General features: G+C 43.0%; 2 protein-coding genes across 6 annotated transcripts; one reads left to right on the top strand and one right to left on the bottom strand.

The window, feature by feature from the left end:
- Positions 1 to 11,204: 11,204 nt before the first annotated feature.
- Positions 11,205 to 95,962, top strand: MAPK8IP2 (mitogen-activated protein kinase 8 interacting protein 2). The gene is made up of 12 exons (XM_040343147.1): positions 11,205 to 11,698; positions 40,285 to 40,390; positions 55,330 to 55,578; positions 67,777 to 67,849; positions 68,192 to 70,039; positions 73,496 to 73,571; positions 80,285 to 80,454; positions 86,533 to 86,642; positions 89,370 to 89,480; positions 91,566 to 91,636; positions 93,164 to 93,262; positions 94,491 to 95,962. The coding sequence occupies exons 1-12, from the start codon at positions 11,634 to 11,636 to the stop codon at positions 94,561 to 94,563; spliced, it is 3,051 nt and encodes a 1,016-aa protein (XP_040199081.1). The 5' UTR covers positions 11,205 to 11,633; the 3' UTR covers positions 94,564 to 95,962.
- Positions 95,963 to 164,698: 68,736 nt separating this feature from the next.
- SHANK3 (SH3 and multiple ankyrin repeat domains 3) lies at positions 164,699 to 540,080 on the bottom strand. 5 transcript variants are annotated; one of them, XM_040343142.1, is made up of 22 exons: positions 539,643 to 540,080; positions 445,963 to 446,166; positions 438,573 to 438,644; positions 413,497 to 413,605; positions 411,128 to 411,282; positions 408,413 to 408,580; positions 403,614 to 403,730; positions 371,062 to 371,139; positions 356,597 to 356,663; positions 352,635 to 352,968; positions 293,769 to 293,920; positions 248,346 to 248,459; positions 239,921 to 239,996; positions 237,251 to 237,333; positions 234,317 to 234,441; positions 232,479 to 232,614; positions 205,459 to 205,539; positions 203,834 to 203,961; positions 203,351 to 203,456; positions 199,036 to 201,265; positions 170,550 to 170,570; positions 164,699 to 166,412 (listed from the first exon to the last, which is right to left on the bottom strand). In XM_040343142.1, exons 1-22 carry the CDS (start codon positions 540,075 to 540,077, stop codon positions 165,884 to 165,886), a joined length of 5,520 nt encoding a protein of 1,839 aa, XP_040199076.1. In that variant the 5' UTR covers positions 540,078 to 540,080; the 3' UTR covers positions 164,699 to 165,883. The 5 variants fall into 5 exon arrangements, with proteins under 5 accessions (XP_040199076.1, XP_040199077.1, XP_040199078.1 ...); XM_040343143.1 differs by having other exon boundaries at positions 411,128 to 411,279; XM_040343146.1 differs by lacking the exon at positions 170,550 to 170,570 and adding an exon at positions 171,105 to 171,136 and having other exon boundaries at positions 166,236 to 166,412.
- Between the last annotated feature and the right edge of the window lie 36,636 nt (positions 540,081 to 576,716).

Below are 576,716 nucleotides of genomic sequence, written 5' to 3'. Positions count from 1 at the left end.
ATTATCGCAACCCTAGAGATGTGGAATTTGAAGAAGTATGGGAGGTTACACAAACTGAACTCCATGAGCTGGCAAAACAATACAAACAAAGGTTTGGGGAGCCCCATTGAGTTGGCTCATACACTTGTGAGATGAAGGGGCGGACAGTGTTGTTTTGTCAGGTAAGGAAGCAGTGGCTATGGGAGTGTTAACCCATGACCCACAATTGCGTCAGGCAATGCGAAAAGCCAGAGAGTTTAGTGTGAATTCTTCACTGTTAGACCTCGTGAGAGATGAAATAGTCAGAGTATACGCTAGTCCCACTGACCTGGAAAATACCTACTCCTGGAGATCAATAGTAGAGGGTATGTCCAGATTATGTGAGATGGGTTGTATAACCGGATTAAATACGTTTCCAGAATGTATGGAACCCTTTAAGTCTGCTCTGCGCTCAAAGCGAGTGAGTGAGTGTAAGTGAATAACTTGTATAGCGCTACAAATGCAAACTAAATTGCCTCAAGGGGCTTTTTGCAGCCAGTGTATGCCAGTGTCTTCAGAAGAGGTGGGTCTTAAGTTTCTTCTTGAAGGCCCAATGGTTTTCTTCCATGCGGATGTCCGTGGGTAGAGCGTTCCATAGCCGGGGTCCTTGGACTGCGAATCTTCGTTTTCCTTTTGATTTGTAGCGGGTCTTGGGGATGTGGAGGAGGTTTTGATTAGTTGACGGGAGGGGGCGTCTAGTGGTGTAGTGCTTTATTTTCTCGCATAGGTACTGCGTAGCGTTTTCTTGTGTGCACTTGTGAGTGAGGCAGAGGGTCTTGAATGTAACCTGATCCTTCACGGCTAGCCAATGGAGGGTGCTCAGGGACGGGGTGATTGATTCCCAGGTTTTTTTTTCCAGTCACCAGTCTGCCTGCTGTGTTCTGGACAACTTGTAAATGTAAAATTTTGGAAGTCCGAGGTAGAGGGAGTTTGCGTAGTCGAGTCGGGAATTGATGATTGTTCCAACTACTTATGCTGTGTCTCCTTCCGGGATGAAGGGGATGAGTTTACACAACAGGCGAAGAAGGTAGTGAGATCCGCAGACTACTGATCCTATTTGTGCATTCATAGTCATGTCTGAGTCAAAGATGACTCAGAGGCTTTTGACTGTATTTTGGGTGGTGTGCATGTTGTGCTAGGGTTTTTCTTTCGGTTTGGGTGGAGAAAGAGAAGTTCTGTTTTGGATCCATTAAGTTTGAGGGAGCTCTCCGTCATCCAATCGTCGATCAATGAGAGGCAGTTTTCCAGTGTGTGGTATTGTTGGTGATGCAAAGGTAAAGTTGGGTGTCATCAGCGTAGGAGTGATAGAGCAGGTCCTATTTGCTGATGATTTTGAGGAGTGGGCGGAGGTAGATGTTGAAGAGCACAGGCGACAGGGGTGCTTCCAAAGTGAAAGCTCCTAGTTTTACTTTCTGGGATCGGTTCTCTAGGAAGGATGCGAACCAGAGTAGATCTCAGTCTGCGACTCCGGCTATTTCTGCGAGACGAGTGAGCAGAGTTTTGTGGTCTACTGTGTCGAAAGCTGCGTCATCTGCTGCTTCAAGGGCGTCATCCCAGATTTTGAGAAGTGTAGTTTCTGTCCCGTGGCCTGGGTGGAAACCAGACTGTAGTGTGTCCAAGAGTTTGTAGGTGTCCAAATGGAGTTGTAGCTGTTGTACTACTGCTTTCTCGATGATCTTGGAGATGGTGTTAAGGCTTGTTACAGGTCTGAGGTAGTTTGTGTCTTTGGGGTCTAGGTTGGGCTTCTTTAGGAGGGGTTTGATTATGCCTTGCTTGAGGGAGATTGGAACAATTCCTTCTTTGAATGATTGGTTTATAAGGTGTGTTATGGTGGGTGCCAAGATGTCGGTACATTCTTTCAGAAGTTTTGTAGGAATAATGTCATTTGGTAATGTGCTGTCTCGGAGGCTTCTGATGATGATTTTGGTGGTGTCGATGGTGATTGGGACCAGAGTAAATTTTGGTGATTGTAGAGTATTTGTATGTTTTGTTTTCTTCTTGCTCTGGCCGAGTGAGGTTGCTTGTTTTTTTTTGCTGAATTGTTTCACGAATGTTTGTGATTTTGTCAATAAAAAAATCAGATAGTTGATTGCAGAATTCTTGTGTTTCGTTTTCTGGAGGCTCTAGACAGGTGAGTGAGTGAGTGAAAAACTTATATAGTGCTGCACATGCGAACTAAATCGCCTCTGGGCGCTTTTTTGACCAGTTCTCCTTTAAACTTAAAAGAGATGGGTTTTGATCTTTCTCCTAAAGGCCAAGTGGTTCTCCTCCAACAGAATGGAGGTTGGTAAAGCGTTCCAAAGTCGAGGGCCCAGGACAGCAAATCTTCTTTCTCCTTTGGACTTGTATCTGGTTTTGGGGATTTGGAGTAGATTTTGGTTGGAGGATTGCAGAACGCGATTGGGGTTGTAAGCCTTTATTTTTTCGCATAGATATTTGAGTGCATTTCCCAAAATACATTTATGCGTCAGACAGAGTGCTTTGAAAGTGATTCTGTCTTTCACTGGCGGCCAGTGAAGGCTTCTCAGTGAGGGTGAGATTGATTCCCAAGGTTTTTTCCCAGTCACTAGTCGCACGGCCGTATTCTGAATGACCTGCAGGCGAGTGATTTGGGGTTCATAGTCCAAGCGACTAGTTTGAAAAGTTTGCAGGGGTGGTTTATGGCTTTTGAGATGGTGTTTAGGGATGAGCCGAACACCCCCCTGTTCGGTTCACACCAGAACTTGCGAACACACCAAACTTTCGTATGAACTTTAGAACCCCGTTAAAGTCTATGGGACTCGAACGTTTGAAATCTAAAGTGCTAATTTTAAAGGCTAATATGCAAGTTATTGTCCTAAAAAGTGTTTGGGGACCTGGGTCCTGCACCTAGGGGGAGGTGTAAAGTTAGCATGTGAAATAGCGCATGTTTCCAGTACTTAGAACTGTCCCTGCACAAAGTGTAATTTCTGAAAGAAAAAAAGTAATTTAAAACCGGACTTGCGGCTATAATGAATTGTCGGCTCTTGGCAATTCAGAGAGGATTCATTCATAGAAAAAAAAATAGCGTGGGGGTCCCCCCAAATTCAATTACCAGGCCCTTCAGGTGTGGTATGGATATTAAGGGGAACCCCGCCGTCAATTTAAAAAAAAAATGACATGGGGTTCCCCCCAAATATCCATTCCAGACCCTTCAAGTCTGGTGTGGATTTTAAGGGGAACTCCACCCCAATTTTTTTTTTTAAATGGCGTGGAGTTCCCCCAAAAATCCACACCAGACCCCATCCGAGCACGTTAAGCTGGCCGGCCGCAGAAAAGAGGGGGGAACAGAGTGCGGCCCCCCTCTCCTGAACCGTACCAGGCCACATGCCCTCAACATGGGGAGGATGTCCCAATGTTGATGGGGACAAGGGCCTCATCCCCACAACCCTTGCCCGGTGGTTGTGGGGTTCTGCGGGCGGGGGGCTTATCAGAATCTGGAAGACCCCTTTAACAAAGGGGACCCCCAGATCCTGCCCCCCCCCCATGTGAATTGGTAATGGGGTACATTGTAATAATTGTAAAAAACACACACACACACACACCGTAGAAAAAAGTCCTTTATTAATAAAAAAAAAGAGAAAAAATCCAGCGATGGTAATCCACTCGGTCCCCGCTCCCTGCTCCAACGTTGTCTGTATCCAGCGACGGGTGATCTCCTCTCCGGTCCAGCGATGAGAAGATCTTCCGGGATCCAAAGCGCAGCGTCGCCCGCCTCCTCTCTCCGCCGGACACAGCCCGGCGAATGACGCGGGTGAAGCTGTGACATTTATTTTATTGGTGAGGCGGGGCCACCCGTCACATGACCCCGCCCCCCCTCTGTGACGGGTGGCCCCGCCTCACCAATAAAAGAAATGTCACAGCTTCACCCGCGTCATTCGCCAGGCTGTGTCCGGCGTAGAGAGGAGGCGGGCGACGCTGCGCTCTGGATCACGGATGATCTTCTCATCGCTGGACCGGAGAGGAGATCACCCGTCGCTGGATACAGACAACGTTGGAGCAGGGAGCGGGGACCGAGTGGATTACCATCGTTGGATTTATTTTTTTATTAATAAAGGACTTTTTTCTATGGTGTGTGTGTGTTTTTTACAACTATTTACACTTCCTTCATGAAATGGTAGGGGTGCAATGTACCCCATTACCAATTCACATAGGGAGGGCCAGGATCTGGGGGTTCCCTTTGTTAAAGGGGTCTTCCAGATTCTGATAGGCCCCCCGCCCGCAGACCCCCACAACCACCGGGCAAGGGTTGTGGGGATGAGGCCCTTGTCCCCATCAACATGGGGACATCCTCCCCATGTTGAGGGCATGTGGCCTGGTACGGTTCAGGAGAGGGGGGTCCCACTCTGTCCCCCCTCTTTTCTGCAGCCGGCCAGGTTAACGTGCTCGAATAAGTGGTCTGGTGTGGATTTTTGGGGGAACTCCATGCCATTTAAAAAAAAAATTGGGGTGGAGTTCCCCTTAAAATCCACACCAGACCTGAAGGGTCTGGAATGGATATTTGGGGGGAACCCCACCTCATTTTTTTTAAATTGACGGCGGGGTTCCCCTTAATATCCATACCAGACCTAAAGGGTAAATGGTAATTTAATTTGGGGGGACCCCCACGCAATTTTTTTTATTTTTTTTATTTTTTATGAATGAATCCTCTCTGAATTGCCAGGAGCCGACAATTCATTAAAGCCGCAAGTCCGGTTTTAAATGACTTTATTTCTTTCAGAAATTACACTTTGTGCAGACAGTTCTAAGTACGGGAAACATGTGCTATTTCACATGCTAACTTTACACCCCCCCTAGGTACGAAATTTAAAGGAGTATTTTACTTTTATTGTTTCACTTTTAGCATTATTCAATTCACTGCTCCCGAAAAAACGGCAGTTTTTAAAACTTTTTTTGCATTGATACATGTCCCCAGGTCCCCAAACACTTTTTAGGACAATAACTTGCATATTAGCCTTTAAAATTAGTACTTTAGATTTCTCCTATAGACTTTAAAAGGGTGTTCCGCGGCTTTTCGAATTTTCCGCTAACACCTCAAATTGTTTGTTGTTCGCCGAACAGGCAATGTTCGAGTCGAACATGAGTTCGATTCGAACTCGAAGCTCATCCCTAATGGTGTTTGAGAAGTTTTTCTTTTTTTGCTGTGAAGATGGCTTTGTGGTATTTCGTGGTGAGTGATTTATAGTTTGTGTGGTTTTCCATTGTTAAATTCCTTCTCCAGGCTCCTTCAGCTCTTCTGCGTATGTAAGAGAGTCATTGAACCAGCCCGAATTGTTTTTGCGAATGAGTGCTCTGGGTCTTGGTGCGACTGTGTCTGCTGTTTGTAGTAATGCTTTGTTAAGGAAGTTGAATGTTTCTTCCGAGTAGTTTTGGGTTAGCGTCGCTATTTTGTTGGATAGTGTGGTTTTGAAGAGTTGAGAATGTAGTTTCGTCTGTGATCTTGTCCATCGTGTTGTTGAGTGTGTTGGTTTTTGGAAGATGGTGTTGGTAGTTATTTTGAATTTGATGGCATGGTGGTTAGTCCATGGTAATGGCGTGTTTTCCAGTGTGTTGATGTCCATATTTTGTTTGAAGATGAGGTCGAGGGTGTGACCTGAAACATGCGTGGAAGCCTTTATCAGTTGCTGCAGACCTAGTGCTTCCAATTGGTTGATGCAGGCGGTGGCGATGGAGTCTGCGCCATTTAATCTCAGGGCTCCTTTATTGTCCTTGCTGGGAGGCCTGGGATTAAACAGCAAGATTTATGAAGCAACTAGCCTTTTAAGCCAGTTGGGGTAGCTAGAGAAGATTAAAACAAAATCTGTCAGGGCATTAGATAAGGTCAAGGCCAGACAGGAAGAATACAAGCAGAAAAGAGCAGAGAAGAAAGGGAACGGGGTAGAGAAGACAGGAGGTGAAGAAAAAGGCTAGTTGTCTCTAGAGGTGGAAACATTTAGTGGGAAAAACTGTCAGGTTTAGAAGCACTACTCCTAGTGAAGATAACATCAGCCTAGATTTAGAGAAAAGAGAACAGACCCCTCCTGTTGGCCCCCAACCAATTCCCAACACTGCACATGAACCTAAACCCAAGTCCCTTTATCCTGGGAAGGAGTAAGAGACTCAGAAAAGAGGATTGGGAGGTTCCTTGTCCTTTATGAAGGGAAGGTGAGTCTCCTGTAATGGCAGTGACAGCAGGAGACCGACACCCGTATGCACCTGTCACTGTATGATTGGGAAAGTCATCTTCTCCTACACATGTAATGGCTTTAGTTGATACCGAAAGCCTTCCCATCACAAAAGAGAATTGATTTATGTAGAAGGTTTGGGAGGGCAAACTATACCAGCCAGCAGTTAGGATATGGGTAAAATTGGCTATTGGCAAGGGATCAGGATTTATGACAAATGTTTTGGTATCAGAGTTACCCAAAAAAATTATTGGGATGGATGTACTTCAAGGTCAGTCAATTCAGACTGAAAGGGGTACATTCACATTCGAGTATCCTAAAAAATCTGGTTAGGGCAGTGAAGGCTGTGGTCAGAGGTCATGCAAAATGGACCCCTGTCCACATTTCTCCACCAGAGAAGCCAGTCTGTCTCAAGCAGTACAGACTCCCTGGAGGCCACAAAGAAATTGGGAGACTCTTCAAGAACTGTTGAGAGTAATGATCCTTAGACCTGCTGTAAGTCCTTTCTCGTCTTAGTTGTTTCCAGTAAAGAAACCTGATGGGACATATAGACTGACTGTGGACTACAGAGGTCTAAACAAAGTGGCACCTCCATAGTCAGCTGTACCTGATATGAATTGTTGAGAAAATTGCTAAAGAGGCAGGAGAATATCACGCTGTGATAGTTACTATGTAACTATGTAACCTGGCTAATGCTTTCTTTTCTATTTTGATAGACCCAGAGTGTCAGAATCAGTTTGCATTTGTGTGGGATGGCCACCAGTACACTTTCACTGTGCTTCCTGAAGACTATGTTCATTCTTCAACGATTTGTCATGGACTGATTGCGCAAGATTTAAGTACCCTGAATTTGAAAGTCGCTGAGTTTCACTACATTAAGGACATCATGATTTTTGGGACTAAAGAAGATTTAACTGAAGCACTGCACCTGCTGATACAGCACATGGAGAACAGAGGATGGGCTATCAACAGAGACAAAGTCCAAGGACCTGCCACAAAGGTGAAATTCCTGGGAATGATGTGAACTGGGCCACAGAGGAAAATTCCTGAGACAGTTGTGCAACCTATCCAGACGCTGTCGCCCCCTACTATGAAAAAGGAGGCACTGCTAAAGAAGCCGCAACAGGGATTGGGACCCATGAGACAAGAAGTACCATTTCGGCTGGATGTAGTGGAGCAGGATGGTACCATATCTTGGAGTCTGTGGCAGCCAAATGAAAAGAAAGGACTGAGAGCAATACCTATTGGATTTTGGTCCAAACAATAGACAGGGGCACAGAAGAGATACACGCCCCTAGAGAAGTACCTGTTTGGGGCCCACACAGCACTTCAACACGTAGAGACCATTAAAGGAAATGACACAGTCACCATCAGGGGTCAAGTCCTGGGGAAAAAAGTGTGGGAACTCCCACCCAAGATCCACTCCCCCACCAAAAAAAATAAAAAATGATACGCTCATATGCATAATTACTAAACCGCATGTTTTTTATTTTTTTCGATCCACTGTACCTTAGTAATCCTTTATGTTACTGGTCGCTTCCTGTATATGGATTCATTGGGTAGTGTGCGGGTATTCCGTCACATCAAGTTCTTTCTAAATCCCACGATAACTCGCGGCAGACCTTCGCAATGTCTCCTGGGAACAATGACAAAAGCTTCCAGGAGACATTGCGGCATCGAGGAAGTGACGGAATACCCGCACACTACCTGATGAATCCATATACAGGAAGTGGCCAGTAACATAAAGGATTACTAAGGTTCGCCTGCTCCTGACAGTGACTCAAGCTGGGTATCGCCGCTTAGTGAAGGATTGGCTTGGGCGGCTCAGCTGCTCTAGTCCTGCAAAAAGTGCAGGAACTCCGTTCCCACGCGTTCCCGCTGGACTTAAGCCCTGGTCACTATCCATACGGCATTGTCAATAGCAGGATGGGTAAGAGATAATTCATTGACCATTAGGGCAGCTGTATCCCAGAACCAGACACCAATTAAATGGAGGTGGTACCTTCAAGGAAGAGGGGGTATTGCAGCTGGGGATGTCAGAGACATTTCAAAACAGTTGGCAGGGCTTTATACTTTTACCAACACCCAGCCAGAAAAAAAAATTCCTGTGCTGCAGTTATCCCCCGTTCAAGAGGCTCCACCCTTTCAGTCTCTGTCAGAAGACATGAAGGAGTCAGCATGATTTACTAATGGTTCTGCTATAGTCATCTCAGCAGCAGCCTACCCAAGTACAGACACAGTCCTGCAGGAGACTGGAAGTGATGACTCTTCAGGAGGATCCTTCTTCCCATGTCTAGTAGGGATGAGCTTCGTATTCGAGTCGAACTCATGTTCGACTCGAACATCGTATGTTCGATCGTTTGTCGAATTACGAACGTTTTGGGCCGTTCGTGCCAAATTCGAGTTGCGTTTCACGGCCCAAAATTCACTACGGCATCGCTGGCTGATGATTGGCCAAGCATGCACTATGACCTGCATGCTTGGCCAATCACAGCTTGCAAAAAATGGAGAGCCATAATTGGCCAAAGCCAGGGTGGCTTTGGCCAATTATGGCTCAGGGGGTTAAGTACACGCCCCACACTATAAAAGGCCGCAGGTCGGCCTTGTGTAGTGTGTTGCAGTGGTTAAAAGAGAGAAGACAGAGAGAGAGAGACATTTTTAGTAGGTAGCTAGAGCAGGCAGGCAGGCTAGTCAGTTAAAGTTACAGTGTGTAGAGGATATATATACATCCCAGGTGTTGTATATATATTTATACACTGTATAGTTTAGCTAGATCAGCTCTTCCTAATTTACTGGCAGGCAGGTGATTGTGCTAGCTGCATTATTCTCACGTGGTGTACTGCCTGTGTCCTCTGCAGTGTGCACCATAAAGCTACGTGGTGTGTGTACTGCCTTTGTCCTCTGTAGTTTGCACCTAAAGCTACTTGGTGTGTACTGCCCGTGTCCTCTGCAGTTTGCACCAAAAGCTACGTTGTGTGTACTCAGGGCCGTTTGAAGGAATTTGGGGGCCCCAAGCAAGAAGCGGGCAATCAAGCCACAAGGCAATCAAAGGACATCTGTCATAGGGAAACATGTAGGTTGTCATTGGTGAGATATCTTATGAGGGCTGGGACAAGGGGTGGGCAGCTGCCCTGGGCACAGCGGAGCAATAGGACAAAGAATGGACACAGGGCAGCATGCATTAACAGTAGGGGGAGGCATTTCCGCATCCTTGCCCTGGGCACTAGAAGAACCTGCCCCGGTACTGTCTCTTACTGAAAATGCTAGTTACCTGGCTGCCATGCTGATCCTCTGAAATCAATATTCTGCTGCTGACCCTGAATAAATATACCAATAAGGGCTTGCTAAGATTTGCATGCTTGTTCCAGTTTAGTGGCTTGGACAATTATTAGGACAGTGGGTCAGAACAGTCAGAAGGATGTTTTACAAAGGAGGACAATGAGAACACATTTCCCATAACAACCAAGGAGTAGGCTGTAACTCTATTGGCTGCTTGCACTTTCAAAAAAATAAGGTAGCCTTAACCAAGGTCAAAATAACAGCTGACTGCTTATTTAAAGCAGCGTGTCCCTTTAAATGTGGCTGCAGCCTACAAAACCCCTCCAAAGTTTCTAAACGTCTGTGATCTGCACAGTCCAAACTTTTTTTTCTAGGCAGGTGATATGTACAGCTCTTCATCAAGTGTGGGTCTACAGGAACCAGCAGAGAAGCTGTCACCCCACCATGTTATCACCTACCTTCTCTGTAGGGGGGTGTAAAGAAAGGATAACTGCAACAGAAGAAGGGGGAGGGGACATGAGAAGTAAGTCTTGCTACTATGATGACAAGGACAGGAGGGTGACACTAATGATTTACTATGGGATTGCAGAATAAAATGACTTGAATAGCAGCCATCTATGGTTCTGTACAGAGGGGTGGGGGTCACAGTCAGAGCCATTTGAAGGAATTTGGGGGCCCCAAGCAAAATGGACATGGAGGCCCCCCACGCACGCACACAAAGCCTACAGGAACCACAGCATAGCAATACAGTTTAAGTTCACCCACACCCATAGGGCCTCCCTATGTTCTTTTTACTACCCCCCCCCTACCGTACCGTGCGGCAGGAGATTCAGTTTCCTGTTCCCGGCCGGACTGACAGGAAGTGAGCACTCAGTGTGCACTTCCTGTCAGTCTGGCCGGGAACAGAAAACTGAATCTCCTGTACCGCACGGTACCCGGCCGGACTGACAGGAGGAAGGAAGAGGAGCTCGGCCACGCTACAGGGTAGGGGAAGAAGTGACGAGAGAGGCAGCAGTGCTGCAGCCGCCTGAGGCTCTTTACAGAGCGCTCAGGCGGCTGCAGCATTTTTAGGAAGCATGGCAAGGGCCCTGCTTGGGGTCCCAGGCCAGCTCGGTGCCCCAAGCAATTGCTTGCCCTGTCGTGACGGGCCTAAGTACACCCCTTCATGGAAACATATTCACTGATGACTGTGGCCTCTTTTAGCAGGATATTGCGCCCTGCCACACTGTTAAAACCCTTCAAGAATAGTTTGATGAACACAACCAGTGTGAGGTGTTGACTCCGAATCCAAATCCTGGAAAAACAAGTCTGATCCATGGAGGCCCCACCTCACAACTTCCAGGAGGTCCTTGCCTCCATGGGTCAGGGCTGTTTTGGCAGTAAAAGGGGACCTACCCAATATGAGGTAGGTGGTCATACTGTTATGGCTGACAGGTGTAGATCCCTGTCATAAAGACCTGCTATAGAATAGTATGTAGCCGGGGAGGTCTGGCAGAGAACAGCTGCTCCATGACCTACATCAGTGTGTTTTAATCTAAGAAGCAGAACAATCCGGGGATGTGATTAGTGGTGATGAGGATTAATAATCAGGGTGATGACGTCATGTAATGGATGGTGGTGGCGCAGGATCCGGTCATAGCTGGTGACTCTGCCCGTACATAGGCTGGGCTCCCGGCAGCGCCATTTCAGCACCATCGGCTGGACAGTTCCCTCCCCGCCCGCTCTCCATTGTAGTGGATGGGGAGAGTGTACCGTTGCCTGCACTACCTCCAGTCCTTCCTCCATCCATAGCCCTCCCCTCTCCCCTCCCCCGCCCTGTGTATTGGCTCCCAGCTTGTGCAGTCTCTCCTGGATGTGACTGCATCAAAGCCGCCGCAGCGAGCCGTCCCCATCCGAGGAGCAGGACCGGAGGGGACAACGGAGCGACTCATCGCCCGGAATCCGGAGGAGAAGGAAAGGAGAGCCGTCCATGGAGAGGATGATCGCCCGGATCTGAGTGTCTGAAATCCGCCGTCACTGGGCGCTGTCCCCGCTCCGTCCTCTATACATCACCCGCCACCTCCTCCTATCTGTGTACCGGGGGGGTCACCCCATCCGGGGCCCCGTCCTGTCCTCCCTACACCGGGGTGTGTCTCATCACCTCTCCGGCTGAAGATGGCGGATCGAGCTGAGATGTTTTCTCTCTCCACCTTCCACTCCCTCTCCCCCCCAAGCTGCAGGTGAGAGATGGGGGGCCATGGGGGGGGGGGGGGGCACATGGAGAAGACTACTGACCATCATCACATCACTGATATGGTGGGGCCATCATCTACACCAGGTCTACCACTCTCCATTAAACCAATATTCATCCAAACAATGCCCCCCTCCCTTCATTGGTGGGAAGAATGCCCCCTTACGTTGGTGGGAAGAATGCCCCCCATACATTGGTGAGAATGCCCCCCTTAGGTTGGTGGGAAGAATGCCCCCCTTACATTGGTGGGAAGAATGCCCCCCTTACGTGGGTGGGAAGAATGCCCCCCTTCATTGGTGGGAAGAATGCCCCCCTTACATGGGTGGGAAGAATTGCCCCCTTACATTGGTGGGAAGAATGCCCCCTTACATTGGTGCCCTTCCTTAGGAATAATTACCCCCTTGTAGTGGTGGTCAGTAGGAAGAATGTCAACACCCCCCCCCCCCACACACACACTTACATTGGTGGTCAGTGAGCAGAATGCCCCCCTTTACATCAGTGGCCTTACGTACAATGCCCCCCTACCTATGAGGGTGACAAGTTGGAAGAATATATCCCCTTACTTTGTTGGTTAGTAAAAAGAATGACCCTTAACATTAGTGGCCAGTGGGAAGAATCCCCACCCCCTTACATTGGTCTCCTTCGAAACAATGCCCCCCTTGTAGTGGTGGTCAGTAGGAAGAATGCCCCCCTGGGAAGAATCCCCCCTCATACGTTGGTGGCCTTAAGAACAATGTCTTCCTTGTAGAGATGGCCAGTGAGGAGAATGTCCACCAGCCTAACATCGGGGGCCTTAGTTATAAACCCTTATAGGGTTGGCCAGGAGAATGCCCCTTATATTGGTGGTCAGTGGCAAGAATGCCCCCCTTGCATTTGTGGTCAGTGGGAAGAATGCCCCCCTTGTGGTCAGTAGGAACAATGCCCCCCCACTTTTATTGGTGGCCATTCTTGTAGGAGTGGCCACTGGAAAGAATGCCCTCCCTATGTTGTTGGCCTTAAAGACAATGTCCTCTGTGTAGAGGTGGCCAGTGAGAAGAATGTCCCCCAGACTAACATCAGGGGCCTTAGGTGGAAACTCTTATAGGGTTGGCCAGAATAATGCCACTTACATTGGTGGTCAGTAGCAAGAATGCCTTCCTTACATTGGTGGTCAGTGGGAAGAATGCACCTTGCATTGATGGTCAGTAGGAAGAATGCCCCTTACATTGATGGTCAGTGGGAAGAATGCCCTCTTTACACTAATGTTCAGTTGGCAGAATGTCCCTTACATTGAAGGTCAGTGGAAAGAATGCCCTCCTTACATTGGTGGCCAGTGGGAAGAATTCTCTCCTTACATTGATGGTCAGTGGGAAGAATACCATCTTTACATTGGTGGCCAGTGGGAAGATTGCCCCTTACATTGATGGTCAGTGGGCAGAATGTCCCTTACATTGATGGTCAGTGGGAAGAATCCCATCTTTACATTGGTGGCCAGTGGGAAGATCGCCCCTTACATTGGTGGTCAGTAGGAAGAATTCTCTCCTTACATTGATGGTCAGTGGGAAGAATGCCATCTTTACATTGGTGGCCAGTGGGAAGATTGCCCCTTACATTGGTGGCCAGTGGGAAGATTGCCCCTTACATTGATGGTCAGTGGGCAGAATGACCCTTACATTGATGGTCAGTGGGAAGAATGCCATCTTTACATTGGTGGCCAGTGGGAAGATCGCCCCTTACATTGATGGCCAGTGGGAAGATCGACCCTTACATTGATGGTCAGTGGGAAGAATGCCCCCCTTACTTTGATGGCCAGTGGGAAGAATGCCCTCCTTACATTGATCGTCAGTGGGCAGAATGTCCCTTACATTGATGGTCAGTGGGAAGAATGCCATCCTTACATTCATGGCCAGTGGTAAGAATGCCCCCCTTACTTTGATGGCCAGTGGGAATAATGCCCCCCTTACTTTGATGGCCAGTGGGAATAATGCCCCCCTTACTTTGATGGCCAGTGGGATTAATGCCCCCCTTACTTTGATGGCCAGTGGTAAGAATGCCCCCTTTACTTTGATGGCCAGTGGTAAGAATGACCCCTTACATTGATGGCCAGTGGGAATAATGCCCCCCTTTCTTTGACGGCCAGTGGGAAGAATGCCCCTCCACCCCCCTTCCTTACAATAGTGATCAGAATGCCACTCTTACAAACCATAAGTATTATGCCGCTGACTTTGCCAAGTGGCGTTGGCCCTGGAACTATGCATGCACCCTCAGATGGGAGGTAATTCATCTTAGAAGTCAAGGAACCCACTAATGTCCTCTGGAGGAACCCTAATGTTCCCCAGAACCCCGGTGGAGAGTGACTGCTGTATATTGTCCTGTCTGATGCTAAAAAAAACAATCCACATAACAGGAGAAATCCTAGACTGACATAGTAGGCTGAGGTATAAACATTCGCAGCCATATTGCATCAAGCTTTCCTAAGCAGACATGGCTCCTTCACTGTGATGAGCAGAGCTCCATTAGACAATGCTTCACATTTCCGTATGCGATTCCATCAGGGCTGCATATAAAGGATTAACTCCCTCATACAGGGCAATATGAGACATCTCTGAGCTATCCATCTCTTTATAAGCATTTTCTACATCTTGCCAGTATCAGTATGTATATTGCACCAAAGTATCCATGTCATTGCCTTTTATGTATCTTACTATGTACCTGGTATAAAACCCCGGCTTTCTGAGGTAACGACGACCATGGATACCTGCAGTGCTGTGAGGTGGGATCTGTCCCGTCTCATTCATTTAAAGGAAGATCTCCCAATAACTATGTACATAATAAATTCAGCATGTAACATGGCATAGTGTGTTTTTGTGTACTGATCACACTGCTATGTAGGTCATGTTGTGCCAAGAGATATTTGTATAGAATAAATATATACACAGCAACCACTTTAATGGGCATGGATAGTAACCAATGAGACATGTAGCAGTAGGTTAGGGAGGGCCTTGTTGTGTTTTAAATGTATCATCTCGGGCCGGAATTTGTTTTCTGATGGATTGAATAACAACATAAGGTTTTGTTTTTATTATTGTTAAATGGACATGAAAAACGTATTTCTAGTGCATCCCATAATAATAGTTATTTTGTATGGTAAGCCTAAGCACACCATTGGCAGCAATACCCAAGGCTTATACAGCATTGCAGCATTACTATGTACAGTGCTTGTATTATAGGATGAGAAAAGTGCTTGTATTATAGGATGAGAAAAGTGCTTGTATTATAGGATGAGAAAAGTGCTTGTATTATAGGATGAGAAAAAAAAAAAAGCTGCATTTACAGCTAACCGTACCTATACCCGCATAAACCGACAGGAACGTTTAATGTCACCACATTGTACAGTATACAGTCTATACCGGCATGTATTATATAATCTATGCAGGGATGGGATGGGTGGTGAAAAAGGCCCAGTGTAACCCTTAGTGGTGGAGTACCAACGATGAAGCCAACTAAACCTATGGTTTTCACATAAAATGTAGGTCTCTAAGAAGTGATAGAATCAAGTTGCTGAGCTTGGCTTGGCACTGTAGAGATTTATTCAGGCCAGGTTCGGTTATCGATTTTAAATCGTTCTAACAAAAAGTAGATTTGATGGCTCATTATCTTTGGTAATTAAAATTGGCCACAGTATCTTAGGTTGGGGGATGTTTTAGCACCAACTAAATTGCCCCCCTCCCCAAAATAATAATACAAAAAATGTAATTCCAAATGTGTTATAGAAAATGTACTATTAAGCTAATAGCTGAATTATGAGCGCAGAAAAAAAAGCGAGGGTAGCTAATGCATATCAGCCGGTGATACCATTATATTAAAATGCGGACAAGTCACAATGGCTAGCCTTTTTTTTGGGAAGTGATCTGTCGCCTACCCACTCCATGCATGATATGACCTTGTCTGTTGATGTAAGCACTGCTTTGTTGTCTGCTGTGACAAAACACTAGAATTGCTACCTGCCCAAGGAATTGCTTGAATCATGTGCCAATGGATCTGCAGAGAAGAATTAGGCCCCTTTCACATGTGCGGACCGTATGTCCGCATTTTCATCCATCCGTTTGCGGATGAAAATGGGACATACATACATCCGCTGACCCCCGTAATCACCCGCCTCCGCAAAGCTCCGATTTTGCAGGTGGAAGAAAATCCTACTTTTCTTCCGCCTGGCGGATCGGATCGGGTGAACACGGACATACAGTCCGTGTTCATCCGATCCCCCCATAGGGGAGAGCGGAGGAAAGACAGGGCGGTCCCTGCACAGTGTGCGGGGACCGCCCTGTCAGCCGACGGCTCAGCAGGGATTTTACGGAGGATCCCCGCTGAGCTTTACGGACACACGGAGGCGGATCATTACTGATTACTTAGGCCTTGTACACACGACCGGATCTGTCCGATGTAAATGGTCCGCGGACCGTTTTCATCGGACATGTCCGCTGGGATCATTTGGTCTGATGGCTGTACACACCATCAGACCAAATTCCCCGCGGACAGGATACGTGGTGACGTGGCCGCACCGTGGCCACGATGATGACGCGGCGACGTGCGCGACCCTGGAAGGTCAATGCTTCCACGCATGCGTCGAATCACTTCGACGCATGCGAGGGCTTTCGGCCGAGCGGACATGTCCGGTGAGTCATACAGACGACCGAATATGTCCGACCGACAGGCTTCCAGAAACATTTGTCCGCTGGAAACCTGTCTGCTCGGCCGGGAATCCGGTCCGGTCGGCCGTACAGACGACCGAACATGTCCGCGGAAACTGGTCCGCGGACCAGTTTCAGCAAACATGTTCGGTCGTGTGTACGAGGCCTGAGGCCTCGTACACACGAGAGGATTTCCGCTGGAAACGGTCCGCCGGACCGTTTCCAGCGGATAAATCCTCTGGCAGATTTGGATCTGATGGCTGTACACACCATCAGATCGAAATCCCCGCGGAGTACATCCGCGGTGACGTGGCCGCGCCGTCGCTGCGCCGATGACCCGGCGACGTGCGCGACCCTGGAAGGTAAATGCTTCCACGCATGCTTTGAATCATTACGACGCATGCGAGGGATGGGAGCGGACGGACTGATCCGGTGAGTCTGTACAGACGACCGGATCAGTCCGCTGGACTGGATTCCAGTGGATAGATTTCTTAGCATGCTAAGAAATTTTTATCCGCTGGGAATCCGTCGGCTGGATTTTTATCCACCGGGAAATGTCCGCTAGGCCGTACACACGACCGGATCTATCTGCTGGAACTGATCCGCGGATCAATCCCAGCGGATCGATCCGGTCGTGTGTACGGGGCCTTAGAGTTATATAGTACATAACAGGTGTAGTAGGGAAGGCCATTTTATCTAACCAGCTTTAACTTAATCCTTAAAGTGGAAGTAAACCCGCCTATCATTTTCAGCCAAGGAAGCTGCCATCTTGGCCTCTGTTTAATCTTCAACTGCCATGATGCTGCACATGTGATCAGTTATGACACCAGACATTGGATGGTGTGACAGTTTGGTTGAGAGCACAACCAATGTGACAGTTAGCATTTCCGGCATTTAATGTTTTTTTTTAAACTATTAAATCGTTGGGTTTACTTGTGCTTTAACTATATATTTCAAACTGACCCTTATCACAAACTAACCCTTTAAACCAGCCCTTTAACATAACAAAATCCCTAAACCTCAATGAAAAATTCAGCCTGTAGCCTATAATGTACTGTTTAACATCTGTAAGCCTAACCTCGACCTTCAAACCATCCTCCTAAACCTAACCCCAGAATGCTAAAGCTGGTCATAGATGGATCTTTTTTTTTTTTTTTTTTTATCGCCTATCCGGCTAAGAAAAAAAAAAAACAATTCCCCCATCTACACATTCGAGGTGGGTGAGGGAATCTGTTGTATTCTGACAGCAACCTATTGGCTGCAGCACTGATCAAGCAAAACATTTCAATGGGCCTGTTTGTGAGTAGTCGTCCTTAAATCAACTTTTCTCAAACAAGAACAGCTGTAGATTGATCGAAATTCATTCGGTGCCTGCTGAACTGGTTGCATTTTAATCCATCAATGACCAGCTTAAAGCGGAGGTTCACCCTAAAAACTATTTTCTAACATCACATTGAGCTGACTCTCGACAATGACAGTATGCCGTTTTTTTTTTGCTGTACATACCTCGTACAGCTATTTTCTTCCCTGGCTTCCGGGTAGTGATTCCTGCGGGAGTGGGCGTTCCTATCCAGCAGGTGATTGACGTGATGACAAAAACGACCACCCCCCGTCGCATAAGGAGCGTCACGAGTTGCCGAAAGAAGCCGAACGGCGAGTCGGCGCTATACGGCGCCTGCGCTCCGCTGTTCGGCTTCTTTCGGCAACTCGTGACGCACCTTATGCGACGGGGGGAGGTAGTTTTTGTCATCACGTCAATCACCTGTTGGATAGGAACGCCCACTCCCGCGGGATTCACTACCCGGAAGCCGTGGGGAAAAATAGCTGTACGAAGGTATGTACAGCGAAAATAACAAAAAAAAAACGCATACTGTCATTGTTGCAAGCTAGTAAGGGTAGAAAAATGTTTTAGGGTGAACCTCCGCTTTAAAGTGGAACTATAGGTAGAAATGCCCTGTTAGATCCCTTTATGCTGGTATAGCTATGTAAAACACTAATACGTGTCTATACTGTTTAAAATCCAGTAATACAGGGGATCACCCTGCTTTGCACATGCTCAGTTGCTCTCTATTTTTAAAGTCAAACTAAACCCATCAATTTACCACTTTCAAAAAACAGTTACATTCCCAGCATGCAAGGAATGCTAACTGTCAAATTTGCTTGTGCACTTTTAAAATATAGTGTTGATCAATTGACCATTTTGTGTGATTTGAGAGAGGAAACACTGGATAATAAATAATTAAAGACTGAACTGTAAATACATTTAACAAAAATTAATTGTGGCATGTATATAAATGATCATTCTTTTGTGCGTAGGAATGACAGTTCATGTGCTTTGATTGGTGCATATAGTAATAGTACAATGTTTTGTACAAGCTGGGACATAGCAATGACACTCCATTAATGGGTCTGTGTTGTGCGCTTTCAGAATTGAGGCTTATTGCATTTTGGGATGTGTATGAAAATGTATTAGTGTAATAATTTTGGACAGGAGGCACTTATTAACTGTGGGAAAGCTTGTCAGCCATTATTATTTTAAGGGAGTTATGGGCAGGATTGCCCACGTATCCCCAATTATTGATATAATTAAATTATGCAGGTTCTGCTGCTTACTAGATACAATCAGTGCCTTACTTGGATCAGCGACATACCCTGTGTGCCTCATGTATTTCAGTCATTAGAGGAATGAGTTGGTAACTGTGATTGCAGATGGTGAGAGTACTAAGGGAAAAGATAATGTTATTCTTATCAGTCTGTTATTTGGTTAATTTCTTATCATGGGGAGATCTAAGAGATTAGGCATGCCCTCTATTTAGTCTTTGCTCTTAGGATAGGAATGAAGGTTGTTGTCCCTCATGGCATGGTCCCACTTCTCCCCCCCTTGTCCTTTCTCTCTTGGCTCTAGGGGTCCCTTCCCCACTACTATTCCCCCCCCTTTATTACCGCCAACTTTGAGCCACCGGCCACTTCCCCTTTTACAATACCTGTTTGTCATCTGTCTGCTGGGCCTGTTAAAGTGGAGTTCCACCCATAAATATAACATTACATCAGTAGTTTTAAAAAAATGTCATTAGTCTTTTAAGATTTTTTTTTTTTTTTTTAGATGCATTCAAAGTGTTGTTGCTAGGCAGAATAGTTAATCTTCCCTCTTCCTGCACCTAGGTGCTTAAGCTTCCTAACCTACACCGCACAGACTCCTGGGAATGTAGTGGGTGTAACTTTCCAGGAGTCTGTGCACTCCCCAGTCTCGAAGAATCATGTGACTTGGACAGTACAGGTGCTGAAACCTGATCTGAAACCTATTACACTGCTTGTGCAGCACTGAGCATGTGCGAGATCTGCAAGGCTGAAATCCAGGAAGTCATACAGTCTGGCTTCATGATGCCCACACTTAAGATGGCCCCAGTCAATTTCTATTTTATAAAGTGTCTAAATGCTGTAACAACCTAACAAAACGGACCTTAGTTTACAGATTAACTTTACTAGAATACATTAAGCTTGTGTATTACAAGGGTATTTATATTTAAAAAGTGAAATTGTGGCCGGAACTCCGCTTTAATGAATGTTTCTTGTCTACCTCCTTGGGTTGACCAGAATGGGACATTGCTGTAGATTTTTCTACATTATACATCTGCCTTAATCTTGTGTTGATCAGTAACCCAGGGGTTGACAAATTTGCTTGGAATCTAGGAGCCAGGTAAAAAAGTTAGGAGCCAGAATACGCGCCCCGTCCCGACGAGCTTGCGCGCAGAAGCGAACACATACGTGAGCAGCGCCCGCATATGTAAACGGTGTTCAAACCACACGTGAGGTATCGCCGCGATTGGTAGAGCGAGAGCAATAATTCTAGCCCTAAACCTTCTCTGTAACTCAAAACATGCAACCTGTAGATTTTTTTTAAACGTCGCCTATGAAGATTTTAAAGGGTAAAAGTTTGTCGGCATTCCACGAGCGGACGCAATTTTGAAGCGTGACATGTTGGGTATGAATTTACTCGGCGTAACATTATCTTTCATAATATAAAAAAAAAAAAAAATGGGGAGAACTTTACTGTTGTCTTATTTTTTAATTAAAAAAAGTGTAATTTTTTCACAAAAAAAGTGCGCTTGTAAGACCGCTGCGCAAATACGGCGTGACAGAAAGTATTGCAACGATCGGCATTTTATTCTCTAGGGTGTTAGGATAAAAAATATATATAATGTTTGGGGGTTCTAATTAGAGGGATGAAGATGGCAGTGAAAATAGTGAAAAACAACATTAGAATTGCTGTTTAACTTGTAATGCTTAACTTGTAATACCAACGGCCACCACCAGATGGCGCCAGCTCACATCTGGTGGTAATAACTTGTAATACCAACGGCTCACCACCAGATGGCCCCAGCTCACAAAAAAAAAAAAATATATATTTTTTTTTTTTTTTTTTGCCCCCCCTTCCAATTCAAGTCGCCAGGACCCTATTTCTAGTCGCCATGGCGACCTGGCGCCCGGGATTTGTCGAGCCCTGCAGTAACCTACGTTTTCATTTTTTTAAAGTTATCTATGCTCATTTGTCTCTGAATGTTCTTATCCACCCCTGTGTGGGTGTGCTATATCTGTGTTTTGACCATCATGGCTATATTCATGTACGTGCCATGTTGTTTTCCTTCCAATAACATGTGAAGAAATTACTTATCATGTTGAGATTTGGGGTAGTTATCAGTCTAGGGAAGCCAGGTACTCACCATTAATGGGTCAGTTTTTCTTAGAATTATACATGCCAACATTCAAAGTTGTATAAGAGGGCTTGGCCTTTTAAAGCAGAGGGCAAGAGACTAGCTACCAGTGTTGCCTCTTCTTTTAGCTGATCTTTTTTTCCTATTACTGTGCCATGCCTTGTTCTTCACAGTGGGGCTGTTTACAAAAGACAAATAAGCTGTTGACTTCACAAGGGAATTTTACCTAAGAGCCAGTTCACACTGGGGCGACTCGTCAGGCAGCTCAGCCGCCTGACCAGTCGCGTCCCATTCAATGCAATGGAACCGTTCTAATAGGAGCGACGCAAATCGCTCCGACTTAGAAAAAGGTTCCTGTACGACTTCAGGGGCGGCTGGGGCGACCTGCATTAACTTCTATACAGAAGTCGTTTTGCAGGTCGCCTCTGAAGTCGCCCCCCCAAGTCGTGCCGCGGCTGAGTGAACCGGCTCTTAGCCTAGTGAACATTATGAAAATTTACTAGGCAAACAATACTCAATCACATGCACGGGGGGAAAAAGTAAAGTATTATTGTTTGCACATAATTGGATGATAGAGGTCAGCAAAGCTTTGCCTCAATTACTAAGCTAAGTGCAAAATGTTTGGCCTATTTGCCTTTGGTAAAACAACCCCCTATGTTTCTGTATTGAGTCGGTCATCTTGGTAGAGAAGAAGGCTTTGCTTCTGCATGGAAGAGTTGCCTCCTTGATGACTGGTGGGGTAATAAGATAATCTCACAAGCAGAAATTCAGCTATTAGGCTTAAAGGGATCGTAAACCTACGTGCTTTTTCACCTTAATGCATCCTATGCATTAAGGTGAAAAAACACCTTGCCGTGTCCGGCCCCCTGTTTTAGTTACCTGAGCCCTGAATTTCCGTGAGCGTGTCACTGTCGTCCTTCTCTCCACGGAGTCCCAGCTTTAATTGGATAGATTGATAGCCATTGGCTCCCGCTGCTGTCAATCAAATCCAATGATGTGAGCGCCAGGGGTGGGGCCGAGTCATACACTCAGCGTCTATTGATACAGAGTGTATGACTCATGAGCACGCCCGCAAGGTAACCCCCTCGGGGGAGAGCTTCCCAGAGGGGGTTATCTAATGCTGTGGGAACCCAGAAGAGGACTATCGGGGCCACTCTGTGCAAAAAAAACTGTATAGTGGAGGTAAGTATGACATGTTTGTTATTTAAAAAAAACGCAAACCTTTAGTATCATTTCAAGACATACGAGGAGGAATAGAAGAAAAGGTAGATTTTTCAGGGTTCTGCATATGCAGTAAGTATTTTTAAAATGTAAGAAAAGCCTAACTATAACTATTATAACTGTATTCTTAAAAACTCCTCCTTCCTCTTCATAACTATCCTACCCACCTTTAATATAAAAAAAGAAGCTATGTACTTACTCCAGTCCGATCATGTGAATCAGCAGCTCCTCCCTGTGTAAGGTAGCACTTGACAACTGCTGTGGATTACCTGAGCCTGATCTCACCCAGCCATTGTAGATGCTCCCTCCTTTCCCCTGCAGCCGCTGCTCACTGGCACTGGGGAGCCAGAGCTGCGGTATCACGTGACCAGACTGCAGTGAATTAAAAATTAAAAGTAGGTAAGTACACAGATTTTTTTTTTACAGGATAGGTAGGAGGAGATGGAAGGAAACATTTTTAAGAATAGTTATAGGTAGGCTTGCCTTCCACTTTAAGTTCAGACCCACTTCTCACACTGCAGGTCCATGTATATGTATATTTAGTGGCAGAGTACACAAGATTGTACATGTCCCTCTGCAGTATTGCTCTGTAGAGTCATATATTATTGATACATTCTAAGAGGAGAGAGAACTCTCTAGTGAATAAAGTCAGTTCAGAGGCAAGTTTAAAAAGTCTGATGTTGCATATACATACTTTGCTACTTCTCTGCTTCCTGAGAAACATTATTCTTTTTGATAGAGTGGATTATTACTGATTATGTTTTGCACTTAAGAACGTATCTATAATCTTTTAATAGCACATATTAAATCTCCCACATTTTGATATTGTATTTCATCTGAACTATGGTAGAGAGGATGGAAGAAATATAACGATCAACTTACATTTTTCAGTAATGTTGTCAGAATTCTTCCTTTTTTTTTGGTGCAACATATTTTTGTAGCATTACCGCAACATTTAATTACATAACAGATCAGCGCTGCTCCCAGTCACCTGTATTCAGGTGCTGGCAGAGACAGATCACATCTTGCTCCCAGTGGCATCGCTAGGGAGGTGTGGGTGGTGCGGACTGCACCGGGGTCACACCTGCCAGAGGAGTGACAGGGCCGCCATCAGGGGGGACAGCCACATGTAGGGGGCCCGGGCATCACGAGCAGTGTTGTTAATGATTCGTCTGTTAAGCCGCGTACAGACGATCGGAAATTCCGACAACAAAACCGTGGATTTTTTTCCGACGGATGTTGGCTCAAGCTTGTCTTGCATACACACGGTCGCACAAATGTTGTCGGAAATTCTGAACGCCAAGTCCCACCTCCTGCACACCGCTTCCAGCATTAGCGGTTGGTTTCTAGCGCTGTCTGGTGTCTAGCAATGAACCACGTGGTAGGTCTGCTCTAGCATTCAGTGGAGGGGAGGTTATCCCAAACTTCATCCCCCAGACCTGGCTGCTGCATTGTGTATATCCCAAGCCCATGAAATCTTGCCCACCAAGTCCCACTCGCTAAGTCCCGCCCACAGAGATCCAGCTGCTGGGTCCTAGCTCCCAGCCTCCCCTCCAGTCCTCAGTAAGGGAAAATAATGTGGGGGTCACTGATGAGGGACCTTTAATGATGGGGACACTAATGGAGGGACCTCTAATGATAGGTACACTGATGGGGGACCTCTAATGATGGGGACACTGGTGAGGGGCCTCTAATGAGGGTGACTGATGGAAGGACCTTTAATAAGGGGGACACTAATGGAGTTACCTCTAATTATGCGGATACTGATGGGGGACCTCTTATGAGCGGGGCACTGATAGAGGGATCTCTAATGATGGAGACACTGATGGGGACCTCTTATGAGGGGGACACTGATGGGGGACATCTAATGATAGGGACACTGATGTGAAGTGCAGAGGATTGGCTCCATGAATATTCCCGTCACCAACCCGTGAACATTTCAGTAGATGAACCCCAATATATTACCATTAACACAACATATATGAAACGTAAAACTAACTTTTTTCTGTTAATTATGAACTTTAGCTTTATAAATATTTTGGTCCTGTAGACTGCTCAGAGGTTCAGTCTTTTGGTATGTAGGCTTTTGTAAAATGTTTTTGCCAGAGCTAACATTATCACTCTACCCCAACGAGGCTTGTGCTCTCCTAACTACAGTAATATAAAGGTAAGTAATAGAACATTTATTTTATATAACTTTTAAAATTAATAAAAAACGTCATAGTACCCTGCTTAGCTAAGAACAGTCCTGTATTTTAACGAGTACTGTACTCTGTATTTTTTTTGATTTGCAAGGTACCTAAATTATATAATGCCAACAAAACCAGAATCTTTACACACTAATTTAGATAATATGAACATTACATTTTTGCAAGTTTAGCTTTACATTAGTTTCATTAAATGTAAATAGGGATATTTTATAACGCAGTCATGTTAAAAGGAGATGAAGAAGGGTGATCTACCCAGATGCTTATAGGTTAGATCGATATTCTTTTCTTAGTTTCAAGCACCAGCTCTAGCTCCTTTTTGAAGAGGTGATGTAAATGGCCCGAGTCTCCGGGTTTTGGACATGTGTCAATGGCATCAGGTTGACATCAGTTTGAAATCATTCAGTATTAATTGACAGGTGCAGTTAAGCTCCTTCTGATACACTTTTGACCTATTTCAAGTGGGTTTTGTTTTACCCTAGACCAGTGGTTCTCAACCTTACTAGTGCCGTGACCCCTTTATAAAATCTCCCAAGTTGTGGGGACCCCTAACAGTAAAATTATTTTCGTAGCGTGTGTTGTCAGCACCCAAGGCAAGACATGTAATTTGCGCCCCTAACCCATGGACATTTAGTGCTCCCTGAGTCCCTTCCACTTGTACAGTATTAAAATCCCTTCTGGTGCATTTTAGGATGTGCCACTCTCTCTGTGCTCTCCTTTGTTTTCCTTTTTTCCCTTGCTGTCCTAATTTTTTTTATCCCCATCCCTCTCTCTAGCCATCTTTTTTGTTCTCTTATTCTTTCATGTATTCTCCAGTTTTTTTCCCTTCTCTTACTCCTTGGTGGGGGGAATGGGATGAGTGGCAGTGCTGGCAGGGAGTTGGGGTGAGTGGCAGTGCTGGCAGTGACACCTATGCCGAAATCAGGAGATAGGGTCTCCTCCAGCCTTTCTCACTTCACATTCCTCACCAGTCAGCTGATCTCTAGTCTCTGCCCCCCAGCCATCCTGTGAACTCAATGGGCGGCTGCAGGCTTCAGGAACAGTCCTGTTGGGTGGCTACGAAAAGGCTGGGAGAGCAGCGCGGGCTTTAGGAACAGCCCAGGATTTGGTGACCCCTGGCAAATCGTCATTCGACCCCCGAGGGGGTCCCGACCCCCAGGTTGAGAACCACTGCCCTAGACGTTTATAGGAATATAAAACCCGTCTGATGAGAACAAAAGCCTCATGGACATAGGCCCTAAGACAGCAAGATGGAAAATTATACAATTAACAATTCCTGAAGGTAGACCTCACTATTGAAGTCTCATAGAGATAGAAGAGCCCAACAGCATACACCCAATCCCGGAATATCATAACTGGTAAACTGTGTCTTCAACTATTTACCATTACTTGACCAGATGGAGAAAGGTAGAAAGTTTGTGATTTGGTTACTGGAAAACTATACATTTATGCTTAGTAGGTGAATCATAAAGTAGATTTTAGGGTATATACTACTTAGTACACAAAGGATTTTCTTGAACTGTAAAATATATTAGTAGTTTTTTCCCCCTCTTTCATTTGTATGTAACAATTTTAGTTTCCCTATTTAATAAATGAAATGTGTTCAGTGTGGATTTCGGTGCCCAGTGTAATCCAGTACCACATACCATACCACATACCATACCCCCTATGACCCTACTCTAGGATGGGCACTGCGGACACTACTTGGTATACAGTATACTACCTAGAAGATTTGCTTGAGAGTAGTGTCTGAGGTAAATACTATCTGTTAATCTTTCAGATATTCGCCCCTCCATCATGTGTATCCCTTTCTTTCTTAATACAGGAAATGTGATCTGTTTGGACTATGGAATATGAGTAGTGAGATTTTAACTGTCTTTGTTCTCAGCTCCATGGTGTCAATTTTCTATGGCTCAGAGGTTTGAGGAAATGGAAAGCCAAATGAAGTCCCCTAGCTCCTATCTGGAAAAATAATCATATCCTCTAGGTAGTTTAGGACTCGGTTAAAGCAAGAGAAGCATATGGGTCAGACAGGGCAGTTTAGCTTCCAGGGGTAATTCCAATCTAATTTAAATTTGCATTATTTATTAACTTATAAGTATAAGTCACATCTCTGCAGAAGTGCTTGCTGCACCACTATCGATGGGTTCTCTATGTGGAATACAGTCTATTGATGTGAGAAAGCGGATTATGGATTTGGCTATCTATTATTCTATCTGTTGCTAAAATAGGAAATTGAAAAGCTGGGGGAGAATCTGGTGGCTGCTTCTCTACTGTAGGGCGTGCATGTCATCTGACTTAATTACATTTGCTGTGTAGACAGCGTGATTTTTTTTTTGTATTCATATTGTACTGAATGGGAATGGTCTTGTACTGTCGCACAAGACTGATGGCCTTTCAGCTCCATCTACTCAGTGAAGTAGGCCTGGGGGATTTAGACAATGCAGTCCTTTGAGTGATGTAATAAGGGCATTCCTGTAAACGCAGGGAAGATGAACTCTTCATGAGTGGAGCCACACAAAGCCTTAATATTTGTTTGTTCTTCATGTTCAAATGAGTGGCTTCTATTTTTGCACTTTGAATGAACCATTATTTATAAAAAAGAACAATTGGCATAATATTGCCCTGTGAATGTGTATTGCTTGTTGGCAGTTATTTGCTAAAACTGAAGAGTGCAACGTCTGGTGCGTTTCTGCAAAGAAACCAATCAGCTTCTAGTTGAAAATTAATTGTGTAAGGATTTTATGCAACTTTTTTGTTTTTATGTGCACTTGCATCTTTATTAAAACTACTACACCATGAAAATACTTCTGGCTCCTGGTGAGCTTTATTTTAGACACTGATGTGGGGTGTCGCTGGACAGACTCACTGGGTTTACATTTCACCGGATGACAGACACTTACCCAAGGCCTGCATGCTGTTGTAATGGCAGCCATCATCTCTGGTGAGTGTCCCTTTCACTGGGATGCGGTGGCGGATCTCTGAGCACTGTTTAAAAACCTATGTTCACTTCAAGAGGTGTTAGAGAGGTTTTCTCTTCAGTGATGCCTTTCTGCTCCTATCATGGAGGATTGCATTCATTAATTGAGGACTTTTTATTTTATATTGATTGACTGTTTATTTATATTCATATCTTTGGCGCTACACACTTTTTTGTACAATGTCATAATCAGCTAGTATGCATCGCATACTAGTACATTATGTGAAACTTACCTAAGCTGCAATGACTTTACTCCCACGCACGTGCAATGGGGAGGGAGGAGCGCCATTAATGGCACAGGGCTCTAAAGGAATTCCTTCAGAGAGCATGCGCTGATGGTGTCACCGGCTGATTGTTTAGGGGATATTTACAGTACTTATAGGTAAGCCTTATTATAGGCTTACCTATAGGTAAAAGTCAGAGATGGGAGTTAACTTCCACTTTAGGGCTATGCTGTAATCTTCTAACCAGGGAAATCTTTATTTCTAACAAGCAAAATAACAGGCAGGGTGCAGCAGCCTTGCTTATTACTCTAAACGCCATTTCATAATTAAAATAATACAAACATACTTACAAAAGCCATATGGCTGTAAGTGTATAAAATGACCTGAACCACTGTCACTACTCAAGTCAAGGACTTGGATATCCAATGATCAGACCATGATCATCACCACTTGACTGAACACATTTTGAGGTGATGGTGGTAATGTGTTTAGGGCAGGGGTGTCAAACTCAGTTACATCATGGGCCACATCAGCAGTGCGGTTGTATTTGGGGGTGCTACGTACAGAGTGTAGTGTTCAAGACTGTGTTACGTACAGAGTTCAGGAGTGCATTAATTACAGAGTGCAGGGATCAGGAGTGCGTTGTTACATACAGAGTGCAGAGTTCAGGGGTGTGCTGTGTGCAGAGTGCAGGTTTTAGGGGTGTACTGTGCACAGTGTGCATCCCCAAATCCAACCCCCCCCCCCAGTGCTTCCTAACAACTCTCTCTCCTTCTTGGCCTGGCTCTTGTAGCTCCCTGTGTAAGTGGCTGTGCCTCACCTTGCATGGAGATTGTTCTCTAGCTCAGATTCTGGAGAGCTATCCCTGCTGTGCCCCGCTATGAGTGCGTGTAGGGATATCTGTTTGTTCCGGGAGCCACTGAGAACAAAGCTGACCCCTGTAAACACAGAAGGCTTCTGTGTTTACAAGTGACAGCAGGGAGTGGAGGTGGCAGAACTCACTTCTGCCATGTTCCAGGGTGCAAACTGAGGGCCACATGAAAAGGCCTGGTGTTTGACATATGTGGTTTAAGGTAATACACAAGGCTGGTGCACCCTTATTATTTTGTAGTTCAGATGAGCCCCAAAACGACATTGACCGCTTTGAATCCTGTCCCAACATGGGAAGCTGCAACCAAGCTCTATCTTTTGGGGCCCTAGCAGTGCTGATTTTAGGAAATATAACCATAATTGTGCTATGCGCTTCTTCTCAGAAATAAATAAATCACAATTTGGAATATGTATCTTTTTATTAAATGTGTACATTTCTGAATTCCTTTCCATCTCACAATATGATATGTAGACATTGATCAGAGATAACTGACCATCTATTCTTGAATGGTATTTGTTTATTTCTCTTTTTCTATTCTTTCTGTGTTTTTCAACTTCTCGTCTATAGAATTTAGATATAATAAACATGTCATGTCTGAGACCATTTATTATATTATGTGATCACATAATACAATAGACTTTACTAATGATACTGTATGCTCTGTCAAACAATACAAAACATTGCTAAGTTGTAACAGGGGGAGCTAGACAACATATACGTGCCTAGCCAACACTGCGAGTTCCAGAGACAACCAGCCGCTTTGTGCACATTGCAGAGTTTCTTAGGCCTCGTATACACGATAGGTTAACCAGAGGACAACGGTCTGAAGGACCGTTTTCATCGGTCAAAACCGATCGTGTGTGGGCCCCATAGGTTATTTAACCATAGGTTAAAAAAAGCCAACTTGCTTTAAAATTAACCTATGGATTCCTAACCGATAGGTCAAAACAGATTGTAATGCCTAGTACACACGAGAGGATTTATCCGCGGATACGGTCCTCCGGACCGTTTCCGCGGATAAATCCTCTGAGGATTTTGATCCGATGGAGTGTACACACCATCGGATCGAAATCCGCGCTGAATTCGCATTGCGATGACGTGTCGCGCCGTCGCCGCTGAATTCCCATTGCGGCGACGTGCGCGACGCTGTCATATAAGGAATTCCACGCATGCGTCAAATCATTACGACGCATGCGAGGGATGGGTTTCGGACGGATCGATCCGGTGAGTCTGTACAGACCACCGGATCGATCCGCTGGAGCCGATTCCAGCAGATAGATTTCTTAGCATGCTAAGAAATTTTTATCCGCTGGAAATCGGTCGGCCCGAAATATATCTGCGGATAAATATCCGCTGAATCGTACACACCAGCGGATCTATCCGCTGAAACCGATCCGCGAATCAATTTCAGCGGATCGATCCTCTCGTGTGTACGGGGCCATCGGTTAAAAATCCACGCATGCTCAGAATCAAGTCGACGCATGCTTGGAAGCATTGAACTTCGTTTTTTTCAGCACGTTGTTGTGTTTTACGTCACCGCATTCTGACAGGATCGGTTATTTAACCTATGGTGTGTAGGGGTGACGGACCATCAGTCAGCTTCATCGGTTAACCTATGACAACGGTCCTTCAGACCGTTGTCTTCTGGTTAACCTATCGTGTGTACGAGGCCTTACTCTCCCCTTAAATATTGTGATCCTGCAACTGCATATTTTCCAAATATCGGATTCCAAAAAGAACTTATTCTTACAGCAATACTGACTATCAGGGCTATATTTAATATTTTCCAAGTTTAAATGTCTGTTGTCTCCAAAAGGCTGCTTGATGGCTCTTTGAGTGAACATAGGCCGATATAAACCATGCTAGAACATAGTAGGAAAAGGCTGACATGAAAATGGAAGGATTCCTTTATTGCTCTCTTAGGCTGAATGGAACAAAGCTATCAATAATGTCCTCTCTGCATGTAATTTCACTTGTCAAAGTAGAGGTGGACCACGGGAACCAAAGAGTCTGGCAATTCAGGCCTAGCCGTCAGGACACTTTTAATACAAATGGAACCTGATTTGATTGTATTATTTTTTCATATTATGAAAGGTATTTACATTATATCATGCTGCTTTTACTGATTGCATGATAGCAAGCTTCTGGCTGTGACTCTAGCCATGTGTTTTACTCTATCCATCCTGTCATTTCCCTAATTTAATTATTTTTATTGTTTGTTCAATAATTCGTATTTTTTTTTTTTTGTTTTCTTTTACACATTGCTACTAATATTACATGAATAAAATATTCAGCTTGTGTACTTTTCTTACAGCAGCACATATAATTGCTGTCCGCAAGGACAGCACCTATTTTTGGCCTAGTTTGTTTTTATTTTCCTGTGAGAACTGGTAATCCTGAGCCCTTGTGTTCTCAGCATAAGGCCTTTGCTTACCTAACTCAGTTTTAATGTATCTCAAACCTGGGCAATTACAACTGAGTGTATGATGAAACAATGCATATGCAAACTACAGTAAAAACAGCATGTCAAAATTATGAATAGATCCAGAGATATAGTTAACTGAGGTTATATACACCACTGTAAATGTCAAGCTAGGACCAGAATAGGATAACAGGTAAAGAAAACAGTTGATACTTACTGATATGTACAATTTTAAGTACAACGCACACTAAAGAAATGAATCCCTTAAACTCGCCTTGTCATAGGCTCAGTTTGCTATAATTTGCAAGTTCCTTTCACTCCTATTCACATTTTATCCTATGACTAGTTAGTAATCATTTTTCTGCATTAAATTAAAACTTAAAGCTGAACTCAGTTCAAAAAAATCGACATGCCCTTCTTCAGAATAAGATACTAATTAGAGAGAAGTTATACCCCCGCCCCCCCAAAAAAATAATAATTAAAAGTCAGCAGCTGCAAATACTGTACTATTAGGGTACTTACCTGTCCAGGCATCCAGCGGTATCCTCACCCAGGCCAATTCTTGAATCGGCTCTTAGGTGTTGCCTCCACCATCTTGGCTAAGGGAAAATGTGAAGCCTTGTGGCTTCAGATCTGGTTTCCTACTGCACATGTGCGCATCGCCCTGCGCTTCCTCGATGGGCCGGCCGCAGGGGGGGGGGGAGAAGGGGGCTGAACTTGTCAAAAACAGGTACAGGTACGCAGGCTTCCTCCCTCTCAGCTCCGGTAGTGATGGCCAGTTCCTTGAAGCCACCAATCTTCTGTAGTCATGTCAACTTACCTCTTGCCAAAGTAATTACATACCATTTCACCTCACTAGTTCTGCTTTTAAGTTACTTTAAGGAATTATGAGCTATGCAGTAATCTTTTGAATGGACTTTTAAATTTATATTTTAACAACAGTCATTGACAAGGCCACCGTTGGAAATCATGAGGTCCTGTACAGCCTACTTGACAGAGCCACCCTGTACAGGCTACATGTTAGGGCACTTTACTGTGGCATCATGTGTTGGTGCAAAAATGGTGCTATTCATTGTAAATGGCCCCCCAATGTAATTTGTGACGAATGTACATAGTGCTGCACTGCCAAATAATAGCGCATGCATTTTAATTTCCCTGCAAACTAGTGTGCTGCAATGCACATCCATTGTAAAGAGCATTTGGGTGCTGTACAGCACGAATGGCCATTGCATATATCCTGCATTGCCACACTGATCAGAAAACATGAGGTGACTCCAATGCATCTTAACCCTAGGTAAGCCAATTAGTGGGTGGACAGCACATTAACAGCCCAGGTCAGTCAAATCTCATCCCTTGCCAATCTGATCCACTCTGCTAGGCTTGAACGCTCTCTTCTGCTTACTAAGACATTGCCAGCTGGGCGAGAGGTAGGGGCATTGCCAGCACGAGTCTGACTGACCATGCTTCTGACCAATCAGAGCATATTACTCCCTCCCTCTGCCCATAGCATGACAAACGAAGGATGAACTTGAACGACTAATGAGGTAGCCTATCCCTGGAGAGGCATAAACAGCCAGCAAGTTAGGCAGATGTGTGGAGTTTTGTAACTGCTATGGGAAGGGTCCGTTAAGACGGGTCACCAAAATCTTTGTCACAATCTTGGAGTCCATGTTCAAATGTTAAATATGATGGTAAGAGGAACATTCTTCCACATTCCTACAGTACCCGATTCGGGTACTACGACAACCGCATCTAGCATAGTTATGGTGCATCCGAGAAGGTCTTTTGCAATACAGGGGCCAGGCTGTGCTGGTAGGATTTATAATACTCTGCAGGCAGGCCGCTAATTTTTCTATTTCATTATGCACCTTTTTTTAGACCCACCAATGTCATCACTGGCTCTCTGTGCTTCTCAGTGCTGCTTCTTTAAAATAGCAGGAACATATTAGCTGAGCATCTATAATTCAAAAAACTGAAATCTAATGAATAAAATGTGTGTGTAAGGGACAGTTCGAATTGAGAAGAAGGGACAATATGGTGCTGGATGTCCTCCAGACAGGAAATTAGGCTTGGGTCAACATTTGCTTAGAGTCTGCAGTGAAATCAGATAAGCCTGTACAACTGTGCAAGACTGTAAGTAAGGCTAGCATTCAGCTTTAAGACAGCACTGTTTACTAAGTATGTGCTCTGGTGTGTTCAGATCCCAGTCTGAACCCACCGGAGGAAGGCCGTCAGGAAGTTGTCAATTCACGGGGCCTATTATCTATGTCCAGGACATTCCTCGTCCTGCAGTTGCACGTATTCAAGGGGTATGTATACATTTGACTGTGGGCCGGGAAATGCCTCGGCCACGTATGGTTGGTCAGTACAGTGACAGCTTCCTCGTGGGCTAGCTCAGATGGGTTTGGATTAGGACCGGAACACACCCCAGCTCATCCCTGCTGTTTATAGGCTAAATTAAAGCATGTTATGCGCCTTTGTGAGTTGTGCCTTGTTAGAGATATGACTGCTGTAAGATGCAGTATCATGAAAATAACAACTGAAAAAAAATAAAAAGTCCTTGTGAATTTAGCTTAATGCATACATAAACAGTTAATTAATTATTAACCTATCACAAGGAAGGGAAATCAATCTGTGTGGTTTTATTATCAAAACAAGAGAATGCAAAATGGTTTCCATCTTAAAGCCCAACTCTATGAAAATAAAAAATCCAGTGCTCACTTTATCCAGGGGAGTTAAGGTATGTCTTGCAGAACAGGCTGTATCACTTACACATCTCCCCACTCTGAGGCAATAACCCTGTATTGTATGTTTATGAGGAATGTGACCGGAGACGGTTGCACCTTAAAGTAGAGTTGTGGGGGACTGGCCATATCACTGGAGGGCGCCTGCTGGAGCGAGGAGTGAGGTAAGTATTTTATCCTTAAACCTTTGCCTATAGACCAAATTAACAATTAAAGAATTTTTTAAGTTTTTTTTCCCTTAAAATAATAAACATGTTATACTTACATTCTTAGTTCAATGGTATTGCAGAGAGCGACCTTGAACCTCCTCTTCCAGGGTCCCCTGCTGGTGCTCTTGGCTCCCCCTGTTGTGTCTGCCCACATAGCAAGTTGCTTTCTATGCAGGCAGATGTGTGGGCTCACTCCTGAGCCAGGTTGTGTGCATCCCTAGACATGCACAGTGTGACTCAGCCACGCCCCCCGCTCCCACCTAACAGGATTTGACTCAGAGCAGTGGTAACCAATGGCTCCCACTGCTCTCAGTCAAGCTTGTGAATGCAGATGGAGGAGGGAGCAGGGCACAACTCTGTATCAATATAGGACTCTGGTAAGTATTTAGGGAAGGGGAACAGCAACTGGGAGTTTTTTTTACCTTAATGCAAAAGACGATATGCCATTACAACCACTTTAACTCTAGGAGGACAGGGGAGCTCCAGTATGAGGGTCAATTTTTTCATTTTTTTAAATTTAAAATCCATTTGTCTTAGGCCTCGTACACACGACCGTTTTTCTCGCCAAAAAACAGCAAGAAAACTGCTTCTTGCAGAGAAAGCCGTTCGTGTGTACAAGGCGTTCAGGTTTCTCGTCTGGAAATCAGGCAAGAATCTCAACGAGAAAAAAAGAGAACCTGCTCTCTTTTTTCTCTTCGAGATTCTCGTTTGCCTGTTTCCAGACGAGAAACCCGAGAGTGTGTATACTAACCTGTCGCCGTGGAAACCCGCGCATGCTCAAAATGACTTTGACGCATGCGTGGTAGCTTCCACGGCATAGGTAGGGTGAAGCAAGATGGCAGCGATGGCATTGAATGTGACGAACGCATGCTCGTCGTACGCAATGACGTCACCGCGTTCTTTCCTTTCAAGAGAACCGCGGTTCTTTTGAAATGAAAGTCAGTACACTCGGGCGGCAAGAGTTTCTTACCAAGAATCTCGTCAGGGAAAACGACGTTTTTTTCCTGACGAGATTCTCGGTCGTGTGTACGAGGCCTTAAGCCCCATACACACTATCAGTTTTCCTGCAGGTTTTTCTCTTCAGGTTTACCAAAACCATCTAATTTAATGAGGTCAAACCTTAAGAGTTTAAATTTGTATGCAATCGGGCAGGCCCTTTCACTACATGGTTTTGGTAAACCTAAAGAGGAAAACCTGCAGGAAAACTGATAGGCCAGGATTCACAGACATAGGCGCATTTTTATGCCGGCGTAGCGCATCTCTTTTACGCTACACCGGCGCAGCGCACAGAGGCAAGCACTGGATTCACAAAGCACTCGCTGTTAAAGATACGCTGGTTTTCCTCAGGGTAAGCCAGCGTAGGTGGAAGTGGGCGTGAGCCATGCTAATGAGGCGTGACCCCATGCAAATGATGGGCCAAGCGTTGTAGAAGTACTTAAAATGAACGGCGCATGCGCCATTCCGTGGATGTATCCCTGTGCGCATGCTCAGAATCAAGTCGGAATTACTCCCTAAGATACGACGGATCACTGCCTACGACGTGAACGTAACCTACGCCCAGCCCTATTCACGTACTACCTAAACGACGTAAAATACGACGGCTGTGTTCCCTGGTCCATACCTTAGCATGACTTGCGCCTCATATATGGGGCTTAACCTTAACACCGGACGTACGACTTACGCAAACCGCGTATATTATACGCCGGGCGCAACTACGTTTGTGAATCGGCGTATCTCCCTCATTTGCATATGTGCATAGAAAATCAATGGGAGCGGCAAATGCGTCCAGCGTAAATATGCGCCTACAATACGATGGCGTAGGCAAGTTACGTCGGTCGTAGGAAGCCTATTTTCAGGCGTATCTGGTTTTGTGGGCACGGCGCACAGATACGACGGCGCATAGTTACACTTACGCGGCGTATCTCGAGATACGTCGGCGTAAGTGCTTTGTGAATCCGGGCCATAGTGTGTATGGGGCTTTAGAGTTGTTAATGGATGGTGTTAGGTTGAATCCATAGGTTCTTATTGATGTTCACTTAGTGAAATATTGCTCGCCAGACAAAGGCTGACAGCTTTTTGCTTGATTAATTATAATGAGACTCATTGATTTCTTTTAGTAAAATAGGGTAATCCTTCCAGTGTGTTCATAGATGAGTCATCACGGGCACAACCCAGGCAGGATTTATTTATTAGGAGGCTAGGAGCACAAATACTCCGACACCCTAAAACCAGTCCAGGCATTAATGGTACCCTAAACATTCCTCTATGTGGATCCCCACACAGACGCATCAGGAATAATTAGGCTGGACCAATGAATTGTAACAGAAGACCTATCCATGCCAAAGTTACCAGTGGTGCCATTGCTAAAATTCTGGCAATGTTACCAATGTTACCAGATTAAGTATATATTGAAATGGAATATAGGCTGATTGATGGTTGTTATCATAAGTTTCAAATTTAAAAATAATAAAATACCCGAAAACAAAGATAAAATAGGCATTTTTCCCAAAATAAGAATTTATTATTTCCTGCTATAAAAAACAATCAGGTATATTATTAATGAGTGTACAGTGGGGCGTTTAGAAACCATATACAGTATGTTGTGCGTGCGTTGTTTTCTGCTGCTCTAGCACACACTGGGTTTGCCAGGTCTCAGATGCTTTCATGTTCTGTCTCCTCCTTGCAGCTCAAAGATGGATCTCGGTAGGGAATTAAAATATGTTTCCGATGACAAGCTCAGTGCAGGCTTAGTGCGACAGATAATGATGCAAAATGATTGGGATGTTTTAGTTTGCACATCATAAAAACATCACACAGTATGAAATCACACCTTTTTTCTTCTTGTACCTGTGCTGTCATATACAGCATTATTTAGGTTTACAAATATCCTCTGTTTTGTGGCTGCTGCTTCTTGTCTGAGATCAAAGTGTTCTGTCTGCACAGACTAATCTCTTGCTTTACTACATGCATTTGTTTTTCATGTCTGATTGGTAATTGGGTGTCTTTTCTTCTTTAGCTCTGTCTATGTTTGGTGTGTTTTTCTCCAGAGTGGTTATATAATAGCTTGCTTTTTCCTGTATTGACATATGCGGCAATACTTTCTCTCCATGGTCAATGGATAACATGTTATTCAGTAAAGTAAAAAAAAAGCACACAAGCAATTATCACCATTTTAAAATCTTGCTGCTTTCATATTTGGGTAAAATTCTTCTGCAGGGTCTTCGAAAAAAATAAAATGAGAGAATCAAAAGTGCTGAAATATTAGGCCGCGTACACACGGTCGATCCATCCGATGAGAATGGTCCGACGGACCGTTTTCATCGGTTCACCGCTGAAGCAGACTGATGGTCTGATGTGCGTACACACCATCAGTTCAAAAACCGATCGTGTCAGAACGCGGTGACGTAAAACACACGACGTGCTGAAAAAAACAAAGTTTAATGCTTCCAAGCATGCGTCGACTTGATTCTGAGCATGGGCGGGTTTTGAACTGATGCTTTTGTGTACTAACCATCGCTTTTGACCAATGGTCAGCCGTCCATCGGTTCGATTTTAAAGCAAGTTCTCACATTTTTGTCCAAGGGACAACAGACCGATGGGCCGTACACACGGTCGGTTTGGACCAATGAAACTGGACTTCAGGCTGTTTTCATCGGTTTGGACCGACCGTGTGTACGCGGCCTTAGGACTTATTTTAAATACCGATTTCTTTTTCCTTCCACCACTATTTACACATTCTTTATGTATTGAAATAGCATCAGGAATAAATACAATTGACATCATGTATAACAGCTATAGGCATCAAATATACAGGTAACAATGGAATTAACAGTTCAATAACATGGAGAATATCAAGTTATTGCATGATGTGGTAAAGTGTGAGAAGTAAGTGGTCACCAAAAAATAACCAAAGTAAGACTGGTATCTAGCAGTCTACCAGTGACAGTGGGGGCAGGGCTAGGGTGGGTGGCAAGGGACACAAGCAGTGGTACAAGGGGACTAGCTACACAGGAGAAGCCAGGCTCCCCACCAGTAAGGTGAAAAAATACTAGGGGGTGACGTGGAGGTAAGGTTGGGGCAGGGTATAGGAAGAGAAAAAAATAGGAGGAAGTTGAATAATTTCCTATTGAATTAATAATAATTTCCATTGGGATTAATAAAGTAATCTAAAACTGAAGAATGGTAAGTAGGAGCGCTTCTGCTAGAAGAGTCCTTTAGGTGCCATATACATTCAAGATCATCCAAGGTAGCAGGATAGCAAGCTGAAAGACACTCGAGCAGCACTTACAGGAGAGAAGCGGGCTCTGGATAGACAAAGATATGCAGAGAAAGGCGCCTCTGAGCTGGCTCACCACTGGGGTTTAGGTTTTAAAGAAGAAGCCTTTGAGCATGCTCTGAAACGAGTCACCTCCCCTTGCTGACATACCTCCCTGTGTTCCACGGTGGTTTACAAAGTGCAGCAGCCATCTTGCTCCTCCAGACCCTCGGTTCCTGTAGCTGCTGGCGAGCACAGTAACAGGGAAAGACCATCTCAGGAGGACTTCTTTCATTGATGAGCCTGTTTACTCTGTAATCATGTAAGTGTTTTTAACCGTTGCCTTTTAATAAAAGTGCTGACATATTGCACTTAGAAACGCCTTTCTCTGCATATTTCTGAATCTGACTAGTCAAAGGGCTAAAGGGACAGTTATTAGTATCAGATAGGCATTAATGGGGGGGGGGGGCATGTGGGAGGTGTTAGGTGGTAGTAAACCAAAGAGGTGTCTTTGAAGGTAAAATCCATCCAGTAAAACCAAGTGATTTGGAATTTGGAATCCTTACTCTTGAAGGAACTGGTCAGATTCTTCATAAATTTCATATCCTCACCTCTGGAGATCCATGGTTATATGGACAGTGAGGAAGTGGATTCCCACAACCTCCCACCACTTTTATTAATGCCATCGGTTATTGATGAGGGTCAGATTAGTGTTTGGAACAGGGATGCTTCTGCAACTAATACATTTATTGTTAACATTCCTCAGACAAAAACTCCTGAATTTATGGTGATCTATACGTTTTTAATGTAGTAAAATGTATCTGGTAAGTAATTGACCTTTATTGCATTAGGTGCTATTTAATCACCTTTCTTGTTTATTAGTGTTATAATAATACTTTAAAAGTAAAGCGGCCATACATGGATTGAAATTTGTCTGGTTCAGCAGTACTGGTATATAGATGGTTGTTCCAGTTCACGAGAAGTCGAGCTATTGATCTGCTTTTTGCAAACAGGCTTGTTGGTATATTTTCACCTAATCAGCGCATACAGCCAATTGGTTGCATTGCTAAACAGTGTATTCTAACAGAGGGGGAGTGCCGCTATCAGAATACAATGACACAGTGGAGAGGATTTCCGCATCCACCTTAAATATGTGGATGGGGAAATTGGTTCAGTTTTTTTGTTCAGCTGACTAGCTAAATAAAAAAGAACTGAGCCAGGTATTGCCAGCTCAATGATTTATCTGTTTTATTTGTTTCCAAGGTTGATTATATTATTTGACAGTTTATTTTTTGGACAGTAATACCAAATGTGCAGTTATATACAGTTAATTCTTACTTCCATTTATGTTCTGGCATACGCATTATTTCTGTTCTTCTTTGTACCAATTTATTCCAATTTATTTCATCCATTCCCAAGTGAAAGTAATAAAAGAAAGGCTTGGCATATAAGCAATAACTTAGAAATTCAGAAAGTATTCATTCTAAGAAATTATACGATTTGCACCTCAAAATTCACATAAATATATAGTGACATCCTGATATTGAGAGATCAGACTACACTCAGAACACGTTTTTGGAAATGGTTTTGGTTTTTATTATTATTATTATTATTATTATTATTATTATTATCATACAGGATGTATATAGCGCCAACACAGTTTACGCAGTGCTTTACAATATAAAAGGGAGACAATACAGTTACAATACAATAAAATACAAGAGGATTAAGAGGGCCCTGCTCAGAAGAGCTTACAATCTAATATTATCATAAAGATAAGCATTGTTGATGACTCATTAAAAAACTGTCATTGTGTATCCTTGTCTATTCTTTTCTATTGTAATTTTCCTCCTGACTAATATTGGTAAAATTATTGACACCTCTTTCTGAAACATTTCTCCAGTTCTTTATATAAATCACCAATATATCAGGGGGATTATATCCACATGTTGTTTAGTGACGCAACAACAATATTTTGTAAAAAAAATGCATTTGTATCTACGTCATTTTACTTTAGCTTGTGGTTACTTCACGCTGTCATTGTTTTTTTTTTGCATTAGGCCATCACAAGACATCAGTTTGGAAGAATTTGATGACGAAGATTTGTCAGAAATTACAGATGACTGTGGAATTGGACTGAACTATGACTCGGATCACTGTGACAAGGTAATAATGGAGCTTTCTGAAGAAATTACTCAGTGCTGGTATTAACAGTAATGTATTAAGTAATCACACTTTGCAAAATTAAATGTTGTAAAAGATGCATGATAAATATCTTTTACTCAGGTCAAGTTTAATTTTTATTTTATTTTTTTGCATTATTTTTTTTTTATTATCGTATATTTTGCTCTATGCTTTTTTAGACTAGGTGTCAAATTATAAATGGAAGTGACAGCGGTGTGACCACTAATGTCTGTGTTCAGTCTGTTGTACTTTGCCTCCTTTGTGTACAATGACAGGCATATGCTTCCCGTCAGACAATTGACTGAACATATATCTATAGAAATGTGTCTGTGGCTTCCTTTGGAACTAAATGAATTGAGCCTCATGTCTGAGGCCCCATACACACCATAGAATCTATCCGCAGATAAATCCCATCAAATGGGTTTCTGCGGATAGATCCTATGGTGTGTACACGCCAACGGATATTTATCCGCAGATAAATCTCCCCTGGAATGGATTTCCAGCAGATAAATATTTGTCGACATGCACAGAATATCTATCTGCTGGAATCCATTCCAACGGATGGATCCGCTCGTCTGTACAGACTTACCGGATCCATCCGTCCAAAGGGATTCCCCGCACGCGCCGTAATGAATAGACGCATGCGTGGAATTCCTTATATGACAGCGTCGCGCCCGTCGCCGCGTCATAATAGCGGCGACGGCGCGACACGTCATCGGCAGAGGATTTCAGCGCGGATTTCAATGCGATGGTGTGTACACGCCATCGCATTGAAATCCTCTGAAATCTTAGAGAGGATTTATCCGCGGATACGGTCCGCTGAACCGTATCTGCGGATAAATTCTATCGTGTGTATGGGGCCTGAGTCTTTGTTAGGCAGCTATCCTCGATGGGGGAGCTAGCTTAAAAAATAACATAATATTTAGTATGTAAATACATTCAAGAAAGAAATAGAGCTATATAAAAAGTACAATTTCAGTGCAAAATAGGATGTAAATTGCTGCTAGTACCGATCAAATAAGTAGAACGGTGCTGCGGTAATGACACATAAAATGATTTAAATTCAATTGCATATAAAATAATAAACGTGAAAGTCCAAAGTGATGAAAAAAAGTCTTCAGTTCCTTCCAAATAGATTTAACCAAATAGCGCACAACGAAAGTGCTGGTGCTCTCTTCCACCTCGATATCCTAGCCGCTCACCTTAAAATCTGACCCCTGTTTTACCAGCAGGCCAGATAAAGCAGATGCCCTCTGGGGGTAATCAATGAATCGGCCCGGCTTGGAGCTCCTAATTCTTCCGTTTTACCCCCTTACTGGCTTAACCAGTCTCAGACATCCCTCAGGTGACTCTATAGGATAAAAAAAACACCAGATCTAGTGCTCTCTGTTTGCCAAAGGTTTATTTGTTCAAGTAGGAACAACATACAGTAAAATCACAAAAAAGCACCTCAGCAGTGCAGCTAAGGATGCAATGAACAACACGATATTCGTGAGATGACGTCACCACTGCGTCTCCTCCACCTATACGCGTTACGTCAAATGAACGTGACTTCATTAGTAAGGGGCAGAGACAGGACATCTCACCGCTGTTTATATACACTGCTGTCCCCTCATAATGTGCAGCGACTCCTCCCTTTCTATCCAGCTTTTTTTACAGAGCCGGCTGCATTAAACACAACCACGTGTCTCACACAGGAACAGGAAGTGGCAAAATTGCACTAATACTAACGGGGACACTCAGTAAATACACCAAATCTTCCCAAATTTAGCTAAATAAAAATTAGCTGGTGACTCCATCACACAAGTACCCTTAGCGCAGTGTTTCTCAATTCCAGTCCTCAGGCCCCCCCAACAGGTCAGGTTTTCAGGATTTCCATTATTTTGCACAGGTGATTTGATCAGTTTCACTGCCTTAGTAATCACCACAGCCTTTTCATCTGAGGGAAATCCTGAAAACCTGACCTGTTGGGGGGGCCTGAGGACTGGAATTGAGAAACACTGCCTTAGCGAGTCACCAGCTAATTTATATTTTGCAACTTCCTGTTCCTGTGAGAGACACGTGGTTGTGTTTAATGCAGCTGTCTCTGTAAAAGGAGCTGGATAGGAAGGCCAGCAATAATTTATCCGTTTTGACATCATTTGTTCACCTATGTTTCCTAGTATTCTATGACTTCCGTGGCTACAGGCTCATAATCTACACATAGATTGGGGCACAAAAGAGATATCCTTCCCTTCTGGTTATGGTTCCCGAAATTGTCTTGTGCCAAGGACTTTCAAATCAGCCAATTGCCTTACAATTCAACCTACTTCTAATGAACATCAGAATGTCCCACCAGCATACTAAGAGTTTATGGACATTTTTGATTTTTTTCTCAGGAGATAGCATGGGATAATACACTCATAACATGTTTTTGGAAATTCAGTTTTTATTATCACAAAGATATGCATTGTTGCAGACTCCTTCCAAAAAGGGCCGAGGACACGTCGGCTGACATCTTCAAACCTTGTAAAGACTTTGTTCCCGAGATTTGCAAAGGTCAGCCGAGCTGTCCTCAGGCCTTTACGTGCATTTCCGAATGGCGCCGATTGGCTCCAGCGCCCTCCCCCACCTCAGGCCAAATGCGGTACTGCACACCGCATTGGCCTGAATCATGCTCGTTTTGTGACACAACACGCACAAACCGAGTTATGATTTTTAAAAATACAGTGCTCGTATTGCATAACGCTCCTTAACCGCGTTACTCCCAGTCCGAGGTTCCACTGTATACAATTACTAATTGTGAAGGTCATCTACATACTACATACAGTTATCAGATGTTTGAAGCTACAAGTAATTACTGTAGTCCTAGTTTATCCGGCTCAGCTAGTGCACTTTTAAATTAATTAGCTTCAAGTTCTTTTCTTCAAAATATCAAAATCAATTTTTTGCTTGAGCAGATTACTTTTAATCAGCTTATCACAAGCAGTGATTAAAGGATTTGAAATGCTACGATAGAAAATGTGAAGTTAACTTTTTCAGCAGACATCCTAATATATATGAAAATAAAATAGATTGAATGTCAGGAAAGTGACATTTCACACATAAATCCAGAATTAAATGTCTATAGACATCATTTACCCCACAATGGAAGAATTCTACAATATAAGCCAATGCAATTTGTTCAAGTTGCGCAACATTTAAACTCACATTTAATCGTTTCTCAGTGGAAAGAGATTTTTGTGAAATGCTGTGTACACACGATCGGAAATTCTGACAAGAAAAGTCTGATGTGAGCTTTTGGTCAGAAATTCCGACCTTGTGTATGCTTGTCAGTGAGGAGAGGAGAGGGATCGCTGCAGCCCAGCTGCTGATCAGTGAGTATCAGCTGTTTTTTACAGCTTTTTACTCACTGATCACCAGCCTAGTGTCACACACAATGTAAAATACACACTGTAAACACACATGACCCCCAAAACACATGTCCCCATACACACATGTCCCCACACAGTAAAAACACATGTCGCCACACACATGTCCCCATACACACATGTCCCCACACACGTCCCCACATAGTAAAAACACCTGGTCCCCACATATGTAACAGTAAAATCACATGTCCCAATGATCATTTGCACACATTTGTCCGTGATCTCCTGCGCACATCTGTACATGATCATTTGCGTACATATGTCCGCGATCACACAAACCAATTATACACTTAAAGGGGTGGTTCCCCTAAAAATAAACTTTTAACATTGCATTTCCCACATTAATAACAATTAGAATCGGTTGGTTTTATTAAAAAAAACGTCCTAATTGATGGACAGGCATCCGTCCGACGCATACATCGCGTCACGAGATGCCGAAAGAAGCCGAACGTCGGTGCGCATGCGCCGTATAGAGCCGCACCGACGTTCGGCTTTTTTCGGCATCTCGTGACGCGATGTATGCGTCGGTCGGATGCTTGTCCATCAATTAGGAACGCCCAGCCCCAGCATCGTACCCGGAAGTGGCGGTGAGAACGTATATAGCAAACGGTACGTACGGACGTTTTTTTTTAATAAAACCAGCCGATTCTAATTGTGATTAATGTGGGAAATGCAATGTTAAAAGTTTATTTTTAGGGGAACCAACCCTTTAATGGGATTTTTACCAAAAACATGTATCAGAATAAATTTTGGCTTAAATTTATGCCAAAATTCGATTTTATTGGATTTCTTTTAAAATAGAAAGAAGAAAATATTGTTTTTTTCCCAAATTTCTGCACTTTTTTCGCTTATATCGCAAAAAATTAAAAACAGAGTCATGAATAAATACCACCAAAAGAAAGCTCTATTTGTGCAAACAAAATTATAAAAAATGTATTTGGGTACAGTGTAGCAGGACTGCGCAATTGTCATTGAAAGTGCGAGAGCGCTGAAAGCTGAAAATTGGTCTGGGAAAGAAGGGGGCGAAATAGCCCAGTATTGATGTGGTTACAAAATAAATAAAAAAAACAGCTATTCAAGGTTCCATTGTACTTACTTTTTTTTTTTAAACTACAATAGTTATGTCCAACATTAGTGCTGTTGATTGGAGCGGTGTGCAGGGGAGCATATCGGACCACTGGAGACCCAGGTTGCTGCTTTTGTGTGAGAACACCGATTCAAATCTCCAATGAACTGCCAGCACAGTATAGTAACCCTTGCTGCACCACACAGCATGGAAATAACTAAAAGAAGGCATCTTCATTAATTTAGATGCCTGACTGCATTACCATACTAAATACAGAAGGTTCAACAGGGCTTTAATATATTGCTGCTCAACAGTCCTTGTGGTGGCTGCATTATTTTTGCCTTTTTTATTTTATATTTTTTTATATGTGTATTATATTCAATAAAAAATTACAAGGGCAAACATAAATGCAAAGCATCCAGTAGATGAGAAATAGGATATAGACAAGGGGGTGGATCCACAAAGAAATTACGCCGGCGTATCTATTGATACGCCGGCGTAATTTCAAAATTCCTGCGTCGTATCTTTGTTTTGAATCCTCAAAACAAGATACAACGGCATCTCGGCTAGATCCGACAGGCGTACGTCTTCGTACGCCGTCAGGTCTTAGATGCAATTTTTCGGCTGCCGCTAGGTGGCGTTTCCTTTAAAATCTGCGTTGAGTATGCAAATTAGCTATTTCCGACGATCCACGAACGTACGACTGGCCGTCGCATTTTTGTACGTCGTTTCCGTTCGGCTTTTTCCGGCGTATAGTTAAAGCTGCTATATGGTGGCGTACTCAATGTTAAGTATAGCCGTCGTTCCCGCCTCGCATTTTTAATTTTTTACGTCGTTTGCGTAAGTCGTCCGTGAATGGGGCTGGACGCCATTTACGTTCACAATGACGTCCTTGCGACGTCATTTGGAGCAATGCACCCTGGGATATTTTAGGGACGGCGCATGCGCAGTTCGTTCGGCGCGGGGACGCGCTTCATTTAAATGAAACACGCCCCCTGCCTGCCGAATTTGAATTCCGCACCCTTAAGCCGCGAGAGATACACTACCGCGCCGTAACTTACGGCACAAATTCTTTTAGGATTCAAACCAACAAAAAGTAAGTTACAGCGGCGTAGCGTATCTTAGATACGCTGCGCCCGGCGCAGATGTATGTGGATTTGCCCCAAGGTCCACAAATATCTTAGGACATCAAAAAACCTGCATAAGTGACAAGTGATGTATCGTGAAATTTGACCTTTGAGAAACTATGGAACCAAACAGTATTTTAAGCATAAAAAGAGAATGAGGAACTGAGATGGTACAATAGTAAAACAGCATAAAATAAAATATGGGTCAGATTTCCAAAATGACTGGGCTTCCCACTACGTTTCATCGGGTGTATGCTATACACAAAAAGCAAAAGATATAGCAAAATGGAATGTTATTGCCAAATTCTACATCTTAAAATTTTTATGGATATTTTACCTTCGATTGGCCTACATAATCACACAGAGCAAGTGCAATGACTGCTCAAAATGCATTTTTTCAGGTGATAGAAAGTTGCGGTTGATGCATGCTATATGTGACATGACACATCTGACACAAGGTATGGGATGAGTTGAAGAGGTAATCCGATGTGCTTGCTAGAAAATCCCTGTACTGTGCATGCCAAGTACATAATGTTGTACGCGGTTTCATTCTCTGCTATGGTTCGCTGATTGCTGCACTTCTCAGTCTTTAAAACTGCCTTACCCACAGTCTTCTTCTGCTTTCATCAGCACACCAACTACTATCAACAGATGGCATTTCTCTGATAATTCCAGTTGAAGGGTTTTATTCAGTGGTTACTAAGTAGTTCTGAGTGCTAACGTTTATATGTCGTGATTAATGCAGATCCACCATATGACTACAACTGGTTTAATGGAGATTTGTCAAATAAAGCTGAACACAGTATCATTTACCTGGTGCAAATGTTTCAGACAATTCCTTGCACAATGAAAATTATTGATATTTCCTTTCAATACAGAATTTATTGAACATACAGCTAGGGAATTAGGAATTAGCAAAGTCAAAGTAAAGGCTATCATAGCTGTTGGCTCTCAACCCCATCCTACAGTATTCAGTTATCGTACTAAAACATATTTTTAAGAGGCACATAACAACTGGCATATTTAATTTGCAATCAACGACCTATAGGGTCTTTTCACACAGGCGCCCCCGTGTTACAGATTCTGCTTGCTCAGCAGTGAATCGCTCCGCTGATCTCTGCTGAGCAGGCGGATGACAGGTCCGTCTCCGCTCACTGTGCAGAACGGACACAGTCCCACTCTCCTCTATTGGGAAATCCATCTGATCCTATCCGATCCTGTCTGCCGGACGGCTGCAAAATAGGACCACCACCCATCTGGTTTTTGCGGGCAGGATCAGATGACAGCGGATGTCCACTGACATCTGCCGCTCCATAGGGGATACTGCACGGTCCAATCAGGTCCACCTTAAAAACTGACAGGCGGACCCGATCGGTCAGCCCATGTGAAAGGACCCTTTTATTAAAGGGAAACCCTTTTTTTAGTTTTGGATAGAGTGGAGATGGAGTATGACCAATGTACACTATGTGCATTGTCAATTTATTTCTGTGTGTCCTATTCACACTGCAACACAGCCATGCAGTGCATTGCGTTGCTCTACATTGACATGAACAAATCATAATTTTTGTACACTTTAAAAAATTTCAGTGGTTCAGAGTAAAAAAAAGGGAGCTGTTTAATTCCCTGACCACCCCCTACTACAGTCGGAACGGACAGCTGAAGGTACTTAGCTACAGTTTACTTTCATGCAGCTGTCCATTCAGTGTGAACGGGTCCTTAGAGCACCTATTAGGTTTTTATTGCTGCCCGTGTCTCCATTTGGGAAATTAACCCTCTCTATTTGTCCTGTTTACCATTATTATTGAAAGTGCAAGTAAAAGAAAATCCCAAATCTTGGGTTGTCCTCAATGGGGACACTAGTTCTGGTGATCTGGGGGAGGCCTGAAGGAATTCCCTTAATTTGCAGGGATTTCCTCTCACTTCCTGGCTTGGCTATGGGGCAGGAAGTTAAGGGAAATCTCACCATACTCATGCTGGCTATACATGGAGTACATGTCAGGGGTTCATCAAAACTCAATCCATGGGTGACCCTGTTGGCATTCTCCCACCTGACATCCTTTGATCAGAAAATTGAAAAAGCCAGGCTGAAAATTAACATCTGAGTAGTGGCTGCCTTCAATCAGATGCAGTCAGTGTTCAGGTATTCTGAAAGCTGCAGGTGCCGACCAGAATACAATAGCTGTCAGGGGGGATTCCTCCATCCAATCTAAACAGGAATCAATAGATTTTTCTTGTTCAGCCCAAGAGGCTGACTGAGAGAAATCTTATAGTGTCTGGCCAGTTTACGGAGACTACCAGAAGACTACCAGAAGATCACACCAATCACCAGAGCAGCTGAACATAAGTGACATATAAATGGACACTAATCCAAATATCTAATCACTTTTAGTTTATTTAAGCCATGAGTGTTAAAGTGATTGTAAAGCCTTGTTTTAAGAAAAAATAACAAATATATTATACTTTACCTCCTCTGTGCAGTTGGTTTTGCACAGAGCAGTCCAAATCCTCATTTTCTTTGGTCCCTCCCTCCTATTGAGTGCTCAGCCAGCAACTCACTATGGGGGGACCTGAGCCGAGTCAGAGCTCTGTGTATCTATTAAGGCCTCATACACACGACCGAACATGTTAGCTGAAACTGGTCCGTCGGACCAGTTTCCGCGGACATGTTCGGTCATCTGTACGGCCGACCGGACAATTTTCCGGCGGATCGGACAGGTTTCCAGCGGACAAATGTTTCTTAGCATGCTAAGAAACATGTCCGCTGGAAGCCTGTCCGTCGAACATGTTTGGTCGTCTGTACGACTCACCGGACATGTCCGCTCGGCCGAAAGCCCTCGCATGCGTCAAAGTGATTGACCTTCCAGGGTCGCGCACGTCGCCGCGTCATCGTCGTGGCGACGGCGTGGCCACGTCACCGCGTTCGCTGTCCGCAAGAAATTTGGTCTGATGGTGTGTACAGCCATCAGACCAAAATCCGCCAGCGGACCATTTTCATTGGACATGTCCCGTCGTGTGTACGAGGCCTAAGACACGCATAGAATGCATTGAGATAAAAAAAAAACGTTTGCCTTTACAACTCCTTTAAACCGATAATTCAAGTTGGGAACGATGATTCTTCTCATTAATAAACTAAGACCTCCCCAACCCTAAACCTGTCATATGCACGAAGCACACTGACCCATAGCTCCGCTCAAACTGGCCTCTCTTGTACATGGACAACCCAGGTGCCAGCCATAGTCATAGTCCATCTCCACTCTCCATTGGGAACATAAAATAATGTCAGCCGTACTCCACTTAGCTCTTCTTGCAGTATTTTTTAATAATCAATAATAAAACTACATACATTGATATCTCCATTCGAAAACCAGCCTCCTTTGGCACATTTTACCACGCCTTCTATCCTTGTGAGGAAGCCAAGAGTGGTGAAACGCTGTTTTTTGGGTGGAGATATCACTGTATGTTGTCAATTTATTATTAAAAATACTGCAAGAGCTGACATTCTTTTATACTTTCATATGCTCATTTACACATAGTTTTTTTCTTTCTAATCAAACAAGTGCAGGTGCCAATTATGGACCGTGAGGGAAGAAAGATGAGGCATAATGATAGCTAAACATCGATAGACCAGGAGTAAAAGAAGTAACTGCTTGTGGGCTAGTGGGCATCGAAGAGGCAGAGGGGAAGTTGTTCATGGTGTGGTGCAGGAGTGGGTGAAAGAGAGAGAAGAGAGGCCCTGACCATGGGGGTGAGAAGATAAAGTAGGGGCTGACTGGGAAAGAAAGGAAGAAGACACTAAATATGAGTACCAGGAAGAATGTTGATGAGCTGAAAGAAAATCCACTGGAGAAGGTACCAGATAATGTAATAAGACCAGTGAGTAAAGTTTCCAACAAACACTGTATAAGTTGTACATTGTTGGCTTGAACTATAGGGGGAGAAGTGACAGTGAATAGGGGTGGTTGCTGGCAGAAAATGTACTGTGGGCAGTAAGGGTAAACTGGCAGAAAATATAGTGTGATATTATGGGCAATAGGGGGAGAAGGGTCAGAGAACATAGTGTGGTGGGGCAGCTGCCAGGGAAAGCAGTGTGGACATTAGGGGAAGAAGTGTCAACAAACAAAATGTGGATAGGGAGGGGGAACTGCCATAGAACATAGTGTGGATTTTTGAGGTAGATGCTAGAAAATGCATTGCACGCAGTTGGTGGAGGACTGGCAGAGAAGCTGCATGCTGCTAAAGCCTCATACACACAATGAGAATATCGGACGAATGAGCCTCCATTTTTTTTGCATGCTAGTCTCATATTGAAAACCAATAGGTTACTAGTCACAAATATTTTCGTATGACAGAATACAACTTCGGAAGTGATGTACTGTAATGTGTTGTATTGTATTGTAATGTATTCTTTCATTTACAAGTTCCTGGTCTTCCGATTTTTGTTAGATAAATACAGTACTGATTAAACAAGTACTTTCTTCTGATAATTTCGCATGAACTGTCGTGATCGGCTCTCGAAAGCTGTGTACTAACGATCAGATTATTGTACAATCGCCTCAAAAAGCATTATTTTTCATGCGATTTTCTCATTGTGTGTACTAGGCTTAACCACTTCAGCCCCGGACCATATTGCTGGTCAAAGACCAGAGCACTTTTTGCGATTCGGCACCTTGTCGCTTTAACTGACAATTGCACAGTCGTGCGACGTGGCTCCCACAAATAGAGCTTTCTTTTGGTGGTATTTGATCACCTCTGCAGTTTTTAGTTTTTGCCCTATAAACAAAAATAGAGCGACAATTTTGAAAAAAATGTATATTTTTTACTTTTTACCATAATAAAAATCCCCCAAAAATATATAAAAAAAACATTTTTTTTCCTCAGTTAAGGCCGATACGTATTCTTCTACATATTTTTCGTAAAAAAAAATTGCAATAAGCGTTTATTGATTGGTTTGGGCAAAAGTTATAGCGTTTACAAAATAGGGGGTAGTTTTATGGCATTTTTATTAATATTATTTTTTACTAGTAATGGCGTCGATCAGCAATTTTTTTTCGGTACTGCGACATTATGGCGGACACTTCAGACACTTTTGACACATTTTTGGGACCATTGGCATTTTTATAGCGATCACTGCTATAAAAATGCATTGATTACTATAAAAATGCCACTGGCAGGTAAGGAGTTAACACTAGGGGGCAGGGAAGGGGTTAAGTATGTTCCCTGGGTGTGTTCTAACTGTAGGAGGGGGGGACTCACTAGGGGAAATCACTGATCACTGTTCATACATTGTATGAACAGACGGTCAGGCATTTCTCCCCTGACAGGACAGCTCCCGGTTCTCGCTCTGTAACAAGCGATCGCGGGTGCCCGGCGGCGATCGCGTCCCTATTGGCTGCTCGGCGAGATGACGTAAAGCTACGTGATCTCGCCCAGCAGAGCCGACCTGCCGCCGTATAACTGCGGCGGCTGGTCGGCATGCAGTTAAAGCGGAGCTCCACCCTAAAGTGGAACTTCCGCTCATCGGATTCCCCCCCCCCCTCCGGTGCCACAATTTGCACCTTTCAGGGGGGAGGGGGGTGCAGATATCTAAGACAGGTATTTACACCCACTTCCGGGCATAGACTCTGCGGGGACCTGCGGGCAGTACGTCAGTTGTGTTCTGGGAAACACACGGCTCCCAGAACACAGAGGGGAACAGTGAGGACGGCGCAGCGCAACTGGGAACCGGGCAGTGAAGCCGCAACGCTTCACTTCCTGATTTCCTCACTGATGATGGCGGTGGGGGCATCCGAGAGACGAGCGATTGCTCATCTTCTGCTGCCGAAATCGCTGGACTCCAGGACAGTTAACTGTCCATTTATTAAAAGTCAGCAGCTGCAGTATTTGTACGCTTTAAGGTTGTGGATATACTACTGTTTCTATTTTAAAAAAAAGAAGACCTCCGCCAGGGTCTGGACACTGATAAGGGAATAGCATGTGTATGTGCTGGGGCTCCAACATGTCAAGCATGTGATTTCCTACTACATTTAATCTCTATAATACACATTGAGAATGGATTGAAACCCACCAGCTCTGTGAGCAACCTGTCAGGGCTGTGAATATTTATGTATTGGGACCAGCTGGTTGAGGCCAACAGCTCAGATCAGGACTCTATACACACTGAGCACTCAAAGGAAACACTGGCAGATTCCCCAGGGAAAACAGGGAATTTCAATTGTTTCATCATCTATATACAGGTATATAGAGAGAGAGAGATAAGGAAGCATAGCAATGAATAGGATGTAGCAAGGTTAAAGAAAACATTAGATGTCTTCTACCAAAAAACTGGAGGAATCCCAACTGACATATTTTTCTAACTGACAGTACTGGCAACCAGAGAGAATACTGTTAGCAAGGGGTTGGTCTAAAATAAAACCATTTAAATGAGTGCAGCCAGAATTTTGGGTGATTCATGTCAAAGTCTCCTTAGAAGCATTATCTCCAGGAACAAGTTTGTATACTTGATAACTGTCCTTTATTTCCAGGAACAGTACCGAATGTTAAATGATTGTCACATTCCTCTGGGAAGATTTTTTTTCATTTTTAAGAATGGCAAATTGTGGTTTATGCCACAGTTCTCTGATGTACTGTATGTTGAATACAATTGCAATTAGTAACTATTATTACATTTAAATTAAAATGTATATTTATGGGCAAGCGTTATTGAAAGCAGCATTCAAATAGAACAAATTAAAATCTGAGATTTATTTTCAAATTTCCACAGGTTTTATATAATATATGTAATACATTGAGTATTATTATGGTACTTTAGTAAATTGAGTACAACACTGCTGTACGATTATATCTTTCTAGAGAATATTCTGATATTAAAATATAAAAATATTTATAGCAACAGCATGCATGTCTGAGCCATAGCTACCCCATATTCAGCTTTTCCTTATAGGAATTGTTGCCATATTTGGGATTATACTCTCCTACATTCTGTTGTGGGTATTCTTTTGTTGATTCATACACAGTGTGGCTCACATTTTCTTCTACGGACTTTGTGTATGTAAACCCAATTCTATTTTAGTATGGTTGGCATCATGGATCACTGTATGCAATTTTTTAAAACTAAATAATTTTTGTAAATCTATTGCAAAATTTCTAACTTGAAGAAGATTGTGCCAGTAACAACACTTCCAGTTGCAAGCTCACAACACTGAAGGCCCTTACACACAATCGGGCTTTTTGACAACAAACCTCAGATGGACCTGTTTTTGCAGACAATCTGACCTTGTGTACGCTCCATCGTACAAACTTTCCGGCAACAAATGTCTGATGGAGCAAATCCGATCGTGTGTGTACACAAGTCCATCGGACTAAAGTCCAAAGTACAAACACGCATGCTTAGAACCATTGCAAAAGATCAGACAACAATAGCAGAAGTTGCCCAAAGGGTGGCGGTAAAAAACAGAAAAACCACGTAGTACGTTTATTACGTCACTACATTCGTGTTTGTTGGCTGAAAAACCTTGTGTATGCATACCAAGTTCATGGACAACGCCCTTCGGAGCAAAATCCACGGAAAAGTCTGTTGGAAGTCCGATCGTGTGTATGAGGCTTAAGCCATGCAAGCTCCTTAAGTTGGATGATGGGTTGCCTATCTGATCTACCAAATAGCTAGCACAATGGCCAACAGAAGGAAGTTGCACAGAATGCTAACAGCACTGCTTCTAAATACACTCTTAGATTTTCTGCAGATTTTTGTCTTTAGATTCGCCTAAACCATTATAGTGCCAGGGCCTGCTGGATTGCATACAAATTGAAACTCTAACGACTGTTTTTCGGGTTGTAAAATATTACGTTTTTAATGGTCTAGAACAAACAACGTTTTTTTTAACCCGATCGTTAAAACGGCCTTGCCTACACACGATCGTGAAAAAAAAATGCTCTAGCAAAGCGCGGTGACGTACAACACGTACGACGGCACTATAAAGGGGAAGTTCCATTCGGATGGCGCCACTCTTGGGGCTGTTTTTTCTGATTTTGTGTTAGTAAAAGACGATTCACGCTTTTCTGTCTGTTACAGCGTAATGAATGTGCTTACTCCATTACGAACGTTAGTTTTAACAGAACGAGGGCTCCCGTCTCATAACTTGCTTCTGAGCATGCACGTTTTTTTCACGTCGTTAAAGCCCAGACCATTTTTTACGACGTTAAAAACTACAACGTTAAAAACGTTGTGAAAAATTGGAGCATGTTCTAAATTTTTAATGGCCATTCTTTACATCGTGAAAAATATTCTCGAGCCCACACACGATCGTTTTTAATGACATTAAAAAAAAAATTGAAAAACGGTTGTGTATATGCGTTTAAGGTTTGACCTCAAATTATATGGTTTTGGTAAATCTGAAGACAAAAATCTGCAGAAAATCTAATAGTGTGTATGGGACTTTAGTGTTGTCAGCTTGCAACAGGAAGTGCTCTTACTGGCAAGATCTCTAGTTAAGAAAGCTTGCAATTGATTCCCAAAAAATATTTGTTTAAGAAAACTGTATACAATAAGACATTATGCTAAACATACTGAAAAATAAACAGATCTAGGGTTTACATACACTTTAACTGTTTTATATTGAATATGTTTTGGTTTACAGTGTTAAAGCATCCATTTAATGGAAATATATTAAAGAGGAGTTCCACCCAAAAATTGAACTTCCTCTTAACCCACTCCTCTCCCCCTTACATGCCACATTTGGCATGTAATTTTTTTGGGGGGGGAGTGGGGGCTTCAGGAGAAGGGGACTTCCTGTCCCACTTCCTCCTTCCACCGAGGGGCTGCAAAGGCGATTAAGCTTAATCGCCTTTTGGCAGCACCTCCCTGTAGGCGATCGCCTAGGACATGTCAGGTCCTAGGCGATCGCCTGTCCAATCAAACAGCGCAGCGCCGCGCCGCTCGCGCATGCGCAGTGGGTGCCCGGCCGTGAAGCCGAAAGCTGTCACGGCCGGGTGCCCACAGTGACAATGAAGACGCCGGCCGGGGAGGGGGGGAGAGGAGCGGACCCCCGGCCGGCGCGTCGCTGGAGCAGGTAAGTGTCAGTTTGTTAAAAGCCAGCAGCTACACTTTTTGTAGCTGCTGACTTTTAATAAACTTAAAAAATGGGTGGAAAACCCCTTTAAGCTTAACCATTTTTAATGTGAACTAAGCATCAGAGTTTTATTATCTGTAAACATTTTGTAATTGCATTGCTGCCTTTTCACTTTTGAATTGTTACTATTTTGCTTAGATTTATTCAACTTGAAAGGTGCATATCCATAATGCAACCATTCTTCCCTTTGTAGGAAGGACTTGGTTTTGGAAGATGCGATCCTTCCCGCGCTATCTGCACCTTTCAGGAAGATTTCCAGGAATTTGAAATGATTGATGAGGAAGACGATGAAGAGGAAGAGGAGGAAGAGGAGGAAATCCAGCCTCAAGAAGACAGCAAACAAGATGAGTCGCCTCCATCACCAAGTCCTTCTCCTCTTCCCCCTGAAGATTTACTGAAAAACAGACCATGCACTCTGAGACTTAGTGTCCCTCGAACACAGGTGAGGTTATAAATATGTGAATTAGAGGAACAGAAGGATATAATAAAGTCAGGAAGATATATGAATATGGCTAGCGCAATCAATGAATATAATGAGTACGTTAGAAGGGAGTCTTTACAATTAGGTGATATGATTATAATATACTGCATATTGACACTACATACAGTGCCTTGCGAAAGTATTCGGCCCCCTTGAACTTTGCAACCTTTTGCCACATTTCAGGCTTCAAACATAAAGATATAAAACTGTAATTTTTTTTGGAAGAATCAACAACAAGTGGGACACAATCATGAAGTGGAATGAAATTTATTGGATATTTCAAACTTTTTTAACAAATAAAAAACTGAAAAATTGGGCGTGCAAAATTATTCAGCCCCTTTACTTTCAGTGCAGCAAACTCTCTCCAGAAGTTCAGTAAGGATCTCTGAATGATCCAATGTTGACCTAAATGACTAATGATGATAAATAGAATCCACCTGTGTGTAATCAAGTCTCCGTATAAATGCACCTGCACTGTGATAGTCTCAGAGGTCGCACTTTGCACTTGTAGTTTGCACTTGTAGTGCAAAGTGGATTTGCCTTTTGTAAATAACCCCTATGCTTCAGTAAAGAAATCCTTTCTTGTAAAGTAGCTGAGGTGTATCTAGTATGCTCCATGCATTACCTTTGCCGTACCCACTCTGGCAAGTGTAACCATTGAGTTCCAGTAGTCACTTTCACAGCCAAGATTCCAGTCTGTGTTGTAGGAATGCTAAAGTCACTGCTGTGTGATTGAACTGTATTACTGCTGATATTCTCCCCATTCATAAATGCAGTGTAACAATATTGTTACATAACAACTAGAAATATATATACAGCGCTGCCCCTTTAAATTCTTTCCGTGCACTTTACTATCTTTAAAGCAATAATAAGTGCAATTCTCAAAGTGCCAATGTAAATTAAAGTGCAACGTGCAATCCTCAAAATGCCAGTGCAAAATAAATGAAGGAAAAATTTAATTAAATACAATACTCAGGCCTAGTACACACGAGAGGATTTATCCGCGGATACGGTCCAACGGACCGTTTCCGCGGATAAATCCTCTCGAAGATTTCCGCGGATTTGGAACCGATGGAGTGTACTCACCATCGAATCGAAATCCCATCGCGATGACGTGTCGCGCCGTCGCCGCGATGATGACGCGGCGACATGCGCGACGCTGTCATATAATGAATTCCACGCATGCGTCGAATCATTACGACGCATGCGGGGGATCCATTCGGACGGATTGATCCGGTGAGTCTGTACAGACCAGCGGATCAATCCGTTGGGATGGATTCAAGCGGATAGATTTTAAAGCATGTCTTCAAATTTTTATCCGCTTGAAATCCATCCCAGGGGATAAAAATCCCCGGAAAAAGATCCGCTGGATTGTACACACCAGGGGATCTATCCGCTGGAGCCGGTCCGCGGATCAATTCCAGCGGATGGATCCTCTCGTGTGTACAGGGCCTAAGTTTTAGGGCTGCTGCTGTGGAAAGATACTAAAAGAACCCTTATGGCAACTACACAAAATATACACAGCGCTGCCTCTTAATAAACCCTCTAGACCAGTGATGGCGAACCTTGGCATCTCAGATGTTTTGGAACTACATTTCCCATGATGCTCAACTACACTGCAGAGTGCATGAGCATCATGGGAAATGTAGTTCCAAAACATCTGGGGTGCCAAGGTTCACCATCACTGCTCTAGACACAATAATATTAGTCCAACAATATATTAAGCTCTTCAGAAATGGGCTAAAGTAGTAGAAAAGGTGCCATCCTCAAATTGCTGGTGCAAAAAACATATTATTTCATAAGGTGCTCTCTTGTGTCCCCACTCACCAGAAAATGTCAGGATTGGAGCGTTAAGGGAAAACCTCCTGTGTTATCACTGGATATGTTGTTAATTCAACGTTTCTCCTTCACTCCTCCATATCTCATAATAATTCCGATTCGTTAGTCCATGCCATGAAATCACAGAAGATTTTTCCATAGTGTATAACCGAGATATATTTAAAATATATCTCAAAGTGCACTTACCATTCAGTTGTTAAAACAGAGCATATAGACAGGTAATTACCGCCGCCTCAGCATGCGTTCCAACTGCCGGATGTGATACATTAGGTCTAGGATGTGCTCAGTTGACACGTTTTGCCCCTCCCACTGGGCGTCTTCAGAAAATTCTTAACTTACAAAAAAATATATAAATAGAAAATAAAACACACAAATTCTGACAAGTCTTTTAATTAAAATTAAAACACCCCAAAAAATATCCCACAATGGAAATCCATTGTCAATAACATCGTTCAGCAATGAAGATGCTTTCCAATCATGATGATTACCAATGCCTGCCGAATAGGCGAAAAAAAAACCCTGCCAAAGACTCCTGGCAACTTCTCACCGCAAATGACAACTCCTGTTCCCCAACGTAGAACACAGGGGGTCTGCCACTGGACAAGGATGCTATTCAGAGAATGCAAAGCACTTCCTCACCTCTCCTCCAATCAGAGACTACTTTGCATTCATTGAGAAAAAAGCAAAGTGAGCTCTAATTGGTGCTCACACCAAGTGGCCAATCTCCAAGTTGGACAATGGGCCAGATTCTCGTAGAACTGCGGCGGCCTAACGTATCTCCTTTACGTTACACCGCCGCAAGTTTTACGGGCAAGTGCTTGATTCACAAAGCACTTGCCTGTAAACTTGCAGCGGCGTAGCGTAAAGTCCACCGGCGCAAGCCCGCCTAATTCAAATGATCCATGTAGGGGGCGTGGATCATTTAAATTAGGCGCGTTCCCGCGCCGATCGTACTGCGCATGCTCAGTCTCGAATTTTCCCGCCGTGCATTGCGCGAAATTACGTCGCAAGTACGTCATTGGTTTCGATGTTAACGTAAATGGCTTCCAGCGCCATTCACGGACGACTTACGCAAACGACGTAAAATTTTCAAATTGCGACGCGGGAACGACGGCCATACTTAACATTGAGTACGCCACCTAGGGGGCATGTTTATCTTTACGCCGCGTATCTCTTACGGAAACGACGTAATCACTACGACGGGCAAGCGTACGTTCGTGAATCGGCGTAACTAGTCATTTGCATATTCTACGCCGACTGCAATGGAAGCGCGACCTAGCGGTCAGCGTAGATATTGCACCCTAAGATACAACGGCGCTGGCCGTCGTATCTTAGGCATGTTTAAGTGTATCTCAGTTTGAGAATACACTTAAACATACGACGGCCTTAGATTCGGACTTACGTCGGAGTATCTGCTGATACGCCGGCGTAATTCTATGTGAATCTGGCCCAATGTAACTATGTAAAAAATGCCATAGCTGGAATTCTTCTTTAGTTTTAACCCTGGTCAACCTGTTCTTTTCTTCTTTTTTTTTTTACCTTTTGGCTTTTGAATACCGTATTTGCCGGTGTATAAGGTGACCGTGCGTATAAGAAGACCCCCTAATTTTACAGTTTTTTAAGATTTATAGCCTGTACTCACCGTATGAGACGACCCCCCTTCCGAGGCTTTCGTCGCTTTATATTTCTTCCTTCTGGAGCCATATTCTTCTTCCTTCTTGCTGGAGCAGGAGCCAATCACAGCGAGCGATGTATTCTATTAATGAATACAAAGCCTTCTTGGATTGGCAGAGGCTGTAACATCATTAGCCCACTCCTCTCTGACTCTCAAAGCCAATCCGAGCATGGCTACTGTATGTAGCCTGCTCAGATTGGCCGAGGTTGTTACTCCAATTCGAGCAGGCTCTGTATTCATTTGAATACATCGCTCACCGGGATTGGCTAAGCGGTATATACTGTATGTACCCGAAGCTACATTCAGTATTACTGCACATCCAGCAGGCATCCGAGCAGCTGACCCAGCGTATAAGACGACCCCTGCTTTTTGGCCAGTTTTTTTTTATTAAAATGTAGTCTTATACGCCAAAAAAAACAGTATGTAGAAACCACCAAAAAAAAAGCAATTTTTTCCCATACCCCAAAACAACTATTTGCAAATATTAAGAGCATTGCAGACCTTTTGGGGTAGATCCACAAAGAAATTACGCCGGCGTATCTATTGATACGCCGGCGTAATTTCAAAATTCCCGCGTCGTATCTTTGTTTTGAATCCTCAAAACAAGATACAACGGCACCTCGGCTAGATCCGACAGGCGTACGTCTTCGTAGATGCAATTTTTTGGCGGCCGCAAGGTGGCGCTCCCGTCGTAATCCGCGTCAAGTATGCAAATTAGCTATTTCCCGCGATCCACAAACGTACGTCGTTTTTTTTTCCGTCGTTTGCGTTCGGCTTTTTCCGGTGTATAGTTAAAGCTGCTATACTGAGGCGTACTCAATGTTAAGTATGGCCGTCCTTCCCGCGTACAATTTTTAATTTTTTACGTCGTTTGCGTAAGTCGTTCGCAAATAGGAATTTGCGTCGAATGACGTTACCGTCGTAAGCATTGGCGGGTTCCGGTTTAATTTCGAGCATGCGCACTGGGATACCCCCAGGGACGGCGCATGTGCAGTTCCAAAAAAACGTTGTTTACGTTGGGTCACAACGTATTAACATAAAACACGCCCCCATTAGATCCATTTGAATTCCGCGCCCTTACGCCGCGAGAGATACACTACGCCGCCGTAACTTACGGCGCAAATTCGTTGAGGATTCAAACCAAAGCAAAGTAAGTTACAGCCCGGCGCAGATGTATGTGGATCTGCCCCTTTGGCTATAGTTACAGAATTTTGCTACTCATGTTAGAGTTTTAGCAATAACCACTGATATGATTGTCAGTCACATATCTAACAAACATTTCACGCAGAAAGGGACAAGACCATGCAAAATAAATAATACATTCCTAAACAACTGACCAGTAAAGCAATTTAGGAAATGTTTAAATAATTGTAATAATTAATTAAATAATATATTTTTTTTAATGAATCTTTTACCATTACTTGTAGAATAATAGCAGTAGGACCATTCTAAACTTGTATGTTATTTAGTCCACATAAATGAACAGTACAGTAGTGCAATCTAATAGCAGTAGAAGAAATATCACAGACCATCCATTATTCCGATATTAATAATATGATCCTTTGCCAAAAAATATTCCTGATTACTAGCTTCCTAAAATAGTCATATGTGTTCAAGGAATTTGAATAAACCATTATATCATTTTTTCCAAGAACACAAAACATTTCCTTGTTTAGCTGAAAGATTTTGTGACCGTTACACGTTAATGTCATCTATGCAGTGAAACAAGGAGATAATGGACTTACAGACATCAGATGATACAGAGAAATACAACTGCATATTGTCAACATATTGATGAAAACAGATACTTTTAGATTAATTTGGGTAATATAAGCTTATGTACATTAACTGAGAAATGGCATACAAATTAGGCATTTATGCAATTTATAAGATATTGCAGAAGTCTTAGAAATTTAAATACGAATTGCAAAATAGGTTTACAAAGCTTACATAATACCGAGGCTAGAAACCAAGGGCCAAATCCTCAGCCAGGCGGCGTAACTTAACTTTCAGCAGTTAAGTTACACTGACTTAAAGTTTTTACCTAAGTGCCTGATCCTCAAAGCACTTACGTAAAAATTTCAAGCCGTGTAAGTTAAGTGCCGCCGTCGTAAGGCGTTCCTCCTCTCCGGGGGGCGTTTACAATTTAAATGAGGCGCGCTCCCGCGCCGGCCGTACTGCGCATGCGTGTGACGTCATTTTCCCGACGTGCATCGCGCGAACGTAATTGACGCCGGGCGGCTTTGTGGATTGCGACGGGTGAAAAAAAGACGCGCCGGGAAAACAAATAATTATAAAAAAAAAAATGACAGCGTCGCTCGGCATGCATTCCTGAGGGAGAACTCCATGCCAATTTTCAATGAAAAAAACGGCATGGGTTCCCCCCCAGGAGCATACCAGGCCCTTAGGTCTGTTATGGGTTGTAAGGAGACCCCCCCTCCGCCGAAAAATTGACGTAGGGGGTCCCCCTACAATCCATACCAGACCCGTATCTAAAGCACGCTACCCGGCCAGCCAGGAAGGGAGTGGGGACGAGCGAGCGCCCCCCCCCTCCTGAGCCGTGCCAGGCCGCATGCCCTCAACATGGGGGGGTTGGGTGCTCTGGGGCAGGGGGGGCGCACTGCGGGCCCCCCCACCCCAGAGCACCCTGTCCCCATGTTGATGAGGACAGGACCTCTTCCCGACAACCCTTGCCATTGGTTGTCGGGGTCTGCGGGCGGAGGCTTATCGGAATCTGGGAGTCCCCTTTAATAAGGGGGCCCCCAGATACCGGCCCCCCACCCTAAGTGAATGGATATGGGGTACATCGTACCCCTATCCATTCACCTGTAGGCAAAAAGTAAAAGTTAATAAACACACAACACAAGGCTTTTTAAAATATTTTATTATTCTGCTCCGGACGCCCCCCCTGTCTTCGTTATTAGCTCAATTACCAGGGGGGGCTTCTTCTTCCACTCTCCGGGGGTCTTCTCCGCTCTCCGGGGGTCTTCTCCGCTCTCCGCGGGGGGTTTCTGCTTCCGCTCTCCGGGGGGGGCTTCTCTGGACTCCGGGGGGCTTCTTCCATCTTCTCCCCTCTTCCGCTCTTTACTCGGAGAACCCCGGTTCTTCTGCAGCTCTCCGGTGCCTTCTTCTTCAGCGCTGGCTGCCTGCTATGTTTGTGTGTTAGCTCGATTTCTAACAGGCAGCCGGCGCGGTCTTCTGTGACGTCATCTTCTCTTCTGGTCTTCTCCCCTCTTCCGATGTTGCCTCGTCGCCTGTTGTCGCTGTAATGATGGAAGCGCGCCTTGCATCACATTTATATAGGCATCACCGTCCCATCATGCTCCGGTAGGTACCCACGTGGTGGGTGCACGTGGGTAGGCACCCACCACGTGGGTACCTGCCGGAGCATGATGGGACGGTGATGCCTATATAAATGGGATGCAAGGCGCGCTTCCATCATTACAGCGACAACAGGCGACGAGGCAACATCGGAAGAGGGGAGAAGAACAGAAGACCCTGACGTCACAGAAGACCGCGCTGGCTGCCTGTTTGAAATCGAGCTAACACACAAACATAGCAGGCAGCCAGCGCTGAAGAAGAAGGCACCGGAGAGCTGCAGAAGAACCGGGGTTCGCCGAGTCAAGAGCGGAAGAGGGGAGAAGATGGAAGAAGCCCCCCGGAGTCCGGAGAAGCCCCCCCCGGAGAGCGGAAGCAGAAACCCCCCCGGAGAGCGGAGAAGACCCCCGGAGAGCGGAGAAGACCCCCGGAGAGTGGAAGAAGAAGCCCCCCCTGGTAATTGAGCTAATAACGAAGACAGGGGGGGCGTCCGGAGCAGAATAATAAAATATTTTAAAAAGCCTTGTGTTGTGTGTTTATTAACTTTTACTTTTTGCCTACAGGTGAATGGATAGGGGTACGATGTACCCCATATCCATTCACTTAGGGTGGGGGGGCCGGTATCTGGGGGCCCCCTTATTAAAGGGGACTCCCAGATTCCGATAAGCCTCCGCCCGCAGACCCCGACAACCAATGGCAAGGGTTGTCGGGAAGAGGTCCTGTCCTCATCAACATGGGGACAGGGTGCTCTGGGGTGGGGGGGCCCGCAGTGCGCCCCCCTGCCCCAGAGCACCCAACCCCCCCATGTTGAGGGCATGCGGCCTGGCACGGCTCAGGAGGGGGGGGGGCGCTCGCTCGTCCCCACTCCCTTCCTGGCTGGCCGTGTAGCGTGCTTTGGATACGGGTCTGGTATGGATTGTAGGGGGACCCCCTACGTCAATTTTTCGGCGGAGGGGGGGTCTCCTTACAACCCATAACAGACCTAAGGGCCTGGTATGCTCCTGGGGGGGAACCCATGCCGGTTTGGAATTTACAAATTGCCGTGGAGTTCTCCCTCGGGAATGCATACCAAATGCCGTCGCTTGAATGGGCCTTTACAAGGTGTGACTAACTTTACACTTTGTAAAAGCAGCCCTAGTTTTACACCAGGCAAACTAACACTTACGGCGAAAAAACTAGGCACAAAAGCTTTGAGGATCGCCCTAAGTGCTAATTTGCATACTAACAGAGGCATTTCGACTCGAAATGCCCCCAGTGGCAGATGCGGTACTGCATCCTAAGATCCGGCAGTGTAAGTCCCTTACAGATGTCGGATCTTCTGCCTAACTTAGGAAAACTGCTTCTGAGGATCAGTTCCAAAGTTAGAACCAGAGATACGACGGCTTACGCCGGAGTATCTCTTCTGTGGATTTGGCCCCAAATCCACATTTATAATGACTTTAAAGCGGAGTTCCACCCAACAACGTAACCTCCGCTTTTCGGAACCCTCCCCCCCTCCGGTGTCACATTTGGCAACATTCAGGGGGGAGGGGGGAGCAGATACCTGTCTAATACAGGTATTTTGCTCCCACTTCCAGGCATAGATACCCGAGCCACCCGCGGGTATCTACGCCACTTCCTTCGCCCCACCGCTGTCTTCTGGGAGACACACAGGTCCCAGAAAACAGCAGGGACCAGTGGGATCGCGCAGCACGAGTCGCGTATGCGCAGTAGGGAACCACGAAGTAAAGCCACAAGGCTTCACTTCCTGTTCCTCTTACCGAAGTTGGCGGCGGCAGCACCTGATAGCTTGGCTTCGGGTGCTGACATCGTGGGTGCCCTGGACAGGTAAGTGTCCTTATTTTAAAAGTCAGCAGCTGCAGTATTTGTAGCTGCTGACTTAAAGCGCAATTCCGCCTTTTTTTTTTTTTTTTAAGTCCAATAGCTGTAAAGGCAGGCATATTCCCTTTACAATGCTAGATGGACGAGTGGTAATCACATTTTGAGAGTATTCACTATATTTTTCCTTTATTGGCACAAATAATTTTAGCACTACAAACAATTTGTCGGTAGATAAGAACTGATGAAATCTGATATGGAAAAATAATCTACTTTATTAGCAAAAATATTAATAATAATAACTTTGATTTTTTTTTAAGTTTGAGTCAGATGTATGAAATTTGATTTCCTATGATGCTACATTCCTTCTCAGTAGATATAAAGAAATTACAGAATGAACTGATGGCTTTATGCAGGGCTTAACATCCCTTTTCAGTTTTAGAATGATAATTACATTCTGCAAGAGCATTAAATGTACCTAATACAGAAGCCTAACTACCAATCAGTGGTATTGCCTCATTATTACTATGAATTTAGTCAGTCAAAAATTGACACACACTCACACACCACTGCTACTCTGCACAGTCTGGCAGTTGACAACCCTATTTCCCGATTCAGCTTTGCAGCCTCCTAGGTCAGTTCTTTACCTCTAGCTTGCTGACTGGAACTGAGCCAGATCATTCACAATGCAACCTAGGCAGGACGCTTGGGCCAAGCTACAACCTACTTGCTTCTGTAATAAACAAGGACACTAGCGATGGGTTGTGCACCTGCCTGTCACTTCACAAAAGAGGATGCACTTCTAGGTAGGTGTTGTCTGATGAGACCAGTGGCGTAGCGTGGGTTAGGGATGAGCCGAACACCCCCCGGTTCGGTTTGCAGCAGAACATACGAACAGGCAAAAAATTTGTGCGAACACCGTTAAAGTCTATGGGATACAAACATGAACAATTAAAAAAAATGATTTTTTTTTAAAGGTTAATATGCAAGTTCTTGTTAAAAAATAAAAATGTTTGGGGACCTGGGTCCTGCCCCAGGGGACATGTATCAATGCAAAAAAAACTTTTTAAAAACGGCCATTTTTTCGGGAGCAGTGATTTTAATAATGCTTAAAGTGTAACAATAAAAGTGAAATATTCCTTTAAATTTATACCTGTGGGATGTCTATAGCATGCATGTAGAGTAGCGCATGTTTCCTGTGTTGATAACAGTCCCTGCACAAAATGACATTTCTAAAGTAAAAAAAGTCATTTAAAACTCACGACTATAATGAATTGTCGGGTCCCGGCAATAAAAGTCATTGAAAAAAACGCCATTACCAGGCCCTTTGGGTCTTGGATGAATATTAAGGGGAACCCGGAACCAAAATAAAAAAAATGCGTGGGTGCCCCCCCAAATTCCATTACCAGGCCCTTCAGGTCTGGTATGGATATTAAGGGGAACCCTGCGCTAAATAAAAAAAAATGGCGTAGGGGTTCCCTCCAAAACCGTACCAGGCCACATGCCCTCAACATGGGGAGGATGTCCCCTGCCAGGTTGCGTGCTCGGATAAGGGTCTGGTATGGATTTTTGGGGGGAACCCCACGCCATTTTTTTTTATTTTGGCGCAGGGTTCCCCTTAAAATCCATACCAGACCTGAAGGACCTGGTAATGGAATTTGGGGGGACCCCCACGCATTTTTTTTTATTTTGGTTCAGAGTTCCCTTTTATATTCATACCAGACCCAAAAGGCCTGGTAATGGACTGGGGGGCAACTCATGCCGTTGTTTTTCAATTACTTTTATCTGTATTGCCGGGACCCAACAATTCATTATAGCCACGGGCAGTTTTAAATTACTTTCTTTCCTTTAGAAATGTCATTTTGTGCAGGGACTGTTATAAACACGGGAAATATGCACTACTTTACAGGCATACTATAGACACCCCCAGGTACGAAATTTTAAGGAATATTTCACTTTTATTGTTTCACTTTGAGCATTATTAAAATCACTGCTCCCGAAAAAGCACCAGTTATTAAAACTTTATTTTGCATTCATACATGTCCGCTGGGGCAGGACCCATTTCCCCAAACACTTTTTATGACAATAACTTGCATATTTTAACTTTTAAAATTAGCACTTTTGATTTCTCCCATAGACTTTTAAATTTCGAATTTGCCGTTAACACCCCAAATTGTTCGCTATTCGGTGAACGGGTGAACAGCCAATGTTCGAGTCGAACTCATGTTCGAACCAAACCTAAAGCTTATCCCTAGTGTGGGTTGTCAGCGCCTGGGGCAAGGCAAGTCATTTGTTCCCCCTAACCCATAAACTTTTAGATACCCCCACCCTGATCACATCCCCAGATACCTCCCCCACTCTGATCACACATTTCAGATACACACCCACTCTGGTCACACCCCCAAGATTTCTTCACTCTGATAACACCCCCAGATACCCCCCTTCCACATTCCTTCACCCTGATCACACCCCCAGATTTCCCTTCACTCTGATCATACTACCAGATTCCTCCAATCTGATCACACCGACAGGTCCCCCCCCATCCCTCCACTCTAATCACACCTCCAGATCCCCCCCACTCTGATCACACCCCCAGATACCGCACCCCATCACTCAGCTCTGATCACACCTCCAGATACTTCCACTTTGATCCCACCTCCACATACCCCACCAGATCCCTCCACTCTGATCACACCCCCCCAGATAACCCCTCGCCATCACACACACAATCCCCCCACATGTCACAGGCCCTGCAGCACCAGGGACAGCAGGGTTAGCTGAATATCTCCAGCAGGACCTCCAGTGGTGGCGGCAGCTGCAGCAACCAGCAGGGAGCCTCCTCAACTCTGACCTCCTCCTCGCTGGCACCCCCAGCCGAGCCGGGGATATGCCCACCACTCTGTCCTCCTCTGCATGCTTGAATCCATTCCACCTGTTTTTTTTTGGTGACAGCAGCTAAACAGCAGGTAAGCTAAAACCTCCATATTGCACCCTCTCTCCCACCATGTGCAGCATGGAGATCTTATCAAGTGGCTGGGGATTTGGATTTTACTGATCCCCCCCCCCATGCTGCCACCCTAAGGTCTTAAAAAATAGGCCTTAGGGTGGCACCGTCCTGTCTACGCTCCTCTAAATCTTGCGCCTAGGGAGACCAGACCGGCTGCCCCCACGCTACACCACTGGATGAAACCGTTATTGCCAGTAGAGACAATGCATATGAGATAGCTTTAGAATGGAGTGGGGTGCCAAAGCTTCTACCTTTCCGCCCAATCTGCCCTAATTTGTCTGCACTGGACAAGGAATCAGTATCAACACCCGACTGAATAATAGTCAAATGAGCAGGAAGCTGATAAGGGAAGTTGTAAGGAGACACATTTAATTTAAAATGACTATACAAAGACATTTAGAAGCTATGTCTCAGTTTATAAATCTGTATATATAAATATATAATTGTGGAAGGTACAATATGCAATTTATTGGATTGAGATATTCTATTCTCTGAATCTCAGGACACACTTAACAACAACGGTGGATTCATTTCTCAGAGTGACAGCTGGGCAGATCCTGAGAGAAATGAGACCGGTGAGAGCGTTAGACTCTTTGCATGTGTATCTATTTCTACTTTCATGGTGTTCCTCATTTGTGTTGTTTTACTGCATCTTTAATTTAGAGGTTAATCTTTCCTCTGTGTTAAGAAAATCAGTCAGCTTCGAATGGATTGATCATATTCCCTCTTTCTGTGATGACACATCTCTTCCCTAATACCATATCTCCTTTTGCTTGGACATATCTCTAGCTATTTGAACAAAACTGCAGTCTGCATGCGTGTCATTTCCAGAAGCTCTTTCCCTATTTTCATATCATTTTGTATATTTAGTGTTCCTCTGTAAAATTATGTATTAATACATCTTCTTAAATCTACAGAACTGGTATCTCATACCCAGGTTACTCAATGCGACATTGACTCTCACAAAGAAGCTGACAACAATGAAACAGAGCTGGAAAGGGAAGAAGACATTGATTTGTCTAGGTTAGCACCTGAAAGCAATCACCATTCCAGCCATGTTGACCCATGGCATTCAGGTGCTGGATTTAGGGTATCTACACCACCCCAAGAGAATGTGGAGGATCTAAGTCCTGATCAGAGAGAGAGCACAAGGGGTCATCCATCCAATTCTTCCAATGAAACTACATCTCCATCTTCAGATCCTGGTATTGAGGCAGATCTCACCAGTAGAAATCGATTTATGCCACCTGGACACAGCATCCAGGATCTAAGCTCTCCTGGCTCTGATTCAGATATAGAAGGAGAAATAGAAGCAGCTTTTGCTTGTGAGGGTGGAAGGCTTGTGGGCAACATGATCTCATCAATATCAGAAACAGAGCTTGATTTGACTAGCGAGTCAAGCAGTGGACGGTCCTCTCACCTCACCAATTCCATTGAAGAGGCTAGTTCCCCAACCTCTGATCCAGAACCAGATCCAGTGGGAGAAGGAGGCCTTCAAGGTCTAAAAGACTCTATTTTGCTTGATAAGGAAGATGAGAGAGGTCCTATAATGATGAAGCCTGAAGAGAAATACAGTACATGGCACATAAATGAAGAAAGTTTGGGCCGGGTGGAAGCTGATAAAAATAAAGAACGTAGTCTGGAAAGTATTCGAAGATCCTTTTACTTACCAGTTGGTCCCAAGATATTGCCAGAGACAGATGTAAACAGTGAGTATGACTCAGACTCAGAATCTGAAGCTGATCTGAGCGAAGATTCAGATTCTCCTTGGCTGCTTAGTAATCTGGTTAATAAGATGATTTCTGAAGGTTCATATCCTATAACCTGCCCAGATGAATGCCTTCAGAGGCAGACAAGCCCATCCTGTGACACCCTTTCTCCTGCCTCTGAGTTAGATCATGAGACTGTTGGACAAGAGATAGATGCTGACCTTTCTACCCCCAATGATTCCCCAAAAGAAGTGGCCGAAGAGCAACAGAGCATAGAGCTGGTGGATATGGAGACTCTGCAACACTCCCTGAGCCATCATGGTAGAGAAGAAAGTGGCCCTGGTTTGTATGTCCTACATGATTCACGTGACACTGTTACTCCAATCTTTGAAGGACTTCCCCGCCATCTGGAGGAATTATCTCATACAGCTAAATGTCGTTCTCAATCCCCGGGGCATCAAATTGAAAAGAAACCTTGGTCTAGGACAGAAGAAATTTTACAGGAACAAAGGGATGGCTGGGATATTGACCGTGACTTGGATTCTGGAATTCTGGAAGATAATGATCTTTGTGATGATCTCTGTCAAGAAGTGGACCAAAATCAGCCAACAATGGACATTTCAACAGCTAAAACGAACCGTGGCTTTAACCTACAATATTCTGTTGAAGATGATGAAGACATTCCTTACTACAGAAGCCTGAAGGGTTCTCCCTACCAGAATTGCATGGACGAAGAATCTTTTATGGAGAACCATACAGCTGAACCACGGCTTCTGGATGACTCTTTGGCTTATGATTCAATGAAATACACACTGGTGGTGGATGAGCACACTCAACTGGAACTGGTTAGCCTTCAGAGATGTACTTCAATATTAAGTGATGGTAGTGACCTCTTGAGAGCTTGTGATAATTGTGATTTGGAGGAAGATGAATTTGGAGATGAAGTTGAAGTTCAAGAACACGAATCTTCATCAGAAGACTCATCACCAGAGCCCAATATGCCTTTTTCCAAGAAGTTCCTCAATGTCTTTGTAAACAGCACATCACGGTCATCAAGTAAGTTTTTTTTTTTACATATAATCTGAATACTTGCTATCCTTTCACACTTTTTTTTCCTTAAAGGAGTTGTAAAGGAAACATTATTTTTTTTGCTGAAATTACTGTTTACAGGGTATAGAGACATAGGGCCAGATTCACAGAGAACTTACACCGACGTATCTATTGATACGCCGCGTAAGTCCTCGGATGCGCCGTCGTATCTATGCGCTTTATTTAGGAAACAAGATACGCCTGAATTTTAGCTTGATACGACCGACGTAAGTCTCCTACGCCGTCGTATCTTGGGTGCATATTTACGCTGGCCGCTAGGGGCGCTTCCGTTGATATACGCATTGAATATTTAAATGACCTAGATACGCCGATTCACGAACGTACTTGCGCCCGTCGCAGTAAGCTACGCCGTTTACTTAGGGCGTACGTACGGCGTAAGTTTACCCCTCATAAACCAGGGGTAAGGCATGTTAAGGTATGGACGTCGGAAACGTCGGAACAGCCGTCGTATTTTACGTTGTTTATGTAAGTCGTACGTGAATGGGGCTGGGCGTAGGTTACGTTCACGTCGTACGCATTGATCCGTTGTATCTTAGGGAGTATATGCAACGGGATTCAGAGCATGCGCGCGCATGCGCCGTTCGTACGGCCATGCATTTACATGGGGTCACGATTCATTTTAATACAACACGCCCACTACCTGCCTACTTTAAATTAGGCGGGCTTACGCCGGCCCATTTACGTTACGCCGGCGTAAATATGGGAGCGAGTGCTTTCTGAATACTCAGCTTGCCTCTCAATGTTACGTCGGTGTAGCGCATATGAGATGCGCTACGCCGGCTCAAATATACGCAAATGTACCTGAATCTGGCCCATAATAGTTAACTGATTCCTTTTAAAAATGATTAAAAATAGATAAAAATCAATCATATAATGTACCTACAGTTTCAGTTTCGTTTTTGCATGTTTCCTGCTTCTCTGCTGCACAGAGCCAATACAGGGCAGTGATGGTTTGGAAAACCAAACTGATTGGTGTTGAGGGGTTTTAGACACACAGTTATCACACCTCCTTGATTAGTGACCACAGAGAGAAAGCTCCCTTTCATCAGGAAACAGACAACCAGGAAGTGTTCAGAACAGAGAAGGATTAGAGCAAAATGAACAATGAGGACATGAAACCAGGACTGCAGTAAGGTAAAGGAAGCTATTTAGCTAAAAAAAAAATCCTTTAGTGACCCTTTAAATTTTTACTGTAGAGCTATGCATAAGCCACCAGATCCAAGCTACTGGTTCACAGAAACAGCGAGTAGCGGTGCTGTGATGGTTCACTGGTCATTGTGCTGTTTTTATGTCCTGCAGATTCATTAATCTAATGAAGCAAAAGGAAGTGACTTAGTGCAAATTCTAATTTTGGCTTTCAATCAGAACAAGGTATCATATTGGGTGGTATGGGTTTCTTTACTTCAGAAGTTAAAGAAGTTTTGTATGTTACGGCCTAGCAATATTAAAGTCAGCCTTCTACTATAACGTTTTTTTTACCAGATGTGTAAAAGTTATAACCTCTGTCAGGTTTTATAAATGTCTGTGCATTCATGGGGGTGTTTTCTCGCATAGGGGGTAGAACTGTAACAGAAACATTATAATGATAGATCTCCTTTAAACCCTATCAACCCTATCAACTTACACTTGCCAAGCCCCACCTCTTTCTGACAAGATTCAAAAGTTAGGTATGTAGAAGATTCTGATGTTACAGCAATGTTCTGGGATGATATAAGGTATTGAAGCCTATCACATGTAACTTAGGCCTTAAAGTGATTGTAAAGGAAAAAAATGTATTATAAAAAAACATGTTATACTTACCTGCTCTGTGCAATGATTCCTCCTCTTCTCGGGTCCCCCACCTGCGCTCTGGGCCTTTCCTCCTTGTCAAGTGCCCCCATAGCAAACTTCTTGCTGTGGAGGCACTCGTGCGTTCTCGCTCCCGAGCTGGCTCTCTGCGACCATAACACACAGAGACTGTGCCTCAGCCCTGCCCCTCACTCCCCCCTTACTGGCTGTGATTGACAGCAGCGCGAGACAATGCCTCCTGCCAGAGCCAGGACAAGGACATTTAGCTCCCAGGGCAAAGATGCCAAACTGCGCCCCTCCCCCCTTTAGGTTTAACAGCCTTGTAACAGAAGCAATTGTCACAAGGCACCCCCATCCCTGCAATAAATCATTGCGCCCAGGGCAGCTTCCCTCTTGTCCACCCCTTGTCCCAGCCCTGCTGTTGCTTCTTGGCCAATCAGGAGGGAGAGACCCAGGAGAACCTCGGGACTCATGCACATCGCTGGTGTGAGATCGGGCTTAGATAAGTATTAGGGGGGCTGAGAAGAAAGCTACACACTGAAGGTTTTTTACCTTCATGCATAGAATGCATGGAGGTATAAAACCATCAGCCTTTACAACCACTTTAACAAGACACTTCTCTTTAACAAGACACTACATTTTAGATACCCGTTAAAACCAGTACATTATCTATCTCCCCCACTCTTCAGCATAACATAATTTGTTTACTACTAAATATCAGCATTTATAATGCAAGCCTAAAACTGCTACATGATTATCATAAGGACATAAATCACATTCACTACAGCAAGGATGGTAATGCCTGATTTCTAAAAGGGATTTGCCCACTTTCAGCATCACTTGCAGTGATTAGACTACATTGGGTTTCCTTGTAAGCAATAACACGTGCTTCCAACCATTGTCTTTAAAGCAGAGTTCCACCCAAAAATGGAACTTCTGCTTTTCATGCTCCTCCCCCCCTTCGGTGTCATATTTGGCACCTTTCAGGGGGAAGGGGGGAGCAGATACCTGTATAATACAGGTTTTTGCTTCCACTTCTGGCGATAGATCGCCGCAGAATCTGCACCATGTCCGGCACCTCCTACGCCCCCCTGCTGTCTTCTGGGAGACACATAGATCCCAGAAGACAGCAGGGATCAGTGAGGACGCGCAGCGCGACTCGCGCATGCGCAGTAGGGAAACAGGCTATGACGCCGTAAGGCTTCACTTCCTGATTCTCTTACTGAAGATGTCGGCACCTACACTCGGGAGCCGAGGGACAGAACGGCTTCGGGTGAGGACATCGCGGGCGCCCTCGATAGGTAAGTGTCCTGATATTAAAAGGCAGCACCTGCAATATTTGTAGCTGCTGACTTTTGTTGTATTCCTTTTTTTGGCGGAACTCTGCTTTAAGAAAAAGTATTACACTGCACATGTGCAGCACTGACTGGTGTTAGAGGCACAAAAATGGACCTGAGGATAGACCGATGTCTTTCTGTCTATCATTCCTTTTGAATCACATAATGTTTAGGTCAATGTGAAAGCAGGCAAAGAAAATACCTTTTAATCTGTCTGTGAACTTGGCCTTACAGGTTTCTATTTTCCAAACCATGTTTTTTTGGGTGTTTTCCATAGGCACTGAATCATTTGGACTATTCTCTTGTGTTTTAAATGGAGAAGAGCGAGAACAGACACACCGAGCTGTTTTCAGGTGAGACATTCTTGCTTTTAGTGCAATGTTGTTTAGTTGTACAAGGAAACAACTGCTTATTGCTTTTTTATTTCAAATATGGTCCTACTAACATTTGAATCAAACTATAAGGGCATGATGAGCTGGATGTTTCTTGTGAACTTGTTTCACTCCCAAACCATTCTGAATAAAAATACGTGTCAGCACTGTGTGGTACCTACATGGAGACCCCAAATCCCTCCTTTGCACTTCAAAGTATTCAGATCACCAAAAACGGCGATTCTAAATACTGTTTTTTTTTAAATGGCGACTTTGGCAGCCGAGTAAACCAAAAGTTATGTCATGACGTCACTTCAGTGTTTACACATAGGAGACTGGAAGGAAGCAGTTTTTGGCTTCCTTCCAGTCTCACTCTAGCCAACAGAAGTGCCAGATCGTGGATCGGGTCTCCCGTGGGATGGGAGGCCCAGGAAGAGCTGCGGGAGGGGGTGACGTCCCATCCTGCTCCTTCGGGATAACAGCCGAGCGGCTTTTAGCCACATCGGTTGTTAACCCTGAATAGCCGACCAGCCGCTCAGAAAAACGGCAGCTGCATGCATCATCCCAGTATAACCCCTTAAAGCCGAGGCCGCATATGTGCGTACGGTCGGTGCTAAGGGGTTAAGCTCTTAAAGCATACCCATTTTTCCTCAGTGTTTTTTATTCTTACAATTTTAGCCCATTTAGTATCTTCCAGCAAGGATCGTAGTTTAGGGAAGTTGACTAGTTTTGAAATTCAGTGTCGTTGTATTCCTCTTATGTTTCCTATTTGTGTGATTTATGCTGAAACTTATTGACCTGTGATCGCTGTTTCCTAAATTGCCCCATATTTCCACATCCGTGATCAGGTCTGTATTGTTGGTAATCAGTACATCTAATTTCTTGTTGGTGCATTTACCATCTGACCCATGAAATTGTCCTGCAAGACATTTAGGAAATGGCAAACTTTATGCGAATGCGCGGTTCCTTCCACCCAGTCTATTTCTGGATAATTAAAATCTCCCATTATAATGACACTTCCCATCCTTGCCGCTAATCCAAACTACAATAGGGGGTCCGCCTCCCCTCCTCCCTTTGGTTATGGGGCCTATAGCATACTCCCAGTATTAATTTCCCCTTAGTAGCTCTACCCATAAGGATTCCACCTCTTCCCTTGCTCCATTAGTGATGTCGTCTCTTTACATTCACTTGTACATCATTTTTGATATACAGGCATACCCCCTTCCCCTTTTTTACCCTCCCTATTCCTGTGATATAGGGAATACCCTTGTTCTTAGGTTTAAATAGCCCTTGAAAACATGTATATCCCCTGGACTAAAGTACCCTCTAAAATGTAACCATCCACTCACTGAACACTTAATACCTTAAGCCTAACTTGAGCCTTTAGTTTCCTTACCACGTAACCCTTAAAGTAGAACTAAAGTCCACAATGCTTACCTTTCCTTCAACAGTGTAATGTCCTGTGCCATCATCTTCTTCCCAACTTCTTCAAGGTGCTAGGCTGTGACTGTCTTCATTGGCCGACGCAGGACAATGTCTCTCCTGTGCATGCACAGGGGTTCAGTCATCCCAGCACACAGGATCTGTGCCAGAATGTACACTAAGAGTACATTCAATAGAAGACTGCATGCAGGCAGGTTGGGTTATTTTTATTGCAGAAGAGAGATTTCACGGCTTCACTGTACTTGTGGAATCCTTGCCCTTAGACGTGGCTCCATTTGTTGCTAGGATGCTTACAGTGGTCTGGAGAGTTATGATAACTAGCTAGAATCTGTAGCACCAAGACTCTTCCACTCTGCCCTCTCCCTGTGACAGCAATGGTAGAGCTGGCCCTAATCACAGGTGTGGGTGTCCCCCAAGGGGGGACACAAAGAGCTAGGAGATTTTCCTGGTTGTCTCTAGTGGTTAGAGTGAATATGACTCAGTGGTTAGCAGTAATTTAATGAGTGACAGGAGAGCAAATACTTCCATTCCTACAGCTAACTACTTCATTGGAAGCAGTAAGGCATCTACTGACATCTAAGTGACCAGAAGTGATCTACCTGGAGAACTATGACCTGGGCTGTAGCTATGGGCCTGAACATAAAATACCCACAGGAGAGAATACCTTCACACCTCTATCAAGAAGTCAAGCTGATGCTAAATCAGATGATGCAACAAGGAATACTTGAAGCAAATAAGAGTGCATGGGCAGCTTCAATTGTCTTGGTGGGGAAGAAAAATCGCACACTCCACTTTTGTGTGCTGTCACCACAAGGAATGCCTATCCTCTTCCAGGTATTGAGGAATTTCTTGCTCCCCTTGGATAGACCACATTTTTCTCAATAATCAATATCATCGATGGCTATTGGCAGATCCCTGTCACCAAGGTAGAATGGCTGAAGACTGCTTTCATTATTCCCATGGTGTTGTGCCAGTTCAAAAAGATCCCATTTAGGCTGAACGACATGCCTTCCACATTCCAGAAGTCAATTCAACTCTGCCTTGGGGACATAAACCTGGAAATTATCCTGATTTATCTATATGATGTAGGGTTGTTTTCTTCCACATTTGAAAAACCATCTTACACACTTAAATGCTGTGTTGGTCTGGCTACACAAGAATGAGCTCAAACCCAAGAAATGTCATCTATTTAAATGTGACATTGAGTTCCTAGAACAATATTATCTCTAGATAAGACATAGCCTCTAATCCTGAGAAAGTAATAGCCATACAGTAATGTAGGCCCCCAATGACCATGACTTTTCTGGGACTGGCAGGATATCATAAGCATCTCATAAAAAATAAAAAAAGAAGCGCTTGCCCTAATGCAATGAACTTCTTTAATGATCAAAGATAAAATGACACATAAATGCACTCACATGCTCCAGGAATGACCCCAAGCTTATCACACACGTTTTGTAAGAATCCACCTCCAGAGCTTATGATATGGACACCACTGGATATAATCCACTTAGCTATGACTCCTCACCTTGTGCCTGTGTGTTGTAAAGAAATATGAAGAGCAGAGAGTCAACCACAACAGCGGTATATGTTTGGCAGCCACCAGAAATTCAGAGGACCAGCAATCATTCAATAGAGCAACGTTCCCCCGAAGAAGACTGTGTGGTTGCCATAGTTATAATATCAGAACTATGGCAACATACACAGCCTCCTTTGGCTCATAAAGAAGTTCATTGCACTAGAGCATGTGCTTCCCATTGTGTTTTTTTTATTAGACTGTCCACAGTCCTTGTTTAGACAATTAAAGGGATGGCTGCAAAAACCCTGATATAGTAAAGGATTCAATACTGATTCAGTTCTTTTTTTTGTTTGACCACACCTGAGCGCGAGAGTGGGATTAATGGTAAGCTGTAAACATCTCATCAAGCACTATGCCATGATTCAAAGCTCCCGCACGTAGGGTTAAAGGTTGTTGGATGAAATGCAATAAGGTTTGGTACAGCAGGAGGTGATTGACTTTTTTAAGCAGCAGTTTGTGTTGGCTCCCATGCTTGCTCACTACTTGCTAAGAACTGACGCCAGTACTCAGGGCCTCTCACAAGTACAAGGCAGCCAGGAGAAGATCATCACCATGCCAGTGAAAGCCTAAATGCAACCAAAAGGAACCCTGCAAACATCAGCTCCTTCAAGCTGAAGCTCTTGACCTTGGTGTGGGCAATCATATAACACTTTGCTGAGTACCTGGCAGAAGCCAAGTTTAAGATGAGGATTGGTAACATTCCATTGTTGTATCTTCAAACAGCTAAACTTGGGAAACTATAAACTAAGGTATCCACAAAACATTTACAGTGTGTGGGTCTCTTCTAGATGGTGTAAAAAATCCTGTTGACACTGTGTGGTCTGTTCATTGTCAAAGGGTACTGAGACCCAAATTCCACTTCTGACATGGCACACACATGACCCACTGGAAGTAATGATCATCGAAATTCTTTCTCTCAACATATCTGAAGACGGATACCTTCACATTCTAGTTATGCTGGACCATTTTGCCAAGTTTGTGGTTGCGGGATCATTTTGCCAAGTTTGTGGTTGCAGTACTATCTCTTGACCAAGACGGTCACCCAGGTTTGTCATCCTTTTGGCTGTCCACAGAAGATACATTCTGTTCAAAGACCCTGTTTTGAAAGTGAAGAATGGTGCCACTTACTAAGTATTAGAAAATTGTTCACTACTTCGTACCAACCACAAGGCAATGCGACATGTGAGAAGTTCAATTGCACCATATGTTCATGAGAAACTAAAGAATGGAACCCATAAATTAGCATTGTCATCTGGACTATGCAGCACATTGACAGGCCACTCAACCTACCATGTTATGCCAAGCATACCATGTTATGCTTGGCTATACTCCCCTTGTGGAGCCCTCCGACCATCCACTGAGGTGTCTTAAGCCAGACACGTCACCTCTTGTCATGCTGGATGTAACCAAGACTCAACCTCTTAGGCCTCGTACACACCAGCGGACAGTCCAATGAAAACGGTCCGCCGGACTGTTTTCATCTGACATGTCCGCTGGGAGATTTCAGGTCTGATGGTTTTTACACACCATCAAACCGAAATCCGCGCGGACAGACAGCACGGTGACGTGTCCGCGCCGTCACCACGACAATGACGCGGCGACGCCGGAAGGTCAAAGCTTCCACGCATGCGTCGATTCACTTCGACGCATGCGAGGGATGGCGGTCGATCGGACATGTACGGACGTGTACAGACGACCGAACATGTCCGACGGACAGACTTCCAGCGGACATGTTTCCTAGCATGCTAAGAAACATTTGTCCGCTGCAAAACGGTCGGCTGGACAAATGTCTGCTGGAAACCTGTCCGGTCGGCCATACACATGTCCGAACATGTCTGCTGAAACTGGTCCGCGGACCAGTTTCAGCAGACATGTTCGGTCGTGTGTAGGGGCCTTAGGAGCTCAAAGATACCTAACTTAGAGAGACCCCCTGTACACTTTGTGCAGGATGAATTTGAATGATCTGCAAAGATACCAAGGGACAGCAAGTTCAAATAGGGTAGAGTATAATGGACTGTTACTTACCAAGCTTAGATGCAGGCGCTAGTCACTTCCATTTCCTACAACTCCTTGGGTTCCTAGATACTTACAGGGATAACAAATTCCTTAGATTCTCTCCCTTAACAACTTATAAAGACCACACCTGATGAGCCAAAGGTAGCTTGGCAAGTGATCTGAGGCCAAGTGAGCTTCTCTCCACTGTCAGAATGAGCGTGCAGGCAGCCAGGAAGGCCTGTAGCTTCTCTGAAAAAAAAAAAACAGTTTCTGTGGGGAGCCCTTGCCTAATTGCTACCAGAGTGTGGCAGTTTCATTGGGTTTGCACTCTGTCCTTGGATCCCTCCAGCTATTCACTGGTTTTACTGGAGCTACCCTGGACCCTTGAGAGGAATTTGTATTATTTTGCATTATACGCATGCTCTTTGCCATCCTGAAATAGTTTTGTATTATTTCTTCTAACTTGCAACTGTAAGTTAACCGTAAGTTAAAGTTATTTTCTGTCTGATCGTTCAGCCAATTAATTATTCAATTAAACAATTAACTTGTGACCATGTACACATCAGGTGCACAGCCAATATGGTTCATTAAACTCTGCAAACACTATCAGGGCATCTCAGCTTGTTGGAGCTTGAACTAGAATGGCTTGTAAATTAACTTATTGATATTAGTAATCTCACTGATGGACATTATGGTTATCATAATAAAAAATTCTAAGTACAAGGGGACCGATTTGTAAAAAGTGTTGAAAATATGTCTATGTTATCTGTCTAACCAATGTTAGGTAATTAGTCTAATGAAGATTTGAAAGTAAAAGCTGTAATTTGATTTCATTGTACCAACAACAGGAATGACGCACACTGGAATACAAAAATATATTCTTCCCTTATTGAAGTTCACCTTTTCAGAAATCTAACACCGTACACCCTCCCCACGCCATCCCCATGTTGTACTTCCCTTGTGATGAGCTGTCAGTGCCCATTCAGCCAGTGCACTGGTTTGGGGATTTGAATTCCCCCCTTTTTTCCCTCTTCTTTCTGCAGAGCTTCACTCTGATCAGTCCCTGAAGCACTGCAGACAGACAAGGGAGAAGAGCAGGGATTGCTGCACCAGCTCTGTGGGCATTGACAGCTCATCACTCATGAAGGTAAGTTCAGCGTCCGGGGCGGAGGTGGAGAAGGTGTATGGTGATAGTTCACCTTTTTCATTTTTTTTTAAAAAGGTAAACTATCCCTTTAATCTAGCCAACACCTGAGATGTAATGGTGGAGTATGGAGCCTTATCTTAATTGAAGTGGCATGTTAAATATTTGACATTGGGTGGCATTTGATTTGTTGCCATGGGCAGTACATACAGTAAAGTATATTTTCTGCCTCCTGATTCCATAGATCAGACCCAAAGCCAAGTTACATATTCGTTATAGTATGAATTGTTTTAATTATTTAATTAATTGTTTCATGGCATCAGTTTAAGCCGTGTTTGAGATTATTCAGAATTTATGAGACTTGTAATTAATCTCCTTTTAAATTGGGTTTGACCTGCTGCAAGCAGGTTTTGAGTTCCCATATACTTTTATGGAAATGCAAAGCATGCTTCAAGTAAACAAAAGCCCGCCGACACGGGCCCTTAAACTAGCCACATAGCTTTAACTTCTGCTTTTTGTGTCCTTGCTACTTAGGTTTATTCCTCGTCATGAAGATGAGCTTGAACTAGATGTTGATGACCCATTACTGGTGGAATGTGAGGACGGTTCTTGGTGTCATGGCTATAACATGAGAACGGGAGAGAGAGGAATTTTTCCTTCATTTTATGCCCATGAGGTTGTCTGTCCTGTAAAAGAGAATGTTGGTAAGCAACATTTTTTTTTTTTAACAAGTGAAGTGATCTGCATAGTGTACATAATCTTATTCATAGGGTCTAGGGTGTGGTGGTAGATTGGGGACTGAAGAATCCTGGGGAGCTGACCACTGGACCCTGGAGTGTCCACCGAAAAAGAAAAGACCGGGAGATAGGAGAGCCCTTATAGTGTAGTAGATTAGTTCAGAAACAAAAATGCTTCCACAATAAAAGGACAAAGGGTCAAAAGAGACTTACAACTGCTAAGACTGCGATCACCTAGCAAGGGGGAAGCATGCAGCCTTTCGAATACCTGTCTCCACACATGGTCGGTGTGGTCACTCACTGTTTCTCCAGCATTCCCATCCTGAGTGCTTTGTGGTATTCTCCGGTGGATGAACGGATAGGTAAGAGTCAGTGGAAAAAAAAAAGCTCATTGGCAGAAATGCTCAATGTGGTTATTCAAAAGGATAGGCATGAGTCATATACTTTAGTAAAACATCCAACTACTTTATTTTACCAAATAAAAATAATTTTGTGCCTATAAATTACCACTTCCTCAGATCAAGGTGATAAAATTGGTGTCTAGATTTAGCTGGTGGTGTGTGCCACTAGAGAAATACTCTATCAGCCACTAGATGTAGAGTTTGTGGCAATGATGTCATCTAGGTGGATCATATGTAGAAGGAAGTGTCAATTTAAAGCTACAAAACACATTTTATTCTGTGAAATAAAGTAATTGGACGTTTTACCAAAGCAGATGATTCATGCCTATCCTTTGAAGAACCACATCAGGCGCCTCTGCCAGTCGAATTACCGACATAAATTTTATTTTTTCTCACTGACTTCTTACATAATCTTATTAATGTGTTTTTTATTAAAAAAAATATTTGCGTGTATTATTTGTAAATAAATATATATGTAAGAGGCACCCATATTTGCCCATTACATACACAGGCTATAATACCTGCTTGATAGCCCTGCCCACATTGTATGTGTCTTGCTAATCCTCTTTGTTCCTTGGCAGTCTGAAATAACTCAAAAAGACCCACATTATGGTAAAGCTGATATTTCCAGGGCCTGGTGTTGGCTATAGAGAGTCACCTAGACTATTTTATAAGACCTTTGGTAGAAAAATATAAACAGTGAAAGTGAATACACAGAAGGTGAAACTTCAAATACCCTAGCATTAATAATGTTAACAGCTAAAAAAAACATAACCATTTCATTCTATACGCTAAGCTAACTGAACAGTCATTAAAATTCCCTTCTTCTTTAGTAAATCAGCTCCAATTTATTTTCACTAAAATATACATTATATTATGCTTGATCTTAAAATCCATTTATTGTTATAGGAGAATGGATGTCATTTCTTCTGTGGGAATGACTAGCCTATTTTTTCTAGCACTTTTTTTCCCCCTTCATTTAATACTCTTCTCTAAATCACTGCTGGAGCTGGACTCTTTATTTGGAGCGTTTTGGTGTGACCATCCACAGCTTGACTTTTGGAGTGCTGTGTTTGGACCCCCAACTTCTGGCATTGGGTTCCTCGTAGGGCACGTTTCAGACTCTTGCCTTGTCTCTAATAACTCTTTTGCAAGTAGGCCAGTCAGGCCAAGCGCCAGGAGCTCATTTACCTAGACTGCAGCACACCCACTAAAGCAGCTGACATCTGCAGATGGCAATCATTTTACCTGCATATACCAGAGTCTATTCCACCGTCCAAGTTTTCCTTTGCTCAGTTGAGTGTTGCCAGTTCCTCTGCCCTTTCTGCTGAGGTTTTTATTATTGTTGTGCAAGACTTTATGACTCAAATCACCCAGGTATTTACTGACTTTGACTGCATAGGCCATAAGCCATGTTCTGTGCTTTTTCCTGTAGATTTTCTGGCTGATTTACCCATGGCTTTAGCGAGTTCTGAGCAATTGCCACAAAAACTCTTTCTCTGAATCGTTCCAGTCTTTGACTGCTGAGAATGCTTCTGAGAAATCAGTCAACTGCCATAACTCCCTAGTTGAACGAGACAGTTTCCGCTCTCATCAATGCAGTGCTCACTTCTCTAGAATTAGAGGATTAGCCTGTTGTTTCTACCAGTGCTATTTTCAGCATTTGCTGTGGGTCCCCTGCCCTTTCAATTTGTTGGTCCTTTTATTCTGCCTCTTGTCTACACATCCGGTGTTCACCAAAGTGCTGGCCCTACTACTTATTCTACTACACTCTACTGGGATCCCCATTGTGTAATACTTAGATGAATACTTAGAAGACCTCCTGTTGAGGAAACAGCCAGAGAAGGCTCTGTTGGATAATGTTGCTTTAACCATTCAGACATTACAACAGTTCAGATCCTTAACCTAGATACAGCTGAGGCCAGATTGTTTCTCCTTCAGGAGGAACGTCAAACTCTCCTAGGTTTGTACTTGTCCGACTCTTGGCTTTTGAATGAGAGTCCTGAGTCTGATGGAAATCCCCTGCGGGGCAGTCCTATTTGCCCAGTTTCACTCCAGACCTCTACATTTGATGATAACGTTTTGTCAATCTGGGACAAATCTGTCCAGTTCCCAGACAGACTAATCTGGACCAGGTTGTTTCTGGTTTTGTGGTTCAGAAATCCGACTGTGTGGTGTCCTGAGAATCCTTTTAGAGCAAGGGGACTTGGTCATCTGATGAATCTAGTCTCCTGATCATCATCCTGGCAATTTGGCTGTCCCTGCACTGTTTGACCAGTTATCCAATCAGTCACAACAGTGGTGTATATCAATCATCATGGAGGAACCAGAGGTTTTTCCATGGCTCTAGGTAGAGGTAGAGGCCAGAAGCAGCATTCCTGGCCTTCAGGTTCAACAAAAAACTGCACATGTTTGTATCTAGACACAGGGATCCTCTTGTGTATGTTCTGGTGACTTTGTGGACCCAGTACACACTGATTTATGCCTTTCCTTCACCCTAAAATTTCTTTCTCTTCTGCTTCCCATGATCAAGATGGAGGGCTTTCTGGTGATCCTCATTACTCCAAACCGGTGCATGCAGATGTGGTACTGTGACCTGATAAGACCCTCTCCTTTCTACAGCTGGGTCTGGACCAGTGTTTGGCTCTCAGTACTACCAAAGATCATGTTGATGCTCTTGCTATCTTGTTTCAGAGATCATTGGCCTCTCACTCTGCAGGGAGTCTCCCATGTAGCTCCCCCTTTTCATTCCTATGGGATTCCATGGTTCTCTCTGCACTTCAAAAATGGTGTTTGAAACCAATTAGAGGAATTCTTCTCTGTACTCTCACTGACTAGGTGGTATTTCTCTTAGACATTACCTCTTTAAGAGGAGTGTCTGAACTGGTGGCCTTATACTTTAAGGAATCCTTTTTGGTTTTACATAGGGACAAGGTGGTGTTGAGGTTGAGGACTTCCTTTTTATCTACCTACAGAGGGGTACCGCCGCACCTGTAGGGGGCCTGGACACACAGGGGGGCCTGGACAGGCGGGGGGATCCGTGCAGAAGGATGGGAGGACAATTACAGAATAATGCACTGTGTCTCTCCCTACAGTAGCTGAAAGTCGGTTTCTCCCCTCTTCCTACCGCCATCTTTCAGCTGCTGGAGGAAAAGACACAGTTCATGATTCTGTAATTGTCCCTCTGCCCCACCGCACCAATCCCCCTCCGTGTACTGCCCACATCTGATTTCCCCCCTGTGTGTCAATACCGATCACTCCTGTGTACGTTCAAAACTGTTTTTTACTCTGCTTCAGTTTATGAATGAACAGAAGCCTCTGTATACTATTCAACTTGAGGCTGTGGAGAAAGGAATCGAAGGATCTGTGACCTCAATTCATTTCTCTTTCTCAAAGGTGAGATGTCAGGGGTCTATTTAGACCCCTGATATATCACCTAAGCCTGTTCCCAATGGATTTGAAAAAAAAAATGTAAGTAATAATAAAAAAAAAAAAAGTAAAAAAAGAAATTGTGAAAAAAACAATTAAAAAATGAAGGGCTCTTTCACAGGGGTTCCCTGGCCCACACAGTGTGAATGAGCTGGAACCACCTGTTATTCTATGAGGATGCAGTGGCTGTATGAACACAGCTGCAGGTCCTAATTTGATAAGTGTGCAGGTGTGCCAGCTGCTGCGTCCTCATAGCATATCATAGGCTACCTGAACACAGCAATAGCCACATTAAAGGAAACAAAAACAGATTCCCGCTGTAAAGGACAAGCATCTATGTGAATGAGCCCCAAAACCTAATTTGCACACAGAACTTTATTAACTCAATGCAGTTTTATCTTTTAGATTTAGCAGGAATTGGGTAAGTTATGTTTGGTTCAAGTCCTTTGATATTGATTTTTGTGTATTTTTGGTGAAAATATAGTTTTGAGATTTTCAGGGGCGGGCGTCCTGTCAGGCAGGTTGTTCATGCCCTGTGATTTCTAATGACAGCCCTGGTCTGGCATTTTTTGACATAAAGTCATTCAGGCCACTTTTAGAGCTGCAGGCAGTCCCTAGTTCTCCTAGTTGTTTTTATGGCCCTGCTAGCGTATTTTTTGTTGCCCGCTACTCAGTTGAACTGCCTTTGGAGTTCTTGAAGGTGAAAATATTTTGTGTTCCTCATTAGATGAGAGAGAAAATATAATTTTTGTTTTAGTGCTTGCCATAAAATACTTTTTTTGGAGTCCATTGAGGCACACAGCCACTTGCCGATCGCATTTTCTGCATTACCAGGTAGGGGGCGTGCGCCCACCTGCCTGGCTGTTCTGTGATTCGTCACAACACAGGCATACCACTGGGTCCTGTCCAGTGATTGACCACCGGCAATCAACTCTGATCTTCCCACAACACAGCTTTGTGAGTGTAAACAACACAAAGCTGTGTTCAGTGACAGGGGATCTTGTTGATTTTTCATTCCCTGCTAAGCAACTGTATCCCCAGTAAAATCAGTACACAGTACACACATAGACACTTGTTAGGCACATGTTTAACTTCTTGATTGCCCTAGATGTTAGCCCCTTCCTGCCCAGTGTTATTAGCACTATTCACTGTAATAATGTGGCAGTGGCAGTTAGTTGCCACAAAGTATTGGCTAGTGTCAGATTGCCAGCCGTCCCGCTATAAGTCCCTAATCACCACCATTACTAGTATAGAAAAGTAGAATACATTTTGGCTAAAATGTATTAAGAGATTTTATTATAATTTTTTTATGGGATATATTTTTTATCCCAAGTAAAAAATATATATATTTTTTTTAAATTGTCATTTTTATTTTTGTTTATATAATCAAATAAATAAAAACCCAGAGGTTACCAAAAGAAAGCTCTATTTGTGTGAAAAAAATTATATAAATTTAGTTTGTGTAGTGTTGCATGACCATGCAATTGTCAGTTAAAAATGGCCTGGTCATGAAGGGGTAAAACCTTCCGGAGCTGAAGTGGTTAATCATGCTCTCGATATTGCTTTCTACAAAACTGAGATATGCTGAAAGTAGGAGAGATTATTCTAGGCTGGCCTGCAGTTTGTTTTTTTTGTTTGCTAGTGTCGATTCCTTATGTAGGCAGCAGTATAACCCAAAAGTGAAAGACTCCCTGTGTCCCTCAATGGACTCCAAGTAAAGAATTTTACAGTGAGTACAAAAATCGTATTTTCCATACAAACATAGTACACATAAATCAGATGAAAGAGAATGAGAACCAGAAATGTGAGGATTCCTCTTTCTGTATTCACAAAATGGGGAACAACAACCTCTGCTGCTCTTGTCTGTCTTTGGACCAGTCTCTTGTACATACTTACTTTTAGCAGTAGCACGTTTGCCTAAAATACTATTGCTTTTTTTTTTAGTTTATTAGGCAAATGTTTAAGCATAGCTGCTTTTGTTGCAACTTTTCTAAAACTGTTAAAGGGAATCTGTATTGAGAGAAATGCGGTGGCTGTCATTGCTGTATCAGTGTATTCAGTGCTGGGAAAAAAAAGAAGCAAATTAGGAAAGTATTGAAGCCAGACGCAGCCATGCAAATAGCATTTTCATAGGGAGGCAGCCTTTTTTCTCTATATGGGTTTTCTTTAATGCCAGAAAATTATCAACAATAAACTTTTTTTAATTACCCTGCAGTTCTCAAAGGAAATTCTCCCTGGGTCCAGATGTTTGATGTGCAGTTTTTGGGTTCAGTGGAGGTTCCACATCATCAAGGCAATGGTATCTTATGTGCAGCTATGCAGAAGGTAAGACCCTTTTATACCGAAGGCATCTTTCAGACAATCCTGAAGTGATTGTAAACAATCACCTTGTAAAACAACTCATTCAGTTTAAAATAGAAATGAAAGGCAAAACATTAGTATAAATATATAAAAAAAAACATTCTAAAAACTTTTTTTATAATTGATCGCATTCCCTCTGTTCTCAGCTGCATAAGAGCTAGGGGAGGAGAAACAGCAGAACACTGAGCTTTCCAGTAAAAGGCTGTGCAAGAAGTGTGTGTCAGGACAAGTCTGATCATTGGAGGAGAACAGGCTGAGTTCCCAGCTAGAGAATGGACCATGATGTGTTCTCCTGCTTAGACCCCTTTCACACTGGGGCTTTTTTAGGCACTTTAAAAAAGCACCTGTAAAGCGCCTGAAAGAAGCCTCATCTGCAATCCCAATGTGAAAGCCCAAACTCTTTCACACTGAGGCGCTCGCTGCGTTGGCAGGCCGTAAAAAAAAGTCCTGCAAGCAGATTCTTTGCAGCGCTTTAGGAGCAGTGAATACATTGCTCCTAAAGTGCCCCTTTCCATTGAGGCGCTTTTTCTAACGCCAAAGCGCCTGAAAAATGCTGCAGTGTGAAAGGGGTCTTAGCATTTTTCGGGAGCTGGCAGTGTGAAAGGGCTCTGAAAGCACTCGGGCTTTCACATTGGGGTTGCAGATGCGGCTTCTTTCAGGCGCTTTACATGTGATTTTTTTAACGCCAAAGCGACTGAAAAATGCCCCAGTGTGAAAGGGGTCTTAGTGTGGTCAGTTTGTAATAGGTAAACAGAGGGGCTGGCAGGAACACCAGGGATTTCACACAAAGGAAGCAATACAAAGAGAACAGGATACTTTTTATACAAGTACATAGTACAGCAGACACATATCAGGAATATGAAATGTTGGGTTTCTATACTCTCTAAATACACGATGAATAGGAGCTCCTTATTTGCAAAACAGGATAAAACTATTACTTTTAGGATGATTATCCTCATTACGGAAGCCTTAATTTCTGTGGCATGCACTAATACACAGATAGAGTCCAATAGTGCAGCGCTCCAGTGAATAAAAAATTATAATAATATGAATATAAAAGTCCAAATAAGTATGATCATCAATGAAGTTGAAATAACGGACCTCCACCAAAGCTTCAGTGTGCAGACAAAGAAACACACCACACCCTTGTGCAATCAGTCTGCTTACCAGAAAGACATCATTATGGGCATGAAAATCAAATGATGCATAGGTCAGTGGCAGTCTCAGGCCCCGTACACACGACCAGTTTCCTCGGCAGAATTCAGCTTCCGACCGAGTTTCTGGCTGAATTCTGCCGAGAAACCCGGCCGTGTGTACACTTTCGGCCGAGGAAGCCGACGAGGACCTCGGCATGTTCTCTATTTCCTCGTTGTTCTATGGGAGCTCTCGGCCCGCCGAGCTCCTCGGCGGCTTCAGGGCTGAACTGGCCGAGGAACTCGATGTGTTTGGCACGTCGAGTTCCTCGGCCGTGTGTACGGGGCCTCACTCCAAACAGGATGTATGGATGAAAATGATGGTCCACAAACAGTGTCAAAGGTAAAGGACGTCCAGAACTCACAAGGACCCCAAATTCTACATTGCGTTCATCAGCAGGAGTGTAACCAAAAATTCAGAGAGGAAACAGCAATAGTGAAGCCCGTAGGTAAAAGAAACACGCAGTTTATTGTATGGTACTTACAGGAACAAACAGGCATCAAAACATATAAGAACTCCGCGGCTCATAGCTTACTTGTATCGGCCAGCCTAACATGTTCTCTGATGATATCCACATAGGATGAAACATGTTAGGCTGGCCGATACAAGTACGCAATGAGCCGCAGAGTTGTTATATGTTTTGTTGCCTGTTTGTTCCTGTAAGTACCATACAATAAACTGCGTGTTGCTTTTACCTACGGGCTTCACTATTGCTGTTTCCTCGCTGCATTTTTGGTTACACACACTCCAGCTGATGAACGCAATGTAGACTTTTGGGTCCTTGTGAGTTCTGGACGTCCTTTACCTTTGACGCTGTTTGTGGACCATCATTTTCAGCCATACATCCTGTTTGGAGTGAGACTGCCACTGACCTATGCATCATTTGATTTTCATGCCCATAATGATGTCTTTCTGGTAGGCAGACTGATTGCACAAGGGTGTGGTGTGTTTCTTTGTCTGCACACTGAAGCTTTGGTGGAGGCCCTTTATTTCAACTTCATTGATGATCATACTTATTTGGACTTTTATATTCATATTATTATTATTATAATTTTTTATTTACTGGAGCACTGCACTATTGGACTCTATTATTTTTGTTTGCTTTATCTACAAACTGTGCTAGCCGCTTTGTACTAATACTATCGTGTTTCTAGTTAGCGCAGATATCTGTTCACCCTGTTTTTTTCCCTAATACACAGATGATAGCAAAGTATACTGCATGATGGTACTAGGACAGAGTGAAATGAGAGGCTGAATATTGATTAAATGGCTATGTTTGCTTTTTAGAACACGTTACACCCGTATTTAGAGTGTAACATGTAACAATGTAATGTAAACATGTAATAATACACTTTATTCCCTGTGCATTTATTATTTTTTCCATAAAAGTGAACTTATCCATTAATACCTGCTTCCACTGTATGAAGTGATTGTTAAGGTTTAAAATACCAGCAACTGTGATGAACTGCTGTGTGCTATTTCTTATTGTACAATTAGATTGCAACTGCAAGGAAACTGACAGTACACCTGCGACCGCCAGCCAGCTGTGAACTGGAGATTTCCCCGCGTGGTGTAAAACTCATCCTAAGAGGAAATGACAGGCCAGAGGTAAACATTTTTTTTTTTTTTACATTTGAAACAACGTTAATATTCAAATATTGACTTAGAGGTTAGGGTTATAGAAACTTTATTCCCTTATTGTGCCCTATTCTTGCAATTTGAATCGTTTCTGAGGACACCTCAAATGAACTGGAAGGCCACCATAGATGGTTACAGTTCCAAATGAGCGTATTTTGGAGATGTTGCGGAGGTTGAGGTGGCAAGATTTGGACAGTGATTTGACGTGGGGTTGAAAGGATAGTTCAGAGTCCAGGATTACATATTGGCATGTGAGAATGGGCTGATAGTTGTGCCATCAATCTTGACAGAGAGGGAAAAACTTGGAGCTCAGTTTTGTATAGAATGAGTTTTAGGAAGTGGTGTGACATTCAGTTCGATATGTCTTTTAGTAAATTAGTGATACACGAGGAGACTGAAGGCATGAGCTGAGGGGTAGAGAGATACATTTGGATGTAATCAGGGTAGAGATGGTATTGGAAACCATTGGAGGCTATCAGCTGACCAAGGAGGTGTAGATCAAGAATAAGAGAGGTCCAAGAACAGAACCTTGGGGGACCCCGACAGAGAAAGGAAGAGGAGAGGAGGAAGTAGAATTGTAAGTTTGGATAGGTAGGATAAGAACCAGTGAAGAGTAGAGTCATGGGGACCAAAGGCGTTGAGTCTTTCAAAAAAGAGGGGGTGTTCAACCACATCAAAGGCATCAGAAAGGTCCAGGAGTAGGAGTACAGAATAGTGTCCATTGGCTTTGGTCATTAGTAGATTGTTTCTGAATTTTAGGAGAGCAGTTTCTGTGGATTGTTTAGGGCGAAATCCACACTGAAGGGGATCGAGAAAGCTATTCTCGGTGAAGTGGTTGCTCAGTTGGTTGTAGACCAAACGTTCAAGGGGTTTGGATAAAGAGGGAAGCAGGGAGATGAGGCGTAGGTTGTTAAGATTGGTGGAGTCCAGTTCAAGCTTTTTAGGTATGGGGGGTGTCTAGTGCATGTTTTAGAGAGTTGAAGAAGATGCCAGAAGAGAGGTAGAGATTGAAGATGTGAGAGAGTGTAGGAAAGAGGCAGAGGGTGAACGTAGCATTTGTGAAGAAACAGAGTCCAGGGGGCAGGTGGTTAGCTGGACGTTAGAAAGAAGTTTAGCAACCTCATCTATAGTGGTGGGGTTGAATGAGGGAAGTAATGATTGTACCTGTAGACATGGAGTGTTAAGTGGAGAAGGTATCTGTACAGTGGAGACCTCCTCACAAATTGTATCAATCTTATGTTTGAAATGATTGGCAATCTCCATGGCAGTGAGTGAGTTAGTGGGTGGAGGCAGTGGAGGATGAAGTAGAGAGTTAAAGGTAGAGAAGAGTTGACGGGGACAGGATGATAAGTTCCAGCCATAAAATCCTTGGCATGCCTTGGATTTAATTGCTTTGGGAAAATTGTTAAATTGTTGGGATTAGTTCTACTTTAACATTACAATACTATGTATAGTAAATATGCATTGCACACTTGGCTTTATGGGGTATTATAGTAACTAATACGAGAGCAATAATTCTAGCCCTAGACCTACTCTGTAGCTCAAAAAATGCAACCTGTAGAATTTTTTAAACGTCGCCTATTGAGATTTTGAAGGGTAAAAGTTTGACGCCATGCCACGAGCGGGCGCAATTTTTAAGCATGACATGTTGGGTATCATTTTATCCCAACATGTCATTATCTTTCACAATATATAAAAAAAATTGTATTGCAATGACTGCCATTTTATTCTCTAGGGTGTTAGAAAAAAATATATATATAATGTTTGGGGGTTTTAAGTAATTTTCTAGCAAAAAAAACTGTTTTAGTCTCGTAAACACCGAATCTGAAAAACAGGCTCGGTAATCAAGTGGTTAAAACTCAACATTATGTTATGCTACGGCACTGACCCCTATTTAGCCAATTTAACACTTTTAGAACAAGTTGAGAGATGCAAACAATTGCAAAGAATATTTTCAATTGGAAATGAAGGGACTAGCTGTCATTTCAAGTTACTTTACAACTGATTGTCAAGATCGTTTGTCTTATAATATGGTTCTGATTTGTTATTCTGCAGGATGAGCGCTGCAGTCATTTCTTCCAGATGAAGAATATTTCCTTTTGTGGTTGTCATCCACGTAACAGCTGGTGAGAAATTACATGATTTTAGGAACTGGGATATGTGCACCTCTTAGCAGATTACATTTGGGCAAATGTTAGTTATAGGCAAAAGCATGGTCAGTGTTTTTCTTTTCACAAATAAAATAACTAAAGGCAAACAGTCATAACAAAATGACAATTCATGGGAGTTGTTTGTCTCATTTTATTTTTATATTGGTTAATTATTTCTTGGTTTTTAGGTGCTTGTCTGTTTTTAAATTATTTTATTTAACTTTTAGCAAGCAGAATATTATGAAGATAATTGCAGTTCATCTGTTTGCAGAATTTATATTGGAAAGCTAGGGGCTACCCCTATGTAATAAAATAAAAAAATATATTTCTACAAAAAATTTAGGGGGGGAAAGACATATTCATATGTATGAATACAAGCAATCTTTTTAAAATAGTTTTTTGCTGGTAGTATGCTGTCTTCAGATGATGTTGAGGGCACATCCTCTAGTTAATCCTCTACGTGTTTCGTGTTAACAACCGCTTCTTCGGAAGTAGTTAATTATTATCATCTAGGTCAGTGATGGCGAACCTTGGCACCCCAGATGTTTTGGAACTACATTTCCCATAATGCTCAACTACACTGCAGATTGCATGAGCATCATGGGAAATGTAGTTCCAAAACTTCTGGGGTGCCAAGGTTCCCCATCACTGATCTAGGGTAGAGACGATAAATCATAATAACAGCCTTTTGCAAATGATGTAATATTCAGTATTGCCAAAATAGAAAGGGGGAAAACATTTTTTTTTATTATGGCCATTGTGTTGCTTAACCAGGGTAACCAGCAGCCAGTGACAGCAGCAACGCTAAAGGCACTCGAGGGTGCTCCCCCACGGCGGGCACGGAGGGGGGGGGGGGCGACTGCAACCGCAGGCACACGTTTCTATAAGTCAAAAAACGGTTGTATATTATAAGCAGCACATATCTCTTGGTGTAGAAACTGGGAGTCTTAAGGAAAGAAAGGGGGAAAGGGGGGAAAAGGGAGGGAGAGAGGAGAAGAAAGAAGGGTGGCGGGGAGGTTGGGTGGGGGGAAAAAAGAGGGAACCAGGAATGGAGAGGAGGGAAACAAAGGAAAGAAAGGGGGGGCGGGGCAGAGAGTTAAAAAGTAGAGGGAAGGGGAAGGAAAACAGAAAAAGGTAGAGGGAAAAGAAAAGGGAGGAAGGGGAGAAGACGGAAAACGTAAAAGAACAGGAAAATGAACTAGAGAGCAAATAGACTTATTGCTTTTATTTATACATATGGATATGTGTCTTTCCCCTTTTTAACATATTTTATATAAATAAAATGTACATTATTTAATTACATTTGTTGTTACCTCCTGGGTAACGAGAGTCCATTTCCTTCTTTTATGCTGGGGGCACAATAGGGGCCCCTAGCTTTCCAATATTGCTATCACTGGGATGATTGCACCCTTACACTCAGTAATATTTTAGTTATCTCGAGGCACACTTTTTATGTATGTGATATTTACATATTTTTAACCTGTTGTTCATTTGCTGTTACAGCTACTTTGGCTTCATAACAAAACATCCAGTCCTCAATCGATTTGCGTGCCATGTCTTTGTTTCCCAGGATTCAATGCGACGTGTAGCCGAATGTGTGGGGTGAGTTTAATACAGAATGACAGACTGAGTAAACATGTAGTGTTTACTACTAATTTACTGCTGATAATTTTTACCATAATGTGGACTGATCACAATAATGACCATGTTTTCCATTACCATTGCTTACAGGATTGCATGTGTTTGTGCAGATGACAGGATACACTAGCCAATTAGTGATAATTACAATTTGCCACTGCTGCAGACACAGTAATCTACTGATGGATTGCACTGAATTTTGGCATTAGATTGAGCTCCTGCCGGTACACATATAGGGCCTGTTTATAAAGGATAGCAAAATAATTTATTTAAATTCACCTAATTCTTCCACAATTGAATGTGAATTTGGAAATGATTGACTAGAGAGATGTGATATTAAAGTTTAGTATAAACAATGATGAAAAATACAGATTGTTGAAAAGGTAAAAAGTTCCTTCTTCAAGTGACACTAAACGTTTGTGTGTTTTTTTTTGGCAAACTTACCTCCACTGTGCAGTTTGTTTTGCGCAGCATGGCCCCCGATCCTCCTGTTCTGGAGTCCCACGGCGGCCCTCGTGGCTCCTCCCCGCATTAGATAACCCCCTCTGGGAAGCTCTCTTCTGAGGGGGTTACCTTGTGGGCACGCTCCTGAGTCATACTCTCTGCGTCCATAGATGTTAGGTGTATGACTCGGCCCCGTCCCCCAGAGCCTTCGCCATTGGATTTGATTGCTGCTATCGATCTAGCCAATCAAAGCCAGGACGTCGGGGACGTGCCCACGGAAATTTGGGGCTCAGTTAAGTAAATTGGGGGGGCCGGACACTACATAGGATGCATTAAGGTGAAAAAACACGTAGGTTTACAACCCCTTTCATAATTGATCTGCTAAAAATAATAGATTTCCTTCGTTTTGAGACAAAAAAATTACATTTTTGGCAAAGAAAAAAAAACTGAAAGTCTAAACTAGTAAATTGTCTCTACAGTATACATTTGCTCAAATATTATCTTTGTTAATAACATGGCATTGGTTAGCTGAAGCTGCTTTATAAATAGGTGCTACTTATAAAACAGATATTTTACTACAAAACAGATGTTAAAAATGCAGTTTTATTTATGACATCTATGAATAGCACATCTCAGAGACTTCAGTTGCCAGATAAAAACTGTGTCTTTTCTTTGATGTTTGATAAGTGCCACAATCAGAATGTGAGATGTGTGTGATCACCGCTATTCCTTTTTTTCCTCTTTCTAGACGAGCTTTCCAAGAATTCTACCAGGAACACGTGGAGTTCAGTTGCCCCACAGAAGATATTTACTTGGAGTAACCAAGGGGTTGTAGATATTAAGGGTGGGATTCTTGGGGTATAAATATATAAACAAATCTCAATGTCATCGTCACCCAGCCAGGACACCAGAGGCAATGAGCCTGCATGATCCCTGACATCCCCCAGCCACAGAACTATATCATTTCATCGGTACAGGATATCTCACATTAACCCCTTTCCTACAGCAAACTGCAGAGAAACTCCTGTAACCCTTCTATTCCTTCTCACTTTACTCCCCCACCTGCTGTAAATTTGCTAGCACTCTGCATTAACTCCTGACCAAGTTTGCAGTGCCTCTCAGAATAATCCCTTTCTTGCTTCAGGCAGTAGAGCATGTTGGGTTAACAACTTCCTTAATCTATCATGCAGAGCGTCTAAACAGGACAGCTCATATATTATAGACTGGGGAGCATTGAGTTAAGGCTTTTGGACTCCAGACCAGCAGAGTACCTGAAATGACCCACATTCCTTGCTGCACACTTCACTTTATCTAATGCCTCGCTGCAGATCAGCGGAAAGTTTGATGTTGGCTTCCTTTCTAGAGCACACCTTGAGAGCATGTATATGAACCTCTACAGAGCTTCTTAAGCAGTCCCCCTGGTAATGTGCAGATGTGTCTTTTTTAAACATACACAATTGGACAAAACTGCAGCTCATTACTCTAACCCTCCTACATTTTCTGATATGTGGGTAAATGGTTTTGGCAGTAGGCCGAGGCTCATCTCCTTTATCTACTCCACGCGTATCTCTTTCCCATAAAAGCAAGCACATCCTAGTCATTTCTGCTTCCCATAGCTAAACTCTGTTGTTTCGTAAATGTAACTTAAATCTCATTCTTGTGCAGCCAACCAACCTCCCAAATGCCCTCTGGTGGCTTTATGATCTGGAGGACAGAGGCAGCTCTCCTTGATGATGGGGTAGAAGACTATTTATGAAATGATCAATTTCTTGCTCATGACTTTTAAACTTGTTAATGATGCTGAGAGTAACAGCGTCTGCCATTACAGTGTATTCTGTGCTGTTACAGTCGTGTGTGATAGCTGGTGTATTTGAAAAGAAAAGCATTATTTTAGTTGTCATTTGAGATGAGGCATATTGAGCTTTTTGGAGGAGCCCAGCTTCCGTTAGTTATGATCAGCGTAGCATTTGATAACTGTCTCCCTCACATGCTAGTGATCAGCAGCTATCTGCTTTGTTCCTCCCATTTGTGTATCAGAACCTACCTGTTGTCTCCTACTGTTGTTCTGACACTGACCTTTCTATGCCAAATCTGCAGTGAAGGGGTTAATGGCATGAAGATTCAGACTGTACAGCATGAAGATAATGTAGACACTATAGAGACTATACCCTCACTATATCAACAGGTGATGCGCTCGAGTGGATGCTACGGAAAATCCTATAAAATCATAACATGAATATCATGGAAAAACATTCATGGAATAGGTTTGTTGTTAAGGGAGAATCAACATTTTCTTTATGTAAAATAATTATGAACTCGCTGAGGTATTTTGTGTAGGAACATTTTATCTGACGAGGTAAAATCCTAGGTCAAGTGTTTGCATAGAGAGTCCGTATCTGCAGTGTTGACTCATGTGAAATGCTCAGAACAGAACACACATATCTACATAGCATCAAATGAAGAGGACCTCACTTACAAAAAGTGTCTGAAAATAAGAACTGTTGTTGTTATGCACAGTCACCAATATTATTCGATCTTTCAAGGCCTCTTTATAAAGACGTTGGAGACTAAATCAGGTTTAACAGGCCGGCACACTACAAGAAAGTTATTATTATTTTACAGGTTTTATATAGCGCCAACAGTTTGCACGGTGCTTTACAATATGAGGGCAGACAGTACAGTTACAATACAATTCAATACAGGAGGAATCAGAGGGCCCTGCTCGTTAGAGCTTAAAATCTAGAAGGGAGGGTCAAGTGAAACAAAAGGTAATAACTGTGGGGGATGATCTGATGGAAAAACTAGACATATAGTTGTTAGATTTCGGAGGGAGGGTTTGTAGGGATCGTCTAAAAGCTAATAGAGTAGGAGATAATCGTACAGATTGGGGTAACAAGTTCCATAGGATTGGAGAGGCTCTGGAAAAGTCCTGGAGACGAGCATTGGAGGAGGTGACGTGGGAGCTAGAGAGCAGGAGGCCTTGAGAGAACAATTAGGTTGGTATTTTGAGACTAGGCTAGTGATGTAGCTGGGGATAAGTTGTGGATGACTTTGTAAGTAGTTGTCAGTATTTTAAATTGAATTCAAAGTGGCTTTCAATTGTTGGTACAGAACATTTTGGGAAAAGTTTAAAAAAGAATCAAAACCGAATCTAACTAGTGATAGGTTTGTATTAGAAGTGATGGAGTATACCACCGTACCACAAGTGCTGAACAAATGAATGGAAGTAATAAACCTTCTGGTCTATTCTGAAAGGGGAAATAAAAGGGGGCAAAAAGCAGCAATTAACAATTTGAAATCAAGTGAAACTCTACTCTCCCAATCAACATTGATTTTTTTTAAACCCCATGCTGCTAGGATTAGTAAATAGATAGGAAAGTATATCATATTTACTTGTTTTATTTATTTTTTCTATATTTCTTTAGTTACTTCCTAGTTTCTTGCCTATGCAAACAATGTCATACATCCCAGGAGTCTTCAGAAGGGGTAGAGAGGAGGAGGGGTTTTCTCTCCTGCATGTATGCTTGAGCTAAGGGCGGGATGAATTTCAGGAAGTGAAGGCCCATACTCAAGATGGCCTTGGCCAGAAATGCTGGGTGGTGTTCTTCAATGTGATTTCTCAACAAAATAAAGCATGGAGACATGGATGGTTGGGGGCGTTTGCTTAGAATATTAAAAATGAATTAAATAGTGTTTTTGGTTTGTCGTGCTCAGATGCAGTGAAGATCTGCTTTAATAAATAGGACCCAAGATTTTTCCTGATATTGGCAATCAGAAAGCTAACATTGGATAGGTGGCTTTAGGCAACACAGTTTTTATGGAATATTTTTTTTAAATGAGGTCTATGTTCTTGTTAGGAAATCCCGAGGATCTGCACTGTCTAGAACCCAAAGACTGAATTTGTCAGCTGCAGAGGAAAGGCATGACATTCGATTGCACTTGATAATGGGATATATCTTTTTCATGTCATGGCTCATTTATTTTCCTTTCAGCATACAATAAAAAATGAGCTGCATTTCTGGTGTTTAATGTTTTGTGAGTGAATGGTACAAAATGCACATTACATGGAATCATGTTGACACACAAATATGCACAATATTCACACACGAGCGTCAATCTTAAGGAAAAGATCTCATCAGCAACTGAGCATGCATGCTGTATATGCTTGGCTCTCTAAAAAGACAAAGAATACCGTACATAACATATCTGTGAAGTGCCTGGAGGGACATGATAGTCACCATTTGGCTGTCATCTTTAAAGCGGTCCTCCACCCTAAAGTGGAGTCCCGCTGATCGGAACCCTCCCCCCCTCCGGTGTCACTTTTGACACCTTTCAGGGGGGAGGGGGGTGCAGACACCTGTCTAAAGACAGGTATTTGCACCCACTTCCGGCCACACGATACGGGCGAAAGACGGGCATTCCGTCACATCCCGTCTGTCGCCCGTTGTGTGCTGGGAACACTCGGCTCCCAGCACACAGCGTGTGAGCCAATCGGCGGGCGCAGCGCGACTCGCGCATGCGCCGTAGGGAACCGGGCAGTGAAGCCGCAGCGCTTCACTTCCTGGTTCCCTCAGCGTGGATGGCGGGGGGAGCAGCAGAGTGACGAGCGATCGCTCGTGCTCTGCTGCGATCGGCGCTGGACTCCAGGACAGGTAAGTGTCCTAATATTAAAAGTCAGCAGCTGCAGTATTTGTAGCTGCTGACTTTTAATATTTTGTTCCCGTGGCACATCCGCTTTAAGGTTTGACAGTTGTAATGTTCCAAAAGTATTTCTTGGCTTCCACAACATGCTTCCTTCTGATGCTACTAGATTTGTCACCTGCTGCAATTCCAACATACTGTTTGAATGAAAGAGCATATGTGACCTATGTCACTGCAAGATGGCCAGAGGGAGATGTCATGCTGCAAAGATAACAGAAGCATCAGTACATCTGCTGCTTTGTGCACTGGGTGGATGCCAGGACCTCAGGGCAAACAGACCATTCGAGTTACCAAAGGTTCTAATAGTGGGCCCCACGCCTAAGTGGCTGCTGAAACCTACTGAGCATAAGCAGAATATAGGAAAAGTTCATTTAAAAAATGCTTCCATGATATAATCTAAATGATGCCCTTGTAACTATGATAGATGGTCATCCCTGCATACTCTATTCTAACACGTAAAGTGCCGGCATTAATTTAGTCACAATTAGGTGTATTCAAGAATCTGAACATTTTAACTTTAGTTATTATATGTTTGCAGCTTTGAGGCCCCATACACACGAGAGGATTTATCCGCAGATACGGTCCAGCGGACCGTATCCGCGGATAAATCCTCTCGAGGATTTCAGAAGATTTCTATGCGATGGCGTGTACACACCATAGAATCTATCCGCTGAAACCCATTTGATGGGATTTATCTGCGGATAGATTCTATGGTGTGTATGGGGCCTAACTTTGAAAGATTTATATGTATCTCTTCATTTGTTATTTAAAAATATATATATATATATTTAGTGGTATGCGACATACATTGAAAGGTTACAGAATATGAGGTACAAACAAAGTAGCATCTATATGAATGATAGTTAGTTGTGTCTGAACTAAAGGTAAGTACCCTGGGGGTAATGTCACGGGAATAGCTCTGCAGGTGTGTAAGGTACCTATACACCTAGCAGGTGGGGGACTAGAGCTTTGCAATGACGAGCCAATTATACAATAACGATTCAATAGAGTTCAGGTCCGATGCCCTTGAAAAATACGTTTATCCCTTTCTTTGACTTTAAAGCGGAGTTCCATCCAAAAGTGGAACTTCTGCTTATTTGTCTCCTCCCCCCCGTCAGGTGCCACATTTGGCACCTCTCAGGGAGGAGGGGGGGACAGGGACCTGTTTTTGACAGGTACACTGTCCCCACTTCCGTCAGACCTCGCCGCATCGAGGTACGCCATAAGTCTGGCCCCCTCCTCATTTCTCTGCCGCCGGACCAATCGCAATGCGTAGCGCACTTCGCGCATGTGCAGTAGGGAACCGGGCGTGAAGCCCAAAAGGCTGCACTGTCGGGTTCCCTTACCGGCAATGGCGGCGTCTGCACCCGTAGGCCAATCCGAAGATCGGCTGCAGTGCCGACAATGTGGGTTAAGTGTCCATATATTAAAAGTCAGCAGCTGTAGTATTTTTCGTGGGGTGGGCGGACCTCCGCTTTAATAAGGTTGGATAAGGAAGGCCCTTTCAGCTAAGGGTCAGAGGTGAGAGACACACTAAAGTCAGTTGCTGACCTATTAGCTCCCTGAATTCATGCTGATAAATCACGCCATCTTTCTATTACTAATTAAGCATATAATAGCATCAAGCAGAGAATAATGTAGCTGCCACATTCCAGCGAGTCAGCAGAACATCAACCAGGTGGGCAAAAGAACATTTTTTTAGACTTGAGATGACCTCTCACCTCTAAATTTCAGGACCCAGAGCCATTCTCAGACATCATAAGGGTTTATATACATGAGATTTCCTGGGGTGCATTTGTAAACATATTCCCAGCGCATGACAATAAAAAAAAAAAGAATGGTTCCCTATAAATGCAATTCACACAATCGTGTTGTATTTGCCCAGCAATGAAAACAAGTACAGCAGGCACTACTATTCTTCAGCGCAGTGCAATGTAATGCGTACAAATGCACTCAAAACACATGTGAACGCACGTAACCTAATTCACTGCTACTCAAAAGACTGCTTTAGTATACACCTTTAAAAAAAAAAAATTAAAGCGTACAAAACACACATCAACATGTTACAACGCTTTACAAAAAAAGCACAATGTACATGTATTAACACATGTGGTGTGTAGTGCTGGAGTAGTGGAGGAGTGCTGTTATAAATCATTGGGCCCCATACTGCTTACCTGACAGGGTCCCACTCCCCCCCACAAAATACTAAATCATTATTATATGACATATTTACCGGCCCCTACCACCACTCTCCATCCTGAAACATCCTCCGGTGTGCCCGCAGCAGCTTCCGGTGGGAGAGGGCAGAAGCCGGGAAAGAGGGGCAAACAGTAGGGCCCAGAAATCAGGAGGCTGGGGGTCCGGATGCTAGAACTGAGCAGAAGATCCAACAAGCCCCTTTGACAAAAGTCATCTGTTAGATCAAGGTTTGACGATAGCAATAGCAGCCACACATGGATTGAAATTCAGGCTGTTCCTGCTGAACTGAATACATTTTTATCTATCTATAGCCAGTTAAAGAAATGTGATACAGTGGAACCTTGGATTATGAGCATAATCCGTTCCAGGAGCATGCTTGTAATCCAAAGCACTCGCATATCAAAGCGTGTTTCCCCATAGAAGTCAATGGAACCAAAGATAATTTGTTCCTCATTGACTTCTATGACATGCAATACCGCATGTGTTTCCCGTCCGAACTTTCTGCACTAGGTATATGTAAAATAAACTAACCAATTTTTATTTATTTATGTCCACTGACGATTTATCGGTCATTACCTGATGGCACTATCGTTTGCGCTCACGACCGAACGTTCGTTTTTCGAAAGTTTGTTCGGACGATTTTTCGTGGAGTGTATTGCCAGCATTAGTCCATAGGGTTGAATATTGAGTCGATATATAGAAAAGGTGCAGCGCTCATGAAAAAGTGTCCATTAACCATTGATCCTCAGATATGGTTGAAGACAGCACACTTAATAAGATATACACTACTCGTGGACAGGAAAGGAGAACCACCACCGGCACCCGAACACACTGCAGTGCCGCATACCCTCCTCTTTGGACCTTCATTACAAGGATCAAATGGGCATGGGTTTCAATGAAAAGATCCCTCGATCTCTGCACACCGCAATCAATCAGGTATGGTGAAATGGATACAGGCACCCTGGTTTCCACACTCCAATCATGGTAATCACACCGTTAGGTCCGCACAAATGATATTCCCATGAAACACATGGTGCAGAAATCCTTAATCCCATCTTATTAGGTAAAAATAAAGTAAGAAACTCACATGATCCAAGTTAAAATACGCTCACTTGTCAATAAAAACTTCCAGCGTTCATCACCACCAAAATGGCCGCCACATTCCGCCATACACTCGGGTCACGTTGAGTTGGCCCACTCTTTGCAGCAATAGCAGCTTCAACTCTTCTGGGAAGGCTGTCCACAAGGTTTAGAAGTGTGTCTATGGGAAGGTTTGACCATTCTTCCAGAAGCACATTTGTGAGGTCAGGCACTGATGTGGATGAGAAGGCCTTGCTCACAGTCTCTGTTCTAATTCATCCCAAAGGTGTTCTATCAGATTGAGATCAGGACTCTGTGTAGGCCAGTCAAGTTCCTCCACCCCAAACTAGCTAATCCATGTCTTTATGGACCTTGCTTTGTGCACTGGTCCAAATCATTTGGTGGAGGGGGGATTATGCTGTGGGGTTGTTTTTCATTGGATTGGCTTAGCTCCTTAGTTCCAGTGAAGTGAAATTTTAAAGCGTCAGCATACCAAGACATTTTGGAAAATTTTCATGCTCCCAACTTTGTGGGAACAGTTTGGAAATGGCCCCTTCCTGTTCCACCATGACCGAGTGGACCAGTGCACAAATCAAGGTCCATAAAGACATGGGTGAGTGAGTTTGGGGTGGAGGAACTTGGTCTGCACAGAGTCCTGACCTTAACCTGATAGAACACCTTTGGAATAAATTAGAGTAGAGACTGCGAGCCAGGCCTTCTCGTCCACATCAGGGCCTAACCTCATGTGCTCTTCTGGGAGAACTCCTAAACCTTGTGGACAGCCTTCCCAGAAGAGTTGAAGCTGTTATAGCTGCAAAGGGTGGGCTAACTCAGTATTGAACCCTATGGACTAAGACTGGGATGTCATTAAAGTCCATGTGCATGTAAAGGCAAGTGTCCCAATACTTTTGGTAATTTAGTGTAGATGCTTCTAGCCTTTTTTGGAACTTTCTAGCCTGCATCACAGTCAAGTCATCTTTTAGCATAGCAGCCTCATTTACTTTTGCATTACAATTTCAAGTGATAATAAACCCTCAGTTCCAGTTTGAGCTGGCGCGCCATGACCACTATCCTGGGTTTCCTGCTTTAGGTTGGTTCTTTTCTCTTGCATTATCTAATGAAGTCACCCTTGCATGCAGGGACTAGAGTTGTGTCTCCCTACACTGTGTGCATCAATAGAAACAAACAGTCTTGTAGCTTAGGGTGGCAGGGCACTCCCTTGCTCCTCCAAACTAACAGACTTACTCCTGACTCTCCACTGTTAACTATTATCTGTGAAGACTGAAAATTTAGGGAGGCAGCACTGAGAGAGTCGGCAGCATTGAAAGTTTGAAGCTGCAAGTGATTGGGTTAGAATTTTAAGAAATAAATAGCCATATAACAGTATATACACAGGCAGGGGAAGTGAATAACACTGATTATCCCATCACAATGGCATCTGAAAGTTAGTGGGATGTATTAGGCAGCAAATGAACATGTTGTCCCTGAAGTTCATGTGTTAAAAGCAGAATAAATGGGCAAGTGTAAGGATTTGAGTGACTTTTGACAAGGACCAAATTGATTAATAATGGCTGGTGTAGGAACTGGGTCAGAGCAACTCCAAAACGTCAACTCTTGTGGGATGTTCTTGCAGTGGTCCAAGGAAGGAAAATTGGTGAAGCTGTGACAGGGTCATGGTCAGCCAAGGTTCATTGATGCTCCTTCTAAAGGTTTCACAGAACACGCAATGCATCACAGTTTGTTGTGTGTGGGACTGAGTAGCAACAGACTGATCGGGGTGCTCATGCTAACCCATGACAGCCAAAAGTGCCTACAATGGGCAAGTGAGCATCAGAACTGGACCATAGAGCAATGGAAGAAGGTGGCCTGGTCTAAAGAATCACCTTTTACATCATGTGGATGGGCGGGTGTGTGTGCATCACTTACCTGGGCAAAGATGACACTAGGATGTAGTACCGGCAGAAGGCAAGCTGAAGGAGGCAGTGGTCTGCTAATAACATCTTGGTGCCAGATACCACAGCATACCTTTGGGGGGTTAGGGGAGTCCATGCCAAGACGGGTCAAAGCTGTGTTGTTGGAAAAAGAGGAACCTACCCAATATTAGGTGGCAGGTCAGTGGCGGCTGGTGCTCAAATTTTCTTTTGGGGGGCACAAACAAACTGAAAAAAAAAAACATCAATTGCAGCCACTGTGCCCATCAAACGCAGCTACTGTGCCATCAAACGCAGCTACTGTGCCAATCAATTGCCGCCACTGTGACATCAAGCGCAACCACTGTGCCCATCAAATTCAGACACTGTGCCTATCAAACGCAGGCACTGTGCCATCAAACACAGCCACTGTACCCATAAATTGCCACCAGTGTGCCCATCAATTGCCGCTACTGTGCCCATCAATTGCTGCCAGTGTGTCCATCAATTGCTGACATTGTGCCCATCAATTGCTGACACTGTGCCCATCAATTGCTGCCAGTGTGTCTTCTTCCGTCCTCTCTCAGGCGTCCAATCACAGCGCCTGATGTTTCAGCCAATCAGGTGACAGGTAACAGACCCAAGCACCTGATTGACTGAGAGGTGGTCCAGTGTTAGCAAAGCAAATTTCTTTGCTTTGCTAACACAATGCTGAGTAAACAGCGAACGCCCAGCAGGGTGCCTGCTGTTAACCCTTTTGGGCGCCTATTAGAGCCTATGGCTCTAATCAGGTGCTTCAAAAAAAACACCCCTGCCTCTGTAATTCAGGTGCCCAGCGCCCGAAAAGGGGTCGGACACCTGAATAGGGGGCGTCAGCCGCGACCATAGGTAGATTCATGTAATGCATGAATCTATCTATGGTGATAGAGCTGTGCCAGGAGAGAGGGGGCGGCGGCCATGCGCCCCTTATGGACGCACCACCACTGTGGATGGTCATAATGTTCTAGCTGATCAAAATATGTTTGTACTGGTACCATAATACTTTTCCTTCTAGGAGACCACCTCCTGCTCTTCTACTTCTTTCACATGGGTGACAGGCTGTAAAAAGTCATTCACGGCGGATCTCTTTAGATCGTACTACCAGGCCACAGGTAGACAAGAGCTTATCGACACTCCACAATCCGATGAACAGGACCCATATGGATTCCCCACCAGAAACGAGACACAGCTCTGTTCTCTGGTTCAACAGGAATAGACCATCTTTATTGAGAAGGCAGGCTCTTATATACACCAAAAAGAATACTTGCAGTAATCAAATGGACAATGACACACTCCACCCACAACATCATACAATGGTTACTAACGAGCCCCCCTCAATACACATCTTTTAGTAGACAGACATCTGGCACCAGATCTTGATCTAATATACATGAGTTAATTAACTACAGCTTATAAGTCAGACATCTGACCTTTAGACTGTCTTGTTAACTCACAATCCACATTTATCATCAATAAAAATTCACACAATACAGTGTCAATTAGCATAACACAATGAAAGGTCTTTCAGAAGCCATCCGAGCTTCATTTACATCACAGTAGCAGACTTAATTACCACAGCAAGCTTAATAGTACACATCAGCCAACACACAATATATGTACAATATATACAATATCTATACCGCATTAAATGTGATTAGCACAGAGTCACAGACCATAGTGGGGTTCTCATTCACCCTGTGCCCCTATTAGAGACACAGGGTGATCTACACATAAGAGGGGTCGGTGAAGCTGAAACAGGAGTATCTCATACTCTCTAAGCGCTTCTGGGTCCCACGGTCCCTTCCGTTACAAACGTCATTTGATGTACAGTGTTGCCTGACCATGTAATTACCAGTAAAAATAGCAAAAATGGCCTGGTTATGAAGGGGGTAAAATCTGCTGGAGCTGAGATGGCTAAAGCCGTTTTAACATCTCTACCCTGGAATCTGACAATGTAAATTGAAGGGTTAATATTTATGAAGTCGTCTTGACACCAAATTAGAATTATGTAACTACAATAGAGTGGTCCCACAATTTCATACCTCCCATCCTATCTTTAGACAATAACATCTGCCATTTCATGGTAACTGGATGAAGGTGTTGGTGCTACATGTAAATTCTGCGGCTCTAAATATGTCATTTTAATTTATATGGGTAAATTCCCCTACAAAAATCAGTTCTGTGACTGCTAACATTGAAGATAAACTGCAGCTAAGCTGCCATCTGGTGGTAATGGGCATTTATTACAAGTCCTTTGCTAAATTGCAAGCTACGACAAAAAAATAAATCCAGCATACTGTAACATTGTTCATCCAGTTTAGTGGGGTCAGTAGGAGGAAAATTTAGCCCAGCATTACAGGACAATGGCAAAAAAAAAAAAAGTCTCTGAACAATAAAAAGTTGTCAGTGGTAGTAAAAAGTGCCCCAATATCATTGGGATGATACCCCCAGCACGAACGAGGGTAAAACATGCCCCAGCATTGGTGGTGGTTATGAGTAAGAAATACCCTAATTGTCAGTGGTCATCAGAAGTAAAAAATGCCCCTGTGTAAATGTGGATAAAAAAAAACTCTGATAACAATGGTCAAGAGGAGACATAAAATCATCGGTGTGAGCGGTCAATGGGCGTTCTAAATGCCCCAGTGGTCATTGGGGGAGTAGTGCCCTATTATTGGTGTCTGTGGTAGGAATAGTACCCAGTTATTTGTGTTAGTGGGAGGAATTAGGGATTAGGAAATCTTGTATATTTATATGTAAATATATATATATATATATATGTATATATATGTATATATATATATATATATATATATATATATATATATATATATATACAGTATCTCTACAAAAATCAGTACACCCCTCACATTTTTGTAAATATTTTATTATATCTTTTCATGTGACAACACTGGGGTAGATTCAAAGAGCAATTGCGCCTGCGTAACCATAGTTACGCAGCGCAATTGCTTACTTCCCCCGGCGTATCGAATGCTCCTGATTCAGGAACCTCGATACGCGGACTGCAAGGCTCCTTAAGCCGTCATATCTTAGGCTGCATTCTTACACAGGCCGCTAGGTGGCGTTCCCGTTGTGGTCAGCGTATAGTATGCAAATTGCATACTAACGCCGATTCACAACCCTACACGAGCCCTGCATACGCAGTTTACGTCGTTTGCGTACGTTGGTTTTTGCGTAAGGCTGCCCCTGCTATTAGCAGGGGCAGCCAATGCTACGTATACCCGTCGTTCCCGCGTCGCGAAATGTGAAATTTACGTCGTTTGCGTAAGTGAATCGTGAATGGTGCTGGACGCCATTCACGTTCACTTTGAAGCAAATGACGTCCCTGCGACGTCATTTACCGCAATGCACGTCGGGAAAGTTTCCCGACAGAGCATGTGCACTACGCTCGGCGCGGGAACGCGCCTAATTTAAATGATCCACGCCCCCTACGGGATCATTTAAATGATCTACTGCTCCGTGAATCAAGGGTAGCGCAGGTAATTTGCGGAGGCGCAGCGGCAAAACGGTGCGCTGCGCCTCCGTAAAAACTGCGCAAATCTACCTGAATCTACCCCACTGAAGAAATGACACTTTGCTACAATGTAAAGTAGTGAGTGTACAGCTTGTATAACAGAGTAAATTTGCTGTCCTCGCAAAATAACTCAACACACAGCCATTAATGTCTAAACAGCTGGCAACAAAAGTGAGTACACCCCTAAGCAAAAATGTCCAAATTGGGCCCAAAGTGTCAATATTTTGTGTGGCCACCATTATTTTCCAGCACTGCCTTAACCCTCTTGGGCATGGAGTTCACCAGAGCTTCACAGGTTACGACTGGACTCCTCTTCCACTCCTCCATGATGACATCACGGAGCTGGTGGATGTTAGAGACCTTGCGCTCCTTCACCTTTCGTTGAGGATGCCCCACAGATGCTCAATAGGGTTTACGTCTGGAGACATGCTTAGCCAGTCCATCACCTTTACCCTCAGCTTCTTTAGCAAGGCAGTGGTCGTTTTGGAGGTGAGTTTGGGGTCGTTATCATGTTGGAATGCTGCCCACGGTCCAGTCTCCAAAGGGAGGGGATCATGCTCTGCTTCAGTATGTCACAGTACATGTTGGCATTCGTGGTTCCCTCAATGAACTGTAGCTCTCCAGCGCCGGCAGCACTCATGCAGTCCCAGACCATGACACTCCCACCACCAATGCTTGAATGTAGGCAAGACACACTTGTCTTTGTACTCCTCACCTGGTTGCTGCCACACACGCTTGATACCATCTGAACCAAATATGTTTATCTTGGTCTCATCAGACCACAGGACATGGTTCCAGTAATTCATGTCCTTAGTCAGCTTGTCTTCAGCAAACTGTTTGCAGGCTTTCTTGTCCATCATCTTTAGAAGAGGCTTCCTTCTGGGACGACAGCCATGCAGACTCATTTGATGCAGTTTAAGGCATATGGTCTGAGCACCGACAGGCTGACCCCCCCACCTTTTCAACCTCTGCAGCAATTTTGGCAGCACTCATATGTCTATTTCCCAAAGACGACCTCTGGATATGACACTCAACTTTTTTGGTCGACCATGGCGAGGCCTGTTCTAAATGGAACCTGTTCTGTTCTGGTCTTGGCCACCATGCTGCAGCTCAGTTCCAGGGCCTTGGCAATCTTCTTATAGCCTAGATCATCTTTATGTAGAGCAACAATTCTTTTTTTCAGCTCATCAAAGAGTTCTTTGCCATGAGATGCCATGTTGAACTTCCAGTGACCAGTATGAGAGAGTGAGAGCGATAGCACCAAATTTAACACACTTGCTCCCCATTAACACCTGAGACCTTGTAACACCTATGATTTACATGACACTGGGAAGGGAAAATGGCTAATTGGGCCAATTTGGACATTTTCACTTAGGGGTGTACTCATTTTTGTTGCCAGACATTAATGGCTGTGTATTGAGTTATTTTGAGGGGACAGCAAATTTACACTGTTATACAAGCTGTACACTAACTACTACGTTGTAGCAAAGTGTAATTTCTTCAGTGTTGTCACATAAAAATATATAATAAAATATTTACAAAAATGTAAGTATGCTCCTCCATGGACCAGATGACTAAGGTACATTGCATTCCAGCACTCAGCACCTGCTGCCACTCTGCATACAGTGGCTCGCTCTGGTGCGCAATAAGAAGGTCTGCTTTTTGGCTTTACTCCCCTGGTGTCCAACACATGGCTCACAGGTCTCCCTTGTGTAGCCTGCTGAGTGGTAGAGGAAAGACTGAGTTGCTTCCAGCACCAGCTATATCACAGCGCTGGTGCAATTAAAATGACTTGCCAATTGTTATTTGCTCACTAGCCTCTTACGTGCTGGCCACATCCCAGCGACAGGGTCCATGTGTAAAAAGCAGCAGAGGTGGCTGATCCAAGTTCCGTGCTCCTAGTTGTATTGTGGAGTTGGCCTGCTGCACAGGCCTTGTCACATGGGTAGGAGGTGATTGTAGGGTCCTGCAGGACAGCCCCCCTGCCCCAGAGCACCCTGCCATGTTGAGGGCATGTGGCCTGGTATGGTTTGGGGGGAGGGGGCTTGTTTGTCTCCTCCCTTTCCTGACCTGCCAGGCTGCATGCTTGGATAAGGGTCTGGTATGGATTTTGGGGGGACTCCAGAGAATTTTTTTAAGAAATTTGGCATTGGGGTTCCCTTTAAAATCCACACCAGACCCGAAGGGCCTGGTATGGATTTGGGGGTGATCCCATGTTTTTTATTCCCCTGATATTTTAATTGCTGGCAATTCTTTTTTCCTTTCAGCTGCCAGCGGGCCACTCCGCTGACCTCTAAATCATCAGTTGTTAAGGACATGGCGGCTGCCCGCTTCTTAACAACCATGACAGTTTCTGGTTGTTAAAGCGGGGGTTCACCCGAATTTTTTTTTTTAACATTAGATTGAGGCTAATTACGGGAACCACAATCGGGTGTTTTTTTTTAAATCAATGCAGTACTTACCGTTTTAGAGATAGATGTTCTCCGCCGCTTCCGGGTATGGTCTTCGGGACTGGGCATTCCTATTTGATTGACAGCCTTCCGACCGTCGCATACATCGCGTCACGAGTTGCCGAAAGAAGCCGAACGTCAGTGCGGCTCTATACGGCGCCTGCGCACTGACGTTCTGCTCATTTCGGCAACTCGTGACGCGCTGTATGCGACGGTCGGAAGGCTGTCAATCAAATAGGATTGCCCAGTCCCGCAGACCATACCCGGAAGCGGCGGAGAACATCTATCTCTAAAACGGTAAGTACGGCATTGATTTAAAAAATAACACCCGATTGTGCTTCCCGGAATTAGCTTCAATCTAATGTTAAAAATTTGTTTTTCGGGTGAACAGCCGCTTTAAGAACTCCATAACAACCAGCTTTCTCTACTAAAATACTGCATGACTTCATAAAATAACTCATGTAGTATTTTAGTAGCGTTTTTTAGTGAATCCTCGGATACTTGGATGTGGTAAGCTACCGCTTTGTGAATGGCGCCCAATATTTGCTTATCCCTGAGTTCAGCTTTAATTACAACTCCGATGTCTCTTAGGAGGAGATTGATGCCTCAAAATAAGTAATTATGATTCAGAGTTAATTTTCTTCATTGGCTAATCTGACATGGAACCTTCATGATCCTAATAACAAACTAATTTCAATTTGATGTTAACAACAGTAGTAGCTCTGTGATACAGTGGGACTTGAGAAAAGGGAATTTGAAGAGTTTCCTTTTGTCCGGTCAATGAATGATGGTACTATTATGCCCTGTACACACGATCGGTCCATCCGATGAAAACGGACCGATGGATTTTTTCATCAGATATCCGATGAAGCTGACTTTCATCAGTCTTGCCTACACACCATTGGTTAAAAATCCGATCGTGTCGAACGCGGTGACGTAAAATACAACGACGTGCTGAGAAAAATGAAGTTCAATGCTTCCGAGCATGCGTCGACTTGATTCTGAGCATGCGTGGATTTTTAACCGATGGATTTCCCCACAGACGATCGTTTTTTTCTATCGGTTTTTTAACCATGAGATCATTTTAACACAAGTTCTAAGTTTTTTCACCGACAGGGAAAAAAAACTATAGGGCCCACACACGATCAGTTCGTCTGATGAAAACGGTCCATCGGACCGTTTTCATCAGACGAACCGATCGTGTGTACGCGGCATTACTTGTGTAATTAAGTGAAATATCTCTAGAAAAGTCTTCCTAGTTCAAATCTTGATTAGTTTGCTGCAAATTTCTTGGCTCTACATATACAGTACATGCAAGTATAACTCTTTAATAGGATGTAACAAAATTCAGAAAAAAAGCTGGCTTTCTGGTGAAAATCTCTCTGCACAGCTACGTTGTACTTGTTCCAGTTCTCTAATTTAGAAAAGCTGGCAGAAAATATAATTGCCCTGAAGTCTCATTATATAAAAGGAAAAGGGAGGGGGGGAAATGACATTGGGACTTTGTGTAAGGCAATGAATGGGTAGATTCATATGCCTCCATCCTTTGATACTATTCAAAAGAGGGGGGTAGGTTGGGACTTTATATGAAGCACACTCGTAAAAATTAGGTATGCAAAGACATGTAAAAATAGAATAAATAACAATACATAACACCTTGATAATTCATATATATATATTGTACAGGACACCGGGGGTGGGTCCTGGACGGGTGCTATACGGCACCACTGTTTGGACTATGGTCCATTTAAATAGAGGTAGAAGGTTCAGGGGGTCACCCAAAAGTGGGTGAAAAGTTCCAGGCAGGCGCTAATTCAGAGAGGACTGGCTTGCAGTCTTCTCTATCTTAATAAAGTAGTTTGGGGCCTGGAATTTTGGAGGCTCCAAAGTGTTATTTGGGTGGGATGGAGCCTCCACTCCTAAACCCTGGAAGCCAGCGCACAAGGGGTTAAAATCTCTCAGACAACCACCCATTAAAGCAGGAAGTGATGCTGGAGGGAGTGAGTGAGTTGGGAGAGTGCACCTGTGAGGACAAGATGGAAGTCTGCTAGCTGCTCAGAGAGGACTTTTGAGTAGTTTGGAAGTGAAGCTGTGTCTGCAGGGAAGGTCTGGAGGACTTCTTACTAAAAACGTATGTGCCTTTCTTTTGGTTGTTTTTTCTGAAGAAAGACTTTTTCCTAATTTATGCTGGAAACAAGCAGGACTTTTGTTGTGACGTTTTGGATGCTGAAGAAAAGCTTTATTTTGTTTTGTTTGGTCATCAATAAAGACCCTTTGCTTTACTGACACGGTTTTACGCACTTGTCTCGCAGAGCTTAAAGACCCCCAAAGATCACAACTGGTGTCGAATGCGGGCAAAGTGCATTTGCAGGCGCAAAAACCGTTTAAAACTGACATTTAAAGAGACCGTATACTTATGGCATGTCTTGGGTGAAGTCTGCCCAGGCGTTACAAACAGCAGACAAAGGCATGGAGGAGGTCGTTAAGGCTTTGGCACAAGCCACTGTGACCCAGCAGCAAGCCACTGTGGCCCAACAGCAAGCGTCAGCAGAGTCAAACCGTCGCCATGAGGAAGCGATGGCTCAGCAGCAGCAGGCCCTGGCACAGGCTATAGCTGCGCAGCAGGAAAATACACGGCTGCTATCCGCCCAGTTTACGGCCCAGCAGGAGTCCACTCAAGCACAGGTGGCTGCCTTGCAGGAGGCCGTACAGCAGCTGGCTCAGGGACAAGTGCAAGCGGTCGTTGCCACTAGCAACCCAGTGTCTGTGAGGGCCAGCCATTTTTTGCAAAAACTAACGCCCAGCGATGACGTGGAAGCCTTTCTCACCACCTTTGAAAGGATAGCAGAGAGAGAGGGGTGGCCCCGGGACCAATGGGCTGGCATTATCTCCCCTTTCCTCACTGGTGACCCGCAAAAAGCCTATTTTGACCTCCCAGCTGAGCACATCAGGGACTATGAGCGTCTAAAAACCGAGATCCTGGCCCGCCTGGGAGTGACCACAGCCGTCCGGGCTCAAAGGGTGCATCGCTGGCGGTACAAACCTGACCAACCCCCCAGGTCCCAAATGCATGAACTAATTCAGTTGGTTAAAAAATGGCTGCAGCCAGAAAAGTTGTCAGGTCCACAAATGGTGGAACGAGTGGTGATGGACCGGTACCTACGGTCCCTACAAGATGACCTACAGCGCTGGGTAAGCCATGGAAACCCTACTAATGCTGACCAGCTGATCGAGCTGGTTGAACGGTATACCGTGGTGGAGGACCTGCTTGGGCCTACCAAGCGTCGAGAACCCACGCCAAGGACACCCAGACCAGTCACCAACCTGAGGAGAGAAGCCTTGCCAGATGTTGGCGTCCGCAGGTTTACACCATCTGCCCTAGAACCACGGAGGTCGGTTCCTGTACCAAAGATGGGAGACATACAATGTTGGCGATGTCGGTCCTGGGGACATACCCGGGCACAATGCCCACTGCAGGAGGAGCCTATGGAGTGCGGAACTGGTCGGAGAAGCTCCTTCTATGTGCGAAGTGTGTGTACCACTCATCTTGACCTGGCTGCAGGACGGTTTGAGTGCGAAGTGTGGGTGAACCACCTTCCTGCCAGGGCTCTACTGGACTCCGGCAGCATGGTCACACTCGTACATGCCAGGGTGCTTGGGAGGATAGGCCCAGTAACTAAGACTCTACGGGTAGTATGTATCCATGGGGACACCAAGGAGTACCCCTTGGTCCCGGTAACTGTGTCCTATGGCCATACCTCGGTTACCCAGGAGGTTGGGGTGGTAAAAAGCTTGATACATGACATCATAGTGGGGCGGGACTGTCCACTATTTTTGGAACTATGGGACCAGGTACAGACGGGTCTGCCAGGAGAACTGGGGACACTGAGCTTGGAAGGGACAGAGTCTGGGGGATCCGGGCCTGAAACCTCCACAACACACCCCTCTAATGTGGAAATACCTGTTGGTGATAATGACGTTGCAGAGAATCTTAGTTCTAATAGTGGTCCTGTGTCAGGTCTCAAAACCGAGTTGAACTCTGAGGGGGGGGAAGTCTCCCCATTACAAGTCATGCTGGGGGAGGATGATGAGGAGCTCTCCACGATTGAGGAGGGTGAGGGGGAAACATCCCCAAGGCCAGTGCATCCAGACCTGGATGTACCCAGGGGTGCGTTTGGCACCGCCCAGTTACAGGATCCTACCTTAGTGAACGCTCGAGAGCAGGTTTCTGTCATTGATGGGGTTTCACAAATACCAGGTGCAGATCAGAGGTTTCCTCATTTTGCGTTGAAGGGGGACCTAGTCTATCGTGTGGCTGAGAGCCGAGGGGAACCCATAGAGCAGTTGCTGGTCCCTCAACCGTATAGGCGGATGCTCCTTGATCTAGCCCACAACGACGCACTGGGAGGACACCTGGGGGCGGAGAAAACGGAGGCCAGGATAACCGATCGGTTTTACTGGCCAGGGGTGAAGGCTGAGGTTAAAAGATATTGTGAGTCTTGTCCTGTTTGCCAGATAACTGCCCCAGTGCCCCGCTATAGAAACCCCCTAGTACCCTTGCCAATTATTGAGGTCCCATTTGAGCGGATCGCTATGGATCTTGTGGGACCCCTGGTAAAGTCGGCAAGGGGGTACCAATACATATTGGTCATCCTAGACTACGCCACTAGATACCCAGAAGCAGTCCCATTGAGAAAAACGTCCTCTAAGGCCATTGCCCGGGAGTTATTTCAAATGTTCTCACGTACTGGGTTCCCCAAGGAAATACTAACGGATCAGGGCACCCCTTTTATGTCAAAGGTGATGGCGGACTTGTGCAGGCTGTTTCAGATTAAGCAGTTGCGGACGCCCGTCTATCACCCGCAGACCGATGGCCTAGTTGAGAGGTTTAACAAAACTCTAAAGTCCATGTTAAAAAGAGTGGTCCAGAAAGACGGGAAAGATTGGGACATGTTACTCCCTGCCCTGTTGTTCGCTATCCGGGAGGTACCACAGGCATCCACGGGTTTCTCGCCATTTGAGCTAGTGTACGGACGAAGGCCCCGGGGGTTGCTTGATCTGGTAAAGGAAACGTGGGAAAGTGAGTCCTCCCCGCACAAAACCGTGGTAGAGCATATTTCTCAAATGCGAGAAAGGGTGGCTAAAGTGATGCCGATGGTGAGAGAGCACATGCAGAAGGCTCAGGATGCCCAAAGAAGGGTATATAATCGGTCGGCTAAAGTGAGACAGTTACAAGTAGGAGACAGGGTAGCTGTCCTAATACCCACAGTGGAGAGCAAGTTCTTGGCCAAGTGGCAAGGTCCATTTGAAGTAGTAGAGAAAGTGGGTGAGGTAAACTATAAGGTACACCAACCAGGAAAAAGAAAACCCTACCAGATTTATCACATAAATTTGTTGAAGCTCTGGAGAGACAGAGAACCGGTGTCCGCGGTGGTGACGGTACAGTCAGGGGACCATGTAGGGATCGACCTGGTGCAGGTTGCGGCTACCCTAACTAGGCCCCAAACCCAGCAAGTAAAAGAATTTCTGCAAAGGAATAGGGACATGTTTTCAGGGTTGCCAGGGCTCACCAACGTCATTGAGCATGACATTGTGACCGAGCCCAAGGTGAAAATCCGGCTTAAACCCTACCGTATCCCAGAAGCTCATAGAGTGTCAGTGTCTGGAGAGGTTAAAAGGATGCTCGAACTTGGGGTCATCGAAGAGTCGCAGAGCGAGTGGTCCAGTCCGATTGTGTTGGTGCCCAAACCCAATGGTACTCTCCGCTTCTGCAACGATTTTAGAAAACTCAACGAGGTCTCCAAGTTCGATGCATACCCCATGCCACGGGTAGATGAGCTGATTGAGAGATTGGGTCCTGCCAGGTACATCACCACGCTGGACCTCACAAAAGGTTACTGGCAGATTCCCCTGACCAAGGAGGCCAGAGAGAAAACAGCTTTCTCTACCCTGGAAGGTCACTTCCAGTATAAAAGAATGCCGTTTGGTCTTCACTCCGCCCCCGCCACATTCCAAAGGGCCATGGACAAAACTTTACGTCCACACCTACGGTATGCCTCCGTTTACCTGGATGACATAGTCATTTTCAGCACGGACTGGGATTCCCATCTTCCCCGGGTACAGGCAGTGGTAGACTCCTTGAGAAGAGCGGGGTTCACCATCAATCCGGAGAAGTGTGCGGTTGGGGTGGAGGAAGCCAAGTACCTAGGATACATTGTAGGTAGAGGGTTAGTGAAGCCCCAAATGAGCAGGGCTGGCCCCGCCCCCTAACAAAGAAACAGGTCAGAGCGTTTTTAGGCCTAGTTGGGTACTATAGGAGGTTTGTCCCCAACTTCGCCACCATTGCGGCACCGCTAACTGACCTCACCAAAGGCCGAAAGTCGGTCATGATTAAATGAAATGCCGAGGCTGAAAAATCTTTTCAAATGCTTAAGACCGCACTCTGCCAGGATCCGGTGCTTGTGGCGCCAGATTTTTCTAAGGATTTTATAGTGCAGACAGATGCCTCAAGTGAAGGGCTAGGAGCAGTTCTGTCTCAAGAAATCAACGGAGAGGAGCATCCAATAGTTTTTCTTAGTAGGAAACTGACGCCAGCTGAGAAAAACTATGCGGTGGTGGAGCGCGAATGTCTTGCCATCAAGTGGGCTTTGGACTCCCTACGTTATTTTCTCCTAGGTAGGAAGTTTCGCCTTATATCAGACCATGCTCCTCTTACGTGGATGAGACAGAACAAACACACCAATGCCAGGGTAACAAGGTGGTTTCTGTCTCTGCAGGAGTTCAATTTCATGGTAGAGCACAGACCCGGGAGACAGCATCAGAATGCCGATGCCCTCTCCCGAGTCCATTGTATGGTGTCTACTGTTGCCTCCAACACCTCCGCGTTGAGGCAGAGGGGGGGGATATGTACAGGACACCGGGGGTGGGTCCTGGACGGGTGCTATACGGCACCACTGTTTGGACTATGGTCCATTTAAATAGAGGTAGAAGGTTCAGGGGGTCACCCAAAAGTGGGTGAAAAGTTCCAGGCAGGCGCTAATTCAGAGAGGACTGGCTTGCAGTCTTCTCTATCTTAATAAAGTAGTTTGGGGCCTGGAATTTTGGAGGCTCCGAAGTGTTATTTGGGTGGGATGGAGCCTCCACTCCTAAACCCTGGAAGCCAGCGCACAAGGGGTTAAAATCTCTCAGACAACCACCCATTAAAGCAGGAAGTGATGCTGGAGGGAGTGAGTGAGTTGGGAGAGTGCACCTGTGAGGACAAGATGGAAGTCTGCTAGCTGCTCAGAGAGGACTTTTGAGTAGTTTGGAAGTGAAGCTGTGTCTGCAGGGAAGGTCTGGAGGACTTCTTACTAAAAACGTATGTGCCTTTCTTTTGGTTGTTTTTTCTGAAGAAAGACTTTTTCCTAATTTATGCTGGAAACAAGCAGGACTTTTGTTGTGACGTTTTGGATGCTGAAGAAAAGCTTTATTTTGTTTTGTTTGGTCACCAATAAAGACCCTTTGCTTTACTGACACGGTTTTACGCACTTGTCTCGCGGAGCTTAAAGACCCCCAAAGTTCACAATATATATATATATTTTGATATAATTGATGTTGTACAACAACTATAATGTAGCCCATCAATCTGATTGGTAGTAAACATGGGTAATCTCGAAGGTAAAATTTATAATCAATATATAATGCTGAAGAATCTTAAACACATAATTGTAATGGTGTAGACTATGACAGTAGCTCTACGCATTTCATGGGCATTACCACTCATCAGGAGCAAGTATGATTTGGATGTATCTATTATAAAAAATATAAATTAATGCAAAATAATCTAGTAGTTGGCACAGAGGGGAATAGAAGAAAGAGGGGGACCAATCAATATTTTCAAATCCTTTAACCTACAGTTAAATTTAATATACGAAGGGATAGTGTTGGCAGCTGAAGACACCATGGAAAACAACATCCCCAGGAGCTGAGACAGCAATATCCACAGCCACACGTGGCACAAACAGCAGTGTATAGAACCTCTATAAAGGTGGGCAATTGTGGTATGGATAAATACTACGTGAGATTTCCAGGAGATTTCTGTGGAAAAAACAGTGTGTAAATATATAGGACTGCACAATTGGCAGAAGGGAAAGCTACAGCCCATAAGGGAATATAGTAGTGTCAAAAGGCCAGTGGAGAGTAAACACATGATAAGAAACACATACCTCACCAGAGCTGACATTATCACTGACGTTATCATTGACGTTATCATTTTGAAATATTTCCGAAAATTGCTGCCTTTCCAATGTTTCTAGGTTGGCTTATTTAGCTTTTATGGATTTCGTTTTTTCCTGTTATAGTTTTGTACTGAGCAAATTGTTCACAAGAGAGCATCTGCTATAGATTAAAGTTATTAAAGTGCTATTTTTACACCACTCCAATAAATTGCATTCTCCTGGGTGTGCAAAATTCAATGGCCCAGATCCACGAAGGAGTTATGTCGGCGTATCTATTGATCTAGGATGCTCCGGCGTATCTTTGTTTTGTATCCACAAAACAAGATACGTCTGAAGCTGGGCTAGATCCGACTGACGTATGTCTTAGTACGCCGTTGGATCTAAGGTGCATATTTACGCTGGCCGCTAGGTGGTGCTTCAGTTGATTTTTGCGTCGAGTATGCAAATTAGCTAGATACGCCAATCCACAAACGTACGTCTGCCCGGCGCATTTTTTTACGTCGTTTACGTAAGGCTTTTTTCGGCGAAACGTTACCCCTGCTCTATGAGGCATACGCAATGTTAAGTATGGACGTCGGGCCAGCGTAGAATTTTCCATCGTGTACGTCGTTTGCGTAAAACGTTCGCGAATAGGGCTTTGCGTAAATTACGTTCACGTCGAAAGCATTGACTATTTGCGGTGTGATTTCGAGCATGCGCACTGGGATACCCCCACGGACGACGCATGCGCCGTTCAAAAAATACGTCATTTACGTGGGGGTCAAGTAGAATTAACATAAAACATGCCCACATCTTTATCATTTGAATTCCGCGCCCTTACGCCGGCAGATTTACGCTACGCTGCCGTAACTTTATAGGCAAGTGCTTTGTGAATACAGCACTTGCCTCTCAAAGTTGCGTCGGCGTATCGTTACTACGATACGCTACGCCTGCCTAAAATTACGACGCGCTACGTGGATCTGGCCCAATATGTTTATCCGTTTCTTTATCTGTCTTCTGTTTGTCTGTAATTTTAGTACAACATTCTATTGTGTGGCTTATTAGACACGTTGGGGGCTGCACCTGGTCTACTTACTGCATGATCAGTTATTAATCAGCAGTGGGCTATAACCAGCACACAGGCCATAATTTAAGGACATGGCAGCTCCTATTCAGGAATTTGCTGAACCATTCAATGCAGGAAGCAAATTAATGTGATCAGAAAGGTTATTTCAGTATTATTATTGCTGTTTAATTTCCCATCTAAGCAAGACTATAAGCAGAGCTCTATATTAATGTTTACATTTAGGCAGTGCCATATTTAGAGGAGCAGAGGCCCCTATTAAGGGAATGTATTTGACCCCCTTCACTGTATGAGCTTTGATGCCCCGATTTTCTGGTATTCCCTACTCCTGCCCAATTACTTTTAATGCAGAATGTCAGAAATGGAAAGGAGGTGGTCACATGGAGTACATCAGTGCAGGGAAGATGATGATGGCCAGTGCAGTGATGCCACCTTAGGAGTTTGCTTTGATCTGATTATGACCAAGCATAGATGGCACAAGCTTGACCTAACTATCCTCAGATATCTGAGCAATCTAGTGCTTTTCTAAACACTAATGATCTCAGTAGGCTTTACTGCTTGACTATAGGAAATTTCAAACTGAAAAAATGTGATTACTGTATATTCCATGCAGTTTGCAACAGCATAACCTTCTGCCCACCAGAATGTAATATTGTATGTAATTGTATGTAATATTGAGTATATACAATCTAAAATAAAATACAATTATCACTATAGAAATGTTTGGATTATTTCCAATTTAAGATAACAATATAATAGCATGATAGCAGGCACTGATACTAATGCTGCGTACACGTGGCCATTTTTAATGTTCTAGAATAAACAAGGTTTTTTTCAACCCGATTCTTGTCAAGCCTGCCTTGCATACACACAAAAAAAATGCTCGAGCAAAGCACAGTGACGTACAACACGTATGACGGCACTATAAAGGGGAAGTTTCATTCGGATGGCGCCACCCTTTGGGCGGCTTTTGCTAATTTTGTGTTAGTAAAAGTTTGGTGAGAGACGATTCGTGCTTTTCAGTCTTCGTGATTTTCAGTCTGTTACAGCGTGACGAATGTGCCATCTCCATTACAAATGCTAGTTTTACCAGAACGAGTGCTCCTGTCTCATAACTTGCTTCTGAGCATGCACGTTTTTTTCCGTTGTTAAAGCCTACACACAACTGTTTTTCACGACGTGAAAAACGACAGAGTGAAAAACTACGCAAAAAATTAGAGCAGGGTTTGACAAATTTGCTTGGAATCTAGGAGCCAGCTAAAAAAGTTAGAAAACAGAAAACGTGCCCATCCCGACGAGCTTGCACGCAGAAGCGAACACAGAAGTGGTCAAACAAGCGCTCAGAGGCGATTCAGTTCGCATGTGTAGCGCTATATACATTTTTCACTCACTCACTCACATACGTGAGTAGCGCCTGCATATGTAAACGGTATTTAAACCACACATGTGAGGTATCGCCGCGATTGAGCGAGAGCAATAATTCTAGCCCTAGACCTCCTCTGTAACTCAAAACATGCAACCTGTAAAAAAAATTAAACGTCGCCTATGGAGATTTTAACGGGTAAAAGTTTGTCGGCATTCCACAAGTGGACGCAATTTTGAAGCGTGACATGTTGGGTATCAATTTACTCGGCGTAACATTATCTTAAAAAAAAAGTGTATTTTCCCCCAAAAAAGTGCGCAAATACGGCGTGACAGAAAGTATTGCAACTATTTATTCTCTAGGGTGTTAGAATAAAAAATATATATAATGTTTGGGGGTTCTAATTAGAGGGAAGGAGATGGCAGTGAAAACAGTGAAAAATTACACATTAGAACTGCTGTTTTACTTGTAATGCCAAGGGCCACCACCATATGGCGCCAGGTTACAGAAGGAAACTTGCGCTTCACAAGACCGCAAAGACACGGCCTCAATTACCGTCCGTCGCGGGCCCCCCGTGATCGAGCCCTGAATTAGAGCATGTTCTAAATTTTTAATGCCCAATTTTCACGTCATGAAAAATGCTCTGGAGCCTACACACAATCGTTTTTAATGACCATTCAAAAAAATTTAATTTTTCACGTTATGAAAAACGGTTGTGTGTACGCAGCATTAAAAATACATTTTTCTAAAATATCACCATATGCTGATCAAAGCTAATAATCTAAAGACATTATCAGAGAGAAAAAACCCACATAGATCATTTTTTCATCTAGTGGAGACTTTTTGTATTGGAGCATAAATCTGCCCTGTGGTAGTCTACATGCTATAAACAAACCAAAACTTTAAGGCTGGGTTCACACTATGTGTGGCATGGGGCACAACATGGGGGTCCGCTGCGTCCCCGTTCACCATTTCAGGTCTGAATTAGGTCTGAATTTTTGCCTGAATTCAGACCTGAAACAGAACCAAAGACGCACAGAACCCTTCTGCTGTGTGTTCCACGGCCGGCCTGGAAGATATGTGAACCGGCTAAAGAGGTATTAAAAACAAAAGCAATCATTTATTATCTTGCAGATAAACAATTCTTGGATGTGACCTGGTATACTGCTTTTGTTGCGGCTCCTCTCCCTTCTCTGCCCCACCACCCCTTCTCAGTCGGCAGCAGAGAGGGGGACAGAACTCCTTTGCAAGATCCTTCTTTTCTCCATGTAGCCATGGAGAGCCTCGTCTCAGCCCCCCTCCCTGCATTGGCAGTGGGCAGCAGAGAGGAGGAAAGAACTCTCTACAGATCCTGTGCCTCTCTGTGCAGCCGCAGCACCCCCACATCTCCACCTCCCCTGATCTCAGCATTTAGCAGACTCCGGCAGCTGACTCCAGTCCTCCCCCAGACTCTGCACTTTCTGCTTCCCAGCTCTGCCCCCAGCTTCTTCTCAGCAGCAGCACAAGATACACTGTGATGTAAGAGAGGATGGGGGACTCTTGACTTCTGATGTAAGGGGGGTTTGGGTGCTCTGGACATCTAGTCTTATAGACACAACAGGCCCTTTGAGGGCAGCCATAATGCTGATGCAACCTGCAATGATATCAGGGCTGGACTGGGACAAAAATTTGGCCCTGGACTTCATCCAGACTGGCCCACTTTGACAGGTCTCTCCCACAGCGGCCGGACAACTCCCGCACCCCCCCGGCCACCCAAGCCCCCTCTCCCCCTTCACTAGCTACTAGCCGTTTTACTTTATTAGAGTAGAACGGCTCGTACTGGTACTCTTATAGGCAGTACCAGTGGGGAAGCTAGACATTATTTCTCCCGGGGCAAAGAATCAGTTTGGTGCCCCCCCCCCCCTTATGGGACAAGATTAGGCAGAAGTGAGAAACTCCCAGGCCGCTGTCACTGAAGCCGGCCCACTGAGCCATCGGCCCACCGGGAAACTCCCTGTAGTCCCAATGGCCAGTCCATCCCTGAATGATATTGAGTTTGACAAGTTTTAGCTAGTAAGACTGCAAATGTGGCAGATCTGAATCTGCTAGTCTAGCTAACACTCGCCTCTACCTAGACTGAGAATTCTGGTGTCCAAAGATGCTCCCTGTGCTCCCCTTCATCCAAAGTGAGGGCACTCTAATACATGAGGTGTGTTACTGGCTAGGTCACCAAGTGAAAACAGATGGAAAATGCCTATAAAAGAAAACGAATGCAGCACATCGTTGGACACACACACCAATCGGTAAGCTGCAATAAATTACATTTTTGGTTTTGGGTTTATATCGCGTTAAAACTGTTGCATGAGAAAATACTGCTTTGGTGATACTTCAAAAATGACTGCGTACATCACATTGCTTGCCTTCTTCTGCATTGCCACATTTGCTTCTCTTCCTTTACTTTCCACTTCAAAATGTCCTATGTACCTTACCTGCCACTGCCAAGCAGTTCATGTTCCCTGTGCAGGCAAGTCCACGCAGAGTCTTCTTCAAGTTTTGTAAAAAAAACTTTGGTTGCTGTGTGTTTGAAGGAGTGTCTCGGTGAGGAGTGGCACAAGGAGGTTGGTGAGGCACCTCATTAACTCTCATGCTCAGATCTAATGGTGAAAATGAAAATTGTACAAAACCTTATTCTGCTACTCTTATGCACTGGCTAGAGTCTTCATGGAAACTTTGATGTTGAATCTGAAGACTCGTCCATACAATAGAACATGATTGATAGGATTGCAAAGGATAGGGTGGCACCAATAGGCAAATAGTGTCTTTGTGATTTGTGACCAAATCTGAAATATTACAATGTTTATTCACATATCATTTAACCACTTGCTTACTGGGCACATATACCCCCTTCCTGCCCAGGCGAAATTTCAGCCTTTCGTTTTTTAGAGCCTCCTTGTGGCCGTAAATAGTCAGTGGCCGGATGGCAAGTGGTTAAAAACTATACAAATCCATCCTCCTTTTAGCAAGGTACAAAAAAATCATGTTACAAATAATCTGCACCCTAAAGTGGATGTACACCCGAAAAATGTTTTTCTAATTAAGGCTTGCACCTTGTACAGTATAGGATTTCATGTCATCTGTTCCCAGTCTTTTCAGTGAGATAAAAACTGACACACAGAGAAATAGGAGTCAGTTCTTCCCCTTGCTGTGAGTGACAGGTGATTTACATATCTCATGCACGAGCCTGAGAGATATTCTGTGTACTTCAGATCCTCTCCTCCTTTCTTCTCCAGCTCTCCCAAAATTGGATGCTCTATACCTCAGCATGATTGGGCATGCTGGAGTCATGTGGTGACTTTTCTGGGTTTTGACTGGATGTTAGTAATCATAGCAAAAGTTCAGTGTAAGAAATACACAGGAGAAAATGCATGTTGACAAGGGGAGTGTAGAGTTGGGCGGGGAGTCTACTGACATCACAACGCCACCTACCGAGCTCCGGAGGACAGACCCACCCACAGAATCGGCAGTTTTTCAGGTTTGATAACAGACAGACAGAAAAGACAATTGGCAGGTAAGGATACATGCAGGAGGCAATGTATCGATACGTTTCACATGTAAGGCCATCTCTGGACAACAAGCAGAAGAAGACTATCAGTGTCAACCAATTGTCCACATCAACAGTTTTAAAGTGTACTTCATATCCCATTGATATACCCTTTTTTATTTTCAAATTTTAAAAGAGACTTATGAACAGAGAAACCACTGAATTGTTTGGAGTCCTGTTTTTAATAAATTTGATCCAAAGCTGTTTACCAATACAGCTTCTAAACAAGCTGAACATCCCAGATCTCAATATTAATTCATCTTTTTTTCACCCAAGGGAGAGATTATTTTTCAGACTATATTCTACTCTTAAAATATGCTTTAACTTTCCAAAAGAAGAAAGAGCTTTAGCAGCGCTAAACTGGCGTATTCAGTGAAATAGTCCCAAAACATATATACACACCAAGTGAGTCCTAAATTATTTGCATCTCTCGGGTAGGGCAGGGGATGATATTTAACCACTTAACCCCCGGACCATATTGCTGGTCAAAGACCAGAGCACTTTTTGCGATTCGGGACTGCGACGCTTTAACTGACAATTGCGCGGTCGTGCGACGTGGCTCCCAAACAAAATTGGCGTCCTTTTTTTCCCACAAATAGAGCTTTCTTTTGGTGGTATTTGATCACCTCTGCAGTTTTTATTTTTTGCGCTATAAACAAAAATAGAGCGACAATTTTGAAAAAAATGAATATTTTTTACTTTTTGCTGTAATAAATATCCCCCAAAAATATATAAAAAAACATTTTTTACCTTAGTTTAGGCCGATAAGTATTCTTCTACATATTTTTCGTAAAAAAAATCGCAATAAGCGTTTATTGATTGGTTTGCGCAAAAGTTATAGCGTTTACAAAATAGGGGGTATTTTTATGGCATTTTTATTAATATATTTTTTTTACTAGTAATGGTGGCGATCAACGATTTTTTTTCGGTACTGCGACATTATGGCGGACACTTCGGACACTTTTGACACATTTTTGGGACCATTGGCATTTTTATAGCGATCGGTGCTATAAAAATGCATTGGATTACTATAAAAATGCCACTGGCAGTGAAGGGGTTAACACTAGGGGGCGGGGAAGGGGTTAACTATGTCCCTGTGTGTTATCTTACTGTGGGGGGGGGGGGGGGGGGCCCCCCTAGGGGAAACACTGATCCTCTGTTCATACATTGTATGAACAGAAGATCAGCCTCCGGCGGCGCGAATGTGCCCCTAGTGGCCGCTCGAAGAGCGGACGTATAGCTACGGGCTCTCGCCCAGGAGAGCCGACCTGCCGCTGTATAATGACGGTGGCTGGTCGGCTAGTGGTTAAAGTCACTCCATCACCACACCTCGTGGAATACTGCTCCCTATGGATTTTGAACTCACCAGATCAAAGAATAAAACAGGCCTTGAGATATAGACACCTTCTCCCAACAGAGTTAACTGTAATTAAGAATCCTCTTCTCATTGGCAGATCACGGTATAAACGACCCCTTTAAGCACAGGATCCTTCTCCCACCGGAGTTCCTCCTCTCATCAGCAGTAACTCACAATGAAAAGAACAATCTCACAGCGTGATTTTGTTATGTAAAACGTATTCACCAAAAATCCCTCCTAAACAATTGCACTTATAAGATTAAAATATTTTAAAAGCATGTAGACAATAGGTCACTTATCAGCCCATGTATAGCGCTCTCACCACTTGTCGAAAGACTGCTCACAATGATTCCCGGGTTAAGCTGCACACTCGCTGACCAACACTGTACCCGCGTGATCACGCTCTAATGCGTAATTGTCATAGACTTCTTCAGAGGGCATGGCCACACAGTGCGGTTCACTCAATTTATGGGCTAACACAAGAGAACTTAACCCTGTGTATGCCCAACTTACAAAGCCAAGACAAGAAATAATCCATCGTATTCAGGTGCACCATGAGGGTTAGAACACACGTGGTATAAATAGACTAAATAGTATATACTGATATATAGTCATCAATTGCTCTCCGAAGATCCACATACAGCATTCATGATAGATCAGTGTATATATACCCTCCCCCAATTTTTAGATCAAAACATATATAGGGACATACATCTATCCCTACACTGGGATGAGGGGAGGTAAAACCTCATCATAACTGCACTTTGAATTCCATTACACCACATAAGTCTACATACCAACTCTCAAATCATATGCAACTATACAACAAGTTTATGGTAACTTAAAATGAAATTATATAGAAATTATAAAAACGAATCAATGTATGATAATATCTATAACATATACTGTATTTATTGGCGTATAACACTCACTTTTTTACCCTGAAAATAGAGGGTAAACTGTGCCTGCGTGTTATACGCAGGGGGTTGTTGAAAGTTTTTTTCCTGAAACTTCCATCTTAAAGTTAGGTTGCGTGTTCTACGCCTGTGCATGTTATACGCCGATAAATACGGTATATATATATATATATATATATATATATATATATATATATATATATATATATATATATATATAGATATATATATATATATATATATATATATATATATATATATAAAAGAAAAAAATTGTTGGGACTTTGTATGAAGCCATGACTGTACAGTACACAGGTCTCCATCCCTAATTATATGAAAAGGAGGGGAAAATGGGAGAAAAGATGGCAATGGGACTTTGTATGAAACACAGTACTAGGGTAGAATGAATCAATCAATAAAGGTAAAAATGTTGTTTATTAATAACACAGTTGAGCTATAGATGATATTCATATTAAATCAATAAGTATGATACAGAGTAAAGTAAAACATGATTGGTAGATCACAATGATAACATTAATTGCATAATGTACATAGTAGCACATGATTAATGATGAAACCAGCAGTATACCCAAAATTAGTAAAAACATGATAGGTATTATAATTAATTGATGATTCAAACAAGTAAAATCCATAGTAAACACATGATTACTGTGACATGGCATCAAATATGAAAACTTGACGTGTTTCGTAGATTGTCTCCACTCATCGGGAGCAGCTATACACTGGGGGCCAGATTCTCATACATTAACGTTGCTCCTGGGCAGCGTAATGTATGTGCTGTACGCTACACCGCCGCAGGTTTACAGGTTTACATCCTGATTCTCAGAACACTTACCTGTAAACTTGCGGCGGTGTATCGTTAATTCGCTCGGCGCAAGCCCGCCCAATTCAAATGGGGTGGGCACCATTTAAATTAGGCGCGCTCCCGCGCCGAGCGCACTGCGCATGCTCTGTCGGGTAAATTACCCGACGTGCATTGCGCTAAATGACGTCGCCCGACGTCATTTGCTTAGACGTTTACGTAAATGGCGTCCAGCGCCATTCACGGACGTCTTACGCAAACGACGTATTTTTTTAAAACTTTGACGTGGGAACGACGGCCATAGTTAACATTGGTTGCCCCTGCTAGTAGCAGGGGCAACCTTACGCGTCGCGTACGCTACGGAAACTATGTAAATTCTCAGCGTCGGACGCGCGTAGGTTCGGGGATCTCGTGTATTTACCTCATTTGCATAGACGACGGGGAAAACGACGATGCGACACCTAGCGGCGGGAAAAATAATTACTTTTAAGATCTGACAGCGTAACAGCCTTACGCATGTCAGATCTAATGGGTATCTATGCGCAACTGATTCTAAGAATCAGTCGCATAGATACCCGGGGCCAGATGAGGAGTTACGACGGCGCTAATGGTGTTGCGCCGTCGTAACGCCTTTGAGAATCTGGCCCTGGGAGTACCTATAATAGATTATAAATTCATAATCAATGGTAATTAATTAGAAAAGGAAGAGAGGGAAGAGAGGGAAGAGAGGGAACAAAAAACTATGTTCCTAGCACTCTTACCTATGGGTACATTTTGAAAGAACGTAGATGATGGTAATGATGATTGGAGGCATGAGGAACATCGAGTTTGAGATAAAGGATTTTATCTCTTGTCATTCCGAGTATGTTGTATATGCTCTTGAGTGCCCATGCCGGTTAAAGTGGATGTAAACCCTCCTTACACCCAGTGAAGTGAACAGCCTCAGATGAACCAAATCTCCCTACATAGGTTTTACATGTATATCTGCACATTGTCTTCACATTTTTATACCGTTTAGAAAGATCAGATCATGTTAGGAAATTTTCTCTTCTTGTTTAACACACAGTGTGATGACTGGGCATACAGCCAAGATAGTTTAAATTGCTTGAGAATAAGAAGAAATGGCTGCACATCCAAAGTTTCCAAAAGTGCCTTTTATTGCAGACGGTCAAAATGATTAGGGACAGATCAAATGTCTGAAACGCGTCTACGTGACTAACACCTGGTTTCCCTGGTGTATTTTGATCGTCTGCAATAAAATAAATTTTTGGAAACTTTGGATGTGTAGCCATTTCTTCTTTTTCTCAAATTTTTATGGAGGCGGGCTGGGGCTAGCACTTCTACTTGGTTCCAATCAAGGTATTGCACACACATGGAGCAGCAGATTCCTCTTCTTTTAGTTAAAATTGCTGATTGGAGGAAAGGTACACATGAAGGTAAGAGGCAGGACTGTTTTTCAGTCAAAACATGGCAGAACGCTACCTCTGTCACTGACTCTGTGCTTACCACTGTCACTTGTAAACACAGAGGCCTGAACTCTGCACTCTGTGTGTAGTGCGCTTCTGGACTCTGCACTCTGTGAATAGCGCACCTCTGCATTTGGCACTGTGCGTAGCGCACTCCTAGATTCTGCACTGTGTGCAATCCACTCCTGAACCATGCGCTCTGTGCATAGCACACTCCTGAATACTTCACTGTGCATAGCACATTCCTGAACTCCGCACTCCGTGCATACAGGCATCCTGAACTCTGCACCCTGTGTGTGGCACACTCCTTAACTGCACACTGTGCATAGATCACTCCTGAACTTTGTATTGTGCGTAGTGCACTCCTGAACTGTGCACCCTGTGCTTAACGCAATCCTGGTTTTATTTCACAATGCTGTGGGTCTGTTATTAGATGTTAATTCTATGTAATTTCTGAAGAAAGGATTATTCTGAGTGATTCTGTCTGCAGGTTTTATGCCTAAACAGAATCCAAGGTAAGTTCTACCAAGCCGATTTTCAGGCCTCATCTGATGTCAACTTCACGCATTAGGTCTTCAGAGCTGCAGACGGTCCCCAATAATATTTTTTTATTGAGTCTGTTAGCCTTTGTTGCTCAACCCATTCTTGGACTTCTTTAGAACATCTCATCAGTTTTAGAATTCATATGTCCCTCAATGGACAAAAAATTAAATATGATTTTTTTTCATGAAGCATTGAGAGATATACAGTGGGTATAGAAAGAAATCACCTCCTTTAAATAATCCCATGCTGTTGAACTCTCCGCACTCTTCAACTGCACATTCTACCCACCACCACCATACACTCCATACTTCTCTCTCTGCACATACTACCCACTGCTGTACACTATACACTCCTCTCCTGCACATACTACCACCCACAACCAAACACACCCCACTCCTCTCCTGAACATACTACCCACAACCAAACACACCCCACTCCTCTCCTGTACATACTAACCGCCACCAAACACACCCCAATCCTCTCCTGAACATACTACCCACAACCAAACACACCCCACTCCTCTCCTGAACATACTACCCACAACCAAACACACCCCACTCCTCTCCTGAACATACTACCCACCACCAAACACACCCCACTCCTCTCCTGCACATACTATCCACCACCATACACTCCTCATTGTGCATTCCCTATTTACCATTACTGCATTCTGCACTATGTAAGTCATATCAGGCTCTATTAAACAACACCCTATTTAGCCACGGCCAAAATTTTTCACAATTTAAGTCACACCAATTTTTTGCCATGCTACGCACGTCACATTTTTTCTTCTGTGCTCAAGGCCCACTTTTTATTATGCACACAGGCCCACTCATTTCATGATATGCACCTGCACGCACATGAACTTTAATGTCACCCCAGTCTTAGTCCATAGGGTACAATATTGAGTTGGCCCACCCTTTGCTGCTATAACAGCTTCAACTCTTCTGGGAAGGCTGTCCACAAGGTTTAGAAGTGTGTCTATGGGAATGTTTGACCATTCTTCCAGAAGTGCATTTGTGAGGTCAGGCACTAATCAGGATGAGAAGACCTGGCCCACAGTGTCCACTCTAATTTATCCCAAAGGTGTTCTATCGGGTTAAGGTCAAGAATCTGTGCAGGCCAGTCAAGTTCCTTCACCTCAAACTCGCTCATCCATTTCTTTATGGATCTTGCTTTGTGCACTGGTGCGCAGTCATGTTGGAACAGGAAGGGGCCATCCCCAAACTGTTTCCACAAAGTTGGGAGCATGACATTGTTGAAATGCCTTGGTATGCTGATGCCTTAAGAGTTCCCTTTACTGGCCAAGCACAGCTTTCTGCTTGACTTTTTTGGGCAAAGCTTCTGAAGTTTGTACTCTTTAAACAATTAGCTATATTGGTAAATTTGGGTTTCTCGCTGTAAACTGCAAAGAGTTTGTATGCTTTGCACAGCTAGGCTTTTAGTACCATGTCCTAAATATTTTCAAATACCTTCTGCTCATAAATGCAAAAAGATGTAGGTTACGGAAAGTCAGTCAATAATAGAGACGAGAAAATAGCACGTGAAGATCTGGGCAGAACTCTTCTTTCGATAAGCCTTCTTATTATTGTGTTAGAATAATTACACAGTGGTTTAATATAATGCAATACATACAGGACAACCATTTCCTCTTCTTCTTTCAATGGCTGGTGAGAAAAATGTGCATGGTTTCCAAACTCAATAAATATGACTATCATCCACTATATAGAGGTTTTGGTTTGGTATGGGAAGTTCAAAAGGCATTTTGCGATATGCAACATCGTGCACGTGTCCTTAGATTTTGCTTTTTGTTTCTGTTTAGAAGAGCAAAAAATGTCTTAATTTAAAACAAAGTTGTTGTTTTTGTTGTTTTTTACACATCTCTCATCTGAGCATTTCTATTTCAGGTTCTAGAAGACTGGTCAAGTGTGCTAGTCCTATACTGTCTTTATGGTTGGTGGCACTCCTGCTATATTATGATCCAAGGAGGCATTACAATCATGTCTCCATAATTTAGAACATTTGAATTTTGGATGGAGTAACTGATCACTTTTTGGATAGTTGCTGGTCAGTTAGGCCCCATGCACATGTGACGCTGGTAAGCGCTGGTAAACGCGTGTTCAGAGGCAGTTGGACAGCTTTTTCAACTGCCCCTGAACACATTCAATGTTATCCTATGTGTCCATGCACATAGTCTCGTTTATTGCCATTTTTAGGCAGTTGCGTTTAACCTTGTTTTTCCAGAAGCAAAAAATGGGTTCAGACGCAAAAGTTTTCCACGTTATAGACGCAAAACGCCGCTTAACGCAGTACCGGTGTTTTGCCGCAATTTCGTTTATAGGAGTTGTAACAGAATGGCCCGCGACACCCAGAGACTTTTGAAGGATGGGGGGGTACTCCTGTGCCAGCGTCACTAATGACTCTTGGGTCTAGGGTCACCCTGTGCCCCTTTTGGGCATAGGGTGACTGAGAAATGCTAATTATAAATTACATGAGCTTGAACATTACTGATAATTCATGTTTTGCAGGATATCTTGGAATATTACAAGTTGTTAAAGTCTGACTCCAAATGGAGTGTTTTCATTCAATGGGGGGACACATGCTTTTGAGGTGTTAATTGCGTCTGCTCCTAGACATTCCATTGTGAGATGCTAACTATGTCTGCTACTGTGGTGATGTGGATTGAAACAGAGTCAGCCTGGCTGGCTATTATGGGATGTTGAAGTATCTTGCTGTGATTACATTCTGTGTCCATTGTACTAATTAAGCCTGAAAGGTCAGATGTCTCCTTTCAGGGGTAGGGAATTAGCATGTCAATTATGTTTAGTAAAGGAATGTGTTTGTGTAACAGGTGAGGGGAACTTGTCGCAGAGACAGGACGTCTGGGGGATAATTAACTCCTCTGAATGTCATTATCTAAAAGAATGTGATTGAAGCCCCATTGTGTCATGTGTGGGTGAAGTGTGTCTTTGTTCCTTTGATTACTGTAACGTGCCTGTAACTGCATAAAAAGCTGAGAGTCTACCATTAAAGTTCATTCATTTGACTCAGAACACAGAGCGTATGTCTCGTAATTCTGGGGGAATGGATCATGTCTGTTAGATGGTTGGAGTGTCAGACAAGCTGTCGTGGGTTGATGGAATGGGAATATCGTAAACGGTGGTGACCGTTACAGTTGTGGCAGCAGTGGGATAATTCCATCGCCGGAGGAACAGCTACAAGGACACAGGACAATGGATGCTCAGTATGCACGGCTGAAGCTCTCTTCCCTCAAGGACTTACTGGAGAGCTGGGGCAGACCGGCCAGCAACCGTAAGAAAAGGGACATTATTGCAGAACTTGTCAAAATGGATAGAGCTGAAAGGCCCAGCGTAACAGACAGGACACCCGAGGAAGAAAGTTTTGATCGGGCTGTTAAACGTGGACTGGCACAGTATGGTCCTAACCCTCCACCAGAGATCATAGACCTGGTTATAGCGGCTGTGGGTGCCACTTGGCTACATCAAAGAGGTGCTGCAGCAGCAGAAGTCACAGCAGCAGCAGCCGAAGAGAGAGGAGAGGTGCAGATACCAGTCTCCATGGAAGAGGAATTCAGAAGGAGGTTACAAGAGATGCGGATACAGCACAGAGGACCAGTATCAGAGGAGGCCCTGCTGTGATGGTCGGATGTGATTCATTGCCAACTCTGGAGCAGCTACACCAGGGGAAGGTCCTCTTCTCCATCCATGTAAGGTACTGGCCGCAGTATGACGCACGAATGCCGTTGTTGGGGGAACAACCGAAGCAGGAGTGGACAGCCGAGTTAAGCAGGCTGATCCGGGCAGAGATGCAGTTGGACGAAAGCTACAGAGCCCTCCGGTGGTGTGTAGCCCAAGAGTGCCCGTGATCAGTGGATGACAGCCCCATGGAAGGGTATGACTATGATGGCCTGGGATTATTGTATTGGAGGATGTCCAATGATCCTGACTTCGGGGATGATAGGGAGTGGCACTTGGAGGACATAATGGAGCACAGAGAACAAAAACTGAATGTCTCGGAAGGGCACTGGTTACAGGAAGATTTGGAGTTTCTGGCCATTCAGGAATGGGAGCTGGAGATTGCCTACAGACAGCTGCTAGACTCTTCTTGTCGCAGAGACAGGACGTCTGGGGGATAATTAACTCCTCTGAATGTCATTATCTAAAAGAATGTGATTTAAGCCCCATTGTGTGATGTGTGGGTGGAGTGTGTCTTTGATGACTGTAACATGCCTGTAACTGCATAAAAAGCTGAAAGTGTACCATTAAAGTTCATTCATTTGACTCAGAACACAGAGCGTATGTCTCGTAATTCTGGGGGAATGGATCGTGTCTGTTGGATGGTTGGAGTGTCAGACAAGCGTGGGTTGATGGAATGGGAATATCGTAATTGGTGGTGACCGTTACAGGCGTTTTTAAAAGGTGACCTATTTTTTTTACATTAGAAATATCAAAAATGATGGCAAATGATGAAAAACCATAAAAAAAATAGAAAAACTGTAATTGCTTGCCATGCATTGTGGACAATCCACAACTTGTGGCAGGCGACGTGGCCAGTGGACAATCCACAACTTGTGGCAGGTGACCTGGCAAGTGGACAATCCACAACTTGTGGCAGGTGACGTGGCCAGGTGACGTGGCCAGGTCATGTGACAAGTGGACAATCCACAACTTGTGGCAGGTGATGTGGCCAGGTGACGTGGCAGGTGACGTGGCCAGGTGACGTGCTGGTGATGTGGCAAGTGGATAATCCACAACTTTTGGCAGGTGACGTGGCAAAGTAACGTGGCCTGGTGATGTGGCAAGTGAACAATCCACAACTTGTGGCAGTTGACGTGGCCAGTGGACAATCCACAACTTGTGGCCAGGTGACGTGCCAGGTGATGTGAACAGGTGACGTAGCAGGTGACGTGGCCAGGTGACATGGCCAGGTGACGTGGCAAGTGGACAATCTGCAACTTGTGGCAGGTGACGTGGCAAGTGGACAATCCACAACTTGTGGCAGGTGACGTGGCCAGATGACATTGCCAGGTGACGTGGCCAGCGGACAATCCACAACTTGTGGCCAGGTGACGTGGCTAGGTGATGTGGCAAGTGGACAATCCACAACTTGTGGCAGGTGATGTGGCCAGGTGACGTGGCAAGTGACAAGGCCAGGTGACATGTCCTGGTGACGTGGCAAGTGGAAAAAACACAACTTGTGGCCAGGTGACATAGCTAGGTGACGTGGCAAGTGGACAATCCACAACTTGTGGCAGGTGACGTGGCAAGTAACGTGGCCAGGTGATGTGGCAAGTGAACAATCCACAACTTGTGGCAGTTGACGTGGCCAGTGGACAATCCACAACTTGTGGCCAGGTGACGTGCCAGGTGATGTGAACAGGTTACATGGCAGGTGACGTGGCCAGGTGATGTGGCAAGTGGACAATCCGCAACTTGTGGCAGGTGACGTGGCAAGTGGACAATCCACAACTTGTGGCAGGTGACGTGGCCAGATGACATTGCCAGGTGACGTGGCCAGCGGACAATCCACAACTTGTGGCAGGTGACGTGGCCAGGTGATTTGGCAAGTGAATAATCCACAACTTGTGGCAGGTGACGTGGCCAGATGACATTGCCAGGTGACATGGCAAGTGGACAATCCACAACTTGTGGCAGGTGACGTGGCCAGGTGATTTGGCAAGTGAATAATCCACAACTTGTGGCAGGTGACGTGGCAAGTGGACAATTCACAACTTGTGGCAGGTGTCGTGGTCAGGTGACGTGGCCAGTGGACAATCCACAACTTGTGGCAGGTGACGTGGCCAGGTGACATGGCAAGTGGACAATCCACAACTTGTGGCAGGTGACGTGGCCAGGTGACATGGCAGGTGACATGGCCAGGTGACGTGGCCAGTGGACAATCCACAACTTGTGGCAGGTGGCGTGGCCAGGTGACGTGGCAAGTGGACAATTCACAACTTGTGGCAGGTGACGTGGCAAGTGACACGCAAAATACAAGTACACTGCTGCTCTCAGCTGCTACTCACTCTGGTCTCACAAAATGGCTGAAATGGTTAAATAACACTGTTTTTTGAGCTTAGGGAGGGTCTTATGATGTTTCTTAACTAAACGCTTATAAACGCAAATGCGGTAAAACACGATAACACGCCGCAAAATTTGCGGCAAAACGGCCATTTTTAAACGCCGGTTTTAGCCTTTAGGCTGCATTCACATCTGAGCGTTTTGTAGCCTGAAGCTATAATACATTATTCTCTATGGAGATGGTTCACATCTCCACTGCAAAACGCCTTAAGCCGAACGCCTGAAGCTCAAACAAGTTCTGGACCCTTTTTTGTCGCGCGAATCAGGCTGATTTGGGCATTTTTGAACGTTTGTATTCCCATAGAAACAAATGGAAACGCTTGATTCAAGCGTCTAGCGCGACAACGAGCGTTTCTACGGGCGTTTTGTCGCTTTAATCTGTTCTGTGAAATAGAATTTTCACCCAGGAAGAAGATAAAAAAAATCTACAAACATAGCAACAAATGATGAAAGAGATGAGCATTTTTCCTATTGGCTAAAATAAAAAACTACGAAGTTCAAAAACGTCGGACAATGCTGTATGCAAACGCGCGAATACGTGTCAATACGTGCGTCAAAACACCGGAAAAACGACCGAAAATACTACGCTCAGGTGTGAATGCGGCCTTAAAGACGGGTGTTTAGCAGAGTTTGCACCGGCGTCCCGTGTGCATGGGGCCTTAACCTGCCTGGCGGTATCCCCAAGCGTGACTCGGGGTGGTTTTTTCATGCTGCGATCGGTATCCCCGAGTCACGCTCGGGGTAGCTGTGCAGAGTGTGCAGCGGTGCGGCTTACCTGCTCGCCGCATCCACAGACAAGTTACTCCTTACACCTTGTCCCTGGATCCTGCGATGCATCCCCGCTGTGTGAGCGAGCGGGTCCTCCTCGCTCGATTCACAGTGTCCCCGTGTGCCTCCGATCTCCGTTCCCTGCGACGTTACGACGCACAGGGCGAAGAACGGCGCCAAATTCAAAAAAGTAAACAAACACAATACATACAGTATACTGTAATCTTATAGATTACAGTACTGTATGTAAAAAATACACACCCCCCTTGTCCCTAGTGGTCTGCCCAGTGCCCTACATGTTCTTTTGTATAATAAAAACTATTCTTTCTGCCTGAAAACTGTAGATTGTCCAAAAGTGTCCCTTTATGTCAAAAATGGTTTTAGAGCAGCTAGAAAACAGCGATAATAAATTATAATCACTTGCAGAATTGTGCGATAAAGATTTGTGGGGAAATACGTCATAAAAAATAAAAGTAATGACAGCGACAATTCTGCAACTGAGCAAATTTCAGTGATTTTGAGTTGATTACATTATTGAATAATTTTTATTATAATTATATTATTATTTGTTATAATTATTTATAATTATTTATTTATTATATTATAATTTATAATTTTGTTTTAAAAAAAAAATTATACCCGGGATGCCTACAAGACTCTTGTTTGGTCAGATTTAAGTGAGTTATTCCTAAAAATTACAGACCTACAGTATAAAACGCCAAATTTCCTTGCAAAATAATTGTACCGCTTTTGGTACGTAATTCCAGACAGAATCATACCGCCAGGGAGGTTAATGTGACATTAAACAAAATTGACAAAAAATTGATTTGCACTATTTCTAGTACAGAAGCACCTGTGGAAGGCACCTGTGAAAGGAACCTTCCAACTAAAAGTTTATGTTTATTTGCACGTGTTTTGAACGTTTCACTGGCTACATGCTTTATATATGTTTTGTATTTTTGGATTAATTTTTCACTTAATTTTGTATGCACTTTATTGTATTTATTCAGGCTGTCAGCGCTGTGGTTCTTTTTACCCTTTTTTCCATGTTTTGACCTATGTCATGTACAGCAGCGGCAGGCCTAATCACCAATTAGTACCTTTAGCGCGGGGATTGATTTTTTTTATATGTATCAAGTCAAACATATAAAATTGTTCAAATTTTTGCGGTTTTAAAGTGTTTTACTTAAATGTACAGATGCAATACATGAATACAATATATTGCCAAAATATATATATATATATATATATATATATATATATATATATATATATATAAAGTCTTCCCCAAATCTTCAACTTCGTTTTTATATATTTTGCTACCATGATCCATCTTGCTGTTAGAGGGTGGATATATTTGTTCTCCTTGGTTCCACTGTATGCAGGAACAGAGTCACACTCTCTTGCTCGCTAATAAGTTGGACTGTATTTTCAGTGTGCATAAACTGACCACTACTAAGGTGCACTGCTCATTACAAACAAAACAGAAAAGAGGGGGAAAAGAGAGGAGGCAAAAAAACAATAAACTATTTCAAGGAAAATAGATTACAGGGCCAATTTATGTACTAATATACAAATTTATATATGATTTTTTAGAAAATAAGGATATACTTTAGAGTTGTTTAAATAACATTAAAAAATGTTGCTCTACAGGAATTACCAAGTCAAGTGATGGTCTCCCAGCCTGCCTTTTGTACTATTAATATTAAAATACATGTACTGTACAAACAAGTCACATACAATATAATAATTACCAAGACAGAAGTACAGTTAAATCACACTTGTTTAATAATAATAATAATAATAAAAAGATAAACAGAGTAAGCGTAGTCAAAACATAGCCAGAGTTCAGGAACCGGTTTAGAGAGCCAGCCAAACCAATTGTCAGAAAGCCAGAGAAGAACGTGTAGAACAGCAAGCGGGATCAGGAGCCAGAAGGGACATCAGCCAAGCAAGACTTCAACAGGAACGCAGGAGATAGTCTCTGTGATGTTGACCAAGGCGAAGGCAGAGAGCAACTGAACTGGAAGGCTTAAGTAGCAGGACTGACGAGCAGGATCATCAACAGGTGAGTCACTGTGGAGAGATAGGAGCTGGCAATTAGCTGACAGCTGAGCGGCCATCTCAGAGAAGGAAGGGCGAAGCCCAGCCCTGACAGTGGGACTTTAAAGGTGCAAACAAAAACAACAGAAAAATAGAAAAGATATAGAAAGATACAGTGGGACTTTAAAGGTGCAAAAAAAAAACCTGAAAAATAGAAAAGATATACATTTAATGAGTTAAAATTTTCTTAGAATAAATACATAAAAACAACATTCACATAATAGATCATTGAAATATACAAACAGAAATGTACTTCTGATTAGTCTCTACATGTTTTGCCATTTGGTGGCTTCTTCAGGAGAACTTTGATATCTGGCGCAATATATATGATCACTAAAATGAGAAAATACATATTTAAGAAATAAGACACAAAGATACAAATAAAGAAATAAAATACAAAGGAATTTCATAAACTTCCAGATTTGGGCAGAAATCACAAAGCTTAAGCATTTGCCTGGAAACTGACCTGTGTATTCAGTAGATGGATAATAATTGTTAGGAGGATACACCATGGGTCCATCTAATAAATAAAAATATATATATCTCTGAAGATTATGTCTCCAAAATTATGGTGCAAAAATAGTATAGGAAATATAATTAGATTTGAACTGGCTACCCTAATCTAGCAGCAATGAATACAATGGTTAAGGCTTAAATTCCACTCCTGTCAGCGAAACAACAAACAGGAACAGAGACAATCTCTAAGGACCTTCAGACTTTTATCCTGGGGTTTCTTTATGTCAAAAAGACAAAGGTTCAACCAAACATCCATGGGAGCCAAAGTAGAAAAAAGAACATGAACATCCAAAATCCAATGATCTGTTTACCTATTTAACAGAAAGCGCCTCCAAAGCTCTCTTCCTGACATGGACCAAACATTGTTTGGCTGGTAGTGATCCTCCTTGTATTCCCCTCCACCTCATTTGGCGCCAAAACGAGGTGAGGACACAGGAAATGTCAGGCCATGGATGCCTCGCACGCGAATTGACGTCTGACATCACCAGGTGCACCATTTGTGACATATGTCGACCGTCCGGCGCCGGAAGTGGATGAGAAGACGAACTCCGGTATACCGGAAGCTCGTCCAAACCACACCACTTCCTGCCACACAGATAGATCTGGCTACAGTGGCCGGAAGCTGCCAGACTAGACTCGATGGTGCATAGATGGATATCCATACAGAACGAACGAAAGTCCATTCTATGACCCATTTACTCCTTTCCTTCCATTACCATTCCTCTGTAATCTAGGAGTGAATGGGTCATAGAACGTACTTTCGTTCGTTCTATATGAATATCCATCTATGCACCATCGAGTCTAGTTTGGTCCCGTCGCTTGCCACTGTAGCCAGATCTGTGTGGCAGGAGGTAGTGTGGTTTGGACGAGCTTCTGGTATACCGGAGTTCATTTTCGCATCCACTTCCGGTCCCGGATGGCCACCATATGTCACTTCCAGTGCGCTGCGTGAAGTCAGACGTCACTTCCGGTGCGACGAAATTCTCTACCCGACGTTTCCTGTGTCCTCATCTTGTTTTTGCGCCAATTATTTGGCACCAAACGAGGTGGAGGGGGATAAAAGGAGGATCACTACCAGCCAAACAATGTTCGGTCCATGTCAGGAAGAGAGCTTTGGAGGTGCTTTCTGGTAGGTAATCAGATCATTGGATTTCGGATGTTTATGTTCTTTTTTCTACTTTGGCTCCCATGGATGTTTGGTTGAACCTTTGTCTTTTTGACTTAAGGAAACCCGGGGATTGAAGTCTAAAGGTCCTTAGGGATTGTCTCTGTTCCTGTTTGTTGTTTCACTGACAGGTGTGGAATTTAAGCCTTAACCATTGTATTCATTGATAGCTTAAGGTTGCCAGTTCAAATCTAATTATATTTCCTATCCTATTTTTGCGCCATCATTTTGGAGATATAATTTTCAGATATATATATTTTTATTTATTAGATGGACCCATGGTGTATCCTCCTAACAATTATTATTCATCTCTATGGTACTCCCAAATGATCCAATTCATCCATCCATATTGTGGTATATATGCATCTACTGAATACACGGGTCAGTTTCCAGGCCAGTGCTTGAGCTTTGTCATTTCTGCCCAAATCTGGAAGTTTATGAAATTCCTGTATATTTTGTTTATTTGTATTTTTGTGTCTTATTTCTTAAATATGTATTTTCTAATTTTAGTGATCATATACATTGCGCCTGATATCAAAGTTCTCCTGAAGAAGCTACCAAATGGCGAAACATGTAGAGACTAATCAGATGTGTATTTCTGTTTGTTCTGTTTTTCAATGATCCATTATGTAAATATTGTTTCATCTATTCATTCTAAAAAAAAATAACTCATTAAATCTTATTCCTTTATTCTGTATTTACCAAGGGATGTGGCACTATATAATGACTTTTCAGTAGCCAAGCTCTCAAATTTTCTACAGCTAGATAATTGTTTCAGCTATCAACCCGGGCACGCAGTTTATAATTGTTTTGTTTATTGTGAAAAGTTTAATTGAAAGCGTGTCTTGACATTTTTGGCAAGCTGCTTCATTTGTTGACAGCATGTTTCTTTCTGCACACCTGTTCAAAATGATATGAAAATGATTTACTTACCTATAATTGGTTACTTACACCCATTTTAAAGACCACCGCTTGAGAATGATTATCTCATTTGCCTTTTTGGTGTGTTTTCCTCTTCCATCCAATGGTCTTACAATTGAGCAATTATAGCTGTTTGCTCCTGCTTGTCAGGACATGAGTTCATACTAGTTACTCACCACTAAAAGGTCCTTCAATCATCTGATATCTATCCAATTCTAGCTTCAACCAGCTGGAATCAACCCAAATCTAAAATATAACTTTTTAGTTATTTTTATTTACTTTAGTTATAGTTGTTTTTTATTGTTTATTATATTTATATAATTTTATTTTATTTTTATTATAGTTACAGTTATTTTTATCTACTTATAGTTGTTTTTATTGCTAATGCTGACATTTTCTCTAATAGGACTTTTTCGATTAAGATATTTTGGATAAAGTGGAGAAGGTTTAGAGAACCTGTCAGGATTTTATTGCTATCTGTGTCCTCATTAGGGAGATTCACCATTTCTATTTGTTTACTGATACCATCAAAAGTGAAAGTGAAAGAAAATTACAAATTTTGGGTTGCCCCCAGAACAGGAACAGAGGGGAAATCTTCCGATAGGGATACTAGTGACCCAGATGACAACCAGGGGTTTTCTTACTTTGGAGAAGTTTGCTCTACTTCCTGTTTTGGCTATGGGACAGGAAATGAAGGGATATCTCCCCAATGGCACACAAAAAATGAAAGGGGTTATAACCCCATTTTACTCAGTCAAAAAATGAAAACATGCCTATAGCTGTACTTTCTTTTAGTTTTAGATTGAGTGGGGATGAATCAGAACACCTGTCAGTTTTATTGCTGTCAGTGCATCTGTCAGGGAGATCCACCCTCTCTATTAGTACTGTTTACCGTTATCTTCGTAAGTAAAAGGAAATTCCAAATTTTGGGTGGACACCTGTCAGAGATTTTATGAAAGGAAAATATACAGTATGGGCCAGATCCTCAAAAGGGATACGCCGGCGTATCTACTGATACGCCGTCGTATCCCTGTTTCTATCTTTGGAACTGATCCACAGAATCAGTTTCCAAGAGATAGACAGAAGATCCGACATGTGTAAGGGACTTACACTGCCGGATCTTAGGATGCAGTACCGCATCCGCCGCTGGGGGCATTTCGCATTTCGGGTATGCAAATTAGCACTTACGGAGATCCACAAAGCTTTTTAGCTTCGTTTTTTCTCCGTAAGTTTTAGTTTGCAATCGTAAAATTAGGGCTGCTTTTACAAAGTGTAAACCGTTTACACCTTGTAAAAGCAGACCCTTCTGTCCAGCGATGCGTTTCTTTTTTTTTGTTTTAAATTTTTTTTTTCCCGCCGTATCTTTTTTTTTTCCCGACGCAACTTTATTGACCCGGCGCGATCCACAAAGCTTGGCGTAACGTAATTTCGCGCTATGCACGTCGGGAAAATGACATCAAGAGCATGCGCAGTACGGCCGGCGCGGAAGCGCGCCTAATTTAAATGGGAATCGCCCCCATTTGAAGAGGAACGCCTTGCACCGGCGGAATTTAAGTTACACAGCCGAAAATTTCTAGGTAAGTGTTTTGTGGATCGGGCACTTAGGTAGAAATTTTAAGGCAGTGTAACTTAAATGGGAATTTTTACGTTATGCCAGCTCTTTGTGGATCTGGCCCTATGTATATAAGTGATAATTATAACATAGACATTTTAAATAAATTCTGCTGAATCAACTTAGGTTGAACCCAAGAAGCATATAAGATCCTAAGTACTGCTGAGAGTCTGAAAGTTTGTTTAATCACTTCAGCCCTGGAAGACCAGGCCATTTTTTGTAAAACGGCACTGCGTCGCTTTAACTGACAATTGCGCGGTCATGCGACACTGTACCCAAACAAACTTTAGGTCCTTTTTTTCCCACAAATAGAGCTTTCTTTTGGTGGTGATTGATCACCTCTGCGGTTTTTGTTTTTTGCGCTATAAACAAAAGAAGAGCGTAAATTTTGAAAAAAACACAATGGGCCAGATCCACATACATTTACACTTGTGCCGCGTATCAGAGATACGCTACGCCGCCATACCTTACCTGGCGTACTTTCAAATCCTCAAAGATTTTGCGCCGTAAGTTACGGCGGCGTAGTGTATTTCTGGCGGCGGAATTCAAATCGGCGGGTAGGGGGCGTGATTCATTTAAATGAAGCGCGTCCCCGCGCCGATTGAACTGTGCATGCGCCGTTTTGAAATTTCCTGCTTTGCTTTGCGCGAAATGACGTTGCAACAATGTAATTTTTTGAACTTAGACGTGACTTATGTCCATCCCTATTCACGAACGACTTACGAAAAAAAAAAATCGAATTTCGACGAGGGAACGACGGCCATACTTAACATGGTAAGTCTATATATACGCCGCAAAATAGCAGCTTTAACTATACGCCAGAAAAAGCAGACTAGAGACTACGTAAGAGAATGCGACGGCCGCGCGTACGTTCATGGATCGTCGGAAAAAGCTAATTTGCATACCTGACGCGGAAAACGACGCAAACTCCACCCAGCGGGCGCCGAAGTATTGCACCTACGATCCGAAGGCGTACGAAGCCGTACGCCTGTCGGATCGAACCCAGAAGCCGTCGCATCTTGGTTTGAGGATTTAAAATAAAGATACGACGCGGGTAATTTGAAAGTACGCCGGCGTATCAGTAGATACGCCGGCATACTCGCTCTGTGGATCTGCCCCAATATCTTTTACTTTTTGCTATAATAAATATCCCCAATAAAAAAAATATATAATTTCTCCTCAGTTTATGCCGATTTGTATAAGCGTATATTGATTGGTTTGCGCAAAATTTATAGCATCTACAAAATAGGGGATAGATTTATGGCATTTTTATTATTATTATTTTTTTTTACTAGTAATGGCGGTGATCAGTGATTTTTATCGGGACTGCAATATTGCGGCGGACAGATCGGACACTTTTGACACATTTTTGGAACCAGTGACAATTATACAGCGATCGGTGCTATAAAAATTGTGAGAAAAAAAATCAGCGCCACAATACTAATAAATTACTCCTATAATGACGTGAGGAAAAAAAACACAACAAAAATAACCCCCTGAGGCCTCGTACACACGACCGAGTTTCTCGGCAAAAACCAGCAAGAACCTTGCTGGGAGATATTTGTTTGCCGAGAAAACCGGTCGTGTGTACATTTTTGTCGAGGAAACTGTCGAGAACCTTGACGAGCCAAAAAGAGAGCAAGTTATCTATTTTCTCGACGGGAGTCTGATTTGGCTCGTCGAGTTTCTGGTCGGGCTGGTTTTCAACGAGAAACTCGGACGTCTGTATGCTAAGAAACCCGCGCTTGCTCAGAATAAAGTATGAGACGGGAGTAAAAGTAGCTTTTGTAATGGAGATAACACATTTTTAAAGCTGTAACAGACTGAAAAGTGCAAATGTCTCTTACCAAACTTTTATTTAACACGCAAACACATGAAATTAGCAAAAGCAGCCCCAAGAGTTTAGCCAGTGGAATCGAACTTCCCCTGCTGTTGTATGTGTTGTAGGTCACCGCGTTTAAGAACGAGGAGATTTTGTCTTGACAGTGTGTACGCAAAGCAAGCTTGTCGAGTTCCTCGACAAGCCTAATAAGGAACTCGACGAGGAACTCGATGTGTTTCGGCCGTCGGGTTTCTCGGTCGTGTGTACGAGGCCTGAGTGTCTAAACAGCTGCTGATCACTTATAGTGATACACCACACCTACTACAATATTAATTTTGTGAAAATAGTGCAACGCTGCGTATCTATAAATCTTATATAAACAAATAATTAAACAAACAATTCATGAAAAAAAAAAAAAAATTTATTATAAAAAACAGTTCATGTGTAGGTTTCCAAAGCTGTCACCGCTGTGAAAAATCTTATTTAAATGGATCCAATATTCAGTGCACACCACCACCTGCTAAAATGCCTGCTCACCTCAAGTATGAGTATAAAACTCATGTCGGCCTCTCATTGGCCTTCATCAGTAGGATGAAGGCCAATGAGAGGCCGACACGCCTTTAGAAGGGAGGAGTCTTATCTGTGATGTCAAGCGAAGCACCATGGGTCTAAATCTGCGGTGGATGAGCTGGTAATTTGATATATGCTGTTTTTATTGTTATTTCTTGTAAGTGTAACTTTTTAGGGGGGCTTTTCTAATAAATTCAAAAGCAGAGAACACTATGGTACTTGTGTTTTTTGTTTCATGTCCTTAACCCCTGGATAAGTGAAATTGATTATTAAAAAGCGAATGGAGGAAGGTGGTGTTTGGAGACAATTTATACGTTGATTACCCACACAGAGGTGCAGTCTGGAGACTGTAGGAATAGTTACTATTGGTAAAGTGGACTGATCGTGGTGGACACATGGAGTGATCTGTCTATGAGTTTTATACTCATCCTAGAGGTGAGCAGGCATTTTAGCAGGTGGTGGTGTGCAAGGTGCTATAAAAATGTATTGATTACTGTATAAATATCACTGGCAGTGAAGAGGTTAACACTTGGTGGCACTCAAGGGGTTAACTACACCTTACACCTAGATAAAACTACACTTCTTTACAGTTTAAAAATGTTTCCATTTAAATGCTGCTACCACAAATTAGAAAGATAACAGACTCTTAAATGCATTTTATGTTTTCAAGCCAGCTAACAGAGTGAATTATTAAAAACATATATTAATTTATCAAAGAAAAATTTGTTAATATAAGAATTAGGTGTTGTAAAAGATCCATTTCCCCTCAAACTCAGGAAAGACAATTCTGGTCATAGAGTGCCATCTGGTGGCCAAGTGAGCTAATACGTAAGTAAACACAGGGTTTTGATTATACTGCCCCACCATTCAGGGAGAAGGTTACACCTTCTGGGTCAGGTTTATCAAACGTTTTATGAAGGTATCGTTTACAACTACATAAAATAGCAAGTCAGGTGGCAGAAATGGATCACATCATCAGAAGGACACTTCAGGACATTAGGAGAGACTTCACCATCCAGAAAAGATCACACCTCCAACATCTACAGAGAATTATCACATCTCATAATCTGACACTTCACCAATCTAGGACACACAGCTCCAGCCTAGCTAGATGCCATTTTTGGGAAGATCCACCCATTAGTTGGCAGCCACCTTAGGAGAGCCTGGCCAATAACCATTTTAAAGCATGCACCTATTTGTGGAAGGGTAACATATTTTCCTGGTGCCTCCATGGCAGCATACCTGTGACTAGTTCCGCCTTGGCTCCTCCCTCAGGACTAATAAATATTATAAAAGTGTTGGTTAACACAGCCACCACATTCTCCTTTTTTTCCTCATATCTCATGGCAGTGAATTCTGGTAGTGAACATCCTTACCTTCGTCAGCTTCCATCCGGGTTCAAGCCTCTCCTGGATGCGGTCCCTTCTCTTGGGCAGCTAAATGCGCTTATAAGGTTGGGAGTCTCTTCTGTAGGTTCTTTTGGGACAAGCAGTTTTTCTCTTAACCAAGAGCTCTATCTGCAGCATATATTCCAGGCATTGGCTCTCCCATGGCAACAGAAGCAGCAGCTATCCCTGCAATTTTCTCCTTTCTTTCTCTCCCCTTTTTTTTTAGGTTTTCGTCTGGCCCCATTCTGATTTCATTTTCTCCCATTTCGCTCCCTTCCCTGTCACCTCACCCCCCTTAGGGATCGCGCGCGATCCTCCCCAGAAGTTTTGTATGCTGGCGGCGTCTTTTGCCGCATTCTGCGCAGCCACCGACGGCTGGGACTTCCGAATCCTAGGGCCGCCGGTTCGCGCATGCGCCATAGGCGTGGGAGCCGCGGCGGCCATCTTAGAATAGGACAAGATGGTGTTTTTTTGCCATTTCTTCCTAAATTTCAGGGCAGAGGCGTTCCTCTGTCCACCTGATCCCCTTGCATCTCCCTGGCAGCCTCAGTAGGATGCCTGAGGCTTTCCAGAGAGATCTTTTCACAGAGAGCTCTAGGGACAAATACTTGTCCTTTCAGGTAAAAAAAAGAAAAGGAGGGGGGAGGAAAACATAAAAGGGGAAAAATGGTTTAAGAAAATGTTTATATGTGCAAGGGAACCCCCCCCCCCCAAAAAAAAAAAAAATAATAATTGGATAATTAAAAAAAAAAAACCAATAAACACGGGTATGTTATTCCGCTTAGCCGGATTAGGACATGATTGTTAACCCTTTACTGTTCTTTTCCTTAGCTGCTTCCTCTGCTAAGCCACCTAACATGAGCCATTCGCCGCCCATACAAGAACCTACTCTACACTTAAGGTAAGGACCTACGTCCAGGTAAGTTTATGCACGATGCTGGTACCCTTATGTATTGCAGTCCTGTACGCCAGAAGGCATCTAAGAAGACCTCAAGGCGACATGAAGACTCAAGTCACAGCAGAGACAGGTCTTCCAGGCCGAAGACCATGGGAGTGGCAGGTAGTCATCAGCCAAAAAAAGGCCATCACTCACACTCCCCAAGACAGAGATTTCCGAAATGTCAGGGCTGTGGAGCCACTTCCACATAAACTGATCTGTCGAGATTGCCTAAGAGACTATGCAGCAGACAGAAAGTCCAAGGGCCTGCAAGTGGCGGACCTCCTTAAGAAAGCAATAAAGGATTCCTTTGCGGAATTGGTAGCCACAATGCCACAGCAACAACCAGCGTCTCCTCCTCAGCAGCAACCGGCTGAGGAGGCCATTCCTGGACTGTCCACAAGTTTCATTTTTTCTACCAACACGGCTTCTTCCTCTAAGCATCAGGAAGAGAATGATGTCTCAGGGGACTCCTCTGATGACCTAGAGGCCTCTGGCTTTGCTTTTGCCATGGTCCAGCCCTATGTACAGGCAGTAAAGCAAGCAATCGGCTGGGAAGAGACCGAAACAGAGGTCAAGAAGTCTAAGGAGTACTTCCCCTTTCTTAAACAGCAGGTTTTACTTTTTCCATCTCATGAATGAGATTAAAGCCCCATACACACCATCAGATTATCTGCAGATTTTTGTCTTCAGATTTACCAAAACCATCTAATATGAGGTCAAACCTTAAGAGTTTCAATTTGTATGCAATCAGGCAGGCCCTTGTACTACATGGTTTTGGTAAATCTGAAGACAAAAATCTGCAGATAATCTGATGGTGTGTATGGGGCTTTTGGGTGTGATTGAGGAAGAATGGAAAAAGACGGAGAAAAGATTCTCCCTTAATCGCCTGGGAAAGCTATACCCTCTCTCAGAGGCCGACTCCGCAATGCTTGAGGGCCCTCCAGTAGTGGATGCAGCCGTGGTAACGTTAGCAAAAAACATTACACTACCCATGGAAGACTCAACTTCGTTCAAGGATCCACTCGACAGATGAATGGATCTCGACCTAAAGAAAGCTTACTAGATGGCATGCAATGCCTGTAAACCTGCAATAGCACTGACATCAGTGTCCAACGCGCTACGTGTATGGATAGAGAATATAGAGGCGGCAATCCAACAGGATATCCTGAAGGTGGATATTATCAAAGCCTTAGATGAGCTAAAACTCTCAGCAGACTTCATTGGGGAGGCCGCCATCGACTCAGTTTGATGCTCCGCAAGGTCAATGCTCCACACGGTAATGGCCAAATGGGCCATGTGGCTGAAACCATGGTCGGCGGATATTGCATCAAAACAGAATTGGGGCAAAATACCGTTTGATGGGAAAGCCCTGTTTGGGGAGAAATTCGATAAAGCCATCTCTCGCGTCACTGGCGGGAAGTTGGGCCTGTTACCCCAAGATAGGCAATCCAGGCGCTCCAGGTCTTTTTCACCTAGATTCCAATATTCCAAGAACAAGGACTACAGACAGTCCAGGCAGGGAAAAGGCTACAGACAAAATTGGAGAAGCACGCAGTCCACCTTCCTCAATAACCGTTGACAGGCAACCGTGCCTGCTCCACAGGATCCTGCTAAGTCCTTTTGATGCTGAGCCAATCCTGCTAAGTCCTTTTGATGCTGAGCCGTCCCAAGCGATCCATGTGGGAGCCAGGCTCCAACACTTCTCAAAGATCTGGGAGCAAAATTGCAAGGATCCTTGGGTAATTTCCACTGTCAAATACGAACACTTCTGGACGTTTCTAGACAAACCCCCCAAAGACTTCTTCTCTCCAACGGTGTCAAAGTCCCCTCAAAAAGCAGGGGCACTACAGCAGTATCTTCTCTCTTTACAGGAAGAGCAGGCAGTAGTTCCAGTATCTCCATCAGAAAGATTTTCAGGTTTTTACTCCACCCTGTTTCTAGTTCTCAAAAAGAACGGAGGTTTGAGACCTGTCATAGACCTGAAAAGGCTAAATCGCTACATCTTCCTAGAAAGGTTCAAGATGGAATCGCTACAAACAATCATTCAGGTAATCCAACCTGGGGACTGGATGTTATCAATAGACTTTTGGGATTCTTACCTGCATATACCTATACTCCCTCCTTTCCATAAATATCTGAGGTTTGCAGAAGGCCAGGTACATCTTCAATTTCACAGTCTCCCGTTCGGCCTCTGCACATCATCAAGAGTCTTCACAAAGACCCTGATTGCCATCATAGCACCTCTAAGGGAGCGGGGGGCTTTGATTATACCATTATTTGGATGACCTTCTTTTCCTAGCGAAGGATCCAGCCCAATTAGTGGAACACAGGGAAGTTCTTCTGACAACGCTAGTAGAATTTGTATGGAAGGTAAACCAGGAGAAGAGTCACCTTTCTCCAACCCAGGAAATTATTTATCTGGGCTCACTGTTCAACATAGGGAATGGTACAGTATCCCTTTCGCCTCAGAAGGTGACATCCATTATTTAGGATATGAAGAATGTGAGTGCGAGACCCTACCTGACCGCCTCGAACTGTCTGAGCCTGATAGGCTGGATGTCGTTATGTATCCCTATGGTCCCTTGGGCCCATTGGCATTTGAGATATTTCCAACTGGAGTTCTTGAGGCAGTGGAACAAACGATATCTATCTCAACCCATACACCTAATGACCATGATGGGCAGAAGTCTTCATTGGTCGATGAAGAAGCACATGCTGATGAAGTCACGTTCGTTAGGGCATGTCAATTGGATCACAATTATCACCGATGCCAGTTCGGCAGGCTGGGGAGCACACTGCAACCAGATCTCAGTGCAGGGGAGATGGTCCTTTCATGTGACAGGCATGGTATCAAATATCCTGGAGATCTGGGCAGCCTGCCGTGCATTACTAGCCCTAGAATTCAAGATCACGGGGAAACCAGTTTTTCTCTGGATGGACAACAGAGCCACTGTATCTTATATACACCGACAAGGAGGGACGCACAGCAGATCCCTGCTGAGGGAGGTGGAACCCATAATCCTTTGGGCGGAAAGAAACCTAAAGGACCTAAGGGCAGTCTGCCTGCGCGGTCATCTCAACTCAAGAGCCAACCTCCTATCTCGCAGGTTCATAGATGCCAACGAATGGTCCCTGCACCCAATAATTTTTAACTGGATAGTGAACCAGTGGGGGCCCCTTGAGCTGGACCTATTTGCGACAGCATACAATACCAAGCTTCCAAGGTTCATCTCGAGGCTCCCGCATCCCCAGGCGGAGGCAGTAGACGCTCTCTCCCCTGGGCATGCAATCTGGCCTATGCCTTCCCTCCGCGACCTCTCATTCCAAAACTCCTGTCAAGGATCATGATAGAAACCACAACGGTAATATCAGTTCTACCATATTGGCCGAGACATCCTTGGTTTCCCACAGCAATGTACCTGAGTACCCAGCCTCCAGTCAAAGTTCCGCTGATACCTTTCCTCCTGTCACAGGGATATCACACCCATCCACATCCAGGCAGGTTGAACCTTCACATATGGCAGCTGAAAGGCAAAGGTTTGAATCCCTAGGGTGTTCCAACAAGGTTATCGCAACCCTCCTCAGGGCTAGAAACCATCCACAAACAGTATATACGATAAGGTGTGGAGCAAGTTCAGGGCCTTCATGATTGGCAAAAGCTGCGATCCAGATTCTCCATCATCCTTGCTCTGAATACGTTAAAAGTACAGGTAGCAGCAATTTCAAAGGCAACCAGTAAGAGGTGGGCAGAGGATCCATTAATAATCCAATTTTTCAAAGCCGTCAGAAAGATCTGACCGCCAACTAAACAGTCTTTTCCCACCTGGGATCTCGCAATCATCCTAGAGTCCTTAGCCAATCCACATTTTGCTCCTTTCAGACTTGGCATCGCTTTGGAATCTAATCTTGAAGCTTACCTTCTTGATAGCCATAACCTCCGGCAGACGGGTTTCAGAGCTCCAAGCTTTAGGAGCAGATGATAATCATATAATATTCTACCCTGACAGAGTGGAACTCAGAACAGTGCGAGGATTTATCCCCAAGGTCGCCCTTGTCCATGTCGGAACCCTGGGCACTCCCAACGTTTTAAGAACAGGACTCAGGTTCTCTTCACGAACTGGACATTGCCTCCACCCTGAAATGCTATCTCCAGGCCATGGCGTCCTTCAGAGACTCTACCAGGTTGCTCATAATTCCCTGAGGGAAGAGCAAAGGCAAGGAGGCATCAGCAAGAACAATTGCCTCATGGATCGTTAAGCTTATCCACAAGGTGTACAGGGCAAGAGGTTTGATGGTCAGGGCACACTCCACTAGGGTGGTTTCTGCCTCTTGGGGGCAAGAGCAAATGTGTCAATTGAAACTATTTATAGGGCAGCGACTTGGTCGTCCCAACATACGTTTCTGAAACATTACCGGGTAGACCCAGGAGCTCTCTCTTTGGTAGAGTTTGGCAGACAGGCGATCAAATCAGCCGTTGCTTCCTCCAATTAATAATAATAATATCTTCTTTAAAATAAAACCTCTAAGCATCATCCCACCCGTCTCAGCTAGTTATTTGTCACAGGTATGCTGCCATGGAGGCACCAGGAAAACAGAAAATTGTACCATACTTACCGTAATTTTCTTTTCCTGGTGCCTATCCATTGCAGCATAAAATCCCACCCTCAGTATTCTATATTACGGAGAATGTAGGGGCTGTATTAACCAACTCTTTTATAATATTCACTAGTCCTGAGGGAGGAGCCAAGGCGGAGCTTGTCACAGATATGCTGCCATGGATAGGCACCAGGAAAAGAAAATTACGGTAAGTATGGTACGATTTTCTGTTTTCCATAACTATTATTGATTTTTCTGTTGGCAAATATTTTGTGCTAGCCGATTTGCTAATTTTAATGGGCCATATTGGCATAACTTTAGATGGACTTCACCTGGAAATTTGGCTACAGCATGTTTACTGGTTAAGTTAGTTAACCCCCCTGGCGGTATTCCCGAGTCTGGCTCGGGGTGGAATTTCAGGACCAAAAGCTGTAACCCCGAGCCAGACTCGGGATCGCCTCGCAGTGTCCACAGGCAGGGTTTACTTACCTTGTCCCTGGATCCTGTGATGCCTCCCCGCTGTGTGATCGAGCGGTGTCCTCGCTCGATTCACAGTGCCGAGTGCCGCCGAGCTCCGTTCCCTGCGATGTTACGACGCACGGGGGCAGATATCGGCGCCAAATTTAAAAAAGTAAATAAACACAATACATACAGTATACTGTAATCTTATAGATTACAGTACTGTATGAAAAAAATACACACCCCCTTTGTCCCTAGTGGTCTGCCCAATGTCCTACATGCACTTTTATATAATAAAAACTGTTCTTTCTGCCTGGAAAATGGAGATTGTCCATAGCAACCAAAAAGTGTCCCTTTATGTCAAAAGTGGTTTTAGACCAGCTAGAAAACAGCGATAATAAATTAGAATCACTTGCAGAATTGAGCGATAGTGATTTGTGGGGAAGTTCGTCATCAAAACATTTAAAGTAATAATTTTTATTATTATTATATTATTTGTTATAATTATTTATATTTATTTATTATATTATAATTTATGATTTTGTGTTTCAAATTTTATTATACCCGGGATGTCTACTAGACTCTTGTTTGGACAGATTTAAGTGAGTTATTTCTAAGAATTACAGGCCTACAATAGAAAAAAAAATTCCATGCAAAATAATGGTACGGCTTTCAGCACCTAAAATCTGAAATAATCATACCACCAGGGAGGTTAAACGCAGCAAGTTAGTATATCTACAATAGGGGAAATTAAATATTTAGTTTAATCCAACATATATACCAAGGATTTAGCAATTTATTGGATAATATAATGTCTATTTCAACCTATTAATCAAACTGTTGGTGGCGCTTGTAAGATACTTATTGTAAATAATGTATTTATTTTTGATACGTGTGCAGTCTACAGGTTTTTTTCAAACAAATATTATCGTGTTATTTAAAGATTACTGCTTGGCAAAATAATTAAGTCAGTTAAAACATTTTTATAAATTATTTTTGTATTGGAGACACTGTGGTTGACTAAATTAATCGTTCAGACATTCCCTAACACACCAGAACAGTAATAGAGTTGACATCTTCCAATGGGAACACTAGTTCTGGTGACCCTGGTGACATGCAGGGTTCCCTCACTTTGGAGGGATTTCTTCTTACTTTCCGTTTTGGCTATGGGGCCAGAAATTAAGGGAAATCTCCCTTATGGGAAACAGATGGCAAAAAAACGACAGGGGTTATAACCCGCACTCTATCCAAAATGAAAAAAAATGCCTGTATGTACACTTTAAGTAAAAATGAAATACCAGAACAATTTAATGATATAAGATGTATCCCATTTCAAAGTCCTACTTTTTTTTCTTTTTTTTTGCATACAACTATCTGCTCAAAAAAGTTATTGCAGTTATTGCTATATTATGTATAGTCAAAGCAAAGAGTAGACAGGAGTATTTGGGGAATACATGATAACCCAATTTTTTTTCCTTTTAAATACATTTAAAATATGAATTAGGCAAATGATTCATGAGGTATTGTATTACTTAAAGCGGAGTTCCACTCAAAAGTGAAACTTCAGCTTATTCGTCTCCTGTTTTTGACAGGTACCATTCCCCACTTCCAGGAGTTCGCGGCCGATCTCCCGAAAGTTCAGCCCCCTCCTCCTTCCTCCACTGCCAAAAAATTAGAAAGTGAAGCGCACTTCGCGCATGTGCAGTAGGGAACCGGCTGTGAAGCCGAAAGGCTTCACTGCCGGGTTCCCTTACCAGGAATGGTGGTGGCTGCACCCGACAGCTGATCTGGAGAGTAGCAAAGGATGGATGGACGGCCGCACACCAAAGAACTCTTGAGTTGTCTTTATTGAAGGCCTCATGCCCACCATGACGTTTTTGAGCTGTAGATGGCTGAGCCGTTTTTTAAGCTGCAAAAAAAAAACAGGACCAGTGCGTTCTGAAGCTCTAGCGTTAGAGCTCTAAAAACGCCAGACGTTAAAAAATGCTCAAAAACTCGCAAAAACTCTACCGCTGCGTTTTTGAGCTCCAGCTCAAAAAAAGAAAAAAAAACATGGACAGGCGTTTTTAAGCTGTAAAAAAGGCTAAAGAAAGTGCCTGTAAAAACGTCCATGGAAATGAAGCCTTACAGTTGCATATTTGACAAGGTTAAAAAAAGTCCATCCAGGTCAATCTGTGTGTGTGAATGGGTGTGGTGTGCATGTAGCACACAAGCACATAGGTTGTTTATCCAATTTTAAGACTTGGCACATCATTGTTCTCAACAACTCAACAGTGATGTCTTTAATTACTAAGTCTATAGTAGACTAGAGTATCATTTTTAAATATAATTTATTAGCTGAAATAAAGACATAAGCAGACAGCGAGGCGTGGCCGTGCCCCAAGTGGCTCTGGGTGGTATTGAACCTGTTGCTGTTTTGGGTCTTTACCTCTGAGCCACTCCTCAGTTTGGTATTCTGCTTGCTTTCCAGCTAAGGTGGTTCTGAATGATGTGCTGATCTCCTTGCAATCTGCACCTGTCTCTTCTGGTCCAGCTGAGGCAGGTTACCTGTGATTGTCCTGTCATTGCCAAAGGTTCCTGTGTGCCTGTATCCCTGTGCTTTGTTTCAGCTACAAGACTGACTCCGGCTTCTGACCCTGGCTATGTTTATCGTGTCTTCTGAATTCTGGAATCCCTGACCACGGCTTAACTTTGACCATTCTTTGGCAAATCCCTGCCAAGCCCCCGTGCACAGACTCACAGCCCAGGTAGCTTCTTACTTTGTTACCGTGGGCTGTGTGTATTTGTAAGGGTGTGCATACAACTCTTCAATATGGACTCCAGCCAAGATAAGCCCTTACACATACACATAAATAAATTAAAATAGTTACATGTTTGGTAAGATTTAATAAAGTCCATCAGGTTCAACCTGTGTAGTTGATTTACTAAAACTGGAGATGTGGTGCAGCTTTGCATAGAAACCAATTAGCTTCCATTTTTTTTTTGTTAAAGCATGGATAAACAAGCTGAAGTTGGAAGCTGATTGGCTACCATTGTCAGGTCCCTTGTGGCCAGGTGACAAGTGCACCCTGTAGGGGTCAGGGATGCACCGCAGGGAAGTGAACCCTATAGCCGACTACTGCTGGCAGGGAGGAAGCGTGACCCAAGATCACCCAGGGCGCGGAGTCTAAGACCCAGTTTTGTATTCACCAGAGCCCTTGGTGGTAGGGATGGTCTTGGCCGCAACTGGGTCCAGGTCGCGTTCCCGGGATTCCTCAGGTCACACTCCGCAGGGAGAAGGGGGAAGCAGCCAGCAGAACAAACAGTGGTGATGGACAGGCCGAGGTCAGGGCAACAGGCAGACAAGGATAACCGTGGAACATGCAAATAGTCAGGGGCACAGGCAGACAGGGAAGTCGGGGACAAGCCAAAACGGTACACGGAAGATGATCGTAGCACTCTGCAACCAGGAACTAGCAATACACTGCAGACAGGAACTGAGCATTGGAACACTGTTGAACAGCACTGCAGACCTGTAGAGCAAAGGTTAATATAGGCTTCCTGGGATGGACTAGGGTGGAGCCATACAGGAAGAGGAAGTGATAAGAAGGGAAACCAGAACAGGATCTGCCTCTAATGAACACATGGAGATCAGGTAGGCAGACAGACATGATGCATATTCATGACAACCATACAAAACTGCACCAGATTTTGCACTTTCCAGTTTTCGTGAATCAACCTGTGTGTGTGTGTGTGTGTAAATCGCACACATTAACCTAGGTTGTTATACATTTTTAAGACTCAATACAATGTATATTTTTTTACAAATAAATATGTGAAAAGTGTGGTGTGCATTTGTATTCAGCCCCCTTTACTCCAAAACCCCTAGCTAAAATCTAGTAGAACCAATTGACTTCAGAAGTCACTTAATTAGCAAATAGAGTCCACCTGTATGTAATTTAATCTCAGTATAAATATATCTGTTCTGCGAAGCCCTTAGAGGTTTGTTAGAGAACCATAGTGAACAAACAGCATCATGAAGGCCAAGGAACACACCAGACAGGTCAGGGATAACGTTTTGGAGAAGTTTAAAGAAGGGTTAGGTTATAAAAAAATATTCCAAGCTTTGAACATCTTACGGAGCACTGTTCAATCCATCATCCGAAAATTGAAAACGTAAGGCACAACTGCAAACCTATTAGGACATGGCTGTCCAACAAAACTGGCAGGCAGGGCAATGAGAGCATTTATCAGAGAAGCAGCCAAGTGGAACATGGCAACTCTGCAGGAGCTGCAGAGATCCACAGCTCAGGCGGGAGAATCTGTCCACAGGACAACTATTAGTTATGCACTCCACAAATATGGCCTTTATAAAAGAGTGGCAAGAAGAAAGTCATTGTTGAAATAAAGACACAGGAAGTACAGCTTGCAGTTTGTAAACAGCCATGTGAAGGACACAGCAAACATGTGGAAGAAGGTGCTTAGGTCAGACCAACATTGAACTTTTTGGCCTAAAAGCAAAATGCTATGTGGAGCCGAAAACTAAAACTGCACATCACCCCGAACACACCATCCTCACCGTGAAACATGGTGGTGGCAGCATCATGTTGTGGGGATGCTTTTCTTCAGTAGGGACAGGGAAGCTGGTCAGAGTTGATGGGAAGATGGATGGAGTCAATCTTAGAAGAAAACCTGTTCTGCCCCGTACACACCATCACTTTATGTGATGAAAAAAAATGACGTTTTTAAAAACGTCACTTTAATTGACCGTGTGTGGGGGAAAACGTTGTTTTATGTCTTCTAAAAAACGACCAAAAAAAATTAAAGCATGCTTCAATTTTATGTGTCGTTTTTCAAAACGTCAACTTTTACTTCACAGAAATTGACCGTGTGTAGTAAAAAACGTCGTTTAAAACGACGTTTTTTCACCCGCGCATGCCCAGAAGCTACTTATGAAGCAAGCTTCAATGGAAAAAGTGGTGAGAACATAACCTCGCTTTGCTAGAACATTGTGAGAAAAACGATGGTGTGTAGGCAACTTCGTCTTTGAAAATTGAAGTTTCAAAAACGTCATTTTTTACTTCACAGAAAATGTCGTTTTTTTTCATCACATAAAGTGATGGTGTGTACGGGGCATAAGAGTCTGCAAAAGACGAGACTGGGGGGGAGGTTCACCTTCCAGCAGGACAACCATAAACATACAGCCAGAGCTACAATGCAATGGTTTGGATGAAAGCATATTCATGTGTTAGATTGGCCCAGTCAAAGTCCAGACCGGAATCCAATTAAGAATCTGTGGCAAGACTTGAAAATTGCTGTTCACAGATGCTCTCCATCCAATCTGACAGAGCTTGAGCTATTTTGCATAGAAGAATAGGCAAAAATGTCACTCTAAGTGCAAAGCTGGTAGAGACATCCCCAAAAAAACTTGCAGCTGTAATTGCAACGAAAAGTGATTCTATTGACTCAGGGGGGCTGTATACAAATGCACGCCACACTTTTCACATATCTATTTGTAAACATTTTGAAAATCATTTATTATTTTTCTTCCACTTCACAATTATGTGCCACTTTGTGTTGGTCTATCACATAAAATCCCAATAAAATACCTTTACGTTTTTGGTTGTAACATGACAAAATGTGGAAAATTTCAAGGGGTACGAATACTTTTTCAAGGCACTGTATAAGCCAGTGTTTTTCATTGGTAGTATGTCTTATATTGTCGGTATAATGTGTTGTTTTTTGTAACTTCTGCTTCTCTTTTGAAAGGTTAATGGAAGGTTTGCTTTGCAAGGTTTTAAAAAAGATGCTAGCAGATTGTCCTTACACTTTTTATATAATGACCTGAATATGGCATATTCTTCAAATCTTGCACCTGATTTTTTTTAGACTCAAGTCCAGGTCCTTCTTTGGATGAATTGCAAGCTTAATGAGAGAATAGTCCCTGCAAATTAGCCTGATATGATATAATGATTTTTCTGATTATATGATCCAATGAAGTATAAAACAGTTTTTTTAAATAAAGACAATTACTCAGATTGCTTTTCTTATAAATTTATTACGTCATCCAGCACACATATAACACGCTATGCAGGGTTAAGAGAAGTAACCCAAATACCCCGCCCTTAGAATCACCACCAAAATAAATACCATCTAATTCCAACATAAAAAAGATCAAATTCCTAAGCCACCACCAATATCTAGAGAGTGCACTTTCATGACCTTCAAATTCAACACTTGTCACATCAAGAATGAGCACCTAGTTGGAATACCCCATTATGATTTAATTCAGCATTTTGTTCATACCTTGATAGAATACTTCCACAAAGTCATCAAACATTTTCATAGTGTGGCCAAAAAGAATACCCTTTTTTTTTTTACTGTAGCAACAGAATGGTCCATAAGCCTCTATTAAGTGCTATTAAGAATATGTGAGGCTTCACCAAAACTCAGTTGAAGCCATAGACATACCATATCTCTAAGTATTGGATGACAGTAAGGTTATTGTTTGACAGTACTTACAAGCCTTTTCTTAATCACTTCACTCAGCACAATCATCATCCTTACACAATATGGGATTTAATAAAATATCGTAGAGGGTTAGACATATGCAGACTATGTGCAAACATTGTCAAAAGTTGCTAAGACGGTTCGTGACATCTTTCGCAATTAATAGCAAATAATAAAAAAAGCTTTGTTTCTAAAAAAAAAAAAAAAAAACACAGGTTGTAAATTATTAGCAAAATTCACAACATACACATAAAGTGGATGTAAATAAACTATGTTAGCACCAGGTGATTTCGCCAACAGACATTTGGCTCTGTCACTGATACTCAACATTTCTGTGCACAAAAATGTTATGGACATTCACAAAGTATTAATTACATTTGTTAAATTGTGAATTGTGCAAACCTATAAACCCCTATTTTGAAATACGATTTCTTACTAAATCCCACTGAATGTGTTTCCATTGACACAAAACATATACTCTCACTATCATTCCCCACTCTCACAAACATACTGTAGTAGAATGTTATACCCTGTACCTAACAAAAATCACAGAACCCCCAAGGGCAAATTATCTTAAATGACCACCAACAGATTTTCATACACACATTCCCCACTAGCACACAGTGGAACCGTGCACCGAGTTTTATTTTGCGAGTATAAATGGGAGAATCATTACATATACATACCTTACTATCTGTCTTGAGCACTTTGAAATAGTGGGCTGATTTTAATGAGCTTAATACACCTCAGAGTGATGCCCACTTTGCAACTGCTGATTCAGCAGCCAGGCTGTTATTAAACTTTAGTTTCTTACAGTGAGTACCAGTAACTGATGTGTGGCCGATGCTTTCAAACATACAATTTCATGTCGGGACCTTAATTTATATTAAAAGGATTCTTGTGCTGGTACAACTACATGGTTTTAAATTTTAAATACCGGTATGTCACAGGGTGTCATTTTTACTGTGACTGGTATATAGGGCTTGAACAGTAAATGATCCAGCATGATGTTCCTAAAAATGTAAGAAAATGGCAGAGCACCTTTTTACCTTTTCTTTCTTGCATGAGACTACTTGACACCAAATAAAATGAGATGTCTATATTTTTTTTAGTGCAAACCACAAAAGTGGGTATATCAGTGCAATATGGAGTTTATTAATGTGAAGTGTGTTACTTAGAACTAAAAACCTCATAGACCTGTATGGTTTTATTAAGCACAAAAACAAAACATTGCATGATTATAAATATTGTAGATTTACTCTTGTTCTGGGTTAAACTAAAATATTTATATGTGCTGACATATCATCAATGATAATAAAGCATCTATACCACCGGTGATTAAATAGAAAACTCTGCGCTATGGTAATAAAAATATAAATATATTAAAGAAGCTGCTCCCCTAAAGTGGTGTGAAAACAACTTTAGCAATGTGGGGGGTGTATAATAATAAGGGGGTGCTAATTGTAGGTGATAAATAAATTCCAACTTCTAGCTTGAAACAATATATTAACTATAAGGTCAACAATATAATAGTGATTTAAAGTGCAAGTGCTTATATAATAACAACATCAAAAAATAGGTGAAAACAGGTTCAAGCTTCAGGTCTCGTGGGTAGTTGTAGCGTGCGTTCCACCTCCTCTCTGTGGCAAATCTGGAAGTAGCTGAACGTGACCAGGAACGCCTCATGAGGCGTTCAGCTACTTCCAGATTTGGCAGAGAGGCGGTGGAATGCACGCTACACCTACCCACGAGAGTGAGACACAGTGCAGCTGGTGCTCCACGTCACATCTAGCTGTAACACGCTTGATTCCTTAGTGCCAAGGTCTCGGCACTTGCACAAGTAAGCGGCCATTTGGCTTTTGTTTTTAATCTGTTTTACAATAAATTGCAGAACTTCACTATGGCCCTCTTTTCTTCACTTTATTCATGGTAATTTCTTCTGTTGGAGTCCATTCCTGGCCAGTCCCATCCAGGTACCAGTACAGACCTTAGGCCACCAACTGTAGTAAAGCTCCACCTGATCCTTTTTTCAAATGAAGGATCATGGTGGTCTGGTAAGTAGGCACTTACCTCTACCTTTCACCGGGTGTCGCCAGTTTGTTATCTGTTCCGTGGTGATGGTGTCTACTCTCAAGTCAACCATTTGATGCATGGACTTACCAATGCTTATCATTTAGTGACCATTGCTGCATTTTTTTAACCTGTTTGCACCTATTTTTTGATGTTGTTATTACATAAGCACTTGCACTTTAAATCACTATTATATTATTGACCTTATAGTTAATATATTGTTTCAAGCTAGAATTTGGAATTTATTTATCACCTACTATTAGCGCCCCCTTATTATTATACACCCCCCACACCACTGGTGATTGACCTGCCTACAGGGCCTGACATCAAAATGGTTAAACATTAAAAATGTGTTAGGCATCAGCATGCAAAACATGTTTTCATTTTATCTATTTGGTGTAGTCTGCTTGATCTTTTTTTTAGCAAGCTGGCTGATTAACACAATTCAATACAAATATTAACAGCCTTAATCATTACAGATATACCTTTTTCAAAGTTTATCATTATTTTATGTATGTTATTTATTACTTCCAGTTTATGCTCCATTGCTTACAAAAGTAAGTCTGGATAATGTCAGAACACATATAGCGTGTGGCCTCCACTCAAAATTATAACCCTTGTTTGCTATGCAAATTCTAATCCATTTTGGTCCTGACTGATGAAAATACGTTTTTTTTCTTAAGAAAACAGCATTCTGGACTACCTGGACTTTTGACCAAAAGTCATAGGTTGCCTGACAAAGAAAACAATGAATTTCAGGCAAAGCCTTAGACTGGCTGGCACTTCCTGAGCCTTCCAATCTTGGCACATTACTGATCACTAGAAAGAGCCAAAGTGACATTTCTATCACAGGTATTAAGATTTGATTTTCTAGCTAGTACCTTAGTCGATTAGGATTGGCAAAGCAAGTGAGGGTTATAATTGAATTACACCGGTTAAAGTGGTTCTCCACTCACAAATTTAGTTCTGCTATTCCACTAGGCTGATTTAAAGAAACACTCTTGCTGAAATCAGTTGTCCAGAGTCTTGATGTCCGTCACTGGAATAAAGGTAAGGGGCACATTCTTGTGTAATCCCCCTATTATTAGTTGAAACATTTCTCTTGTGTAATATCAATACTAAAACTATGAGTGGAGAAGGTGACCTAATGTTAAACAATATGGAAATGAAACAAGCATAAATAACAAGAAATTTGGAACTGATGGCATAAAGAATATGGGTAAAGCAGCATGAAAGACTTTGAGGGAACTTAAAGCATGTTTTAGATCATGGGTGCTCGACCTGTGGCCCTCCAGCTGTTGTGGAACTGCATATGGTATTCATGATGTAACCGTTAGCGCCTTGCAATGCCTGACTTGTAGTTCCGCAACAGCTGGAGGGCCACAGGTTTAAGTACCCATGTTTTAGATGGACTAAAGAGAGCCCCAAAAACATTAATATTTGTTTTGAAGTCGTGGCCCTATATCAAGGGCATTTGTTTTCCTAGATTATTGTAGAAATTTTGTTAGCACTTATATGAAATATAACATAATAACGTTTCATTTCAACTTGATGTTTCAATAGCAACAAAAAGTGATCATTTAGTTGTGCTCATATCAATATATGATGGGCATATATGATATTCAGGTAAATGATACAGATGTGTTCATGAATTGTGGGTACTTTTACGTTACATGAATATGGTAAGATAATCGTCATGAGTATGGTGAACTGTAAGATCAGGTTTTTTGATCTAGATTCGTTTACTAATTTGGCCACACTTACCAATAGGAGCCAGAATAAAACATAATTAATTAAAAAACATGTTTACAACCTTCTAGTATGCCCTGTTGCTAGCAGCAATGTCCTATTATATTTTCTTTGGTCATAAAGTCCCACGACACAATATAATGATCATGCAATCCATTCAATGCAACCAGTGTAGAATAACTTGGAGAAGCAAAAACTGAACACAGATCCTCCTGTTATTGAAGCAATCATGTTATAGCCATTAGTCTGACAAAACCATATCCACTTCTCCCTAGTCCTAGGTCCACTGACAAGACATTCAACGCCCAGTAGCTGTGCAGTGCTCTGTGGGAAACACACACTCTGTATGAAAGCCTTAAAAACATTAAGATACGAGAGGGGAGGATTAAACCACACCCCCTCTTATTAGCACCAGATGATATTTACCCCATGGCAGAAACCCAGTCCCCCCAACCAGATATTAATACCGGTCCCTCCCGTTCAAGCTTAGGCAAAGCCGGAAAAAGAAGAGAGGAACATTCTGGTGGAAACCAATGGGAAGCTACACATAGATGTATCTAAACGAATGATGTGTAATACTGGGGTATGGTGCCTACAATAGTATAAAAGTTTTATGTTTAGCAAACCAAAAAAAATATACATATATATATATAAATAAGAATGAATGGCTTTCGGTGGTGTTTACAGAGTAAATAGGGGTCTATATACATATGGATGTTTGAACATAATCTGTTCCTAGAGAAAAATGTGTAGAATGTTTATTTGATCATATTTATTTGGCAATTATAATCAGTCCTTTAATATTAATTTTTTTCAAAATTGATATTTATCAGAAAATGTAAACATCTCTTCAAACACAACATGTGTTATTTTGTTCACTTTTAAAAATTTTATTTTGTACTTTAAGGGTATTTTCTAATGTTTTTGAAATTTGTGTGTAAGTTTTGTTGCCTTTAGTACTTATTTCAGAGCATTTTCCTCTATGATCCTAGGATTCATTTAGGATTCAGTTTGGTGGTAGAGAAAGTTTAGGATTTTGTTTTCAGAGATGTAATTTTACAGTTTTGTTTAGGTTGGTCTTCATTTAACTGAACTGAAAAAAAAAAATTCTCTCAGTTTCTTGCAATTAAACCTCATCTGTATATATACTGTGAAATATTTTTTTATGGCTTCCTGCATGCTTCCAGGTGTATCTGACCAGTATATTGTGAGGCCAGGCTGTAAGTGGTGCATAGGAGAGCAGGAAAAAATTAATTCATCATCTGAGACAGAAAGAATGCCTTTCCATTTCCAAAAAAAAGGCTAGTAAATTATGTGTGGCTATTTATATATTTTCCAGTTAGGTTTCCATATGAATTTTACGCAGATTAGCCATGTTTGTATAATAATGCTATATTAATGTACATATGCAGATGACACTTGGCAAATTATATACATTATTATTATGGAAACCTATAATTAGTATATTGGAGACAGTATGGGAAGCATGGTAAATGGCACAAAGTTAAATTTATTGTCCTGTCTCTCCTTGCAGAAACATGTGGCCTTAAAAACCTGGCTCCATGACATCCCTCTGCCAAACAGGTAACTGGATACACAACCCTGTCCATGAGGCTCCACAGGGGTGTAGGGATCAGGATGTTGAGATCCAGTCAGATAAGCAGCAGCCATCGCTCCATCTTGGGTACTGTAAATTAGTCTGCTTAGTGGGCAGCTGCTAGAATAGCACAGTCAGAGGGTCTTGTCTAAGCTCCACAATGGCGATAAGGCACTGCAGGAAATGGGATAACTTCAGATTGCTTCTCCCCACTAGGGACCTGAAGCGATTATCATGGCAATAAGGCACACTGGATCCAGGTTGGTCACCCTTGGGTCATCCATTCTCAGGTGCACAGGAGCACAGTACATGAGAGGACCCAGCCGGCTCAGTGATCCCCAACTCTCCAGTCAATGGTCCCATAAATTACAATATACAAGGGGCTGCAGGAGAAGACTGACCTTGCATGCAGTGACATTTACTACAATCCACTGCATGCCCCACTTGTTCTGGGACAACACTGAACTGAGGGGGAGAGTATTAGTGATATTTGTTAGGAAAAATGTACAACATTTCAGAGGGCTTTGATGGGGTCTATTCTTTCTCCGGCTAAACCATAAAAAGCAATGTGAGGAAATAATTGCTATTTCTGAACACCTGAATAGACAAAAGTCTGGAGTAAGTCAACATATTTCCAAATTAAATGTAAACCATATATCCAAATGTGATCCCAATTTTAACTAAAATGTCCAACCAATGAAATCATTAACCAAATATAACCAGAAGAAAAACTCACCTCAAATGCCAGAATAAGCAGTAACCCCTATGGAATATTACAGAAAAGAAAAGATGGAACTTAGCCAGAACACAATAGGAAATATCCCAGAACAGTCATACATAAATGTCACAACTTAAGGACAATCTTCCACCATGTTAAATGGATGGCGCAGTTTTAATGAATACCCATGTGCAAATAAATATGACATTAGAACAAAATGAGAAGCCTTTAAAACAAACCAAAATAATGACTATTCCTCGCAAGATGTGACCCCAATAAAGAAATGCATGTTTCATTCTAAAGAATGCTGGTGGCATGGTGAGGGGTTTATTGTAAAAACATTCATAACCTCCAATAAAAATAAAATAAAAAATAATCAAATAAAACTTGAAACCCCAAATGAGGTATTACGGGATCCGCGTATACCTCTATATACCCCCAGATCTGCTGTATATAAAAAGTCCAGTGAGAGGGTGTCTTGTATATAGATATATATAGATATATATATTTATATGAGATATATATAGGTTAAGTCCTTTTTTTCTTCAAATATATAGCTAATTAAAAAGATGCATAAAAAGCGTCCCACAGTGGCGGCGGCTGGAATCTGCGGCCTCTTCCAGCCCAATCCATGGATTTTTTCCAGGACTTGAGTTAGATCTTCTTATGGGAGGTGTGCAGCTCAACCCCGTTCCCCTGCAGACTGATATCTCTGTCTGACTGCGATCCCTTTATCCATATATAATAAAAAAAAGGTGGCATTAACACACAGTGGCCTGGCCTTGGGACCCTGTGACTGATCCCACCTCCCCTCTATGGCACTGAGAAAGAGGGAGGGAGGGATCAATTACTGGGCCCCACTGCACCGCACAAGGAGAGGAGTTTGTGTTTGTATGTGCAGAGCTTACTGAATATGACAGTGTGTATTTCATCACTGTGCATCTGATTTATCAGACAGTATACAGTGTTTTCCATCTGTCATGGTGTGAGTCAACGTCTGTGTATCAGTATGTGTTAAAGTGAGTGTATCTGCATGTGACAGGCTAAATGTGATCATACTAGCACAAGTTATAGTTACAGTATGTGTGTGTGAACAGCACTGTGTTCCACTTTTAGAGGGTTCAGCACAGTGTGAACCTTTTCCACTATGTGCAAGACAGTGTGTTTGCTCTAGGTGTCCAGGTTTATGTGTGTCTTCAGATGGGTATTTTAAGTATTCTGAGAAGTGACTGTCCTTGTGTGTATGTAAAGGGATTCCTCCCCCCGCAGCGGTGCGGAGTTGCCCTCCCGGTAGATGGGACCGCAGCTCCTGACCGGGTCAGCTGGTGCTGAGTTGGCGGAGAGCACGCTCGATGTTCATGCGATGACCCACACGGGTTACTCCCAGCTCTACAAAATCGTCCTTGGTAAGCGCAGGTAGATGTGAGCCCTCTATTTCATTGTCCTGGAACTTGAGCCGGTGTTCTGCAAGGTTCAAACTCTCTAGCCAGTCACCAACATCATATTTATTCCAAAGGGAAAGGGGCTTCTGCAGGAATGGACGAGAACTGTGCATGGGATGCCCAGAAGACGGGGAAGGAGAACGACTCCGGGCACTGACACTCCTTACTACAAAGCGCACTTCCTTAGGCTCGTGAGGAATTGAGAGACTGGAGGACTTCAGGATGGTAGGAGGTGTAAGGGTGTAGGAACGTGCCCCACCCAGGGGCTCCACCCTCTCAGAGGAAGGTGGCACAGGGCTAGGTGCCCGGCGAGTCAGTGGGTGTCTGGTCCCTGGTCGCACGGTGTAGGAAGTTCCATAGCTGCGCTGGGAAATAGTGTGCAGCTCTCCAAGACTGCTGAACAAGCTGTGATAGGGAGAGAGAACATATAAGGAAAGGGAGCAGAGAGGACAAAGCAGGAAGTAGGAAAAAGAAAATTTGAAAATCAAAATTAAATAAACAGAGCGAAAAGAAGACAAGAGGAAAAGGAAAACAAGGACCATGTGCACAATGCAAAAAATGTTAATGTAACAAAGAAAATACATGTGAAGAACAGACAGGGAGAGAGACAAAAGAAAAAGGAAGGGAATGATTAGATAATACAAGTGCAAACAGAGGTAGGTTAGAACAATATTTGGAAAAACAAAAGTAAATATATTGAATTGGGTAGAAATGGAAAAGGGTTACAGACCAGAAAAGTTGTAGAAAAGATGACAGGGATAGAAATTATGAGTGTAATTTAAGAAACAGGAGAAAAAGAGTGAGCAAGAAGAAGAAATAAAGTAAAATGAGTTAAAATCTTCTAAATTTCTTAACACCATATCCTTTCAAGTATCTCTAAGACCCTGTCCTCAGGAAAAGTGAATGAAGATACTTGTGAATGAAATAAGCTATTGAAAAAGTGGATTAAGGTCAGTGTGACACAGTGAGCTATTCAAGGTAAGTGTTAGAGAAACTCATAAGAGCAGTGGCGTGGCAGTTACTAAACGGCAGTACTGTAAGTATTACATGTATGAAATCATAATTTACCATTTATTATAAAGTAATAGATATGAAATGACTGTAGTTTTGTCAGATATTAGCATGCCATTGTCACGGAGGCTACAGAGTAGACAACATATCAACACCAAATATGCAAGACAGAAGACAAAAACCAAGCATGAAGTATATACGAGGTGTGTTCTACAATATTATATGTAGAGGTTAGTGTGATTTACGGCCAAGTGCACATCCAAATCCCATTCATTCTCCATGCAAGGACAAACATTTAAATGTATAACAATGAAATAATCTGTAAAAATAAAAAATAAATGGCGTTTTTTTCTGGAAAGCCAATTGCTAAGTATTTTAGATAATACATAAGGTACCTTGTTGTTCTATATAACTAAACACATCGAATTGAAAGATCACCCCTAAGGCCGCGTACACACGATCGGTTAAACCGATGAAAACGGTCTGATGGACCGTTTTCATCGGTCCAAACCGATCGTGTGTGGGCCCCATCGGTTATTTATCCATAGGTTAAAAAAAAGCAATCTTGTTTTAAATTTAAAGGATCACTAAAGGAAAACATTTTTTTTGCTGAAATGGCTGTTTTCAGGGTATAGAGACATAATAGTTAACTGATTCCTTTTAAAAACGATTAAAAATAGATAAAAAGCAATCATATAATGATGCAAAAACGAAAGTGAAACTAATTTAGTCTTTGCATGTTATTTCAAGCCTCTGTGCTGGACAGTGCCATAGAGAGTCATGGCTAGGAAAACGAAACTAAAGTCTCCCATGACTTTTTTCATAAGGAGCCAGACAACCAGGAAGTGTCCACAACAGAGCAGAATTACAGCAACATCAGAGCAAAAACGAACAATAAGGACATGAAACCAGGACTGCAGTAAGGTAAAGGAAGCTATTTAGCTAAAAAAATAAATTCCTTTAGTGACCCTTTAACCGATGGATACCTAACCGATATAAACAAAAAACGATCGTTTGTAGGCATGTCCATCGGTTAAAAATCCACGCATGCTCAGAATCAAGTCGACGCATGCTTGGAAGCATTGAACTTTGTTTTTTTCAGCACGTCATTGTGTTTTACGTCACCGTGTTCTGACACGATAGTTTTTTTTAACCGATAGTGTGTAGGCACGACTGACCATCAGTCAGCTTCATCGGTTAACCGATAAAAACGGTCCATCAGACCGTTTTCATCGGATGGACCGATCGTGTGTACAGAGCTTTACTTTGCTTATTAGTGCTTATCTATGCTACTTAGACTCAAAGATAATCATTCATCAGTCTCTAATGACAAAAATTGAGAATGATAAATTATGAGTGATGAGAGACAATGATGTTTGTCAAAGGAAGAGTAGTGACCATTACAAATAATGAGCCATGTGGCAGAATAAGAAATGATGCATGATGAAAGTTCACCATATTCTTTCTTTATCCATATTTATATTAAAATGGGTCAACAAAAGAAGGGGAAACTCTGATATTCCTACTATTAAAACATTTCTCACACAGTTTTTTTTAACTCTTCTGATGTATTGCAATAGATTTAAAGCATTTCAACATAAGCACTTCAAAATAATGGTTATGGCATTTGTAACAAAATCTAAAAGTATTATTTTTCGTTACAAAGTATTTTCTACTGTCTATGATGACTCCCAAGCAGTCCATAGACATGACAGTTGCCTGATAATTGACTGTAATAGGCGACAATTTCATATCTTGCAAAGACCACAGGTTGACAGTTCTCATCAATTGAGTAGGTTAGAAAACCTGTCTCAATCACTATTTCTGTCCCCATCCAAATGTGGAGCCGGCATCTCTCCTGTTCCCTCATACCACTAAACATTTACATAAAATGTGCTTGTCAAGGAACGTTCTATACATATTCTACTCTGAAGGTGGATGGATATGTCTGACTACCCTCTAGTCCTCATGAAGTCTCTTGTATACTCATGAATGTTCCCTTGCTACTAAAATGTAAGCATTCATCCCTTGTCACCCATCACTACTCAAGCTCATTACCTTTTATCTCACACAGAACATGTCATACAATGGAGAAAGTATTCCTGCTGTAGAACCCTCCGTTGACAATGTCATCAGCTTTTTTAGTTACAGAACAAATATATTTAAAGGCTGAAATCCAGGTGGATAAAAAACACCAATAATGCAGTTATGTATTAAGGAAGACATTTTTGCAGAAGCCAGTCAGTCTCTTTTGTAGTGCACATGTGCAGGAAGGGAACATGCTGACACTAAGGCCCCTTTTACACATGCGGACGGTACGTTTTTCATCCATCCGTTGACAGATGAAAAACAGACATCAATGCATCTCAAAGGAAAAATAGATGTAAATGGGTGATCATCCATTTACATTTGCTTACATCCGCTTCCGTCAACATTCGTTTTTTTGGATCGGATCAAAGGCCTATTTTTCTTCCGTAAAAAAAAATGGTTTGGATGAAAAACTAATGGAAAACAGACAAACGGTCCATTTTTGCATGAAAGAATGGCTCAGAGACTCAAGTGGTTAAGGACTCTAGCTGGCAGATGTGCAAAGCTGATGTAAAAACGGATGAAAAACTGATGTAAACTTTGTACATTTTTTTTTTAAAATAAAGTGACTAAACAGATGAAACAAACAGTCCGCATGTGTGAAAGGGTTCTTTCAGATAAAACAGTTCACATATATGGATATTATGTATTTAGCGGTTTGTCAGGAGTTCAGCTTTAAATATGTAAGGGTAAAACAAAATTAATACAGCCATTTGTGTATGAGAGTAGCTTACAAAGATAGTTTAGTTGAATATGTTAATGAATTAATATTGCTAAATGATGACTTTCAGCCTAACATGTCAGCAACATTAAATGGGGGTCTGTTTAAGGCTGCATTCACACCTAATCGCGACGTTTTTTCCTGCGAATTGCGGCGACAAATTGCGGAGTTTTGTACCGTGATTTGCGGCGACAAAACGCCGCGATTTTAACCCCCATTAACCCCCAGGTCCACATCTCCTATGCCGAAAGCCGAAGCCGCCTGAAAAAAAGGGTCCGGGACTTGTTTTGAGCTTCTCCATAGAGGGCAATGGTATTTCTCCCCTCCAGCGTATCGAGCGTCGGGCGTAAATACGCCTAGGTGTGAATGGAGCCTAACCCGTTGTGGTTGATTTACGAAGACAAATAGGCTGTTCACTTTGCAATAGTGAATGAGGTGAAGCTTTGTTGACTTCCATTATACAATAAATTACAAGCAAAAATAAATAAATACATTTTCTCCTGGAACATGGTTGGGTATTTGCTGCAAAGTAAATTTTTACTACATTAACTAAACCAAGGGAAAATATCTTGCAAAGTTAACAGCCTATTTGCCTTTACTAATCAGCCCCACTGAATGTTTGACTTTGTATACCTGTGTGTAATTTAGGCTGTGCCAAAGACACTGGCATAATTGTTACTTTCCTTTCTCATATTTTGTTTGTTATGAAGAATTACACTTACCACCGTTTAGTAACTGTGAGCCTATGGGAAAGAAGTGAAAAGGGAAGAGAAGGATGGCAGCAAATATAATTTGTATACATAGGGCACACAGATATATCAATACAAACATAGGTTCCTTCAATGTAACTTACATCATACTGTAGTAAATATCTGGAACAATTAGATTTTTTTGAAAATACTGTACATACACAACCCTTATCACTGGTATGTACATCAGCCCATGACCATGCTTTCACATAGGTAAATACTTGGACATGGCCTGTTGGATATATTTATAGAAGCTATTGTATGAGGTATTAATAAATTATAAATATGAGGAGTATATAAATGAAAGGCTGATCCTGAAGATCTTCTTTTTAAATGCATAAATGGATGACATTTTTCTCTTAAATGTTTGCTGCCTTTGAGGGAAAGGGTAAGAACAAAAAAAGAAACAGACTTCCAGATATTACTCCACTGACCTCCGAGAAGGAAAAGTCACAAGATAGGTCAAGGAGGAAGACAGACATACAGACAGAGCCTGCCGCTGATTGGTGGCTGCATGCAAAGACTTACACAATGAGCCAAGACTCCGAACATCTGAGTGTCTGAGACGTATCAACATGCAATATGAGCAGAGAGAATAGAAAGAGATATAAAGAGAAAAAAGAAAAGAACATTGGGAGTAAGGAGGGAGATATACGGGGCAAGTCAGGGACAAAGTTACAGTTGGGAGAGAGAAAAAAAAAAAAAGGAAGTATAGCAAGACAGAGATAGAGGACATGGAATGAGAGATGGGATGGAAGAGAGAGATGTTAACATTGCAGAACCCAGAACAACTAAATAAACGACAGTCTCCTCTCAAACTGACCAGAGGAGTTATTAACCAAACTACTATCAGGCAAGATGGTTATGATCAGCCATCACACACATAACAAAACAATCATACAGAGGATACATGTTAACTTTCCTTATACTTATGACTATCAACAAGGTATTTTTTTTTTACTTTTAAGGCCTCGTGCACACTGCAGCTTAAGAAAGTCCAGTTTTACAGGCGTTTGATGTTTTTTTTCCTGCCTCTAAATGCCCCTCTTTGTTAGCTGATTAGACACAGAAGCATTTAGGGGCAGAAATCTGAAAGCACCAAAATCGCATTCAGAAGAGGAGTGTTGGGCAGGGAAAAAAAACCTTATGCACCTAAAAGCATGTGCATGTTCAGAAAGGTAATTAGAAGAACTGGGTAAATGTCCAGTGTGCATGAGGCCTAAATGTATAATCCATTTACACATTCATTTTATAGAAAGTTTTCATTTTTTGTAAATACATTTCTACTTTAAGCTATAAAAATGGACCTTAAAGCTGAACTCCAGCTTTTGATACACTTTACAAAGTTGGCCAAGCTGGCCCAAACAAACTATGTCCCTCACTAACACATGAGGCCACTGGATGTGTGGTATAAACTATATGTAGCTGAAGCTACATACATCATACAGCACTGTGTTCCAGTCTCATACCCGGAACACAATAGAGTCTATCTCATCCAGCCAGCAAGTCAGAAAAAGTGATGTATTTTAGAAATGAATACAAAGCTTCCTCTGATTGGCTGAGTCAAAGAGGCAGATGATGTCACAAAGTGGTAACTTTGCATTCATTGCTAGAATACATCTCTTTCTCTGAATGGCTGAGTGCTGATCAGATACTACCCTATGTTGTCCAGGATATGAGCCAGGTAGTTTTATCTCGAACCCGGAACACAGTGCAGTATGCTGTAGGTAGCCTCAGCTATATACAGTTTATACAGCACATCCAGTGGCCTCACATGTTAGTGAGTGACATAGTTCGTTTGGGCCAGCTTGGATACAAACTATGTAAAGTGTATCAAAAGCTGGAGTTCAGCTTTAATTATTTTCCTAATAAATGTACCATGGTGGTGGTTCATCCTTTGGACCCCCATCTACTGCTTATATCATTACTGTATGTCCAAGGCACTATAGCTGGCTATCAAATGACCCACAGATAATCTCTGTTCACCCAATGTGTACATTCATTATTATGTGTATAATGGGTAATTCACAGCATTGTGGATGTGAATGTACCTACTAATGTCAGTTTATTATTGCTTTATTAACAAAGATATAGATACAATGTAAGAAAATCTACAAAAATATTCCAAAAAAAAATTCTATGCAGATCTTGGTCTGTCAATGCTAGACTAAATATCTTTGTAAACTAATGTGGAAATAAAAGAAAAAATAAATTCTTTAAGTATTATGCCATGGGGATGAATCAACTGCAGTGGGACTGTTTTATTGCAATGATATTATTAAAATGCTACAACTTGCACGTTAAGCTATTACGACTGCTAATTGACTTGGGAGCTAAACTGTAGTAAAGGTATTTAGTACAATACCAATATTAATGATGATTAATATAAGGACCTATATATTTTTATTTGACACTGTATTGGGGAGGTTGGTTATCAATAGTTTAGTTCCTTCAGTGTTAACATTTCAAGATTTTAAGTTATCATTATTATGCGTATTAATATAATATAAGTGACATAATAATATTATAATATAAATGAAGCTGTCACTTCAAAGCAAGCATAATACTGCAAAGGGGAATTACATGGAGGGCCAGACTTCCTAAATGAACACTTTATCTGTCCATTTGGCACCTGTGTTCTGACACTGCAGTAGGAAGAGTGAGCTGCAAAGTGTCTGCTCCAATTTGCCATATCCTACACAGCTTACAAATGGTATGTAATTAAAAGCTATCTGCCTTTGTTAAAGTGTTACTAAACTCACAACAGTAAAATCAGTCTGTATATGCAGTAAAGCATGCTTGTTATACTCACTGTGGAACCTAAGGGGTAAATCCTCCGCATTGTGTAAAAAGGCTGTTTGATCCTGTCCTCTCTGATACTCCCCTTCTTCCACTGTCCCCAATCTATCTGCTGATAGAACAGAGCCCTAGGAGGCACTCTGAACATGCTCAGTTTGATGTGTATTTTGCTAGAGAGTGGGAGGGAGGGTGCATGTGATCAGTACAGGGCCAATCACCACTGTCCAGGCAGAGGGTCAGGGGTCATGCAGCCTCTTAGGACAGTCAGAGGAAAATGAAAACTCCTCCTACAAGCTTTAACCAGTGCTCGGCCGGACACTGATAGAGGTTACAAGACTGCTATTTACTGCTGACGAGAAAAGATATTTTAATTTACTGAAATAATTGCATTTCCATGTTCTGTGTATTGTGGGAGACCAGTGAATTCAGGGTCCTGGGTTAAGTAACACATTAGGTAATGCATAACATGGGTCATGCAACACATGTGTCTATCCCTAGACTGTATAAAACGTTTAATTGTAATTTTTCTGTAAAATAATTTAAACTTAACAACCCTCATGCCAGTTTAGAATATCTTCTCACTAATATGTTGTACAAATGTTGGATGAGGGACACTAGTTAACTATATGGGTCATGTTCACTCATGCATTCCATTTTTCTTATATAGTCATTTATTTATTTACCTGTTTTTTCACAAAGTGCATTGTAACGGATTCCACAAAGTGAGATGACCCATACAGTTGACTAGACTGGTGTCCCTTATCCATCCCTTGTACAAGATATTAGTAAGGCTCTGGTATAAGTAACGGTTATTGCTCTTTTAGAGACAATTCACCATTAAAAGTTAAGTTTTATACTGACCAAAGATAGACACGTGTCCCTATTCTAAAGCAGAATGTGATATTTTCCCAGTGAGATACATGTATCATCTGCTGTGATAGAGTTATTCTATTTTACCAATTTATTTAATATGGGTATTTATATAGCACCATTAATATGTGCAACAGTTTTACATACTGTACATTCACATTAGTCCCTGCCCTCATGGAGCCTATCGTCCCTATTTCCCATGCATTCATACATGCAGAGCCAATTTGGACAGGAGCCAATTAACCTCCCTGGCGGTACGATTATTTCAGAAAAAAGGTGCTAAAAGTGGTACCATTATTTGTAAGGAAATTTGGTGTTTTATACTGTAGGCCTGTAATTCTTAGGAATAACTAACTTAAATCTGACCAAACCAGAGTCTAGTAGGCATCCCGGGTATGAATTTTTTTTAAAAACAAAATTATAAATTATAATATAATAAATAATTATAAATAATTACTTTAATTTTTTTATGACGAATTTCCCCACAAATCGCTATCGCACAATTCTGCAAGTGATTATAATTTATTATCGCTGTTTTCTAGCTGCTCTAAAACCATTTTTGACATAAAGGGACACTTTTGGTTGCTATGGACAATCTACAGTTTGCAGGCAGAAAGAACAGTTTTTATTATATAAAAGAACATGTAGGGCACTGGGCAGACCACTAGGGACAAGGGGTGTGTGTATTTTTTTATATACAGTACTGTAATCTGTAAGGTGTTTGTTTACCTTTTTGAATTTGGCGCCGTTCTCCGCTCCTGTGCGTCGTAACGTCGCAGGGAACGGAGATCGGCGGCACACAGAGGCACTGTGTGAATCGAGCGAGGTCCCGCTCGCTCACACAGCGCAGTGGCATCGCTGGATCCAGGCACAAGGTAAGTAACTTTGTCTGTGGCTGCAGCGAGGCGAGCCTGAGTCTGACTCGGGGTTACCGATCGTAGCCAAAAAATCTCACCCTGAGTCAGACTCGGGAATACCGCTAGGAGGGTTAACCTACCGGCATGTCTTTGGGGTGTAGGAGGAATCCAAAATACCAGAAGCAAACCCATACAGTACAAGCACAGGGAGTACATGCAAACTCTAAGCAGTGTTCGCATTGTGATTGGAAACAGGGACCCCAATGCTGGAACAAAAGCGAACTACTAAGCCACTGTGCTGCCAATCCAAGATGGATACTCTTAAGGCTCATGCATACTGCAGCACAAAAAAATATGCTTTTTACAGACATTTGAGCTTTTATTTCTGCCTATAAAAGCTTGAAGAACCTTGGTCTTTTTTGTGCTCTTCCTCGCGTTTTTATTGAGCTCTTGCAAGCTTTTTTGAGCATAAGGGTTTTTTTCACAAACCTCCTAGATAGTATTTTCTGAACGGGAAAGAAAACCAGGGGATAGCCAGTAGCTCACTCATTTGTATGGGTTGGGAAGGCTCTGTATGAGAGCAAACACAGCATCCCTCAAATAGCTGACTCACCTCAATAAGGTGTGATCCTGGTAAGGAAAAGGTGAAAAGTGAGCCTCATCTGCAGTAATTACTATGGATCATGCAGCTATAGATAAGGGAAGTTTATTACACAAAAATATCAAATGGTAATACAAAAAACACTAGAAAAAAATCTGACATCGATGGTGACGTTAGTGCGTCATTCACGTGGTATCGTGACAACCGACTAGTTTCACCCAATCAGCTTAAGCTTCTTCTTCACCATCGATGTCGGCTTGCACATTGTCACAGGAATCTGCGAGTACCACGGCATTCATTTTAACCAAGGAATGCTGAGACCGACACGGACTACTGGATCACATCAAACTGCACCTGCTGCTGACCTAGTGCCTGACCGGCAACATGGCTACATCCCTGATCCAAATCCAACAGATGTGCAGCTGGGAAAGCTACAGCCAGTATCCATCCAAGTCCACACTGCTTCCAGGCTGGGTGAGCGGACCTGTGGACTATACTTCTATGCGGACCTGTGCACTATAATCCTATGCTGTGTCTTTTTGTACTGCAGTGAACACTGCTCACACTACAATATCCCATGCTATACGCTGGACTGATATCCTAACCACTGTTACAGTGTTAATTATATATGACCTTACTGCATCACTAATTCCCAGCTTCACCCTCCTGTGGAAAACTTTGGACTTGGGATACATACTTGCACTACATACCTGTAGTTGCTATCCACGGTGGTCATAGGAAAAACTTGCTTCCCCCCACCTTCCTGAATTCACAGAGCCCCCATTTTTGCTCAACCATCCCGTACACTGTGGATATTTTCCTTATCTATGGTGTTTCAATAGTGTGCATAGACACATTAGTTAATATGGAGGGGAATATCTAGGCAGAAAAAAAGGAGCCCGGAAGAGCTCAAAAGCCTGTAGGAGCTGCTTTTTTTTAGCTCCTTTGAGCTGCAGTGTGCAAAAATTGGAGAACCAAATAGAAGGACGGTTTTTCTAGTGACCACCTCAGGCTTGCATCCACTCCTACTGACAGCAACTTAGCGAGAGTGTTTCAGCATCTGTTTGCATGATGTGATTTGTCTTAGTGATACGTTCTGATCAATCACTTTAATTTACGTACCATTTTATCCTTTTTTAATTATTTTTTAAATTATTGAAGCTTTCCAATTCATTCTGTTTTTAATATATATATGAATGTATATTTACCCTTTGGAGTTACATACAGAGCTTACAATGATATCTAGAGCTACCTTAGTACCAATGGAGCTCAATACATTTGAATGTTTCATCACCTGTTAACCAGTTGCAGACACCTTGGTCATTTTTCGTGATGCAGTTGTTCAGCCACTACTATTGGCAGGACCCAAATGTCATTTTGACGACTTGGACTCACCATGAGTTTAACCTCCCTGGCGGTATGATTATTTCAGATTTTAGGTGCTGAAAACGGTACCATTATTTTGCATGGAAATTTGGCGTTTTACATTGTAGGCCTGTAATTCTTAAAAATAACTCAATTAAATCTGTCCAAACCAGAGTCTAGTAGACATCCCGGGTATGATAAAGTTTGAAAAACAAAATCATAAATTATAATATAATAAATAACTATAAATAATTATAAGAAATAATAATATAATTATAATACAAATTATTCAATAATGTAATCAAATCAAAAACACAGAAATTTGCTCAGTTGCAGAATTGTCGCTGTCATTACTTTTATTTTTTTATGATGAATTTCCCCACAAATCGCTATCGCTCAATTCTGCAAGTGATTATAATTTATTATCACTGTTTTCTAGCTGCTCTAAAACCACTTTTGACATAAAGGGACACTTTTGGTTGCTATGGACAATCTACAGTTTGCAGGCAGAAAGAAAATTTTTTTTTTTTATAAAAGTGCATGTAGGGCACTGGGCAGACCACTAGGGACAAGGAGTGTGTGTATTTTTTACATACAGTACTGTAATCTATAAGATTACAGTATACTGTATGTAATGTGTTTATTTACTTTTTTGAATTTGGCGCCGTTCTCCGCCCCCGTGCGTCGTAACGTCGCAGGGAACGGAGATCGGCGGCACACGGGGACACTGTGTGAATCGAGCGGGGACTCCGCTCGATTCACACAGCGTGGAGGCATCGCAGGATCCAGGGACAAGGTAAGTAACTTTGTCTGTGGCTGCTGTGAGGCGAGCCTGAGTCTGGCTCGGGGATACCGATTTTGGTAAAGAAATCTTACCCCGAGCCGTGATTCGGGAATACCGCCAGGGGGGTTAAAGCATCACTGATAAATATGGTGTATTGTTATTTTTTACCATGTTTTGATACCAGTTCCTCTATGTGCATATTAGGAGGACTCATTGATTTGCATATGATATCAGTGAAGGCAATCCTACAAGAAAGATGAACTATATAGTTTCTATTTAACATTATTTTTCAGCTGGTTTTGAAATATGTTTACCACTATTTTTTTTTGTTTGCTTTTTTTAAATTGCATTAAAAGTATAGGCAAAATTGAAAAAAAAAAGCCTTTGTTTCATGTGTACATAACTTTGCCATGCTTTGCAACCAAAAACAAAATTTTAATGTCCCTATAAACATAAACATTTTAGTACACAGTAACACTAGTTTTATGATTAACACTGGTCAAACTAGAAAGAAATGTGTTTTTTTAATTTTGTTATACCTTTTTGCATATGATTGCATAGTGAAAAAAAACAAAACTATATATGTATTTTAAAGTAATTGTAAAGTCACAATTTTTATTAAAAAAAAATAACAAACATATCATTTTTACTTGCCCTGTGCAATAGTTTTGCACAGGACAGCTGTGATTCTCCTCTTCTCGGGTTCCCCCATGGAGGTCCTGGCCCCTTCTCCTTGCTGAGTGCCCCCATAGCAAGCCCTTTGCTATGAGGGCACTCATGTGTGCTCGCTCTCATGTGTCCATAAGACACACAGAGCGCTAACTCTAATGGTCCGGAGTAGGACCAGAGGAGGGCTGGAGCTCTCCTGCAGCTGCAGGAGAGGTGCGAGGGCCACATGAAATGGTCTGGAGGGCCGGATTTGGCCCACTGGCCTTGTGTTTGACACCTGTAAGCTAAAGGATCTGCTACTAAAGGCTTGGTGTAGATACCACAGCATACTTTCAGACGTCCTTTGGCACAGCACCCATGCATCAATATGTTAAGGCTGTTTTGATGTAAAAAGGGACTGTTTGGCAGCAAACAGGACCTATTCAATATTAGGTAGGTAGTTATAAATTTATGACTGATCAGTGTATATTAGGGTGCCTAACCTTTGCTAACTGTTTTTCTGAATGCCAGAATGGATAAAATATCATTGTCATCTTGTTGTTACTGACTACAAGGTATTTAAGACCAACTCTGACCACATTTTAAGTTTTGAATAGAGTGGAAAACATTTAGCACCGTTGTCCGTTTTTTCTGGCTCCCATTGGAGAGATTTTCTGTCATTGTGATGGGCGTCACCAGGATGGTATGTGATGGGAAATATCCTCAGCAAAGGCAAAAGCAGAGAAAAAAACTTCCTTACTTGATTATCCAAAACTAAAAAGAAAGGGCCAAATTCAGGTACTTTTATGGCGGCGTAACGTATCGCATTTACGTTACACCACCACAAGTTTTACGGGCAAGTGCACTTTACACTTGCCTGTAAAGTTGCGGCGGCGTAGCGTAAATCCCTCCGGCGCAAGCCCGCCTAATTCAAATGATCCGGGTAGGGGGGCGTGGATCATTTAAATTAGGCGCGTTCCCACGCCGAACGTACTGCGCATGCTCCGTTTTGAAATTTCCCGCCGTGCTTTGCGCGAAATGACGTCGCACCAACGTAATTTTTTGAACGCCGACGTGAGTTACGTCCTTTCCTATTCACGGACGACTTACGCAAAAAAAATTTAAAATTCAAAATTCGACGCGGGAACGACGGCCATACTTTAACATGGCAGGTCTAAATATAGGCCACAAAATAGCAGCTCTAACTATACGCCGGGAAAAGCCAACTAGCGACAACGTAAGAGAATGCGACGGCCGCGCGTACCTTCGTGGATCGACGGAAAGTGCTAATTAGCATACCCGACGTGGAAAACGATGCGAACTCCACCCAGCGGGCGCCAAAGTATTACACCTACGATCCGAAGGCGTACGAAGCCGTACACCTGTCAGATCGAAGCCAAAAGCCGTCGTATCTTGGTTTGAGGATTCAAACTAAAGATACGATGCATCAAATTTGAAAGTACGCCGGAGTATCAGTAGATACTCCGGCGTACTTCTTCTGTGAATCTGGCCCAAAGTTTAGTTGGAGATTGGTTTATGGACAACCTATCATAAGTTCTAAAGGAGAAGATATATCATTCATTGAGTACACAGTTTCTAAGCTGGCCATAGAAGGATCAAAATGCCAGCAGCTATAGCTGCCAGTAGTGATCATTTCATTCTTATGGCTGGGAAACCTATAGCTGTCAACATACATACGTGCAAGGGGAGGGTATTCCGCATCAACACTGTGTTGAGGGAGGAACCAAGCAATTTTCTTTCTTTCAACCCATGGTGTCTGCCTTAGCTAATTCAAATCACATACCTGTATTAAAGGTAAGGTAAATATTCATCTTCTGGAAGCTGCCATTGTCTGACATACAATCTGTATATTAGTACAAAGGTCATTACCTCACTCGCACTGATGCCGAATAGGTATTTTACTGTCCTAGAATTGAAGGTTGCAGGTTGTGTGTCAGACAATAGCAAAAAGCTATTTAGTTGTTAATAAATTCTGTTTTATTGGTAACTGGACATAGTTCAAGAACCCAAATGTTGGTGTCTGCAATTGAGAGCCATCATTTTCCTACAATATGACAAACACCACGAGCTGTCACAACTTACATCAATTTAATAATGTAAATGTCACAAAATAGTAAAATTTTGAACATTTTGTTATTTGAACTAATCCCTTATCAATGGTTTCAGTCATGCAATGTTCTTTTTCTAAGCCAACAAAAAGGATTAGTATTAGCATGTCCGCACTGATGATCTGCCAATGTTTATCTGCAGGCACTGGATTAGGTCTACGCTGTGCACTCTGTGAGGTCTAAGGAAATGAGAGCGAAGCACGATGCCCAGTCTATTTTTGGCCCTTTCCTCATGTCTATATTTTCCAGGTAAATAAAAAATAGAATAATGTTTGAAATGAAGGTAAAGGTTTCATTCCTAATACACAGGAGAAACAATGTGGCATTTTCTGCTGGATCACTATGAAAACTTGGTGCATTGATTCTGGTTAAATACTTGGCTATATAAGACAGAAACTGTGCCCAGACGAACAGAATCTAATCTGCACTATGTTATGTCTCTGGCATGGCTTCTATAATACATTACTTTAAAATGAGTATCGAAAACAGTTATTTATCCTACTAAATGACACAGGAAGGGGGCTGAATCAGCTGAAGATTTTGTAAAGATTAAGCTGATGTTCAACAAATATTTACTGCGGGTGAATCTTCCTGGGGCATGTGCTTGACAGGAGAATGATTTACCACCAATAAATGTTTGGTGAAGGTCGCTTTTTTCACTGCTTTATAAATAATCTCCCAAGTGTAAGAGCTATAAAAGCTACTGTATATAGTCAAGATTATATAGCATATGAAAAAATTCACAAGGGTCATATCCTGCATATTTAGTCTCTGCTTGTAAACGTTTTAAGCTTAACTACCTCAATACTGGCCACTTTTACCCACTTCCTGCCCAAGCCATTTTTCAGCTTTTAGCGCTATCACACTTTGAATGACATTTGCGCGTTCATGCAACACTGTACCCAAGTGACATTTTTATATTTATTTCCCCACAAGTAGAGCTTTCTTTTGGTGGTATTTGATCACCTCTGGTTTTTTTTTGCGCTATAAACAAAAGAAGAGCGACAAGTTTGAAAAAAAAGCAATATTTACTTTTTGCTATAATAAATATTTCCCAAAAATATATATAAAAAAATGTTTTCCCTCAGTTTTGTCTGATATGTATTCTACATATTCTTGGTAAAAAAATTGCAATAAGTGTATATTGATTGGTTTGCGCAAAAGTTATAGTGGCTACAAAATAGGGGATAGATTTATAGCATTTTTTATTTTCTTTACTAGTAATGGCGGCGGTCAGCGATTTTTATTGTGACTGTAATATGGTGGCAGACACATCGGACACTTTTGACACCATTTTGGAACTATTCACATTTATACAGCGAACAGTGCTATAAATATGCACTGATACTGTGTATATGTGACCGGCAGGGAAGGGGTTAACACTAGGGGGATATCAAGGGGTTAAATGTGAACCCTAGTGAGTGATTCTAACTGTAGGGGGAGGGGACTGACTGGGGGAGGTGACGGATCGGTGTCCCTATGTACAAGGGACACACCATCGGTCTCCTCCCCCAGACAGCATGTGGATCTCTGTGTTTACACAGAGATCCACGGTCCTGCTCAGTTACTGGGCAATCGTGGGCTTTTTTAGGTCAGATGGCAATCTTATCTAGAAATATGACTTTACTATATTTATCTGAACTTATTCAGGTCAGACATCAACACTATTGGTTGATGACCAGTCCATCCACCTGGACTCCTACAGGTCCAGAGAAATACATTAGTTGTACTATAAACTCTGTAATCTGCTTCATCCAAAATTATTAATTTCCTCCTTCTTAGGTTGCAAAAGAAAAGGAACAGTAAGGTTAGGTATGAAAACATGGCAGTGACAGAGGGGATGGGAACAACTTTGAGACTAAAAGGTAAAAAGCATGGGTCTGTTTGTATGTTCGCATATTAGACATGGATATGGTGCTGCATACAGCTGTAGGCTAAACTTGCCATCCTCTATACCAATGTGGCATACTAATTAGCTTCATGTATTAAATTTGTGCATCTGGTAGATAACATGACTCATCATAAACTATTCTCTAAAGCTAATTTACACAGATTAGCTTTACAAACGGATGTAAGATGCAGAAATAGAGCTCAGCATGTTATACTTTGCATACAGTGTAGCACACCATGCAGTGCAGTTTAGCTTTGGCAGCTGGACCCTAAACTTTGAAATTATTCACTTAGTTTAAGCTTAGGTTCACACTGATGCAGCTTTGAAATTGTGCGAGTTCAGCTGAACTTGCATGATTTCAAATCGAAAATGCAGTCCGACTTTGGGGGCGATCTTACAGACATTTGTGCGGGTTTCACAGATGTCAATTCAAATTGCCCCTGAAGTCACCAAAAGTAGTACAGAAACTACTTTTGTGAATCAGTGCGGCGCCGCAAAGTTGGCGGTGCACCGATTCGGACAGTGTCATTGCCGGCAACAGGCAATTTGGAATGAAATTACGGACAGTGTCATTGCCGGCAACAGGCAATTTGGAATGAAATTTGACATGTCAAAACACATGCCAAATCGTCCCGATATGAACGTGAGCTTAACCCCCCTGGCGGTATTCCCGGATCTGACTCGGGGTTAGATTTTTGTGCTAGGATCGGTAACCCTGAGTCAGACTCGGGCTGGCCTCGCTGGATCCACAGGCAGTGTTTACTTACCTTGTCCCTGGATCCAGCGATGCCACCGCGCTGTGTGAGCGAGCGGGATCTCGCTCGATTCACACAGCGTCTTACTGTGCCGCCGATCTCCGTTCCCTGCGACGTTACGACGCACGGGAGCGGAGAATGGTGCCAAATTCAAAAACGTAAACAAACACATTACATACAGTATACTGTAATCTTATAGATTACAGTACTGTATGTAAAAAATACACACCCCCCTTGTCCCTAGTGGTCTGCCCAGTGCCCTACATGTACTTTTATATAATAAAAACTGTTCTTTCTGCCTGTAAACTGTAGATTGTCCATAGCAACCAAAAGTGTCTTTTTATGTCAAAAATGATTTTAGAGCAGCTAGAAAACAGCAATAATAAATTATAATAACTTGCAGAATTGTGCGATAGCGATTTGTGGGGAAATTCGTCATAATAAAATAAAAGTAATGACAGCGACGATTACATTATTGAATATTTTTTATTATAATTATATTATTATTTGTTATAATTATTTATAATTATTTATTATATTATAATTTATAATTTTGTTTTTAAAAAAAATGTCATACCCGGGATGCCTACAAGACTCTTGTTTGGTCAGATTTAAGTGAGTTATTGCTAAGAATTACAGGCCTACAGTATAAAACGCCAAATTTCCTTGCAAATAATGGTACCGCTTTCAGCACCTTTTTTCTGAAAGAATCATACCGCCAGGGAGGTTAATGCTGTGTACACACAATCGGAATTTTCGATGGATAAAGTCAGACGGACTTTTTTCCATTGGAAATTCCAACCGTGTGTATGCCCTATCGGAGAAATTCCATCGGAAATTCAGATGAATTCCATCGGAGTTTAAATATAGAACATGTTCTATTTTACTCCAATGGAATTCGTTGGAATTCCGATGAGCTTTTGGTCGGGCAAAAACCTGATCGTGTGTACGCGGCATTAGGACGACCATCCCATTTTTTTTATCTAGGAAACAGACTATCTATAAATGCAATCCCAAGGCAATGGGCCTTAAGAGAAAGTAATTTACAGTGTAGGGTGTTTTGCTGGCTTTGAGGATTCTAACTAACCATGTTGCTTTGCCTTACATTGCCAGATGACAACCTCATGTTAAAGAGAACTGATAAAATTATCTCTGCATTGGTCCTTCCTCAGTTTCTCCGTAAGCAGGAAAAGGCTTTCCTAAAGTGGAACTTCACTCTCTCAATAAACATTGACTAATTTTAATTCTTATGCTGCTGGCATTAGTAAATAGATAGAAAAGTATGGTCATATTTACTTTTTTTTAAATTTACATTTATTCAGTCACTTTTTGGTTTCTAGGGTATGAGGGTTTTTCTCAGCTAAGCAAACCCTCCTGCCTGCATTCCTGAGCTAAGGGCAGATGGATTCCAGGATGTAAATTCTACATAAATCATCTGCCCTTACTCAAAATGGCCATGGCCAGAATTGCTATGGGGTGTTTTTAAAAGTAATTTCTTAGCAAAATAAAGCATGGATCGAGACATCGATGGATTGGTCTCTGTTGCTAAGTGCTAAGATACACTATAGTTCCGCTTTAATAATACTTCGTCTTTCCATTTGGGCAGTATTTTGCATGTAGTCAACAGTTGTCTAGATCAGCCTTTTTTAACCAGGGTGCCATCAGATTTCTTCAAGCGTACCTTGACAAAGTGCCTAAATATTGCTCAAAAATTGTAGACAAGCCAGCGGGTAGATGAAGCTTGCCTTTTAGTTACACAAAGCCACCGGTTTTCATTGTGCACCATTACAAAATTTCAGCTGCTGACATATTAACAACCAATGACTTCTCAATTTGGGAAGGAGGATATGCACAGCATACCTGGTTTCCTCTCCATAAGCACTGGAGTTACATTAGTGAGGGAGCGAAAAAAAAGAAGAAGAGAAATACTGGAATACTAGTCAGTACCAGTGAGCAAAGGTGTATTTGCTTTGGAGGAATAAATCTCCTAACATTGGGTGTCCTATGTTGTGAATGTTGCTGCTTTATATAAGACTATTCGTTTTTTTTAAATATATTTTAGAATGGGATGCCTCAAGATTGTAAACAAATGTAAAGGATGCCTTGACTGAAAAAAAGTTGAGAAACATTGGTCTAGATGAGACACTGTAGCGTTTTGCAGTCTATTAACACAAATGCACTTACATACCTCCTGAATGTGTACAAATGGTGTATTCAGTTATCAAAAAGTACACATGAGCTCCCGAACCTCAAAAATGGATGGTTGTATTTATCTTTCTTCTTTAGACCAAACTTGTGTATGTCACAAATTCTTAAATCTAGCTTGCAATGTAGTATAAACCTATAAGACCTCAGAGCAGACACTGAACAAACATTAACTCTGCACCAAGACAAGCAACTTCCCCTATCTTTCCTTTCCATTCTAGGTATATGCTGAAACCACTGGATGCCCTCCCAAGCTGCAGGATGAATTAAGATAAATCTATAAAAAGATGTCTTCTTCTGAAAAACTGTTTACTTGCTCCCAGAATGAGCAGAGGAGAAATATTTTCTTTCTCATTGGTAGTTGGCAGTAGAGGGATTAGGCTGGGGTTACCAGAAGTAAATACACAGTTCGAATCTTGGTGTGTTCAGCAGGAACTGGCCAAGATTCAAACTGGTAATGGGCAGGCTGAATGTACCAGGTTGATTGATCGATCAACTTTGGTAGAACCAACCTGCCGGACTCTTGCAATTATCGAGGAGGGCTTCCCTTAATTGTCCCCCCCCCCCCGCCAGGAGAAAACAATGGCCCGGCAGAAGGGATTCCCGCATTAGCACTGTCTGTGTTGATGGGGGAATGGAGCAAATTTCTTTCCTGCAACAATGCAGAAAAGAAATTTGCTCCGTGTATTAATTGCCTTAGTCAAAAGTAATAGCAACATTGAATTTAATTGCTGCCTACAATCCGTTTTGTTTAAAAGTGGCATGAGCATAGTGATAAGTACTGCTGACAACACTTTTCTGGGGACTATATAGAGAAATACACCCCATTTACATCTAAAACCTCTGATCCCTACCTGATCCCTACCTCTGTACTAAGCAAATCAAACTGTATATTCTGTTCTCTTGCAACCCTTTTTGACACAGACTTGTCTGACCCTCCATATCTAATGGCTATTGATAATAATATATCTGACCTGATATTCCATGGATATACAAATATGACATATTATTTGCTATGTGTACACCATGCTTGGCAAACTTACACAAGTAGTTCTGAAAGCTTGCTACCTAAATCAAGACAACTGATAAAGACTATTACTTAAATTACATTTGTCTTGCTTCAACAGCCTTTTCATTTACCATTAAAATATATTTCACATATGTGGATGCATGTCACTGAGGTTTCCTGCTACACATAAATACTTGTGACACTTCTAGACTAGTATTGTGACACATATCACAGGCTACAAATATTTCTTGACACTGCGTCTGAGTGCAGTCTAGGTTCAAACCTCAAACTTCCAGTAAGCCTTAAAGCGGAACTTTACTCTGTCAATCAACATTTACTATTTTAATCCTTATTATGCTGCTAGTATTAGTAAACAGCTAGCAGTAAGTTATTTTATGTTTATTTCTTTTACACTTTTTTCTTTTTATATTTTTTTATATTTTTTCAGTTACTTCTTGGTTTCTGGCCTAGGTCAAATTTACATTATACACCTTGCAAGTCTCATTACCTGCTCTGGCACCCAAACTCTGACTTCAGTTTTAAACTATGTTTCTGAACTGTGTTATGCTTTTATATTTTATTAAAGGTGTGATTTTAACTGCATTTTCTGTCTCTACCTGGTTTATGGTTCCTGACAACTGTCTATTAGCTACTTCACTTCATGAACTTTGGCAGGTAGTGTCTGTTGGTCTGTGCCATATAAACCCCAAATTGTTGTCAGGATAATTGTCATCTTTCATTTTTGGAATGCTGTTTTCTTTAATGTTTGCTCAATGAATATGCACAACATTATGTTTACTTCAGAGAAGCCTGTACTGAGAGGATAACAAGGGCTAACATTCCTGATCGCCTTCTGAAACTACCAAATGCGAAACGAACAATTGCCTGACTGTCTCTGGCCTCAATACTTTCTGACTCTTGATACTAAACAAGCAACATAAAGTAACAGAAAGTAACTTCCAAGCTGCATATTTGTTTGAGGTCAGTGACTTCAAAATATTAAAGCCTTTGGATTAGAACAACAGCCAACTGGTGTTTTCAACGGGTGAGGTTAGCAATATTTCTATGGCATAGGTTTGCTTTTAGGCTATCTTTATTTAATGGCTATGTCTCAGTGGCATATGGAATAACGATCTCCTTTCCAAGAGTGTAAAAGGACTATTGACTGTCCTTAATAGCCCTAATACTATTCAATTGTACCTTTCTTTTACTGGGAAGATGACAGAAAGTTATTGAAATTAGTCCTGTGGTGTCATTATTCAGTAGATATGTGAATATCACATACAGTATGTTTCACTAAAACCTGCTATATTGGGTATAGCATTATGACTGGACATATATGCAAGTTCTTGTTGCACCAAGCCATCTTTGAAGTAGGTAGCAGTTGGCAGTTGAATTTCACCATAAATTGGCATACTCCATAAATCCTGAACCCTAAACTAACCTACGTGACCTAACAAAATATGTCATTTAGGATCTTTCCTCTGCCCAATTCAGCTACCCCTCAATGGATATACAGGGATTACCATTTTGCTGATATTTATATGTACTATATACTTCAGACTACTGGTGCTTGTCATTCAATTTCTTGTTTTCTCCCATATATTTGTCTATGAAAAGTAAAAATCAATAAATTTATTCAAGCAAAGCCTGTAAAAGACTTGGGCTATAAAACAATAAACTCAACCCATGCTCAACAGTCTTAGACACATTTTAAAGTAAATACTCTGCTTAATATTCTGTTGACTTGAACTAATATGGATACCTGATGTACAGCCAGGCAGTTTATATTTCTACTTTCGGTCTTCATTGTTCCACCATTTGTGTATCAGTGGGGAGGTGTGATAGGCCCTCAAGCCCTGTACACACGGCCCAGATTCTCGTCAGGAAAAAAAATGTGTTTTTCCTGACGAGATTCTTGGCAAGATTCTATTCCCAGCCGAGTGTACACACACATCATTCAAAGGGACCACTGTTCTTTTGAATGGCACGAGCACGGTGATGTCATCGACTATGACGAGCATGAGCTCGTCACATTCGATTCCGTCACCGCCAGCATGCGCGGGTTTCCATGGAGAGGTAAGTATACACACGTTCAGGTTTCTCGGGAGGAAAACACTGCCGAGAATCTCACGACGAGAAAATAGACAGCAGGTTCTCTATTTTTCTCGTCGAGATTCTGGGCAATTTTCTTGACGAGAAACCTCAAAGCCTCGTACACACGCACGGTTTACTCTGCAAAAAATCTCTGCCAGCAGTTTTCTTGCCGAGAAAACCGTACGTGTGTACGAGGTTTTACTCTATTACAGTATCAAAGTATATTGCTTTAGCAATATTAACACGATCACCTTACCCGTTTTTACCATGTCATATGGGTAATGTCATCCCAAACGCATTACTTATCCTACATATTTCTGCACTATTATGCCTATTAATCGATATATACTGTTCTCATTAATTACTCTGTTTAAACATAGCCGCTGTTTTCTGACTGGTTAACACCTTTTAAGACAAATAAGCTGCTAATGTCTAGCACGTAGAGAATCTGGACTATAGCTGGTTGCCAAAAACAGTCCACCTTTGTTGTTCTTACTCTTTTTCCCATGTACTAGCCCAATTTGCACCTTCTTTGTCTATTCATTCTCACTAGATTCTCTTTTTTCTAAATGGTAGCAATTAAATTCTGCTTAGTAAAACAAAATAAATGAAAACACAGAAGAAGAACCAAATGATCTTTAAAAATCCAAACTCAACATTACTATTTACCATACATGGGTGGAGCACAGGTTTACTTTAAGAGCCCACAATATGTACTGGAATGACTAGACTTGCGTGTTCTTGCCACACTTCTAAATAGGAAAACATCAAAATTGTACATAATTGCTCTTTATGGACACTATAAAATTCTCTTAACTGGAGGACATTCTGGCAAGCACAACCAGTATTTGAAACCATACTCCAAACAGGTATCATAAGTTGGCATTTTATAGCACCTGAGATGTACAGCAGGATTAATGTCACACATGCTCAGGATTTCATTCTGACTACCAAAAGCTATTGATTTTGTCCTCACAGTAACTATTCTCCAACACAATAGAAAATAAGATTTCTAGTTTTTGGTAAAAACGCTGGCCTTAAGCCAATTGCTTGCTTTACATACTTTAAATGAGGTTTAATTTCTCCTAAAATATGTATTAATAAATTAATGTTGCTGTGTATTGCAGTGCATTTGTAAAAGAAATATGATATGGTTTATGTATTTTCTTCTTTTTTTTCTTTAGAGAGGAAGCTTGCTTTTTGTGTTTGCCAGTATTTTACATATTGTCCTATTAAAATGGTTCTAAAGGCAGAAGGTTTTTTATCTTGATGCATTCTATTGGCTCCTGGTGCTGTCAATCAAAGTCAGTTAGCCAATGAGGAGAGAGAGAGGCCGGGTCAAACTATGGCTCCATGTCTGAATGGATGAGCTAAAGCTGGGCTCTGGGTTGCTGTGGGGCCACTTGGCAGGAGAGAGGGGCCAGGAGCACTGGAGAAGGGCCAGAGAAGAGGAGGCTCCAGGCTGCTCTGTGCAAAACCACTGCACAGAGCAGGTAAGTATAAGATGTTTGAAAAAAAAATTGACTTTAATATCACTTTAATCCTTATAGAAGATGTGCAATAAATTGCTAGAAAATGCAGAGATGGGAATTAGACTATTGAAAATAATGATATATAACATTAAAGGCACTTTAAAAAAAGTGAATATAATTTACCTTCATATCTACACTGAGCAAAATTATAAACACAACACTTTTGTGTTTTCCCCTATTTATCATGAGCTGAACTTAAAAATTAACAACCTTTTCTAAGTACACAAAAGGCCTATTTCTCTCAAATATTGTTCACACATCTGTCTAAATCTATGTTAGTGAGCACTTTCTCCTTTGCCAATATAATCCATCCATCTCACAGGTGTGGCATATCAAGATGCTGATTAGACAGCATGATTATTGCACAGGTGTGCCTTAGACTGGCCACAATAAAAGGCCACTCTAAAATGTGCGGTTTTATCACACAGCACATTGCCACAGATGTCGCAAGTTTTGAGGGAGCGTGCAATTGGCATGCTGACTTCAGGAATGTCCACCAGAGCTGTTGCCCTTGAATTGAATGTTAATTTCTCTACCATAAGCCATCTCACAACCGCAGACCTTGTGTAACCACACCAGCTCAGCACCTCCACATCCAGCAAGATCGTCTGAGACCAGCCACCCGGACTGCTGCTGCAAGAATCGGTTTGCACAACCAAAGAATTTCTGCACAAACTGTCAGAAACCATCTGCATGCTCCTCTTCCTCATCGGAGTATCAACCTGACTGCAGTTCATCCCTGTAACCAACTTGAGTGGACAAATGCTCACATTCAATGGAGTCTGGCACTTTGGAGAGGTGTTCTTTTCACGGATGAATAGGTTTTCACTGTACCGGGCAGATGGCTGACAGCGTGTATGGCATCGTGTGGGTGAGCGATTTACTGATGTCAATGTTGTGGATCGAGTGGCCCATGGTGGCAGCGGGGTTATGGTATTGGCAGGCATATGCTATGGACAATGAATACAGGTGCATTGTATTGATGGCATTGTGAATGCACAGAGATACCGTGACAAGATCCTGAGGCCCATTGTTGTGCCATTCATCCACGACCATCACCTCATGTTGCAGCATGATAATGCATGGCCCCATGTTGCAAGGATCTGTACATAATTCCTGGAAGCTGAAAACATCCCAGTTCTTGTATGGCCATACTCACCGGACATGTCAGCCATTGAGAATATTTGGGATTCTCTGGATCGACGTATACGACAGCGTGTTTCAGTTGCTGCCAATATCCAGCAACTTCACACAGCCATTGAAGAGGAATGGACCAATATTTCACAGGCCACAATCAACAACCTGATCAACTCAATGCGAAGCAGATGTGCAGCACTGCGTGAGACAAATAGAGGTCACACAATACACTGACTGGTTTTCGGACACCCCGCCCCCCCCATCCCCCAATACAGTAAAACTGCACATTTTAGAGTGGCCTTCTGTTGTGGCCACCCTAAGGCACACCTGTGCAATAATCATGCTGTCTAATCAGCGTCTTGATATGCCACACCTGTGAGGTGGATGGATTATCTTGGCAAAGGAGAAGTGCTCACTAACACAGATTTAGATAGATTTGTGAACAATATTTGAGAGAAATAGGCCTTTTGTCTAAATAGAAAAAATCATAGATCTTTAAGTTCAGCTTATGATAAATAGAGGCAAACACAAAAGTGTTGTGTTTATAATTTTGCTCAGCATATTTACTAAGGCTAGCAGCATCAGGATTAAAAATATTTAATGTTGATTGAGAGAGTAAATGCTTTAACATCAGGGTTCGATTTACCATAAGGCACAGCCAGTCTGTATTTACAGGGAGAGACTTTTCCCTGTAAAGTTATTGACGCTGGTTTACTAAAGTTCAGAATCTTTGAACAAGAAACTGTGAATATTAATTTAAATTATCCAATTCTGTGCTGATGAAATTAGTAAACAGAAATATGATTTTACCATGATTGGATAATTAAACTGAATGTTTATACAGTTTATTGTGTGATCATTCTCAATTTTTTAGTAAATCAGTCTGACTACACAATTTTTCCCCATCATCAGTCACAATATTACATTACTGTATAGTAGCAATAAAGTCAAGAAAATGCTTTTGGTAAAAGATGTGATCCTAGCAAAGGGTAGTTGCTTTGCTTGGGGTACCAAAGATGGTGTGCCTATAGATGGCAGTGATGGAAATCTAGCCCTAATTATCATGCTTTCCAATCCTGAGCCATCACGTATCATTAACATGGCTAATAGGCCAATAATAAAATCTTTAATAAAGATAATAATAAACTATAAGTAATATTATGAATAAAAGATTGGAACAAGTCAGATAATTAGAACAGGATCAAAAGTTCTCTAAATGCCTTTGAAAGATAAATTGCTAACCTCCTATCAGATAAAAGTCTGTGCAGCGGGATGTCAGTGCACAGCTCTCAGTAACATTGTCGGAAGTATTGCACGCCTCCCACACAGAGAAATTAGCAATGAATCTGTTCCATGTCACCTGACAGGCTTTCCAGACGCTGGAGTACAGCACCAAATTAACCACATTCTGTTTCTTAATCATATGAAAAGATACATGTCTTGTTATCTTTCATTGACTGGCAAAAAAACTAGTATATATGTATCCAAAATGCTTATGTTAGAAATATAAAAACTGATTGCTAATTAATTACATTAATACCACACCTCTGTCAACAAACCTGAAAACTGTGGGGTTTATTTACTAAAACAAGAAAGTGCAAAATCTGGTGCAGCTGTGCATGGTAGCCAATCGGCTTCTATCTTCTGCTTGTTCAATTAAGCTTTGATAAAAAAAACATGGTCTTGCCTACAGTCAAGTCTTGCCTACATGTCTTGACTACAGTCAAGCATGGTGATTGGAGTGTCATGGTCTTGGGCTGCATGAGTGCTTCTGGCACTGGGGAGTTACAGTTCATTCAGGGAACCATGAATGCCAACATGTACTGTGACATACTGAAGCAGAGCATGATCTCCTCTCCCTTCGGAGACTGGGCTGCAGTATTTCAAAATGATAATGACCCCAAACACATCTCCAAGACACTGCCTTACTAAAGGAGCTAATAGAATGGCCAAGTATGTCTCCAAACCTAAACCCTATTGAGAATCTGTGGGGCATCCTCAAATGGAAGGTGGAGGAGTGCAAGGTCTCCAGTGGCAACCTGTGCTGGAAAATAATGGTGGCCACACAAAATACTGACACTTTGGACCCAATTTGGACATTTTCACTTAAGGGTGTACTCACTTTTATTGCCAGCAGTTTAGACATTAATGGCTGTGTGTTAAGTTATTTTGAGGGAACAGCAAATTGACACTGTTATACAAGCTGTACACTCACTAATTTACATTGAAGCAAAGTGAAATTTCTTCAGTTTTGTCACATGAAACGATGTAATAAAATATTTGCAAAAATGTGAGGGGCGTACTCACTTTGTGAGATACTGTATATGTGTGTCACCATATTTGCGGTTTGCTCCTGTGTTACTTCAGTGTGGGTTATGGGTGGTTTTGCGCTAGCTCGAGGGTTGATCATCAATGCCAGGTTTGACACCAGTATGACTGTATTTTAAGTTATTTGTTACTTGTGTGATTTATTATTTGTTTCTGTTCATTTCGAATATCTGCCTAACTCCTGAGGAAGCACTGATGCACGCAACATGTAGAGCAGTATTATACCACATTTACCTACACCAAGCCCAATTGGATTTTGCCTATTGTTCCATTTGGATGCCTCAGGCCTACTAGGAACGGGTCTTGTTGGTTATGGTGGTGTTACATATATTCTCTAGGCAATATATGTATTGTGCTATTTTATAATATGTTTATATGTATATCTAATTCTGTCTGTTGCTGCATTATTTAAAGCTATTAGTTTAGCTTTTACATTTTAGAATGGAGTGCCTCCAGATTGAACAGAGCTTTAAAGGATGCCCCAACTTAAAAAGGTTGAGAAACAGTGCCCTGACCAATTAGAAAAAAGTGAACTTGATAATATACCTTAAGATTTTCCTACAATTGCCCATTTTCCTAGATAACATATTATTTTGCCAATTAACCCAAAAAACGCAGATGTCTTTTGTATCATGAAAAGTCTAAAAATGTTTAAACAGCATCTGTCAATCTTTGCAGACTGGAGATGAACATTTTGTCAAGAGCAAGGAATGTTGGGAATCGTACCACTGTAATATGATAAGTTCCATGAGATTTGCTGGGTTGTGAAATGGTACTAAATACTGTCTCTGAGGTCAGCTAGGGTGACTGGCACCTATGGGACATTAGGACCACTGTCATTTAGTAACCAGTGCAGTCAATAAAAGGGCACTTAACTTAAAGGTAACATGAATTTACTGGTTTTGTGCATGTCCTTGGCACATTTCCTAAATAGATTCCTTTAACCACCCCACAATTGGCCTAATAAAACCTCCAGTCGGGCACCTTCTATTTTAACAGAATGTCTAAAAATTTATTTTTTATAAATATGCATGCCAATGTAGGGCATGCACACAATGCCAGTGCTGAGCATGAAAACCCCTCCCACAGTTATTTTCAATGTTTTTGGACTTTTTCTTCTTCGTAAAATACCATATAAAAAATAAACGGTGGTTATAAATACCAACATAAAAGTTCTATCTGTCAACCAAAATAATATAACATTAATCTGGGTACAGTACATGGCCAAGTAACTGTCAAACAAACTTTTGCATCAAAGAAAACTGAACAAATGGCCTGGTAATGAAGGGGTATATACAATCTGGTTAAAGGCCTTTATCAATCACAGCTAACTTTAATTAGCAATTAGTTTTATATTTATAATTTTCAGGATATATATGTTTCAAAACCATCCTGGTTGCCTTTTTAAAGGCTTAAAACCTAGTAGATATGAGATTTGTCAAGATAGGAGCAGGGCTTTATTTACAAGTTGCAAATAAAGTATATTAAAACTGATTAAAGTCTTTATTATCATCACCTTCTGAAAGTGAAACAGCAGAATCTGATTAAGAATACTCTGTAAATTACACTAACCACAGTGATACCCTACTCAAAAATTATTGCTGCAAAATCTCCTTTCTCCTGCATCTCACCTGCTGAACACTGGATTCCCATTCTGGTACAATTGTATAAAGTGTTTGTACTCAATAAAATCTGTGTATGACTTTTGCAACTTAAATAATGCAACAAGCATAATCCTTCTATAGATAGGACTTTAAATGTCCACCCAATGAACACAAACATGATCCAAACTGTATTAAAAAGTTAAATACATGTCTTTATTTAAAACATTTTAAGAATAGCATCCATTTGTTTAGAAAGCTACTATTTGATCAATACATATAATCTACCACAGATCTCTCATTTGAGAGACGCAGAGTTTGTTGAGCATGGAAATCTTCTGAGTAAGTACAGATTTGGTTGACGCATTTTGCAGACAGAGGCCACTTTATCAGGACCTTGGATCTCTCATGCAGACAAAAATATATCTCACTCAGAATGAGTTGGTAGGTGCCCCATCAAACACATATATCTTTAAAATCAAAGGAGGCCGATGTGAGGATATGCAGGCTCAATCTTACTGACCCAAAGGAGGACCATCAACCATGAAGGAGGAAGGAGAAAAAGAAAAAGGGGGGATTGACCCTTACCAATAATAAGAGAGGGGAGTGACACTGTGGTTTATAACCAAGTATACATCACAACTGTGTGAGTAAGATGAGTGGAGATAGATAGGCAATAGAAATCCATAATCATAGGTGGAGCCAGCTTAGTATAGGCAGATATTTTACTCCATTACATCCTCTCATAGGTCTGAAATACCATTTGCACAGGAAAGTCCCAAGTCTGTCTTTCTCACAGTGTATCCATTTTTTTCTACATCCCCCTTCATGATTGGTGGTCCTACCACAGGCTGGTGGGATTGAGCCTGCATATCTATCCTCAAATCAGCCTCCTTTGATTTTAAAGACATATTTGTTTGATGGGGCACCTACCAACTCATTCTAAGTGAGATATATTTTTTTCCGCATGGGATATCCAGTGGCTTCTCTCCATTAAAAACGAGTAGACCAAATCTGTACTTACTCAGAAGATCTGAATGCTCAACAAATTCTGTGTCTCTCAAATGGGAGATCTGTGGTATATTATATGTATTGAGCGAATGGTAGCTTTCTAAACAAACGGATGTTGTTCTTAAGATGTTTTGAACAAAGAACTTTTTAATACATTTTTGGATCATGTTTGTGTTCATTGGAGGGAAATTTAAAGTATAGAAGGTTTATGCTTGCATTACTTGTCTGGGGATCTAGCCCTCCAATGACAATAGGAAAGTCTGAGCACCATTTCTAGGATACCCAGTTTTTTTAATAATGAAGCGATACATGCTAAGCCCAGAAGCATGCAGGCAGTGGTGAGCTGGACAGAATGACAACAAGATAAGTGGAACTTCCAGATTTCTTTTACCTCCTTAAACACTACTGTTAAATGATTCACAGAGTTCTTCTTTAATGAAAATTTATGTCCACCCAAAACTCCAGTTTTGGAAGTGGGAAAGATTAGAACAACTGTTGGGTTTCTATTGCTCTCTAGAGCTCAATTAGTAAGATTTCCTAAAAAAAACAGATAAGGGATCTAGCTTTCCTCTACTCTACTTTAAAAATGGTTTTATTTCTGTCTACGTCACCAGAACAGGAAGGGGGGAAGCCACAGATAGCACAGTTTAATGTTTAATAAAACATAACTATAGGCTTTAAAATATTTCGTTTTATAGACTTTCCTATAAATACATTCACAAACGATAGAACTCTTCCCTTAGAACTCTTATGAAGTAGGACTAAAAGAAGTCTGTAAAAGCATATAAACAATATGCAGGAGGCCCTATCACTCTCAGCAGTTTAATGCAATGTGAAGCTCTGGGCACTATAAAATATTAGGGGCCACAATGTCTTATGAGGTATTTCCACATATATTTGAATGTTTGCTGTGGCTTGTTTCACAGAATTCATATTTCATTTTAGTTGTTAATACAACCAAATCCTTAATTAGGCTATACTATTAGGGCCTGTGTCGCTGCACATTGGGGCTTGGCACCAGTTTCAGACACTTGTGAGATCATTCAGAATTCATTGACAGGTACATCTGACCTGCAGTTGACTTCCTTCTAACCAATTTCAAGTTGGTTTTGCCTTTCCATAGACTTATATGGAATGGTAAAACCCATTTAAAAGGGGAAACTCCACTTATTTGCCTCCTCCCTTTGGCACCTTTGGAGGGGAGTGGGTACCTGGTTTTGACAGGTACCTGCTCCCACTTCCACCTGACTTCGCCGTGGCAAACTCATCTGAATGTTCAGCCCCCCTCCTCCTTCCCTCGCCACCTGCCCATTCACAAAGCGCAGCGTGCTCCACGCATGCACAGTAAGTAGGGAACTGGCTGTGAAGCCACAAGGCTTCACTGCTGGTTTCCCTTACCCGAGATGGCGGTGGCAGCACCTGAGAGCCAATTGGAAATTTGGGTGAAGACACCGCTGGATTTGTGGACAGGTAAGTGTCCTAATATTAAAAGTGAGCAGCTACAGTATTTGTAGCTGCTGGCTTTTCATTTTTTTCTGTAGGAGCCCAGAGCTCCGATTTAAAGCAAAAAAAGCCTGTCAACACAAACCCTTATGGAGAACTATGAAAATAATTTTTGCATGTAATTTAATAACAAAGTGCAGCATTTTAAAGCAACCGGTGTACTTCAACAACTCAAACCAACCAATTAAAAGCTGATTTTAGATTAGATGATATGAGCTATAACACATAAAAGACAGTTGTGACTTGTCAGGCTCACCAACCATGCACCTTATTATCGAAAGTCAGACACAAAGGAGTTGAGTTACTAAAGGCAAATAGACTTTGCACTCTGCAAGTACAGTTGTTCCAGGGGTTAGTAAATCATGTTCTATTTTTTTTTCTTGCACGTGATTGGGTATTCTTTGCAAAGTGAAACTCCACCTTATTTACTAAACTATGGCGCAACTGCACTTGCAAAAATGCCCCATCTATTTGCCTTTTGGAAATCAACCTCATACTATATGACCCAAGAATACGTAGAGTTATATTAATCAAAATTTCACCTACGATTCACACAAATTTAACCCAGGAATTACAAATTTTTTCAATTGAATCATGAATGAAAACGTGACACTTCAGCGAAAGTTGTGTGAATCTTTAGTGAAAGTATTGATAAGCACACTCTATTTTGTTGGTTGAACGAGGAAGTGTAATAAGCACAATAACATAAGGAACATCAAGCAGACATTCACAGTGGTAGTGAGAGAGCTGTGAATCCACATATAAAAGTAGTAAGAGGTTTATATATTTTTAGAACATTATCTGTATCAATTATAAAGTAAGAGAGGAACAGGATTTAATTTACAAAATTACAACATACCTTACCTAAAGGGAAAGAGCAATGTTTAATAAATCAAGTATATTTTAGTGGGGGCTTTTAATAGAAACATAAAAAACTATTTTTGTTTTAAAAAAAACAAAAGCAAAAAAAACAATGTTATATCCCAAAAGGAGGATGTGAAAGATGAAGGACACCACTGCTGGCACAATGTTATACTGTAATGGAAAGACTGACATATAACACTTTGAAAAGTGTTTGACGGTGTGGAATTGCTATTCTGTAGTCTATATTATCTTCCTACAATTGCTTTAGTCATAACTTTAATACCTTTTCCTTACTTTACAACATTTTATAGTTAATATCTATAACTTTTTCAAAAACTCAGCCCATGATCTATTCCCATAAATCATAGAAAAAGGTAAAAAAAACAGTGCTGCGCTACTTACAGGATATGTAAATAAATAATCAAAATGCTATATTCCCACCCCTCTCAATCTAATATTTTCCCAATTCTTACCGAGCCGCCACCACTGGAGATTTCTTGCCGGGGTCCATTCCCGGAATTGATGGCTCCTCCCCCAGTGACCGCGTATCCTTGTTTAGTAGCTGAAGTCGGGAACTGATCTCTCCAATTACAGACGGCTTCTCTATTTCAACAGGTCCCCCATGGGAAAGGGGCCGACTCTCCACTGGATCTCCCCATAGCTTAGATCTTCTCTGAAAGAGGTAGCGCGGGCGGCCCGCTGCAAATTGCTGCTGGGCAATGAGCTCACTGTCTGAGGACTGCTTGAGCAGGGGGTCCCTGAAGGTCACGGTGCCCTTCATCAGTTGTGACTTGAGTTTGGGCTTTGGAGGCACTGGTGGCTTCTCGAGTATAAAAGTTTGACCGTCAGCGTACGAGGTGTAGGTGTCAGTGGGTTCCCCACTCTCTGAGGATAGAGTGGACATGCTGGACACAGTTGAGATGGTGCTCGTGGTCTCCAGATGGTGGTCACTCGAGCTCCTGGTGTCCACTTCTTCCACACCTGAGTCAGTAGCTGACTCTGGATGGTGCAGTGGGGCATCAGAAGGCTTCCCTGAGGGTGGTACACTACTAGCTTGCTTGGCAGATGGCACAGCCAAAGTACCAGGCCGAGTCAATTGGCTGATGGTGGTGCCAGGTTTGGTGACAAGGACTCCATTGGCAAAAGCAACAGGAGGAGGCAATAGTCCAATTTTTGCTAATTCCTCTCTAGTTTCCTCATCACTAGAGGACAGCATGGCTGGTGGCAAATTGGCCCCATATGGTTCAACTTCCTCCTCTGAGCTTCCCTGCCCAAGTGTTTTATCGGAAGAAGAGCTTGAGGGGGCATTCTCTTCAGTATCTTGGGGCTGTGTAGTTTCTTGCTGGTCAGTAGTAGCTGGTGGCTCCTGTTCTTTATCTTCGGTTCCATTGATGGTAGCATGCACCATTATAAGCCCTGCTGTCTTCTGCTGAGATGTGTCAACTATACTTAAAATCATAGGCTTCCTTTCCTCTGCTTTAAATTCTGGTCTTTCTGGACTTTTCTCTGCACGAGTTTCCCCATCCCTTCTTCGGGGGGTTCCCCACTGGCCCTTTAATGGTGCCCCTGAAGGACTGTATATGGGTGACGCTGATCCTTCTAATTCCATTCCCATCTCCCCCTCTTTGGTTTGAATTTCCAGAAAGAGTGGAGGAGCTCTGTCTGAATCTGGACTCCTTACCGGAGTAGGTGTCCTTGGAGGAGGGGGAGATGGTGCCTGGGCAGAAAGCGCACGTTCCCTTGCGGCCAGCGCAAGTGCAAGAGGAGAGTTGGGATCAAGGGGCTTACCAGTTAAGGGGTGAATAAATGTAGAATGAGGACTACTGTACATTAGTGATTTTAGTGAAGAACCTGGAGATGGTAGGAGAACATCACGACTCCCCAGTAACCGCTCATCAACAGAGCGTGAAGGTTGTAGGGAGGGGAGATCTTGGGAAGGTGGTGTTCCCTCCAATGCTCCGACCGAAAGGAAGACTGTGGATTTACGCTTCTCATCCAGCCGTCGCTCACGATCCTTCATTACTCCTGCAAGTGCTGTTGCAAAAGGACTACCAAGTGGATCATGGTGTGCAGTTCCTAAATCCATCATGCTTTGTCGTGGGCTGCGTCGTGATGGTGAGGGATCGCGGGAATAACCCCCAGCCATGGCTAATGCAGCTCGCTCTTGGGCATCTTCCACTTGGAGCTGTTTCACAAGTGGACTTTTTTTGCGTTGAGGCTTCATTGGTGCAAACAGACCCATATTAGCATAAGGATTATCCACAGGCCGGCTTCTACGTTTTAATTTTTCTGGAGGGGTAGGTGATGGGCCAGGCCGCGGAATACCTGTTGGTTCCACAGGGAGGTGAGACGTATCTTGAAGAATAATCATGGAACGAGCACGCTTTTGGCGATCAGGAGTAGGAAGGGCACGATCCATACTTAAGAGCTCTGCAGATCCCATTCCATGCTGAAGGCCATGAAGTCTGGCTTCATAACCTGGTTTAAAACTAGAATGCACGGTATCATACCCTCTACCTGGGGGTGGCGGTGGAGAGAAAGCAGGTGGTGGTCCTGTGTCAAAGTAATATGGGGATGGAGGTGGGGGAGCAGTTTTTTGTGGAGGTGGTGGTATTATTGGACCTTCCCTTAAAGAATCCTGCATGGAGGTGCTGCGTGGAAAACGTCCATCAAGGAATGAATCTGACAGCTTTTCATCTTCACCTAATAAGAGACACATAGTTAAAACCTTTGCACAGTTATAAGCAAGTGTATATTTTTTTGTATCATTTGAGTTGTTTTCCAAATGCAGCTCATGCAAGACAATGATTTTTGTTTGAGTCTGTGTGCGCACAGGACAGAATGTAATTCGGACAGGAATCGTGCCACATTCCTGGCACATCACATGCGATGTCTGTGCAGTATGATTTGAACCATACATTTTGTATGGCTCAAATCACATTCGCACCAAAATGGTGCAGGGCCTGAATTCACACCCATGCGATGCAAATTTGTCAATCACACTTTGTTTTGCAATCTGTTTCGGGGTGTCGTTAACCACTTGCCGACCGCCCCACGCACTTTTACGTCGGCAGAATGGGGCACGTGTGGGCACTGTGACCGTGCCTGCAGTGTCTCGCGATCGTGTCATGGAGCTGCAGAACAGGGGATGCCTGCATAAACAAGGCATATCCCTGTTCTGCTTAGTGACAGGACACTAATCATCGGGAGCAGCGATCAGTGTCATGTCACAGTAAGCCCAGCCCCCACACAGTTAGAATCACTCCCTAGGACACACTTAACCCCTTCTTCGCCCCGTAGTGGTTAACCCCTTCCCTGCCAGTGTCATTTACACAGTAACAGTGCATTTTTATAGCACTGATCGCTGTATAAATGACAATGGTCCCAAAATAGAGTCAAGATGTGTCCGCCATAATGTCGCAGTCACGATAAAAATCGCTGATCACCACGATTACTAAAATAAATAAAATATTAATAAAAATGGCAAAAATGATCCCCTATTTTGAAGACGCTATAACCTTTGCTCAAACCAATGAATAAACGCTTACTGCGTGTTTTTCTTTGCCAAAAATATGTAGAAGACTACGTATCGGCCTAAACTTAGGAAAAAATAAATTTTTATAAATATTTTTGGGGGGATATTTAATATTGCAAAAAGTAAAAAATATTGTTTTTTTTTTCAAAATGGTCGCTCTATTTTTGTTTATTGCACAAAAAAGAAAAAAAACGCAATGATCAAATACCACCAAAAGAAAGCTCTATTTGTGGGGAAAAAAGGATGTCAATTTGGTTTGGGAGGCACGTCGCACGACCGTGCAATTGTCAGTTAAAGCGACGCAGTGCCGAATCGCAAAAAGTGCTCTGGTCATTTGGCAGCCAAATCCTACGGGGCTGAAATGGTTAATCTAACATTGACACCCGCAACAGATAGCATGGACACCGTGCGATTGCCCTGCAGTACGATGTGATGCACGGAAACGCAAAGAATCTTGTGTGTTTCCCACATTGCATTAGTGTGAACAAGGGAAGTCAAAAATGCAAAAGGCATAAAATACTCTTGTCCTAAGTTGATGAGCACTCAAACTGGTTTAGTTATGGTTACCTTAGCCCATGATTTATTTAATCATAACATAATGTATATGTATATTTTTGTTAATATATAACAAAAGAAAAAGCACCAAAAACACCAGGGAAACCCCCTTACAAAGTAAAATTTTGTTATACTGTATATTGTTGTCTATTAATCTACTGGAAGACAGTAACAACATTTTTTACCATAAAGGCTCTAATCCTCCCTCAACTAATAAAAGTGTTTTAACTGCTGTCTGTGACCCTGTTGGAGAGATTCTCCTCTCTTGCAGTGGAACAACAAGAAATTAGGGAAAATCATTACAACAAGAAAACAGACAGCAAAAAAAAGAAAAAAACTGCCAGAGATTCTGGCTCTTTTCCAGTCTATGGTAAGCCAAAAGAAAAAGTTGTGAGCCCATATTAGAATGAAATACATATTTCTAACTACATTTAAAAAGAAAAGAGGAAACCATAAATATATTACACTATTTCACAAGCAGGACATTATTTAACCAGGTCAGTGACTAGGAGCATAAATAATACATTTATAGCAATATAGCGGCTGTGGATAATAATTAATTTACTATGTAAAAGCCTTGACTGTTAACACTGGCAGAAATGTATATACACTACAATCACTGTATGCTATACTGATAGCATATTGCACATATTCTACTACAGTTATTAGTGCGTGACATTTTATGCTTTGTTACTTACCAACAGACTTGGTCCGAGACATGCCATGGTGAAGGGAAAAATGAGACTTTTGACTGGCGATCTGTGATATTGCATGTGGGGAAATCCCCTGTCTTTCTAGTAGTGACTGTAAGAAAAGCAGACAACTCAAAATATCTCCAGTGATTGAGCTCCTTATAAAAAATATACAGCATTTCATCAAACTCTCACAAACTGAACATCAGGGTGATTGATTAAAAAGTACACAGTATAAAATTTCTGAAACTAGTTCCAGGTTCTGTTAGCCATACTGCAAACAATGCAAAATCAAGATGCTGTTATGAAGAGCATGCTGTAAACAATGAAAACTTTAAAATTCTGTTATAAAGAACATACTGCAGACAAAGCAAAATATAAATTCTGTTATAAAGAAAACCTCTTTCTTCACTATTCCTAATAAATGCATTGCGAATAAAGAATGCATGATGAAAATAAATATAAGTAGCTGTATGTACAATTTCTTACATTTATCTCAGCAGGGGTGATGCGTCTGCTTGTGGGTCGCTGTTTGACTGTAGCAGCTCTGGAGTCAGCCTCGGCAATCTCTGGTCTTAAAGAGGGATCAGAAGCCACCAATATCTCATCAAGTCGTTCTGCAAGTATGAAACCAGTAACGGATGGTTGTAGAGCAAATAACTTTATTTCTTCAATACCTCTAAGCATATATCAATGCATGATTAGTATTCAGTACACTGGGAATGCTGCGCATTGCAGTGTCTGCAGGGGGACCTACATTTTATACTATTTCATTTATTCTGGTTGTTGTTGTTATTATTATTATGTTATTTGTGTATCTTATTACTCTAATAGTAACTTTCAGCCTCACCATTTACAGTGTGGCCTAGATAGTTAGGTTAGGGTAAGTTAAGGGAGCACATAGGGAATAAAGGTAACACATTTAAGCTCTATCATATTTATTTTTGACCTTATTTCCTACCAGTATAATAATACGATTTTTTTTATTGAAGAGGAAGCAGTTCAAAAAGTACAGAAGTACAAGAGTTCAAAACATTAACATTTGTCTAGCGTTTTTCAACACAAGATATGTTACTATATCTATATCACTATCTATATCACTATTGTCGCCTCCAGGACTTTTCCAGAGCCTCTTCCATTCTCTAGAACTGCCTGCCCCAGTATGTCCAGTCAGCTCCTACCCTGTCTGCCTTTCGGTGATCCCTGAAAACTCACTTATTCAGGGAAGCCTTTCCCACATCAACGTAAGAACTGTACCAGAGTCCGCTCCATCAGATCATGCCCCCACAGCAATTACCTTTTGTACCACCTCCCTTTAGATTGTAAGCTCTATGAGCAGGGCCCCCCTATTCCTTCTGTACTGAACTTTATTGTAATTGTACTGTCCCCCCTCTACATTGTAAAGTGCTGCATAAACTGTTGGCGCTATATAAATCCTGTATAATAATAATAATAGTAGTAACCCCTATAAACAGCCTGTAGACACTATAAACAGCAAACATTTACAAATTCATTGGATGAAAAGACTTACATAAGACAAAGATGTTGACAGAAACAAAAATAAACTTGAGTCTGATGTTAAAAAAGGCCAGGAAAAAAGGTTTAACCCCCCCAAAATTACATGTTAAAAATGTTCACTGTATCATTGACTACTATCCAAATATTCATTTGAAGTGTGGCGGCATATGGATTTCGTAAAAAGATCTCTCGTGAAATTGTTATAAATGATCTCCAAGTATATACTTTATCTGTATACATCTCCATGCAGCAAATTAATATTTTATATATGTCACTGAAATGTTCTACACCTTGCCACTCTTCTTTACCCATCATTTTCTTTCTATTGAGTGTAATCAAAGCATACATTTGGAAGCATACAGACAGCCAGTTCTCATGTCTTGCCCTCAGTGCTCTGTAATTCACCCATATGCTATTGAGTCTGTTCTGCAGACAGAGTTAAATGTATCAGTCCATACAAGTTATTGGTCTTTGTAGAAATATTACATTTAATGTTATTCCGTATTTCCTAGTCACTTTTATCTGTGCTTTATTTATTAAACTATTCAGAAAAATTATGCACAGTCATAGTTTATCCACACTTGCTGCAGACTTACCCAATTCCTCCAGCTCAGCTGTCATGGACTTGGATCGTAGGGTGAGTGTGGTGCTGGGTGCTCTCTTTGGAGGTGGGGGAGCTGGAAGAAAAAGAGAGGTGACCTTACATGTCTTATCCAGCAGGCGGCGAGGATCCGGAAAGAGCCGGCGTTTTTCCACAACCATCTCATCATACTCCCGAGATGAGGGGTCGCACTGCGCCAGCAGCTTCCCAACCCTGCACCGTGATTTCATTCTTGAGGCCTATCACCAAAATCCCTGGCATAGCCATATAGGGTGAAGATTGCACTGTAGCTACTTAGGACATCTTCACTAGCATGTATCTATCTACAGCAACAGATTCCTGTAATGCAAATTCACTGTCTCCTGCAGTAGCTGTTGTCTCAGTAGTGCTTACTGCCAGTTGCTTTCTACTCTGCTCTCTTATCTTTCATCTATTTCTCCCTGTCTATTTCTCTTTAACTTCTATCTTTCTTAATCCATTCACTCTGTCTTTCTCTTTATGGTCATCTTCTCTCGCTGTCTCTCCCTCCCTCTATTCTCAATGCTCTGGGATGCAGTTCTCTGTTCTTGCTGCGTTGCCATGGCAACCCTCGCTTCACGCTTCAGAGGGAGGGAGAGAGAGACAGGCTATGCCACAAAGAGACAGTGAGAGTTAAGAGCTCACACTATGCTGAGACAAAAAAAAAATGAGATTACAGAAAAAAATGGAACTCCTCCAAATAATTAAATTTATAATACAAAATGCACTAATTCCAAAAAATGGGAAGCAAAAGAATGCAATATAATTTACCAATAATAAGATACTAAACATAAAATGAGACCAGATTATTTTGCCAGTTGTACGCATATTGTAAAAGACACTGAAAACTATATAGGCTGATGAAGTATGATTGTGTGTATATAGAGTGCCTTGAGAAAGTATTCATACCCCTTGGAATTTTCCAAATTTTTTTTACAACCAAAAGAGTAAATGTATTTTTTTGGGGGATTTTATGTGATAAATTAACACAAAGTGGCACATAATTGTGAAGTGAAAGGAAAATGATAAATGTTTTTCATTTTTTTTACAAATAAATATGTGAAAAGTGTGGCATGCATTTGTATTCATCCCCTTTACTCTAATACACCTAACTAAAATCTAGTGGATCCAATTGCCTTCAGAAGTCACCTAATTAGTAAATAGAATCCACCTGTGTGTAATTTACTCTCAGTATAAATACAACTGTTCTGTGAAGCCCTCAGAGGTTCGTTAGAGAACCTCTGTGAACAAACAGCATCATGAAGGCCAAGGAACACACAAGACAGGTCAAGGATAACGTTGTGGAGAAGTTTAAAGCAGGAATAGGTTATAAATAAAATATCCCAATCTTTGAACATCTCATGGAGCACTGTTCAATTCATAATCCGAAAATGGAAAGAGTATTGAACAACTGCAGACATACCAAAACATGACTGTCCATCTAAACTGACAGGCCAGGCAAGGATAGCCTTTATCAGAGGAGTAGCTAAGAGGCCCATGGTAACTCTGGAGGAGCTGCAGAGATCCACAGCTCAGTTGGGAGAATCTGTCCACAGGACAACTATTAGTCGTGCACTCCACAAATCTGGCCTTTATGGAAGAGTGGCAAGAAGAAAGCCATAAGAAGGCAGTTCCATAAAGGCCAGATGTGGGGGATACAGCGAACATGTGGAAGAAGGTACTCTGGTCAGATGAGACCAAAATTTACCATTTTAACCTAAAGGCAAAACGCTATGTGTGGTGGGAAACTAACACTGCACATCACTCTGAACACATCATCCCCACCATAAAACATGGTGGTGGCAGCATCATGTTGTGGGGATGCTTTTCTTCAGCAGGGACAGGGAAGCTGGTCAGAGTTTATGGGAAGATGGATGGAACCAAATACAGGGCAATCTTAGAAGAAAACTTGTTAGAGTTTGCAAAAGTCTTAAGACTGGGGCGGAGGTTCACCTTCCAGCAGGACAACGACCCTAAACATACAGCCAGAGCTAAAATTGAATGGTTTGGATCAAAGCAAAAATTGCTGTTCACAGATGCTCTCCATCCAATCTGATAGAGCTTGAGCTATTTTTCAAAGAAGAATAGGCAAAAATGTCACTCTCTAGATGTGCAAAGCTGGTAGATACCCCAAAAGACTTGGTTCTACAAAGTATTGACTCAGGGGGTCTGAATACAAATGCATGCCACACTTTTCAGATATTTATATGTAAAAAAAAAGTCAATTATGTGCCACTTTGTGTTGGTCTATCACATAAAATCCCAATAAAAAACGTTTATGTTTTTGGTTGTAACATGACAAAATGTGGAAAATTTCAAGGGGTATGAATACTTTTTCAAGGCACTGTATATTTATACATAAATACAGTATTTTACAAAAGTGAGTACACCCTTCACATTTTTGTAAATATGTTATTATATCTTTTCATGTGACAACACTGAAGAAATTACACTTTGATACAATGTATGACATTGTAAATTTGCTGTCCCCTCAAAATAACTCAACACACAGCCATTATTGGCTAAACCGCTGGCAACAAAAAAGTGAGTACACCCCTAAGTGAAAATGTCATAATTGGGCCCAAAGTGTCAATATTTTGTGTGGTCACCATTATTTTCTAGAACTGCCTCAACCCTCGTGGGCATTGAGTTTACCAGAGCTTCACAGGTTGCCACTGGAGTCCTCTTTCACTCCTCCATGATGACATCATGGAGCTGGTGGATGTTAGAGACCTTGCGCTCCTCCAACTTCTGTTTGAGGATGCCCCACAGATGCTCAATAGAGTTTAGGTCTGGAGACATGCTTGGCCAGTCCATCACCTTTACCCTCAGCTTCTTTAGCAAAGCAGTGGTCATCTTAGAGGTGTGTTTGGGGTCGTTATCATGTTGGAATACTGCTCTGCGGCCCTGTCTCTGAAGGGAGGGGATCATGCTTTGCTTCAGTATGTCACAGTACATGTCGGCATTCCTGGTTCCCCCAATGAACTGTAGGTCTCATGCAGCCACAGACCATGTCACTCCCACCACCTTGCTTGACTTTGGACAAGACTTGTCTTTGTACTCCTGAATTGGTGGCCGCTATACACGCTTGACACTATTTGAACCAAATACGTTTATTTTGGTCTCATCAGACCACAGGACATGGTTCCAGTAATCCATGTCCCTAGTCTGTTTGTCTTCAGAAAATGTTTGTGGGCTTTCTTGAGCATCATCTTTGAAGAGGCTTCCTTCTGGGATGATAGCCATGCAGACCAATTTGATGCTGCGTGCAGCATATGGTCTGAATACTGACAGGCTGACCCCCCACCCCTTCAACCTCTGCAGCAATGCTGGCAGCACTCATACGTCTATTTCCCAAAAGACACCCTTGGATATGACACTGACCACGTGCACTCAACTTTTTTGGTCGATCATGGCGAGGCCTGTCCTGTTAAAAACCACTGTATGGCCTTGGCCACCGTGTTGCAGCTGAGTTTCAGGGTCTTGGCACTCTTCTTATAGCTTAGGTCATCTTTATGTAGAGCAAAAATTCTTTTTTTCAGATCATTAGAGAGATCTTTGCCATGAGGTGCCATGTTGAACTTCCAGTGACCAGTATGAGCAAGTGAGAGCGATAACATCGAATTTTACACACCTGCTCCCCATTCACACCCGAGATCTTGTAACACTAACAAGTCACATCACACCGTGGAGGAAAAATGGCTAATTGGGCCCAATTTGGACATTTTCACTTCGGGGTGTACTCACTTTTGTTGCCACTGGTTTAGACAATAATGGCTGTGTGTTAAATTGTTTTGAGCAAATTTACACAGCAAGTTTAGAAGAAAACTTCTTGTAAAGATGATGCAGAAGAAACCCCGCAAACAGTTTGCTGAAGACAAGCAGACTAAAGACATGGATTACTAGAACCATGTCCTGTGGTCTAATGGGACCAAGATAAACGTATTTGATTCAGATGTTGTCAAGCGTGTGTGGCGGCCACCAATTGAGGAGTACAAAGCCAAGCATGGTGGTGGGAGTGTCATGGTCTAGGGCTGCATGAGTGCTGTTAGCACTGGGGATCTACAGTTCATTGAGGAAACTATGAATGCCAACATGTACTGTGACATAATGAAGCAGAGCATTAACCCTTCTCTTTGGAGACTGGCCTGCAAGGGCAGTATTCCAATATGATAACGACCCCAAACACACCTCCATGACGACCACTGCCTTAGTCTCTAATATCCACCAGCTCTGTAAATGATGTCATGGAGGAGTGGAAGAGGACTCCAGTGGCAACCTTTGGTGAACTCCATGCCCAAGAGGGTTAAGGCAGTGCTGGAAAATAATGGTGGCCACAAAAAATATTGACACTTTGGGCCCAATTTGATGAAATTGATGACCTTTATCACCTGCTTAATATAATTGGTTAATCAAACATCCTACAAAATCCCTCACGTTGTGCAAGTTTAATAATTGATACTGATTTGAAGCCAATTATTGATATTGATTTGATTTTTCTTCTATTTTCTCTTTGCATTTTGTAAATTGATAAAAAATAAACAATTAAAATATATATCATGGAAAGCTTTATTACTTTACAGCATTTATTCACACCTTCCTAAAACTTTTCCACAGTACTACAGTACAGACCAAAAGTTTGGACACACCTTCTCATTCAAAGAGTTTTCTTTATTTTCATGACTATGAAAATTGTAGATTCACACTGAAGGCATCAAAACTATGAATTAACACATGTGGAATTATACATAACAAAAAAGTGTGAAACAACTGAAAATGAATTTCATGAATGAATGAATGAATGAAAAACTTATATAGCGCGGCACATACGAACTGAATCGCCTCTGGGCGCTTGATGTTTCGTGTCTCATGACATCAAAAGAGCAGAGTTTTAATCTGTCTTCTGAAAGTCAGGTGGTTTTCCTCCAACCGAACGCTGGTTGGTAAAGCGTTCCATAGTCTCGGACCTTGAAAAGCAAACCTTCTTTCTCCTTTGGACTTGTATTTGGTTTTTGGCACCTTGACCAGATTTTGGTCAGTGGATCGCAGAACGCGATTAGTATTGTGAGGTTCTATCTTGTCGCAAAGATATTGCGGCGCCTTCCCATGGATGCACTTATGTGTCAGGCAGAGTGCTTTAAATACAATTCTGTCTTTTACTGGCAACCAGTGAAGGGTTCTCAGCGAAGGTGAGATTGATTCCCATGTCCTTTTCCCAGTCACCAGTCTGGCGGCCGTATTCTGTACGACTTGCAGACGAGAGATTTGGTACTTTGGGAGCCCGAGGTAAAGGGCATTTGCATAGTCCAGTCTGGAATTCACGATTGTTCCCACCACGACTGCTACGTCTTCTTTGGGGATAAATGGAATAAGTCTGCGTAGTAGGCGCAACAAATGGTGCGATCCGCTGACTACTGACCCTATTTGTGCGTCCATTGTCATGAAGGTGTCAAAAATGACTCCTAGACTTTTGACTTTGGAGCTAGGGGTGATGCTTTGGCCCAGAATGGGCGGCGGTGTCCAGGTTGTTGCCAGTTGACTCTTTCGGCTGGCATGAAACATAAGAAGTTCTGTTTTGGAACTGTTGAGTTTAAGATAACTCTTAGTCATCCAGTTTTCTATCGAAGAGAGACATTTCTCTAAACTGAGATGATGATCCTTTTTGTTGCAGATGCGAAAATACAATTGCGTATCGTCTGCATAAGAGTGATAAAGTAGTTCTTGGCTACTGATAATATCAAAGAGAGGGCGAAGATAGATGTTGAACAGTACCGGTGACAGGGGGGATCCTTGGGGGACTCCACATGGCACTGTGCGTTTTTCCGACGTGAAAGATCCCAGTTTCACTGTTTGTGATCGGTTTTCAAGAAAGGAGGAAAACCATGGTAAATCACCTTCTGCGATTCTGGCTACCTCGGCCAGTCGCATCAGTAACATTTTGTGGTCTACTGTGTCAAAGGCTGCGCTTAGGTCTAGCAGAACCAGGAGACAGGATTCTCCCTCGTCTGCGGCCTCGAGGGCATTGTCCCATATTTTGAGTAAGGCCGTTTCTGTCCCGTGTCCGGGACGGAAACCTGATTGAAATGGATCGAGTAGATTGTGGGTATCCAGATGCTGTTGCAGCTGTTGTACCACTATTTTCTCCATTATCTTGGAGAGAATATTTAGGCCTGTTATGGGGCGGCGGTGAGTTGGGTCCTTGGGATCCAAGTTAGGTTTTTTCAAGATGGGCTGGATTGTGCCCTCTTTCAGCAGGGATGGCACTATGCCTTCCTTAAATGACTGATTTATAAGCTGTGTGATGGGAGGCGCCAGAATGTCGGCGCATTCCTTCAGCAGCTTGGTGGGAATGATGTCATTGGGTGCTGTGCTGTTCCGCAACGCACCAATGATATTTTTGGTGGTATCGATGAAGATGGGTTCCAGAGTGAACTTAGTTGATTGTAGAAGGTTTCTGTTGGTGTTTTGTAGTTGATTGAAGAGGGGGCTGAGGGGGGTATTATTTTGCAGAATACTTACCCGGATTCATATTCTAGGTTCTTCAAAGTAGCCACCTTTTTGCTTTGATTACTGCTTTGCACACTCTTGGCATTCTCTTGATGAGCTTCAAGAGGTAGTCACCTGGCGCAGCACCCCATCACTTTCCTTCTTGGTCAAATAGCCCTTACACAGCCTGGAGGTGTGTTTGGGGTCATTGTCCTGTTGAAAAATAAATGATGGTCCAACTAAACGCAAACCGGATGGCATAGCATGCCGCTGCAAGATGCTGTGGTAGCCATGCTGGTTCAGTATTCCTTCAATTTTGAATAAATCCCCAACAGTGTCACCAGCAAAGCACCCCCACACCATCACACCTCCACCTCCATGCTTCACGGTGGGAACCAGGCATGTAGAGTCCATCCGTTCACCTTTTCTGCATTACACAAAGACACGGGGTTGGAAACAAAGAGCTCAAGTTTGGACTCATCAGACCAAAGCACAGATTTCCACTGGTCTAATGTCCATTCCTTGTGTTCTTTATCCCGAACAAGTCTCTTCTGATTGTTGCCTTTCTTAAGCAGTGGTTTCCTAGCAGATATTCTACCATGAAGGCCTGATTCACACAGTCTCCTCTTAACAGTTCTACAGATGTGTCTGCTGTAAAAGGTGGCTACTTTGAAGAACCTAGAATATGAAATATATTTTCAGTTGTTTCACACTTTTTTGTTATGTATAATTCCACATGTGTTAATTCATAGTTTTGATGCCTTCAGTGTGAATCTACAATTTTCATAGTCATGAAAATAAAGAAAACTCTTTGAATGAGAAGGTGTGTCCAAACTTTTGGTCTGTATTGTATATGTGTGCGAAGAGGTTAAATGCCACCAAATAAAAGATCTGTCTCAAAAATGATATAATTTTTTTTCATACAGTGTTCCATGATTAATAAGTATTGTCAGACAAACTATCACAGTTCGGGAGTCGTCAGCTGCTGGTTTGCCAGCATGCACGTTCGACAGAAGCCGGCTGACATTCGATAGAAGCCGGCTGCTAATTCTTGTACCGGCAAATGTCTCCCGACATTCTGCCTTTGTGTATGGGGCTTTAGTTTTTGCAAAAGGAACTGATTATTTATGTAGCAGTGACAGGACAGAATTGAGTCGTGGTGGCAGCAATCAAGCTAAAATCTATGGAAAGGTACATGCTTTGTAAAAAAAAATAAGTTAAGTCTATACAAAGTGCAGAGCAGCTGCAAAATAAATCACGTAACATAGCTTGCTGTGATCCTCTATTCAGAAACACATTGTCAACCTAGAGTGCAACATAGCACAAACCCACAGTCCAGAGCTTAGCCAGTTGTTAGGCCAAAGAAAAAAATTACAGCATTTCAGAGACAAAAAGCTAAAATTCTCGCACAATGGTTGGAGCGTGTAAGCAGCTTTATTGAGGCCAGGGGCAGCAATGTAAGGAGAGATGAGTCAATTTTTAAGCAAAAAATTATGATATTTTAAACACAGCATCCATAAATATTCTAGAGATGCATTCCAGATTATGCAACATTTGTACTTGGTCACTATGTTAGAGGAGAAGACGAGGCATATTTATTGTGAAAAAAAAGTCTGTAATGTCACAGTCAAGAGCCAAATATTTTATATATGGCTTGGTTGCGCTGCACACCATACAGTGGAGAAAATTATTATTTGATCCCCTGCAGATTTTTTAAGTTTGCACACTAACAAAGAAATTAAGGTTCTATAATTTTTATCATAGAAGTATTTTAAATGATAGAGAATATCAACCAAAAATCCAGAAAAAACACATGATGCAAAAGTTATAAATTGAGTCGCAGTTCAATGAGTAAAATAAGTATTTTGATCTCCTTCCAACCAACAATAATTCTGGCTCCCACAGACTGGTTACAGTATGTGATCGTGTGGTACACAGATTAGTCCTGTCAATTCAAAAAGGTGCTCCTAACAACTTGTTATGTGTATAATAGACACCTGTCCACAGAATCTCTTTCTTCCATTCAAACTCACCATCATGGGCAAAACCAAAGCTGTCAAAGGATGTCAGAGACAAGATTGTAGACCTGCCCAAGGCTGAAATGGGCTACAAGACCATCAGCAAGAAGCTTGGTGAGAAGGAGACAACTGTTGGAGTGATTATTTTCAAATGGAAGAAATACAAAATAATCATCAATCCTGCTTGGTCTGGAACTCCATTCAGGATTTCGCCTCATGGGGGAAGGATGATCAAGAGAAAAGTGAAGCCCTGAACTACATGGGAGAAGCTTATGAATCATCTCAAGGCAGTTGGGACCACAGTCACCAAACAAACCATTGGTAACACAATATGCTGCCATGGATTGAAATTTTTCATCACCCGCAAGGTCCCCCTCCTCAAGAAGGCAAATGTACAGGCCCATCTGAAGTTGGGAGAAAGTGCTGTGGTCAGGTGAGACCAAAATTGAGCCCTTTGGCATTAACTCAACTCACCATGTTTAGAGGAAGAAAACTGCTGATTATGACCCTAAGTACACCATCTCTACAGTCAAGCATGGAGGTGGAAACATTATACTTTGGGGCGGTTTCTCTGCTAAAGGTATAGGCCGACTTTGCTGCATTGAGGAGGGACAGGGTCATTTATTGTAAAATATTGGAGGAGAACCTTATTCCCTCAGACAGAATGGAGGGAGCTGAAACTTTGAGTTGCCAAGCTACAGCCAAGAAACTTTAAGTATTTAGAGAAGATCTGTATAGAAGAGTGGACCAAAATCCCTCCTGAGATGTGTTCAAACCTGGTTACCAACTACAAGAAACATCTTACCTCTGCGCTTGCCAACAAGGGTTTCTCCACCAAGTACTAAATCATGTTTTGGTTGGGTATCAAATACCTATTTTACTCACTGAACTGCAACTCAATTTATTAACATTAGTATCATGTTTTTTTTCTCGATTTTTGGTTGATTTTGTGTCTCTATCATTTTAGATACACCTAGAATAAGAATTATAGACACTTATAGGTAGATTCACCTACGGCGGCTTAACTTTGTGCGGGCGTAACGTATGTTATTTACGTTACGCCACCGCAAGTTAGAGAGGCAAGTGCAGTATTCACAAAGCACTTGCTCCGTAAGTTGTGGCGGCGTAGCGTAAATTGACCAGTGGAAGAGGTGGGTGTGTTTTATGGAAATTAATCGTGAACTCACGTAAATGACGCTTGGAACGAACGGCGCATGCACCGTCTGTGGATGTATCCCAGTGCGCATGCTTCAAATCACGTCGCAAATAGTCAATGCTTTTGACGTGAACGTAACCTACGCCCAGCCCTATTCTGAATCGACTTACGCAAACGACGTAAAACGTGAAAAATACGACGCTGGTCCGACGTCCATACTCAACATTGGCTGCCCCATCTTTTTGGTGGTTTATCTTTACGCCTGAAAACGCCTTACGTAAACGGCGTATCTTTACTGTGACGGTCAAGAGTACGTTTGTGAATAATGTACACATATTCGCCAGCACACCAAGGATCATTGAAAAAACATCCAAAAATTTAATGCATAATAGCGATCCAAAAAGCAACGTTTCGAGGTCACGCAGGACCTCTTCGTCAGGCAAAAGATGTGATGTAATTTTGTGACTGTACGTTTGTGAATAGGCGTATCTTGCTGATTTACATATTCTAGGCGTAAATCAGCGTACACGCCCCTAACGGCCAGCGTAAATATGCAGTATATAAGTATACATAAGTATAATTTCTAAGAACCTATATAACAATTTCAAATTTGATTCACATTTATACATATTTTTTAATAGTATGTTTAATTGTACATTCAAACACTGCAACCCGACAGAAAGAATCCTGCTGCAAAAAATGATGTGTGCAATTACAAAGAACAACAGCAATGGCCCCAGTATGAAAAGGAAATGGTAGCAGGCCTACCATTGTGGGAGCAGATGTTATCTGTGCCAGAGCAGCATTGTTTGACAGAGATGTTAATGGTGGTCAGTTGTGCTCAAGGAGACAGAAGATGGCAATGATGGCAGCATGTGTGATTTAACCTAATCCAGAGTGTGGCTTGGGGTGAATTTTCCATACCAAGAGGGGTAACCCCTGAGCCACACTCGGGGCTGCATCGCAGTATCCAGGCAAACAAACTTATCTTGACCCCTGGATCCTGCGATGTCCACCGGCTGTGTGTGGTGGCTGTGTCTTCCGCCCGATGCTCTCTATGCCGGGCTCCATTCCCTGCGAGCGGTGCATTGCACGGGGACGGAGCCCAGCGGAAATTACTGTATCAAATTATTTCACCTCCCTTTTGTCCCTAGTGCTTTGTCCAGTGCCCTGCATGTAGTTTTATATTACATATACTGTTTTTTTCTGCCTGAAAACTTGAGAATGGTCATGGCAACCAAATGTCAAAAGCGTTTGTAGACTATCTAGAAAACAGCAATAGTAAATTAGAACACTTGCAAAATTGAGCGATAGTGAATCGTGGGAAAATTCGTCATCAGACACTGAAAGTGACAACAGAGACAATTCTGCAACTGAGAAAATGTCTGTGTTTTTGAGTTAATTGCATTATTAAAAACATTTTATTATTATTATATTATTGTTTTTGATAATTATTTATAGTTATTTATTATATTATAATTTATGATTTTGTGTTCCAAACTTTATCATACCCGGGATGTGTACTAGACTCTTGTTTGAACAGATTTAAGTGTGTTATTTCTTAAGAATTACAGGCCTACAATATAAAATGCAGAATTTCCATGTGAAACAATGTACCGCTTTCAGCATCAAAAATAAGACATAATCATACCGCCAGGGAGGTTAAACTAAGGACTGTGGTGGTTTGGGATTGGAACATTTTTCCGTTGTGCATGCTCAGACAAAATTTTGATCCAGGAATTTTCCTAAATTTCCCCTGTTTAATTAAGCTTTATAACATGTTCCTCTAGTTTCCTTGAATCAGCTAGGGCTTCTGACAATGCAGATCTTTTTCAATTTTTCTGGAGGATGGATTTGATGGAAATATGTCTTTTTTACCCACTTAACTATGCAATTATAAAGCTTTCATAATGTTTAATGCCTCCTATAAATTGACATGCATGAGGGACATTATTCCTCAAATGCTTCAAGGAAATTCATTTTACAGTTGCTATATAGACAGATGTGAAATTCAAAGCTGTGCACCTTCAGAAAGGCTGCTGTGAGCACACCTTAGGGAGCCAAGAGTCACAAATGGCTCCTGAGACTGGTTTGAAATCAATGTGAGGGCAACCAATTTGTAAATGCTATACAGAACAAGAAATACATTTACCATTATGCCTTTCACTCAACCCTAATGTGGGAAGTTAACAGGGCCCATCACACAAGCAGAACATTTAAAATTATATTTCACACTGGGCATTATATTTGTGTTTATCAAGAATAACTATAGGTAAATCCAAATGAGGATCTAACATGTGAAGGGGCCAGGACTAATAAATATTGACAATGACAGGGCTGCAGCTCAAGTACCATGCAACCATTCCCTCTCTCTCAGTGCAAGTTCTCTACTTATGGACTGTATAGTGCAGTGGTAGCTCTGTATATAAAGTAGATACTATCCTCACTACAGTATCACTATCTATGGTACTATGAGTTCAGTTTTTCTAAAAACAATACAATAAAATTATTGGTTAATAAGTAGTGGGTGTCATACAAAATAGCACTGTTACTAGCAGTGATGACTGGTGCAGCTCCCTACAGTGACAAAGAAATCTAGCTAAGATAGAACAAATAAATCACACTCTCTGTTTCTGCCTTATTGCAGGTGCAAAAAAGCAAAAGTAATTTATGTACGCTCTCACACATCATAATGTAGAAGGTATCTATCCCCTGGTAAGTACTATTAATACAAAAAATCAGGGACTCCGCACTCACTTTACGGGTGGAGCCCTCCAGCAGTCATGACTTCCTTGGTGCCCCACGCCCCGGGTTCTGTGTTGACTCGGTCTTCGGACTCCCTTCCTGATTGGCAGGAAGTCGGATGCCAATTCGCCAGTATCGTAGGGTGGGAGGGCTTGGGGCGTAGTGCTCTGCGCCCCGAGGATAATATAAAACTGGCCAATTGGGGCCTCGGGCTGTGGTCATGTGCTTGTGAGGGGGTGATGGACCAGGATGAGACCTGTTGGTCCAGCGCCCCGCACAGTACACGGCCACACAGGTGGCGTGGGCTGCGGGGAGCAGCACCCCTGCGCCCCTTGTGGACCGGCCGCCACTGGTTACTAGTGTTTTGCCAAGTTCACCAGTGTAACACAGAAAACAATAGTGGTCAGGTAAGGAATTCTTAAAAATTATCAGAAATCATTTAAATAAATATTTTAAAAGCACCAAAAACAACACACACACACAAACATAATACAGCACAAATAAATCAACAAACGTGTCCCATGCACAGAAGAAATTACATCGAAGCACATGTAAGTTTGGAGCATTATCTAGAATGTTTGCAGGTGAAAACATTTACAATCTACAGGGCATCTAACCCACTAAACCACATTATTATTATAATGCCCATTGCAGTGGAGCTGCCCCTGGCACTGCAGGGGTTAGGTGCTCATTTAAACAAATTTATTTCCCCCAACCCTCTACTTCCCCAGCAGCCAGCACTCTCTTCTTTTCCCCTTTGGTTGGCAGTGGGCTGTCCCTTGGCATTCTCATAAGGGCTTTGTATTGGACTTCATGGCATCAGAGGACCTGTGGCCGCCGGAAAAAAAGCCCTACTTCTACCAAGATAGCTGCCCACACAGAGAAAAAGAAACAAAGTTCAGAGCAAGGTATGGTAAGACTGGGGAAAAGATCACTTCTTGTGAGCCTAAAGACCATACAGCACAGCTTTCACAGTTCAGGGAAATTTTCAAGGTTAACATATTTCAGACCCCAACTACTCAAACTGAGCATTAGATGAAACAAAATGAAAACAGATTAGTTGAGTGTATATGCAAATACTGACTTTTCGTGTTGAAGTTAGGGTTGGCCTCTCCCACTTCTCAAGCTCCCTATTGCTCAGCATATCTGTCTACTCTGATGAAGGACGAAGAGTAAGGCCTCGTACACACGACAGAGGAACTCGTCGTAAATTAAACATCGTTTTCCTCGACGAGTTCCTTGTTAGGCTTGTGGAGAAACTTGACAAGCTTTCTTTGCGTACACACTGTCAAGACCAAATCTCCTCGTTCTCAAACACGGTGACGTACAACACATACAACGGCAGGGGAAGTTTGATTCCACTGGCACAACCCTTGGGGCTGCTTTTGCTAAGCTCATGTTACTGCGTGTTAAGTAAAAGTTTGGTAAGAGGCAATTTGCACTTTTCAGACTGTTACAGCATGAAAAATGTGTTATCTCCATTACAAACGCTACTTTTACCGAAGGTGCGCTCCCGTCTCATACTTTATTCTGAGCATGCGTGGGTTTCTTAGCATACACACAAACGTGTTTCTCATCGAAAACCAGCCCGACCAGGAACACGACGAGGAAATTGAGACTCCCGTCGAGGAAAAAGAGAACTTGTTCTCTTTTATCTCGTCGAGGTCCTCGACAGTTTCCTCGATGAAAAACATACACACGACCGTTTTCCTCGGCAAAAAAGCTCTGCCACCAAGTTTCTTGATGGATTCTGTCGAGGAAATCGGTCGTGTGTACGAGGCCTAAGACTTGGAATGACTTGGAATGAGTCAAGAACAAGCTCAACTCTGCCAGGAAAAGTTAGGATTTGCATAAAATGACCAATATCTTTGGATTCACTAATCATATTGTCGTGTGGTTTGTCTCTGCTTTTGCATTTTTTCATCGTATACTGTTTGAAGTGCCCAGTTTTGTGGCAGATTCCTTTAAGCATGTTTATTGTGATACAGCATAACATTTCAAAATTATGAATCAACATTTCCCTTTCAATTTCCCACTGAACCAAAAACAGAATCCACATGGAGCTTCTGTCTACAAAAGAGGTACATTGATATTACCAGCTAATCCTTGCTAGTCATTACAAAACAATGGAAACAAACTGCAGTGTGATCATTTTAACACCTCGAGTGACACGGCTAAGCAGAGCTCCTTCCTTATCCCGTTCTGTATGAATGAATATGTCCTTGTATGTTATCCAAAAGCCTCAAATAATACAATTCAGTAAAAAAAATCTGAGGTATTAAATGTATTCCTAAATCTAAATACTTCACAATGTGCATAACATGATAACAGTCAGTACCAAAAACAATTAGAGACAATGGATTCATAACCAATCTATACCCGTTGACTTGGTTTAGCTGTTTCTTTTATAGTGATGAATAGAGGACAAGCAAACAACCAGAGAAAGCAATGGAAAGAGCAGACCTCTGAGGTTCTTGCTCATGGACAGACAGGTCTGTTGAAGAGCAACAATTATGTGAGTAGGAGGAATAATTGGACCCCTATGGTTAACCTCAGATTTAGCATTAGAAAAATGAGAAAATTCATGCACTTTTTATTCTTTGCAGCAGAATTACAGATTACAACACAGTCATACCTACTGATAAACATTCAACATTCATGCTCTTGGACATGTTTTTTTCTATGTTCTGTGATGCTGGCTAAAAAAAATCTGTTTGGACAGGCAAGGACCTTTAATGTCTAAGAGTCTCATTGTATACTATGATTAGCAAACATTTTGTGTGTAAATGACACGCTATTTTTTACATAGGCAGCGGGGGCATTTGTTGTGTCTACACATGGAGAGAAGGCCCATCAAAATACTTGTTAATAATAAACCTTGATATGTGATGTTGTTATTGTTTAATTCCTTGGTATTCAAAGAGGCTAAACAATAACTCACATTGCTACACTAATGTTTTCATTGTCTTTGGCCAACATATCTCTGCATGAGGATATTACTCTATTTGAGGAAAGTAAGGGGGCTGTCTTTGCTGGCCTACCTAAAAAATGCTAGTTGCCTGATTGCATCTGAATTAAAGCAGAGGTTCACCCAAATAACATTAATATAAGACCAAATTCTTTATACTACCAGCATGTACAGTCGGCACTTTTTTTTTTTTTTTTAGACTGTACATACCTTATAATCTATATTTGCAATCCAGCTTCCAGGTACTTCTCCCGCGGGAGTAGGCGCTTCCATACTGAGTCGCAATGTAATCTGGGCATTCGCCCAGATGATTGATGTCTATCAGAAAATGTTCCCCCTGGTGGATAAGGCCCCACCCCCCATATTGCGTAGGCGCGTCACAGAGTTTCCAAAAGCACCCGAACATGTAAAGGGGCGAGTCGGCTCTACATGGCGCCTGCGCACCAACTAGGAGCCGTGTAGAGCTGACTGCGCAGGCGCCGTATAGATCCGACTCGCCTGTTTGGCTCCTTTCGGAAACTCTGTGACGCGCCTACGCAATACGGGGGGCGGGGCCTTATCCGCCGGGGGGGAACATTTTCTGATAGACATCAATCATCTGGGCAAACGCCCAGATTACATTGCGGCTCAGCTTGGAAACGCCTACTCCCGCGGGAGAAGTACCCGGAAGCCGGATTGCAAATATTGGGGTGGATTCAGTAAGCAATTGCGTCTGCGTATCCATAGTTACGCAGCACAATTGCTTAGTTGCGCCGGCGTAACGACTTTTCTGTATTCAGAAAGCTCGTTACGCCGACTGCAGCCTAAGACATGACTGGCATAAGGCTCTTATGCCGTCGTATCGTAGGCTGCATTCTTACGATGGCCGCTAGGTGGCGTTCCCGTAGTGGTCAGCGTAGAGTATGCAAATTGCATACTCACGCCGATTGACAACCCTACGCGCGCCCGGCGTTCGCATTTTACGTCGTTTGCGTTCGTCGGGTTCTGCGTAAGGCTGCTCCTGCTATTAGCAGGCGCAGCCAATGCTAAGTATACCCGTCGTTCCTGCGTCGCGATTTTTGAAAATTACGTTGTTTGCGTAAATGAATCGTGAATGGCGCTGGACGCCATTTACGTTCACGTTAAAGCAAATGACGTCCTTGCGACGTCATTTGCCGCAATGCACGTCGGGAAAGTTTCCCGACGGAGCATGCGCACTACGTTCGGCGCAAGAACGCGCCTAATTTAAATGATCCACGCCCCCTACGGGATCATTTAAATTATGCGCGCTTACGCCGGACATTTTTACGGAGCGCCCGCGCAAATTACGGAGCTACTGCTTCGTGAATGAAGTGTAGCGCACGTGATTTACGGAGGCGTAGCGTTAAAACTGTACGCTGCGCCTCCGTAAGAGGGCGCAAATCTACCTGAATCTAGGCCATAGATTATAAGGTATGTACAGCCTAAAAAAAAAAAAAAAGTGTCGACTGTACATGCTGGTAGTATAAAGAATTTGGTCTTATATAAATGTTATTTGGGTGAACCTCCGCTTTAAGTACTTTTGAATCATAAACTCAGAATACAAATGCTTTACAGCGAAACAAAATCCCCCCATTCTTTAAAGCTGAAAACATTACAGTCTTAACCTCTATTAAGATTTGCAGTTGCCATGGTGCATCTGCTACCTTGGGTCACCATTTAAGAATTTGTATATTGTGAACAAATTTGCTTATCAGAGCCTATTCTCCATGAACAATAGCGTGACATTTTTGCAGTCGGTCCTTCCTGAAGATTGGTGACCAAAACTGTACTTTTTAACATATGATAACATATGATAATGGTCTGATAGTTTGCTTGGCATGGCAAACTTTTGCCGAGTCTGCACTAGGACCCCAGAATCTTTTCCATCCTCGATTCCCCCAAAGTTTCACCCCCTAATGAGGGACTTTATTATTTTAGTCCTTTAAATGCATTATTTTACATTCCTCAGTATTAAACCTCATATGCCATTTACCTGCTCCATCTATCTATTTTAAACGGGTCTGTGTAGCGGACAAACCCAGTAATAGTTCATACAGCTGGGAAAGGCTTATGCCACGTACACACGATCATTTTTCTGCATGAAAAAAACGTAATTTTAAAAAAATGGCTTCACATCATTTTTTGGGTTCTGAAAAACAACAAAAAATGTTTTCGAAAATGCTGCATTTTTTTTAACAACGTTTTAAACAATGTCGTTTTTCGGGTTGTAAAAAATGATCGTGTGTGGGCTAAAACCTGAGCATGTTCAGAAGCAAGTTATGAGAAGGGAGCGCTTGTTCTGGTAAAACTACCGTTCATAATGGAGTAAGCACATTCATCACGCTGTAACAGACAGAAAAGCACGAATCGTCTTTTACTAACACGGAATCAGCTACAGCAGCCCCAAGGGTGGTGTCATTTGCATGGAATTTCCCCTTTATAGTGCCGTTGTACGTGTTGTATGTCACCGCGCTTTGCTAGAGCATTTTTTAAAAACGATGGTGTGTGGGCAACGTTGTTTTAATGATAAAATTGGAAAAACAACATTTTTTCTACATGCTGAAAAACGTCGTTTTTTTTCATGCCGACAAATTATCGTGTGTACGCGGCATGAGTCTCGTATTTCGGGCGGTAGCACATAAAGACTCAAATAATGAAAGATTGGACTTCATGCATAGTTTAGGGATTACTTTCCAGCTGAAGTCAGAGAGTTGTTTCAGATATCCATAGGAACGTCCCTAGTGAATTTCTCAAAGTTTCCAAGTGTAGCAATTTGGCAGTAAGCACAAACTTAGCACAAGTTCCTCCACATTCTAAAGAAACACACATCTTCCCCCAGTGTGAACCAGAGCAAACTCCCTAACTGAGCCAAAGGGGGAAACTTTGGGGCCAGCCCCCCATTTGCGTTCAGTCTATCCCAGACAGTTAAAATTGTTATTGTGTGAGGTGATGTCCAGCCTGAAAGACTACTTTGTGTGGCCAGCATAAATGGTCTGCTGGAACCCCCCCCCCCCCCTCCGTATTTTTTAACAGTGCCCATAGCTTATTAAAAATGCCAATTGGATATGCGTACCAGAAAAATCGCTTTATGATATAAAGCTATGTCGGACCATTCATTTTTAAACAACAAAAGTGCATGCACACAGATCTGGGGTTGTTCCTATGTCACACAAATGTTGAAAAAAGTATTTTCATATGCAAGAAAAAGGGCCGAGGGAGGGTGTAATAGGAAAGTAATAGGAAAGTATGTAATAGGTAAATAATGGATGGATCAGAAAAGTATGTAATAGGTAAAAAATTGATGGAAGGACAGTTATTTATCATCCCCAGTAAGGTATAAACCTTGCCACAGTTCAGAATTTACTGTCAAGAAGGGCCCTTTAGTTAAGGTCATATAACCTTTCAGAATCAGATAAGATGTGGATCCCCTGGTGTTTTAGATACTCAGTTCACAATATGAATGAGTAGGATTGGCGCAAGAGAGAGTAAAGTTCCCCAGGGATATTGATAGGTAAAATTTCCAAATCAGCGTAATTAATTTTGATATTGGTCAATTGCCCAAATTTACTCAGCTCAGACATTTTAACCAGGAGAGTAGTGAGTGACTGGGAAATAAAAATAGGACATTGTCCGCATAAACTGATAATTTGTGCATCTTGACCCTGTCCAGATGCCACTAATGTCCCCATTGCTTCTGACCATTCATAGAAAAGGCTCTAAGACCAATGCAAGAAAGCAAGGGGGATAGTGGGAACCCTTGTATGTGCATATTCACTCAAGCTACATGTCCTTGATAAAGAGCTAAAATCTAGTCCAGATTTTAATCCCCTATGGCAGTGATGGTGAACCTTGGCACCCCAGATGTTTTGGAACTACATTTCCCATTAAGCTCAACTATACTGCCGAGTTCATGAGTATCATGGGAAATGTAGTTCCAAAACATCTGTGGTGCCAAGGTTCGCCATCACTGCCCTAGGGCCAACGTTCCTAGCGTTTCTTCCATCTACATCTAATGCTGGCCATACACTCCACGAAAAATCGTCCGAACGAACTTTCGAAAAACGAAAGTTCGTTCATGAGCGCAAACAATAGTGCCATCATGTAATGACCAATAAATCGTTCAGTGGACATAAAAAAAAAAAATGGTTCGTTTTTTTTTACATATACCTAGTGCAGAAAGTTCGGACGGGAAACACATTAACCTTCCGATTTATCGTTCGTTCGGCAGAAAATTTCCAAACTTGTTTCCAAACGATTATCGATTTTGTGCCCATTAACTGGCCGAAAAACGAAAGATCTTTCTTAAGGACCGAATGTCGGCCGAATTTTCGTATAGTGTATGGCCAGCATTATTCTCCTTATTATAATTTAACTCAAAAAGATACATATTAAAAAGAATTATATAAAATGCTTCATCCAGTTTATTGAATACTACCACATGTTTTCATAAAACACAAAAAAAAACTAGTCAACTACTATGTCATTGGCTACTTTTTTTTTCTTAATTAATTCTGTCATTTGTATAGACTCCGGTAATTGCAAGCAACAGCATTTCCATACTATTCCTATATTAGAAAGTAGTAACACAGCATTTTTATTAGATGTATAAGATTAAGTCTCTACAGTTGATGTTTAAACATGAAAGGAATGAACTTCACTCATTTGTGATAATCATAATTATCTGTCAGAACTAATTAATGTAGGGGATGTAATTTATGAGCATTGTAATATGAATTCAGAATTCCTAGTACTAAACCAGATGCAATATATTACATTTTTGTTTTTGTGCGGTATTGATGGCACTATTGTGAGCAAACTCTGCCCAAGGTAGGAGGTCTGACCAATTGTTATGGTGGTCAGAAATATAGCAGCTTAAAAACTGCTCCAAGGCTTGGTTGGTTCGCTCTGCGGCCCCATTGGACTGTGGGTGATATGCAGAGGAGAAGGGAAGCTGTATTCCTAACTATGCACAAAAGGCTCGCCAAAACCTAGAGACAAACTGGCTACCCCTGTCAGAGATTATAACCTTGGGTAGCCCATGTAACCGAAAGATCTCCCGAGCAAAAATGCATGCCAGTTCTTTGGATGTGGGCAACTTCTTTAGTGGAATACAATGTAACATTTTCGAGAACCGGTCAACCACCATAAGAATAACTGTGTTGCCCTGGGATTTGGGTAACTCCACAATAAAATCCATAGACAGGTGGGTCCAAGGCCTCTCTCCATTGGGTATGGGTTGTAGGATGCCAACTGAAAGGTGGTGTGGTGTCTTACTCTGTTCACACACACGGAACACGCAGCTACAAAAGGCGGTTACATCAGCATGGAGACTAAGCCACCAGAATTGTTGAGAAATAGCCCAAATGAGTTGTTTCTGCCCTGGGTCTCCAGCCGCTTTGGGAGAATGGAAAGTCTGGAGCAAAGCAGTGCAGAGATTCTCAAGGACAAAGCAGCGGTCACCAGGTTTCTCGGGAGGAGACTGAATTTGAGCGGCACAAATTCTGTCACCCAAAGGTGAGGTGAGACTGGTGCGTAGAGTAGCCAGAATGCAATCGGGAGGTATTACAGGAACAGGCACAACTCAATCTTGGAAGCGGAGGAAACGCATAAGCCCTCACATTCTTAGTACTGGGTAAGTTGCAATTGAAGCTTGACAGAAAAAGAGCCCACGCTCTTTTCTGGGAAATAAGCGTTTAGCCTCACACAAGAATGTGTGATTCTTATGGTCAGTCAAAATGAGGACCGGCACACTGGTACCTTCGAGGAGATGCCGCCATTCTTTAAGAGCTAAGATGGTAGCTAACAATTCTCTGTCCCCAATCTCGTAATTGCATTCTGCAGGAGACAATTTCTTAGAAAAGTAGCCACAAGGATGAATAGCGCTCTTAGAGGTATGATGTTGAGACAGAAGGGTGTCTACTCCAGTCTCAGATGCATCAACCTCAAGAATGAAGGGTAGCGTAGGATCAGGATGTGCCAACACAGGAGCTGAAACAAAGGCAGCCTTGAGAGACTCAAAGACTTTAATGGAATCTGGAGACGAATTCTGTGGCTTACCGACCTTTCTGGTCATATGAGTTAGGGGTTTGACCAGAGAAGAGAAGTTCCGAATAGATTTCTGATAAGAATTGGCAAATTAAGAAAACGTTGTAATGGATGTAGACCTTTGGGTTGAGGCCACTGTAGAACTGCAGATAATTTCTCTGTGTCCATCGAAAAACCAGCAATAGAAATGTCACAACCCAGAAAATTTATCGCACTTCTCCAACTTACAATACAGGTCATTATCTCTCAGCCTCTGTAGCACACAGGAGACATCTGTGTGGTGGCTCTCTAGGGATTTCGAATATATGAGAACACCATTGAGATAAACCACCACGCATTTTTCAACATATCTCTGAGGACATCGTTGATGAACTCCTGAAGAAATGCAGGAGCGTTGCAAAGACCAAACGGCATTACAAGGTATTCATAATGTCCTGTCCTGGTATCAAACACAGTTTTCCATTTATCGCCCTCCTTGATCCTCACAAGATTGTATGCCCCTCTTAGGTCGAGCTTCCTTAAAACTGCTGCTACCTTGAGGTGGTCACATAATTCCGTAATCAATAGAATCGGGTAGGCGTTCTTAATCGTGATGTGGTTGAGACCCCGATAATCGATACAAGGTCTCAGTTTACCACTCTTCTTTTTCACAAAGAAGAAGCCAGCAGCAGCAGGACACGAGGATTTGCGGATGAACCCTCAAGAAAGTGCGTCAATAACATAGTCCTCCATAGCTTTATCATCCGAGACAGACAAAGGGGGTAAACCCGGCCATGGGGAGGCATAGCACGAGGTTGGAGATCAAATGCACAATCATACGACCGGTGTGGAGGCAAACTACCGGCTTGACCCTTGTCAAATACATTGCTACATTTGCAGTATTCTATGGGCTAGGAGGAGGGGGAGGAGGTGCACAAGATCTTAGCCACTTTTGAAAAACATGTCTTACTACATTGTGGCGACCAGGAAATAACCTCAGCACGAAGCCAATCAAAATAGGGGTTGTGCCTCTTTAATCAAGGATACCCAAAAACCACTGGCTAATGAGGAGAGGAAATGACTTGAAATTGGATTATTTCATGGTGAAGAGCCCCTACGGCCATGGTCAATGGAGCAGTCTCATGAGTCACATGGGCAGGCTGTAGAGGTCTCCTATCAATAGCCTCAATGGCAAGTGGAGTGGCACGAAGTTGCACCTGTATCGAGTACTTAGATACAAAGGCACTGTCTATGAACAGGCCTGAAGCCCCAAAGTTGATTAGAGCCTGTGTATCGATAGACGTCTCAGACCACGAAAGAGTAACTGAAACTAGAGGCTTATCCTTCAAGGTAACTGGGGATGTAACAATGCCACCTAAGGTCTATCCCCTACAGGACCTCAAGAAGTGACCTGCCAGGCCACAATAAAGACACAATCTATCCCTCCTCCTAAATGTCCTCTCATCTGCAGAGAGACGTGTGAAGCCCAACTGCATGGGCTCTACTTCACTGGCAGACTCTGTACCAGGTGGCATGGGAGGTGAGGAATGGGGCTGCAAATCTTGGAGCCAAACGTACAAGAGGCTTCCGCAAGCGAAGGTCTCTCTGGCAAACGTGAGCAACTTCTCCAGATCTGTAGGCATGTCTCAGGCTGCTATCGCATCTTTGAGAGACCATGAGAAAAAGCAGCCATGAGGGCCTCATTGTTTCAAACGACCTCTGCTGCCAGAGGACGGAATTTAATGGTGTAATTGGCAACAGTTCTCGTACTTTGCAGAAGAAGTGGAGCGTGCGGTAACGTCAAATACCCTTAGGACAATGGGTTTTTGCGTCTCCCATGGAGGGTTTGCCCAGGCCAAGGCTCTATCAGAAAACAAAAAAATTATGAAGCCTGCTTCTGTCCATGGGGAACACCTGGGGCAGCATCTTTACCTGGTTCAGAAACCCTCTGCAATGAACTGGATCACCCCAAAATCGCTGGGAAAGCGGTGCTGAACCAGACATACCTCTTACAGAGGTAATATTTGAGGCAGGTGCCTGCACAGCACCAGGGACGGCCTGCAACACAGGTTGTACCGGAACAGCCACAGTGGGAAGATCAAGATGAGCAGCACAAATCAGGAGCGTCTGTAATGCTATGGCAAACTGATCTATGTGGTGGTCCTGCTCATTCAATGTGGAATTTTTTTTTTCACTATGTGGATTGCTTACATCTTCTGAATTCATGACCTTTACCTACAGTCAGGAACCATGAAACAGACTGAGACAGAAAATGCAGTATGAATCACATTTTAATAAAATGGTAAAAATGGTACAACTGGTAAACTTAGTCAAAACATAAATAATGTGGAAAAATACCACGCTAAGTGAACAATAAAAGGAAAAAAAAGGAAAAAACAGCTGCAACTCAATATGAGATACACACATATAAGATAGGAAATAATAAGGGGGAAGTTGCGCTAATCAAGAATTGAAGTGTTATAAATTTCTTCCAACACCACACAATATTGACATAAATTAGTCGATAAACATAGCCACATGTTTATAATCTTGATATAACTTGCGGCGACACCAAAAACACGTGCACCTCCACCACATAAAATGCGTGCTTATCAGAGGCAAGCTAACATTCAACGTCCTCGGCTTCCCGGGCCTCTAGGGGGCGCGCGTCCACTGCGTCACTCGGGAGCTGATGCACGTGCCCGTCAGCCGCGATGTCCGCCAGGCACCTGTGATTGCCTGTCACACAGCAAACCAATCAATATACACTTATTGCTATTTTTTTACCAAAAATATGTATAATACATATAGGCCTAAACTGATGAAGATTTTTTTTTTTTTTTTTAAATGGGATATTTATTTTAGCAAAAAGTAAAACATAGTGTTTTTTTCAAAATTGTCGCTCTTTTTTTGTTTATAGTGCAAAAAATAAAAATCGCAGTGGTGATCAAATACCACCAAAAGAAAGCTCTATTTGTGGAGAAAAAAAAATCAAAATGGCATATGGGTACAGTGTTGCATGACGAGGAAGAAACCAAGAAGAAATAGCCTGGGGAAGAAATGGCAACAGGGTGGACTATGGGAAGTCAGATCCAGTAGTCAGAGGCAGCAGACAGGATCAGGAACCAGAAGGGATGTCATCCAGGCAAGTCTTCAACAGGAACACAAAAGAGAGTCTCTAGATATGTTGACCAAGGCGAAGGCAATTGATGAAATGAACCAGGCAGTTTAAATAGCCAGAAGGGGCTGGCTGTGGGCTTGACTGATGAGCAGGAGATGATCAACAGGTGAGCCACTGTGGAATGATGAGTACTGGCAATTAACCGACAGCTGAGCAACCTGAGCACAGAGGAGGAAGGGCTGAGAACCCAGCCCCTGCTTAAGCAACTATTTTTGACAACTTGGGAAATTCCCCATCCGTTCCCTCCCCCCATCCCCCTTGCACCAAGCTCACCCACCAGTTAATGCACCAATTTGATACTCAATGTGTTGAAGACGTGGTGAGACATATAGTCTCCCACACTGGATCGCCCAACATATTGCACTCGCGATATACGGCGGGGATTCAGATTTTTTCATATATTATGATGCATGTCACTGGTGTGTGAGTTTCTAGTACGTCCGGACAGGTGTTGTTAATTGTTGTCCCTGTGAGTCTTGTCAGTCATGTTTCATGTGCAATGGAACTTCTTGAATTAAATTGTTTTAATAATCTTACTATTTTCTAAGCTGCACATATATCTGTGCTAAATAAACTTTTTGATACATTTATAATCAAGCCTCTTGGTCATTCACTGTTACCCATAGTAATCCACTTATCTAAACTTTCAGTCTTTCCTTAGACTATCCCCCTTCCCCACACTTATTCTTTCTAATTAATTTTTTACTTTAATTACTGTGTTCTCTTTTCATCTCTGAAGGTTTCCCAGGAAGATAGAGGAACTCTATTTTTCTTGTATTGTGATGGGGATGGTGCCTCAATAGGTGTTCTAATTTTAGCTCTATCCACGTCTCATACTTGTAGCTCTGCATACTGTATATGCTTTGTGCTTCTTAGGGCTGGTCAGTGCAAAACATTTATACCACTATATCTACAGAGTATGGCCCGGATTCACAAAGCACTTACGCCGACATATAACAAGTTACGCCGACGTAAGTGCAAATGTGCGCCGTCGTATATGTGCGCAAGACCCACAAACAGAGATGCGCCTAAAACCAGGCTACACCCCGCCGATGTATCTTGCTTACGCCGGCGTAGAGTGGGCGCACATTTAGGCTGGGAGCATGGTGCCGCTCCCATTGATTAGTCATTCAAACATGCAAATGAGGGAAATACGGCGATTCACGAACCTGCGTGTACCCGACGCAGGCTACGAAAGGTGCGCGTAAGTTTTACGTCCGGCGTAAAGTTAAGCCCCATAAAGGAGGTGTAACCCAGCAGCAGACATGCAAAGGTCTGCACCAGGGAACACAAGCCGGCCAAGCCGGCGTATTTTACGTTGGACGTGTGTTTTGCTGGGCGTAGGTTACGTTCATGGCGTACGCAGTGATCCGGCGTATCTTAGGCAGTTGTTCCGACGTGGTTGTGAGCATGCGCAGGGGGATGCGTCCACCTCACGGCGCATGCGCAGTTCATTAAACGTACTTGTCTGGCACTTGGACCATCATTTGCATGGGGTCACGCCTCATTTGCATGGGTTTGCATGGGTCAAGCCCACTTCCACCTACGCCGGCCTGCGCCATCGAAACCTACGCCACGCCGACGCAGCGTGGGGAGCACTGGCTTCCTGAATTCCATGCTTGCCTCTCTGCGCTGCGTCGGCGTGATTGCGCTACGGCAGCGTAATGTGCGCCCGCTCTCTGTGAATCTGGGCCATTGTCTTTGGGAGCACTGAGAAAGAGAACAATCAATTAGGTTATGCACACAAGGAGGAAAACACCATCCACTGAAGCACTGTGAAGATTGTGAAGTATGGTATTTTCAGCTTGAAACATACATAAATAACCTTGCTTACATTACAAATCCAAGAACAAGCATTTCATTTTTTCCTTATGGTAGGGTAATAGGCTGAGATATGCAAGTCATTCATTTATGCCATTGGCTGACATATGAACAGGTCGTAACCTGTGAAGGCACTTATTCTTCGAGGTGAAGTCAACAGAAGATTTATAATCCGTGCAAACGACTTTCTGTCCAGTTTTTTTTCTTCAAGGGATTGATCTATCTTATTTGTTTTTCACAGAATAAAATCCTCGTCCTATGTATAACCAAGTTTAAAATAACTTTTAACAGCATGGCCCTCCAGAGCATATGTAAAACAATAAAAACCTGCTGCGGCTACAAGATAATCTGAGAACACTGTTGTGAAGAGCACACTCAGCAGCCCTGAAACTCATTTCCAGTACGTTGACAAGAAATCCAATTTTCCCATGCAAGATCAATACATTTACATTAAGATTTGCATTTTACTATAAAAAGCCAAAATCTACCCAGCTTCAGTAGAAGCAGCACAGTTTTGTTTCAAGTTTAAGAGCAGCCATAACACATTTTGTTCTCAAAACCAGGTAGGCACAAATTAGGCCTTGGAATGTACACCTACCCCTCCTACGCATAGCCTCTTCACTTTCTGGTTTACGACTCACAGACACAACTTTCATACTCAGTATGCCACCTCCCTGGCGAATCAGATTTACCACTTGCTTATGGCCAACCTTCACTACATTGACACCATTCACCTGGGAAGAAAGCACATAAAGGAATGTTATAATGCTTACCCCATTAAAAAAAGTTAATCGATCTACACATATTACATTACATCTTATACACAGCACACTTTAAAAATCTTGTACAGTAATATGATTCATGTTATCATTCTAGGTTTATACATTTTTGGACGGTGAAGCCCTGTACACACGACCGGGAATCCCGACAGGAAATAGAAAGTAGGGTTCTCTTTTCCCATCAGGGATTCTTGGCTGTTTTCCTGGTGGGAAAACTGCTAGGGAGCATACACACAGCCCGTATTCCCGGCCAAAAGCTCTCCTGGCAGTGTACGAGGCTTTACTGATTCTGACAACATTTCAACTCATCAATAAATCAACCACTTACTGTGTACCCCCAACACACTGCTAAACTTGCACCAAAGTAAGACAATCATGGATATGGGTATATCAAAGGGGTGGCCTGATCCTCTGTCTCTGGAACCTTGGCTGCTAAGCCACTCGTGCCAAAATAAAAAAAATACTAATTAACAGGGGAGGGCTGGCAGCCTTAGGCCTGGGGGGCAAGTTCAGTCAATTGGCCCACTGAACCGTCAAATCAGTTCACTAACCATTGCCCATCTGTTTTTTCAATGCAGCCTCACCAGTGCAGCCAACTCCAGTGCCCATCAATGCAGCCTGATCACTGGGGCAGGTTACATTGGGTGTATGGGGTGAATGGGGGGGGTCAGCTATGGGTGTCAGGGTCTCTCTCTCTCTCTCTCTCTCTCTCTCTCACCACAGTGATCTCAGCAGGTCCTCCAGGGGGGGTAATGCTCCTGGTCCTGGGGTCAAGTTGCAGTCAGCACCCAGCCCTGCGTCCCGACTCCCTGGCACACCCTGCTTCCAAGAATCCGGTCTCTGGGAGTTGTAGTTTGCTCTGCGCTGCTCTGTTTTCCACCCACTGGGAGCTTGAGAGTGGACTACAACTCCCAGAATGCAACAGCTAGTGGTCGGCCACCGTGGCCATGCCCCCGGCCTAACTTCCTAGACCAGAATAAATAAGAAAATGGTAGCGGGCAGCGGCTCCTGGCCATAATTCAGGGCGGCCTGGGAGGCAATTGCCACCCTGCCCCCCGGCCCAGCCCTCCCCTGCTAATTAAAGCTGTAATATACAACAACTTACTGACTTGTACCTATAGGTAAGCTTATAATAAAGCTTACCTGTAGGTACAAGGAATATCTCCTAATCGTGCACTTTAGGAGATGTTCACATCACAGGCGCATGCGCAGAGCAGAGCACTGTCCCGCGATTATGGCTCCCATACACATGTGCAGGGGTGATGCCATCATGGCTCGGCCATTCATATGGCCAGGGCCCATGAACCTGGAAAGTAGACTGGGTGAAGGTGAAAGACCTGTCAGCATTAACACCACTCAGCTGGTGGGCTAGACTAGAATAATATGACATTAACTTGCAGGGGGATGTTTTTTTTTTTCTTCTACACTTTTCTAGCACATTGCTTATGTTGATTATGTAAAATGTAAAACAAAATAATTTGGGTGTAAACATAAAATAGTAAGTCATTAGTAAAAACGGTTCTTACAAGTCCCCTATCTACTAATTTTTCAGAAATGTAAGATAAAGAGGAAATGCAGAACTGACATATGGAGGATATAGACATGTATTATTAAAATCAGTAGTGCAGTATTATACATTTTTGCTGATTCCACACACCTCAATTAAGAAGTCACCTGTCCTAAGGCCTGCTCTCCATGCCACACCATCCACATCCACAGACTCCAGATACTGCAGAGCAGGGAAAGCTGGTGTAGGTGTGAACTCCTCAATCGGTGTCTCTGCTGTAAGAAGAGTCATATTGATTAGCTTTATATGATATTTAATGACACTTTCATAGGTTTGCATTATGTTTGTGTTGATTATGCAAGGCAGTGATGGTATATACACATACATATGTAAAGCTAGAAAATTCACACTAACTCACAATACCATTCTAATGCCATCTCCAGCGCTGTAAATTTATTATAAGTAAATGTTACTCTAGCATCAACTTGTGATTGAGGCTTTCTAGCAAGCTATAATAGCCACTCTCAACCATGGTCCCATGGAACCCTAAGTTCCTTCAGAGGTTGGTCAGGGTTGCTAGAGCAGTGAGAAATTTCTGCCTCTCAGATAAATAACCATTGACAACAATGATCTTTTTAGCTGCACTATATTACCAAAAGTATTGGGACACTTGCCTGTCCACAAGGTTTAGGAGTGTGTCTATGGGAATGTTTGAGGATTCTTCCAGAAGCGCATTTGTGAGGTGAGACACTGTTGTGGACGAGAAGGCCTGTCTGGCAGTCTCCGCTATATTTCATCCCAAAGGTGTTCTATCGCGTTGAGGTCAGGACTCTGGCAGGCCAGTCAAGTTCCTCCACCCCAACCCCGCTCATCAATTTCTTTATGGAACTTGCTTTATGCACAGGTCCAAATCATTTGGTGGAGGGGGGATTATGGTGTGGTTTTTTTTCAGGGGTTGGGTTTGGCCCCTTAGTCCCAGTGAAGGGAACTCTTAAGGCGTCAGCATACTAAGGCATTTAGGACAATTTTATGTTCCTAACTTTGTGGGAACAGTTTGGGGATGACCCCTTCCTGTTCCAACATGACTGGGCACCAGTGCACAAACAAGGTCCATAAAGATATAGATAAGTGAGTTTGAGGTGGAGGAACTTGACTGGCTTGAGGAATACCTTTGGGATGAATTAGAGAGGAGACTGTGAGCCAGGCCTTCTTACCCAACATCAGTGCCTGACCTCACAAATGCGCTTCTGGAAGATTGGTCAAACATTCCCATAGACACACTTCTAAATCTTGTGGCCAGCCTTTCCAGAAGTATTGAAGCTGTTATAGCTGCAAAGGGTGGGCGAACTTAAAGGGGTTGTAAAGGAATTGTTTTTCCCCTAAATAGCTTCCTTTACCTTAGTGCAGTCCTCCTTCACTTACCTAATCCTTCGATTTTGCTTATAAATGTCCTTATTTCTTCTGAGAAATCCTCACTTTCTGTTTTTCTGTCTGTAACTACACACAGTAATGCAACACTTTCTCCCTGGTGTGGAGAAAGCCTCTTGAGGGGGGAGGGGGCGAGCAGGAGTGTCAGGATGCCCACTGACACTCAGCTACTTTCTCTATCTGCAAAGTAGAGAGTGTCCTGACATGCCTGCTCGCCCCCTCCCCCCTCAAGGGGCTTTCTCCACACCAGGGAGAAAGCCTTGCATTACTGTGTGTAGTTACAGACAGAAAAACAGAAAGTGAGGATTTCACAGAAGAAATAAGGACTTGCTTTGTGCACTGGTCCAAATTATTTGGTGGAGGGGGGATTATGGTGTGTTTTTTTTCAGGGGTTGGGTTTGGCCCCTTAGTTCCAGTGAAGGGAACTCTTAAGGCATCAGCATACTAAGGCATTTAGGACAATTTTATGTTCCTAACTTTGTGGGAACAGTTTGGGGATGACCCCTTCCTGTTCCAACATGACTGCGCACCAGTGCACAAACAAGGTCCATAAAGACATAGATAAGTGAGTTTGAGGTGGAGGAACTTGACTGGCCTGAGTCCTGACCTCAACCCAATAGAACACCTTTGGGATGAATTAGAGAGGAGACTGTGAGCCAGGCCTTCTTACCCAACATCAGTGCCTGACCTCACAAATGCGCTTCTGGAAGATTGGTCAAACATTCCCATAGACACACTTCTAAATCTTGTGGCCAGCCTTTCCAGAAGTATTGAAGCTGTTATAGCTGCAAAGGGTGGGCGAACTTAAAGGGGTTGTAAAGGATTTTTTTTCCCCTAAATAGCTTCCTTTACCTTAGTGCAGTCCTCCTTCACTTACCTCATCCTTCGATTTTGCTTTTTAATGTCCTTATTTCTTCTGTGAAATCCTCACTTTCTGTTTTTCTGTCTGTAACTACACACAGTAATGCGACACTTTCTCCCTGGTGTGGAGAAAGCCTCTTGAGGGGGAAGGGGGCGAGCAGGAGTGTCAGGATTTTCCACTGCTCACTAACACACAGCTACTTTCTCTATCTGCAAAGTAGAGAGCGTCCTGACTCTCCTGCTCGCCCCCTCCCCCCTCAAGAGGCTTTCTCCACACCAGGGAGAAAGCCTTGCATTACTGCGTGTAGTTACAGACAGAAGAACAGGAAGTGAGGATTTCTCAGAAGAAATAAGGACATTTAAAAGCAAAATGGAAGGATGAGGTAAGTGAAGGAGGACTGCACTAAGGTAAAGGAAGCTATATAGGGATTTTTTTTTTTACCTTTACAACCCCTTTAATATTAAACCCTATGCACTAAGACTGGGAAGCTATTAAAGTTTATATGCGTGTAAAGGCAGGCGTTCCAATACTTTTTGTAATATAGTGTATCTGTAATAGCAGGATTCTTTCCAATGACCACAAATGTAAGGAGCATTTTTCCCAATTAACCTCATGCCAATGTACTATGTACAGTAGATATACGTAAAAATTATTAGCCGGAGTTACCTGAGACTGTAATGTTACTTCAAGGGTTCCTTCATGTTAAAAAGGTTGAGAAAAGCTGATCTATAAGCACTATGACAGCGTTATACAGGAGATAACGACCAAGAAAAATAGCATGTCAGCAGAGGTACCTTTTGCTCCACGTAACACAAAACCAAATCCTTCCAATTCTCTCTTCTGCAACCGGGCAACTTTCTCTTGGATGACATAATCACTGCAAAAAAGAGCAAAAGATGTGACTGTACAATCTGCCACTGCTCAAATGAACTGGTTCTGCTGGTAAATAATGTGCATAATCGTCCCCTTAGACACAGGCACTATATTTAATTAACTCTCTGCCATGCTGAAGTATACTCTCAAATTTTAACTCAATAGATTTATACATAAACTCTCTTTTTGGTAACAACCCAGCTTCTTAAGCAGTCTGCACCTCTACCATGTATGTATTTAAAATCTGAGGGTAACATACACTAGACAGTTATAAAGCCGGTACCAGTGTGTTATTTGACTGTAATGCTGACCCTTTAGCTTCAATATTTTTTGAGTCCCTATCCCAGAATAATTGTGTAGATCAGGAGTCCTGACTTTACTTGTGGCATTCTTTTAGGTCAGTACAAAATCAGAAGCAGCTAGGCAATTAGCCTTTTCAGAAGGAGGTCAGCAACCGCAGCCTATGGATTTTTATCATGACAGGTGTCTTTTAGGTGGCAGGTACTGGATTGTGCTTACAGTTATGTATCAGGTATGTTAAATAGACCCATTTGGGTCTATAACCACACTAACAAGCGCAGGAATGAAAGCACTAGATCTGTTGCATATGGTACTCAAGATGAATTTAACCCAAGGCCATATAGCTGCAAGCAGCAGTGCAAAGTAATAATAGCTCTCTCTTTTACAAGTAATAGCTCTCTTACGTTTTAAAGTAGTATCCCTCCTTACCATATAAAAAATCCATTCTGTCCCACATTTCCTTCAAAATAATAAACCTACTATGACATTAGCCAGCATAGCCAACCCAATAGAGCAGTGGTCATCAACCCTGCCCTACATGGCCCACTAACAGGCCAGGTTTTATGTAATACCATGGGAAGATGCAGACTAGAATACTGCAATCACTGAGCAGCAAATGATATCACCTGTGATGTCTTTCAGTTATCTTGCAAACCTGGCCTGTTAGTGGGCCCTGTAGGGCAGGGTTGATGACCACTGCAATAGAGTGTATTCCCTATTGAAATCTACAAGTGACGCAAAGTGTGCCTTATATGCAGAAACCCACATAAACACAGCTAAATGCTCTCACATACATTAACCATTTAAGCCCAGGACCATTTTGTTGCTAAAGGACCAGGCCCCTTTTTGCGATTCGGCACTTCGTCGCTTTAACTGACAATTGCACGACAATTGTCGTGCGACGTGGCTCCCAAACAAAATTGGCATCCTTTTTTTCCCACAAATAGAGCTTTCTTTATTTGATATTTATGTGGTATTTGATCACCTCTGTGGTTTTTATTTTTTGCGCTATAAACAAAAATAGAGCGACAATTTTGAAAAAAATTCAATATTTTTAACTTTTTAATAATAAATATCCCCTAAAATATATATATAAAAAAAATTTCCTCAGTTTAGGCTGATACGTATTCTTTTTTTGGTAAAAAAAAATTGCAATAAGCGTTTATTGATCGGTTTGTGCAAAAGTTATAGCGTATAAAAAATAGGGGATAGTTTTATAGCATTTTTAGTAATAATTTGTTTTTTCTTACTAGTAATGGCAATTTTTATCGTGACTGCGACATTATGGCGGACACATCGAACACTTTTGACAAATTTTTGGGACCATTGTCATTTTCACAGCGATCAGTGCTATAAAAATGCATTGTTTACTGTGAAAATTACACTGGCAGTGAAGGGGTTAACCACTAGGTGGCGCTGTAGGGGTTAAGTGTTCCCTAAGGCTTGATTCTAACTGTAGGGTGCGTGACTTGCTGTGACACGTCACTGATCGTGTTCCCGATGACAGGGAATACGATCAGTGTCAGCTAGGCAGAACGGGGAGATGTTGTGTTTACACTAACATCTCCCCGTTCTATGTCTCCGTGAGACGATCGCAGGTATGCCAGCGGCAATTGAGTCTGCGGGACCCACGGACACGCTCACGGAGATCGTCCTTCTGCCTGCCCGTTCCATGCTGCAGACGTATATCTGCGTGCGGCGGACAGCAAGCGGTTAAAGGACACAAGTATGACAAATATTACAGGACATAATCTGTCTATTATAATTGGATTCATTTAATTGCAGAAAAGCACCTATAAAGTGGTACCTTGGATTACAAGCCTAATTAGTTCCAGAAAAATGCTTGTAATACAAAGCACTCGTAAAGTGAGTTTCCCCGTAGGAAATAATGGAAACTCAGATAATCCGTTCCACAGCCACTGCTATTGTATGCAGTACCGCATGTGGCCAGAGGTAGGGGGCGTTGGAGACACTCAGAAACATTCAGAGACCGCTCGGATGCACTCAGAGACACATGGAGAAACTGCCAAATGCAGTGCTGCACACCCCAGAGGCCTGAATCCTGCTTGTTTTGTGAGACAACTCTCGCAAACCGAGGATTTAAAAAAAATAATAGCTTGTATTGCGAAACGCTTGTTATCCGCGTTACTCGCAATTCGATTACTGTAATTTAGTTGTCTACTATTAACTACTTACATAGAACATGAAGATGTTACATTCTTCATTGGTTAATTTTTTTTACCATACATTTTTATATATGCATGAGCTGACTAATGAAATCAATATATTACCTGTGGGAAGTGAAAGAATCATATGAGCCAACCGTGTAGTGCCTGAATAGACGCTTTGTCCGATCTTCACGAGTTTCTGAAAGATAGATCAGGGTCTGCTATGTATGAAAAACTCACAGAACTATCTTGCAAAAAAAATATCACAGTGCTTTCACATGACGGGTCACTTAAAAGACTTTAGAACCCAACTGAACATTTTTACTTCTTTAGTGCAAGAGTGTATTTATAGCAAGTCCAGTAATTACAACAGTCTCCATAGTAATTTATCAGAACACCTACTTAATTCTGGTCGCCTGCTATTCTCACATGTATGTTGGCTATCCCTTCTAACAAGCAGATGTGGTAGTTTACTGTTAAACTGTGAGAAACACACGAGTTTCACTACCTTTTTCACACTGAGGCAGTTTTCAGGAATTTTAGTGCTAGAAATAGCCTCTAAATAACGCCTGAAAAGCGACTCATTCATTTAGTGTGTCTTTTCACACTGGGGCGGTGCGCTGGCGGGACATTAGGAAAAGTCCTGGAAGCAGCATCTTTGGGGTGGTTTGAAAGAGCTGTATACAGCGCTCCCAAAATGCCTTGCTGATTGAAATGAATTGAAGCGTCACGACACAAGCTTTTTTAACCCCTTCTTTAGGGTTAAAGTGCCCGGTAGTGGCCCAAAGAGCCGCTTAAAAAGCGCTAAAGCACAGCTAAAACAAGCAGCACTTTAGCGCTATTGCATCTCCATGTGAAATGGGTCTAAACTACTGGAAAATAAGTAACTCATTTCTAGAAATATGGTATTTAGGCCAAACTCTAGCTATAACATCTGGATTTGGTGTTTGGTGTTTTTACAGGTGTTATAGGAGCAGAAACTGAGGAGAAATCTCTCAGAGGGGACAAAAAAATAAAAAAAACGCAAACAAGTCTCCCAAATGGAGTGACAACATAACTCAAAACCTATCCCTCCCCCACTCTAGGGATAGGGGCATAGGCCGAGAGATGCATCGACAGGTTTTGCGGATTCCATATGGAATTTTGGTACACAAAGAAATCAGTTTAGAGAATTTAAGTACAATAGTATGGCAAATAGACATGAAAGCAAATCTAACACCAGGAGAGACCATTTTTTTCTTAAATATCCAAATTCTATAGAATAGATTTCAGTAAAATTATTGGGAGTTAATATCATTTAAGGATTAGGCCAATCCTCATGTAGTGCACTTTCAATTTGTGCAGCGATAGGTGATTTAGTCAGTCTCTTTGTGTCTAAAAAAGGCTTGCTTTGGCTGTGGAGAGTCGGGTTCTGATAGGCACTGCATCAATCACAGTGGAAGGAATTGGACAAGAAGCCATAACTTGTGGGTCACAAAATTCCTGATTGGAAAATCCTTGCAGCATATACAATAAATGTATTCTGTCACTTTGCTCCATTTCACGCTTGAGGAGGTTTGGAGGTTCCAACTCTGATTTGTGAACAGAGACAGTGGGGAGAGAGGAAGTGTAGCACTTTTGTCCCAAGGAAACCAAAGGTTCCAGGCCAGCCAAAAAATTTCCAAAGACCTTAGATAAAATGTTAGAAAAATCGGCTTTTGTCAGATAGGCAGCATGGTTGGCACCTGAGAGGAATTTGTGCCATGATAGGAGATTTCTCTTGGACAGACGAACAGCTTCCACTTGAGTAGTGTTCTGAGTTTCTTGTTGGCCATCAGCAGAATGCATACTATTCTGACTTTTTTTCCCAGCTACCTTATACCTATGAGCCCCAAAATGAGGGGTTCCCTGCTTAGTCGTTCACAGAATGGCATAAGGAATGAATGGGGTGTGAGTGTCTGCAATGTAGGAGATGATGTGTCTCTGTAGCAGAAGGCAGCAGGAATGGTTCAGGCTCATCCCCCCCTTTCTTGATCTACTGGGCTGCATGCTCCAATTAGGGTCTAGTATGGACTTTGAGGGGGGCCCTTAATTGTATTGTTGGCATGTTTCTTTTACACTCAGCTGTCATGAGTCATCTGATGAGTCATCTGTTGTTAAGGACGTGGTGGCTGGCTTCCCACCCCGCTCCATAGCAACCAACTCAATGCAGTAAATTACTGCAATAAATAATGCCGTAATTACCGCTAAATCTAACAAATACTACGGTATTTAATGCAAAATTCTTAGTGCATTGCACTTTCACAACTGATTTACCACAAGTGTTATTTCACTGCATTTTTTGGCTGTTGTTTAACTCTTAGTGAATTGACCCCTATGTCTGGATGGGGGAAAAAATTGCAAATGTAAAATTAAGTAAAAATTATGGACCTGAAAACTTTAGAGACATAATGTATCACAATAAAGTGAAACACCCCCCTTTCCTCTGTATGGGCATTGTGTGCTAGTAGTCAGAAACGCATCCAAAATACAAGGAAACCCTGTCTTACCTTATCCACAATGCTGGGCCCATTATGTGTCATGGTCAGCATACCCCCAAAATTGTCTTCAGAGTCTGAGAACAATAGACCAGGGCCCTGGACCTGTCTCATACCCTGCAGCTAACTATACATGTCGAACTTCATGCCAAAGTGAGCGCCTAACACAGGATCCATGCCTGAAGAAAACATCACAGGCCAACCCTACAGAGTGGGGTCCAGGTTTGCTCCACAAAGTATAACACTGATGGGTACCAATCCAGTAACTGCTAGATAGCCCAGAGCCACAAGCAGTGGTTTCTTTTTTTGTTTCAATAGTTTTTATTGGTTTTTCAAGTTTCATGCAGAAGAATGTCGTACAAGTGTATCATTTGAAACATAAATAAACAACATCAACCGACATCAGGGAACAATGTAGAGATACTATAAATCAATTAGTCTGTAACAATTCGTAGGGAACAGAAAATTGTGAAGTACCTAGGCAACTCATCTATTCAATTACTTTTCAAGAACTAGTATTCAATTAAAACAGTAAGCATTCAAGATAGAGATAAATCAAGCAAGAGTTATCACCATGACCATTTTTCAAAAGTCATACATCAAAATTAAGTACTTTGTTTCCAAGGGGCCCATTTAATCTCATGTTTATGTAAAGTATTCTGGGATATGGCCAATAATCGTTCATATGTCATATGGAGATTCGTAAGATCTATAACTTCAATCACAGATGGAGGACAAGAATCTTTCCATTTTCTGGTGATCGATAATCTGGCTGCATGTAACAGGTGGACAATCGAATTGCGTAAGGCGACCTGAAAACTGTCTATACCTAGGGATAGCAATGCTAAACCTGGATTAGGTTTTATTTCAGTTTCTGCCATAATTGATAAAATCTCGAATATTTGTTTCCAGTAAACCCTCAATTTAGGGCAATTCCAGAAAATGTGGAGTATGTCTCCTTTAGCTCCACATATTCTCCAGCATTCGTCCGAGTGCTGATTACCAAATTTGGATAAAATATTGGGTGTGTAATACCATCTTAAAGTTATTTTGACTGACAATTCCCACAAGGAGGTGCAATTGGAGGCTGATTGGTTCAATCTACAAGCAACCCTCCATTGGTCGCATGTGTATTGACGTCCCAAATCCCCCTCCCACTTTAAGTGGGAAGAGGATTTAGAAAAGTCCCTTTTGTTCTGTAGTATATTGTAAAAGAGTGAAATTCCTTTAGTTTTTACCATTTGAGACGTCAAAAAATTCCATACATACGCACAAATGTAAAGGTCGTAAGATTTTAGGTTATTCAAACAACGTATTATTTTTTTATATTGACTGTGGCATGTCTGGGGGATAGAGTATTCGGACTTAATATTTTCAAAAGATTTAATATCATTACCATTGTAAAGATCCTGGATAAGTACAATACCTCTAGATTCCCATTGATCTGGAGATATATTGTCCAAAACAAGCTGTAAGACACTAAAAGGGATAATTATTTTAACCCTGGGATTACAGTTTTCTGTGGACTTTAAGAATTTAAGCCATGTTGAGATGGAAACCCTCATAGTTGGTGGGAGATGTGAAGGGATTCTAAATCCTATTTGTGCACCAAACAACCAATATTTAGTCGGTGTACGGAGGCAATAGGAGGATTCAATCGACCCCCATGTCGTAGTCGGGGATGAGCGAAACCACTCCTTTAATTGTGTTAACACCGAGCTATAAAAGTAGTCCTGGAAATCAACGTAACCAACACCACCCCACATTCTATGTTTTATCAGTTTATGGTGAGCGCACCTGGATCTCTTTCCTTTCCAGATAAACTTTGAAAGAATCGATTGAAGTGTTTTAAAAAAACTTAAGGGTATCGGAATGGGTAGACATCGTTTCTTGACAGAAGTACCAGAAGAAAAAATGAATGGTCAAACAAAAAAAAAAATAGGAGAAAAACTAGGAGAATTTGTTTGTAGAAACCTGGAAGCTGCCATTGATATTTGAAATGGCAGTTATCTGGCTGCCACAATGACCTAAAGTTTTCAGTTCTAGGCACGTGACATGAAAGATGCATACCGAACAGATGGCCTTATTTTATACAAGATTTTACAAGGTCACTGTGTCAGAATTTGATTAAGTCATTGATTAAGAATTAAGGCCAACAAGTAGCATTTTATAGGGAGATAAAAAAGAAATCTGTCACATGAGAAACAAGTCACCGTATGACAGAACAAAATGTAGCTGTCTCATCATGATGTTACTGCTAAGTATTCAGCAGCGGAAAAAAGAGCTATCTGCCTGGACACACCAGAAACATTTTAAAATAGCCATTCCCAGAATTACACGTACATACAAGTGTATGTAAAATCTAAGGCCTTGTACACACGATCGGACAAAACCGATGAAAACGGACTGAAGTTCAGTTTCATCGGTCCAAACCGACCGTGTGTGGGCCCCATCGGTCAGTTGTCCTTCGGGCCAAAAAAAGAGAACTTGCTTTAAAATTGAACCGTCGGTTCAAAATCCACGCATGCTCAGACTAAATGAGGGGACGCGAGCGCTCGTTCTTGTAAAACTAGCGTTCGTTTTGGAGATAGCACATTTATCACGCTGTAACAGACAGAAAAGCGCGAATCGTCTTTTACTAACACAAAATCAGCTAAAGCAGCCCCAAGGGTGGCGCCATTGGATTTGAACTTCACCTTTATAGTGCCGTCGTACGTGGTCTACGTGTTCACGTTCTGACACGATCGGTTTTTAAACTTATGGTGTGTAGGCACATCAGACCATCTGTCAGCTCCATCGGTTAACCGATGAAAAAGGTCCTTCGGACCGTTCTCGTCGGATGGACTTATCGTGTGTACGCGGCCTAACAATACGATTTTCTTATTTGATCCATTTTGGTCCATTCAATGTACACTTAAAACGTTTTTTTTTTTTTTTTTTCATATCTGTTTGATAACTACAAAAATACCTGCCAGGAATCTAGTGCTGTCTTGTTATCTCAACAAAACAGAGGACAGGAGGAGGTGTTCTGTACTACTACCACAATTTCTGTTATAGGATTACAACACTGATCCTCCGTAGTCACAATTCAGTGGGTATTGTCAGCCTATAACAGGAAGTGTGTTATTGGCAGGATTACCACGTGAAAATAAAGGAAATAAACTGTAAAAAGAAAACAAATGCAGACACCATATACAAGGACTAGTAAGCTGCAACACATTACATTTTTATTTTTGGATTTAGAAACACTTTAACTAAAAATAAATTTGGCTAATTAGTCAACTGCTGCATGTCTAAGCACACATTTTAAAGATTTAATTTCAAGTCATATGAACTAAAAAAAACTATTCAGAAAATTACTAGCAAGTTCTTCCTAAACTGCATCGATCAACAGAGGTGAAGCAAGCAAACTAAATGATAGGTCCATAGAGACTGATTAATCCCACAGCTTACAATACTCTGAGCTCAATTCACTTCTGTTGGCTCTCATGCTGTTCTTGCAAGGCCAAGGTTACTTAATTTGTTGTATGTACAAGCTATGCTATGATCTAAAATAACTGAAAAGAGGGATTTTGTGTGGCCATTGATTGGCTTCCCGTCGATCCTGCTCCTTCGATTTTCTTAGCAAATGTTTTTTTTCTTTTATATTCTATTATATATTGCAGTAAATATGGTTTAGCCATTAGTGCTTCTACCTGGCAGCGGTAGAGAGCTGTTGGTTTGAATCCTAACCCTGACATTAACTGCATGGAGTTTGCATTTTCTCCTTGTTCCTGCATGGGTTTCCTCTGGGTAGTCCGATTTCCTCCCACACGCCACAAACACGCTTGTAAGTTATGTGGCTCCCTTGTAAATTGACCACAGTTCATGTATGTATGAATGTGAATCAGGCAGCCCATAGGTGATAAAAAAAAATTGAAAACAAAATGAACAAAAAAAAAAAAAGACGTGATTACCCCATCCACACATTCAAAGTAGATGGGGAAATCACTCCCACTGAGCTATTGTGTTCTGATAGTGGCGCAACTTCCCCACCATTAGAACACACTGATCAGCACTGCCAGCTGATGTGAATGTAAAAATATATATGTAAAAATATATATGTAAAGCCATGCATACATTAACTATACGATATACAGTGCTTTGAAATAATATTCATACAACTTGAAATTTTTTCATATCACAACCACAAACGTAAATGTATTTTATTGGGATCTTATGTGATAGACCAACACAAAGTGGCACATAATTGTGAAGAGGAAGGAAAATGATAAATGGTTTTCAATTTTTTTTACCAAAAAAAATCTGAAAAGTGTGGCGTGCATTTGTATTCAACCCCTTTACTCTGATACCCCTAACTAAAATCTAGTGAAACCACTTGCCTTCAGAAGTCACCTAATTAGTAAATAGAGTCCACCTGTGTGTAACTTAATCTCAGTATAAATACAGCTGTTCTGTGACGCCCTCCAAACAGCATCGTGAAGGCCAAGGAACACACTAGACAGGTCAGGGATACGGTTGTGGAGAAGTGTAAAGCAGGGTTCAGCTATAACAAATATCCCAAGCTTTGAACATCTCACAGAGCACTGTTCAATACATCATCCAAAAATGGAAAGAGAATGACACAACTGCAAACCTACCAAGACATAGCTGTCCACCTAAACTGACAGGCCAGGCAAGTAGAGCATTAATGAGAGAAGCAGCCAAGGGGCCCATGGTAACTCTGGAGGTGCTGCAGAGATCCATAGCTTAGGTGGAAGAATCTGTCCACAGGACAACAATTAGTTGTGCACTCCACAAATCTGGCCTTTATGGAATAGTGGCGAGAAGAAAGCCATTGTTGAAAGAAAGCCATAAGAAGTCCCGTTTTCAGTTTGTGAGAAGCAATGTGGGGGACACTGCAAACATGGGGAAGAAGGTGTTCTGGTCAGATGAGGCCAAAATTTATCTTTTTGGCTTAAAAGCAAAACACTATGTATGGTGGAAAACTAACACTCCACATCACCCTGAACACACCATCCCCATCGTGAAACATGGTGGTGGCAGCACGGGGATGCTTTTCTTCAGCAGGGACAGGGAAGCTGGTCAAAGTTGATTGGAAGATGGATGGAGCCAAATACAGGGCAATCTGAGAAGAAAATCTGTTTGAGTCAGCAAAAGACTTGAGACTGGGGTGGAGCTTCACCTTCCAGCAGGACAATAACCTTAAACATACAGCCAGAGCTACAATGGAATGGTTTAGATCAAAGTACGCTATATTAAAGTATATATAGTGTGTTAGAATGGCCCAGTCAAAGTCCAGACCTAAATCCAATTGAGAATCTGTGGCACAACTTGAAAATTGACGTTCACAGACGCTCTCCTATAACAGAGCTTGAGTTATTTTGCAAAGAGGAATGGGCAAAAATGTCACTCTCTGGATGTGCAAAGCTGGTAGAGATATCTCCAAAAAGACTTGCAGCTGTAATTTCAGCAAAAGGTGGTTCTACAAAGTATTGACTCAGGGGGGCTGAATACAAACGTATGCCACACTTTTCACATATTTGGAAAACATTTGGAAAACCATTTATCATTTTCCTTCCACTTCACAATTATGTGCCACTTTGTGTTGATCTATCACATGGGTGCTCAACCTGTGGCTCTCCAGCTGTTGCAGAACTTCAAGTCCCATCATGCCTCTGCCTTTGGGAGTCATGCTTGTAACAGTCAGTAGCTTGCAATGCCTCATGGGAATTGTAGTTCTGAAACAGCTGGAGAGCCACAGGTTAAGCACCCATGATTCATATAAAATCCCAAGAAAATACATTTACATTTTCATTTTTGGTTGCAACATGAGAACATTTAGAAAATTTCAAGGGGTATAAATACTTTTTCAAGGCACTGTACCTGTAATAAATATCTAAAAAGTTACTCATACTAAATATAAAATTGCCCTTGAAAGTAAACACTGTAAAAAGAACCCCGCCATGTACAGCGTACCCTAAATGTGCACACAATCTTTGCCTGCAAGTCTTCATTAGCTAGTCTCTTACCTTGTCTTGGATCTGGCTGCCTCATCTGCACTTCTTCCACACAATCTGCTGGAAACCAACCACTCCGTCCCTTCACCGAACCCTCCCAAAATCCACCTTCACCGATACTCAGCACTGTAAAAGAGAAACAATTAGTAACTCTTTAGTAATCTTTTTTTTGTGCATATCTTATCAAATCGAAAGTTAAAGGGTCAAACAAGAAACTTGTGGCTAAGATATTATTATAAATGCAGTAAATAAAATGCATTGTTCACCAACAATGTGTAAGCAATATATTTCAGAAGGACAATGTATTACATGGCTCATGAATATTGATAGCGTGATAGTGCCTCACTGGTCTCTGAGTATGCCAACAGAACTCTTTCTTACTAACAGACACTGCCCCAAAGATTTGATAATTCCACTAGATGCAGTAAGGAACCTTTCATAAAAAGTTTAAGAATTTACTGTATATGTGCCATTAAAAAAGTAGGGTTCACAGCAATAAAGAGGAAGCACTAGTTTTACCAACCTTTGGCAAAGCAAAAAGTTTAAACTTTTTTTTTTTTTTTAACTTGAGTTTGAAGTCTTTTGCTAACTTTTTATCCATGTTTCACATATGATTTAGCACTGTTAGCATACAAAAATATCTCTTCTATAAAGCAAGGTGAATTTTTACATTTTGGAGATGTCTTGTTCTTCCATCCAACATTCTAGACTGATCTGTTGAACATGTGAACTAATGCTCAGAGCTGCCTCCTTCTGGCACTAATCAAAAGAGCAGTTTTGTTCTGAACAAGATAGAATATATAAAAATACATGTACTGTGATAGCCTATACAGTAAATAGTGGTGCTAAAGTAATTGACATAAACTATAAACATCATCCAGTGAATAAGTGAATAATTCAAACAGAAAAAAAATTATAAATCCAAAAAGTCCTAAAAAAAAAAAAAAAAAAATTCAATAATATGTCAACAGAAAGGACGTGGGACATGGCTGTACGCCAACCAAGAGTGATACAAGATGCGATACCGGAAGTGACATTCTGGCAGAGACAATTTCGGTGTGGGTGAGATACTGCCTATCACACACTACAGTAGGTCCGTTGTGACTGCGCTATGCCAGTCTAATGCTGCTGCGTGAGATTTATAATAAATGCGTGTGTACTATGTACGTAATGTGAGTGCATTGTTTTAAGGTTTTAATCATTTTTAATAAATTTGGTTAAACATTACTGCACTATTGGAGCACTTTTTGTTTTATACATGTGGATTGTCTGTGAGATTACCACTAAGGATTGGAGATTGAGGTGAACAACTTTAACTCTTAAGGGGTTGACGCATATTTGCCAAACATGAGTGTGAGGCAATTATATCAGAAGAGTTGACACTTAGGGGAGCGGTGTCACAATCTGCATGTGGTGTGGTGGATGAGTCTGTCAAGCAGGATCCTTTGTTGACAACCATATTATTAAACATTTTATTTTGTATTTAATTTTTTTGAGGACTTTATGGATTTATATTTTTTTTCTGTTCGAATTATTCAGTGTGATGGATGTGTATAGTTTATGATAATTACTTTAGCTCCACTATTTACTGTATAGGCTATCGTGGTAGATGTATTTTTATTATTTGTTTTTTTGCAATGGCAGCTTAATCAGGCTATGTATTAATCTATATTCATTGTGGCACAGTGGTGGGACCTATAGTGTAGGTGGGCATGGTACTTGACCCTGTGTTTAAAGATAGGATATATACCCGTAACTGAGAAAGCTGCCTCTTGTTGCAAACCCATCAATTGCTTATTGCATTTGACTCATAAGGTCAGTCTTCAAAAACATTAGAATATACAGGTGCATTAAAAAAAAATAGAATATCATCAAAAAGTTAAGAGTGATTTATTTCAAACATGTCTTTCTTTTAATTTTGATGATTATCTCCGAAAATTTGAATATTGTGAAAAAGTTGAATATTGTAAACTCACGGTGTCACTCACGGCATCACACTCTAATCAGCTAATTTATTCAAAACACCTGTAAAGGTTACCTGAGCCTTTAAAGCGGAGTTTCACCAAACTTTACTACTAGGTCTTAAACTAAAGACCACCCCTCCACCTGTCGTTTTTGGATATATATATTTTTTCTTACTTTTTATGAAGTACAAAGGTCTACTTCTGTCCCAGCTTCGCCGCAGCAAGGTATGTCATTCCTCATCTGCCTCAAGCCCTACCCCTTCCTGCCCGCTGCCTTCTGGGATGGGGCCATTAAGGAAGTGCCGAGTGACTCATGCATGCGCAGTAGGAAACCGGTTGTGAAGCCTGAAGGCTCTACTGCCAGTTTCCCTTAGTTGCAATGGCGGCGCCTGCACCCAAGCCGAGCGTCAAATTAGCCTTGGGGGGCCGACAATGCGGTAAGTGTCCTTATTAAAAGTCAGCAGCTACAGTATTTGCCAGCCTTTTTTGAGGCTGACACTCTGCTTTAAATGGTCTCTCAGTCTGGTTCAGTAGGTTACACAATCACGGGGAAGACTGCTGACTTGACAGTTGTTCAGAAGACAGTCACTGACACCCTCCAAGCTGGCTGTTCACAGAATTCTGTATCAAAGCATATTAATGGAACGTTGAGTGAAGTGAAAACGTGTGGTAGAAAAAGAAGCAAAAGGGATAACCGCAGCCTTGAGAGGATTGTGAAACAAAGGCATTCAAGAATTTGGGGGTGGTTCGCAAGCAGTGGACTATGTGTGCTTCAAGAGCCACCACACACAGACATATCCAGAACATGGGCTACAACTGTCACATTCCTTGTGTCATGCCACTTCTGAGCCAGAGACAACATCAGAAGTGTCTTTCCCGGGCTAAGGAGAAAAAGGACTAGACTGTTGCTCATTGGTCCAAAGACCTCTTTTCGGATTAAAGTAAATTGTGCTTTTTATTTGAAAATCAAAGGTCCCAGAGTCTGGATTAAGAGTGGAGAGGCACAGAATCCAAGTTGCATGATGTCCAGTGTAAAGTCATCACAGTCAGTGATGATTTGGGGAGCCATGTCATCTGCTGGTGTTGGTCCACTGTGTTTTATCAAGTCCAAAAGTCAGTCCAGCCGTCTACCAGGAGATTTTAGAGCACTTCATGCTTCCCTCTGATGACCAGCTTTATGGAGAAGCTGATTTCAGTTAATTAGCTGATTAGAGTGTGATGCCATAAATCTACAATATTCAACTTTTTCACAATATTCAAATTTTCTGAGATACTGAACTTCGGGTTTTCACTAGCTGTAAGCCAATGGCCACAGTACCCCTTTACATCACAGTTCCCTTTACATATCATTCTGTGTGTAATGAATCTACTGTATAAAATACAGGAGATTCACTTTTTGAATTGAATTACTGAAATAAATTAACTTTTTGATGATATTCAAATTTTTGAGATGCACCTGTAGTTTTCAGCAGCCTGACAAATGTAGTAATGGCAATTAATTATTTTTTTTATGGCATACATTTTTTTTGAGTGAAATAAAAATTGTAGTTATGTTGGAAATACACAGACCATGGATAGGTAGGGTAGGGGGCGCTAAGTGCAAAGAAATATATGTTAACCCTTAATAACAATTAATTGTTATTAAGGGTTAACATATATTTCTTTGCACTTAGCACCCCCTACCCTACCTATCCATATATAACTGTTCAGATACCGTTTTAGGGAGGCTGCTTCTAGTTTGTGTTTTTCACTATCACATAATTTAGTTGTTCAATCACAACTTTTTATATATATATTTTTTTTGTGTGGCGCGATTTTACATCAATCTCAAATACACAGACCATGTTTATTCAGTTTTATTTTTTTTAAATAAAAAAATCAAGGGCCAGATTCACAAAAGAGATACGACGGCGTATCTCCTGATACGCCGTCGTATCTCTGAGATACGATTGTCGTATCTATGCGGCTGATTCATAGAATCAGTTACGCATAGATAGCCCTAAGATACGTCAGGTGTAACTGTGTTACACCGTCGGATCTTAGGCTGCAATTCTAGGCCGGCCGCTAGGTGGCGATTCCATTGCGGTCGGCGTAGAATATGCAAATGACTAGTTACGCCGATTCACGAACATCCGCTTTGCCCGTCGATCTAAATTTACGTCGTAGAGATGCGTCGCGTAAAACTAAGCATGCCCTCTAGGTGGTCTAAGCAATGTTAAGTATGGCCGTCGTTCCCGCGTCAAATTTTTAAATTTCACGTCGTTTGCATAAGTCGTCCGTGAATGGCGCTGGACGCCATTTACGTTAACGTTGAAACCAATGACATCCTTGCGACATCATTTAGCGGAATGCACGTCGGGAAATTTTAGGGACGGAGCATGCACAGTACGTTCGGCGCGGGAACGCGCCTAATTTAAATGGTGCCCGCCCCATTTGAATTAGGCGGGCTTGCGCCGAGCGGATTTACAGGTAAGTGCTTTGTGAATCAGGCACTGACGCTGTAAACCTGCGGCGGTGTAACGTAAATGGGATACGTTACGCCACCGCAGCGTAACAGATTTCTACGTGAATCTGCACCCAAGAACATAAATGGTGCTTGCATGGTATGTACACAACACGTTAGAAATGTTTAACAAACACGTTTTAAAATTAGTAAATAAAAAAGGTGGACGAACTGTGACTACATTTTTAGTCACTGTATGGATTGATCTATTCTAAAATCTTACTAGTATTTTTAAGAAAAAGCACAGCTGCAGATGCTAGTTGTATGCCTTACTTTACAGAGGATATGAACCCTCTATTGGTACCTTCTTCCAAAAATAATGTTTGCTCCCTTGCAACTTAACCCAGTTTATATTATTTCCAAGAGAATAGGTCTTATTTCAAAAAGTGTTTAAGAAAAAAGAATTCATTTTGTTGCCTGAAGCAACCAATAAAAGATACCTTTTACTCTATCTGTACCGTGTGGATAATAATAATGAGGATTCTGATTTGTTGTTATCAATAACATCAACTGTTCTTACGTTCAGTACTTAGATAAATACTGTCCCTGAGTATTCCTAAACTGATATCAACAGGACAATAGAGGCAGCTGATCAGCACAACACATAGAAAACAGGAGCATATTACCAAGTCTGTAAAGAATAATAGAAATACAAATTCTGTGTTTGATATGCTAATATCATTTCCAGGGTCATCTGTCAAAAAATTATAAAAATGTTCAAAACTTTCTAAATGATATGTGGCTTGAAGGAACCTGCTACAAACACTGATGCGTGGAGTACAGCTTTCTTCTTGAAACATTTTTAAACATTTTTTAAGTAAAATGCAACTTTGCCCTGGACAGAAGTCAAACATGGTGCTATGCATTCACCAAAGGTACATGTGTTACATGGCTGTAGGGCTGCAACTAACGATTATTTTCGTAATCGATTAGTTGGCTGATTATTGTTTCGATTAATCAAATAATCGGTTAATGACCTTAAAAAAACCAAAAAAACAAAGGTGGTTTTGTGGCGATTTGCATCTTGACATATTTTTTGGCCAATTTGTTGTTTGGCAGATTAAAAAACACAAATTGCCGCTAAAACGCATTTTCTGCAGCTTCTCAATTGAAGTATATTGAACCAAAAAAAATAAAATAACAGTTTTGCATTAAAAAGAAAGTCCTTGATTCTTTTCAATACGCAGCAGCTGAAAAAAGTATGCATGTGAACGTGTCCCATAGGAAACCATGTAAATGTACTGTAGTGTGTTTCTGCAAAAAGTACCAAAAAAAACAGAGGTGTGACCCAGGTATGAGATGTTTAGTAACATAATGGGGTTAAAAAAACAAAAATTAGTACAAAAAGAGCAAATAATCGCAACTGTAAGGGGTTAATGTTTTACTGTGGGACAGTGAAAGAAATATTTACATGAGTGATTTGCTCTTTTTGTACGATAAAGGGCTAATTTTAGTGTTTTTTTAACCCCATTATGTTACTGGGCGATTAATAGATTATGAAAATAGTAATCGATTAATTTCATAATTGATTAGTTGTTTCGGCTCTACATGGCTGTTTAATGTTCATTGAGTAATTCTAGGATGAACGTTCACTTAAACTTATCACACACTTGGGCAATTCAAACTGGGTATATATATATAAAAAAAAAAAGATCAGCAGAGGTTCACATTTCATATCAATGATTAAATCCAGGTATATAGGCAGTCAACGCTGCATACGATTTTTCTGCAAAAGTTGAGTTTTACCCTGCTCCTATTTCAGCTTCTGAGTCTTCTTTTTACTCAATGAGTCTATCGCTTTTCAGGATGACCTAAATGTAATTTGGAATACTAGAAAAGGTAGGACCCAGGTCAATTTTTAAAGGAAATGTTTAGATTTAAACCATCCTCCCCAACCTTTTTTTGGCACCAGAGACCGGTTTTGTGGCATCACAACTCCCCTTTAAAGCACAATTTCCCCTTTATATCAGTGGCCACAGTTCCCCTTTACATCACAGTTCCCTTTATAGCACTCCCACAGTGTGCTCCGTTCCTTCACGACACGGCCCCCCTTTACATTACAGTGCCCCTTTAGAGTGCAGTACCCCTTTACATTAATGTAGAGGGGCACTGTAATAATTACAGTGCCCCTTTACAGTGCAGTCCCCTTTATATCACTGTGCGTCTTCACATTACAGTCCCCAAGCAATCACAGCTCCCCCATCACAGTGCCCCTTGCAGTCATGCCCTCCTTACCCTTTCCATTCTAAAATCACTGTCCCCTTTCAATCTGTTTCTCCACTGCACAGTCCTACTGTCGGCACGGCAGAGGCAGTTATCTGCCTCCCGCCCCATGTCCTGCTAATAGGATGACATCATCAGTGGGACGGTGATACAGAGCTGGAGAGAGGGCAGGAACTGCCCAACTTATCATGATAACAAGTAAGGGATTGTCAGTATGAAAAGACTCCAGCTTTCTGTCCAGGGCAGGAGACCTGGGAGAGGACACACAGGCTAAGTGGCAAGGGGAGGTGAGCGGCGACCATGGGCCATGATATTCCTGTCCGGACCGGGGTCGCAGCTCACCTCTTGCCGAGTGGCCTGGTTTTATTAACAGGCCATGGACCGGTAGTGTGCTGCAGCCCAGGAGTTGGCGACCTCTGATTTAAATGTCAGCTACCTAGATAACTGGATCTACTTACTGAATTGACATGCCGTTTTTCACTAAAGGAAAACCCTAGTTATGCATGTTTTCATTGAACTCTCAATTTGAATTGCCCAGGTTGGTGACAAGTTCACTTAAAGCACTGATTAAGCATTACATAGGCAAACAATATAGGTGCTGCTGTAACATGTAACTGTAATAAATGTTGACTCATTAATAGAAGGTGAACTATTTAATTCCAGTATATAATCATAATTGAAGAGGAGGCGAGGGAGAAAGAAAAGAAAGCTTACAAAACAAGGCACACAACAGGAAAATATCTGATGATTTCTGAAAGTGATGGATGGAAACGGGACTACAAGAATATACCTACAGAAACCCATAACTCACTGTCACTTATAGCCTTGCAACACTACCTCCCTGGGTCAAGGTTTACCAATGTGAGCTCACTATACACAGTACAAAACACATATACATATTATAATAAAACCATGATTTAGAAATTACATTTAGATTTTCTGGATTTCATCGTTTAATGTAATGAGGTTAAAGCAAAGGTGATGATTAAAATGAACCTTGCAGTAAAATTCAAGGTCCACTTATACTGTCTGGGGACCTTCCCTAAGTGAAATGGATGGCTATAGTAATTCCAAACTTGTACCTGTAAAGAAAAGCTAAGATTTTATATTTACCTAATCTAGATCTTACAACCATGACATCACACCCCTTCCTACAATATCCTGAGGCCCCGTACACACGACCGAGTTTCTCGGCAGAATTCAGCCAGAAACTCGATCGGAGCCGTATTCTGCCGAGAAACCCGGCCGTGTGTACACTTTCGGCTGAGGAAACCGACGAGGATTTCGTCGGGCCAAATAGAGAACATGTTCTCTATTTCCTCGTTAGTCAACGGGGAAACTTGGCTCGCCGAGATCCTCTGGGGCTTCACAAGGAACTCGACGAGCAAAACGATGTGTTTTGCTTGTCGAGTTTCTCAGCCGTGTGTACGGGGCCTGAGGAATACAGAGTAGTCCAATTCTCTAGAGAAGATAATTTTGCAATGGACTGGAGTGTCTTCTCATGGATTTGGCCTGCTCTACATTCCCAAAGAATCTTCCAGGAAAGACAATAACATCATGCTCAGTGGTGCAGAATTCTGGGTGACTTAAAAAGAAAAAAGCCACACAAACATTGCATGACATTTTTTTTTATGCAGTAGTGTCCGGCCTTAGATTCATGGTACCTGTAGCTCGCAACACAAACCAGTGGTATCTACACCTGAATATCTTTACCTGGATCTTTCTGTTTTCTTTAATCAGAGCCATGAAACCACATTAAATGATACCTGCTGTAGTTTGGCACATCAAATAAATTATTACCTCATTCCTCTACTCGCAAACATTTTTTATATGACCCAATATCCAAATCACTTTTCTTCAAAGCCCTCAAGACACAGATGGTATGAACACTCCTATATGGACAAAAATGTGATTGTCCTAAATAGTGACAATGAAAAGTACAGAAACTTCACCTTCCAACATTCAATCATATTAATATAAATTTAGATTACTTCCTCCTCTACTAACAACATTCCATAAAACACAGGGTTCTTTCTGGAGACAAAAACCAAGTATGCCCTGCCCACACTTCAGCAGACATTCCATGAATAGGATGAGGTGGAATAATGATTGACTTGTTTAGCACAGTAAAGCCCTGTACAAACGATCGGTTTGTCTGATGAAAACGGACCGATGGACTGTTTTTATCGGACAAACCGATCGTGTGTGGGCCCCATCGGTTTGTTTTACATCGGTGAAAAAAAATAAAAAGTTTTAAAATGTTCCTATGGATAAAAAAACGATAGAAAAAAACGATCGTCTGTGTGGAACTCCATCGGAGAAAAATCCATGCATGCTCAGAATCAAGTCGACGCATGCTCGGAAGCATTGAACTTCATTTTCCTCAGCACATCGTAGTGTTTTACGTCACCGCGTTGGACACGGTCAGATTTTTGACTGATGGTGTGTAGGCGAGCTTCATCGGATATCTGACGAAAAAACCCATCAGATTAGATTCCATCAGATATCCAATCGTGTGTACAGGGCATTAATTGTCTTTGCTCTTTTCCTGCTCTATCAATTCTTCTTTTTACATTCTTTGCCTATTTCTGCTTTGTTTAATATCCTTCAATTGGTATTTGACCATATAATAGATAAGAAATGCTACTTATATTTACTACAGGTACTGATTATTGTTATATAATATGTTGACTAATTATATAGTGTATCACAGTATTGTTTATTAACTACTTGCCGACCGCGCACCGTCATTATACGGCGGCAGGTCGGCTCTCCTGGGCGAGAGCCCGTAGCTATATGGCAGCTCTTTGAGCGGCCACTAGTCGCCCCCGACTCCCGTGCGTGTGCCCGGCGGGCTCGATCGCCGCCGGGCACCCGCGATTACTCGTTACAGAGCGGGGACCGGGAGCTGTGTGTGTAAACACACAGCTCTCGGTCCTGTCAAGGGGGGAAATGCTGATCTTCTGTTCATACAATGTATGAACAGAGGATCAGTGTTTCCCCTAGTGAGGCCACCCCCCCCCCACAGTAAGAACACACCCAGGGACATACTTAACCCCTTCCCCGCCCCCTAGTGTTAACCCCTTCACTGCCAGTGGCATTTTTATAGTAATCCAATGCATTTTTATAGCACTGATCGCTATAAAAATGCCAATGGTCCCATAAATGTGTCAAAAGTGTCCGAAGTGTCCGCCATAATGTCGCAGTACCGAAAAAAAATCGCCACCATTACTAGTAAAAAAAATATATTAATAAAAATGCCATAAAAATACCCCCTATTTTGTAAACGCTATAACTTTTGCGCAAACCAATCAATAAACGCTTATTGCGATTTTTTTTACGAAAAATATGTAGAAGAATACGTATCGGCCTAAACTGAGGAAAAAAAATTTTTTTTTATATATTTTTGGGGGATATTTATTACAGCAAAAAGTTAAAAATATTCATTTTTTTCAAAATTGTCACTCTATTTTTGTTTATAGCACAAAAAATAAAAACCGCAGAGGTGATCAAATACCACCAAAAGAAAGCTCTATTTGTGGGAAAAAAAGGACGCCAATTTTGTTTGGGAGCCACGTCGCACGACCGCGCAATTGTCAGTTAAAGCGGCACAGTCCCGAATCGCAAAAAGTGCTCTGGTCCGGGGGTTAAGTGGTTAATGTATACACTTGGTATACTAATTTATTTATATATTCTAAGGTTTGTTTTGGATGAGTTAATATATTTTGCAATCATCTAAATATACAGTCTAACCCAGTCATGCCGTCAGTACACAGAGATGTGGCCTCACTGGACTGGGCTTTTTCCATGGGGTCGGATATCTGTTTTGAGCTAAGAATGTGCCGCAAAGCATGCTCCCAGCACAGAGACTGGGGTCTCAGTGGGAGCCCTGGGTCCCGTACTAACAATCGGTACCCTGAACCCCCAGGTTACGGGTCCCCTGATTGCTATAATAGCCTCTAAATGGCTACCACAGTGATCAGTCACTGTGAAGCCAGTCCCTGTGTTTTTCTCCCTCTGTGAATGGAGGGGCAAGATATATTGTATCTCTTTCTCTCTCTTACCGAAAAAAAAAATGTGTGTTAAAAAAAAGAAAGAAGAAAAACAATAAAAATAATAATAATAATAATAATAACATTTAAAATTAGGGCCGAAACAACTAATCGATTAATCGACAACTAATCGATTATGAAATTAATCGATCACAATTTTCATAATCGATTAATCGCCCAGTAACATAATGGGGTTAAAAAAACTAAAATTAGCCTTTTATAGTACAAAAATGCAACTCGCTACTGTAAATATTACTTTCACTGTCCCACAGTAAAAAAATGAACCCCTTACAGTAGCGATTATTTGCTATTTTTGTACTTATTTTTGTTTTTTTAACCCCATTATGTTACTAAACATCCCAGGCCTGGGTCACACCTCTGTTTTTTTGGTGCTTTTTGCAGAAACACATTACAGTTTATTTACATGTTTTCCTATGGGACACATTCATATCCATGATCTTTTTTCAGCTGCTGCGTATTTGGAAAGGGCAAGGACTTTTTAATGCAAAACGGTGCTATTTTGTTTTTTTTGGTTCAATATACTTCAATGGAGAAGCTGCAGAAAAGCATGTAATGTTTTTTTGCGGCAATTTGTGTTTTGTAATCTGCCCAACAACAAATTGGCCCAAAAAATTTGAAAAATTCAATTTTTTTTTTTTTTTAAAGGCTATTATCCGATTAATCAATTAATCGAAACAATAATCGGCCAACTAATCGATTATGAAAATAATCGTTAGTTGCAGCCCTATTTAAAATACATAAATATAAAATAGCCAGAACAAGCTTTGATCTAGGTCAGTGCCAGGGTTAGTGTTTGGGACAAGTAAGGGGGCAAAGGCCAAGGTCATGGTCAAAGGTCAGTATATTTTGGGCAGGTTTTTAGTGTCAGTGTATTTTAGATAGGATTGTTTTTGTTTTGGGCTGTACTACAGGTACATACAACAACTAACACACACATATGTGGTATCACTGCAATTGTCTGCAGCAGAATTTATTTTGGGTTGTTCTTAGGTGGCAGGTTATGATAGTAAGAAGAAATATACAGCTACATTTAAAAAGAAAAAAAAAAAAACTTTTACATTTTTTTTCCTATGTTAATAAAAAACAAAATATACCCTTATTAGGATTTTGTTTTTCCAAAAATATGTAGCAGAATACATATTGACCTAAACTGATGAAGAAATTCGATTTTTTTTTCAATTTTTTATTAGATGTGCTTTATAGCAGAAAGTAAAAAATATATATTTTTTTCAAAATTGTCTGTCTTTTTGTTTAAAGCGCAAAAAAAACCCGCAGAGGTGATCAAATCCCACCAAAAGAAAGCTCTATTTGTGGGGAAAAAAGGACTTCAATTTTGTTTGGGTATAGCGTTGCATGACCGCGCAATTGTCAGTATAATGCAGTGTTTCTCAATTCCAGTCCTCAGGCCCCCCCAACAGGTCAGGTTTTCAGGATTTCCATTATTTTGCACAGGTGATTTGATCAGTTTCACAGCCTTAGTAATCACCACAGCCTTTTTATCTGAGGGAAATCCTGAAAACCTGACCTGTTGGGGGGGCCTGAGGACTGGAATTGAGAAACACTGGTATAATGTAATGCAGTGCTGCATTGCAAAAAATGGCCTGGTCAGGAAATGAGGTAAATCTTCCGGAGGGCAAGTGGTTAAGTGGCTAAGTGGTCAATCTGTACTGTCCCAAAGATTGCCTGTTTTTTGGTGGTTTTCCACTGGGTGCTCCTGCTTCCTTCCAGATACCAAATAATACTGGCAAGTTGATTTGATGGTCACAAAAAAAGAAAAACTATCCAAAGATTCCGTGAATTGTCACCAATTTGAGAGAACTTGACTGACATTGCATTTTTTCAAGAATAACATAAGTAAAAGGCCACATTTAATGTTTACTAATATTTTGTTCCTAACTGTAAATGGACATGCTAAGTAAAACTGCATAAGCAACCATCTAAAGACATGACAAACAGTCAAATGATTCTGTCAGCTCTACTTTTCCACTCTAATAGCTATAATCTTGGAAATCCAGTTTTGGAGTTTCGCTATCCATGTTGTCCAGCAGTCATCAACATGACAGTCAGGGGGCAAATTCTTTTGACAACCTTTCACACCACCTAAATGCCATAACATGAGAAGCCTCAGCAAAACATACCTGAAGGCAAAAATGCTTACTTCCCTGCATATGTTTCCTGGGGAGGCTTGTAAGTGGCCTGGTACTGTAAATCATTGCCGAAACTAAAATCAGAATATAAAAATAAAAAAATAGAACGTTCCTAATGTGAAGTGGCAATAGTGCTGATCTGAAAGGTAGCAATACAACTGGCAAAGCCACTTAAGCTTCCTATTGTTTTTTCATGCCCACCTTGTATCTGTCCCTCCTGACCCATAATTATGAAGAAGGAATGTGAAAAAGGGAAGAAACCTGTGTTATGAAATTAGATAAAATCTTTGTGTGACCAAATGTATTTTTTGAACAGTGTGCATAGGTTACCTAAATATATATACTCAGGGCCAGATTCACAGATATCTGCGGCGGCGTAACGTATCGTCTTTACGTTACACCGCCGCAAGTTTTCAGCGCAAGTGCCTGATTCACCAAGCACTTGCGTGTAAACTTACGGCGGTGTAACGTAAAGCCGTCCGTCGCAAGCCTGCCTAATTCAAATGGGGCGTGTACCATTTAAATTAGGTGCGTTCCCGCACCGAACGTACTGCGCATGCTCCGTTTTGAAATTTCCCGCCGTGCTTTGCGCGAAATGATGTCGCCCCGACGTAATGTTTTAAATGGCGACGTGCGTAACGTAAAAAAAAAAAATTGAAATTCGACGCGGGAACGACGGCCATACTTTAACATGGGCTGTCTATTGTTACACCACCTCAATAGCAGCCGTAACTTTGCGACGCGAAAAGATGACTAGCGACGACGTAACGAACGCGCGTACCTTCCTGACCTGCCGGGCTGCGTGCTCGGATAAGGGTCTGGTATGGATCCTGGAGGAACCTACACACCTTTTTTTTTCCGTGTGGGGGATTCCCCTTAAGATCCATACCAGACTAACGGGCCTGGTATCATCCTGTGGGGGAACCTCACGCAATTTTTTTCCTCTTCAAGATTCTCCACACACGAGTCGCCCCGCAAGTCGGATCATCTTGATCCGACTTCTGGTGCGACATCTATTCAAATCAATGGGCTCCCATAGGGAACTACTGATTTTAAATAGAGAAAGAAACGCCGGACGAGGCTTAACACAGCGTTAAGCCTCGTTAAATCACGTTTGCCGGTGTCTGACGTCTTTACAGCTCTAACGCTGGAGCTTCAGAACGCATTGGTCCTGGATTTTTTTTGCAGCATAAAAACGGCTCAGCCATTTACAGCTCAAAAATGTAATGGTGGGCATGAGACCATAGGCTAACATGGAGAGCCGTTTTTAAACTGCAAAAAACGCTTAGAAAAGTGGCTGTAAAAACATACTTGGGCATTTTTCTCTGAACACTTACCCCACTCTCCACCCAAACCTAACCACCAAAATACGCCTAACAATAATGACAACATGTAAACGAATGTTGCCCCAAGGCAGACTGTCTGAAATGTCAATTTAGCTGAATATACAATGACACCCATGCCTTGCCTGAACCCAAAACAGCACTCTCACATCACAGAGACAGGTCAACAAATTGATCTGTATGTTATTTTTTGCGTATATTGTATGTTTGCAAATACACTGTACATTAACCTATAGACAACATGTACGGTACTTTTAGAGAACATCTCATCACTGACTTTTGAGGGGAAATCTCCTAATGGGGGCACCTCTACTAAACTTAGCTGGAAAAAGTGGGATTTTAAAGTTTTTTTTTCCTCATCCCGTCATGCCAGTGGAAGTAATGGTGACCCTCCCCAGTGGGAACATAAGATAGCATCTGTAACCTGACTGAGGATCTAATTCTTCAGCACTGCACTTTAAACAATAAAATAATTGTTTATCTCTTGACTTTGCACACCTCAGATTAGCTTGTGAGTTGGATAGGTAGCACTGTAAGCCAGCCAAACTCTACGACATTGCAAAGTGCTACCATCTTAACATGTTTCAGACTCTGGAAGTAGGATGACAACAGCAGATCACAAAGTAACCTTACCAGTGCGGAGGTGATGAGGTGGAACTATAAACTATAATATAAATAAATGTAGCTGTTGGCTCAAAATACAGTGCCTTGCGAAAGTATTCGGCCCCCTTGAACTTTGCGACCTTTTGCCACATTTCAGGCTTCAAACATAAAGATATAAAACTGTAACATTTTTTGAAGAATCAACAACAAGTGGGACACAATCATGAAGTGGAACGAAATTTATTGGATATTTCAAACTTTAACAAATAAAAAACTGAAAAATTGGGCGTACAAAATTATAAGTTAATACTTTGTAGCGCCACCTTTTGCTGCGATTACAGCTGTAAGTCGCTTGGGGTATGTCTCTATCAGTTTTGCACATCGAGAAACTGACATTTTTGCCCATTCCTCCTTGCAAAACCGCTCGAGCTCAGTGAGGTTGGATGGAGAGCGTTTGTGAACAGCAGTTTTAGTTCTTTCCACAGATTCTGGATTGGATTCAGGTGTGGACTTTGACTTGGCCATTCTAACACCTGGATATATTTATTTGTGAACCATTCCATTGTAGATTGTGCTTTATGTTTTGGATCATTGTCTTGTTGGAAGACAAATCTCCGTCCCAGTCTCAGGTCTTTTGCAGACTCCATCAGGTTTTCTTCCAGAATGGTCCTGTATTTGGCTCCATCCATCTTCCCATCAAATTTAACCATCTTTCCTGTCCCTGCTGAAAAAAAGCAGGCCCAAACCATGATGCTGCCACCACCATGTTTGACAGTGGGGATGGTGTGTTCAGGGTGATGAGTTGTGTTGCTTTTACGCCAAACATAACGTTTTGCATTGTTGCCAAAAAGTTCGATTTTGGTTTCATCTGACCAGAGCACCTTCTTCCACATGTTTGGTGTGTCTGCCACTTTAAACAACACTTTTTATGGATATCTTTAAGAAATGGCTTTCTTCTTGCCACTCTTCCATAAAGGCCAGATTTGTGCAGTATACGACTGATTGTTGTCCTATGGACAGAGTCTCCCACCTCAACTGTAGATCTCTGCAGTTCATCCAGAGTGATCATGGGCCTCTTGGCTGCATCTCTGATCAGTCTTCTCCTTGTATGAGCTGAAAGTTTAGAGGGACGGCCAGGTCTTCGTAGATTTGCAGTGGTCTGATACTCCTTCCATTTCAATATTATCGCTTGCACAGTGCTCCTTGGGATGTTTAAAGCTTGGGAAATCTTTTTGTATTCAAATCCAGCTTTAAACTTCTCTACAACAGTATCTCGGACCTTCCTGGTGTGTTCCTTGTTCTTCATGATGCTCTCTGCGCTTTAAACGGAGCTCTGAGACTATCACAGTACAGGTGCATTTATACGGAGACTTGATTACACACAGGTGGATTCTATTTATCATCATTAGTCATTTAGGTCAACATTGGATCATTCAGAGATCCTCACTGAACTTCTGGAGAGAGTTTGCTGCACTGAAAGTAAAGGGGCTGAATAATTTTGCACGCCCAATTTTTCAGTTTTTTATTTGTTAAAAAAGTTTGAAATATCCAATAAATTTCGTTCCACTTCATGATTGTGTCCCACTTGTTGTTGATTCTTCAAAGAAAATTACAGTTCTATATCTTTATGTTTGAAGCCTGAAATGTGGCAAAAAGGCTCAAAGTTCAAGGGGGCCGAATACTTTCTCAGGGCACTGTATACATAATTGTCATTATCCTAGCTACAGAGTGAGGTATGGATGTGTGACTTTTAAGAGTGACTACACAAAATTAGAAATCTTTTGGCAGGAAAAATAGTTTACATATATTTATTTATGCTATTTGGCTAGAATTATATTTTAACAACTTTATAAGAATGTTCAGGGCCTTGATTTTATTCCCAGTTAAAAAATGCAGATTAACAAAAAATAGTGCAATGTCACCATGAAAAGTATAGAGGATAGTAATTACTTTAGAGTTGTGTTGTAGGTGTGAGCACAATGCATGAGGCCCTATGCTTTTATACAGATGTAACAATCCTAATCTCAGGGATCAGATTAAGGTAATTTCATTAACTTGTTTATACTATAGTATCTCCAGTTACCATATAAGCATTTACAGAAAGGCAAATATAGACCAGGAAACAGAGGGCTAGATGGTCAACAGAATATGGACAATAGGAAGCCTCAAAGGCACAAAGACGCTTACTCACAGCTTTTACTCAAAGCTATCTTTGACCAGGGTACATTCGTTCTGTCTTGTTTGCTCCAGAGTGGGCATGGGGTTATAATACTCCTATGAGGAAAAGTTGTAGGGTAATAGGACCTCCTGGTCCAATGAAAATTGCCCATGGGACTAATGCCTTGTACACACAATCGGAATTTCCATTGGATTTTCCGATCGTGTGTAGCCCCATCAGTTTTTTCATCGAAAATTCTGATGAATTCCATCAGAGTTTAGATATAGAACATGTTCTATATTTTTCCGATGAAATTTCGTCGGAATTACGATGAGATTTGGCCGGGCAAAAGCCTGATCGTGTGTACGCGGCATAAGGCTTATAAAAAATATAAGAAAAAGGAACCCCAAATAGTCTGGCCATAACAACCAATCAGATTCCAGATAGCATTTGCCAACGCAGTTTAGATTGACAAAAGCAATCCTGTCCTGTGAATGGGTCCTTTGAATAGTACAACAGATTTTGCACATCCATAACCGACCCTTCATTACTTATACATAATAGAAATAACTAGTATTATACACATTTTTTTTAGATGGCAAGGCATCTATAGCCAGCATAATAGTTTTAAAATAAAGTTTTTATTGCTTAATAAATGTATTTTTTCTGCAATGGAAACTCTGATGGGAAATTTGAATAACTACTGCTGGTTACTTGACTTGAAACTGTCTAATAAACAAACATAATAACTGTATGGGTATAAAAAAAAAACACAACAAAATAAATAAAGAAGAATTTCTACACAAAAGACAAGATTCTTTAATATATGTCAACTCAATACCGTGTCTGCTAATCTCACTGAATCTGTTTGTATGTGAAACTGAACATATCCTGGAAAGACTAGGCTTAGGGAGTAAATAGAATTTATCGACTCTTTGTAATTCTATTTACATACTGTATGCCCCATGTGTCACCTATCCCTGTAAATACAGATTCCCCCTGCAATATCAACACTAATAATATAATGCACATCATATAGACACTAAATTTAAACATCAGCTGTCGATGCCAAAATTAATTAGTTTAAAGGTGTTCAATCACTTCATTGTTTTCCCATCCATTCATTTAGATGGCTTATTACACTATAGAGGTACTTTTTCATTTTTTTTTCTTTTCATAACAGCTTCATCCAGAATACTTTGAGTGCATTTACTAACATGCATGTAACTGCTTTATAACTAGAGCATTTATCCTTTCTTAATCCCCATAGCAGATTTCAGGCTTTGGAGATGCAATATTCTATCTGGTTTTATTTTTTCATTATTCCACCTAACTGAAGGTAATGCTATCCGTCTTAGACAAATAGGTCATCTTTCTGGAACCATATACAAATAAAAAATGCATTTTAGTTTTGTAATTACAGTAGAATATAATAACAAAATATGACAAACTATGCCACAATTTATTTTTGTTTTATTACAACAAAATTGAAAGAGACATTTTCCATCAGAAATCAATGATCTGATAGGAATAGAAGTATGAGTATAGGAAAAAGCACTATGATTACGGTCACAGTGATAATTTGATACATTACTGAATGTTAATTTAGGGAACAAAAAAACTTTTAGGCTTCATTTCCACTGGCGTTTTTACAGCCACTTTTCTGAGCGTTTTTTACAGCTTAAAAACGCCTGTCCATGTTATTCTATGGCATCATGCCCACATAGACGTTTTTGAGCTGCAAATGGCATAGGCGTTTTTGAGCTGTAAAAAAAACGCAGGACCAGGGCGTTCTGAAGCTCCAGAGTAGAGCTGTAAAAACGCCAGACGTTAAAAAACGCTCAAAAACGCGCGAAAACGCTCAAAAGCGCGACCGCGGCATTTTTAAAGCTGCAGCTCACAAAAAAATATATATATATTTTTTTTTTACAAAATAAACATGGACAGGCATTTTTAAGCTGTAAAAAAGCCTAACAACAGTGGCTGTAAAAACGCCAGTGGAAATGAAGCCTAAGTGGCATTTTTTTTTAAACCACTGTAACTTTAGATGGACCACTAATTTATGTATATTATTCTCCATCACAGACGTTCTAACACTGAGTGCCGGTTCACGCAGGGGCAACCCAACTTACAGCGTGACTTTGCAAGGTGATTTGGAGGTGACTTCAGCATGACTTCAGCGTGACTTTGAGCAACTTACAACGCGACTTGAAGTTGCCTCCAGGACAGGCGACTTTGGCTGTGGTCAATCACAGAATAATCAGCTCTGTGGGAGGGAGGGGTTTGCCTGGGCAAACTATTTTCTTTTCCTGTAAAGTTGCTTCAGTTAAGATGGAGATCCCTGCTTATAGCCCGTAGGAATATGTTAAATCACTGGATATCTCCTACTTCCCCGTCTCTATCCGCAACAATTAGGAATATCAAGATTCTACTCTTTTGAGGGAAACTGTATACTATGTCCCATCCTGCACAGCTGTGTAAAAAATTTGACAAAAGATGGTCATCCTTCATCGACCAATGCCTAACGTCTTTCGGAAAAGAACTGTCTGCAATCATCTCCCTTCATTCTCACGGAAAAGGACTGCTCAACAAATGGAAGTCATCTCCAGGCTTAATCTCAACCTAACAATCTCTCTGTATAATAAGTGACCTCTTACCACATAGATTCTATGGGACGCTTTTGCCTTAATCCAATATGTCACGGGCTGCCGTGGGTGAGACGGTGACCTGCGGCCTCCCCTCTCACCTCTACCTATATTTTCCATCCTAGCTGTATCTCTTCTCTGGTCACCTCTATCTTGCTACTAATAATATCTTCTTCTTCCTTCTACCCCCCCCCCCCACGACTTTTCTCTTTCATTATTAAAAAGACAGAAAAATTGTATATGTTGGTTGTCCATGCATTGTTTCCTAGTCGACTCTGTACCTCTTTCCAGATGACATTGCATGTCCTTTTATGCTGAAGCTTCTCAATAAAATATTATAAAAAAAAAAAAAAAAGATGGAGATCAGACTTTGGAGGCAACTTCCATTAAAATCTATGGGTACAAGTTGCCTAGAAGTCGCCTTGAAGTAGTACAGGAACCTTTTCTGAAGTCGGAGTGACTTCAGTAGTGTACATTAAGACGGCTCTCATTCACTTCAATGGATTTTCTTATATCCAGCGACTTGGGGCAACTTGAGGTCTGACAAGTCGGATCCCAAGTTGTAGTTAGAACAGGGTGGTTCCACAACTCCTGTCCTGGTCTTGGACAATCAATCATCTGCCTTGACACATTCCAAGGTGATTAGATTAAGGCGACTGTTTTATCTATGTGGATATAAATGCTGGGGTATGTTCCTGAAACTCATTAAAACTGAAGAAGTTACTTGGATAAGCTGTGAAATGTCCAGGTAAATGTGTCCAACTGCTACTAGTTATACTAAACTAAAAGTTCCTGTCAAGGGAGAGCTCTAAAGTGACAGAGGCTTTGGGGTGACCCATCATTCTATTATGTCTATGGCCACCCTTACTTAGTACATTGATTGCATACCTCTTTCGGAGGTTATGCTGGAACCTATGTATGGACCTAGCAGAAGCTGTCAAATTAGAGTCACCTTTTGTATTGCTGCACTGATTACCAACTGTCCCCCTTAAGGGTGCCGTTTCCTTTTCACACAATGCAAAAAACACATAAGTAAAGGAAACTGAGACTTGGACCCTATGTCTGAATTAGGGAAGACTGAATCTGAACTAGTTTAGTTTGGGAACAATTTAGCCAAACTTTGTGGCTAATCCCATTGAAGTCTCTGAGGGACAGATCATGTTATTCATTTGTAGGGCTAATAAACAAGCTATTGTCAAACAAAAGGCATGGGAAGCTGACATTTTCATGTATTAATACCAAATAAAAAATAAAAATAATAAAAACACAGTAGCTCTCTCTAATCAGCTCTCCATAATTGCCCCAGCCAACACTCCAATTTAAAAAACGGGTCTGGGTTATACATACCTTCAAATCTGTTTTGCCAACCGTACGGAACATTTACGGACAGTTTGTAAAAAAACAGGCACTTTTCTCATGTCCATAAATGCCCTTAGATAGGAGAAAAGTGCTGAAAAAAATCAGTTTGCCGCTGGTCCTTAACTGTGCATGGGAAGTTTGCCGCTGGCAAATCAGTTTGCCGCTGGCCCTTAACTGTGCATGGGAAGTTACAGTGCCAGCCAAATGGAGAACTGTGAAGCTCTGCCTCAGATCGGGCATTGGGTCTGTGTGCGTGCCTACGTGGTGACATCATAACGCACATCAGGCGTGTCTTTTATTCACACTTCCCATTGCCCAATCTGAGGTCGACCCAGTAAGCAGTTCACGATTTGACTGCCAGCAGTTCAGAGCCAGCGACAAGTGCATTTTTTTTAAAGCCTTTTCCTGCCAGGCACATGCCACACCAAGGACCAAGATGACTGATTTAAAGGAGCATTGATGTAAGGTGACACTCTGATGTATGGGGGAAGGGAGCATTGATGTAAGGTGACACTCTGATGTATGGGGGTACTAATGTAAGGTGACACTCTGGGGGCTCTAATTTGAGGGGGAACTCTGGGGACACGGATTTGAGGGGCCACTGATGTAAGGGGGCACTCTGGGTACACTGATGTACAGTAGGGTGGAACTTTGGGGACACTGATGTAAGGTGCAACTCTGGGGACACTGATGTAAGGTGCAACTCTGGGGACACTGATGTAAGGTGCAACTCTGGGGACACCGATGTAAGGTGCAACTCTGGGGACACCGATGTAAGGTGCAACTCTGGGGACACCGATGTAAGGTGCAACTCTGGGGACACTGATTTATGGTGGCACTCTGGGGACACCGATGTAAGGTGCAACTCTGGGGACACTGATGTAAGGTGCAACTCTGGGGACACTGATGTAAGGTGCAACTCTGGGGACACCGATGTAAGGTGGCACTCTGGGGACACTGATGTAAGGTGGCACTCTGGGGTGCACTGATGTAAGGTGGCACTCTGGGGACACTGATGTAAGGTGGCACTCTGGGGACACTGACGTAAGGTGGCACTCTGGGGGCCCTGATGTAAGGTGGCACTCTGGGGTGCACTGATGTAAGGTGGCAATCTGGGGTGCACTGATGTAAAGCAGTGTACTTTTTCTATATGACAAATGTGGATTTTTATTCGTTTAGATCAGGGGTCTCCAAACTTTCTAAACTAAGGGCCAGTTTACTGTCCTTCAGACTTTGAGGGAGCCGGACTGTGACCAGTGTGAGTAGATAATGTCCTGACATCAGTGGTAGTAAACAATGCTCTATCTATCTTTGGTAATAGTGGGAGGAATATTGCCTCATCGTTGGAATTAGGGGAAGGAATAGTGCTCCATCATTGGTGTCAACGGGAAGAATAGTGTCCTATCATTGGTGTGGAATAGTGCCCCATTGTTGGGGTCAGTTGTAGTAATAGTGCCCTACTGTTGGTATCAATGACAGGAATTATGCCCCATTGTTTGTGCAGAAGGAATAGTGCCTTGTATCAGTGGGAGGAATAGTATCCCAAGGGCCTGATAAAGGCAAGCAAAGGGCCACATCTGGCCCCCAGGGCGCCGTTTGGAGATCACTGATTTAGATTATGATAATCAATATACTGTGTCAATGCTACGTGTCATTTGTTCAAGTATTTCAGTATATCTTTAGGTACTGTTTGATTGAAATTTCCAATATGCAGCACTTAATTGTAAGTGTGTTTGCGTTCATCGGCGGCCTCGTCGGGTCCGGCGTCCGTTTGCGGCTTCGGTGGTGTCCTCCTCGTCGGGTCCGGCGTCCTTCTGCGGTGTCCTCCCCGCTCGATCCCTGCTTCCCGCGCTGAGTTTGAACTACTGGGCCGGCATATACCGAGCGCAGTACACTCGTGTATAGTCGGGCAGTCTCGGCTCCTCTCGCGGTCACGTCCTGTGCGTCCTGTACGTCCAGGACGTGACTGCGAGAGAACCCGAGCCTGCCCAACTATACACGAGTGTACTGCGCTCAGTATATGCTGGCGCAGTAGTTCAAACTCGGCGTTGGAAGCGGGTATCGGCGTATATGGCGCACCCACGATTTTGCCCTGATTTTCAGGGCAAAAAAGTATGCGATATATGCCGATAAATACGGTATTTTTCTATTGGCCGAACAAGATGCACTTGTGTCTTTTTTTCAACCTGACCAACTATGTAACTATGTTGCATGGGCTGTGGCTATCACATTGTCACTGCTGATTTATAAGCCTGCAGCTTGTCAATAAGTACCTGACCATTGCCTAATTCTAATTGCTTTTTGAAATGTCAGTACTGAATGTGCTACTGAAAACCCTCCCTCACTGAGCTGCAGTGTCTGGGAGGGGAGTGTGTGAGACACAAATGAAGGAGGTTTTGGATGACTCAAGGAAAGTAAACAATTTTTCTTCACAAACTTGAAGTACCTGGATTTGAGACCTGTTTGCACTAGAACACATAAGCCTTTAAATATACTTAAAAGTTTATAAAAGTTGGATACAAAACAAGGTATGGCCAAAACAGCAGCTTAAAGTGGTTCTAAAGCCTAAATTTTTTTACCTTAACTACTTAAGGACCGCCTCCTGCACATATACGCCGGCAGAATGGCATGGCTGGGCACATCAACGTATATGTACGTTGATCTTTAAGCCCAGCCGTGGGTCGCGGGCGCGCTCCCGGGACCCGATCTGAAGCTCCGTGACCGGGACCGCGGGACCAGCGGACCCGATCGCCGGGTCCCTGGAGCTGAAGAACGGGGAGAGCCGTGTGTAAACACGGCTTCCCCGTTCTTCACTGTGGCGGTGTCATCGATCGTGTGATCTCTATTATAGGGATCCACAATCGATGACGTCACACCTACAGCCATACCCCCTACAGTTGTAAACACACATTAGGTGACACATAACCCCTTCAGCGCCCCCTGTGGTTAACTCCCAAACTGCAACTGTCATTTCCACAGTAAACAATGCATTTCAAATGCATTTTTTGCTGTGAAAATGACAATGGTCCCAAAAATGTGTCAAAATTGTCCGAAGTGCCTGCCATAATGTCGCAGTCACGAAAGAAAACGCTGATCGCTGCCATTAGTAGTAGAAATAAAAAATTAATAAAAATGCAATAAAACTATCCCCTATTTTGTAAACGCTATAAATTTTGAGAAAACCAACCGATAAACGCTTATTGCGATTTTTTTTTACCAAAAATAGGTAGAAGAATGCGTATCGGCCTAAACTGAGGAAAAAAAAACGTTTTTTATATATTTTTGGGGGATATTTATTATAGCAAAAAGTAAAAAATATTGCATTTTTTTAAAAATTGTCGCTCTATTTTTGTTTATAGCGCAAAAAATGAAAACGGCAGAAGTGATCAAATACCACCAAAAGAAAGCTCTATTTGTGGGAAAAAAAGGACGCCAATTTGTTTGGGAGCCACGTCGCACGACCGCGCAATTGTCTGTTAAAGCGAAGCAGTCCCAAATCGCAAAACCTGGCCTGGCCTGGTCCTTCTGCATGCGAGCACACGGGGACAGGGGCGCTTTAAAAAATATATTTTATTGTTCACTTTACTTTACTTTATTTTAGTTTGACACGTTTTTCCGCAAAAAATAAAACATTTTGATCACTTTTATTCCTATTACAGGGAATGTAAACATCCCCTGTAATAGGAATATGGCATGACAGGTCCTCTTTACAGTGAGATATGGGGTCAGGCTGGAAAGCATTGCGGGGTATTGCAGAGTATTGTGGGGTATTGCAGAGTATTGTGTGGTATTGCACAGTATGGGTATGGGGCAGAGAATTGTTTTTATGGAGCAGGGATGGATGGCTGGATCTGTGACTGCATTTGTCACAGATCCAGCCCACAGCACTGCTGCTGCCTCCGCTCTCTCCCCTCTCCTCTCACACTGTACTGTTCGGTACATGACGCCGGTTTGTTTACAAGTGATCGCTCCGTCATTGGATGGAGCGATCATGTGGTTAACCGCCGCTATCAGCGGCGATTTACCGTGATCCGTGAAGCGGACCCGGCGGTCACGGACATTTCCATGTGCGCGCCCCAGGGGGCGCGCGGAAGCGCGATTCTGGGAGGACGTCCTTTGACGTCCAACCCAGAAGTAAGGAACCGCCTTGTAGACGTCTTTCGTCTATAAGGCGGTGATTAAGTGGTTAAGGAAGTAAATCCTTCCGGGGCTGGAGTGGTTAAAAAATATGTGTTTACAATCACTTTAAAGGAAGAAAATAAATGCATTTTCACACAAGTGTGTATATGTTTAACTCGACAACCATTTTGTTTTTTAAACAGCTGTCATGCAAGTTCTGACACAGTGTACACACAACCCTACAAATAGGGCTTTGTTGTTGTTCTTTTAGTCATATTCATATGACGTCTCTGGATGTCTCAGCACAGGAATGACAAAGTCTATGGGCCATCTGATATAATGCCAAGGCTGTGGCCACATTCCTGCCCGGAGATCATACTCTTGGCCTCTAAGCATACTATCTCCCTGTCATAGAAGCTAGAGAGATTTACACCAGAGGCTATGTTCCACATCCACTGGCTTGTGCCCTTGAAAACTACAGCTACACTAAAGCAAAACACAGCTGCAGGGGACATTAATAAAACTAGTGTTAGCTGAAGAGCGGCCTTCAACAGTCACAGGTAGAATTATTTATTCATTTCACAAAATAGGGAAAACTAGATCAGGGAAAACAAACATTAAAAAAGTAAAAAAAAAAAACTATTTCGACCATTATTAGTCTGTGTGTATTTTATGACGTCCCCGCATATCTTTACTGGTTGCCATGTAGCTTTCATAACAATACTAGAGAAAAATAATATCATTATACAGCAAAACCTTGGATTGCGAGCATAATTAGTTCCGGAAACATCCTTGTAATCCAAAGCACTTGTATATCAAAGTGAATTTCCCCATAAGAAATAATGGAAACTCAAATGATTGGTTCCACAACCATGTATTCAAAACTAGCAGGATTTGAGCCAAAGTGGTGTGCAGTACCGCGTTTGGCCTGAGGTGGGGGGGTGCTGGAGCGGAGCCGAACGGCGCTGTTCGGAAATGCTTGGAAAGACTCGAAAATTCTCAGTTCCCGAGCCTTTTTGAGGTGAGCCAAGCTATCCTCAGGCTTTTCTGTGTGTTCCCGAGGCTCTCCGATGCCCCCCCCCACCTCTTGCCTCATGCAGTATTGCATGCCACTGATGTCAATACGGAACAAATTATTTTAGTTTCCATTGACTTCAATGGGGAAGCTCGCTTTGAAATGCGAGTACTTTGGATTACGAGCATTCCCCTGGAACGGATTATGCTCGTAATCCAAGGTTTCACTGTATGTAGGCATCTAGGGTAAAGCTGTCCACATAGACCATGCTTTGCACCGCCGGCTCTTACCGCTGTCAGTCTGTATTCATGACCGGAAAGACTACTCTGCAGTAGAGTGATTTGTGATTTGAAAGCAATGCTTGAAGAGCTCGTGGAAGGGATGACGTTGATGGCTGTGCGGGGGATGGTCTACGTGGATAGCTTTACTCCGGATGTCTGCATACTTACAAAACATGTTACAAACATGTGCCTGTTTTAACCACTTCCTTACTGGGCACATATACCCCCTTCCTGACCAGGCGAAATTTCAGCTTTCAGCACTGTCACGCTTTGAATGACAATTGCGCGGTCGTGCGACGTGGCTCCCAAACAAAATTGACGTCCTTTTTTCCCCACAAATAGAGCTTTCTCTTGGTGGTATTTGATCACCTCACCAAAAGACTGTCAATTTTGAAAAAAAAACACAATAATAATTTTTACTTTTTGCTATAATAAATATCCCAATTTTTTTTTTAAAAAATAATATTTTTTTCCCTCAGTTTAGGCCGATACGTATTCTTCTACATATTTTTGGTAAAAAAAAATCTCAATAAGTGTATAGTGATTGGTTTGCGCAAAAGTTATAGCGCCTACAAAATAGGGGATAGAATTATGACATTTTTTTTATTAATTTTTTTTTACTAGTAATGGCGGTTATCTGCAATTTTTGTCAGGACTGCGATATTGCGGCGGGCACATCGGCCACTTTTGACACTTTATAAATGTGACTAGCAGGGAAGGGGTTAACACTAGGGGGCAATCAAGGGGTTAAAGGGTCACTAAAGGCAGAATTTTTTTTTTTTAAATAACAAACATGTTATACTTACCTCCACTGTGCGGCTCGTTTTGCACAGAGTGTCCCCGAATCCGGTCTCCTGGGGTCCCTCGGCGGCTGTCTCGGCTCCTCCTCGCAAAAGCTTTCTGCCTTCATGCGAGCGAGCGAGCATGGTGAAAAGCTTTTGCGAGCATGCTCCCGTGATACAGCGGCGGGCATAGCCGCCTACTGTATCACTCGGCCCCGCCTCCGGCGCGCCGCGTCATCCGCTGTGATTGACAGCAGCGCCAGCCATTGGCTGCGCTGCTATCAATCCGTCCAGCCTAGCCAATCAACAGCCAGGCTAGTAACCGAAGACGATCACATGGACGCGCGTGGGTTTTTCGAGGGGTCAGGTATATAAAACGGGGGTTCGGGAGGGGGGCGGTACCGTCGGATGTTTTTTCACCTTAATGCGTAGGATGCATTAAGGTGAAAAAACATTTACCTTTACAACCCCTTTAAATGTGTTCCCTGGGAGTGATTCTTACTGTGGGGGAGGAGACTGAACTGTGTCCCCATGTACAAGGGGCACACCATCGGTCTCCTCTCCCTGAGTTCCATGTCCCTGGCTCTGTGACTGCCGATCGCGGACATCACGGCCGCCAGGCACGCGCATTGGCACTTGCGCGACATGGCAGCCACAGCTTTTCCCCGATGCGCGCATCGCGGAAGTAAACAGGAGGACGTCCACCCGGCAGGAAGGCGCTTGCGCTGTAGACATCTTTTGTCTATAGCGCGGGGGCCAAGAGGTTAATAATCAACCACGTGACTTGCAAAATGTTGTAACTTAATTTAATGTAACCATATTGCTACACTTAGCGGTGCCTCTCTTCTCTTTTATACTCAGTTGTGACATGACGCTACTTGTAAATCAAGACATCGCTTGTATATTTATAAAAAAAATTGTCTGGTCTTGCAAAACGCTTTCAAACCAAGGAGTTCAAATGATCTTAAAATGTTGCCATTTCATCACAGTTTGTTGTGCAGCTTCCACTTGAACACACCTGCAGTAAAATACTACAGAGGGTCGATAATAACCTGTGCAATGGACTGTAAGGTTGTTGTTTTTCAAGTATGTCAATCTGACACATAGACCCTATAGTGTATCTCAAGAGAAATCGTTCTCAATGCCCAGGAGAATCAGCAAAGCATAGCAAAAGCAGATCAGTATAAATGGACACCTGGAAACCTCATGCCGCGTACACACGGTCGTTTTTCGTCATGAAAAAAAATGACATTTTTAAAAACGTCATTTAAAATCATCGTGTGTGGGCTTCACATCGTTTTTCGGCGTCTGAAAAACGACAAAATGTTTTTTTGAACATGCTGCATTTTTTAATGTCATTTTTTAAAATGTCGTTTTTCGGGTTGTAAAAAATGATCATGTGTAGGCTAAAACGACGTTTTAAACGTGCGCATGCCCTGAAGCAAATTATGAGACGGGAGCGCTCGTTCTGGTAAAACTACCGTTCATAATGGAGTAAGCACATTCATCATGCTGAAACAGACAAAAAAGCGCAAATCGCCTTTTACTAACACGGAATCAGCTAAAGCAGCCCAAAGGCGAATAGAACTTCCCCTTCAGAGTGCCGTCGTACGTGTTGTACGTCACCGCGCTTTGTTCATAATTTTTCAAAAACGATGGTGTGTGGGCAACATAGTTTTTAACGATGAAGTTGGAAAAACTTCGTTTTTTGGACATGCTGAAAAATTTCATTTTTTTTCATGCCGAAAAACGACCGTGTGTACGCGGCATCAGATATATTCTCACAGACAAGTTTACGTAATACTACACTATTATACTATTCCCCTAATGTCAAAGGTGAATCAAGTTCATAGCTTTTATTGTATTGTCCAAAACCAAAAATTATCAACTGATAGAGGAAGCAATAACAAGAATGTATCAATGGAAAAACAATGCCATCACATGCTACAACGCATCTGTTTTAGAACCAATGGCACACAGCAGGAAATGATGTTGGTGATGTTCACAGCATGCAGCAAACGCTAACTTTAAAAACCAACTGTAAAAATAAAAATGGCTTTTGATGCCGTGTACACACGATCATTTTTCGGGTTGTAAAAAACAAAGTTTTTCTGGCTCTAGAAAAAAATACGTTTTTTTCAACTTCATCATTAAAACGGCCTTGCCTACACACGATCATTAAAAAAAAATGCTCTAGCAAATCGCGGTGACGTACAACACGTACGACGGCACTATAAAGGGGAAGTTCCATGCAGATGGCGCCAACCTTTGGGCTGCTTTAGCTGATATCGTGTTAGTAAAAGACGATTCGCTTTTTTCTGTCTGTTACAGCGTGATGAATGTGCTTACTCCATTACGAACGCTAGTTTTACCAGAACGAGCGCTCCCGTCTCATAACTTGCTTCTGAGCATGCGTGGATTTTTTCACGTCGTTAAAGCCCACACTTGATAATTTTTTACAACCCGAAAAACAACATAGTTTAAAACGTTGTGAAAAAATAGAGCATGTTCGAAACATTTTTGGCCCGTTTTTTTAGAACCCGAAAAATGCTCTGAAGCCCACACACGATCATTTTAAATGACATTTTTAAAAAACTTTGTTTTTTACAACCCGAAAAATGATCGCGTGTACGCGGCATAACACCAATTTACTATTGCCAAAATTATGCCTTTGCTTTTGCACAACGTCAGAAATCAGTTCCATCGTATCCACAAGTTTACTTACAAGAATATAAGCAAATATACAGTTTCCCCAGTGTTATCATTTGCAATCTTCCTTCACACCTATGCATTTTTAGTGCATTTTGCAGAAACGCACTACAGTCTTTTTAACATGGTTCACATCTGTGCGTTTCTGATGCTTTTTTTTGGAACGGGTCAGGGACTTTCCTTCCCACAGCAGATTGCGTTTTGCACGCAACATACTTCATTGGACCTGTTGCGTTTTTGATGCCTTTTGCGTTTTTTTAGCTAATAGGAAAGTATGACAGTTCTGTTCATAAAGTGGGACTTTGATGCGACTAAAGTAGTGCAGAAACCTTTATGTGCTCAAAGTTGCACGTTAGGTTTAGGGATAAGGGCTAGAGTTAGGGTTAAATGTTAGGGCTAGGGTTAAAGTAATAGTAAAGTCCCCCTGGACACTTCTACATACAGTTATGATTATAATAAAGCTTACCTGTAGGTACATGGAATATCTCCTAAACGTGCACTGTTTAGGAGATATCCAATGTCCCTGTAGCCGGTGACATCACCAGCGCATATGCTCTGAAAGAATGGCATACCTGTGCCATTCCTTCAGAGCTCTGTGCCGTAAAGAGTGACTCCAGCGTGCATGTGCAGGAGTGACATCATCATGGCTTTTTTTTTAAACTTTACTTCATCTTTAAGGGCTAGAGTTAGGGTTAAATGTTATGGTCAGGGTTAAGGGCTAGAGTTAGGGTTAAAAATTATGGTCAGGGTTAAGGGCTAGAGTTAGGGTTACATTTTAAGGTTAGGGTTAAGGGCTAGAGTCAGGGTTAAATGTTATGGTCAAGGTCTAGAGTTAGGGTTAAATATTATGGTCAGGGTTAAGGGCTAGAGTTAGGGTTAATTGTTATGGTCAAGGTTAAGGGCTAGAGTTAGGGTTAAATGTTATGGTCAAGGTTAAGGGCTAGAGTTAGGGTTCAATTTTAAGGTTAGGGTTAAGGGCTAGAGTTAGGGTTAGATGTTATGGTCAGGGTTAAGGGCTAAAGTTAGGGTTCAATTTTAAGGTTAGGGTTAAGGGCTAGAGTTAGGGTTAAATGTTATGGTCAAGGTTAAGGGCTAGAGTTAGGGTTACATTTTAAGGTTAGGGTTAAGGGCTAGAGTTAGGGTTAAATGTTATGGTCAGGGTTAAGGGCTAGAGTTAGCGTTAAATTTTACGGTTGGGGTTAAGGGCTAGAGTTAGGGTTAAATCAGGGGTCTCAAACTGGCGGCCCTCCAGCTGTTGCAAAACTACAAGTCTCATCATGCCTGTGGGAGTCATGCTTGTAACGGCCAGCTTTGCAATGCCTCATGGGACTTCGCAACAGCTGGAGGGCCACCAGTTTGAGACCCCTGAGTTAAATGTTATGGTTAGGGTTATTCGCTAGAGTTAGGGTTAAATGTTAAGGTTAGAGCTAAGGGCTAGGGATAGATGTTAGCATTAGGGTTTTGGTTAGAGACAGAGTTAAGGTTAGAGATTAACCGCTTGCCGACCAGCCACCTTCATTATACTGCGGCAGGTTGACATTACTGCGCAAACTGCTGTAGGTGTACGTTGGCTGCTTTAACAGCTATAGGGGGCGCGCGCGCTCCCGCATCGTGACACCGCCTGTGATGTCTGACGGTGACCCGCGATCGTTCCTCAGAGAGCCAGAACGGGGATCTGTCGATGTAAACCGATAGATCCCTGTTGTGTCAGGGAAGTACAGAGAGATCTGCTGTTCCCTGTGATCAGGAACAGCGATCTCTCTCTACTACCAGTCAGTTCACTCCCCCCCCCAGTTAGAAACACCTCCCTAGGGAACACTTAACCCCTTGATCGCACCCTAGTGTTAACCCCATCCCTGCCAGTGACATTTATACAGTAATCAGTGGTTATTTTTAGCTCTGATCTCTGTATAAATGTCAATGGTCCCAAAACAGTGTCAAAAGTGTCCGATCTGTCCGCTGCAATGTTGCAGTCCCGCAAAAAATCACTGATCACCGCCATTACTAGTTAAAAAAATAAATAATAAAAATGCCTAAATCTATCCCCTATTTTGTAGACGCTATAACTTTTGCACAAATCAATCAATATATGCGTATTGCGATTTTTATTTACCAGAAATTTGTAGAAGAATACATATTTGCCTAAACTGATGAAGAAATTATTATTATTTTTTTGGGGATATTTATTATAGGAAAAGGTAAAATAAAATTGTGTTTTTTTTTTCAAAATTGTCGCTCTTTTTTTGTTTATAGCGCAAAAAATAAAAACCGCAGAGGTGATTAAATACCACCCAAAAAAAAGCTATTGACAGTTAAAGCGACGCAGTGCCGTATCGCAAAAAATGGCCTGGTCAGGAAGTGGGTAACTCCTTTCCAGGGCTGAGTTAAAGGGGTTGTAAAGGTAAAAAAAAAAAATCCCTAAATAGCTTCCTTTACCTTAGTGCAGTTCTCCTTCACTTACCTCATCCTTCCATTTTGCTTTTAAATGTCCTTATTTCTTCTGAGAAATCCTCACTTCCTGTTCTTCTGTCTGTAACTACACACAGTAATGTGAGGCTTTCTCCCTGGTGTTGAGAAAGCCTCTTGAGGGGGGAGGGGCAAGCAGGATAGTCAAGATGCCCACTAACACACAGCTCCTTTCTCTATCTGCAAAGTAGAGAGCGTCCTGACCCTCCTGCTCGCCCCCTCCCCCCTCAAGAGGCTTTCTCCACACCAGGGAGAAAGCCTCACATTACTGTGTGTAGTTACAGACAGAAGAACAGGAAGTGAGGATTTCTCAGAATAAATAAGGACATTTAAAAGCAAAATGGAAGGATGAGGTAAGTGAAGGAGGACTGCACTAAGGTAAAGCAAGCTATTTAGGGATTTTTTTTTTACCATTACAACCCCTTTAAGAGCAAGGGTTGGTGTTCTAACACTAACAATTACCACTAACCCTAATGATTACCGCTAACCCTAATGATTACCACTGACCCTAACATTTAACTCAAGCCCTTAACCCTGACCCTAGCACTAAGCCCTAACATGTGACTTTGGATATATACAGGTTAATGCACTACTTTGTTTTGCGACTTTGATGCTACTTCAGTGCCACAGAGTTTAAAGTCGCATCAAAGTCGCACTATTTCCTATAATAAAGCTATAGCAAAGCGTGCTGGAAAAACACATCAACCGCAACCTGCATAGATGTGAACCCAGCCTTACACTGCACAGCCAGCATCATAACACTGCTATGTCAATGTCTCATAATAAGCAGGCAGGTGATAAACTGAACCTCAAAGATAATCCAAGTCATTTTGCAATATGAGCAGCATGGCAGTGGTGTGTGTATTACAAAACTGGCTTTCAAGATTTTCAAAGCAATATTAAACCTGTAACGGTATGGCCCGTGGGACCCAGAAGGATGTGGGGTACTCCTGTTTCAGCTTCACCAATGACTCTTGTGTCTAGGGTCATCCTATGTCCACTAGGGGCATAGGATGACTGAGAACTGATATCTTGAATTACATGAGATGGGACAGTAATGATAATTCACAATGTATTGCAGGATATCTTAAAATATTACAGGTGGTTAATTCTGAACCCAACAGGTCAATAATAGTGTGATTCATTCAATGTGGGGAAACATACTGTTAAGATGTTAATTGATGTTAATCACCTCCAGCTACCTGACTGTAGTGATAAAGCTTGCTGTGATTGCATTCTATTGTCTATTGTGTTAATTAAGTCTGGTTCCTAAGATATTTCATTGTGATATGCTAATTGACACTGTATTGTGTGAACGTCTATTGATGATAATATGTGATGTGAATTAGCACAAACTAAAGGTCAGATGTCCGACTTATGATTACTAAAGGAATGTGGATTGTATAGAAGGTGAGACAAGCTTATCGCGGAGTCACAATGTCTGGGTAAATTATAGTAATTAACTCATGTAGATTCGGTGCCAGAAAGTCTGACTAAAAATGTGTATTGAGTTCCTTGTGTAATGTTGTGGGTGTAGTTGATTCATTGTTCACTTGGTTACTGACTGTATAAAAAGAGCCTGAGTTTGTCATTAAAACCTATTTGTTTGGAACCAGAGAACAGAGCAGTGTGTCTTGTTTTTCTGGGGGAAATCCAATGGGTCCTATCTGCTGGATTGTGGAGTGTCGATAAGCTGTCAAGTCAACACCTCAAGTATTAGTGAGACGCCACTCTGGAGGAATGATCAGAGGAGGTACAGCAGACAGCGCCATTGTCAGTTTGGGGGTGGGAGGGGAGTGTTAAATGTATTAACAGATTTAAAACCACTAACCAATTGAAGCCAAACTCCAGCTCACACTTTCTAATTAGTTACAGCAAACTGTTTTTTTCCTTTTGGGATAAAGGTTTTGCATGAATAATTAAAATTTGATCATTTTAATCACCCCTGCCAGTGTTGAGTGGTTTGTCTCATCCATGTAAATTCATTCTTCTGGAGAGTTTGTGCTGTGAAAAGCAACAGACTTGGTGGCTGGATCACCAGATAAAAATAGAAGAAAACAAATGCAGCCATCACATCTAAAGCTGTGTACACACGACCGTTTTTCATGGCGAGAAAAATGCCGATGTCGTGTGTAGGCTCCAGAGCATTTTTCTTGTCGAGAAAAATTGCCATTTTCTCGACGTGAAAAACGGTCGTGTGTACGCTTTAACGACGGGGAAAAAATGCGCATGCTCAGAAGCAAGTTATGAGACGGAAAATTAGCATAATCAGCCCAAAGGGTGGCGCCATTCGAATGGAACTTCCCCTTTACAGTGCTATCAGTGCTTTACAGTGTCGTACGTGTTGTACGTCACCGCGCTTTTCTCAAGCATTTTTTATCACGATCGTGTGTATGCAAGGCAGGCTTGACAAGAATCACATAGAGAAAAATGATGTCGTGTGTACGTGGCATAAGAAGTAACATGCAATATCATAAATGTGTGCTTTTGGGTTTAATACTTCTTTAAATCTTTTGGCAGGCAAACGAGTGTACATATATGTTTTAGCTGTTTGCTTAGAGTTTTACTTTATTTATACAAGAAAATGAAAGACATCAGGAATTTATTGTGTATATCAGGGGTCTCCAAACATTCTAAACAAAGGGCCAGTTTATTGTGCTTCAGACTCTTGGAGGGCCGGACTTTGGCCAGCGGGTGCAGAAATTTTCCTGGCATCATTGTTGGTGAACATCTGGTATTAGGGGGAGGAATGTTGCCCCATTGCTGGTATCATAGGGAGTAATAGTGCTCTATTAGTTGTGTCAGTGGGAGAAATGGTGCTCCATTGTCGGTGTCAGATGGCAGAATAGTGTCTCGTATCAGTGGGAGAGATAGTGCCCCAAGGGCCTGATAAAGGCAAGCAAAGAGCCGCATCTGGCCCTCGGGCCGCAGTTTGGAGACCACTGGTGTATATAATAGACAACACATAGTAAATAAAGTTATTACCACCTTAATGACAATCACACTAAAAGAAGAAACATAGTTACAGATACTGGTAAAATCCCATACCTGGTGAACATAAAATACAATAATTCCAACTAAAAGAACTATTGTATTGCCATGATTGGACTTCTGCCAAACACTATAAACAACAGAAATATGGAGTTCCTACATTTACTTACAAGATGGCTGCAGGAGGTGGACCCCTCCATACTAGGACATGGGAATTCCCTTTTCATATCCTTGGATATTTTCATAATAAGGGAAATTAAAAAGGGAAAGGGAACACACTTAGATGGGGCAAAGACAAGGAGTAGTGAGGTAAATACAGATAGGATGGGTGTCACTGTCCACGTGGAAAAAAGAATGATAGTTACCTACGTTATGAACGAGAGCATCTGCAATGGAGCATGGAGAATAAAACAGCCAATGAGACAAAGCATGAGATGAAGAAGAGACATAAACATTCAACAACAAACTCACAATATTCCAATCATCCCAATAAAGAACAGCTCACATTTAAAAGCCATACTTGGTATACCATTAGTATAAAAAAGAAAAGAAAAGAAAACCACCTTAAAATAGTTGCAAATAATAAATAAAATGAAACCAAAGCTTCACAAAATGCACAGAATGCAGACACAACAAGCACAACTAATCGATCAAGCATAAAGCATCTAAACCAAGCATGTGGCCATAACCATTCTCTATTCAATAACAGGCACCTACACAACTTTCTTTTCTACCAGAGTAGACACAGGGAACATCTGTTATAGTGTGTTGTATGTAATAAGAAAATCTATCATTTATATATTCCAATCAATAGCTTTTATAAAATCTGACTAATTCTGTGAGTCAATACAGTCAATGAAGTAGATACTCTTAAGATGACGTAAACAAATTAAAGTGTTACTGAACCTAAACACAAAAATATAGTATATTGCATTTTAGCAATCATAAGCTGAATTTGTTTTCTTCTCTTTTTTTTGGAGGGGGGTCCTTTATTTTTATCTGGTGCTTCGGCAAGACACAAGCTCTTTCTAGGGTGGCTACACTCACTCCTCCACTGTATATCTCTGGAGAAGCAATGCAGCTCCTTCGCTTTGGACAGCAGCGCTGTCAGCCTGTGGAGAGTGTAATGTTAGAGTAAAGGCCCGTACACACGGTCGGACTTTCAGCCAACAAACTTCAAAATCAACAAGTTTTCAAATTTGTCCGATCGTGTGTACGCTCCATCGGACCAACTTTTTCGTGTTTCGTCGGACAAAAACTTCGGTCTGCAAACGGACAAACTTTTCGACAACAAAAGTCCGATGGTGCCTAGTCCGACCATGTGTACAGCAAGCCATCACACTTTTGTACAAAAAGCAAATACGCATGCTCAGAACCAATGTTAAAATCGACCAAAAATAGCAGAAGTTAACCAAAGGGTGGCGGTAAAGAGCAGAAAAGAGCAGAAAAACCATGTGATGTTGGAAAAGTTTTAGAAAAGTTTGCAGAAAAGTCAGAGCGTGTGTATGCTATGGGTGTGACCGGACAAATCACTTCGGACAAAAATCCAAGGGAAAGTTTGTCGGATGTCCGACCGTGTGTACGAGGCTTTAGATGGACTAGTAGATTTAGTCAGACTAACAAAATCAAAGTATAACTAAAGGCAATTTTTAGTTTAGGACAGAGTGGAGGTAGATAAGAATACCTGTCAGATTTCTATTGCTACCTCTGCCCGTTAGTGAGATTTACTCTCTGTATTTGTCATGTTTACCATTATCATTGAAAGGAAAGGTGAAAGAAAATCCCAAATTTGGGTTGTCCCCAGAACAGTAATAGAGGGGAAAACCTTCATTAAGAACACTGGTTCTGGTGGCCTGGGAGGCCCCAAGAGATCCCCTTAGTTTGGAGGAATTTTTGTTTACTTCCTGTTTGGCTATGGCACAAGAAATGAAGTGTTCACTTCCTGGCTATGGTACAGGAAGTGAAAGGGAAATCTCCCCAATGGGACACAGATGTCAAAAATAACTGACAGGCTCTGGATAGACTTGTGTCTGTTCTCAACGAGATTAACTATGTAACTATGTAACAGGGGATATAACCCCTCCATCTATAAACCCTCTATCCAGAATGAAAAAAAAAAAGTTTTACCTATGGTTCTGCTTTGAAGTCAAACTCCAGATTTTTAGGCAGTTACAGAAGCATGCTTGTTTTCCTTTTAGATACAACTAAATGAAAAAAAAAATTCTAACTCCAGGAACCAGAGAAAAATGTCCTTTCCCAGCACTGCAAGGGTTAAATGCTCATTAGGTCTAGGGCAGTGGTTCTCAACCTGGGGGTCGGGAACCCCTTGGGGGTCGAATGACAATTTGCCAGGGGTCACACTGAATCCTGGGCTGTTCCTGAATCCTGCACCGCTCTCGCAGCCTTTTCATGGCTACCCATCAGGGCTGTCCCTGGAGCTTGCGTTGGCCCACTCAGCCTCTTCGCAGCCACCCATTCAGGTCAGGGCGTTACGGGGGGCAGAGACTAGATGTCAGCTGGCTGGTGAGGAATGTGAAGTGGGAGGGGCTGGAGGAGACCATATCTCCTGATTTTGGCATAGGTGTCACTGCTGCAGAGACACTGTGAGTACCATAAGGGGTTTTAATACCGTACGAGTGGAAGGGACTCAGGGAGCGCTAAGTATCCGTGGGTTAGCGGTGCAAATTGCTTGTCTTGCCTTGGGTGCTGACAACCCACACTACAAAAATAATTTTACTGTTAGGGGTCCCCACAACTTCGGAAATTTTATCAAGGGGTCACGGCACTAGAAGGTTGAGAACCACTGGTCTAGGGCAAGGGTCTCCAAAATACAGCCTGTGGGCCCTTTGCTTGCCTTTATCTGGCCCTTGGGGCACTATTCTTTCCACTGACACCAACAATGGGGTACAATTCCTCCCACTGACACCAGAGATGGGGAACAAAATTCTCCCACTGACACCAATGATGGGGCACTTTTACTCCCACTGACCACCAAGCCTATGGAATTGTTTACTCCTACTGATGCAAAGGCATTTTCTACTCCCACTGGCCACAGTTCAGCCCCCCTAAAGTTTGAAGGGCAGCAAACTGGCCCTTTGTTGTGAGAGCTTGGAGATCCCTGGTCTAGGAGGAGAAGAAGAAGCTGTATTGGTTTTCTTACCCCAACTGCGGTGCTCTCCTTCTCTCCCTCTGGTTCTCTGGTGTGTAGGAGGTCCCTTGGCTTCATCACATACAATGCAGGGTTATTGACCATGTATTGTATGTTGAGTAGGCTGGAGAGCGGCCGTGGCTGTGAGCACCTTAGAGAGGCAGGGCCAATGCTACCACTAGAAAAACTAGGCTCAGCATCAGCAGGCAGCCGCCGCTCAGTTTGCACATAGTGCCAGGGGCACTGCGGCAACGGAGGACTGTGTCTGTGTCCCGGCTCCCGAATGAATGGAAGCAAGCAAACATCCCCTGCTGCGCCACTGCGCGCCTCTGATTAGTCATCAGTGGCCTATAATTGCTGTCCATGACATGACCACACCAAGCCAGCTCTGTCTCTCTGCCCATACGTGATTCCTAATCCTGTGTCCCCTGGCCCTGCCCCCCTGTCATAGAGGCTGCTCTCTCTCCTGGTCTGTCCTGAACATTGCCGGCAGCATCACTCAAGTGTTATAACACCTGGTGGAGGCGCTTGGGCTTGGTGACAGGTGGAGCCTGCCTGGAAGAGGCACCAAGGCACTTCAGACAGAGTTTAAAATTGGATTGTCAGATGAATTCAAAGCAGTCTGCAGAGCCCCAGACCTGGTGAGTGAAATACTGTCACTGTCTGAAATTGCATTATCACAGATTTGCATGTAAATAAATGTATTTGGTGTATGAAGACTGATCTGTCCATGTACCAAGGGGTTGGATCCCCCTCCCTCCCTCCCTCCCTGTCTGGTTGGCTGCATTTGATAGGTGCTGGTAGGCTGATTTGATGGGCGCTGGAAGGCTGCATTGATGGATGCTGGTGAGGCTGCATTGATGGGCACTGGTAGGCTGCATTGATGGGCGCTGGTTAGGCTGCATTGATGGGTGTTGATGAGGCTGCATTGATGGGCACTAGTAGGCTGCATTGATGGGCATTGGTGAGGCTGCATTTGATGGGTGCTTCATTAAAAAGGTGTAAAGGTGGGGTATACATGGGCAGGGCAAAGGTGGTGGAGTCAGGGGTGAAGCCAAGGGGGGAGGGGGGGCAGCAAAATTAGGTTTAGCCTATGGTGTCAAAAATCCTGCACTGGACTGGTTATATGGATTAAGGGAGCCTACCAGACCAGAGAATTAGGTATTACTCCTTATTCCGGCACTCACTAGAGATAATGAGATGTTAACCCTTGCAGAGTTTGTCTAAATCCTAATAAGCTTTAATAAAAGCTGATCACTGTAACTAGCCCTGTGAGTGTTAAATGGTTTGTCTTAACCCTCTATCGGCCACGTTTACTGAACAGCTTAGTTAAAAGAGAAGTGTGAGATAGCAAAAACAAACACATACACATCTATATGGCTATAGCATCAGTCCAATGCTGCAGCTGTCCCCCACCGGCTCTAAGCCCAAGAACTGAGCAAACACATGACCACTGATGGCTCAGTTTCTGGTTTTCACAGAGTAAAGACTGTCAGTCACGACTCTTTGCTCTGTCCTTTCAGCACTCACTGGAGCTCCAGGCTGTGGAGTTCCCAGGAGTGGCTGGCTTAGGCTCTCAGTGTTGCACTGAGAGGCTGAGCCAGCTGCCGGTCACGAATATGGGTGGATCACAACTTTATTGTCGGGATCTCTGCAGAGCTTGGACCAGGCTTTAGCTTGCTGTTGGCTAAATTTGGGTCACAGAAGTGCAGTAATAAGTGCACTCCTGTGACCCAGAAGAGAAGTATTGCCAAAAGAGTTTAGGCCACACTTGTCTTTTAAAGCGGAGGTTCACACAAAAAGTGAACCTCCGTAAGTGTCCATTTTTTAAAAGTCAGCAGCTGCCGTATTTGTAGCTGCTGACTTAAAACAAAAAAACGGTGCAACCTCCGCTTTAAAGGAGGTTAAAAATTAACAGACTTAGGGCCAGATTCTCGTAGACTGGCGTATCTTCGCGGCGGCGTAACGTATCTGATTTACGTTACGCCGCCGCAACTTACATGGGCAAGTGCTGTATTCTCAATGCACTTGCTCCGTAAGTTGCGGCGGCGTAGCGTAAATCGGCCGGCGTAAGCCCGCCTAATTCAAATGTAGAAGGGGGTATCTGGAGATGCGCCGTTGTATCTCTTTTGAGAATCTGGGCCTCACTGTCCAGATCACCAGGTGAAAATAAAGGAAAAAAGGCCTAAAAAAGAAAATGAACCTGCCACATCCAAGGACCGGTAGGCTGCAATATATCACATTTTAGTTTTGAGATACATATGCTTTAGTACTTACTTTAGAGACCGATTAAGTACTTACTAACAATAAGCCACCTGAGGAAGGTGCATAACTAAATGCTGCTACAATACACGGCCAACACACATGCGAATACATAACCTGAAATGTGTGAAGAATTCATAGTAATCACCTCAAAGGCTGAGGCTGTAGCTAAAAATGTCCTCCTGACATGTAGTTTAGTGTCCACATATTCATTTTGAAGGTGTGAAGCAGACTGGATAGCGATGCACACATACCACAGCAGATAAGCTTCCATTTTACACACACCTCAGAACTGGTAGATGGTCAGGCTTCTGTAACACACACATCAGAGGCAGTGGGGGAGGGACGTCTGTTATACATACACCTCAGAGGCAGGGACCTTCTGTAAAAATAGACACCTTGGCAGCAAGGGGACCCTGTGATACACATACCTCAAAGTAGAGGGGACGTGGCTTCTGTAATACACACACCAAACATCTCTGTCTCTGTTAAAATACTAGAAGTCTCTAAAGATCCTGGTGTAGGCAACAACAGCAAAGTTCATTTTGGTCCTCAACTGATTTCGGCATACCTGCTTATGTGTGTTATGGAGGAGCACAGGTATGTTTTCAGTTTAAAGCATAACTCTATCTTTCAAACAAGTTTGATACTGTAAGGCAGGACATAGCAAAAAAAAATATATTTTTTAATAAATTGTATATATTAACTTATTATATCTGATTTTGACTTCCTTACACTGTCTTCAAGCAAAGTGACAGCATTGTATTGCTTGCTAAAGGGTCTTTGTACATTTTACTATGTTCAGCTACATATATGAGGTGAACAGACCAGGATAAAAGTTATTGATGAGCTTCAATTTGACCCAAACTTGGGTTCGGTGAACGTGGAAAGCAACTGTCTTTTCTGGACAATGAGATTGACCTAATAGGACCATGTGGTCCTATTAGGTCAATGATGTCATAGGTATCTCTGCTCCTTTGTGTACGTGCAGCTATGGCGCAAGGTACCGGTAATCCACATCCTCATTTACAGTTCAGTGGCCCAGGACTGACAGCTGACTTCAAGGATCAGACAAATATGAATTCAGACCAGGTCTGGAGTGGAACCAAGTTTGTCACTAATATGAACTGTTGTTTTCCCAAAAGTAACAGGTATTTTTAGCTGAGTCCAATAAAAATGGAAAATGACAGTCTTGTGGCTGAAATAAACATCTTTAGACTTGTTCATGAACCATATATCACCTCAATACAGGGGATGATAGCACTTTTCAAACTAATAAACAGTGAACCAAAGGTGGTAAAATAAGTAATCCACAAAGCAAATTTCATAATATGAAATAATCCACACCTGTATGTGCTCAGTGTTTATAACAGTTCTCTCTTCTCTCTGTGTAAAAAAGTGCTGATAGTGTGAAGAACTCCCAAGCCAGATGGATCCTAGCAGAGGAAAAATCCTAAAGATATAGGTAACAGACCCCGCTTATCAGATCGTACTGACCCCTTGTTTTACCAAGTGAGTCAACAACAGTTTTTTATACATCCACTCCTGATTCTCTGCAGCTCTCTTTTTCTCTTTAAATAGTCTGCACAACTTCCACACTTGTAGTATATGATCTGACAAAATTCTCAACAAGTGGCATGAATTAAGGAAGAAAAGAGGGCTCCATATAGTGAAAGTACTAGTTATTAAACCATAAAAAAAGTTGCACTTACACAATAAACAGTATCAATAACCTTGTACACATCATACCTCCTCCAAGATGTTCGCCATAGCTTACCAACAGGAACTGAATTTGATGTCACAGGATGTTACTCCCAAACATGTTACATCATAGAAATGTGACGTCCTCACACTTTTCATGCCTTCTCCAAGACGGGCATCCTAGATTACCAATTGGAAACGAATTTGATGTCACCAGAAGTTAACGGCTAACATGTTTTGTCATAAAAATGTGATGTCCTCAGGAGGCTTCTGAGGACGTCACATTTTTACGATGAAACATGTTGGAGGCAGGATGTATGACATGTGTACAAGGCTATTGATACTGTTTATTGTGTAATTGCAACTTTTATACAATTTTATAGTTTAATAAATGGTGCTTTTACCATACAGAGTCCTCTTTTCTTCCTTAATTCATGCCACTTGTTGAGAATATGGCCGGATCATATACTACCAGTGTTCAATTTGTGGAAACTATTTTAAGATTAAAGCTGCAGAGAAGCCTGAGTGGATGTATAAAGAGCTGTTATTGACTCGCTTGGTAAAACAAGGAGTCAATACAATCTGGTGAGTGCAGTGTGGTACTTCTATCTTTAGGATTTTTCCTCTGCTTGGATCTATCAGGCTTTGGAGTTCTTCACACTATCAGCACTTTTTTACACAGAAAGGAGAGTGAACTGTTATGAACTCTGAGCACATACACGTATGGATTATTTGAGATTGTGAAGTTTGATTTGTGGAATGCTTATTGTCATGGACCTTGGAATGCAGAAGTGTTCCTCCTTGAAATCTGTTACACAGTGGGGGGTCTTCTGCCCTGTCTTAAGGCTCCAGACGGCTCCATTGTTCTGTGTCTGGCTATTGTGTACATTGATTGCCCCCTGGGGCTTCTGTCTCATTACACATAACAGTCCCTCTATTCAAGCTGTCGGACCAATCCCTGTTGAACCCATTTTCAAGTCCTCATTTGCATGGCTAGGAGGACCTGAAGGAGAACTACATGTACTTTACAATTGACATCCCGCCCCCAACAACCGCTTTCCTATTGGTCAATTGTAAAGTACATGTAGTTCTCCTTCAGGTCCTGTGTTGAAGCTTTGTGAAATGAGTCTATTGTGGTAATTCTGCCTGGTCAATCCCACCCGTGTGTATTGTACATGAAAACGACATGTTCTCTTCGCATGTATATAGGTATTTATTCACAACCCATTAAAAAATACAGATAGGTATCAGATTTAAATTCCTTAGCTCTTAGCATTTAAATTAAGCCCCAATCCCCACCAGACTGGGTTTATTTATTTTTTACTATGGAAGATAGCAAAACAGTGAAAGAATACAAGTTTGTTTTAGTAAAAGTGAAAGGCAGTTGGGGGCCTTGAGTGAAAATAAGAAATTGACCTAATGCCGACCATAGAGGCTGCTGCCTAAGACAATATCCTTTTGTAGCCTCATGGTAAGAACAGTCCTTATAGTAAGGTTCCTTCTGCTCAAACTGACATCAGTGTAAGTACATAGCACTATGGTAAGCTTCCCTGGGGGCAGGGCCTGTTGTAAATACTTCCAAATACTCTACAATAGGTATATATAACTCAAGTATAACAGTGGCCTGAACTACTTGGAATAAATCTTCACAGGGTTGCCATATGCTTCCTTAATGCCACACCACCTAATTCCAGAAAAAAGTGTATATTATATAGTTTCAATGAATATTATGGTAATAACTGCAACTTACAACATTTTAACCCAGAGAAAAAAGCCATAAAACATTTTCTGATAGCGTTTATAAACTCTAAAACAAAAATGCGATACATTACAGCATACCCATCCTTAAATGTGGTAGCTGCATACGTTTTCTTTTTTTAGTCTTTTTCATTTACTTTTACCTGGTGATCCTGCCGGGAACACACTTCCTGTCTTAGGGTGTCTCTGCTCTAGATGGAAGAGCGATAAGACACGAGACATTAATAGCACTATCAAGACAGGGTAGGGATGTGTTGGCTGTACCAGCAAATTTTTGAATAAACTTGACTAACAAATTAACCACAAATTTCCACTTTTTTAACAGTGGCAGCAACATTTTTTTTCCCATTTGGGATAATGGTTTTAACTAAATTAATTAAAGCTGACCAGCACCCCTGTCATTGTTAAATGGTTTGTTTCCACCCTCTAAGTCCCAATTTTGACGAACAGCTTGGTGCGTTAAAGGAAGTTGAAGACTTACTGGCTGGATCAACAGGTGAAAATAAAGGAAAATAGTCTGAAAAAAACAAAGTAATTGCAACCACATATATAAAATTTATTTTTTATATAAATATTATATAAAAATTGTAAGCTGCAGTATTTTAAATGTTTAATGTATATTTAATGTATATTTTAAATTTGCTTTAGGGTTTAATATCACTTAAGTATTCACATGCAAACTTAAGTGGGATAGTGTAAACTTCATCAGGTGGAGCTCGACTGGGGTCTCAGTCATTTTAAACTTTTAACTAGCTGAGGGCTGCAAATAAGGGGGGGGGGGTGTATGTGGGCCAAAAAAACATCAGTTAGACATGCCTGCTCTACAACATGCTTTGGAATATGGTGACTCTATGTAAATCAACATATAAAGGTGCCTACAATATCCTTGTGACATTTATTAACTATTAAACATTTCTCATTGGACACTGAAAACAAAGATAGCTTCAAGAGCCGATTGCTTAAAGCACTGCTTTACAGTATTAAATTTGCCAAGCAAATTGAGTTATACTTTAGGTGGACAGTTATACATTTTAATGGCATGTGTCTAGTGTAGCTATGTGTCAGTACTATAAAAAAGGAATACCAAAATGATGTGCATCACATTCACCAATCACTTTCTTATTTCTTTTAAATTGCTATATACCATGGTTTACCAAAACGCAACAGTTTGAACCTTACACTTACCCTTCACTCTCTCCCCTCTGTTGAGTTGGATCTCCCCAGGTCCTTGTGGTTCGTAGGACTTCACTGCTATGAACGTTCTTCCAGGAACAGCGCTGTACAGTTTCCTTTTGGGCCCCCTAGGGCCGGTGCTCCTCATATCCAGGGGCCCGGGGCTGTAAACAAACACATAGGTGATGGTGCTGAGTGCAGGTGGGCGTGCCATTCGGGAGGTTGGTAGCTCATAACTACCCCACAGTCTAACTGACATTTCAACTCTGAGGTGGACAGTGACCCTTGCTGCTTGTTGTGGGCCACCAGGTCTCCATAGCAGGCCTCAAACACTCCCCCCAACTCATTCTGACTTCAGCAATCTCTTATCAAGCTTGACTCTCCTGTACAGAAAGCCCCCACCTTGGTGAGGGTGATCTTGTACTCTGTTTGCCCTTAAACCACCTCTCCCCTCCCTCCCAACCCCAGCAAATCCAAAACAGTGATAGAAAATGAGGTCAGAGAAGGAAAGCAACAAGGCAAAGGGGTGATGTATACGATAAGGTAAGATGGAGGATATAGACAAGGCGATTGTGAGAAGGGCACAGAAAAGAGCTAGAGAAGGGCACAGGAACAGAACACTGTGGATCCGAACGATGAAGAGCAAGAATCCAGAAAGGAGAAAAAAGGGTAGCGGAGGAGGGCTGATGAGAGATGGACAGGGAGATAAATAAAGATACACAGATGCAAGCAGTATGGGAATACAAGGAGGATGGAAGGAAGGGAGGAAGGAGGGAAGGAGATTGAGGGATGAAATGATTGTAAAAAGGGATAGATGAAGAGAATGATGGAAAGCACGGATGTCTGCAGTTCTCCCTGTTCTTTTGCCGTTTCAGTTAAACTGTCAGCAGGAGAGGAGGGGGAGAGCGAGGAGGGAGGACAAGGGGAGGAGAAGGGGGGGTTTGTCCATTCATGCTTCTCTCTCCCCCTAGCATTCTACAATACCCAGACCTGCTCACCTCCGCCCCCCACTCACCAATCTTCACCTTGATCAATAGGCAGCCCTTCATTTTGTATCACTACTCGTATCTCTTTGGCCTCGCTCTCACTTCTATTCCTCCCTGATTAATCTCTTACAATATATCATGTTTTTTATTCAATATCCAGAACTCTTCAAAATTTAGAAAGGTTGCATTTTTCTTCCTGATTTTTTGCATTACATCCTTATTTTTATTTTTGTTCAGGCACTTATGTGGTCACCCTTATTCCTATTGATATTCAATTTTCCATATTTCCATATTCCACATTTCCACATTTCCCTCCCAAACATTTTCAAATGTTTTCTAGTGACACTGTTACCTTCAATTAGCTTTGTGGGACCATATTATTCTTCATTGTTTCCCTATATAGTGTCAGCCCTTGGTTCTGCTGATTACTGTAAAACCACTCAGATTTGTCTTTTAATCTCTCTCCCCCCTTATGTTTAGCTTTCTTACTACATCCTTTCATTTTGTCCCTTCCCTCTTGCCCTCTCTTTTCCTTCCTTCCCTCCCTCCTTCTCACTTTCACTCTCTCCCTCCTCTCTCTACTGCCTGACAGATTTTGAATTACTGCAGAGAGAGTGTGATGGGAGCTGAATATTAATGCAAAATGTGTGACAGTGAAAGAGACTGTTTGGTTATAAACAGAGAGAACACTCCATATTAGACTCACTGACTGCCTCGAAAAAAAACATTGTTGCACCATAGAACAATGACATATACCTGTTATTGTATATAGCAAGCAGCCTCCTACCTATTTGAACACAGTCCATCTCCCAATAGACAGTAATGTAACTTTACCAATCTACAATATTGTTAAGAGAATGAAAGACCATGAATGGACCCAACACTATAATAGTTTATGCTACAGTTTAGTCCAGCGGTGCCCAACCAGTGGCCCGTGGAGCCCTCTGATGTGGCCCGCGACCTCCTGCTCTGTGATGGATTAGAATAGAATACCGTTATTAAGCCTAGGTTCACACTGCTGCGGATTCAAAATCGCGGTAAAATAAATCGCGGCCCGAAATCGCAAAAAGTAGTACAGGAACTACTTTTTGAAATCGCAGATGCGGCGTCGCACTGATTAGGACAGTGCCATTGCCGACAATTTGAGATGCGATTTGACATGTCAAATCGCATCTCAAATCGTTCCAAATCGTACCCAGTGTGAACCAGGGCTAAAGGTCAGTTTATTACTAAAATCTGTGTATATATGGGCATAACTGTTCTGCAGTGGTTACTGGGCTGCTTTTAAACTGACCCGCAGACGCAGAGCAGTGCACCTGCGTGTTATCTGCACTGAGCCATAGACTTCTGCCTGCAAGTTTGGTGTGCTTTCTGAAAATGCACCAAACCTGCAGAATATAATAGAAGTCTATTGCAAAGTGCAGGAAAGCCAAAGGTACACTGCGTTGGTAACCCGCAGCGCATCATTGTGAAAGCAATGGGCCCCTTTCACATGGTCCGTCCATCTCAATTGGACCCTCCATTCACCTCTAAGGAGTGGCAGATGTAAACCGACTTGTGTCCTACCTCCAATCCGATCCGCTTAAAAAAAAAAAAAGTATAGTGGGCTGTGTCCATGTCCGCTCTGCCTATGCAGAGCGGACATGGACCTGCCATCCCCCCACTCTGTTTATTGTGGCCCACGACCGTTTACCAAGTCGCTTAAGAGGCCCTCGTGCTTCAAAAGGTTGGGCACCCCTGGTTTAGTCTATGTAACAGTAAATATAGTTAGTCTTTGTGACACTATATATAAACTGGATTAATGTAGCAAGATTCATTCAAACTGCAGCGTAGTCTATGCTGGGCTATTATCAACAGATTGGGACATCATGATACCAGCAGGTAGTGTTTATGTACATTGTATATATATCTATATATATATAGATATATCTATATATATATCTATACACACACACACTATATTACCAAAAGTTTTGGGATGCATGTCTTTACAAGCACATGAACTTTAAGGGCATCCCAGTCTTAGTCTGTAGGGCCCAATATTGAGTTGGCCCTCCCTTTGCAGCTATATAAGCTTCAACTCCTCTGGGAAGGCTGTCCACAAGGTTTAGGAGAGTGTCTATGGGAATGTTTGATCATTCTTCCAGAAGCGCATTTGTGAGGTCAGGCACTGAGAAGACCTGGTTCGCAGTCTCTGCTCTAATTCATCCCAAAGTTGTTTTATTTTGGGTTAAGGTCAGAACTCTGTGCAGGCCAGTCACGTTTTCCACCCCAATCCTGCTCATCCATGTCTTTATGGACCCTGCTTTGTACACTAGTGTGCAGTCATGTTGGAACAGGAAGGGACCATCCCCAGTACTAATGGTACTTAATAGAGTACCAATCATTAAAACCAATCACTGACTCTGTTCATTCATAACTGAGGCATGGTAAACTGTGTTTACTATGTTTCAGTTTGTGAATGAATTGGAAGCTCAGTACAGAGCTTTTCTTGTCCAGTCATTCTGTGCAGCTGAAGCTTCAGAGATGGAGATCTCCTTTCTCTGTCTCAAAGGTGGAGCATCAGAGGAGGAACATCAGAGGTTTGTTTAGACCCCTGGTATTTTACCAAAGTTCCCATACGGATCTCCTAAAAACATTGTAAAAAATTATTTAAAAAAATGAAATAAATAAATAAAAATGGTAAAATAAATAAATAATCAAAAATAAAAAACGAATGACTCCAGTAGCGGAACTACCAGGATCACAAAGGTTTCACTTTCAACTCAGCCCTGGCATTCCGCCACCGGGCTCAGAGGGAAGGGCCAGACTTGGGGTTCTAGTTACGCCACTGGGCAACACTGTTCATTTTTGTTTTATTTTCACTATTTGATGTTTAATATAATACTGCATAACAGTAGCTACCTTAAAACACAGGGTTTATTTTAGTTTCACCATTAAGCATGGGTATTCAGAGTTAACTTGCAGAGAATATAGCCTAAAAACATTTACGATTGCACCATTCGCACAGAACAAATTGACACACTGTTTCAATGAACGAATAGCTGTGCAGGCAGGCCATTCAGGTCTGGTATGAATTTTAAGGCAGATCCCCAAACAAAAATTGGTAAAGCACAAGGTCTTCCACAAAAGTCTTTACCAGACACTTATTTCAGCATGCAGCCTGAAAGACTAGGAAAAGGTGGACGAGGTTGGCAGAAGCTGGGTATTGTCACTGAAATTGATCTGTTCCGCGGGATGATATGACATATTTTTTTGATATGGTTTACATTTCTTTCGTGAATACTATGTGCCAATGGTAACCTTCTTGTTAATGGGGGCTTCCAGATTCATATAAGTCCCACCTGCAGACCCCCGCAACCCTCGAGCCAGTGTTGTGGCCTGGTATGGACACTTTTCTGGTCTGCCAGGCTGCATGCTCAGACAATTCTGGGATGGATTTTTTTTTTTGGAGGAGGCAAGCTTTTTTTTCTTGGTTTTTGCATATAGTTCCTCATTAAAATTCATATAATGCAAAGGGCCTGGTATGAATTGGGAGGGGACCCAATGCCATTTTTTTTGTGTGGGACTTCTTCCTTAACATCTATACCAGACCCTCATCCAGAATAAGGGTCAACTACAAGACAACCACTTCCTTGCTAAAGAAGCTGAGGGTAAAGGTGACAGACTGGCCAAGCATGTCTCCAGATGTAAACCCTATTGAGCATCTGTGAACATCCTCAAGCGGAAGGTGGAGGAGCACAAGGTCTCTAACATCTACCAGCTCAGTGATGTCATCATGGAGGAGTGGAAGAGGAGTCCAGTGGCAACCTGTGAAGCTCTGGTGAACTCCATGCTCAAGAGGGTTAAGGCACTGCTGGAAAATAATGGTGGCCACACAAAATATTCACACTTTGGGCCCAATTTGGACATTTTCACTTAGGGGTGTACTCACTTTTGTTGCCAATGGTTTAGACATTAATGGCTGTGTGTTGAGTTATTTTGAGGGGACAACAAATATACACTGTTATACAAGGTATACACTGACTACTTTACATTGTAGTAAAGTGTCACATGTCACAGTGTTGTCACATGAAAAGATATAATAAAATATTTACAAAAATGTAAGGGGTGTACTCATTTTTGTGAGGTACTGTGTATATTGTGGGACTGGGGTGATTAAACTCAAGCAGTAACTGCATTTGCAATGAGTTGCACCAGTACAAAACTGTATTTTTAGGGCATGGCAGCCATCTTTTCAATAAATGGAAAGATCACATGTACATCAGTTGCTTACGCAGTGGTTTCATCCACATGATGTGCACAAACGAAAATACAGAGCCTCCTGTTGGCAGCACTGTTGCTCTTCATACCAGTCCCCTGTGTTGTCCAGCTCTCCTGGAACACTTGGCTCTCTACCCTTTGGTCACAGCGCCCTGCTGCACGGCCCACCTCTGGTCTGTGGTACGGGGTTCTCCTGACACAATGGTAGAAGCCAACCTGACTCCTGGAACTGAGACCCGCTGTCTCCTTGCTTCTGGCTGGGCCCTCTGACACCTTGTTAAGACCCTTTGTCTCTTGGCTTCTGGCTGGGCCCTCTGACCCCTTGATGAGACCCTCTGACTCTTGGCTTCTGGCTGGGCATTCCGACCCCTCGATGAGACCTCTGTCTTGTGTCTTCTGGCTGGGGCACCTAACCCTGGGTGACACCTTCCGTCTTCTACACCGGGAGTGGTCTCCAAACTGTAAACTGTCTCCAAACTGTGAACTCTGGGCTATCCTCAGTCCTGAGTATATAATGACTCTGCACACCTGTGTACTACACAGATTGCAGGCACCTAGTAAACTCCAAGCACAGGATTGAAAGTTTCAAGCCAAAACTACAGAATCTGGAGCAATGATAGTCTTACTGTGAATAAACCTTTCCGTATTTGAAGATTAAATCTTATCTCTAGATGTAAAGAGTGCTTTCTTGTCCTCTGTGTTGACCTTAAAGTGAATAACCCAACACCAAATTCACTATATGGACCACTTATGTGTTTATACATGTTGATCATATGGCGCCACCTCCCCTATCCTTGCCGCCTATTCATGCATCCGGCCCCTTTCAGGACGCCGGGTGCATGAATTACAGCGGCAAGGGTGTTTTTTTAAAGCACCTGATTAGAGCCAGAGGCTCTAATAGGCTTCAAAATAGGGTGGACTCGTGGAGTGCAGATCATTGTGTTTGGAGCCCACCCAGGTGTGTTAGAAAAGAAAATGAATATTCACTTTTCTAACACTGAATCGCCTCTCCGCTAATCTGAAAGCGAAGGTCTGATACCCGTTTCCCGATTAGCTGAAAGGACAGGCGATCCTATTGGGTGCCTAATAGAAGAAGGGAGGAGCTGCACAGAAGACTCAGGAGCCCCCCCCCGCCGTCCATAAAAGCCAGCTGCTGCTGCTGGAGCCTGTAATCTGTTAAAGCCTGCCACTGCCACAGAAGCCCGCAATTGAGGCCATTTGGACACCGTCTGCAGTGAGCATCTTCTACTTATGTCTTCTCTGCATGCAGCATCCATTAAAACTGGGGCAGGCGGACCGTCCTCCAGGCCCCAGAAGAAGGAATCCATTGTTGTGGATCTTGGAGTAACGCATAAACAAAGGCTCAACTAGACCTGTAGGGGTCTTTGTCTGAGGTGAGAGGCTGGGGTAAACCACTGGCACACTACGAATGGTGGAAGCTTCTTTATGATTTGGATTAATTGGATGTTACTCATTTTGCACAAGCACTTTTATTTATGAACTCTTGGACTGGGCACAATATCATATTCGGAAAAAGAAAAATCGCGCCAATCTATAAAAAATATTCAAACCTATGTGACAACACAATTAGTGTAGTGAATAAATGTCCAAAAAAGAAATAATGTCCCTATAACATGTGAGATATACCACACTGGCATGTGTGAGAGACATTCAGATCCTTGGTGAAATGAACATAGTAGTGAAATATATTAAAAGTCCAAATAACTTTGAAGTTTCTTGGGACAAACAACACCCGGTGCACAAATGATTAAGTGAGCCGCCACCACATGGACTGGGGCTTACCAGAACACATATAAATAACAGCGTTATTTAAAGATTGCAGCGGGATCTCCAAGGAGTATGATCACAACACAGGATCAATGGATGTACAGCATGTATCCTTCACTGGTAACTCCACGGAGGGATATGGTAAACTCGTACTGACAAAACTCTTGGACCGTAGCAGGAAACAGTGGCATGTCATGCAGAGAGAAAGCCGCACATAGCGTAATACGTCCAAAAAATAATTTTATTAAAAGAGTAAAAACCTACTTACATCAAATGAATGAATATAGGCACATAAAAGCAGTTTGCCGGCCGGCATAGATAGGAGCCCTTCCTCCTTGTACGAACGCGGTGACGTCACTGCACGCCGTCGACCCAGACGCGTTTCGTTATAGGATCCCATCCCATTGAAAACGTTATCCTATAACGAAACGCGTCTGGGTCGACGGCGTGCAGTGACGTCACCGCGTTCGTACAAGGAGGAAGGGCTCCTATCTATGCCGGCCGGCAAACTGCTTTTATGTGCCTATATTCATTCATTTGATGTAAGTAGGTTTTTACTTTTTTAATAAAATTATTTTTTGGACGTATTACGCTATGTGCGGCTTTCTCTCTGCATGACATGCCACTGTTTCCTGCTACGGTCCAAGAGTTTTGTCAGTACGAGTTTACCATATCCCTCCGTGGAGTTACCAGTGAAGGATACATGCTGTACATCCACTGATCCTGTGTTGTGATCATACTCCTTGGAGATCCCGCTGCAATCTTTAAATAACGCTGTTATTTATATGTGTTCTGGTAAGCCCCAGTCCATGTGGTGGCGGCTCACTTAATCATTTGTGCACCGGGTGTTGTTTGTCCCAAGAAACTTCAAAGTTATTTGGACTTTTAATATATTTCACTACTATGTTCATTTCACCAAGGATCTGAATGTCTCTCACACATGCCAGTGTGGTATATCTCACATGTTATAGGGACATTATTTCTTTTTTGGACATTTATTCACTACACTAATTGTGTTGTCACATAGGTTTGAATATTTTTTATAGATTGGCGCGATTTTTCTTTTTCCTATATTGTTTGTGTTATGACACGTTATTGCTGCCTTTTTTTATATTCATTTATTTAATCACGTTGTTTTGGTTAGCGCAATTTTTTCTTCTAAACAATATCATATTCATTCACTGCATTTTCACTTTAATACTGTTGCACTGTATTACTGTGACCAGTCGCACTGCCACTGTGTACAATACATAGATTCATTCATTGCATGAATCAATGTATTGCCGCTGTCGCCAACTATTCAGATGGCTGGCCCCCTGGCAAGCGCCGGCCATCTGAATAACGTCAGCTGGTCAGCTGTGGAAGTGCCTATCAGAGCCAACGGCTCTGATAGGCTTTCTGATTACAGCCCTCCGGCTTCCAGATGCTTATCCAAGGGATGCATGGGGGGTGCGTTCCTTGGATAAGACTGACAGGCGTCTCAGCCAATCAGGTTCACCGGTTCTGGTTACCTGCCTTGGGGGGTCTCTCTTCGGAAGAGCACACCACTCAGCCCTCTTCGGGAGGGGACCATTTGACAGGGGACCTATTATTTTTTATTTTTCAAATGGAAAAAAATTACATTTTTTAATTAATACAATTAATTAATACAATTTGTGTGCTGAAAATTGTGACACTTAAAAGAGGAAGTAAAGCCTTGTAAAAAAAATAAAAAAATACTCCCTGCAAGACAAAGGCATAATGAGCTAGTATGCATAGCATAAGCCTAACGTTAACGTTGTAACTTTACTGCGTCTGCCGCGCGTACGTTCGGGAATTCGCGTATCTAGCTAATTTGCATACTTGACGCGGAATTCGACGGAAGCACCACCTAGCGGTCAAAAAAAAAATGCAGTTTAGATTCAACGGCGTAAGAGACTTACGCCTGTCGGATCTAATGGATATCTATGCGTAACTGATGCTAAGAATCAGTCGCATAGATACGACGGCGCACCGCAGAGATACGACGGCGTATCTGGAGATACGCCGGCGTATCTCGGTTGTGAATCTGGGCCACAGAGTACAGAGCTGTTACTTGTAAACACAGAAACCGGATTTCTGTGTTTACAAGTTATTGTGGTGGGCAGGCCCCTCCAGAGGTGGTGGAACTGAGTTCCACCAAGTTCCCCCTGAAAAATAGCCCTGATTAAAACTAAAACTAAATAGCAGGCTTGTGTTTAGAAATTCAGAAAGAGGCCCAAATAAGCATTTAACCAAGATCTGAAATTTGTTTACAGGATCCAAACATATATTATCTGTATAATGTCACGCCAAATAACAATTATTTTGCTGCTATAGCAACCCGTGTTAACAAATAACAAGCTGGCATCTGTATACATATCTTGTACAGCTGACCACATTAAAAAGAACCAATCACACCTGGGAATATGCAAGCATCAGAATGTTTAATGTTAGATCTCAATTGTGGAGACTTATGAAAGATTTCTATTTCCAGAATAGCCTTATTTTACCGTCATTATATTGTGAGTCTGTCTCACTGTGTCAAGTCACTAGCTGTCAATCATGACATGACCTCTAGCCCTTGACACCCAAGTTGAAGGGTCAAACTTAAACAAAGCTGACTTAGGCCCCATACACACGAGAGGATCCATCCGCTGGAATTGATCCGTGGACCGGCTCCAGCGGATAGATCCCCTGGTGTGTACGATCCAGCGGATCTGTTTCCGCGGATTTTTATCCCCTGGGATGGATTTCCAGCGGATAAAAATTTGAAGACATGCTTTCAAATCTATCCGCTTGAATCCATCCCAACGGATTGATCCGCTGGTCTGTACAGACTCACCGGATCAATCCGTCCGAATCAATCCCCCGCATGCGTCGTAATGATTCGACGCATGCGTGGAATTCCTTATATGACAGCGTCTCGCACGTCGCCGTGTCATCATCGCGGCGACGGCGCGACACGTCATCGCGATGGGATTTTGGCGCGGATTTCGATCCGATGGTGAGTACACTCCATCGGATCAAAATCCTCGAGAGGATTTATCCGCGGAAACGGTCCGGTGGACCGGACCGTATCCGCGGATAAATCCTCTCGTGTGTATGGGGCCTAAGGAGGCTAAAGCTAATTAACATAGAATTTTTATTTTTTGTAAATCAAATAACATAGAAAATGTCAATCTAAAACCTCACAACTATAATAATTTAGAGCTGAATAATCATATTCTTGAATAAATTCATTGTTACTGGTTCTCTTTAAAGCCTTGAACTGTAGCTATTAGGTGATTCCAGTGGCCATTTTGTCTGTAGATTAAGTAGCTTTGTTCTATAAGGCTGGGTTCACACTACTACACTACTTTCATCCTACTTTGCTCTGCTACATTGGTCCTACATTTATCCTACATTGGTCCTACATCCATCCTACTTTCATGAACAGGATACTACTTTGGTCCGACTTCAATGATATTCAATGGGTTGAAGTAGGATCAATGTAGGACCAAAAGTAGTACAGGGAGCATTTTCAAAGTCGGACCGACTTGTGTAGGACCAGTTAAGACAGCTCTCATAGGGAAACATTGATTTTCACACGTCATGCTACATGAGGCTCCCAATGTAGGACAGTTTGTAGGACAAGTGTGAACCCAGCCTGAGGCTGGGTTCACACTACTACACTACTTTCATCCTACTTTGCTCTGCTACATTGGTCCTACATTTATCCTACATTGGTCCTACATCCATCCTACTTTCATGAACAGGATACTACTTTGGTCCGACTTCAATGATATTCAATGGGCCTGAAGTAGGATCAATGTAGGACCAAAAGTAGTACAGGGAGCATTTTCAAAGTCGGACCGACTTGTGTAGGACGCTACAAGACGCTCTCATAGGGAAACATTGAACACAGAGCAAAGTAGGATGAAAGTAGTGTAGTAGTGTGAACCCAGCCTCTAAATGCTCCCTGTACTACTTTTGGTCCTACATTGATCCTACTTCAGGCCCATTGAATATCATTGAAGTCGGACCAAAGTAGTATCCTGTTCATGAAAGTAGGATGGATGTAGGACCAATGTAGGATAAATGTAGGACCAATGTAGCAGAGCAAAGTAGGATGAAAGTAGTGTAGTAGTAGTATATCCGATGAAAACGGTCCGCCGGACCGTTTCCATCGGATATGTCCGCTGGCGGATTTTGATCTGATGGCTGTACACACCATCAGATCAAAATCCCCGCGGAAAACATCCGCGGTGACGTGGCCGCGCCGTCGCCGCGACGATGACGCGGCGACTTGCGCGACCCTGGAAGGTAAATACTTCCACGCATGCGTCGAATCATTTCGACGCATGCGAGGGATGGGGATCGGACGGACTTATCCGGTGAGTCTGTACAGACGACCGGATAAGTCCAAAGGACAGGTTTCCAGCGGATAGATTTCTTAGCATGCTAAGAAATTTTTATCCGCTGGAAAACCGTCGGCTGGACAAATGTCCACTTGAAAATGTCCGCTAGGCCCTACACACGACCGGATCTATCTGCTGAAACTGATCCGCAGAAAAATCCCAGCGGACAGATCCGGTCGTGTGTACGGGGCCTTACTGGCCGTCTAATTACTTCTCTGAGTTTTTTAATTGTCACTGGCAAACTATACTTCTAAGGCCGTGTACAGACGACCAAACATGTACGATGAAAGCGGTCCGCCGGACCGTTTTCACCATACATGTCTGGCGGGGGATTTCTGTACGATGGCTGTACTAACCATCGTACAGAAATCCGCGCGTAAACAATACGCGGGGCGTGTCCGCGGCAACAATGACGCGGCGACGTGGGCGGGCCTGCCAGTTAAATGCTTCCACGCATGCGTCAAAGTCATTCGACGCATGCGAGGGATGGCGGGCGCTCGTACATGTACGGTAGGTCTGTACAGACGACCGAACATGTCCGAGCGGGCAGGATTCCAGCGGACTGTTTTAAAACAAGTCCAGGAATATTTGCCCGCTGGGAAAAGGCCCGGCGGGCAAATGTTTGCTGGAATCCTGCACGCTCGGGCCTACACACGACCGAACATGTCTGCTGAAACTGGCCCGCGGACCAGTTTCAGCAGACATGTTTGGTCGTGTGTACGGGGCCTAAATCCTTCAATCGTTCTGCTGACTGCTAAAATGACTCCTGAAATCTTCTCTAATTTGCTTGGACTTTTCCAAAGTCTGATCAGAAGGAAAGTGCTTTGGTTATCTACAGCAACTGAATTTTATATGAGCCTAAATACATATTTTTGCAGTCAGCTAAATGAGCTGGATTGGCTGACCACTCTTATGGTGGCCACATACAAGATGAAAAATCTTTAAAAAAATCAGAAAATCGGTTGTGGCATTTTTGAGACTAAAAATCTAAGGAAAACTTTGGAAAACTTTGGCCGAACGGACAATAAATTGAAAGGTTAATGGGTTTCTCACTCTAAAGCTGCATACACATGACCATTTTTTATTTTATGGTAAAAGTTTTTCTCGACATGATTCCTCTCAAGCCTGCCTTGCATACACACGATCGTGATATAAAATGCACAAGCAAAGCACGGTGACGTACAACACGTACGACTACGCTATAAAGGGGAAGTTTCATTCGAATGGCGCCACCCTTTGGGCAAATTTTCCATCTCATAACTTGCTTCTGAGCATCATTAAAGCCTACACACGGCCATTTTTCACAAAGAGAAAAACGACGACATGAAAAGCGACGAGAAAAAATAGAGCATGTTTTAAATTTTTAATGCCCATTTTTCTCGTCAAGAAAAATGCTCTGGAGCCCACACACAACCGTTTTTAACGACCAATTTCAAAAATTGCATTTTTCTTGTCATGAAAAACGGTCGTGTGTACGCGGCATAACAGTTTGCACTGGGCTTATGTGACAAAACTAACAATTTTTTTTGTAATTTATGTCAGTTAAACGATTTATCAAATTCTGGTCATTACATGATGGCAAACTCGTTTGCTCTCACGACCATGTGTTTGTTTTACAAAAACTCGTTCAAACCATTTATATGGGTAGCATTAGGGTAAAACATCAGTTGGAAATGTTCTGATTTCTACTAATCGACCCAAGATAAACGGCTCCAACAGTATTTGTCAGCACTCTCAGCCTCTCTTAGGCCCCGTACACATGAGAGGATATCCGCTGGAAATGGTCCACTGGACCGTTTCCAGCGGATAAATCCTCTGGCGGATTTGGATCTGATGGCTGTACTCACCATCAGATCGAAATCCATCCGCGGTGACGTGTCGCGCCGTCGGCGCGACGATGACGCGGCGACGTGCGCGACGCTGGAAGGTAAAGACTTCCACGCATGCGTCGAATCATTATGACGCATGCGAGGGAGGGGAGCGGACGGATTGATCCGGTGAGTCTGTACAGACCACCGGATCAATCCGCTGGACAGGATTCAAGCGGATAGATTTCTTAGCATGCTAAGAAATTTTTATCTGCTTGAAATCCGTCGGCTGGATTTTTTTCCGCCGATAAATGTCCGCTCGGACGTACACACGACCGGATCTATTCGCTGGAACTGATCTGCGGATAAATCCCAGCGGATAGATCCGGTCGTGTGTACGGGGCCTCAGAATGTACAAAATACATGTTTATGACAATAACATGCAACAGAGGTGCCTGAGGACACAAGGACTGCACAAGTTATCCCACTCCCACTGTATGAGAACCCTTAGGGCCCTTTCACACGGGCGGATCAGTAATGATCCGCTCTGTGTGTCCGCAAAAGCTCAGCGGGGATCCTCCGTAAAATCCCAGCTGAGCTGGCAGCTGACAGGGCGGTCCCCGCACACTGTGCAGGGACCGCCCTGTCTTTCCTCTGTTCTCCCCTATGGGGGATCGGATGAACACGGACCGTATGTCCGTGCTCATCCGATCCGATCCGGCAGACGGAAGAAAAATAGGATTTTCTTCCGTCCGCAAATGCGGATCTTTGCGGAGGTGGACGATTACGGGTGTCAGCGAATGGTCATCCGCTGACACCCGTAATCACATAGGGACCAATGTATGTCCCGTTTTCATCCGCACGTGTGAAAGGGCCCTTAGGATCCATTCACACCCAAGCATAGAAATTTACTGGAATTTTTCTGCCATTCATTCAAGTGTTTTTGCAACTTTTTACAAGTCTTTTTAAAGTGTTTTAGAAGCCAATTACAAGCGTTTTACAGCTTTGGGCATTTTTGTTTATCCAATAGAAAGCACTAGGGGGAGGAGAGGGAGAAGAATTTAGGGGTGGAGAGCTTCTGTTTGAGCAGAAAATGAGCCACAAACCGCTGAAGTCAGGCATTTCTACTGAAGTCTATGGGGCCAAAAACGCTTGTAATCTGGGGTAGGGATACTAAGAACATGCAAACTTTGATGTACAGTGCACAGGGAATTCAGTCTCTAACAGAGTAATTTCTGTACCTGTAATAATTTCCAGTATTTATGTTCCAGGCAATGTCACCCCAGTATCTGAATATATGTTATTTATAATTTTGCATTCTAAATCCTCAGTGGCAGACTCTCCACAAGCAGTGGAATATTAGCACAGTTTCTCTTTCCATCTTAGGACTTCCATTGGTTTGAGCCACTAACAAGAACCTGTCTCTTGGTTTCTGAGGTTACCATTTTCTGTTCCTTGTATTGCTAGACCCTTCCTCTTCTCCAATCTCTATTTGTTTTCACATCCCCTACCTCTATTTAAAATTAGGCAGCCCATACATTGACCTTTTTTTTTCCATTCAACCAGCGGGTTGAATAAAAAAAGAAATTATCTGATTTCCCCATCTCTCTTGAATGTGCTGATGTTTTTTTACCCAGCCTGTAATCACCTATGTGTACATGGACACAAAGGCTAATATACAGGTGTGTTTTCAAACTAAAAAAAAATTCCCAATGTGCATGAGGTCTTGCTGTTCTATTTGCACTAGGTAATAAAATTTGTAAATCCAAAACCCTTTCAAGATAAAGCAGTTAAAAGGAATGTCCTCTCCCAGAATTTTCAGAGCTCATCCTCCTATATCAATCCTTGCAGCCTTGTATCTCCAAGAATAAAATGCAACAGTAAACATAAAAACAAAAGCCAAGGTGCCTTGGATATCTATCAGGGAATACCTGTTAGCCAGCTTGTTCAGGTACCTGCACATGTGTTGGCTTGCAAGTCTAGACATAGAGAGCATGTCCAGTGTCAGCAGTGGCCTCAGATGGCCTATTTAAAGGAAAGTCTGACTCATTGTCCATGTCAACTGATCTTCAGCATGTTTCCCGTTACCTGCATTGTCGTATGCGTCTCGTATGCATCTTTGTTATGAACCCAGCGTACTCCTGATCTGCCTTTGAATCTTTCTCTGTTCCATTGCTTAAACTTCTGCATTTTGAGTTCCTGTCCTGGACCTAATCTCTTAGGCTTCATGTACACGGGACGTTTTTACAACTGCTCCTGAACAATATAACTTGACAGATAGTAACCCACGTTGGATGCATACATTGGGCTTAAACAGAGCACTGGAATAAAAAAAAATTCATTGGACTATTATAATTTACTGGATTCACTTGATGATATACTATATTTTTTGTTGTGTTATTATGTTTATACATTGTCACGGTATGATTTATTGAATGTTTAGCGTGGCATATTTTACCTACACTTGTTATTCATAATCACGTCCGATTGTTTTTGTGAGCAGCTTGTTTTATTTGCCAGCACAATAATTTTTTGTAATTTTGAGTTTCAATATTGTTTAAACTTTTAAAATGTTTTAAATTCTTTTAGGTAGTACATTTACGCTGTTTCCGTAAGGCAATATCAGGCCTAAAGTTATTCCATCTAATAGAATAGTAATGTTAAAGTATGGCCGCCGTTCCCGCTTCGAAATTCAAATTTTTACGTCGTTTGCGTAAGTCGTCCGTGAATAGGGATTTACGTTGTTTACGTCCACGTCGAAATCAATAGGCCCGTACTTAGCTGCAATGCACACTGGGAAATGTAGGCACCCGGTGCATGCGCAGTTGAAAAAAAACGTCAAAAACTAAGGTCATGCTCCATTAACATAAAACACGCCCCCTTACACACATTTGAATTAGGCTCCCTTACGCCTGCCCGCTTTAGGCTCCGCCGCCGTAACTTAGCAGGCAAGTACTTTGAGAATCAAGTACTTGCCTCGCTAACTTACGGAATGAAGGTACTTGCTCTAAATACATTACCATAGAATACACATTACAACACTGCAGTGCCACCGGCTGGAAAGAAAAGTATAATGCATATATATATATATATATATATATATATATGTAACGTCTCACGAACAATTTTGCACTAAATACAATTGTGCTTCTTTCCCAGTTAACTCTCATCCGTTACTTCCTTCCCAAACCTTCTTCCTGAAGAGTCTCTCACTCGAAGTTCAACTATAGTTACTTCCTTCTTTCTAATTAGCCTGTGACTTCCTGTTAAGCTGCTGGGCGGCCTATTTAAGCTCCTAGCACTAACCAGGAAGTGTTCCTTTATTTTGGCTGACACAACGCCTCTGTCGGTTGGGTATCCAGATGCACCTGCTCTGAACTTCAGCTTCCTGACCTGGACCAGGAGTCTCCACTGCCGCCTTCACCAGCCTTACCCGTCTGGACCCTTGGAGCCTGACCTTATGCCTGCATCATTCACTTCAGTATCGCAAGTACCCTGATGTTGTTATGCATTTCTATCCTGTGAACTGCCCTGCCTGCTAATTATGTATGCTAACTGTACCAGGAATTGCTGCAGCCTTGGTCTCTCTATGTTTGGTACTTCTAATAAGGATCCTGCCATGATTTCTACATTCTAAGTCACCAAGTTTAGATGGAAGTCTTTCATGCCTAAGTACCTCCTTCTCAAATGTTATTGTGTGCACATATATTACCTATAACTTTGAGGACTTTGCCGTTAAGGTTATTTACATGCCACGCATGCTCGGCTACTTCTGCATTTAACTAGTATCAGATCTACCTTTACTTTATACTTATTTGTTTGAGTTTTCACTGGCGCCTATGAAGGAATATGTGCCATGTTTCTTGACTGAGACTGTGATGGTAGGATTCCAAACTCTCTGCACACAAGAGAGTGAAACCTGGGTCCGAAACTGAGTAGTCTCCGCAGTTGAGATCCTAACTCTCAAATAATATCCGGCGTAACGTTTATATATATATATATATATATATATATATATATATATATATATATATATATATATATATAGTTCACAACATAAAAAGCTAATTTACATTGCATACTGTTGTCCTTCCAACAATAGAAACACAAGGGTAGCTTAACAGAGCTACAAATATTCTGGCAAGTAGGTAAAAGTGCATTTAAACTGTGTATTAAAGTGGTCGTACACCCTGTACAACCAGTTTTCCCTACAGGTAAGTCTATAATAAGGCTTACCTGTAGGTACTGGAAATATCTCCTAGACCTCTACGGTTCAGGAGATATTCGCCATATATGCTGGCGCTGACATAATCGACGCATGCGCACTGAAGAAAGGGCACGATCCGTGACATTTCTATAGTGCTTGTGCCATGACCGTCAGCTTCCGCGTACATGTGCGGGAGTGACGTCACGCGGGATAGCAGAACCGGAGTCCCTGTCCCCGGAAGAAGAGGGGTTGAAGATGGACGCGATTAGACAGTGGGGAGAGTGCCGACATTGTGGGCTTCTTCTGCAGGTAAGTGGCACGTAATGGGCTAGCATGTGATGCATACTAGCCCATTATGCATTTACTTTGCAGGGAACAAAGAGGAAGTAAAACCCATAAGGGTTTACTTCCTATTTGAGCTGTTACTCTTAGGTTCTGCTTTAACCATTAAAACTTAGACCCCTTTCGCACTACAGCGTCGCTAAAGCACTGGTTGTTTTTGCCGTGTTTTAACTGCACTTTTTGGCCACTAGTTGGCAGATTTTACCTTAAAAAAGGGCAAAAAGTCCAGCTTTGCAGCGCTTTCAAAATGCTTTTAAGGGACTTTGGAAGCGCTGCCCATTCATTGTCTGACATTCAATGGGCAGGGGCCTTTTTATATAGCTATTTATAGTGTTTGCAAGCTGCCCCAAAGATGCTGCTTGCAGGAATTTTTCTAACGTCACGCAAGCGTGAAAGTATGCATTGCACAGAATGGGAGGCAGTTTTCATGTGCTTTTTGAGGCTATTTCAGGTGCTAAAATGCCTGAGAACTACATAAGTGTGAAAGGGGTCTTAGTGACAGGTTTCCTTTAAGCACTCATTTTGGAGGTAACCAATTCACAAAAATGAAGGACTGGAAAGTTAACTGTGATATGATGTCAAAACTGAAAGGTGCATTCGAAGTTCCATTATCAAATAATAAATTCCAAGTCAATTTAAAACCTAATTTGCCTAAAGCATAATAGCTGCCTTTTAGTGTGTTTCTATTGAGTAGAATGTCATAAGATGATTGACGTTGAGGATGCATTGTTTTTATGTGTCTGAGAAGAAAACCTTGTTTGAAGACATTGGATTCTAAATGGTCTGCACTAGGCATGTGGACAATAAGTCACAATGTGTATGCTAATTACCCTTTACTGCAAACAATAAACTAAAGTCCACAAAGAAAATTAGATTTATAACCTTAAAAGGCAAATATGTCAAAGTTAAAGCGGGAGTTCACCCATTTGTAAAAAAAAAAAAATTCTCCCCTTAGCTTCCTGCTCGTTTTTACTAGGGGAATCGGCTATTTATTTTAAAATATGAGCAGTACTTACCCGTTTTCGAGCTGCATCTTCTTCCGTCGCTTCCGGGTATGGGTCTTCGGGAGCGGGCGTTCCTTCTTGATTGACAACCTTCCGAGAGGCTTCCGACGGTCGCATCCATCGCGTCACTCGTAGCCGAAAGAAGCCGAACGTCGGTGCGGCTCTATACTGCGCCTGCGCACCGACGTTCGGCTTCTTTCGGAAAATCGTGACACGATGGATGCGACCGTCGGAAGCCTCTCGGAAGGTTGTCAATCAAGAAGGAACGCCCATTCCCGAAGCCCATACCCGGAAGCGACGGAGAGGCTGCATCTCGTAAACGGGTAAGTACTGCACATATTTTAAAATAAATAGCCGATTCCCCTAGTAAAAACGAGCAGGAATCTAAGGGGGAAAAGTGCCCTCTAAGGGTGAACCCCCGCTTTAAGCAAAAACATTTAAGAATGAAACATTGGCTGCAATTCTTATAACCACAGGCCAAGATTTTCAGGAAATAGTATGAAACAGTACTCTGTTCCAGTGGCGCAACTAGATCCTTTAGGGCAACAGTGCATGAAACAATGAAGGGCCCACCTGGCTGGGGCCCCTCCCTCTGAGCCTGGTGGCGGAACACCAGGGCCCAGTCACAAGTGCATCCTATGTGACCCTGGTAGTTCCGCCACTGGTGTTAATAGTTTTTTATTTTTGTTATTTTATTTTTTCATTATTATTTTATGATTTTATACAATGTTTTTAGGAACCCTGTTAGGGGGCTTTGGTGAAATATCAGGGATCTAAAAAGACCTCTGATGTTCCATCGTTGAGACAGAGAAAAGATATTGAAGATACAGCTCTCAATCTCCTTCTCTGCAGCCTCAACTACACAGAATGAATGGACAGAGCTTTCTATTCATTCACAGACACAGTTTACCATTCCTCAGTTATGAATGAACAGATCATTGATCGGTACGGATCACTGACTATTCATTAAAACAAAAAAGGAACCGTTAAAAATGGCACGTTTACCAGCCCCTTCTCCACTCTCCATCCTGACAGCGTCCTGACAGGGTAGTGCCATGAAAGAGCACATTGGATTGGAATAGAGTACAGAGGGGGTAGGAGAGCACACAGGGCTCAGCAGAAAGAAGCTGGCTAAGAGAAACGGTGGGGCGGCTGTATACAGAGGAACTGAACTCTCCATTTTCCTCCTGTCGCTGAATGCCTGCGGGAGGGAGGAGGAGAAAAAGCGGGAATTCAGCGGCAAAAGGAAAATGAAAAGATCCGTTCCTCTGTATGCAACTGCCCCGCCATGTACAGGGGGGGCAACAATTGGGACCCCTGTAGGTATGCCTCTGCTCTGTTCCTACTCCATGGTTTATAATCACTGGAATCTAACTATTGTGCTACCTTTGGAGGTATTTTAATAGCTCTCCTTGTGGACAGACATTCCTAATTATTGACCAGGTTCCAACATATGGGTTGGCACAATTCAAAGACTGACCCTATAAACAAGACTGTATGTGCACTCTTTAGGACTTTGCAGCTAGAGGGTTCTTGCTGGGAGTCACAAATGCTCAGCAAGTTCTCCCCCTTTGAAGATTCATCTGAACATATCCTACAGCAGTACATTGCTATAGGGCGGCTATGGTGATAACATCAGCTCTGTAGGTGTCTGCTTTTTTAAGCGTCTGCAAACCATAACAATTAACTTTTGTTATTTTTTCTCTTTTAGTCTGCTAAATGATACCTATGAAGGAATATTGTTCTATCTGTTTGATCCTGACATCTTGTGAGCTGATAATGTCCTGGACTTTCTATCTGTGCTACAATCTTATCACATTGTTCCCAGTCAAAGTATCTCTGTAAACTAAAAAAAAATTACCTCCCATATTATGGAAAAAAAGAGGAGAGGATGAGGTGTTCTGAAGTCCTGTCTTGGAGTGATAACGCTGATCCTATATAGATACAGCACCGTGAATAAGTGTTGTCCTCTTGGGACAGGGGGTGTGTTAGTGGCAAGATCTCAGGTTTAAAAAAGAAAAAAAATCAGAAAAAGAAAATGAATGCACCTTTTCTAAAGGCTAGTTGTAATACAGAGACTGATGCCTAGGTAAGGCACTAAAGCTGTCCGGTGTTTCCCTTGCCTATCACAGCCCCTGTTTTCCTTAAAGGGGTTGTAAAGGATTTTTTTTCCCCTAAATAGCTTCCTTTACCTTAGTGCAGTCCTCCTTCACTTACCTCATCCTTCGATTTTGCTTTTAAATGTCCTTATTTCTTCTGAGAAATGCTCACTTCCTGTTCTTCTGTCTGTAACTACACACCATAATGCAAGGCTTTCTTCCTGGTGTGGAGAAAGCCTCTTAAGGGGGCGAGCAGGAGTGTCAGGATGCCCACTAACACACAGCTACTTTCTCTATCTGCAAAGTAGAGAGTGTCCTGACCCTCCTGCTCTCCCCCTCCCCCTCAAGAGGCTTTCTCCACTGCAGGGAGAAAGCCTCGCATTACTGTGTGTAGTTACAGACAGAAGAGCAGGAAGTGAGGGTTTCTCAGAAGAAATAAGGACATTTAAAAGCAAAATGGAAGGATGATGTAAGTGAAGGAGGACTGCACGAAGGTAAAGGAAGCTATTTAGGGAAAAAACATTTTTCCTTTACAGCCCCTTTAAGGCTTGTAGGACCACAGTACTTGGTTGCCCCTGGGTCTTACAACAGGATGCTTTAGTCCCATGCCAGATTTAAATGTGCATTCATGTGTGTCCTGTAGCACCCCTAGCAACACTACCATTAGTAAATTGACTCAGTCCTTCACTCAATAATTTTAAAATAAAATGCCTGGTGGATGACATTTTTTTAAGAAACACATCGATATTTAACTATATTTAATTTAATTTATATTTAACTATATTTAACTATAATAGGCCAACAGATTCATAATAAATTTCATACAATGTTAAATGCCATATTAAACTGAGAGCATGAAGGATTAGTATGTATTAACATATACTTCTAGAGCAGTGGTTCTCAACCTGGGGGTCGGGACCCACTGGGGGGTCGAATGACGATTTGCCAGGGGTCACCAAATCCTGGGCTGTTCCTGAAGCCCACACCGCTCTCCCAGCCTTTTCACAGCCACTCAGCAGGGCTGCCTCTGGACCCCGCAGCCGCCCACTCAGCCTCTTCGCAGCTGCCCATTCAGTTCACGGCATGGCTGGGGGGCAGAGACTAGAAGTCAGCTGACTGGTTTTCGACATAGGTGTCACTGCTGCTAGACACCACAAAGTTGGAGACACAGTGAACCCAGAGACACTACCTGTGATTAGAGTTGCCATTAGAAGTCCCCACTACAGTTTTAAGATCAGCAGATGACCTTGATCAAGAGCACCTAGGTTGGCTGATCAGATCTCCCCCCCAGCACTGCCACTGATCCCAGCCCCTCGACCAGCACTGACACTCATACCAACCCCCCACCAACACTGCCACTCATACCAACTCCCCACCAGCATTGCAACGCATCCTAAAATGTACTATAAGGGGGTTTAATACTGTATGAGTGGAATGGACTCAAAAAGCGCTAAATGTCGGGGGGTTAGGATTACTTGTCTTGCCTGCAAAAATAATACTCACACTGCGAAAATAATTTTATCAAGGGGTCACGGCACTAGATGGTTGAGAACCACTGTGCTAGAGAGACTTATAGATGTGCATATTCAATATATTAGCCATGTTTGTCTTTAGATTACAAAATGTAAGTGGGACTTACTATTACTAAAAAATTTTAAATGCCTGCATAGATTTATTGATAAGCACAAATAATAATGGTCCACCTAACTAAAACTAAGCATGCAGTACTTAACAGGCACATTCATATAATGAGTGGGCCTTTCACAGCAGGGGGAAGCAGGGATAAAGCTTCTGCTATGATGAGGGTGGGATATATTTGACAGGTCACATTGTTAGCAGTAGGTGGCATAGCTTGAGTTGTATAGGCCAGCTTTTATTCCATTGCTTTTCCCTTTTCCAGTGGTGGTAGCAAAATTAACACCCACCTGTATACCTCTGTTATTATTTGCCAAAGAATCATATTTCATTTTGTATGTGGTTTATGTTATCAGAACAACTCCTGGTTTGGGGATGGTGCTTTCCTACTATGCTGGTTAATATGTTGTATCTCATTGGCTGCCATCTAGATGATGTAACACAAAATGATGTAATATGGTCAGCAAAACCAGAATTGCCCCAAAAGATAATTTTGTAGCTATTTTGATATTTGAATTTGTTGGTTTGACCCTATTCCCAAAGCACTGTTGTCCAGAAATCTATTTTATTGTCAAGGTTGTTTTAAGCCAGCTATACATTTATCGAAATTCGGCTGCTCAAAATTCGATCCATGCATGAGCAGGATGGCTGTACAGTTTTGCCAACTATAGCTGTTGGCTATAGTTGGCAAAACTGATCATTGTATTCGGACTGCGGGGAAGTTTCCCTGCTGTCAGAATACAATAGCGCAGTGGGAATCATCTCATTTGTATGAATCATGTGTGGCTGGCTGTATTCTAACTTTTCCTCTTCTTAGGATAGTTACATAGTTAGTCAGGCTGAAAAAAGACACAAGTCCATCTAGGTCAAACAAAAAGAAAAAAAAAAAAAATCATACAATACCATCTGCTACACAATCCTTCACCCACAGTTGATCCAGAGGAAGGGGAAAAACCCCAGCAGCGCATGCTCCAATTTGCTACAGCAGGGGAAAATAAATCCTTCCTGATCCCCCGAGATGCAATCAGATTTTCCCTGGATCAACTTTACCAATATATGTTAGTACCCAGTTATATTATGTACATTTAGGAAATCCAGGCCTTTTTTAAAGAAATCTACTGGGCCAGGACTACCTCTGGAGGGATTCTATTCCACATTTTCACAGCTCTTACTGTGAAAAAAACATTCTGTATTTGGAGATGAAATCTCTTTTCCTCCAAATGTAAAGAGTGCTCCCTTGTCCTCTGTGATGACCTTAAAGTGAATAACTCAACACCACGTTCACTAAATGGACCCTTTATGTATTTATACATGCTGATCATATCATATTCCCCTTTAATCTCTTCTCAAGAGAGAATAAATTCAGTTCCTCTAATCTTTCCTCATAGCTGAGCTCCTCCATGCCTCTTATCAGTTTGTTTGCCCTTCTCTGCACTTTCTCCAGTTCTCCGATATCCTTTTTGAGAACTGGTGCCCAAAACTCAACTGCATATTCCATTTGAGATCACAACTCAAACTTACATAAAGTTAAAAAGTAGTTTATGAGGACACACAAAGACTGCATACAATTACAGAAAAGGAGGAGCCGCACACTGATGACGTCAATTGGTCAGCAAATTTTTATTCAGCCATAAAAGTAATACAGTTCCTCATCTTTAAGAGGGGGCGATCTCTGGGTTGGTATGAGCTATGTTGCTTTTATAGCTAAATAAAAATGTACTGAGATGAGTGACATCATCGGTGTATCTTTGATAGTCAAATAGTATATTAATGGTGTTTTGGGGACATCATCCAAAAATATATATCCAATACCACCACAAATTAATAATATGAGACTTTGCTTATGTCAGACGATATTTTATGTTTATTCATAGATTCTAAAACTCAAGTGGTAATAAAATATATTTTTTTACTTGTACCTACAGGGAAGCCTAAAATTAGGCTTCCCTGAAAGGTACAGTGAATATCTCCTAAACTTGCACTGTTTAGGAGATATTCAGACTACAGACAGCCAGTGACATCACCGGTGCATGCGCTCTGAAGGGATGACATACAGTACCTATGCTGTCCCTTCAGAGCTCCTTGCCGGGTCCGTGACTCGAGCGGGAGCACATGAGCGGGAGTAACATCATTATGGCTCGGCCAATCAGATGACCAGAGCACTCGAACCCAGAAGAAGGACCGGTTAAAGATGAAAGGCCAGTCAGCTATGACAGCTAGCCACTGGAGGGCTTTGTTCTAAACTTATTAATCAAGCCTGATAGTTAAGAGTGCCAGGTCCTGAGGAAGCAGCCTTATCCACGAAACACGTAGACCAAAGAGAACTGTTACTAGGACACATATTGCTAAAACAGCTTGATTTATCTTCTTTTTTTTTATGTGATACATAGTGATTGTCTCTTCTTCATTCACAAAAATATATTTCATGGGATAAACAAATTTGCTTTTAAAGTGGTAGTAAACTTTATTTTTTTGTTTTTACCTACAGGTAATCTTATAATAAAGCTTACCTGTAGGTAAAATGAATATCTCCTAAACGTGCACCATTTAGGAGATATTCTAGCAAGCAGCAGCTGATGATGTCATACCCGTGGTATGCTGTTCCGTCAGAGCTGTGTGCTGTTGCGAGAGATTTGTGGGACCGACGTCATCGTGGCTTGGCCACTCAGATGGCTGAAGTCCGTGAACATGGAAGGAAGACCGGTTGAAGATGTAAGCCTGTGCAGCGGTGACAGTGCGCCACTGGAGGGCTTTGTTTTATGGTAAGTCTTTCATATTGTGTTGGTATGCAGTGCATACTAGCACATTATGATATTGCCTTGCAGGGGGAAGCCTTCAGCTTCTCCTTTTCTGTCGGTGCATCAGTGAAGATGGGCTCCATAGGCAGGCACCTGATCAGCTTTGTAGCGGTAGAGCAGTGGTTCTCAACCTTTTAGTGCCGTGACCCCTTGATAAAATTTCCCAAGTTGTGGGGACCCCTAACAGTAAAATTATTTTCGTAGTGTGTGTTGTCAGCACCCAAGGCAAGTAATTTGCGCCCCAACCGACAGAAATTTAGCGCTCCCTGAGTCCCCTTCACTCGTACAGTATTAAAACCTCATATGGTACATTTTAGGATGTACTATTCTTTCTCTTTGTTCTCCTTTCTTTCCCTTTTTTACCTCGTTATCCTAATTTCTTGTTTTTTCCCCCCCACCCCTCTCTCTAGCAGTCTATCTTGTTTTTTCTCTTATTCTTTCTCTCCTTTTTTCTTTCTTTCTCCTCCTCTTTTTCTCTCCCTTCCATGTATTCTCTATTTTTATTCCTTCTTTTACTCCTTGGTGGGGAGAATGGGATGAGTTGCAGTGCTGGCGAGGAGTTGGGATGAGTTGCAATGATGGGGGGGAGTTCTGATCAGCCAACTTAGGTGTTTTTGATCAAGGTCATCTGCTGATCTGAGAACTGTAGTGGGGACTTTTAATGGCAACTCTAATCACAGGTAGTGTTACTCACTGTGTCTCCGACTTTGTGGTGTTTCGTAGCAGTGACACATATGCTGAAATCAGGAGATAGGGTCTCCTCCAGCCCCTCCCACCTTACAATCCTCACCAGTCAGCTGACATCTAGTCTCTGCCCCCCAACTATGCAGTGAACTGAATAGGCGGCTGCGAAGAGGCTGAGTGGGTAGCCGTGGGCTCCAGAAACAGCCCAGATGGGCGGCCACTGGATTTGGTGACCCCTGGCAAATCATTATTTGACCCCCGAGGGGGTCCCGACCCCCAGGTTGAGAACCACTGTGGTAGAGGCTTGGAATGGTAACTCCTACATGACTTACTGAAAAAAATTGTTATGTAACACATGCACAGAAGTTAACCTAATAAAGAGAACTGCTATAAAAAGGAACAAAAACATTTGGGGAGTCAGAATCAGCCTAAGAGGCAATAGACTGATTTATAAAATCATATAACATGTCCAAATGCTCTAATTCACCCAGAAACAGTTATTTGTTCACACAGACTTTAGTTTGTATAAGATCTGCGTGTACAGCAAGCTTTTGCAAAGCAGTTATAAAGCTTTTGGCAATGTTAAATGTGAATGCAGACTTACTTTAAATAGGTAACTAGCGGATTTCAGCAGGTTTTCAACAAGCTTCAAGTAGAACTAAAGCTCACAGAAGCATGCTAGCAGCTTGTGAAAAGTAAAGGTTTACACTCCCATTAACATCAGTTTGATCACTTCAAACTGGAGCTGCAGGGTTTTTTAAAGGTTTCAGCAAAGTTGCTTGAGGCTTTGCAAATATTTCAGAAAAACTTTCTAAAATACTGCTCCAATAGAAGGGATGTGCGAACAAGGCTTAAACATACGGCAGGCAGAAAAAATATGTTCGATCGTTCGTCGAATTATGAGCGTTTTGGGCCGTTCGAGTTGCGTTTCACGGCCCATAATTCACTGCGGTATCGCAGTGCATTGCTTGCTGATGATTGGCCAAGCATGCACTATGACCCGCATGCTTGGCCAATCACAGCTCGCAAAAAATGGGGAGCCATAATTGGCCAAAGATCAGCTCTTCCTAATTTACTGGCAGGCAGGTGATTGTGCTAGCTGCAGTATTCTCACGTGGTGTATTGCCTGTGTCCTCTGCAGTGTGAACCATAAAGCTATGTGGTGTGTGTGTACTGCCTTTGTCCTCTGTAGTTTGCACCTAAAGCTACTTGGTGTGTACTGCCCGTGTTCTCTGCAGTTTGCACCTAAAGCTACGTGGTGTGTACTGCCCGTGTCCTCTGCAGTTTGCACCTAAAGCTATGTAGTGTGTGTACTGTTTGTGTCTGTGCTATTTTTCTCAATGATTTTCATCCATATTGCAGGGACCAGACATTACATTAAAGCCGCAAGCAGTTTTAAATTACTTTTTTCTTATAGTAATCTAATTTTGTGCAGGGACCGTTCTAAACACGTGCCACTTCACAGGCATACTATAGACACCCAGGAGGTACGATATTTAAAGGAATTTTTCATTTTTTTATTTTTTTATTTAAGGATCATTAAAATCACTGCTCCAGAAAAAAAACGACTGTTTTTAAAACTTTTTTTCCATTGATACATGTTCCCTGGGGCAAGACCCGGGTTCTCAAAGACGTTTTCACAGGCATACTATAGACACCCAGCAGGTACAATATTTAAAGGAATTTTTCATTTTTTTTTTATTTTTTTATTTAAGCATCATTAAAATCACTGTTTCAGAAAAAAACGACTGTTTTAAAACTTTTTTTCCATTGATACATGTTCCTTGGGGCAAGACCCGGGTTCTCAAAGACGTTTTTTATGACAATAACTTGCATATTAGGCTTTAAAATTAGCACTTTTGAATTCGAACGTTCGAGTCCAATAGACGTCAATGGGGTTCTAAATCTTCACGCGAACGTACAAGATATTAACTTTGCAGGGCCCTTTTTTTTGTTTTCTGTAATTTTGAAAGTGTAAATGATGGAAATAAAATCGAACTTTTTTTGACATATTATAAGAATGTCTAATCTGTAATTTGATGCCTTTTGGAGATTTTTCCATCTTTTCTTGGCTTCGTTATGCACATTAATACAAATTTTTACCTGGGGTGCCCAAACTTTCGATCCCCACTGTATGGACCTTGATTTAAGAGAGACTTCAAGTTTGGCACATTGAACACTGTTAATTGTTTTGTATTTTTTTTTGTTATATTTACTGGAGCTGCATCATTTCACAAAATGTTACGTTGTTTAGAAGTTATTTTAGGAACAATAAAGGTATCTTTTCCGAGGACAAAGCAGTGAAAGGAAACTAATGCAGCGTACACACGGTCACTTTATGTGATGAAAAAAAACGACATTTTTAAAAAACGTCAATTTAAATGACCCTGTGTGTGGGAAAACGTTGTTTTATGTCTTGTGAAAAACGACAAAAAAAAATTGAAGCATGCTTCAATTTTATGTGTCATTTTTCAAAACGTCGTTTTTTGTTTCACAGAAATTGACCGTGTGTAGCAAAAAACGACGTTTAAAACAACGTTTTTAAACCCGCGCATGCCCAGAAGCTACTTATGAAGCAAGCTTTAATGGAAAAAAGTGGTGAAGGTAACCTCGCTTTGCTAGAGCATTGTGAGAAAACAATGGTGTGTAGGCAACGTCGTTTTTGAAAATATAAGTTTCAAAAACGTCGTTTTTTACTTCACAGAAAATGTCGTTTTTTTTTCATCACATAAAGTGATGGTTTGTACGCGGCATAAGAGGCTGAGGTATGCTGGAACTTGATCATCCCTTTGACAGCAAAAAAAGCCACAACAAAATGGTTACTTTGCTGAGAAAACATGACAGAAAACGTCACTATTATTTTACATGGATGAATTCTTATAAAGTGTACCCTGTTAGCCAAGCACAGACTTACTATGACCAAGAAGTACTGTATGGTAGCTTGTCCTGTATATATAAAAAAAAAACTTATGGAAGATCTCTCAGCATTCAGACAAATTTTTCTCATTGTAAATATGCACATCACTAATGAAGACAAGATGCCAGTTGCTGATTTAAGTTCAGAACAACAGAGCAACACCAGTGAGTGCTTCACACCAGGTAGAGACTGAAAATCCTAATTGTGGATTGTGAATGCTGTCTTTAGCTTTAGAAATAACAACATTTTAAAATAATACAGAGTACTCCTGTCACTAGAGCCTGTTAGGCACCATAGTTGGCTCCAGACACTGACTAAAGATATAAGGAGGACATGTAGGGGGATACATTATATTGGGGAGGCATCACCTCCCCATGGGGTTGTGACCTGTCCAGAATTCTCCCAGACAGCCCAGGTTTTGAATCATGTGTCCGGGTCTCTGTGCATTTGAAACCAGGACAAAATTATTAACCACTTCCCTACCGAGTCATAGGCCCCGTACACACCATAGAATCTATCCGCAGATAAATCCCATCGAATGGGTTTCAGCGGATAGATTCTATGGTGTGTACACTCCGGCGGATATTTATCCGCGGATATTTCCGAATTCCAGCAGATAAATATTTGTCGACATGCACAGAATATCTATCTGCTGGAATCGGATCCCACGGATGGATCCGCTCGTCTGTACAGACTCACCGGATCCATCCGTCCAAAGGGATTCCCCGCACGCGTCGTAATGATTTGACGCATGCGTGGAATTCCTTATATGACAGCGTCGCGCCCGTCGCCGCGTCATAATCGCGGCGACGGCGCGACACGTCATCGCCAGAGGATTTCGGCGCGGATTTCAATGCGATGGTGTGTACACGCCATCGCATAGAAATCTGCTGAAATCCTCTAGAGGATTTATCCGCGGATACGGTCCGCTGGACCGTATTCGCGGATAAATCCTCTTGTGTGTATGGGGCCATAGTAAAATGACGTCGGCAGGGACCTTTCGTCCTTCAGTCTGGACATCATATGATGTCCTTGCATTCCCGGCCGCTAGGGGGCTCGCGCGCGCCCCTGCCGCATTGCTCGGGACCCGGTGCGTGTGCCCAGCGGCCGCGATGTCCGCCGGGCACCCGCGATTGCCTGTCAGCGGTGAGGAGACTGATGTGTGTTCCCAGTACAGAGGAACACACATAGATCTCCTCCCCTTGTGAGTCCCCCTCCCCCTACAATTAGAACACACTTTAGGGAACATATTTAACCCCTTCAGCGCCCCTAGTGTTAACCCCTTCCCTGCCAGTGACATTTACACAGTAATCAGTGCATTTTTATAGCACTAATCGCTGTGTAAATGTGAATTGTCTCAAAAATGTGTCAAAAGTGTCAGATATGTCCGCCGCAATGTCACGGTTACAAAAAAATCGCAGATCATCGCCATTACTAGTAAAAAAAAAAAAAAATGGCATAATTCTATTCCCTATTTTGTAGACACTAGACTTTTGCGCAAACCGATCAAATACGCTTATTGCAAAAAAAATTTACAAAAATATGTAGAAGAATACGTATCGGTCTAAACTGAGGGAATTTTTTTTTTTTTTTTTTAATTATGATATGTTATTAAATCAAAAAGTAAAAGATATTGTGTTTTTTTCAAAATTGTCGCTCTTCTTTTGTTTATAGCGCAAAAAATAAAAACCGCAGAGGTGATCAAATACCACAAAAGAAAGCTCTATTTGTGGGAAAAAAAGGGCATCAATTTTGTTTGGGAGCCACATCGCACGACCGCGCAATTGTCATTCAAAATGCGACAGCGCTGAAAACTAAAAATTGATCTGGGCAGGAAGGGGGTGAAAATGCCCTGTATGGAAGTGGTTAAATAGGGTTGTCAGAAGAATGCATGAGAGGATGCACTGAACACGTTAACAGCCACCAGCCAGGGCTTAGATGGCACTCAGTTCTGATGCAGAGGCACTATGATTTTATCTGCAGCTTTTAGGACTGATTCCCCGGAGTATGCAGGTTCAAAGAGAGAGATGGAATTTTCCTGCTGCTGACTTTGCTGGAGGATTTCAGAGTAAGAAGGGAGACGTGCTGCTGATGGGAGGAGGGGGATCGGGGTTCTGTCATGTGAAGTGAGTGTCCTGCCAGGAGCTATCAAACTTTCCACCTGTGGGACCAGTGACTGAGGACTAGGGGGGTCAGCAGTAGCATCAGAATTGCCCATCCATCGAGCCTAGGCGTATGCATCATGCACAGCTTAAATATTCTCAGCCAATACCGTACACCATCTGTTCATTCAGCCAGGCTGCTATCCAGCACATAGCATCAAAAAGGCAATCCTCAGCACCACATTGCACACCCTGCAGCCAGGGTTTCAGATTGGACACTGCTGAGATTGACCATTACCTCTGCATGTTGGAGGTCCTTCAGCATCGTGCTGCGCTGGAATTGTCACTTGGCACCGGACGAGCCATTACTGGCCACATCAGACTCACGGGAAGAGCCCATGCCTTTCTACCACATACTCAAGGGGCCTGGACACCCAGAGGTTGGTGGAGACACACTGGAGGTGTGTCGGGATCATATCCGGGTGAGCCATTGGCACAGCATTCCTGGGAGAGACATGTACCCACAAAACTAGGAACTGCCAGGGGACCGAACATTATACAGCCCAGAAGACTGAGAGCACCTACCGAACCCTGTGTGACCTACTGGCTGGTGTACTTACAAGGGGATCACCGCCCCCACCAGGAAAATACAGTACACACCAGAGGACAACCCTATGCCCCCCAAAATTAGGCAGTCCTGCATTATATATTCTAAATTGTACATTACAAACTCCTGCACTACATTGTACATTACATACTTCTCACCAAAGTGCTCATTGTCTTAACATTTGCTGGCTACTAAGCAGTCTCTCACTATTTTAATAAAAGTCTTCTTAAAGGTGGGCTCATGAAAAATATTAGCTATCTGACCATTTTCAGTGTACGTAAAATTATATGTAATGGAAGAGTTTTATTTTTATTTATTTTTATGATTGTGCTCATGTGTATACACGTCTGTAAAACGCTTAGTTCTGGAACAGCAATCTAAGCATATTTAATGCAAGAATCCTTTTATTTTATTTAATCATGCCCCTTTAAGCCCCTCCCATTGTTAATGCAATTTGGCCACACCCACTGTTTGCCGCAGAATGCTGTGCCACATTACTACTCCCTCTGGAGCCCCCAAAGGTGTCCCAGGTCTTTAAAAATCCCATGAGCCATGCCATGCGCTGCTAAAGTGCTTGGTTTTGGCTACAAGAAAAGGTGGCAACCCTGCCTTCCCCATGGCAACAGTTATGTCAGGCTCTGACAGAAGGTAATCTACATCTTACAAAGCTAACACTCTTTTTTCTTTTCTTTTTTATTGAACAAAGCTAACTCTCTAAATTATATAATGAAGAATACATTTGTTATAAGCAATAATAATATATTTTCATGGCCAAAACATTACAAACAAAACTCCAACGACTTTCAACCCACCAGTCTTTTTAAATTTTATACATTACGGTAATTGCAATGAGCTGGTCTCCATCCAGTCAAGAGATGACTAGGATTTCCCTAAGGCTCCATTCACACCTGGGTGTAGCTTTTTTGTGGAGCATTTTTGGAGTGGCACCATTCATTTGAATGGGCCTCCCTTCGCTCCAAAGAAGCTCATATACTTAATCTTGTCACAGAGCCAGGAGCATTTGGCATTGCGATTTTTGCGCATTTTGCTCAACAATCGTGGCAAAATCACACCACGGTTGGGTTGCCATTAAGAAATAATGGCATCGCAAATGCATCCTGTGTTTTGCCACAATTGCATAAGGATTGGTACTAATCTTGGATAGACCATCTTAAAAACAACTGCAATTTTGTTTCCATCAGAAAAACAATATGGTTATCAAGTTCAGCAAACTTGTGACTAAAACATTTAAAAAGCTAACAGTGGCAGCAGGTAGCTTCAGTTTCAACATAATCCTGCTGCTGCTAGGTGCCATTTAGAGCCTCCTGCAGTTTTAGCATCCTTTTATTGAAGATTAAAGTTTACGAGGGGCCTTCTGTGCAAAAATAATTTCTTGGTCTTCGTATTTTAACACTTATTTACTGTAGATAGATAGATAGATAGATAGATAGATAGATAGATAGATAGATAGATAGATAGATAGATAGATAGATAGATAGATAGATAGAGATAGAAGCATTGTAATAGTCTAAATTTTTTCAGTTAATATGACATCAGACAGCAAAGAGGTTTCCCCTTCCTATCCAAGAGGAATCCTCCTTACTCATGTTTCAGTGCCAAACAGACAAGGAAAAGAAGAAAGATATGGACAGCCGCACTCCAATTTCTTAAAAAAGACGTGCCCTTTATTGGGTAAAGGAAAAATGCACTACAAGTATCAGCACACAGTGGGAAAAACAGCTGACACGTTTCGCATTGGATATCAATGCTTAGTCATAGCTAGGTAGCTATGACTAAGCATTGATATCAAATGCGAAACGCGTGAGCTGTTTTTCCCACTGTGTGCTGATACTTGTAGTGCATTTTTCCTTTACCCAATAAAGGGCATGGCTTTTTTAAGAAATTGGAGTGCGGCTGTCCATATCTTTCTTCTTTTGCATATCCCGTGCATTGCCGGCACCCATTGGTTCCTGAGTGGACATTGATTGTTCTAGTGTGCTCACCTGGAGCGGCAGCCTTCCTACCAAACAGACAAGCACTGAAGGAGGTGTTTGTTGCTGAAACCACTTGAACATTACAAACTAGAGGTAAGCAATATTCAAATATATATGGCAGCAGTAGAGGTCCCAGCAACCACCCAACCCACATTTACTATGGACCCAGATGTATAAGTCATGCAAATGCAGAGGCTACAGAAATGGTAAGTCCGCCCCTGGGCATCCCCCAATGCTTTCCTACGTCATACCCAGTGCCTCAACTATTTATTAGCAGGCCTGGGTGGTGTCACATGGGCGAGTGCATGCCTATCTTTATGCAAACAGAGACTTTGTGGAAGTCATTATAGAATATTTACTATTCTTTGTTTATAATATTTCAGAGATTACAAAGTCCAGTAACAAATGTCAAGATACAGAGTATTCAACTGAATGGTTACATGTCAATGAACAAACCAAATAAGAAATAATTGGCTAAACATAACAACCTTTAATAGTGGATTTTAATAGCTGGACCAGTACTCCTCCTATAGAAGAAAATTCTCTTGTGTTTTGAAAGTTTAAACCTAGGTTGACGGCAGGGCTGGACTGGGACAGAAATTTGGCCCTGGACTTCATCCAGACTGGCCCATTTTGACAGGTCTCTCCCATGACGGCCGGACAACTCCCGCACCCCCCCCCCCCGGGCCACCCAAGCCCCCTCTCCCCCTTCACTAGCCACTAGCCATTCTACTTTATTACAGTAGAACGGCTGGTACTGCTCCTTGAGTCAGCTGTCTGTCCCCTCCCCCATGCTCCTATGTTGTCCCCTCTGGTCCTCCCCCTGCTTTGTTTTCCCCCCAGGTGAGCGCTGCAGGGAGGGAGAGACAGAGGAGCGGAGGGGGGCAGCAGTCCGCTGTCACTGAAGCCGGCCCAGTGAGCCATCGGCCCACCGAGAAACTCCCTGTAGTCCCAATGGCCAGTCTATCCCTGGTTGACGGTAATGCCGTGTACACACGATCGTTTTTCGGCTTGTAAAAAACAACGTTTTAAAAAAATGTAATTTAACCACTTCCCGACCGCCGCATGTAAATGTACGTCCACAGAATGGCACGTACAGGCAAATGGGCGTACATGTACGTCCATGCCTTCTAGCGGGTGGGGGGTCCGATCGGGACCCCCCCCGCTACAGGCGGCAGTCGGGTTCGCTCGGGGAGCGATCCGGGCTATTCGTTTATAGCCGCTCCGTCGCGATCGCTCCCCGGAGCTGAAGAACGGGGAGAGCCGTATGTAAACACGGCTTCCCCGTGCTTCACTATGGCGCTGCATCGATCGAGTGATCCCTTTTATAAGGGAGACTCGATCGATGACGTCAGTCCTACAGACACACCCCCCTACAGTTGTAAACACACACTAAGTGAACACTAACTCCTACAGCGCCCCCTGTGGTTAACTCCCAAACTGCAACTGTCATTTTCACAATAAACAATGCAATTTAAATGCATTTTTTGCTGTGAAAATGACAATGGTCCTAAAAATGTGTCAAAATTGTCCGAAGTGTCTGCCATAATGTCGCAGTCACAAAAAAAATAGCTGATCGCCGCCATTAGTAGTAATTTTTTTATATATGTTTTTGGGGGATATTTATTATAGCAAAAAGTAAAAAATATTGAATTTTTTTAAAAATTGTCGCAAAAAATAAAAACCGCAGAGGTGATTAAATACCACCAAAAGAAAGCTCTATTTGTGGGAAAAAAAGGTCGTCAATTTTGTTTGGGAGCCACGTCGCACGACCGCGCAATTGTCAGTTAAAAGCGATGCAGTGTCGGAATCTGAAATTTCGCCTGGGCAGGAAGGGGGTAAATGTGCCCAGTAAGCAAGTGGTTAAACTGTCTTCAACAAACCAGTCAAAATAAAAAAAATGTAATAAATAAAAAAATACCTCTGAACTGCATACTAGGCACACCTTAATGCCTTAACTTAAAAGTAGTTCAGTATATCTGGAAAAAAAAAAGTTACCTTGCCCTCCCACTGGGCAGTGCTCATGGGCTAATCAACCAGATGCAGGCATGAGCACTGTAAAATGGGGTGTGCGCCCGACAACATAAAATAATTAACTTTCAGGAAAAGTTCTTTGAGAAGTGGAAGAAGGTGGTGGGCAATGGAACTACCGGTACTTGTGTGTTAAAAAAGTCGGAGAGGCCCGATCTACAGCGAGAGAAACGTTTTTTTTTTTCTGGATTCAGGATATGATTGCTTTAAATGTATTTTACAACTCCCTGGTTTAACAATTTTACTTTGTATTAATATTTTTAAAGGGTTAAAAAAATAATTATCCACAAGCTTCTTGATATTGATTACATGCGAATCCTTCATGAACTGGGCTCAGCTTCAGGCATCTTGCCAATTTCTGATACGTTTTAACGGTCATGACCCCTGTCACTTGTTCTGAGGCTTCTCCCAATAACGTTTACAGCCTCATCGACCAAAAAAACACAGCGGGAAGCAGGCAGATACGAGATTAATTCATAAAAATAGCAGAGGTTGCAAAAAGGCTTGATGACAACGGTCCCTTTATATTAACCACTTCAGTACAGGCCTGCCCAGGCCACTTTTCAGCTATCAGCGCTGTCACACTTTGAATGACAATTGCTCAGTCATGCAACACTATTCATATATTTCTAAAAATTACTTCACACAAATAGAACTTTCTTTTGCTGGTATTTAATCATCAATGTTTTTTGTTTTTTTTTGCTAAACAAATGAAAAAAGACAGTTTTTTTTTAAAAAAAATGGTTTTCTTTGTTAATGTTATAAAATTTACAAATAAATAAACTTCCTTCATAAATATAGCCAAAATGTATTCTGCTGCATTTCTTTGGTGATCAGCGTTTATTATTTAGTCTGTAGGAAAGTTATAGAGTCCACAAACTATGATATATACTGTGTATATATATATATATATATATATATATATATATACACACACAGTACCTGTTGCCGAGAATGTGTTTCCAGCCCGACAGCATCGCGCTGATTCTCGGCGACAGGGTGCCGACATCTCGCACTCACTGGAATAGACAAAGCACATTCCAGCGAGCGCGTCATAGAAGCGACGGGGATCCGACTTGGATTCCCACCAATTTTAGCCGCGGCGTTTGGTATGAATCCTGAGGGGGAACTCCACGCCAAATTTTAAATAAAAAAACGGCATTAGTTCCCCCCCCCCGGGGGCATACCAGGCCCTTAGGTCTGGTATGGGTTGTAAGGAGAACCCCCCCTACATGAGAAACCGGTGTGGGGGTCCCCCCACAATCCATACCAGACCCGTATCCAAAGCACCCTGCCCGGCCAGTCAGGAAAGGAGTGGGGACGAGAGAGCGCCCCCCCCCTCCTGAGCCGTACCAGGCCGCATGCCCTCAACATTGGGGGGTTGGGTGCTCTGGGGCGGGGGGGTTGGGTGCTTTGGGGCAGGGGGGCGGCCTGCGGCCCCCCCACCCCAGAGCACCCTGTCCCCATGTTGATAAGGACAGGGCCTCTTCCCGACAACCCTGGCCGTTGGTTGTCGGGGGCTGCAGGCGGGGGGCTTATCGGAATCTGGAAGCTTCCTTTAATAAGGGGGCCCCCAGATACCAGCCTCCCACCCTAGGTAAATGAATATGCATCTTACCCCTACCCATTCACCTAGAGGCAAAGTGTAAAATAAAATAAACACACGACACAGGGTTATTAAATACATTTAGTAGTCAGCTCCGGGGGCCCCCCTCTCTTCTTTAGCTCTTTTACCAGGGGGGGGCCTTCTTCTTCGGCGGGAGGGGGGGGGGGTGTCGGTCTTCACCGCCGCCTGGTTCTCTTCCGCTCTCCGGGGGTCTTCTCCGCTCTCCGGGAGTCTTCTTCCATCTTCTTCCATCTGTGATCTCGGCGCTCCCCGGTTCTTCTCCCGCTCGCTCTCCGGTGCCTTCTTCTTCAGGGCTGGCCGCCGCTATCTTCGTGTTAGCTTAATTACTAGCGGCGGCCAGCCCGCTCTTCTTCTGCCTGCTTCTCTTCTTCCGATGTTGACACGACGCTTCTTCCCGCTGTAATGCCGGGTGCGCGGTTTGCACCGATTTATATAGGCCTCTTATGATGTCACAGTCCCATCATACTCCGGTACCTACCCACGTGGTACCTACCTGGTGCAGCCTGGTACGGTTCAGGAGGGGGGGGCGCTCGCTCGTCCCCACTCCTTTCCTGACCGGCCAGGCAGCGTGCTTTGCATACAAGTCTGGTATGGATTGTGGGGGGACCCCCACGCCGTTTTTTCGGCGTAGGGGGGTTCTCCTTACAACCCATACCAGACCTAAGGGCCTGGTATGCCCCTGGGGGGGGGACCCATGCCGTTTTTTTATTTAAAATTTGGTGTGGAGTTCCCCCTCAGGATTCATACCAAACGCCGCGGCTAGAATTGGCGGGAATCCAAGTCGGATCCCCATCGCTTCTATGACGGGTTTTTTCTCTATCGCGGCAAGTCGGCTCGGCGCTGGCTCCCGCGATGGGGCTCGTAGGTGGTCAATCTCGCTGAGAAAGGGAGCGAGATTGACACAATATCGCGGTCACCCACAGTGTATATGTATATATTGTGACAGGAAGTCAGGTAAATCTGTGGGTGTTGTCACAGACGGGAGATACATTTTTGCCTTGTTTGGACAATACACCAATCATTATCGGGCGTCGGCTACAAACCAGGGAGCCAGGGAAAGGCTAAAGGCCGTTGAAAAACTTCAGCTGTTCAGAATGAGGCAATTAAGGCCTCTATAAGTAGCCCTGAGGATTACTACTAATTTGCTTCATCCTGAAGCTTTGTGAGGAAGGAGAGCAGTACTGAAAGTCTTGTGAGGAGGTGAGGAGAGGATTGATTTTTCTGTGTGATAAAAAATCAAAAGACTATTGTTTTGTGCTGTATGACCAGCACTGTCTGCCCAGTGCTAGGCTGAGTCAGACTCCATAGATAGGTTCCTGTGTGGAAGGTAGACGCCCAGAGTGGCTAGGGTTTATTTTATGTTTGATTTTGTTTATGCTGTTTGGATGCTTGCAATTGTTTTCCAGCAAGATGGAAAAATAAACCAAGAACTTTGTTTTCAACCGTCTTCGACTGGCAGTCTGCATAAATTCAGTGTGTGGTAAACCCATCCAAGGGGTCACACACCCCGCTACCGAGCTAACCCCTTACAATATATATATATATATATATATATATATATATATATATATATATATATATATATATATATATATATCAGAAAATTACATGTACTGACAACCTATCTAATTTCCTATCTCATTTCTCAAAGGCCCAAAAATGCCAGAACAGTACAAATATCCCCAAATGACCCTGTTTTGGAAAGTAGACAGTACAAGGTATTTAGTAAGAGGCATGGTGAATTTTTTTTAAGCTGTAATTTTTTTTTATTATTATTTTTTTTCCCCTTCTTTATAACTTTTTTTTTAATACACTGTAACCAGAGCAATACAGTGTTACCATGGTAACACTGTACTACTCCGGGGAAGTAATCAGGAGTTTTACTAAATGAAACAGATTCATTGAGTGTGTATTGTTGTGATTAGCTGTGATTGGCAAAAGCTAATCACATGGTACAGATGGGCTGTGGCTGTGTCTGTCTGCACCATGTGATCACTGAAACCATAAAAGGAAGTCATTGATTGTTTGCAATTGTCATGTACACGGTGGGACTGTTAGACGCAGTCCTGGAGCCGCTAGGAATGATCACTGTTTCATTCCTGTCACCAAGGAGTAGCTGCCGACACTTTCTGGAGTTCGGATTAGGCTTTCTGCTCCCTCCAGCCTGCAGGGGGAGATAAACAACCAGCAGACTTTCCTTCCTCTCTCCCCTTATCACTTGTCACTTATTACATGACTGGAGAGAGGAACGAGAAGCTGCCTTCATTTTGGAGAGCTGTGAGTACAAGTGGGAGGGAGGCACTCTGATGCAAGGGGGACTCTGATGGGGTCACTCTAATGCAAGGGGGACTCTGATAGGGACACTCTAATGCAAGAAGGACTCTGATAGGGACACTCTGATGCAAGAAGGACTCTGATAGGGACACTCTGATGCAAGGGGGACTCTGATAGGGACACTCTGATGCAAGGGGGACTATGATAGGGACACTCTGATGCAAGGGGGACTCTGATGCAGAGGGGAATCTGATGGGGGACACTCTGATGTGAAGGGGACTCTGATGTAAAGTGAGACAGTCTGGATGAAGTTAAAGGCCAAATTTCTGTCCCAGTCCAGCCCTGAATGCCATGGGGTGCACGCATGGTGCGTTCTGGGAGGATGTGATATGACGTCCACCTGAAACACCGAATGTTTCGCCCAGCCGTCATTTGACAATAGCCCGGAGTAGGAAGTGGTTAAGCAGTATTAAACCCAAAACCAAAAATGTATTTTACATTGCAGCTTACCAATTAGGGATGAGCCGAACCCCCTGGTTCGGTTCGCAGCAGAACATGCGAACAGGCAAAAAAGTCTATAGGACACGAATGTGAAAAAGTGCTAATTTTAAAGGCTTATATGCACGCTATTGCCATAAAAAGTGTTTGGGGACCCGGGTCCTGCCCCAGGGGACATGTATAAATGCAAAAAAAAGTTTGAAAAAAATAAAAACGTTTTTAGGAGCAGTGATTTTAATAATGCTTAAAGTGAAACAATAAAAATGAAATATTCCTTTAAATATCATGCATGGGGGGGTCTCCTTCATCTGTCTGTAAAGTAGCGCGTCTTTCCCATGTTCATAAAAGTCCCGGAGCACAATGAGATTTCTAAAGGAAAAAATGTAATTTAAAACTGCTTGTGGCTGTAATGTAGTGTCGGATCCTGGCAATATAGATAAAAATCATTGAAAAAAACGTTGTGGGTCCCCGCCAATTTTTGTAATTTTGGCGTGGGGGTCCCTCCCAAAATCCATACCAGGCCCTTTAGATCTGGTATGGATTTAAGGGAAACCCTGTTTAAAAAATAAATAAAGGAACTGTCTTTGGCCAATCATGGCTCTCACAGCAGAGCGCACTGTGATTGGCCAAAGCATGCAGGTCAGGTGCATGCTTTGGCCAACCTGCAGCCGTCAATGCACTGCGATCTCCCAGTGCATTATGGGGCCTTCCATGGGCATTCAAATTTCCCATGAACGCCCCACAATGTTCTAAATTTACATTTGACTCGAACATCGGGTTCATCCCTATTACTAATCACTAGATGTAGTGGCTGAATCACTTTTCTTTTTTGTGGCTTTTCCCCTCTTTTCACCTGGTGATCTGGCTAGTAACACACCTCCTGTATTAGTGAGACACAACTCTGGATGAATGAGCTTAAGAGGCACAGCAAACAGCAGCATTGTCAGTCTGGGGGAGGGTCCTGTTAAATGTGTTAGCAGTATTTAGGTACACTAACAAATTGAAGCAACTCCAGCTTACACTTTATTATCGGTTACAGTTACAGCAAACACTATGGAGGAATACTTTATTTTACCCTTGACATATGGAGTGAGCGTGGGAGATTGAACCTTAAAGGGATTACCTGGAGATTCCTGGAACACCTGGAATAGAGCCAAGTCAGATGTAACATCATCCCGGATACTACATACATAAGGCTTTATCATTGCTTTTCCAAGGTGAGAGTTCTGGGAGCATAGAGGTGGCATGAGAAGGTGAAAGCACACCGTTTTGCTTTTATATATGCACGAAAACAGCACTTTATTGGGAGAACATTGCATTTGATACATTGCCGCTGGAGGAATGAACTGTTCTATCATTTATTTTACTACGGACTGCAATTTGTGAACCACTATATATGTCTATGATTTAACACTATTTTATTTGTAATGGTACACTATATATAACATAATATGTGATATATCCAGAGCTTTTTTTCTCAGAAAATAGGTGCAGGAACTCAACCACGACCCCGTTCAGATTACACAAACAGTAGAAGGGTCTTAAAGGGGCATTAAATACCAGGATTGCATTACATACAGAGTGCAGGGGGGAGTCAGAGGTGGTGGAACCGAGTTCCCCCTGAAAAAAAGCCCTGGATATATCTATTTGCACAACTGAGCCTGCGCGACACCAATTAACACTTTACATACAGTTACAGCGAACAGCTTTTGCTGTTGGGATGAAGGTTTTCCATAAATAAATAAAAAGCTGATAATTTTAATCACTGCTGTCAGTGTTAAGTGGTTTAGTCTCATGCATGTAAACTGATACATTCTGCTGGAGAGCTTGTGCTTTTGAAAAACAACAGACTTGACTGGATCACCAGATGAAAATTGAATAAAGAAAGTCTAAAAAAGAAAATGTATGCAGTCATTACATCTAAGCATTGGTAAGGTGCAAAAAAAAAAAAAGGTTGATTTTGCGTTTAATACTGCTTTAATAAAAGATAAATCTGTTTATTGTTTATCTTGACATTTTAGCATTATAATTATGCCTTTTGAAGGGAGATACAATGAAGTGAACCTTTCCATTCTCCAAGCAAAGTGGCATAATCTTCTGCACCAGATGCTTCAAATGTTTCTGTTTCTTTCCCCAAAACATGCAGGAAACTAAACAGCACTGTTACTGATATTCAAATATTGATTTTGTTGTCAAAGTTAACAGTGAAGCCCCCGCCGCTTCTAACCGCTCCACGTTACTGTTGACCTATGCAGAAAGGATAATTGATGTGTGGGCTGTGATTGACAGTCTGGCTTCACCGTCTCTATCCTGTGTGAGAGGTAGGATGGTAGCCCCCAATAGGGAAATAACTGGGTCTTGGGGGAGAGATTTGAATAGAGTTCTTTTTAATGGATTTTGCATTGGTGAGTTGTTTATAAATGGAATAGTTCATATTTTTGCGCTAAAAACAATAGAGCGACAATTTTGAAAAAAATGAATATTTTTTACTTTTTGCCATAATAAATATCCCCCAAAAATATATGAAAAAATATTTTTTTTTCCTCAGTTTAGGCCGATATGTATTCTTCTACATATTTTTCGTTTAAAAAAAATCACAATAAGCGTTTAATGATTGGTTTGCGCAAAAGTTATAGCGTTTACAAAATAGGGGGTATTTTTATGGCATTTTTATTAATATTTTTTTTTTTACTAGTAATGGCGGCGATCAGCGGTTTTTTTCGGTACTGCGACATTATGGCGGACACTTTTGACACATTTTTGGGACCATTGGCATTTTTATAGCGATCAGTGCTATAAAAATGCATTGGATTACTATAAAAATGCCACTGGCAGTGAAGGGGTTAACACTAGGGGGCGGGGAAGGGGTTAAGTATGTTCCCTGGGTGTGTTCTAACTGTAGGGGGGGTGGCCTCACTAGGGGAAATGACTGATCTTCTGTTCATACATTGTATGAACAGAAGATCAGCATTTCTCCCCCTGACAGGACCGGGAGCTGTGTGTTTACACACACAGCTTCCGGTCCCCGCTCTGTAACGATCGCACCCGCCGGGCACGCGCACGGGGGTCGGGGTGGCCTGCGCGAGAGCCGACGTTATATTACGTGCTCTCGTGCAGGGGAGCCGACTTGCCGCCGTAAAACGATGGAGGGCAGTCGGCAAGCAGTTAAATACAAAAACAAGCCCTGTACACACGACCGGGATTCCCGGCGGTAAAAAAAAAAGACCGGGAATCACGACGGGAAAACCGAGGACCTGCTCGGTAACTTTCCCCGTGTACACACGGCCAGGTTTCCTGGCGGGGAGAGCTTTGGCCGGGAATCCCAGCCGCGTGTATGCTCCATCGCAGTGTTTTCCCATAGGAAAATGGCCAGGTTTAAAACCACTGGCAATCCCGGCGGGAAAATAGAGAGCAGGTTCTTTATTTTCCCGCCGGAAATTCCCAGCAGTTTTCCTGTCGGAAAAACTGTGTGAAGGCATACACACGGCCGGTTTTCCCGGCCAAAAGCTCTTCTGGCAGGAAAACCGGTGGTGTATACAAGGCTTTAGTGTTTACCTGAGCTACAGACACATACCACCAGTCACTTGTATTGCTGGCTATATGTGGTTCCCCAGTACAGGAAACTGCCAGTGATTTTACACTTATGCAAACACAAGCTCCTAAATGTCCGAGTGGCAAAGGCCTAATTTACTGGCCAAGAAACAACATGTTCCTGTCCAGGGCTCAAGTCCTGCGGGAACGCGTGAGAACGGAGTTCCAGCACTTTTTTCAAAGCAGGAACTCAGTTCCCTTTGCAGGACTAGAGCAGCCGAGAGCAGCCCGAGCCGCCCGAGCCAATCCTTCACTAAGCGGCGATGCCCAGCTCGAGTCACTGTCAGGAGCAGGCGAACCTTAGTAATCCTTTAGGTTACTGGCCGCTTCCTGTATATGGATTCATCAGGTAATGCTTCTTTCTAAATCCCGCGATAACTCGCGGCAGACCTCCGCAATGTCTCCTGGGAACAAAGACAAAAGCTCCCAGGAGACATTGCGGCATCGAGGAAGTGACGGAATACCCGCACACTACCCAATGAATCCATATACAGGAAGCAGCCAGTAACATAAAGGATTACTAAGGTACAGTGGATCGGAAAAAAAAAACATGCGGTTTAGTAATTATGCATATGAGCGTATCATTTTAATTTTTTTTGGTGGGGGAGTGGATCTTGGGTGGGAGTTCCCACACTTTTTTCCCCAGGACTTGACCCCTGTTCCTGTCTGACTGCTGTTTCCCCAGAAGAACTCGGTGCTTTGAGCTGCTGCCCCCTATGAACAATAGATTGATACCTGATCCAGAACCTTTAGGCCCCTCTCAGATGGAGCAGAAAACATCAAGCAGATCGGCCTGCTCAGCAGGGTATCTCCCTGCTGAACCCCGCTTGGCAGGTGGATGACAGGTCTGTGTCCACTGCGCTATGCAGAGTGGACAGGGACACAATCTAGTCAATATTCCAATTGCACACAGACCTTGATTAATGGTTTGTAGAAAGAGAGTGGGTGCTGAAACATTCCCCAGCTGGGCACTGGAAAGATTGATTACCTGCCTGACGAAGAGGTTGTGCGTGGCCTCGAAACGTTGCACTTTTTTGTAATGTCTTATTTGTATTACATTTTTGGACGCGGTCTGCGATCCGTGGTGTGCTGGCGAATATTTTTTAACTGGACAGGGACACAGACTGCTGTTCTCTATGGGGACTTGGGATGGAAACAGACTTTCTGTCCGTTTCTATCCGACTGTCATTCGATCCGATCTGCTGGATGGATGGCGAACATATCCCCATCCATCTTCTTTTAGTAGACTGGATTGGATCGGATGCCGGTGGGTGTCAGCGGACACATATCCGCTGACATCCGCTACTCCATAGAGAGCAATTTTTGGTCCCATTGGGTCTGCCTGAAAAAGGGCTAGGTGGACCCAATCGTTCCACTGGTGTGAAAGGGGCATTAGACTTACAAGTACTGTCCAATTAAATATAGGTAAAACCAGTATTACGTTAATTGCCTGAACAGAGCCCATTTAAATAAGATTGCCTCGTACACTTTCCCCTTTATTAAATAAAAATGTTGTACGAGAAAGAAGGAAAAGACGAAATGATAAGAGATTTTGCTGAATGTATAGAGGCGGTGGCATAACTATAGCCATAGGAGCCCACGTGGCTGCTATGGAGCTTGCAGGTGGGAGGGGGCCACATTAGGGAGACTATTACTGGAAAGTGTTTATTAAAATAATTGATATAGTGCCTACAACATACACAGCACTTTATTGCCATTTGGCCACTCCCATCAATCTAAGGCACCTTACTCACATGCATACATACACATACTAGGGCCAATTTAGAGTAGCCAATTAATCTACCAGCATGTCTTTAGAGTGGGGGAGGAAACCAGAGCACCCAAGGGAAACCCATGCAATCACAGGGAGAACATACAAACTCCACGCAGGTAGTGCCCTGAACCGAGGACCCTGTCCACATAAGAATTGCCTGTAGTCACACAGACCCCCCCAACCCTGATTTATGTCAGCAGTGTAGATTTATTGTCCTTGCCCTCACCCTTTTTACCGCCCAGAACCACTAAAATTAATGTGGAAGTAAAAGAAAAAACCTAACTAATTCTAAAAAAAAAAATTGCAGCCACTATGGTCCAGTCACAGGCTGAGCTGTCAGTGGCGGTTCAATGTAGAGGAGGGCCAGCCGACAACGGAACCCCAATGATACGTTTATGGGTGATGTTACTTCCCAGGCATTTCCCCCGCCATTGTCAGCTTTCTCCTCCACACAGAGGGCGCCGCTTGAGACAGGTGCGGCTTCAAAATAGGTAAGTATAGCAATCTTTTCTTTACAGGGTTAGATAGATTAGGCTGGTGCTGCGTACACACGGTCGTTTTTTGTGATGGAAAAAAACGAAATGTTTAAAAATGTAATTTAAAATGATCTTGTGTGGGCAAAACTTATTTTTTTGTCTTCTAAAAAACGACCAAAAAAAAATTCAAACATGCTTCAATTTTTTTATGTCGTTTTTCAAAATGTCGTTTTTTGTGTCATAAAAAATGACCGTGTGTGGGCTAAAACGACGTTTAAAACAAAGTTTTTAAACCCACACATGCTCAGAAGCAAGTTATGACGCGAGCTTGAATGGAACAGAGTGCCGTCGTACGTGTTGTACGTAACCGCGCTTTGCTAGAGCATTTTGAAAAACCAATGGTGTGTAGGCAACGTTGTTTTTTAAAATAAAGTTTGAAAAACGTTGTTTTTTTTTCATGAAAAAAAACAACGTTTCTTTACAAGACAAAAAAACGACCGTGTGTACGCGGCATCAGAATGTGAGCGGGAGAAGGTTTTGAGTTAGTTAGGTTTTGCCTTTACGCCTTGTGCAGTCTTCATGGTGGTTTTAAAAAAAAAAAAACTCCAGAGTGCCTCCTATGATGCCTTCTAAGGTGGCCTCCTGGTGTCAGTAGGAGGAATAGTGCTCCATCGTCAGTGTCAGCGGGAGGAATAATGCCCCTTCACTGGTGTCAGTGGAAGGAATAGTGCTCCATCATTGGTGTCAGTAGGAGAAATAGTGCCCCATTGTTGGTGCCAGTGAGGGGAATAGTGCCCCATTGTTGGTGTCAGTGAAGGGAATAGTGCCCAATCCTTGGTGTCAGCAGGAGAAATAGTTCTCTATCATTGGCATCAATGAAAGAAACCGTGCCACATCATTGGTTACAGTGAGAGGACTAGTACCCCATTGTCAGTATTAGTGGTGGGAATAGTAACCCATCGTTGAAGTCAGAGGGGGAAATAGTGCCCCATTGTCACTAACAGTGGTAGCAATTGTGCCCCATTGTTGGTGTCAGTGAGAGGAATAGTGCCCCATTACTGGTATCAGTGAGAGGAATAGTGCCCCTTCATTGGTGTCACTGGGAGGAATATTCCCCTATATCAGTGGAAGGAACAGTGCACCAAGGATCAGATGAAGATAAGTAAAGGGGCGCATTTGTCACACAGAGTGTAGTTTGTAGACCACTCGTCCAGTGGAAAGGGTCTGGCCCCTTCCATATCATCCCATTCCTAGCACCGAAGAAAATGCTAAACTGATCAGACAGACAGATTTTTTCCAATGGCAGGCAAATTCTGGCTAAGCACATTGCTGGGGTGCAGTGAGGAGCTGGGGTCTGTGAGTCATGGTCTCTACTGCAAACAGCTGGTGCTTGAGTCTATCCTCCCCTCCCCCCATCCCAAGCCCTGAGCACCAGCAAGCCAGCAGTCTACTTCAGCGGAGTCCCAGCCTCATCATGTCCAATGTCCCTGCCTCTGCCAAGCCATTCTCCCCCATTCAACATTGTGTCCCAGTGGGTGACATTTACTTGCTGGAGTCTCTGCAAGTGCTGCCGGCGCTATGCCAAACACGGCATTCCTGGCATTCCACCTGCCTGAGATGCCGGGGATGCCATGTTTGCATAGCATCAACAGACCTAATGCTGGCCCCAGCCCTAAAGGTGTCACCCCTCTGGCAGGTGTCACCCCGGGTGCAGTCCGCACCCCCATAGTGACGCCACTGCAGACAGGGAGGGAAAAATAAAACCAAAAACGTTCATTGTGATTCTAATCTAATACGGCAGCTTCTAAGCTCTAAATTGCGCGATGCTGACCTTGTAGGGGCTAGAAAGGGGCACAGACACCTCTCTTATTTTTTTCAGATAAACAGGATATTCTTTACAAATACAGTATGTGATCATAATGTAGGGTTCTCTTGCTTAATGCCCCATTCACACAGAAGCTAAGACCTGTAGTCGACAAATAGGCCTTGTGTTTATGCCCTTGATTAGCCAGGTGCTGTGTGTAGGCAGTCCATTCAAGTCCATGGATATGCAGAGGTTGTCTGAGTTCAGGACAGCTTATCTACTACTGCATGCCTGTCAAATTGGGATGAGCATGCCCATGCAGCCGCTGCATCACCAAAAAACTTGAATTGGCTTCCTGCATGCACCTGGAGGCTTCAGCTTTATAAACACATGACCCATTCATGGACTACGGGTCTCAGCGCCCATGTAATGAGGCCCATACTGAAGTTTATTAATATTTGTTTTTTGGGCATAGCAAAAAAATAAATACCTGCAGGCTTTTGCACCATGTAAAAAATCCTTCCTTAATGCCACCAGGTACTGCCCAGTTTGGCCCTTTTATAGTTTTTCAGGGGTTAACATTGGTGGCTGCAAGTGTGAAGGACTTATGCTGCTCATCTACACCTTCCTGCCCCTACTGCCATTCTCCGAACTTGTACTATTGTTGTCCCACATTGCAACGCATTCTGTGAATGGGCAGAGGAACTCTTGACATTCATTAATTCCTCCTCTTTTCACAGAACGCACTGCATTGTGGGACAATAATACTAAGGCCTAGCTTCACGTAGGAGAGCGCATCTTTGTGCGGGCGTAACGTATCCTATTTACGTTACGCCTCCGCAACTTTGACAGGCAAGTGCAGTATTCTCAAAGCAAAGTTGCGGCGGCGTAGCGTAAATAGGCCGGCGTAAGCCCGCCTAATTCAAATGTGGAAGATGTGGGCGTGTATTATGTAAATGTATTGTGACCCCAGGTAAATGACACTTTCTCCAAACGGCGCATTCGCCGTCCGTGAAAGTAGCCCAGTGCGCATGCTCCAAATTAACCCGCAAAAAGCCAATGCTTTCGGCGTGAACGTAAATTACGCACAGCCCTATTCGAGAATGACTTACGCAAACAACGTAATCGACGGAAAATTTGACGCTGGCCCTACGTCCATACTTAACATTGGTACGCCTCATCTACGCCTCATATAGCAGGGGTAACTTTACGCCAGAAAAAGCCTAACGTAAACGGCGTATATGTAATGCGACGGCCGGGCGTACGTTCGTGAATTGGCGTATCTAGCTGATTTACATATTTCTAGGCGTAAATCAGAGTACACGCCCCTAGCGGCCAGCGTAAATATGCAGTTAAGATATGACGGCGTAGGAGACTTACGCTGGTCGTATCTTATACAAATTCTGGCGTATCTGATTCCTTGAATCAGGCGCCAAGATACGACGCCTCAGACTCAGAGATACTACGGCGTATCTGGAGATACACCGTCGTATCTCCTACGTGAATCCGGGCCTAATGCTGCGTACACACGGTCGTTTTATGTGATGAAAAAAAATGACGTTTTTAAAAACGTCACTTTAATTGACCGTGTGTGGGGGAAAACGTCGTTTTATATCTTCTAAAAAACGACCAAAAAAAATTGAAGCATGCTTCAATTTTATGTGTCGTTTTTCAAAACGTCAACTTTTACTTCACAGAAATTGACCGTGTGTAGCAAAAACGTCGTTTAAAACGACGTTTTTTCATCCGCGCATGCCCAGAAGCTACTTATGAAGCGAGCTTCAATGGAAAAACGTGGTGAGAACATAACCTCGCTTTGCTAGAGCATTGTGAGAAAAACGATGGTGTGTAGGCAACTTCGTCTTTGAAAATTGAAGTTTCAAAAACGTCGTTTTTTACTTCACAGAAAATGTCGTTTTTTTTCATCACATAAAGTGATGGTGTGTACGGGGCATAAGAGTTTTGTGAATGGCAGACAGTATAGGAAGTAGTTCCCTGCTCTGGGTAGTATCCAGTGGCATGAAGGAAAGATTTTCACATGGCACAGCAGCCTGCAGGGTAAAAGATGGACACAATTACAAAGTGGTTGGTGGTGTATCCCACCCACCCAAAAAAAAAATCTGAACTTCAGCTCTAATAGTAAGTTTCTAGGGCCTGATTCCCAAAAGAGATACGCAGGCGGAACTGCTGTTCAGTCTGGGCCAAATTCTCAAAAGAGATACGCAGACTTAACTGCTGTTCAGCCTGCGTATCTCTGTGCCTAACTTTGGAAACGATTCTCAAAAGGCTTTTTCCAAAGTTAGGCAGAAAATCCGGCATGTGTAAGACACTTACACGGTCAGATTTTAGGATGCAGTACCGCATCCGCCACTGGGGGCATTTCTCATTGAAATCCAGCTTTGCGTATGCAAATGAGGACTTAAGTAGATTTTCAAAGCATTTCAGCACTTTGATTTCTGCCTAAGTTCCGAATTTGCCGGCGCAAAATTAGGGCTGGGTTTACAATGTGGAAAGTTAGCCAAACCTTGTAAAGGCCCATTTCAGCGACGGCATTTGGTATGCATTCCTGAGGGAGAACTCCACGGCAATTTTTAAATTCAAAACCGGCATGGGTTCCCCCCCAGGAGCATACCAGGCCCTTAGGTCTGGTATGGGTTGTAAGGAGACCCCCCCACGCCGAAAAATTGACGTAGGGGGTCCCCCTACAATCCATACCAGACCCGTATCCAAAGCACGCTACCCGGCCGGCCAGGAATGGGAGTGGGGACGAGCAAGCGTCCCCCCCCCTCCTGAGCCGTGCCAGGCCGCATGCCCTCAACATGGGGGGGTTGGGTGCTCTGGGGCAGGGGGGCGCACTGCGGGCCCCCCCACCCCAGAGCACCCTGTCCCCATGTTGATGAGGACAGGACCTCTTCCCGACAACCCTTGCCATTGGTTGTCGGGGTCTGCGGGCGGAGGCTTATCGGAATCTGGGAGTCCCCTCAAATAAGGGGGCCCCCAGATACCGGCCCCCCACCCTAAGTGAATGGATATGGGGTACATCGTACCCCTACCCATTCACCTGGAGGCAAAAAGTAAAATGTAGTAAACACACAACACAAGGCTTTTTAAAATTTATTATTCTGCTCCGGACGCCCCCCCTGTCTTCGTTATTAGCTCAATTAGCAGGGGGGGCTTCTTCTTCCGCTCTCCGGGGGTCTTCTTCCACTCTCCGGGGGTCTTCCGCTCTCCGGGGGGGGCTTCTCCGGACTCCGGGGGGCTTCTTCCATCTTCTCCCCTCTTCCGCTCTTGACTCGGCGAACCCCGGTTCTTCTGCAGCTCTCCGGTGCCTTCTTCTTCAGCGCTGGCTGCCTGCTATGTTTGTGTGTTAGCTCGATTTCAAACAGGCAGCCGGCGCGGTCTTCTGTGGCGTCAGGGTCTTCTGGTCTTCTGTTCTTCCGATGTTGCCTCGTCGCCTGTTGTCGCTGTAATGATGGAAGCGCGCCTTGCAGCCCATTTATATAGGCATCACCGTCCCATCATGCTCCGGTAGGTACCCACGTGGTGGGTGCCTACCCACGTGCACCCACCACGTGGGTACCTACCGGAGCATGATGGGACGGCGATGCCTATATAAATGGGATGCAAGGCGCGCTTCCATCATTACAGCGACAACAGGCGACGAGGCAACATCGGAAGAACAGAAGACCAGAAGACCCTGACGCCACAGAAGACCGCGCCGGCTGCCTGTTTGAAATCGAGCTAACACACAAACATAGCAGGCAGCCAGCGCTGAAGAAGAAGGCACCGGAGAGCTGCAGAAGAACCGGGGTTCGCCGAGTCAAGAGCGGAAGAGGGGAGAAGATGGAAGAAGCCCCCCGGAGTCTGGAGAAGCCCCCCCCGGAGAGCGGAAGACCCCCGGAGAGTGGAAGAAGACCCCCGGAGAGCGGAAGAAGAAGCCCCCCCTGCTAATTGAGCTAATAACGAAGACAGGGGGGGCGTCCGGAGCAGAATAATAAATTATTTTAAAAAGCCTTGTGTTGTGTGTTTACTACATTTTACTTTTTGCCTCCAGGTGAATGGGTAGGGGTACGATGTACCCCATATCCATTCACTTAGGGTGGGGGGCCGGTATCTGGGGGCCCCCTTATTTGAGGGGACTCCCAGATTCCGATAAGCCTCCGCCCGCAGACCCCGACAACCAATGGCAAGGGTTGTCGGGAAGAGGTCCTGTCCTCATCAACATGGGGACAGGGTGCTCTGGGGTGGGGGGGCCCGCAGTGCGCCCCCCTGCCCCAGAGCACCCAACCCCCCCATGTTGAGGGCATGCGGCCTGGCACGGCTCAGGAGGGGGGGGGACGCTCGCTCGTCCCCACTCCCATTCCTGGCCGGCCGGGTAGCGTGCTTTGGATACGGGTCTGGTATGGATTGTAGGGGGACCCCCTACGTCAATTTTTCGGCGTGGGGGGGTCTCCTTACAACCCATACCAGACATAAGGGCCTGGTATGCTCCTGGGGGGGAACCCATGCCGGTTTTTTCTTTGAAAATTGGCATGGAGTTCACCCTCAGGAATGCATGCTGAGCGACGCTGTCATTTTTTTTTATAATTATTTGTTTTCCCGGCGCGTCTTTTTTTTTCACCCGTCGCAACTTTAGTGTCCCGTCGAAATTCTCAAAGCCGACCGGCGTTAATTACGTTCGCGCGCTGCACGTCGGGAAAATGACGTCACACGCATGCGCAGTACGGCCGGCGCGGGAGCGCGCCTCATTTAAATTTTAAACGCCCCCAGGAGAGGAGGACCGCCTTACGACGGCGGCACTTAAGTTACACTGCGTGTAATTTCTACCTAAGTGCTTTGACGATCAGGTACTTAGGTAGAAATTTTAAGTCAGTGTAACTTAACTGCTGAAATTTAAGTTACGCACAGTTTTTGAGAATTTGGCCCTCTGTGCCTAACTTTGGAAACGATCCTCAAAAGGCTTTTTCCAAAGTTAGGCAGAAAATCTGACACTTACACGGTCAGATCTTAGGATGCAGTACCGCATCCGCCGCTGGGGGCATTTCTCATTGAAATGCAGCTTTGAGTATGCAAATGAGGACTAAAGCAGATCCACAACGCTTTTCAGCATTGTGATTTCTGCGTAAGTTCCGATTTGCTTGCGCAAAACTAGGGCTGGTTTTACAATGTGGAAAATTAGTCACACCTTGTAAAGGCCCATTCAAGCGACGGCATTTGGTATGCATTCCTGAGGGAGAACTCCACGGCAATTTGTAAATTCAAAACCGGCATGGGTTCCCCCCCCCAGGAGCATACCAGGCCCTTAGGTCTGGTATGGGTTGTAAGGAGACCCCCCCTATGCCGAAAAATCGACGTAGGGGGTCCCCCTACAATCCATACCAGACCCGTATCCAAAGCACGCTACCCGGCCGGTCAGGAAAGGGAGTAGGGACGAGCGAGCGCCCCCCCCTCCTGAGCCGTGCCAGGCCGCATGCCCTCAACATGGGGGGGTTGGGTGCTCTGGGGCAGGGGGGCGCACTGCGGGCCCCCCCACCCCAGAGCACCCTGTCCCCATGTTGATGAGGACAGGACCTCTTCCCGACAACCCTTGCCGTTGGTTGTCGGGGTCTGCGGGCGGGGGCTTATCGGAATCTGGGAGTCCCCTCAAATAAGGGGGCCCCCAGATACCGGCCCCCCACCCTAAGTGAATGGATATGGGGTACATCGTACCCCTACCCATTCACCTGGAGGCAAAAAGTTAAAGTTATTAAACACACGACACAAGGGTTTTTAAAATAATTTATTAGTCTGCTCCGGAGGCACCCCCTGTCTTCTTTATTAGCTCTAATACCAGGGGGGGCTTCTTCTTCCACTCTCCGGGGGTCTTCTCCGCTCTCCGGGGGGGGTTTCTTCTTCCGCTCTCCGGGGGGGGGGTCTTCTCCGCTCTCCGGGGGTCTTCTTCTATCTTCGCCGCTCTCCGCTGTTGACTCGGCGCACCCCGGTTCTTCTGCAGCTGTCCGGTGCCTTCTTCTTCAGCGCTGGCTGCCTGCTATCTTCGTGTGTTAGCTCAATTACTAACAGGCAGCCAGCGCGGTCTTCTGTGACGTCAGGTTCTTCTTCTCCCTTCTTCCGATGTTGACACGTCGCCTCTTCTCACTGCAATGATGGAAGCACGCCTTGCATCCCATTTATATAGGCATCACCGTCCCATCATGCTCCGGTAGGTACCCACGTGGTGGGTGCCTACCCACGTGCACCCACCACGTGGGTACCTACCGGAGCATGATGGGACGGTGATGCCTATATAAATGGGATGCAAGGCGCGCTTCCATCATTGCAGTGAGAAGAGGCGTCGAGTCAACATCGGAAGAAGGGAGAAGAAGACCATGACGTCACAGAAGACCGCGCTGGCTGCCTGTTAGTAATTGAGCTAACACACGAAGATAGCAGGCAGCCAGCGCTGAAGAAGAAGGCACCGGACAGCTGCTGAAGAACTGGGGTGCGCCGAGTCAACAGCGGAGAGCGGCGAAGATAGAAGAAGACCCCTGGAGAGCGGAGAAGACCCCCGGAGAGCGGAGAAGACCCCCCCCCGGAGAGCGGAAGAAGAAACCCCCCCCGGAGAGCGGAGAAGACCTCCGGAGAGTGGAAGAAGAAGCCCCCCCTGGTATTAGAGCTAATAAAGAAGACAGGGGGTGCCTCCGGAGCAGACTAATAAATTATTTTAAAAACCCTTGTGTCGTGTGTTTAATAACTTTAACTTTTTGCCTCCAGGTGAATGGGTAAGGGTACGATGTACCCCATATCCATTCACTTAGGGTGGGGGGCCGGTATCTGGGGGCCCCCTTATTTGAGGGGACTCCCAGATTCCGATAAGCCCCCGCCCGCAGACCCCGACAACCAACGGCAAGGGTTGTCGGGAAGAGGTCCTGTCCTCATCAACATGGGGACAGGGTGCTCTGGGGTGGGGGGGCCCGCAGTGCGCCCCCCTGCCCCAGAGCACCCAACCCCCCCATGTTGAGGGCATGCGGCCTGGCACGGCTCAGGAGGGGGGGGGGGGCGCTCGCTCGTCCCCACTCCCTTTCCTGACCGGCCGGGTAGCATGCTTTGGATACGGGTCTGGTATGGATTGTAGGGGGACCCCCTACGTCGATTTTTCGGCGGAGGGGGGGTCTCCTTACAACCCATACCAGACCTAAGGGCCTGGTATGCTCCTGGGGGGGGAACCCATGCCGGTTTTTTCTTTGAAAATTGGCATGGAGTTCTCCCTCTCAGGAATGCATGCCGAGCGACGCTGACAATTTTTCTTTTTTGTTTTTGTTTTCCCGGCGCTTTTTTTTTTTTCACCCGTCGCAACTTTAGTGTCCCGTCGCAATCCACAAAGCCCGGCGTAAATTACGTTCGCGCGCTGCACGTCGGGAAAATTACGTCACACGCATGCGCAGTACGGCCGCCGCGGGAGCGCGCCTCATTTAAATTTTAAACGCCCCCCGGAGAGGAGGACCGCCTTGCGACGGAGGCACTTAAGTTACACGGCGTGTAATTTCTAGGTAAGTGCTTTGTGGATCAGGCACTTAGGTAGAAATTTTAAGTCAGTGTAACTTAACTGCTGAAAGTTAAGTTAGGCAGCTTTTTTGGGAATCAGGCCCCTAGTATTTAGCAAAGCATGAGCACTTCTTTTCCATATTGAACAACTACAATTGTGTGGTACAGATGCCCGGAGAAGCAGTTATTGCATCTCCTGTCCCGTCTATTGATTTTTTTTGTCCAGCACTATGAAAATGAATACATTAAACTCCTTTTCTTTTCATTTTAAAGTAACTGTCCAGTCAAGCCCTAATATAATAATATAATTAATAATTTCAATGATGACATTTATAGATTAACATCGCAAGCATCAAGTATTTTCTTAATACCAGCATCACATAAGATTCTCTTACTCTGAGGGCACAGAATCTGGTGTCTGGCATTGTGTCCAAAACCATCTGACCTCTTCTGCTCCTGCTGTAGTGTCTAAAATGTCATTTAGAGATGACTGTTTTCTTTGCGGGTGAATGTGTAGGTACGTGCTGACAATTACCTCAGGAGCTCAAACACAGAAGCGGACATTCATAGGAATAGAGTCGGATGCCTGTAAACAGGTTCCTACAATAATGGAAACTGTGAGCTTTTTGCCTCTGCTGGTTCATGTCATTGTACCCTGTTTATGCTAGGACGGTAAGGCTTTACAATTTTCCTTTATATTTACCAAAACCATATATACCCTAACTACTTTAAATTAGGGCTGTAGAAATTAACTATTAATTCATCGATTAATCTTTAATTTTTTTGATCGATCAAAATGATTTTGATTGGCTCTCCGCCGGCTTCTGGGCCTTCAGGGAGTTCCGTCGGAGATCCGGTGACGTCACGGACCCCGGCGGGGCTTGCCGTGTCCATCTGAAGGGCTCCTTTGCTGTGCCTTCATATCTGCATGTCGGCGGGATCTAACTATCTGCCACACGCAAGGGCTGTTACACTTCCCTCTATCAACCTGGGATTCTACAGCCATTCACTGGGAGTTGTGATAGTTCCCTTCATGGGACATCTACATGCCGACGGACTGATGTTAACTTCTCCTCATCTGGATTCAGCAGTGGCATCGTTGTACACATTTTTATACCAGTATCATACTTAGCTACATGTTTTTATGACTGCTTTTGCTACCGTTTGGTATTACTCGTACCATTTTTACAGTTAATGTAGCTACATCAATTTTATCTCCAGTGCAATATTTATTTTGTTACCTACTTGAAGACTATAAAAGTTTTAATGCTATTCCCATCGAGCGCTGCCTTTGTGTGTTTTTTGTATCCTGCTATTCATTTTCCAGTGGTTGGTAGCTGCACTGGGAATCGGCCTGCAAGGAGGAGATCAGCTAAAAGTAGTTGGATCTGTATGTGCGTTATAATTAATCGAAATTAGTCGATTAATCGATTAAATAAAAAATGCAGGCTGAGATACGTAGGGGTGTCAATCAGAATAATTGGCAGCCCGTGTCTCGCAAGAGCAGTGTGATTCGGATGTGGGTCGGACGCACAGCCCAGACTAGTGTGAACCAAGCCTCAGAAGCACACACGTGTGACTGTCTCAGATTTTGCTAGTAGAACCTCCTTGCATACAACTACTTTTGCCCCATACACACGTGCAGGATTTATGACTAGAAAAGTTCCTGTCGGAAATCCTGAGGGGAAAGCCGAGAACCTGCTCGGTTCAGTCTTTCCCCTACACACGGCTGGTTTTCCCAACAGGAAAACTGCGATGGCGCTTAGGCCGGGAATCCCGGCCGTGTGTATGCTCCATCGCAGTTTTTCCCATAGGAAAACTGGCAAAAACCGCCGGGCAAAAGTCCGCCGGTTTTCCCGGTGGGAAAAAAGAGAACTCTTTTTTTGTCCGGCGGTTTTTGGGCAGTTTTCCCATCGGAAAAACTGCGAGGAGCATACACACACCCGGGATTCCCGACCAAAAGCTCTCCTCACAGTTTTCCCATCGGGAAAACTGATCGTGTGTACGAGGCATTTCACTTGCTACAATTTCTATCACCTGTATGCTTTATCTGTCTACTGCCCACACTGCCTCCTACAACAGGATTTCATTTGCATACATTTCAGGCGCATAATGGTCTTGATTGGTTTGTTGCAGCTTTTCATTACAGGTGCAGATGTGAATGAATATAGATATTATTATGGTCAGTTAGAATGAAAAAGAAATGCACAGAAAAAGGGGATGCTTGGTGAGAATCAGGACCAGAGATGAAATTGGGTGTGTTCGGACTAGGATCCAAACTCATGTGTGTGAGCCCACCAGGAAGCTGTCACCTGTAGGGGTTAAGCATCTACAATTATTCTCCACCCTGCAGCTGAATGTATACATGCCCCATGCCCTGGCTGCAGGTGCTTGGCTTAGTACAGGTGACAGCTTCCTAGCGGGCTCACACCTCTTGGGTTCTGATCCTAGTCTGAACACTCCCAAGTTCTTCACTAGTCAGAACAAATACATAAAGACATTTTATTTCCGAGTATACCCATCACAAAACTGGGCAATTTAGAATACGCATACTATGAAAAAAGGCACAAACAGACTTATCTTTAGTCACAACAGTCAAAAAGTAAAAATATTCAGCATATTTAGAGATAAAGGTAGCTGAAATTATTTGCAAACTTTAATTATCCCTGTAATATCAAAGCTTTGCCCTGCCCATTTCCGCCTCTTAGGACCTTATGCACACAGGCTCCTGGGGCTATATGACAGAAAATGTGTGATTATTTTCCCACCCAGGAACCATGGGTGCTTTGTACAGCAGCACGTAGAAGTGATGGTTGTCTGCCCTGCTAGCTGGGCATCAGCGCAAACGTGCACACGCATACAGATGTGCACCCCTGGATGCAGTGTCACGCGTCCGTACTCATGCGGTCGTGCAAATACTGGCGTATACTTGTGTACAGCTATTGCTTTCTATGAGCAACTGTACGAAGACACCTGTGACTACTGGATGGGGAATTATGTCTGAAGGACTATGTGGCGAGAAGGGCGGAACAAAGCTCATCTTTCACAGGATAAGTGTATACAGCTTTAGCTGCTTATATCTCATGATCTATTGACATGATGATTTCATTAAAGATCTCTAGTCAGAATTTCATTGTATGATGTCCAAATTGTCCAGTCCATGTTTTTCGACATATTTACTTTAAGGCCGGCCATAGATGGAGTGAATTTGGTAGCAGGAAAGAAATTTGCTTGATTCCCTCATCAACACAGACAGTGTTGATAGAGGAACCCCTCCCGCTGAGCTATTGTGTTCTCCCGGCAGGGGATATTTTAGGGGTTTGCGGGGGAAGCCTCACCGAATTACACCCCCCCCCCCTTCGCCGGGAGAACACAGTGATTAATGCTAACGGCTATAACAGCCACTAACAATAATCACATGTAAAATCCGGCAGGCTGGTTGTACCCAATTTAATTAATCTATCAACTTGGGTAGATTCAGCCTGCCCATACATGGTTCGAACCATCAATGGCCGGCTTTAGCTGTCATTACAGTTCAGTCTTACCTTTGCTTTTCAAACATTTAAAAATTGCTTTATGCTCTGATCTAGTAGTAGACAATTAAATTTGTCTGTGGCACAGTATAAAACTAGACTGTATATTGTCCCTCACCTGCTCTTTACTCGCCCTCTTCGAAGTGTGTGGCTGTCGCTATCCCTCTCTTCTCTTGCGCGATGTAATGATGGAGAGCGGCTGTGTGTGCTGCGGGAGCTGGCAGTGCTCGCAAGGCTACTATCCCCCACTGCTGCGCCGCCGGAGACTTCGGGTCCCCGGGAGAGCAACTGTGTGGGTAGACCGCGAAGCGAGGGCACTGGAGAGTAATGTGCTCCATCTGAATTGAGGTTGTTATCACTTGCAGAACGCTGCAGAAAACGCGGGGATGAGAGACCCACACAGCTCACAACACGTCTACGCTTTGTGTAAGTTGGAGTTTCCCGAAAAGGCACTGCAGTAGACAAAAAAAAAGGAGAAATGTATGAATTATAGAGACAGGAAATAACAGGGAAATCCAAGCTACAATAAATACATGTATGGTAATGCCTTCTATATAACTATTAGCTAGAAGTATTTAAAAACATTTAACTGGCTTTGCTCCGTAATATTAAAAGACATTGGGCCAGATCCTCAAAAGGGATACGCCGGCGTAACTGCTGTTACGCCGTCGTATCCCTGTTTCTAACTATGGAACTGATCCACAGAATCAGTTTTCCATAGTTAGGCAGAAGATCCGGCATGTGTAAGTGACTTACACTGCCGGATCTTAGGATGCAGTACCGCATCCGCCACTGGGGGCATTTTGTGTCGAAATGCCGCCTCGGGTATGCAAATTAGCACTTACGGAGATCCACAAAGCTTTTCAGCTTCGTTTTTTCTCCGTAAGTTTTAGTTTGCAAACGCAAAATTAGGGCTGCTTTTACAAAGTGTAAACTTTTTACACCATGTAAAAGCAGACCCTTCTGTCCAGCGACGCGATTTTTTTTTTGTTTTGAATTTTTTTTTCCCCGCCGTATCTTTTTTTTTTTCCGACGCAACTTTATTGACCCGTCGCGATCCACAAAGCTCGGCGTAACATAATTTCGCGCTATGCACGTCAGGAAAATGACGTCACGAGAATGCGCAGTACGGCCGGCGCGGGAGCGTGCCTAATTTAAATGGGAATCGCCCCCATGAAAAGAGGAACGCCTTGCGCCGGCGGAATTTAAGTTACACAGCCAAAAATTTCTAGGTAAGTGCTTTGTGGATCGGGCACTTAGGTAGAAATTTTAAGGCAGTGTAACTTAAATGGGAAAAATTAAGTTACGCCGGATCTTTGTGGATTACCCCCATTTTGCTGATTATCCAAGCAGCTTTTTCAGTTCTTCAGAAAAACCAAAGAAACTGATGGGGATTCAGTAAAGCATTTGCATTACTTTTCTGGCAGTATAGCCCTTTAAAAAGTCCTGTGCCAGATTCAGAAAAGCTGTGCCACTAATTTCGGTAACTTTACTAAAACATTCAGGTAGCTCTTAACCTCCCTGGCGGTATGATTCTGTCTGAAAAAACATGCTGAAAGCGGTACAATTATTTGCAAGGAAATTTGGTGTTTTATACTGTAGGCCTGTGATTTTTAGGAATAACTCACTTAAATCTGACCAAACAAGAATCTAATAGGCATCCCGGGTATGACATTTTTTTAAAAACAAAATTTTAAATTATAATATAATAAATAATTATAGCAAGTAATAATATAATTAAAATAAAAATTATTCAATAATGTAATCAAATCAAAATCACTGAAATTTTTTCAGTTGCAGAATTGTCGCTGTCATTATTTTATTTTTTTTATGACGAATTTCCCCGCAAATCGCTATCGCACAATTCTGCAAGTGATTATAATTTATTATCGCTGTTTTCTAGCTGATCTAAAACCATTTTTGACATAAAAAGACACTTTTGGTTGCTATGGACAATCTACAGTTTTCAGGCAGAAAGAAAGGTTTTTATTATATAAAATGACATGTAGGACACTGGGCAGACCACTAGGGACAAGGGGGGAGTGTTTTTTTTACATACAGTATACTGTAATCTTATAGATTACAGTACTGTATGTATAGTGTTTGTTTATTTTTTTGAATTTGGCGCCGATCTCCGCTCCCGTGCGTCGTAACGTCGCAGGGAACGGAGATCGGCGGCACAGGAGGACGCTGTGTGAATCGAGCGAGGTCCCGCTCGCTCACACAGCGTGGTGACATCGCTGGATCCAGGACAAGGTAAGCCAGCGCACGCTGCAGGCTCTGCATGTCTACCCCGAGCGTGACTCGGGGATACCGATCGCAGCAAGAAAAACCCACCCCGAGTCACGCTCGGGGATACCGCCAGGGAGGTTAATACTGCGACTTTCACTAAATTTGAATTATGGCTGCACCAAAGAACTACCTCCAGTTCCTAGGTTACATAACGAAGGCTCCGTTCACACCTAGGTGTTTTTGGGCTCTAATGCCACGTAAACACGACCGTTTTTAATGTCATGGAAAAAACATAGTTTTTCTCGACGGGATTCTTGTCAAGCCTGCCTTGCATACACACGATCATGAAAAAAAAAATGCTCGAGCAAAGCACGGTGACGTACAACACGTACGACGGCACTATAAAGGGGAAGTTCCATTCGGATGGCGCCACCCTTTGGGCTGCTTTTGCTGATTTCGTGTCAGTAAAAGTTTGGTGAGAGATGATTTGCGCTTTTCAGTCTTTGTGCTTTTCAGTCTGTTACAGCGTGACGAATGTGCTATCTCCATATCCATCCTATAGTTTATGTGCATCAATTATTTTACCTTATTTATCCAGATATTAATCCACCGATTTGCACATCCCCCTAGTCGCCACAGGGAACACCTATGGTGACGCCCTTTTGCCCTATGCCGTCCAGGGTCATAGGTAAGCAGCCTTGCTCTCTTTCTTCCCCATTTATATATCTTTATAATTATCACTGTATAAGACTGTACCATTAATTTGGGACTTTACCATTAATTTGGTCAACTGTATTTTTATTGATTACTTGTTAATCAAATTACAGATTTTTTCCTGACGAATCGGCAATAGACCGCAAAACTAGACAAGATGCTTTCCGTGACCTACAATCCCACTGTAATCTTCCCCCCTTTAGGACAATTATACTGGTGATATGTATGGTTTGTCACCATGCTTTTTATTTGTATATGATTATGTGTTGTTTTCTATTGATTTTGTATTATTAAAAACCATATATTTTTTTCTATACATGTGCTCTCACACTTGAATCTATTTTTCAATCTGTACCAAGATAGTCCAATTGCCCCTGTCTTTCTGGAAATTTTGGTTTGGGAGACCAAATTTCCGATCTCTACATTTCCAATAAGGCCTCGTACACACAAGGGGACATGTCCGTTTTCATCGGACATGTCCGCTCGGAGATTTCGGTGGGATGGTTGTACACACCATCAAACCGAAATCCGCGCGGACAGGATACGCAGTGACGTGGCCGCAACGATGACGCGGCGACGTGCGCGACCCTGGAAGGTCAATGCTTCCACGCATGCGTCGAATCACTTTGACGCATGCAAGGGCTTTCGGCCGAGCGGACATGTCCAGTAAGTCGTACAGACGACCGAACATGTCCGACGGACAGGCTTCCAGCGGACATGTTTCTTAGCATGCTAAGAAACATTCGTCCGCTGGAAACCTGTCCGATCCACCGGAAAATTGTCCGGTCGGCCGTACACACGACCGAACATGTCTGCTGAAACTGGTCCGTGGACCAGTTTCAGCAGACATGTTCGGTCGTGTGTACGAGGCCTTACAGGTACAGAGGGGGTGGGGGGTAATTTTTTGTTTGTGCTTATCCCAAATTCACTTACCTGTTTCTAACAAGGGCATGAATTTGGGGCAACCACCGACATTTGTCATGTGGAGGCACCACAGGGATCTAAAAAGTGTTGTAGAAGTACCCAGACCGTTTCTCTGCTGGGTTTAACAAACTTCTGTAATGACTTGAGTGCAGTAGAAATGTATTTTGTAGCTATATGTATACATGTGTGGTGTTGTTTTCTTTCACTTACCAATGTCGGATTCTTTGTGGGTTTTGATGATTTCAGCAAGTTCAAAGTTTCCTGCAATAATTGCAACCTGTAATGAAAGAAAAGCACAGGCAGTTCAGACTAAACCCAAGGATTTAGAAAGGATATCCAGATTATATATAGATAACATTGTGGGTGCTGTCACTTAGAAAGCACATTAATCATGTTTAGTGTATTGCCGTAATATATTGTAATATTATAAGTATACAAATAAGTGTGTACTGTATATATATTTAACAGGTAAATGTAGGTTATTCAGGTGCTACAGATTTTGCAAAGAGAACGTTACCATTTAGAAACCTTGGGCCAGATCCACGTACCTCGGCGCATTTTTACGTCCGGCTTAGCGTATCTCAGATACACTACGCTGCCGTAACTTACAGCGTATTTTCAGTATCCACAAAGAATTTGCGCCGTAAGTTACGGCGGCGTAGTGTAAATGTGTCGGCGTAAGGGCGCGCAATTCAAATGACTAAGTTGTGGGCGTGTTTTATGCTAATACGTCTTGACCCCACGTAAATGACGTTTTTTTTTAACGGCGCATGCGCCGTCCGTGGGGGTAACCCAGTGCGCATGCTCCAAATTAACCCGCAACAAGCCAATGCTTTCGACGTGAACGTAATTCTACGCAAAGCCCTATTCGCAAACGTTTTACGCAAACGACGTAAACAACGGACATTTCGACGCTGGCCCGACGTCCATACTTAACATTGGCTACGCCTTATATAGCAGGGGTAACTTTATGCCGGAAAAAGCCTTACGGAAACAACGTAAAAAAATGCGCCGGCCGGACGTAAGTTTGTGGATTGGCGTATCTAGCTAATTTGCATACTCGACGTGGAAATCAACGGAAGCGCCACCTAGCGGCCAGCGTAAATATGCACCTTAGATCCGACGGCGTACTAAGACGTACGTCAGTCGGATCTAGCCCAGCTTCAGGCGTATCTTGTTTTGTGGATACAAAACAAAGATACGCCGGAGCATCCTAGAAGTTACGCGGCGTATCAATTGATACGCCGACGTAACTTCTTCATGGATCTGGCCCCTTGTATTCCAAAAGTGATATTACATTTTAACATTTTATAATGGAGATATTACACAGATATAATAAAGATAATAAAGCTGAACTCCAGACAAGCCGTTGTGCAGAAAAAAAACATGCCCCTGACTATTTCTAATACTATTTGGGTTTTAAGTTCATATATACAGTTGTGCTCATAGGAATTTATGATTTCTTGGCCTTTTTTCTCAGAGAATATGAATAACACAAAAACTTTTCTTTCATTCATGGTTAGTATTTACTTTTTAAAATCATAATGGCAACATAAACTACACAAATGACCCTGATCAAACGTTTGCATACCCCAGTTCTTAATACTGTGTATTGCCCCCTTTAACATCAATGACAGCTTGAAGTCTTTTGTGGTATTTGTGGATGAGGCTCTTTATCTTCTCAGATGGTAAAGCTGCCCATTCCTCTTGGCAAAAAGCCTCCAGTTCCTGTAAATTCTTGGGCCATTTTGCATGAACTGCACGTTTGAGATCTCCCCAGAGGGGCTCAATGATATTGAGGTCAGGAGACTGAGATGGCAACTCCAGAACCTTCACTTTATTCAGCCAATGACAGGTTGACTTAGCCTTGTGTTTTGGATTATTGTCATGTTACAATGTCCAAGTACGTCTCATGCGCAGCTTACTGGTTGATGAATGTAAATGTTCCTCCAGTATTTTTTGATAACATACTGCATTCATCTTGCCATCAATTTTGACCAAATTTCCTGTGCCTTTTGTAGCTCACACATCCCCAAAACATCAGCGATCCACCTCCACGTTTCACAGTAGGAATGGTGTACCTTTCATCATAGGCCTTGTTGACTCATCTCCAAATGTAGTGTTTATGGTTGTGGCCAAAAAGCAAAATTTTGGTCTCATCACTCCAAATGATTTTGTGCCAGAAGGTTTGAGGCTTTTATTTATATATATATATATATATATATATATATATATATATATATATATATATATATATATATATATATAGTGTAGGATTCAGTCTTGTGACTTCTGGAGCACTGGTTACAGCTTGTAAAAAGAGTTTTCATTCTCATTTGATTGCCCCATGAGGCTACATGACTCCTGGCCCTTTTTATATGGACAATGTTGGCGCTATATAAATCCTGTATAATAATAATAAAACTTGCGCATGCGCAATAGGGGACCAGGAAGTGAAGCCGCAAGGCTTCACTTCCTGATCCCCTTACTGAAGATGGCAGCGGGAGCGAGAGATCGGCTTCGGGTGCCGACATCGCGGGCACGCTGGGCAGGTAAGTGTCCTTATTTTAAAAGTCAGTAGCTGCAGTATTTGTAGCTGCTGACTTTTAAAAAAAAGAAAAATTCGGCGGACCTCCGCTTTAAAGAGATTTGTTTTAGGAAAAGATATTCTCTCAACCTAATATGCAAATTACTCTATTTTTGCTTTTTCAACCAAATACTGTTAACAAAACTGAGCTTAGAATATCTCCACAGGAAACACTTCTGGGAGCTGCATACAATGCCATCTCTAATGATGTGTAAAAATATTGACTCTGTACAAAAAGGAAATGAGCCTTCCTGTAAATCTGGATGTAAAACATCTCAGTCAATTGGGTTGATTTACTAAAGGCAAATAGGCTGTTCACTTTGCAAGGGAATGTTCACTTTACAAGGGAATCTTCCCCCCAGCTTTGTGATCTGGTGAAAAAAGACTCTGCAAAGAATATTGCAAGGAAAATAAAAAAGCTTTTTTTTTTGCTTGCACGTGATTGGATGAAGTCAGCAAGAGCTTCAACCTATTCACTAAGCCAGGGGTCTCCAAACTTTCTAAACAAAGGACCAGGTTACTGTCCTTCAGACTTTAGGGGGGCTGGACTGTGGGGAGTCAGAATAGAAAATGCCCCTCATTGGTTTTATTGGTAATAATAGTGCCCCATGGTTGATAACAGTGGGAGGAATAGCACCCCACTACTAGTGTCAATGGGAGAAATGGTACATCATTAGCATCCCATCATTAGTGGCAGTTGTGGATGGAAAAGTGCCCTAAGGGCCAGATAGGGGCAAGAAAATGGCTACATCTGGCCCCAGGGCCGCAGTTTGGAGACCACTGCACTAAGCTATGGGAAAGTTCACTTGCAAAAAGAACAGCCTATATGCCTTTAGCCTGGGAGTTCCCAACCCTTTGAAGAGTGAGGGCCACTTATAGTGGATGTAAACCCCAATTTTTTTTAAATTAAGGATTGCACCTTGTACAGTATAGGATTTCATGTCATCTCTGCCCAGTCTTGCTACGAAGAATTAATACAGCTCTGAGCAATCCTCTTATCTTTTTTCAGTAAGATAAAAACTGACACAGAGAAATAGGAGTCAGTTCTTCCCCTTTGCTGTAAGCGACAGGTGATTTACATATCTCATGCACAAGCCAGAGAGAGTCATTCTGTGTACTTCAGATCCCCTCCTCTTTTCTTCTACAGCACTCCCAGGATTGGTTGCTCCACACCTCAGCATGATTGTGCATGCTGAAGTCATGTGGTGAATTTCTTGGGTTTTGACTGGATGTTAGTGATCATAACATAAGTTCAGTGTAAGAATGTTGACAAGGGGATTATAGAATATAAAAAAACCTTTAATAATATTCTTTTTTTCAGGAATCTCACTTTCTACAGGTATTTCCGCTGTTGCTGTCCCAGGCATTGTGTAATTGATATCACTCTATACAGGAAGCATTGGCTTATGCGGGTTCTGCTCCCTCCCCAGCCGTGTTTCCTCTAGTGCAGGCTCCGTTCAGATGCTCTGGGATGGTGGGTCAGGAACCCGCGATCTTGGCGTGCCAACATGCCACCCCAGAGCAGGTGGACGCAGGCCACATCAGACGACGATTGGGCACCCCTGCTTTAGCCAGTCAACCCAGCACCTCTTATCCTATTTTGATTGAACACAGACCTGATACAATAGATATTATAAATGCTGCCCTTGCCAACAGTTTCCAAACCTTGTGAATTCCTGGGCTATGGTGCTTATCCTTGGAATTTACTACTGACTCACTCATCTAGATGCAAGTTTGGCATTCCAAATTTAAAGGCCACATACTCCTTTCAGGTCAGTGACTTACAGACTTGGGGCCAGATTCTCGTCCAGTGGCGTATCTCTGCGGCGGCGTAACGTATCCGATTTAAGTTACGCCGCCGCAACTTAGATGGGCAAGTGCTGTATTCTCAAAGCACTTGCTCCGTAAGTTGCGGCGGCGTAGCGTAAATCGGCCGGCGTAAGCCCGCCTAATTCAAATTTGGATCAGGGGGTGTGTTTTATGTAAATGTACTGTGACCCGACATGATTGAAGTTTTTTCACGAACGGCGCATGCGCCGTCCGTGGAAATCTCCCAGTGTGCATTGCTCCTAATACGCCCCAAGGACGTATTGGTTTTGACGTGGACGTAAATTACATCCAGCCCCATTCACAGACGAGTTACGCAAAATTTCCAAATTTCATCGCGGGAACGACGGCCATACTTAACATTGATACGGCGCACTTATGCCACCATATAGCAGGGGCAACTATACGCCGGGAAAAGCCTAACGTAAACGGAGTAAATTTACTGTGTCGGCTGGGCGTACATTCGGGAATTCGCGTATCTTGCTGATTTACATAATCCGACGCGTAAATCAGCATACACGCCCCTAGCGGTCAGCTTATAAATGCAGTTACGATCCGACGGCGTAAGAGACTTACACCTGTCGGATCTAACAGATATCTATGCGTAACTGATTCTAAGAATCAGGCGCATAGATACGACCGGCTGGACGCAGAGATATGACGGCGTATCTGGAGATACGCCGTCGTATCTCCTCTAAGAATCTGGGCCTAGCTCATCTTCTAACAGTAAAGTGCAATGGCAGCAGTACCCATATACAATTAACGCATGTTCTTTTTAAACAGTCTCTTCAATCCCAACTGAGCTTGGTGGCTGCACGTTTAAAACACATACTGCACTTGGGCGCAGCAGGATCCCATAGGGGCATCCAGACAGGGGAGTAGTCTTTGTTTTTGGACGCAGGTTAGCATTATATACCTACATCTGTACCACTACTGTACCTACGATGTAAACATTAGTACACATTTCATTGTATGTTATGGATTGTATGTGTTTTTCATCTTGCTGATCGGGCTGCCCTTTGTCGGGGGGTCTGATCCGATTTCATTTGCTTTCTGTTTATACTTGTCTGAAAAACTACAATAAAATCTTATTGAACCTAAAACCCATACTGCAAATGACTACCCTTCATATAATATAAATGTGTAAATTTACCCATGTGCACCTGTTTTACATATTTGACGCTATAAGTAAATTTCTTAAAAGCCTAGGTGCACCCAATTTACATGTTTCAAGCAACTTCTACATTTCCAAAATGTACATAGATGCATAAAACAAGAACAGATAGTATCTGAGTGTACATATAATAAGACACTAGGGCTTGCTTTTTAGTGATCCCTGCATCCAATGCAATGTGCCAGTTCTACCTCTAGAGGTCACCTGATCCCCTACAAAAATGATACCTTAGTAAGATCACACAAACTGGGCTAATATTGTCTTAGCAATTAGCATGTACTGTATTGGACACCTACAATATAAGAGCACAGAACATAAAACTGCCTAGGTCTCAGCTCAAGCAGGCAAGCATCAAAGAATGTAAAGGATGGACAATGGCCTTTAATTCCCAAGTGTTGGGAACAGCCAAATAAAAAGTCAAGTGTACCTAAGCCCAAAACAAACGCAATATATTGCATCTTATGAGTCCTTAGATTTGGTGGCTGCGTTACGTTTTTTTTGCCTTTTTTCTTTCTTTTCAACTGGTAATCCTGTGCTTAACATACTTACTGCTATTGGGTGACAACACTCGGTCACTTTACTGAGCCGGGCAATCATAGCCATCTAACACGTAGATTGCAACTCTGCCATGCCAGCCGAAAACTTCTGACCTAGCCTGACACTTCTTAGGCAGCTCTCTCTCCCTGCAGCTGCTCAGCTTCACTGCGTGGCTCTGTCTGCACACAGAACTCCCCCGGGAACCACCTACTGCAGTACCTATGGTGGCTGCTAGTTTGCAGTGACTTGAGCACACCAGGTTGTCCCAGCTGGGTTAAAATGTGGAATCCCAGCAAGAACACAGGGGGAGGGTTGGGGAAATCAATGATAACGTTCAACCAGTGGGAAGATTTCAGGTCTGGTGAGTAAATAAATGGGGATTTGTAGTAAGTAGTAAAAAAAATTTTTACTCTAATATGTATCACAGGTTCTGCATGCCCATCTGTGGGCCCGGGAACAGCATAGTGGGTGCCACCAGGTAGCAGGGAGGGAGGAGAACGGACACAGGTGCATGACGTCACTTCTGGGTCCCCATTGACAGTCCCCCCGTCCATCAAGCCAAGGAAAAAAGTAATTTTTTGCAATGTGCATTGCATTACATTCAGTGGAGCACAGGTGTTTTAGACTCTGGATGTCTCATAAAGGAGAACCTGTCACCAAAAAAGATCATCACATAGAGGACTTTTGTCCCCTGCAATGACTTGGAGATGGGTGGGCGCCATCTTCCCCTCACTTGTCTCCATGTCAGGCTGGGGACAGATCCAGATCGCCTTTTGCCGATACCGACGGCCACAGTAAGCGGCGCAGGGCACCGGATCGCGGCGGGGGGGCCTCTCCCGCCATCGATAAAAGTGATCTCATGGCAAATCTGCCGCAGAGATCACTTTTATCTGAAAGAGATCGACCGGCTCTTGAAGAGGATACCAGGGTTATGGTAGCTAGCTGCTACCATAACAATGGTATTCCTCTTCAAAGAGAGGACGTATATAGTCGTCTGGCGGGAAGCAAGTAGTTAATATAGTTGGTAAAAGCCAAATGAGATAAAACACAACATATTGTTTTTCAAATTTACTGGCTTTACCTTTGTTTTAATAAAACCCCCAAAAACCAAAGGTATAAAGGAACTTCATTTCAATGAGTGTGCCTGGGAGGGACAGGTGAACACATAGGGCCCTAAACGCATGTACCAGTCCAGAGTTCAGCCTTCTCCAGCCACAGACTGCCATAGACTTTGAAGGACTGTAGACAGCAGGGTTGGACACTGTACCTGTCCCTCCAAGTCTCACTAAAATGCTAGGAGGGATGCACAGCAGCCGGGTGGATGCCTCTATGTGCAAGGGATCCTAAAGGTAAAGAACAAAGCCTCATAAAGCAAATACAAATTTTCAGAAAAAAATATATCTGACGTTCAATTATGAGATGTTAAAGCGGTGGTTCACCATTATTAACATCTTTTTAGCATAAAATGAGGCATAGTAGCGCGAGCTACAGTATGCCTGTCTTTATTTTTTTAGTCCGGTACTCACAGTGTAATCGTAGAGACAAGATTCCGACTCCCCGCGGGGAATGGGCGTTCCTATGGAGAGGGAAGGTGATTGACGGCCGGCTCTGGCACGTCACGCTCCCCGAAGACAGCCGGAACAGGTCTCGGCTCTTCACGGCGCTATACGGCACCTGCGCACAGACTATGCCCAGGCGCCGTGAAGCACCAAGTCCTATTTCGGGTATTTCTGGAGAAGCGTGACGTGCCATAGCCGGCCGTCAATCATGCTCCCTCTCCATAGGAACGCCCATTCCCCGAGGGGGGTCGGAATCTTGTCTCTACGATTACACTGTGAGTACCGGACTAAAAAAATGAAGACAGGCATACTGTAGCTCGCGCTACTATGCCTCATTTTATGCTAGAAGAAAAAAAAAAAATTATTAATAGGGTGAACCCCCGCTTTAAGATTTAAACATTGCTTGCAGTCAAAATCTAAAAACTGGGACCCCATAACAAAATTAAACTGCGAGAAGGTGCAGTACAGTATATTCTATAGTGACAGGATTCGGCTAAGATATGAGCGGCGTAAGTCTCTTACACCGTCGTATCTTAGTTGCATATTTACGCTGGCCGCTAGGTGGCGCTTCCGTAGATTACCGCTTCGAATATGCTAATGAACTAGATACGCCGATTCACGAACGTACGTTCGCCCAGCGTAGCAAGATACGTCGTTACGAACAGCGTCGTGTTTTACGTCGTTTGCGCAAGTCGTCCGTGAATGGGGTTGGACATAAGTTACGTTCACGTCAACTAGGCATTGAGCGGGCATAATTTAATTAAAAAATTCGGGTCACGATACATTAACATAAAACACGCCCACACTAGCCTACTTTGAATTACGCGGGCTTACGCCGGCACAGTTACACTACCCCGCCGTAACTTTGGCCGCAAGTTTTTTGAGAATACGGAACCTGCCTCACAAAGTTACGGCGGCGTAGTGTATCTGAGATACGCTACGTCCGCCTATAGATAGGCGCTTTTTTGAAAAATCTGGCCCACAGTCTACAAAGGTGCTAAGACGTAAAAGAAGTCGCAATAAATCTATAAAGCTTAAATCATACAGCATAAATTGTATACTATTCATTTATATGTACATATCGTAATGTTTGTTTTCTAACAAACCACTTTCAGCTTGTCAGCCCCCATTCATCCCACACTTTCTGTATCTTTTGTCCTTTCCTCTCCTTCTCAGCAAACTCTGCACAATTTCCTGTACACCTTTCATTAATTATAAAGCACAGAGGGATGTAGATCTAGAAAAATCAGATTGTAATTATATTAAACCTGCCCAAGTTTAAAGTACAAGCCAACCCAACCCAAAACGGAGCACTTTGTGGTTAGGTGGATGACAATGGGTTCTCTCAGCCATCTGTGTAGTCTAATGCCACGTACACACGATTGGAAATTCCGACAAGAAAAGTCCGACGTGAGCGTCTGGACGAAAATTCTGACCGTGTGTACGCTCCATTGGACTTTTGCAGGCTCTCTATTTTTCCGACAGAAAAAATTTGTCTGTATGCAATTTCGATGCGCAAAAAAACCACGCATGCTCAGAATCAAGCAGAAGCGCCAAACTGCCTATTGAACTTCATTAATCTCGGCTCGTTGTACATCCTGTACGTCACCGCGTTCTTGACGGTCGGAATTTCCAACAAGATTTGTGTGACCGTGTGTATGCAACACAAGTTTGAGCCAACATTCCGTTGGAAAAAAACGATTTTCTTGTCGGAATTTCCGATTGTCTGTACGTGGCACAAGTCTGGGCATAGGCACTTGAATGTAGTTGCATTTCCAGGCATGATCTATCCAGCCACCAGTAGGTATATTTGCCAGCCTGCAACAACACTAAACAATATCTTTATTCTCTAAAATGTATTCATACACAGTAACTAATTAATGACCCTGTAATCCATTTTTCAATAAATCATTTTTTGCTGTGTTTTTTGCCTTGTTGCATGCTCTACAAGCTACTGGACTGCTCTTATCCCCCTCACTACTATTTATTTGCATCAAACAGTTGCAGTCACGTGCACTGCTCTATGTACACTACAAATCCCATAGTATGGGCGTCAACAACCCAATGATCGCAATCTACCCGTTGATCGCGAGCAAGAGGTGGGTAAATCACGTCCCTTCTTTGCCAATCCTTGGAATCTGGACAGGAGCGGTGGCATTTACTGAAACTGATCCTCTGTATTTTCCTCCTGTGGCAGCTGGAATGTAGTTTCTCCCTCTCACCCTCCCGCCAGCATATAACTGTCACAGGAGGAAAATACAGGAGATTGCTACCAGTAAATGCCACCCCTCCTGTCCAGGTTCCCCTTCCTTCTGCTGCCACCCAACCCCCCCCCCCACCTTGATGTGCTGCCTGCTTTCCGTCCTCTCATGCGGGATGCTACGGTGGATTTTCAGACTGGAAAGTAGGGAAGGGACTGGTAAAGATTTATTTAACGGCTCCTTCCTTTTCTGAATGAACACAGTTATTACATAACTGAAATATAGTAAGCTTTGCTTTTTCAGTTTGTGAATGACATTAAGACAGTGCAGAGCTCTTCCTGTTTATTCATTCTGTGCATCTGAGGCTTCAGAGATGGAGATTGAGGAGTGTGTCTTTAATCTCTATTCTCTCAAAAGTGAGACATCTGAGAACTGTTTAGACCCCTGATATTTCACCAAAGCCCTCATTAACAGGGCTGCTAAAACAAATTGTAATTAAGAATAAAACATTAAATTGCAAAAAATTATTCAAAAATAAAATTGCAAAAATAAATCAATAAAATAATAAAAAAATTGCTGACATTGTCCACTGCCCTACTGACACCAACCTCTGCCCTATTGATACCATCTATTGCTCTACTGACTGACATTGTCCACTGCCTTACTGACACCAAGCTCTGCCCTACTGACACCAAGCTCAGCTCTACTGACACCATCTACTGCTCTACTGACTCCATCAACTGCCTTACTGACACCGTCCACTTCCCTATTGACACCATCCACTGTGCTACTTACACTGTCAACACACCATTCACTGCCCTACTGACTGACACTGTCCACTGAGGGTGGCTATGTTTCTACTTACAATGGGACCATCAAGATTAAAAATAGCTACCCTCTAACACAGTGGTTCTCAACCTGGGGGTCGAATGATGATTTGCCAGGGGTCACCAAATCCTGGCCTGTTTCTGAAGCCCACACCGCTCTCCCAGCATTCTCTCGCTGTTCCTAGAGCCTGCGTCCGCCCACTCAGCCTCGTTGCAGCCGCCCATTCAGTTCACGGCATGGCTGGGGGGTCAGAGACTAGAAGTCAGCTGACTGGTGAGGAAAGTGAAGTGGGAGGGGCTAAATGAGACCCTATCTCCTGATTTCAGCATAGGTGTCACTGCTGCGAGACATCACTGTAGTATGGGTTCCACGCTACGAAAATTATTTTACTGTTAGGGGTCCCCACAATTTGTGAAATGTTATCAAGGGGTCATGACACTAGAAAGGTTGAGAACCACTGACCTAACAGAAAGGTAAATCACAGTAGCAAAACAAGGAATTTTGAAATTTGGCAAGGTTGGGAGCAATAGAAGGTATTCTTTGGCCCCGTACACACGACCAAGTTTCTCGGCAGAATTCAGCCAGAAACTCGATCGGAGCTGGATTCTGCCGAGAAACTCGGTCGTGTGTACACTTTTCACCGAGGAACATGTTCTCTATTTCCTCGTTGTTCAATGAGGAAAGTTGGCCCACCGGGATCCTTGGCGGCTTCAACACAGAACTCGACGAGGAACTCGATGTGTTTGGCACGTGGAGTTCCTCCGACGTGTGTACGGGGGCTCAGAGTTAGGAATACATACTTGAATAGAATATTTTTTTTTTTTAGATAGAAATAGATAGAAATTTAAGGTCTAAAGGGAGAGCCCACTGTAGACACTTCTATTGCAGTCTTTTAAGACTGAAACTTTTCCCTTTTCAGTTTTCACCCAGATGAGTCTCTGCCAGCTAGGTTTGCAGGTACAAAATGATTGCATAAGGGAACTCATCTAATTTCTATTGATATCTTTAGGCTAGTCATATTCTCAATGAGAAAAACAGACAGGCAGATATCTGTACATCTCTAAAACACCTCCACAACACCAGGACAGGCCATAATCCTTAACCTGGTTTAGCTAATGGGTAAGTTCAACAACACATCAACTAATAGAAAGAATATGAAAAAAGTTTGAACATTTCTGTGTGCAATGACAAGTGTTCCAATAGCTGGAAGTAGGAAACCCTACATGACCCTGAGCTTAGCACATGAAATGTTGTAATATGAAATCACTTGTTATGGAGTCATAGAGGAGAGACAGAGGAGAGACAAGAGAACTGCGGATGATGAAGGCACGTAAACTGACCACCGTGTCAGGGCTCATCAGCCATGATAAACCATGGTCAGTTTACAGGGGGAGGGCTTAACCAGGCATGATCAGCCAGGTATTTCAGATGATAGAAGGGGCCAAATTACACAGAACAAGCACTGTGCTGATAACATGTTTTAAAGGTACAGGATCCATTATTTTTTTACTTTTTTGGGTAACAAACGTTATAAGTTGAATTTGTATGTAAGTTTGAACAGGTGAATTTTTTAAGTGAAACTTTTAAATTTTCCAGGTAGCATAGGGAGGGGTTAACACCCCTGTAACATTTGTTATGCTGTTTGTGCCCCTGTTCAGGAGATTTCACTTTACTTTCTGTCCCTATGACAATTGGATTTTGAAAATGTTGGGTTGTTGCAGTTACAAGGATTGGTGATAAAGCTTCAGTGGAGACACATTTTCCCATGATGACTCTTACAGGAGTGAATTTCCCTTCCTAGGGGTAGATTACTTCTCACTTCCTGTTGCCTCCCTCCATTTCGTAAATATGAGTCGTATGTATGTCAGATTTTTGTAACTCGGAACTGCCTGTACATTGCTACTGCATATTGTGCAGTGACCAGCCCATCGTTTTAGCTTTTGTAAAGTAAGCCATTAACACATAAACCTATCTTTAGCATTGCTGCCACTATCAATTTTGACACATTGCCCCAGGATCGCTAGCAGCAGTTACCCATTTGACACAAGCCTTAAGAAATTGCATTAGTGGACCCCATTCACACTGGGGCTGCGGCCGCGTTAGAACTAAAGCACCACTCATTTTAGCGGTGCTTTAGCGCTGTTTAAGCTGCGCTTTTCGGCTGCTAGTGGGGCAATTTGAATACCAAAGAAGCTTTTCAGGAGCTTTGGAAGCACTGCCCATTCATTTCAATGGGCAGGGCATTTTGGGAGTGCTAAATACAGCGCTCCCAAACCGGGCCAAAAGATGCCGCTTACACGTCACGCAAGCGCACTGCCCCAGTGTGAAAAGTCACACTGAAATTAATTGGAGGCGGTTTTCAAGTGCTTTACATGTGCTATTTCTAGCGCTAAAACAGCCTCAGTGTGAAAGGGGACTTAGGGGTGAATTATATGTTAATAGAATGATTAAGTGTGGTCACAACTCTGGGCAGCTGCACTATACATGTAAACCAGTTCTCAGCACTGCTTGCACCAAAACCTACCACGTGCTGAGAGCATATAGAACGAGTGACCAGAGTACTATGCATTCAGTTACAGTAGAAGGATTCAAAGTCTACTCTGTGCTCAGCCAGGGGCTTAAAACATCTGTGCAATATCTGTATTGCAATATCATTTACAAGGACGCTAAAGAAAGCTCAACCAAACACCTGCTTGTTGCATGGCATGGACATTATGTGAAAACCGTGGAATAAATGTGTACTGGTCCCACAGCACTGAGATTTTCCATATCTTCCACCTACACACAGTGCACCTCAGAATACCTCAGTACTCTTCTAATTACACCACACTCTAGGCCACAGGTGTCAAACACAAGGCCCGTGGGCCGAATCCGGCCCTCCAGGCCATTTCATGTGGCACTCGCACCTCTTCTGTAGTTGCAGGAGAGCTCCAGCCCCCTATTTCCTGCTTTCAAGAAATGCATCCAGCTTCCTTCCAGCAGCAGCATAAAGAAAGAGGGGTTTCACTGTGATGTAAGGGAGAGTGGAGGACTTAATTTCTGATGGTCGGGTGGCTCTTGACCTCTAAATGTAAGAGGAGGGGATGCCTGGACATCTAATCTTACAGATACAACTGGCCCTTTTGAGAACAATCATAATGCTGATGCGGCCCACGATGAAGTTGAGTTTGACACCCCTGCTCTAGGCACTTTGTAAACATTTACTTGATCCTAGAGATGTCTGCTATGTCTATGAAGCACCTGATATACTGTAAATGCACCCATTAAAGATGTACAAACACAAATTTACTATTCTCATTCTTACTTTAGTTCCCTCTATGCCATATAATTGGAATTGAAATACTGTACAAAATCATGCCGGGTTCATAATTACTGCAGCACTGATATATACCGTAAGTAAACAGTGAATGTGAAATATGATGTTGTGTCCCAACAGATGGTGATAATAAGGGAGGGGTTTGACACCAGGCTGACAGTAATCCAGATTAATACAGGATAATCTAGATAGGCATAGATTATCTCCTCATCACAGAGACAGCATTGGTGTCCTTGTAACAACCTGGAGTGTTACCCTTTCACCCACACACTCATCATACTATTATTATTATCTGTGCAACAACACATTCTCTTCCAAGGACAATATATATTATTCTAGATTTACCGGGAATTATATTTTTTATTACAATTTATCAGTGAAAATATATTGGCACCTCCTACATAGACACATGTACTCTATTTAAGCATTCTAAGTAATATATATATACAGAATGTATACATGTGACTTGTCCATTATTTAAGGCACATTCAGGAAGACACAACACCACAACATTTTGCAGTTGTACAGACATTACCAACATTTTCAAATGGTTGCCTCTCCAGTTCATATGCCAATACTCCTAATATACAGCAGTTCTCCAACTCAGCTGAAGTTTGTATACGGTACATTGAATACCTGCCCTTACCTGGAATGCTGTTTGGTTGTTGAAATTCCGAATTTCTTTACTTGCTCCCCGGAAAAGAAGAACCCGAGCACAGCTCTCCTATGAGGAGTAGACAAAGAAACAAGTCAGTTTAGGACAAACACTATTCCCTACTGGCTTCATTTACAAGGGAGTCTGAAAGGAAAGCTTATTGTAGTCTTTTTAGAATTGGTTTGAAAATAAAATAATTTATTTGGTCAATACCGACAGTTTTTCTTTCAGACAATAAGATAACAAATGCAAAAAAATGTACCTTGAATCATAGTGATTTAAAGTGTTACTAAACCCACAACAGTAAAATCAGTTTCTATATGCCGTAAAGCATGCTTGTTATACTCACTTTGGAACCTAAGGGGTTAATCCTCTGCATTGTGAAAAAGTCTGTGTGAACTTGTCTCTCTGATCCTCCCCTTCTTCCACTGACTCCAGACCCTTTCCTAATAGAACAGTGCATTTGGGGACAGGCTGCACATGCTCAGTTTGGTGTGTATTGCTAAAGTTTTTTTTTTTCTTAGAAGAGTGCATGTGATCAGCACAGGGCCAATCAGCACTGTCCAGACAGAGGGTCAGTGGAAAATGAAAACTCCACCTACAAACTTTAAGCAGACACTGATACAAGTCACGAGACTGCTCTAACTGCTGATGAGAAAAGGTATTTATCAGTTTATAATTACTAAAACCATAGCATTTCCATGTTCTGTGTACCGCGGGAGACCAGATATAGTGAATGTAGGCTCCTGGGTACTAAAGTAACACTTTAATTTTAGAAACATTGTAACATCGAGGTACTACTAACACAGAGGAATCCCACTCTGTGTGAGCTGTACTGTACAAAGAGGAGGAAATATACAGAACACAAGTCAGAAACACATTCCCAGTCTGCTGATTGGACCTTTCTGTTCTCTTTTCCTGTCAGCACCTACACACTGCCGTAGAGTTTTTGGCGTCTTTAGCTGGGCCTCCATATCTCCAGTGGCAGAGTACCCAATGAGCCAATGTTCAAGAGCAATTTTTTGGTCCCCCATTCAACTACATGCTAAGAAAAAACATTCACTGTGTGCTGATTGACAGTTAGATAAGAGTAAGGCCTTGTACAGACGTAGAAGTTTAGTGAGCGTTGATTTGTGATTTTCAGATCGTACAAAACAAATGCCTTTTAAAATAAGTTTGGCATAACTACATCAGTATCACCAGAAAGGCAGCGTCATTTTTATCCCATTAAAGAAGATGAGAATGTGCGCTGCATTTCGACATTTTATTAATTGCCGCATGTTAATTCTAGATTTCGAACAGTAGTTTACAAGACTGAACTCTTCCCGGTCGTTCCTTGATTGCGAGCATGCGTGATTGTACTTTTGACTTTTGTGTGACGATTTCTGTACTGACCGTCCGAAAATCAGACGTTGAGTTCACGTCTGACAAGAATTTTATAGCATGCACATCCAGCTTTTGTTTGACGAAAAAGTCAAATTGGCTGTCGAAAGCACCGTACTAACGATCCGAAATCGTATCGTGTGTACGAGACCAAAGCCTCATTCAATCGTTGCAGGCAAAGAGGGTCCAGCACCATCTGGAATGTTCTCCCTCAGGGGTATTTTTCCAGGTACATCACCTGACACATTTTGGCAGGCTCCAGAAAATAGATAGATAGATATACTTTATTGTCATTGTATACATACAAAATGTGTACTCTTTACAGCAGCAATAAAACACTTCTCAACACAACCACACATACATACTACTAGCACATGCCCACATATATTTAAATCGATATCAAAATATAAAATATGTTTTTTTTTAGAATTCCACATAAAATTCCTAAAACACTGTACCTGATGGGATAAATAAGCCCTGCACAACCAGCCCTCTCTCCTGATCCCCACCACCATCCCCCCAGTGTTCATGGGCTCACCTTACCCAGATATGAGCTGGGGATTATTGTATGGGGAATCACGATGGAAAGTATGAGTTCACTAATTTCCCCTAAATATAATAATAAATAAACCCAGAAGCCCTCAACTTTGAGCACTTTTGGGTTCAGAGCTGTCAAATCCTTGCAGCAGCAATAGGTAAGACGGGACTCGTGTCCCTTATCTGCATTGCAATGTAGCTGCTCCTATGTAAAATAATACTTGCAAATAGTTTGCAAGTCTTATTGAGGAAATACAATGTGACAACTGTTACACTGTATTTACTCTTTCATATGTAGAGAAAAGGAGTGCTCGTTGACCTGCATATGACATCAGGTAAAATAACATTACAAGTAAAAATGTAATAATGTTAGTTCTATTTAACTGCGTAATGACCATTAGTTAATCAGTCCTAAATAACATAGCTATATTTTTCCTGCTAATTGTTTTCAATTGTTTTGCTTCTTATTTTTGCTCAGCGAGACAAAAATAAAATGTTTTAAAATCTTTTCTTTTTTTAAAAACAACTTGGCCGTGCGTTCTCCTTGAAACATTTTTTTATTGTCATAATAAATGGGGCAAACTACTTCTATCTTACAATAGTAAACTTGTTAGGTTAGCCTAAGGAGGGCCTCTAATGATTTATGCGTGGCATCCTTGAAGACCGGGACCTCATTCACCAGGATCTTCAGGGTCATATTCAGGTAGGAAAAAGCAAGAGATCTACATATCTACAGATCTACATATCTTGTGGAATTCCTCCTTTATGAAGTAATGCTGAGTCCAATTGGCATAGATCACTTCCTGTATAACGGAGTGCAAAGAAAAAGATGGCTATAGGAGAAGAGGACTCCAGAAGTGGGAACCTCAGGTTAGTTTGTACCGTGATGATGTCATTGCAGATGAAAGCTGTGCTGGTACATCACTTTTGAACACCACTACTGTAGTTTGTAGCATTGCATGCGGAATACATCCTGAACTAGGAAAACTCTACGAAAAGATTGACACAGGCTTCACCTTTTTTCAGAGGCACTCTGCAGTCAATGTTAAAGGGTCAGAAGGTCCAGTCTTTAACTCTCACAGTAAGTACACCCCATAGGGCCTTTAGAGACCTTTTAGGGATTGCTGTCCCGGACCTGTAAAGCAATGATTCTCAACCTCAAGTACCCCCAACAGGCCATGTTTGCAGGTTTTCCTTTATCTCACATAGGTGCTTTAAATCAGAGTCAATGGCTTGGTATTTTGTTGTAACGCCCCCTACAAGCATGGTCACTACTTACATAGTACCCTATAAATTGTGGCCAGCAGGATCAAGCACTAAATAGTAACATCTCAACATCCCTTCTTTTGCATTTGGGTACAGCTACAGTCCCTCTTGACCTTCTAGCTATAGGGTACCCTAGCAAGGGGTAATACGAATAGGTCAAAAATCACCATTTACTTGAATGTGGTAGCATAACCCATGTAGTCATGAGTATGAAGTGCCCTGTTTCATATGATGTACAATCAAGAAGTACATTTTCCTTTTACAGCAACACTACCTATTTTTAAAATAACACTGGTCAAAGTAGAAATAAAAATAGATTTTTTCATATTACACTTTTTTTTGTTGATAGACTGTGTAGAAAATAAAATAATTTTTGCAAGACAATATTGCCAAATTAAAGTCTTATTTTCCCCAAAGAAAAAAAAATATGTAGGTATTACTTCATTATCTTAAATTGTTACAAAGTTGTGGCATAAGTGATATACAGATGCCAGAGCTAAAGTGGTTAACTAGAATTTTACTCAAATATTGTTACATTTATGTTAAAAGGCTTGCGGCAAAACAGGCTGTCAGTTATATTCTGCAGAGACCATGTGACTGACCACCAGTGGGCCAGCGGAGCTCCTTTTTGTCAAGTTTTTACTACAATTTTATTACCTACTGGTACAAAACCTTAAAGACTTATTGACTAACTGATATGCCCTCAGCTTGCAGCATCAAATATACTGATGCTTTGTAAATATACTGGGCAAAAAAATAAATAAAATATTATATATTATTATTATTATTTATAAGAATGTGAGTACATTCACATTCTTGTCAATATTTTAATATATTTTTTCATGTTACATCACTGAAGAAATGACACTTTTACAATGTAAAGTAGTGAGTATACATCTTGTATAACAGTGTACATTTGCTGTCCCCTCAAAACAACTCAAGACACAGCCATTAATGTCTAAACTCCTGGCAACAAAAGTGAGTACATCCCTAAGTGAAAATGTCCAAATTTTGCCCAATTAGCCATTTTACCTCCTGGTGTCATGTGACTCATAAGTGTTACAAGGTCTCGGGGAGCAGGTGTGTTAAATTTGGTATTATCGCTCTCACTCTCTCATACTGGTCACTGGAAGTTCAACATGGCACCTCATGGCAAAGAACTCTCTTAGTATCTGAAAAAAAGAATTGTAGCTCTACATAAAGATGGCCTAGGCTATAAGAAGATTACAAGACCCTGAAACTGAGCTACAGCATGGTGGCCAAGACCATACAGCGATTTAACAGGACAGGTTCAACTCAGAACAGGCCTCGCCATGATCGATCAAAGAAGTTGAGTGCACGTGCTCAGCGTCATATCCAGAGGTTGTCTTTGGAAAATAGACATATGAGTGCTGCCAGCATTGCTGCAGAGGTTGAAGGGGTGGGGGGTCAGCCTGTCAGTGCTCAGACCATACGCCACACACCGCATCAAATTGGTCTGCATGGCTGTTGTTCCAGAAGGAAGCCTCTTCTAAAGATTATGCACAAAAAGCCCACAAAATGTTTGCTGAAGACAAGCAGACTAAGGACATGGATTACTGGAACCATGTCCTATGGTCTGATGAGACCAAGATAAACTTATTTGGTTCAGATGGTATCAAACATGTGTGGCAGCAACCAGGTGAGGAGTACAAAGACAAGTGTGTCTTGCCTACAGTCAAGCATGGTGGTGGGAGTGTCATGGTCTGGGGCTGCATGAGTGCTGCCGGCACTGGGGAGTTACAGTTCATTAAGGGAACCATGAATGCCAACATGTACTGTGAGATACGGAAGCAGAGCCTCCCTTCGGAGACTGGGCCGCAGGGCAGTATTTCAACATAACGACCCCAAACACACCTCCAAGAAGACCACTGCCTTGCTAAAGAAGCTGAGGGTAAAGGTGATGGACTGGCCAAGCATGTCTCAAGGCCTAAACCCTATTGGGCATCAAACAGAAGGTTTGATTTAAGGGGTTAGTGAATTATTTAGTGAATTCACTAGCCCCTTCAATCAAAAATCTTATGTTATCAAAGACTTCATATCGTGTGAAACAAGGGGTTGTATATTCCCTCAAATGCCCATGTGGCATGATCTATATAGGTAGGAAAAAACAACATTTAAAAGCTAGAATAAAATAACATTTATAAAATATTCATACAGGATATCTCAAACATCACTTATCCCTTCATTTTAAAAATGCCCACAATAAAGATTACAGTAGTTTGCAATTTTGGGGCATTGAATCCCTAAAAAAACACTGGAGAGGTCAAAATGGAGTCAGAGAGCTTAGTAAGAGAGAATCATGGTGGATCCACAAATAATCTGTTATGGCGCCTAACGGGATAAATGAAGAATTTGATTTGAGTTGTTTTTTGAGTAACTATTAATTATACATCAGACAGGAGGCTCATATCTTATGCATTATCTTTCTTTAATAATGCCCATAGCAGAAATACAGTAAACATTTATTGTAACTTAAAAAATTCAAAGAACTACCCTTCCCAGCAGTCCCTGGGCCAGTGTAGCCCCTCCCAGATCGTAGCCTATATAAGGGACTGTCTGAGGTAACCTATTCCTCTTTCTTTCTGCTCATAGCCAGAACTCAGATAAGTACATTACTCTATGTTTATAATTTTTATGTAGGCTTGCTTGTTATTTGGTTATCAGCAGCCTTTTTAATTTGTGTAGATCCTAATGTCACATCGTCTTTCCACAGGGTGCTGGGGATCCCCCCCCCCCCCCCCCCCCCCGGCTTTTATTACAGCTACGGAGGTTTTTCCCTCCTCCGCTATTCCCTTCAACTTCCACCTGTATCTGTATATACCCTCTGATCCCCTCAGACCTTCATCTGTGTGTTGTTCTATCAACCTTCTGTCTTATGAAGCACAACTGATATTTCTAAAAATGATAAACGTTTAGTTTTTGCTGTATGCTTTTCCCACTTTGCTATCTGTGCCACCCGTTTTGTAGAGAACGCGGTTTCCTCTGATGTGTACATCTTACAGTCATGGGGCTTCTTTATTTGTTTATTTTACAATATACCGCTGCTTTGCTTCTTTTGTTTCCCCCCGGTGCGCTCTGCACACTGCTCGTTTTCTGACTGGAGGTAGGACGGTGCCATTTTAACATCTCGGCGCCTTTTTTCCTACCTCCCTTCTTCTCCTTCTCCTCAGAGCGTCTCATCTCTGAGGGGGGTGTGGCGGTGAGGATCTCCCTGCACCAATCGCGCTATTGTCGCGAATCGACGCGCCATTGCTGCGGACCTGTCCTGGGGACCCCATCCTCCGTGTGCGAGACCGTCTCTCCCCATCGCCGCCACGCCAGGGTGCGGGCGGCTGTATGGTTGGAACTCTGTGTAGATCTCACTGATCTATGCGAATCACGTTAGGCCGTAGTCTCGCGAGACTACGGCCCCAAGCCTCACGTCTAGCTCCCCTTGTGGTGGGGAATATCTCCCCTCATCTAACTTCTGTCACTCACACCTAGCTGGCGGGGAATTCCTCCCCTCCCCTGCTTCTGTCACTCCTTCACCTTCAGTTACATTAACATCAGTTCTTGTTCTGGGAATTTATTCCCCTGTAGTCTATTCTACATATAATGAATATATTAATACATGTAAATAAATAATACATTTAAATAATTATACGAATGAATAAATGATTGACTTATTAAATAAATATAAATTAATCAATGAACATAAATGTCTATAAATAAATAATTTATACAATCTATATGATTGAATAAATAAATAAATATATAAATATATATAATAAACTAATTTTAAAATATAAATGATTAAACTATACTTTATATATAATTGAATAAATAAATACATATATATATATAAATAAATAAACAAATTATAACAATAATTGAATATAGAAATTACTATACAAGTTATAGTACATAACTTCCGTACCTTCCTGTGCTGCACGGCCGTGCTGTCCGCAGACAGCTGACTCTTCTCCTGTGGCTGGCGACAGATCCTTTACTCCCTACTGGTGCCACTGAAGTGGTGGACGCAGCCCTGGAAGGCCCTACCTACCTCGGTGCTGCACTGGTTCCTGAGCTGGTCGGTAGGTCCGTCCAGACTACCAGGGCATCGGTTGTTCCAACCCACATGCACCCCTAGGTCCGGATCTCCCGGCAAGGATATAACGCCCCTGAGTAGGGCATGGCGTCCCGTATGCGCCGTCACATTAATGTGGCCTCCGTCTCCCCGGCAGGGGAAGTAATTAACATGCCCCAGGCAGTACCCTCCCAGGACTGCCGACCCATTGACTCCCCGACAGGGGAAGTAAATAACATACCCCAGGCAGTACCCTCCCAGGACTGCCGACCCTCTGACTCCCCGGCAGGGGAAGTACATAACATGCCCCAGGCAGTACCTTCCCAGGACTGCCGACCCACGGACTCCCCGGCAGGGGAAGTAAATAACATGCCCCAGGCAGTACCCTCCCGGGCCTGCCGACCCACTGCCTTCCCAGACTCCAATCGACCCCCGAGCCTCGGGGAGATGCACATGCAGAGGCAGCGATCCGCTAGACGGACTGAGCCAGACTCCTCGTGGACTCTTCCAGAGTCGTCCGCGGAGTACGAGGCGGCTAACACCTTTGAGTCTGAGGATGAAAATGATGATGATAATGATGATGATTATGTGAGCAGTGGGCACATGGCGCTCCATGACGACGCCAACCCTAGGTCCCAGGGTAAAACCTTATTGGACTCTTGTGGAGTACCATTTTTCGATCAGGAGGTGATTAGCCACCCACACTCCGGTGACTGGGCACCTCTACCTGAGGTGATCCAATAGATCGAATGCTGGACCCGGAGATCGATCGGTACGCTAACCGGACAAGTTGAGGGTGGAATACTCACCCTTCCATTACCAAATACGGTGGTGCTCACTCCAGAGGTGGATCCCATAATCATTCAGTATTCCAGGAAGGGAATAGAGAGGGCCTTTGGGACCTCACAGTACTGGGTCTTAGATCTCTGGACCTATCACCTAACCCTACGCCTTAGTGAGCAGGCTACCGCCTCTGTAAGCCGGTTGACCTAGCACAATGGGATCACGCTAATTGATGATATCTTTAAGATGGTAGGACAAATGGAGTTATATTACCAGGCGTATACCTGGTTCACCATCCCATTCGGTTTTTCAAACCTAAACACCGTCCTAATGGACAACAGGTTGCTAGACCTTGGACCAAACAGCCGATAGTAGAGATGGACCCGCTCTCTTTGAACTTCCTCAACAACATCTTCCCGATCAGGAAGAAGAAAGGCGGTTTTTCGTCCGGTGGGAGCTTGAGAAATCTCACCAACTTACTGCCCTGTGGAACAAGGGTGAGGTTGAACATCTACTTGAATGACCTACTTCTAATGGCTGGTTCCCCTCGCCTAGCGAGCGAACACACCTCCTGGATGGTCGGATCGCTTCGCGATCTGGGACTCCTCATAGATCACGAACACCTATTATCTCCCCATTTCAGGAGATAGAGTTTTTGGGGTTCTTGGTGGACACCAACCGAGCGACCCTTCGGCTACCCATACCCAATTAGCCGCCATCCGCAAAGACATCAGTATCATGCTGGGCAGCAGAGGGTGTCCTTACGCAGACTGACTCGCTTAGTCGGCCTGTTCCCGGTGTCAATCCAGGCCACTCTCCAGCCCCTCTTCACTGTCGAACCCTCCAGAGACTCGAGACTCTACATCTTCGCTAGGGGCTTCGCTATACAAACTAAGTGAAGCCGTGGTGGACCTACGGTAGTGGTTACGTCATGCCGTCAAACGGAACGGCGAGACATTTTCAACTCCTCACCGGATTTCGTCATAGGGTCGGATACCAGCCGCCTCGGCTGGGGTGCTCGGTGCAGTCCCTCGTCCTCCGGTAGGACGTGGTCCGCAGAGAACCCTCGGCTGCACATCAACACGTACACCCCTGACGGCCTTTTTTGCCATCGGAAGTCTGTTGCCACGCACGTCCATCTGCTGTGTGCTATTGCGTTTGGACTATGTACCCGCAGTCCGGTACGTCGATCGCTTGGTGGGCCCCTGATCCAAAATCCTAGCGGATCTAGTAAGACTTCGGGCACTTCTGCCTGGGATGCAACATCGTCCCGATTGCGGGATATGCCACAGACTATCCCTATAGGGTGGCAGATTGGATTATCGTTACCTGACCGATTCCAACGATTGGCGACCGCACCGGTCAGGGTCCCTGATCCTCGCTCACTTTGCGGATCCTTCTCTATGGACCTGTTCGTTCCCCGTATCAACCACCAGTTTCCGCGCTCTTACAACCGGAGGCCGGATCCGGAGGCGCACCATGTGGACGCCCTCCACCAAACGTGGTCACAGGGGACACATTACGCGTTCCCCTGTTCCCGGTGACCCTCAGGGTCCTCCTTCACTTAGCGAGCCGAAGGGCATCAGTCGTGCGGTTCACTCCGTGGTGGCCGACGCAGCCATGGTTTCCCCTCCTTCTTAGGATGACGGTGGAACTCCCCAGGTTGTTTCCTCATTCCCCCCACCTCCTCGCTGGTCCGAACGGGGATCTGCACCTTCTACTCACGAAGCACATCCTACCTCTCCTCACATGGTTAGTATCGGGGTTCCGGTCGCAGACTACGACCTTTCGGGAACAGCTAGGGATTCCCTGCCTTGGACTGGACCCCGGGACTAGATCGGCATCTCGATCTACCTGGGGACTCTGGGTTACTTGGTGTGATCAACGACGGGTCGACCCCGTTCAAGCGCCAGGGTCTGTAATAGCCAATTATCGGGCGGACTCTTTGGATCCGTTGGTGTGTCAATTTTGAAGGCGTTAAGTTTAAATCGCCCAATGTACCAACACACTTGGGATTTTTCCAAGGTCATGATCATGTTCTCGGGCTGGGGGACGTTGACACTCTGTTTTGAGGTTACTGTCTTTTCGAGCTTACTGTCTTCTTGTGTCTGATTTCCATCATCGTGGGTCAGACGTCAAGGCTTTGGACATATCCAGGCGTCATTCCTTGCCTCAGAGACTCAAGTCTTTTTCCGTCGTGCGTTGGACCAGACGGTACTTCGATCGGTTTTCTACCCGTTCTTCCCCGCACATCCACAACTGTATGTGGTCCGCTGTCTACAGACTTATATGTCCTTGACAGCCTCGCTGCGATCTTCGCAAGTCTTTCAACTCCTCGTTTCCTACGTTAATCCTCTCTTCCCGGTTTCCTCTGTGACTTACTATAGCGGCGGACTGTTGTCAGCGACCGCTTTTCCGCCAATCCCGCTTTGAACAGGAGGTACACATATCTATGTCAGTGTTGTGGATTATTTTGATTGTCATTGGTCATATGCATTGTTATAGCTTTGAACTTGCATAAGATATGAGCCTCCTGTCTGATGTATAATTCGAGATTTTCCTAGCTTGTGACGGAAAATATTAATTATATGAAGACAGGAGGCGAGTATCTTCCCTCCCAACCCAACCCTGTCACGAGGTTGTCTCTTTCTCGTTCTAGACTGATGAACCACGCACCCTGCAAGTCGGAGGCTGGTACGCCCCGGGAGTTCGTTTTCACTATCCCCGTTGGGATTGCTGTCCGTTTCGATCCATGGGTTTAGTTCACCGCAGATGGAGGTTCCTACTGCGTTCCAGATCCGGAGTCGGGATGCCGTTGACTGAATCCGTTGGTCCATGTTCCTGAGGACAACTGACCGGTCGGCTCCGAATGGTTTAGGTTTCCTATAGTCCCCGTTGGGATGAAGCTGGTCCGGATGAAGTTGGTCCGTGTTGGCCTTGTCCTTTCGTTTCCTCCAGATTCGGATGTTGTGTTCCGGTCGGAAGGTTCCCGGCAGCCGCGGAGATGTCTAATTGGACTTTCGGTTCCTGTTTACACTAATTCGCATGAAGAAAGAGGAATAGGTTACCTCAGACAGTCCCTTATATAGGCTACGATCTGGGAGGGGCTACACTGGCCCAGGGACTGCTGGGAAGGGTAGTTCTTTGAATTTTTTAAGTTACAATAAATGTTTACTGTATTTCTGCTATGGGCATTATTAAAGAAAGATAATGCATAAGATACTCGCCTCCTGTCTTCATATAATTAATATTTTCCGTCACAAGCTAGGAAAATCTCGAATTATATTTAGCTAGGGCAACATTTTAGTACTGTCAACGATATATATTTTTCCTCATACATAGTTTAATTTTTTTCTTTTATATTCCAATTTATACTTATATTTTACCTTTTATAATTATGTAACTTAGCTACGTGGTATTTTATAGGCATGTTAATATACATGTGTTTTACAACAATATAATTGTCTTAGATCTTCAATGTTGTAAGCCATTGCACAGTGACAACAACGGGAACAGGTTTCAAAGTGATATATGCACACATATTCGACACTAGGTTGATAAACTGTGGTCTCCTTGAGGTACGTCATGTTTAAACGGGTTGTAAACTACCTTCTGTAATGCAGCAGCCCCCCAGACCCCCCCCCTCCTTTTACTTACCTGAACCAGATCTTTCCAGCGACGAGAACAAGCCCAGCAGCTCCAGCCACTGTCTCGGGTCCTCATTGGACAGCTGTATAATCCAATGGATTTGATTGCGGCTGTCAATCAAATCCAGTGATGCAGGGGCGGGGCCGAGTCCTGCTGTCTGTGTCAATGGACGCAGCAGCAGGACTCAGGAGCTTGCACGCAGAAGTGCCCCCATGGAATGAATGTGGGTCACTCGATGCAGGGAGAAGCCCGGAGCGCTGCTGGGAGACCCTAGAAGAGAAAGATTGGGACCCCCCTGTGCAAAACCCTTGCACAGAGGAGGTAAGTATGCAATAGGGGTTATTTACTAAAGGAAAATCCACTTTGCACTGCAAGTGCACTTCCAAGTGCACTGAAAGTGCACTTGGAAGTGTAGTCGCTGTAGATCTGAGGGGGACATGCAAGCAAAATAAAAAACAGCATTTTAGCTTAGCTTGTACATGATTAAATGATAATATTAGCAGATCTTCCCCTCATTTCAGATCTACCCCTCAGATTTACAGGGACTGTACTTTGTACTTGTAGTGCAAAGTGGATTTGCCTTTCGTAAATAACCCCCAATGTTTTTATTAAAAAAAAAAAAAAAACCTTTACAACCCTTTAAATTACGAACAGCGGTTTTCAATCAAAGTATACCGCCGTACCTTGAATTACAAGAAAAAAGCAGAGCTGGTTTGGGATAAAAGCAATGAGAATCTTGTTGGCCAATAGGAATCCCCCTGAGAAAGTCACGTGACCCTGTGACGTAACACGTAGGGGTGGGGTGCATGGTGTAATGGGATGCTTTGTTATCCATTGGAACAGCACAGAGCTGTTGCTGCAGTGTCTTGGATTTTTTTAAATAACGCTGTACATAGCTAGTTCACTGGAGCACCCATCAAATGGGAGTGTAACGTGCACATCTTTTAATAAAGCCAAGTTTAAAACAGTTTAAGCACTATGTGGAGCTCCTTCTCTTTTTCATATACTGGTTAAACATATACTTTTCATATACTTGGAGACACACACAGTCAGATTGGAAGATGGCAATCACATCTGATTAGTCCTGGGAGACTAAAAAGAGGTGATGGGGGAGCACTGGGGTGCAAGTTTGGCACATGTATGAATAAGAAGATTCAAATACTTTTTTATAAGAATATCACTTTGCACTAAAGCACTTTTTTATGATTTAGGAATTTGGACTTTTTATTCACATTATCAAGGTTTCATATATATGCACATATGCACTAAGCACTTTATTTGTCAAGTTGATTACTATCTATGTAAAATATCTTATATATCATAATTTTTTACATTACCATAATTTAGCGCAGCTGTTTTATTTATTTATATTTTTTTACATTTATATTTGGAGTGTGTTACCAGTTGCTTGCTTATTCCTTTGATTATTTATTAGCCACTTTTGTTTAACATTGTAGCAAAGTGCAGTTTCTTCAGTAGACTGCATTAAGATAAAAAAAAAAAAAAACTTCTGCCTTTACAACACCTTCTAAAGTCTAAGGGGCAGATCCACATACATCTGCGTGGGCGCAGCGTATGTGAGATACGCTACGCCGCTGTAACTTACTTTGCTATTCTTTGAATCCTGAAAGAATTTGCGGCGTAAGTTACGGCGGCGTAGGGTATCTCTCGCGGCGTAAGGGCGCGGAATTCAAATGCGGCGAGTAGGGGGCGTGTTTCATTTAAATGAAGCGCGTCCCCGCCCTAAACGAACTGTGCATGCCCCGTCCGTCAAAACTCCCAGGGTGCATTGCTCCAAATGACGTCATTGTTTGACGTGAACGTAAATGGCGCCCATTCACAGACGACTTATGCAAACGACGTAAAATTTTCGAAATTAGACGCGGGAACGACGGCCATACTTAACATTGCGTATGCCACCAGATAGCAGCTTTATCTATACGCCGGAAAAAGCCAAACGGAAACTGCGTAAAAGAATGCGACGGCCGCTCGTACGTTTGTGGATCGTTGGAAATAGCTAATTTGCATACTTGACGCGGATTACGACGGGAACGCCACCTAGCGGACGTCGAAAAATTGCATCTAAGATCCGAAGGCGTACGAAGACGTATGCCTGTGGGATCTAACCCAGATGCTGTCGTATCTTGATACGATGCAGGAATTTTGAAATTACGCCGGCGTATCAATAGATACGCCAGCGTACTTTCTTTGTGGATCTACCCCTAAATATTCTTTTACCATAATGAATTCTCTGCACTTCCTACTGTTCTGTACTGTTCCCTTCACAAACTGCGGCCATAGGCTCCTGCTGCTGTTGTTCAAACACCAGAGAATAGGGAGTGGGGTGTGGCCATAGACACACACACAGCCTGCCTCAGGAGCGCGCACAAGAGTGCCTCGTTAGCACCCGGCTTACTGAAGGAGGCGCCAGGAGAAGAAATATGCCGACATTGCTGGCAGAGGAGGAAAATTGTGTTTCTGAGCGAGATCACTGCACTGAGCAGGTAAGCATACCTTTCCAACTTTCTCAGATAGGAATTAAATGGACTGTATGTAGGCATAGGACACGCCCCCTGCCACACCCCCTTAAAGGAGAATTGTACAAAAAAATTATTAATTCCAGCGATTTTAAAGGTTCCTTTTTTAAAAAGAACAAACATGTCATACTTACCTTCTCTGTGTAATAGTTTTGCACAGAGCGGCCCGATCCTCCTTTTCTGGGGTTCCCTGGCGGTGCTCCTGACTCCTCCTCTTTATTGATTGCCGTAACAGAGAGCCACATTCCATGGGGCACCCGTGCGGGCGTGCTCCCGAGTCCTGCTGCTGCATCCAGTGACACAGACAGCAGGACTCCGCCTCGCTCCCCCATCACTGGATTTGATTGACAGCAAATTGGAGCCAATGGCTTCTGCTGCCGATCTATCCAATGAGGACCCGAGACAGCGGGTGGAGCAGCTGGGCTAGTGCTCGTCGCTGGAATGATCGGGTTCAGGTAAGAAACGGGGGGCTCTGGGGTCAGCTGCCGCACATAAGGTTTTTTACCGTAATGCATAGAATGCATTAAAGCGGAGGTCCACCCAAAAAAAAAAAAAATTGACAAAAAGGCTACAAAAAATTTTGAAAAAAAAAACAAAACTGAAATGGCTGTTACTAGGCTGATCGTCCTAATCTGCCACTTCCTCATCCGCAGTGGTTTTCTTTCTTCTCCTTCTCGCACTGCCTCCTGGGAAATGAGGAGCGGTGTCTTTTGGGACCTTGTGTGTGTCCCAGGAGACATCCGCCCATTCACATAGTGCCGCGCGACTCGCGCAGTAGGCAACCAGGAAGTGAAGCCCCAACGCTTCACTTCCTGATTCCCTCACCAAGCATGGCGGTGGGGCAGTCGAGACCTGAGCAATTGCTCGGCTTTGGCTGCTGACATCGCGGGGCACCCAGGACAGGTAAGTGTCCTTATTAAAAGTCAGTAGCTACAGTGTTTGTAGCTGCTGACTTTTAATTTTTTTTTCTAATGCCTCCGCTTTAAGGTGAAAAGCCACAAGACTTTACAACTCCTTTAAACCTACAAGTGCTTTTTCTTTAACCGCTACTATTCCTTTATAGTGGCTTTTAAAATTTACAAATGCAGCAATTTAGAAATTGGATGAAAAGTTTAGCACTGGGAAACACTTTTTGAAAGCTAAAAAGTGCATTTTTCATACAACTATATGGATCAGACCAAAATGAGGGGCAAATGAGGAGGAAAGAAGAACTTTATTTCAAATCAGGGACAGTCCCTACAAATCAGGGTTGGTTGGGAGCTATGGGTAAGTATTTAAAAAAATAAAAAAAATAATAAACCTTTAGTATCACGTTACTCCAGAATCATTTTCAAATGGGAGTATTAATTCAGCAATATATTTATTACTACTTAAAATACAGAATTGAGACAGCACAAAATGTTATCATACTTACCAATAATTTTCCTTTCCTGGCACCAATGCATGACAGCATATTGCAACTTATACTGTATGCTGTCATGTTGGCACCAGGAAAACAGCAAAATGTATCATAATTTCCCATAATTCTTCTTTTTTTTCCATATTGGTGTCAGGAAAGATTTTTTCAAGAGAAATTACTTTCTTTTGGTGGTATTTGGTCCTTCAAGAGTTATTTAACCTTTTTAAATATATTTTAAAGGAAAAAAGTATTAACATTTTTTTTTTTTTTTTTTTTATAATTTGACAAGTGATAATTTTGACAACTAGTGTTACTGCAGCAATCAAGTGGTAATTTTCTGCAATGTTTTTATTTATTTTTTGTACCATGATACCAAAAAGTGAAATAAGGGCATTTGTGCTTTTAGCAACGTTATTTACAAATTAAATAAGGGTATTTGTGTATTTTTTATCACGTTAACTGAAAAAAAAAAAAGATAATGAGCAAAAACAACAAACAGAATGTAAAAGGAGGGAGCAAGAATTTGGGCCCGCCTTTATGGGCGGGCCCAAGGCAGCCCCGCCCCCTTACTCAGGTCATTTCTGCATTGGATGTTTAGGCATTAGGTATTATTTAGATAATTTGGTACTGTCTCTTTAAATTTATGAGTTGGTTTGAATGGACCAATCAATATTGTTGGAAGTTTTTGGAAGGTTTTGGTACCCTATATATAGGAGTACTCTGAGGTAATTTACCTCACACATTTTAGTCAAGCCTTGTGTGAAGGAGCTACCCACCCTACCCACCCCTGTCGTTTGGCACTTATGTGGTTTAAGTCACCCCGGATTTCCGGGGGGGGGGGGGGTGTTTTTATGTCTTAAATATTTCTGTTTGGCTCGAGTTCCAAAAACTGAGCTTACATATTTATAGATTTATGGAATTTATGATATTTATTTTAAATTTTCGATATATTTAAGAATTGTATTATGTATTTATACCAATATAGTGCCACGGACATTAAATATTTTGCCAAATACAATTCTGTGGTTTGTTTTTATTTTTAGTTAATTGTAAGTTATTTTAAAGGGGATGTGGGCTGCGTGCAATCCCATACATTTTCCCAATTCGGTGTAAAAAAATAGCTTAGGAGAGCAGGGAGACATAAAATCCAATGATGAGGTGGCCGGGGGCGGGGCCGATTTTCTGCTGTCTGTGTCAATAGATGCAGCAGCAGGACACAGGAACGTGCCCATACGAGTCCCCCGCGGGGGAGCGGCTCTCCCATGGGGCACTCGAGAAGAGGAGGAGCCAGGAGCGTCACTGAGGGACCCCAGAAGAGAAGGACAGGGGGCCACTCTGTGCAAAACCAACTGCACGAGGAGGTAAGTATAAATGAATTTCTTTTTTAACCACTTGCCAACCAGTTTATATAGTTATACGGCAGCAATTTTGCTACGTCCCGTGAATCGCCGTACCCCTATGGTGGCTCCATTAAGAGCCATAGCTGCACGGTGGGGGACGTGATGTGCATGGCCGGTGGGCGCGATCACTGCCAGCCACCCACGATCGCGGGCACATGAGCCAGAATGGGGATTTGTGTGTGTAAACACACAAATCCTCGTTCTGACAGGAGAGAAGCGACAGATCTGCTGTTTGTAGTAATTGTGAACAGCGATATTTCTCCTCCCCCAGTCAGTCTCATCCCCCCACAGTTAGAAACACTCCCCAGGGAACACATGTAACCCCTTGATTACCCCCTAGTGTTAACTCCTTTCCTACCAGTAACATTTATACAATAATCAGTGCATTTTTATAGCACTGATCGCTGTATAAATATCAATGGTTCAAAAAAAGTGTCAAAAGTGTTTGATCTGTCTGCCGCAATCCAACTAAAAAATTGCAGATCACCGGCATTACTAGTAAAAAAAAGAGGCACTATAATTTTTGTGCAAACCGAACAATATACGCTTATTGCGATTTTACCAAAAATATGTAGAAAAGTATATGTTGGCCTAAACTGAATTATTTTTTGGGATATTTATTATAGCAAAAAGTAAAAAATATATATATTTTTTTTTCAAAATTGTTGGTCTTTTGGGTTTAAAGCACATAAAATACCACCAAAAGAAAGCTCTATTTGTGGGGGAAAAACGATGTAAATTTTATTAAAACGTCGCACAACCATGCAATTGTCAGTTAAAGCGACGTTAAGGGGCAAATCCTTCCGGGGCTGAAGTGGTTAAAAAACAAAGCATTATTTATCCTTTAACTGGTTGACATGCAATATTTCCTAATTACCTGACTAAAAGAAAAAGAATAGCCCATTCACACAGGGGCAACACAACTTTGGGAGGCAACTTGGACACGACTTGAGTATGAATCAGCAGGCAACTTACAAGGCAACTTCAAGTCGCCTCCAGGACAGGAGGCTTTCCAGTGGCCAATCAAACAACAATCAGCTCTGTGGGAGGAAGGGGGGGAGGGGTTTGCCTGAGAAATGTATGTTATCTTCCTGTATTGTTGCTTCAGTTAAGACAGTTATCCGACTTCTGAGGCGACTTCCATTGAAATCAATGGGTACAAGTTGCCTAGAAGTCGGATTGAAGTAGTACAGGAACCTTTTCTGAATTCGGAGCGACTTCAGTAGTGTACATTAAAACGGCTCCCATTCACTTACTTTCATTTTCCCGACCACGCGACTTGGGGCAACTTGAAGTCGCTCCCAGGTCGCCCCATTGTGAAAAGGCTCTAAGTTTGAAGACGATATTTTTTTTAGTCAAGACTACAATAAATAAAGGATGAAAACATGTACTGTACAAAACCTATAATTTTTCTGTAAAGTGGATGTAAACCCACTCTCATCCTTTCTAAACTAATGCCATAGTGCTGATCTATAAGGATATACATGCCTCCTGTATGTATCCTTACCTGTCAAATGTCTCCCATCTGTCTGTTATAAGAACTGAAAAACTGCAGATTCTGGGGGTGGGTCTGTTGTCTGAAGCTCGGTGGGTAGAGTCGTGATGTCAGTAGACTCCCCGCCCACCTCTACACCCCCCCTTGTCAAAATGCATTTTGTCCTGTGTATTTCTTACAATAAATTCTGCTATCATCACTAACATCCAGTCAAACCCCAGAAAATTAAACACAAGACTTCAGAAAAGGAGTAAGGGGGAAATTAAAAAATAATGCCCATCTCCAGGCTAGTGCATGAGATATGTAAAAAAAACTGTCATTCACAGCAAGGGGGAAGAACTGACAAAAGTTTTCTCCTGTTTGTCCGTTTATTTCACTGAAAAAAGAAAAGAGGATTGCTCAGAGCTGGATTAATTCTTTGTCTCAAGACTGGGCACAGATGATAGGAAATCTTATGCCGCGTACACACGGTCGTTTTATGTGATGAAAAAAAATGACGTTTTTAAAAACGTCACTTTAATTGACCGTGTGTGGGCGAAAACGTCGTTTTATGTCTTCTAAAAAACGACCAAAAAAAATTGAAGCATGCTTCAATTTTATGTGTCGTTTTTCAAAACGTCAACTTTTACTTCACAGAAATTGACCGTGTGTAGCAAAAATGTTGTTTAAAACAACGTTTTTTCACCCGTGCATGCCCAGAAGCTACTTATGAAGCGAGCTTCAATGGAAAAACGTGGTGGAACGTAACCTCACTTTGCTAGAACATTGTGAGAAAAACAATGGTGTGTAGGCAACTTCGTCTTTGAAAATTGAAGTTTCAAAAACGTCGTTTTTGAAACTGTACACACCATAAAGTGATGGTGTGTACAGGGCATAATACTCTACATTTTGACAGCAAAAAAAAAAAAATCCACTTTAACAATGAGTAGTTGCCAATCTATAGAGAATAATGGCTGTTTCTAGTCCTAATTTTATGAATGTGGCCCAGAGGTGTCAGGTCAATCATTCTGTATGGATGGGGCCTGTGCATGCTACTTTAGAAGCAGCCAGCAAGTTGGACAATGAAGATTTATGGATCTAATTGGTAAGCTGCAATATAAAAATAACAATGTACAGTATGTCTTTGGGTTGAAACTGATTTAACAAAGTAAAATGTGATGTGCCCCAGCAGGGTTTGCACCCAAACAAGAACGAGTGCCATAATGACACAAAACAGATGGCGCCTCTAACTGGTATCTTTAATAGTAGAATGTCATCAGCACATTGTATGCTCAGGATAAAGCCATTTAGTAGTCTCTAATAGGGCTTATTTGTGACTAATAAATGGCTCTATCCTGAGCATATCATGTGCTGATGATAGTCTACTATAGTAGGTTTGCTTAAGGACAATGTAATGTTAGGACAATGCCGCTTTCTTAAATGACTGCTGTTCTGTGGCAGTGACCAACAGCAGGGAAATGTTATGACCCATTCCCTACTGCTTCATTGTGAGATCAGCTGCATATCATTTGATTCTGTAAACTCATAACACCCTGAATTATATTCATGCTGACAAACATATGACCTTCTTTGCAAAGTAATCCAAAAATGAAGTGCTCCAGATAGGGTTGCTTAGAATCACAAATCCCTATATCCACAACAGATATTGCTTTCAATGGGGCAGCCTCCAACCGCTAAATGCCAGGACCCCCTGCTGATTTTCTCGCATCTGCTCGCTGTTGGCCAGAAACACGGGTATGAATGTACCCTTAGCAAGAAGTGACAAGAGTGCCGCATTGTTTAACATGGACTTCAATTTTTGCAGTAAAATTTGAAAAAACAGAATATACAGTGGGCCAGATTCAGTAAGAATTGGGCTTTTTTTATGGAGGCCCGATTTTGCCCTGCGCCCCCGCAATTTTTTTGCGATGCCCTCGATTCACGGAGCAGAAGCTCCGTAAACTGCGCGGGCGTGCCGGCAAAATGCCCGGCGCAAGATTGCGCAATTTAAATGATCCCGTAGGGGGCTGGAATCATTTAAATTAGGCGCGTTCCCGCGCCGATCATAGAGCGCATGCTCCGTCGGGAAACTTTCCCGACGTGCATTGCGGCAAATGACGTCGCAAAGAGCCTTATCTTAGGCTGCAGTCGGCGTAACGAGGTTCCTGAATCAGGAGCACTCGTTACGCCGGGGAAAGTAATTAAGTAAGCAATTGCGCTGTGTAACCTATGGTTACACAGGCGCAATTGCTTCTTGAATCTACCCCAGTGTATATACGAAGATACTGTATGTAGATACGGTATATGTGTGTGTGTGTGTGTATATATATATATATATATATATATATATATATATATATATATATATATATATATATATATAATGTTGTCTGCTATAATTCATCCCAAAGGTGTTTTATCGGGTTTAGGCCAGTCAAGTTTCTTCACCCCAAACTCGCTCATCCATTTCTTTATGGACCTTGCTTTGTGCACTGGTCCACAAATCATTTGGTGGAGGGGGGATTATAATGTGGTGTTGTTTTTTTAGGGGTTGGGCTTTGCCCCCTAGTTCCAGTAAAGGGAACTCTTAAGGCGTCAGCATACCAAGACATTTTGGACAATTTCATGCTCCCACCTTTGTGGGAACAGTTTGGGAATGGCCTCTTTCCTGTTTCAACATTACTGCGCACCAGTGCACAAAGCAAGGTCCATAAAGACATGGATGAGTGAGTTTGGGGTTTGATTGACCTGCACAGAGTCCTGACCTCAACCCGATAGAACAGCTTTGGGAAGAATTAGAGTGGAGACTGCGAGCCAGGCCTTCTCATCCGACATAAGTGCCTGACCTCACAAATGTGCTTCTGGAAGAATGGGTAAACATTCCCATAGACATACTCCTTGTGGACAGCCTTCCCAGAAGAGTTGAAGCTGTTATAGCTGCAAAGGGTGGGCCAACTCAATATTGAACCCTTCTAACTAAGACTGGAATGCCATTAAAGTTCATGTGCATGGAGAGGCAGGTGTTCCAATACTTTTGGTAATATAGTGTACTTAAACAACCATTTGCTCCTGTCAATTACAGCCAGTGAGCAGAGAATGGCGTGTTGGGGCTGAGCCATGCTTTGTATGTCCACGGACACACAGAGCGTGGCTCAAGCCTCGTACACACAACCGAGATTCTCGGCAAAAACCAGCAAGAAACTTGCTGGGAGATATTTTTTTGCCGAGGAAACCGGTCGTGTGTACATTTTCGTTGAGGAAACTGTCGAGAAACTCGACGAGCCAAAAAGAGAACATGTTCTCTATTTCCTTGATGGGAATGGAGAAAATTGGCTTGTCGAGTTTCTCGACAGCCTAACAAGGAACTCGACGAGGAAAACGATATGTTTCGCCCGTCGAGTTCCTCGGTCGTGTGTACGAGGCTTCAGGATTGAGCCCACACTAATGCCTCCATAGCAAGTTGCTATGAGGGCACTCAGCAGAGGAGGGGAGCCAGGAGAGCGGCAGGAGACCACAGAAGAGGAGGATTAGGGCTGCTCTCTGCAAAACGATTGCAGGTAAGTATAAGATGTTTTTTTTTTATTAAGTTTACAATTACCTTAAAGCGGAGGTTCACCCAAAAAACAAGTATATAACATTACATTCTGTATACCTCAAACATGTACAGTATGCTGTTTTTTTTGGGGGGTGTACATACGGTATTATCGCTATTTTTCACCTGGCTTCCGGGTACTAGCTCCCGTGGGAGTAGGTGTTCCTATGCAGTGGCGCAATGTCCTCTGGGACTTCGCCCAGATGATTGAAACTAGCCGAACTGCGAGTCTGCGCTATACGGTGCCTGCGCACCGACTAGGAGCCGTGTAGAGCTGACTGCGCAGACGCCGTATAGAGCCGACTTGCAGGTTCGGCTAGTTACGGAAACTCGTGACGCGCCTTATCCGCCGGGGGGAAGTTTTTGTCAGGCACGTCAATCATCTGGGCGAAGTCCCAGAGGACATTGCGCCACTGCATAGGAACGCCTACTCCCGCGGGAGCTAGTACCCGGAAGCCAGGTGAAAAATAGCAATAATACTGTATGTACACCCCCCCCCCCCAAAAAAAAACGGCATACTGTACATGTTTGAGGTATACAGAATGTAATTTTATATACTTGTTTTTTAGGTGAACCTCCGCTTTAAGTTATGCTATATGTATGAAAACAAGTAACATATAAAAAGATGTTTGACTGCAAAAGTGAAAATACCAGGAAAAGAAAAACCACAGTATGCAATGGTAAAACCGTTTGTATTTTCTACTATACTTTTCTCATACACTGCAGAAACTTGGCCGATTTTTAAAGGTTCCCGGTTTAATATAAAATCCAAACAATATGTAAAATTGTAAAAGGGTTTTATTATCCTTTAGAAAACTGAATGGGTTAAGCTCTGAGGCTATGTGTGCTCAATTGAACAAAGTCTTCCCCTGCCAGGGAACATAAAGAACGACGCCAAAGTCAGCCGTCTCTGTTACGTGGTGTACACTGGAAGCTCTGTTTCTCCATGAGATCCCCAGAAGTGTTGTATCAGCGACATCCACAAGAGATTAGAAGAGCCCCAGGCAGGACAACACTGATGAGATAACTGGAAGTTAAGTCACTGGCCCAGACTGGCTTTAAGGCAGAAATCCATCCTAGGTGATTGGAAATACTGTATCCTTACCCTATATTTCTTTCAGCACTGAATCTATTAGAAACTTTCTTTTCAGAGCCCTTCACAATCTGGCAGAAAATAACTATGAAACCATTAGATAGATGGTTTCAATATTTAAAGATGCCACCTGAGACAAGCTCTTCACCTTACAGGTAGAACTCCTGCATCTTATTCCCGTATTAGTGAAACAGAATTTAAGGGAAGGCATGGAATATCTATTAATCTGGGCAGGTTGTCACTTTGATTCCAATGTAATCATTGCTAAAACACTTAGCATTAAAAAGAGTACATCCTTGAAATTTTACAGTCCCAATTAATTTATAATTAAATGTAATAAAATTTAGATTAAAATAGAACTCCAGTCAAATCTGTATTACTCTCTGTATCCTCACTAAGGAGAGTTCTCTTTATTTATGTTAAGGACAGGGAGTACAAGATTACCTCTGATGGGGACACAGACAGGTGTAAAAGCACTTTTATTAGTATAAAAAAAAATCACTTCTCACATATTTAAGGACAAAAAAAAGTACAAAGCGGAGGGGTCAGTGTCAACATTCCACAGCTACAAAAAATGCAATAAGAAGTGTAAGAACACAATGAGTGACACATTGCGGAGGAGAGTAAAAATAATCCCATGACATTTTTTAAATATATTAAAGAGTAAAAAGGCGAGGTTGGAACACACAGGCCTCATAAAGGATGAGGAAAGGAAGGTGGTTACAGATGAGAAGGAGAAGGCAGCTGTACTAAATGCCTTCTTCTCCTCAATCATCACACAGGAAAAGGGTGGGTATAAGAACCACGACTGTATTGTTAGCAACATGCCACAGGATTTACCCTTGTGGCTAACACAGGCCGGAGTCCAGAAAGGATTAGAGAAGCTCAACATAAATAAATTACCAGGACCAGATAGCTTATACCGAGAGTCCCTAAAGAACTCAGTCAGGTTATAGTCAGGCCGCTATTCCCAATCTTCATAGACAGCATACTGACAGGATTGGCACCAGCTGATTGGCAAAAGGCCCATGTGGTACCAATATTCAAAAAAGGGCAGAGATCCATTCCAGAAAACTATAGGCTTGTTAGTCCAACGTCGGTAGTTGGTACCACTATTTGATGATGAAATAAAGTGTAACCTGCAACAACCCAATGGTCAATTTGAGGGGATGATAAGGAACCATATCAAAGAATATGTTGATGAAAACAGTATAATTAGCAGTAGACAGCACGGTTTTACGAAAAAGATCGCTCTTGCCAAACCAACCTATTAACATTCTACGAGGAAGTGAGCTACCATCTAGACAAAGGTAGGCCGGTAGATGTGGTGTATCTGGATTTTGCAAAAGCATTTGATACAGTCCCCCACAAACATTTAATCTACAAGCTGGGGTCTGTAGGCATGGACCATAAGATTTGTTCTTGGATAGAAAACTGGTTACAGGGGCATGTTCAAAGGGTTGTGATAAATAAATTGTGATAAATAACGTATACTCAGAATGGTATAGAGTGGTTGGTGGGGTACCCCAAGGCTCTGTCCTGGGACCAATTCTGTGTAATTTATTTATATATGATATAGAGCATGGGTGCTCAACCTATGGGCCTCCAGATGTTGCAGAACTACAAGTCCCATGAGGCATTGCAAAGCTGACGATTACAAGCATGACTCCCAAAGGCAAAGGCATGATGGGACTTGTAGTTCTGCAACAGATGGAGGGCCACAGGTTGAGCGCTCATGATATAGAGGGTGGGATAAATAGCTCAATCTCAGTGTTTGCCGATGACAGACAAGTATGCAGGGCAATAACAACACAGCAGGATATAGAAACTTTACAAGAAGAGCTGAATAAATAATGGAGTGGGCTACTGCGTGGCAAATTAAGTTTAACATTGAAAAATGTAAGGTAATGGACTTGGGGGGTAAAAATATAAATGCAAGTTACTCATTAGGGGGAGAATCTCTAGGGGGTTTAAAGATGGAGAAGGATCTAGAGGTCCTAGTAGAAGACAGACTGAACAATGGCATGCAGTGTCAAGCTGCGGATACCAAAGTCAGCAGAATGGCATTAAAAAGGGAATTTAATCCAGAGATAAAACGATAATTCTCCCACTTTGTAAAACTTTGGTTTGGACGCATCTGGAGTATACTGTCCAGTTCTGGTCACAAATCCTCAGAAAGGATGTGCTGGAGCTGGAGAGAGTCCAGAGAAGGGCAACAAATTTAATATGGGGACTGGAGAACTTCAATTATGAGGAACGACTGACTACAAGCGCAAAATGTATTCTCCCTGGAGAAGAGACGCTTGGGAGGAGATATGATAGTGATGTACAAATATCTCAACTGTGATCGCAGTAGGGGTGCAACGGATCAAAAAACTCACGGATCGGATCGATCCTCGGATCAGGAGTCACGGATCGGATCATTTTCGGATCAGCAAAAAAAAAAAGACAAATCTTGTTACACCCACCAGAGTTTTAGATTTCACAGTTCTTCTCAACACAAAACGGAGCTTATGTGCTTAAATACAGTGTTTGGAAATCCGACGGACTGTTTATTGCTAATGTGACAGAACACCTCTGATTTTCACATTTAAACAGTCCGTCAGATTTACAAATACTGTATTTAAGCGTATAAGCTCTGTTTTGTGTTGAAATAACTGCATCTCGCAATACTTATATGTGCAGCCAAGTGGAAGTCGCAGCCCCATGTACGAAAGTGGTGTCATCAGTTCCCTACTGTGACCTGAACTATCCCAATCATCAAAACCCTTTAGTGTCATTGATCGGCGGGCTGAGTGTCTAGTGAAAATCCCCCCTACGTGCTCAGTCCATACAGATCCCCCCCGATCGCCTCCTCTCTCTTCTCTGGCAAGCAGCAGGACGCCCGGTGCGGCGGCGGCAGCGGCTTCCCGTGTGGATTCCTCAAGGTGCAGCATGGAGCTCATCGCTGGGCTGTTAGGAGTCAATGACATATTGAGCTCAAGTGCCCACAAACTTCCGAGGAGCAGCCTGCATCCCCCGCGCCGGGTGGACCTCGATGGCCGCCGCTTCGATAGCTAGGCCGAAGCCGCGGCCTTTCCTATGGACCGGGAGGCCCGTGGATCGCCGTGTGTCCCGACCCGAAGGTGCTGATCTGTACAGATCAGTTGCACCCCTAGTGACAATACTTGATGTGTTCCCACTGTCGTATGGCATTCTTGTGCCACAGTGCCTACACACCGTCACGGTTTTATTCACTAACCTCTTTCCTTCATCATTATATTTGACAGGGAAGCCAAAATGCTCCCATACAGGGGATTTAAATGACGCGGGGCATTCAAGCTCCTCCGTTCGCCATGACCACGCTGTGTGTGGACTGAACATGCGCAAATTATTACTTTTATTTTTTTTAGAAAACAATCCTCGGATCACGTGTGTGCGGTTCGGATCAATCTTTTTCGGTTCGGATCACGGATCAATGACGATCCTTTGCACCCCTAGATCGCAGTATGAAACTTTTCAGTCCCAGAAAGTGTAGGAAGACACAGGGCCAAACAATTAGACTGGAAGAGAAGCGATTTAACCTTAAGCTGCGTAGGGGGTGTTTCACTGACAGGGCGGTAAGGATGTGGAACTCTCTTCCACAATCGGTGGTGTCGGCAGGAAGTATGGATAGTTTTAACCACTTAAGGACCGCCTCCTGCACATTTACGTCGGCAGAATGGCACGGCTGGGCACAGGCACGTACCTGTATGTTGCCTTAAGCCTAGGTTCACACTGCTGCGAATTCAAAATTGCGGTAAAATGCGCGATTTGGGACGTCACGCAGCCAGACGTCACGCCTACAGCCACACCCCCCTACAGTAAGAATCGCGATTTGGGACGTCACGCCTACAGCCACACCCCCCTACAGTAAGAATCACTCCCTTAGGGCACACTTAACCCTTTACTGCCACCTAGTGGTTAACCCCTTCACTGCCATTGTCATTTTCACAGTAATCTGCATTTTTATAGCACTTTTCGCTGTGAAAATTACAATGGTCCCAAAAATGTGTCAAAAAAGTGTCCGTTGTGTCCGCCATAATGTCGCAGTCATGAAAAAAATTGCAGATCGCCGTCATTAGTAGTAAAAAAAAATATTAATAAAAATGCCATAAAACTATCCCCTATTTTGTAAACGCTATAAATTTTGTGCAAACCAATCGATAAACGCTTATTGCGATTTTTCTTTACCAAAATAGGTAGAATACGTATCGGCCTAAACTGAGTTTTTTTTATATCTTTTTTGGGGATATTTATTATAGCAAAAAGTAAAAAAATATAGATTTTTTTTCAAAATTGTCGCTCTATTTTTGTTTATAGCGCAAAAAATAAAAACCACAGAGGTGATCAAATACCACCAAAAGAAAGCTCTATTTGTGGGAAAAAAAGGACGCCAATTTTGTTTGGGAGCTATGTCGCACGACTGCGCAATTGTCAGTTAAAGCGACGCAGTGCCAAATCGCAAAAAGGGGCAAGGTCCTTAACCTGCCTGGCGGTATTCCTGAGTCTGACTCGGGGTTAGATTTTCCTGCTGCGAGCGGTAACCCCCGAGTCAGACTCGGGCTTGCCTCGCTGGATGCACAGGGAGTGTTTACTTACCTTGTCCCTGGATCCAGCGATGCCACCGCGCTGTGTGAGCGAGCGGGACCTCGCTCGATTCACACAGCGTCCTCCTGTGCCGCCGATCTCCGTTCCCTGCGACGTTACGACGCACGGGGACGGAGAACGGCGCCAAATTCAAAAAAGTAAACAAACACATTACATACAGTATACTGTAATCTTATAGATTACAGTACTGTATGTAAAAAAAAACACCCCCCCCCCCTTTGTCCCTAGTGGTCTCCCCAGTGCCCTGCATGTACTTTTATATAATAAAAACTTTTCTTTCTCCCTGCAAACTGTAGATTGTCCATAGCAACCAAAAGTGTCCCTTTATGTCAAAAATAGTTTTAGATCAGCTAAAAAACAGCGATAATAAATTATAATCACTTGCAGAATTGTGCGATAGCGATTTGTGGGGAAATTCGTCATAAAAAAAAAATAATAATGACAGCGACAATTCTGCAACTGAGCAAATTTCTGTGATTTTGATTTGATTACATTATTGAATAATTTTTATTATAATTATATTATTATTTGTTATAATTATTTATAATTATTTATTATATTATAATTTATAATTTTGTTTTTAAAAAAAATTCATACCCGGGATGCCTACAAGACTCTTGTTTGGTCAGATTTAAGTGAGTTATTTCTAAAAATTACAGACCTACAATATAAAACGCCAAATTTCCTTGCAAATAATGGTACTGCTTTCAGCATGTTTTTTCTGAAAGAATCATACCGCCAGGGAGGTTAACCTGCATAATGGTCCGGGTCTTAAGTGGGTTAAAAGACGTGCATCTTAGCAAAAACAGAATACAGGGATATGGGAAATGATTTTTCTACACACGTACACACATCTACACAGGTTGAACTGGATGGACTGTTGTCTTTATTCAACCTTACCAACTATGTAACTATGTATATTCCCCTTTTGTCTTTTTTCACCTTAATGCATAGGATGCATTAAAGCGGAGGTTCACCCAAAAATCCACTTTTTGACATTAGCTGTAGCATACTGCTAACATCTGCAGTATGCTGTTTTTTTTTTTTTTTTTACTTGTACTTATCGTTATATGAGCCCTTGTTTTCCGGCTCCGAGCGGGGAATCCTGCGGGGAATGGGCGTTTCTAAGCGAAGAGGAGTTGATTGATGGCTTCTAAGGCGCGTCTTGGCCTCTGTTTAATCTTCAACTGCCATGATGCTGCACATGTGATCAGTTATGACACCAGCCATTGGATGGTTTGACAGTTTGGTTGAGAGCACAACCAATGTGACAGTTAGCATTCCCGGCATGCCAGGAATGTAACTGCTTTTTCAAACTGTTAAATTGATGGGTGAACCCCCGCTTTAAGGTGAAAAAACACAAACCTTTACAACCCTTTAAAATAGTGTCTATTTTTAACACAATTTTAAAAAATTGCCAAGGATGGTGGAAGTTCATTTGGAATGATTGAGGTAAAATAGGGAAGAATCTTTAATAATACATTTGTCTGCCCACCTTAAATGTAACGACAATATAAATAAAGCATTACAACTATAACTTTAAACTTTTTAAAAAGTCTCAAAAACTACCAGATAACTTAAAATAATAACCTAGCACCCCTGAAGTTTAGAGCTCTTTCACAGGGCTTTCAGATCATGTTCTCCTGTCAGTTTTTCAGGTGCACCTGTTTAAAACAGGGGTGCCCAACATGTGGCCCGCGGAGCCCTCTGATGTGGCCCGCGACCTCCTGCTCTGGAATGGAATAGAATACTGTTATTAAAGGTCAGTTTACAGTATTACTAAAATCAGTGTAAATATGGGCATATATTTTCTGTAGTGGTTACTGGGCTGCTTTAAAACTGATCCGCAGGTGCAGATTAGTTTACCTGCGGGTTACCTGCACTGAGTCATAGACGTCTGTTATTACCTGCGAGTTTGGTCAGCTTTCTGAAAGTGCACCAAACCTGCAGAATATAATACAAGTCTATTGCAAAGTGCAGGAAAGCCAAAAGGTACAGAGCGCAGCCTTGGGCCCCTTTTACACCGTTAGTTTGACCAATTGGACCCTCCATTCACCTCCTCCAAGTAGTGGAAGACAAACAAACTTGTGTGCTACCTCCAATACAATCTGCTAAAAAGTATAGTGGGCTGTGTCAGTGTCCGCTCTGCAAATGCAGACACGAACATGCCATCCACCCACTGCGCTCATTGTGGCCCGCAGTCTGTTACAAAGTCGCTTAAGTGGCCCTTGCTCTTCAAAAAATTGGGCACCCCTGGTTTAGAAGCTCTAAGCAGGTCTATGGGCAGGTGGATGCTTCCATCTACATCCACCTGCCAAGAACAAAAAATGTGAAAGGACCGATGCTGTATCCTAGCCTAGGCCAACACTTTGCAGGGGGGCAGCACGGAAAGAGTCTGCGCTGGCTTGCGCTACACTGTTAGTGTAACGCGAGCTGCTTCTAATTTTTAACTGTCCTATCATACTGGACCACAAACCATCCTCACTGTGCTATATGTTTTCTGCTGCACCATTGGCATAGTTATATCTTCTTAGTCCTCTCCATAAAATTATCAGAAATGTGTGCTTTGCTTAAAATAGAACTATAGGCAACACTTTTTTTTTTTTTTTTTCATTTTGGATAGAGTAAGGGAGGGTTATAGCCCCTGTCAGTTTATTTTTTACCACCCCTGTCCCATTGCAGATATTTTCCTTCACTTCCTGCCCCATAGCCAAATCTATGCCAATTAACCTCCCTGGCGGTATGATTATTTCAGAAAAAAGGTGCTGAAAGCAGTACCATTATTTGCAAGGAAATTTGGCGTTTTATACTGTAGGCCTGTAATTCTTAGGAATAACTTATTTAAATCTGACCAAACAAGAGTCTAGTAGGCATCCCGGGTATGAATTAAAAAAAAAAAAACTAAATTATAAATTATAATATAATAAATAATTATAACAAATAATAATATAATTATAATAAAAATTATTCAATAATGTAATCAACTCAAAATCACTGAAATTTGCTCAGTTGCAGAATTGTCGCTGTCATTACTTTTATTTTTTTATGACGAATTTCCCCACAAATCGCTATCGCACAATTCTGCAAGTGATTATAATTTATTATCGCTGTTTTCTAGCTGCTCTTAAACCATTTTTGACATAAAGGGACACTTTTGTTTGCTATGGACAATCTACAGTTTGCAGGGAGAAAGAACCGTTTTTATTATATAAAAGAACATGTAGGGCACTGGGCAGACCACTAGGGACAAGGGGGGTGTGTATTTTTTACATACAGTACTGTAATCTATAAGATTACAGTATACTGTATGTATTGTGTTTGTTTACCTTTTTGAATTTGGCGCCGTTCTCCGATCCCGTGCGTCGTAACGTCGCAGGGAACGGAGATCGGCGGCACAGGAAGACACTGTGTGAATCGAGCGAGGTCCCGCACGCTCACACAGCGCGGTGGCATCGCTGGATCCAGGGACAAGGTAAGTAAACCAAGCCTGTGGATTCAGCGAGTCTGACTCGGGGTTACCGATCGTAGCCAAAAAATCTCACCCTGAGTCAGACTCGGGAATACCGCCAGGGGGGTTAAGGGAATCCATGCAACCCCCCCCCCCCCCCAGGCCGTAAAAACTACTGTGTCCCCACTCAATAATTTCAGGGTGGGTCTTAAACAGAAAGGGGTGCAGCCTTGAAAGTAAGGGGTGGGTCATATTTAAATTAGGGGGTGCACGAGTTTAGTCAGGCCTAGGGCAGCACAAAACCTAAATACACTACTGGAAAGGACTGCAGTTTTTTATGTTTTTCCAGACCAACACATGATGGATTAGAGGTAGCCTGATATAAATAGACACAAATGCATTTACATCCGGCCACCCATTGAGGCGTATTTACTAAAACTGGGAGTGCAAGATCTGGTGCTGCTCTGCATAGAAACCAAAGCTCAATTGAACAAGCTGAAGTTAGAAGCGGATTGGTTTCTATGCAGAGCTGCACCAGATTTTGCACTCTCCAGTTCTGGTAATTAAATCCCATAGAGTCATTAAAGGTCTGCCACAGTCCACTGTCAAAAACAGAACTGGCTCAGATGTTACAAAATTGCACTTTGTTCCGGTTCAGCAAGGATCAGTTCACGGATCCTGAACACAGCGGAGCGCTTGTGTGTAAAAAGACCTTTAGATATTTCAAAAGTGTATGATTAAATCATTGGCATTACAAACACTTAAAAAACAGTAGATCTGCCCGGATGTCATTCACAACTATTCAGTTGCACTATACATATATTTGATGACTGAAGATACTGAAGAATGATATAGACTGAAGAGGCAACTGGGGGACATCAAGTACAAATAAACAATATAATATAGTAACTCAATACCAAAATAAAAAATTACACTCTATACAGATAGAGATAGAAGCTGTGATAACATTCGGGGCGACAATTACCCTTTTTAAAGTCCTCTCCCTGGACTGGACTTTTTAATGTAATAGATAAATAAATGATGGCGTGGCCCACCTTGAATTTCCTGTTAATAATTCATACATACACCCGTGTGTTTTCTAAAGGCATTTATGCAATGGTAATTATCCGTTCAGATACTGTACTCAGCTTTAATTAAAATAATTTAATAGTGTAGGAATAGTAAAATATGGGTCACTTAGTCCCAGCAGTTCCAATCAGCTCTTCACACATAAAATATTAGCAAGCTATATAGCAAGTGGTATTACCTGGTTGTAGAGTGCACAAAGGTGCAGAGCGCTGTTCCCAGATGCATTCTGTGCTCTCATATCTGCTCCATAAAACAGAAGATGCTCCAGATGTTGAACATGTCCATAACGGCACGCCTGTGCACACAGAAAGATTGGAGATAGTTAGGGCTTCCAGTGCACATGACTAATTATGTACAGTATACTATCCATCTACTGACCTCTATTTGCCCAATCCCCTAAAATACAGCATCAGCAGCATGTATCTGTGTTAATGTGCATTCTACTAAAAACACATTTTTATAAAAGGTGCTTCATATGTTTACAAGCAACACTTAGGCCCCTTTCACACTGAGGCGGGAGGTGCGGTGGCGGTATAGCGCTGCTAAAAATAGTGTCGCTATACCGTCGCAATTACCGCAGGATTCGGCCGATATCGGTGCGGTATTAACCCCCGCTAGCGGCCGAAAAAGGGTTAATACCGCCCGCAATGCGCCTCGGCAGAGGCGCATTTCGGGAGGTATTACCACGACTTCCCATTGTTTTAAATAGGAAGGAGTGGTGAAGGAGCCGTATACACACCGCTCCTCTCACCGCTCAAAAGATGCTGCTTGCAGGAGATTTTTTTCTCTACCGCCAGCGCATCGCCTAAAGCCTCATACACACAACCGTTTTCCTCAACAGAAACTTGGTGGAAGAGCTTTTTTGCCGAGGGAAACAGTTGTGTGTATGTTTTTCATCGAGAAAACTGTTGTGGAACTCGACGAGAAAAAAAGAGAACAAGTCTTTTTTTCTCGTCGAGTTCCACAACAGTTTTCTCGATGAAAAACATACACACAACCGTTTTCCTCGGCAAAAAAGCTCTCCCACCAAGTTTCTGTTGAGGAAAACGGTCTCACGAGTCTCAATTTCCTCGTCGTGTTCCTCGTCGGGCTGAGAAACACGTTCGTGTGTATGCTAAGAAACCCGCTCATGCTCAAATTAAAGTATGAGACGGGAGTGCACCTTCGGTAAAAGTAGCGTTTGTAATGGAGATAGCACATTTGTCACGCTGTAACAGACTGAAAAGTGCAAATCATCTCTTACCAAACTTTTACTTAACACGCAGTAACATGAGATTAGCAAAAGCAGCCCCAAGGGTTGTGCCAGTGGAATCGAACTTCCCCTGCAATTGTATGTGTTGTACGTCACCGCGTTTGAGAACGATGAGATTTTCTCTTGACAGTGTGTACGCAAAGCAAGCTTGTCAAGATTCTCGACAAGCCTAACAAGGAACTCGTCGAGGAAAACGATGTTTCAATTACGACGAGTTCCTCGGTCGTGTGTACGAGGCCTCAGTGTGAAAGTCCTCAGGCTTTCACATTAATAATGCTGGGCTTTTCAGGCGGTATTTAGGCTCTATTTTTAGCGCTATACTGCCTGAAAAACTCCTCAGTGTGAAAGGGGCCTTAGACACTAAAGCCACGTTCACATAATAATTTTTCGGCTTGTAAAAAACGAAGTTTTTCAGCCTCTAGAAAAAACAATGTTTTTTTCAACTTCATCATTAAAACGACGTTGCCCACACACGATCGTTAAAAAAAAAAATGCTCTAGCAAAGCGCGGTGACGTACAACACGACAGCACTATAAAGGGGAAGTTCCATTCGGATGACGCCACCCTTTGGGCTGCTTTAGCTGATTTTGTGTTAGTAAAAGATGATTCGCGCTTTTCTGTCTGTTACAGCGTGATGAATATGCTATCTCCATTACGGACGCTAGTTTTACCAGAACGAGCGCTCCTGTCTCATAACTTGCTTCTGAGCATGCGCGGGTTTTTCACGTCGTTTAAGCCCACACACGATCATTTTTTACAACCCGAAAAAAACGACATTGTTTAAAACGTCGTTAAAAAATGCAGCATGTTCGAATTTTTTTTTTTGTGGTTTTTCAGAACCCGAAAAATGATGTGAAGCCCACACACGATCATTTTAAATTACATTTTTTAAAAAGATAGTTTTTTACATGCTGAAAAATTATCGTGTGTACGCGGCATAAGTCTAGTTCTAAAAAAATTGTTGGATAAATTTGACAAACAATTGCCCGACCGTATTTTGCATCATCTGTTTATTTCATATGATTATCAGCTCCATCTAGTGGCCATAATGTCATATTTTTCCCGAAATACCTCATTCAGAAAGAATATTGCATTATTTGCACTAGATGGTGCTGACAATCCCAGAAAATAATTGTATTTACCAAAATATGATCAGAATTTGTCATAAATGGGGGAATGCTTATAATTTTTACACCACACAGCAGCAAGCAGGACCTAGAATTATCACCGTCATTATCATCATTAGAGGTTCTTTATATAAAGCAGAATTAAAAGATTTCCTGGAGCTCAGCTTTCAACCTGTATTGTACAAAAGAGCAAATACCTGTAATTGTGGTCAATTTATTTTGTGTGAAACACATTGATGTAAATTGATGTTAGATCTAAAGCAGTGGTTCTCAACCTCTCTAGTGCCGTAACCCCTTGATAAAATTTCCCAAGTTGTGGGGACCCCTAACAGTAAAATTATTTTCGTAGCGTGGGTAGTCAGCACCCAAGGCAAGACCAGTAATTTGCGCCCCTAACCCACGGACATTCTTTCTCTTTGTTCTCCTTTCTTTCCCGTCGTTTTCCGCGTTGGGTATGCTAATTAGCTGTTTACGGCGATTCACGAACGTACGCGCGGCCGTCGCATTCTCTTACGTCGTCGCTAGTCGGCTTTTCCCGTCGTATAGTTAAAGCTGGTATTTCATGGCCTATCTTTAGACTTGCCATGTTAAAGTATGGCCGTCGTTCCCGCGTCGAATTTCAAATTTTTTTTTTTTGCGTAAGTCGTCCGTGAATAGAAAAGGACGTAACTCACGTCAACGTTCAAAAAATGACGTTGGTGCGACGTCATTTCGCGCAAAGCACGGTGGGAAATTTCAAAACAGAGCATGCGCAGTACGTTCGGTGCGGGAACGCGGCTAATTTAAATGATACACGCCCCATTTGAATTAGGTGGGCTTGCGCCGGACAGATTTACGCTACGCCGCTGCAAGTTTACAGACAAGTGCTTTGTGAATCAAGCACTTGTCCATAAAACTTGCGGCGGTGTAACGTAAATGCAATACGTTACGCCGCCGGATTTCTCCGTGAATCTGGCCCCTTTCCTTTAAAGGGCAGTTAGTATAGGGCTTAGAATAGGGGTGGAAGCAGGTTTGAGCCTAGATACAATGATGTTGGGGGTTATTATTGTGTCCACTGAAACTGATGTTGGGGTTATTAATGTACTCACTGACAGTGATGCTGGAAGTTATTATTGTGTTCTTTGACACTATTACTGGGGATTATTATTTTGTTTACTTTTGTTTATTTTTGTTTACTGACACTGATGCTTGCTGTTATTATTGTGTTCACCGACGCTGGGGCTTATCATTATACGAAATGCAGCAGGACGAAAATGTGTGGGGCTCTGCTATTGCGAGGCCCTCTGAAAGTGTCAGGGGCAGCACTTGACGCCCTCTATAATTTTCAAGTTGACCACCACTCGTCTAGGGGACAGGAAAAGCACTTTTACTAACCAGATTGTCCCTTTGCATCTTCAAGTCAATGCAGGACAATAGTCCCTGTATCAGACTTGATGGCGTCGGAGGACTGTAGGCCGCCAGTGTGTAGGGGAGAAAAGGCTGTGGGGACTGGCCTAGCAGCAGAGAGGAGCCTTGGAGAGCAGAGGATCAGGTAAGTAGAACTGATTTTTCAAGTCCCCCTAGGCATAAAAGAGCAATAAGCTACTGCAAGGGAGGACATTTTCGTTTTCCAGAGTTCAGCTTTAACTTGTCCCCCACTGTTGCATACTAAAGTATTAACATATTCTAAACAAGCAGTAAAATCACTTGTAAACAAGCCTCATAGCATCTGTAGTTATAAATATTATAACAAAGGCACTGAAATCATATTCATTTTCGGTAGAGAGAAAAATCTTGCCAGCCTGCAACCCCTCTAATATAAACAAACAGCAAGGTATTTAAGATAGAAACTGACTGTAACCTGACTTTAGAATCTTTGTTGTAATCTTTAACAATGAATTACCGGTACTTCACAGCACAAGCAGCTAGAGAGGTCAGTGAGGTCTTGTTATTGTTTTTGTGTCAATAGTGATGAAAGTGTCAGTTAGTGACCCACCCAGATTATGAGGTCAATTCGCTAACGTTTACCACATGCGATAATATGGTCACGTGACTAATTTGCATAAAGTATCACATGGAGTAAATAAAGTCCAATTCACAAAAAAATAACAATTATGTGCTATTTACAGCGAAATGAAAAATGTGTGGGTAAATATTGTAAAAAAAAAAAAAAAAAAAGGGTAAGCTCTTAAGTCCAATTCAAAAACAAAACTGGCCCATAGTGTCTGGAGGTACATACATTTCAGTTTATATACCATAGTTTGTAGATGATATAACTTTCGCACAAACCAATTAATGTTCTATGTTTTATAAGAGAAATTAGGAAATATATATTTTTTTTCAAAATGTTAATTTTTTTCATTTATATAATAATTTAAAAAAAAAACAGGCCAGGCAATTGTCAGTTAAAGTATCACAATCCTAAATAGCAAAAAATGCCCTGGTCATGAAGCTGGTAAAACCTCACGGACGTCATGTGGTTAACGTCCATAGTTCAGGCCATAGGTGTACTTTAGCCCTAACCCCAAAACTATGTGTGTTTAGCGCACACAATTTTGAATCCAAAGGATGTTCCATGCTATACTTCCTCCCCAGAAATTGTGAAGTACTATGTCTCACCTGGTGAATCTCCTGCCAACCATTCTCATCTTCACAGCCAAGGTTGGCATAGTCTCTGAGCAGAAGTTCACAACAGTATGGATCTCCTCCCACCATTGCGCTGTGATAGAGTGGTGTCAGGCCACGGCTGTCCTTATAGTCTGGAGAAGCACCTAAGTCCAAGAGGGTCTGAGTACAAGATGAACAGAGAAAAATGGTAAGTAGAGAAGGTTGCAAGAAAATAAGTCATATACACTGTAAATAGACATATAAAACAAGTTTATATACAAGAGAAATTATTACTACATAATAATAAAGTGTAAACCCAGGACCCTGCATTCACTATATCTGGTCTCCCACAGTACACAGAACATGGAAATGCAATAGTTTTAGTAAATATAAACTGCTCAATACCTTTTTATCATCAGCAGTTAGTGCAGTCTTGTGACTTCTATCAGTGTCTAGTTAAAGCTTGTGATAGGAGTTTTCATTCTCCCCTGATTCTTGTATGAGGCTGCAGGACCCCTCTCTACCAAAAGAGTGATCAGATACAACAGGATCAAACAGCCTTTTTACATAATGCAGAGGGTTAACCCCTTGGGTTCCACAGTGCGTATAACAAGCATGCTTTACTGCATATATAGACTGATTTTACTGTTGTGGGTTTAATAACACTTTAAGTACATTGTAATGACAAATAAAATGTATTTATTGGCTAAAATTATTTTATCCTTAATAGACTATGGGTAGAGTATTCTAATATATTAACCATATACACAAGAAACAGGAAAAAGAAAACATTGGGCTTGCCTAGGCTAATCCTATATATTTTGTCAGGTAACCGATTGATAGTTTTCAGTTTTTTTGTCCAGCACGGTGTCATATATTAAAGCGTAACTCCACTTTTGTTGAGAAAAAAACATGATCTATGTAAATTGCAAGGATTATAACAACCGTTGTTGCAGATTCCTACCTTTTGTTATTCTGAAAAATCCCTGTGTGCTTGTCTGTGCCTCTGCACTGAGTGGGTCTAATGGGAGTGGATTCATAATTATCAGTCAGCTGTGGCAGCTGCAGGGCACTAATGAGGAAAGCTGCTGGGCCTGCATCCCTTTAGCCATGTTCCTATTAGAAATATCTAACCAAAAATGAAATTTTTGTTGCAGTAGATGCCTAAAATCTAACTTGTGTCTTATGCAGACTTCTGGGAAAATTTGTGAGCCAATCACACAAGCAGGAAATGATGTTTCTGGGGAGTGGTCAGTACAAATTCTGTGTACAGAACAACTCCAAGTAGCCATTTATAGAAAATTACAGTGGCTGCAGATTGAAAAAGTAATTTTTAATAACATTCCATTACAATATGACTTGTATCGCAATTCTATATGCTATATTATTTTTTCTTTATTTGCTGTTTTTTTCCCCACAAAAGTGGTGTTACCCTTTAACCACTTAAGCCCCGGACCTTTAGGCAGCTAAATGCCCAGGCCAGGTTTTGCGATTCGGCACTGCGTCGCTTTAACAGACAATTGCGCGGTCGTGCGACGTGGCTCCCAAACAAAATTGGCGTCCTTTTTTCCCCACAAATAGAGCTTTCTTTTGGTGGTATTTGATCACCTCTGCGGTTTTTATTTTTTGCGATATAAACAAAAATAAAGCGACAATTTTGGAAAAAATTCAATATTTTTAACTTTTTGCTATAATAAATATCCCCCAAAAACATATATAAAAAAAATAATTTCCCTCAGTTTAGGCCGATACGTATTCTTCGACCTATTTTTAGTAAAAAAAATCGCAATAAGCGTTTATCGATTGGTTTGCGCAAAATTTATAGCGTTTACAAAATAGGGGATATTTTTATTGCATTTTTATTAATTATTTTTTTTTACTACTAATGGCGGCGATCAGCGATTTTTTTCGTGACTGCGACATTATGGCGGACACTTCGGACAATTTTGACACATTTTTGGGACCATTGTCATTTTCACAGCAAAAATGCATTTAAATTGCAATGTTTATTGTGAAAATGACAGTTGCAGTTTGGGAGTTAACCACAGGGGGCGCTGTAGGAGTTAGGGTACACCTAGTGTGTGTTTACAACTGTAGGGGGGTGTGGCTGTAGGACTGACGTCATCGATCGAGTCTCCCTTATATAAGGGATCACTCGATCGATACGCCGCCACAGTGAAGCACGGGGAAGCCGTGTTTACATACGGCTCTCCCCGTTCTTCAGCTCCGGGGAGCGATCGCGACGGAGCGGCTATAAACGACTAGCCGCACTGTCGTCCTGGATCGCTCCCCGAGGGAACCCGACCGCCGCATGTAGCGCGGGGGGGTCCCGATCGGACCCCCGACCCGCGGAAAGGCAAGGATGTACATGTACGCCCATTTGCCTGTACGTGCCATTCTGTGGACGTACATATACATGCGGCGGTCGGGAAGTGGTTAAGTTAAAAAATTTACCGTATCACCTACATTTTCACATTCCTATTACATAGAGAAGTAAAGTCCTGAATTATTGTGGAAAGATAGTGAAGCAGAGAATGAAGCCACACCAATGAGGTTTATTAAAAAAAACAAGCTTTCAGCAAAGATATTGCAGAAAGATAGATTTCCATACCAATTATCATATTCTTTCACATGTATATAGGAATCATCATTTCTTAGCACAAAAATGTCAAGCCCTTATCTTAACTATGCATACATTTCTTTTTTCTATGTTACAAACTCACTCACCATCAGTACGGCATGGTTGCGGTATCGCACCGCTTTGTGCAGAGCCGTTAGCCCTTCGCGTGTCCTAAAGTCAAGGTGTGCACCTCCACTTCGTAGGATTTTCACCATATCTGCTCCTCCCTCCAGCTGAGAAGCAAGCGTGAGAGGGCATTCTGCTGGGCACAAAAAATGATCCATTAGCTATACTTTACAACCTGTCCTTAGGTGACAATGAACTACATAAGCCACTTTAACATAAAGCAGTGATGAAGAAATTAGCAAGGCCACAACAATGAATGCTATTAACTGCTTTTATGTAAATAAAAAAGGAATAGTAGTGGTAAAAAAAGCCCTTGTGGATATAATTAACCTTTTTTTGGGGCTAATTCTCCTTTAAGGGTGTGTGGCAGGAGGCGTGTCCTATGCCTACATACATTTGCTAGTAGGTGTCCCTCATTCCCATCTCAAAATGTTGGGAGGTATGAAATTGATGTCCTTTTTTACCCACAGATGCCAGGGGGTACAGAGGCAAGTGGAGAGAGAGAACATTTGCACACATCTATATATATAAGATATTGATACATACTACTGGGACATAAAATGAAGAAGAAAACTCCATCATTGGCACAGACGGCATTAAGAACCTGACAGAGATTCAAATTCTTCTCTATCTGAAACTACAAAAATCACATATTGGGTGGAGCTGAGATTAGGATTGATTTATGCAGAAAAAGCATCCAACCTGGATTGCTCCGGTTTTCCTCACTTGGTGTTGTTCACATAACTTTGTTTAAAAAATGGCACAGGTACCGTATATACTCGAGTATAAGCCAACCCGAATATGAGCCGAGGCACCTTATTTTACCACAAAAAAAATTAAAAAACATATTGACTCGAGTATAAGCCTATGGTGTCCATCTGCATGCCTCACTGCGTCCATGCCTCACTGTGCCCATGCCTCACTGTGTCCATGTGCATGCCTCACTGTGCCCATGCCTCACTGTGCCCATGCCTCACTGTGCCCGTGACTAGACTGGCATTTAACATGGGAGTCTATAGAGGGGTGCCTGGCTTTGAAAAATTGGTTCTCCCCAGCCGTATGTCCCCCAGACAACAAACTTTGCACACTTGTAGAGGAGAAATGGGGCTACATGTGTGCCAAGTTCCGGGTCCAGGGGACCTACGACCGGCCGGTACCGGGTCCCCAAAATCACCAGAGAAATTACCGTTTAGCATGGGAGTCTATGGAAGGGGTGCCCGGCTTTAAAAAATCGTTGCTCCCCAGCCAACAAACTTTGCACACTTGTAGAACAAGAGTGGGGCTACACGTGTGCCAAGTTTGGGGTTCAGGGGACCTATGGCCGACCGATACCGGGTCCCCAAAGTCTGTGAGATCAGGCGCAAAAAGGTGACTCGAGTATAAGCCGAGGGGGGCATTTTCAGCACAAAAAAATGTGCTGAAAAACTCGGCTTATACTCGAGTATATACGGTAATAAACAGTTTTTATGCATTGTAACAAGTGGTGCCAATAAATTCAATGAACCACGCATGCATGTGTGCTTCAGTGCTCAGAAACTCCTGCATCATTATTAAAGTCCACAACATGGAACTGCATGTATTTAAATGATTTAAATGCACCCATGTTTTAGTTTCATTATGTGTGACTAGGGCTGGGGAAATTAAAGATTAATTCCTCGATTAATCTTTAATTTTTTTGATCGATCAAAATTCTTTTGATCGATCAAAATTCTTGACGTCACCGGACAGTGACACTTACCCTGCTGAATGCGAGCAAACTGCACCCATTGGATTGAGGTACCTTTGCATCTGTGGAGCAGGAGGATGCATCAGGCTCCATCAGGGGAAGGGGGCAAAAATAACCATCGTTTTCCTGTCCTAAGCAGTTTTGTGCAGACAATTCTTTGTGTATCGACAACATCTGTTCCGTGCAAAAGACTGTTCAGTTCTTCAGGGTATATTGTCAATAAAATGCGATCATGTCTGGCTAAAGTGATGCCTACTTGCCTACTATAAAGTGACTGACAGTCAATATACTAGATACGTTTTATAATTAAAGTTAAACTTTCTAAGTTTTTCTAAAAGTTTAATAAGAAAAAATTACTTACGTCAGTGCTACAGTTTGAATTTAAAACGTATTTGTGTGAACTGTGAACTAACTAGTGTCGGGTGATTGTATATAGTGTATACCACATTTACCACTGACTAATGCAGAGTTGCAATGCAAGGAGATCAGCTAAAAGTAGTTGAATCTGAATATGCGTTATAATTAATCGAAATAAGTCGATTAATCGATTAAAAAAAAAAACTATTAATCGAACACGAAAATTTTAATCAGTAACGGTCCTAGTGTGATCTAAACTCCACTTACCACCTGTATCTGGATCTTGATAGTTGGGATCCAGACCCCTCTCCAGCAGCCTGCTCACCTTCTCAACATTTAAACACTGAACATACTCCATGAATTTCTTTAGATTGCCCTATGCAATAAAAAAACAGAAGGAAGAACATTAAAAGAAGCAATCCATGGGGACTATTTGATGTTGAATGGGATCGTGGAGAAGCTGTAGTGCCTTTTTATCTAATATGATCAACCAGCTGACAAACCCATGGGGGACTGGAACCTTATAGATCTTTGTCACATTGACAACACTGTACACTTATCAAGACAGACAATGCCTTCAGCGTCCCCACATATAGTTACCATACCAGATAAAATATGACTTTTATAAAAATCCTATTTATCACTTAAAGCAAAATTAAGCTGGAAAGAAAGGTCGGCAAATTAAGCTCTCTAAACCAACAATAAATATTTGTAATCCTTATGCTGCTGGCATATATACTGTATATTATATTTTCATGTTTTAACCTTTTTTTATTTTTTTTAAGTTGCTTCCTGGTTTCTGGCCTAGGCCAAAATGATATCATACACCCCAGGAGCCTTCATGGGCCTTTTTCTTTTCTTATACAGGAGGAGGGCTTTTGTAAGCTAAGCACACCCTCCTTCCTGCATGCCTAAGGGCAGATGGATTCCAAGAAGTAAATGCTATATGAATCGTCCGCCCTTACACAAGGGTCGCTGCAGCTAGAAATTCTTTGGGTGCATTTTTCAAAGTGATTTCTCAACACAATAAAGCAGGGAGACGTGGATTGATGGATGTGTTTGCTGTGATTTTTAAAAATGAGTTAAATAGCATTTTCAGTTTGTGGTGTTCAGATAAACTTTAGTTCCGCTTTAAAGTGGACCTTCAGTCTTCTTTACTACTTTATATAATGCTGCTCGTTCCCCCCTTTATTACTTTTTGAGAAAACAAACGTTTTCAAGTTAGTTTTTATCTAAAACCACTGAAGCTTCTACCTTCTCACCTAGGAGAGAATGATGTAGTCCCAGCTACCCACAGTCACCTCAGATATCCCTGTTGCAGCATTCCAGGAAGATTCCTGCAATAAACTACTGCGCATGCACCAGGAATTATCCAGCATACTGCCCATGTGCCCAGAATTATCAGGGCAACTCAATGCACAAGGTAAGATGGGATAGAAAATAAAAAATGTCAACAAAACCAGCTATAAAAAAAAAGCATCGGAAATATTCTTGTATAACATACAGTACTCAAATGCACTTGCACTTACAATAGGCCTATAGTCTACAGATTATATATGTCTTAGGGCTCTTTCACACTGAGCGCCCGTACAGGTCCGTCTGTCAGTTTTTTTTGCGGACCTGTACGGGCGCTCCGTGTTCCTCTATGGAGCCACGGATGTCAGCGGTGACATGCCCGCTGACATCCAACCCGCTCTGATCCGCCAAAGTGTGACGGAGGAAAAACCTACTTTTCCATCCGTCTGGCAGATCGGATCAGGTGAACACGGACAGACGGTCTGTGTTCATCCGATCCCCCCATAGGGGAGAGCGGAGAAAAGACAGGGCGGTCCCTGCACAGTGTGTGGGGACCACCCTGTCATCCGCCGACTCAGCGGGGATCAACGGAGCGATCCCCGCTGAGCAAGCGGAGGTGCACGGGGCGGATCATTACTGATCCGCCCCATGTGAAAGAGGCCTTATTCATTACTTTTGTACATTTTTTAATGTTTTACAAGGAAGAACCAATATGTGAGTTGTATTTATTTGAAAGACAACTAATTTTGAAACATTTACAGTGCCTTGCAAATGTATTCACCCCCTTGGCTTTTTACCTATTTTGTTACATTACAGCCTTTAGTTCAATGTTTTTTTTTTTTTATCTGAATTATATGTGATGAATCAAAACACAATAGTCTAAGTTGGTGAAGTAAAATTAGAAAAATATATACATAAAACTATTTTTTCAGAAATAAAAAACTGATAATTGGCATGTGCCTATGTATTCACCCCCTTAAAAAGCTCTGGTGCAACAATTACCTTCAGAAGTCACATAATTAGTGAAATGATGTCCACCTGTGTGCAATCACATGATCTGTCATTACATAAACACACCTTTTTGCTGCTAACTTTTAATAAGGAGACTTACCTGTCCAGGGTGCCCGTGATGATGGCAGCCGAAGCCGAGCAAACGCTCGGGTCTCGGCTGCCCCGCCGCCATCCTCGGTGAGGGAATCAGGAAGTGAAGCCTTGCGGCTTCATCGCCCGATTCCCTACTGTGCATGCGCGAGCCGCACGGCGTGACATGAATGGGTGATGTCTCCTGGGACACACACAAGGTCCCAGAAGACACCGCCCCCCCATTCCCCAGGAGGCAGCAGAGGAGGAGAAGAAAGAAGATGGACCGTGGATCAGGAAGTGTCATATTAGGACGATCTGCCTAGCAACAGGCACTTTAGGTATGTATAAAAAAAGATTTTTATTTTTTATTTATTTCGTTTTTTGCAGCATTTTTTTTTTTTCTTGGTGGAGCTCCGCTTTAAGGAATTCAGAAAGCTACATTATGGGGGTTATTTACTTGCAAAGTGCACTTGAAATTTCACTGAAAGTGCACTTTGAAGTGCAGTCGCTGTAGATCTGAGGGGGACATGCAAGGAAAATAAAAAACAGCAATTTAGCTTGCACATGTTTGGATAATAAAATCAGCAGAGCTTCCCCTCATTTTAGATCTACCCCTCAGATTTACAGTGACTGCACTTCTAAGTGCACTTTCAGTGCAATTTCAAGTGCACTTTTCACTTGTAGTGCAAAGTGGATTTGCCTTTCGTAAATAACCCCCTATGACTCTGAAGCAGGGGCGGACTGACAACTCATGGGGCCCCCGGGCAATAGAAGATTATGGGGCCCCTCTGGCTTACAGATGGCCACCACGCCAGGAGGCAGTGCAGAGGCAGGGCAGCTAAAATCTTGGGATATTCACATTAAAAGCATGTCAGTTTCGGACATATCAGGGACAGATCTAAAAAAAACACAGATTTTTACATACTGTCCCTGGTTTTACTGAGCCTGGCAACCCTGATGGGGCCCCCTAGTGGCATGGGGCCCTCAGGCAGTGCCCGAGTGACTCAATGGTCAGTCCGCCCCTGCTCTGAAGTTATGAGCTAAAGATTGTAGACTAAAGAGAATTGTAATGAATGTGTTAATCCTTAATGGTAAACCGTCACAGGAAATATGCAGGTTGGAATTGTGAATCACCCCTCCTAAAAATGCTTGCTGCCTGGCTGTGACGTTGATCCAATGGCTTAATAATGTACTGTATGCAGATTGGCAGTTCTGACTACCCTATGACTTCACTTTTTTCTCTCTTTACTACAATTGCTTGTACACCATACTCATGCACAATGCTCTTTTTGACTACATTTCCCATGTATTATTCAATGCATTTTAGTTTCTGGAGCATTATTTGCTGGAGCATTATGCCGTCATTCTAGATGCCAATCATTACCCATATAACTGCATGTAACCACATAATACATCAGGGGGAATAACACAATGCTTGAAGCAGCAATAAATCAGAGCAATTTTTTTTCCTTTTCTCACCTACGATTAATAGTCCGTGACAATACAAGTCCTAATCTGAGCACAAGTGGGAAGAAATAATCAGGAAAACGCTGGAGGAGGAACAGGAAACAATTATCACAAATTGTATGTGCTGTTCTATTAGCATGAGCCTAAACAAACAAGTCTTTAAAAAGCCATGTCGTATGTACAGGCTTCTGAAGGTAGTGTTCTTTGCCATTTCTGTAAACCTACTGTTCAAATAAGATTGCTCGTTTGAAATTTTTTGACTAACTTGCCATTAGCTAATATAAAGAATACATGTTGTGGGAGATTTACTAAAACTGGAGCATGTAGAATCTGGTGCAGCTGTGCACGGTAGCCAATCAGCTTCTAACTTTAGCTTGTTCAATTAACCAATTCATACCGCGCTAAAGCCGAAAGATGGATACAGCGCGACTCTGCTGTTACATAGTTACATACTTAGTCAGGTTGAAAAAAGACACAAGTCCATCCAGTTCAACCACAAAAAACAAAAAAACAAAATAAAAAAACACAGTACAATCCTATACACCCAACTCCATACCCACAGTTGATCCAGAGGAAGGCAAAAAAAAACAGCAGAGCATGATCCAATTTGCTACAGCAGGGGAAAAAATTCCTTCCTGATCCCCCGAGAGGCAATCGGATTTACCCTGGATCAACTTTACCTATAAATCTTAGTACTCAGTTATTTTATGTACATTTAGGAAAGTATCCAGGCCTTTCTTGAAGCAATCTACTGAGCTGGCCCGAACCACCTCTGGAGGGAGTCTATTCCACATTCTCACAGCTCTTACTGTGAAAAAACCTTTCCGTATTTGGAGGTGAAATCTCTTTTCCTCTAGACGTAAAGAGTGCCCCCTTGTCCTCAGTGGTGACCGTAAAGTGAATAACTCAACACCAAGTTCACTGTATGGACCTCTTATATATTTGTACATGTTGATCATATCCCCCCTTATTCTCCTCTTCTCAAGAGTGAATAGATTTAGTTCCAGGAGGGCATCCATGGAAGTCCTCCCATGTTTGAATTCTGGCACGCTCTGTGATCACAGTAAAGAGATCACAGCAGCCTTTTACCATGTGATAAGCTATAGCTGATCACAATGTAAACAGACTTGATGGTTATCATCAGTACTTTCCTTGTACTCTGTCACAGCGTGAGGAAAGGAAAGGAAAGCCGGTAACCAGCAAATGTCCTGATTATCAGTGCAGCCTTATCACTGCCCATCAGTGCTGCCTATAAGTGCCCATCAATGCTGCCCATCAGTGCCACCTATCAGTACCCATTAGTGCCGCCTCTCAGTGCCCATCAATACCACCTATCAGTGCTGCATATCAGTGCAGTCTCATCTGTGTCAATTAGTGCCACCTCATCAGTGTCTCCTCATCAGTGCAGCCTATCAGTGCCCATTGTGGTGGAAAGTTTGAATTTCATATTTATACCAGGGGAACCAGTGTAAAGATAATGTATATGTTTTACTGGACTGGTTCAATTTCGTGATATGACAAAACTAAGCACACTTAAAAAATGACTTCTCCCTGATAATTACATTAGCCAAATTGTCCTTTTGTTATGAAGCGAAGTTGGACAGGCTGAAAGGCTCCATCACAGGAGGGGCCCTTAACATACTAGTGTAATAAATGGTCAAACTACGCATCAAAGGATTGCGTGACACACCAAAGACTGTTTTTTGGTGTGTGCTAGAAACATTTCTTTAAGGCTTGAAAATGCAACCAATCAGATACTGATTGGTACTCGGGACCAATGAATATCTATGCTTGAGGTTCAACCAATCAGTTGGTAAGGCAACTTTAAAACCAATAGAAGTATAGAGGTTTTGAATCCTGTAAAGAGGGGGTAGGGACTGAGGGGGGGTATAAATCAGTCAGGCAGAAAGATTTTCTGCCCTTTTCCCCTGGAGATGTTGACCTAGCAGCATGGTGATGTAATCTCTCACCTTCTCCCTCCCTCCCTCTCTGTCTCTCTCCCTCTCTGTCTCTCTCTCTACAACTTATCATCACTTATTGTTGAATCCTCTATAGCCATATTCTTATTAATATCATGTAGGTTGTATCAGTATTCAGCAGTATCCTCTCTGTTTTAACAAGTGATATCATTTATGTTACGGTTGTAAATATTGGATTAATACAAGTGTCTTCTCTGTATCAATAAATGTAATCCTTTTTCTCTTTTTCGCACTCCTATCGTTTGCTTTATTTGTTATATAGACAAAAAGGTTTTTATAGCTTATATTAATTATTTACGTGCGACAATAATATTTCTATAACACCATCAATGCTGCCCATCAGTGCCACCTATAAGTGCCTCCTCAGCAGTGCACATCTGTGCCTCCCCATCAGTGCTACCAATCAGTGTCCATTAGTGACACCTATCAGTGCCCATCAGTCTCACCTATCAGTGCAGCCTCATCAATGCCTATTAGTGCCACCTCATTAGTGCCGATCAGTGGCACCTCATTAGGGCAGCCTATCAGTGCCCATCAGTGAAGGAGAAAAATTACTTATTTGCAAAATGTTATTACAGAAACAAAAAAGTTTTAGTTACATTTTTTAATACTCAGTCTTTTTTTCGTTTGTTTAGCAAAAAATAAAAAACCCAGCGAAGATTAAATTCCACCAAAAGAAAGCTCTATTTGTTTGAAAAAATTATAATAATTTCATATGGGTACAGTGTTGCATGACTGCGCAATTGTCATTCAAAGTGGTTAGGCTTTGACAATAAAACCTGGAAGCTGATCCTGGATGATTCCCCCATTGTCTTCACTTATTGAGAACTGCTTAAAAAATCTTCTGTTAATTGGTTTAGAAACGTTGTACGATATAGGACTTTTAAAACATTTATAAGGGCCTCCATGTAAAGCTCAATAAAATAAAATGAAATGTGATAATGCACAGTGACTTGTAGTGTAAATATCAATGTGCTAACTGGCAGCATTGTAAGATAGGTAAAGTTTGTAAAAAATGTATTAGAATTAAATAAGTGCCAAAAAAGCTCTAAATCCAAAGTGCTTCCCAATCCATAATAAACAGTTGACAAAAAAAAATTCTAATATTTTGTATACAGCAATTATACTGAACCGTACGCAGTGATTACACCAAAGAAAGTAAAAAGAATAGTATGTCACCAGAAACGCCCCTTTCAAATCAGTAATAATTTGTCACACCATCTCCTCCTTGACTCTAGAGACTTTGATTTCCTTCCTTGCCTGTTTTCCACTGATTGGTATTGTTTAGTCTTATAAGCTATTTTTTACTTGTATTGTTCCATGTTAAATTTATACCAGAGATAATAATCCACGTATTAAAATGAAGTAAACCAACTTGAAACTCCAATGTTTTCTGTATATGCTTAACATAGTAAAATAGCCATAAGGTGCGCTAAAAAAAAAAGCTAAATAAAAAAACAGCTTGCCTTTTATTTATACAAATCCTAGGTAACATTCATACCCATAGATAAATGATCTTATTAAACAATCCATGTTTGCTACCAGGGAATAATATTATTTAGCAATATAAAGCTAAACTTAATGGTCGTGTCAGATGAGATATCTGTTGCCAGTGGCAGAAAGACCAGGTTAGAACAGCTATTTTTTTATGGATTTATTACCTTACTGTAGAAATACAGTAAGTTGTGCCAGACCCAAATTGGATAAAAGAGGCAAAGATAATATTTATTGTTGATAAAACCAACTACTACTGCTCAGCAATGGCTGTCAAGTTTATACTGGTTCTAATATCCATCTAAGCATCCAAGTTTGAGTTCTGATAAGGGGGTGGTGTTGCTCCCGAAACACGTTAGCTGTTTTTATATGACTTTATTATCAGCAAATTAAAATGATCATGGACTCTTTTGTCTGGTTTCGGTCTGACAATCCTTTCTGTATTTCTATGGTTTGAGCTGCCGGGTGGCCATCGAGGGAATCCTTGCTGTAAGGGGAGACGCCTTGCCAGACCTATTAATCTTGAAGTTTTCCTGCATCTGACTACACTTGCAAGTCTAGAAGTTCCCAGTGCTTCTTTGACTGTGTTGTGTTGTTACTGGTCTGGAACTGTGCCGTATCTTACTTGCTAGTGAAGGAGCACCGAGGGAGCAACATTTTGTCAGTCTGTCCATGAAAGAGTGACTTCATTAGAAATGGCAAATGATCTATTAGGCCTCTTTCACACGAGGCGGACTCTGTCACTACGGAGTCCGCCAGCTTTCGCCATCATCGCTGAGCCGGCGGATGACAAGTCCCTCTCTGCTCACTGACCGGGGAGGGGCTTGTGCAGCGCCGCTGTCTTCTATGGAGAGATCTGATGAAAACGGACAGCATGTTTGTTTTTATCGGATCCGATCCGCCATGGACTGATAGGGACGTATCGCCATACGTCTGATTTTGGCAGATCGGATGTCAGCGGATATGTCTCCGCTGACATCCGGCGCCCCATAGGCATGCATGGAGCGGCCGTTCAGGTCTGCCGACAAAACTGACAGGCGGACCTGTACCTGAAAGGGGCCTTAGTGATCTTGTCTCATTGGATGGCTTGGCTGACATCAGCCATAGAGGAAACTTTGCTAAGCACTGTTCACTTGCTAACTGGTAATACTATAACACCAACTTCCTTTCTGAAAAAAACATACTTTCTTTGTAAAAGTATTTGGTATATATAGGCATTGTAAGAAATGAAAGGAAATAAAATTTCAGTTAAAAAAAAAATTCAGTAAAAAGAAAAAAATTATAAAACATGCATCCAATTCAGTATTGTAAGTTAATGTTATTATGAATTGGCTTTTCAGTTTATTCCGCAGACAGCTATGATTTAATTACAACGGCAAAACATTTTTTTTTAAATTATTTCCTTATAACCACTTTCCGACCACAATACGTATATATTCATTCGTGGTTTACCGGGATTATGGTTGAAGATATCAGTCATAACCCAGGTAAGGTTTTTTTCTGCAAGCGGCCGGCTTTTTCATGAAGCAGTAGGAGAGGATGTCCTCCGCCGCCACCGGTGTTTCTCTGGCTTACCATTTCCGAGTTTCACCTGGGAAGCGATTCGATGGTCCAGCCGGCTGCACCCATAGGCGATCAAAGAGTTCACACTCTTTGATCGACTCTATGGCCTTGGAGGACTGGAGCGACACCATGACGTAATTTAGTGTTAAGAAAATCTTTTTTTTTTTTTTTTTTTGAGCGAAAGAACATTTTTTTTTTTGATCTTTTGCTTTTAACGTCCCTGGCGGTAATCCCGAGTGTGGCTCTGGGTGAAATTTCAGTACCAAAAGCGGTAACCCCGAGCCACACTCTTGATCGCATTGCAGGATCCAGGAAAATTTACTTACCTTGTCCCCTGGATCCTGCGATGTCTCCCCGCTGTGTGTGCAACAAGCTGTGTGTGCAAGCTGTGTGTCCTCTGCTCGATTCACAAAGTGCCGAGTGCCGAGGTCCGTTCCCTGGGAGTGTTGGGACGCACAGGGATGGAGTTCGGCGCCAAATTCAAAAAAATAAAAACACAGTACACATACAGTATACTGTAATCTTATAGATTACAGTACTGTATAAAATTATTTCACATCCCCTTTTTCCCTAGTGGTCTGTCCAGTGTCCTGTATGCAGTTTTACATTCTGCATTTCCATAGAAACCAAAAAGTGTCCCTTTACGTCCCTTTAAGTGGTTTTAGAGCAGCTAGAAAACAGCGATAATAAATTAGAATCACTTGCAGAATTGATTGATAACGATTTATGGGGAAATTCATCATCAAACACTGAAAGTAACGACAGCGACAATTCTGCAATTGAGCAAATTTCTGTGTTTTTGATTTGATTACATTATTGAATAACTTTTATTATTATTATATTATTATTTGTTATAATTATTAATAGCTATTTATTATATTAGAATTTATGATTTTGTGTTTTAAACTTCTATCATACTCTACTAGACTCCTGTTTGGACAGATTTAAGTGAGTTATTTCTAAGAATTACAGGCCTACAATATAAAACGCCAAATTTACATGCAAAACAATTATACCGCTTTCAGCATAAAAAATCGGACATAATCAACTGGTTCACTGATGAACTCCAATGGAAATGTAATTTTCTGTTCATATTATTAGCCAACAACATTTTACAGAAGAAAATAATTTTTTAATAATTACTATTAGCGACTAAAGAAACAGAGCTTCAGACACCTCTAGAATCTTCAGCATCTGACGCTTCTGGGTTGGTCAATTGCCTGTGTCTATAGCACTATCCCATCTTCACTACTACATTATTATTATGTCCTTTTAGAGACATACAGTATTATTGACATAGCATTTTGGGGGTTGCCACAGCACGTAGCAGGCAATCAAAGTCATCTAGCATGGCTGAAAGTGACATGCAGAAAATGTTACCAATGCCTATAACTCTGCAAGAGAGTGAATATTACATTTAACAAAGACATTAGTACTGGTATATATTAAAATGTTTGGTGCTGTGTGCAATTACCCTTTATTTGTATCTTTCAAAATAGACAACTGTTCTTCCCCATGCCCTGATTAAGTCTTTGATGATAAAATGCGTTGGGTGGAGAGACAACACTATGCTTTCAAATTCAGCTGCCCTTGATTTCCTGATTGTTGTTTGTAATGCCAGGTTAAGATTCGGGTCCATGGCACAGTACTAAGGGAAACTGTCTCTAACTCCTTCAGAGCCGTATTCCCATTGTGCATGCACAAGCTGCGCTACACTTTGTGAATAGTCCCACAAGGCCACAGAAGGCCACAGGCAAAGGGGGGTGGGGGGAGTTAACTTCCGCTTGGATTGCCTAGGCGAACAAGAGCAGGTTCCCTCTCCCCCCAAAAATTATAATGTGGTGGGGAGAGGGGGGTCTGGACATAAAGTGGAACTTCCTCTTTAGGTTCACCATTAGTTGCCCTTCTTTTTTAACTTTACAACCGTGTAATTACTCTAAAAGTCTGCATCACTAGATTTTTTTTTTATCTGAAAGAATATTGTGCTGGGAATTGTTTCAAATGGAGTGAGACCTTACATTCATCTTGGGAGCCATATATCTTGATTAAAAGAGAAGTATGTTTTGTTTTTTTTTTGCTATTCATACTTACCTTGGTGGATGGAGCATCAGGCTGATGCTGCCGCTGTTCCCCTGCGTCTCTGCACTGAGAAGCGAGCCACCAAACACCGCCGATGGCTCGGTTCTCACTCCTCCCCAAGCAGAGCTATACTGACCGTCAGCATGGCTTCTGCTCTACTCAGCGCTTATTGGAGTGCCAAGCAGTCAAGGGGGGGGGGGGCTGTCTCAGCGGTTTGCTGAGACTGCCATCAATCAGGGAAGCTGGCGGATCCCGACTTGGAAGACTTCAGACCGCTCTCTGCTGAAAACGGGTCACAGGAATGCAAAACGAATTGCACTCCTGTGACCCAGAGGAGAAGCCCAGCCTAAAAAGCTCAGGCTGGACTTCTCCTTTAAGTCCATGCCCAATTTATGGTGGAGAGTGCACAATTTTTGTGGAGCCAGATCGAATTGCAATCTCTCTCTCTACAAACTGTTTTTCATGAATTACTATAGATATAGGGCCAGATTCTCAAAAGAGATACGACGGCGTATCTCCAGATACGCCATCGTATCTCTGAGTCTGGCCGGTCGTATCTATGCGCCTGATTCTTAGAATCAGTTATGCATAGATTTCCCTTAGATCCGACAGGCGTAAGTCTCTTACGCCATCAGATCATAACTGCATATTTACGCTGGCCGCTAGGGGCATGTACGCTGATTTACGCGTCAAAATATGTAAATCAGCTAGATACGCAAATTCACGAACGTACGCCCGGCCGACGCAGTACAGATACACTGTTTACGTTAGGCTTTTCCCGGCGTAAAGTTACCCCTGCTATATAGTGGCGTAAGTGCGGCCTACCAATGTTAAGTATGGCCGTCGTTCCCGCGTCAAATTTTTTACGTCGTTTACGTAACTCGTCCGTGAATGGGGCTGGACGTAATTTACGTTCACGTCAAAACCAATACGTCCTTGCGGCGTATGAGGAGCAATGCACACTGGGAGATTTCCACGGACGGCGCATGCGCCGTTCGTGAAAAACGTCAATCATGTCGGGTCACAAGTTATTAACATAAAACACGCCCCCCTGTTCCAAATTTGAATTAGGCGGGCTTACGCCGGCCTTTTTACGCTACGCCGCCGAAACTTACGGAGCAAGTGCTTTGAGAATACAGCACTTGCCCTTCTAAGTTGCGGAGGCGTAACGTAAATCGCATACGTTACGCCCGCGCTAAGATACGCGGATCTACGTGAATCTGGCCCATATTTTATAACTTTTTTATATATTTTTTCAATTTTTTTTTCTTGTGTGCAGTGTATTGCTAGATTATGAAGTGCTTCTTCTATAATTATTTGCATGTTTTTTTTATAGTAATTTATCTTTCAATAAAACTTTATTGTCTGCAGATCTTATTACAACATCAATATCTGTGGAAGATCCAAACTTTAATGGATTCATGTAACCACTATACAATTATTTAAATTAAATGTAACTGTGACTGGTAAGTTTATTTATTTAAAAAAAATGATTCTTAAATATTTTAGTGTCTTTCATTGTTCATAGTGGCTTCTTCCTGCTGTAAGGATATCCTCAAGGAGATCTGGTTACACAGTCACAGTGTTAAAAAAAGCTGAATGGCCAAATCAATGTTCTATGAGATTATGTAAAGTGAATGAACAAACTGGGGGGGGGGGGGAACATACAAGAAATACTTTCCTGAGAAAAATAATCTCTTTCATAATCATTTTGATTTAAGACTCTCAATTAGCCACAGTCCGGTCCATGTACACAGGTGAGACGCGTTGTTGTTGCAGGCATTTCAGCAAATTTTCTATATGACTGAATTGCTGTGTGGGCGTAATCCTTTGAATCTTCCAGTCTGATTTAGTTTAATTACCTATTCTTATGAGAAATGTGGCTGCATGTGGGGGGTTAATTCTACAGTGAACCTGTACATGCAATTAAGCACCATATTTTCTTGAAGCCTTTAGGCTCATTTGTTCATTGCATGGCTACATGATCTTTGCTGTTCCCTAAACAATGGTTTATATGGAAATCAATTTTTAGGAGATTAATGTAAACTACTATGGTGCACATTGCTGATAAAAGAACAGGCTCTAAATGTAACCCAGTAGAATGAAATACGGGATATACGAACACTCTGAAGTCACAAATAACACTACTCCAAAATTAAATATTAAAGTGTACCCGGATCATGTATGGGACGATAATCAGGTGTGATGACCCCAAACTGAGGATAATGCGGCAAAAAGTTTAAATTTAAATCTGATATTAAAGATTAAACAAACCTGAAGATTGAACAGCCCTACACTAGGACACAGTTGAGCTTAAAACACAATGCAGGCCATCATAAATTCTGTTAAAACATTCCAGGATCTGCACAGCCTGTTAATAAGCATTGTCATAAATGGCTGTCATAAATAGTACTTAGGAGAGGCTGGAATTCAAGACTTTTAAAACAGCCCTAGTTTAAACAGTCTGAAAGAATGCATATCTCTCAGACAAGAGTTAGTGACCTACATTAACATACAGATGAGCTACCGAGAGTTAAAATTCATACAATTTCAATAATTAATGCTACAAAGGTTTTTCATTAATAATAGTTAAGAGAATGTGGGGAAAAAGGGAGAAGCCTTTTTAGGCACCCCCTTTACCTTATGGGATCGTGGTGTTGGCATTTTAGACATTAATATAGGGTTTTTAATGGTGCTCGGTCTAAATGGTTAGTTGGGGTCATGTGACTAAGAAGGTTCTGGAAGGTTAGGCCTTGTACACACGGTCGGACCAAACCGATGAGACTGGTCCATCGGTCCTTTTTCAGCGGTTCACCTCTAAAGTGGCCTGACGGTCTGATATGTGTACACACCATCAGTCCAAAATCCGAGCGGGTCAGAACGCGGTGACGTCAAACACACGACGTGCTGAATAAAACGAAGTTCAATGCTTCCAAGCATGCGTCGACTTGATTCTGAGCATGTGCAGGGTTTTAACCGATGCTTTTCTGTACTAACCATCGGTTTGGTCCGAGGGGGCATCGGTCCATCGGTTCGGTTTTGAAGCATGTTTAGAAATTTTGGACCAAAGGAAACCAGACCAATAGCCTATACACACGGTCGGTTTGGTCCAATGAAATAACTTTGGTTCATTCTCATCGGACCAAACCGACCGTATGTACGGGGCCTTAGTAGGTCAGGTAGAGATTGGTCCCTTAAGGTCAGATGACCTTTCAGAACCTTCTAGAAGGCCTATTTAAGGAGCTGTTTTTCTAGGGTTTTCTGTTTCTGCCAGTGCAAGGAGCTCCCCTCCCCACCCCAGTTGCGGCCGGTTTATGTGGTGGCTCCCTTTGGTGTGGTAAATCAAAGGGGAGATGTAAGAAAATGGTTAAAAGTAAATGCTGAGTCAGCTCGAGTCTGAGTGGCTTGGTTGAGAATGGTTTATTTCTGAGAAGTTTTGGTGAAAAAATGAAAAAATTTGATGTGAATAAAGTTGATCTTTTAATCAAATATTTTGTTTAAACCAATAAACGAGGCCGTGGCCAATTTTATTGCCAAAATGTGGGTGTTGGTTGTTTTTATTCTAGTCTATGCATGTTTGCTAGTCATTGCCAGACACCTGCGATCCCATAACAATCAGTTTGATACCACTTCTGCTTATGCCATACTATGCAGAAAGCAGATTGGTGATATAGACATCTGTGTTGTTTGGTCTTTATAAAATCATTTAATTCCATTTAGTATTATGTTATGTCAATATTATGTTGGTTGTCGTATTGTAAAAACAATATGTAAATACAAACATACATAAGATACTTGTCAATGACTGAAGCATCAAAAAACACTTCTAATGCCCCTTTCACACTGGGGCGGGAGGTATTTTTAGTGGCGCTTTACCGCTAATTTTGCGGCGCTATTCGGTATTACCCCCCGCTAGCGCCTGAGAAAGGGTTAAAACCGCCTGCAAAGCGCCTCTGCAGAGGCTTTCACACTGGAGAAACAGCAGCAGCTGTTTAGGGTCGGTTGGTTTAGCGCAATAGCGCCTGCAAACCGCTCCAGTATGAAAGCGGTCTAAGGCTTCATGTACACTGCTTCTGGAAAAACGGACATTTAGGAGTAGTTGGGCATTTTTTCCAGCTGCCTCTGAACTCACCTCTATGTTATCTTATCAGTACATGTACACAGGGTGGTTTATAGTCGTTTTTAGGCAGTTGAGTTTAGAAGAATTTTTTGGACGCAAAAAAAATACTTTTAGGATAGATGTTGAGAGGCATTTAAAACGCCAAAATGCCTGTAAACGCTGGCAAACGCTGCAAAACGCGGTAATTCGTTTACAGAAGTTTTTAATTTTAACAAAAATAATAATAATAATAATAATAAAAATGCTTCTATACGCAAACGCTAAACGCGGCTAAACAGACGTTTTTAGACATTGGTTTCTAGCTGTCAAGTTAAATCGTTCAGGAGGAGATTAAGGGTAATGCTGCAGCCCTCCCCCCTCCCCATCTTACCATTTTACTTACCCTCTATCTCGCACCCGGGACGAGCACACCAGCAAAAGCCAGTGTCTTGAGTCCTGATGGGATGGATTCATAGCAGTAATTGACCCCCGCTGCTGTCAATGAAATCCAATGACACGGGCACCGGGGCCAAGTCCTGCTTTCTGTTTGAATAGACGCAGAAGCAGGACACGGGAGCGCGTCTGCATGGGTGTCTACAAAAGAGAGTGGTTCTCCGACGGGGCACTCGAGAAGAGAAGGAGTGCCACTTAGGGACCCCAGAAGAAGGGGATTGGGGCCACTCTGGGCAAAACCAACTGCACAGCAGAGGTAAGTATAACATGTTTGTTTTAAAAAAAAAAACTGAACCTTTACAACCCCTATAAACAATGTCCTGTGTACATGAAGCCTCACACCCCCCAGCTCTTTTGATTGGGTAGAGGTTTTCTCTGTGAAACCCTCAGGAGGGTCAACAAAAAGCTGCTACAATTCGCAGCTGCAGCTCTCATTTTTCACGGGAACCATCAGGATGCGAAGAGTCTTTTCTGAGGGCCAGTGACTCAGACAGAATCAGACTTACTCTGAAGTGAGCTGGACTGTACACAAGAACTGAAGATCATGGAAACTTGCCTAAGTACCTTTCATTTTTAATCCTATTTATTTTACTATAGCTATTGTCTGTTTTAGATTATTAATACTAGTATAAAATACTCCCCCCCCCACCCCGCCGCCGCCATTACGCCGCATCCCGCCGCCGTTACGCCGCTTCCCGCCGCATCCCTGCTACCGCGACTGTGTAATACGCGCCGGGAACATTACAGCTTTGAATAGCTGCAATGATTCGCGCCGTGCATAGACACTCCCCTTGCTCGGGTGAACTGTCCAATCCAGAGCGAGGGGGAGTGTCTATACGCAGCGCGGTGCCAATCATTACAGCTATTCAAAGCTGTAATGTTCCCGGCGCGTATTACACAGTTGGCGGTAGCGGGGATGCAGGTAAGCGAGACATGGCTGGATACATGGGGGGGAGACATGGCTGGATACATGGGGGGGGGAGACATGGCTGGATACATGGGGGGGGAGACATGGCTGGATACATGGGGGGGAGACATGGCTGGATACATGGGGGGGAGACATGGCTGGATACATGGGGGGGAGACATGGCTGGATACATGGGGGGGAGACATGGCTACATGGGGGGAGACATGGCTACATATGGGGGGAGACATGGCTACATATGGGGGGACATGGCTGGATAATGGGGGGGACATGGCTGCATATGGGGGGGACATGGCTGCATATGGGGGGACATGGCTGGATATGGGGAGATATGGCTGCATATGGGGGGGGACATGGCTGGATATGGGGGGGACATGGCTACATATGGGGGGACATGGCTGCATATGGGGGGACATGGCTGCATCTGGGGGGGACATGGCTGCATCTGGGGGGGACATGGCTGCATCTGTGGGGGGACATGGCTGCATTTGTGGGGAGACATGGCTGCATTTGGGGACACATTTAAAAAAAGTATCGGTATTCGGTATCGGTGAGTACTTGAAAAAAAGTATCGGTACTCGTACTCAGTCCTAAAAAAGTGGTATCGGGACAACCGTAATTATTAATATATTTCTTGAATTGTTTTTTTTCCTTTCACTAAAATTATAAATTGCTAGGTTAAATGCATGAATTCTCTCAATAAAGAAATATATCTGTTTTATTGATTCTGGCATGGCATCAAATATCACAGACATTTCTTAAAGGTTTGATTTAAAAGGCGTGGAAACGGCTATAGTTTGGTATGTAAAGCGTTAACTGCAGCGTTTACCAACCCCAGTGACAACCACTCTTATTTTGGGGTGCCCAGGTTGTTGTCCGACTCCTGAGAGTTGGAAAATCTCTTTGCAGGGTGAGGCAGAATGTGCAACCATCACACTCTGGTGGCAATAGCAGGATCTGTCATCACATTTTTGCAGTCTCAGATCCCACTGCTGCCACCAATATGTTACAGTAGCAGTTTCAAATCCAGCCTCTGCTACCAGAATGTGATGACAGGAGTATAGGATCTGCTGCTGCCACTAGATTGTGATGATCGCACTCCCACCCTGAGTCACTGGCCCTCAGAAATTAATTTTAGCATCTTTTTGTTGACCCTCCAGAGGGTGTCACTGAGCAAACCCCACCAAAAGACATTTACTTATTGCCAGGTATCCAATCTATATTTATTTTCAGATGGCACACTTTAATAATCTGACAACCAACAACTTATTGAATGAAATTAACTTATGATTTGATAAAGACAAAACATGTCAAATTAGATGTCTATTTATGCCTTCCTAATAAGTATCCATCAGAATCTTGGAGAAGAAACAACTTCATATTAAATCAAATAGAGACATATTTAAGCTCTTGCACTTCTTATTAAAAATATGTAGTTTTATCTGCATAGTCAGGGCATAGGTGCAATTCAAAACTGATCTCCAGGCAAATATAAAAGGCACAAATAATGCAGCTCTATATTCATTAATACATTATGAAATGAATTTTTTAAATCCATTAACATTTACCTGCATTCACAAACTGGTGGTTTGTACAGATCCTACTATAATATACTTATTTTTTTTTTCGTAATGGCAATCCTTTGTTGGATTTAGACTTCACTGTTCCACCTTTCAATCAATTTACCTATCCAACATTATAGTTGATAATTAAGGACTGGCAGTCCACTAAAAAATATTGTCATCTCAGGTTATACTAGATTTATTATGGTCGAATAGCATTTTCAGAAATGTTACAACTGGCAGGATTTTCTAGATGGGAAAATGCATGGATTACTATCCTGATACAACTGTATTCTGATGAGGTCTTGAAAACGTATCAACAACAACTCTGTACTGTGTATCATTTTAATAATTTATATTGGATCAAAAAAGTTTTTTCCAATATTTACATCTAAGGCCCCGTACACACGACCGTTTTCCTCGACAGAATCCATCAAGAAACTTGGTGGCAGAGCTTTTTTGCCGAGGCAAACAGTCGTGTGTATTTTTTTCATCGAGAAATCTGTCGAGGAACTCGACGAGAAAAAAAGAGAACAAGTTCTTTTTTTCCTCGACGGGAGTCTCAATTTCCTCGTCGTGTTCCTCGTCGGGCTGGTTTTCGACTAGAAACACGTTCGTGTGTATGCTTAGAAACCCACGCATGCTCAGAATAAAGTATGAGACGGGAGCGCACCTTCGGTAAAAGTAGCGTTTGTAATGGAGATAGCATATTTGTCACGCTGTAACAGACTGAAAAGTGCAAATCGTCTCTTACCAAACTTTTACTTAAAGCGGGAGTTCACCCAAAAATCAACTTTCTGCGGTTAGATCCAGCATACTGCTGACATCTGTAGTATGCTGGTCTTTTTTTTTTTTGGTACTTATCGTTTTAGCAGTATTTCTTCTATGGCTCCGAGCAGGGAATCCTGCGGGGAATGGGCGTTCCCGAAGGCAAGCAAGTTGATTGACGGCCTTCGATAGCGCGTCACGGCTTCCGAAAATAGTCGAGGTGACACTTGGCTGTTTACGGCGCCTGCGCCTGCCGTGTAGAGCTGACTGCGCAGGCGCCGTAAATTGCCGAGTGTCACTTGTGTGTATTTTCGGAAGCCGTGACGCGCTATCGAAGGCTGTCAATCAACTTGCTTGTCTTTGGGAACGCCTATACCAGGAAGTAATCCCCGCTCGGAGCCATAGAAGAAATAATGCTAAAACGATAAGTACCAAAAAAAAATAAAAAAGACCAGCATACTGCAGATGTCAGCAGTATGCTGGATCTAACTGCAGAAAGTTGATTTCTGGGTGAACTCCCGCTTTAACACGCAGTAACATGAGATTAGCAAAAGCAGCCCCAAGGGTTGTGCCAGTGGAATCCAACTTCCCCTGCCGTCATATGTGTTAAACGTCACGGCGTTTGAGAACGACGAGATTTGGTCTTGACAGTACGCAAAGAAAGCTTGTCAAGATTCTCGACAAGCCTAACAAAGAACTCGTCGAGGAAAATGATGTTTCATTTACGACGAGTTCCTCGGTCGTGTGTACGAGGCGTAAGACATGCTTTAAAGATTCAAGGTTTGGCCCCAATGGTCTCCTTTTCTTCTGTTCCTATTCTGGACAGTATAGTTACAGCAAATTCTACCATGGGCCTCATCACCAAGGTCTATACGCGGTTGTTATCTGAAATGTTGCTGACGTTACTGTTCCATGTAGGCAAAGATGGAAGGCAGAAATGTATGTGGTCCTAGGGGATATATATATGGGTTTAAATACTATAGAATGTACAGCTTGCCTCAATATCTTCTACTCATAGAAAGACTCAACTTTTTATTTTGCATAGGACTTATTGTAATCGTCCCCCGGAGTTGCTGCACAGGGTAGGCAGGAGAGAAAATCCTGAATGCACAAGACGCGCTCAATCTCTTGGCTCCTTTATGCACCTCTTTTGGAGATGCCTAAAGTTATTTTGGTATTGGCAGGAAGTGCTGGATTTGCTCAGTTCTGTATATGATACCGCCTTTTAGGATATGTAAATTCTAATAGCCTGGATTGTGATTAGACAATGGCCATTTTGAGATCTCTTTTTATAGCATGTAAGCGGATAGCCTCCCGCTGGGTTTCACCCAACACTCCTACCCTTGGGAACTGGATTCGGAAAATAGATATATATGCAATGTTTGAAAAATACACTTATGTTCAACACAACACCTTTCAGAAGTTCGAAAGGATATGGAGAAAATGGATAGATGCATCACGTTCTAATTTTAAATTTAAATCCATAATAAAGACTGGAGGTATAAAGGTATGAAGCTATATTTTTAGTAAAGGGGCAAGGCCTGTCGCAGAAAAGTTTTCGTATATACTAACTGTTCTGGAGTATTTCTTATTTATTTTTTTTAACAAGAAAGTTCTGGAGTATTTCTGAATTTTCTTTGAATATCTGTGAATATCTTGGGAAAATTACATGATAATATATCAAATGTACTAATGCTAATGATACTGCTTGGAGTGGCGATTTGACCTTTGTTTGAATATTTTTTTTTTCATTGGCTGTTATTCTTTTCTTTTTTTCTTTTTTGTTACTGTCTGTTATACTTTAAAAATAAAATCTGAATAATAATAATATATAAAAATGCAAGCAGTGTGAATAAGTACATTTCACCTGGCATCAGCCTCTTGCAATCTCTCTGCAGCAAAACTGGGAGCAGCACAAGGAGCCAGTCAAATATTTTGCAGTGCTTATGTGCCAACACGAACAATGCTGATAGGATGAGAGATCAGAGTAGCAGATAGATGAGCTCATCATTGTACTGCTTCTCTTTTCACTGTCCAGTCACAAGCAGATGGGGTGGCTTGTTGTGGCCTCTGCAGCTTACACATGTATTTGAAAATGTGTGCAGACTACACCCCTGTTTTTAACATGAACCGTTAGACAGGACAATTTGGTTTGATGTAGACTGGCTAGTAAGTTGAGCTGGGAAATTTTCTTTGTTTTATTTTGACATACATTGCCCTTCCATGTGTTCCTGGCTGTTAAGGCCAGTGATAGGTTGAGACAATTGCCATTTGTTTTTCCTGACAGAGGGGCAGGGCTGGACTGGGACAAAAATTTGGCCCTGGACTTCATCCAGACTGGCCCACTTTGACAGGTCTCTCTCATGGCGGCCGGACAAATCCTGCACCCCCCCCCCCCTGGCCACCAAAGCCCCCTCTCCCCTTCACTAGCCACTAGCCGTTCTACTTTATTAGATTAGAATGGCTGGTACTGGTATTCTTATAGACAGTACCAGTGGGGAAGCTAGACATTATTTCACCCGGGGCAAGGAATCAGTTAGGTGCTCCCCCTTATGGGACAAGATTAGGCAGAAGTGAGAAACTCCCAGGCCATAGCTGTTGAGTCAGTTGTCTGTCCCCTCCCCCATGCTCCTCTGTCGTCCCCCCTGCTCCTCTGGTCCTCCCCCTGCTTCTCTGTTCCCCCCAGCCAAGCGCTGCGGGAAGGAAGAGGAGGTGAGCGATACGGGAAGGGAGAGACAGAGGAGTGGAGGGGGGCAGCGGTCCGCTGTCACTGAAGCAGGCCCACTGAGCCATCGGCCCACCGGGAAACTCCCTGTAGTCCCAATGGCCAGTCCATCCCTGCAGAGGGGCAAGGCCTGTGAGCATTACTAATATGTAGCAGAGTAAAATCAAGTCTCCTGCCGTGCCAGGCAGGGCTGTGCTGTGTTGCAGAGCTGTGTAAATCTCAAAACTGGATGGACAGAAATAAAAATCCTTTGCCAGGTAAAACAATTAGTAGTTTAACTATAGATTTAGCTGTTTGCCTTGAGTTTAGCTTTAAATACTACACTCATCACAGTCTCAATTGTCTCTTGTTATATAACACACAAGCATTCCTGCAAACACCTTCTATTTCACAGAATGTACCATGATTATTTTACTGTTGGTTCAATGGAAGAGAAGAGAAAAAGAATGTTTGGAGCAAAGCTAGACCCATAATGATAGGGCACCCAGTAATAATTTGCGGTTGCTAACCCACTGCCCTAATACAGTGTTTAAATCCACTAATGTTTCTCTGCCCCCTCTGTTAGGTAAGGAGCCTGTTTAAAGGCTAAGTTCACCTTTTGAAAAAAGTAATAACCGCACACGCTTTTTCAGGTAAAATGTGCATTTATTATATTTTACTTAGGAGCCTGCAAGCATTGCACCAGCGCTCGTTGAATCGTGGGTCTATTGTCAGGTTCCTGAACACACTGCCTAGAGCTCTCTGCCCATACATTTCTACATGCAGACAGTTCCTGACCTGTAGGCACGTGAATAAACTACGAGAGTGATAAAAGTGATAAAAAAAATTAAAGCAACATTGTAAAAAAATAAAATAAAAAATAAATGAATCATTCATTTTTTTTTTTTTATCTAAGTTCCCCTGTTTCGCCATGCTAGCGTGCAAAGGCAAACTCGTCCGTCAATCCCGCATGCACGCATACAGCGATTGTCCCACGTATGTGTGGTATCGGCGCGAATGCCGGATCATAGCGCTGCACGATTAATCATTTAAAAATCGAGATCTCGATCCGGTATTTCCACAATTCTATGTAAACAGTGCAGAGCCATTCTCTGCTCACTCACAGCTGTCCAAAAAAAAAAAGTCTCCGGCAAATGTTTGTCAGCATTGCTTAGCGCTGGGAGAGAGATAACTATAAACATTGTACCATTAGAGCCGGTTCACACAGGGGCAGCACGACTTTGAGGGCGACTAGGCAAGGCGATCTCAAGACGACTTGAGAGGCGACTTGCAAAATGACTTCTGTATTGAAGTCAATGCAAGCCCCCCCGAGTCGCCCCCAGAGTCGTACAAGAACCTTTTTCTAGGTCGGAGCGACTTGCGTCACTTCTATTAGAACGGTTCTATTGAATAGTCATACTCCATTCAGTGCAATGGACGTTCTAATTGGAGCAACTCAAATCATTTCGACTTAGAAAAAGTATCCTGTACCATTTGGGTTGAATTTAGAGCAACTTGCATTCTATTACAGAAGTCCTTTGCAAGACACGCTAAAGTCACACTGTACGGGGCGGCTTCAGAGTCTGGCGACTTTGAGCCACCCCAGTGTGAACCGAGACTTAGGCTCCCGTTCACATATGAGCGATCCGAATTGCGTGTGCGATCAGGGTGTCATAGGAAGGGACAGGGACCAGTTGTCCCGCGATTTGGCACTTTTTCAAATTGTTGGCAGAATCGCAGCGATTCCGCACGAGATTTGGATTGCTCAGATGGGAACGGAGCCTTAGTTCTTTTAGATCAAAGGGATGAACTTTGGTCTGTAAATGAGGTCAGTTTAACCACTTAAAGACTAAGGCCCGGATTGACAAAGCACTTGCGCCGACGTATCTCGAGATACGCCGCGTAAGTGCAAATATGCGCCGTCGTATCTATGCACCGGACTCAGAAACTAAGATACGCACGTACGTCCGACACAGTGCGCGTAAAGTCATACGTCCGGCGTAAAGTTATGCCCCATAAAGGAGGTGTAACTCAGCAGCATTCATTCAAAGGGCTGCACCAGGGAACACAAGCCAACGTATTTTACGTAGGACGTGAATATGACTAGGCGTAGGTTACGTTCACGCCGTAGGCAGTGATCCGGCTTATCTTAGGCAGTTGTTCCGACGTATTTGTGAGAATGCGCACTGGGATGCGTCCACGGGACGGCGCATGCGCAGTTGGTGATTCGTATCTGTCTGGCGCTCGTCCCATCATTTGCATGGGGTCACGCCTCATTAGCATGGCTCACGCCCACTTCCACTTACGCCGACTTACAGATGAGGTATCTATTTTCCTTATTAAAGAAAAGCTGCACTAATAAAAAAGCAACATAGTGTTTCAAAATGATAAGCCACTGAAGTCATCAAATACAAGCAAACTAATTGTTCTACCTACTTTATATACAATGGGAAGGGAGATAATATGCAGTCAAAAAACTGAAACACTGGGGTTGATTTACTAAAGGCAAATAGTCTGTTTAATCTTGAAGGGAATTTTTACTTGGCCCAGAGAATGAGGTGAATATAACACTAAACATGTAAATGAGTAAGCAAAAATATCGGTGTTGATTTACTAAAACTTGCAAAATCTGGTGCAGCTCTTCTGTTTTAGTTAAACCACCTCAGTGTTTGTCTCTTTGTACGCAATTGGGTGTTTTTTTTGCACAGTGACTTTTCACCACATTAACAAAGCTAAGGAAAATTCCCTTGCAAAGTTGCCTTTAGTAAACCAACCCCGCCATTCACTTTTGGCCACCCCTTCCACTATACCATGCTGACTAAAGGCAAATATGAACACATGCGGGTCCATTTATAAAGCAGAAGCATGGCCATACAAATGTTTAAAAAAAATACAGCTTCCCTAGCTTTTGAATGGAAATGCAGAAACAAAGCCAGGAGCAGACCTTATTCATGTAATCTGTCAAAGTCATGTGACCAACCCCTTCTCCAATCACGGAGTTCTCACAGCTGCCTTAAGCAGGGGAAGCTCCATTATTCACAGCGGTCTGCATTTTATGAATGGGCTTAAAACCAAGTCTGCAATTTTACACTGCGGTATATAGCGGGAAAAGGATAACAATATTCTCACTCCATTATAAATGTCTCCCATGGTGCTTCTAAATTAGACTTGCACATCAATGATACATAAAAGGAACCTTCCATTCATTTCTGTGGATTTTCTAGTCTTAAAGTGGAGGTTCACCCACAAATGTTAATTTTTAACCTTAGATTGATGCTCATTTTGTCTAGGGGAATCGGCTAGTTTTTTTAAAATCGAAGCTGTACTTACCGTTGTAGAGAGCGATCTTCTCCGCCGCTTCCGGATATGGGCTGCGGGACTGGGCGTTCCTATTTTGATTGACAGTCTTCCGACAGGCTTCCGACGGTCGCATCCATCGCGTCACGATTTTCCAAAAGTAGCTGAACGTCGGTGCGCAGGCGCCGTATAGAGCCGCACCGACGTTCGGCTTCTTTCGGCTACTCGTGACGCGATGGATGCGACCGTCGGAAGCCTGTCGGTTTGTTTGTTTCCTGCTTCTCTGCTGTACAGAGCCAATACAGGGCAGTGATGGTTTGGAAAACTAAACTGATTGGTGCTGAGGGGTTTTAGACACACAGTAATCACACCTCATTGATTAGTGACCACAGAGAGAAAGCTCCCAGCACTGTGGTTATCAGGAAACAGACAACCAGGAAGTGTGGAGATCAGAGAAGAATTACAGCAACTTGAGGACATGAAAACAGCACTGCATTAAGGTAAAGGAAGCTATTAAGATAAAAAAAAAATCCTTTACAAACCCTTTAAGTTCAAAATGATTATTTCTACTTACTTTGGTGTGAAGTTTCGCAAACTGTTTGTCATCCAGTAATGTTTGTGTATAAACTCTTCTTTTATAGCGAAACTGAGGATAGAAAATGTCAGTTAAGAGTTAAAATAGTACAATGACACACTGGGGGTTATTTACTAAAACTAGAGCGTGCAAAATCTGGTGCAGCTCTGCATAGTAACCAATCAGCTTCCAGGTTTTATTGCCAAAGCTTAAGTTAGAAGCCGATTGGCTGCCACGCACAGCTGCACCAGTTTTAGTAAATCAATCCCACTCTCTGCCGTTAAGTACTCTACACTTGCCTCACTCTTTCCCAATAAACTTTCTGCACTTGAACTAAATTGCAGAATATTGTCTTTATTGATGAACATCTGTTGTGGTGTACTATGCAACATATTTCTTTGCCGTGACAAAAAAAGGAATTTTGTAAAGCAAGTTACTCAACCAGTTACATGTGTATGATGTCTGCAGGCGCGTGCTCCTTTTTGGTAAGGTACCTTCTGATTTAGTTGTTTTTCTCATGTGAAGTGATCTGAACTAATCATATTTTCTGTACTATTAACTTTGTTTTCTCTCAAGCAGTTTTCCTCAGGCGTACTTGATTTTTCGGATGAGTTTCATGCATTGTGTATATCTTTGTTCTTAACCTGTAAATAACTAAGTCAACCCTCTGTCTTTGGAAGCAGACCAATCTTCGAATTTTCACTGTGTGCTAGATACATTTATAACTACAGTAAAACCCTGGTTTGAGAGCAACTTGGTTTGAGAGTGTTTTGCAAGACAAGCAAAATGTTTTAATACATTTTGCCTTGATATACAAGCGATGTCTTGATATAAGAGTAGTGTCATGTCACAACTGAGTATAAAAAAAGAAGAGAGGAGCCTAATCCCCTAGAATACAGCATCAGCAGCATGTATCTGTGTTAATGTGCATTCTACTAAAAACACATTTTTATAAAAGGTGCATTAATATTTGTTCATGGCTTCATATGTTTACAAGCAACACTTAGGCCTCGTACACACGACCCTTTTCCTTGACAGAATCCATCAAGAAACTTGGTGGGAGAGCTTTTTTTCCGAGGAAAACGGCCGTGTGTGTATGTTTTTCATTGAGAAAACTGTCGAGGAACTCGACGAGGAAAAAAGAGAACAAGTTCTCTTTTTCCTCAACGGGAGTCTCAATTTCCTTGTCGTGTTCCTCGTCGGGCTGGTTTTCGACGAGAAACACGATCATGTGTATGCTTAGAAACCCGCTCATGCTCAGAATAAAGTATGAGACAGGAGCGCACCTTCGTTAAAAGTAGCGTTTGTAATGGAGATAGCACATTTGGCACGCTGTAACAGACTGAAAAGTGCAAATTGTCTCCTACCAAACTTTTACTTAACACGCAGTAACATGAGATTAGCAAAGGCAGCTCCAAGGGTTGTGCCAGTGGAATCGAACTTCCCTGCCGTCGTATGTGTTGTACATCACCGCGTTTGAGAACGAGGAGATTTGGTCTTGACCGTGTGTACGCAAAGAAAGCCTGTCGAGTTTCTCCACAAGCCTAACAAGGAACTTGTCGAGGAAAAAGATGTGTCTTTTCCGACGAGTTCCTCGGTCGTGTGTACGAGGCCTAAGTGTAGCAATATAGTTACATTTAATGAAGATACAACATTTAGCAACTTATTGCTACCCAAAGGCCTCGTACACACGACCGTTTTCCTCAGCAAAATCCATCAAAAAAAATGCTGGCAGAGCAGTTTTGCAGAGAAAAGCGGTTGTGTGAATTGTTTTTCGTCGAGAAAACTGTTGTGGATCTCGACGAGAAAAAAAGAGAACATGCTCTCTTTTTTCTCATCGGGAGTCTCAATTTCCTCGTCGTGTCTCTCATCAGGCTGGTTTACGACGAGAAACACGTTCGTGTGTATGCTTAAAAACCCACCCATGCTCAGAATAAAGTATGAGACGGGAGCGCACCTTAGGTAAAAGTAACGTTCGTAATGGAGATAGCACATTTGTCACGCTGTAACAGACTGAAAAGCGCGAATCGTCTCTCACCAAACTTTTACTAACACGCGGTAACACGAGATTAGCAAAAGCAGCCCCAAGGGTGGCGCCAGTGGAATCGAACTTCCCCTTTATAGTGCCGTCGTACGTGTTGAACATCACCGCTTTTGAGAACGACGAGATTTTGTCTTGACAGTGTGTATGCAAGGAAAGCTTGACAAGATTCTTGTCAGGCTTGACAAGAACCTCGTCGAGGAAAACGACGTTTACGACAAGATTCTCGTGTCGTGTGTACGAGGTCTTAGAGGTGCCTCTCTTCTCTTTTATACCCTGTAAAAAATGCTTTGATATACAAGTGCTTTGGATTACAAGCATGTTTCTGGAACGAGTTATGCTCACAAACCAAGGTTTTACTGTACTCAAGTTCATGGTCTTTGATTTACAGGGCTTCTTTTGGAAGCCTTCAATGTACAAGTAAATGGCACAATAAATAATAACAAGCAGTAGCCTATAGTAAACCAATACACTATGGATCAAATCTGTATACAGTATCCATTATAAGCGAGAAGTCATTTGTATTTTTTGCTATGGGATAATACACTTCAAATATTGCTTTTTTACTCATTAATGTGAATTTCAAAAGTCCCTTTGCCTTTTTAGTTCATGGACTAAATAAAAAAATGACAGTTAAACATATGTTTCATCAAAGACATTTATACAAAGGCCAATTATTACCCAGATTGTTTAAAAATTCCCTGATCAACCAGCAATCGGCACATAAATGGAGTGAACCATCTGTTTCTCACTCAATCAATAACCACTTGAACATCAAGGATAGATAAAAAAAAGAAAAATGCAGCGGAAATTGATTTTACTTCTATTTGCATGATTTGGAAGTTCTGTTCTTTTTTTCACAAGAAGTTAGAAGTTCTGTTCTAATTCTGAAGATCTGAATCTACCCTATCTGCTCATATATGTACACAGTAAAACAGTGGTCTACAAACTGTGGCCCAAGGGCCAGATGCAGCCCTTTGATTGCATTTATTTGGCCTTTGGTGCACTAACCGACACCAACAATGGGGCATGATTCCTGCCACTGATACCAACAATGGGGCACTATTCCTCCCACTGGCACAAATGATAGGATACTGTTTCTCCCATTGACACCAACAATGGGCTACTATTTCCCTCCCTGACATTAATGATGGGACATCGGGGTTGATTTACTAAAACTAGAGAGTGAAACATCTGGTGAAGCTCTGCATAGAAACCAATCAGCTTCCAGGTTTTATTGTCAAAGCTTAGATGAACAAGCTGACATTAGAAGCTTATTGGATACTATGCACATCTGCATCATATTTTGCACTCTCCGGTTTTGGAAATCAACCCCACTGTTCCTCCCCCTGACACCAACAATATGGCACTATTCCTCCAACAGAAACTAACAATGGACACTGCGCCTCCCACTGACACCAACAGAGGAAAACTATTCCTCCCGCTGAAACCAACAATGGACAGTGTTCCTCCCACTGGCACCAAAAAATGGGACACTACCCCCTCCCTCCCCCATTGGGTAGACACTGTTCTTACCATTGATAACAATAGGGGGCTATTCCTTCCACTGAAACGAACAATGGGACACTGTTTTTCCCACTGACACCAACAATGTGACACTATTCCTTCCACTAAAAATAACAATGGAATACTGTTCATTGCACTGACACAAATGATAGGGCACTATTTCTACCCCTAATACCCAAAATGGGGCATTATTTAATCCCACTGACGCCAGGACTTTTTTCTACTCCCACTGTTACAGTCTGCCCCCATAAAGTCCAAAGAACTGGCCCTTTGTTTAAAAAGTTTGTAGACCCCTGCAGTAAAAGATCAAGCCACTTGAATTTGAGCTGATACAGTAGATTCTAGATCTGAGGCCCCGTACACACGACCGAGTTTCTCGGCAGAATTCAGCCAGAAACTCGATCGGAGCTGAATTCTGCCGAGAAACCCGGGCGGGTGTACACTTTTGACCGAGGAAGCCGACGAGGATCTCGGCGAGGAAATAGAGAACATGTTCTCTATTTCCTCGTTGTTCAATGGGAAATTTCGGCTCGCCGAGATCCTCGGCGGCTTCACAAGGAACTCGACGAGCAAAACGATGTGTTTTGCCCGTCGAGTTCCTCGGACGTGTGTACGAGGCCTCAGACAATCATAGATCTGCCTTATCTGGTTATATGAGTGTACAGTAAAGAATCAGCCCAACCAAAGTTGACATGTGAAAGGTGATCCAGTCCTACATCTGAATATAGCCATGTGTGTAGAGTAAAGCTGGCCATATATTATATAATATTCTTGTACAATCTCTTTTAGATTTACTGTCAACTATTTAGTGTAAAGGCCTGCCTGATTAGATTTAAATTAAAAGTTTTGTTTAGGTTTGACCTCCTATAATATGGTTTTTGGTAGATATAAAGGAAGATAATATATGGCCAGCCTAAACTATCATGTCACATAAAACTAATTTACGACTGGTGATCCAATCCTAGATGCGTGGGGACTACAAGAGATCAGGTCACTTGAACCTGACCTAAGACACACAATTCAATCATAGGGTGGCTTTAGGGAGTAAGGTTTACTTACACTTTAACCACTTGGGATCCGCGCTATGGACAAAAGACGTCCACAGCGCGGCTCTCAAGTGCCGGGTGGACGTTCTTGGACGTCCTGTTGTTGTTGTTCCCCGTGCGCGCCGCTGGGGGCGCGCAGCGGGGAAACAACATGCCCGGCGAATCACTCGGGAGCCGATGCGAGTGCCTGGCCGGCGCGATGTCCGCCAGACACCCGCGATCATCGGTGACACAGCAGGACGTGGAGCTCTGTGTGTAAACACAGAGCTCCACGTGCTGTCAGGGAGAGAGGAGACCGATCTGTGTCCCTTTACATAGGGACACAGCAATCGGTCACCTCCCCCAGTCAGTCCCCTTCCCCCACACAGTAAGAACACACCCAGGGAATACATTTAACCCCTTCCTCACCCCCTAGTGTTAACCCCTTCGCTGCCAGTCACATTTATACAGTAATTAGTGCATTTGTATATCACTGATCGCTGTATAAATGTGAATGGTCCCAAAATTGTGTCAAAAGTGTCCGATACGTCCGCCGCAATATCGCAGGCCTGACAAAAAAAAAAATCGCAAATCGCCCCCATTACTAGTAAAAAAATAAAAAAAAACATAAATCTATCCCCTATTTTGTAGGCGCTATAACTTTTGCGCAAACCAATCAATATACGCTTATTGCGATTTTTTTTTAACAAAAATATGTAGAAGAATGCGTATCGGCCTAAACCGAGGGAATTTTATTTTTTAAATGGGATATTATTATAACAAAAAGTAAAAAATATTGTGGGTTTTTTTTCAAATGTTCTGTCTTTTTTTGTTTATAGCGCAAAAAATAAAAATCGCAGAGGTGATCAAATACCACCAAAAGAAAGCTCTATTTGTGGGGAAAAAATGATAAACATATAATTTGGGAATAGTGTTGTATGACCGCGCAATTGTCATTCAAAATGCGTCAGCGCTGAAAGCTGAAAATTGGTCTGGGCACGAAGGGGGTTTAAGTGCCCAGTAATGAAGTTGTTAAAATCATCATGTTGTGCACCATCAACTGCACCACTTTGTGAGAATGCTTTTTATTATGACAAAAAACTCCAACACTGAAGCTACTTTTATCTGTTGTCTTTAAAAATGATTGTGTGAGAACAGCCTAGCCCAGCCTTTTTCAGCCAAGATGTGCAGGCAACCTGGGGTGCCTTGAGGTTTCTTCCGGGATGCCTTGGCAAAATGCCTAAAAATTGCCCCAAAACTGTGCACAGGCCGGTGGGTTGATTATATCTGCCTTTTAGTTACACAAAGCCACAGGTTTTCATTGTATACCATTATAACCTTCTAGCTGCCAACCTCCCAATGACCAATGACATCATCAGTTGATAAGGAGGATGTCAGTTGCCTGCATATCACCCTTGTTTGACACTCCCTTGTCTCTCTCCATCAGCTTTAGGTTCTCATTAACTAAGTGACGGAAAGAAAACTGAGGGTGAATAGAAACATTGGAATACTAGTCAGTACCAGTTTGCAAAAGTGTATTTGCTTTGGAAGAAAAAAAATCTCCTTTAAAGAGGAAGTAAACCCTGATGGGTAAACCCTGATGACTTCGGCACATGCAGACACAGGGGGATATCTCCTAAACCTGCATGGTTTTCAGGGTAGCTACAGGTAAGCCTTATTATAGGCTTACCTGTAGCAAAAAGTGGTATTTAAGGCTGCATTCACACCTGAGCGTAGTGTTTTCCCGTGATTTTTGCGGTGTTTTTTTACCGTGATTTTGGACAGGTCTAGGGTCACCAATGTTAAAAGCAGGAAAACGCCCAAATCTGCCTAAAAAAAGTCCCAGAACTTGTTTGAGCTTCATGCGTTTTGGAACTTCTGGCTTCAGGCGTTTTGTAGTGGAGATGTGAACCATCTCTATAGAGAATAATAGATTTTTTCCCCTCCAGCGTTTTGTAGCTTCAGGCTTCAAGCTACAAAACGTTCAGGTGTGAATGGGGTCTAAAGCCTCGTACACACGACCGAGAAACTCGACAGAATCCATCAAGAAACTTGGTGGGAGAGCTTTTTTGCAGAGGAAAACGGTCGTGTGTATGTTTTTCATCAAGGAAACTGTAGAGGAACTCGACGAGAAAAAAAGAGAACAAGTTCTCTTTTTCCTCGACGGGAGTCTCGATTTCCTCGTCGTGTTCCTCGTCGGGCTGGTTTTCGACGATAAACTCGAGCGTGTGCATGCTAAGAAACCCTTGCATGCTCAGAATAAAGTATGGGATGGGAGTAAAAGTAGCATTTGTAATGGAGATAACACATTTTTCACGCTGTAACAGACTCAAAAGTGCAAATCGTCTCTTACCAAACTTTTAATTAACACGCAGTAACATGAGATTAGCAAAAGCAGCCCCCAGGGTTGTGCCAGTGGAATCGAACTTCCCCTGCCATTGTATGTGTTCTACGTCACCGCGTTTGAGAACGAGGAGATTTTGTCTTGACAGTGTGTACGCAAAGCAAGCTTGTCAAGTTCCTCGACGAGTTCCTTGTTAGGCTTGTCGAGGAACTCGACAAGCTTGCTTTGCATACACACTGTCAAGACAAAATCTCCTCGTTCTCAAACGCGGTGACGTAGAACACATACAATGGCAGGGGAAGTTCGATTCCAAGGGTGCCTTGACTGAAAAAAGTTTAAGAAACACTGGCCTAACCAAAAGTGGTGACGCTGAGACTTATATGTATAATTTTCCATATCATGCATCCTCTCCATCTACAAAACAAAAAAGCAGAAGTGAAATCACAGTGTTACCTCTAGGTAGGGTACAGGTGTGGCCAGAGAAGGTGGGTACTCCCGTAGCAGCCGTTCCTCGTCAAGGAATTTGCCAGCTCTGCCATTAAAAGCTGGCTGGAAGAGACCATAATTCAGAACGTCCTTCAGGCTGTGGTTGAGTGTGCACAGGATGCGCTGCTTGGACACCCAGACTGGAGCATCAGGATTGAGCCGGAGGCACTTCTGAGGACCATACAAAAAAAACAAAGAGTTGAGTCAGATTTTTGTAGGATAAACATAAAGAGATGTATGAACACAACTAGCATTATAATGCCATGTACCAGAATTGTTCATTTGTAGGACTTTACATATAGCATGGTTTAGTATAGTATAACATTGTTTTTGATTTAACTCATAGATTTATCAAATCCCTTCTTAAACTTTTGAATAATTAAAAGATATGAACCCACTTGTACAGGTCTCCGGATATCCATTTTGTTTCTCCTGCATAATAATGAGCAGGAAGTTTAAGTATGGCACTTCCTAGTTAATAAGTATTCGTTCATTATTTGTACCAGTTCAAGAACTGTGACCCCTCTTAGACCTGTACAAAATCATTGATGAGCAACTGTTAGGTGTTGCAGTGCCTGTCCCCATAGGCTCAGAGACAGCAGCAGGAGCCATTGGCTCCTGCTGCTGTCAATCACAGTCAATAAGCAGAGAATGGGATGTGGGATAGAGGCACGCTCTGACAATGGACTCAAAAAGCGGGGCTCACGACCAAGCTCACATGAGTGACCCCATAGCAAACAGGTTGCTATGGGGTCACTCGGCAGGGAGGAGGAGACAGGAACGCTGGCGGGGGAGGATCAGGGCTTCTCTGTGCAAAACCATTACATCCCTCAGGGATCCCCCTTGTCGCCTGTATTGTTCAATATCTATCTCCGCCCTCTGTTCATCAGTAACCAGAAGTTACTCTACCACTCCTACGCGGATGACACACAACTATATTTTCGCATCTGCAACAATAAGGATCATTATCTCGGACTAGAGAAATGCCTTACTTTGATAGAAAATTGGATGACGAAGAGTTACCTTAAACTCAACAGCTCAAAAAGAGAACTTCTCCTGTTTCATGCCAACCGCAAGAGATCTCCCGCACCAACATGGACACCGCCGCCCATTCTGGGACAAATCATCACCCCTAGCACCAAAGTCTAAAGTCTCTGAGTCATTTTTGCCACCCACATGACAATGGATGCACAAATAGGGTCAGTAGTCAGAGCAGGTAAGCTTTTTTTTTTTTTTAAATAATCAAAATGTGAACTTTTACAATTACTTTAAGCTACAAGAACTCTTGACTAGATGTATAAATAGATCTATAAATGGCTCTTAGCTATCTCCATTGTAGCTTTAGGCAGCCATTAATTAGATGCAGCAGTCTGAATACTGTACTTGCTTAAATACAGTACATGCTTTCTACGAAAGTAATTTATATAACTTCATTAAAATGTTTAGAGATTCCTCAATGAACCTTTGTATTTCTTTAAAGAAGAAGTACAGCCAAAGCTTTTTTGCTGTATTTCTCCTCTGGATCACAGGAGTGCAGTTCATTTTGCACTCCTGTAACCTATTTTCAGCCGGCACCTGAAGCCCGCCGTTGGCTGACATCACAGAGCCGATCCAGGCTTGAGAAAGATTGCGACCATATGCTCTGCAGGGTCCAGTAAAAAAAAACAAAAAATAAATTTACCTTTAAAAATATGTGCATCTATTATTTCTTTGAACCTTTAGGCCCGGTTCACACTGCTGCGAATTCTATTGCGAATTTGATCCGCTGCGATTGCTCAAATTTGCAAGTCATTTTACTAACCTAGTTTTCCATGAGTGCCGTTCATATCAATGCGTTGCGAAAATAAGCTGCGTTAAAAAAGGGTCCTGTGCGAGTTTGATTCATGTGCGATGCGAATTCAGCTCTATAAACTGGCATTCCCTGATATCGCGGGCCGCGAATCGCGGCAAAATCGCTGCATATTTACGGCAAGATCCTGGCAGCAAAATCTGGTAGATTTTTCGCACAATTTTGAAGATGTAGTAATGTGAACCGGGCCTAAAGGTTAATATGCAAAAAACTTCTGATACACCTGTAAAGCCTCGTACACACGACCGAGGAACTCGACGGGCGAAACACATCGTTTTCCTCGTCGAATTCCTTGTTAGGCTGTCGAGGAACTCGACAAGGCAAGTTTCTCCATTCCCGTCGAGGAAAAAGAAGACATGCTCTCCTTTTGGCTCCTCGACAGTTTCCTCGGCGAAAAATGTACACACGACCGGTTTCCTCGGCAAAAAAAAAAACCCCAGCAAGTTTCTTGCTGGTTTTTGCCGAGAAACTCGGTCATGTGTACGAGGCCTGACATGTCCCTAAAGCTATGTTTTTATAAAAAAATATTAAAGCTGAACAACTTTCATTTAACTATATTCCTCATTAGCCACAAAAAATATAAATCCACTATATGTGGACTATACAGTGACTTGAAAAAGTATTCATACCCCTTGAAATAAATGTTCCACATTTTGTCATGTTACAACCAAAAACATAAATGTATTTTATTGGGATTTTATGTGATAGACCAACACAAAGTGGCACATAATTATGAAGTGGAAGGAAAATTATAAATTGTTTTCATTTTTTTTACAAAAAAAAAAATCAAAAAAAACGTGTGGTGTGCATTTATTTATTTATTTATTTCAGGTACTTATATAGCGCCGTCAATTTACGCAGCGCTTTACATTATACATTCACATCAGTCCCTACCCTCAAGGAGCTTACAATCTAAGGTCCCTAACACACATTTATACATATACTATTTGTATTTAGCCCCCTTTACTCTGATACCCCCAACTAAAATCTAGAGGAACCGATTTCTTTCAGAAGTCACCTAATTAGTAAATAGAGTCCACATGTGTGTAATTTAATCTCAGTATAAATACATCTGTTCTGTAAATCCCTCAGAGGTTTGTTAGAGAACCTTAGTGAACAAACAGCATCATTAACCACTTAACGCCCGCCGCGCGCCTATTTACGTCCACAGAAAGGCACGTACAGGCAGATGGGCGTATATATACGTCCCTGCCTTCTAGCGGGTGGGGGGTCCGATCGGGACCCCCTCCGCTGCGTGCGGCGGGCGGATTCCCGCGGGGAGCGATCCGGGACGACGGCGCGGCTATTCGTTTATAGCCGCTCCGTCGCGATCGCTCCCCGGAGCTGAAGAACGGGGAGAGCCGTATGTAAACACGGCTTCGCCGTGCTTCACTGTGGCGGCTGCATCGATCGAGTGATCCCTTTTATAGGGAGACGCGATCGATGACGTCAGTCCTACAGCCACACCCCCCTACAGTTGTAAACACACACTAGGTGAACCCTAACTCCTACAGAGCCCCCTGTGGTTAACTCCCAAACTGCAACTGTCATTTTCACAATAAACAATGCAATTTAAATGCATTTTTTGGTGTGAAAATGACAATGGTCCCAAAAATGTGTCAAAATTGTCCGAAGTGTCCGCCATAATGTCGCAGTCACGAAAAAAATCGCTGATCGCCGCCAATAGTAGTAAAAAAATAATAATACAAATGCAAAAAAACTATCCCCTATTTTGTAAACGCTATACATTTTGCGCAAACCAATCGATAAACGCTTATTGCAATTTTTTTACCAAAAATAGGTAGAAGAATACGTATCGGCCTAAACTGAGGACATTTTTTTTTTAATATATATGTTTTTGGGGGATATTTATTATAGCAAAAAGTAACAAATATTGAATTTTTTTCAAAATTGTCGCTCTATTTTTGTTTATAGCGCAAAAAATAAAAACCGTAGAGGTGATCAAATACCACCAAAAGAAAGCTCTATTTGTGGGGAAAAAAGGACGCCAATTTTGTTTGGGAGCCACGTCGCACGACCGCGCAATTGTCTGTTAAAGCGACGCAGTGCCGAATCGCAAAACCTGGCCTGGGCATTTAGCAACAAAATGGTCCGGGGGCTTAAGTGGTTAAAGCGGAACTTCAGTCATTTTTTCATCTTTCCATCTATTAAATCTTCTGTTCTTGTTGTTTTAACTTTGGATAGTAAAAACATTTTTTTCCTGACAGTAAAAAACGTATACAGCCCATTTTCTGTTTCTTGTCTTGAAAAAAGCCTAGGCTTATGACATCATGCACAGATCTCTCTCTCACTCTCATGAGATTTTGCCAGGAAGGGAGGGGGGGATGAGTCATAAGAGGGCCAATGAGAGCTGCAAAGCTGGAGGTCTGTGTAAATCCAGGAAGTGAACAGCTTCAGCTGACCACAGTTAAAATGATTGCAGCCAGACTCAGTGAAGAGAGATTTCTGCAGCATAGCCGGCAAGTACAAAATCACAGTATATATAAAAAATAGTATGCAAAGTTGTTGGAGGGAAGCTTCCCAATGGCAAAGACGTTTTTATTACAAATTATATGAGCAAACTGCCGTTCCTCTTTAAGGATAAGGAACACACCAGACAGGTCAGGGATAAAGTTGTGGAAAAGTTTAAAGCAGGGTTAGGTTATAAAAAAAATATCCCAATCTTTGAACATCTCATGGTGCACTGTTCAATCCATCATCTGAAAATGGAATTAATATGGCACAACTGCAAACCTACCAAGACATGGCTGTCCACCTAAACTGACAAGTCGGGCAAGGACAACGCTAATTAGAGAAGCAGCCAAGGGGCCCATGGTAACTCTGGAGGAGCTGCAGAGATCCATAGCTCAGGTGGGAGAATCTGTCCACGGGACAACTATTAGTTGTGCACTCCACAAATCTGCCCTTTATGGAAGAGTGACAAGAAGAAAGCCATTGTTGAAAGAAAGCCATAAGAAGTCCCGTTTGCAGTTTGCGAGAAGCCATGTGGGGGACACATAAAATATGTGGAAGAAGTTGCTCTGGTCAGATGAGACCAAAATTGAACTATTTGGCCTAAAAGCAAAATGCTATGTATGGTGGAAACCCAACACTGCACATCACCCTAAACGCACCTTACCCACTGTGAAACATGGTGTTGGCAGCATCATGTAGGGATTCTTTTCTTCAGCAGGAACAGGGAAGCTAATTAGAATTAATGGGAAGATGGATGGAGCCAAATAGGGCAATCTTAGAAGAAAACCTGTTAGTCTGCAAAAGACTTGAGACCAGGGCGCAGGTTCACCTTCCAGCAGGACAATGACCCTAAACATACAGCCAGACCTATGATGGAATAGTTAAGATTAAAGCATTTTCATGTGTTAGAATAGCCCAGTCAAAGATCTAAATCCATATGAGGCCTCGTATACATGACCGAGGAACTCGACGGGCGAAACACATCGTTTTGCTCGTCGAGTTCCTTGTTAGGCTGTTGAGGAACTCGACGTGCCAATTTTCTCCATTCCCGTCGAGGAAAAAGAGAACATGCTCTCTTTTTGGCTCGACGAGTTCCTCGACAGTTTCCTTGTCTAAAAATTTACACACGACCGGTTTCCTCGGCAAAAAAAAACCCAGCAAGTTTCTTGCTGGTTTTTGCCGAGAAACTCGGTCGTGTGTACGAGGCCTGAGAATCTGTGGCAGAACTTGAAAATTGCCACTCTCCATCCAATCTGACAGAGCTTGAGCTATTTTGCAAAGAAGAATGGGCAAAACTTTCACTCTCTAGATGTGCAAATCTGGTAGAGACATCCCCAAAAAGACTTGCAGCTGTAATTGCAGCGAAAGGTGGTTCTGCAAAGTATTGACTCCGGGGGGGGCTGAATACAAATGCATGCCACACTTTTCAGATATTTATAAAAAAAAAGAAAAAAAAACATTTATGTGCCAGTTTGTGTTGGTCTATCACATAAATCCCAATAAAATACATTTACCTTTTTGGTTGCAACATGAAAAAACTTGGAAGCGCATCTATTACCTTTTTAAATGAACATTGCCATCATCATTGTGCTGTACATAGCCTGTGAAGAGGAGCAAAGCTCTGGGGGGACCCATCAGCTCCACCCACTGCAGGCTGTCTAGAAAAGACTACAGGAAGGGGTGGAGACAAGACCAGTCACCCTACAGAAGCAGAGAGAGAAGCCAGGACGGGTCTTTATTATAGGAAGCTTCTAAACACAGGCAAAGTTTCCAACTGGATTACAAAAAGCACAAAAAGAATCAAGTGAGAATACACGTCTCAAATATCTGGGAAATATTTGCTTATCACAGAGTTCCACTTTAAATGCATTTTTAAATGCAACTAGTCTACTGTAAAAACTAAAATCGGATTTGATTTAGTATTAAATCAATAATAATTATGTTAGCCATTTTCAGAAGCATTTAAACTGGGAGAGGGAGAAGCAGCACTTTGTACACGCCCATGTGTTGACAAGACAAGAGAACAGAAAGATGATCAGTCTGTTGCAGCTCCTTCACAGTTCAGTCACCAGCCTGGAGCCTGGCCGTACTGCCTGGAAGGTCTGTGCAAATGCAAGGGCTGGGTGAACAGAAATACAAGTCCTTTGGCAGGTAACACAACTTCCATATGTGTATTTTGCGGTTTGCATGGATTTCACTTTTAATTTGTCCTTTCGGGAACTACGCATGCTGTGTACCTGCCAGTCCCAGAAAACAGAACAATTTAAGTCGTCAGGACAAATGCTTCCTGTTAGGTTAATTTGACTTTTTCTGAAGAGTGTCAGGTTTGTTCTGCCCATGCTGAACACATTTGTCACGAACCTGTTGTGTTCAGAAAAACTGCCCACTTACAGGGCTGGCAAACCCAGCCAATTCACAGAGTAAAGTTACGCAAATATTTTACTGAGAATAATGAACAATTTTAAAGTCTTTAAAGCCTTTGGCCCGGATTCAGATAGAATTTACGTTGGCGTATCGATTGATACGCTGCGTAAGTTCTAGGAAGCGCCGGTGTATCTTCTTTCTGTATTCAGAAAGCAAGATACGCCAGAATTTTACTAACATACGGCCGGCGTAAGTCTCTTACACCGTCGTATCTTAGTTGCATATTTACGCTGGCCGCTAGGTGGCACTTCCGTAGATTTACGCGTAAAATATGCAAATTAGGTAGATACGTCGATTCACGAACGTAGTTGCGCCTGGCGTATCTATATGCGTAGTTTACGTAAGGCGTCGGACCGGCGTAAAGTTACCCCTGCTCTATGAGGCGTAGCCAATGTTAAGTATGTACGTCGGGACAGCGTCGAATTTTCCGTCGTTTGTGTAAAACGTTTGTGAATAGGGCTTTGCGTAAGTTACGTTCACGTCGAATGCATTGACTATTTGCGACGTGATTTGGAGCATGCGCACTGGGATACGTACATGCGCCGTTCGTAAAGAGCGTCAATTACGTGGGGTCATGATAGATTAACATACAACACGCCCACTACCAGCCAAATTTGAATTAGGCGGGCTTACGCCGACACATTTACACTACGCCGCCGTAACGTAGGGCGCAAGTTCTTTCTGAATACGGAACTTGCGCCCTAAGTTACGGCAGCGTAGTGTATCTCAGATACGCAACGCCCGCCTACAACTTAGACTATTCTTTCTGAATCCGGGCCTTTGCCTTTAACAAAGCTACAATTGTCATATGTTCGCTGGAATAAAATACTAAAGTGAACATCTATCCATAAGCATGCGCAGGCGGTGTGCCGGGTGTGCATGGGCATGGCTTGCTGCATCTGTTATGGCTGAGCGACTGTCACATTCTGTCAGAGCCTAGCCAGCACAGCCCCTCCCCACTCAACCCCTCCATACAAACAGGAGAGGAGAATGCTTCAATCTGCTCCTCCTCCATCCCCTCTCAGCTTGTGCCCCACCCACAATCTAAGCATTCTGAGCTAGCCAACAGCTAGCTCCTGTACATGAAGACCAGGGGAGGATGCCATGGCGAGGGGGCTGAAAGAGTCTGGACTGTGGCTCTCCAGTGGCTGCAGGGCTCTGAGCTGAGAGAGTCTCTCTCTCAGAGCCAGGGGTGGTCTGACAACTCATGGGGCCCCCGGGCAATAGGAGATTATGGGGCCCCTGGGCAATAGAAGATTATGGGGCCCTCAGGCAATAGATTATGGGGCCACACAGCACACAATATACACAGTATACATACACACAAAATACACATACACAGACTGAAAAGGTACTGAAGAGGCAGGGCAGCTATAACCTTGGGATTTTTTTTTAAAACACAGATTTTTACATACTGTCCCTGGTTTTACTGAGGCTGACAACCCTAATGGGGCCCCCTAGTGGCATGGGGCCCTCGGGTCTTAATATCTACCTTAACCACTTCAATATCGGGCACATTTACCCCCTTCCTGCCCAAGACAATTTTCAGCTTTCAGCGCTGTCGCATTTTGAATGATAATTGCACAATCATGCAACACTGTACGCAAACAACATTTTTATAATTTTGTTCACACAACTAGTGCTTTCTTTTAGTGGTATTTAATCACCATTGTTTTTTTTTATTTGTTGCTAAAAAAATTTCTTTGTTTCCATTACAAAATTTAGCAAATACAGTAAATAATTGTTTTTCATCAATTTAGCCCCAAATTTATTCTGATACATTTATTTGGTGAAAATAACCCAAATCAGTGTATATTATTTAGTCTGTAGGAAAGTTATTGAGTCCACAAACTATGGTATATATCTGAAAACTGATCAATCCTGATGTACTGACGGCCTATGCTAGGACAGTACAAATACCCCCAAATGACCCCTTTTTGCAAAGTAGACAGTCCAAGGTATTTAGTAAGAGGCATGGTGAGTTTTTTTGAAGTTGTAATTTTTTGTCATAATTTTGGGGAAAATTAAGAAATGTTTTTAAAAAAAATTCACAATTGTTTTTTTTTTTTTTTTACGCACTGTCACCAATGCAGTACAGCGTCATCATAACTGGTGTGGCGGAGATCAGGAACACTGACTGGTGACAGTACAACTTTTTTATTTTGTATTTGTTTGTTTGTTTTTTTTATTAAAAAGAGCCACACGGGCAGAACATCATATGACATCAAGTCAGGATGGGAAAGCCACGCCCAGCTGTGATCCTGCTATAGGCCGAGTGGGAAGGTCTTAAACCACATTGTTAATTGCATATTGTACTTGTTTGTAGTGTAGATATTGAAATTTGCACTTAAAATTTTTGGAAATACCAGTAAAAACTTGTGCCAGTAATTTTTTTGTGTCAGTAAATTTCAATCTGGTAGGCTGGCACCACCGACATCTATACATGTTTAGTCCCTCTCATTACATCTTCATAAAGGAGGGGGGAAATGTTTTCACACTTCAAAATGTAGAATAGAGTTCACTTTTCTCAGGTCTAAATTTAAATAGCATAACAATAGCTTTATAACCTGAATCCCACCCACTATTTTGTAAAGATAATGTCACCACCTTACTTTCAACCCTAAGCAATCACCAATATATAATTTGCAGAGTCTGTGTCACAAAGACTTGCTCCATTGAAATTCATTGAATATTCTTAAAATACTTTATTCTTCTATTTATCACAGAAAGTTTGGTTCAATTTATTGATCTACTCTAATTAAAATAAAGAAAAATTTCCAACTGACTTCCATTCAAAGTAAAGCCAATTATTCTGATATGAATCACATACTGGAGGTTATTTATTGAGCAGAAACAAAAGAAGGCTTCCTGGATATGTCTGGAGGCAACTGCTGCTATGTAGGCCTCGTTTGTCAAAGGATGGTAGGAGGCAAACTAAGATAATTAGTGATTCCCCTTAGCAGCCAATCAAATTCAATACTGCACTGGAAAATGGCAGTTAGCATTTAAGGGTGTCCTTAGGGGCCATATCACATTAGCGATTATATTGCTGCTGGCAACTTTCCAGCAAATGGATCGCTAAAGAGAGCATTTACCTGCACCTATGGTGTTGTTCCCTTTATAGTAAAAATGCTGCAAATTATTCACCAGAGACGCTGAAGATGTAAAACCTTGCTAATTTAGCCAGCAAGGTAAAAACATCATGGGTCATGGGGTGAGTGTTCTTGTTGTTTTCACCAGCATCAGTCATGAGTTCAACATTGGCTATAGTGTGCTGCTCTTTATGTTGTGTATGACAATGGGTAGAATTCCAGAGTGATCCTAAATAAAAAAGCTGGTAATATCTGGGCTCATGTACAAATCTCATTTATCACACATTTTTTTAATTGTGCGGCTTTACTTGGTTTTGCAGGTTTATGTTTGCCCCCCCCTTTTTTTGTAGATTTACCTACTTTGCCTGAGTTTGATTCTTCAACTTGACCATAGTGTAAAAATTATCAGCTGAGAAGTGACTGCATTCAATCAGATGGAGTCGCTGTTCCTGTATGCAGACAGGTAGCTTTCTGAATACAATAGCCTGCAGGGGTGATTTCTTGTTTAGGAATTTGTTTGGTTGCCCATAGTTTATTCATTTTTTTCAATCATCCAGGGGGCCTCCATCTACAAGCAAGGTGGATGGAGAACAGAGGCGTAACTAGAACCTTCAGGGCCCCCTGCAAGAAACAATGAAGGGCCCACCTGGCCCCAGACCGGAGCCCTTCCCACTGATCCCAGGGCCCTTTACTCACATCATGGGGCCCTTAATTACTGTCCTGCAGCGGGCCACCTTCCTGCCATCATGGGGTCCCCCCACGTTGGCGGAACACCAGAGCCCAGTCGCAAGTGTGACCTATGTGACCCTGGCAGTTCCACCACTGGTGTCAGTACTTTTTTACTTTTGTTGTTATATTTATTATTATTTTTTACTATTTTATTTTACATGTTTACAATTTTATTTTTTATTATATTTTACATATTTTAGGACCTCCATTGGGGGGGCTTTGGTGAAATCTCTCTCACTTTTGAGACAGAGAATGGGACTGAGGACAGATTCATCAGTTCCTTTCTCTACGGCCTCAGCTGCACAGAAAAAACAGGAATAGCACTGTACAAAGCTTTCCGTTCATTCATAAACTGAGGCATGCCCCCGCTATGAATAAAAACAAAACAAACCTGACAGATACCCTGCAGCAGCCGGCGGGAGGGGAAAACCCGGCAGCGCTGTGAGGGGGGGGGCGGCACATAGGGGCCCGGAACAACAGGACAGCAATAGAAAGGCAGCAGGAGCAGCATATGGAGGAACCAATGCCCTCCATTTCCCTCCTATAGCTGCTGAATGTCTGCGGGCGTGAGAGGTGGAGAAGCGGGCATTCAGCGGCTACATGGAACAATCAGTTTCTCTACATGCGGCCACCCCCGCTGCCCTCCTATATGGGTGTACAGGGGCCCACACAGGCAATAGCAACCCCTGTGACCCCTGTACGTACCTGTACATCTCTGATGGAGAATTCGTTGCTGCTGTGGTATTGTATTCTGAAATCGGGGACTCCTCTGCTGTCAGAATACAGTGATCAGCACTGCAGCCTATTGGATCGCCTAGGTGAAAGTTGTCTCAAAACCAGGTACCCGATCCCCTCCTTACAGTTCCAGGGTCTTGCGCTTGATTCCAATGGGTCAATGTTTGCATGCAAGATCTTTTATTTTTCATAAAGGCCTAAGTTATTGTGCTTTAATTTGCTCCAGTGATCCACAGATATCATGGTTGGTTGGTTTATTGGTATCTGAATAATTTGGCCTAGTTATAATCCTTTGTATCTGCATGTTTTCCAGCAAAAGCAAAACAACAACAACAAAAGAGTGCTACAAAAGCTAAGTCACAACGCTAAAACTCAGGTTTCAACCAAGGGATGATAGATGTGCTGGTGCTCATACTCAGGCTCCTGTCATCCAAGTAGTTTACACAAAGTCCAAAATAGTCGACAAACGCCAGCTATAAGTAAGGCCGTAATGTTGAAATGCGTAAGGTGGCCTACAGACATGGATTTTTACCTAACGCTTCGAAAAAATTTCCTACACATTGAGATCCTCCCACCTGCCGACCATTTTGGACTGTGAAAATCAACTCTACAGCATGATAACAAAGAATGAGTAGTATATCAGTGTCAAGTTAGGGGTGTAATTGCATTTTGCCATGTGCACGGTGTATTTATGCTGCATTAAGAGGCAAACTGTGACATTAAGAGATCATACGCTTATACTGTATCATTTGGTGAAGAACAATGAAAAGTCCAACAAACAAAAAACTGATTTAGGAAGCAAAGCAAAGAATTTTCTTAAAGTCACACTCCAGGCAAACAGCTAAATACAGAGATGACATGCATATACAGCAGATAAAATAAGTTCTGAACACATCACCATCTTTCGAGGTAAATCTATTCCTATAGGTGCTATTAACTTGACATTTCCATGACATCTTGGTAACAACCCATGCAATCCATGCATATAAAGAAACCAAAACAAATAAGTTCAGGTTAGGTTATGTGTAAAAAAATGGAATGGCACAGGTAAAAAGTATTGAACACACTAACTGAAATGTATTTAATACTTCATACAAAATCCTTTGTAGGTAATGAAAGCTTCAAAATGCCTCCTGTATGGAGAAACTAGTCGCATGCATTGCTCAGGTGTGATTTTGGCCCATTCTTCCACACATGGGGCTAGATTCACATAGCCCGCCCTAACTTTGCGGCGGCGTAGTGTATCGTGTTTACACTACGCCGCAAGTTAGCGAGGCAAGTACATGATTCACATAGTACTTGCCTGCTAAGTTACGGCGGCGTAGCCTAAAGCGGGCGGGCGTAAGGGCGCCTAATTCAAAATAGGCTGAGGGGGCGTGTTTAATGTTAATTTTGTTTGACCTGACGTGATTGAGTTTTTTTTTGGAACTGTGCATGCGCCGTCCGCCTACATATCCCAGTGTGCATTGCGGCAACGTATGCCCCACGGGCCTATTGGTTTCGACGTGGGCGTAAATGACGTAAATCCCTATTCACGGACGACTTACGCAAACGACGTAAAATATTCGAATTTCGACGCGGGAACAACGGCCATACTTAACATTACTATTCCAGCTATTTGATGGAATAACTTTAGGCCTGATAATGCGTTACGTAAACGGCGTATCTGTACAGCGTCGGCCGGGCGTACGTTCGTGAATAGGCGTATCTAGTGCTTTACATATTCTACGCCGACCGCAATGGAAGCGCCACCTAGCGGTCAGCCTAAATATTGCACCCTAAGATAGCCGTCGTATCTTAGATAGGTTTAAGTGTATCTCTGTTTGAGAATACACATAAACTTAGGACAGCGCACATTCCGAGTTAGGTCGGCGTATCTACTGATACGCCGGCCTAACTCTTACTGAATCTGGCCCAAACAGTTTTCAAATCTTGTAGGTTCTGTGGGACTCTTCTATAAACTCTGATCTTTAGTTCTTTCCATAGATTTTCTATTGGATTCATGTCAGATGATTGGCTGGGCCATTCTAGCAACTTTATTTTCTTTCTTTGAAACCAATTGAGTGTTTCCTTGGCTTTGTGTTTGGGATCATTGTCTTGCTGAAATGTCCATCCTCCTTCATCCTGGTCGATGGCAGCAGATTATCATCAATATCTTGATACATTTTTCTATTTATCCTTCCTTTAATGATATGAAGTTTGCCAGTACCGTATGCTGAAAAACATCCCCACACCATTGTGTTCCCACCTCCAATCTTCACTGTTGGAATGGTTTTTTTTGGGGGGGTGATGTGCAGTGCCATTTAACCTCCAAACATGGTGTGTATTATGGCATCCAGAGTTCAATTTTGGTCTCATCTGATCAGACTAAATTACTTTAGTATTCCACAGGCTTGTCTAAATGTTGTGCAGCAAACTTTAATTGAGCTTCAACATGCTTTTTCTTCAGCAATGGAGTCTTGCGTGGTAAGCGTGTATAAAGGCCATGGCAGTTGAGTGCATTACTCTTTTCACTCCTCGGTCAGAAATCTTAGGAAGGAGCACCTGGTCCTGGCCAGTTTATGGTGAAATTATGTTCTTTCCATTTCCGAATTATGGCCCCAACAGTACTCACTGGAACATTCAGAAGTTTAGAAATCCTCCTGTAACTTTCTGTAACCAATGCCATCAGTATGTTTTGCAACAATAAGGGGCTGGATTACTTTCTAATTACTGATAGATTTCAGCTGGTGTCTTGGCTTTCCGTGCCTTTTTTGCACCTCCCTTCCGTCATGTGTTCAATACTTTTCCCAGTGGCATTTCATTTTATTACATATTACTTAATTTCTGAATGTATTTGATATGGTGAACATTTCATGTCAGTAGCACCTTTAGAAATAGATTTACCTAGAAAAATGGTGACAAATTCAATACTTATTTTATCCGCTGTGTGTATATATATATATATATATATATATATATATATGTGTATATATATATATATATATATATATATATATATATATATATATATTAGTAGGGCTGTGCGTTAAACGCGATATTAACGGCGTTAACGCAAACCCATGTTAACGCCGTCAATATTTTTATCGCGCAATTAACGCAGGAGCCCTCGGGGTGGACATGCAGAGTGTGCAGCGGCGCGGCGCGGCTTACCTTCTCGCTGGATTCACAGGCAAGTTACTCACCTTGTCCCTGGATCCAGCGATGCCACCCCGCTGTGTGATCGAGCGGGTCCTCCTTGCTTGGCGGGTCATCCTTGCTTGGCGGGTCCTCCTTGCTTGGCGGGTCCTCCTTGCTCGGCGGGTCCTCCTCGCTCAATTCACAGTGCCTGTGTGCCGCCGAGCTCCGTTCCCTGCGACGTTACGACGCCAAATTTAAAAAAGTAAACAAACACAATACACACAGTATACTGTAATCTTATAGATTACAGTACTGTATGTAAAAAATACACACCCCCCTTGTCCCTAGTGGTCTGCCCAGTGTCCTACATGTACTTTTATAAAATAAAAACTATTCTTTCTGCCTGAAAAACTGTAGATTGTCCAAAAGTGTCCCTTTATGTCAAAAATGGTTTTAGATCAGCTAGAAAACAGCGATAATAAATTATAATCACTTGCAGAATTGTGCGATATTTGTGGGGAAATTCGTCATAAATTAGAGCGATTAATCGTGAGTTAACTATGACATTAATGCGATTAATCGCGATTAAAAATGTTAATCGTTTGACAGCACTAATATATATATAGATAGATATATATATATTTATATATATTTATATATAGATCTATCTATATATATATATTATATATATATATATATATATATATATATATATTACATGAACTGTTTTTTTTCCCAAGGGATTTGTGATCTCAGCAACTTGTATGATTCCCAAACCTCTGCTGCACTTCATAACCAGACCGAGAGATAGCCCTAATTCCTGGTTCAGCTTTTCAGCTTCCAGTACCCTCTCTCCATCTCCAAGGCTAATCTCGAAAAGCAGAATCAGTATCCCTACTTCTGTCTTAAGAGAAGCCAGTTCACCCTGGAAGCTGTGCACCTGATCCAGCAAATTCTGAAGTGATTCCCTTGGCAATATAGTACGGCAGAGGTGTGTGAATGATAGGACTGTCAGAAAAGAATAATGCGTGCCTTTGGAAGTAATACAGTTAACATACATCATATCTGTCTGTTTTCCTGGAGTTCAGCTGTGAACCTGGCTTTGCTAACCGAAGCAAGGACACCTCACAGGTCTATAAACAGGAAGTAGGAACTCCGGGTCATTCTGGTGCCCCAGTAAAAGTCTATAGGGGCATGGCTAACAGCTGGAACTAATTTATAATCATCAGCGCGGATTTAATATTTGATTACATTTTTAAAGTTATTTTCTGAAAAAGCACAACAAATTACATTTTGCAGTATTTTTTCTTATATGTTCCAAATGAAGGTCTTGGTGCTAAAATAAGGTGTTGACTAAAGTGTTGGTAGATGTGAGAAATTTCTCAGCATTTTTTAAAGGAGTTGTAAAGGAAAAAAAAAATTTGCCTAAAATTAATGGGCCAGATCCACGAAAGAATTACGCCGGCGTATCTCTTGATACGATGCGTAATTTCAAATTTTGCGCGTCGTATCTTTCTTTTGTATCTACAAAACAAGATACGACGGCATCTCGGATCGATCCGACAGGCGTACGTCTTAGTACGCCGTCGGATCTTAGGTGAAATTTTTTGGCGGCCGCTAGGTGGCGTTTCCGTCGAATTCCGTGTCGAGTATGCAAATTAGCTTGTTACGGCGATCCATGAAAGTACGTCCGGCCGGCGCTATTATGAGGCGTACTCAATGTTAAGTATGGCCATCGTTCCCCCCTCGCATTTTTAATTTTTTACGTCGTTTGCGTAAGTCGTTCGCGAATAGGGATTTGTGTAGAATGACGTCACCGTCTTAAACATTGGCTTGTTCCGGTTTAATTTCGAGCATGCGCACTGGGATACCCCCACGGACGGCGCATGCGCCGTTAAAAAAAAACGTTGTTTACGTCGGGTCACGACGTATTTACATAAAACACGCCCCCATTACATCCATTTGAATCCCGCGCCCTTACGCCGTCAAAGATACACTACGCCGCCGTAACTTACGGCGCAAATTCTTTGAGGATTCGGAAAAAAAAAAGTTACGGCGGCGTAGTGTATCTTAGATACGCTGCGCCCGGCGGAAAGATGCGCGGAGGTACGTGGATCTGCCCCAATGTCTGCAAGGTAGACAGACAGAATAGTGTAATGATTCTGTTAAAAAACGTGTAAATACCTATTAAATTCCTTCATCTATGTCACCTCCAGCGGTATAGTTTCTGTTCTCTCATTCACTTCCTGGTTTGCGGCGCTCGTTTATGTAAGAACTACATTTCCCAGTATGCATTGCGGCACGCCCAGTAATTCACACCTCCTTGAAGTCTCTAACACGTAGAGAGCGTCCTGCCGCACAGATGTAGTAAGAGGGGGCGAGCACGTTACTGACCACCGCAGTAAAGCCTCCCTTCACGGTGGTGAGTAATAATCAGACAAGCAGGAAGTGAACAGAACAGAGAAGAAATAGAGCAACTTCTGAGCAAAAACGAACAATGAGGAAGTGAAAAAAGAGGAATGTCTGCAGGTAAAGGATGCTTATAATGAATTTTTTTTTTTTCCTTTACAACCCCGTTAAGTGCAGTACAGTGAGATATAGTACAGTTTCACATTAGCACAGCTTTTATTATTCTCATCTCTAATACATTTTCAAGTACAAAACTTCACAATATTTGGTGCTATCAAGTGCTCCAAGTCAAGCCAAGCTTTGCAAGAAAGAATTGGTAGAAAACAGTGTAAGGGTTGTTCTACATAGACCCTTTAACTTTGCTTGTACTTCTGTTTTAGAGATTCATTCACAGAACCATGTTTTAAATGGCTAACATGCCTGATACATGGGAATGTAGACTATACCAATTCTTACCTAATAAATAATAAGACCAAACCAAGACCATCAAAGATGGTGATAAAATGGACGCGGCACCTTTATTGGTATAAATATATATAATACAAACATTGTAATATAAATTTAAATTTTATCTTTATTAAATTCCATCAATAAATAAATATTTAAAACTTTCCAAATCTCACTCAGTCTTAGGACTCGAGCGAGTACCATAAATAAAATATTCAACAAAGTCCCCCCTTGATTCAAGGGTGACAAACCACATACAAGGTGCTGCGACAGGGTGGGAGGGATAGGGAGCTCTTCAACCTATAAGGTAAAAGTGACCTGATACCTGCCTTTGCCGGGGGTTTATATACCCCTCACTGCACGTGTATGAGTCATGCAGTACGCGTGATATTCCCGCTCAAAAAACACCTGCTTCCCGCTCAAAAACACGTGACTTTCCAGCCTGCATGTATGATCTAAGGGCAGATGGATTCCAGGAAGTAAATAATATATGAATCACCTGCCCTTACTCAAGATGGCCACTGCTGGAAATGGTAGGGGGGGGGGGGGGTTCAATGTGACCAATCAACAAAATAAAGCATGGGGATGGATGAGTTTGCTTTGAGCATTAAAAATGAATTAAATAGTGTTTTCGATTTGTGGTGCTCAGATACAGTTTAGTTCTGCTTTTAGCATCAGCTTTAAAAAAATATCCTGATCTTGTTAACATAAGGTAAACAGAGGTAAAATACGCATTCTATTTTCAATTTATTTTTCCTATTCAACAATGCCATGTAATGTCATAAATTGCATCATTCAACCGCCTCCTAAAAAATCCATTATTCTGTAGTCTGTGGAGACAGGTCAGAGATGTCTCAGAGTAAAGAATCACAGAGATCACCTGGATTACAATAAGACTTCCGGACGCCCACACACCTGAGACAACATCAGCATTGCCAGTACAATGCTCCCGTAGTGAGCACAGTGTGTCACAGTATCCACTCCTTATCATGACTTAATGACATACTTCATATTCAAACGCCTCTGTAGCATAGAAAGAACAGAAGGAAGAATTCACTGCTCTCTACGCACCCCCATCTATCAATCACTCCAAAAATAAATGGATTCTCAGAGCTTCAGATACCACACAACTTTAGCAACTGGCAAAAGTCCCATACTGAGCTACAACCCACACAGATTTATGGAAAGTAAACCTTTTCAGAAAAATAGCCTGTCTATCTAACACCCAAATTATTTTTATCTCCAACATATCTTCTTTTTCTCTAGGGTCGGCAACATGCCATGTTATATGTACATGATTAGATTTATCAGCAACAACAGAAATCGAAAAACCCCAAGTAGAGACAGAAACAGAAGGTGGTGTAATAGGGTCGTTTGCAACCTATAGTACACGCAATGGGCAATGGGCAAATGTCACAATGACCACCTTGGCAATTTATATTTTTGTTTTTTAATGCCATCTGTCCTTTTATCTTTTTCAATATACCCAGAAATAACACATTTTGCAAATACGGCCTCTCAACCTTGCCTTTTGGTTCCAGCCCAGGGCAGGTTCTTTGGGAGACAAAAGCACTTATTGCCTTCTTGTGCAAAGAAGTATCTATGGACACGGGGTATTCAAGGATGAGCAACCAACTGATTGCCTTCTTCCCCAAAAGAAGTATATATGGACACGGGGTATTCAAGGATGAGCAACCAACTGATTGCCTTCTTCCCCAAAAGAAGTATATATGGACACGGGGTATTCAAGGATGAGCAACCAACTGATTGCCTTCTTATGCAAAGAAGTACATATGGACACGGGGTATTCGAGGATGAGCAACCAACTGATTGCCTTCTTCTCCAAAAGAAGTATATATGGACACAGGGTATTCGAGGATGACCAACCGATTGTCTTCTTGTGCAAAGAAGTATATGTGGACACTGGGTATTCAAGGATGACCAACCAACTGATTGCCTTCTTGTGCAAAGAAGTATATATGGACACGGGGTATTCGAGGATGACCAACCAACTGATTGCCTCTTGTGCAAATAAGTATATATGGACACTAGGTATTCAAGGATGACCAACCAACTGATTGCCTTCTTGTGCAAAGAAGTATATATGGACACGGGGTGTTCAAGGATGACCAACCAGTTTCAACACAAAAAAATTTAAATATAAATTTATTGTTGCATAAAATGTCTCATTTATTAATAGTTTCAAAATATCAAAAATAGTAAAACCACATTAAAGACAAATAACTTATGTCACTTAATGAGCCTACGAATTTCACGGTCACACCATTTCCTCAAGACTGCATTTCAAACATGACAGATGCTATACATATACAACTTCAATCTACAAATAAAAAAGAACAACAAACAGTAAATACCAAAGGTACTGTACAAAACGGCATATGGTAATCACAGAGTACTGTAAACCTATCCAGAGAGGCGAGGGAAAAGGTGAGGGGAGAAAAAATAAAAAATAAATAAAAAGGGAAACCCACACAAAAAAAACACCACTCACAGAATGGCATAAATCACAAAAGGAAAAATGGTTACATCCTCCCAGGCTGTGGGAGGCAAAAGAGAGACAACTGATGATGGGGGTCGAGAAGGGTCCTACAGATCATGCCACAATATCCTTAGATATCCTAATATCTCCTGCTATATATACCAAAAAAGAAAACTCTAACATGCCAACTTTTGCTTGCTCATATAGTAGGATAACACCTCAGCCTCACCTTCAACTAGCTGAATAGAAAGAAACTTCAGTGTAGGATGAAATTTGTAAACTAACCACTAGATTGCATTATATATACATTGCTATTACTGCTGAGTTGAAACCCTTAACCATTAGCCTTGTTTAATCTAAAAATATGATGAGAATTAACACCAATGGGAGCCTACTTAACTTCCTACTCAAAGGATATAAAAGGACTAGCTGCATAATACCTCCCTATTCTGAAGAAGTCCCACTGATTGGTGGACGAAACGCGTCAATCAAGTGCCATCATCACGTCATTCAATCTGGATTTGGAACCGTGTGCATCTAAAATCGATCTACAGCCATTTGGATATTGACAATAGCCAGCCGACACTCCATCTGACACAAAGGAATACATTGGCATTTGTAAGGGAAGACCGTGCCAATAGTGCTACCTGCAACATAACTACTCGTGAACCTTTTACCTGACTGACCAATATTTTAGTATTCAACAAACTGAAACAAGCACCAGTCATCCAGACAAGCTGAACCACTCGAGGAGAAGTAGAACAGTGAGTAACCACTCAGCGGAAAACCGCTTGTAAATTTTTACAAACACTGAACTTCTAGTCACATCTGCTGTTATGGCTTGTTCCATTAAGCATGGAGTACCAGATTGCTGCCAGGATGACCTACTAATAGATACTTTGGACACTAACAACAATTTTTTCACAAGGAAATTGTTTGATTGTGTGAAGGTATTTATATTTACTTATATACTTCTCTGTAACACTCATGCGATCAACCTCAAGGTTCTCTAATAATCATCTTGTGTTGTTCATGCCCACAGCTGAATAAACACGATTACTACAGGAATACACCAGACACATTGTCTACGAATACACCTCTCTAAGTGATTAGAGAGATATGCAACATTCACTTATAACAACATACCATCTCAACTAGAACCTTGGTTCCTAGATAGAATTCTAATCTGCCGATGACATATGTGAAGTATTTAAAAAAAAAAAAAAAACTTTATTCCCTATTATCTTAGTGTATTCATCAGAGTTAGGGGTGCAACGGATCGTCATTGGTCCGTGATCCGAACGGGTCAACGTCCGCGGATCTGCACCCCACGCAATCCGCAGATTGAGCCCATAAGAAAGGCTCCGGCTTCCGCCTAGCTCTGGAGTGGTGGCCATCTTGGTACACCCGGTGGCAGCCTAGGTGAGCTTCCCAGAGCAGTGCTGACTAGGGAGATGTGGACATTACAGTGGGGGTGATTGTGGACATTACAGTGGGGGAGATGTGGACATTACAGTGGGGGAGGTGACGTGGACATTACCGTGGGGGAGATGTGGACATTACAGTGGGGGTGATTGTGGACATTACAGTGGGGGAGATGTGGACATTACAGTGGGGGAGGTGACGTGGACATTACCGTGGGGGAGATGTGGACATTACAGTGGGGGAGATGACGTGGACATTACAGTGGGGGAGATGACGTGGACATTACAGTGGGGGAGATGACGTGGACATTACAGTGGGGGAGATGACGTGGACATTACAGTGGGGGAGATGACGTGGACATTACAGTGGGGGAGATGACGTGGACATTACAGTGGGGGAGCTGACACGGCTCATAAGCGTCCACAGTATTCAATCCAGTCTCACATGTCACCATCATAGTCCTACTGAATACACCACTTCCTCAAATAGTCCCTGAGCTTGCGAGGACACTCCCCCATGTATCCCACCCATAAGAGCCAGCACCCACCCCCAACATGAAGCTCCAGGGGCCAGTGATGGTATAAGAGCTCTGTAGCGTTTCCCATATAAGGGAAATGCCAAAACACTGGCCTGGGAATTAAGGCTGGGGGGAATACGGACCTGACCAGGCTGGAGATAATGTCAATTCTCCACTCGCCATCACCATGTGCATCCCCGTACCAAACCAATCTGGAGACAAGATCCCATGCAAAGGCAGAATTTTGTCTGAGAATGTTCATTTTCAAATATCGTTTAGTTTTCTAATGGTTAGTGAAATCAAACTGAATTGTACATATTGTAATGAAATAATTTTAATATATCCGGGATTCCATTCAAATAGCAGTTCTGAACAAATTGTAAGTACTTTCAAATAAAATTAGTTGACCCAATGATGGCAAGAAAAATTGCTCTGACAAATGATTTTTTAGAATTTCAGTATGAACGTTCAAATAAAATTCTTTTAGTTTTAGGGTAGACACAGTAAAGGGGGACAGCTGGCCAAAATTAAAATTGTTGCTGCCTTAAAATTATTCTCGTACTGAAGTTCAGAAAAGGAAGTCCGGAAAATACTACTTGTGGCAAGGTCCGAAAGTCCTAACCTAGTTTCTCTAGGTAGATAGGCAACTGCATATTAAAGAGAACCAGAATACACCAACATAAATACTGTATATATCCACAGCAATGTATTAATGAGATGAAACATATTTAAAACTAGAAAGCAGGCAATGCAGGCTGCCCATGGCTGGTGAATCTGTTATAGTCAACATTGGTGGAAACAGCTTAGAACTCTGGACATTCAAGAATACACATCCACCTCCTGTTGGCTCTAAACAAGAGCCCTTTCATACTGTGCCGCCCATAGCGTCGGCGGTAAAACGCGCTATTTTTACCGCTATGGGTGGATTTGCGACGCATTTCGGCCGCTAGCGTAGCGCATTTACCACCGCTAGCGGCCGAGAAAGGGAAAAATCGCCTGCAATGCGCTGCTTGATTTCAATGGGCAGCAGCGGAGGAGGAGCGGTAAACACACAGCTCCTTCTCCGCTCCAAAGATGCGGCTAGCAGGGCTTTATTTACCGTCCTGCTAGTGCACCGCTCCAGTGTGAATGGGGACAGATTTTTAAGGGCATATTGCAGGCGCTATTTTTAACGCTATAGCGCCTGCAATACGCTCCAGTGTGAAAGGGGTCTTAGATTTAGGGGGGTTGCTCCCTTCATCAGAGCTGATAGCTGTGTTTGTAATCCTATTTTAATAAAATGATTAAATTGCTGTGGGATTCCTATATGATTTTGTTGCACTTGGGCTCTTGTTTATATGCTTCATATACCTGTTTGATTCAGTGTCTTCACATAATCTAATGTGCCTATCGAAGCTATGGCAACTAAAACCAGGACAATATGTTAGTAAATATAAATGATTCACAAAAATGATATCTAAAGTAAAAAATTGTTTCCACTTTGGATCGAGTAGAGAATAGTAAACCCCCCTCCATGGAAGTTCAAATTATTATTTCTAAAGATTTTTTTTTTTATCTAAATCTTATACAGCAATCGCTTAACAATACATTTTAATGCACAGGAGTTCCTGTGCATTGCCGCAATGTCATCTGGGACTTCGCCCATATGATTGTGTTGCCTGAGAAAAAACTCCCCCCGGCTAGTAAGTCAAGACTTTCCGAAAGTAGCCGAACCGCGAGTCGGCTCTATACGGCGCTTGCGCAGTCAGCTCTACACGGCTCCTAGTCGGTGCGCAGGCGCCGTATAGAGCCGACTCGCGGTTTGGCTACTTTCGGAAAGTCGTGACGCACCTTACTAGCCGCGAAGTCCCAGATGACATTGCGGCACTGCACAGGAACGCCCACTCCCGCGGGAGCGAGTACCCGGAAGCCGGGAGGAAAATACCGATAATACCGTATGTACACCCCCCCCCCAAAAAAAAAAACGGGATACTATACATGTTTGAGGTATACTGAATGTAATGTTATATACTTGTTTTTTGGGTGAACCTCCGCTTTAATATTCAACGCAAACTCCCCCATCCATCCATGTCTTCATGCTTTATTTTGCAGAGAAACCACTTTCAAAAACACCCCTTGGCATTTCTTGCTGAGGCCATCTTGAGTAAGGGCAGATTATTTGTATAGCATGAACATCTTGGAATCCATCTACCCTTAGTTCAGGTATGCAGGCAGGGAGGTGTGTTTCAATGAGAAAACCCCTCCTTCCCTCCTGAAGACTCCTGGGATGTATGACATCATTTGCCTCGACCTGGAAACCACTAAGTAACCAAATAAATAAATAAATAAAAATGTAATTTAGAAAATATGATATACTTTCCTATCTATTTACTAATGCTAGCAGCACATGGATTAAAAATAGGGCTGGGGAAATTAAAGATTAATTCCTCGATTAATCTTTAATTTTTTTGATCGATCAAAATTCTTGACGTCACCGGACAGCTGGATGCGAGCAAACTGCACCCATTGGATTGAGGTACCTTTGCATCTGTGGAGCAGGAGGATGCATCAGGCTCCATCAGGGGAAGGGGGCAAAAATAACCATTGTTTTCCTGTCCTAAGCAGTTTTGTGCAGACAATTCTTTGTGTATCGGCAACATCTGTTTCATGCGAAAGACTGTTCAGTTCTTCAGGGTATATTGTCAATAAAATGTGATCATGTCTGGCTAAAGTGATGCCTACTTGCCTACTATAAAGTGACTGACAGTCAATATTAGGGTTGTCCCGATACCACTTTTTTAGGACTGAGTACGAGTACCGATACTTTTTTTCAAGTAGTCGCCGATACCGAATACCGATACTTTTTTTAAAATGTGTCCCCAAATGCAGCGATGTCCCCCCACAGATGCAGCCATGTATCCCCCCATCTAGCCATTGTCTCCCCCCATCCAGCCATTGTCTCCCCCCCATCCAGCCATTGTCTCCCCCCCATCCAGCCATTGTCTCCCCCCCATCCAGCCATTGTCTCCCCCCCATCCAGCCATTGTCTCCCCCCATCCAGCCATTGTCTCCCCCCATCCAGCCATTGTCTCCCCCCCATCCAGCCATTGTCTCCCCCCCATCCAGCCATGTATCCCCCCATCCAGCCATTGTCTCCCCCCATGCAGCAATGTATCCCCTCATCCAGCCATTGTCACCCCCCATCCAGCAATGTATACCCCCATCCAGCCATTGTCTCCCCCCATGCAGCCATTGTCACCCCCCATGCAGCCATTGTCACCCCCCATGCAGCCATTGTCACCCCCCATGCAGCCATTGTCACCCCCCCATGCAGCCATTGTCACCCCCCATGCAGCCATTGTCACCCCCCATGCAGCAATGTATCCCCCCATCCAGCCATTGTCACCCCCCATCCAGCAATGTATCCCCCCATGCAGCCATTGTCACCCCCCATGCAGCCATTGTCACCCCCCATGCAGCCGTGTCTCCCCCCCATCCAGCCGTGTGTGTCACCCCCCATGCAGCCGTGTCTCCCCCCATCCAGCCGTGTGTGTCACCCCCCATCCAGCCGTGTCTCCCCCCATCCAGCCGTGTGTGTCTCCCCCCATCCAGCCGTGTGTGTCTCCCCCCATCCAGCCGTGTGTGTCTCCCCCCATCCAGCCGTGTGTGTCTCCCCCCATCCAGCCGTGTGTGTCTCCCCCCATATGCAGCCGTGTCTCCCCCCATCCAGCCGTGTGTGTCTCCCCCCATATGCAGCCATGGCCCGCTTACCTGCTACCGCCGACTGTGTACTACGGCCGGCCAGGAACATTACAGCTTTGAATAGCTTTTGATTGGCGCCACGCTGCGTGTATAGACACTCCCCCTCGCTCGGGATTGGACAGTTCACCCGAGCAAGGGGGAGTGTCTATGCGTGGCGCAAATCATTACAGCTATTCAAAGCTGTAATGTTCCCGCCCGTATTACACAGTCAGCGGCGTAACGGCAGCGCGATCGCAGCGGCGAATTGCGGCTCCGGTGGCGGCGGTCGGCGGCGGATCGGCGGCGGCGGCGGCGCGGCGCGGGGGGGGTTAAGTATTCTATTTGTGTATCGGGGCGGGGTATCGGCGTCTGACTACCGCCGAAAAAACTCGGAATCGGTCCCGATACCGATACTAGTATCGGTATCGGGACAACCCTAGTCAATATACTAGATACGTTTTATAATTAAAGTTAAACTAACTTTCTATGTTTTTCTTAAAGTTTAATAAGAAAAAAATGTACTTATGTCAGTGCTACAGTTTGAATTTAAAACATATTTGTGTGAACTGTGAAGTTAATGCCCCGTACACACCATCACTTTATGTGATGAAAAAAAACGATGTTTTTAAAAACGTCACTTTAATTGACCGTGTGTGGGGGAAAACGTCGTTTTATGTCTTGTAAAAAACGACCAAAAAAAATTGAAGCATGCTTCAATTTTATGTGTCGTTTTTCAAAACGTCGTTTTTTACTTCACAGAAATTGACCGTGTGTAGCAAAAAACGTCGTTTAAAAAGACGTTTTTACACCCGCGCATGCCCAGAAGCGAGCTTCAATGGAAAAAGTGGTGAGAACGTAACCTCGCTTTGCTAGAACATTGTGAGAAAAACGATGGTGTGTAGGCAACTTTGTCTTTGAAAATTGAAGTTTCAAAAACGTCGTTTTTTACTTCACAGAAAATGTCGTTTTTTTTCATCACATAAAGTGATGGTGTGTATGCGGCATAAGTCATGGATTGTGGAAACTAACTAGTGTCGGGTGATTGTATATAGTGTATACCACATTTACCACTGACCAATGCAGAGTTGCAAGGAGATCAGCTAAAAGTAGTTGGATCTGTATGTGCGTTATATATAATCGAAATTAGTCGATTAATCGATTAAAAAAAAAATCGATTAATCAAACACGAAATTTTTAATCAGTAACAGCCCTAATTAAAAATAGTAAATGTTTTGAGGGTGAGAGTAAAGTTCTACTTTAATTGTAATATGACCAATTTTTACACACATATACATGTGAAAATCATGGGAATGAGAATGAGGAATTGTGTAAATATTAGAAGGAATCCTATCCAAGAAAATGTTGGCACTGAACCAGTTCATTTTTGTAATATCAGTGAATACAAAATTACTAGAACATGGAAAATCTACTGCAGAGTGTTGAAATGCTTCCATGCACAAGGACTTTTATATTTAGTGAACATTAATGTAAGCTGCTTGGATCGTCTGTCGGCAAAAATGAAAGAAAAAAGTAACCTCTCCATTTATCGGAGGCATTGAACTGAATAATTGGCTATGACATGTATTTGAATAAATGGCCTTTGAGACTCTATCATATTAAGTTACTTACAAATGTCAATCCTCTAAATCCATGTATAGAAATGCATCACTTTTTACACCTACTGCAAAAAAATAAAATGTGAAGTTATGATCCTTTACAAAATGATGTGTGCCCCGTCTGCCCAGTGTCCTACATGTTCTTTTATATAATAAAAACTGTTCTTTCTGCCTGCAAACTGTAGATTGTCCATAGCAACCAAAAGTGTCCCTTTATGTCAAAAATGGTTATATAGCAGCTAGAAAACAGCGATAATAAATTATAATCACTTGCAGAATTATGCGATAGCGATTTGTGGGGAAATTCGTCATAAAAAAATAAAAGTAATGACAGCGACAATTCTGCAACTGAGCAAATTTCAGTGATTTTGAGTTGATTACATTGTATAATTTTTATTATAATTATATTATTAGTTATAATTATTTATTATATTATAATTTATAATTTTGTTTTTAAAAAAAATCATACCCGGGATGCCTACCAGACTCTTGTTTGGTCAGATTTAAGTGAGTTATTCCTAAGAATTACAGGCCTACAGTATAAAACGCCAAATTTCCTTGCAAATAATGGTACTGCTTTCAGCACCAAAAATCTGAAATAATCATACCGCCAGGGAGGTTAACACCGTGTATTGCCCCCTTTAACATCAATGACAGCTTAAAGTCTTTTGTGGTATTTGTGGATGAGGCGCTTTATCTTCTCAGATGGTAAAGCTGCCCATTCCTCTTGGCAAAAAGCCTCCATTTCTTTAAAATTCTTGGGCTGTCCTGCATGAACTGCACGTTTGAGATCTCCCCAGAGTGACTCGATGATATTGAGGTCAGGAGACTGAGATGGCCACTCCAGAACCTTCACTTTATTCTGCTGTAGTCAATGACAGGTCAAACTGGCCTTGTGTTTTGGATCACTGTCATGTTGGAATGTCCAAGTACGTCCCATGCGCAGCTTCCTGGATGATGAATGCAAATGTTCCTCCAGTATTTTTTGATAACATACTGCATTCATCTTGCCAACAATTTTGACCAAATTTCCTGTGACTTTGTAGCTCACACATCCCCAAAACATCAGCGATCCACCTCCATACCTTTCATCATAGGCCTTGTTGACTCCTCTCCAAAGGTAGCATTCATGGTTGTGTCCAAAAAGCTCAATTTTGGTCTCATCACTCCAAATGACTTTGTGCCAGAAGGTTTGAGGCTTGTCTCTGTGCTGTTTGGTGTATTGTAAGCGGGATACTTTGTGGCATTTGCGTAGTAATGGCTTTCTTCTGGCGACTCGACCATGCAGCCCATCTTTCTTCAAGTGCCTCCTGCATCTTGAAACAGCCATTAGGTGCGCATGTGTGCCTCCCCCTATCCATGCATTTGGCCCCCCTGACCTACATACAGGGCGCCGCACCATGGATTCCAATGGGAAGGGGAGTGTGTTTGAAGCACGTGATTAGAACCAGAGGCTGTAATAGGCTTTAAAAAAGGGAAGCCCACCCAGTTGTGTGAGATAGCGAATTAATATTTGCTATTTTCACACTAAATCTCTTCCCCTCAAATCAGGATGTGGTTCTTGAGATCTTTTTCCCAATTGGCCAAAACTTTAGAGGAAGCGGGTAGAGACGCACGGCCGAAGCCGCTGGAGGAGCGGACGCTGGAGCTGCTGCTTGCACCTCACAACCCGCCACCTAGATGGGGGCCCACCCGCTGTGCTGTAGGGGACACCGGAACCGCTGCTCGCACCTTGCCACCTAGATGGGGCCCAACCGCCAATGCTGGAGGGGAAACTGGAACCGCTGCTCGCACCTCGCTACCTAGATGGGGCCCGCTAGCCGTGCTGGAGGGGAGACCGGAGCAGCTGCCCACACCCCGCCACCTAGATGGGGTAAGAACCAACCAGCAGACAGCGCAGGGTTTGCTAGTGGCACATGCCAGCTGCCCGGGGGATGGTTGTTTGTGCCCTCCCCCCAAAATAAACACCAGCCGCCACTGCTGATAGCTGTGAGAGATAAAGTCCAAGTATAGCTGGGATATTGTGAAAAGACAAGGAAGGAACAGGGGCCAGATGAAAGATTCAGCAGGTGGTGATGTGGGAGACACACAAGCTGGAAGGTCCCAATAGGTTTTGGGATTCCCTCAGAGACAAAGAACAAATGAAAAAGGACGCCAGGTCAATATGAGTAAAAAAAAAATTAAAAAAAAATTATTAAGTATCCACTTACATAGGACAAGGACTTTTGCGTACTGTTTGCAGAGACAAAGGGGTATTATGTACAATCAAAGCAGTAGGCAGGGTGGATTAGAGGACAGCTGTGTGTACACAAGCACAAACCTGCTGAAGACCAGAGGCCAGCGGCGCCAACAGGCTCCAAAGCGCCACTGTCAGAGTACTAGATGGAAGTGGTTACCGCTTGCATAAACCCGGACCCACTGCAACGGAAGGCTTGTGTCAGCAGGCTATACACACACCACTGCAATCACCAAAAGACGAGACATGAACCGGGGAGGGGAAAGGCCGCTACGCGTTTCCGAGGCCCCACCTCCTGCTTCAGGCTGTCCTCCAGTCCATCCTGCCTACTGCTTTTATTGTACAGCATTCCACATCGCCTCTGCATACAGCACACAAGAGTCCTTTATGTAAGTGGATACTTAATAAATTGTTGTTTGTTTTTACTCACATTGACTTGGTGCCCTTTTTTATTTGAACAAGATGACACTAGCTTAGGTACAAACTGGAACTGACTTTATTGTAAATTCACACAATATATATACCATGCAAGATCAGGTAATAGCTTGATCACATTATCCTAGACAATTGGCACATCTAAGGAACAGTCAACATAAACATACACAGTACGCTAATTAACAACAAGCCTTGATTAGTCAGGAGGTGCCTAGACAATCCAGCAACAAGCCCAGAACCCTGGATACTCCATGTACATTACACATTATCATAAGCATAAACTCATAACCATCCCACAATGGTTTTGATAACAAGGTAAAGTAGACACAATATTAAACACATATCCAAGAGATGAGCAGATAGACAGATACAATAGGTGACTCAATTAACAATGGTGATCCCCACCTAGGAGTCAGACAATGGGGCAAAGACACTTAATGTGAAACACCTTAAACAAATTATAGCAGGAGACCCCAGCATCAGGTTGTTTTGAGCTGATTATATTAACATGTACTCTGAGTCTCACAGTCTAAGGCAGTTATTGCTGGTTTGGGCACAAAGGCACAACATCTGTATCCCAGTCCTAGATTCTCAGAGTCTGTGTGTTTCAGGAAGACATGAACCCGAATCCGAAGCAAGACCACTCCGCCAGACACATACCTCCCAAGAATAGAGCCCCCTCAAAAGCCAGGGCCTATAGTCAGTAGGCAAGAGACTACCCTGCAGCCCCTTGCAAAAGTCCCTGTCCTGGTTGGGTCTGTCACAGAGTCTGTCTAAAGCCATTTATAGATTTATAGGATTTTTTAAGGATGTTATAGGTTGTTGATAGATCTGATAGAGCAAGCAATGAAACTGTTGGTGGATTGTTGTTTTTGGTGGATTGCAGCACTGAAGCACTGCTTGCAGTGGATGAACACAGAATAGCTATGTTATAAGATCACAACAGTTCTCACCATGATTAACCATTAATATTTGTTGCACATTTTGAATTATGTATGTGTAATGTGGAGGTATTTCGGGTGGCATAGAGCACATTAGTCATACCTTTACGAGTATAGCACTGTGTATGTACATTATTGTTAATCTGGCATTCTTTTCTTTAAAGCAAACCTGTGCATTGTCCATTTGGTTTATTCTCCCATATATCTTCAGCATATGCTTCAGTGTCCTTCACCCCTCCACCCCTCCACCATTCAGCACCAAGAACACATGGACTACCCCGTACTTCTGGGTATGGAGAAACATGTGACTCACTCCATAAAAAGTCACACAGGGAGTTCATAGCTCTGTGTAAGCTAGGACTTTAGGGGCTTGCAGCTTACAAAGGGTTTGCTTTCCACTCTGAATAGAGCTGTGGGGAAGTAAATGCCTTTGTGAAGACCTGCATCAAAGTCATCCAGGTTACTTTGCCCAGTATTGGCAAAACACAGGTTCAATTTAGGCAATGTCTGTCATCTTGTTACTTTTTTTTTTATAATGCCAATGCTAGGTACCTTGTTATTTGCCACGGTGAATTAAGAGTACAAGGTATCATTTAACAAAGAATGGCTTTTATTATTCAGCCCACGTAGCACAGGACCTTAGCACAGCACAGGACCTTAGATGTGGTCGGAGGTCAATGAAAATGATGGCAGATGGAGAGACCTGTAATGCATTAATATAAAATATATGACTTTGCAAACCATTTAGCACAGCTAAATAGCAGAGTGCTGGGAATCTGTTAGTGCAACACCACTGAGCCTGGAGGCAAGGAAAAAATATTGTAAGTAAACTACGGCAAGAACAGGAGCATTCGAGAATTTAAGCATATACCAGTTTGCTTTTTTATTAGTCTGTTATGATTTCCACATTTGCAGCATACCATCTGTATGACATGAACACTGGGCAATAAAAATACTGCTTATAGGCATTTTGCATTTTTGTCTTCAGCCAGTAGAACCAGATGCATGTTAGCCCATAGGCAGTGGCTGCCCGTCCACTAGGGGCATCTGGGCGCCACCCCCTCTATCCACAGAAGCCCCCCCCCCCCAATTATGCGTCCAGCCCATTTCAGGACACAGGCGCACGAATTACAGCGGCAGAGTTTTTTTTTTTAAGCACCTGATTAGAGCAAGAGGCCCTAATAGGCTTCAAAATAGGGTTGGCTCCGGAGCCCACCCAGGTAATACAACAGAAAATTAATATTCGCTATTGAAACACTGATCCTCAATCCGGCCAACCAGAAGCGGGTTTGAGACCCGTTTTCCGATTGTCCGAAAAGAGAAGAGTCCCAATTGGCTGCCGAGGAGGAAAAGGTAGCAGCCGTGATGCCCATGGAGAGAAGGGGAAGCTGCCAATGGAGTAGGTGCTCCAGACCTGAACTACCAGGGGGAAGGGGGGTGGACAGTGGGTCGGTGGCATACTGCTTGCCGCCCCCCCCCAAAAAAAAGATTACCACAGGCCACTACTGCCTGTAGGGTTGATATACCAATACTGGAGAGTGCACAATCTAGTGAAGCTCTGCATAGAAACCAATCAGCTTCCATGTTTTATTGTCAAAGCTTAATTGAACGAGCTGAAGTTAGAAGCGGATTGGCTACCATGCACAGATGCACCAGATTTTGCACTCTTCAGTTTTAGTAAATCATCCCCTATATGTCCATGCACATTAGAGGGTTTACAAGCATATTTTCAGAAGAGCAATTAGCGGCAGAAAAAGCGAGTTGAGCTTTCGAGCACAAAAACGCCTAAAGTGATTGTAAACGATCACCTTGTAAAACAACTCATTCAGCAAAAAAAAAAAAAATGAAAGGCAAAGCATTCTTGTATAGATACAAAAAAAACATTATAAACACCTTTTTTCCCTTGTTTAAAAGTGATCAAATTCCCTCTGTTCTCATCTGCATAAGAACTGGGGGAGGAGAAGCAACAGTACACTGAGCTTCCCAGTGACAGGCTGTGTAGGCAAGGCGTATGTCAGGACAAATCTGATCATTGGAGGAGAGCAGCCTGAGTTCCCAGCATAGCTAGAGAACTGACCATGGGGTGTTCTCCAGCTTAGTGTGGTAGGTTTTTAGTTTTTTAGGAAAGCAAGGAGACTAGCAGGAACACCAGGGATTTCACACAAATAAAGCAATACAAAGAGAACAGAATACCTTCTCATACAAGTACATGGTACAGCAGGCACATATCAGGAATGTTGGGGTAACAAACGCGCGTTAATGTTCATAAATGCAGCGTTTTTGAGCATTTGGCATATTCAAGTGTACATTGAATATAGTGAAAAATTTGCAGAAGGGAATGTTTTGGGAACAAAAAAGGCTTGTAAAAGCAAATGCCCATACAAATGTTCACAAACTCATGCAATATGAGCCACTATGAGTATTTGTATACCGCTTTTTCTGCCACAGGTTTGCATAGACCCTAATGGCCCATACACACGATTTGAAAATCGTATGAAAAATACTGCTTTTGAAGCGATCGTCTGATCGTCTGATTGTTGGTACACAGCATACGAAAGTTGATCATGACAGTTCATCCGATATTGTCTGAAAAATGTTCTTGTACAATACCAGAGCCGACAATTGTGTGCCGTTTGTATGCAAGACAAGTTCATGGCCAACGCCCTTCAGACAAAAGGCCTACGCTTTGTCCGCGGAAAATCCGACCGTGTGTACCAGACTAAAGAGTCAAAATTGTTCAGACTTTGTGAACTACTGTCACTTGCAGGCCCGGACTGGCCATAGGGCATACCGGGCAAATGCCCGGTGGGCCGCGGCAGCCCGCGGGCTGCATGTCACGTCTCCCCCCAGTTTAACATGCAGGGGGTCCAGAACTGTTAGGGGGTGTCCATGTAAAAAACTGTGGGAGGCTGTGTAATGTAAAAGGGTCCAGAAGTGCAGAGTGCTGTGTAATGTAAAGGGATCCAGGGTGCTGTGTAATGTAAAGGGGTCCAGGGGTGCAGGGTGCTATGTGTTATGTAAAAGGGTCCAGAGGTGCGGTGCTATGTAATTTAAAGGGGTCCAGGGTGCTGTGTAATCTAAAGGGGTCCAGAGGTGCAGAGTGCTGTGTAATGTAAAAGGGTCCAGAGGTGCGGTGCTATGTAATGTAAAGGGGTCCAGAGTGCTGTGTAATGTAAAAGGGTCCAGAGGTGCAGGGTGCTATGTAATGTAAAGGGGTCCAGAGTGCTGTGTAATGTAAAAGGGTCCAGAGGTGCAGGGTGCTATGTAATGTAAAGGGGTCCAGAGTGCTGTGTAATGTAAAAGGGTCCAGAGGTGCAGGATGCTGTGTAATGTAAAAGGGTCCAGAGGTACAAGGTGCTGGAACCCCACATCCCATCATTAATCCCCCCCGCGCCCCCCCCTCCCCTGGGCTGCTCAGTCTAAAATGCCCGGGCCTATTTTTTGTCAAAATATTTTTTGTAAAATACAGGTGAACTGACAAGCTTCTTTCAAGCATAGCATCATTCCAGATCACAAAGGTCTCCAGTATGCGTAGACCAACGCATGAATCAAGCAGTCTTAGAGCAGATCTTCACCCTGTAAACAAAGTTCCCCCCTCTCCACCCCTCCTCCCCTTCTGCTACTCAAAAAAAATTTTTTTTTTTGCGTAACAATTTTTTTTTTTAAGTGTAGCACTACCCCCGAAGGAGCTGCTGGTTTGTTTTGGGTCATTTGGGTTTGAGTCATTTTCATTTCATCCACCGGTGGTTCGCCTTAATGTTATCATCAAACAGAAGATACTCCAATTAGTGGTGGACAAAACTGAGTACAGTATCTTGTTTTTATTTCTGAATAAAAAATAAAAAAAATGTAGTTGACAAGGAATCTCCCATGAATTAAAGATTCCCTAATAGCCCACATAGCTCAATGATTTCATTCCTCTGACTATATAGGATAGGGCTTAAATAAAAGTGCCTTAGGAGGCACACCTTATTTTTAGCATTTTTTATGTTCCTCACCAAGTGATGGAGGAGAGAAAAGTTAACAGCTAAATCATTTAATTACAATAAATTAAAATTGCATTTTTAATTTTTTCCGCTATAAACATAAAAAAGCTGACAATTTTGGAAAAAATAAAACAATATTTTTTACTTTTTGTAAAAACGCAAAAAGTGTATATTGATTGGTTTGCGCAAAAGTTATAGCGTCTACAAAATAGGGGATAGATTTATTATTAATTTTTTTTACTAGTAATGGCGGTTATCTGCAATTTTTTGTCAGGACTGCGATATTGCGGCGGCCAGATGGGACACTTTTGACACTGTTTTGGGACCATTCACATTTATACAGTGAACAGTAAATGTGTAGGGGGAGGGGACTGACTGGGGGAGGTGACCGATCGGTGTCCCTCTGTACAAGGGACACACCATCGGTCTCTTCTCCCTGACAGGACGTTGATCTCTGCGTTTACACACAGAGATCCACATCCCTGGCTCTGTGACGAGCAATAGCGGGTGCCCGGCGGACATTCGCGCCGTCGGGCACGCGCATCGGGTCCTCAGTGCTACGGCGAGTGCACGCGCTCTCCACACTGCAGGAATCCCAGGACGTCATATGACGGAGGGATGAAGGGTTCCTGCGGCCGTCATTTCACTATGCGCCGGGCGGGAAGTGGTTAAAGTGGTTGTAGACCCTTGCATACTATATGCTAGAGCTGCACGATTAATCGTCAAGAATCGTTATTGCGATTTTTCCGTTGCGATTCTTGACACAGGGTTTCACAATCTTTGACATGAAAATAATTTTCTCTCTGCACTTTGGTATGCAAAGAATTTCCTCTCTGCTCTCAGCCAAAAGTCAAAGTCTGGGCAATCTGCCAAGTTTTGAAAACATTCTTTATCAGTGGAAAGTTAAGTCTAAACATTGTATCACTTCAAAGGAATAAACTTCTGTATGTAAATTAGGAACGTTTAACCACTTAAACACCAAACCTTTTTCTGACAAAATCATTATTATTTTTTTTGCTAGAAAATTACTTAGAACCCCCAAACATTATATAATTTTTTAGTAGTTTTAGTAGAGACCCTAGAGAATAAAATGGCGGTTGTTGCAATATTTTATGTTGCACTGTATTTGCGCAGCAGTCTTTTTAAATGCAATTTTTTGGGGAAAAAATGACTTCAATGAATTAAAAAATTTTTTTATAAATGTAAAAGATTTTACACCGCGAGAATCGTGATCTTTATTCTAAGCAAAAAAATCGCGATTCTCATTTTGGCCAGAATCGTGCAGCTCTACTATATGCCCACTGAAGTGACCAGCCTCATGTGATACACAGAAATTAAGCAAATCCTTCTACATAAATTGTACCTATTTATCTGCAGCCTTCACTCTTCTACAGCCATTTAAAGTGCACAGTTTACACAGCATTTCCAAGCTCCAGGGGGCAGGGGGCGGGGATCGGATATCACACACTGACATAGCATAGAGCATGGGTCTCCAAACATTCTAAACAAAGAGCCAGTTTACTAGACTTTGGGGGGGGGGGGAGTGGAAATTGGGAGTAGAAAATACCCCAGCGTCAACGGGAGTTTAAAAAATGACCTAGCCAGAAGAAGAAATAGTGCACATTCATTGGTATTAGTGGGGGGAATAGTGCCCCATCACTGGTTGCAGTGGGGAAAAAATGCCCCATTGTTGGTGTCAGTGAGAGGAATGGTGTCTAATTGCTGGTGTCAGTAGGAGGAATGGTGCCTAATTGTTGGTGTCAGTGGGAGGAATGGTGCCTAATTGTTGGTGTCAGTGGGAGGAATGATGCCTAATTGTTGGTGTCAGTGGGAGGAATGGTGTCTAATTGCTGGTGTCAGTGGGAGGAATGATGCCTAATTGTTGGTGTCAGTGGGAGGAATGGTGCCTAATTGCTGGTGTCAGTGGGAGGAATGGTGCCTAATTGTTGGTGTCAATGAGAGGAATGGTGCCTAATTGCTGGTGTCAGTGGGAGGAATGGTGCCTAATTGCTGGTGTCAGTGGGAGGAATGGTGCCTAATTGCTGGTGTCAGTGGGAGGAATGGTGTCTAATTGTTGGTGTCAGTGGGAGGAATGGTGTCTAATTGCTGGTGTCAGTGGGAGGAATGGTGTCTAATTGTTGGTGTCAGTGGGAGGAATGGTGTCTAATTGCTGGTGTCAGTGGGAGGAATGGTGTCTAATTGCTGGTATCAGTAGGAGGAATGGTGTCTAATTGCTGGTGTCAGTGGGAGGAATGGTGTCTAATTGTTGGTGTCAGTGGGAGGAATGGTGTCTAATTGCTGGTGTCAGTGGGAGGAATGGTGTCTAATTGCTGGTGTCAGTGGGAGGAATGGTGCCTAATTGCTGGTGTCAGTGGGAGGAATGGTGCCTAATTGCTGGTGTCAGTGGGAGGAATGGTGTCTAATTGCTGGTGTCAGTGGGAGGAATGGTGCCTAATTGCTGGTGTCAGTGGGAGGAATGGTGTCTAATTGCTGGTGTCAGTGGGAGGAATGGTGCCTAATTGCTGGTGTCAGTGGGAGGAATGGTGCCTCCTGGTTGGTGTCAGTGAGAGGAATATTACCCCAAGGATTGGATAAAGGCAAGCAAAGTTTGGAGACCACTGGCATAGAGCACAGAGTATAATCGGAGAGTGGAGGCAATGTGCACACACCCCTCTACACAGTCTCATAGGGAAACATGCACAATTGAGGCTCTCATTCCCCTTGCTGTATGCCGGAGAGGGCCGTATCCCAGGATTGTCTGGTGTCGACATATAGACTGTCAGAAGTAACTCATGCAGATAGCAGCAGAAGGAGAGAGGAGACAGATATACTACCATAGGTGCTTTGGATAGAGGCAAGAACACACTATAGAAGGATATGCTTTGTTCATGTTTTAATTTCAGAGGTGTACAAACCACTTTAACAGCAGCGAAATATAAATGTTAGCAAAGACATAGAATAGGGGTTACAGTGGTGACACCTGGGAGTCTGAACTTATCTGGTCTCTGACAACCACAGCTATGAAGCAATTACTAAGGTTAGAGATTAATGCATTCTCAGCTTTGTCACTTTTTTTTCCCAAAATTAGAAGGATGAATAATAGCACAAAATATTTTCTTGGTTACAGTTCTATTTTACATTATACTGTATGAGTGCAGTCTGGACAAGCTATGCATTCACTTCATGAGGACACAAACAATAATTCTACTTAACATTGATATACGATCTTGGGAAGAAGAAACAATAAAAAGAACAACCTGAAATACACTTTAAGAAAAAAAGAATGCTAATTTGCATGAAACAACAAATTAAGCTGGGGGAAACTGCAGAGAAAATGGCTGGTTACATGGAAAATGAACCTGGAATGAACACATAGCTGGAGAAAAAGAACATTACTGTGGAGAGATTCCACACCCCCATATCTCTTCCACTGGCCGCCATCCACCAGGGTAAATGTACGAGTGCCAGGCACAGGAAATTCTCAGAGATTTCCTCTTATTTCTCCACAAAACGCATCTGTCACCTTGAAAAGCTCATTGAATCTTTGCTTCCTCTCAACCCCTACACCAAGAATTAATGATGTTATTCCTACTCCATCTCTCATGTCTAGCACCTAACTGGAATACTTCTGGCTGTACGTCTGCTGAGATATTAGCACAGCAATGCAAAGGGTCCTTATCGACACTGCTTATGCTGGTATACTGTATGCACCAGCACCAAAGAAGGGGAAGAACTAATAAGAACAGCCAATCATATTCGAAATATGAGGCCTCGTACACACGGCCGAGAATATCGTCGTAAAAGAAACGTCGTTTTCCTCGACGAGATTCTTGTCAAGCTTTCTTTGTGTACACACTGTCGAGACAAAATCTTGTCGTTCTCAAACGCGGTGACGTACAATGGGACTATAAAGGGGAAGTTCGATTCCACTGGCGCCAATTGGGGTAGCAAAGAGACAGCCTAATCCAGCAAAAAAAACATCCACATACAGCAAAGAGACAGCCCAATCCAGCAAAGAGACATCCCCCATTTAGCAAAGAGACAGCCCAATCCAGCAACGAGACATCCCCCATATAGCAAAGACACAGCCCAATCCAGCAACGAGACATCCCCCATATAGCAAAGACACAGCCCAATCCAGCAACGAGACATCCCCCATATAGCAAAGAGACAGCCCAATCCAGCAACGAGACATCCCCCATATAGCAAAGACACAGCCCAATCCAGCAACGAGACATCCCCCATATAGCAAAGACACAGCCCAATCCAGCAACGAGACATCCCCCATATAGCAAAGACACAGCCCAATCCAGCAACGAGACATCCCCCATATAGCAAAGAGACAGCCCAATCCAGCAACGAGACATCCCCCATATAGCAAAGACACAGCCCAATCCAGCAAAGAGACAGCCTAATCCAGCAAAAAAAAAAACATCCACATACAGCAAAGAGACAGCCTAATCCAGCAACGAGACATCCCCCATATAGCAAAGAGACAGCCCAACCCAGCAAAGAGACATCCCCCATATAGCAAAGACACAGCCCAATCCAGTAAAGAGACATCCCCCATATAGCAAAGAGACAGCCCAACCCAGCAAAGAGACATCCCCAATATAGCATGGAGACAGCCAATCCAGCAAAGAGACACCCCCCATACAGCAAAAAGACAGCCCAGTCCAGCAAAGAGACGGCCCCATATAGCAAAGAAACAGCCCAATAGAGCAAAGAGACATCCCCATATAGCAAAGAGACAGCCCAATCCAGCAAAAACACATCCACATACAGCAAAGAGACAGCCCAATCCAGCAAAGAGACATCCCCCATATAGCAAAGAGACAGCCAATCCAGCAAAGAGACAGCCTAATCCAGCAAACAGACACCCCCATATAGCAAAGAGACAGCCAATCCAGCAAACAGACACCCCCATATAGCAAAGAGACAGCCAATCCAGCAAACAGACACCCCCATATAGCAAAGAGACAGCCAATCCAGCAAACAGACACCCCCATATAGCAAAGAGACAGCCAATCCAGCAAACAGACACCCCCATATAGCAAAGAGACAGCCAATCCAGCAAACAGACATCCCCATATAGCAAAGAGACAGCCAATCCAGCAAACAGACACCCCATATAGCAAAGAGACAGCCAATCCAGCAAACAGACATCCCCCATATAGCAAACAGACACCCCCATCTTCCCCACCTGTAGTCCATATTCCTATTTGTTTGCACAGATGCCATACAGCTACATTAGCTCTCATGTAATTATATTATGTTTCAGCTGATGGGTTCTGAATGGGCAGAGCGTTCACAATATCACTCAGTCTGGTATTCTGCAGCAGGCAGGTGGTATACAAATCATGGTTCACATAACAGGAACACATTGCAACAGGTGGCAAGTGAGAAGCGCTATGATGCCGCATGCACAATTGCATCAGTTCAGTTTCCCGGTGTCTCCGCGAATACAAATCAGGGATATGCAAAGAGCGGAAGAGATTACTCAGCGTATCCACCAGAATCTGAGGAGAGTGAAGTGAATATCCGAGCTTCGTACTCACCAGACCTTTCTTCTAAAAGATGACAGATATCAATACCAACACTTTCCTCCCATGGGACTAAAAGCACGTTTATTCACAAAGAGGTATATACAATACCCAGAAATAACTGCAACCATTCAGCCAGTGTGATAAAATAGTCCGAAACGCAGTCAAAAGTCTGGGTGAGCCGACGCACTTTAAATTATTTTCTGAAGACATTTCGAGTGTCTCCTGAGACTGAAGAGCTGAGCTGCAGAATGTGAATGTATTGTAACAATGATTGAGCCGCATAGAAGTGTGTTCAGTGTGCCATCAGCTTCACTGTGATCGGAGATCCGAAAAAATCTCAAGTCTACGTCTTAAAGTGCTATAAAATCCAAAAACAACTTCTCCTCCTGATTGCGTGCCTTGGCTAAGGGCAGATTAATTCCAAGTAAGTGCTACATCAATCATCTGCCCTTACTTAAGATGGCCACATGCACACTGGACGTTTTTGGACGTTTTTACAGCTGCTGTTTTTGGCTTCAGATGTTTTTTTCTACAGCCAATAAACTCTCCAGCATGTTATCCTATGTGTCCATGCACACATAGGCCCAGATTCTCAACCGAGATACGCCGTCGTATCTCTGCGTTAAACCGTCGTATCTATGCGACTGATTCTTAGAATCAGTTACGCATAGATATCCATTAGATCCGACAGGCGTAAGTCTCTTACGCCGTCGGATCTTAAGTGCATTTTTTTTTTTTTTGGCCCGCTAGGTGGCGCTTCCGTCGAAATCCGCATTGAGTATGCAAATTTGCTAGATACGCAAATTCCCGAACGTACGCGCGGCCGACGCAGTAAAGTTACGACGTTTACATTAGGCTTTTCCCGGGGTAAAGTTGCCCCTGGGTCTATGAGGCGCAGCCAATGTTAAGTATGGCCGTCGTTCCCGCGTCGACATTTTAAAAAGTTACGTCGTTTGCGTAAGTCGTCCGTGAATGGGGCTGGACGGCATTTACGTTTACGTCGAAACCAATGACGTACTTGCGACGTCATTTGGAGCAATGCACACTGGGATATTTTACGGACGGCGCATGCGCAGTTCGTTCGGCGTGGGGACGCGATTCATTTAAATGATACACGCCCCCTACCCGCCGAATTTGAATTCCGCCGGGTGATTTACGCCATGCCGCCGCAACTTTACAGGCAAGTGCTTTGTGAATAAAGCACTTGCCTGAAAAACGTGCGGCGGCGTAACGTAAATGAGATAGGTTACGATACGATACGATACGTCATTACTAGTAAAAACAAAATTAAGAATAAAAATGCCATAATTCTATCCCCTACTTTGTAAACGCTATAACTTTTGCGCAAACCAATCAATATACGCTTATTGCAAATTTTTTACCAAAAATAGGTAGAAGAATACGTATCGGCCTAAACTGAGGAAAAAAAATGTTTTCTTATATATTTCTTGGATATATTTATTATAGCAAAAAGTAAAAAATATTGGATTTTTTTCAAAATTGTCGCTCTATTTGTTTATAGCGCAAAAAAAATAAACCGCAGAGGTGATCAAATACCACCAAAATAAAGCTCTATTTGTGGGAAAAAAAGGAAAATTTTGTTTGGGAAATTCCGACAGCCCGCCTCTGGTATGACATGCACCCGGTCTGGCCAATCACCGGCCGTTTAATGCGGGCGTCACTGCGTCAGTCGCTCCCTCCCCCTGGCCAAGTACCACGCTACAGGCCGCCGCGCCGGGGGCTAAATTTATGAGGGAGCCGGAAGGCGGCCGCGGGAGCCGATTAAATAAAAGGACGGATCGGGGGTCTTTTTTTTTTGTGCGGGGGGCGGCTTTGGTGCCCGGCCGTGCCGCCCCCCGCAAAGTGCCGCCCTAGGCCTTGTCGGCCTAGGCCAAGATACATCCCTATCTTTCACCGATGTCAATCTGCAATCATTAGCAGGATGACTACCCTGCAGTAGAGCGATCTGAAAGCGAGGCTTGAAGAGCTTGTGGAGCGCAGCATGGAAGGGATGACGTTGATGGCGGTGCGGAGGATAATGAGTTGGGAGGATGTGAGTTAAATGTTGTACACCTTTATTAAATGTAACCATATTGCCACACGTAGGCTCCATTTACACCTAGGCGTTTTAACGCCTGAAGCCCGACGCTATTGCAGCCTGCAAAACGCTGGAGGGGTGATTTTTAACATTGTCGGCTATGGAGATGGTTCACATCTCCATGCCAAACGCCGAAACGCCGTACGCCTGAAGCTCAAAACAAGTCCCGGACCCTTTTTTTCAGGCGGCTTTCGGCGTTCGGCATAAACGACAATGTTAATCACCCCTCCGGCGTATGTTAGGCTTTAAAAACGACGCGTTCTGTCGCTGTATATGGCGGGACAAAACGCTGCAATTTGTTGCGGCAAATCGCAGTACAATACGCCACGTTCAGGTGTGAATGCAGCCTTAGAGGCGCCTTTCTTCTCTTTTATACTCAGTTGTGACATCACACTACTTGTATACAAGAGACATCGCTTGTATATCAAGTCAAAATTTATGAAAATACTTGTCTTGCAAAACGCTCTCAAACCAAGGTTTTACTGTACACACACACACATATATATTACATACATGTGTCTACCCACCCAATCGTATGACTTTCTTTACTTTGCTGCTATGGGTTCTAGCCCCAGATCTTTTGTAGACCGAGCAACGCCCCCGCCCCAAACTATTCTTGATAATCCAATATTACAAAGCATGTGAGAAGAAATAAAGCCATGAGCACAAGTCCAGTGTACTGCAAGGAATAAAACCTCCGTAGAACAGCCCTACCCTATTACAGGCATACCCCACTTTTAAGTACACAATGGGACCAGAGCATGTATGTAAAACGAAAATGTACTTAAAGTGAAACAATATATTTTTTAACTTCTAGGGTGTAGTGGGGGGTCAGGGGATGTAGTTAAGGTCTCAGGGGCTGTAGTGGGGGTGTCAGGGGCACACTGGAACAGAGCAGGTCATGCTCTCTGAGCTTAAGCTCCTTCTACTGCGGCTGCAAAATGTCTGTACAGTACTTGTAAGGCACTTTACATACAATTGCAGGTATGTCCTTACTCGCGAGTGTATGTAAAGTGAGTGTACTTAAAGCGGGGTATGCCTGTACACTGCCACCTCCTAGGATAATGAGAAGGAAGTAAGCATAGAAAAAACAGAGAAGTATTAAAGGGGTTGTAAAGGTTCATTTTTTATTTTCTAACTAGGTTCCTTTAAAGGGGTTGTAAAGGTAAATGTTTTTTCACCTTAATGCATCCTATGCATTAAGATGAAAAAACATTAGACGGTAGTGCCCCCCCCCCCCCCGAACCCCCGTTTTACTTACCTGACCCCTTGAAAGTACAGCGCGCGTCCACGTGATCCTCTTCGGTTCCCAGCCTGGCTGTTGATTAGCTAGGCTGGACGGATTGATAGCAGCGCAGCCATTGGCAAATGGGCATTAAAAATTTAGAACATGCTCTATTTTTTCTCGTCGTTTTTCACGTTGTGAAAAATGGTCATGTGTAAGCTTTAAGGACAGGAAAAAAAATGCTCAGAAGCAAGTTATGAGACGGGAGCACTCGTTCTGGTAAAACTAGCGTTTGTAATGGAGATAGCACATTCATCACGCTGTAACAGACTGAAAAGCGCAAATCGCCTGTCACCATACTTTTACAAACACAAAAGCAGCAAAAGCAGCCCAAAGGGTGGCGCCATCCAAATGGAACTTCCCCTTTATAGTGCCACCGTAAGTGTTGTACGTCACCGCACGTTACGCCTCCACAACTTTGACAGGCAAGTGCAGTATTCTCAAACCAAAGTTGCAGCGGCGTAGCGTAAATAGGCCGGCGTAAGCCCGCCTAATTTAAATTGGAAGATGTGGGTGTGTGTTATGTAAATTTAATGTGACCCCAAGTAAATTACGCTTTTTACGAACGGCGCATGCGCCGTTCGTGAAAGTATCCAAGTGCGCATGCTCCAAATTAACCCGCAAGAAGCCAATGCCTTCGACGTGAACGTAAATGCCGCCCAGCCCTATTCGCGAACGACTTACGCAAACGACGTAAAACGTGAAAAATTTTACGCTGTTCCGACGTCCATACTTAACATTGGTACGCCTCATCTACGCCTCATATAGCAGGGGTAACTTTACGCCGGGAAAAGCCTAATGTAAACGGCGTATCTGTAATGCGACGGCCGGGCGTACGTTCGTGAATTGGCGTATCTAGCTGATTTACATATTTCTAGGCGTAAATCAGCGTACATGCCCCTAGCAGACAGCGTAAATATGCAGTTAAGATACGACGGCGTAGGAGACTTATGCTGGCCGTATCTTATACAAATTCTGGCGTATCTGATTCTTTGAATCAGGCGCCAAGATACGACGGCTCAGACTCAGAGATACAACGGCGTATCTGGAGATACGCCGTAGATATGGGCTCACGCTGAGGTACAATCCAAGGTGCATCTTGTGTGCACCATAACACCCACAAGGAGGGCAGAAATTGGCTGAATAGCAACTACCAGTTTAGGGTCCTTCATTTGCCCCATAAGTGACAGCTGATAATCAAATTCATAGTAAAGTTCATTAGTGGGCGAGGGAAGCAGCAGAGAGGTGGTGAAAAGGTTAGGCCAAGTGGTAGGCAGACAATCAAGCATATCCATGGAAAGGTCTGTTTCAAAGCTAGAAGAACAATCAGGTTAAACAGGCAAGTTACAAAAGCTCATTGAAACTGACAGGAACCATCTGCTCCGACACTGAGCAGAATTTAAACTAGCCACCAAGGTGACATCATAAGCTGACATTGTGCCTGTATGCATTTCAGCCAGTGCAGACATTCACCCCAGAACAGCATGATCTGGGAAAGAGGATGCTAGAAAGTGAGAGGCACGTGGGAGATCAGAGGACCGCTGGTCATCCATGAAAAAAAACACCACTGGCTGGCTATCATATCATGTTTAGGAACCAATATTGCAGAAGTTTACCAAGGTAACATGTCTGACTAGTTAAGGATTTCAGAAAAAGGGTTTAAAAATTGTTTATTTTTGCTATGAAAAAACTACCAATAGAAATGCTGAAAGGCCACTTTACCTCCTGACCTCAATGTAATTTTTACATAGCAAACCCGAATGAAGCAAATATCTGTGCTAATCATTAGAGATGTGGTAAAAGTAGTCATGACCTATGCAAACCTATATACTGCAGGGCTTGACAAACCCCAGGTGACAAGAAATTGCGTCCTGCCGCCTGAATGCTCCGTACATCCCAGGCGCCCCCCCCAACTATGTATCCCATCTGCGGGCCCAGGGCCGGCATATTGGATGCCACCAGGTAGAGGGAAAGGAGGAGATTGGACGCACGTTATGTTGTAAAGTGCTGCGCAAACTTTTGGAGCCATATAAATCCTCTATAATAATAGTAATATACAGTGAATGTGGGCTAAAGAATGTATTGGGCAGTCAATGTTAGCTAAAGATGGTGGTGGCCAGTAAATTAGAGTTGAAGAATGTAGTTGGCAGTCAAAGAATGTAGTGCTTGTCCAATTTTAGTTGCAGAAGGTGGTGGGCTGTGGGTTTGAGCTGCAGAAGGTGGTGGGCTGTGGATTTAAGCTGAAGAAGGTGGTGGGCTATGGATTTAAGCTGAAGAAGGTGGTGGGCTGTGGATTTAAGCTGAAGAAGATGGTGGGCTATGGATTTAAGCTGAAGAAGGTGGTGGGCTGTGGATTTGAGCTGAAGAAGGTGGTGGGAACGCACTCAGAGAAACGAGGACAAGAAATTATATTGAACAAATCAAAACACAGGGAGATGTATTAGTTAACTCATCCCAGGCAGTCGCAAAGGCGTTCAGGGACTTCTATGTAAGCCTATATCAGCTAGGGGACCAACAACGGAATCCATAGAGACCCAATGGAGCGGAAGCTAAGGAATACATAGAGGACTCAGGAATGCCTAGACTGCCGGATGAAGGAGCAGAAGCTATTGATGGCCCAATTACCATGAAAGAGTTCACAGATGCCCTTAAAACATTGAAGCCGGGGAAAGCCCCGGGCCGGATGGGTTCACTTTACTTTATTACAAAATTTTCGCAGACAAACTGGCACCCAGATTTTTGGAGGCTTTCAATTTGATAAGAGAAGGGCAAACGATGCCCGAGGAAACATTGATGGCGCACATAACTGTAATACCCAAGGAAGGGAAGGATCCCTCCTAATGTTCGAGTTATCGGCCAATTTCTCTCCTAAACGTAGACTTAAAGATCCTAAAAAAAATACTGTCAAACAGCATTAATACACCCGGATCAAGTTGGGTTCATACTTGAGAGAGAAGGAAGGGAAAACACGCAGCGGGTCATAAGGGCAATACAGTTGGCACAATACCACCAAAAACCACTAGTGTTTATTTCTGCAGATGCAGAAAAAGCATTTGATAGAGTGGACTGGACCTTTCTGAAGGCCACTATTCAACACATATGATTGGGGAGGGGGATGCAGAATTGGATCATGAGTTTTTATTCCTCTCCAAAAGCCAGAGTCAGGGTAAATGATATACTATCTGAACCTTTTTTACATACGTAATGGAACACGCCAGGGGTGCCCGTTATCACCCATGATATTTATCCTGACTCTGGAACCATTATTAAGAATAATAAGGGCCAATCCAGACATTGGTGGTATCCTGGTCAAAGGAGAGGAACATAAACTGGCTGCTTATGCAGATGACCTTTTGTTTTTCATAACTTCCCCAGCAATATCCATGCCCTCATTATTAGCTGAGATAGGCAAATATGGCAGACTGTCCAACTTCAAGGTCAATTATAATAAATCAGAAGCAATGAGAGTCGCGATAAACAATATGCTGACACAACAGCTATCTACCTTTTTCTCATTTAGATGGACAGACTCCCATATAGGATATTTGGGAACGAAAATACAAAAGAGGTTAAATAGAATACTTGAACTCAACTTCATCCCCCTTGTACGACAGATAAAATTGGACTTAAATCGTTGGGATAAGGAAGTATTCACATGGTTTGGCAGAATTAATATTATAAAAATGAACGTTATGCCAAGATTATTATATCTTTTACAGACTCTACCCGTCAGGATCCCTATAGGATTCCTGAGAGATTTGAGATCAAAGTTCGGGAGCTTTATTTGGGCCGGGAAACCAGCCAGAATTCGGAGAGATATCTTAACCCTACCTAAGGAACAAGGAGGAGGCTACTACGAGGCGATGCATCTAACAAGGGTACTAGATTGGTGTACAGCCCAAAGAAAAGCATGGGTTCAGATGGAGCAGGAAACGACTGAGATACCCCTGGAGGGTTTGGCATGGCTTACGACTACAAGTATACCGAAGGTAGTAAGGCAACATCCAACAGTGGGGACAACGCTCAGGTCGGTTAAAAAGACATTTAAAAAAATGAAAAAAGGATATGAGTCAGGTCACCTATGGCCAGGTGACAAGTTCCCCCCCGTTGGGGTCAGGGATGCACCACAGGGTAGTGAACCCTATGGCCAACTGCTGCAAACAGAGGGTAAGCGTGAGCCCAAGATTCCCCAGGGCGCGGAGTCTAGGACCCAGCTTTGTGTTCACCAGAGCCTCTGGTGGTGAGGATGGCCTTCCGCGCAGCTGGATCCAGGTCGCGACCCCGGGGGTCCCCAAGGTCACGCTCCGCAGGGAGAGAGGGGAAGCAGCAACCAGGACAAGTGATAGTGATGGGTAAGCCGAGGTCGGGGCAACAGGCAGACAAGGGTAATCAAGGAACAGGCCAAGGGTCAGGGAAACAGGCAAACAGGAAAAGAGACGAGCCAAGGTCGGTACACAGGAAGGTAAACGTAACACACTGCAGACAGGAACAAGCTACAAACAAGGGTTGAACAGCACTGCAGACCTGTAGTGCAACAGTTAATATAGACTTCCTGGGATACAGGGAGGAAGGTGATAAAAGACAGCCAGAAAGAGGGTCAGGCCTCTAATAAACACATGAGATAGGTAAGCTACCAGACTTTATTGCATATCCATGACAATATGCTTTGGAGCACAATGATCCCAGTTGTGGGAAACCCGTGATTTGAGCCGGGTTTAAAAGACAAAAAGTTTTTACACCTAAAACGACAGGGTAAAAGTAGACTAATACATTTCTCGAAATATAACCAAGTGATGTTTAGAGATGAGATTGATTGTGAATTCTCAGAGGAATTAGATTCATTTAGATTAATGCAGCTTAACGCTTTCCTTCGATACATTTTTATACAAGTAAGAGAAATATCGAGTCCGTCCAAGTTTGAGAAGTTATGTCTGAAGGGGGAAGTAGTGAGACATGCACTATCGGCGTTATATGCTATGGTGAACAAGCTGAAGGCCCCACAAGAATTGGGTTTTATACAGGCCTGGGAAACAGACCTGTGGGTCACCTTCTTGGAGACACAGAAAAATGAAATATTCAGATATACACATAAGTCCTCATTAGCAACGAGATATCAAGAAGGGGGATATACAATTCTGAGCAGATGGTATAGAACTCCAGTTGTGCTAAATCGCATCTACCCACAGGTATCCAACCTGTGTTGGAGATGTCAAGGTGCAGAGGGTACCTTGATACACATCTTCTGGGACTGCCCGGGAATAAAAGATTTCTGGAAGATGGTTACTGATACCATAAAGGAAATTACTAATGTGTCTCTTGGAGAAAAGCCAGCCACTTTCTTTTTGTTTGACATTCCGCTTTCAATAGAAAAGTATAATAAAATCACTGGTGAGACATTTGCTTGTAACGGCAAAAGCATGCATTCCAGCTCTCTGGAAAAGCACAGCTTCTCCAACTAGAACACAATGGATTATGAAAATAGCGGAGGTCCAGCAAATGGAGAGTCTTACTATGAGTATGAGGGAACAGGAGGATAAATATCGAGAAATCTGGGCCCCTTATATCATCTTTAGAGAGACTTCTTTTTTTTTCTCTTTTTCTTTCCTTTTTTTGGTTATATATCTGAACTGTTCTAAGCTAAATCCCAGGTGATAGAGCCTTGGGTATATGGGGATGGGGGGGGGGGGGGTTGAGGGAGGGGTGGGAGGGGGTTACAGCAGTTCAATACAGATAACGAAAGAACGGGACTAATGAGAAGAAGAAAAAAAAAAAAAAAAAGGAGCGAGAATTTAAGAATTTGTATATTTGTCATGGTAGATTGAAAAGTATGACCGATGATAATAGAAGGTAGATGATAAAGAAATATTTATTAGGATTGTTATATAAAATGTATATTTGAAAGAAAAAAAATGTATAAAAAACGAAGGTGGTGGGTGGTGGTGGTTTAAGCTGAAGAAGGTGGTGGGCTGTGGATTTAAGCACAAGTAGGTGGTGGCCTGTGGATTTAAGCTGAAGAAGATGGTGGGCTGTGGATTTAAGCAAAAGAAGGTGGTGGGCTGTGGATTTAAGCTGAAGAAGGTGGTGGGCTGTGGATTTAATCTGAAGAAGGTGGTGGGCTGTGGATTTGAACGGAAGAAGATGGTGGGCTGTGGATTTAAGCACAAGAATGTGGTGGGCTGTGGATTTAAGCACAAGAAGGTGGTGGGCTGTGGATTTGAGCTGAAGAAGGTGGTGGGCTGTGGATTTGAACGGAAGAAGATGGTGGGCTGTGGATTTAAGCACAAGAATGTGGTGGGCTGTGGATTTAAGCACAAGAATGTGGTGGGGTGTGGATTTAATCTGAAGAAGGTGGTGGGCTGTGGATTTGAACGGAAGAAGATGGTGGGCTGTGGATTTAAGCACAAGAATGTGGTGGGCTGTGGATTTAAGCACAAGAATGTGGTGGGCTGTGGATTTAAGCACAAGAAGGTGGTGGGCTGTGGATTTGAACTGAAGAAGACGGTGGGCAATAAATTTGAGCTGAAGAAGGTGATGGGCATTGATTTTGAGCTGAAGCAGGGCAGTAAATCTGAGTTGAGAAAGGGGGAGAGTGCAGTGAATCTAAATCTAAGTTGAAGAAGGTAGCGGGCAGATAATTTGACCCGAAGAAGGTAGAGGTTTGTGAATTTTTGTTTTTTTATGATGCAGAGCCGCTTAAAATTAAAATAATGGTTGGTAAAAGTTAATATCTGTCAAATTGCGGCCTGTGGATGAAGGTTATTGCTTTTGTAACCCATCCTTGTACCTAAATCTGATGTGCCTACTCTTACACACGATCGGAATTTGCGACAAGAAAAGTTGGATGTGAGCTTTTGGTCGGAATGTGTAGGCTCCATCTGACTTTTTCTATCGAAGTTTCCGACAGCAAACATTTGAGAGCTGGTTCTCTAATTTTCCAACTGGAAAAGTTCTTGGAGGAAATTCCAATCATCTATATGCAATTCCGATGCGCAAAAATCCTATGCATGCTCGGAATCAATTTGACGCATGCTAGGAATCGTTGAACTTCATTTTTCTTGGCTCGTTGTAGTGTTGTATGTCACCGCGTTCTTGGCAGTCGGAATTTTGTGAGACCGTGTGTATGCAACATAAGTTTGAGCCAAAATTCAGTCTGAAAAAAAAATCACAGTTTTCTTGTCAGAATTTCCGATCGTGTGTATATAAGTCATCTGCCTGAAAAAAGTATAACTAATGCCCAAACTTTTTTTTTTCGTTTTGGATAGAGTGCAGAGAGAATAAAACCCCTGTCAGTTGTTTGCTTCTGTCTGTGCCCCCAATTTTTGTCATGTTTAACATTATCACCAAAAGTCAAAGTCGCCAAGAGGGGGTTGTCAGCAGAACAGCAATAGGGGAAATCTTCCAATGGGGACACCAGTTCTGGTGACCATGGTGACTGTTTGCCTATGGGACAGGAAGAGAAGTCTCCACAATGGGACACAGATGGAAAAAAAACACGTACAGGGGTTACAAACTTCAAGGGATGTTATAACCTGTATTTTTTATTTTATTTGTTTGAAATAAGGGCTTTATCCAAAAGGAAAAATAAAAAAATGATACTTCATTCAAAATGAAAAAGTTGCCTTTAGTTCTACTTTAAACTGCTTCCTCCTAGTAAATCCTAGTAAATCAACTGACCGACTTTAGGGTGCCTGCATACGCAATCAAGCAGCCAAATGATCATTCCTACAAATAATTGTCAAGCAAACTTCCATGTTCATGCCTATAAACATCAAAATCACTGTAAAATGTCATCCATTCAGATTTGAAAGCTAAAGCCTCATACACACGATCGGATTTTCTGATGGGAATTGTGTGATGGCAGACTGTTGTCGGAAAATCCGACCATTGGTATGCTCCATCGGACATTGTCAGATTTTCCACCAACAAATGTTGAATAGCATGCTTTCAAATTTTCCGCCAACAAATGTGTGTTGTCGGATTATCTGATTGTGTGCACACAAGTCCATCGGACAAAACCCCAAAGTACAAACACGAAACAGAAACAATGCTAACCATAACACGACATTAGCAGAAGTTGCCCAAAGGGTGGCGCTAAAGAGTTGAAAAACCATGTAGTTTTGTGTTTGTTGGCCAACGATTGTGTGCCGTTTGTATGCAAGACAAATTCCTGGCCAGCGCCCTTCGTACAAAAGTCCTACGCTTTGTCCGCGGAAAATCCGATCGTGTGTACCAGGCTTTAGAATGACACACCAAGAACAGTGTTAATTAGGTAAGGGTGACACAACTCCAACAACCTTGAGTCTCAAAAATGGCAAGCATGATGAGATGAACTATACAACAAATTGGATTGAATTGTTAGTAACTAGTCAGTGAAAACTCTCTCCGCACTGCTTCTACAACTAAATATGTAGAACTCTTTCAGTACAATAGAATGAGCTCATCAATAAGACGTACACAGTACTGCCTCAAATAACTGTGAGAGATAATAACAGTTATGAATGATGTCATTGAAGATGTGTATTGTGTTATGAATTGCAGCTGTGCAGAGGAGTGGGCTCATTACGAAAAACAGACCAGTATGCCTTTTGTTCAATCAAATATGAATGCTAATTTTGGAGCTGTGACCAACCACTGCCACTGAAAATCGCAAAACACGCTAAATGCCACCACTTAGAAGAAAGCAAAAAATAAATAAATGAAGCAACCTGGCAATTCACCTTTAAAACAGTTGTACTTTAGATTGTGGAATGCAATGTTTTATAAAAAAGGACAAGATACTGTATGCTGTATGTTGTTCTAATACTTGTTGGGTGATCATTGAGATGTTCTATGGGCAAAATGATGGCTGCTGGGTAAAGAAAACAGTTTAGGCTAGAGGAACATTAAACGTTGTGGCATACTAAGAAGGGAACATAGAGGGGAATTAGGACTCTTTTAGAAGAGTAATGCCACGTACACACGATCGGAAATTCCGATAAGAAAAGTCCGATGTGAGCTTTTGGTCGGAAATTTCGACCGTGTGTAGGCTCCATGGGAATTTTTCTGTTGGAATTTCTGCCAAGAAAAAATTGAGAGCTGGTTCTTAATTTTTCTGACAATGCAATTCTGATGCGCAAAAAAACATGCATGTTCTGAAGCAAGTACGAGACTGAAGCCCTCAGTCTGGTAAAACTAGCATTCGTAATGGAAATAGCACATCATCCCGCTGTACCTGACTGAAAAGCACGAGGCTGAAAAGCGCGAATCGTCTCTCACCAAACTTCAACTAAACACGAGATTAGCAGAAGGACCCCAAAGGGTGTTGGACTGGGAAAGGAATTTCCGTTTTATAGTGCCGTTGTACGTGTTGTACGTCACCGCGTTCTTGACGGTCGGAATTTGGTGTGACCGTGTGTATGCAAGACAAGTTTGAGCCAAGATTCCGTCGGAAAAAAATCCACGGATTTCTTGTCGGATTTTCCGATCGTGTGTACGCGGAATTAGAGATGACAGAGCAGTTGTTGTTCCCAGTTTTAAATTTGAATGTAAAGAAAAGAATTGGCAGCAAATAAAAATTGAAAAAAACAAAACTGTGTTGGGGGCCTCCCCCAATCCAGACTTAATCCGGGTCTGGTATGGATATTATGGGGAACCCCACACCAAAATGTAAAAAAAATATAGGTTGCTAAACCCTTATCCGAGCATGCAGCCTGACAAATGGGGGGGGGGGGGGGGCGAGAGTCCTGTAAAAAATTTATGCCGTGTACACGAACGTTTTTTCTGATGAAAAAAGTCTGATGGACTTTTTTCATCGGAAAAAATGATCATGTGTGGGCCCCATTAGTCTTTTTTCCATCGGTGTAAAAAAATAGAACATGTTTTCAATTTTTCAGATGGAAAAAAAAAGTAATAGGAAATTCCAACAGTCTGTGTGGAATTCCATCGGAGAAAAATCCACACATGCTCAGGATCAAGTCGACGTATGCTCGGAAGCATTGAACTTCATTTTTCTTGGCTCGTAGTAGCGTTTTGGACGGTCGGAATTTAGGCTGATGGTGTGAATGCAAGACTGATGAAAGTCAGCTTCATCGGAATTCCGATGGAAAATTCCATCGGATTTTATTCCATCGGAAATCCGGTCGTGTGTACGCGGCATTAGGGGAGAAGTCGCGTTCAAACTTAGCCATGCAATTTGGTACCATGTACCAAGGCATGAAGAGCTTGTAGTTGGCTCCTATGGCTGTAGCATTTATCAAACAATGTGCAGAAATCTGCCAGAGCTGTTTCCATTGTTCAGACATTTGGTCTATGTCGTGATCCCTTTCCCATTGGGACATGTACGGAAGAGGGCGTTGGCATTGGGTAAAAACATTTCTATCAATTCAATATGGAAATGGTTGTCTATTGCCAATTTGTACTTGTAGCTAAAGACATCATGGCCATTAAAAAAAATCTGCAGCAGAGGAAAGAAGGGATATGGCGTAAAGAATACCTAGTGTGAATTTTGTTTGACTGAGTATTCTACAGAGAGTTCAGTGCCAAAACATCTACACATGATTTTTCATTCCAAGGAACTGTAAATGACCCAAATGTAAGGACTGGCGCTGCTTCTGGTGTTCCACGCTGGACAAACGCAACTAAAAAAATGTAGGCAATGCTACTGTTCTGATTATGTCTTGTGACAAATGGCCACATGTGTTAGGCCCCGTACACACGAGAGAATTTATCCGCGGATACGGTCCAGCGGACCGTTTCCACGGATAAATCCTCTCAAAGATTTCCGCAGATTTCGATGCGATGGAGTGTACACACCATCGCATTGAAATCCGCGCGGAAATCCTCTGGCGATGACGTGTCGCGCCGTCGCCGCGATTATGACGCGGCGACGGGCGCGACGCTGTCATATAAGGAATTCCACGCATGCGTCAAATCATTATGACGCGTGCGGGGAATCCCTTTGGACGAATGGATCCGGTAAGTCTGTACAGACGAGCGGATCCATCCGTTGGAATGGATTCCAGCAGATGGATTTGTTGTGCATCACAGCAAATATCCGATCTGCTGGAATCCATCCCAGAGGAGATTTCTCAGCGGAAACAGATCCGCTGGCGTGTACACACCATAGGATCTATCCGCAGAAACCCATTTGCTGGGATTTATCTGCGGATGGATTCTATCGTGTGTACGGGGCCTACGAATTCAAGCAATAAAGAACATGTTTTCAGGCTGAAACTGCCTAATCTCAGCAAATAATAATTTTGTTTTCTATAAAAAGGTAACAATCTTTTATCTACGCAGGTCCAACATCCCAATGTTCCAACATTGGTATCAGAGGGAGGTGCCCTATTGTTGGTGTCAGTGGGAGGAATAGTGCCCTATTGTTGGTGTCAGTGGGAGGAATAGTGCCCTATTGTTGGTGTCAGTGGGAGGAATAGTGCCCTGTTTTTGGTGTTAGTGGAAGGAATAGTGCCCCAAGGGCTGGATAAATGCAAGCAAAGGGCCACATCTGGCCTACGGGCCACAGTTTGGAGACCCCTACTGTAGAGCTTGCTTGTCCAACATATTGCTTTTGGTATGGCTACTTTCTATGATACCAGGGTGCCATGACGAGGTTCCGTGGCTTACGTATTCTGTTAGACAGGTTTAATTGGTTGTCAGCGAGCTGGTCGGTAAGTAAGCTTGTTTTTTTCCCATGGATTCGTTCATTGGCCCTGTTTATATCTCATGTAGCCTTCCAATGCTGCTTGCTGCGATGGCCAGCTATAGATGGGACAGTGGCGTCTTTTTTGTACTGCTTCATATGTGGCTGTCCTAAGAAGCTTCCAGTATGTCTGATCAGCCTTCCAATCCCGACTAATTGGTTTTCACTAATTGTTTTTTACAAAGAGGACATGCAGGGAAGGTGTGCTAGGCCCAGGGCTTTTTTTCAGCGGGAACGCAGGGGAACGCAGTTCCGGCACCTTCTGAACTGACTGTATGTAATGGCAAGGGATGCTGGGGTGTGCTGCAGGGTATTGATGCTCACTGCTGTGGATCTATTTTTGCAGGGGGGTCTATTGTTGCTGGTGGGGGACCTATTGTTTCTAGGGGGATCTTATGTTGCTGGGGGGCTCAGTTGTTGTTGAAAGAGATCTACTGTTGGGGGAGGGGTCTATTGTTGATGGCAGCCAGAGAGTCTATTAATGCTGGCTGTACGGAGATCTGTTGATACTGCCGTGAGTCTATTGTTGACATTTTGTTGTGGGTGGTCCATTGTTGTTAGGGGAATCTATTGTTGCTGGCTGCAGGGGATCTATTTTACTGCTTTTCTTGATATCATTACCAAATTCCATATAAATTACTTAGGACCACAAAATGATACTTGGTTCTATATTGTCTAAAAGGGGTGGTACTGGGAGGTGGGTAAGGGGCGGAGAAAAGGGGTGACTCGGAAAGGGGGAGTTCCTGCACCTATTGTCTGAGAAAAAAAGCCCTGGCTAGGACCTACACATAGTGGAGAAGGGTAAGAAGGAGATGACTGTCATGTGGTTGGGTGGAACCTGGATTGAGTGATTTCCGAACAGAATTAAGCAGAAAACCTCAGTTTTGCATTAGACATGCCTGGTGTACTTTTAGGGGTTCTGTTCAATGTGTGGGGTGAAAGAGGATCAAATCACAAAGCTTCACACTATCAAAAGGATCTTTACTTTAGGCAATGTGAGTATCATTTTCAAATCTCATAGGGCTCAGCTAAAAACGTCGAAACCAATGACGTCCTTGCGACGTCATTTGGAGCAATGCACGCTGGGAAATTTAGCGGACGGCGCATGCAGTTGATTTAAATGTTACACACCCCCTAGCCGCGGAATTTGAATTCCGCCTGGGGATTTACAATATGCCGCCGCAACTTTAGAGGCAAGTGCTTTCTGAATAAAGCACTTGCCTCAAAAACTTGCGGCAGCGTAACGTAAATCAGATCCACTGATCTATCTGAATCTGGCCCAGTGGTTTTTTTTTTTCAACCCCTGCTTTTTCCTCTTCTCTCCTCCCTTCCCAAATCTAACAGATTGTCTGGTATTAGCAGCATTGAAAGTTGTAAAGTCCAGGGATAATAGGAATGTTAAAGTGGGATTCCACCCACAATTTTTTTTTTTTTTTTTTTTAAAGTCAGCAGCTACTAACACTGTAGCTGCTGACTTTTAATAAGAACACTTACCTGTCCTAGGCGTCAGAGATGATGGGCCCCCGACGGCGATCTCTCGGTCCTGGCGCCTCCATCCTGACTAAGGAAAACAGGCAGTGAAGCCTCACGGCTTCACTGCTCGTTTCCTGCTGCGCATGTGCGACTTGTGAATGGGTGGCTGCCTCCTTGGATACACACAGTTCCCAGAAGGCAGCGCACCCCATTCACCAGAAGACACCACGACGGAGGATGAGGAAGAAGACAACCGCGGTGGAGGAAGAGTCAGAAGAGCTAATTCCACACAGCAACAGCCTTTTCTGGTGAGTATAAAAAAAAATCAAATTTTTTGGGGCGGGGATTTTAGGGGGGAAAAAAACAGGGTGGAACTCCACTTTAAGTTTAACAAATAAATTACTGGGGAATATAAATTGTTTTTGGGCTCCATTCACAAAGGCTTTACAAAAATGCAGTAAAATACCACATAGAGCTTTTCACATTTTTTATTTTATTTTGCCATTCGCAAAAAAACGCTTCTAAAAGACTGCATGCTGCCGAAATATGCAGTATGTATCTCACGAAACCATGCAGTATTTTATCTCATGCGATATCCAGTGGGATAGACACAGTGGAGAAGAATCAAACCCCTGTCAGCTTTTATTGCTAATAAAGAGATAAAATGGTCTAAACCGTAGAAATATGCAACTCACAAGTCAGTGCGGTCCCTGCAGCATATGTATTACAAAAGAAAAAAGGTGACTGGAATACCAAAGGGAAGCTGATCTCACAGGACACATGTAGTGTATCAAAAACAACTAAGTTTAATGAAGTAAATACAAAATATCTTTATAAATGTCAAATATTGAATGGAAATAGTATAAAAAAAACAATGGGCCAGATTCAAGAAGCTATAGGTTGCGCGGCGCAATAGGTTGCGCAATATAGGTTGCGCGGCGCAATAGCTGTTTTGCTCCCGCGTAGCGAATGCCCCTGATTCAGGAACATCGCTACGCGGACTGCAGCCTAGGATATGACAGACATAAGCCTCCTTATGCCTTCATATCTCAGGCTGCATTCTTGCGTTGGCCGCTAGAGGGCGCGGCCATTGTGATCGGCGTATAGTATGCAAATTGCATACTACCACCGATTCACAAAAGTTGCGCGGGCCCTGCGCACGCAAGGTACGGAGTTTCGGTACGGCGACTTTAGCGCAAGGTTGCTCCTGCTGTAGCAGGGGCAGCCAATGCTAAAGTATAGCCGCCCTTCCCGCTCGTGAAATTTAAATTTCACGTCGTTTACGTAAGTGAATCGTGAATGGCGCTGGACGCCATTCACGTTCACTTAGAAGCAAATGACGTCCTTGCGACGTCATTTGCCGCAATGCACGTCGGGAAAGTTTCCCGACGGAGCATGCGCTGTTCGCTCGGCGCGGGAGCGCGCCTAATTTAAATGATTCCCGCCCCCGGCGGGATCATTTACATTAGGCGCCCTTACGCAGGGCTATTTAGCATATCTCCCGCGCAATTTACGGAGCTACTGCTCCGTGAATCGCGGGCATTTCAAAATATTTGCGTGGGCGCAGAGCAAAAATCGTTGCCCTTTGCCCACGCAAATATTGCGTGGATCTACCTGAATCTGGCCCAATATATATATATATATATATATATATATATATATATATATATATATATATATATATATATATATATATAAAATACCATTCTTCACCAATAAAAAATACAACGTTGTCTTTTTTGTTGGTGGAAGGAGGATATTTATATGTTTGTGATTTTTGATACTATTTTCATTCAATATTTGACATTTATAAAGATATTTTGTATTTACTTAAAGTATAACTAAAGGAAACATTTTTTTTTTGGTTTTGGATAGGGTGGCGAGGTATTAGAACACCACTAGACCTCTTTCACCCTGGGGCCGCCTGAGCGTTAGCGCTAAAGCGGCGTTTGTTTTAGCAGTGCTTTAATACTGTTTAAGAGACGCCTTTTGGCCGCTAGTGGGACACTTTTAACCCCCGCTAGCAATGGGCAGGGACGTTTTGTGAACGCTCTATACAGCGTTCCAAAACCGCCGCAAAGATGCAGCTTGAGGGACTTTTTCTAATGTTACGCAAGCACACCGCCACAGTTTAAAAGCACTCAGGCTTTTACATTCGAGTGGCATGGGAGGCAGTTTTGGCTTTTTTGACAGAAAGTAAAGGTAAATCTCTCTAATGGGACACAGATGGCAAAAAATAATAATAATAAAAATTGGCAGGGGTTCAAACCCCCATTATTCTATCCAAAATAAAAAAATAAAGTTTTGCCTTTAGTTACACTTTCAAGCAGCCTTTCTCCACCTTTTCAATGCGGAGGAACCCTTGAAATATGTTTCCAGTCTCAGGAAACCCCTGCTACAAATTACTTTATCTACAACTCATGATACATTAGTGTGATGGTCATTGGGAAGAATTGCCCCCTAACGTCTCGTACACACGATAGGATAGCCAGAGGACAAAGGCTTGAAGGACCGTTTTCATCAGTCCAAACCGATCGTGTGTAGGCCTCATAGGTTATTCAACCTTAGGTTAAAAAAATGAGAACTTGCTTTAAAATTTAACCTATGGACTGGTAACCGATAGGTCAAAACCGATCGTTGGTATGCAAAAGCATTGGTTAAAAACCCGCGCATGCTCAGAATCAAGTCAACGCATGCTTGGAAGCATTGAACTTCGTTTTTTTTCAGCACGTCGTTGTGTTTTACGTCACCGCGTTCTGACACGATCGTTTTTTTTAACTGATGGTGTGTAAACACGACGCACCATCAGTCAGCTTCATAGGTTAACCTAAGACAACGGTCCTTCAGACGGTTGTCCTCTGGCTATCCTATCGTGTGTACGAGGCCTTACAGATATCTAAAAAGATCAATGATGTCAGCAGGAACTTGTCAGTTGAAAGACATCCCTAAAAATAATAGTGAAAAAGTAAAGTATCCTCACTACACATGACTAGGGATGAGCTTCGTATGTTCGATCGTTCGTCGAAATACGAACAAAACGGGTCGTTCGCGCCAAATTCGAGTTACCTTTCACAGACCATAATTCACTGCGGCATCGCTGGCTGATGATTGGCCAAGCATGCACTATGACCCGCATGCTTGGCCAATCACAGCGCGCAAAAAACAGAGAGCCATAATTGGCCAAAGCCAGGGTGGCTTTGGCCAATTATTGGTCAAGGGGTTTAGTACAAGCCCCACACTATAAAAGGCCGCCTGTAGGGTGGCCTTGTGTAGTGTGCTGCGGCAGTTAACAGAGAATATAGAGAGACAGAGAGAGTGTCATTTTTTGCAGGTAGATAGAGCAGGCAGGCAGGCAGGCAGGCAGGCTAGTTAGTTAATGTTACAGTGTGTAGAGGATATACAGTGCCTTGCGAAAGTATTCGGCCTCCTTGAACTTTGTGACCTTTTGCCACACTTCAGGCTTCAAACATAAAGATATAAAACTGTAATTTTTTTGGAAGAATCAACAACAAGTGGGACACAATCATGAAGTGGAACGAAATTTATTGGAAATTTCAAACTTTTTTAACAAATAAAAAGCTGAAAAATTGGGCGTGCAAAATTATTCAGCCCCTTTACTTTCAGTGCAGCAAACTCTCTCCAGAAGTTCAGTGAGGATCTCTGAATGATCCAATGTTGACCTAAATGACTAATGATGATAAATAGAATCCACCTGTGTGTAATCAAGTCTCCGTATAAATGCACCTGCACTGTGATAGTCTCAGAGGTCAGTTTAAAGCGCAGAGAGCATCATGAAGAACAAGGAACACACCAGGCAGGTCCGAGATACTGTTGTGGAGAAGTTTAAAGCCGGATTTGGATACAAAAAGATTTCTCAAGCTTTAAACATCCCAAGGAGCACTGTGCAAGCGATAATATTGAAATGGAAGGAGTATCAGACCACTGCAAATCTACAAAGACCTGGCCGTCCCTCTAAACTTTCAGCTCATACAAGGAGAAGACTGATCAGAGATGCAGCCAAGAGGCTCATGATCACTCTGGATGAACTGCAGAGATCTACAGCTGAGGTGGGAGACTCTGTCCATAGGACAACATACAGTCGTATACTGCACAAATCTGGCCTTTATGGAAGAGTGGCAAGAAGAAAGCCATTTCTTAAAGATATCCATAAAAAGTGTCGTTTAAAGTTTGCCACAAGCCACCTGGGAGACACACCAAACATGTGGAAGAAGGTGCTCTGGTCAGATGAAACCAAAATCGAACTTTTTGGCAACAATGCAAAACGTTATGTTTGGCGTAAAAACAACACAGCTCATCACCCTGAACACACCATCCCCACTGTGAAACATGGTGGTGGCAGCATCATGATTTGGGCCTGCTTTTCTTCAGCAGGGACAGGGAAGATGGTTAAAATTGATGGGAAGATGGATGGAGCCAAATACAGGACCATTCTGGAAGAAAACCTGATGGAGTCTGCAAAAGACCTGAGACTGGGACGGAGATTTGTCTTCCAACAAGACAATGATCCAAAACATAAAGCAAAATCTACAATGGAATGGTTCACAAATAAACATATCCATATCCATCACTGCTCCTGATGCAGGAGCAGTGATTTTAATGATGCTTAAATAAAAAAAAAATGAAAAATTCCTTTAAATATTGTACCTGCTGGGTGTCTATAGTATGCCTGTGAAAACGTCTTTGAGAACCCGGGTCTTGCCCGAGGGAACATGTATCAATGGAAAAAAAGTTTTAAAAACGGCCCTGGATGACCAACAAGTTTGGAGCTGGGGGCCCAATGGAGAATCTTAAAGCGGATCTCCACTCTAAAGTGGAGTCCCGCTGATCGGCACCCTCCCCCCCTCCGGTGTCACATTTGACACCTTTCAGGGGGGAGGGGGGTGCAGATACCTGTCTACAGACAGGTATCTGCACCCACTTCCGGCCCTACGAACGGGCAAAAGACGGGTTTTTTCCTCGTTTCCCGTCCGTCCCCCGTTGTATGCTGGGAACACTCGGCTCCCAGCACACAGCGGGAGCCAATCGGCGGGCGCAGCGTGACTCGCGCATGCGCCGTAGGGAACCGGGCAGTGAAGCCGGAGCGCTTCACTTCCTGGTTCCCTCACCGTGGATGGAGGGGGGAGCAGCAGGGTGACGAGCGATCGGCTCGTCATCTGCTGCGATCACCGCTGGACTCCAGGACAGGTAAGTGTCCTTATATTAAAAGTCAGCAGCTGCAGTATTTGTAGCTGCTGGCTTTTAATATGTTTTTTTAGTGGCACATCCGCTTTAAGCCGCTTACACACGATCAGTCCATCTGATGAGAACGGACCGACGGACCGTTGTCATAGGTTAACCGATGAAGCTGACTGATGGTCCGTCGCGCCTACACACCATCGGTTAAAAAAAAACGATTGTGTCAGAACGCGGTGACGTAAAACACAACGACGTGCTGAAAAAAACAAAGTTCAATGCTTCCAAGCATGCGTCGACTTGAGTGGATTTTTAACCGATGGTTGTGCGTACTAACGATCGGTTTTGACCTATCGGTTAGCAATCCATTGGTTAAATTTTAAAGCAAGTTGCCATTTTTTTTACCGAAGGTTAAATAACCTATGGGGCCTACACACGATCAGTTTGGACCAATGAAAACGGTCCATCAGACCGTTGTCCTCTGGTTAACCTATCGTGTGTACGAGGCCTTAGTCCTGAGAGTCGGTGGTATATGGATTTTGCCGGAATGAATGGGTTCGGAGTGACGAAGGTCACTGTAAAAATTCAAGCTGCAGGAATAATGGGCTCCAGTTAAGAGAAAAATTCTCTGCTGTGGGGATCAAAGGAACTGGAAGGTGAATTTGCTCAAGATTTTCTGAAACAGGTTTTGTGTGTAAGTACAAAAGGAACCGTCAGTCTTGCCTAGGACTGAGCTGTTGAGCATAGAATGCATTAAGGTGAAAAAACATGAACCTTTACAACCCCTTTAAACATAAACCTCTAACCCTTATAAAAAAAAGAAATAGTAATTTCATGTATTTATTTGGAGTTGGGTGTTTATGTATTATTATTCTTTTATTATTAATATTACTAATAACTATAATGTATGTATATATTTTTTAAGGGTAGCGATTAATTATTATGTTTGTTTTATTACATATTACTCATTTATTTATTATTTATGATGATCAGAGATGTGGACCATCTTCATAAAGAATGATTGATTTTTTTCTCCTCCAGCGTTTTGGAGCTTCAAGCTTCAAAACGCTGAGGTGTGAATGGGGCCTCTTGAGTTAAGCTGTGGGTGCAGAGATGGTGAGACTGGGGGTGTGTGGATGCTTCTGAGACTGTGAGGAGCAACAGCGGAGGTTCCGGGAATACTCTGGGCAAGGCTGACCAGCTGCAAAGGCTGTTGGGGCAGTTAAGACTGAAGATGTGGCTGCAGTAGAAAGTTAGGGTTCAGGATGGAGAAGGAGGAGGTGCTAGCACTGGAGATTGGAAGGTCAGAAACCATAACACCACTAAGCGATTTCTTATGCTTAAAGTGGTTGTAAACCCTTTACAACCACTTTTTCCTACAGGTAAGTCTATAATAAGGCTTACCTGTAGCTACCATTGATATCTCCTAAACCTACAAGATATCCCCTGTATCAGCATGTGCGGATGTCAGCGCACTAAAGCAACAGCTCAAATGCGCGGGAGTGATGTCACCGCGGCTCTGGTCAATCACAGCCCTGGAGCCGGCGAAACCCAGAAGTAACTCCTGGAGACATGTTGCCGGTCAAAGCGGTGTGTCGGGACCACTGTAATGGCTTCGATCTAAGGTAAGTATATCATAATGAGCTAGTATGCTATGCATACTAGCTCATTATGACTTTGTCTTGCAGGTTTCATATTTCTCACCGTGGGACACCGTGGGACACCGTTGGACAAACCAGCTTCTCAGCCATGACCTCCCAACAAAGGCAAATTTGTGGAACAGCAAAATGTTGAACTATTGGAGATTACTGGTAGGTTGTAGGTCCTCGGGCCTGCCCTGAAAGTCTTGGGAGGGGGTAGACATGGTCTTTTGGCTTAGTTCGCCCTCCCTCATGGGGTCTCGTTTCGGGGGAGCCCCACCTAGTACTTGGGTGGGTCTGTTTCGACAGAGTCTCCAGAGAAAGGGGTCCGCCTGGTTTTCGGCCAGATGGACCAAGTGTAAAGTACCCTTGTCCCCGTCTGGAGCCTATCGCTCCGGGGGATTTAGGGGCGTTGTGTACACCCGTTGTGCATTTTTGTGTCACCTCTTTATGTGTGCACATTTTTTTTTGCCACTGTGTAAAGCTTTTGAGTGTGTTTCACACGCCATGAGCTTTCAAAAAAAAAATTGGAGATTACTGATCAGCCTGAAACTTTCCAGATGATTTCCAATATTAGGGTTGAATTATAAACAAGGGCCCAGATTCACGTAGATCGGCGTATCTTTGTGCGGGCGTAACGTATCCTATTTCCGTTACGCCTCCGCAACTTTTACAGGCAAGTGCCGTATTCTCAACGAAAGTTTCGGCGGCGTAGCGTAAATAGGCCGGCGTAAGCCCGCCTAATTCAAATGTGGTAGATGTGGGCGTGTGTGGGCGTTATGTTAATTTTATGTGACCCCACGTAAATGACGCTTTTTACGAACGGCGCATGCGCCGTCCGTGAAAGTATCCCAGTGCGCATGCCTCCAAATTAACCCGCAAGAAGCCAATGCTTTCGACGTGAGCGTAAATGACGCCCAGCCCTATTCGCGAACGACTTACGCAAACGACGTAAAATGTTTAAAATTCGACGCGGGAACGACGTCCATACTTAACATTGATACGCCGCATGTACGCCTCCATATAGCAGGGGTAACTTTACGCCGAGAAAAGCCTAACGTAAACGGCGTATCTGTACTGCGTCGGCCGGGCGTACGTTCGTGAATTCGCGTATCTAGCTGATTTACATATTTCTAGACGTAAATCAGCGTACACGCCCCTAGCGGCCAGCGTAAATATGCAGTTAAGATCCGACGGCGTAAGAGACTTACGCCGGTCGGATCTAATACAAATCTATGCGTAACTGATTCTAAGAATCAGGCGCATAGATACGACGGTTTAGACTCAGAGATACGACAGCTCAGACTCAGAGATACGACAGCTCAGACTCAGAGATACGACGGCGTATCTGGAGATACGCCGTCGTATCTCCTTTGAGAATCTGGGCCAAGGACTATAATTACAGCATAAGGGTGGTCAAAGGCTGATTAAGCAAGAACTAAAAGGACCCGTCTATCTTCACTAGCAGGACCAGATCTCTGGGACCAACCACAATCTTATCCCTGACTGGCCTGCTGTGCGGACGTAACGGTCAAGCTTTTATTCCCTTTTTTCAATAGAGAATAGAACAATTAGTGCTTGTGGTTCAAAGATTTTCCCATGTGGAAACATCTCTCTGAGTGATAATGAGTGCAGACCCCCCCCCGCAGACCCCCCGCATGAGACTCAATAGGGACTGATACTCAGAAGCATTGTTTCAATCTGCAGCATTGCTTGAAAATAATGGCCCTTCCTTGCCCACTTATTCCTTCACATATAATAAATATGAACACGTCATTTATTTCATTTGGCTGCCTGTGAACCAATGCTAAGTGCCTATTTACATATTTATGTTATATCTTTGCATAATAATAGTAAAACGAATCATTAACGCTCTTTTGTATATTAAAAGGTAAATATGTAGAACGTTTTCTAACCGCTCACCTGCCTAACACCGATAAAATGCTTAATCATAGTACTGGAAGCTTATAGAGATTTGGAAGAAAACAAATTCCCCATCCATACACTAGTGCTTTAATGATGAGAGCAATAGAAGAACCTATTCTTTCCCTATTGTGAAAAATATGATGCTTTTGTCAAGATCTGCTTTACAGGGGTAGATTACAAGTCCTCTGATACTTACAAGCAAGCTTTCCCCGACTGTGGCCTGTGAGATGAATGGTTGCTGATGTTAGTTTGCTATACCTGCTGAATAGCAGTTACAATATATCTGGCAGCATAATGTGTACTGAATTGTTATGTGCACTAAGCATCCTGCCGTTCTTATAACCCTCCCGCACACCTCCGGCCTGCCTTGTTCCTAGCTTTTCTCCATCCCTTGCTTCGTATTTAGCTCTGCTGAATGTCTGCAAGCGTTTTACATTCATTCCCATTTGTAAGGATAACTTGTCTGCTGTTCAATAATAATAACCACCTGCAAGACAATAATTATTATATATTGCAAGCTGTGACCAAATGTCAGTATTGGTTCTTCAAAGTACCAGAAATGATACCAGGTGCAGAATGATCATGTTATGTTCATGTTTGATAATCATGTTATATCAACGTGATTTACAAGACACAATTCCATCTCTCCATCCCAAGCTGTGACTTTAAAGGGAACCTGCGCCTTTCCCATACAGAATTTACTTACATAGATAGTTACATAGGGCCAGATTCACAGAAGAGATATGACGGCGTTTCTCTGAAACGCCGTCGTATCTCTCAGAGTATCTATGCGACTGATTCATAGAATCAGTTCCGCATAGATAGCCCTTAGATCCGACAGGTGTAATTGACTTACACCGTCGGATCTTAGGATGCAGTACCTCGGCCACCGCTGGGTGGAGTTCACGTTGTATTCCAGCGTCGGGTATGCAAATTAGCAGTTACGGCGATCCACAAAGGTTTTTCCCGTCGTTACGTCGGCACAAGTCTTAGTTTCCCGTCGCAAAGTTAGGGCTGCTATTAACATGGTGTAAAATGACTCCACCATGTTAAAGTATGCCCGTCGTTCCCGCGTCGCTTTTGAATTTTTTCTTTTTCCGGCGTAAGTACGTTACGCACGTCGCGATTCACAAACATGTCGCGCCGCCGTATTTCGCGCAAAGCATGTCGGGAAAATTGCGAACGGAGCATGCACAGTACGTCCGGCGCGGGAGCACGCCTAATTTAAATGGTACCCGCCCCATTTTACAGGTAAGTGCTTTGTGGATCGGGCACTAACACTGAAAACTTGTGGCGGTGTAACGTAAACGGGTTACATTACACGGCCGCAATTGTATGTGAATCTGGCCCATAGTAGGTGAGGTTGAAAAAAGACACAAGTTCATCAAGTTCAACCTATGTGTGTGATTATATGTCAGTATTACATTGTATACCCCTGTATGTTGTGGTCGTTCAGGTGCTTATCTAATCGTTTTTTGAAACAATTGATGCCCCCCGCTGAGACCATGTGGAAAGGCTGCCGCTCTTACAGTAAAGAACCCTCTAGGCATAGGTGTGCATCAGGGTTCGACAAAATCCGGGTGCCAGGTCGCAATTGCGACAAGAAATTGTGACCTTGCGCCCGCCGGTAATTGAGGCCGCGGCTTTGCGGCCTATAAGGCCGCAAAGCCGCGGCCTCAGTTACCGGCCATCACGGGCCTGCTGATCGAGTGGCTGGGGAGTGCCCCCCCACCCCGCGACGGCCGGTAATTGAGGCCGCGGCTTTGCGGCCTTGTGAAGTGCCAAGCTTCCATCTGGTGGTGGCCGTTGGCATTACAAGTAAAACAGCAGTTCTAATATGTGAAGGGTTAAAGCTGAATACGTTTCTGAATTTCCAAGGCACCTGTCACAAACCTTAACAATGCAATCCCGTGACAAAATAATCAATAGAATCACTGACATAAAAGCACTGACTATAAATGCAAATCTTAACTTTTCCTGTAAAAGTCAACCTTGGCCTGTCCCCTTCTAATGCCTAGGTGTGCTAAGGGACCTTGCTGATTACCTTGAAGGCTTGTGATTCAAGAGTAATGGGGCCAAGCTTGGCTATTACAGTCAAGATTTTTCAAATGGCTTCAGCTGCCTGTATCTCGGAATCTACTTATCGTTTTTCACATGTGGTTTATTTGAAGGTAACCTCTACTAAAGAATGTTTTTATTATATTTTAATGTGCTTCACCCATATATCTGAAAAGTTTATGCAGGTATCTAAACATACCAAAAATTTACACCATCTTAGTGCTGACAATACAGCCCTGGCCAAAAGATTTGCGAATGACACAAATATTAATTTTCACAAAGTCTGCTGCCTCAGTTTTTATGATGTAAATTTGCATATACTAATCAGATGAATTGCATTTAATTGCAAAGTCCTTCTTTGCCATGGAAATTAGCCTAAACCCCCCCCCCCCCCCAAAAAAAAATTCCACTGCATTTCAGCCCAGCCACAAAAGAACCAGCTGACATCATGTCAGTGATTCTCTTATTAACACAGGTGTCAGTGTTGACGAGGACAAGGCTGGAAATCAATCTGTAATGCTAACTGAGTTAGAATAACAGACTGGAAGCTTTAAAAGGAGGGCGGTGCTTGAAATCATCATTCTTCACGTGCAGTCATCATTGCTTGTCACAAAAAGGGATTCACGGGCAAGGATATTGCTGCTAATAAGATTGCACCTAAATCAACCATTTATCAGATCATCAAGAACTTTAGGAAGAGAGGTTAAATTGTTGTGAAGAAGGCTTCAGGGTGCCCAAGAAAGTCTAGTGCCAGAATCATCTCTTAGGCCTCGTACACACGACAGAGTTTCTCGGCAGAATTCACCGAGAAACTCGGTCAAACCCGGATTCTGCCGAGAAACTCTGTCGTCTGTACACTTTTGGCCCGATGGAGCCGCCGAGGAACTCGTCGAGAAAATAGAGAACATGTTCTCTATTTTCTCGTTGTTCTATGGGAGAAGGCGGCCCGCCGAGCTCCTCGGCGGCTTCATCCCTGAACTCACCGAGGAACTCGACGTGTTTGGCACGTCGAGTTCCTCGGCCGTGTGTACGGGGCCTTACAGTTGATTCAGCTGTGGGATCAGTCCACCACCAGTGCAGAGCTTGCTCAGGAATGGCAGCAGGCACGTGTGAGTGCATCTGCACGCCCAGTAAGGAGAAGACTTATGGAGGATGGCCTGGGGTCAAGAAGCAAAGAAGCCACTTCTCTGCAGGAAAAACATCAGGGATAGACTGATAGTCTGCAAAAGGTACAGGGATTGGACTGTTGAGGACTGGGGTAAAGTAATTTTCTCTGATGAAGCCCCTTTTCGATTGTTTGGGGCATCTAAAAAACCTTGTGCAGAGAATAAAAGGTGAGCGCTACCATCAGTGTCTGTGTCATGCCAACAGTAAAGCATCCTGAGACCATTCATGTGTGGGGTTGCTACTCCCAAGGAAGTGGGCTCACCCATGATTTTTTCCCAACCATCCAAGAACAGTTTGGTGATGATCAATGCTATTTCCAGTATGATGGAGCACCTTGGCAAACGTGATATTTAAGAGACTACATTGGGGGTCAGAAACCAGTATATCGTGGATAGGTGACTGGTAGATCGCAGGCTAGGCTTGCTGGCATGCCATTCCAGAGCATCAAACAAACTGCAATGCAGAGAGACTACTTGTAAAGTTGGAGCTGTAGTAGTGACAGCAGGCCACATAAGCCAATGCTTCCGCTGTAGTGTCGGCTCCTGTCCTGTGCCTTTCGCACTGAAACTAGTGCTTAGTCATAGCTCATGACTAAGCACTAGTTTGGCGGCGACGGCATCGAATGTGACGTGCGGCGGCACGTCGTAGTCGATGACGTCACCGTTCTTTTGAATGGCTGTCTGTATGCACGGCTTTGCAAGGCAAGCTTGCCAGGAATCCCATCAGGAAAATCGAAGATGGGATTCCCGGCAGTGTGTACAGGGCCTAAGGATTCATTCACAAGTGCAGCAGGCACTGCTGCTGCCCCGAAAAGTGATCCGAGTGTGTTTGACAGGTTGCCTCCTCACCACCTGATTTAAACCCATAATTGCAGTGCAATGCACAAGATTGCTACATGGTAGTATGATAATTAGCAGTTTAAATCAGGTGCGAAGAGACGAAACTGTGTTTGGTGATCTTTGACCTCTCCCATGTTGTCCAGATAGATCTCCACCTCTTTAAGGTTGCCTACCCCTGGGCTAGGGGAACAACACTTTGAAAGTTTGGGTCTATGGCCAGGAAACTCCCCAGACCTTAATCCCATTGAGAACTTGTGATCAATCCAGGGCGAATTGCAGGTCTTGGAAAAGAAGGGTCAACACTCTTTTCATAAACTTAATGTAATTGTCAATAAATGCCTTTGACAATAATGAAATGCTTGTAATTATACTTCAGTATACCATTGTAACGTCTGACAAAACGATCTAAAAACACTGAAGCAGCAGACTTTGAAAATCAATATTTGTATCATTCTCAAAACTTTTGGTCAGGGCTGTATGTAGAATGAATTTAAATCTTCCAGTCCAGGTGACTGCTTATACAGTGTAGATAATGAGAATGCTGTATTTCCAAAAAAGACAATCTGACACAAGAGGAGACAAAACCTGAGACCCTCCAATGTGACCTCTCCAGGTAGGTACAAAACTCTCTGCTCACCTTCTTTGCATTACACTCACCTGAGCTTAGCTTTGGCTGATCCCCAACTTTTAGTGAAGTATATATATATATATATATATATATATATATATATATAATTTGGAAGAACCTTCACTACTAAGTGTTGCCACTGTGCACATTTTAAAAACTATATATAGCCTCAGCTACATACAGTATACAACGCTGTGTCCCAGCAGTGGTATGGGAACTTCCCGGTGGTGGAACCCCCTGTAAAAGTAATCCAGGGACTTCTTAGCCACTAGGATTACTTTTACTCTGTGCAGACTAGTTGGGGCTAAAAAATTATATTTTGATCATTGCTGCAGCGATGACCAAGATATCATCCTTCTAATCCAGCAATGTACCAGTACATTGCTGGACAGGAAGCTGTTAAAGGGGGTGGTTGGGCGGAACATGTTAACTGCATCCCCTCCCAAACACAACAAGTGTAGAGTAGCATCTCACTGCTTCTTACAATTATTAGCATTATGAAAATTGCACAGGCAGCACAGTCAGCATGTGTTCTGTCACGGATCTCACAGTGTCACTTGGCTTTTGGGTGCTGACTTTGTTAACTTATGGCTGTATTGTGTGTTACAAACTATAACCCAGTACAGCAGTATAACAAGTCAGCAACCAAACAGCAATAGGATAACATTAGTATAACAAGTCAGCACCAAACAGCAATAGGACACACTGTAACAGATCCATGATAGAACACATGCCGACTGTGCTACCTGCGTGAGTATTACAATGCTGATAATCATGACCTGCTATGCTGTGTGTAGCCTAAGTGAGACACAGTGAAGTATTCTATCTTGTGTGCAACACTCACTGGGGTAGATTCAGGTAGGGGCGCGCACTGTTACGGCAGCGCAGCGTATCGTATTTACGCTACGCCGCCGTAACTTACAGGAGCAAGTGCTGTATTCACGAAGCACTTGCTCCGTAAGTTGTGGCGGCGTAGCGTAAATGGGGCCGGCGTAAGCCCGCGTAATTCAAATGTGGAAGGGGGGGCGTGTTTTATGTAAATAATGGATGACCCGCCGTCCGTGTACATATCCCAGTGTGCATTGCTTCCAAATACGGCGCAACGACGTATTGGTTTCGACTTACGCAAACGATGTAAAAAATGCAAATTTCAACGCGGGAACGACGTCCATACTTAACATTGCGTGCGCCTCCTAATAGCAGGAACAACCTTACGCCGAAAAAGCCTAATGTAAACAACGTAAATAAATTGCGCCGGGCGTACGTACGCTTGTGACTCGGCATATCTAGGTAATTTGCATAATCTACGCCGACAACAACGGAAGCGCCCCTAGCGGCCAGCGTAAGAATGCACCCTAAGATACGATGTCGTAAGAGACTTATGCCAGTCGTATCGTAGGCTAATGTCGGCGTATCTAGCTTTCTGAATACAGAAAGTAGATACGCCGGCGCAGCTTTGGAATTACGCGGCGTATCTATGGATACGCCCGCATAATTCTTTCCTGAATCTACCCCACTGTGTGCAGTGCATGTGCAGTCACGCGTCGCTGTCCTCCAGGTTCTTGCTCCCTCTCATCCACTGAGCCGCCTGTCACCTCGCCTGAGTCTCGGCATTCGGCACCTGAAAATGAGAGGCGGAGCTAAGCAGAGCCTTGTAGTATCACTCCGCCTGGGAAGGCAGTGGGCAGCGGCAGCCGGGACTAATTAGCAGAGCAATGTGCCGTGCGGCTTTATGTAAATGCGCCCGAAAAAGGAGAAATAGTCCGAACACTACGCTCATCTCCTGGGCCCCTCTGTAGACCAGATGCGGCCCAGGAAAATGTAATTACAACCCCCCCTTTTCTAAGCAAGTAGTAGCGGGGTATGGTTTAGAAATTTTAATATATGCATAAATTAACTGTTGCCCGGGCCCGTCTGTGGAGCTGATGGGGGCCGGGCCCGGTACAACAGGGCTGGCTGTACTGCCCTATCAGCGGCCCTGGGGCTGAACACTGCTCAGCCATTCACAGGGAGTTTTGTATTCTATGAATGAATACAAAGCTTTCTCTGAGCGGTTGAGTTGGAGATTGTGACATCATTTGTCTGCCTCTCCCCCTCAATCATAAAATACAAGGCTTCCGTGGAATGTTAGAGAAACACTCAGCCCGACTTGATGTTTTTCCGGGAGCATAATGGGAGGTTGCCATCCCACTGCCAGAACATAGTGCTGTATACTGTAGATAACTGAGGCTACATACAGTTTATACAGTGCACACAGTGGGCATAGTAGTAAAAGTAATAGCTTGGTCCAAACAAACCATTTAAACTTCATCAAAAGCTGGAGATCAGCTTTTGATGTCAGATGGGTGTAATCAGAAAGGCCAGGAGGAGAACAGAAACAGCGTGTATTATAACTATTGGAATGGGTCGGGTTGAAGGGTCTAAACCAGTGGTCTCCAAACTGCGGCCCCCTTGCTTGCCTTTTCCAGCCCTTGAGGCACTATTCCTTCTACCGACACAGACAATGAGGCACCATTCATTTCAGTGACACCAACAATGGGGCACTATTCCTCCCATTGACACCAATAATAGGGCCTAACTCCACCCGCTGACACCAATAATAGGGCCTAACTCCACCCACTGACACCAATAATAGGGCCTAACTCCACCCGCTGACACCAACAATGGGGCACTATTCCTCCCATTGACACCAATAATAGGGCCTAACTCCACCCGCTGACACCAATAATAGGGCCTAACTCCACCCGCTGACACCAATAATAGGGCCTAACTCCACCCGCTGACACCAACAATGGGGCACTATTCCTCCCATTGACACCAATAATAGGGCCTAACTCCACCCGCTGACACCAACAATGGGGCACTATTCCTCCCATTGACACCAATAATAGGGCCTAACTCCACCCGCTGACACCAACAATGGTGCACTGTTCCTGCCACTAATACCAGTGATGTACCACTATTCCTCCTCCTACTGAACACATTTCTTTAAATCCCACTGACTACCAAACCTGAGACATTGTGGACTCCCATTGATGCTGGGGCATTTTCTATTCCCACTGGCCACAGTCTGGCCCTCCTAAAGTCTGAAAGACATTAAACTGTCCCTTTGTTTAGAAAGGTTGAAGACCCCTGGTCTAAATCCAGTATCTCATACAGGCTGAAAGGTATTCAGCTAGGCTGGAGGCAGACAAGAGGCTTCTTCATAAATGGGGAAATAATGGTATGTGCCCCACATCTTACTTGTAGAGATCTACTGAGCACCACCATCTTCCCCCAAAAACAAGCATTTACAATAGTGGCACACACTACTGGCCCCTGGCGCACCGCATTACTGATTTGATTGACAGCAGCAGGAGCCAATGGCTGCGCTGCTATCAATCATCCAATGAAGAGCTGGCTAAAGCTGGGGGAAAGCAATGCTGGATGGCACCCATGGAGATTCGGGACTCGGGTAAGTAAAACAGGGCTCGGGGGGACCGGTGACTGCAAGGTGTTTTTTCACCTTAATGCATAGGATGCATTAAGGTGAAAAAACATGAAGCTTTACCACCCCTTTTACTTAAAGTAGAGTTGTAAAGGAAAACATTTTGTTTGCCTAACATTAATGTCTGCAAGGTAGACAGACAGAATAGTGTAATGATTCTGTTAAAAAACGAGTAAATACCTATTAAATTCCTTCATCTATATCACCTCCGGCATTCTAGTTTCTGTTCTCTCATTCACTTCCTGGTTTGCGGTGCTCGTTCATGTAAGAACTACATTTCCCAGTATGAATTGCGGCACGCCCAGTAATTCACACCTCCTTGAAGTCTCTAACACGTACAGAGCGTCCTGCCGCACAGATGTAGTTCCCAGGAGGGGGTGAGCACGTCACTGACCACCGCAGTAAAGCCTCCCTTCCCGGTGGTGAGTAACAATCAGACAAGCAGGAAGTGAACAGAACAGAGAAGAAATAGAGCAACTTCTGAGCAAAAACAAACAATGAGGAAGTGAAAAGAGGAATGTCTGCAGGTAAAGGATGCTTATTATGAAAAAAAAAAAAAAAATCCTTTACAACCCCTTTAATAATAAGTAATTATGCCTGGTCCATGGCGCAGCTATACTCACAGAATGCTAGGGGCACCTGTAAAAGGTGCCAATAGAATTTCACTCTGGAATTTCCAGGGAACCATTTATATAGATTAATAATTTACCAAACGTTCCATTCGCTAACAAGTAGCTGTCACCTCATTTACCCTTCATACATATGTATTTTTTTTCTTCTATTGTTCTTCTTTGATGGAGAAAATGTATACCAATTTGCGTTAATCAACAATCGTACCAAATATTACCGCATCTCTTCTAAAGCTGGTTGCCAAAATGAACTCTTCCAAATTCCTGTTTATCAGAATGAGATTTTTTATTCAAAAATGTTATATATTCCTGTGTACCTATAACATTCTTCAAAAATTCTTCAAAATAAAAGCGCATTACACAAAATAGGCATTTTGATGTGGAACCAGAATCCGTATCATACACCACAAGCATACTATAACAGATAGCTTTCCTGAAATGTATATATTTAGCACTTGTAAAGTACATGAATTCACCCTAGCAACAGGGAAGGCAAAAAGCAAAGCAGCTGAAAGCACTGCAATAAATCACTAAATTCTAAAGCGTCAAAGGGATGATTTTCCATGCAAAGTACATAGCGAAGCGCTGCAATCTGCAGTTCCAAGTCAAGCACTGCCATCTACAGTATCATTAATATGCACTAACATTAAATCTCATTTTTAAGCTTTACCAGCCATACCACCAGAATGGCATTTACAGTATAAAGCCTCGTATATACGATCAGATTTTCCGACGGGAAAAGTGTGATGGCAGGAGGTTGTCAGATAATCCGACCGTTTGTACAACAAATGTGGGATAGCATGCTTTAAAATTTTACGACAACAAACGTGTGATGTCGGATTATTCGGTCGTGTGTGCAGAAGTCCGCCTGAAAATCCAGGAGGACGTCAAAAGACGTCCTCCCCTTTGGGCGCGCGGTGTAATCACCGAGTCACTGAGACTCAGTGGATCACAAATCCATGTAAGGGCCCGGTCCAGGCCCCTTACCATGTGATCAGCTGTCAGCCAATGACAGCTGATCACATGATGTAAACAAAGGATCGGTAATCGTTTTTTTTTCTTCTCATGCTGACAGCGTGAGGAGAAAAATAAGCCGATCACCGGCTTGTTTACAAGGGACATCGGTCCCCGAAGAGGAAGGAGGCACATCTGCCTCCTCTGTGCCCAAAAATATGGCCTGTCAGTGCCACCTGCCAGTGCCCACAGTGCCACCTATCAATGCCCACAAGTGCCACTTATCAATGCCCACCTGTGATGCCAGTGCCACCTAGTAATGCTGCCTATCAGTGTAACTGATCAGTCCCCATCACTGCCACTCATCAGTGCCCATCACTGCTATCCATCAGTGCCCATCACTGCATCACTGCCAGCTATCAGTGCCCATCACTGCCAGCTATCAGTGCCCATCACTGCCAGCTATCAGTGCCACCTATCAATGCCACCTAATAGTGCCACTTCTCAGCACCCACCAGTGCCACCTATCAATGCCCTTCAGTGCCACCCATCAATGCCACCTAATAGTGCCACTTCTCAGCACCCACCAGTGCCACCAATCAATGCCCTTCAGTGCCACCCATCAGTGCCACCTCTCAGTGCCGCCTACCAGTGCCCACCAGTGCCGCATGTCAGTGCCCACCAGTGCCGCCTTATCTGTGCCCATCATTGCAGCCCATCAGTACAGCCTCGTCAGCATACATCAATGAAGGAGAAAAATTACCCATTTGCAAAATTTTAGAACAAAATATAAAAAAATATAATTAAAAAAAAAAATCTGTCTTGTTAATTTTGTTTAACAAAAAAGAAAAACCGCAGAGGTGATCAAATACCACCAAAAGAAAGCTCTATTTGTGGGGAAAAAAATGTTAAAAATGTAATTTGGGTACAGCGTTTCATGACAGCGCAATTATACAAAAACAAATCTCCTGCGCTCTGATATTTTCAGGAAGTGCTATGAGATGGTGCAGTTCAATTAAAAGTTATCATCTAGAGTCTTGCAGCCCTCCTCAGAATCGTGGGAATTCATAGAACTATAAAAGAGAAGAAAAAGAGCGGAGGGCGCACCGACCTCGTGTGATACTGATAAAATGTATTTATTCAAATATAAAAATCAATAGTTATACTCACAAAATTGGAGTTAAAATCAGGCTTTAAAAATGAGTACAGCAGATGTCCAGCAACATCAGTGGAACACGAATAATCGTTTGAACCAATCAGTCAATGTTACAGCTGACGCGTTTCGGGGGCGTACCCCTTTCTTTGTATGTTGCATCTTGTTTTTTGTAGATGTTTAGAGGGTCTGCAGTTCCCCCATTAAAGCCATTATGTGGGATATGGGTGTATATGCATGGGCACAGATACACACATTATCACTGACTCAATGTTGGATCTGTAATTCCCATTTTATGCATTCCCACTGAGGTCCCTGTGAGGTCTCTATTCATGTTTTTTGGGGTCCCCTTATGGGGTCCGGCCAGAAGCATATACTTTAGATTAGAAAAGAAATGTGTTTTGAATGGCACCTTTCCACCCTCCGACCACTAGAGGGTGGACATTGATGTTTTTTTCCCCTTAGGGACTATTGAGTGTAAGTGACCTTTTTACCTTCCACCACTAGAGGGCGGACATCGAGGTCTATCCTTCATAGTATAACGCTACCATAGAGCGGCAGTGACGTCTCAGCCCTTAGGCTGCAGAGGTTGGAGCAGTCTGTCTCCCCTCTGCACATAGGGAGATGTCTGACTCGCGCCGTGCGCGGCCCATTGCGAATACGGCGCGCGTGGCACGCCGCGCGCATGCGCACTAATCGCTGGAGCGCACCATCGTCTTATTTTGGCTGGCGTGCGTTCCAGCTGATATGCATGGAGTTGTTTGAATGATCCTTCAGTGAGTGGCGTCAATAGGGAGACAGGTAAGCCCCACATGCTTTTTCCACTTGGGTATCATATATATGAGTACCCCTTTCTCCACATACCCGGCCCACAAATATATGCTTGGAGCTATTGATAGGATATAAAGTCAGTATATGATGCCAGCTTAGAAATTGAGGCTGAACTGGTATGAGACTACACTCATGAAAGAGATAGGTGTTTTGAGGGTTTGGAGGAGGGGCCCATGGTGAGCCCCCTCCTCCTTATCCGGGAGGTGTATACCTTGACACTGACCTATTAGCACAGGTCTGCTGGTCCACATGTGTGGGCGTGTGTGTGTGTGCATGTGTATATATATTCCCACAATCACCACGGCGAGGGAGCACTGCAGACCACGTAGCTCTGAAGAAAGGGGTACGCCCCCGAAACGCGTCAGCTGTAACATTGACTGATTGGTTCAAACGATTATTCGTGTTCCACTGATGTTGCTGGACATCTGCTGTACTCATTTTTAAAGCCTGATTTTAACTCCAATTTTGTGAGTATAACTATTGATTTTAATATTTGAATAAATACATTTTATCAGTATCACACGAGGTCGGTGCGCCCTCCGCTCTTTTTCTTCTCTATGACAGCGCAATTGTCATTCAAAGTGCGACAGCACTGAAAGCTGAAAATTGGTCTGGGCAGGAGGGGGGTTTAAGTGCCCAGGTTTCAAGTGGTTAAAGTAGAACTACGATCCAAACTTTCCACAGAGTGGAGAAGGCTCCAAATGTTTGTTAGTTTTCTACTGTCTGTGTTCCCATTAGAAAGAGAAACATTTAGTTGAGGGTTATTCTTACTAATGGGGACATGCTAGTCATGAGAAGACAAGAGCCAGGAAGCTTGGAATACATACAGTATGTTGCCTTTATCCTAAGACTGAACTTAAAGCGGAGGTTACCCCAACACTTCATATGTGTCTGTTGTATCATGTACTTGTATGGGAAAGTATCCTCTTTGTATTGTTTCCTTTATGTGAAATCCCTGGTGTTTCTTCCACTCCCTCTGCTTTCCTATTAAAACAACTGACCACACCAAGCAGGAGAACACATGGTGGTCAGTTCTCTAGCAATGCTGGGAACTCAGCCTGCTCTCCTCCAATGATCAGACTTATCCTCAAACGCCTCCCCTGCACAGCCATTCACTGGGAAGCTCAGTGTGTTGCTGCTTCCCCTCCCACCAGCTCTTATGCAGCTGAGAACAGAGGGAATGTGATCACTTATAAAAAAGGAAAAAATATATATTCATAATGTATTTTTATATCTACACACAAATGTTTAGCCTTTCATTTATATTTTATAACGGAATGGGTTGTTTTACAAGGTGATTTTTTACAATTTCTTTAAAGTGGACCTAAAACTTCCTATCCTTTACAACCAAGGAAGCCGCCATCTTAGCCTCTGTTTGATCTGCAGTTGCCATGGTGCCGCACATGTGATCGGTTATGACATCGGCCATTTGATGGCGGTTCAGTGGAAAGCAAAAACAAAGCTGGGTACACACGTACCAAATTGTATCCGGTTCAACAATAATTGGCCGAAATGTGCGTACCGTTGTCTGTTCAACAGAAGCCAGTTTAACCACTTAAGACCCGGACCTTTAGGCAGCTAAAGGACCTGGCCAGGTTTTGCGATTCGGCACTGCGTCCCTTTAACAGACAATTGCGTGGTCGTGCGACGTGGCTCCCAAACAAAATTGGCGTCCTTTTTTTCCCACAAATAGAGCTTTCTTTTGGTGGTATTTGATCACCTCTGCGGTTTTTATTTTTTGCGCTATAAACAAAAATAGAGCGACAATTTTGAAAAAAATGCAATATTTTTTACTTTTTGCTATAATAAATATCCCTCGAAAATATATAAAAAAAAAAGTTTTTTTCCTCAGTTTAGGCCGATACGTATTCTTCTACTTATTTTTGGTAAAAAAAATCGCAATGAGCGTTTATTGGTTGGTTTGCGCAAAATGTATAGCGTTTACAAAATAGGGGATAGTTTTATTGCATTTCTATAATTTTTTTTTTTTTTACTACTAATGGCGGCGATTAGCGATTTTTTTTCGTGACAGCGACATTATGGAGGACACTTCGAACAATTTTTTGGGACCATTTTCATTTTCACAGCAAAAGTTTACTGTCCGAGAAACTCGACGGGCAAAACACATAGTTTTGCTCGTCGAGTTCCTTGTGAAGCCGCCGAGGATCTCGGCGAGCCAAGTTTTCTCATTGACTAACGAGGAAATAGAGAACATGTTCTCTATTCGGCCCGACGGATCTCGTCGGTTTCCTCGGCCGAAAGTGTACACACGACCGGTTTCCTCGGCAGAATACGGCTCCGATCGAGTTTCTGGCTGAATTCTGCCGAGAAACTCGGTCGTGTGTACGGGGCCTTACAATTGCAGTTTGGGAGTTAACCGCAAGGGGGCGCTGAAGGGGTTATGTATGACCTAATATGTGTTTCTAACTGTAGGGGAGTGTGGCTGTAGGTGTGACGTCATCGATTGTGTATCCCTATAAAAGGGATCACACGATCGATGATGGAGCCACAGTGAAGAACGGGGAAGCTGTGTTTACACACAGCTCTCCCCGTTCTTCAGCTCTGGGGACCGATCGCGGCACTCCAGCGGCGATCGGGTCCCGGTCATGGAACGTCGGCCCGCGACTGGGCACTAGCAGAGGACGTACCTGTACGTGCTTGTGCCCAGCCGTGCCATTCTGCCGACGTAAATGTGCAGGAGGCGGTCCTTAAGCGGTTAAAGCCTGGTACACACAATACGTTTTTTTTGGTTCAACCCAGCAAGCTGAATAAAAAAAAAACACTGACAGATTGCTGTACTAACACAAGCAATGTTAGTAGAGAGATCTTCCCCGCTGTGCTACTGTATTCTGACAGGGGGGCTGCCACCCCCACCTGGAAAGACAGGTCAGTGCTCGTAGCCATTGGCTGCTGCTGATCGGATGCTGGTTTTCCAGCATGCCCCTTCGACAAGTGACACCAGCTTCTGTTGGATAGGGCGCTGTACACATGGGCTGAATGTTGGCCAGTTTCTACTGTACTGGCTGATTTCGGACGATATTCGGCCTGTGTGTACCGCTGAAGGGACCCCCCGTTTATTTCACCATCTATCCTTACTCTGTTATGTTGATTACCTTACAGCAGTAAGGTAAGAAGTTAGCACACCCGCGGGTGTGAAACACGCCGAAGATTTTAACCACTGAAGTCGCAGTGCCACTTGTTACTCAGCACCTTGTTTCTGCACTTTCTGTCTTCTGAAGATTACAATTCTTTCAGACTTGATTTTTTGCACTTTATTACTGTAATATATGGACTATTATTGAATTGAGTTTAATTACGTGTTTTTACCAATTCATTTTTGGACTTTCACACATGACTATCTTAAAGTTTTAAATTGTTAACGTATTTATTCATCATAGTCATTTCGCATTTGATATATAGTATCGTTGCCACGTCACAGCACTTTATCATTTATTTAATTTTGGAGCGCAACGCCAATTATTGATATTTTTATATTTGTTCCCTTTGGGTAGTGTTTGACCCACACAGTGTCTGCTGCACCATAGAGCCTCGTTTTATCTCCTAGTAGCGCGGGAATACTTACTACTACATTTATACTATATACTATACTGCTAAACTGTGACAGTTATCATTCATGGCATGCCTTGAATGTAACTGCTATGAAGAACAGTTCAATCGATGAGTTTAGTTCTGCTTTAAAGTGGCCTTTCGCTGGAACATTAAAGCTCAACTTCAGCAAAATAATTGAATTTCATACTAATGCAGTGAATTTCATATCTTTAAACCCGGTGCCCTTGCATCGTACATCTCATGTGTCCTTCTTCAATCATTATTGTAACTATACAATCAGACAATGGGGGCCAAGCACTTCCTGTGGCGAAGACCAGTCACCTCTGCCTGCTGTAAGGACACAGGGTGACCAGTCACCTCAATGTCCCTCGTGTAACTTCATTTCAGGCAGTGCTAGAGATATGACATGAGTGCTGCCAGGTTCAGCACATGTGTGTATTACAGCAACACTGTCTCTGAAAATATAACTAAAGCCTAAGTTCACCTTTTTAGGAAACAGCCTATGCAAAGGGCCTATGTAGATATAAAAAAAACTTTACAGCTGTGTAAAATGATAGATTTCTTGTTTTACCTGTAGGCCATTTGGGTCACCTCAAGAGCCTAGATAAAAAAAAACTTCTAATCAGGAACCCTCACTTCCCGCCTTTTTGCAAGGACACGAACACTTGCAGTTTTTAATATCTACTACAGTATCTATCATCCCTTGACTGCACAGACTATTTTCCAGGAAGGAAAAGGTGAATGTAGCATTTAAAGCAGTACCCATAAATAAAATACTTATCACTCCTGCTCCCTGCACCATTGACTGCTGCTCTGATCAAGACTGATCGCCTGCAGAGACTGACACTTCCTGAAGTGTCAATCTCCCTTGCTTAACCTACAGTGCTCTGTGGATCCTTTCTTTTGTCATTCCCATTTTCTGCAGTGAGGAGGCCAGCAGGAGAAAACACTGAGGGGAGAGAACAGAAGATTGACAGTCCTGGCCTGAGGGGGAGGAAACAGAAGATGGACAGTCCTGGCCTGAGGGGAAGGAAACAGAAGATGGAGAGTCCCGGGCCTAAGGGGGAGGAAACAGAAGATGGACAGTCCTGGCCTGAGGGGAAGGAAACAGAAGATGGACAGTCCTGGCCTGAGGGGGAGGAAACAGAAGATGGGCAGTCCCGGGCCTAAGGGGAAGGAAACAGAAGATGGACAGTCCTGGCCTGAGGGGAGGAAACAGAAGATGGACAGTCCTGGCCTGAGGGGGGAGGAAACAGAAGATGGACAGTCCCGGCCTAAGAGGGAGGAAACAGAAGATGGACAGTCCTGGCCTGAGGGGAAGGAAACAGAAGATGGACAGTCCCGAGCCTAAGTGGGAGGAAACAGAAGATGGACAGTCCTGGCCTGAGGGGAAGGAAACAGAAGATGGACAGTCCTGGCCTGAGGGGAAGGAAACTGAAGATGGACAGTCCTGGCCTGAGGGGAAGGAAACAGAAGATGGACAGTCCTGGCCTGAGGGGAAGGAAACAGAAGATGGACAGTCCTGGCCTGAGGGGGAGGAAACAGAAGATGGGCAGTCCCGGGCCTAAGGGGAAGGAAACAGAAGATGGACAGTCCTGGCCTGAGGGGGAGGAAACAGAAGATGGACAGTCCTGGCCTGAGGGGGGAGGAAACAGAAGATGGACAGTCCCGGCCTAAGAGGGAGGAAACAGAAGATGGACAGTCCTGGCCTGAGGGGAAGGAAACAGAAGATGGGCAGTCCTGGCCTGAGGGGAAGGAAACAGAAGATGGACAGTCCCGAGCAAAAGTGGGAGGAAACAGAAGATGGACAGTCCCGGCCTGAAGGGAAGGAAACAGAAGATAGACAGTCCTGGCCTGAGGGGAATGAAACAGAAGATGGACAGTCCCGGCCTAAGGGGGAGGAAACAGAAGATGGACAGTCCCAGGCCTAAGGGGGAGGAAACAGAAGATGGACAGTCCCAGGCCTAAGGGGAAGGAAACGGAAGATGGACAGTCCCAGGCCTAAGGGGGAGAAAACAGAAGATGGACAGTCCCAGGCCTAAGGGGGAGAAAACAGAAGATGGACAGTCCTGGCCTAAGGTGGATGAAACAGAAGATGGACAGTCCCGGCCTAAGGGGGAGGAAACAGAAGATGGACAGTCCTGGCATAAGGTGGATGAAACAGAAGATGGACAGTCCCGGCCTAAGGGGGATGAAACAGAAGATGGGCAGTCCTGTCATAAGGGGGAGGAAACAGAAGATGGACAGTCCCGGCCTAAGGGGGAGGAAACAGAAGATGGACAGTCCCGGCCTAAGGGGGAGGAAACAGAAGATGGACAGTCCCGGCCTAAGGGGGATGAAACAGAAGATGGGCAGTCCTGTCATAAGGGGAATGAAACAGAAGATGGACAGTCACGGCCTAAGGGGCAGGAAACAGAAGATGGACAGTCCCGGCCTAAGGGGGAGGAAACAGAAGATGGACAGTCCCGGCCTAAGGGGGAGGAAACAGAAGAATGACAGTTCTTGCCTGAGGGGGAGGAAGCAGAAGATTGACAGTCCCAGAAGTGTTGTTATCTAAACAGGCTTTAGTGAACAATTTCACTTCAATTTCCAGGCACTAGGACTGTCATTGCAATAAAAAACGGATGTACTGTAAGTTCTCCCACTCTATAGACTTATACTTTAATATGTACTATTATTTGGAATGAAGCACCACCATCCAGTTTTATAGCAAATCTTTTTGATCTGATCTAAGGTATCAAGTTGATAAACCTCTGTTTTCAGGTCGGGGCTTTGTGTCTGAATGGACATAGGTAGCTGTGACTCAGCTTAGGTGCCCCCATAGCAAGCTGCTTGCTGTGGGGGCACTCAACAGGAGGAAGGGGCCAGGGGCAGAGAAGAGGGACCTGAGAAGAAGAGGATCCGGGCTGCTCTGTGCAAAACCAACTGCACAGAGAAGGTAAGTATAACATGTTTGAGATATTTTAAATTAGGCGTCATGCACAATGCATGTTACAAAAACGTCAGTAGCTTTAGCTGTAGAATGCCACATTAAAAACTTGCGTTTTGTCACGTTTTGCAGCATTTTTGCATTAGTGTTTTTTAGCAAAACTATACTGCCACAAAAACTTATGGCTGAAAAATGCTCATAAATGCAGAATAGCTGTGTTTTTAGCGTTTTTCAGAATCAGAGTGTTTTTACAGCTGAAAACTCCTCTTCAAAATCAACTAGTACTAATGCCGCGTACACACAACCTTTTTTCACAATGTTAAAAATTAAAAAATTTTGTCATTAAAAACGATCGTGTGTGGGCTCCAGAGCATTTTTCGCAACGTTTAAAAAGGCCTTTAAAAATTTAGAACATGCTCTAAATTTTCGCGTCGTTTTTAACGTCGTAAAAAATGGTCATGCGTGGGCTTTAACGACGTGAAAATAACGCGCATGCTCAGAAGCAAGTTATGAGACGGCAGCGCTCGTTCTGGTAAAACTAGTGTTTGTAATGGAGATGGCACATTCATCACGCTGTAACACAGGACTCAACAAATCCCGGTCGCCATGGCGACTAGAAATAGTGTCCTGGCGAATTGGCTTGGAAGGTGGGCAAAAAAAAAAAATTTTTTTTGTGAGCTGGCGCCATCTGGTGGTGAGCCGTTGGTATTACAAGTTATTACCACCAGATGTGTGAGCTGGCGCCATCTGGTGGTGGCCGTTGGTATTACAAGTTAAGCATTACAAGTTAAACAGCAATTCTAATGTCATTTTTCACTATTTTCACTGCCATCTTCTTCCGTCTAATTAGAACCCCCAAACATTATATATATTTTTTATCCTAACACCCTAGAGAATAAAATGGTGATTGTTGCAATACTTTCTGTCACACCGTATTTGTGCAGCGGTCTTACAAGCGCACTATTTTGGCAAAAAATTACACTTTTTTTTATTAAAAAATAAGACAACAGTAAAGTTATCCCCATTTTTTTAAATATTATGAACGATAATGTTACGCCGAGTAAATTGATACCCAACATGTCACGCTTCAAAATTGCGTCCGCTCGTGGAATGCCGACAAACTTTTATCCTTTAAAATCTTCATAGGCGACGTTTAAAAAAATCTACAGGTTGCATGTTTTGAGTTACAGAGGAGGTCTAAGGCTAGAATTATTGCTCTCGCTCTACCAATCGCGGCGATACCTCACATTTGTGGTTTTAACACCGTTTACATATGGGGGCACTGCTCACGTATGTGTTCGCTTCTGCGCGCAAGCTCGTCGGGACGGGGCGCGTTTTCTGGCTCCTAACTTTTTTAGCTGGCTCCTAGATTCCAAGCAAATTTGTCAAACCCTGCTGTAACCGACTGAAAGGCGCGAATCGTCTCTCACCAAACTTTTACAACACAAAATCAGCAAAAGCAGTGACGTCGTACGTATAATGCTAGAGCATTAAAAATGGTCGTGTGTACGCGGCATAAGGGTTTTTCCAGCCAGAAAACTCCCCTGACAAAAAATGCTTACAAAAGCCTATGTAAGCATGGACACATAAGATAATATGCTAAGGAGTTTACAGGCTACAAAAAAATGCCCCAAGTCAAAAACAGTCGCTGTAAAAATGTTCAGTATGCATGAGGCCTTAAAGGTACTTACCTGCCTGTCCGCCCCATGTACACTAAGCCGCACACACACAGCTCACTGTACAAATTCAGCAATGCCGGATCTGACTGAGCTCCTGCGCATTCGCGGGAGTGATGTCATTCCCGCCGGGCTGAAGATCCCCCATCGCTGGAGCGCTGATCAAGCATAGCATGCTGAGGGTCATCACGTCCTCTCTTATTACTACATCCTATGAAGAGGCTGATGCATTTTTGGTTGCCAGGCAACCGATCAGCTTGTCAGAGCAGTGTTACAGGATAAATAGGAAAATTAGCACTGCTAAAACTTCGAAGAGGTATGTTAATTGGTTTCTGTCTAAATTGAGCCTAGTATGCAAGATAGGGACATTAAAGCGGAGTTCCACCCAAAAGTGAAAGCTCTGCTTATCTGACTCCTCCCCCCTCCATTGCCCCATTTGGCGCCTTTTGGGTGGATCGGGTACCTGTTTTTGACAGGTACCTGTCCTCACTTCTGGGAGATCACGGCACAATCACTTTGATGTTCGGCCCCCCCCCCTTCCTTCTTCCCCCGCCACCGGGCAATTCCGAAAGCGCAGCGCGCTTAACGCAGGCGCAGTAGGAAACCGGCTGTGAATCAACAAGGCTGGGTTTCCTTACTAGTGGCAGCAGCACCCGAGACCCGAAGGAAACATCGGCTGGGGTGCCGACATCGCTGGACTCCAGGACAGGTAAGGGCCCTTTCACACGGGCGGACAAACGGTCCGTTTTTTACAAGTCTGTTTACGGACTTGTAATGCTTCCCTATGGGATTGCAGACGTTAGCGGATTGAGCATCCGCTAACATCAGTTTTCTTCAGACGGAAGAAAACCCTATTTTTCTTCCGTCTGGCAGAACGGATCGGATGAATACGGACACACGGTCTGTATTCATCCGATTCCCCATAGGGGAGAGCGGAGGAAACACAGGGCGGTCTCTGCACAGTGTGCGGGGTCCGCCCTGTCCGCCGACAGATCAGCGGGGATTTACGGATGATCCCCGCTGAGCAGACGGACACACACGGGGCGGATCAATACGGATCCGCTCTGTGTGAAAGAGTCCTAAGTGTCCTATTATTAAAAGTCAGCATCTGCAGTATGTGTAGCTGCTGACTTTAAATTTTTTTCTGAGGGGGGGGGGGGTGGACCCCCTCTTTAAATTGAAAGCTCCTTGAGGGCAGGAACTGAAAGCAGATCAAAAACCTCCTATTGCTTTCAGCCAAGGAAGCTGCCATGATGCTGCACATGTGATCAGTTATGACACCAGATATTTGATTGATGTAAACCCAAAATGTTATTTATTTATTTTTTGATGTCACAATGTAGAGTATACAATTTCCTATCATCTGTGCTCAGTCTTGCCACACATTATGTTTATCATAATATGAGGTGATCCACAGGTCATTGTATATTACAGGATGTGTTATGTGGGGGAGGGGTGGATTGCTCACTTTTTATACTGTGGATCACTTCATATTATGATAAACATAACATAACATATGATAAACATGTCCAAGCTAGATATGTAAATAACCTGTCAATCAAAGCAAGGAGAGAGGAATGGACTTTGTATTTAGACAGGGTTTTATCTGGAAGTCTGTTAATTTTCACTGAACAATAAAAGAGGATTGCTCAGAGCTGGATTAACTCTGTGTGGCAAGACTGAGCACAGATGATAGGAAATCGTATTCTCTACATTGTAACATCAAAAAATAAATAAATAACATTTTGGGTTTACATCCACTTTAAGGTTAAACCGCTTCTGTTGCAGTCTCATCGTGGTGCCCCATATCCTCTTACACTCCGTGGGACTGTTTCATACTTATGCTGGGATCACCACTGAGATATTTGTACATCACTATCATATCCCCTCTCAAGCGTCTCTTCTCCAGTGAGAATAAATTTAGCGCTTGTAGTCGTTCTCCATAATTGAAGTTCTCCAGTCCCCATATTAATTTAGTTGCCCTTCTCTGGACTCTCTCCAGCTCCAGCACATCCTTTCTGAGGATTGGTGACCAGAACTGGACAGAATATTCCAGATGCAGCCGAACCAGAGTCTTATAAAGTGTCAAAATAATAGTTTTATCTCTGGAGTAAATTTCCTTTTTAATGCATGTTAATATTCTGTTGGCTTTGGAAGCTGCAGTTTGACACTGCATGCCACTGCTCAGTCTGTCTTCAACTAGGACCCCTAGATCCTTCTCCATCCTGGAAGCCCCTAGACGCAGGGGTCTCAAACTGGTGGCCCCCCAGCTGTTGCCAAACTACAAGTCCCATCATGCTTCTGCCTGTGGGAGTCATGCCTGTAACTGTCAGCCTTGCAATGCATCATGGGACTTGTAGTTTTGCAACAGCTGGAGGGCCGCCGGTTTGAGACACTTGCCCTAGAGATTCTCCCCCTAAAGAGTAATTTGTGTTTATATTTTTACCCCAAAAGTGCATTACCTTACATTTACCAGTATCAAACTAAATTTGCCATGCATTAGCCCACTCCATTACTTTATTCAGGTCCTCTCGTAAGGTTTCTATATCCTGCTGTGTTGTTATTGCCCTGCATATTTTTGTGTCGTCTGCAAACACTAAGATTGAGCTATGTATCCCATCCTCTATATCAGAGGTGGCAAACACAAGGCCCGCGGGCCGAATCCGGCCCTCGCATCTCCAGCCCTCCTCCATTCCTACTCTAGACCCTCACTTTCTGCTTTCAAGCAATGCATCCAGTTTCTTCCCAGCAGCAGCATAAGGAAAGGGGTGCACTGTGATGTAAGGGAGAGGGGGGACTCACCTTCTGATAGTGGGGGGGCTATTGACATCTAATGTAAAGGGGAGGGGATGAACTGGACATCTAATAATACAGATACAACCGGCCCTTTTGAGGGCAATCATAATGCTGATGTGGCCCACGATGAAATTGAGTTTGACACCCCTGCATATATCATTTATAAATAAATTAAACAGAATTGATCCCAGGACAGAGCCCTTGGGTACCCCACTGACCACCCTAAACCATTCTGAGTATACGTTATTTATCAAGACCTTTTATCCAAGTACCTACCCTATGATCCATGCCTACAGACCTCAGCTTGTAGATTAAAAGGGTTGTAAAGGTACATGTTTTTTCACCTTGATGCATTCTATGCATTAAGGTGAAAAAACATCCGATGATTAGCCCCCCCCCCCCCTCCGTTTACTTACCTGAGCCCTCAAAAAGTCCTGCGTTGTGACTTCTCGGCTCTTCTCAGGTAATTCAATAGATGATTGATAGCATCGCAGCCATTGGCTCCTGCTGCTGTCAATCCCGCTGCTGTATCACGGGAGCGTACCCGCAAGCTAACCCCCCTGGGAGAGCGCTTCCCAAAAGGGGGTTAGCTCTTGCGGGGAGGAGCCGAGACAGCCGCTGAGGGACCCCCAGAAGTCGAGGATCGGGGCCACTCTGTGCAACACGAGCTGCACAGTTGAGATACTGTATTTATTGGCGTATAACACTCACTTTTTTACCCAGAAAATAGAGTGTAAACTGTGCCTGCGTGTTGGGGGGGCTGTGGAAAGTTTTTTTTCCTGAAACTTCCCTCTTAAAGTTAGGGTGCGTGTTATACACCTGTGCACGTTATACGCCGATAAATACGGTAAGTATGACATGTCTGTTATTTAAAAAAAGAAACCTTTACAACCCCTTTAAGCGTTTGTGGGGGACTGTATCAAATGCTTTTGCAAAATCCAGATACACCACGTCCACTTTTTACAAGGCGGTGTGTTGTGACATAGGGCCAGATTCACAAAAAGCGGGCGCAACTTAACTTTTCCTATTTAAGTTACACCGCCGCAAATTTTCTGCCTAAGTGCCCGATCCACAAAGCACTTACCTGGAAATTTGCAGCGGTGTAACTTAAATCCGTCCGGCACAAGGCTGGCCCAATCGAATGGGGCGAGTCCCATTTAAATTAGGCGCGCTCCCGCGCCGGACGTACTGCGCATGCTCCGTCGGGTAAATTACCCGACGTGCATTGCGCTAACTGACGTCGCACCAACGCACTTACCTGGAAATTTGCAGCGGTGTAACTTAAATCCGTCCGGCGCAATGCGGGCCCAATCGAATGGGGCGAGTCCCATTTAAATTAGGCGCGCTCCCGCGCCGGACGTACTGCGCATGCTCTGTCGGGTAAATTACCCGACGTGCATTGCGCTAACTGACGTCGCACCAACGTCATTTGCTTAGACGTTAACGTAAATGACGTCCAGCGCCATTCACGGACGTCTTACGCAAACGACGTTGATGTTTAAATTTCGAACGATGGCCATACTTACCATGGCTTAAGAGAACTAGGGCTAAGCCCTAGTTTTACGCGGCGTAACTCGACGGAAACGACGTAGATTTAGATCGACGGGCCGTTCGGGACGTTCGGGGATCGCCGTAAGTCTTCATTTGCATATTCTACGCCGGCCGCAATGGCCTCGTCACCTAGCGGCCGGCCTAGAATTGCATCCTTAAGATCCGACAGTGTAATTCAATTACACCTGTCGGATCTTAGGGCTAGCTATGCGTAACTGATTCTATGAATCAGCCGCATAGTTAGAAACAGAGATACGACGGCGTATCAGTAGATACGCCGTCGTATCTCGTTTGTGAATCTGGCCCATAGTACTTACCTACAGAATAACTGTTGTGACATAGTACTTACCTACAGATTAACGTTGCTGCATTATGTATAATTCTCTAGTTCTGATACAATTGCACCATTCCAAGATATCTACCATCCTTGTACTTGTCAAGTCTGATCCCAGGCTCTGCTGTAAACCTCAGTGAAGATCACTTGTATGAGCTCAAATCCCTGTGTTTTTATTGGCTCTCACAACTGTCACATCCAATACGAGTAGTTCCATTACCACTACTAACACATGATGCTTCCTTATTACACCACACGCCGTGTAAGGGGCTCGTATGGAAGGACTGTCTGCTGTATAGTTCCATGACGGAGCAGTGCCACCTATAGAAACATGAGCAAGTAGTGCCATGGCAAGTTCCCGAGTCAAGCAGTGCTTTCTAAAGAGACATAACCCAGGGCCACCTGACATGTCACACTGAAATTGTTATACTGTAACAATGATCTGCTACGTTACACTGTAACAAAGATCTGCTACAAGCGTAATCTTAAATCCAATAAATTGAAATTTCCGAGTCTGTCAGCTCCGATGGAAGCTATGCAGTGTGCAGGCACTGCAATCTTATGCAAGGACCACCGTTAATCACAGTCCCCAGCCTGCTAGCAATGCACTGTCATCTCCAGCACTGCATTTCTCCACTAATGTACATAGGCTTCCGCTCTACACATGTGCAATATACACCCCATCTGAGGGCACACAGCATAGTGTCCACACACATCCCCCTATTACATTCTGATCTGGCGTCTGCTGCACTATTCCCTTTCTTGGCAAAGCAATCCTGTCTACTACACAACTTGGCCAGCTGCTGCCAACTACTGCACTTGCCATTCTATGAGGACAGGCACTGCAAATGCACAGAATCCCCCATCCTCTGTAGTCATGCCATGCTAGCCATAGCTGCCCCAACCAACATAAGACTTCACCTGGCATACATGGCAACACGGGCCACAGAAATGTACAATATAAGCTTAGGCATCAATGTGGGCATAAATCTCCAATATATTCATATCTTCCAACACATATTTATACACTGAGACATGGAGCCTACCGACTGCAGGAGCTCATACCAGCCAGTACAGGTATTGTATATGCCAGGGGGGCTCAGACACATCATGGGTGCATTAGAGAGAGAAATCAGAGAGATAGATAGATAGATAGATAGATAGATAGATAGATAGATAGATAGATAGATAGATAGATAGATAGATAGATAGATAGATAGAGAGAGAGAGAGAGAGAGAGAGAGAAATCAGAGAGAGATAGATAGATAGATAGATAGATAGATAGATAGATAGATAGATAGATAGATAGATAGATAGATAGATAGATAGATAGATAGATAGATAGATAGATTATAGATAGATAGATAGATAGATAGATAGATAGATAGATAGATAGATAGATAGATAGATAGATAGATTATAGATAGATAGATAGATAGATAGATAGATAGATAGATAGATAGATAGATAGATATAGATAGATCATTGAACGATGAAGGGATAAATGGATGGATGGAAGGCTAAATATATGGATAGATAGCTAGATAGATAATTGGAATAATGGGTGGATGGATGGAAGGATGCATAATGGTTGGAGGGAGGAAAGGGAAAGGGAAGGGAGGGGAAGGGAAGGGAAGGGAAGGGAGGAAGGAAGGAAGAAAGATTGTAGGAAAGGTAGATCATTTGAAGAATGAATGGATCGATAAATAGATAGATAGATAGATAGATAGATAGATAGATAGATAGATAGATAGATAGATTAAAGAATAGGAAGATCGTTCAAAGAATGAGAGGATACATGAATGGATGGAAGTAAAGATGGATGAATAAATGGATGGATGGATGGATGAATGAATGAAAGGATAGCTCTACCTAGATAGATTGTAGAAAGACAGATAGATAGATAGATAGATAGATAGATAGATAGATAGATAGATAGATAGATTAGATAGATATACTGTATATATGAGACTATCAGGCTTGCTAGCCGTATGCCTGGAATGACACATGTGGAAGTACAGAGGATGATCCATACTCCCAGGACAGGTGTACGTTGTGTGTATCCCAATGTGACATGTTCTGATCTTGTATCCTGATCGTGTATGGAATGTCGCCGACCCCCCCGTAGTGTGCAGACAGTATAGGGTGTATATTGTATTGTCAGCCCCATAGTAATGCAGAGTAGGGAGCAATGTCCAGGTCTGCTGTGTGCCCAATATACGGTGTATTCCCCCATAGTAGGGATTTCCAGGTACATATAAGGTATAGGGATAAGATATAGACATGCACGGGTGCTGTATATAGATAAATGCCTGAGCCAGTGTATACAGGGTATAGTGATGAGTGTATACAGGTATATAGATGAATGCCCGGTAGCGGGTCTATACAAGATATATAGAGGGTATACATGATATATACAGGTATATAGATTAATGCCCAGTAGCGGGTCTATACAAGATATATAGAGGGTATACATGATATATACAGGTATATAGAGAAGATAAATGCCCGGTAGCGGGTCTATACAAGGTATATAGATGAGTCTATACAGGGTATATAGAGGGTATACAGGGTATATAGATGAGTCTATACAGGATATATAGAGGGTATACAGGGTATATACATGTATATAGAGAAGATAAAAGCCCGGTAGCGGGTCTATACAGGGTATATACAAGGTATATAGATGAGTCTATACAGGGTATATACAGGTATATAGTTGAGCCTATACAGGGTATATATATGAGTCTATACAGGGTATATAGATGGGTCTATACGGGCTATATAGATGAGTCTATACAGGGTATATACAAGGTATATAGAATAGATGAGGGTATACAGGGTATATACAGGTATATAGATGAGTCTATAAAGGATATATAGAGGGTATACAGGGTATATACAGGTATGTAGAGAAGATAAAAGCCCGGTAGCGGGTCTATACAGGGTATATAGATGAGTCTATACAGGGTATATAGATGAGTCTATACCGGGTATATAGAGGGTATACAGGGTATATACAGGTATATAGAGAAGATAAAAGCCCGCTAGCAGGTCTATACAAGGTATATAGATTAGTCTATACAGGATATATAGAAGGTATACAGGGTATATACAGGTATATAGAGGGTATACAGGGTATATACAGGATATATACAGGTATATAGAGAAGATAAAAGCCCGGTAGCAGGTCTATACAGGGTATATAGAGGGTATACAGGGTATATACAGGTATATAGATGAGTCTATACAGGGTATATACAGGTATATAGATGAGTCTATACAGGGTATATACAGGTATATAGATGAGTCTATACAGGGTATATAGAGGGTATACAGGGTATATACAGGTATATAGATGAGTCTATACAGGATATATACAGGTATATAGAGAAGATAAAAGCCCGCTAGCGGGTCTATACAGGGTATATAGATTAGTCTATACAGGATATATAGAAGGTATACAGGGTATATACAGGTATATAGAGGGTATACAGGGTATATACAGGTATATAGACAAAATAAAAGCCCGCTAGCGGGTCGCTCACCGTTTGCTGCAGGTCCGGGATTCCGATCCTGATGATCACCGCGTTCCCCGCTGTCTCTTCCATCCGCCGGCCGGGTGGGTCTCCGTCCGATCCGGGGGGGTGTGTGTCCGATCCGGGGGGGTGGCTTGGAGAGTTCCTGGTGGGGGTGTCTGTAGAGGAAGGGGGGCTCCTGTCGTCTTCCCCGTTGGAGATGTCTGCGATGCGGGGCTCGGGGGAGTCTGCGATGTCGGGGTGTCTTCTGGCTGTCTGGGGGGATCGTCCTCCTGGCTCCGGGGTGCCTGGGTCTCCCCCGGGAGATCGGAGTTTGCGGGGAGCCCCGAGGTCCCTCGGGGGCCCCTGGGGGGGGCTGGGTGAGGGGGGTCCGGTCCGCTCCGGGAGCTCAGGAACCGGAGACACAACATGAGCAGGAGAGGGGGAGGAGCGGAGAGACTGCATCTAATAGAGAGAAGAGGAGAGAGAGAGAAAGAGAGGGGGGTGAGAGGGGGCACTGCGGGGGGATGGAGGGATGGATGGATCATGGGGGGGACCGGGGGGCACCTGCCCGGGATCGCCTCCGACCATACATAGTACAATCACATTCTACATGGCACACACTCATCTCCATCCAATGGGGAGGGCGGAGAGGAGCTCCATCACCGAGAGAGAGAAAAGACTGCATGGAGCACTCAGCCAATGGACTGCAATGGAAGATGGATGGATGGATGGATGGACACAGATCAGACAGCACTGGGAACTCCAGGGACAGGACAGGAGCTGCACTATAACAGGGATGTCACACAGATGTACAAGCTGATGTCTGTCACATCTAATTATAATGGGATCATGCCATTTTGCTGTGAACCCAACAACTGGGGTCCCCTAGAAATTGGATGATGGGCAGTGCCCCCTAATGCTATAACAAGTGGGGAGATGGGCAGTGTTCCCTAGAAATGGGGTGATGGGCAGTGTTCCCTAGAAATGGGGTGATGGGCAGTGTACTCTAGAAATGGGGTGATGGGCAGTGTCCCCCTAATGCTACAACAAATGGGGTGATGGGCAGTGCCCCCTAATGCTACAACAAATGGGGTGATGGGCAGTGTCCCCTAGAAATGTGGTGATGGGCAGTGCCACCTATGCTACAACAAATGGGGTGATGGGCAGTGTCCCCTAGAAATGGGGTGATGGGCAATGCCACCTATGCTACAACAAATGGAGTGATGGGCAGTGCCCCCTATGCTACAACAAATGGAGTGATGGGCAGTGCCCCCTATGCTACAACATTAGATGTTTAATCAGATGACAGGTCTGTAATAAATGCCTTCACCCAGGAGGCACATTTCTTTCTCATTGGAGCCCATATGTAGAGCATCACCTGTGCCCCCCCCCCCCCCATAGGCTTTTCTGCATGCCATTGCCATATGATGACAGGCAGTGTGTGGTGTGCATCCCTATGGGAGTCGGTGTGTAACAGGTATGGAGGGGGGGGGGGGGGTGTGATCCAAGCAGCTACAGAAGACCTCGCTGAATACAAAGAGGTGAAATAAGGATTCTAGAAGATGAGCCACCCCCACTGTATATCATTAAACTATGCCAGATCAGGCCAGAGGAAGGATTGCACTCAATGCAGCATTTCTTATAAAAAAATAAAAAAAAGAATTAAAATTGAATATATAATACCTGGTGATGGGCAAATCTAGCCAGGTCTGATTTATGAAGGGTTCATTGAGGATCTGAACTAACAGGCGATCGCATTGAAGACTGCAGGGGCAAATCTTCATCAGTTCTCACCATTTTTATGGCTAATAAGCATACTAATGTCAGAAAAGGCAGAGGAAGCTGGGCGCTGCCATGGGGTACCAATGCAAAACTATTTGTTAAAAAATACCATGCAATGGGGAGAAGACCTTTTTATGTGGCCTTGATGGTGATATTGAAAATATACAAATACTTTAAAGCCCAACTCCGGAAAACATTTTAAATGATCCCTTGAAGTGGGGCTGCACCCACACCGCAAGAGTTACGACTTCACCCAAAGTGGTAGTAAACTCTGTTTTATTATTTTTTACCTACAGGGAGGCTTATAATAAAGCTTCTCTGCAGGTAAAATGAATATCTCCTAAACGTGCACCACTTAGGAGATATTCTAGCGAGCGGCGGCCAGTTATGTCACCGGCGCATACGCTCTGAAGGAACGGCATACCCGAGCAATTAATTCATAGCTGTGTGCAGCGACTGTGACTCCCGCGTGCATGCGCAAGAGTCAGAAGGTCGAACCCGGAATGGAAGACCGGATGTAGATGGAAGCCTCTGCAGCGGCGACAGCGCTGGAGGTTAGTCTTTCATAATGTGCTAGCATGCAGTACATACTAGCACATTACGATATTGCCTTACAGGGTTAAACTTTTTTTTTATTTTTTACATAACTACCACCTAAAGGGATACTAAATTCTCAGGGGCAGATTCAGAGAGCAAGTACGCCGGCGTATCTACTGATACGCCGGCGTAATTTCAAATTTCCCGCGTCGTATCTTTAGTTTGAATCCTCAAACCAAGATACGATGGCATCTGGGTAAGATCCGACAGGCGTACGGCTTCGTACACCTTTAGATCGCAGATGCAATACTTTGGCGTCCGCTGGGTGGAGTTCGCGTTGTTTTCCGCGTCGGGTATGCAAATGAGCTTTTTCTGACGATCCACGAAGGTACGCGCGGCCGTCGCATTCTCTTACGTCGTCTCTAGTCGGCTTTTTCCGGCGTATTGTTAAAGCTGCTATTTTGTGGCGTATAGATAGACTTGCCATGTTAAGTATGGCCGTCGTTCCCGCGTCGAAATTTGATTTTTTTTTTTCGTAAGTCGTCCGTGAATAGGGATGGACGTAAGTCACGTCTAAGTTAAAAAAAATGACGTCGTTGCGACGTCATTTAGCGCAATGCACGGCGGGAAATTTAGGAACGACGCATGCGCATTTCAGTCGGCGCGGGGACGCGCTTCATTTAAATGAAACCCGCCCAATTTTAAATACGCCGCTGTAACTTACGGCGCAAATTCTTCCTGGATTCGAAGTTAAGCCAGGTAAGATACGGCGGCGTAGCGTATCTCTGATACACTGCGCCTGTCCAATTGTATGTGAATCTGCCCCTCAGTGTTTTTTTTTTTTTAAAATGACAAGTAAATACTTACCTGCTTAGTCGGGGTAGTTTTGCACAGAGCAACCCAGATCCTCCTCTTCTCGGGTCCCTTGCCGGCGCTCCTGGCCCCTCCCTACTGCTCAGTGCCAATGGCACCGCTCTGCTGTCTTAACCAATGAGGAGGTAGAAACCCAGGCAGCTGACACTCTCCTGCAACTGGACTGAGATGGGCTTGGGAAAGTATTGAGGGGCTGCTGCACACAGAAGTTTTTTTATCTTAATACATAGAATGCATTAAGATAAAAAGCCTTCTGGCTTTACCATCCCTTTAAGCTGGCCCTACCTTACACAGTTTTCTTACTCAATTTCCTTTAGATTTACCTTCAACCAGGGCTTTTTTTCAGCAGGAACGTGAGGGAACACAGTTCCAGCACCTCCAGCTCCTCCAGCTCTGAATGTATGTAATGGCAAGGGGTGCTGGGGTGTACTGGAGGGTCTATTAATGCTGGCTGCTGGAGGATCTATTGTTGCTGGAGGGGATCTATTTTTACAGGGGGGGGGGTCTATTGTTGCTGAGAAAGTCAGTTGTCTCTGGTAGGGGGATCTATTGTTGCTGGGGGGGCTCTTATGCTACTGGGAGACATCAACTGTTGAGGGAGGGGGTCTATTGTTGCTAGCTGTTCAGAGTCTATTGTTGCTGGGGGAGTTCCATTGTTGCTGGCTACAGTGGATCTATTTTACTTCCTATCATATAGAAATTACTTAGCACCACAAATTGATACTTGGTTCTGTATCCATTACTGAGAGGTGGGTAGGGGGGTGGAACCAAGGAATGGTGCTAGGAGGTAGGTAGGGGTTGAACCAACAAATGGTGCTCAGAGGTGGGTAGGGGGTGGAACCAAGGAATGGTGCTCGGGGGTAGGTAGGGGATTGAACCAATAAATGGTGCTGAGAGGTGGGTAGGGGGTGGAACCAAGGAATGGTGCTCGGAAGTAGGTAGGGGATTGAACCAAGGAATGGTGCTCAGAGGTGGGTAGGGGGTGGAACCAAGGAATGGTGCTCGGAGGTAGGTAGGGGATTGAACCAACAAATGGTGCTCAGAGGTGGGTAGGGGGTGGAACCAAGGAATGGTGCTCGGAGGTAGGTAGGGGATTGAACCAACGAATGGTGCTCAGAGGTGGGTAGGGGGTGGAACCAAGGAATGGTGCTCGGAGGTAGGTATGGGATTGAACCAACGAATGGTGCTCAGAGGGGGGTAGGGGGTGGAACCAAGGAATGGTGCTCGGAGGTAGGTATTGGATTAAACCAACGAATGGTGCTCAGAGGTGGGTAGGGGGTGGAACCAAGGAATTGTGCTAGGAGGTAGGTAAGGGGTTGAACCAATGAATGGTGCTCAAAAGTGGGTAGGGAGTGGAACCAAGGATTGGTGCTAGGAGGTAGGTAAGGGGTTGAACCAACGAATGGTGCTCAGAGGTGGGTAGGGGGTGGAATCAAGGAATGGTGCTAGGAGGTAGGTAAGAGGTTGAACCAACGAATGGTGCTCAGAGGTGGGTAGGGGGTGGAACCAAGGATTGGTGCTAGGAGGTAGGTAAGGGGTTGAACCAATGAATGGTGCTCAGAGGTGGGTAGGGGGTGGAACCAAGGATTGGTGCTAGGAGGTAGGTAAGAGGTTGAACCAACGAATGGTGCTCATAGGTGGGTAGGGGGTGGAACCAAGGATTGGTGCTAGGAGGTAGGTAAGGGGTGGAACCAATGAATGGTGCTCAGAGGTGGGTAGGGGGTGGAACCAAGGTATGGTGCTTGGAGGTGGGTAGCAGGTGGACACAACAGGTGACTCGGAAGTAGGGAGTTCCTGCACCTATTCTCTGAGGAAAAAAGCCCTACCTTCAACTATGTAGTGAAATGGCCTGCCTGATTGCATACACATTGAAAGTGTTTAGGTTTGACCCCATATTTTTTGGTTTTGGTAAATTTGAAGGAAAGTTGTACAAGAAAATTGTAAAATGTATGGCCAGCTATAGGCTAAATTTGCACAGGCATCATGCCCCAGTGCGAATAGCAATGGCATAAATCTGCTGATTCCTTCCGCTGTTTTTGACACCTGCGAGCAGCTATCCTTGGCCACCAGAAACCTGTCAATAAAGTGTATGGGAGAGTTTCTGCAGCTAGCCCCTCACAGGTGTCACATCAGCAACAGGAATCAGCATAACCCCATCACTGCTATACGCACTGGGCCACAATGCCCATGCTGGTGTTGCTTTACTTGATCCTCCAGGTCCCCAATGTTCCGGTGGTAGATTGTCCCCCCTTGCCTGTACACATCCAATGCAGGGTTATTGACTCTGTTTTGTTCTTGATGACATTAGGATCCTAGACCTCTACAGCATAGGGAAAGGAGACTCCAGGGACTGATCTAGCTGCGAGGAAGGGCAGAGGATAGGGTAAGCATTTTAGTCTCCTAGACCTAAATGAGCAATTAACCCTTACAGCACAAGCACATCCTACTGCAAGGGATTTTATAGCTGCCCAGAGTTCGGCTTTAAATGAAATGTTTAGGCACCAGAGATCGGTGTCAGTAGGGCCGTTACAATATTTTTAATTTTTTTTTGTAAAGATAAGAAAAAAAAACCATTTATTTATTTGGTAAAATATCAGTGGTCTAAACACTGGAAATATGCACCACACTGGGTGATTAGGGTGTGGCACCCTGTGCCCACGCCTATGGTGTAGAGCAGGGGTGTCAAACTCAATTTCATTGTGGGCCGAATGAGCATTATTGCCCTCAAAAGTGCCGGTTGTATCTGTAAGATTAGATGTCCAGAGCGTCCCCTCCCCTTACATTAGATGTTAAGAGCCACCCCACCATCAGAAGTTGAGTCCCCCACTCTCCCTTACATCACATTGCACCCCCTTTCCTTATGCTGCTACTGGAAAGAAGCTGGATGCATTGCTTGAAAGCAGAAATTAAGGAGGAGAGGTGCGAGGGCCACATGAAATGGCCTGGAGGGCCGGATTCGGCCCGCGGGCCTTGTGTTTGACACCTGTGGCTTAGGGGATGCCTTAAAGTGGTGTTCTGAAACAGTATGATTTTCACGTACAGCCTCAGTGACAGCGTACCCTGGCAGGCCATAGTCATTTTATAATGCGGGGGCTGGTTTAACTAAAAGAGCCCTTATTGGCCATGTTATGACTCATGGCCATAGGTCAAAGGCTATGCAATGCATTATGGCTTTAATACAATCTGCACGTATATGTGTCAGGATTGTGAATCTAGAACAGGATTTGCCTCTAATGCCGCGTACACACGATCATTTTTCGGCATGAAAAAAAACTTTGTTTTTCAGCATGTCCAAAAAACGAAGTTTTTCCAACTTCATCATTAAAAACGATGTTGCCGACACACCAACGTTTTTAAAAAATGATGAACAAAGTGCGGTAACGTACAACACGTACAACAGCACTCTAAAGGGGAAGTTCTATTCACCTTTGGGCTGCTTTTAGCTGATTCTGTGTAAGTAAAAGACGATTCGCGCTTTTCTGTCTGTTACAGCGTGATGAATGCGCTCACTCCATTATGAATGGTAGTTTTACCTGAACGAGCGCTCCCGTCTCCTAACTTGCTTCTGGGCATGCGCGGGTTTAAAGCGTCGTTTTAGCCCACACACGATCATTTTTTACAACCGGAAAAATAAAAATGTTTAAAACGACGTTAAAAAATGCAGCATGTTCGAATTTTTTTTTTGTCGTTTTTCAGAAGCCGAAAAATGATGTGTAGCCCACACACGATCATTTTAAATGACGTTTTTAAAAACGTCGGGTTTTTTTCATGCCCAAAAATGATCGTGTGTACGCGGCAAAAGCCAAGGTAGTGGCTAGCCCAAACCCCATGCCTGCAAAAGACACTGGCCCAGATTCTCAAAGGACTTACGACGGCACAGCGCCATGTACACCGTCGTAAGTCCTAATCTGGCCCGTCGTATCTATGCGACTGATTCTTAGAATCCGTTACGCATAGATATCCATTAGATCCGACTGCAATTTTTTTTTTGCCACTAGGTGGCGCTTCCGTCGATTTCCGCGTTGAGTATGCAAATTAACTAGATACGCGAATTCCCGAACGTACGCGCGGCCGACGCAGTAAAGTTACGACGTTTACGGTAGGCTTTTCCCGACCTAATGTTGCCCCTGCTATATGGTGGCATAAGTGAGGCGCAACATGTTAAGTATGGCCGTCATTCCCGCATCGAAATTTTAAAAAGTTACGTCGTTTGCGTAAGTCGTCCGTGAATGGGGCTGGACGTCATTTACGTTCACGTCTAAACCAATGACGTCCTTGCAACGTCATTTGGAGCAATGCACACTGGGATATTTTACGGACGGCGCATGCGCAGTTCGTTCGGCGCGGGGACGCGCTTCATTTAAATGATACACGCCCCCTACCCGCCAAATTTGAATTCCGCCGGGTAATTTACGCTACGCCGCCGCAACTTTACAGGCAAGTGCTTTGTGAATAAAGCACTTGCCTGAAAAACTTGCGGCGGCATAACGTAAATCGGATACGTTACGCCGCCACATAAATACACCAATCTACCTGAATCTGGGCCTCTATTGCTGTGGAAATATGGCTGGCCACAGATATCTTCAGAGAAGCCAGAAGGCTTATCATGAAAAAATAAATGAACAGATTCCCCCATGCACACATGCAAGGTGAATAAAGGAATCCTCCCAGCTATACCGTTGTACTCTGGCAGTGGGACTCCTCTGCTGTCAGAATACACTCATCAGTGGCTGCAGATAATTGGTTGCAGTCACTTATTGACAAAAGTTTTCTGGGGACTCTGGGGATTGGTCATTAGCTCTGACCACCGGTGCTGCATTGTGGGATGGTATCCTTTTCATTAATGGGTCCTGCATTTGGAGTGGCTGCAGCAATTGTAGTTACTAAAGAGGTACAGTTAAGTACCTTTTAGTGATTATTATGTGTTTGGTTCCTATTAGGTTTCTTAATAAGAATGTATAAATGCTTTCTTTACATGTAAGCCCAGTTAGTGGTATAATTGTAGTCAAACAGCTGGCAGGTTTGCACATTGGAGTCTTAGGCCTAGTACACACGAGAGGATTTATCCGCGGATACGGTCCACCAGAGGATTTCCAAGGATTTGGATCCGATGGAGTGTACTCACCATCGGATCGAAATCCGCGCCGAAATCCCCTCGCGATGACGTGTCGCGCCATCGCCGCGATGATGACGCGGCGACGTGCGCGACGCTGTCATAAAAGGAATTCCACGCATGCGTCGAATCATTACGACGCATGCGGGGGATCCCTTCGGACGGATCGATCCGGTGAGTCTGTACAGACCACCGGATCGATCCGCGGGAGCCAATTCAAGCGGATAGATTTGTAGACATGTCTACAAATTTTTATCTGCTGGAATTGGGAAATTTCCGCGGATAAATATCCGCAGGAATGTACACACCATAGAATCTATCCGCTGAAACCGATCCGCTGAGATTTTTCAGCGGATGGATTCTATCGTGTGTACGGGGCCTTAGGCCTAGTACACACGACCGGATCTATCCGCTGAAACTGGTCCGACGGACCAGTTCCAGCGGACAGATCTGGTTGTGTGTAGGCCCGAGCGGACAATTGTCCGGCGGATCGCACAGTTTCCAGCGGATCAAAATTTCTTAGCATGCTAAGAAATCTATCCACTGGAAACCTGTCCGTCGGACGTGTTCGGTCGTCTGTAGAGACTCACCGGACACGTCCGACCGACCGCCATCCCTCGCATGCGTCGTACTGATTCGACGCATGCGTGGAAGCTTTGAACTTCCAGGGCCGCCCACGTCGATGCGTCATCGTCGCGGTGACGGCGCGGCCACGCCCCGCGTATTGTTTACGCACGGATTTCTGTCTGATGGTGTGTACAACCATCAGACAGAAATCTCCGGGCGGACATGTTCGCTGAAAACAGTCCGGCGGACCGTTTTCAGAGGATTGTCCGCCCGTGTGTACGAGGCCTTAGGGGTAGATTCAGGTAGATTGGCGGGCGTAGCGTATCTCAGATATGCTACGCCGCCGTAACTTAGTGAGGCAGGTTCTGTATTCACCAAGAACCTGCGCCCTAAGTTACGGCGGCGTAGCGTAAATCTGCCGGCGTAAGCCCGCCTAATTCAAATTGTGAAGAGGTGGGCGTGTTTTATGTCAATAAAACATGACCCCACGTAAATGACGTTTTTGACTAACGGCGCATGCGCCGTCCGTGAACGCAACTCAGTGCGCATGCTTCAAATTAACCTGCAAAAAGCCAATTCTTTCGACGTGAACGTAAATTACGCACAGCCCTATTCGCGAACGACTTGCGCAAACGATGGAAAATTAGACGCTGGCCTGACGTCCATACTTAACATAGGATACGCCTCATATAGCAAGGGTAACTTTACGCCGGAAAAAGCCTAACATAAACGGCGTAAAAAAATGCGCCGGCGGACGTACGTTATCTGCAAATCTACCTAATTTGCAAATTCCTCATGTAAATCGACGGAAGCGCCACCTAGCGGCCAGCGTAAATATGCAACTAAGATACGACGGCATAAGAGACTTACGCCAGTCGGATCTTAGCCATATTCCGGGGTATCTTGTTTTCTGAATACAGAAAAAATATATGCCGGAGCATCCTAGAAGTTACGCAGCGTATCAATAGATACGCCAGCGTAACTTCTTTATGAATCTACCCCTTACTGTGTTGCTTTCTAAGGCCTGATTCACACCTATGCATTTTTAGCGCATTTTGTAGATTTGCACTACAGTCCATTTAACATGGTTTCCTATGGAACACATTCTGTAGTGCAAATCTGCAAAATGCAAAAAGCACTAAAAATTATTGGTGTGAATCAGGCTGAACTGTGTGGCAACTTCATGGGTACAGATTGCAGGTGGCTTCGCTTCAGACTGACAAATCCACCTCCCATCCATACACTTTACATCACAGGTGCTTGTGCCTTTCCAGAGCACAGGAAGAAGCAATCAATGTACTGCACAAGCAGCCGGAGCAGTGTTATAACAGTTCCCAGAGACTTTATGGAAAGGGTAAATGAAGCCACTTATGTGCAAGCCCACCCAGTTTAACCATTAAAAATAACGTACACTTTAACCATTCTAGAAATAAGTATCTGAAATATCTCCCATCTCCTTCATTGGCAAAAATCTCAATACAGTAAAACCTTGGATTGCTAGCATAATAAGTTCCGGAAACATGCTTGTAATCCAAAGCTTGTATATGAAAGCGATTTTCCCCATAAGAAATAAGGGAAACTAAAATGATTTGTTCCACAACCCTTTATTCATAGGCCCATCAGTTTATAGTCCATATAAAAAGATCATAGCAATATGACCAGGTTGTGTAACCATAAAATGTCCATCCACCAATGGAAGACTCCACAAGGGGATTAGAAGCAAAATCCAGCAAGAGCTACAGAGTATAAAAGAGAAGAGAGGCGCCTCTAAGTGAACAATAAGTTGCTAAATGTTGTACCTTTATTAAATATAACCATATTGCTACACTTAGAGGCACCTCTCTTCTCTTTTATACTCAGTTGTGACATGACGCTACTCTTATATCAAGACATCGCTTGTATATCAAGTCAAAATTTATTAAAAAATGTAGCTTGTCTTGTAAAACGCTCTCAAACCAAGTTACTCACAAACCAAGGTTTTTCTGTACTATGCTTTTTGTAACTGCCGACCAGAGCTGCATGGCAGGTAGGTATTATGGCAATGGCTATGGTGAGGGTGGTTTAAATGGCCCAGACTCATGGTGGTGTTTTGGCAACGTCAAAACAATTACGGTGGATGGTAGTGGAAACTTTTTCTGATCCTGTTTTTTTTTTTCTAATTTGATTTTGGTATAAATAAATTGAAATCTATGTATCCTGCATCCCATATAAAAAAAAAACCTTTAATGTGACTATCTGGTGTTATATTAGTCTGGTGTGTTATTTTTATATTTTGGGGAACTACATCCTAACACAGTGGTTCGCAACCTGGGGGTTGGGACCCCCTTGGGGGTCAAATGACAATTTGGCAGGGGTCACCAAATCCTGGGCTATTCCTGAAGCCTGCACCAATCTCCCAGCCTTTTCGCGAGCCCAGCAGGGCTGTCCCTGGGAGCTGTGGCCACCCAGCTGGGCTGTTCCTGGAGCCAATGTCCACCCACTCAGCCTCTTTGCAGCCACCCAGAGATTATAGGTCAGCTGACTGGTGAGGAATGTGAAGTGGGAGGGGCTGAAGGAGACCCTATCTTCTGATTTCGGCATAGGTATCACTGCTGCGGGATACCACAGAACTGGAGAAAGAGTGAGTAACACTACCTGTGATTATACTTGCCATTAGAAGTCCCCACTACAGTTCTCAGATCAGCAGATGACCTTGATCAAGAGCATCTAAGTTGGCTGGTCAGAACCCACCCCTCAGAACTGCCACTGATCCCACTCATCTTAACTCACCGCCAGCACTGCCACTCATCCCATTCCCCCCACCTCCCCACCAAGGAGTAAGAGAAGGAATAAAAATAGAGAATACATGGAAAGGAGAGGAAAAGAGGGAGGAACAAACAAAAAAGGGAGAGAAAGAACAAGAAAAAAGACTAGAGAGAGGGATGGGGGGAAAAAAAACAAGACGTTAGGATAGAGAGAGATAAAAGGGAAAGAAAAGAGAACAAAGAGTAGTACATCCTAAAATGTACAATAAGAGGTTTTCTTACTGTACAAGTGGAAAGGGACTCATGGAGCGCTAAATATCCGTGGGTGCTGACAACCCACGCTATGAAAATGTTACTGTTAGGGGTCCCCACACCTTGGGAAATTTTATCAAGGGGTCACGGCACTAGCAGGTTGAGAACCACTGTCCTAACAGATGAGTCGGTAAGTAAATTAATCAATTTTCTGTGGGGGGCTCTTAGTGGCTGTTTTTATATTGAGTCTTTTTTTGGGGGGAGCTACTTTGGCTCATCACATTATGCCAATTGATTAGCCCAGACTTTAGCTTTAAGTTTATGAATATTCTTGGGATGTCTCGCTTGAATGGGCTTCTTCAGAACATGCCTCAGCCTTTTATTGTGATTGTGAACAGAACATTGTTGCCGTAATGCTGTGGATCATGGAATCTGAGAAGAAGAGTGGCTTCCTCCATGGTAATCTGCCATGAACACCACCAATGTTTAGTGTTTCTCTTATAACAGACTCATAAATACTGATGTTATCAAGAGCAAATACAGTCAAGATACCTTAAAATCTTTAGCTCTTACCCTAGTGATCTTTGACACCTGTTTTAAAGGGGAAATGTAAATGAAAATCAGTATTAAACAGGTTCTTTAGCCTTTTTGAAAAATAAATAAATAATAATAATTAAAAGTCAGCAGCTACAGATACTGTAGTTGCTGACCTTTGATAAACGGACATTTACCTGTCCAAGAATACAGCGCTGTCCTCACCCATTCCGGTTCTTCACCGGTCTTTGGGTCCCTGGCATCGGCATGTTCAGTATGGGGAGCCGGCTTTGACCAAATCTGATGGACCGTTTTCATCGGTCAAAACCGATCGTGTGTTGGCCCCATAGGTTGTTTAACCATTGGTTTAAAAAAAAGCCAACTTGCTTTAAATTTAACCGATGGATTCCTAACCGATAGGTCAAAACCGATCGTTAGTAGGCACAACCATCGGTTAAAAATCCACGCATGCTCAGAATCAAGTCGACGCATGCTTGGAAGCATTGAACACAACTTTTTTTCAGCATGTCATTGTGTTTTACGTCACCGCGTTCTGACACGATTGGTTATTTAACCGATGATGTGTGGGCGCGACGGACCATCAGTCAGCTTCATCGGTTAACCGATGACAACGGTCCTTCAGACCGTTCTCATTGGATGGATTGATTGTGTGTACGAGGCTTTAGATGCTGGACTGGGGAGTTGCAGTTTTGTGATGGCATATTTTATGACTGCTATTTTGGACTGCTATCTGGTAAACTCCATCTCTTATTTAATAGGACTGATTGCCCTTTAAGTTTAAGCCCCACCAACCTGCCAGCATTGTAGTCATAATGTAGACTGCATATGAGGGTGGGATCGCTATGCCTCCATGCTTATGTGCATGGAAAGAAAAATTACTTCTATGTAAGTAAACAATTTGCCAGTTATCCAGGCAAAAAAAATGGCAGATTAGCTGTGGGATAAAGAAAAAAAAGTGAGACAGAAAAAATTTATTATTAGGCAGCTAGACAAAGATGAAGACTGGAAAACCACTGTCAGGGAACGGATGGGAGACTGATTTGATGAGGTCGGCCCCTCTTATATCTCCTGTCCTGGCTCCGCTGAAGGTGATACAGAGGAAGCCGAAGGACAAGAGGGACACGAGTGCCTGGAGCCGGGGGTCCCGGGAGAACAGCTTGGCAGGGTTCAGCGGCCTGGAGCAGACCGTGATGAGTTGCGCAGGAACAGGCGATAGCCAGGCAGGTAACCGAGGGTTAACAGTGACCAGGGGCATAGACAGGAGCAAGGTCTCAGAGATAGCCAGGTTCTTCAGCAAGCGGGCAGTGAGGTACCGAATCATAGACAGAGCCAGAGTCAGGAACGGAGCCGGGTCAGAATACTGGGAAGACATACAGGATCAAGCAGGATTTCAGAAACAAGCTAAAGATCAGTCAGCAAGGCACAAGAGCCCAGTCACCCTTTAAATAGGCTGTCTGGCGCCAAACTAAATTAGGCTCATACGTGTGCGCGCGTGACCGTATCTGTGCGCATGCGTGCCCGCAATTGCGAGCTCTGGCGCGCATGCGCGCGTCTGTGAGCCATTCTATGGCAAAGGCTATGCACTTGCGCACGTCTATGTGCAAAGCGTCTTACGGGAATTCCCTGACAACCACTCTACCAAATTGGACCTTCATCAGAGATGCTGGGTCTACCCGATAATAGGACAAGAAGATGCCATACAATGATCAAGTTGCTTCCCTGCAGCAGATAAAACACTCTTGCAGGCCTCCCAGAAAGACAGCATTGCTCTGGGATTGTGTGCCTTATGACCTGCTGGGAGATCTACCTCCTTGGAGGCACGGGTTTTTTGAATAATTTTCACAATCTAGGCTGTCAATATCTCAAGCTGAATGAAACCACAAATACATAATCTATTTGCCTCTATGCTGCAGTCTTGTTAACGTATACCCTGAGAACTCTGCCCTCATCTAGTGCATCCGGAAAGCGCCAAGTCCACATCCCAAAAGGATAAAAACACCACATCTTGAGCCAGATGGAATGTGAAACAAACCCTTGGTCTGAAGTGGGACAGGGTTTGCAAAACATCTCTGTACTGAAGAAGAAACAGGTTCTGTGCCTGCAACTTTGACATTCCTTGGTTGGTGGTTATGACAATAAGTAAGTCCACCTTTAATCTGAAATTCCACAACAAGCAGGAGTTTACTAGATGAAACAGAGGGTCTGGTAACACCTCTAGGATCAAAGACAGCTCCCATAGAAAAAAAAGAGACAGTTCTTCATACATGCTTCTACTAATTGGTCAAATAGATGATGTGATGTTTAATGTGTACCCAACAGAGCTTACCAGGAAGATTTATGGTTTTTAAGACTTTTCACTCCCAGACCCATGTCAGCTGAAGAGGCTATAGATAGTTTGAGAATCTGGATTCAGTGGATCATAAGAAATGCCACTGGCGAACCTGATGAACTTGGCCCATTCTCTAGGATAGACTGCACTGAGCTTTCAATAATTTCTCAAATACTTTAGCAGAACAGTCTCAGTGCTCTAGTCCGCCAAGTGCAGCCTGCTAAGGGCTAAGGAATTGGTACTGTCAGAAGTTCTCAGAGCAGCGGAAGCATGACTGGAGATTCCTTCGCCACGGTCTGTGACAGAGAGAACAATGGCACGTGTGGCCAGAATGTCCGCTATCACCTCTGATTGAAAGAACCTGGTTTAGTTCAGTACAATAAATATCATTAGGATTAGTGGAAAAACGTAATCCAATATGGTATGAGGTACGACACAGGTATGAGAGAACATCCACTCCCTCCATTGATGGAGCTCTCCCCCTGGCCAGAAAGCACTTGCACATGGTGTTGGATTAGGACACTATCAGATTTATTTCTGGGTATCTATTGACTGCATATCTGATGCAAGACTCCAAGATTTAGAGACCATTCGTAGCTGTCTATTTTTTACAGACTCACTTTACAGAGTCTACCAAGGAGTCCTGAGGACCTAAAATGTAAGTGGCTGTCAAGTCCATTAGGTCCATTAAGCTCCTCTGCGCCCACAGCATAGTTGGTGTTATTTCCAGAAACAGAGAGGACCTGTGGGTGCCACCTTGATGACAAATATATGAAACAGTTTTTTTGTTGTCCAGTTGTAACTTCACAGCTCTCCTTGTGATGTATGGCATTAAGACTTTCAGCGTCTGAAAAGCTTCTCTGAGTTCTAGGACATTTGACACTTGTCCTGACTGAATGGTTTGCCAACTTCCCCTGGGCTATACGATCTTACATGTAGGCACCCCGACCTGATTTGCCGGTATCTGAAGTAGCAATGGTCCAACAGCCAGGGTGTAGCTTGTGGCAATTCCTCAGGCTGGACTCTTTGAACCATCACATGAATCTCTTCATGGGAGTTGTAAAACAGGTGTGCTCATGTGTTCCTCCACTGTCTCAGGAACTCCATCTGGAATTGCCTGAAGTTTCAGTGAGCCCATCTGAACATGGGAATCACTTTTGTCATTGCCACAATTCATTTGAGACATTGTGACATTGATTTGTGATTGGTGGATAGTGCCAACTCTCAAAATCAGTGTTTGAAGCTTATGCACTGGCAGCTATAGTAAGTTATTTACTGTATCCAGAGCTGCTCCTAAAAGACCATTATCTATTATGGGACTAATTGGCTCTTCTTTCAGTTGATGATTCAGCCAAGCTTCTCCAGAGTTCGAATCAACAGATCTGTGTTCCAGAACATATGCAATCCCTGTTAATGGATGAGAGCTAAAACTGGAAAGACCATCTTGTTGAATGTCCTTGGAGAGGTAAAAAGGCCAAAGAGGAGAGTTACAATGTGAAAAGGTGTGTAAAAGATGGAGAACCTGGGGAATCTTGGAAACTGTGGATCTATTAAGATATGCAAATTAGCAACGATTGAAAGGAGCCAGTCACCAAGGTGATCGACCTGCACTATCAACTGGAGTGACTCCACAAGAATAGACAGCACCTTGATTCTTTTGTTGAGGGCCTTTGAATCCAACAGTGACAATAAGTCCCCTGCTATTTTTCTTATGAAGGAGAGTGGTGAATAGAAACCCTGGAAATACTCTTCTGGGAAACCCCACTGAAAAGCACGCTGACCCAGAAGGTTCCGAACATACTTCATTATTGTCTGAAGTTTCTGATGACATTTTGGAAGCTTCCTTTGATACATACATGTTGGAAGGGTGGGTGATGGAACTTTTCTTATTACTCAGGCATTCTAGAAATGTTCCACCAGGACCTGTGTGAACTGCTGTAATCTGATCTAAGTCTGATCAGGCAAATCCTTAAAATATTTTCTGCGGCTTCAAAGTGGAGGCTGTCTTAGATTTTGACAATTTCAGGAATGATGGCTGTGCGCCACTCCACTTCTTCCTGGGCTCTCTTTCTGGCCTGTATAACCTGACTTCAATGAATCTATCACGAGCTTGACTTTGGTCCCAGGACTGCCGCTGCCTATGGGGTCTTTTTGTCATGCAAGACAAGCCCTGATTTACCCCTAGTGACTTTTGCAGTGACCAAATCCATCTCTAAAGAGTGAAGATTTGTCAAAGGAAATCTTGCACCAATTATTTTTCCATTAAGTGTCTACTGACCATGGCTTGAGCCAAAGTGCTTATCTAGCGCTGACCATTTTGGCACAATGCAGAGAATCAATGACCGCCTTTTATAGAAAATCACTGGTCAACTTTAACTCATCTAAAGCCTTGATGCCATCCTTCTAAATGTCGCCTTTGAAGATGCTTCAGTATTGTCTGACCATATTCCCACCTTCTTTGCGACCAATGTCAGAATGACTGCTGACTTGCATGCCCTGTCCGCTGTTGTATAGACATTTCTTAGATACAGATCAATCTTCCAGATTAGAGAATCCTTAAATGAGACATCATTATCCATTAGAAAAGTAACATGTCACACCAAGTGCATAACTGAGACATTGACCAGAGGAGCATGATCTAGAGAGCAAGTATCCTCCTCTCTTAGTGAGTGTATCTTTGAGAAGTTTTTGGCTAATGAAGGCTGCTTCTCTACCTTCCTCCATTCGTTCATCATCATCTCTACAGTCTCATCCAATAAAGAGAATGAGGGAGAGACCTTTTTTGTTGTGGATAGTATGTTCTGGCATTGTAAATACTTTGAATCCCTATTCAATATCCTCTTCGATGGATAGGATGAGTGGCTGTACAAGTGTGAAATCAAAGCACACTATAGAAAGTTTTTCCAACAGTTTTTAGTCACAGGATACCTTTGCAAAACACGATTGGCACACCAGTTTCTGTGGTTGACCACAAGCTTAGTATCGCCTTTCTCAAGGATGACTGAAATGGCTGTGATGCTGCAGTGACTAACGCGCCGCTCCCTTGAGCTTGAGGAAGATCTTCTGTGCGAGAAGTGACAAGATAACCCCTTGGAGAGCATTAATGCCAATGTGGGCTGTACCATAAATAAACTGTACTGAACCACCCTTTGCCACCCTTTACCTAATCTAACAGCTTGAGGCTTCTAGGAACCCATATCAAAGGTGCAGAAAAAAGGGTTACCCTTTAAAAACTGTGCAGCAACACTCCAGATAGCTTCTGGAGTTTAAATACTGCTAGCAAATTAAACCAGGCCCCTGACACTGGATGTGAAGCTATAAAATCTACCTCAACCCAGGTAGTTGCAGATATTCCTCCAGATTATTAGGCTGCCAATCCTTAGCAGAGAAGAGATATGCTCCACTCATTAAGCCTTTAGTCACGCCAACTACAACCAGAAGTCCCCCCAACAACAGGAGACACCCAGAGAGGAAGAGGGAGAGGACCAGCCACATAATCCAAAATCAATGTCACTTCACAAAGATGGAACCATTTCGGAAAGGCAGCCACTGCAGGGAAACTGTTAAAAAAAAGGAAGACAACTCAGATCGAGGATGTCAGATGGATGGAGGGGGGAAGAGAAATTGCACCACAACCAAGTAAGTACTGAAAAATCAGCAAATAGTAAACCCAAGAGTTGCCTGCCAATCCTGCCCCCTCCATGGTATCTAGAAGTTGCGGGAGAAATGTGCTTGAACAGTGGGAATGAAACTTGGGTAGCAGACCGTAATCAGTCGTATAGGGGTAAAGGGTAAAAAACAAAAAGGTTTAAGGCTGGGTTCACACTATTGCAAATTGGATCCAGATTTCCCCACATCCAATACGCATGTCAGGAGATTGTGACCGGCTCTCAACGGAGCCAGTTCACACAACTCTGGAGCAAATTTAACAGGAGTCCTGTGTGTCTTCTGGTCAGTTTCAGGTCCGACTTCAGCCAAAAATTCTAACCGAAATCGGACATGAAATGGTAAACAGGGACGTACCGGACCTCTGCTGTGAGCTGCTCCACATGGCAGTGTGAACCCGAATCAGATCCTGTTAGCAGCAAGAACGGGAAAAAGAAGGCAGGCAGCTGGGTGGGGCTTACTCTAAATGTATTGGGTAATTGCCCCTAAGAGGTAAGAGAAGGTGAAGCTTACCCACAAGCATACTGCCATGTTTGTGCCAGGAAATATGTTTTTTTACTAGAGTAGAGGAAGCCTAGAACCACTGCGAGATGTTTGTCTGTCTGTCTATCTATGCAGATTTCCCAATATTTCTGTCTATCACAGTTCAAAAAGTGGGGGAAACATCTAATGTAACTTTGTATAGCAATGACAACCAGATAGGGGTTCTAATTGTCCCCTACTCTATTCAAAACTAAAAAAAAACCTTTAAGATTGTATGGCTTGCGCAGTGAGGCCCGGAGTGAGAAAAGCAAAGAGACAAATAACGTAGGGCCGGGCATGACTGGGTGGAAAGTAGAACAAGGGGTTAAAAATTACAGTGTGAGGGAAGGGGTTTGTCAGAGGGGAAACTATTGAGAAAAGGGGTGGAGCCCTTTATATTAAGGGGGCTGGGGCGCCGGGGAGTCAGTGCGGGAACGGGAACACACGAGGAGACAGTTTTCCCACCACCCTCCCCTTTTTGTGTGAGTTTGGTGTTGTGCGTTTGTTTTCTTTTCTTTCAGGTTCAATGGCAGAGGTCATCATGACAGCGGTGGCCTTGGTCTTTGATGGTGGCAGTTAACAGATGTGATGGAAGTGGTGGGGGGCTCATCTGTGTGTGTGTGTGTGCATGTGTATATATACTGACAGTGTCAGTAGAGAAGTGGATGGTGTCATAAGGGCAGAGATCGGTGTCAGTAGGGCAGTTACAATATTATAATTAATTTTTTATTTTTTTATAAAATTTAATTTTTTAATTTATTTGGTGAAATATCAGTGTTCTAAACATTGGAAATATGAACCACACTGGGTGATTAGGGTGTGCCCAGGCACACCTGGCATACCCTGTGCACACGCCTATAGTGTAGAGCAGGGGTGTCCAACCTTTTGAAGAGCGAGGGTGACTTAGTAACCAATCGTGGGCCACAATGGGTGGAGCGGGCAGATGTCTGGTCACTGAATGGGCTTTCTGATACGATCCGCCCAGCTGGAAGGGGTTGGATCCCCTTAAGTTTATTTTAATTTTTTTTAGCAAATTGGAGGTAGGTGGGTGTACATCTGCCGCTACATAGCGGAGAATGGAAGCTCCAATTGGGTTGAACCGATTGTGTGAAAGGGACTGTTGCTGTCCCAGGCAGAGTGCATTAGGTAACACTTCGCCTGTGACAGGCAGGGCAAGCCGCTTAGGGCCCCATAAAGCTGCGGAGGGCCCCCCAAATTACTAGAGTCCCCGCCTGGTGAGAAGTCATTTTCGGCCCGACACCCCGCATCTCAACTCGCTGGCTGCATGGGAGAAGAGGTAAGAAGTCAGCACCCCCCGCTTCTCACTTTAATGTAAGATGTCATTTGTCATTTCCGACAGCAGAACTCCCCCTCCCCCAGCTTCTCAACTTTAATCTTTAATGTGACATGTCACTGTCGGCAGCACCCTCTCCTCCCCCCGCTTCTCAACTTTAATGTGACATGTCATTTTGCTTAGGGCCCCAGGGAGGTCAGGATCGGCACTGGTGACAGGAGTCGGTGCTATACAGGAAGCATCGGCTTATACTGCTCTGCTCCACAGCTGCTTGCTTCCTCTACTGCCAGCTTCGTTCACAACACTGATGCTCTGGGATGGCGAGTCGGCAACCCACGATCTTGGCTTGCCAACCTGCCATCTCAGCAGGGGTGTTTTTAGGTTTTGTGCTGCCCTAGGCCTGACTAAACTCGTGCACCCCCTAATTTAAATATGACCCACCCCTTCCTGTCAAGGCCACACCCCTTGCGGTTTAAGACCCACCCTGAAATTTTCAAGTGGGGACACTAGTTCTGATGGCCTGGGGGGGGGGGGGGTGGATTCCCTCAATTTTCATAGATTTCCTCTCACTTCCTGTTTGGCTATGAGACAGGAAGTGAAGGGAAATCTCTGCAATGGGACAGAGATGGTAAAAAAAATTATAAGCGAGGCACCCCCCCCCCCCCCACAGTTGCAGAATGCCAACATACTGGAAGCAGTGCGGCCAATTTATGGGGGTGCTAAACTAATTTGCCTAACAGTGTAGCGCAAGCCGGCGGGGACACTGTCCGTGCTGCCCCCCTGCAAAGTGCTGCCCTAGGCCTGGGCCTTGTTGGCCTAGGCCAGGATACAGCATTGCATCTCAGAGCAGGAGGTCAAGGGCCACATCAGAGGGCTCCATGGGCCACTAGTTGGGCACCCCTGGTGTAGAGAATGTAATAGTATGTGTACTGGTGTGTGGGTGGATGATGCATCAAGTAGGGAGGGATACAAGTGGCTAGTCTAGAAGAGGAGGATGCAATGATGCTCAACTTGAAGAACTATAGTACAATAAGGAGGGGTAGACATAATGTAGTAGGGTTAAGAGATAAAAACAAGCAACAAATAAATGTCATTTTATAAATGTCAGTGTTCATAAACAACACAGAATGACCATAGCAGGAAAGACAAGGTGGTTGAAAGGTAATTTATGGAGAAGCTAGCAGGAAACAACAACGTGCGGACCTGTAACATGACATGAGTATTTTTGAATTATTAAAGTCCTTTCTCTCTCTCTCGGCTCTCCTTTTGTTATGCATACACACATGATCATGAATTAACAATACAAGCTGAAAACGTGTACCAGTTCTGCATGGCCATAAACAATCACAACTGCATATAATATGCTTATATATATATATATATATATATATATATATATATATATATATTCAATTTTGTAATAAATCAGAAATGAAAAGTGTATCGGTTGCCTTGTGGTCACTTGCTATGCAATAGTGTGAAGTGAATGGCCAACTTTACAAGTTTATCATGTGACTTTCTCCCCAAACATATTGCACGTGTACTGTACATACAGTAGATGACTTAATGTACATGCCTCATTGATGACTTGGTTATTCTTTATTATTGTGTCTGCAGTAGTTTTCATATTAGTTATAAGAGATCAAAGAGGCAGGCAATTACAAGAGAGAATAAAACACCTTATGACACTCACGCAGAACAGCAAATAAGATGGTTAATCACATTTCAGGAAATCAGCCATACAGTGCAATAAAAGGTTAACAGGCAGCTAAATGCAGTAAATAATACATGATTTAACACAAATCTAGCTCTTGCGGTCCTCTAAGAGGAATGTATAAATAATCAAGGAACCTCCACTGTACCCTGGTACACTAGAAAAAAAGATGGTCATGTTGGAAAGTCACATGCCTCCAGTCACCAGAGACACACATTGTTATCTGCTCTTTCTGTAAAAACTGTGTGTTTTAAACCTAGTTAGAAAAACTGCAGAGAAAAACTGGTATGCCATATTCTATAGGAATTAAGTGCAAATAGGTTTATTTACAATTTTGTGATGGCAATAGACTGGATGAATGAATGAGTGACTTGTAGAGCGCTACACATGCGAACTGAATCACCTCTAGGCGCTTTTTGCAGCCAGTGTCTTCCTGGCTGGTGCGGTCATTTACCCCGTAGGATCTTGACACGCTTGAGACACGCAGTCATGCACACATATATACAGGGCCAATTTGGACAGGATCCAATTAACCTACCAGCATGGCTCTTATGTCTTGTACACACGATCGGAATTTCCGTCGGGATAAACTCCGACGGATTTTTCCGACAGAATTCCGTTCAAGCTGTCTTGCATACACACTGTCACACCAAATTCCGACCATCAAGAACGCGGTGACGTACAACACTACGACCAACCGAGAAAAATTAAGTTCCGAGCATGTGTCGACTTGATTCTGAGCATGTGTGTTTTTTTCTCCATCAGAGTTCCAAACAGACGAGCGGCATTTCCTTTCTTCCATCGGAAAAAAAGAGAATGTTCTCTTTCTAAGTCAGTCGGAATTTCCGAAGGAAAAACTCAGATGGGGCACACACACGATCGGAATATGCGACTGACTTTTTTCATCGGAAATTCTGATTGTGTGTACGCGGCATAAGTTATTGCACAATTGTCTATACCCGGGGTAGGCAACATTGGCACTCCAGCTGTGGTGTAACTACAAATCCCATCATGCCTATACCTCTAGGAGTCATGCCTGTGATTGTCAGGGTCTTGCAATGTCTCATGGGACTTGTAGTATCACCACAGCTGGAGGGCCGTGTTTGCCTACCCCTGGTCTATACTAACATACTTTTGTGGTCCCAAAATAGATAGTAGATAACTTAAGCCGGCCATAGACGGTTTAAATTTCGGCCAGTTCATCAGGGACCAGCCAAGATTTGAACCACGTATGGGTACTTGTACCCAACTTGTACCCAAGTTGATCAATCAATCAATTTGGGTACAACCACACTGTCGGATTTTACATATGATTATAGCCCCTAGCAATAATCACTGTGTTCTCCTGGCAGGAATGGCTTCCCCGGCCCACCCGCCACTGGGGGAACACAATGGTTTCGGTGGGAGGGGCACTGACTGTGTTGATGGGGGAATCGAGCGATTAAGGGTTGCAAGAAAGAAATTTACTCCGTCTTTGGCCGGCCTTACAAACTTTACTAGAACTGTTCATGAAAAAAACATAACGTTCTATACAAAAGTGTCCAAACAGCAAGGGTCTATTTATTAAAGTTTTTATCTAAAATTCACACAACTTTCACCAATTTTTTCATAGGATTCAAGTAGAAAAATTGTGAATCTTGGCTGGAGGTTGTGTAAATCGTGGGTAAAAACACTGATAGAGGATAGATCCCTTAAAGTGTATCCAAAACCATTTTTTATTTTGGATGGCGTAGGGAATGGTTAAAACCCCTCTAATGCCCTGTACACACGATCGGTTCGTCTGATGAAAACAGACCGATGGACCGTTTTCATTGGACTAACCGATCGTGTGTGGGCCACATCAGTTTTTTTCCCAACAGAACCCGTTTTAAATTTTTTGTATGGTTAAAAAAAACTATAGAAAAAAACGATCGTCTGTGGGGAAATCTATCGGTCAAAAATCCACGCATGCTCAGAATCAAGTCGACGCATGCTCGGAAGCATTGAACTTTATTTTTATCGGCACATCGTTGTGTTTTACGTCACCGCGTTGGACACGATCGGATTTTTAACCGATGGTGTGTAGGCAAGACTGATGAAAGTCAGCTTTATCGGATATCTGATGAAAAAATCCATCGGTTCGTTTTCATCAGACGAACCGATCGTGTGTACAGGGGATAGGTTTTTTTATTCATCAGGGAGATTCACCTTAACTTCATGTTTTGGAACGATAACATAGAAAATCTCTTTGAAGTGTACCTTTTTTAGACAGTGGTCCCCAGGACAGATAATGCAAATCTTCATAGTGCTGAGTACAAGGCCCCCTGACAGGAGTTCTAAACCTACAAAACTCTAGCCAACCCCCCTTTAGCCAACTTTATAAGTTGTGTACAGTATTTGAAACAATGCGTCAATTTTCCATCCCTGTGATTATAACAGACAGAAACTGACCTGTTGAAGTACGATTTTTGCACCAATGTCATAGTTCAGGAATAGTTCAGGAATAGCTATGTATGGGATAAGACATTGCTGTAGGTCACATTCATAAACTTTCCAGTATAGCAGAAACATGTTGTAACCAGCTGTCCATTAATAAGGAAATGATATATCCATATGCCCATGCTAATAAATGCAATAAAAGTCAAAATAAAAATTAGCGTAGTCGGTATTGATATATATATATATTTTTCCAAGGCTGGCAAACTCTACAGGCCTTTACAGAATTGTTGGATTTTGAACAAGCTAAAGCTCAGCATAGATACTATATGGTGGTCAGCAATGCAGTCTTGAGACCCCAGGCTTGATCTGAAGTGCGATTTGAAGCCTCAGCAGAGGCGTTTCAACACTCAGTGCTAGGAATTCCATTGTTCCATTATATTCAATGGTGCCCAGTGAAGTCTAATGCCGCGTACACACGATAATTTTTCGGGTTGTAAAAAAACTTTGTTTTTCAGGCTCTAGAAAAAAAACGTTTTTTTCAACTTAATCATTAAAACGACCTTGCCTACACACGATCGTTAAAAAAAAAAATGCTCTAGCAAAGCGCAGTGACGTACAACACGTACGACGGCACCATAAAGGGGAAGTTCCATTCGGATGACGCCACCCTTTGGGCTGCTTTAGCTGATTTCATGTTAGTAAAAGACGATTCACGCTTTTTTGTCTGTTACAGCGTGATGAATGTGCTCCATTACGAACGCTAGTTTTACCAGAACGAGCGCTCCCGTCTCATAACTTGCTTGCATGTGCGGGTTTTTCACGTCGTTAAAGCCCACACACGATCATTTTTACAACCCCAAAAAACAACATAGTTTAAAACGTTCTGAAAAAATAGAGCATGTTCGGAAAAAAAATTGCCTGTTTTTCAAAAATGCTCTGAAGCCCACACACGATCATTTTAAATGACTTTTTTAAAAAACTTAGTTTTTTACAACCCGAAAACTGATCGTGTGTACGCGGCATGAGTTTAGCGTCACTTGAAATTTCAAGCTTTAATAGAGTATATGAACTTGGGGCAGGGTCATGTGTTTTGATCCCAAAATACTTCAACAGGAGCATGTGAAAAACATGCAAAAATGTGCATAGTGCATCTTTTTCACATGTTCATGCCAAAAAACTTTAGTCCGAAAAAACACCCAAAGATGCTCAGTTCGAGGGTAAGCTGGGCCTTAATGATCGTCTTTAGGTTTGATCGATGAATGATGATCTAGTGCTTTCATATCACCTAAGTGAGCATGTCCAGCGTACAAACACCCCAGGTACCAGTACTGTCTCAGAAAAAAAAAGGCAAACAAGTTAAAGCGGAGTTCCACCCAAAAATGGAACTTCTGCTTTAAGGGAAGGTGACCCCCTGCCACATTTGGTATGTAATTTTTTTTGAGGGGGGGGGTGGAAACCCCCTTTTTAGAGGGTTTCAGCTCCCACTTCCTCCTGGGGGACTGCGGCGCCGGAAGGAAGTTCCCCTCTCCCCCCCCCTCCCTCTTGGCAATCATCTGGGACACGTCACAGGTCCCAGATGATTGCTCGGCCAGTCACAGTGCACAGCGCGGCTTGTGCATGTGCAGTGCGTGCCCAGCTGTGAAGCCACAGCTAGGCACCCCCAGTGACAATACCGGCGTCGCCGAGAAGAGGGGGAGATGAGTGGGGCTTCATTCCTGCGCATCGCTGGACCCTGGGACAGGAAAGTGTCTGATTATTGAGGCTAGGTTCACACCTATGCGAATTGAGTGCGGTTTAAACCGCATCTAATTCGCAGGACATTTCAAAATACATTGTTTTCAATGAGGCTGGTTCACATATGTGCGATGCATTCGCACTGCGTATTGCGGTGCGGTGTCTTGCGGTGCGGCTCAGGTGCGAATTCAGTCCCATTATCTTCTATGGGTACGCATCTAATTCGCACATGTGTTCAGTTCTCTGCAGGAGTTTCTCTCATTCAGCTCAATACAATTCTCCCCCACTCTCCTCTCACCCGGAAGTTCTCCCAGGTCTCCAAATTCGCACCTGATCTGCAGCTAAACCGCAGTTGATCTGCAGAACACCCTCTAGAGAAATCTGCAACGACAACGCAGCTCAAAAAAGCAACGCACTAGTGTGATTCCGGCCTAAAAGTCAGCAGCTGCAGTATTTGTAGCTGCTGACTTTTAATATATTTTATTTTTTTAATAGGAACTCCGCTGAATTTGCTTGGGGTGTTTTCTTCTACTCATAAACATAACAAATTGTTCCAGATCAGGTGGCAGTCATCTCATGTTAATGGGTTCCCTTACACTGTGAAGGTACAGGGCAATATTTCTGATATTTGTCCTTCTGATTTCTGGAATAAAAATAAGACTTCAGGGGCATTTCTATAGTCCTAATAGAGCAAAGGCACCTCTGGCAATACAGATTACTATGTTGAGGGGCTGGTTGGTCTTAGATGTTGGATCTAAGACAAATACAGTTTTTTGGCTCTATACACCACCACAATGGATTTGAAATGAAACGAACAAGATGTGCTTTAACTGCAGACTTTCAACTTTAATCTGAGGGTATTTACATCCAAATCAGGTGAACGGTATAGGAATTACAACAGTCTGTATATGTTCTTCCCACTTTTTAAGGGACCAAAAGTAATGGGACCATTGGCTGCTCAGCTGTTCCATGGTCAGGTGTGTGTTATTCCCTCATTATCCCATTTACAAGGAGCAGATAAAGGGTCCAGAGTTCATTTCAAGTATGCTATTTGCATTTGGAATCTGTTGTTGTCAACTCTCAATATGAGACCCAAAGAGCTGTCACTATCAGTGAAGAAAGCCATCATTAGACTGAAAAAAAAAAAAAAAAAAAAAAAACCCATCAGGGAGATGGCAAAAACATTAGGTGTGGTTAAATCATCTGTTTGGAACATCCTTAAAAAGAAAGAAGGCACCAGTGAGCTCAGCAACACCAAAATACCTGGAAGACCAGGGAAAACAACTGTGGTGGATGACCGAAGAATCCTTTCCCTGGTGAAGAAAACACCCTTCACAACAGTTGGCCAGATCAAGAACACTCTCAAGGAGATAGGTGTATGTGTGTCAAAGTCAACAATCAAGAGAAGACTTCACCAGATGGAATACAGAGGGTTCACCACAAGATGTTAACCATTGGTGAGCCTCAAAAACAGGAAGGCCAGATTAGAGTTTGCCAAACAAAATCTAATAAAGCCTTCACAGTTCTAGAACAACATCCTATGGACAGATGAGACCAAGATCAACTTGTACCAGAGTGATGGGAAGAGAAGAGTATGGAGAAGGAAAGGAACTGCTCATGATACCAAAGCATACCACCTCATCAGTGAAGCATGGTGGTGGTAGTGTCATGGAGTGGGCATGTATGGCTGCCAATGGAACTGTTTTTTTGTATTTATTGATCATGTGACTGCTGACAAAGCAGCAGGATGAATTCTGAAGTGTTTCGTGCAATATTATCTGCTCATATTCAGCCAAATGCTTCAGAACTCATTGGACGGCGCTTCACAGTGCAGATGGACAATGACCCGAAGCATACTGCGAAAGCAACCAAAGAGTTTTTTAAAGGAAAGAAGTGGAATGTTATGCAATGGCCAAATCAATCACCTGACCTGAATCCGATTGAGCATGCATTTCACTTGCTGAAGTCAAAACTGAAGGAAAAATGCCCCAAGAACAAGCAGGAACTGAAGACGGTTGCAGTAGAGGTCTGGCAGAGCATCACCAGGGATTAAACCCAGCGTCTGGTGATGTCTATGCGTTCCAGACTTTAGGCTGTAATTGACTGCAAAGGATTTGCAACCAAGTATTAGAAAAGTCAAAGTTTGATTCATGATTGTTAATCTGTCCCATTACTTTTGGTCCCTTAAAAAGTGGGAGGCACATATACAAACTGTTGTAATTCCTACACCATTCACCTGATTTGTAAATACCCTCAAATTAAAGCCCGAAAGTCTGCAGTTAAAGCAAATCTTGTTCGTTTCATTTCAAATATATTGTGGTGGTGTATAGAGCCAAAAAGATTAGAATTGTGTTGCTGTCCCAATATTTATGGACCCGACTGTATAAATATTTTTTAACTGAACAAAAATGAATTAAACTAAAAAACTGTAATGATGACAAAATAAATATAAGATGGTTTAAAAAGTAGATCAAATATATAATGTTCCAAAACTGTATAACGCATTGAATGTACCATTTCCACATCTCAAAGGAGACCCAAAGGCACTCAGCAGAAGACCTGGGGCAAGTGTCTTGGTGCCAACCATCCTGCAAGACCATATTTAGACCATATTTAACCACTTCCATACAGGGCATTTTCACCCCCTTCCTGCCCACACCAATTTTTAGTTTTCAGCGCTGTCGCACTTTGACAATTGCACGGTCGTGCGACGTGGCTCCCAAACAAAATTGTCACCCTTTTTTTCCCACAAATAGAGCTTTCTTTTGGTGGTATTTGATCGTATTTGATCTTTTGGTGGCATTTTTTGCGCTATAAACAAAAGAAGAGCGACAATTTTGAAAAAAAACACAATATTTTTTACTTTTTGATTTAATAAATATCATTTTTTTTTTTAAAAACATTTGTTTTCCTCAGTTTAGACCGATACTTATTCTACATATTTTTGGTAAAAAAAAAAAACGCAATAAGCGTATTTGATCGGTTTGCACAAAAGTTCTAGCGTCTAAAAAATAGGGAATAGAATTATGGCATTTTTTTTTTTTTACTAGTAATCGCGCAGATTTTTTTTTTTATTGTGACCGTGACATTGAGGCGGACATGTCGGACACTTTTGACACATTTTTGGGACCATTCACATTTACACAGCGATTAGTGCTATAAAACTGCACTGATTACTGTGTAAATGTGACTGACAGAGAAGGGGTTAACACTGGGGGGCGCTGAAGGGGTTAAATATGTTCCCTAAAGTGTGTTCTAACTGTTAGGGGGAGGGGGACTGACTGGGGGATGTGTGTTCCTCTGTACTGGGAACACACATCAGTCTCCTCACTGCTGACAGGACATGGATCTGTGTGTTTACACACACAGATCCATGGTCCTGCCGTGATTGCGGGTAATTGCAGGTGCCCGGCGGACATCGAGGCCGCCGGGCACGCGCACCGGGTCCCGAGGAATGCGGCGACCGGAAAAGACAGGACGTCATATGACGTCCAGTCTGAAGGACAAGAGGTCCCCGCCGACGTCATTTTACAATGGCTCGTTGGGGAAGTGGTTAAACAAATGAATGTGTATTTGGCAATAATTCCCAAGTTTTAAACCAGCAAGCACAGCACCACACATACAAGGCAGAGATATGTATTACAAATCTTTTTTTATTTGCTGCATATTAATTGCTATAAATCATGTTGATGGGGAAATGACTGCACTAGCAACAGTATCAGGGAGCTTAAGTGCTGAGATGGGCTTTTGTGCACAAGTCTTGTTCACGGTGACGTCATGTCCCCACTGTTAGCAGAGAAGTAGGAGGCTTAGTACAATCTATAGTGAAGGCTACTCATTACATTTCCCTCTATGGGGCAAATGTAATGTCAATATAGAGAAGTGCTCTGATCAAGTTTTGAAAGGAAAACGCTACAGTACATGCTGCTGGATACAGTACACAACCTAAATGTAAGAGTAAGAAATCATTATGACAACTGTGTTAAATCTGTGAAAGAACTGACCAAAAAATAATATGCAGCAGCGCACAGTATTTTCTAAATATGTACATAACATAAGTATTTGCATAAGAGGCCATAAATTATGCATTAGCATTTTATGCACAATACTGAACACTGTTTTCCCCAGACCTAGTCCATGTGACTTGAGAGCAAATCTGCTAACATAACAAATTGTGTGAACAATAGGCACTGCACAAACATTGAATCCTCCTAGTAAATTAATGACATCAAGCATACTGAAGGCCAAGACCTTTTCCCAGGGGTGGCTTTTGCAGACTCAGAGGTTGATATATAGAAGAATCATTGTAGGCTTACTCGTCAATAAGGCCTGATTTTGGTGAGGCTATAGGAAATTGTGGATACGTATGTCTGTTTTTATGATTTGACATATGTTTCAATTAAATGTATCTATTAAAATCCTACAAGTAAGCAGTTTCATTTATTGTTGTTCAGTGTGGTTACTCTCAGGTTCTATGGACTGATCTGAAGAATAAGGATCGTGAATATTTTCTTATTCAGTGAAACTTTAGAAATTTCCGGGGGTTCCTCTTGTGGTTAGTTATAAAGGTGTCAAGGTTATCCCAAACGTGTGTAGCACCCACTAGTGTGTTACTAGTGTGATAGTAGGGAAATATCTTGACTCATGTATAAACCAGTGAGTCTGTAATTGGGTAAGGACAGACAGCTCTCTGGTGCCTCTCCCTGGTTCTGGAAAGTTGGAGAAAGTTCTGCAAACTAGAGGGCGGAGGCTATTTGGGCTGTTCTGCATATTTAGGGGTTCTTAGCTAGTCCCCAGGAGTTGGGCCTGACAGGGGACTAAGTCAGGCTGAGAGGGGGTCAGGTGGAAGATGGAGATCCAGTCCTGAGGAGGCTGTCGGTGGCCCTTGATGCAAACCCCATAGTTTGGAGGGGGGGTGCTCTGCCTCGGGCCCGGGCATGGATGCTGGCCTGGGTGGATCCTAACAACAGGAAAAGCTTGAAAGGAGTCTTCCCTGAGAGGCAGCGAAAGCAAGGAGAACAATGTGGATACTACAGCACAGTGCTGGGACTTATAAGGGGAGAAACTGCCACATGTAGCAGGGTCTCTCTTGAAGATAGCGGTGTGCTTAAATCTTCCCTACCTTGCCCTGGGAGATCCCCAGAGAGTCAGTCAGGTAGACTGGTGAAGACGCAACCAGGTGGACTAGCATTTCCTGCTGTAATCAAGCTAGGACCAGTGTCTACAGGGGAATTAGTGGTACTCCAGGATGCAGTTCACAACATGTTGTGCTAGTTTCTAAAGGAACTGAGAAAATGCAAAACGCACCAAAAAGCGCATAGTTGTGAATGTAGGGTTAGAAAATACACAAGTGTAGTTTGTGCTTCTGAAAATGGATCCTAACCTTCCCAGGGTGCTTCTTGTTGGAGCGAGGGATGATAAGGAGGATGGGGATCATCCCTCACTCCTTGGAATCCTAAGGCCAATGTCAGATGGGTGACTTTGCTACTAGCAATCAGTGCCCAGTGGCAGGATCACTAAAAGGCTTCAGGTTAGTCCCAATAGATTGGCTCCTTCAGCTAGTGATCAAGATTCAGCAGCATTCAGACCAGCGACAGAGGGACATCTTGCTGCATAGGGCTACAGAGGAAGCAATTCCATAGGACATACAGACAGCCTCTTTAGTGATCCTGCCACTGGCCATTGTTGCTAGCAGCAGAATTTTCCATCCAGCATTAGTCTAAAAAGCCAAACTTAAGGTCAAGTTGGCTCCCTTGCAGAGGGGGTTGTCCCTACACTTCAAGGGCTAAATGTTCTATTAAGTCTAGGGGTTTCAAAAATCAGTTTTACTTACCAGATCATCCACTCTTGTAGATTCTCTCTAGGCTGCAAGGCAGGTCCCAGCAGCTTCTTTTCCCCTATGTTCCAGCGGTCACAGTTCCTCTGACAACATCAAGTCTACTGCAGAGCCCATAGCCTTGCATTGGATGTGAGGACAGTCCACTGCTGAAGCATAGGGTAGTAGAATAGAGCCCTGGGGGATCGGGTAAGTAAGGCTGTTTTGTGTTACCCCTAGACTTAAACAAACATTTGACCCTTGCAGTGGGGGGGGGGGGGGGGGTCAGCCCCACTACAAGGGAGCATTTTATCCTTTCCCCTGAGATAGGCTTTAAACTGCAGTTGATACAGAGGAATGCAACAAAAAACATATAAAGCATAGTTAAATTTGCTACAGTAGAAAAAAAAATATTTTCTGATCACTCAAAATAATCTGATACTTCCTGGATCAACAATTTAAATTTCCAGACTTTTTTTTAAATCATCAACAGAGCTGGCTAGAACTAGCTGCTATGAAAATCTGTTCAACGTTTTCACAGCTTTTACTGTAAGGAATCCTTTCCATACATGGTGGTTAAAGATCTTTTACTCCTGGCCCCAAGAATGCTCCCTTGTCCTGCTTGACATGGACACTTCCTATTGGATGGGCTACATTGAGGTCCTTTCAGAAGATAGAAAAATATGACCTTAACAGAGGGAGATGGCAGAGGATCAGGATTCTTGGGGTGGAATAGCAGCACTGTATCAGTGATCCAATCACCCGTAAACAGTGGAGGTGTGGGATCTGGATAGGGGACTGGTTAGTGGGTAAGAAAGAGGGCTAGTAAAAAAAAAAGTTTTTGCCCGGAGTGAGGCTTCCATTGCCTCTTCTAAGAGGAGAACACATGTACTTGTTCAAGAGAAACAGGTGTACACAAACAGGTCAGACCTGTGTGGGACTCACAGTTTTAGGCTTATTCTGAAAATGGTTCTAAAGCCTAAACATTTTTTATCTTAATGCATTCCTTGCATTAAAGGGTTACTATAGGAAAAAAAATGTTTCTTTAAAATAACAAACATGTTAAACATGTCCACTGTGCAGTTCGTTTTGCACAGAGTGGCCCCGATCCACGTCTTCTGGGGTCCCTCGGCGGCTGTCTCTGGTCCTCCCCGCAAGAACTCATCACATTCATGCGAGAGAGCTCGCATGGTGATGAGTCCTTGCGGGCGTGCTCCCGTGATACAGTGGACGCGCTCCTGTGATACAGCGAGCGGCCATAGCCGCTTACTGTATCACTCGGCCCCGCCCCTCGGCGCGCTGCGTCACTGGATGAGATTGACAGCAGCGCCAGCCAATGGCTGCGCTGCTCTCAATCCATCTGCTCTAGCCAATCAGCGGCCAGGCTGAGCGGCGAAGAGGATCTCGAGACCGAGCGATTAGATTGCATTAAGGTGAAACATTTTTTTTCTTTACAACTCCTTTAAGGTGAAGAAATGTTTATGCATCAGCATCCCCCCTCACCGCCCCCCCCCCCACTTTTACCGCCCAGCATTAGCATGCCCCCTCACCTCCCCCCTCCCTTCCCGGTCTCGCTGGCTTTGTTGGGGCACCGGGAGCCATTGGCTTCCAGTGCTGTCAATCAAAGCCAGTGATGAGGGAACGGGGGCAGGGCCAAGTCCTGCTGTCTGTGTCAATGGACACAGTAGTGGGGCTCAGGAGCAAGCATGCATTAGTGCCCCCATAGGAAGGGGCTTCCCATTTATCCTTTACAATCATTTTAAGCACAAGTAAAGGATAAATCGGTCTATGATCCTATATAAATGTCTGTATATATTCTGTTTTGCTTGTCTCAATAGAAGCGTAAGTGAGTATAACATTGTGTATGTGATTGCCTGCCTCAATGCTAGGTTTGTATTGTCTCTAGGGTATTTGTTCTATTATTGGTAATACTAAGTTCCCAGCCTTCCTGCCATATAGGAGAATTGAATGGGTGAAGCTGACAAATAGTTTTAATAATAGTTTTGCTGGGGGGCAAAGGTTAATCAGTGCCATTGTGATGAGTAGAGAGATCTCTGCCTTATATTACTTGTAATACTTTTGCAACAGAAATGGTTTCTCATTGTTAGCAATGTAAAGAACTAGACCAAGCTAAGCTGTATAACATCCAGACCTCAATATTATATGTCTTAAATGAAGCACTTATTTCTACTTTAAAGAAGACATCCACCCAAAAGGTGATATACTGTATATTAAGATGTGTTCATAGCACCATTTGTAAAATGTTACATTCTTTTTTGGCCTCATAGTATAGTGCTGATAAGTTACTTTGCCAATGACCTCCAGTTATTGTTGCTTCTCTGGGTTCACCAGGTTACCAACTAAAATCAGATTTGGTCAATACTTCATAATCTTAGGCAGCATAATAAGTAGTGATGAAAGAAGATGGCTTTACAGTAGGAATGAGTTTTGGGTTTGGGTTGAACTTGAGTTCGACCTAATTCCAAGTTGTTTGTGGTTTGAAAGAGTGGCAAGCTCTTGAGGTCATTCCCGTCCAAAGCAACCAATTATTTATGGTGTGCTGTCATGGTGGAAGCTGCAATTTTGTTGTCCTGGATATGTTATTCTTGATGTTTGTCTTCTTCTTCTTTGTTGTTTTACCTTGGATAAATAATTTTTTTTAAAGGAACCGATTACCAACGATGTACTTCTTAAGCCTCGTACACACGGTCGGACTTCAAACAAACTTTTCCGTGGATTTTTGTCCGAAGGGAGTTGGCCGGGCACACCCATAGCATACACACGGCAGGACTTTTCTGCAAACTTTCCAAAATGTTTGTCCGATGGAGCGTACACACGGTCGGATTTTTTGGAAAACGTGCTCATTTTGAAATTTGTTGACAAAAAGTCCGACCGTGTGTACGAGGCTTTAGAATCTGAACTGAGGTCAAGTAGCTTAGAACAGTCAATCATGGGGCTCTGCCTAGAAGTCAGGGTTCCAAGCAGGCTTTTGGCAGAGCGTGTTGGAGGAGACATGGAATAGTTGGGGAGAGATCATGGAATGTTTGCAGGTAGAGCTAGCTTCTGATTACTGAAAACTGCTATGTTTACATTACGCCACAGAGACACTAACTGTGTGCTGGACAGTCCTAGAGCAGATGAGGAAAGAACACAAAGTCTGTGCAGGGACTACTATCATATGCAGTCCTGCTGAAAAGTCCTTTATTGCAATGTGTGTGTCAGGTCACCCGTGGCCAGGTGACAAGTGCACCCCGTTGGGGTCAGGGATGCACCACAGGGTAGTGAACCCTATAGCCGACTGCTGCTACAGAGAGGAAGCGTGAACCCAAGATCACCCAGGGCGCGGAGTCTAAGACCCAGTTTTGTGTTCACCAGAGCCTCTAGTGGTGAGGATGGCCTTGGCCGCAAAAGGATCCCCTAGGTCACACTCCGCAGGGGGAGAGGGGAAGCAGCCAGCAGGACAAACGGTGTGACGGGTAGGTCGAGGTCAGGGCAACAGGCAGACAAGGGTAACCGAGGACAGGCAAACGGTCAGGGGCACAGGCAAACAGAAGAAGTCAGGGACAGGCCAAAAATGGTACACAGGAAGATGGTCGTAGCACACTTGCAGACAGGCACTTAGCAATTTACACTGTTGAACAGCACTACAGACCTGTAGTGCAACAGTTAATATAGACTTCCTGGGATGGCCTGGGTGGGGCCATACAGGAAGAGGAAGTGATAAAAAGGGAACCAGAACAGGGTCAGGCCTCTAATGAACAGATGGAAAACACAGGTAAGCTGCCAGGCTATTGCATATCCATGACAGTGTGTGTGTAGATAGGGAGAGATCACACAGTATGTGTAGAAATAGATACCTATTTGCTTGTGTCCGTAACAATTTCTGTTGCTGTTTAGCTGTTGCAACAATTCACCAAACTGGTCATCTTGGCGTATCAGACACTTACTACACCCAATGCAACCTCATCAGCTGTCACAGATCCTTCTGATTAAAGGCTCACTAAATCACCTCAAAACCTCCTGAAACGGGTCACAAGATTTTCGAGACCTACACCATGACACCTCTGGATACCTCTAGTTGATGGTTGCCTGAGGAACTACAGAAGTTTGAGATCCACATTCAAGTCTGTAGTACAGATAATCAGATGGCTAGGCCCTAAGTTGACTGTGTTAAGAGATTTAAAACTGCATCCACAAACCAGGCAAAGGCCTTAAAGTGATACTAAAGTCAATTTTTTTTTGTTAAAAATAACAAACATGTTATACTTACTGGCCCAGTGTAGTGGTTTTGCACAGAGCAGCCCAGATCCTTCTCTTCCCGGGTCCCTCTTTAGTGCTCCTGGCCCTTATCTCGGGTTGAGTGCCCCAACAGCAAGCAGCTTACTATGGGGGCACCCAGGCCAAGCCACAGCTCCCTGTTACCATTCAGACATGGAGCGGCGGCTCCGCCCCACCTCGTTCCCTCCTTATTGGCTGATTGACTTTGATTGACAGTGGCAGGAGCCAATGGTGCCACACTGCTGTCTCAGCCAATAAGGAGGGGAGTCCCGGGCAGCCAAGACACTCCAGCAACATCGCTGGATCTAGATGGACCTCAGGTAAGTATTAGGGGGTGCTGAGGGGGGGGGGGGGGGTGCTGCACACAGAAGGCTTTTAAAAAAAAAACTTCTGCCTTTACAATCACTTTAATCTTGCCTAGGGGAGACTAGAGCATATTTATAAGAACTTGCCTTTTTTTTATAGATTACAGGACTTAGATTGTCTAACAGAGACAACCAGGAGTTCTAGGAATTGAGTAATTCGTGTAGCACCCTGATGTTTAGGCATGGTTGCTATTACATTTATTTGCCAAGCGATAGTTGCCTTTGATTGGTCAATTGTTAGAAGGTCAATTGATTTCGCCCGAATTCTGTAATTGCTGCACTTCTCTCTTCTGTCGCTAGATGGCTGGGTTTCTGGTGGCATTAGATAAGACAAGGGCATTGCAAGGACAGATTAGGAATGAATGGTGTGTCTCAGCCAATGGGCAGGGATTTTCTTGGGTCCCTTGGCCTGCTGGGAGAGCTTATTTATTAGGGTGGAGTCAGGTGATTGTGGTTCTGTGCCACCTGGACAGTTGTCTGGGTGGACGTGTGTCGTATTGCCCCAGGCTGCTAGGCCAGAAACCTAAGACCTATCCCAGGGGC

This window comes from Rana temporaria, chromosome 3 (assembly GCF_905171775.1).
Source record: "Rana temporaria chromosome 3, aRanTem1.1, whole genome shotgun sequence".
Taxonomy (NCBI): domain Eukaryota; kingdom Metazoa; phylum Chordata; class Amphibia; order Anura; family Ranidae; genus Rana; species Rana temporaria.
The sequence above is the reverse complement of the archived record's forward strand: the minus strand, read 5'-3'. Positions and strand labels throughout refer to the sequence as shown.

Bases quoted from the DNA above. Each gene is read 5' to 3' on its own strand.
- MAPK8IP2 (XM_040343147.1), top strand. From the start codon at position 11,634: ATGGCGGATCGAGCTGAGATGTTTTCTCTCTCCACCTTCCACTCCCTC. The intron at 40,391-55,329 runs GTAATAATGGAG...TTCCCTTTGTAG, and splicing joins ACTCGGATCACTGTGACAAG to GAAGGACTTGGTTTTGGAAG. The intron at 67,850-68,191 runs GTGAGAGCGTTA...TTAAATCTACAG, and splicing joins TCCTGAGAGAAATGAGACCG to AACTGGTATCTCATACCCAG.
- SHANK3 (XM_040343142.1), bottom strand. From the start codon at position 540,077: ATGCAGTCTCTCCGCTCCTCCCCCTCTCCTGCTCATGTTGTGTCTCCG. The intron at 248,460-293,768 runs GTAAGTGTAAGG...TCTCTTTTACAG, and splicing joins CAGAGGGGAGAGAGTGAAGG to TGCTGAGTATCGGTGAAGGT. The intron at 205,540-232,478 runs GTAGGTGTACAT...TTTTTCTTCCAG, and splicing joins AGAGGCTATGCGTAGGAGGG to CTCCCCCACCTCCAAAGAGA.